General features: G+C 45.5%; 4 protein-coding genes and 1 long non-coding RNA gene across 18 annotated transcripts; 3 read left to right on the top strand and 2 right to left on the bottom strand.

The window, feature by feature from the left end:
- Positions 1-2578: 2578 nt before the first annotated feature.
- On the bottom strand, positions 2579-19126 carry Sirt5 (sirtuin 5). Of its 12 annotated transcripts, XM_038333874.2 has the most exons (10): positions 18921-18937; positions 16743-16843; positions 16023-16171; positions 15069-15202; positions 12353-12578; positions 9574-9661; positions 8828-8881; positions 6097-6220; positions 4028-4143; positions 2579-3040 (listed from the first exon to the last, which is right to left on the bottom strand). In XM_038333874.2, exons 2-10 carry the CDS (start codon positions 16769-16771, stop codon positions 2965-2967), a joined length of 996 nt encoding a protein of 331 aa, XP_038189802.1. In that variant the 5' UTR covers positions 16772-16843; positions 18921-18937; the 3' UTR covers positions 2579-2964. The 12 variants fall into 12 exon arrangements, with proteins under 12 accessions (XP_038189802.1, XP_038189808.1, XP_038189807.1 ...); XM_038333880.2 differs by lacking the exons at positions 16743-16843; positions 18921-18937 and adding an exon at positions 19103-19126 and having other exon boundaries at positions 16023-16206; XM_038333879.2 differs by lacking the exons at positions 16743-16843; positions 18921-18937 and adding an exon at positions 18996-19097 and having other exon boundaries at positions 16023-16206.
- Positions 19109-21736, top strand: LOC121677215. Its single transcript, XR_006020836.1, has 2 exons — positions 19109-19322; positions 19776-21736. It is a non-coding gene; the product is annotated as an uncharacterized LOC121677215 (long non-coding RNA).
- A 62604-nt stretch (positions 21737-84340) lies between these two features.
- On the top strand, positions 84341-182182 carry Gfod1 (glucose-fructose oxidoreductase domain containing 1). The gene is made up of 2 exons (XM_038334103.1): positions 84341-85241; positions 180867-182182. The coding sequence occupies exons 1-2, from the start codon at positions 84989-84991 to the stop codon at positions 181784-181786; spliced, it is 1173 nt and encodes a 390-aa protein (XP_038190031.1). The 5' UTR covers positions 84341-84988; the 3' UTR covers positions 181787-182182.
- Positions 182183-210629: 28447 nt separating this feature from the next.
- On the top strand, positions 210630-227104 carry LOC119816822 (TBC1 domain family member 7). Of its 3 annotated transcripts, none has more exons than XM_038333794.1 (8): positions 210630-210827; positions 212186-212328; positions 213271-213351; positions 217071-217258; positions 222605-222742; positions 224319-224464; positions 225711-225840; positions 226877-227104. In XM_038333794.1, the coding sequence occupies exons 2-8, from the start codon at positions 212217-212219 to the stop codon at positions 226961-226963; spliced, it is 882 nt and encodes a 293-aa protein (XP_038189722.1). In that variant the 5' UTR covers positions 210630-210827; positions 212186-212216; the 3' UTR covers positions 226964-227104. The 3 variants fall into 3 exon arrangements, with proteins under 3 accessions (XP_038189722.1, XP_038189724.1, XP_038189723.1); XM_038333796.1 differs by having other exon boundaries at positions 210631-210807; XM_038333795.1 differs by having other exon boundaries at positions 210636-210787.
- A 14300-nt stretch (positions 227105-241404) lies between these two features.
- LOC119816945 (phosphatase and actin regulator 1) lies at positions 241405-498858 on the bottom strand. The gene is made up of 13 exons (XM_038334047.1): positions 498782-498858; positions 411960-412124; positions 335957-336037; positions 316971-317138; positions 314475-314681; positions 299280-299601; positions 281684-281931; positions 279945-280101; positions 255803-255858; positions 250800-250861; positions 245151-245291; positions 244044-244120; positions 241405-242331 (listed from the first exon to the last, which is right to left on the bottom strand). The coding sequence occupies exons 2-13, from the start codon at positions 412096-412098 to the stop codon at positions 242316-242318; spliced, it is 1674 nt and encodes a 557-aa protein (XP_038189975.1). The 5' UTR covers positions 412099-412124; positions 498782-498858; the 3' UTR covers positions 241405-242315.
- Between the last annotated feature and the right edge of the window lie 22463 nt (positions 498859-521321).

The raw sequence follows: 521321 nt of genomic DNA, 5'->3' as shown, positions 1-521321 counted from the left end.
CCATGTAGATTAGATCCGTGTATGTCTCTCTTAGGGTCCTTACTGTTGTCTAGGTTCTCTGGATTGTAAATTGTAGGCTGGTTTTCTCTGCTTTATGTCTAAAAGCCACTTATGAGTGAGAACATATGATATTTGTCTTTCTGGGTCTGGATTACCTCACTCAATATGTTTTCTAGGTCCATCCATTTGCCTGCAAACTTCAAGATGTTATTTTTTCTATGATATAAAGATGAATACTTTGCATTGGTATGGATCTTGGTTTATTGATACAAATTTAAGGTCAATTTTGTCATCTATATTTCTACTCTTACTTAAGGTATGTTTTAAAAGCTCGTTTAATAATGTAATGTATAATTTAAAATTATGGGTTAATAAATAGTCATTTATAATAGTCAAACTTGTAGTCATGTTAGGTTTTCTAGATATATAGAGATATATTTCAGTTAGATAATCTTCAACACTTCAAAGACCTATGACATATGGCATTTAATATGTTTTAAGAACTTAGACTTTCCTCAACAGTGAGACATATCTGACTCTGGCAGTACCAATTACTTCAGAGAAGTTGATGGGCACTGAAGAAACTCGTTAGGAAGTTTGCCTTCAATGTGACAAGGCTAGGCATTTGGGAAAGAAACTGCTCTTGCCTGGGCTGCTTGATGGTATGAACTGGACATGCAGGACCCACAGAAAAGTGGCTGCTGAATTTGCCTAAAGAAGGTGAGACATCCCAGAGAACCTAGACAACAATGAGGACTCTAAGAGAGACATACATGGATTTCATTTACATGGGAAGTAGAAAAAGACAAGATCTCCTGAGTAAATTGGGAGCATGGGGACCTTGGGAGAGGGTTGAAGGGGAGAGGAAAGGCAGGGAGGGGAGCAAAGAAAAAATGTAGAGCTCAATAAAAGTCAATTTTTAAAAAAAGGTGAGACAACCCTTCAGGGTTTCTGCTTCATGAAAGAGTCTGCCAGACATTCTGCAGGACACAGAAGAAAGTGACTGACAAACTGCCAATGTAGGCGAAATAGTCTTTGAAATTTCCTGCTTTATGGAAAAGTCTGATAGATACTATGGGCCTGTAGGCTGAAGATGGATGCCCCACATTACAGAAGAACTTTGGGTGACTTGACTGTCCAGGCAGTGAGATATCTCTGTCAGTTCTAGTTTTGGAAGTTGGCTTACAACGCACTTCCTGTTAACTTAGGTAATATTATATCCTTCTGGGGTATTTTGGAGTTGAAGAATAGATAGTTATAGTTTTCCTTAGTTATGATAAAATAAATTAGATATAAAACTTTAGCCTCACAAAGATAGGATAGTTAATTCGCCAAATGTAAATGGACTAAATATTGTAACTATAATTCTTTCTTGATAACTGCTTTGTATATGTAATTTTACTATGTTAAAGATAAGATCTTCCTTTTTATTTAGAAAGAAAAGGGAAAATGATGTGGGATGTCCTTCTGTATGTGTTGCTTTTATTGGTTGATGAACAAAGCTGCTTTGGCCTGTGGCAGGGCAGAAAAGCCAGGCTGGAAGAGATAGAGACAAAGAATAGGTGGAGTCAGGGAGATGCCATGTAGCTGCTGAAGGAGAAAGACATCACCAGAACCTTACTAGTAGGCCACAGCCTCATGGTGATACACAGATTAATAGAAATGGGATAATTTAAGATGTAAGAGCTAGCTAGGAATATGCCTAAGCTATTGGTTAAACAGTGTTGTAATTAATATAGTTTCTGTGTTATTATTTGGGTCTGGGCAGCCAGGAAATGAAGAAGCATTCTCCAGTTAACCTTTCATCCTTTAAATTAATTTTTGTCAGGAATTTTGGTCACAGCCATGAGAAAGCTAACTATTGACAGATGCCTAGAGTACTAAAATAAGTGGAGTTCTGAGGCGGGCTGAGGGGAGGCAGCCCAGGTGCATAGTGACCTGGGGAACTGACTGGACCCAAGGGAGAGCATTATGTATGTCCTTCCTTTATCCTCTTCGCTAGTGGCCACTGCTCCTCTCTAGGCCTCACATCCCTGCCACAGTTCAGGCCCAGGGCTGTATCAGCAGGTGGGGTTCAGAGACAGTGCAGCATTCTTGCTATTACAGTGCAAAGTAAAAAGGTTATTCTCGGTCCAGTGGAGCTCTTAGACCAGTAGAAGCCACATACCTCCTTGCTTATGACACTAAGCGATGATGTTGACCAGCAGAGATGATGCTCCTCTTCATTTATGACACTGAGTGATGATGTAGACCAGCAGAGACAATGCTCTCCTTCATCCGTGACCTTCAGCAATGATCGCCCACCACTTCCTTCCCTCAGAGGCAGCTCATCTGCTTCATCCTGGATTAGCACTATTCTTTTTCTCGTCCTGACGTTTCTACTTGGTTGTTCCTTTTCTTGCCTTGCATGAGTTCTTGCACATTCTTTAAGGTAAGGCATCCAAGCGAGGTACTGAAAAGAAAAGGGAAAAGAAGCCCCCACCAAAGACATCTCTTGGAAGAGCATCCTTATACAATAAGTTACCAACTATAAAGGATGGTTTCATTTCCACAAAAATTTGTGCCAAAAAAAATTTACTAGGGTTTAACTTTTAGGGTTTTAATTCTCTATTTCTATCTTTGCCCAAGATGCAAACAAACAGTCAGGATAATTACCTTCTTCTCAAGCAATTTAAGTACAAATTTTTTCCCTCTCAGTAACTGACCAAGAACAGCAAATCCAAAATACTCATATTTCAGTTGAAATCAAATAAGATGGAAGAACTGGACAAGTCCATCAGCCTCTCCAAAGAAAACACATTTGCTGTTGGTGTTGTGAAGCCCAATCCCTTCGCAGATTGTCCTCTAGGGGCTCAAAGGGTATTTTTAGGTTTTCCAAAGTTCAGCTTGTCATCCTCAAAACCTCTTCTCCTGTTAGTGCCCTGGTTATGTGCCACACAATCTTCTCCTCTTTCCACAGGACAATTAGGAACCCCTTTCAGCTTCATGAGGAGCAAGGGCTTCAGGAAGTGTTGTCCCACAGGGTCCTGGAAAATGAAACCTAGTGGAAGGAACAATAGAGCAGAATTAGGGGGTACAGGTTAACAATAGAGCAGAATTAGGGGTACAGGTTAACAAAATGGACACAAAACTGCAGCTGATAGCATAAAACTAATGGTGTTTGAATTCTTAATGGACTTTTTTTTTTTGGATAGGGTCTCACTATATAACCCTGGCTGGCCTGGAACTTGCCATGTAGACCACGCTAGCATTGAACTCACACAGAGCAGCCAGTCTCTATTTCTCAGGTGCCAGGATTAAAGATGTGTGCCACCAAACCTAGCTTTGTGGACTTCTTTAATCCAAGTTATGACAATACTAAATGTAACACGTCACAGACAACTGTCTTTAAGTCTGTGCTATAAGACTTTATTGTGACAGGTGGAGAAGGCATGACTGAAGGCCTAAGTCACAAAACCATCCCACACCAGTTCAGAATTATGAATAATAAAAGGGTTATTTATTTAAGGAGAAAACTTACAGATCACTGTCCTAGACAATAGCCCTCTGAGCGAACAGGAACAGAGTAGAGTCTAACAGCGGGAAGAGGGAGCCAGAAGCAAGAGAGCCAGTGCAGGGCTGTGGCTGCTTTTTAAAGCAAAAGAGACCACGTCCAGATAGGCTGGTATCTTAAAGGCTATTGGCTGAAGGAGTGGAAGGACCTCCCACAGCATATGATTGCAGTGTGTTTTACCATTATAATGCCAAATTCATAAATGAAAAGTCTAGAGAAGAACATGAAGTGCCAAGGTGAAAACAAGTTCTGTGGAAACTCCATGTAGTGAAAGAGTGACCCAGCCTGCAGGTCATGGTATTCAGCTCTTCCATAACAGCTACAGATCAGACAGAAGATCACAAGCTCCCCTCTTTGCCCCCGTTCTCCTCTCTCCTCCTCCAGAGAAACCAGGACTGTACAGTCTATTGGGATGACATCTCCAAGCCCACGCTCTACCTCCCGTCACCCAGCTTTGGTCATCCCTCACTATACCTGAATCTGTTGGTGGCTGGGGTGGTTTCCGTGTTAAACTCGGCCACTGGGACTCCCCTGGAGGCCACCTGAGGGGCAAACATGGCAGCTGGGTAGACCACAGAGGATGTTCCCACCTTCAAGGCAATTGGACAATGAGTGCCACTAGGTGAGATGAAAGAGAAGGGAAACTTACTGAGGCCGGGGCGTGGATGGGGGTGTGTGAGGAAAGACAGAAACTGCAGTGCGGGGACAGGTAAAAGCCATGACCTGTCTTTGGTGTTTGGCCAATCACTGGTTGTGGAGAAGAACCATGCAATACAAAAACAGTTAATTAATCCCAGTGATGCATGCCTTTAATCCCAGAACTAGAGAGGATTATAAAACAGGAGGAGACAGCTCTCAGACACAGTCTCATTCTGAGATTCTTGGAGGCAGGATTGCCATTTCAAACTGAGGTCAAGGTGAGAGCCTGTGGCTGACTGTTTTGCTTTTCAGGTCTTCAGGCTGAACCCCAATTTCTCTCTCTGAGGTTTTATTAATGGTGCTTCATTATCATATGTGTACTAGAAAATCATACAGTAAATTAAAAGATGTGGCAGCTTTGGATATATTGGCATGGGATATGCCGACTGAATTATTATATGAATAAAACAGTTTCAAGACAGAATGTGTACTATGTGTATCTGATGTATACATGTCTACATAAGGAAGGGTTTTAATCAGAAATGGTCAACTTTTTGTAGAAAGAGCCATATATTAAAATTGTTAGGTTCTGTAGGCCATCTGCTCTCTGCCAAAAGGACTCAACTCCTGGTCTAGAAGAAAACATCAAAATGCTACCAGTGGTTATCTCCAGATGGTATAATGTGGTGGTTTCTAATTTCCTTCTTAGGTTTTGATTCTTTCCTAGTTTATCAATGACATTTAATAATGAGCATGTATTATATTTAAAATCAAGGCTAGGGTTGGCAAGATAGCCCAGCAGGTAAAGGAGCTTGCTGAAAAAGCCTGGTGACCCAAGTATGTCCCTTAGAACCCACGCAAAACCGGAAGGAGAGAACTGACTCCACAGCGGTGTCCTCTGACCTCCACGTGTGGCACACTTGCACACAAACATCATGCATACACATGCGACAGATAAATAAGGAACTCTGGTGCTTCCCCGATGGCGTTATGATAGTCTATTTATTACATCTCTAAATTTATACTGCTCTATAAAAGCATGTTCCTTTTGTTACTTTGTGGGGGAAGTGAGGCTTTTAAGGATGCTCAGAACATGGTGGTCATGCATAGCTTCATCCTTTAAGATCAGGTCTTGAAGCTGGAGAGATGGCTTGGCGGTTAAGAACAGTTGCTGCTCTGCCAGGGGACCCAGAATTAGTTCCCAGCACCCATGCCAGGTGGCTCACAACTATTTGGAACTCCAGGAGATCCAAAACCCCTGGTCTCTGAGGACGCTGAGCTCAGGTGCATATACCCACACCTAAACATAATTCAAAATAAGGAAACCAATCTTTTAAAAAGATTACTTCTTATTTATTGCTTCTTGGTTTTCTCTGCAGGACACTATGAGACTTCCACTCAAATCTGTGGAATAGGCCTTTACACTATATGAATATGTGTTACAGGGATTGGTTTAATAAAGAAGCTGACAGGTAGAGGTTAGGTGGGACTTGCAGACAAAAAGAGAGTGCGAAAAAGAAGAAGAGAGGAGTCTCAGACTCTCCAGGAGATGCAGAGAAAAGGAGATGAACTTGCCATAGTGAGAAATGATTCTAAGTCATGTAGGAGAGTTTAGATAAGAAATGTGTGTTAATTTAAAATGTAAGAGTTAGCTAGTAATAAGCTTGAGCTATCGGCTGAGCATTTATGATTAATAATAAGTCTCGGTGTGGTTATTTGGGAGCTGTCTGGTGGGAAAGAAAAGTCCACCTACACATCTTTCAGGGGAAGAAGAAGGGAAAGAGTGAAGGGTAAAAGAAGGAAGAGAATCGGAAGGACAAGGAAGAAGGGAGGACGATGGCAACCAGAAGACACTCCACCCCAGCCTTTCCAGGTCCTGAAGACTAAGGACGGGCATGACCTACCACTAGACACAAGTCACAGAGGGCGAGCTCTCTGTCCACCTCCTCCAGAACGGCAGGATCCAGGTTTTCTCCAAACCACACTACATGAGGTCGCAGCAAGCCACCGCATCCTGCCTCCTCACACCTGGAAGAATGTCATCCTTGAATCAGCTCTAACTGCTTGGGACAGGACTGCCCTGGATCCCAGGAAAGCTGTGCTGCTACTCAGGCCAGGAGATGGGAACTTGCCCTGGATGTGGGGCACTCAGGTGACTTTGCCCTAGTAGGTCCTTATCTTGTCTTCATCTACGGAGCTGCGTAGACACTGTTTCCGCTAAGCTTGGCCTGCTAGCTCTAAAAGCTTGTTTCTCTCCCCTCGGTGCACTCATTGGCACAAGCACACTCCCATTGCCCAGACCTGGGCACATCAGCAGCCTCAGAGCTGCCCCAACCGGAACCACCCGTTTCCACCAGTGAGCTGGCTCCTGCGCTTTCTCACAGATCATGTCTTTCCTGAGATTGGCCTACAGCAAGTTCTTGCTCTTCTTCACCTCACTCTGCCTCTTGCTGGAAACCAGCGCTCTGTGCGCAGTAGAGCAGGGGTTCTCCCAACAGAGGGCCTCTCCAGCTTCCTTCTGACTTTTGACTTTGAGACCCTTTTGTTAAATTGCCACAGCTGACCTTGAACTCACTTGTGGGCCAAGCTAACCATGAACTTGTGATCCTCCTGCCTCAACCTTCCAGCCTGGTCTACAGAGTGAGTTCCAGGACAGCCAGGGTTACACAGATAAACCTTGCTGGGGTGGGGGATTTCTCTTCATTCACTCCCTATTACCTCTAAGTAATATAGTCTAGGTTGATGTTCTATAATCTTCTGCCTACTATATCAGCTTCATCTTATTAAGGAAACTTCTAGAATCCCTAGTCTTTTCAATGGAAACTTCAGAATTTATTAATGGAAAGCCTTACTTTAAAAAGATGAAGAAAAGAAAAGAAAAAGAAAAAATGAAAAGGGTCTATGGTTAAAATAAACCAAAGAAGTATCAATATAGCATAACCATAACCACTTTTTAGGAAGAACTGACTCAGGGCTGGAGGAATGGCTCAGTAGTAAAGAGCACACTGCTTTTTCAGAGGACCCACACTAGTCTAGCGGCCCATAATCATCTGTGAATTCCCGGTTCACAAGGGAATCCAAATGTCTCTGACCCCCAAAGATACTGCATTCAGAAATACATACCCACATGCAGGCATACACAAACAGACAAAGTTTTAAAACTTAAACCATTTGTTGTTGTTGTTGTTTTTAGAGGTAATAGAGACAGGGTCTCAATATGTAGCTTAAACTGTCCTGGAACTCACTCTGTAGACCAGGTTGTCCTGGAATTCACAGAGGCCCGCCTGCCTTTGCTCTCCAGTGCTGGGATTAAAGGCATGGGCTCACACTTTGCTGTTTTGTGTATGTGCACATGTGCACACATGTACTGATGCTCTTGCCTGTGCATGTGTGTATGTGTGTCTACCCCCATTGCTCTCCATATTATCTGCTGAGATAAGTCACTGAACCTGGAGGTTGCTGTTTTGGCCAGACTGGCTACCCAGCAAGCCCTGAGAATCTGTCTGTCAGCATGGGTTTCCAGACACTCATGGCAAAGCCCAGCTTTTCTGTGGGTCTTGAGATTCCACATTTAGGTTATTATGTTTGCCTAGCAAGCACTTTACCCGTTGAATAGCTTCCAGCCCCCCAAGAAACACCCTTTGGAAGCACTGTTTCAATTCCTGGTTTTGAAAGTCAGACATTCAAAGCTGGGCAGTGGTGGCACACGCCTTTAATCCCAGCACTCGGGAGGCAGAGTCAGGAGGAGCTCTGTGAGTTGGAGGCCAGCCTGGTCTATAAGAGCTAGCTCCAGGACAGCTAGGACTGTTACATAGAGAAACCCTGTCTCAAAAATAAAAAAAGACCCAGACGTTTAAAAAATCTAATGTACTTTACACTATACAAGATTATATTTTAATTGTTTTAGATTGTTTCTTCTGTGTGATGGGTGTTTTGACTGCATTTAAGTATGTGTGTGCTCCATGAGCATGCAGTGCCCGAGGAGGCCAGAAGAGGGCATCAGATTCCCTGGAACTGGGGTTACAGGCAATTGTGAGCTGCCATGTAGGTGCTGGGAATTAAATCCAGGTCCTCTGGAGTCAGTGCTCTTAACTGCTGAGCCATCTTTCCAGCCCCATTTTATTTCTGTAATTTCACTCTTGCAAGACCTTTGCTACCTCCTCAGTCTTGGATTGGGAGTCATATTGAGGAAGAGGAGGTGGACTATTTATTATTTATACTATAAATATTCTACAATTATGATTATAGTGTGCTTCCTGTGTGCAGATAACTTCACATAACTGCTCCAAAAACTTCCCAGACCTCATCTGTCAGGACTCAAAACACAGAGAGATCAAAGTCGGCCAATGTATTTGTAACTATTGGGGGGTGGGGGGCTTGATGCAGGAAGATCACTCAGGCCTAAGGGTTTGAGGCCAGCCTGGGCAATGCAGTGAAACAGGCTCTTTAAAAAGAACCTGGAAGGTGTTTCACCTTTGGTCCATTCGCCCCTGGACTCAGAGGTCAGGGCTGACGCTTGCATTTGGACATTTCAAAGGCATCTCTCTCACACACACACAGAGTTGAGATTTTGATTTCTAGTTTTTCTTTTCCGCAACCTTGAACACCAGCTCTACATCCATTTTTCTTACTTACCGGGGAAGTTTGTCAACTGGGATTCTGGCGTCTTGGGTCTCTGGTTCTGGAGCCCTAAAGTAAATAGTAAGAAAGAGAAGGAAGAACGTGACATAGTCATTTGTGTAGTGCCTGGCAGCATATGGTACCAAACTTGCTTGCGCATGCTAACTTAGAAGGCTTATAGAAGCATGGACCCTAAATGCTGACCACTGGCTTTGCTTCAAGAGGGAATTTGTGTAGGGGAGAGTCTCAATGGGGGGCGTTTGATGCTTCTCCAATGAAATTATGTTAGATTTTTACTTTGGTAAGTTTATACTGTTCTGAAATGGTCCAGAAGAATTTTTTTCTCAGTAGTTTCCTTAATTTTTCCTACACATTCATCATAAAAATGTTGGGAAATTCCCAAAGATATGAATGAGAAATAAAAATTACCAAAAATCTCTCCATTCCTCACAGTAACAGTTAGTCCTTTCTGGTATTTTCTTGTGATGTTTTAGCTAATATATGGATACATGAAGGTGGAATGTGAATTTGTATAAATAAAATTTGGGGATTAGATCACACAGCAAATACTCGGGCATCTGATAGCTTCTCCTTAGCATGGTAAATTATGAATCAAATATTTCTTTCATCAGATATCTGTACAGTGTCTAGTCTTATGCATTAGAAATACCCACGAGAATCTTCAGTGAATATTCAGTTTCCTCACATTCACGTCCAGCTCAAGGGGAAATGACATGTATTCTGCAGCACGATGTAATTACCCTTTTCCTGCTAACGCTGGACAAATTGGACTCTTGTAGTTCTCAGCGACATTGCCACATGAGGTGCACCGAGTTTTAAACAAGGTCCCTGAAAGAAAAGACGTGTGTCAGCTTGATAGATTTGACAGTCACCTAGCATATACACTTCTGGGCATGTCTGTGAAGATGTTTCCAGAGTTACTGATCTGAGAGAGGAAGGCCAGGCTGGAGCGATAGCTCAATGATTAAAAGCACTTGAGGTGCTTAGAGAGGAGGCAAGATGGATTTCCAGCACCTTCTTCTGGGCTCCAGAGGCAGCAGGCACACATATGGGGCACACATACACACACATAAAGCAAACAGCTCCTTCAGGTCTTAGCTCCAATATGACCAAATTAAGAAATAATATGACCAAATTAATTAAGAAGAAACAACAGTAGAGCCAAGAAGGGGCCACAGCCATATGCAGCCAATTCGCTGCATATACTTCACCTGTCGAGTGCCCAAGGATAAAACGGTTGTCATCCAACCGGGCAGTGGTGGTGCACGCCTTTAATCCCAGCACATGGGAGGCAGAGACAAGCAGATTTCTGTGAGTTTGAGGCTAGCCTGGTCTACAAAGTGAGTTCCAGGACAGCCAAGACTGTTCGCAGAGAAACCCTGTCTCGAGACCCCCCCCCCAAAAAAAAAGGTTGTCATCCATTCAGAACACAGTAGAGGTTGCTACTGTCCAAAGCAAGCATCTCCAATTCTTACAAGCTACCCAAGCTGTGTGACTGTGAGCTGTGGCATTTCAACCTCAGGAGGACAGGAATTGAGCTCATGAAGTCTCAAAGGCCCAAGTACTCCTGCCGCTACTTAGATCTGTTGGTGCTGACCCATGACCTCCACCAAAGTCCATGTAAAGAGCTGGCTTTAGAAAGACAAAAGAAAAAAACATCTGGGAAAAATAAAATCATAAAAAATAAATAAAATATTTAAAAAAGAAAAACCTTTTGAAAGAGGGAGGATGATCCACCTTAAATACAAGTGGGAGCACCCCAGAGGCAAGGGCCATGAACTAAATAAAAAGGGGGGCACACACAGGTCTCTGAGTGTGGGGCCAGCCTGGTCTACTTAGTGAGTTCTAGTACAGCCAGGGCTACACAGAGTGTATATATACACATATACATATATGTATATTGTGCACAGAGAAGCACTAGGTTCAACACTCTCTGCTTCCCGAGGGCAGCTGCAATAAGAACAGACCCTTACACAGGGAGTCAAAAGAATCCACACTTAACTGTGTCACCTAAAACTGTGGTTCCCAAGGAAACCACCTTTCTCTGAAGTTGTTTTTGCCAGGCATTTAGTCACAGTGAGAAAAAAGTAACTGTTTTAGGGATTTTGGGGGGGGGGGGAGGGTGTTACTATCTTTCTCAGTTTGGTCCCAATTCTACACTCCAGACTCCAACCATCCTCCTGCCTCAGCCTCCTACTTATTTGAGACTATAGATGGGTGTCAACACTTAGCTTACATATCTTAAAATGATAACTGGGTTTAATGATACGAAGGAGTGTCCTTTATTTTTCCCTCAGAAAAAGAGTTCTCATCATTTGTAACAGGAAAGAAAACTCCCACCTAGAGTGCGTATGCACCCTTTTGTAATTCTTCAACGAAGACTGTGAAACAGGTGCCATCACCCTCGCTTTGTGCATGGCAAAGCAAACGGCTCGCATGTGGACGCCGAAGAGAAATAGGCAGAGACTCGTGGGAAATGGCACACAGCTGGCAGAAGTTAAGTGTTAACCAAAGAACAGATTTCTGCATTAGGTGACCCCAAGCAGACTGAAAGCAGGTCTTCACTGCACGGATACAGCATCGATGTGGAGGTCTTCACTGCCCTGATAAAGCACAGACAACATGGGTGGGCTGATTCTCAACTTGTTCACATGGAAACGCATTCCTTGGGTTTGTAGCTTTGTAGACACCAATTCTAATGGCCTTGGACAGACCACCACCCAGGAAGGAAGCCAAAGGGACCCAAGACAAAATTACAAACAGGGTGGGCTTGTTACAGAACAGGGCCTGGGCCAACACCTCCCTCGGGCTCCAGGGTGGAGCAGGATGGCTCCGGTGGCAAATTCCCTACTGAGGACAAAGGATAAATAAAGAAACACCCCAGGAGGTTGAAGTCACACCGACCACATCCGGCTGAAGCCACAGTGGTCCTGGCACCCAGGCCTTTCTCCTTCCCTCTCTGGGTAGCAGCGTCACAGCACAGCCTACTCCCACAGGTGGCTGTGTACACAGTGATTCTCTAGTGTACAGGACACCAGTAACACCCAATACTATGCAGTGGGGGCTTTGGGAGAAATGCAGGTTTTGTTTTGGTGTTCAAGTAGGACCTGTTTAGTTGAAACCCAAGGGTGTTGACACTGTGGTTCTCAATCCATACCCCAACTAGCAGATTACAGGACATAACAAAGGAGGGGTGCCAAGATGTCCCTTGCACCAGCAGGAGCTGTTCAGGTGCTACCAGGCTTTCCCGGGGAAGTGCCACAACATCCTGCGGGAGGGACAGGTGTGAGGAGGTGTGTAGGGTGGAGAGGCTGTTTTAAAATCTGGTCTCCAGCAGGGGTGGTGTCGGCACACGCCTTTAATCCCAGCACTTGGGAGGCAGAGGCAGGCAGATCCCTGTGAGTTAACAGACCAGCCTGGTCTACAAAGTGAGTTCCAGGATAGCCAGGGTTACACACAGAGAAACCCCGTCTTGTAAACAACAACAACAACAACAAAAATAAATCTGGTCGGCCTCACCGTGGATCTCCAGCAGGTTCTTGGTGCCAGCCTTGCGGTGGAGCTCATCGATGTTCTGGGTGATGACTACAACCCGTCGGCCCTGGTCACGTAGCCGGGCTTCACACTGGGCAATGGCCAGGTGCCCGGGATTGGGTTCCTTGCTCTTCATGACCTCCCTCCGGTAGTGGTAGAACTCCCACACCTGTGATGGGTTGCGGGCAAAGGCCTGGGGAGTCGCCAGGTCCTGAGGGGAGAGGTAGAAGTCAGGGAGGGATCTGTGGAGGTGGAGAGGGGCCGCTGTAGGTCTGGCTAGACTGTGTGGCACCAGCCTAGATCCCAGTCCTGGGACTAACCTAGGCTTAGACAGCCACTTCCCTACTCATGAGACAGAAGCAATGGATCCTACCTCGCTCATCTCACAAATTATGAACAGGAAGTAAAGAGACAAGTGGGAAGTATCTGGAATGATACAGCTACATGTACTTGTATGTAAGCCACACACATATGCATGCACATATATGCATGCACATACAAACTACATGCACATACACATAGCTATACATACTTGCATGCAAGTCAGATACATATACACACATATACACAATTACATGCATGAAGCTACATATTATAGCATGCAAACCACACACACACAACACACACACATATATATATATGCTTACACACAACTATGCAATATTTCCCGCTATGTACATATGGTTACATGTACTCAGAGGTATACATGTATACATGCATACAACTAAACATAAACGTTTAGTTACATAGACGTACACATGAACAAATATATGCAGACAGCCATACAACTGTATAGATACATGCTACATCTATTTACACACAAACCACATGTATGTATTTACATATAAAAACTACACACATGCATATGGCTATGTATTGATAAACTACACACTTATACATATATAAAGGAAGGTCAGGAGAACTTGGGCCAATCTGGAAAACAGAGCTCAGTCCCTTTAAGAAAGACTGCTCCTTGCTTGGAAGGGGGGAGGTGGCACCCCTTACCCTCCCACCTTCCCACCCCCACCCCAGGGGACTGAACTGCTACAAAATGGCCAGCAGGGGGAGGACTTCTAGGAGTCTATAAAAAATCCAAACTAGAGTCTCTGGCAGACTACCTCCATGGGCCCCTCCCATGCCCTTGATAGGAGCTGTTTGTTATAACAAAGTTTGTCTATCTTGTTGTTTTTCTCTTTGTGGCAGGGCCTTCCGGTTCTGCTTCAATCTGTAACTTTCACTCCGTCAACTGCCCCCAGGATGGTAACCCACTTTGCCTCTAAACCCTTAGGGTCTCTGATTCCACTTTGGGGCAGGGCAGGGCAGGGCAGGGCAGGGCAGGGCAGGGCAGGGCAGGGCAGGGCACGGCAGGGCATCCCTGCCTCAGATCTCTGGCTGTCACACAGCCAGTGGCTTCTCTGTCTCCCAGTTACTTGACATTCCTATCTGAGTCTCTCCAGGACATACAATTCTTGGTCCCATGGAATGCACTCGCTGGTACCCTAGATGACCACCCCTCACCCAAGATACTCATAGCACATAAGTATGCACACATACAGCTATACATACTTACAGACTAGACAGAAATGCGTATGTACCCAACCACACACACATATGAGCCACATTAAATACACACATACATAAAACAATACATATTAACAATATATGAAAGATCTATACTTAAGGTCCTGGCCCTCTTCTTAGACAGTTCTTTCCTGTGATAGAGGGCACAGCACAGCTGTCTGGGCTGGCAGCTGACAGGAAGTGCACAGGAAATTCTGAACAGTCATGGAAATGTTCTGTATCCTGCCTGTGGTACCTTGGGTCAGCATGCAACCATGCACTCAACAAATGCAGCATTTCAGGCCGTGTTAATTTCAAAAAGAAGCATATCAAACAGCTGCTGTGATCTGAGACACTGGCTTCTGACCTCCCAAAGAGAAAGATGTTCAGGCTACAGGACTGCCTGCAAACCTCATGGAGGCACTCTGGGGTCCTAGGCACCATGGCCACAGCTTGTGGGAGTCACCACGCATGGTGAGGGAGGCTCTCCAGGGATGCTGTGACTTACAATAACTCCTCAACCAAACTCTTGCTATAACTCCAGTAAAAAAAAAAACCACGCTACTTCACCCAAATGGACGGTGGTGCAATCCTGACTTTGGTCGGTCTTGCACTCCCTTTCGGAGGTGAAATGTGTGTGTGTCTCATGGTTCACGCACATGAGTATGCAGATGTGCACACGTGTGCATGAGTAGTCAGAAGTCAGAGGAGGATGTCTTCCTGATGCTTCTGCCTTACTCCCTTGAGACACAGTTTCTCGGAGAATTAGAAGCTTGCTGTTTAGGCAAGGCTGGCTGGACAGCCAACTTCTAGGATTTTCCTGTCTCCACTTTCCAGTGTTGGGGTTTCAAGCCTACAGGTATGCTCCGCTCTTCATGTGCATGCTGGGAGTCAATCTCAGGTTCCCATGCTTGATGCTTGCACAGCAGGTGCTCTCCCACACTAACCCCATCTCCCTGGTCCCGAATTTGCTATCACCGTCATCATAGAGACTGGGTTGACACCAACACCAAGAGGACAAAATGGTTACTGCCAAATTCAAACACTGCCCTTGGGCTTCAGGTCTATATGTGGATGCTGAATCAACCGCCATAATAGCTTCATTCGGAAAAGCCTTTGGTAGTCTGGAAGCGTTACTCACCTGAGCTTGCCATTTTCTCCAATAACCTCCAGCTCCTCTGAAAGTTGGAACCCCGCTCTCCGCACTAACGCCAGCCCCTGAGATGATGGCTATGTGCTTGGCGTTTGCAAAACACTTCCGAAAATCTGCCATATCTAAACAGAGAATAAAGCCCGTGTCAATCCAGAGTACCAATGGGACACTGATATTCCACACCAATTGTCTATGGCATAAAACTTGAATAAAATTACACTGTAAGATACTCCAATAGGGGCCGAAGAATATGGCTCAGCAATCAAGAGCACTTGTGGCTCTTACAGAGGACTGGCGTTCAGTTCCCAGCACCTACCTGGTACTTCACAACCATTTCTAACTCCAGTTCCAGATATTTCTGGTGCCCTCTTCTGACCACTGTGGGCAAGAGGTACATGCACACACACATATAGGCAAACACTCGTACACATTAAATAAACAAACCTTCAAAAACTGAAAGATTTAAGATATCCCAATAAAAAGTATTCCTCAGGGCTGGTGAGATGTCTCAAATAAATAAGGTTTAAAAAACATTCCCTGCACCATGGAGACATCATCGCGTACACTTAATATGTGGGTGTATGGTAACTCAAGGAAATGAGGGCTTTGGGCACACACCTAGCATGGCATCTCAGCTCCACGTTCCAGCCCACTGTGTGATCTGAAGGGCTTACACTCTGTATACTCGGTTCCGTGGGTTGCTTGGCATGCATGATGCTCTTACCTTAGAGCACGGTCATGAAAATGTAACAGGGTTGATGGAGCCAGAGTTCTTGTGGGAAGTCAAGACAAAGGAAGCCTCTGTGCTTGTGAGAAACCTGACCTGAGGCTCACTAGACACCAAGCATATAAAATTCTCCTCGTGCTTACTTGCCCTGTGAAAATCATGCTACAGCGTCCTCAGCATCGTGACCAACATAGGCATTGATAAGATTGACTTACTTGAACTTGGACGAGCCATGGTGAGGCAGATCTTGCTTCGCGGGGAGGCTGGAGGCTTCAGTCCACAACACAGCTGGGAAATGAATCGGCCGGGAACGGTCTGGAGCGGTCGCATCAGGGTTTCTTTGAAGTACTGCTTCTCCAGCAGGCTTTAGAAATGTTACAAAACGACGTAGAAACAATCCTAAAACATTTAAATACGTAGCGTTCTTTGTCTCCTTAGAGGAGTTATTGCTGTATATAAGTATAAACATTTTGCTACTTGATTCAAGATAACTAGTCCTAAGTGGAAAATCTCATAAATACACTCAGCCAGCAGAACACTTCAAATGTGCTCACAACACCACTTATTGTGAAATCTGTTAGAATAAAGACCAAACATCTTATGATTTCTAATTTTATTTTATTTTTTTATTTTTATTTATTTTTTTTTTTTGAGACAGAGTCTAGTTACATATTACAGGGTAGGAACTTAAGAGGAACTTATTTTGACAGTGTGTGCATTGTACCACAGTAAACCCCAACTAGAAATCAGATGCAAATATACTGACATTTCCAGGGTAACCTGTCTCTGTTGTGAGTAGAGACACCCCACAGGAAGCCTGGGATGCTCAGACTGGAAAGGTGGGAAAAGGGAGCCAGAATGGATATCTTAGTCTGGCGAATGAGGAAGATTGACACAGGGGCTCATACTATGCCCCAAACTGGCTTAGGACTCACCGTGCCGTCCAGGCTGGCCTGGAATTCATGACAATTCTGTTTCAACTTTATAATAGCTAGGATTACAGATGTGAGCCACCAAACCCAGACTTCACTGTTGCCTGCCTCATATCACACATAAAAAAATCAATTAGAAATGGATTAAAGACTTAAGCCCATCACCTGAACCTGACACGCCAAGAGAAAAAGAGATGGAAGTCCTGACATGGCTGGGGCAGTGGTTTCTTAGCTAGAGCCTAAACACGGGTGATAGAAGCAGAAACAGACAAACAGGCTGATAAAGGAATCAGTCATTCACACAGTTGGAGAAAATACTTCAAACCATACAGCTGATAAATGCTAATGTCTAAACTATAAGAAGGGCGGCTGGAGAGATGGCTCAGCAGGTAAGAGCACTGACTGCTCTTCCAGGGGACCAGAGTTTGACTCCTAGCATCCATACGGTGGCTCACAACTGTCTATAATTCCAGTTCTAGAGAATTCAACATCCTCTTCTGGCCTCCTCGGACACCATACACGTGGTATATAGAAACATATGCAGGCAAAGCACCCATACACATCAAGTTAAAAAAAAAATAAATCTCAAAAATTTGTAAGTAATTTAAATAAAATAAAATACGCGGAGGGCTGGTGATATGACTCAGAGGGTAAAGGCATTTGCCACCAAGCCTGAAGACCTGAGTTCAATCTCTGGTGATAAAAGGAGAGAATCAACTCCTGCAATTGTCCTCTGATCTCCACGAGTGCCATGTCATGTACATAACACACACACACACACGCACACATATTTACATATATATTTATATATTTTTAAACTGAGTTGCAAGAAAGCAGCCTAGCTTTAGAAATGAGCAGAGTTCCCAGATGGGTATTTCTCAAAAGAAGATACTGAGGCAAAGAAAATGAAATCACAATGAACTCTCACCGCAGCTCTGATGGTGTGGCTATTATCACAAGGACAAACGCTAATGTTAACAAGGATGTGGAGGAAATGTCAGCACAGCCATTCTGGGAAAGAACATAGAGATTCCTCAAAAATTCAAACCAGAATTACCACGCATTCTAGGGATTGGAGGTCAGTATGTGGGAGAGGCATCTGCACTTGAACGCTAACTTTCGTGTTATCCACATGGAAACAGTCTAGGTGTTAATCAACAGAGGAATAAATAAAATAAAATTGCATACGTAATGCAATATTAAAAGAAAGGATTCTATCGTTTGTGACAAAGTGGATGATCCTATTAAAATAAGTGAAATAATCTAAGCACAGCCAGGCAGGCATCCTGACCTGACGTGCGGAGGATATAAAGTCAAACTCACAGAAGCAAAGGACGGGTGATGGTTACCAGGGACTGGGTGTGGGGGACAATATGGGGCGCAGAGATGTTTGCCAAGGGGCACAGACTCTGGGCAAGAGAGAATACGTTTTGCTGGTCTAGTGCCCAGCACAGTAACCATAGTAGATAATGATGGAATGCACGTTTCAAAATTTTGAAACAACTAGAAAGGTTCTTACCACTAAAAAATAGTAAGATGGTAGACACGTTGATTAGCTTGACTTACTCTTATTGTATATAATACATATATCAAAACACCCCACTGCACCCCAGAAATATACACAATTATCTCTTATCAACTGAAATGCAGGAGTCATGGGATAGAATATATGGCAACTGTATTGGCAGAAACGCTCACAGGTTGTCAGCAAAGACTCTTTGGACACCAAAAGCTCCACAATTGAGATCAATACGCCAGTCCCAGACTTTGACGCGGACTGGCTCCACTCGCACCCGCTCCTGTCAAGGCTACCTGGCATTAAAACCTAAGGAAGAGTAGAGCCTAGGACCCAACCTCTCCGAACACCTGCGTGCGGGGCTTCCAGCCCCCACCCTCTGAGGGTTTTCCTCCAACCTCGCTGCAGCTGATCGCTCCTGATCTCCTATCTTCCCTAGAGCTGAAAACTGCGCCTCTATTCCTCATCCCCCGCCCTAACCTCCACACCACTTGCAAAACTTTGGGGCACCATCCTCCGGCTGCTGGCTTGGCCTTAACCTTTCCCCATTTCTCTGTTGCCATGATCCTCAAATCCTACGGGCTCTACCTCCCTACCTTCAGACTGTGTCGCCATCCGCTGTTTTCTGCATTCCCACCGCCACCACTACAGCCTGCCCCTGTCACCTTAGCCAAAGGGCCCTTCCTCCAGGTCACCTCCTTCCGGGGCCCAAGTTGCTCCCAGGAGTTTCAACCACCCACCCTGTCGCTGGCTTCCCTACCGACGCCCGGCCGCGCATGCGCGGGGTGGGGCGCGCAGAGCCAGGACAAAGCTAGGACCTCCCCCCATAGCCAGGCATAAAACGCACCTGCAGAAAGCGGTGGGGACCGAGCGGGCAGGAGAGGCCGCGGGGCGGAGCGCTCTGCATCCTAGTGTCCCGCCCCGGCTACAGCGGCCTCTGCCGGAGACCCGGAGACCCGGAGCGAGGCCCAGGCCAGCCTTGGCTCAGCTTTTCTTTGCGGGTTTCCGTGGGACCAGGAGTCAGAGGAAGGTGCGGGAACTTGCTTGCCTCTTTATGATCTTCCAAGGTTCGTTGCACTTCCCAGATAGGTCATGAACTACCGCTTGCTCTGCTGCCTCCTTGAACACACTGGGGGACGACAGTTTCAGTACAGAATCATTTCCTATGAATTTCTGTGGCAAACCCTGGCGAGTCGGTTCCAGGCTAGCCCAACCTCTCTAACCTGAGAGGCTGTTTCACTGCTGCTGGTACCAAGATTCACCAACTTTACGGACTTCTCCGCCTAAGATATTGGTGATGGACCAGAAAGGGAAATTGTATGAGAACTTGGGAGCAAATTGGTTCACGTTTATCTTTCTCTTTCCCAGCCTAAAACCTCAGATGCCCCGTTGGCGGGACATTCTGCCCACTTTGAAGCCCCCCTTAAGATCTATCAGCACCCCCAGAGACTTGCAGAAAAAGAAAACGAAGCAGGCTTTCATATCTGGCTGTTAACATAAGGCTGTTGTTGTTTTTCTAGTCGAATGCACGGTGTTTGCCTGGCGCCGGGTACTTCTGATCAAATCAAGCGTGTGGATGGAGTTAAATCTTCCCGTCATCTGATGAAATGGATACTGTTGTCTTCACTTCGCAGCTGAGCAAACTGAGGCCCAGGAAAGTCAAGCAACTAACTGTCCAAGGCACAAAGCTTTTGATTCGTGGGTTTGAGATTTGGACCTAAGTGTGGCAATAGGGACACAGGAGACAGGCGTCAAGGTTACCATGAAAGAAGCCAGCTGGCAGACAGACTGTAAAGTCTTCCCCACCAGGGTTTCATGCAACATAGCAGAGAGGGTCAGGACTATGGAAACAACCCATAAAGGCTCACTACCCTAGTGGCTGGAGGCTGTTAAGAGTCTCCACCCCCTTTTCCACCTCTCTAAACTATTCAGTCCTCGGAGAAGTTCCCCTTCTTAGTAAACTGTCTCTGCTTCTAACACTGTCCCTGTGGCCCTGTACCCTTTGTCCTGAGACATGAGACCCTAGAATCCCAGCTGGTGACCTCCGAACTCATCAATAACCTAAGTGCTCCAGAGACAGGTGCTGTGGGATATTTGTGCACTGTGTGAAGACGTGTTGCTGTGATTGGTGTAATAAGAAAGCCAAATGGCCAATAGCTAGGCAGGAGAGATTAGGCGGGACTTCCAGGTGAAGAGAGGAAGCCAGAGGGACCAATCTAGGTGCACAAGCGATGCCAGCCAATAGAGAACAAGTTGGACATAAGGAACAGAGGAAAGATAACGGAGTTAAAGCAACTGAGTCATGTGATAGAACGTAGGTTAATAGAAATAGGTTAAGTTATAAGAGCTACTTAGAAAAAAAAGCCTAGATTAAGGTCAAGCTTTCATAATTAAAAGTCCCCTTGTCGTTATTTGTGGGCTGCAGTCCAGATGAGAAAGCTTACTACATCCAAGCCACTACCTATGATGCCTGGGCAAAGTACTGTATTTCAGTACTTTGCTTTTTTTTTCTTTTGCTGTTGGGACTATTGAACCCTGGATTGAACCTCATGCTAGGCAAACTGTATCACTGAGCTACCTCTCCAGCCCCTTTGTTGCTTTTCATGCTTATGACAGCGACCACCATATGTTAATCCTTCATTATCGATACTTGGAGGACTGGGGGAGAGATAGCTCCTCATTGCAATTTCCAGACCTGATATGTAGTCTTCCATCACCCATGGGTTCTGCCAATTCTGAGGTTCTCTAATCCATCTATGTCCAGGGGACTTTCCCCACGGCCACCCCTGATGCACTGTCCACTCCAGCCTTTCTTCTAGGCTCGGAAAGGTCAGCTTTTCCCGACCTCACCACTGGAGAGACGTTCCCTCGGAATCAGCGGTCCAGAAAGTACATCGCAGGGCTCGCAGGAAAGTTCAATGTCTGTGGTGAGACTTTCCCGACTCAGGCTTCAGACTTGCTCATCCACACCATGATAGGTGTACATGGTCGAAGAGGCCATTAAAAGAGGCCTGGCTAGCTGGGAGGACAATAGAGAAGAGTCTCGTAAGCAAAAGGAGGGATTCTAGAGCCCTGAAAAGCAATCCCTTCTCAGGGAAGACAGGAAGGCACACTGAGCAACTGCAAAAGAATCTGCGGTGGTTCTGGAGTTTGGGGGCGGCCGCGTTCCAGGCGCTGTACAGTTATGACTTCCGCCCCTGCCCCTTGACAACGTGAGTACTTGAGAGTGGAAAGGGCTGATATAAGATGAAAGCGCTTGGCTCATTAAGCTCTGCCATGCTTGGATGCTGAGGACCTAGCCCAGAGCCTCGAGAGTATAAGCTTAAAGCGAGCTGAGCTTGTAACTCATTACCCATCACTCTGCAGGGCTCAGGGGACACTGCCCGAGACAACTGCCGAGCAGAAGAGTGGCTCGGGGCTTGAGGATGCTTCTTGCCCTCTCCCTTGGAAAAATAAAATAAAGACAAAGCCTAGGAGGTTATGTGGTGTCCGATAGATAAAAAGAAAGTTATTAGAGTGATAAGTGACCTTTCGTGTTTTCCACAGGTGGATGACATTATTGGAGGTCGGGTGGTTCTCAGCCTGTGGGTCGCAATCCCTCTGGGAGTCAAGCATCCCTTTCATGGGGATCTCATATCCTGCATATCCGATCTTTACATTATGATTCATAATACTAACAAAATTAATTATGAGGAAGCAATGAAAATAATTTTATGGTTGGAATCCCCACAACATGAGGAACTGCATTAAAAGGTCAGAGCGTGAGGAAGGAGGACCACTGCTCCAGAGGGAGAGCACTCTGACCAGGGCAAGCAGCAGAAACCAACGCTGAAGGGCTGGTTTAATTAGAAAAAAATGACTTTGTTAATCCTAGGTAACAGCTGTTCCTACCCCTCCCCAAATGGAAACAACTTCTACTGGGCAGAATTCTCCAGAGGAACTGAGAGAATGAATATATATTAAAGTAGGGGTTTATTATACTGCTAACTTGTCAGGAGCTATGGCCACCTGGGAAGAAGGAATCTAACTTGAAAAACGTGTCTCCATCAGATTGGCCCGTAGGCAAGTTTGTGAGGCTTTCCCTTGGTTAATGATTAACGTGGGAGGACCCGGCCCACTGCGAGTGGTACCACCCATAAGCACGTGGTCCCGGGGTACATAAGAAACAAGCTGAGTGAGCCCTAAGAGCAAGCCAGCAGGAAGCCTTCCCCTGTGGCATCTGCTCGAGTTCCTGTCCTGACTTTCCTCCATGAAGGACCGTGGTGTGGAAGTGTAAGCCAAACAACTCCATTCCTTTCCAAGTTGCTTTTGGTCAAAGTGTTCTACCACAGCACCAGAAAGCAAACTGATACACTGGTAGAGGCCGGGATAGTCCAACAATGGCTGTCTGCCCACAGAGAGCCTGAGAACCCAGATGCTGCTTGGTGCGTGAGGCCAGATGCTTGGGCAGGCTAATGGCCTGGAGGATTCCTGGAGAGCCACTGCCTGTCAGTCCTCATTGGAAACTTAGGTGCTGTTTCGGCGTACTGTGAAATTTAAAGCATTGGGGGAAATCCTCATTTGAGGTAAGGTTTCTGCCAAAGGACAAATACATCTCTTCATAGAGTCATAGCTTATTAATGACTTGAAAGCACTTAGGCTCTATCAAGTGTTATGAAAATCTTCCTGCCATAATGCCTGGATGGCTAAGTGGAGCGTGATGGCCAATTGCCCTCTATGAATCTCCAGGTCAGTGATGGTATCGGCCGCATCCAGCGCAGCTGCCCAGACTCAGGGTTAAGTGGCCGGCCCAAGGTTAGAGAGTGAGACAGCGATGAGCCTGACATTGCAGACTTCGCCCGAAAGAGGAAAATCCAACACTGTATTATTCATTGGAGAAAGGCTGGACTCAGCCAGGCCGCTTTAAAAGTCAAAGTCAAGAGGAGGAGTAACTGCATGCTGAGCATGCATTTTAAAACTTGGAAAGTTTTAAAACTTGGAAAGTTGATTACCTGCCTGTCCCACACAACAGGGCCCCCCCTCCACTACAGACTCGAAAACTGCCCCCGGGACACTGGTACAAATGTTCCTATAGTATTCACACTTACATTCTAGCAAGGACTTGTTATTGTTGTGTTGTTTGAGGCAGGGTCTCATGTGGACCAGGCTGGTATCAAGCTCACTGTGCAGCAGAGACAGTCCTTCAAATCTTGCTCCTCCTTCCACCTCTCAATAGGCATGCGCCACTATTCTTGGCTATTCAAAACAATTTTGTTAGGGGTTAATAGAAAAGGTGGTCTAGGCCGAGTTAACTAAATTTGATACTTTAAATGTTTTTTGTTTTGTTTTGGTTTGTTTTAGTTTTTCAAAACAGGGTTTCTCTGTGTAGCCCTGGCTGTCCTGGAACTCGCTCTGTAAACCAGGCTGGTCTTGAACTCACAGAGATCTGTCTGTAATTTTTTTTTCTTATTTTAATACAGAAATCATTTTAAAACAATTAATTTTTATCATTTTCATGTGTCTGTGTGTCAGTGTGTGGGTATGTGCAGGCGACAGCAGGTGCCCAGGGAGCCAGAGGTGCCAGATCCCTTGGAGCTGGAGTTCCTGGCATTTACTGGGTACTAGGACTTGAACTTGGGTCTTCTGCAAAAGCCATCTTTCTAGGCACAAATCATCTTTAAATGCAGCAGATAGCCAATATTCTACTTTTTTCTTAGTATAGACAGTTTAAAAGATATATAGCTAAAAGTTATTATACCTTTTGGAAAATTCTCAAAATAAGGAGCAATGCCAGGCATGAAGACCGTGGCTGTAATTTTGGCTCTTTGGATTCAGAGGTAGGAGGATAATGATTTTGAAGCCAGGCAGGACAGAAACCACCACCACCAACAAGGAATAAATTGGGGTAGATTTTTTTTAAAAGGAAAAGAAAGAAACACTTCTTAAAAAGAGTAAAGGTCAGGGGCTTAACCTCTTTCATCCTCTTTTTAGTTCCCCCTCCACTTGTCAACCATTGAGCCGTAGCTGTTCCCTAGACTCTGCCATGCTCTCTGTGTGCATCGTTTTGCTTAATGACCTAACAACCCCATTGTGAGAACACCACCATTACTTCTATTTGTAATTGAGAAGTTGAGGCTTTGGCGAGCCACAGAGCTAGCCAGTCGCAGGCCAGTGTCGATAATTTTCCCAGTTACTGTCTATGGTGGTTGAGTGAGTGAGAATGGTCCCCATAGCCTCATGTTTCAATGCTTAGTTGCCAGTTAGGCAAACTGTTTGAAAAGGATTAGGAAGTGAGACTTTGTGGGAGGAGGTATGTCAGTAGGGGTGGGCATTGAAACCCTTCCCTCCCTGTCTCTCCACCTGCTGCCTATGGATCAGGATGTAAAGCTCTTAACTACGTCCCTAGTGCCATGCCTGTCTGCTTCCCACCATTATGGTCATGGATTCACCTTCTAAAATGTGAGCAAGCCCCCAGTTAAATGCTTTCTTTTGTAAGAGTATCCTTGGTCATGGCGTCTCTTCACAGCAATAGAGCAGTAACTAAGACACTAATGAACTTGACCTTTTCTATGTTGTAATTCTGCAGAATCAGCATTGAACTGCTGTCTGAGGCACCATATTGCAAACTCATTCACCTGCATGGACATGCGAGCAACTCCAGGGGTGGGGGGGGGTGGGGTCATACAATGAACACTTTTAAGAAAACCTATTTCGGGATTTAGAGTTTTCTTTAAAAGGAAACTGGAATCGCTACAACTGTGTTTTACATTTAGAGTTGTCAACCACTAAGTGAGACCAGCGCCTTTGGGGAAAACTACTCATGCACCTTCAAAGTGTGCTTTAGTGTACCCCCAGCTACAACTTCAGAATGGAAGCTGCGCATGCCTGGAGCCATTCCTGCCCATCATTTTAACCTTGAACGTGTGCCCCAGGATCCTGAGCTAAACATACCTAAAGATATGTCTATTGTCTCTCCTTAAATTATGACCTTTACAAATTGAAGTTCCCAGGAGGAAAAAACACACACCTACATCAGAGATTCTGCGAGGCTGATTTTTGACAACAACGTCTGTGATTGCCAAGTTGAAATGCTGCAGGCCCAGAGCCAAATTAGCCTGGGCTGTTTCTGACCCTTAAATAGCCCTCTATTGCACATGCCTGAGTGTAACCTAACATCCCCTGGGACTATTTGGTAAATATTTTCATGATTTATAGACAGACCCCTAGCTTTTACCAACTCAAAGACTAAGAATGCCATCAGTTAGTGCCTGAAGCCCATGACAGATCCTCTATTCCCCTTTTCTGTTACTCCCCAGCCAACATTCCCACCAGTGCATTTTTCTTACTTAACTTGTTTTTGCCATTTCTCTCCCTCTCTCTCTCTCCCCCCACCATGTGTATGTGTGTCCCCTTGCCACCTAATAATCAAAACACTAAACATAGAGAATAAAGAAAGAACATTAAGAGCTGCAAAGGAAAAAGGCCAAGTAACATATAAAGGCAGAGCTATCAGAATTATACCTGACTTCTCAATGGAAACAATGAAAGCCAGAAGGTCCTAGTTAAGTGTTATGCAGACATTAAGAGACCACGGATGCCAGCCCAGACTACTATACCCAGCAAAACATTCAATCACCATAGACGGACAAAACAAGATATTCCATGACAGAATCAGATTTAACCAACATCTAGCCACACACCCAGCCCTACACAAAGCTAAAACAATCCTGTACAAGAAAGGAGCTTCTGGAGGCATTACAATCCCTGACTTCAAACTCTACTACAGAGCTACAGTACTGAAAACAGCCTGGTATTGGCATAAAAACAGACAGGAGGACCCATGGAACTGAATTGAATACCTGGATATCAATCCACACATCTATGAACACCTGATTTTTGACAAAGAAACAAAAATATAAAATGGAAAAAAGTAAGCATATTCAACAAATGGTGCTGGCATAACTGGATATCAACATGTATAAGAATGAAAATAGACCCATATGTATCACTATGCACAAAATTCAAGTCCAAATGGATCAAAGACCTCAACATAAAGCCAGCCACACTGAACCTCATAGATGAGAAAGTGGGAAGTACACATGAACTCATTGGCACAGGAGACCACTTCCTAAATATAATCCCAGTAGCACAGACACTGAGAGAAACAATTAATAAATAGGACCTCCTTAAATTAAAAAGCTTCTGTAAAGCAAAGGACATGGTCATCAAGACAAAGCGACAGCCTACAGAATGAGAAAAAATTTTCACCAACCCCACATCAGAAAGAGGTCTGATCTTCAAAATATACAAAGAATCAAGAAACTGGTCATCAAAAGAACAAATAATCCAATAAAAAAATGGAGTACAGACCTAAGCAGAGAACTCTCAACAGAGGAATCTAAAATGGCTGAAAGAGACTTAAATGCTCACCATCCTTAGTCATCAGAGAAATGCAAATAAAAACAACTCTGAGATTCTATCTTACACCTGTAAGAAAGGCCAAGATCAAAAAACACTGATGACAACTTATGCTGGAGAGGATGTGGGGTAAAGGGAACACTCCTGCATTGCTGTTTGGAGTGCAAACTGGTATAGCCACTTTGGATTTCAGTATGGCAATTTCTCAGAAAATTAGTAAACAACCTACCTTAAGACCCAGCAATACCACTCTTGGGTATATACCCAAAGGATGCTCACTTGTGCCACAAGGACATGTGCTCAACTATGTTCATAGCAGCTTTGTTTGTCATAGCCAGAGCCTGGAAACAACCTAAAGCCCCTGGGCCGAAGGAAAATGTGGTACATTTACACAGTGGAGTACTACACAGCAGAAAAAAATGACACCTTGAAATTTACAGGCAAATGGATGGTTCTAGAAAACATCATATTGAATGAGGTAACCCAGACCCAGAATGACAAATATTATATGTACTCACTCATAAGTGGCTTTTAGACATAAAGCAAAAAAAAAAAAAACAGCCTACAATTCACAATTCCAGAGAACCTAGACAACAAAGAGGGCCCTAAGAGAGACATACATGGATTTAATGTACATGGTAAGTAGAAAAAGACAAGATCTCCTGGGTAAATTGGGAGCGTGGGGACCATGGGAGAGGGAAAGAGGGGAGAGAAAAGGAAGGGAGGGGAGAGGAGAGAAAGGGAGGGAAAAGGAGAGGAAGGGGGGGAGCAGAAAAAAATAGATAGCGCAATAAAAACAATAAAAGAAAATATTTCATTTATTCACTTGCTGGCAGGATGCCAGTCTTCCGTGTAGATTATTGTTGTTGTTCTTTTAATGTTTATCTAACCAACTTGAATGAATAACTGGATGGCAATTTTTTTTGTCACTTGTCATATTCTCATTACTTTCAAATTGCCATGTCCTTCCTGTTTGATTCCATTCTTTTCTTTTCTTTTTTTGTGTGTATGTCCATGTATGCAGGTACCAACAGAGTTCAACAGAGGCATCAGATTCCCTGGAGCTAAAGTCCCAGATGATTGTGAGTTGCCAGTGTAGAACTAAACCAGGTTCCGGAGGGAGAGCAGCGAGAGCTCTTAATCACCAAGTGGACTCTCTAGCCCCTGCTTCTATTTTCCTAGCGTCTGAAAACGCTCAGCATTTCTTGTTGTGGGATCTCTCATCTGCGGGTCAGATACTCATTTCCTTCCTCCAGATGGACTGTTTTCAACATCTCCCAGTGAAATCCGAGGTTCAAAGTGACACAGGCAGAGAGAAACGACATATGGTCATCTCAAATCCAGATTTATTTGAACAATTGGTTGCTGTAAGCTCCAGGTCTCCCTCCACCCAGAACCCATGAATATGAGCCAACCTCTGCATGCTCCTGGCTCCCTGATCTCTTGGCAAGCCCGCCCAGCATCTTACAGCTCTCATTATAGAAAGTTAAAAAAACAAAAAACCAGCCTTCATTTCAGCTCATTTGAAGCTCTTAGATGGCCATGAAAATTCATTTTCTTTTGTATCGTGTGTGCTCAGTGGAGACAGAACAGCAAGGCACTGTCCCCAGGGGATGATCTTTTTTCTTTGTTTAACATTTGCCCACACAGCGGACTCTCAACAAATAATTCATGATTAAGGTTGATATTTGAATCTCTGACTACAGCTGCTTTAGGCTGCCTCACTCCAGCTAAGAAGACTGACAATCTTTTCTTGCTCTCTCTCTCTTTTTTTTTAAACTAGTGTATTGTCTTCCCATTTCTTACTTCCAAGGGATCCTGTTCCTCCTGAAGTCAAGTCCCTTAGCTGGGACAGAAAAGAACCAGTCTTCCTCTCAGCTCTGCCCCAGGGCTCTCCCATGGGTGGCTAAGTGTCCCTAGCCACCATCCACCACACACACACACACACACACACACACACACACACACACACACACAGAGAGAGAGAGAGAGAGAGAGAGAGAGAGAGAGAGAGAGAGAGAGAGAGAGAGAGAGAGAGAGAGAGAGAGAGAGTCTCCCACGGGCTCACTGGTTTTGAACCTTTGGTCCCCAGTTGGTGGCGCTGTTTGGGAAGGTTGCGAGCAAGCCTGTTCCTGCATGAAGCTTCCTTGAGCTTTGTCTTCCCTACCATGATGGACGTACTCTCGACCACAAGCCAGTCTTCTCTGTAGACTGTTCTTGGCAGAAGTCCGGATTGCAGCAGTAAGAAAAGAACTTACTAGACCCCTGATGTGTTCTAAACTGAAATGAAGACAGAGGACTGGAGAAAACAAGGCTGGGGACAGAACAGATGTGGTAAACAGACACAACACTTAACTGAGGCTCACAAGAAGAACCGGTTTCCACAATATTCTCTTGCTTACAACACTCTCCAAAGACAGACCCGATGGCCACCGAAGTTTGTATAGAAATTACAGAGGTTCAAATGCAGCGATTTCTGGTTACAAAGAAGGAAGAAGCTGCTGTCTCACCCCTCGTCCACATTTTACTGCCTAGGCCACGCTGGTCCAAGGCTGAGCCCCAAGCAGGCTTTCCCAGTGTTTGCTATTCTGCGATGTCTCCCTTCTTGTATTTACGGTAGCAAAGCCAAAACTGCTCAGACAGATTTCTTTCCACAAAAGCAATGTTTTTATATAGCCGAAGTTTGATTTATCTTGCTTTCTTAATGAATGTCCAAATATATTTTTATTCTTACCATCCCCCCCTTCCAAACCCAGGGTCCACCTTTGAGTCAACAACAGTGAGTGATTTGGTTCCTTCGCATTGCACATGTCTTCGTAAAGATAAACAAACGAGGGACGGGGGACTCAACTGGTAATTCTTTCCCTGGGAATAGCAAAGTCCCCAAACTGGGTGGATCACAGTATGTGTTCATTCTGTCTCCACATAACCACATGTGTGGCACAGAGTTCTACACAGAAGGAAGAAAACAGGGACCAGTCAGTCACTGCACAAAAGAAGCTTCAAGTGCCCCTGAAGTTCTCTGGTATTCACTTTAAGGACAGCTGTGGATAGGGCTTGGGATAAATATCCTCACATAACCTCTCGTGAATTCATACCCATCTCATAAGCAGAAGGCATTCAGGACCTTCCCCACCCCGAGTTTCCTTCCTCTCTTGCTCATTTCTAAGTTGTTTGACTAAGAGCCGTGCCATCCCATCCCCACCTCAGGCTGTTTGCTCGCCTCCCTGAAGTGCAAAGAAAGGCCCTGTTCATGAGAAGGCAGCTGTGTGTGGCTCCCTCAGGAAAAGTGGCTCTCCCAGCCTGAAGGAGACAGGCAACCCAACCTCAACCCCCAACCCCAGCTCTTCAGAGCTTCTTTGTGAGACTAGTTCTGACTGGCATTTACCGGAAAAGAAGGCTGCAAGGCCATAGGCAGGCTGGTCTGTGAGCTGTTCAGCTTTGAGTAAATGCTATCTTATCTTGGCCAGCATTTCCTTAGACTGTTTATTTGGTATAGAAGAAAGAACATTGTAGTCTTTGCTGTGGCCATGGGAACTAGATCATGCTAAGTTTTAATGGAGAAACTGGGCAGTGGTGGCGCACGCCTTTAATCCCAGCACTCAGGAGGCAGAGGCAGGCAGATCTCTGAGTTTGAGGCCAGCCTGGTCTACAGAGTGAGTTCTAGGACAGCCAGCGCTACACAGAGAAACACTGTCTTGAAAAAACAAAGCAAACAAGAAATTCAGGTACCTACACCTTGGGCCCCAAGTGTCAGGCAGGAGACTAGAGATTTAGAGAAGCTGAAAGCAAGAGCAGGTGACCCTGGGGAAGGGCCTGCTTGGCCTGTCCCCTGAGTGATTCTGAGACACACAGACATCTGAGGACCTCTCACCTTAAAAGATGGACCATATCCATCTGCCCACCGGTGTGACCATAGCATCAGAGTGTCACGTGGCACGGAACAATGAAAAGAGATGAAGGATGAACGAAGTGGTGTCCCTTGCAGATTTCAGAGATTTCAGTTTGGGCACTGAATGACCTTTTTTTTTTTTTTTTTTTTTTCCCCCCTAAGGTTGTTTTTTATTCAAGGTCACTTTTCTTCCAAGGTTCCTTGGTTTAGAGCAAGAGGCTGTAAGTTCGCATTTCCAGAGTCAGGGAAAATTGAAGCTTGCTAAATGCTAGGGGAACCTTTGTGAAGAAGGAAACATCATATTTTAGGGCAAGCCAAGCCAGCAGAAGGACATTATCATTATCTGTATAAGATGAGTCGAAGGGCTGAGAGTGTACATCAGGGCACTTGCCTTGTGTGTGTGCAAGGCCTTGAAACTGAGTGCCAGCATCTCAAATGGGAAAGAATACATTTGTTTCAAGCTGACGTGAAGACTACATTCGGAGCTGGGTGTGGTGGCTCACACTTTTAATTCCAGCATTCCCATCAGAGGCAGGCGGATCTGAGTTTGAGACCAGCCTGGTCTACAGAACAAGTTCCAGGACAGTTGGGCTATTCAGAGAAACCCTGTCTCAACCCTCCCCCTACCCCCAATACTGCATTTCTGTAGAGAAACCATTCTTTTCATTGGGCTTCATTCTCTGGACATTACCCATGCCTAAGCAGAATAAAATCACTCTTCAGACTGTAGCAACTCTTTAAAGAGCACATTTCTGGAAAACCATTTTTTTTTCTAATTTTCTAAAATGAAAAAATTTAGTTCGTCATGAAGTGGCAGATTTTTTTCCCCAAGTTTTGAACGATAGTTTTAAGTCCTAGAGAGGCGCAAAATGAAAGACTAAACAAAGCTCACAGTTCTAGAATTCTGAAAGGATGTGATTTCAACACTTTCTCCTGCAGTAAAGATAAGAAGAGATGCTTCTCTGATAAATCTTTGAGAGAGTCTAAGTGCACTCTGAAAATGTCAGGCACAATGACAGGAAACCGCTTCTGGGAGCATTATCAGATTGCTTTGGGATCAGGAGGAAGCCGAGTTAGTTATGCTGAAGGCGAAGCACTGTTGGTGCCAAGTTCTCTGCATAGTCTCGGGGCTAAGGAAAACCCTTCCCCAGTAGCCCAGCTTCCCTTTTATGGTATTATTTTGATTTGATTTGATTTTCATCTATGGGTCCTTCACTGTCTTGGATATAGGTCCTCTGCAAGAGCAGCAAGTGCTCTTAACCTCAGAGCCATCTCTCTGGTCCCTACTACATCAATGGGTGCTCACACACTGTTTTACTTTATGCAAAGTGTGTCGAACTTTGGTAAAGTGAGTGACAGCTTTCTGTGGGTGTTCAACAAACAGCTCCACATGACCGAATCCATGGTAAGAGCTCCCCTTCACCCTCCACAGACTACAAACAGGGCTCACAGGGTGAGCCTACAACTATTTGTGTGGCTTGGCTGCCGCTGCAATAAGACAAATAATGAAATGGGAAAGTAAATTTTACTTTTATATTTTGGGAGCAAGCCCAAGACCTCCTGCAGAGAAGGAAAATTTGAAGTTGTAAAGCTACGACTTGTAGATCAACGCCCAATGTTCTGTCAGTCATTCTAGAAATAGTCTACCATCCAGTAAAAAAATAAAAATAAAAGACACATATGTATTTCAGATGTATATATAACCGTATGCTCTCACCTGTACTTCCATACTGGGTAATGAACCCAGAGCTTTGCACAGGTTGGCAAGAACTATGTTGTATCTCTACCCCTTTTAAGCAATTTTATTTTGACACGCGGTCTTGCTCTGTATTCCAGGCTGGCATCCAACTTGTGATCCTCCTGCCTCAGCTTCCTGGGTAACTGAGATGACAGGCTTCTACCACCATGACTGCTCATGTAACTTTTGGTTGGAATAGAGACTGAGCAAAAAAGTGGACAAATTTTCATGGGACTTTGTGCAAATTGTTTAACCTGTTTGTGCCTCAGTTTCCTGGTTTCAGATCAAGGGCTCTAACAGCGGTTATCACGAAAACTTGTTGTCATAAAAGCCTGTTGTGAGGCCACCTACACACAGAGCTTCGCAGAATGTCTGGAAGGCATTCCCTTGTCTTACTTAGGGTCACTATTGCTGTGATGAACGCCATGACTAAGCAAGCTAGGGAGGAAGGGGTTTATTTGGCTTCCACTTCCACACTGCAGTCCATCACTGCAGGAGGTCAGGACGGGAACTCAAGCAGGACAGGAACCTGGAGGAGCTGATGCAGAGGTCAAGGAGGAGTGCTGCTTACTGACTTGCACTTCATGGCTTGCTCAGCTGCTTTCTTATAGAACCCAGGACCACCAGCCCTGGGATGGCCCCATCTACAATGGGTTGGGCCCTTCCCCACCAATCCCTAATTAAGAAAATTCCTTATAGGTTTACCTATAACCCAATCTCACGGAGGTTTTTTTCTCAAGTAGGGTTCGTTTGCTTCTCTAGTTTGTGTCAAATTGACATAAAAGTAGGCAGCACACCTATCTACTACATTTTTTTCTGTTGCATATGATTCTTTGACACTCATGCCGACAATATGCAATTGTCAGACTCTGAAACCTTAAATCTGGCCATATAGCCTGAAATGAGCTGCCAAGAGGCTGATGTGTGGCTCTGTCCCCTTTGGTGTAAACATTGCTCTGTTTGCCAGAGGAATACTAATGAACTTACCCTTCCAACATCCACAACTTTCTATAAAACATTGGCCATCACGGGCCCATGTCAATAAGATGCTAGCTCGAGTCAGGGAAGCAACAACCAGGTTTGGTTTCATAGACTCCTAGCTTTGAACCTAACCCTGTCATCTACTTTGTGGTGATTTAGGTGATTGACATGTATGAACTCTACCCCTTTGGCTAATAACCTTCCACATCCCTGTGACCAAGATTCCTCATAGAAGCCAGAGAAGGTTTCTGAAAACTTAAGTAAGAGATTTCTTTGACCCTTTTGAGTTTCGGGACCTTGGCCCATCCTAGCAGAGGAGGCTTGGTGGAGCCACTCCATCTGCTACAGTGTGTTGGAGACTTCAGCTCTTGGCAGACCAGAAAGGCGAGAGCAGCCAGAGCTAGGGCTCAGCATAGAACCTCCAGTTAACTAGTTAACTACTTCCATTACCTATGTCCCACTGCCCTCTCCAAACAGCTCGAACAAACTGAAGGCTAAGCACTCAAAACAGAAACCTGTGGGGGATCTTTAGAGCCTCACCATAGCAACTCCCATTCCTTCCCCATGGATGCCTTCCTCTCCCTTGGCCCTTACTAGCGAGTGCCATTTGTAGGAGGCCCTGATCTTGGACTGAGCCCCCTGTGCTCGGCCCAGCAGACCAAGCCACTATACAGTTCAATCTTAGTAAATGGGCTTTGGTTGGCTGCAAGAGGCTCCGTAGCCAATGAACTGATTAGGCTCTAAACAACCTGTTAAGCTAGTGGATTAGTGGGCGATTGAGCTGCAGCCAATGAAGTTATTGCCTGTGCTCTGTTTTCCTATAAATGCCGTCCAGTTGTGTTGTTGTTGGCTGCGGTTCTACAGACCCTTGCTCTGGTTTGGCTTGGGAGCTGCCTAGTTTTGTGAATTGTTGTCTGATGTTCAGATAACCCACTGCTGGATTGAATTGGTCTAGGGACTTTCCCTTTTCAAATCCCCAGTAGCTGTTTTGGGAGAGCGCCACACGCCTGGCTTGTTTAAGACCATCCTTGCGCTGCACGCTTAGATAATCATCCCTCAGGTGGGTGATGGAGGAGCCAGATGAGAAAGTTCTATGCATTTCTGGAGACAATGATGCAAATGGACAGATTTGATGGATCTGGGGCTGTTTTTCTGCTTGCCTTTCTCTGCACATGCTGACACCCACTAACAGTCCACCAAGGTAGCATCCATCCCAAAGGACAGGAGCCCAGGAGGTAATTTGCACAAAATGACTAAAGGCTTAAGGCAGTGCCAGGCTTAATTCACATACAAATTACAACAGGAAAAGGAGCGAAGGTGTGTGACTTCCTGTTTCTTTCTATCATTGCAGGCCACAGAGACTACAGAAGACCAGAGGATGTGGGAGAGGCAACTTCCCTGGCTTGGATTAACCCTAATTAAGGAGGTAGTGCAGACCTGAGAACTCCAACCTGACTGTACAGCAGGCTAACCCAGGCACCTTTGAAACACCAAGGTCCTCAGGAGAGCAGGTGAGCAGGTGACCCTAAGTCCCAGGAGAGGGCTCCCAGGTTGTGGGGTTTCAAAACTTTCCTCGGGTAAGCCTGTATTCAGCTCTGCTATCGGTCAATGAGCAGCTTCTGCCTGCTCCCTGGGAACTTTAAACAACCGTGATGTCCAGGTTCCAAACCCTAGAGAATTCCAGCCAGCTGGCCTGGTTGGTATGAGAGTTGGGTCTTTTTTCATTTTGGGATTCAGAGGAATGAATGCAGAAAAAGAATACGAAAACTAAACAAAAAATGAAATAATCCTTAATGGGGATGAAGAAGATCAAAAGGGCCAAAGGGAGAAAGCCGCGTTGTATGGAGCCATTGTTTCTAAAGAGGTGACGATCTGAATAACTAAAAGTGGGGTGATCTGAGTGGCTAAAGATTAAGACCGAGAGCAGTTCTGGGGTTGCCGCCGCCACAGTTTTAAAGGGCTGTGTGAAGTAGCTACAGCTGCTTTCTCTTTTCAGTCAAGCACCAGCCACAGGGTGCAGTCATCAAATACATCCCATTGCCTGGACAAGACCCCTGAGGACCAGCCGCCTGGCCGCCCACCATTTCTGAGGCCTAGGTGAGATGAAGACTGAGGATTGATGGCCCAGAGAAACAGCAAAATACCTCCTCTCTGCTCAGACGCTCGCACGGGCACAGGCCAGACAGCTAGTAGCCCCAAACTGCCCTCTCTCCAAGGTCCCCAGCCCTTGACATTCTTGAGCCATCATTCATATATCCCCCTCAAGTCTTTTCGGTGACAAGAACGAACCTGACTTCTTTGACCTGCCGCTCAATCTGAGATAAACGGACTTACATGATTATTATTGCCTCTTCCGATAAGCCTGCTGGCTCCTCAGCCTGGTTACCATTTAGATAGAAAACATCAAAGGGAGGAGGGCAAAGTGTCCTTAATAGAGTAAAACTGGAGAGTAGAACATTCCAGACCTTAGACTCCTAATGGGCAGTTTCTTTCTTTCTTTCTTTCTTTCTTTCTTTCTTTCTTTCTTTCTTTCTTTCTTTTTCTCTCCTTTCTTCCATCTTTCTTTTAAAAAAGTGTGTGTGTGTGTGTGTGTAGCCACGGAGCCCAGAATAGAGCATCTGCTCTCTTGAAGCTAGAACAACAGGCGATTGTGAGGCCCTTCTCATGGATGCTGGGTACTGAACTTGAGTCTTCTGGGAGAGCAGTAAACACTCTTAACTCCTGAACCATCTTTCCAGCAAGCCCCTAGTGGGCAATCTGACAGTGGGGCCTGGTAAAAGCCATAAAGGAAAATGAGCTGGGCCCCCAAGACTAGGGCTAAAATCAGAGACTGACCACTTGCAATCCTTCACCCAACCTTGCCCCATAGGCTAGCATACTGTTGTGAGATATTCGATCACACTGTGAACCCTGAGTTTGTATGTGCATTAACTAAATAAAATCAACTTTGGGTCAGGAGGCAGAGCCAGCAACTAGTTGACAGAAAGTAATCATAGAGAGTCAGAGGGAGTCTGGAAGATCGATAGAGAGATGCACAAGAAGTAGTAGGGAGGGACTTTGAGTATGGTGATCTTTTTGGTTTGGCAGAGTGGAAGGATGCTCTCCTTCTGAGATACTGGCAAGAGGGAAGGTCAGCTGGTTGCTTCTCAACCTCTTTGAACTAGCAGGTTTTCACTCCAGCCTCTGATCCCGAGCCTTATTGATAAATAGAATGATAGAGATTTAATTAAAAACTGCATTTGGTGGCAGTGGCAGGAGGCAGATTTGGAGGGACTGTAAAAGCTTCTCTGGCCATTGTCTGAGAAGTGGAGCCACAGTTACTGGCTGAACCGCAGTAGATTCAGATAGAGCCACTGTGCCCATGGAAAACGACAGCTTATCTGAGACTCTCTGGTACTTAAATGCGGGCTGCGTTCTGTTTTAGCATTTTGCAAAAATACTGTCTGTTTGAGAACTGTTCTTGTCAAACAGCGTGAGAGCTCTGACTTGAAACGTAAAAGTGCCTCAGGAGATGAAGCCCCTGTGTAGGGTTTAAATACAGGCATTTCCTTAGCAGAGACTCACATAGAAGCATACAGAAGAACACACACACACACACACACACACACACACACACACACACACACAGACAGACAGATACACAGAGACTCCTCTTCCATTCTGCTCCCTCCCCATTCTATTCAGGTGACACTGTAGAGGGCTGTCATTTAAGCTCTGAGATACTGGGTCTCCTAAGGGCTCTGGCGAATCCTGGGTGGGTCACCAAATTTCTGAGGCCAGTTAGTTAGGCCCCAAACATTCCTTCTGTTGTGAGGGCTTTTCATTTTGAAATTTGGAGGTGAATTTTTGTTTTGATCTACGTTTTTTTCATTTGTTTTTGTTTTGTGCGTGATTTGGTATGTATGTGCCATAACATGCATGCACAAGTCAGGACAACCTATGAGAGTCATTTCTCTCTCTGACTGTGCAGGATGGAGAGATGGAAATCAGGCCACCAGGCTGGCTGCAAAGCACTTTTAACCTCTTAGCAGGTTGAGTCATCTCCAGAGCCAGCCTTTTGTTTCTAAGCCTCCTTCCACAACTCCGTTTTCCTGTTTATCAGGAAGCCCTTCCTTGCTTTCCCAAGGTCACAGCTGGTGTGGGAGCCACCCTGCCCACTTACCTCCTTCTATAGCATAAAGACCTGGCAGTATCACCTGTCTGGTGTCATCCCATCAGAGGAGTTGGTGCAGATGTTGTCACCTCTGCCTGCATGACAACCAGATGTGGAGGCTCCAGGAAGCTGGAAGCACAGTCAGCCTGGAAAGCAGCGTGGTCGCTGTTACTGAGTTCTTGCAATGAATCCTTTTAAGAGAGAAACGGTAAAGACGCTGAGGGTTTGAATACCACGAAGAGGAAAAAGACAGCACTGGATTCTGCTTGTCTCGTTCTTTTGGAGGAGACGTGTTTTATTTTTTGCCTTTATTAATATACCATCGACAAAATGTATGCATTCAAGGCATACAATGTGATAATTTGATGCATATATACATTGTGAAATGATTGCCATAGTCAAGATAATTAATGTGTCTATCACAGTGCATAGGATGTGATTTTTGTGTGTGTGAGTGCCCGCTGACAAGAGAATTTAAGATGAACTCCCAGTGAATTTCAAGTAAGCAACACAACATTTTTATTTATTTATGTATATATTTATATATTTAAACAGGGTCTCTCTATGTACCCCTGGTTGTCCTGGAACTCTTTATATAGACCAGGTTGCCCTCCCTCTGTTTTCCAAGTGTTAAGGTTAAGGATATACACCACCATGCCTGGCACAATACAGAGCTATTAACCACAGTTACCAGACTGTGTTCTAGGAGCCTGGAGCTTATTCCTTTGCCTTTTTTAAATGACAGGGTCCTATGCATCTCAGGCTTGCCTGAGACTCACTGAGTAGCCAGGGATGGTTGAATCTCTGATCCTCTACTTCCCAAGTCCAGGCTGTGCTGGGTATTAACACCAGGACATCATGCATCTAAGTAGGCAATCTGCTCAGTGAGCTTCATCCCCAGCCCTTGATATTCTTACCATTGAAAGTTAGACACTGGGATCAACATTTCCCCCATTTCTTGAGTTGCCTCTGGCAACTCATTCTATTATCTGTTTCTGTACATTTATTTAAGGTTCTGTTTATAAATGAGATCACTGTATATAGAGTTTTTGTTGGGAACTGCCAGCTCCCCAAATAACCACACAGTGTCTTGTTAATTTTAAGTGCTCGGCCAATAGTTTATTTAGTCTTGTTACTAACTAGCTCTTACAACTTAAACTAACCCATAGTTCTTATCTACACTCTAGCACAGGGCAGTACCTTTTCTCAGCACATGTTAATCTGCTTCCTCTGCATCTGGCTGGTGACTCCACCCCCTTCTTCCCTGTGCTCTCTTTTTATCCACAAGTCCCCCCTAACCTCTACCTGTCTACTGGCCATTTAGCCCTTTTTTTTTTAAAAAAGATTTATTTATTTATTATATATACAACAGTCTGCCTGCATATATGCCCGCGCGCCAGAAGAGGGCACCAGATCTCACTACAGATGGTTGTGAGCCACCATATGGTTGCTGGGAATTGAACTCAGGACCTCTGGAAGAGCAGCCAGTGCTCTTAACCGCTGAGCCATCTCTCCAGCCCCATTTAGCCCTTTATTAAACCAATGAGAGCAACAAATGCTCACAATGCACAAAAGGATTATTCCGCAGCACATGTGCCCAGAAGAATTTCACTTTATATAGTGCCTACCAGGCTCGTCCATGTTGTTACACGTCGCAAGGTTTCCTTCTTTTGATAACTGAATGACATTACATGGGACACGTGAGCACACACACACACACACACACACACACACACACACACACACCCTTGGTTTTTTATCTATTCATCTGTCCACAGACCTTTAAGCTGACTCTAGATCTTAGCTACTTGTCTAATATTGCAATGAGCTTGGGAGTGGAGACATGTCTTGGAGTTACTGATTTCATCCCTTTGGATTTAGAGTTCCATGATTTATGATGGCTTTAATATTCTTTATAACGATGCAAAGATGGTAAGCATTCCGTAGAAATTATTTTGGAGTTGGGTCTTTTCCTGGACTGATGATTCAGGAAGTTCATATCCCAGCCATCTGTCAGCCCCATAGCTACCCGACACTAATTTGCCATGCTCCACAAGTTAGGATGTCTGGAAGGTTCGGTGGATTAAGTACAGTTCAACCCAGGACACTGTCAACTTGCCATCAGTTCATAGGGACCTATGCACATGGCAAATGAAAGTGCAACTTATGCACCCTAGAGTAGCATTGCTGAGTGGTGTGATGGGGGAGGCAGTGGATGAACTCTTCTGAGGCTTGGCCAGAAGCTCTGAAGGCACTTGCCCCAAGAAGAGGGACACTGAATTCTTTTCTCTGGGAAAAGAAATGCAGGAAATATCAGCACTCTCTTTAGTATGCAGTATATGCACATCAGTTGCATTTAAAGCAGGAGCTCAAGCATAGAAGCTCTCCTGAAGAAGCCCTCGGTGCTTAATGCCGGCTTTAATCTCACCACTGCATGAGAGGGTCAGGGCCCAGAACTTTCCTGGCTGTTTTTCCATGCTTCCGGCTTCCTGTTCATTTCACATGCAATGATGTGGTCCCAAAGATCTCTGGGCAGCTTTCCTGGGTTGCTCACTGCCTGCTGGCTTTCCGCAGCTTCTGTAGGGGACGGAAGGGTCAAAAAGAGCATCACCTAGGAGGCTGTCCGCTCCTGTTCCAGCAATCACTGGTCCCCACTAGGACACTTTTGTCCTTTTCCCTGATGTAGTTTGGTCTGGAATGTCCCCCAGAGACCCGCGTAGAGAGTTAGTCTTTGGCTTGGTGCTACTGGGAGGCAGTGGGGCCTTTGGAAGGTGGGGCCCAGTGGGAGGTTTTAGTTTATAGCTCATCCCAGCTGCCCTGTGGTGAAGGACTACTTCCTGGTGTGGTATTCCCGTTCACCATGAGCCCAGAAGTAAGCGTCTACCAGCTACAGCCCGAAACCACTGGAACCATGGGCTAAGCATCCTTTCCTCTCTATAATGTGACCGGGTCAGTTATTTTTGTCATAGTGTGGAAGAACTGACTGCCACATCCCTTCAGACCTAGAGGTGGTAGCCATTCCCAGCATCTGCTGTCCCTGCCCATGCTTCTGTATGTAACTGTTTCATTGTTTTTTCTGCAGTTAAATACTTTGAAATATCCCATCTGCTTCCTGTCAGGCTCTGGCCTCTGTTGTCACTACTGTGCTTTTCATTTAGGTTTACAGTAACCTGGGGATGTCTGTCTGCAGATTTAATTACTGAAGCCTGCAGTTTCCTGCTGAGGTCCACACTTTTGAATAAAGAGCCTATGACATGGTCCGTGTGTGTGTGTGTGTGTGTGTGTGTGGTGTGTGGTGTGTGGTGTAATGTGTGTGTCGTGTGGTGTGTATGTGTGTGTATGTGGTGTGTATATGTGTGTGTGCATGTGTGTGGTGTGTGTGGTGTGTGTTTGGTGTGTGTGTGGTGTGTGGTGTGATGTGTGTGTCGTGTGGTGTGTGTATGTGGTGTGTATGTGTGTGTGCGTGTGTGTATATGTGTGTGTGCATGTGTGTGGTGTGTGTGTGGTGTGTGTGTGGTGTGTGTGTGTTTGGTGTGTGTGTGGTGTGTATGTGTGTGTGCGTGTGTGTATGGTGTGTGTGCATGTGTAACATGCAAGCTACAGGTCAAGCTTAGGATTCATTCCATTAGGCTGGCTGGCCAGCAATTCCAGAGATCCTTCTATTTCTGCTCCCCATCACTGAGGTCACAAGTGTACATCTCCATACTTGAGGACATACAGCAGACTTTGCTTAGACCCTCCGCTTGTCCACAGGTACTTTGCTTACTGAGCCATCTCCCCACCCCCCTCCCATGTGCCTTTTTGTGCATTTTATTTTGAACAACTTCTTGCTACCACCTGTTGTAGGGCAGGTGGGCCTTGTCCTTCAGATCCTCCTGCCTCAATCTCCTGAGTAACAGGGATTACAGCCCTTGCTCCTGGACCCAGTTGCTAACCATGGATTCTATACTTTCAGTTTTTCTCTCAGGATTCTCGTCTGTTTACTACTTTCTTTCCTGGCTGGGTTCCTGATTTGTTAAAAAAAAAAAAAGTGAAGATGAAAAATTTAGGCAGTAATATGTAGTGTCACTATGTGACCTCATGCAATTGCTTAATGTCTTTTGAGCCTCAGTTTTCCTCATCCCTAAAATGGACACAATAAAGTCACCTTATCTGATAGGGTTTACATGACAGCTAACTAAACTTAACATGTGAGGCAGGGGCATAGCCGTGAGAGTAAGTATTTAATTATAGCAGCTATTATTTTATCATAGACAGGATTATACTTGGTATTAAATGATAGGGTTTTACATTCCAGCTTTGGCACCAAGTAGTTGGTTGACCTTAGGGCTGTTGCGTAAACCTTTTCAAGTTTAAGTTTCTACATTCACAGGGTGGGGCTAGCACTACTTGGCTCGCTTATCAGTCGGCAGACAAAAATATGATCCCGTGTGGGATGTTTGTAGACACTAAAGGGCTGTACAAATAGGAGGTGGCCTGCCCACACACCGGTCCCAGATCCCTTTCGTGCCGTAAGTGGGTGTTTTCTCAGGCTCCTCCTTGGCCAAAGAGGAGACTAAAACAGGGGGGTGGTTATGGGTTATGAGGGCGCTCGTGACGGAAATGGAGGGAATAGCAGGTAAAGTGCGATTGCTCTGGCAGCTCCCTGAAGAGCCCTTGTTCCTTAGGAGCCTGAAGCTGGCGCTCGCTGGCTTTGTCTGCAACGGGGACCAGAAATGGTAGACCCAGAGCAGACCTTGAGCGTTTGGTGGTCAGGATGGAGACAGCCCAGCCCAGCAGGACTGGAGAGAAAGTTAGAGGGGTCGCAGCGGCCATTCTGACTAACTGATGGTACCAGATCAGCAGTTCATGAGTGGCTTAGCCTAAGCGGAACCCAGGACTGTATGGGAGTCTCAGGCCCTGTCCCATGTAACTTGGTGTTTACAGTTCCTCCTAAGTGGGACTCTCTTTACAAGATGCTGAGTGGGGAGGACAGGCTCCATGTCCCCAGGTGACTCTCTGCCTATACGCACCGCGGGTACAGAAAAACTTCAGGAAGAAATCCTCAGGAAGGTTTCTGGAAGATTCTGCTGCCTCAGCTCCTCTACGATCTTGCTGACTTCCCTGCATGTGTCCTGAGACTGTGGGACTTCCGTCTGTCCTCCTGAGGTGCCAGTGGCCTGACACAATACAGTGACTGGCAAGGGACCAAAGGCATTTATGAGGCTCTGCCAGCTCTGTCTCCTCAGGACTATTATACCAGCATCTGAGTGACCCAAATACATATTTGTTTCTTCTGGGTTCTTCCTATTATATTCTTCTCTGTGTGTGCATCTTCTCTTGCCGTGGGGCAACAGGAGGAGTCTATGGCCCTGCTTAGGTATTTTTAAAAGGTAGCTGACTGATGTATTTCTTATTTCCCATAATCCTTTTTCTTTTTCTATCTCTCTTCAAGTTTTCTTTTGAGATAGGGCCACTCTTCGTAGCCATTGAGTGACTCATCTTCCTTCCTAGAAGTCTTTTTCCCCCCTTTGTTCTTTCTTCCTTTTTAAGATTTTTGTATTTATTTATTTGGTTGGTTGATTTTTCAAGACAGAGTTTCCCTGTGTAGCTTTGGTTGTCCCAGAACTCGGTTTGTAGACCAGACTGGCCTCGGACTCAGAGATCTACCTGTCTCTGCCTCCTGAGCGTTGGGCTTAGAATGGGCACCACTGCATCGGGCTTGGTTTTATTTCTAATTCTGTGTAGGTGTGTAGATTTGCTGTTTAGGAGTGCAGTGTTCTTGGAAGCTATAAGAGAGTGCTGGATTCTCCTGGAGCTGGAATTACAGGTGCCCGTGAGCTGCCTGACATGGGTGCTGGAAACCAAACCTGGATCCTCTGCAAAAACAATACTTTTGTACTCTCAACCACTGATCCAACCCTCCAGCCCCGCTCTCCCTTCCTTTCTTTTCTTCCTTCCTTTCTTTTTCAGACAGGATTTTACTCTGACACTCCATCTAGGTGTGTTCTCTCTGTGTGTGTCTCTCTGTGTCTCCTTCTCTGTGTGTGTGTGTGTGTCTGTCTGTTTCTGTCTCTTTCTCTTACACACACACACACACACACACACACACTTTTAAGTTCAGGCTAATGTATAAATCCAAACACTGTCCCCCGAGTGTTGAGATTACAGACATGGCTTTTTAATTTTTCATTTGATGAAGAAGCCGAGGACTGTGTGTCTGTAACTCAGGCGTTCATGCAGCCCCTGTTGGTAACACACCACAGGAGATCTGTTGTCAGGAAGTACACCCATGGTTGGGCGGGACGTAACTCTTGGTTCATGGCACGTATTCCAGAACAGAGAAAGATGCTCAGCTATGGACGAGAAGACTGAAATGTCAAAACTAGGTACCCGGAAGGTGTCCCCGCAAACTGCCTGCCCGTTCTGATTTCCTTCTTTACTTAGAAACCGTATGTCCCATGCCATCTTTGGAGCCCACTTGTGAACCACTACACCTCACCAAGAACTTCTTAACCAGCTGGAAGGCGATGAAGAACAAAGTAACACAGTTTTGAGCGGGGACACACACACACACACACACACACAGAACCTGAGTTTTGTGTATTTAGTCAATACTAATAAGGTTGGCAGTCAGGGCTCCAACATTCCTGTGTGTCAGACTGTGGGTGCCTTCCTCTGTGTGGCCTAGGGAAACTGAGCTCACCCCGGTTGTCCACAGTGGCAAGCAGGGTGGGACAGCTGCCCACAGGGGAATTTTGCGGGGCGTATGCTGTAAAAGGGACCTTGGCATCAGTTCAGACACCTAGTGGCCGCAGGGCTCAGGGCAAATGGCCAAAACATCTTAGAGCTGAATTTTCTTGTCCAAACTGAGTATTGCCTGTTTGGGAATGTCTGCTTTAAAGGCTGGATCTGGGGTCTGGAGAGATGGCTCAGCAGTTAGGAGCACTTATGGCTCTTGTAGAGAACCTGGGGTCGATTCCCAGCACCCACGTGGTGGCTCACATGCTCATATGGTACACAACCATACACACAAAATAAATCTAAAGACTGGATATATCGGACGGACAGGATCTAAGATTTAAGATAAAGCCAAACACCTAATATTGTTTGTAATTGGAGGTTTCTCTCCCACCTGCCAGTTCCCGAATAGCCACTCTGAAGCTTAATATTAATTACAAACTGTTTGGCCTATTAACCGAGGCTTATTATTAACTAGTTCTTATAACTTAAATTAACCCATTTCAATTATTCTATATTTTACCATGAGGCTTGTGGCTTTTTACCTTACATCTTGCTTCTCCATTGGCTGCTGGCATCTCCCTGACTCCGCCCTTTTCTCACTTTATCTCTGTTTGGATTTCCTGCCTGGCTCTATTCTGCCTGGCTTTTGGCCAAATCAGCTTCTTTATTAACCAATGGAAATAAAACATATTCACAGCCTACAAAGAGACATCCCACATAAATTCTTTTTTTTTTTCAGATGATGTCTCACTGTGTATCTCAAACTGGCCTGGAACTTGCTGTATAGCACAGGCTAGCCTCAAACTTTGGACCCCCTTCCTGCCTCTGCCTCCTATAGACTTGGGCCCCTACAACTGGTTCTTAAATTTCCAATTCCATGAAGTAGTCATTATTACCACCAAAAACCCAGGGCAGCTTAGTACTCCTGAGCAAGCACTGGATATGTCAAGCTACTCAGAGTACAAAACAAAACTGAAAACCCACAACTAAAGACAGCCCAGGGCTGAGGGTGTAGCTCAATACTAAGTCTATGCCAGGTCTTTGATTCCACCCTAGTATCTTCAAAAATTAAATAAAACAAAAGCAAAGAAAAAACAAAGTACAGGCTTGCAAGATGTCTCGCTTCCTTTACTCATTGTGTTTACGATTTGTCCACATCCTTCCCTATAGTAATAGCTCAATTAATCTCATTGCTACTTATTATTCTATTGTAATACTTTTTGCAAGTATTAACATTTATGAATAAATGTTTTTAATTGCAAACTCCAAAAAGTTATTTGAGAGAGAGAGAGAGAGAGAGAGAGAGAGAGAGAGAGAGAGAGAGATATTTGAGTTAGGCATGTGTTGTTAGAGGTATTCTGTCCTTCCCTGTTCCCACAATTGTTAAGTCCAAAAGAAATCACACAGAGGTCTACATTAGTTATATACTGATAGGCCCTTTAGCTCAGGCTAAAAAATAAAAATAAAAACCGGAGTGGAGGATTGTTACACTTTTCTGGGTGAGGATTCAGAAAAGTAGGCAGACATAACAGAACCTCATTGTTGCCCTAAGGAACTGTATACCCTGGGTTTGGGGGGGTGTTTTTGTTTTTGTTTTCTTTTTTTTTAGTGACTGCAGCCCCAAGAGATAGTCAGACATGGTTTTACCTTCCCATTGCACAGATAAATAAACAGATAAACAGTGACCCAGAAGACACGAGTGATTTGGCAAAGATCACCCATCTAGGGAATGGTAGAATCAACGCCAGGGCCTGGCCATTTGCCACTTAGGTGATGCTGAATCTGCCGTGTTTATCACATGCTTCATTGTGTAAGTTCAAGATAATGGCTGTATCCCTGCTCTAACCAAAACTACTCCTGCTGCCCTGCTGCTCAGAGCTGGGCCAATTCCACAGTGGTCCTGAGACCACCCCAGAGGTCAGCATGAAGAAAAGTCAAACTCTAGAGATTTCATTCTAACTCAGGTGAACCCACAGATCTGAAGGAAAAGGTGGTAACCTTGGAGAAAGGAGAAGGCAGCAGATCCACAGCTCTCACAAGGACGCCTTAATTGGCCCACTGATGGCAGTGCCTCAGATCTATGTATGTCTCTGTTAGTGTCCTCATTGTTGTCTAGGTTCTCTGGGATTGTGATTTGTGGGCTGGTTTTCTTTTCTTTATTTTTTTAAAACCACCTATGAGTGAGCACATGTGATAATTGTCTTAGTGAGTGCTTTAACTGCTTGATTGCAGTGTTTTGTTTAAAAGGAGCAGGCTGTGGTTTATTAATGTAGTTAAAGGAAATCTACTGAAGAATAATGCTAAAAAGAAATCCCATACTAGCTCAGAAATGAGTAGAATAAAGGGTTATTTATTTAAGGGTAGGCTCACACATCACAGTTCTCTGCACAAACAGGGAACACGAACCAAATCCAGTAGCCAGAAGCTTTACCTAGGCGTTTTTAGTATGAGACCACGCTCATGTGGGCTGAAAACTTAAAGGCTACTGGCTGAAGGAGTTTCTACAGCACCTCCCCGTTTTGTTTAAATAAGAGAGTTCTAAGCCTAATACAAAATTATATGCAATAAGAATAAATATGAAGTATAAAAATTAGAACTACAACCAGTATAAACAGTATCAAGCAAGAAACATGTGATAAATGTTTCAATAATTATCCTATCCTAAGAAGTCTTGTATTAGAAATAACTTGGCCACATCATGAGAGGAAAGTAACTACAACTATCTAGTCTTCAACCCCATTAAAGACCTGAGAAGGGAGATTAATATTACTTGAGTAAACAGGAAGTGCAATCAAGCAACTTCCAAAATGTGTAATAATTGACAGCAACAACTGGCTACCTGGGCAATCACCCAAAGTCTCATTTGCAACGTTGGAACAACCAACTTTGGCTAAGACCTATAGTAACTGACAGACCATTTTCAGAAGCAAAAAATTTTTCAAAACCATCTTATCCTCGTGGCAAGATTTGACAGTCGTTTTTCTTATATCCTGCTTGTCCTGTCCCGACATGGTGCATTTTGTCAGTAGGAATGGATGCATGGGCAGGTTCTTTCCCAAAAGCCAGTTTGCCAAGAAGAAAACAGCTTTAAGCAGAGTACTCAACTGAAGGTTGTTCAACATTCTCTCAGGAGTGGTTCAAACTGGTCTGAACCAGTGTGAACCGGTCTACACTGGTCTGAACCAGTTTGAACCAGTCTAAACCAGTCTGAACCGATTTGAACCAGTCTAAGCCGGTCTGAACTGGTTTGAATCTGTTTGAATCGGCCAAAACCGGACTGAACCAGTTTGAACCGGTCTAAGCCAGTCTGAACCAGTCTAAACCAGTTTGAACCGGTCTAAACCGGTTTGAACCGGTCGAAACCAGTCTCAACTGGTCTGAACCAGTTTGAACCGGTCTAAGCCGGTCTAAACTGGTTTGAACCGGTCTGAACCGGTCAAAGCCTGCCTGAACCGGTCTGAATCAGTCTGAACCAGTTTGAGCTGGTCTGAACCGTTTTGAACCATTCTAAACCGGTTTGAACCGGTTTAAACCGGTCTAAGCCAGCATGAACCGGTTTGAACTGGTTTGAACCGGCTAAAACCGGTCTGAACCAGTCTAAACCGGTCTGAGCTGGTCTGAACCGGTTTGAACCAGTCTAAACCGGTTTGAACCGGTCAAAACCGGTCTCAACTGGTCTGAACCAGTTTGAACCGGTCTAAGCCGGTCTAAACCGGTCTGAGCCGGTTTGAGCTGGTCTAAACCAGTTTGAACCAGTCTAAACAGGTTTGAACCGGTCTGAAGCGGTCTAAACCGGTCTGAACTGGTTTGAACTGGACAAAACCGGTCTGAACCAGTTTGAACCAGTCTAAACCACTTTGAGCTGGTCTGAACCGGTTTGAACCAGTCTAAACCGGTTTGAACCAGTCTGAACCGGTCTAAACCAGTCTAAGCCGGTCTGAACTGGTTTGAACTGGCCAAAACCGGTCTGAACCAGTTTAAACCAGTCGAAACCAGTTTGAACTGGTCCGACCGGTTTGAACAAGTCTAAACCGGTTTGAACCGGTTTGAACCGGTCTCAACTGGTCTGAACCGGTCTGAGCCGGTCTAAACCAGTCTGAACTGAATTGAACCGGTCTGAGCCGGTCTGAACCGGTTTAAACCGGTCTAAGCAGGCCTGAACCGGTTTGAACCGGCTAAAACCGGTCTGAACCGGTTTGAGCTGGTCTCAACCGGTTTGAAATAGTTTGAACTGGTTTGAGCTGGTCTGAACCAGTTTGAACCAGTCTAAACCGGTTCGAACCAGTCTAAAAGGGTTTGAACCGGTCTAAACCAGTTTAAACCGGTCTGAACTGGTTTGAACCAGTCTAAACCGGTTTGAGCCAGTCTAAACCGGTTTGAACCGGTCTAAACCAGTTTAAAACAGTTTTAACCGGTCTGATCCGGTCTGAACCGGTTTGAACCAGTCTAAACTGCTTTGAACTGGTCTGAACCAGTTTGAACCAGTTTAAACCGGCTTGAACCGGTCTAAACCGGTCTGAACCAGTCTAAACCGGTCTGAACCAGTTTAAACCGGCTTGAACCGGTCTAAACCAGTCTGAACTGGTCTAAACCAGTCTAAACCGGTTTGAACCGGTCTGAGCCGGTCTGAACCAGTTTAAACCGGTCTCAGCCGGTATGAACTCGTTTGAACCGGCTAAAACCGGTCTGAACCAGTCTAAACCGGTCTGAACCGGTTTGAGCTGGTCTGAACCGGTTTGAACCAGTCTGAACCGGTTTGAACCGGTCTGAACCGGTCTGAACCGGATTAAACCGGTCTAAGCCGGTCTGAACCGGTTTGAGCTGGTCTGAACCGGTCGGGACCAGTCTAAACCGGTCTAAACCGGTCTGAACCGCATTGAACTGGTATGAACCGGTCTGAACCAGTCAAAACCGGCCTGAACCGGTTTGGACCGGCCTGAACCGGTCTAAACCCGTCTGAACTGGTCTAAACCAGTCTAAACCGGTTTGAACCGGTCTGAGCCGGTCTGAACCAGTTTAAACCGGTCTCAGCCGGTATGAACCGGTTTGAACTGGATTGAACCGGCTAAAACCGGTCTGAAACAGTCTAAACCGGTCTGAACCGGTTTGAGCTGGTCTGAACCGGTTTGAACCAGTCTGAACCGGTTTGAACCGGTCTGAACCGGTCTGAACCGGTTTAAACCGGTCTAAGCCGGTCTGAACCTGTTTGAGCCGGTCTGAACCGGTCGGGACCAGTCTAAACCGGTCTGAACCGGATTGAACCGGATTGAACCGGTCTGAACCGGTCAAAACCGGCCTGAACCGGTTTGAACCGGTCCAAACCGGTTTGAACCAGTCTAAACCGGTTTGAACCGGTCTGAACCGGTTTAAACCGGCTTGAACCGGTCTAAACCGGTCTGAACTGGTCTGAACCAGTCCAAACCGGTCTAAACCGGTCTGAACCAGTTTAAACCGGTCTGAACTGGTTTGAACCAGTCTAAACCGGTTTGAGCCAGTCTAAACCGGTTTGAACCGGTCTAAACCGGTCTGAACCAGTTTAAAACAGTTTTAACCGGTCTGATCCGGTCTGAACCGGTTTGAACCAGTCTAAACTGCTTTGAACTGGTCTGAACCGGTTTGAACCAGTTTAAACCGGCTTGAACCGGTCTAAACCGGTCTGAACCGGTCTAAACCGGTCTGAACCAGTTTAAACCGGCTTGAACCGGTCTAAACCAGTCTGAACTGGTCTAAACCAGTCTAAACCGGTTTGAACCGGTCTGAGCCGGTCTGAACCAGTTTAAACCGGTCTCAGCCGGTATGAACTCGTTTGAACCGGCTAAAACCGGTCTGAACCAGTCTAAACCGGTCTGAACCGGTTTGAGCTGGTCTGAACCGGTTTGAAACAGTCTGAACCGGTTTGAACCGGTTTGAGCCGGTCTGAACCGGTCGGGACCAGTCTAAACCGGTCTGAACCGGATTGAACCGGATTGAACCGGTCTGAACCGGTCAAAACCGGCCTGAACCGGTTTGAACCGGTCCAAACCGGTTTGAACCAGTCTAAACCGGTTTGAACCGGTCTGAACCAGTTTAAACTGGTCTCAGCCGGTATGAACCGGTTTGAACTGGATTGAACCGGCTAAAACCGGTCTGAACCAGTCTAAACCGGTCTGAACCGGGTTGAGCTGGTCTGAACAGGTTTGAACCAGTCTGAACCGGTTTGAACCGGTCAGAACCGGTCTGAACCGGTTTAAACCGGTCTGATACGGTCTGAACCGGTTTGAGCCGGTCTGAACCGGTCGGGACCAGTCTAAACCGGTCTGAACCGGATTGAACCGGATTGAACCGGTCTGAACCGGTCAAAACCTGCCTGAACCGGTTTGAACCGGTCCAAACCGGTTTGAACCAGTCCAAACCGGTTTGAACCGGTCTGAACCGGTTTAAACCGGCTTAAACCGGTCTAAACCGGTCTGAACTGGTCTGAACCAGTCCAAACCGGTCTAAACCGGTCTGAACCAGTTTAAACCGGTCTGAACTGGTTTGAACCAGTCTAAACCGGTCTGAACCGGTTTGAGCCAGTCTAAACCGGTTTGAACCGGTCTAAACCGGTCTGAACTGGTTTAAACCGGCTTAAACCGGTCTAAACCGGTCTGACCTGGTCTGAACCAGTCCAAACCGGTCTAAACCGGTCTGAACCATTTAAACCGGTCTGAACTGGTTTGAACCAGTCTAAACCGGTCTGAACCGGTTTGAGCCAGTCTAAACCGGTTTGAACCGGTCTAAACCGGTCTGAATCAGTTTAAACCGGTTTTTAACCGGTCTGATCCGGTCTGAACCGGTTTGAACCAGTCTAAACTGCTTTGAACAGGTCTGAACCAGTTTGAACCAGTTTAAACCGGCTTGAACCGGTCTAAACCGGTCTGAACCGGTCTAAACCGGTCTGAACCAGTTTAAACCGGCTTGAACCGGTCTAAACCAGTCTGAACTGGTCTAAACCAGTCTAAACCGGTTTGAACCGGTCTGAGCCGGTCTGAACCAGTTTAAACCGGTCTCAGCCGGTATGAACTCGTTTGAACCGGCTAAAACCGGTCTGAACCAGTCTAAACCGGTCTGAACCGGTTTGAGCTGGTCTGAACCGGTTTGAACAAGTCTGAACCGGTTTGAACCGGTCTGAACCGGTCTGAACCGGATTAAACCGGTCTAAGCCGGTCTGAACCGGTTTGAGCTGGTCTGAACCGGTCGGGACCAGTCTAAACCGGTCTAAACCGGTCTGAACCGCATTGAACTGGTATGAACCGGTCTGAACCAGTCAAAACCGGCCTGAACCGGTTTGGACCGGCCTGAACCGGTCTAAACCCGTCTGAACTGGTCTAAACCAGTCTAAACCGGTTTGAACCGGTCTGAGCCGGTCTGAACCAGTTTAAACCGGTCTCAGCCGGTATGAACCGGTTTGAACTGGATTGAACCGGCTAAAACCGGTCTGAACCAGTCTAAACCGGTCTGAACCGGTTTGAGCTGGTCCGAACCGGTTTGAACCAGTCTGAACCGGTTTGAACCGGTCTGAACCGGTCTGAACCGGTTTAAACCGGTCTAAGCCGGTCTGAACCGGTTTGAGCCGGTCTGAACCGGTCGGGACCAGTCTAAACCGGTCTGAACCGGATTGAACCGGATTGAACCGGTCTGAACCGGTCAAAACCGGCCTGAACCGGTTTGAACCGGTCCAAACCGGTTTGAACCAGTCTAAACCGGTTTGAACCGGTCTGAACCGGTTTAAACCGGCTTGAACCGGTCTAAACCGGTCTGAACTGGTCTGAACCAGTCCAAACCGGTCTAAACCGGTCTGAACCAGTTTAAACCGGTCTGAACCGGTTTGAGCCAGTCTAAACCGGTTTGAACCAGTCTGAACCGGTTTGAACCGGTCTGAACCGGTCTGAACCGGTTTAAACCGGTCTGAACCGGTCTGAACCGGTTTAAACCGGTCTAAGCCGGTCTGAACCGGTTTGAGCCGGTCTGAACTGGTCGGGACCAGTCTAAACCGGTCTGAACCGGATTGAACCGGATTGAACCGGTCTGAACCGGTCAAAACCGGCCTGAACCGGTTTGAGCTGGTCTGAACAGGTTTGAACCAGTCTGAACCGGTTTGAACCGGTCAGAACCGGTCTGAACCGGTTTAAACCGGTCTGATACGGTCTGAACCGGTTTGAGCCGGTCTGAACCGGTCGGGACCAGTCTAAACCGGTCTGAACCGGATTGAACCGGATTGAACCGGTCTGAACCGGTCAAAACCTGCCTGAACCGGTTTGAACCGGTCCAAACCGGTTTGAACCAGTCCAAACCGGTTTGAACCGGTCTGAACCGGTTTAAACCGGCTTAAACCGGTCTAAACCGGTCTGAACTGGTCTGAACCAGTCCAAACCGGTCTAAACCGGTCTGAACCAGTTTAAACCAGTCTGAACTGGTTTGAACCAGTCTAAACCGGTCTGAACCGGTTTGAGCCAGTCTAAACCGGTTTGAACCGGTCTAAACCGGTCTGAACCGGTTTAAACCGGCTTAAACCGGTCTAAACCGGTCTGACCTGGTCTGAACCAGTCCAAACCGGTCTAAACCGGTCTGAACCAGTTTAAACCGGTCTGAACTGGTTTGAACCAGTCTAAACCGGTCTGAACCGGTTTGAGCCAGTCTAAACCGGTTTGAACCGGTCTAAACCGGTCTGAATCAGTTTAAACCGGTTTTAACCGGTCTGATCCGGTCTGAACCGGTTTGAACCAGTCTAAACTGCTTTGAACAGGTCTGAACCAGTTTGAACCAGTTTAAACCGGCTTGAACCGGTCTAAACCGGTCTGAACCGGTCTAAACCGGTCTGAACCAGTTTAAACCGGCTTGAACCGGTCTAAACCAGTCTGAACTGGTCTAAACCAGTCTAAACCGGTTTGAACCGGTCTGAGCCGGTCTGAACCAGTTTAAACCGGTCTCAGCCGGTATGAACTCGTTTGAACCGGCTAAAACCGGTCTGAACCAGTCTAAACCGGTCTGAACCGGTTTGAGCTGGTCTGAACCGGTTTGAACAAGTCTGAACCGGTTTGAACCGGTCTGAACCGGTCTGAACCGGATTAAACCGGTCTAAGCCGGTCTGAACCGGTTTGAGCTGGTCTGAACCGGTCGGGACCAGTCTAAACCGGTCTAAACCGGTCTGAACCGCATTGAACTGGTATGAACCGGTCTGAACCAGTCAAAACCGGCCTGAACCGGTTTGGACCGGCCTGAACCGGTCTAAACCCGTCTGAACTGGTCTAAACCAGTCTAAACCGGTTTGAACCGGTCTGAGCCGGTCTGAACCAGTTTAAACCGGTCTCAGCCGGTATGAACCGGTTTGAACTGGATTGAACCGGCTAAAACCGGTCTGAACCAGTCTAAACCGGTCTGAACCGGTTTGAGCTGGTCCGAACCGGTTTGAACCAGTCTGAACCGGTTTGAACCGGTCTGAACCGGTCTGAACCGGTTTAAACCGGTCTAAGCCGGTCTGAACCGGTTTGAGCCGGTCTGAACCGGTCGGGACCAGTCTAAACCGGTCTGAACCGGATTGAACCGGATTGAACCGGTCTGAACCGGTCAAAACCGGCCTGAACCGGTTTGAACCGGTCCAAACCGGTTTGAACCAGTCTAAACCGGTTTGAACCGGTCTGAACCGGTTTAAACCGGCTTGAACCGGTCTAAACCGGTCTGAACTGGTCTGAACCAGTCCAAACCGGTCTAAACCGGTCTGAACCAGTTTAAACCGGTCTGAACCGGTTTGAGCCAGTCTAAACCGGTTTGAACCAGTCTGAACCGGTTTGAACCGGTCTGAACCGGTCTGAACCGGTTTAAACCGGTCTGAACCGGTCTGAACCGGTTTAAACCGGTCTAAGCCGGTCTGAACCGGTTTGAGCCGGTCTGAACTGGTCGGGACCAGTCTAAACCGGTCTGAACCGGATTGAACCGGATTGAACCGGTCTGAACCGGTCAAAACCGGCCTGAACCGGTTTGAACCGGTCCAAACCGGTTTGAACCAGTCCAAACCGGTTTGAACCGGTCTGAACCGGTTTAAACCGGCTTAAACCGGTCTAAACCGGTCTGAACTGGTCTGAACCAGTCCAAACCGGTCTAAACCGGTCTGAACCAGTTTAAACTGGTCTGAACTGGTTTGAACCAGTCTAAACCGGTCTGAACCGGTTTGAGCCAGTCTAAACCGGTTTGAACCGGTCTAAACCGGTCTGAACCAGTTTAAACCGGTTTTAACCGGTCTGATCCGGTCTGAACCGGTTTGAACCAGTCTAAACTGCTTTGAACAGGTCTGAACCAGTTTGAACCAGTTTAAACCGGCTTGAACCGGTCTAAACCGGTCTGAACCGGTCTAAACCGGTCTGAACCAGTTTAAACCGGCTTGAACCGGTCTAAACCAGTCTGAACTGGTCTAAACCAGTCTAAACCGGTTTGAACCGGTCTGAGCCGGTCTGAACCAGTTTAAACCGGTCTCAACCGGTATGAACTCGTTTGAACCGGCTAAAACCGGTCTGAACCAGTCTAAACCGGTCTGAACCGGTTTGAGCTGGTCTGAACCGGTTTGAACAAGTCTGAACCGGTTTGAACCGGTCTGAACCGGTCTGAACCGGATTAAACCGGTCTAAGCCGGTCTGAACCGGTTTGAGCTGGTCTGAACTGGTCGGGACCAGTCTAAACCGGTCTAAACCGGTCTGAACCGGTTTGAACCGGTCTGAACCGGTCTGAACCAGTCAAAACCGGCCTGAACCGGTTTGGACCGGCCTGAACCGGTCTAAACCCGTCTGAACTGGTCTAAACCAGTCTAAACCGGTTTGAACCGGTCTGAGCCGGTCTGAACCAGTTTAAACCGGTCTCAGCCGGTATGAACCGGTTTGAACTGGATTGAACCGGCTAAAACCGGTCTGAACCAGTCTAAACCGGTCTGAACCGGTTTGAGCTGGTCTGAACCGGTTTGAACCAGTCTGAACCGGTTTGAACCGGTCTGAACCGGTCTGAACCGGTTTAAACCGGTCTAAGCCGGTCTGAACCGGTTTGAGCCGGTCTGAACCGGTCGGGACCAGTCTAAACCGGTCTGAACCGGATTGAACCGGATTGAACCGGTCTGAACCGGTCAAAACCGGCCTGAACCGGTTTGAACCGGTCCAAACCGGTTTGAACCAGTCTAAACCGGTTTGAACCGGTCTGAACCGGTTTAAACCGGCTTGAACCGGTCTAAACCGGTCTGAACTGGTCTGAACCAGTCCAAACCGGTCTAAACCGGTCTGAACCAGTTTAAACCGGTCTGAACCGGTTTGAGCCAGTCTAAACCGGTTTGAACCAGTCTGAACCGGTTTGAACCGGTCTGAACCGGTCTGAACCGGTTTAAACCGGTCTAAGCCGGTCTGAACCGGTTTGAGCTGGTCTGAACCGGTCGGGACCAGTCTAAACCGGTCTAAACCGGTCTGAACCGCATTGAACTGGTATGAACCGGTCTGAACCAGTCAAAACCGGCCTGAACCGGTTTGGACCGGCCTGAACCGGTCTAAACCCGTCTGAACTGGTCTAAACCAGTCTAAACCGGTTTGAACCGGTCTGAGCCAGTCTGAACCGGATTGAACCGGTCTTAACCGGTCAAAACCGGCCTGAACCGGTTTGAACCGGTCCAAACCGGTTTGAACCAGTCTAAACCGGTTGAAACCGGTCTCAACTGGTCTGAACCAGTTTGAACCGGTCTAAGCCGGTCTAAACCGGTCTGAACCGGATTGAACCGGTCTGAACCGGTTTAAACCGGTCTAAACCGGTCTGAACCGGTCTGAACCGGTTTAAACCGGTCTAAGCCGGTCTGAACCGGTTTGAGCCGGTCTGAACCGGTCGGGACCAGTCTAAACCGGTCTGAACCGGATTGAACCGGATTGAACCGGTCTGAACCGGTCAAAACCGGCCTGAACCGGTTTGAACCGGTCCAAACCGGTTTGAACCAGTCTAAACCGGTTTGAACTGGTCTGAACCGGTTTAAACCGGCTTGAACCGGTCTAAACCGGTCTGAACTGGTCTAAACCAGTCTAAACCGGTTTGACCCGGTCTGAGCCAGTCTGAACCGGATTGAACCGGTCTTAACCGGTCAAAACCGGCCTGAACCGGTTTGAACCGGTCCAAACCGGTTTGAACCAGTCTAAACCGGTTTGAACTGGTCTGAACCAGTTTAAACCGGCTTGAACCAGTCTAAACCGGTCTGAACTGGTCTAAACCAGTCTAAAGCGGTTTGAGCCGGTCTGAGCCGGTCTGAATAGGTTTAAACCGGTCTAAGCCGGTATGAACCGGTTTGAACTGGTTTGAACCGGCTAAAACCGGTCTGAACCAGTCTAAACCGGTCTGAACCCGATTGAACCGGTCTGAACCGGTCTGAACCGGTTTGAGCCAGTCTAAACCGGTTTGAACCGGTCTTAACCGGTCTGAACCGGTCTAAACCGGTCTGAACCAGTTTAAACCGGTTTTAACCGGTCTGAACCGGTCAAAACCGGCCTGAACCGGTTTGAACCGGTTCAAAACGGTTTGAACCAGTCTAAACCGGTTGAAACCGGTCTCAACTGGTCTGAACCAGTTTGAACCGGTCTAAGCCGGTCTAAACCGGTCTGAACCGGATTGAACCGGTCTGAACCGGTTTAAACCGGTCTAAGCCGGCCTGAACCGGTTTGAACCGGTCTAAACCGGTCTGAACCGGTTTGAGCTGGTCTGAACCGGTTTGAACCAGTCTAAACAGGTCTGAACCAGTTTGAACCGGTCTAAATTGGCTTGAACCGGTCTGAGCCGGTCTGAACCGGTCTAAACCGGTCTGAACTGGTTTGAACCGGCTAAAACCGGTCTGAACCAGTCTAAACTGGTTTGAACCGGTCGAAACCGGTCTCAACTGGTCTGAACCAGTTTGAACCGGTCTAAGCCGGTTTGAACCGGTCTGAACCGGTTTGAACCGGCTAAAACCGGTCTGAGCCAGCCTAAACCGGTCTGAACCAGTTTGAACCAGTCTAAACCTGTTTGAACTGGTCTAACCAGTCCAAACCGGTCTAAACCGGTCTGAACCAGTTTAAACCGGTCTGAACTGGTTTGAACCAGTCTAAACCGGTCTGAACCGGTTTGAGCCAGTCTAAACCGGCTTGAACCGGTCTAAACCGGTTCGAACCGGTCTAAACCGGTTTGAACCAGTTTAAACCGGTTTTAACCGGTCTGAACCGGTTTGAACCAGTCTAAACTGGTTTGAACTGGTCTGAACCGGTTTGAACCAGTTTAAACCGGCTTGAACCGGTCTAAGCCGGTCTGAACCGGTCTAAACCGGTCTGAACCGGTTTGAACCGGTCTGAGCCGGTCTGAACCGGTCTAAACCGGTTTGAACCGGTCGAAACCAGTCTCAACTGGTCTGAACCAGTCTGAGCCGGTCTAAGCCGGTTTGAACCGGTTTGAACCAGTCTAAACCGGTTTGAACTGGTCTGAACCGGTCTGAACCACTCTAAACCGGTCTGAACTAGTTTAAACCGGTCTGAACTGGTTTGAACCAGTCTAAACCGGTCTGAGCCGGTCTGAACCGGTTTAAACCGGTCTCAGCCGGTATTAACCAGTTTGAACTGGTTTGAACCCTCTAAAACCGGTCTGAACCAGTCTAAACCGGTCTGAACCGGTTTGAGCCAGTCTAAACCGGTTTGAACCGGTCTAAACCGGTCTGATCCGGTTTGAACCGGTCTGAGCCTGACTGAACCGGTTTGAACCGGCCAAAACCGGTCTGAACCATTTGAACCAGTCTAAACCTGTTTGAACTGGTCTGAACCGGTCTAAACCGGTCTGAACCGGTCAAAACCAGTCTGAACCAGTTTAAACCGGTTTTACCCGGTCTAAACCGGTCTGAACCGGTTTGAACCAGTTTAAACCTGTTTGAACCGTTCTGAACCGGTCTAAGCCGGTCTGAACCGGTTTGAACTGGTTTGAACCGGCCAAAACCTGTCTGAACCAGTCTAAACCGGTTTGAACCAGTCTGAACCGGTTTGAACCGGTCGAAACCGATCTCAACTGGTCTGAACCAGTTTGAACCGGTCTAAGCCGGTCTAAACCGGTTTGAACAAGTCTGAACTGGTTTGAGCTGGTCTCAACCGGTTTGAACCAGTCTGAACCGGTTTGAGCTGGTCTGAACCAGTTTGAGCCGGTCTAAGCCGGTCTGAACCGGTTTGAACTGGCCAATACTGGTCTGATCCACTTCCATCTTTCCACTTCATTCATTCAAATGGTGTTTGCAGAAAATAAACTTCCAAGAAATCTGTAATACATTAAAAATCACTGTTACCTTTGCCAGAAACACAGAAAGTGGCTGCCAAGAATAAATAAAGCTTTACAACCACTTTGTAAAACCATTTGGCATTACTTCTTAAAATTGAATTTTTGTGTATCCCGAGACCCTGCCATTTTATTCCACAGTGTATATACCCTCAGCAGAGGTAGGTGCAGCGCCCAACGCACCAAACGGCATGCATCTGATTCTCCCTGCAAGCACAAACTGTAGCAATCTCAAACTGCAAAGAAACCAGATCTCTGTGAGTGACAGGAGGAATGGATAAGTTTTAGGATGGAATATTACACAGGAAGCACACGGATACCCCCGACCTACCTGCCTCCATCTCTCAAGAGCTATTATACTCAGTTTTATATGGTGCTGGGACTGAACCATTGGATGGTGGGAGACACATATACATTCTGCCAACAGTTATGTCTCTAGGATACTTACAGTATTTTTAAAGCATGTTTAATAGTAAAAATAGTAAAAAAAAGGTGCATTAAACATCATAAGTATTAATATTTTTAAAGATAAACGTAAGTTTGAGAAAATCCATTCCTTTCTTCACGTTCCATCCCCTTTATCTAACAGACAATAGTCTTCACTGTAAAGTACGTAACTGTGCTGTGTGTGAACATAAGAAGTGAACACAGCTGTATTTATATGGTCTTTGTTTCAAACATAAATAATTTAGTGTGTTCAACCTAGATTAGAACAAAATAGTTCATCAACTGGCTATCGTTGTAGCTAAGGACCTTTGCAGCTCTTGACACATTTCTATTTTACATGGGTGTGTTTTGTGGGCATGTATGTTTGTACCGTGTGTATGTCTTGTGTCAGTAGAGATTCAAAAAGAGCATCAGGTCCCCTAGGACTGGAGTTAACAGATGATTGTGAGTCACTATATGTGTGCTGGGAATTGAACCTGGTTCCTCTGGAAGAGTGGCCAGTGTTCTGATTCGTTGAGCCATCTCTCCAGCCCCAGAGATGATTTTCTTATAATTCATTAAAGCACTTCTTTCTCTTTTAGTTGAAAAGAACTGACCTTTAGAAAATTCACCTCTTGTCTCATGCAGTACAGTTTTCTGAATCATGCCATAAAGTTTTATATATATAATATACATACATATATATATATATATATGGTCTGCATCCTCAAACAATGACATTGGTACAATCAACCTGCCAACCTCCCAGAATGCACACTACAAATTGGACTAACCTCGAACCAAAAACAGCTGAAAGAAGAATTCCAGAAAGTAAAACTTGAACTTGCTGTTCTCTGAGCACAGCTGTTAGAAAGAAAAAATGGCTCCCAAAAGGATTTTGGCACTATTAGGAGGCATGGCCTTGTTGGAGGAAGTGTGTCACTGTGTGGGCGGGCTTTAAGGTCTCTTTTGCTCAAGTTTCCCTCAATGTGACTGTCAGTCGACTTCCTGTTGCCTGCAAAATGTTTCTCGCAGCTGTTTCTCCAGCACCGTGTCTGCCTGCATGCCACATGCTCCCCACCATGATGATAATGGACTGAACCTCTGAAACCGTAAGCCACCACCTTAATTAAATGTTTTACTTCATAAGACTTGCTGTGGCCATGGTGTCTCTTCCCAGCAATAAAAAAACTCTACTAAGACACCAGTTCCCAACCCACAGTGTAAGGTGGTGTGCAGGAATGCTTCTCATACATTTTCCAAATCCACACGCCCCTTCTACCTGTGTTTGACTATTTCCTCAGCCTTACACTCCACGGTTAGACCAAAGTAGTTGGTGTTTGTATTTTTATCGAATAATTGTTTTCCTTGTTGTTATTTATTTATTGTTTGTTTGTTTGAGACAGGATTTCTCTGTATAACAGCCCCAACTGTCCTGGAACTCACTTTATAGACCAGGCTGGCCTCGAACTCACAGAGATCCACCTGCTTCTGCCTCCCAAGTGCTGGGATTAAAGGCGTGAACCACCACCACCCGGCTGCCTATTGAGTTCTTGAGGGTTAAAACCAAGCACTCAAGTCTTCCTTCAATGTTTCAGAATCTTTGGAGACCGTGCCTTCATGATGTTGGCACTGTGTCTAGTTCTGGTGCCTTTGTGTGGTTAGCTCTCTACTCAGTGGACACGGTAATAAGTGCTTCCATTGTTCTCAGAGGAAAAAAGTGGTGGCGGTGCTTGGGAGCCAGCTCTCAAGGTGTGCTCCACCACACCACCAATCTGTGTACACACAGCTGTTAGAGAGATCTGACGGCCAGACAGAGCCACAGGGAGCAAATGAAATGGCAGCCTGGTGCCTGTTCCACTGAGGTCAGACTATACTTTTGTGTGTATTTTGTTCTTTTAAATCCAGGGCTGGTGAGATGACTCAGCAGGTAAGCGTGCTTGCCGCCAAGCCCAGTGACCTGTGTTTCATCCTCAGAACTTACCTGGTGGAAGGAGAGAATCAACTCCCATGAATTGTCTTCTGACCCCCACACAGGAGCTCAAATGCACAACTGTACTTACACACACATGCTCTCTCTCTCTCTCTCTCTCTCTTTCAATTTCTCTCTCTCTCTCTCTCTCTCTCTCTCTCTCACACACACACACACAGTATGCAAATGTTCTTTAAAAATGGATTGGTTCAGTGACTTTCACTACTCCTCTCTTCTCCTAAGATGCTCAAAGTTGCAGAATGGTCCATTGCAATGCCGGAAAGTGTTTTCTGTTTGTGGTATAATAGCTACTAGTTGAACACTCGAAGACACCTTCGAGCATAGTTCCCTCCTCTCTCAGCTAAGAGGTGTGTAGGCCAGGTCAGTCAATAGTAACTGGCCATAGAGATGAAGAGAGCATGCTGTGCCCTTCTTTGGCTGATCAGCTTCCATTTTCTTGCTGGGAGGGCAGTGCTGCTGGCTGATGCACTGGGTAGGGTAGGGTTGACGGCTGATGCACTGGGTAGGAAAGTTGGTTCAAGGATCTGGGTTTCTCTCCTTCCGCCATGTGCATAGTGCCCAGCACAGTTCTCAGTGGACATTTGAGTAATGAGTACCTATGGGCTTAGGAAGTGAGTTCTAACTGTTACCACTGCCCAGGTATGCATAAAGAAAATTCCTCGAGAAGCTTCTCACTCTTCCATTCTCAAGCTTGCCTCAGAAGCCACAATTTACAATGTCACCAATAAAATTTCTGTACTGCTGGCAGTGGTGGTGCATGCACGCCTTTGATTCCAGCACTCAGGAGGCAGAGGCAGGTGGATCTGATGGAGGAGGGTCATCTGTCTATGTGTTACTTTCATTGGTTACTAAAGAAACTGCCTTGGCCCTTTAATAGGACAGAAAATTAGGTAGGCGGAGTAGACAGAACAGAATTGTGGGAGAAAGAAAGCAGAGTCAGGCAGATGTCTCAGGCAGTCGCCATGCTTCTCCTCTCCGAGACAGACGCAGGTTAAGATCTCTCCTGGTAAGCCACCACCTCATGGTGTTATACAGATTACTAAATATGGATTAAAGCAAGATGCGAGAATTAGTCAATAAGAGGCTGAAACTAATGGGCCAGGCAGTATTTAAAAGAATACAGTTTCCGTGTAATTATTTTGGGTAAAGCTTGCCTGCAGGAGCCCGGTGGCGGAATGCAGCCCGCTGCTCCTTCTACAGAGTGGTGCCCAACGTGTTAACTAACGCCACATAAAACCTGAGAGGGCTTAAAAAGGAGGGAAAGAGAGAGTTTAACACAGCTTTTTTTTTGCTGCTCGTAGTCCTAGTGCTGGGAAGGAAGAATTCTAGGTCATGTGAGTTAGCCTGTCTCAAAAACCAAGGTGGACAGTTTTTAGGGACAACACTCAAAAGTTTATCTCCGTCCTCCACATGAAAATGCAGGTGAAAGCACACACACACACACGTGTGTGTGTGTGCATGTGTGTGTGTATTTGGAAAAAATATAGCTGTACTGAACACATACAGACTTTTTGGTCATTTTTCCCTAAGAAATGCAATCAAAGAATTTTATGCATAGCATTTGTATTGTAATAGGGATCATAAATAATCTAGAGCTGGTTTTCCTTACAGGAGGGTGTGTAGGGCTCTGTGAAACACTATGCCATATTATGAGGGGGGCATGAGCAGCCGCATGTATTATCCTTGGAAGTCTGGAGCCAATCACCTTAGATACTGGCAGTGACTCCGTGTGTGTTTGTACATCAATGTAGATAGGAACAGACTGATCAGAGAGAAGTGATTGGTGTAACTCTGGAGGTGGGCGGGTCCCCAAAGCTCCAGACCGATCTGCAAGATGAAGCCTCAAGAGCCTTGATGTAGTCAGCCTCAGTCTGAAGACCTGGGAGACAAGGGAGCCAGAGGGTGGCACATTTGACACCCAGGAAGAGGACTGCTTAGATTTGGTTTGAGGCAGGGTTGGTAGGAGGAATCCTTTCTTACTCTGGGGAAGTTAGCCTTTACCTTCTAGACAGGTCTTCAGCGGGTAGGAAGAGGCCTTCCCTCGTCTCTAGGAAGAACAATATGAATACAGCTTGTGGCTCCCGGTGTGAACTTCAAAGAAACATCCAGAAATTTAGATCAAATACCTGGCTACCCTGTGGCCCAATCAAGTGCACCTAAGAGGCTGACTGCCCAGGTCACCTCAGTCTTTTTAAAACATTAAATATTAAGGTTGATGATTTATCTGCTACTACCAGGGACTGAAATGTAGAAACTAGTGTACTCTGGCCAAAGTCTCTGCCACTGAACTACAATTCCCAGCAGTAAATATTAATGTTTAATTTGTTTCTTTTCCCCTTCTCTCATCTTCCCTTCCTTCCTTTCTTTTGTAAGACTAGGTCTCTTGTGTTGCCCAGGCTGGACTCAAACTCCTAGACCCACTGGATCCTCCACAGCATCCTCCAGAGTCCCTGGGACCACAGATCCTTGGCACTGGGCCCAGCAATTTACACACAGTTTTAAATGCACAGGCCTGGGAATTCTTCCAGATTTTTCAAACATACACAAATCACATACCTGAAAGAACAAAGAATTATTAGCCTATAGTGCATTTTTGTTTTTGTGGTTTTGTTGTTGTTTTTGGTTTTTTGAGAGATGGTTTCTCTGTGTAGCCCCGTCTGTTCTCGAGATGTTTTTGTAGGCCAGGCTGGCCTCAAAACTCAGAGCTCTGTCTGCCTCTGCCTCTTAAGTGCTGGGATTAAAGGAATAAGCCACCACCACCACCACCACTCAGCAGCATATGGTTTTTAAAACAACATAAAAACAATCATATTTTTAATTTTAATAAATATCATATACAATTTTTATTCATCAATTATAAACCTCAAGAAGTGTCCAGGGAAAATTACTTTCCTGAGACCAACCCAACTTGATAGGCAAAATTGCTCTTTATTCCTTTGCTCTGGTTTATTACAGGCTTAACCATAACATCTTTTGTTAGTCCATTCCTCTAGTCCATTGGCATTTCCCTGCTACAGGCAGCTCAGCTACAGCTATCGTGAGCTGGGCCTTTACATGCGAAATCTCAGTATTCCCAGAGGAAGAGCTGGGACTGCTCAAGACTGTCCAATTATGGCGTGTGTACATAGTAAGCTCTCCTGCATCCTACCCAATGGCATTCACACTGCCTGTCACGGTTTGTGCTTCCACTAGCGGTGTTTGAGAGCTCCTTTGCTCATATCCTGATCTGTTCATTTTTTTTAAAAGGATTTTATTTTTAAACATGTGCCTCTGTGTGAGCATATACATATGTGTATGCTGTATGCAGATGCCCATGGAAGCCGAATCGAACATCAGCTTGGAGCCTCAGTTAGGAGTAGTTGTGACATAGGTGTTGGGACTCAAATTCGGTCCTCTGCAAGAGGAACAAGTGCTCTTAACGGCAGAGCCATCTTTCCAGCCCCCTCAATTTGTTTACCTTTATGGTATTCCTGTGTACTGTGGGTTGGATGTGAAATACCCCGCCCCTAAGACTCGCATGTTAGAACTACAAACATCCAGTAACAAACTTCAGAGTGATAGTCTGATAGGGCCTTCAGCCCATGAATCCATCCTTTGAGACATCATGATCCAGCCACCATTATACTAACCCACTGACAAGCTCATACCCTGATGTGCCTTTTAGCAGTGGGTCATAATAAGAGGAAGTGGAGTGTGTCTTTGAAGAGTAGAGTTGGTCTCTATTTCCTGTCCACTAGGAGATAAACATCTTTGCTCTGCTACACAACCCCCACCATGAGGCACACCCTATTTCAGGCCCAAAGCAAAGAGAACAAAGGACAATGAACCAAAACCAAACAAAACAAAATGCATCTTCCTTCTTTTAAGTTGATTTTCTCAAGCATTTTGTTACAACGATAAAATATAAAAAAATATGTGTGTGTCAGGTCTTTTTATGTCTATATTTTATGTATCAGAATTTTTTATGACTATAGCAATTTGCCCATTTGGTCTTTTTTACAAAAGATTAAAGTTGCTGGGCAGATGTGTACACCACCACCATGCCTTTAATTCCAGCACTTGGGAGGTGATCTCTGTAAGTTCAAGGCCAGCCTGGTCTACAGAGCAAGTTCCAGGACAGGAGGGGCTGTTACACAGAGACACCCTATCTCGAAAAACAAAACAAAGCAAAACAAACAACAGCAACAATAAAAAACAAACAGACAAAAATCAAAAAATAAGCAAACAAAAAAATCTAAAGTTCTGCATGTGAAGAGAGAATCCACCCTTTTTTCTTTATTGGTGTATGAAGTGATATATCAGTTATCCACTGCTACATAAAAATTGCCCCATAAATAAATAAGTAAATTAATTAATTAATTAATAAGCCAGGCGGTGGTGGCACCTGCCTTTAATCCCAGCACTCAGAAGGCAGAGGCAGGCAGATCTCTGTAAGTTCGAGGCCAGCCTGGTCTACAAAAGCTAGTTCCAGGACAGGCTGCAAAGCTACAGTAAAACCCTATCTTGAAAAACAAAAACAAAAAAAAAATGCCCCCAAATTCAGCAGTTTAGAATTACATTTATTATCCCATAGCTTCTGGAAGGCAGTTATCTGAAGGCAACTTGGTTCCTCTCCCAAGGCTATAAATTGCTCATGACACATCAATTATCCTCTATAGACCAAACCGCCATCCCAACTTATTGAAGATCTACTCTGCAACATGATAGTATTTGAAAATCGGATCTTTGGGAAGTAATTAGGTATAGATGAGGCCATGGGAGTGAGCCATGTGATGGATTAACATCCTCACAAGGACAGGAAGAGATCCTTTCCCTATACACCACACCAAAAAACAGGTCTTCATCAGACACCGGGTCTAATCTCAGACTCTCAGCTCCAGAGCTCTGAGGAGTGTGTGTGATGTTTAACCATCTGGGCTGTGACATTTTATTCAGCAATCTGAAGTCCACAGGAGATCTGCTTCGAAGAAGATGTGCTCATAGTCTGTTGGATAGAGGTCTCTTCTCTTCCCCAGGGTCCCCTCCACCTGAGAGTCCTCATGATACGGTAGCTGGCTTCCCAGTCAGGATGAGTGAGCAGGAAGCTGCAGTTCCGTTTGTGACATAGCTTCCAAAGTCATACATAGCCCTTCTACTAGTGAGTCACTGTCTAGCCACACTCAGTGGGTGGGGGAAGAAGGATAGGCAGAGAGCCATGATGCTTACAACCTGCCCCAGTGGAAAGCAATGTAATCCACTCCTACTCAGTTTGTTTTCAAAGTCCACCCTTTTCGCACTGACACAGGCTGACATTTCCTTTTTAAAAATACTTATTTTTATTTTAATTTATTTCACATGCATGGGTGTTATGCTTGCCTGTGTATCTGTGCACAATGTGTGTGCAGTACCCAAGGAGGCCAGAAGAGGGCGGGGAATCCCCTGGGACTGCAGTTACAGGTGGTTAGGGGCCACTATGTTGGTGCTGGAAAGCCAACCTGGGTCCCCTGCCAGAACGGCAGCAGTTCTCAAGCACTGAGCCCCAATGGAACATGTTGAATTTCATCTTCTACCTTTTAAAAAATATCTGTTAAGGTAATCATGTGGATTTCCTTTTGCTAACATCTCATATTTTTGAACAAATTGATATATTTTTTTCTAAGCTTAAACCATAAACATTTTTATAGAGTCAAGCAGTAGTGGTATATTCCTTTAATGATATGGGATGTCCTTCTGTATATGTGTTGTTTTTATTGGTTAATTAATAAACCTGCTTTGGCCTATGGCAGGGCAGAATATAGCCAGGCTGAAAGAGATATATAGAGAGAGTAGGCAGTGTCAGGGATATGCCATGTAGCTGCTGAAAGAGGAGGACATACCATAACCTTACTGGTAGGCCACAGCCTCGTGGCGATACACAGATTAATAAAAATGGGTTAATTTAAGATGTAAGAGTTAGTTAATAAGAAGCCTGAGCTAATAGGCCAAACAGTGCTGTAATTAATATAGTTTCCGTGTGATTATTCAGGTCTGAGCAGCCTGAAACAAAAGAGCAATCTCCGTTTACACTTTAATCTCAGTACTCAGGAGCAGAGGCAGGTGGATCTCTGTGAGCTTGAGGCCAACCTGGTTTACAGAGGAAGTTCCAGGACAACTAAGGCTGCACAGAGAAACCCTGTCTTGAAAAAAACAAAAATAAAAAAATAAAAAAATTATTGAAAAAATCTCACTGGTTTATGCTTATGTTTATATGTTGCTAAGGTAGATTTGCAGATTTTATTATTTGTGTATGTATGATGTGTTGTGGGGAATTTGCTATAGTATGCTGCTGCGGAAGACAGGATTACTTTGTGGACTTAATTCTCTCCTTTCAACTCCACATGGGTTCTTGAGATGGGATGCTGGTTCCCAGGCTCTCAGTGGGCACTTTTATCTGGTATGCCTCCTTGCTGGCCCTTACATTTAGAATATATCCATAAATAGCAGTGGCCTTTAATTTTCTTTGGAGACACTGTCATTTTCTACTTATATTAGCATAACAAGTAAGTAGCATTCCTCTCTCTCTCTCTCTCTCTCTCTCTCTCTCTCTCTCTTTCTCTCTCTCTCTTCTCTGGAACTATTTGGCTAAAATAGGCTTTAACTTTCTTAAACAATTGGTGTAGCTGGATGAGGTACCATTTACCTGTAATCCCAGCACTGGAAAGACTGGGGAAGAAGACTCAGAGTTTAAGCCCAACCTGGGATGATTCCAGGCCAGCCTAAGCTACAGAGTGACCCTGCCTCAAAATAATTTTTAAAAAATTTTGTGTTAGCTGGGCAGTGGTGGCGCATGTCTTTGATCTCAGCAATTGGTAGGCAGAGGTAGGTGGATCTCTGTGAGTTCGAGGACAGCCTGGACTACAGAGTGAGTTCCAGGACAGCCAGAGCTGTTACACAGAGAAACACTCATGGTGGTGATGGTGGTGGTGAGGTGGGGTATTTGTAAAGCCTGTTTTCCTTTATTGGAGATGTTTGATTGGCCATTCTATTATTTTAATAATCACTGTCACATACAGACTTTCTGTTTCTTCTTAGGGTCAACTTAATTAAAGTTCAAAACTATAGGCTAGACTTTATTTACAGTCTTTTATTCCTGATGTTTAACTTGCCGTTTCTCCAGAAATTTTTGTGTTCTAATTAATAGCAATTTATTTTAAGTTTACTTTTGTGTGTTGTTATTGAGCATGTGATGTGTTGGAGTATATATATATCACAGTGTATATTTGTTTGTGTATGTGTGTGTGTTGTGGGTGCATATCAGTGTTAGTATATGCGTGGGTGCATGTCAGCGTGTGTGTGTATGTTGGGCTGCATGCCAGTGTGTGTGTGTTGGGAGGTGCATGTCACAATGTGTGTGTGTGTGTGTGTGTGTGTGTGTGTAGGTCAGAGGACAGTTTTGTAACGGTTGGTTCTCTCCTCTATTCATATGAGTTCAGAGGACCAATTCAGTGGTCAGGTTTGAACATCAAGCATTTCTAACTACTGAGCCACCTCACTAGCCTTTTAATTAACAATATTTTAGCATAATTGACAATTTTTATATTCTTGGGTTTTAGTCTATTATTTTTTGTGTCTATATTTATTTCTCTATTCTCCTAATTTTTTTTTCATTTTCTCCTTCTGAGTTACGCGAACATTTAACTCATTCAATTTAAAGTGTATTTTGTATCTAAAGAATGTGTTTAAGAACTAAATCTCTCACTGGGTACAATTTTTAGCTGACACATGGACATTTTTGTATGCATGATTTCATTGCATTCCATTCTAAATATTTCTTTTCGTCATAGTTTTCTTTGCAGCGTAGAGACTATTTAGGGGGTAAATTTTAATTGTCAGAGTCACGGGATAGAAGAATGCATTTCTATTCTTGGTTTCTGTTTCCAGTGTACTGTGGTAAAAGAACATGAACCATTGACATCATTCCTTTGGAATGTCTTGTGATTTCCTTTGTGGTCCGATAAATGACCAAGTGTATGAATGTTCTGGTTGGGTATTCTCCAAGGCCTGGGTTATAGCACATGGTTAAGATGTCCTGAGCAGGTGCAAGACCGTGGGTTCAATGGCCAGCAACAATTTAGAAAAAGGTGTTCCTCTCTAGGGGTCTTGATCAGGTGTGTTTCCTCTGCCTGTTAAAGAAATAAAAGGTAGGAAAACTCTTAAGCTTAATGGAAAGTGTCAGAAAAATCTCAGACACAGCAGACAGGAGCCGAGAGAATGACAGTTTAAAAAATAAAAAAGCTTTTATTGTTCTTTCAAGGTCTATAAAGAATTTTGCTGGGATTTTGATGGGCATTGCATTGAATCTGTAGATTGCATTTGGTAAGATTGCCATTTTTACTATGTTAATTTTACCTACCCAAGAGCATGGGAGAGCGTCCCATTTTCTTGTGTCTTCTTCAATTTCTTTCTTCAAAGAATAAAAGTTCTTGTCATACAGGTCTTCCACTTGTTTGGTTAGAGTTACTCTGAGATATTTTATGTTATTTTGTGGCTATTGTGAAGGGTGATGTTTCTCTGATTTCTTTCTTGGCCCTTTTACCATTTGAGTACAGGAAAGCTACTCCCTTTTTGGAGTTAATCTTGTATCCTGCTACATTACTGAAAGTGTTTATGAGTTGTAGAAGTTCCTTGGTGGAATTTTTGGGGTCAATTATGTAAACCATCATATCATCAGCAAACAGAGAGAGTTTGACTTCTTTTCCGATTTGTATCCCCTTGATCTCCTTTTGTTGTCTTATTGCTTTAGATAGAACTTCAAGTACTATATTGAATAGATATGGAGAGATCAGTGGGATCGCTTTTGAGTTTCTCTCCATTTAGTTTGACATTGGCTGTTGGCTTGCTGTATATTGCCTTGAAGGTGAGAACAACACACACACATGCACACACACACACACACACACACATACATACACGTACACACGTGTACTCATGCACGCTCGCACGCACGCACACACACAGCAGAAACACAGACATAAATAAATACCCTCTGCAAAGCAAAGCAGGGAGGACCCTGGAAAGTCAAAACTCCAATCTGGATTTAAGGTTCAGAGTTTTTTAAATTCCCCAAGGTTTTCCTCCCCTAATTTAGAGTTAGTCCCTTTGAAGAAAGAACCTGGCTGATAGGCCCACAACTGATGTGTGGCACTTCCTGATCTGGCCTTGGACTTGTTTGGCCAGTCCATCAGCAGGGGTTCTGCTGTGCTGACAAAGAGCCTTCAAGCCTTTGTTTTAAATTGCCAAGCCTTTTTCTTGGGTCAGAAGGGGAGAAAGAAGCTGGCCATCTTGGAAGTTCATTATCTTTATTACCAAGTTGTGGCTGCTCTTTCTAGCTATTTGGCTACTAGGGAATCTAACTCCTAGTCCCTCAAAGGTATCTTGCTTACTTGTTTTGGGAATAGCCTTTCTGAAATTTATGGTTTCATAATAAACAGTATTGTTGTTTGGGAAAAAAAGAGAGAAAGAACACACATGTAGCTTTTAGGAGCCTGGCTTTATCAGGAGCAGAAAAAGGCTTTCAGAGTTAGAGCCTGAAGGATATTCTGTCCTGGAAGTCAAGAGGCTCCTCCAGGGGACACAGACAGACATCTAAGGCTGTGAACCTGAAGACATACTCCATAGAACTGTAGCTTCCTTCAGTGACTGTGTTTCCAGCATTGTCACACATAAAATAAATACATAAATACACATAAAATGATAGGAGTCATTGATTTGGACAAAGTTTCTGCCTGGGCCCTACAGAGCAAGCCAACATCCTGGCGGAGTGGTGGTGGCGCACACGCCGTCAATCCCAGCACTCAGGAGGCAGAGACCTCGTGGATCTCAGTGAGTTTGAGGCCAGCCTGGTCTATAAAGCAAGTTCCAGGACAACCAAGACCATTACACAGAGAAAAACAGAACAAGCCAATACCCTGAAGCCTAAGTTAGGGTGCTTAAGTGCCCTTCCCAGAAGTGACAGCAGGAAGAAGAGAATGCCTCTCTGCTTTAACCTTACAAGGAAAACAGCTTTCAAGTGACCAGCTGCTTCTCTCTCTCTCTCTCTCTCTCTCTCTCTCTCTCTCTCTCTCTCTCTCTCTCTCTCTCTCTCTCTCTCTCTCTCTCTCCCTTTTTCTGTCTGTAAAACCAGATTCCTTTGCCTGACTTAGTGGACCAAATTCTATTGGATAAGTTGCCTGATTATAGAACCACAATGTAGTGGTATATTATGTGTATTTTGATAAATAAATCTTTCCTGAAGACCAGAGGCAAAGATAAAGCCACTAGAGGTCAGGCAGTGGTGGCACACACCTTTAATCCCAGGATTTAAGAGATAGGGTCAGGTGGATCTCTGTGAGTTCAAGGCCACCCTGGATTACACAAAATCAGCAAGATCAATGCAGAAATAAATCCAAGTGGTGGCCTACACTTTTAATCCCAGTATTAGAGGGAATATAAAATAGGAGGAGAGAGAGGCTGTCTGCTTAGTCTGCTTAATCTGCAGTTGCCTTGGTAAATGTGACTTCTCTAGTAGTTTGTCTGTTTTGCTTTTCTAGTTTTCAGGTTGAACCCCAATTTCTCTCTGTGGATTTTTATTATTCATGCTACACTACAAATACAAATCAATTAAGGTCTTCATTCGAGGTCAACCTGGTCTACAGAGTGAATTTCAGAACAGCCAACTCTACACAGAGAAACAGTCTTTAAAAACAATTTATATCTATCTCTCTTTCTGTATATAATATGTATATATGTATTAAAACAATGTGTGTATATATTATAAAATTTTTATTTTAAAATTGTGTGTGTGTATGCGCACACATGTGAGCAGGTATCTTGCAAGATCAGAGGAGGGCTTCCCTTGGAGCTAAAGTTACAGGCCCTTAATGAGCCATTCAATGGATGAGGCAGAGGCAGGCAAATCTCTGAGTTGGAGGCCACCCTACAGATTGAGTTTCAGGATAGACAGGGATACACAGAAAAACCCTGTCTCAAAAGAACCAAAACCAACCAACCAACCAACCAAACAAACAAAAAAAACAAATGTAGGCAGAGTTTTTCTGTTCCACTAGTCAACCCTTTCCTGCCAGCCTGCTCACCAAATAACCACACAGAGACTTATTATTAACTATAAATGCTTTGCCGACAGCTTAGGCTTATTACTAACTAGCTCTTACATCTTAAATTAACCCATTTTTTTAAATCTAGGCTCTATCATGTGGCAGTACATTTTTTCAACATGGCATGTTCATCTCATGCTGCTTCTGCTTCTGGCTGACAATCCCGTGACTCTGCCCTCTTCTTCCCAGCATCCTCTCAGTTTGGCTTTCCTACCTAACTTCTTTCTGCCAAGTTATTGGCCAGTCAACTCTATTTAGAAGACACCTTGGCAAAGACACATCTTCACAGCTAACAAAAAGATTATCCCTTAGCAAACAAACAAACAAAGAAACAAACAAACAAAAACCTAAACAGCTGAACATAGTGGTGTGTGCTTTGATTCTAGCACCGGGAGACAAAGACAGGAGGATCTCCATGAGTCTGAAGCCAGTCTGGTCTGCATAGCAAATTCCAGGCTAGTCAAAGGCTGCAGAATGAAAACTTCTGCCTGCCTGTCCATCTGTCTGCCTGTCTGCCTGCCTAAGTGCATGTATTCATATGTATGCGTGTGTGCATGTATATATGTATTAGTTTCTGTTCTCTCTCTCTCTCCCCTTCCCTCGCAAGTTTAATGATTTGCTACACAGCTTTTGTTGATGCTTACTGATCTATACAGAGGGCATACCACACTTGCTTCCTGTTTACTTACACAGCAGTGGTGCTGTCCCCCTCCCGGGCAGACTGAGGCAAAAGTCAGTTAACAGAACAGCGTTAATGCTGGGAAATTATGCCCTGGGAAGAGCCAAGTGTGCTGAGGACTTTCACACCTCAGTATGAAAAGTTCTGAATGTTTTCCAAGAAGCTCCCAAGATATTCCTACACATTTACTAAAAGGAAAATTCCAGAAACAAGACAGTTTCAAAGTTTTAAGAAACTTATAGTACAACATGCTATTGTCACCATTGTTATTATTATTTTTTTTTTGTTTTTCGAGACAGGGTCTCCCTGTAGTTTCTAGAGCCTGTCCTGGAACTAGCTCTTGTAGACCAGGCTGGCCTCAAACTCAGAGATCCGCGTGCCTCTGCCTCCCGAGTGCTGGGATTAAAGGCGTGCGCCACTACCGCCCGGCTATTGTTACCATTATTATTAGTTACTGTTTGTGCCTCCTATATAAGGTTATCTCCTGGTAAGTGTATGTGTACAGTATAGAGCTCAGCATCATCCCAGCTTTGAGGCCTTCATGGAACACCTTGGATGTATCTGAATCCCAACATGGGATCCTGCGGGACTTTAAACTCATTTTCACTCACCCTCGTGGGCTGAAGAGTGACATCCATAGGCTTCCTGTGACCAGCATGATACAGCACAGCAAGACCCCTAAGACTCCTCTGCACGGTGCAGCCACATACAGGGCCCTGAGGTGGGACTGGAGGCAAAAAGCTTCTAGCCACAGGGCCAGGGACTGGGAAGTCACCTTCACATTCAAATGCTCTTTCTCTTTTTCGTGACTGTAAAACAAAAAGGGAAGCAGACACGCGGGCAGATGGGTGCTACTTTTTTGTTTATTCTATTTCTTCTTAATCATACAGGTATGTATATAATTGTGTGGCCCACACAACAGAGAGAATGTGTAACAATGTCAACTTGTACTTTTAAAACCAAAGAAAACAAGGGGCTAAAATTGTACAATGGAATGCTTTTTAAACCTAGTTAATTTATTAGTGTGTGTGTGTGTGTGTGTGTGTGTGTGTGTGTGTGTGTGTGTGTGCATATATGTGTGTGCATGCCTGGGTCGTGTGACAGATTTCAGGAGCCTGTTCTCTCTCTCCCATGGGTTCCTGGGACCCGACGCTGGTGTAACCCTTTTACCAACTGAACCATCTTCCAGCATGTATTCATTTATTTGCCTGTCTGTCTGTCTGTCTATCTATCTATCTATCTATCTATCTATCTATCTATCTATCTATCTATTCTTTGAGGTTTTTTTTTGTTTTTTTTGAGACAGGGTTTCTTTGTAGCTTTAGAGCCTGTCCTGGAACTCACTTTGTAGACCAGGCTGGCCTCAAACTCACGGAGATCCACCAGTATCTGCCTCCCAAGTTCTGGGATTAAAGGCATGCACCACCGCCACCCGGCTTCTTTGACTTTTATTCAGCCATAAAGAATAAAATTTGCAGAAAAATGGCTGGGACTGGAGGGCAACATGTTTGGTAAAAGAAGCCAGACCTAGAAAGACAAATATCATGTTCTCTCTCATATGCATAATGGAGAGTTCATATGAGCAATGTAACTGTATACAGGTGACATGGGAGTAAAAAGGAGATCGTCTGGAGGGAACAAGGGAGCCACTGGGTGGGGGAAGGGATCAGGAGAGTTGTGAACACCAGAGAGGGATGATGAGATGTATGTAGGCAAATGCCATAATGAAACCCATTATTTTGTATACTAACAAAAAATATTAATTGAAAAGAAAGAAAGGGGGCCAGCAAGATGGCTCAGTGTGTAAAGGAGCTTGCTGCCAAGCCTGATGCCCTGAGTTTCATACTCCACATCTACATGGTGGAAGGAGAGAACCAAGTCCCATCGCTTGGCTTTTCAGGCCTCTATGGCTATTTTGTCCCTTCAACAACTTCTGTTGTTGTCCTCTAGTGAGGCAGGAAGGACTAGCTGAGGCTCTGGGATAGAGAGAGCTACCAGGGAACCAGTTTGAGTTCTTGCTGGAAGGCGCTTGCATTCCACCTGGGGGTAGGCACCACCAACGCAGCGAACCAAACAAGTGCTGCAGATGGAACTAAGCAGGGTGTGGCTGGGCAGCGCTTGTTGGGGCTTGGAAAGGGCTATGTACTAATTCCTGGCTGTGCCGAACACAGTCAGGAGGCAACTTAAGGACAGAAGGATTTATCTAGCTTATTTATTTATTTATTTATTTATTTATTTATTTATTTATTGGTTTATTGAGACAGGGTTTCTCTTTGTAGCCATAGCTGTCCTGGAACTTACTTTGTAGACCAGGCTGGCCTCAAATTCACAGAGATCCCCCTGCCTCTGCCTCCCAAGTGCTGGGATTAAAGGTGTGTGCCACCACACCCAGCTTTTTCTTCTTCTTCTTCTTCTTCTTCTTCTTCTTCTTCTTCTTCTTCTTCTTCTTCTTCTTCTTCTTCTTCTTCTTCTTCTTCTCCTTCATCACCATCACCATCATCACCATCATCATCACAGTTTAGGTTCATCAAGAAGGAGAGGGCAGAAACACGAGAAGGCTGGTCATGTTGCATTCCCAATCAGAAAGCAGAGAGTAAGTGTCAGGGACTGCTGGGTAGGGAAACTGCGGAGTGGATGGGAAGGGAGAGTCCACCAATCAGAGGTGATTTAAGCCAGGGCCTGTGACAGAATCCTCAAACCCCAGAGCAGAGTGTGGCAAGATGCAGAATCCTGCTGATATCCCAGGCTTTCCAATGCAGGAAGCTCCATCAGTGTTTCCAAATACACATTTGCTCTCTGGATCTCCAATGCCAAGTCTCCAAATGCCTCCAGACATCCTAATGTCCCATTGTCTCAAAATGTCCCAAAGTTCCCCTCCCTCACTTACCTACAGGTCTCCAAATACCTCCAGGTTTACTCACGTCCCTCAGATGTGTCATGTCTCCCAGTTCTGGGTCCCCATGTCCCTCCAAAGTCACAAATCTCAAGGCTCCAATAAAGGAGAGAGTGTACCTTGTACATCAGGGAACATCTGATTTCAGAGTGTGCAAGTATCTGACCATCAACAACACGTGGAAGGGACAAAAGGATTCACTTGAAGGGGTGGTTCACCACCAGAAGCAGGGGTGGTCAACCTCAGGAGCATCCCCAAGAACACCTAGAAAATCCCGGGAAGCGAGGTGGAGGACTCCACGCTCCGTGTGCCAGCCCCAGCGATCGTGTCCCTGGCAACGCCCCTGCCGCCAGTGATCCTGTGTGCCCAGCCTACCAGATGTTGGTTTCCTCCCTCAAGCCAGCTCCTCTAGTGTCTTCCCAGCCCTTCTCCAGTCTTGATCAACCCTGGGGAAGTTCTGGGTGTGGTGCTGGCTGGCCAAACCAGGGCTGCAGCAACCTGAGACCCATTTCCATCAACAGAAGCCAAAGAACCTGTTCGATCTGTAGCATTTGAAGACACAGCGGACTCAGCTCCTGCGATAAGCTCTAGTACTCTCTCCCCCTTCATTGATCCAACAGCAGCACAAGGCCCCACCAGAGCCGCAGCCTTCATCCGTAGCTGTAGCCTCCCCCTCCCCCACCATGGAGATGATGTGCATAGAACACCTGCAACCCCAGACCAGTTCTGGGTTCAAGGCCTCTGCAGATTTGATGTCTCCCTAGACACTGTGTTTAGTCCAGCCCTCCTCACCCTGAAGTTATTTCTAGGAACCCTTTGATCCTCCTTAAGAGATTAGTGTACCAGCCGGGCAGTGGTGGCACATGCCTTTAATCTCAGCACTTGGGAGGCAGAGGCAGGCAGATCTCTGTGAGTTCGAGGCCAGCCTGGTCTACAAGAGCTAGTGCCAGGACAGGCTCCAAAGCTACACAGAGAAACCCTGTCTCGAAAAACAAAAACAAACAAAACAAAAGACATTAGTGTGCCAGTGAGTGGTGACATCAAAAAGGACCGATGGGCCCAGGACATTTCTTTGTCTATAAGGAGGGGTATGCGATGCCGCCTGCTTAGTCCTAAAGATCCCCAGGTAAGGTCCTGGTTTTGGTTCATGTTTTTGAGCTTCCAACCTGAAAAAAATAAAAATAAAGCTAGCAAACAAGCAGCAAGCTAGCAGAGAACAGACAGGAAGTAGAACCATGCTAAGACATCTGAAGGCCCATCCCCAGTGACTCACTTCCTGCAGGAAGTCTCCTTTCTTAAGTGTTCTACAAGCTCCCAAGACTGGGTCACCTGCTGGCTATGTGGTGTACAAACATAGGAACCTATGGGAGACATTTCACGTCCAAACCACAGCAGCCGGCCACCACCAGTGGGTGGGGAGACACTGAGCTGAGTCCTGTGGCTAAAAGTGAACCCGTTCTGAAGATGAAGGGCAGAAGAAAGAGAATTCCTAGAGCAGGGAGCATAAAGTACAAAGGCCCTGAGGTAGAACCGGGGAAGCCCAAGGGACCAAAGGGCGCAAGTATGACAAGAGCAGAAGAGACATTGGGGCAAAAGTACTTCGCATTGATCAGAGTGGTGGAGCAGCTCACGGAACCTGCTCCATCTGTAGGGGGATTTGGATGGATCGCAATGGGAAAGATGGGCTTTAAACCTGTCAGCAACTACCCAATGCTTTGTAAAGCTCTCAAATTACCTATGGTTTGGTGGAGCAAAAGCACAAAGGGCTGTCCTATGAGGAGTCCAGGGCAGGCAAGATGGTTGCTACCCAGACTTGTGCACTTGCCTGTGTGGTCTCTTGTAGCCCAAGTTAGCCTGCAGCTTATCACATAACCAAGAATGAGGATGATGTTGAACGCCTGGTCCCGTATCCATCCGCTGAGAGATGGGATTGTAGGCGTGTGTCACTACCCTTCCTGGCTTTATTCTGTGTATGCTAGGCAAGCCAAGCAACTGAGCTACACTGGCAGCCCCGAGCTACTAAAATCTCAAAACCAGTTTCTTGGGTGTAATGATGGAGATGCCTGAAGGAGCCAGGAGGAATGGCACGTCCCACCCGCCGAACTTAGTGTCCCACACATGGCAAGCCCTCAGCAAGTGGCAGTTGCTTTCAACCTAGGGGAAAAGAGTTGAAAGTTAAAGATGAGCAGATACTTTAAAAGACTCAGCTACTGCGAACTGTCTTAGCACTCAGTTCAGGACCGAGTTTACAAACCAGCTTAGCACTCAGCTTCAAGACGGAGCTTGCAAACTACTCGGTAGATCTGCTGTGTGGCTTCCAGTGTCATAACTTGGTCCCACTTTTCAATTGGATACAGCTTAAGTTCTGCAAAGCCAAAACCATGTCACGCGGTAGATACTATTTATGAAGTTATTGCCTATTTGGGGCCGCTCAGTTAAAAATAACCGAAGCCTGTTTTCATTCTGTGTCAAAAAGGAACAAAACCCATATCTAATAGCAAGACATTCTTCCTTTGTGTTTTATTAAAATACTAACATATTTCTTAAAATCCTCGAGCATAAAAACCCAGTTGTTTACCGTGGCTATGTCAGTGTGAAGTGGCATGTCCCCATTTTCCCTCTTTTCTGGAGGTGGAGCAGGTTTTGCTTTTGATTTTGAGACAGGATCTCACTGTGTGACCCGTGTTGACCTGTGACCCTCTTGCCTTCACTCAGAACAGGATAGGATTATAGGTGTGTATCACCCTATCTGGCCATCACATCTCCTTTTCAGAAATTGCCATAATATTTACAAATGTTTCCTTTACACTGAAAGATACGTTAAATTATTACTGAACCTTGTGGATTAACCTTTTTATGTGTTTGGGTGTATGTGTGTGCCTGCAGGAAGTGTCGGACCCTTAGAACTGGAGTTACAAGTGGTTGTAAGCTGCTGGCCTGGCCGTGTGTGCTGGGAACTGAAATCGAACCTTCTAGAAGAGCAGCAAGTGCTCTTAGCCACTGAGCCGTCGCTCCAGTTTCTCCATTTTTAATTCTAAAATTGTGAAAGGTCCTGAAATTTAGTCATGTGACAATTACTTTTGTGTGATGTGTGTACGTGTTTTGTGTTTAAACATGTGGGGAGGTACCTACGTAGAATACATGTGTGTGGAGGCTAGAACCCAATGTTCCCAAGAGTGGAGTGTTTTCATCAGTCATTATTTTTTTAAAGACCCATTTATGCATTTATGTTTATGGATGGGTGCTTTGTCTGCATACATATCTGCACACCAGAAGAGGCCATTGGTTCTCATTATAGATGGTTGCAAGCCGCCATGTGGTGGCTGGGAATTGAACTCAGAACCCTTGGAAGAGCAACCAGTGCTCTTATCCCCTGAGCCGTCTCTGCAGGCCCTCTACCTTTTCAGACTAGGTCTTTCACTGAGCTGGTAGCTCACCAGCTTGGCTAGACTTGTTGGCTAGTTAGTCCCAGGTATCTTCTGTCTTGCCCTCCCCAGCCCTGGGGTTACAGACAAGCACAACCAGTTACAGCCCTGATTACAGCCAGTTTTTATCTGAACTCCAGTCTTCATGCTCATATGGGAAACACAACTATCTCCCCAATCCCATATTATTTTTAAATTACACCCAAAGGGGGCTAAACTCTCCACCCAGATGAAAGAAACAGAGGTTGGGAGCTAAATCCTGGGGAAAGAGGTGGAGCCTTTTGGGTTTTTATTTTAGACAATTGTGTGTGTGTTTTGTTTTTTGGGTTTTTTTTCTACATTAAGATACCTGAGGTAATGAGTCAAGAAAAAAAAAAAAAGATTGAGCTAGGCTCTTGGTTTTGGAGACTCTAGACCATGGTCAAGTAGATCCATTGCTTTGGCCACTGGTGGAGTGACAGGGGAAAATGCCACGGAGCAAAAATAGTCATCTCATGACCATGAAGTGGAAAGAGAGGGAGAGAGAGGCCAGGGTTCCATAGGTCCCTATAGGAGCACTCCCCGAGTGACGTAAGGACCTCCCGCTAGGCCGCAGCTCCTGAAGATTTCAGTGCTTCCCACAATGCCACTCTGGGGAATGAGCCTTAAGCACAATGGAACTTGGGGAGGACATTCAACACACGCATGCACATGCATGCCTGTGTGCGTGCCTGCATGTGCCTGAGCACATGCACAGAGCCACTGAGTCCACAAGAGGGCATTGAATCCCCCGGAGCTGGAGGGATAGGTGATTATGAGCCGCCTGATGTGGTCACTGGGCACCAAACTCAGGTCCTCTACAAGCGCTCGTTCTCCAGCCCCTGTCGGCACTGTCTGGAAATGTCTAAACGTCAGGCTGTATTGGGTGGAATCCAGGGCAAGGCTTTCACATAAGACCAGTAAAGATTACCACACAGATCGCTTTCAGAGCCGTGTGTGTGCTAACGTTGTCCATTCTTTGACATTTGGTCCATTCACGGCCTGGGTGGAGGGCATACTCAGAGTCATCCCGCGCTGGAGCAGATGAAGCAAGACCTGCCAAACCCGTAGGACACAAGTGCACGCCCAGATGACATCCCCTTCTGAGAAATCATCTAACCACTTCTCACTCCCTGAGCACGTCCATCCCTTCCCAGGCCTTTCTTCCCTTCAGTCCTGGGGGCCCACAGGGGTCTCTGACAGGGCTGTGTCTCAGGATCCTCACAAGCTACCCGTACTGGAGGCTCAAAGATGTGGTTTAACTCTTTCAGCAATTCCGGGTTCTATCCAGACTCCACAGGCTCCTCCACCTCGAGTATAGCCTCCATCAGTCTAGAAAATTCTCCCTCCTAACTCCAGCGTGCCTCCTGGAACCCAGGTCCGGTTCTCTTTTCTTTCTGCACACGTCCGTGGTTTTTCGTTTTCAACTTTGAAGGCCTTACCTACTCCCACCCGCTCCCACCCCCTGAGCCCCTGCAGCCCTATGTTGTCTCAATTCGTGTCCTAAACCAGAAGCCTTCCAATGTTAGCACCCGAGGGAGAGGCAGTCTGGCATTTCCAGTGCCCATGTCATTCTTGTGCACACGCTTGGCTTAGTCCTAAAGATTTTACATATCCTCAGCTATAGTATTCTCCGGCCAATAATGCAGTGGTATGTAACAGGTCAATATAAAGAAAAGGGGTTTGATCCCAGGGTGAGGGCCACATCTGGGCATGCTGGCCGCCTTCTAGCAGTTTCTCAGAATGCTTCCAGGCGTCACTGGGGAAGAGACAGACAACACACATGCCTGTCTCTCCTGGTCTCTCTCCTTTTATGAAGTCTCCAGGATCCAATTGTGGGACTCTCCTCTGATGACTTTCTCAAACCCTCGTCACCTCGCAAAGGCCGCACTTTGTCTGCAGCTACAGGGCATTTAGAAGGAGATGTGCGCACTAGTCTGTAATCTGTGAGGCAAGGGATGATAAGCAGATGACGTGGTGGGAAGCAGTGATAAAGGATGAAATGTGACAAGGATATCATTTCAGATGAGGTGATCAGGCAAGGGCTGATCTAAGGAGGAGACATCCAAACACAAACCTGAGTGGAGTAAGTAGCAAGCCACCCCCTCCCCGTGTGTGTGTGTGTGTGTGTGTGTGTGTGTGTGTGTGTCGGGGGAACAGCTAGTGTAAAGGTCCCGAGATAAGAGCAAACTCTGCCTTCCGGGTGTGCAGCTAGCAGGTCAACATGCTAGGCTACAGAGTCTGTAGCCAGAAGTTGTCCCAGTGACAAACCAAAGTGGGAACCAATGAGTTTATAAGGCTGACGTGCAGAGCCATGGGCAAGAGGTCACCAGAAGGAGTGTGGGTATTCTTAAAATAGCCACGTTGGACAGCCTGTGCTCAGCATGGGTGGTGACTCCCGACTGTGTGGACAGAGGTTCCTCTTCTCTTTGGTTCCCACCTAAATGTTCTCCAGTCCTTCCCAAAGACCCCAAGGCTACATTCAGTTAGGTTAGAATTATATGCAGTAGGGCAGGGATGGCTGTATACTTAGGTGACCCTCGGTGACTCTCCCAATACCCATTCTTTCTATGAGGAAACAAGCCCAGCTATGCTGATATTTTTTCTAGCAAACCCAGCCAAATTCCTGAAGGCAGTAAGGTTTGGGAGATAGTTTTGTACAACACTTTTTAATTTTAATTTATTATTATTATTATTGGTTTTTTTTTTTTGAGACAGGATTTCTCTTTATAGCCCTGGCTGTCCTGGAACAAGTCTGTAGACCAGTCTAGCCTCAAACTCACAGAGATCTACCTGCTTCTGTCTTCTGAGTGTTGGGATTAAAGGCATGCACCACCATGGCCTGACTATACCTCTTTTTAAATTAATAAAAATGTAGTATATGTGCGCACACATGCTATAGCACACTCATGGAGGTCAGTTTTCTCCTTCTACAATGGAAGTTTCAGGGATTGGAGTTAAGTCATCAGACTTTGGTGGCATACACCCTTAGCCACTAGGCCATCTTGCTAGCCCTAGCCTTCTTTTAAAAGACGTCAACAAAAGGCCCTCTTATCTCCTTTGTGGACACCAGGAACTGCTGGTGTAACGGGGGACTGAGAAGGTTTATATGCACAAGCCTGTACTATGGAAGATGGAGACAGGAGGACCAGAAGTTCACTCAAGGTCATCCTCCCCTAGAGAGTAAGTTGGATGCCAGGCTGGACTACATGAGACCCTATCTTGAAAAAAACCAAACCAGGGACTGGAAAGATGGCTCAGCAAGTAAAAGTGCTCGCTGTCCTTCCAGAAGACTTGAGTTCTGTTCCTGACACTCATATAGGGGTGGCTCACAATTACCTTTCACCTCCAGCTCCAGGGGCTCCAATGCCCTCTTCTGACCTCCGAGGGCATATGCACTCAAGTGATATAAACCCAAACCTATACATATGAAAAAAATTAAAGAAAACCAAACCAACCAATGAACAAAAATCCCCAAACAACAAAAAAATTATAACAGAATCCATATAGGTTATATACACAGGCTAATAGTTACTTTTAAATAGGGCAGATGTAATAGAAATGAATATCAAAATAAGAGGGCATATATTTTACATGGAGCATTTTTCTAGGGAGCATCCTTTTTAGGACTTTACGAATGTCAGGTTACATGGTACTCCATAGTTAACTCCTGTCCCTACTTTGCAGAGGAGCCAAGGTATTTGTCCTTGGTCCCACGGCTAGTAAATGGCAGAGCCAAGAATCAGCTTCCACCTCTGACTTTCAAAACACACACATACCAGACAGCGAGTGAGCTTCCCCGCCTCTGACTGCTGTCTGCTGCTAACACCAGCATCGGCCCAGTAGGTGCTCCTGCCGTGGTTCTTGCTCCGGCGGGGGCTGATGGCACACCCTCCTTTCTTTTCCCCTACCGCGTCTCAGCCAGTGTTTAGCAGATCTTGTTTGCTCTTTTGTCTCAGCCCTCTCAGGCTGTTGCCAGTCCCGGAGCACTCTGTTCTTTCTACAAATGTCCTGAGGTCAGCTCTGCCTTCTCCCATTGCCACACATAAGCTTTTTTTATGGCGTACAGCTCTCTCCACGAGCCCTGCCTCGCTGCCGTTTGTTACAAGTCGCTTTGAACGCTACCCGGAGTGTCATGTTCTCCACGCTTCTGTTAACGCAGGCCACGTGCCTCTTTAGCTGAGAGCTGAAGGCCAGGGGTGAACTTGACGGACAGTAGTAACCTGATCTTTCCAGAAACATTGAGCTAGAGGGCAGGTGCCCTTGCCCTTTGGCACTAACTTCGTCCTCCCAGCACTAAGTGGGCACCAAAGGACAGGTGGTGACTATCCATTCATTCATTTAGTTGAGCGCCTAGTATCGACTAGGTAGGCCGTGTGATAAATGCTGAGGATATGGCGGGAGATAAGAGGCCCACTCAGTCACCACCACTGTTAGGACTTATCATGCAGTTCGGTCTGAGGGTCCCCAGCATCCTTTGGGCCTCAGATTCAGTAAAGAAGATAAGTGGCTGGGAACCGAAGCAGAGGACAAGAGGCAGGAGTGGCAGCAAGTACCTATTTCTCTGGAAACCAGACTCCACTGGCAGTGAGAAGACCCCGGTTCTGGGTGAGGTCGCCCGTGCCACATGAGGCACAAGCATGGCATGGAAAACCGGTGGAGCTTGCGCAGCCAGAAATGGCTTGGTTGGGATTGGACTGGGCACACTTAGGAGTCAAAACTCTAGGGATTCAGAGCTGAGACGCTGGTGTGTGCATTCTGATTCTAGGACTGTTGTTTATGCGTGTTACCTTGAGCAAATCTCTTAACCTTCCCGAACCTCATTTTCTTCATCAGTAAAATGGGTTTCCAACAACCCTAGGGTTAAGTGCCTGGAAAGCTTCCCCCGCGCAGCGCCCGTATAGAAAAATACTCGGGAAAGGAGGCAGTGATCCACGCTGCTCACACCTCGTGGGGTTCTCCGGCCTCCCCGGGGTCCCGGCGACAGCCAATCTTTTCCAAGGGACCCGATCCTAGCCCATTAAGGGCGAGTCCCGCTTTGATATATTTATTTGCTTGATTGGGCGGAGCTTGGAGCACAACAAGGAGGAGGCGGAGGCGGAGAGCGCCGAGAAAGGGAAGCCACCCGGGGGCAGCAGGCTAGCCAGGCGGGGCTGGGGAGGAGTCAAGCCGGGTTCCAGCCGCCCGGCGCTGCGCGCAACGAGAGCCTCGGGCGGCGGAGACAGGGGCGGGGGCGACGCTTGTCGGCCAATGGTGCTCGGCGCTACTGCAAGGGCGGTGCAGGAACCCCAGCCGCTGACAGTCAAAGTAACCAACTCCGCCCTAGTACCCGCGGGATCCCGGAGCCCGAGCCCTAGCGGGGTTGAGGCCGCCCAAAACGCGCTGCGAGCTAGCGAATATGGCAGCAGAATGAGGAGCCTTGCGCCGGGTCGTGGTCGCCGCTGCGGTGCTGCAGCTCGAAATCCGCGCTTGGCACACCACGAACCGCATTCTTAGTCGGCCTCCGGGTTATTTCATTCCGCACCAAGGACCGCGCAGAAAGGAGATCCGTAGCCCAGAGAGGGAGCTAGGAAGCGGGAGCGCGACCCGGGAGAGATTCTGCGGGGATGAGCCGGCCATGGGGCGGCCTCGGCGGGGCGCACGGAGACGGCTGGCGCATCGGCGGGACCGCTGCCTGAGCCCGGGCTCCACGGGACTTCGGGGCCTCGTGCGTCCCGGCGGAGTCCCTGACGCTGTCTCCGGGAAGGGCACGATACCTGCGTGGCGGACACTGCAGCGATCACAGCACTGAGGCTCCCGGAGCCTACAAGGTCTGCGGTTCGGTGTGCTGTCACACCGCCGCACGCGGGCGCCTTGCCCGGGGCTCGGCTACTGGTGCAGCGCAGCGAGGTCGGCTTCAGGAGCCGGGGACTGCGGGACTAGCGGGAGAGGCGTGCGCGCGGGTGTTCGATTGGAGATCCCGGCAGAAGCAGAGCCGGACGGACCTGAGCAGCCATGCTTCCCGGGGTGGGCGTGTTCGGCACCAGCCTCACGGCCCGTGTCATCATCCCGCTGCTGAAAGATGAGGGCTTCGCGGTGAAGGCACTGTGGGGCCGCACTCAGGAAGAAGCCGAGGAGCTAGCCAAGGAGATGAGTGTTCCTTTCTACACCAGCCGCATCGATGAGGTGCTGCTGCATCAGGATGTAGATTTGGTGTGCATCAACCTGCCGCCGCCGCTCACCAGGCAAATCGCTGTCAAAACCCTGGGTGAGCGACCCCTCCTCCAGCCCTCTCTTCATTAGCCCGGGTCTTTGCTTCGCACCCTCTCCAATGGCAGAAGCGTACACCCCAGGGATTTCAAACCCATGCATGTTACTCCCAGCTTTGCCATTCCCAGTCCGTGGCCTTCCCCACCTCCACGCTTCGCTCCTGGCACCACCTGGAAGCGTATCCCCACGTGTGTGGTGCGGAGGCTGGAATAGGCTTGGGTTCCAGGTATAGGAACCAGGTGGATCAGATGCAGAGATCTGAAGATGGGTTTGCTGTTCCAGGAGAGGAAACTCGGTCCCCAGCTGTGTGTATTAGTGCTCCGGTGTGTTGGTGCGTGCGCGCCTGGGAGAGGCGAGCGCGCGGCCAGGAACCCTTGAATAAAGGACCGCACACGTGGCAGGGGTTTTCCCCACGGTACCTGTTGTCAGCAGCTGTGGCACCCTATGTGGGTCATTTGTTTTCACTGTAAGTGAGTTTAGTGTGAGATGAGAGACGTGACAGCTGGCCGGAATGACCTTTTTCTGCTCTGGAAGCAAGCAAGGAAGGACGGTGGAAGTGAGAGGGGGCGGGTCTATTAGAACCTTCTCAGATGTGTCAGAGGTTAGTAAAGATTGTAATTTAACCTTTGGGCAGAGCCTCCCAGAGTTGTCTTCTGCTCCAATTGGGAATAATATACCTTATATTCTTAGGAGATGGGCGTTGCTGTTTCAGGGGCAGGGATGCTTTGTGTGGTAACAGGCCAGACGCTGCAATTTCCTTTGGAAACGTGCGATGGCACCTCCGTGTTTTGCCTCCGGAATATTCCCAGACGCTGTGTTTACAAGTAGGTTGGGACTCTGCTGTGCTCAGAGGAATGTCTTGAGCAAGCCTGTCCATCAGCAGCTCTCTTCCATACCTAAAACAACCCCACTTGGCGAGTCCCAGGTGTTAATTGCTCACCCTTGGATGTTAGAGTCTTATTAATTGGTGAAGAAAGAGTAGAAGCTCCTCAACCGGGGGTGTTGCATTATGGTAGAACACCTGTTTGGCATGCACAAGGCATTCGGTTTCAACTCTCAGCAAGGAGAAAAGAATTTTATAAGTTTTTGTTATTGACAAAACCGAGGTGAGTTACATTTTCTTCATGAAGCACCAGAGGTGCTATTATCGGAGTTTACTGTGTGATAGGGGGATAGCTGGGGCTTCCTGCTTATGCGATGGGCTGTAGGCTTTCTTCTTTTCCTTTGTGAGCGCGTTTTCCCATGGCTCTAGGTAGTCTATGATGATGAAAAATGTAGTGGCACTGGATTTGGAAGTGGCCACACAGGCGCTAGACGACTTCCCTGGAAACCCCATGAGGCGCCTCCTGCTTGTGCCTTGGAGGCCGCTCTTGACTGGCTTCACCGTCATGGTTAGGAGGTTGTACACACACAACGCAGGAAGTGGAAAACCCCAAACACTTGTCAGTCTGGCCTTGACTGTTGTGGGGTTTACACATACTAAACGTTTACCTGGAATTTGAATGAGCCACATTTCAACGAGTCCCGGTGAATTGTCCTTCTTTTTCCACAGCCAGCAAAAGGGATAGACCTGTGTGTCCTGGCCTGATAAGGAGAGGGCACCAGACTAGTGAGGTTAGTGGAATCACACACAGTCTCCTTTGAGTTCCAGAAACTTCCTCCAAAGCCCTACTGCTGCCAGACTTTGAGTCACACCCTTCCCCAGCAAAGCCAGGTTCAGCCACCTGTCCTCCATAAGCCAATCAAAACACCCAAATTAGGCTATCCATTGTTTTGGCTCCACCCTCCTGCCAGGTGGACTGACAAGCTGCTAACCTCACCTCCTTCCTTGAGAAGTTTCCCCTCTGGCTGACTCAGGTTTTAGCCTTCCTCTTCTCCCAGCATGAGATTCCTAGGGGAATTCCAGCTTCTTGGGGGTTTATTGTTTTAATCGTCTGATAGCTGAAGCAAGGGCTGTCTCTTTAGAACAGCTTCATTCTGTTCAGGCCAGTTACACTGCCTCAGTGGCGAAGCTGCTGTAGAGATCTTTCTGCCACACACAGTTTGTACACCATTCAGGGCTGTCTATAACCGAGAACTTCTTGTGGGCCGGCTTGGGTGGTAGTTTGCAGTGTATAAAACATTTCACTGTCATGAAAACGGGTCTCTAAGGTAGACATCTGACTGATTTTACAAATGAGGCTACCCTGATTCAGAGAGCTGAGTCCCAGCTACCTATGGCCATATTCCTAGAGAGCTGCACCCACCGGCCAACCTCTCTAGTTCTTTCTGAAGCCTGCTCCATTACCACAGTTCCTTCTGCCACAGATTGCTGGGGAGGTCCTGTGTTGCTTTCTACCGCACCGCTGGAATCGGTTCCCCACATTGTGTCCCTGATGTCTCCTGAATATTTCTGTCTTTGTTACCCTCCCCCCCCCCTTTTTTTTTGCCAAGTTGCATCCCACTATAGACATCAAGGTCCTCAACTAGTTTCTGAATTTTTCAGACGGTCCTGGCTCACCCCTGCTGGGTCATCCTTCACAGTGCTTCAAGTTATAGTACAGAGCCATAGATACGGCTCCATTGTCTTTGCTTTTAGGAAAAGCCTTAGCTTGATGGCATGACAAACAAGAACTGGCCTCTGATGAGACTGGCCATCAAATCCCTGATGAGACTTGAGGCTTATATCCTGCAAGGCATTCAGAATCCTGTGAGCTTCGGCCATCAAGATGGCTCATTGGGTAGTGATGGCTTGCAGTGCAAGTCTGAAGACCTCAGTTTGATCCTTAGAATCCACAAGCAGATGGAGTGAAAGCTGATTTCATGAAATTGCCCTTTGACTCAGTCATATATGCACTGTAGCATAAGTGTATACACACACACACACACATATTTAGGGATATTTGATCATACTGTGACACTCCGAGCCTGTGTTAATAAAGTTAAATTAGGATCAGCAGGGCAGGGTCAGCGACAAGAATTGACCATAGAGATTTTGGAGGACCCAGGATATAATAGAGAGGCAAAGGAAGGAGTAGGGAGGAGCTTGAAAAGGATTTCCTGTCCTTTTTGATCTGGGAAGTATGGAGAGAGGACCGGCTAGTTGCTCCTCTGTTACTGCTTTGCTTTATCAGGTTTCACCCTAATTTGTTAGAACTCATCACGCACACACTAGAACTCCGCGAGTCACAGTTAAGCTACCAGTGGTGAGTTCTTGGAGAGACTCTTGGTTCATTCACCTGCTCAAGCTTCTGCCAGGATCTCTATTGTCCCTGTAGTTGAACAAAGAATTGTGCAGCCTTCAAAACCGATCATCTGTTGGCACCTCCTGAGTGTTGCGCTTCTGCTTCTCCATCCCACCCCTTCCCTTGCGTACCCTTCTAAGCTCTCAGTACCAGGAACCCTTGTACTTTCTAGAACCAATTTGAATGTGTTTGTTTAAAACCCAAATTGTGTTCAGTTAGTTTGAATAGGTTATATATTTACATGGTATAAATTTCAAATACTATAAATATACACAATACACTAAAGTAAGTGCTCCCCATTCTGAGGCAATCAACCTTACTGCTTTTTTCAATATCTTCTAGTCAAGATTTTTCTGGCTACAGTAGTAAGTATATATGTAAGAATTTTCATATTGGCTGGGCAGTGGTGGCATATGCCTTTAATCCCAGCACTCAGGAGGCAGAGACAGGTGAGTTCGAGACTTGGTCTACAAGCAAGTTCCAGGACTGGCTCCAAACCTACAGAGAAACCCTGTCTGGGGGGTGCGGGGGGGACGACACAAAGTTTTAAGAGTTTTCACGTCCCCTTTTGGGTGATTGGTAAAGTCTCATTCGTGCTTCTGGAAACCTGCTTTCTATCATGACATTATTAGCTCATATGTGAATTCAACCAACCAGCAATCAGAAATACTCAAAACCAAAAGAAATTGTACCTGCATGGAACAACTGCAAATGTTTGTCTCGTCATCTCACCCTGAACAACCTAGCGAGACCACTACATACTGTCATCCTGTCTTCCTACCCTATTAGCTATTCTAGGCAATCTAGCGAGGGCGAAAGCAGGGAGCATACACGTAGGTTACACACAAATGCTAGGCTATACTGAAGGACTTGAGCATCTGTGAGCCTTTGTGTACCCATGGGGATTCTGGAACCAATATCCGGAGATAGGGGTAACTGAATACATATGTCTGTGTATGTAATATATTTATGCTATACACACACACACACACACACACACACACACACATATATATATATATATATATATATATATATATATATATATATATACATACATATATTTAGAATGTGAATCCATCCTTGTCATGTTTGGGGCTATCTAGGGTTTCATGAAATGAAAGTGTATTTAACCCATTCCCTGTTATTCAACATTTAGGTTGTTTCCTGTCTTACACAAGCGTGGAATGAGTCATCATGAGGCTCTGCCATTTTGTATAGGCTAGTGTAGTTGTAGCATAAACGCACAAGCTGAGAGCCGGCCAGGGGGTCCTAGTCTCGTTTCATGTGATATAGATACTGCCAGATGAGCTGGCTTCTGACACGCTGCATTTTGTCAGTCTCCTGAGCTGCTCCCAGCAAGGCCCTGGACTTACACATCCCTGGAGTCTAGTATAGTTTGGCTCACACTGTTCAGTCCAGACAGACTAGTAACTCAGGCCAGTACCACCTTCTAGCTAGCCCTGGGTCAGTCCGAGCCTGTCAAAACGGTCCTCTTCCCTTAGGCAATGCGGCAAGCTGTCTGGCTGCCCGCGTAGGCCCAGGGGATTCTCTGTAGCATGGAGAGGTGAATGTGTAGGAGTCTGCACATAATCACAGCCGCAAATGGCATGTCTATGGTTCTCTTGGACGTTGGGCTAACACTCATACTGAGGAGGTATTTGGATTCAAGTTGCCTTGCCTCCTCTCTGCCTCTTACTTCTTAAGTAACTGGGGCTCAGTCCTGGATGCACCACCCACCAGTACTAAGGCCTCTGTTATGTTCCTGGAATTCCCCCAGTCACTTATCTGACTCTGGATCGTTGCACTGGCTCTGGAAGATTGTCTAGATGGCTCACTCCCCTGCATGTGAGTGGTTGGACGACTCTCTCCCCTCCCTTTGAATGACTAACTCTTTCTCTGCAGATCTATATTTTGAGGGAGTGACTTTTCGGGGCCTCCCCTTCCACCTCTGGGTTCATCTCTATCCCTGCTGTCTCTTTTCTGTTCTTGGTGGCATTCTCAGAGCTGGGGAGCCTCATGGGTGTCATCTTAACTGCTCTTTGTCCCTCTGCTGGAAGGCAGCTCTTTGAGGGCTGAGCTTTTGTCTGTCTTGCTCCCTGGATAACTCTTTACCCCCTAGACAGCGCCACATACCTAGCCATCTAGCACACAGGCTGCAAATACCTGTTAAATGACCAGTGAACGCGGAACACCTTTTCATTGTGTGAACATGTGACCACAGGAGTCACAGATTAGGCATGGGCTACACCTATCAACAGAATTCTTTTGTGCCCTGTGTGGTATACTTCCCCCTTCTAACTTCACTGTTCACTGGTGTTATCTGGGGGAGCCCTTCACAATATAGATTCCTGAGCCGGGCGGTGGTGGCGCACGCCTTTAATTCCAGCACTTGGGAGGCAGAGGCAGACGGATCTCTGTGAATTCGAGGCCAGCCTGGTCTACAAGAGCTAGTTCCAGGACAGGCTCCAAAGCCACAGAGAAACTCTGTATCAAAAAAAAAATATATATATATAGATTCCTGGGTGGTAACAGATGAACCATTTCTGCCTAACTCGTGGTTGCAATACTGGACCAGCTAGACAGTGGAGCTGCTAAAGCTCTCCGCCCTTGGGAACAGAAGGGGGCCTCCCTCCCTGAGTAATTATCACGCAGGACTGTGCCAGAAATACCTGCTGCCTTGTGTGGAATGTGATGACACTTGCTGCCATGCTCCCTGTCCTCATGGTTGGAGGTGGCTGTGAAGCCCCAATGGGAATGGAAGGCTTCCCTGGGGCGGCAAGTAAAGCTGGAGTCTTGTTCCTTGAGCTCTGATCTCCCTGCGCCCGAATCTTGCCTCAACTTGTTTGGCATTTGGCATCCTCAGCTAAGGACCTGGAGCAGTGGAGACTTTAGCATTAAGGAGGACTGGGGTGGTGGGGGGGATAGAGGTGAGAACTCCCGGTCTCAGGCCATTGTTGCCACACCAGTGATAATTCGGGCTGCAGATAATGGCAAGGGTGGACTTGGACTTGAGGGGAGTTGTTCTGAAATTCTAGCAGCCCCTGAATTTCCAGTTCTTCCCTGCAGTTTCTTTTGGATCTCTTCCTATCTTAACACTGGGAGGAAAAAAAAAGAAGTGATTGTATTCTCTGGGTTCCTGCCCTGTGCACGGCAGGAAATGATTTTTGGTCTATCAGTTTGGTGCAGAATTGAGGAAGCCCTTGGGTATTATGTAAATGAGAGAAATTACTCTGTTTATGGTTAGGAAAACCCAAGCGTGACCAGGCTCATTGCATCTAACTGGTATTAGGTGCACTTGAATGATCATTTGCTGGATGTGTCGGACTTTGGAGAGGGATAATTCTGCAGTGTATCATGGAAGGAGAAAGTAAATGAAGAAGTTGAGCATTTTTGATACCTGAGCTGGGAGAATGGCGTGAAAGAGGAAATGAAAAGGCATGTTTAATATGCAAGCAAAATTGTGACACGTTTGCTAGCTGTGACCTAGGAAGGAGCTTTGTCACCTAACAGGTCGTGAATGGTTAAAGTAACTAGTTATAGAAATGGTTGGTGGGCCACTCCTGTGTGACTTTGGGGGAGGTAGTCGTCTTCAAAATTACTAAAAATTCAAAAAAAATATTGTTATTATAGCGTGTATGTGCAGGTCTGAGGACAACTTTGAGTTGGTCTCCCTTTCTACTTGTTACGTGGGATCAAATTCAGGTTTCTAGGCTTGCGCAGTAAGCTCTGTTATGCACCGAGCCATCTCACAGCCCTTTTGAAATTATTACTGTGTGGGGGTGTCCATGCGTCACGACAGTCGTGTGGTGGCCAGAGGACAACTGTTGGGGATCAGTTCTCTCCCTTCCACCTGAGTTCTAAGGATCCAACTCAGTAAGGAATTTCACCTGCTGAGCCTTCTCATCAACCCCGCCCAGTATCCATTGCTCTTGAGCCTCCCTTAGTCTCCCCAGTGAAATGGAGCAAATGATACTACCATGTGGGACATTTAAAATGGGGAGGATGATGTCACAACCTGGCCTGTTATCCCCATTCGGTTATATGTATGGGCTCAACAAATATTCATTTCTTTTTGTCGCATGTGATCAACTCTCTAGTTGGCTTATATATGTGATGCTTTTTGTGTTGGGGGGGAGTAGGTGTTGAGATATTGTCTCCCCTTCTAGTACAGGCTGGTTTCGAACTTGGGGTAGTTTCCTTGCTTCAGCCTCCTGGGTACTGGCATTACAGGTGTCAGTCATCATCCGTGCCTAGAGTGAAGGGTTCTTATTTTTCAATTAAAGACATCTCTTTTTGAGACCTCATCTTGTGCATCCCAGGTGGGATTTGACCCCACAATGTAGTTGCCGATGATTTTGACCTTCTGATCTCTTGTCTCTACCTCCTGTACTAGATTGTAGGCATGTACTACCATGCCTGGTTTTTATGCAGTGCAGGGGATAGAACACAGGTTTTTGTACATGCCAGGTAGGTACTCTACCAGGCCCCATGGTGCTTTTGAAATTTTTTTTATTTTCTGCCAGATTTAGAAAATAACACTTTCAAGTTTTCCTCTCTCCCTCCCTCCCTCCTTCCCTTTCTCCCTTCCCCAAAGGGAAGGTATCTAAGCCAAGCTTTTCTTTCATTTTTGTGTTTGCTACAAACTCAGCACAGTCAGCATTCAAGGTCTACAGATTCCACTCTCTCAGATCAATAAATTACAAGTGGAAATTATCCATAAAAAGAAACTGCGTCTGTACCGAACACACAAACCGTTTCTTGTCATTATCCCCCAGTTTAAACGGTGCTTACATCTGGATAGGATTCAGGTGCATAAGGAATATGTGTAGGTTCTGTGCAAACAATGTTTCTTTTCACGAAGGGGGTTTGAGCAAAGACTTCGGCATTCTCCAGGCCAGTAAACCCGCTCTGAAGATCTGAGGGACAGCCATAGTAGCTTCACGGTGATCAGCAGGAGGCACAGAAGTTACCACATCCTCATTCTGACCATGGCTTGTGACAGGGCCGTGGGGCATCTCACGGAAACCAAGAGCTGATCTTGGGCACCTTGGCTGTGTATTTCTAGAGTTAATTTTGCTTCTCTCCATGTGTCAACACTGTCATTCATCTCTGCTCACAGCAGCTCCTCCGCTTCCAATGTGGTAGACGAAAGCTGTCTGGCTTCCTGCTACACACATTATAGGTTCAGCCACCTGGGAAGGGCAGCCCCTCCCCTCTTCCCAGTTCTCCCTGCTTCTTCTGTCTGGCGCTGTCTCCTGGCTGTCATTTCTATGGTTACCTTTAGTGTTTGGATAGAGAAGTGGTTCTTAACCTTTATTTACTTAATGAAGTACATCGTTGCATTGCCTTGCATTGCCTTTCTAGTTGGTCATAGCAAAACAGTAAAAAGAGCTGATGTATGTGAGATCCAGTGAGACCGCTTATTGCTAATATAAGGTCATGTATATGTCTCATATATGCACATATATAACATAGACGCATACATAGATACCACACCGAGGATGAGACCCAGGACTTAAGCACTCTAATCCAGCGTAATTGTCCTGGGGGATAATTACCTAAAGGAAGCCGCTTATGCCTTCAGCTATCTGTGTACTCAAACAATGGCCCGCAAAGAATTAGCATATCTCCAGGAATTGATGTTGGAAGAAGGAAAAGGCTGCCATCTAGTCACCCAGGAAGGGATTTCACACAGTTGTGAAAACCTGTCCGACCACCTTGCAAGAGAAACTGGAGCCAGACGCTGGCTTGTTAGTGATGAGCATGACCACACCTGGCCAGAACTGCTTAGTTATGCATGCCTCTTGCTTTGTATTTAAATCGAATACTCATCTCAGAACCTGGAATAAGGACGTGCAGGGGTGGGGCGGCTGTCACTGGTCCTCTTTCTGTTCCTCTTCCTCATCTGGCCTCTCTCTCTCTCTCTCTCTCTCTCTCTCTCTCTCTCTCTCTCTCCTCTCTTTCTCCCTCCTTCCCTCCCTCTCTCTCAAAAGGTTTATTTTTATTTTGTGTTTGTGAGGGTGTGCCTACATGTATGTGTGTATGCTCAGTGTGTACCTGGTACCCACAGAAGTCAGGAGAGGGCATTGGAGCCCCTAGAACTGGCTGTGAACCCCCATGTGAGTGCTGGGTACCCACCCCTTTGCAAGGGCAGCCAGTGCTCTTGCCTATTGATCTCTCTCCAGCTCCTGGACCCCCTTTCTCTGCTTCTCACTGCTGCTTATCTCTTTAATTGGAGTAGAGAAGATGGAAGGCTGGGCCTAGTTTGTGAGGGCTTGGGATGAGTTTGGGCTTCCCCTTGACTAAGAAGAGAGGACAGGACTTAAATACTTTAAAAGAAAGATATGCTTGCCTGTAATTCTAGGATTTAGGAGGCTGAGGCAAGAGGGTCAAAGTCAGTTTGGTCTACACCAGTGGTTCTCAACCTTCCTAATGCTGCAACCCTTTAATACAGTTCCTCATGTTGTGGTGACTGCCAACCATAAAATTGCTTTATTGCTATTTCATATCTATAATGTTGTTACTGTTATGAATTGTATTGTAAACATCTGTGTTTTTGATGGTCTTAGATGACCTCTGTGAAAGGGTCATTTGTCCTCCCCAAGGGGTCACGATCCACAGATTGAGAACCATCAGTCTACATGCTGAGACCCTTCTCTCTAAATAAATATATATATGTGTGTGTGTATACATATATATATATATGTATATATGTATACACACACACACATGAGGGACTGTACAGATGGCTCCACAGTTAAGAGCACTTACTGCTCCTATAGAAGATCTAGTTCCTAGCACCTCTATGGCAGCTCACATCCACCTGTACTCCCTCTTCCCGGGTATCTGATGCCTTCTGGCCTCGCAGGCACTGTGTGCACGATACACATGCACACATATAGACAAACACAGTAAAAAAAAAAACCCAAATGAGTAAACAATGAGAATACAAAAATGCATTTAAGAAAGAAAAGGCCCCATGAGTCGAGTCACCCAGAGGACCTGTCCAACTCTGCTGAGCTCCCTCTGTATAATCCCCATCGTCCAGGACACAGTGGATTGAGAATGTCCAGCTTTGTCAAAAAAAAAAAAAAAAAAAGTCAGAAGTGCCAGGTGGTGGTGGCGCACGCCTTTAATCCCAGCACTCGGGAGGCAGAGGCAGGCAGATCTCTGAGTTCGAGGCCAGCCTGGTCTACAAGAGCTAGTTCCAGGTCAGGCTCTAGAAATCACAGGGAAACCTTGTCTCGAAAAACAAAAAAAAAAAAAAAAAAAAAAAAAAAAAAAAAAAAAAAAAAAAGGTCAGAAGTGAAGAGTTTGAAGGCTCCCCACCTGCAGAATGGTTGAGAGCTGAGACAGCGGAAATGCTAATTACCCTGACTTGAGCATCACATATGTAGACCTGTGTCAAATTACCACTCTGTGTCTCCTAAATATTCATGTCATTTGCTAATAATCATAAAATTTTAAAGAATATCCAAAATTTTTTAAAAAATTGGAGCTACTGTCAATGCTACTTGCATCATTCTGTCTGCTCAGTTAGTGATGGGAGCTAGTGACAGACCTCTAGGGTCAGCGCGGGTGACAGCTCGCAGGAGGGTTGGAAGGAACCCGGCTGGGAGGAGCCCAAGTGACTGCCTTAGTCAGGGTGAAAATTCCTGCAAAAATGAATACACCCTGAAAGACTTCAAGATGATGCTTCATGTGGGGCAGAGGGGCACAGTAGGGGTGCAGGATGGGGAAGAGAGGGTGCTGCGAAGGGGCTCAGTCCAGCTCGTGCTGCTGCGCCGAGCTTTGCTGAGGTTTAGTATCTTCTTGGGAATGCACATTGAAATTTAATCCCCATAATAGGAGTGTAAGAAGCTGGACCATGTGGGACCTTTACGAGAGAACTGGGGCCCTGCCTTCATGCAAAATTAATCCATTCATGTGTGCTGCCCTTTCTCCAAGGAATAGGGTGGTAGTGAGTGTACACATTGGGGGATTGGTGTCCCAGAACTAATTAGTGGAGGTTTCACCAGGTCTGAGTGCAGCCCTATCAGTTTATTAGCAAGAACTCTATTATTAATCAGAAGGAAACGTGTTCTGGAGAATTTTCCTAATTTCACCCTGAGATATTGGAAATGAACACAAAAATAGTTTCGTTCACCCTCCCTGAGCACCACAGGACTTTAGGTAGCCATGGTAACCAAGGAAGGATGCCATGTTGGGAACCCTTAGCAAACCTGTAAGGACTGGGCTTTCTAGTCACTAGAGAGAGAGAGACACAGAGGAACTAAGGGACTTCATGTGCAGGAGGGCAGATGCCAGTGAGTGCCACCCCCTCCCCACCCAGCGGGCATGTGGAGGTCAGAGTTTAACTTTCATGCTCTTGCCCACGTCATGTTTTTGAGGCAAGGTCTCTTACTTGACCTGGCACCCTAAGCAGGCTAGGCTGGCTAGTGGCTAGTGGGCCCCTAGAGATCTGCCTGTCTCTACCTCCTCAAGTGATGGGATTACAAGTGCACCTTGGTATGGGACTATTTAAGTGGCTTCTGAGGATCGAACTTGGGTCCTTGGGCTTGCACAGTAAGTGCCTCACTTAGCTATCTCCCCAGCTCATTGCCAGGCCTCTTTGTTGTTGCTGGTGGGTTTTTTGTTTGTTTGTTTGTTTTGTTTTGAGTTGGGGTTTCTCTTTGTAGCCCTGGCTGTCCTGGAGCTCACTCTGTAGACCAGAGATCTGCCTGTCTCTGCCTCCTGAGTGTTGGGAATAAAGGTATGTGCTACCACTGCCCAGTTAGTGCCAGGCCTCTTGATCCTGAAAGAACCTGTGAGCATATTTGGCAGCCAAGTCCTGGGATCTGGGCTGAGGGAAATTAGACTTCACAGTAACTTCATCCCTACCTCCTGCCAACATACTGGAAGACGCCAGGAAAAGCGTGGCTTCTATCTTCATTCTTCCTCTCTCCATCCCCCTTCCTTCGTCTGAGGGGAGAGGCTTTAACAATCTAGAGCACAAAGCCTCAACTGAAGGAAGGGTCGTCACTATTTTGCTGATTATTACGGCTTCCCCTTCCCCGCTCCCCCTTTAAGTCCTGTTAATGATAGGCAGCCCGATCCATTGGTGTGAACATTCCTTAGGGAACCTAGGCTGTTGCATCCCAGCTTGTCAGAACTTGGACGGGGTAGAGGAGAAGAGCAGAAAGGAGAGAGCCTGCACGTGGGGTGCGAGGTGAGTGGGGGTGGTGGAGGAGAGGAGTGTGCATCTGAGAGCGCGAACACACGTGACAGAGTTGAGTGTCTGCAGAGTGGCTCTCCACTGAAGCCAAGTGCACAGCACTCAGTTTGGATTGCTGGCTATTTGGAGGGAACTCTGCTTGTCTCCTGCATGAATATGAATAACCGGGTGGTAGAGAATGAGCTGTGCTTCTCTGCTCTTAGAGCTAGGGCATCAGAGGAGAAAAGAGCAGTAGCCACAAAAACAGGAGGGAGATGCTGCGGGGTGTGTTTGGAAAGGCTTCTGTTTCCTCCAGCTCTAGTGAGAGGGACAATTGTTCCCACCCCATCATGATGTCGCTCTCAGAGAGTCCTGGGAGACAAGGTTGGAGCCCTAGGGGATGCACTGGTCTGATTTAATATGCAGGGCTATTCACATCCAGAGTACAGAGAGCCTGGCTTTCCCCCTAAGGCCCATGGGTACCACAATGCTATGTTTGTCTGTGGAAGTGAGATTTAGCCACTCCTTCCTGACCGAATGCAGCTGCCTCCATCCACAGCCCAGGGCTTGGGGGATTCCAGAGTCATCTGTATCCTGAGCTCTTATTGGCTCTTTCCAGCCTTTTGGCCTCTAGTGGGATTATACTGGCTCCTTCGGGTCCTGGGGAGACCTACATTGAATTTCCTGGTCCCTGGCTTGGGTGCTTGTCAGTTTTTACATTTCTTGATTTGTGTGTGTGTGTGTGTGTGTGTGTGTGTGTGTGCATGAGCCTGTAGAGGCTAGAAGAGACCAGCGGATCTCCTGGAGTTATAGGCAGCCATGAGCTGAGGATGTGGGTGCTGGGAACTGAACCCAGTCCCCCTTTTAAAGACGCCCGATTAAATAGCCAACATTTGTGTAAAGTACAAACGGAGCCACTTGATGTTTACCTCCCTTTACACCGGGTCCTGGGGAAAAGCCTGGGATTTTATTTGTTGGGTTTATCAGGGATATGGCTAGTGCTGCTTTACTGTCCCTGAGGACCAAGGTGGAACACAGAGCTATAGGGCACACAGCCATGAGAAGGGACACAGGCAACTCCCTTCCTTGCTCGTTGAATTCTGGGAAGTTCCCAAGTGAAGGCCTGAATATGTTTATTGCCACAGTGCACTGAGGCCATCTCTTACAGACAGATGGAAGCTTGTGGAAATCCAGAGCTGTCCTGGGTTAAGGAGGCAGCAGCTAGGAGGCTGTGAGAGGAGGAACAGCCAGTTCTACCCCTGGGTTTTGTACACCCTTGACTTGACTTGCAGGTCCATGCTTATGCTTACATTAGCATAGTCCGACAGTGGGCTTCCACTAAGTCGTTTTCCTGGGCAGCTATATGAAAAGCAAAGAATGGAGAGTGGATATGAGATCTGGTGCCTCAGACAGGAGACCCTGTGGAATAGTAGAAAGAGAAGCCTGCTGACAGTCAGACACCTCAGGCAGCTCCTGGGGGCTGGGGGAGGGGTGCTGTCATACCTGTCTCTTAACTAATGCCTCAGGAAACCAAGTCTCAGAAGAGTTGAGTGGCTTGTCAGTGTTCCTAGACCTAATCGCTAACAACCACGCCAGGACCAAACCCAGGTCTCTTGAGAGGAGTCTCGTACGCTATGGGATTAGTTTGTCAGTTGGCATGTGTGCTTCTCTAACAAGGAGGAAAATGAGGAGCTGACTTCTAGGAAGCTCTTCTAAGGATGTAATAAAGTAACAGTCACAAAAGACGTCTCCCTAGTCAGTACTTCACTTCAGTGAAGTCTTGTTTATAATTAGTAGATCTCTAGAAACTTAGGGTTTGTGGTGGGGGCACTTACTTAAACATGGGGAATGCATGAATTATATGCTACATGTAGCCATTGGAATTCTATATTGGGAAGACAGTAGCAAAAATGAAACGCTTTATGGGAAAAGAAAAAGGATACAGATATTTGCGTGTATTGATGATTGTATAAACTGACTTGCCTGCACCAAGTTATGGTTAAAGGGAAGCTTTTTGTTGTAGATGTGAAAGAGAGAAGAGCCAGAGGCATCTGGAAAAACCAGAGCAGAGAGAGAGAAAGTAATAGGCTGAGCATGGCCAGTAAACTGGACCAGAGAGAGAGAGAGAACAAGAAGCACAGAGAGAGGGAGAGCATGGGAGAGCAGAGAGGGATTTTGAGAAATAGCAGTTATGAGATGAGTGGGGAGCTGGGGGTGGGGGCAGCTCCTGAGCTGGGGGGGAATTTACAGTAAGGGAGAAGGTAAGAAGAGCCAGGGTGGACTTTGGGATGTGTAAAGGGTACTTGTGCTGCTGAGGGGTCCTGGAGGTCAGCATGCACTCGGATTTGCTAAGAGGCAGCACAGCCATTTGTCCCTTCTGCCTTTTGGAATTTGGGGGGAAATGGAGCTTCCTTTGGACCAGACAGTGATAACCTTGTTTAATTCCCTCAACCCCACATACTTAACCAATATACACTCTTAACCAATATACAAGGAAAACCTGATAGGTGATCAGCCCAAATCCTGAGGATGGTTTTGTAAAGTAGTAAAATTATGGACTATTTCCCTAGATTTTGAATTTATTAGGCCATTGTCCTAGTTAGCTTTTTGTCAATTTCTGGGAAGAGAGAACCCCAAATGAGAAAATGCTCTCATGGGATTGGCTTGTGGGGCTCTTCCTTGATTGACAGTTGCTGTGGAAAGGCTCACTGTCAGTGAAATCATCCCTGGGCAGGTGGTCCTAGGAAACCGGGCTGAGCAAGGAATGAGGAACAGCCCAGTAAGCAGCATTCTTGCATGGCCTCTGTTTCAGTTCCGACCTCGAGGTTCCTGCCCTGCTTGAGTTCCTGCCCTGCTTGAGTTCCTGCCTTGACCTCTCTCAGGGATAAACTGTGATTTAGAAGTACAAGCCAAATCAACCCTTTCCTCCCCAACTTTTGGTCATAATGTTCATCTCAGCAGTAGAAACCTAAGTAGGACAGAAATAACGGGAGGAGAAATACATTTTTTTTCCAGGGAGAGAAAAGCAGGGGATGTGACTCAGTGCTCACAGTACCACAAAACAAAGCCCAGAAACCAGGGAGGGTGACAATGAGTGACTCCCTCCCTAGGTCTTTGATTCTGTACCCCCTTTTCTGGTTTTTTTTTTTTTTTTTTTTTTTGAGAAAGGGTTCCTCCATATAGCTTTGACTGTCCTGGAACTCACTCTGTGGCTGGCCTCGAATTTACCGATATCCACCTGCCTCTGCCTCCCCAGGGCTGGGACCCCCTGGCTGATTCTGTACCCTTTGGGCTTGGGATAGCTGGACGACCCTCACACATGTGTGTTTAACACAGGAAGGTGTCTAGCTTAAAGGCATAGACAGACTTGTAGAAGCACAGGGGATGAATCGGTGACTATGGGCCTGTGGTGTTTAGGTGTACCTGCCCCTCACTTTGGGGAGAAGCCTAGGCTCCTGGCTTAAGGGTGTCTGCTTAGAACCTTAACTTTGTGTGGCCCAAACCTTAACACAGATGGAGGAAATTGCTCTGTTTTCAGCCTTTCCTTTGCTGCTTGAACTTGTATGAAAAAATGAAGGTTTTGTTAGCTTCTGCCTTCGAGGGATATAGGAATGGGGGGGCATGTTGTACCTCTGTAATCTCAGCTCTGAGGAGGTGCAGACAGGAGCATCAGAGATCAAGGCCATCCTCAGCCACATAGCAAATTCAGGGTCAGTCTGAGCATCATGAGACACTGACAATAACAGCAGGTGGTTAACTGCCAGGACTGGGCCATCACATCTTCATCATTGCTGGGGAATGGGCTCATGAAGTCCCATTTCTCCCATTAGCTGTTAGTGGTTTTGAGGGGATGGGTGCCATTCTCTTCAATGATGTAGCCACAACCAAACTGCCTTTGATTCACTGAATCCCCTCCCACCCACACTTGGGGACATACTCTTACCAAATTCTGTGGACACAAAAAGAAGACATGTGAGTAGGAAATTGAGAAAAAGAATTCCAGGGGGAGAAGGTGGGGAGTGAGAGGGGAGAAGATGGCTAAAAGTCATTCTGAGGATGCCTGAGACCATTAAGCAACTAAAATTTAAAACAAAAGCAATATGACCAAAAACCATAGAATGAGAGTCTCAAGCCAGACAGTCCTGGGTAGCAAGCCGGGGACAGAAAGGGTGGCGTGGGAGGCTGGAACGGTCGCGGCCGTGCTCATTCCCACACCTTGGGCAGGTGGCCTTCTTGCAACTGAGTTGTTCTTTTTTTTTTTGTTTTTTTCCTGGAACAGGCAGGTGCTAGAGTAGATTTTAAAACCACCTCTCTAGTTCCCACTTTGAATATCAATTCGAATAACTTGCACCAATGGACCAAATCACTTGGTTCTGTAGCTATTTTTAGGGGCAGTTTTATTGCCATTTCTGTCATGTAGTTGATTAGTTTGGCTGCTGCTTCTTCTTTAATCCTTTATATAAACACAACAGTTCAGCTCCGGCTCAGGCTCTGTAGGATCTGTACCAGGAAGAGACCTTCCCTCTCTCTGCGAGGGAGGAGATGCATTCCCAGGGCAAAGTCACAGGGCTGATGAGGCTTAGTGGAAAGGCTGCTTGTTTGTACTGTGTACATGTATCTGTGGTGTGTGCGTGTGTGTGCATGCTTATTCATGCATGCGTGTGCATGCATGCACCTGTGTGGCAGAAGCATATATGTGTACACAAGTGCACCAGCCCATGTGTGTTGTGCCCTCGATGGTGTTTTTGTAGAATTTCTTTAAGCACACTGCCGAGAATGCATCCGCGTGGGTAGCTGCTCCCACCAACTGCCAAGCTGGCAATTCAGTGGGGGTTCTGTATAATTTCTGGGCACAAATTTATCAGCCCAGTAGGTGTTGGAGATGTGTTAGTATCTTCTGATAGATCCTTCTTAAGTATGGGCTCCACCAGACTAGGGAACAATGTGCTCTTGGCATGTCCTGAGCAGAGCAAGGGCTATTGGTGGTGGCCAAGCCCAGGTCAGATAGCTGAGAACAGCTGTAGCCGGAGAGGTGATTGCAGCCAGTAGGTGCTGTCCTGGCATCCTCTGCTGCAACTGGCTCTCAGGAATGCCCTCACTGTTCTAAAAGCCAGAGGACATTCTCTTGCTCACCTTGGGAGATGAGAAGCCTGTTCTACTGAGTCAGACCCCTCCAGAGGAATCACTCAGTTCACTTGAAGGGAAAGCAATCAGGTTTATTTCTCTTGTTTTTTACATCTGCCTTCTCCTGACTGAGATGAAAACGCAGGCCATATGGCCACCCACAGAAGGCACAGGATTGCCTCGTAGCTTCCAAAAACGTTATGTAACCGTGAGTCACGAGGCTCAGCAGAGAGCCGAGGAGCCAATGGGAGCTTATCTGCTGCCACGCAGGTCACATTTGGGTCACCCTACACCAGGGGTGGCACAGATCTTTCCCTGGACTCATTTACACATTGTTTCAGTGTTCGATGGTTTTTATGGACGACCTGGCTTCCTACAATCCATCCTAAATGGAGCCATTCTTTTTATGCTAGTGAACCCTGATGCTGCTTCTTGACCTGTGAGATACTTGGTATGTTGATAGCATGCTATCCCGCCTGGGATGGGATCCTAGTCTTTCAGGATAGGGCTGAAGGTGTGGATCTCTCTCTCTCCTCTCTCTCCTCTCTCTCTCTCTCTCTCTCTCTCTCTCTCCTCTCTCTCTCTGAGTCAAGAAGCACTCACTTGCAAGTGGCACATGTCATACTTTACAGAGTTTACAAAGTATGACATACAGAGGCACTGCATCTCTGGCCTGCATCATAGAGACGGATGTAGCTGATTCGTGAACGAAGCTTTGAAGACTTGGGTTTAAAACAAGCGTAGATTGGTTAACAGTAATATGAGGCACAGCGCTGTTTGTGAAAATGTGACATAGGGGCTGGAACGTAGCTGGTGTTAAATTGCTTGCCTGGCACACTGGATGGGCTGGGTTCGATCACCAGCCTCATACATGCACACATGCAGGTATGCAGGCATGCGTACCCACAAGCATGCAGGTATGTAGGCATGCGTACCCACAAGCATGCAGGTATGTATATCATAATGCACACATGCAGGCATGCACATCCCCAAGCATGTAGGTATATGCATCGTACATTTACACATGCAGGCATGCACATGTACAAGCATGAAGGTATGCATGCACTTTATACATGCACACATACAGGCATATGTACCTGCAAACTTGCCGGTATGTGCATCATGCACACATGCATGCATGCACACCCTCTAGCATGCAGGTATGCATTCACAGAAGGGATACCAGCAATAAAATACCAGAATGATCCCAGGAGGAAGAACCCTTAATTCTGGTGGAGGATATCAGGGGTGGTTACCAAGAGGAGGAGGCATTTGAGAGAACATTGAATGATGAAGAAAGAAGTCAAGGAAACCTGGGTTCTTCAGGGGAAACAGAGTCAACGTGGGAAGGGAAAAGGACAGAGAGGACTGGGGAAAGAGAACACCAGCCAGTGGGCCACTGCAGCCCTAAGGAAGAATTGCCCTGCTGGTCCACAGGCTGACTGCTGACAGAACTCCTCTTCACAGGTCAGCCTTTTAAAAACGTTTTAAATTAAGGATTGGATGAGGCCCACCCACGGGGTTCAGAGAATCTACTTTACTCAGGCTACTGATTTAAACAAGAATCACACACACAAAAAGAGCAAAACACTTAGAAGTAGGTTTGACTATATGCTTGAATATGGTGGCTTTTCCACATAGACACAGAATCATCATAGTTGGGGAACAAGCCCTCTATGATGCGTGCGTGCGTGTGTGTGTGTGTGTGTGCATGCGTGTGTGTGTGTGCATGCGTGTGTGCGTGCGTGCGTGTGTGCATGCACAGGCACACACATGCGCACACACACACATACATGCACTATAGTACTATATAACCATAGCTGGCAAGGGAAGACCTATGATCCAGGGGAGCAAGACTCATTTCTGGGCACCTCATGGTCCTTGCTGTGGATGCTATGGTGAGCCTTTGTTCTGCTCTTACATACTACAGAGGCTGGCTTCACATACCCCAGAGTGGGCATGGGCTCAGCTGAGTGTGTGTGCCACCTCCCACCTGTGGAGACAGGAGCCCCAAGGAGTATATGAAGCTGTCCAGTTGCCCGGGTCTATGCCAAGAGGAAATGGATTCTAGGGGAAGCACATGGATAATCACTTATAGAGGAGAACTCGTGCTCCGGATCAGTCCTATGGAAAGGGGAAAATGAGTAAGCACAGGATCACTCAGACACCAGGGCAGGGCAGCCTGCGCTGGGGAGTGAGTTGATCTATAGCTACAAACATGTATATGATCTATAGGAATCATATATCTAATAGATGAATAAGGAGGAATCTAGGTCTCATGGCATGCACCCTTCTTCCACTGACATATGGTGGAACATCCTAGTTACTAAGAAGTAGAGGGTCCGGTCATGACCTATTGAACCACTTTCACAGTGCCAAGTGTGTGGGTACCTGCTGGGAGATAAGAGAGCCCAGTCCTGAGACAGGGCTGTAGGAACTGAAACAGTGCTGCCCAGCGGATGCTCCTGTGATGATGGACAGTTCTGTCCAGAGGAGCCCTGCCCCAGACCCCCCATTTATAGTTAGTGCAAATGATGAACTGGATTTAAGTTTTAGTTCATTTAAATGTAAATTTTCGTTCCTCTAAATTATTTAAAGATTGTTTCACTTAGACTAACCTGTGGCTCCCGTGGCAAGGTTCAGGGTACTGCCTAGAAAAATGGCAATAATGCCCAAGTCCATACAAAACCTCTAAGCAAAACTCCCTGCCGGGTCTCTGAAAAACTCTGCTGGAGATTTTATGCTGGGATACAGTTAGGGAGGCGTGCTGGGCTGTGGTGCAGGTAACTGTGCTTTGCCTCTTTAAATGCTGCTAAACCTTTTCCTTCCTCCATTTGTGGTGCTTAATTGCCCACCTGTGAGACAGTGCTCGAAAAGATGGGTGCTCTCCACCTAATGACATCTCGGCAGCTCCTGGGCACTGACTTGGCTGGATTCTGTGAGGGCAACTTGTAAGGAGCGGGAGATGCTGGAGACGTTTTGCTCTGATTGATGGCTCCTTTTCTGGCAAGGTCTCAGGTAGCCCAGCCTGGCTTCATACTCACTATGTAGGTGAGAATGACTTTGAACTTCTGATTTTCCTACTTTTGCCTCCTGAGTGCTGGATTACAGTGGGATGTGTGTGTGTGTGTGTGTGTGTGTGTGTGTGTGTGCCGCGCGTACGCCGTTTTGCCTGGTTGATGTGTTGCCTGGCTTACATGCAAGCCCTAGCTGTTCCTTGCTAGACAAGCACTCCCTACACTGAGCCCCACCTCCAGCAGCCCATCTGTTGCTTCCTGATCTAGTGGAGAAAGCCTACTGGCCGGACTGGGGCTGGTGGACAAGAGGATGAGGGTGGGAACCAGAGGCCTGTGTTGAGCCACTTGTTTGTTGGTGTCCTATGACGTTTGTAAGCCAGTGGTTCCACTTGAACTTGAGTTTGTTTGAATTCCAGCCTGGTCAGGTTTCCCAATGATTCCGGAATCCTGTTGGGGAAATGAGGGATTGTCCCGTGTACCAAGGCTTGGTTTTGGCAGAGCTTGCACGGGTTCTGCTCCCAGCCCTCATGTTTGACCTGACTGAAGGTGAACTGGCAAGTGGTGTGACGTCATAATATTCATCCAGGTCAGAAGTGATGTGAGATGCTACATATTGGCTCTTATGAAGGATGTCATATCTCTCCCTCTGCTTATGGGGAAGGGTGGTGTGTTTCTGAACCTCACAGCTTCTTGGGCAATCACCTAGGTGATGTCCCCATACATGTTAATGAAGCTCACTCCCTTCTCCTGCTAATCTACCTACTGTCACTTTGTTAAACAGGCTGGACCCTTCTGGGAGGAGAAGTAGATCACCTGGGATGGGAGGACCTGGGGCTCTAGAATTTTGCTTTCACTGCTATTTACTTTTATGTTAACTGTTTCACAATCCAGAGTGACCTGGGAGTATAGAACCCCATGTGAAGAATCACCTCTATCAGATTGGCCTGGGGCGTGTCTGAAGGCTTTCCTTTTTGTTTGTTTTGTTGAGCCAGGGTTTCTCTGTGTAATTTTGCCTGTCCTGGAACTCGCTCTGTAGACCCGGCTTGTCTCAAGCTCACAGAGATCCATCTGCCTCTGCCTCTGCCTCTGCCTCTGCCTCTCGAGTGCTGGATAAAGGCGTGAGCTACCACCGCCCAGCTCTGTAAGCATTCTTGATGGGAGCGCCTCGCTCACTGTGGGTGCTACCATTCCTAGGCAGGTGGTTATAGGAGAGTTAGAAACACAGCCAAAAAGCTTGGTGGTTTCTGCCCAAGTTCCTGTCCTGACTTCCCTCAGAGGCGAACTGTGATGTGGCACTGTTAACTAACCCTTTCCTCCCCAAGTTGCGTTTGGCCAGTGTTTTATTTAGACACCTGGGTTCTAGACCCCAGGGCAGTTGGAATTCAGACCTGTTTGCTGAGGATTTTGAAATGTTGTCTTGACTCTCTGAAGCCTGCCTGGAGCACCGATGAACACTCACTGATTCTCTGCCCCTGATACACTCATGTGACAGTGTGACGGTCACAGTAACCGTCATTCTGAGAGGTGGGCTGCTGGTCTTCTGAGCTGTCGCTTGCTCGGCAAAGGCTGAGTCTGGCTTGTGTGTTTGCTGGGAAGAGTGGAGCCTGGAATGAGGTTTCTGTCTGAAGACTCCACTCCAGTGAAGCCAGGGTTCTTGACTTTGCTGCAGAACAGGATTTCAGGATGAACCCTAGGGAGCAGAGTCGGAGTTAGAGCAGAGACTGTAATAGTTTAGCATGGGAGTTAAGAGAAGGAGAAGCCTTAGGAGAAGGGTGAGAAGCACCCAGAGCCCAGCTTCACCGTCCTCCCAACAGTCAAGAAAATGATTGAGGACACCCAGAACCAAGCCAGTGGAAGGCCCCAGGTTCAGTTTTTCTTGCAAGAACCGGCTCTGCCTGAGCTGTGGAGAACATCAGTCATGGGGTTGTCTATGCATGGAGGATCAGCTGCCTGCTGAGTCACATTCGGCTACAAGTTAGAGATAGCCGTGACTCCCTGGCTCCATCGATGATCAGTCATTTTTATGGCTCCAAGAAGGGAACCAAGCATTATCCAGACCAGGCTCCCTCATGCTCAGGGGCTTCTCAAGTGCACCCAGAGCCACCTCATGAGGCCTTAGGCTGAGGGTGTGATGGTGACTCTCCATCCCTCCACTTGGGGCTACTGGCCCCAAGCAGTCAAGCCCTCTCTTTGGCCAATTTACCCTCACCCACAAATAGTAACCGAGCACCTGCTATCTGCAGACTACAGTTCTGGGTGTCATGAGTCTTTCTAGCCATCGTTCTTCCATTTTAGGCCATGGAAAGTTCCAGGCCATGGCTCAGATCCCTGGCAAGTGCCCATTTGCTTCTGGCGAAGTCTGAGTCAGGATGCACAGCGGGGAATGTGCCCCTGAGAAGGTCGCACCGTCCTTGCCACTTCCCTACTTCCTCAGCGGGGCCCTGAGGCTGCGCTCCGCAGAGCCGCGGGCAGAGCAGCCCTGGCCTTGTGTTTCTTATTGGTGACAGAAAACTCCATCTTTGATTTCCCCATGACTGCTAACCTACCTGTTAGTTAATGGGAGCAGGGAGGGGCTGACGTGTTCCCCATATTTTCTTGCTCTTGGATCCCTGAGTGGGGCAGGACATAGCTCAGCTTCCTGCAGGGTTAGCCTTGTTGTTTCTGAGTCTCCTGGTTTTAACTGGGAATCTTTTTTTTTTCTTACTATACCTGGGGGACTGAATGAGACAGCTTTTACCCCTGGAGTCTGTCCTGGCTTCTAAGGCCTACTCTGGAATGGTAAGGGTATCACAGTCCCCTAAAGGCCATTAGGTCATAGGTCAAGAGTCAACAGCTGCTCAGCATTAACCATCTGTAGCAAAAGAACAATCAAGTTCTGCCTGTATCTGTGTTTCAATTTTGCTTCCCTGAGTAGTTAAAAAGTTAACTGTGTCCAGTGGATGAAAAGCAAATGAAACAAGCCTACATCTGTCTCCATGGCAATATTGATAAACAAAAATTTGATGGAGGAGTGGGTGGGGAGTAGGACAGGGTCTCTCCCTCCCCCTCCCTCCCCCCTCCTTCCCCTTCCCTCCTCCTCCCGCTTTCGTGTGTGTGTGTGTGTGTGTGTGTGTGTGTGTGTGTGTGTCTGCCTGCTCAAGTCTCTTGAATGCTGGGATAGGTGTGTACAACCACATTTGGATATATATATATATATATATATATATATATATATATGAATGAAAGATTAGAGCATTGTCTTAAAAACCCCATTTTTTTCTTCCTTTTTTTTTTTCTGTCTTTCTTTTCTTGTAGACTAGGTTGGCCTCGAACTCAGAGACCCACCTGCCTTGGCCTTCTGAGTGCTAGGATTAACGGCGGCGTACACCACCATGCCCAGCTAAAATCTCCACTTTTCTTTTGCAGGACAGTGAAGGACGACTGAGCTACACTCTAGCCCAGAAACCTCACATTGCCTTTACCCTGTGGGCTTTCACTGCAAGGTGGAGGCACTGCTGTCTGTGTTCTCCTGCACCCCACACCCACACTGGGACAACAGTGCTGAGCTGAGGACAGTCTTGGGTGGGACCTGCCAAGTGTGCAGAGAACTCCCAGCCCCGGGTAGCTGTGCCCAGCTCATGGATCCGAATAGTAGGCAAGCTAGAGGAGTCAGTGAGCCAAAGTCCTGTCTTGTTTGGAAGTCCTGCTGAAGGATCCTGGGGTAGTGAAGATCACAGATATCTGATATCTCTTCTTTTTTCCCTGGCACACGTCCTAAGATCCTTAGAATCGCACAGTGCTGAGTGGCTTTTGAAAGTGAATGAATGGACCAAAGACTGGCAGCGCCTGCACAGCTTCAGACTGAGGGACCATCATAGGAAAGACTGGCAGGGTTAGAGGTGAGGCTCTCAACTCTACCCACTGCCTCCAGGAAGAGAGAAAGGGTGAAGCTCAAGTTGACTGTTGACGGCTTTTATCACCAAGTCTTTGTAATGAAGTATCTTTAAGCCCCCATTTTTTTCTGGGGAGAACACATCGAGGGAGTGGCACTTCCAGAAAGGCATAGAGGAGCTCCAAGCGCCCCCCGTTTCAATATTAGTGTCCTTTGTAATTTCTTGTGTGTGTGTGTGTGTGTGTGTGTGTGCGCGCGCGCACGCGTGCTGGGTGGGTGGGTTGAATTTAGGACCTCATTCACATGAAACAAGTACTTTGCCACTTAGCCCTGCAATCCTTTTTGATAAACCACTAGATGCATTTCCCAGGGTTCTCTGAACTGTTCAAGCATATTAATTGAACCAGAGGAAGAGGTGACAGGAACCTTGGTTTAATTAATTAACTAATCCTGGTTTGAATAATTAATTTAATTTTGAGTCACACTCTCCCTACACAGCTCAGACTGGTCTTAAACATGCAATCCTGCTGTCTGTATCCTTCAAATGCTGGGATTTACACATGTGCACTATCACTGTTGGACATAGAACTGGGAATCATTCATTCATTCATTCATTCATTTGGTTTTGTTTGTTTGTTTTAAGTGATGCTGGGGATTGAGCCCAGGACTGTTTGTGTACGCTACCATTAAGCTATTTCATAGCCTATTTATTTTATTTTTACTGTTTTTAATAGAGCCCTAATTTAAACCAGGTGAGCCAGAGGCAGACAGGACAGCCTGGGCTTATAGTTAACATCTAAAGCATGAGTGTTCGTATGCGGAGAAAGTCCTGGTGCTCAACCCTCTACCTATGGGACCTGCCACCAATTCCAGGCTCACCCTGTCAAAATGAAATTATGTTAGAGGACATACAGCTGGCGTTTGCTGCGGCAGCTGTGGCTTGGTTATGGGTGGGGGAAACCCCACCCACGCCTGACGTCAGGATTCTGCAGTTAGAGACTGAGAAACTGAGTCTTTTCCTATGCCCCCCCCCCCCCCAAGGGCTGACTGGCTAGGAATGCAGGCGGTGATGAATGGGGGTAGATTCTAGTGTGCGGGTGTGGGGACAGGTAGTGTAGGCAGGTCACGATTTGACCTTTGAGTGTTTTCTATCTAGCTCTGTGTGTGGGCGTCTGAGCTTCATTGGGCAGAACTGTTTGTTTCTTACAGGCTTCTTGAGTTCAGACGGGACGTCAGGTGACGCGTTGACAGTCGACAGGCATCGGTGGGGGACTTGGTGTTTACAATGGTTATGGCTTAATGATAGCCCTTCTCATCTCTGTCACCCCTGTCAAACTGTCACGGCATTGGTGAGCTAGAGTGGGGTTTCCTCTTTAAAATAGCACTGTTCTGGTCGTTGGTGCCTGCCTGCAAAGGCAGTGACAAGGTGGCTTTCCTACTCACAAGGAGCTTCTGGGTTTCTCTGAGCCTGGGGTTGGCTTTCCCTTTCAGGAAACCAAACCCGAGAAGGGCAAAGGGTGGCGTCTGGAATTACTGAGGTGATTCAGTGATAGGGACTTCTGAGAGAAGCAATTGTGGGTGTGCCCTCAGTTCAACTGGGTCAGAAACTTGACCCCCCCCCCACACACACACCGCACACACCCCTCTACACTCATCCACTCACTGCCAAGCTTCCGGAATTGTTCGGGAGGCGTACACTCCTGCTAGATGCTTGCAAGGACAAGAGTTGGGGCACGTGTGTATCGCGCATGTGCAGAGGGAGGGATCCAGGTCTGAGCATCTCCGATGATTCAGTCCCGAACTCCAGTGAGAGCCACAGAATCAGATGGCAGAAAGTCTCCCCTAACTGCATTCATCGTGTATTTGAGGGTTTTCGTCTCCACGCAACCAGAGCTTTCCTGTCAGTGGCAGCTAGAGGTGAAGTCAAGGCCCTGGGGTCTGAGAAGCTTCCGTGGTTCCTTCCCTAGCGTCCCTTGTAGAGCTACTCCCCCTCTCCCTTCCCTCTCTGCAGCCTACAAAGGACTGGGCAGTGTTGACATCCATTCTTGGCTGCCAGCTGTCCACCTGGGTGGCACGTGGGCGGGTGGAGAACACTGTTAGTGGACTGGAGAGTGGGAGGTGTCTGCTCTGTAAGTGGCATGTGAGTGTGGGGACCCGTGTGATCCCGGACGGGAAGGGCTGGCTGTACTTTTCTCATTCAGAGGAACTGGGGTGTGCTTGTCATCTATTTTTAAAAATTGTTTGTTTCTTGTTTTCGTTTGTGAGACAGTGGGGATTGAGTGAACCTAAGGCCTCACTCACTAGGCATGCGCTCTGCCCTGTCTATCCCTGGCCCTTGATTTTGCTGTTTTCTTTTTCTTTCTTTTTTTTTTTTTTGTTTTTTGTTTTTTGTTTTTTGTTTTTTTCGAGACAGGGTTTCTCTGTAGCTTTGGAGCCTGTCCTGGAACTAGCTCTTGTAGACCAGGCTGGTCTCGAACTCACAGAGATCCGCCTGCCTCTGCCTCCCGAGTGCTGGGATTAAAGGCGTGCGCCCAGGACAGCGGAGGGCTCTATTAGCGTCCCATCTCTTTTCCTTTAGGGTGACAGGGTGGAAGGATTGCCGTCTGTGGGATTACGCATTGCTCTCGGAGGTTTTAGCCACTTGATGGGCTTGTAATCATTTCCAAGACCCGATGTAACCAACTGTAGAGGGGCTGACTTGTGCTTGACCAACAGAGGTTTATTTTAAGTTTGCAAGGCAGGAACCAGGGAAATCCAGGAGCTTTAAAGAGTGGTCCTCTCTAGGGAGGGGGGGTCTGTGGGGGATCTTGGTGCATATTAGCATCCCCTCATCCCCTTATGCTTGTTTTTAAATTTTGTCGTCATCTTCTCCTTCTTCTCCTTCTTCTCCTTCTTCTCCTTCTCCTCCTTCTCCTCCTCCTCCTCCTTCTTCTCCTCCTCCTCTTCCTCTTCCTCCTCCTCCTCTTCCTCTTCCTCCTCCTCTTCTTCCTCTTCCTCTTCCTCCTACCCCTACCCCTTCCCTTTTCCCTCCCCCTCTCCTCTCCCCTCTCCTCCTTCTCCTTCTCCTCCTCCTCCTCTTCCTCTTCCTCCTCCTCCTCTTCCTCCTCCTCCTCTTCCTCCTCCTCTTCCTCCTCCTCTTCCTCCTCCTCCTCCTCCTACCCCTACCCCTTCCCCTTTCCCTCCCCTCTCCTCCTTCTCCTTCTCCTTCTCCTGTTCATACAGGGCCTCATTGTGTAGCTCTGGCTGGTCTGGAACTCACTATGTAGACCAGGCTGGCTCTAACTCACAGGGATCTGCCTGCCTCTGCCTCTGAGTGTTGGGGTTAAAGGTGTACGCCACCATGCCTAGCCTCTATTTTAATTTGAAATGGTGTTTCCTTTGTGTGTATGTCTGTCTCTGAATCTCTCTCCCTTTTATGAGAATACAAGTCATATTGGATGGGGCCTACCTTAAGTACTTAATCTGAGCTAATTACACCTGTGACAACCTTTTGTTTTTCTTTTTGGTTAGGTTTTTAAACGAGCATACCAAGTCGTGGGTTTTATGAATGGAATTTTTATATCTACTTTGTTCTTATTTGTCGTCTTTGTCAACATTCCTGGTCCCCTGCCCAACTCCTGCTTGTCCCCTACCCCCTGCTGACCCTATTTCTACTTTCCTGTCACATGTATTACATTTCCTTCTTGCCCTAGACTCCTGCTCCCAGGATCACATCCTCCTACGTCATGGTCCCCTTTCTAGTTTCATGACCTTTCCCATATGCATGCATGTGCACACACACTCACACATTAAAAAAAAACTGATATCTGCATGTGTGAGAAAACATGCAGTATTTGTCTGAGTCTGGCTTAATTTGCTTAACATATAATTTTTAGTACCATCCATTTTCCTGCAAATGTCCAGAATTCATTTTTCATTATAGATGCCTAAAGTTAATTATGTGTATATTACATTTTATTTATGCATTTATCTGTTTGATCAGCCTGGTTCCATATCTTGTTTATCGTTGACTGCAGCAGCAATAAACATGCATACCCAAGTATCTCCGTGGTGGATGGACTTAGCTTTCTCTGGGTATATGTGCAGGCGTGGCTGGGCCACGCAGTAGCTCTGTTTGGAGTGTCTGAGAAACCCCACTACTGATTTCCGTAATGACTGTACCAGTTTGCCCTCCCAACCACTCTGAATATGATTTTCTCTTTCTCCATAGCTTCACCATCATTTGTTACCCATGTCAGCCACTCCGACTGGGGCAACTTCATTTTTCAAATAAGGTAGTCTTCACGGATGTCAGGGGCTAGGATGCCAGCAGCTTTGGGAAAGGCACAGGTCCAGCCGATAGTGAGGACAGATGGAGTTTCATGCTCCCCTTATGTGAGAGGGCCATGGGGATGTAGGCTGTAGGGTGATGGCCAGGGAAGGATGGCTGCCACTGCCAGGCTGTGTCTCTGCAGTGTGCCTGCCATGCGTCTACATCAGCAAACGGGCAGATTAAAAAGAAAATGAGTGATAAGTGTATGTGAACGCTTGTATGTGTGGACATGGGTAGTGTGTGTGTGGTGTGTATGTGTCTCTCTCTTTCTCCTCTCTGTAATCTCTCTCTCTCTCTCTCTCTCTCTCTCTCTCTCTCTCTCTCTCTCTCTCTCTCTCTCTCTGGGATATTCTCTCTGTATATTTGCATGTGATTATTCTTTAACATTTCTTACCTAAGTCTGATTTGCTCCTGATGCTACCTTATTTTTACTCTTTGGCATAGGGCAGTGCTTCCCAACCTTCCTCATGCTGCAACCCTTTAATACAGTTCCTCATGTTGTGGAGACCCCAACTTCATAACTGTCATTTTGCTACTGTTCGGAATTGTAATGTAAATATCTGTGTTTTCCAATGGTCTTATGCAGCCTCTATGGAAGGGTCATTTGCTCCTCCCCATAAGGGGTCAAGACCCACAGGCTGAGACCCACGGTTATAGGGTCTCACTATGGCTCTTAGGCTGCCCTTGAACTCATGATCCTCCTGCTTCAGTCTCCCAAGCGCAGAATTGCAGCATGCACCTGGAGGGATGCCTGGCTTCCTGTTGGGATTCCCCCCCCACACACACAAGCTAGTCCGCTTGTTTGTTTGAAGTTATGAAAACATACTATTATTGGGGAAACCTTAAGAAGTGGTGATTTGAAAGAAGTTAGGACAACTGCTGCCTGTATTTCTAGATCTAGACATCATCAAATGATTCAGTAATTGTCCCTGCAGGGAATCTGCAAGGACCCATTGTATTTTGGATATTGAAAAAGATTACCTTTTGTAACTTGCTCCATTCATCTAATAAACACTTATTCAAGCGTTGCTATGCGCAAACCACTTTGCTCGGTGCTGAGGTGACTACAGAATAGCAAAGATATTATTGTCTCTGGGTTTGAGATGCCTGTAGCTGAGTGAAGCAGACACAATGTTAGGCGGGGACCAAAGGGGAAAGGCTGTCTGCGCCCTGCGGCTCTGTCTCAATCAAGACAGTCTTTGGAACAACCTCATGGAGGGCAATACAGTCCCTTCTCCTCAACCTGCATTTTAAAAACGTGACAGAAAGTCACCTGGAAATGGAATGTTTTTATTTGGTAGTTTTGATGCAAACACATGCTCACAAGACCATGAACTCCAGTAGGAGGCAGGGTATTGTTTTACTGTTTCCTGCATGACATAGAATGTTCAGGAAGTTCCCTGTGGTGAAATTGGGAGGATACATGCTTGTTTTTCTCACTTGAGAGGGTGAAAATAGAGGTTCTGGGTGTGGTTTAGTGAACAGAACACGCAGCATGGGTCTCCACATAGTACCCTCACTCCTGGGGGGAGTGTAACCTGCTGACCTTAGCGTAGTGTCCAGTATCTTTGGAGTGAACATTCCTGCCCTTGGTTCTCACTGCTCTGTCTGATGCCGTTGGTTCCCTTGTTAGTCTTGTACCATCGTCCCCTGAAATGGCAGTTGTCTTATGGTTTTCATTGCTGTGAAGAGACACCATGACCATGGCAACTCCTATGAAGAAAACATTTATTTGGGGTGGTTCACTTACAGTTTCATGGGTTCAGTTCATTTTATCATCATGGTCGGGAGCATGGCGGCGTGCAGGCAGACGTGGTGCTGGAGCGAGCGTTCTACACCTTGAAGTCAACTGAGATACACTGGGCGGTATCCTGAGCACAAGAAACCTTAAAGCCCACCCCCACAGTGATGTACCTCCTCCAACAAGGCCATACCCATTCTAACAAAGCCACATCTCCTAATAGTGCCACTCCCTATGATATTATGGGGGCCAATGACGTACAAACTGCCACAGTAGTGAAGACTGTGCTCTTGGTCCATGACAAGAAAGTTTGGCCTTTGATTGTCTTCATCCCTTAAGCTTCTGGGAGGTCTTCGCTCAGCAAGTCCCAAGCTCTCCTGGGGCTCTGTGTTCTTCAGGATGGAATGACCTTGACAGACCTTTTTTCTTTCTGGCCTCTTGTTCCTATGGCTGACCTCCAGCCCTGCTCCCCGACCTCACCAGGCCCAGTTAGTGGCATAGCCAGGCTACTGCCCAACCAGGCCTCTGTGGTATGTATCTGTTCCTTTCTCCCTAGATCTTTTGGGTCATGCTGAGGGCCATGGATTAGGACCTAGACAGCATCAAAATCCCTTCCAAGGTCTGGGAGGTGAGTAAATTCCTTGCCACTCCAGCACGAGAGCCTGAGTTCAGATCCCAGGAACCCATATCAAGTTGGCCTGGTTATTCCGGCACTAGGGGAAGGGATTGAGATGGCGGCAGAGACAGGAGGATCCCTGGAATGTTCTGGTTAGCCAGTATGGTCCAAACAGTGAGCCCCAGGGTCAATAAGTGACTCTATCTCAGCAGTGAAGGTAGAGAGTGGGAGAAGAAGACATTTGAAGTCAGCATCTGGACTCCACATGCACATATGTGTGTTTACACATGGATACAGTGCACACATACTAACCCGCTCACACAAAGCCCATCCCCATGTCGAGGGCTGGAAGCATCTGGCAAAGGAGAAAGATTTCCAACACTAGACGTCCCTGGATTTGTTCCTCCTTCGTATTCCCAGGGGAATGACCCTGAGTTCCTTTCAGGGCCCTCTGGTTCTGAGAAGTTTTAATGTCTATTAATGACTTGCCAGGATGGTCAGGATTGTCAGGATTGCCAGGGTTGCCAAAAGTGGTCCCTAGCATGAGCATCACCCCAGCATGGAATCGGATTGAACCAGCCACAGGGAAGTGGCAAGATGATCACACGACCTGGTGTTTGGATTTCACCCACCGGGTTCATCATCTAAGCCTAAGTAAGACACTGTGCTTGGAAGGACCTGCTTGGAGGCATGAGACCTGGCTACTGGTGGGCGATTCCCTTTGCTAAACAACACGCAGAGCTCCCTGTGCCTCCATCCTGCCAACAGTCTGCTAGATGGACCCTTGTTTTCCATGAGGGAGTCTGGAATCCAGGGATGGTACAAGCACAGCAGACACACGTTAAGACCCCAGCAACTGAGTCTGTGATAAGAGAGCTGGATTCGTGACAAGTAGACAGCCCTTCACACTCTCGGTCACACCCAGGTGCTGGGAGAGCTAAGTCATCTGGTGTGAGTGTTGGGAGTGGATTCGTGGTCACTGCCTATTCTCACAGGAACTTCAGCTTTGTTGAAGAGTGTGCTGGTGTGGCTGGAGATGCAGCTGAGTTGGGAGAGTCCTTGCTTAGAATGTGTGATGCTCTGGGCTCCATCCCCAGCCTCCAAACTGGGCGGGGAAATGCCTGGGGAAGATCAGTAAGGAAGTCACGGCCCAGCTGGACGTTCTAGACCATGGAGGGATGTGTCTGGAACAGAACTGGGTGGGGGGAAGTGGTGATGTGTGTGTGTGTGAGCTCTCACCTGCCTTTTCCCCTGCTTCACTCTGGTGATGACTTTCAAGTCACCCCAGGATTGTTTTGCAGCTCAGTGGCTGTATATGCCCCGGAGCCGAGCCTCCTGTAAGTCAGGAAGTGTTATTGCTAGAAGACCAGTGGGAGCAAGTGTAGTGTCACCATTAAGCGCTATGACTTCTGACTAAATCACATACCTGCTCCTCAGTTCTAGGTACCGGTGAGAGTGCGGTGGGGGAAGGGTAAGATCTGTGCCCAGAGTGACAGGAACTGTTGAGGACAATTGAGGCTCTCACATTCGGCTGCCTTATCCTTTGTGGACCACAAGACACTAAGTTTCAGTACAGGCAGATGGCTTACTGGTCCCACCTAATGATTTTTTTTTTTAAACTTTACTATGGTGGGAAAGCAACACACATTTAGTAAGACACAGATATGGAATTTTGGTTTGGGGTCTTTCCCAGGCAGTGATCAGCACTCCAGACCTCTCCTGTGATGTTGGGTGGTGTGCCAGGACCCAACCTGGACAAAAACACTTCTTGCCAGGGTAGGGGTGTGGGGATTTAAAAATATAAGTAAAGAATACTAAGACACATGAAAAATAATCAAACAGAAACCGCAGGATAGTACCAGGAGGGCGGTCCAGTGAGTACTGAAATCATCTGCATTTATTTTTCCATATACTCTTATACCCAATACAAAAGGGGAAAGAAGGCAACAAAAGACTTCTTTAACATGATACAAAGGACAACTCGAACAATCAATTGCTTCAACACTTTGAGACGTCAAGTCATTAGCATTCTTTTGTTTAAGCAGTGATGCCACTCTGGACTAAGTATCCTGAAGGCAGCCACTCCCCTGGTGACCTCATTTTACAAAAGAAGGAGCAGAAGCACACTTCCACGTCCTGACCATCCATCAGGATGGAATAGATCCACTTGTATGAGCTATCTTAAGTCAAAAGAACCAAGTAATCACATCCTGAGTCACAACACGTAGCTATGCTTATCAACCATTTTGAGCAAGCTGCAAACTCTCTGACCATCAGACAAGGTAGAAGTAGGCTTGCATTTTTGGCCCTCCAGAGTGGTGGCAGCAAACCAAGCTCTTGGCCAGCCCCACGGTCATGACACTGCAGGATTATCTTCTGAGGGTCTAAGCTAGAACATTCCACAGGCTAAGCACAATAAATGGTGCACTTTTCACCTTGGGTATTTTCAGTTTACAGCGATGTTATGGGGCAGGACATCAGCACGCTGTAAGCTGAGGAATGTCAGTTTGATTCTTCAGGCAATCCCTTTTTTGCTTGCAGTTGGTTCAAGTTGTCCCAGGTTGCCCTGATGTTTGACTCTCCAAGGTCAGAAGGAGTCATTCCAGGAGGCTTTGTATTCCAGCATTTAAAATTAGCTCTGCTGTAGAGAGCCCTTGGCTCAGTCTCCATAGGCGGGGCTGGCTGTCATCTTTATCCAGAACGCATCAGAGGGACAGCCAGGCTGCTACCCCTAACCCCAGGTAGAAGTGTCGCCGGCCCTCCAAGGTTGCACTGAGAGTTTATATATTACAGGACAGTTGAATAGCAGAAGTCACTGAGTTTACCTATAAGTACTCCGAGGAAGTGGTGAAGTCATAGTCAAAGCGATTATTAGGAACATACAAGGAGGTGGCAGAGACTGCCCCTCTTGGCATTTGTGAGGAAGGCTGCATGTTGCTATGGCATTTGGAAACTTCCATTTCCTTTTTAGAATTGTTCTCAATATCCTTATTTGGTGGAAGACCAGTAAGAGCAAAAGCAGTGGGGCGGGGGGGGGGAGGGACTCGAGGCGCCCCTTTCCTACAAGTGACAAGCAGGTGCAGGTGGTGAAGACAGAGTGGGTTTGCCGGACAGAGGCATGACTCACATCCTGGGTGGGATGGAGTGGGATGGTGCGAGGTTCCATCACAGCTCACAATTTAAAACTCACACAAATTGTTTATTTCTGGAATTTTCCATGTAATATCTTTGGACTGTGGTTAGTCATGAATATTGAAACTGCAGAAACCAAGTTCAGATAAGGTATACATGTAATGGTTAAACTAAAACAGCACCGTTTCCTGAGGGCCGCCCGCAGGCCACGAGGGGCAGCGGGTCCCAGGCAGGGAGCCACAAGGCTGGTGAGAGACAGAGACAGATAGGCACACCATGCAGAGAAAGTGGTTTATGGAGGGGAAAGGGAAGGGGGGGGGAGGGCAGAAGGGAGAAGAGCAGAGAGAGAGAGAGAAACAGAGATGGGGAGAGAGAGAGAGAAAGAGAGAGAGAGAAAAACAGAGAGAGAAAGAGAGAAAAACAGAGAGAAAAACAGAGAGAGAAACAGAGAGAGAGAAAGAGAGAGAAAAACAGAGAGAAAGAGAGAGAGAGAAAGAGAGAGAAAAACAGAGAGAAAGAGAGAGAGGAGGGGAGAAGAGAGGAGAAGGGAAAGAGGCAGAAAAGAGGAGCTCAGGCTAAAAAGAGAAGGAAGATCCTCTTGCCTCGGTGGACAAGGAGGGAGTAGGCAGGGCTTGTCTCTTAAAGGGACAGGAAAGACCATTACAATACAGATATGTTTCTGTATCTCCTTCCTCAAGAAGGAACTTACCCATCCCCTTGTCTCAGGTCCTCTGTGCTTCTTCAGCTGGCTGACCCCTCCTCCCCCACTGACCTTGTCCTGCTGCCATCATGGGTAGTACTTAGCTTGTGGTATTGCCCCAGGTGTGTGCTGCTGTATGCCCCTGTTCTGCTCTTCTGTTTCATTTCCTCCTAGTGACTTGGCCTGGCAAACTCACATGCACTGGCTGGAATGTGTTCGGCCATGAGGAATAAACTCCTGTCATGTGTGGTGACATGGACAGCAAGGCCTGACAGTAGGGCACAGAAAGACATCGACCACATGACCAAATGTGTGACAACTAAGAAAGCTGGCTTGGGCTGAGGTGTGGCTTAGTGGTAAAGTGCTTACCGGGCATGCACAAAGTCCTGGATTCAATTGCACAAGAAAAACGAAAAGAAGTGAAAAACCTTGCAGAAGCTGTGGAGAGACGCGGGGCAGATTTCCCTGCAGATCTCCCAGGAGGAGTCCGATGGGCCCACGCTGCTAGGCTCTCCAGCACTGTGAGACTGTGGTGCTTTGTCCCAGCAGCCCTTGCCAACTCACTTGTCTTCCACCTCGAATCTTCTCTGCTCTTTTGCAATGGTGGAAAAATCAGCGAACTGCTTGCTTTAGCATCTAGGCTTCAAGTCCTAGCACATGGGTTCCCCAAATCCTCCTTTCCGATGGACAAATCTGGCTTTGCCACCTAAAGCTGGATGGCCCCAGAATTCTGGAAGTGGCTTCAGCTTTGGGCAGCAGGAATGTGGGCAGAGAAGAGTCTGGTGAGAAGAGGGGATGTGGCAGTGGCCGGTGGTGAGATGAAAGGCTTGGCTTGCACATGTGGTTTCTGAAATCCCTCGCCCCAATTGGCAAGACAGACAAGTGATGTCATGTCAGACTTCTCCTGCTTCTCGTGATCTCGTTTCCTTGTTCTGGCTTGGATCTGAAATGCTCCCGACAGGCTTATGTTTTGAATGCTTGTTCTCTCAGCTAGTGGCACCATGTTAGGAGGCTGTGATAATTGGGGGTGGGTGGGATCTGGGTGGCAGAAGCAGGTTACTAGGGGGATGCCTTTGAAGGTCATACCCTTACACTTGGCTCTGTCATGATTTCTGCTGCCTGGTTGGTTACCATCTGAACAGTGTCTCTGCCATGCTACGTGATGCCACAGACCCAGCCTCTCTGCCATGTTCTCCCTACCGTACTGGATGAAAATCCCCTGAAGCCATGAGCCTAAATAAATAAATCCTCTGGAGAGTGAATGCTATAGGTGTTGGGTTAGACCAAGAGTGACTTACATACAGGGCTTCCTTGCCACTCACAGATGTGTGCACTTGTGGGGTCGATGGGATTCAATGGCCCATGGTGGGAGTGTGTCTGACGGATAACACTGTTTAAGTAGGCCACCATGAGGGACTGGGGAGATGGCTCATTTCTAAAGTGCTTGCAGAAGAAGTATGAAGACCTGTGTTTGGTCCCCAGAACCCATGTAAAGCTAGGCACTGTGACACACACACTTGTAATGCCCAATGCTAGGGAAAAAGAAAAAGAAAAAGGCCAGCGAGAGTCTTTGTCTCAAAAGCCAAGGTACCTGAGGAATGTCACCAAAGCTTATCATCTGGCCTCCATGGACATGGACAAACATATGCACACACATGTTTGTACATACATGTACCCACATGACCATGCATGCCCACATGAAGGTCACTCTGAGACTCATAGATGGCCACATCTCCCCACTTGCCTGGCCTGGTCTGGCTGTACCTGCACCCCAGGCTTTTTTGTGCTGAATGACTTTCTCAGAAAGTCTGTGTTCCCTCTACTGCATTGCTTCCAGCTTAGAGCCCAGGGCCACTGTGTGATCCTAGTCAGCTCCCCACGTAACCCCAAGATAACACTTTACTTCTGTGTTTGCTTTGTTCTGGTCCTGCAGGGGCAGTCAGCATGTTAGTTTGAGGGCACCGTTTTGGAAGCTATGACAAACAGATATATGTTTGAGATATTTTATTTATTTATTTATTTATTTATTTATTTATTTATTTGTCTATTTATGTATTTTAGGGACAGGGTCTTGCTATGTAGTTTCAGCTGGACTGAAACTTTCTTTCTTTGTAGTTCAGACTGATTTGGAACTCCTAGAGATCCACTTGCCTTTGCCTCCTGAGTGCTGGAATTGAAGGTCTGTTCCACCATGCTTGGCCTATGTTTGAGCATTTTGAATATAATTTGAAATAGATTCCATCTAACGATTCTTTGAAAGGCCTGCCCCTGCTAGACTGGAGTTAGGCTGTGGCATCATTAGCCTCTGGTTCTTGGCCAGGCTGAGCCAGGAACACAGCTGGCATTGTCAGCAAAGTGGACAATACTATAGGTGCCAACTTCAGCATGGTGGCTTTGTCTGTCCTATGTCGTTGCCCACATAATTTTCGGCTTTATACAGCTGAACAAATGGATACCCAGCATTCCTTCCATTCCTCCTCTTCCTCTTCAGGAAAGGTCTCAGGTAACACATACTGGCCTTGAACTCATGCAGTTGAGGATTACTTTGAACTCCCGTTCCTCCTGCTTCTCCCTCCTGACTGGCACACATCCTCCCTCCATGGCGTCTATGCTTTGCCACTCTCCAGGGGTGCTGTCTTGAGCGATCAGATCTACACATTAATGTCACACTCCAGAGGTTCAGATGGTCTGCTGTTGGGCACATGGACAAAGCTGTGCCCATGTGACCTGACATTGCTGGTCTCTTTAAGCTTAGACATGTGTCCAGGGTATAGGAATCTAAGAGGCATGAGGAGTCCTTGGTGTAGACTAAACCTTGATTCTACAAAATTAAGGACAATGCAAATCAGGTCTGTTAGCGGGAGTCTAGACCCTGCTCACTCTCCCTCCTGCTCCTTGGCTGTACAGAAGCCAGGGTGTTGCCAAAGGACAGGAGATAGATGCTCTTGGCTCTGGGAAGTATGCAGCGACAACAGCTTTAGATTGTTTTAATTCTGTGGCTATTTGGATATAGGGATGCATCGGACAAGATCTCAGTCTCTTCAGATTATGAGCACAGTGCAAGGACAGAACATTAATACTACAATTAAGGAAGATCACAGTCAGGGTGTCTTGGAGATCTCATTTAGATGCATATTATTTCCTCCTTGCCCAACTGGAAGCATGAGAAACTTAAGAGCATCAGGGAGTCTGGCCCCCTAGGAAGATAGCTTCTACTGAGTGTAAGATCCTAAGGCTGCCAGCCCTGGACACTGGAATGCTAACCACTACCCCTTACTCACCCGTGCCCCCTGTGGCAGCTACTAAGCCTGTTACTTTTGCTGTTAGTCTCAGTTCATGGATGTAGGTGTCCCTATGTCATCCTATTACTGACATCAGTGCTGCCATAGCAGGGTTGGTATTTGTGTGTATCAAAATCATACATACATACATACATACATACACACACGTATTATAACACCTCTTCCTACTGACAAAGTTATTTCTAAGATGATTTTTCTTTGTTATGGGCTACAATGCATTGTTTTGATCTTTGTATACATTATAGAAAAAGTCAGCCAAGCTACTTAGTGTCTCCATCACCTGATCAACACCTTTGTGGTGAGAACGTTAAAGACAGTCTTTTTGTAAGCAGCTTCCTTCAGTCTAGTGGGGACTTTGCTTTCTTTGAGCAGCCTCTCCCCTTTGTTCTGCCCTGCCTCTTGTCCCCTCACCCACCCCCCCACCTCTGGAAACAGTCTTTCTCCGACATTTACTTGTAACCCCACCTTTAAGTATGGTACCTGTCTTTTGGGGTTTGACCTGTGTCACTTAGCTTCGTGTCCCCAAATTTGTCCATTCATTGTCTTGAGTATCAGGAGGTCCTTTAAAAAAAAAGATTTGTTTTTTAAAATTATGAGTATGTGTATTTGTCTTGTAGGGTGTGTGTGTGTGTGTGTGTGTGTGTGTGTGTGTGTGTGTGTGAACACAGGTGCCTATGGTATCCATTCTCCTGGAGCTACAGTTATAGATGGTTGTAAACTGGACACTGGAAACCAAGCTTGGGTCCTCTACAAGAGCATTAGGTCCTCTTAACTTCTGAGCAATCTCTCCAGTTCCACCAAAACACATCCTTTTAAAAGTCTATATGACCAGATGTAATGGCACACTCCTTTAATCCTGGCATGTGGGAGGCAGAGGTAGGTGGATCTCTGGGAGTCTGAGGCCAGCCAGAGCTAACAAAATAAAAAAAACCCCACAAAACTCCCACCACCACCACAACAACAATAAACCACCCCCCCCAAAAAAAAGCAAGAAAGCAAACTGCACAGCATCCCGTTATTTATACCTCATTTTGTGGACTCGTTCATCCACGCTAATTTCACGTCTTGACTGTGCACTCTGCATTTCATTTCAGCATTGTTCAGAGGTCTCCAGCCTGATGCTGAGATTCTTTAGCATGTGACTAGAAATGGGGGTTGCTGGGCCACGCTGTATAGCTTTGAAATATTCATGCATCCATTGTGGATTCTCTCTCTCTCTCTCTCTCTCTCTCTCTCTCTCTCTCTCTCTCTCTGTCTGTCTGTCTGTCTGTCTCTCTCTGTGTGTGTGTGTGTGATGATTGTGGAATACATGTACTATGCCTCATTGCTCTCTCTCTCTCTCTCTCTCTCTCTCTCTCTCTCTCTCTCTCTCTCCCGCTCTCCCTCTCCTCCCTCTCTCTCCTCTCCTTCCCCGCCCTCCCAGTCCCCCCCCCGGTCTGTCAAGAATCTCAGCAGATTTCATAAATGCATACTTTTTATATATAAAGCATGAAATCGGAAAGAACTCTAAACTCAGATATTTCCTTCTTTTCTACAGGATAGGTGTTTATCTGTGGGACACGTCAGTAATGCGGGTTTCATGTCATTTGAATGAGGTTTGCCATTTGCAAGAATATCAGATTTCTTGTTCCTACAGGACATTTTCATCCCAAATCTCACCAGCTCAGAAACAAGGAAGGTCCAGATCTTGAGGTCTATAGAGGTAGTATGGCTGCAGAGACGAAGAGCTGACGTCATAGTGGGTCTTGTAGCACTTCGGAGCTAAAAGAGGGAATGTATCTTAGAGTCCACGAGGAAGCGAGTCCTACTGTGGAGCAGCCACTAGACCAGCCTATGGAGAGGGGGAGAGGGCGTTCAGAAGAGCTTAGCAGTAAATGCTAGTGACACCATGAATCCAGCCCGAGTAGGTAGGGACTGTAGAATGGGTCCTATGGTTGGAGTACGTTCAGCAGCTGAGCTGTATCAGACCCAGCTCTTCTTTTTCACCCTGACCATCAATAGTTGCCGGGGCTCCTGCCTTCCTGGGAGGAGGCTCAGAAGGCTGGAGAATGTGTCAGGCACAGGACAGACACATACCAGGGTGATCTGGGTAAAAGATAACAGCAGAAGCATCTGTTCTGAAGTGTTTCAAGGGCTCTGCATGTCTTGAAATGAGCCAGCCATGCTTGGATAAAAGCCCCAGCACTGTTTACATTGAAAGCTGTTCTCTGATTTAATAGGAAACATGTCCGGTTTTGACTTCCGAAAACATTTGTTAGCAGAATTGCTTCCAGCAGACCAGGCCAGCCCTAGAAAAGAAGCAGTCTGAACTCAGAGTCTTCTGGAGATGAGGACAGCTGGTCAGAGAGCTCTGTGGGCAGCCATGGAGCATGGCTGTGATGATCCAGAATCATCCAGGATCCATGGGGCGATGGGCCAGGAGGAGGGTGCTCTAATAGTAAAGGATTTACCGTAATTGTGGTATGGGCTTCAACTACACAGGAACGTCAGGTAACCTAGGGTGGTGGTGGTAGTGGCCTTACCTTCCTTGGAACAATTTTCATTGATTTCTAGAACCCAGAGTCTTTTCATTTCCACCCGGAGGGCAATGTCTGGCCAGCAGTAATGGTCTCAGACTGGGACTGGGGAGACATTGGTGCAAACAGCACTGCCTGCACAGACCTGGTCCTGTGGAATGGCTCTCAGTCTTTACACTGTGATGTTGGGGATGGAAGCCAGGGCCTTGCAAATGCTAGGCGAGATGGAGTTTATTCAGATTGAGGGATTCTAGTGATTGATGAAAAAATTCACCCTTGAAACCACAGTAGAAAGAAACTGAGCTTAATTAGTACACACTTCAGGAAAGCCTCAGACATATGGCAGTGGGCAGGGCAGGGAGGCATCCATTTGGGAGGAGTCCATGTTGGTTTGGTTAGAAGTGGCTACTTTGCATTAATTTTCCAGCAGTAATTCCCACCACGTCAACGAAGGCAGCCTTCATTGGTTGGTGTTCAATCCTTGGCGGTTCTTAGGGTAAGCCACTATGCATGTGATGTCTCACTGTGCAGTTACTGCCCTGCAGATGTGGGCAGCTGTGTGATGCACAAAGTTGTGGCTCCTTTTCTTTGGCCTCACCATTTGATACTCGACTGCTTGGGTGGAACCCAGAGGTGTTTGTTTTTTGATAGTCTTTTTGTTTGTTTTGTTTTCTGTTTTGGGGACACTTTCTGAGCCAGTCTGGCAATGGGAACCTTTTCTGCTTGGTTAGTCATAGCCCTGCTCCCCAAACACAGATTAACTTAAAAGTCACCCTGAGAACTCCTGCCCCGATGGCTGCCCAGTCTGCATCCCCCAGCCAGGACTATGGGGACCTCCGGGTGGGGGGCTGATGCCTTGAAAAACCCTGGTTACATTAGACAATGACACTTTACAGCTCAGTGCTCGCTGGAAAGAGGGAATCTGTTGTCTAATACAGATGGTTCTGTGAAGGCTGGAGGAGATAGTCCACGCGTGGTACTTCATCCACCTCCGAGCGCATGGAAAATGCGGGGCAAAGCCCAACCTACATCACTCACTCGGAATCTCTTAAGTTCAAATGAAACTTCTGAAATGCAAACAGGGTGTCTCTTATCTACTAAAGGGAAGGCGTGGAGGTTTATTTGAGACTGGCAGACAGACAAACAGACTCTAAGCCTGTGGTGATGTTGTAGAGAAGTTGAAATAGAGGGCTGAATTTTTGAGTGTCTATGAACTTGGCCTCCCGAGGACAACCACCCGCTGCTGCCAGGCTTTACAGTGTAAATACAGCGGTCTATCTGAAATGGCAGGTGATCTTTATTCACTTTGTTTTTTCGTTCACTCCTTTCTTCCTTTCTCTTTAATCTCCCTGTGTATGATATGTGTGCTTTTATGATTTTTGGTTTGTGTGTGTGTGTGACGGGGACGGGGTGGGGGGGGGAGAATTTGAAGAGCATCCTGGGCTAGTGAGTTCAAGGCCAGCCCGGGATAAGATCTTGTCACCAAATAAAGGGTGGGGTTGCTAACTGAGTTCTTCTTTTAGGTACCTTGACCTTGATTTATGTGGACTGAGAAGTCACCTACACTCTAGGAACCAGTAAAATGGTTCTGCCCAGCAGGAGCTGCTAGCCACAGATTGTCATTATAGCCATTTACGTCGTGATTAATCAAAAGAAACTAGGGTGAAAGATTCAGCTTCTCTGCCTCATTTCGAGTAGTGGCCTTCCTAGGACTCAGTGTTTATGTGGGCTGGAGGCTCCCAGGTGGGCCATTAGGATAGAAAACAGCTCCAGTCTGCAGACTGTTTTGCATGCCAGTCTCCTGCATAGGAGCAAGGGTGTGTCAAGATATGTCCCAATGCAGGGACAAAGAGAGAGTAGCAGAAATCCGGGACAAACTTGGGACCTGAAGGTGGGCTATTGATCTATCCTCACTGCACGACCTTTACCTGTCCTTCGGGGTGGCCTCCTTCTTCTTATTATTATCTCACGACTGCACGGTTTTCACTGAACATGACTGGAAGGAGTAAGTGTGGGGTCCTCTAGGATTCTGGACGCACAAGGCTAACCCGCCCTGAACTCCTGAGACTGATGGGACCAGCAAAGTCTTCCCTCCGGCTATCAGTGTGAGCTGACCCGGGCAGGGTTCTTGAGCTGGGGTTTTGCACTAACACAACGTCTTTGACACAACGTCCCACGGGAATATCGTCCTCCTATTTCTTAGGCTCACCAGACATTTAAAGGGGTAACCAGAGAGCCAGTCAATACTTTCCCTCATTTACAAATGGAGAAAATAAAGCCACAGAATAATGAAGTAGGTGCCTGGCAAGTGGGCAGTAGGAGTAGTTGTCAGAGGTGGAAATCACACCGCCGTCCACCACTACAAATCGACTTCTGGGAATTTACTTAGCTGCTTGAGCGCAGTTGTTTATTGCAACATTGGTTATGATATTGAATAATTGAAGCCGTTATCCCTCTGTGTCTATGTGTAGGAGGGTGGGTTAAGCGACCTGTGTATAAGATTACAGAGGCCAGAAAACTAGGATTTAGATTTGCATATCCTGGCATGAAAGGGTGTCTGTGGTGGTCGGAATAAGAATGGTCCCCATAGGCGCTTAGGTTTGAATGTTTGGTCCTCAACTGGTAGGACTGTTTGGGAATGAATGCGCAGTGTGGCCTTGTTGGAGGAGGTGTGACATTGGTGGGGGACTTTGAGGTTTTAAAAGCCCACATAATTCCCAGTTAGTTCTCTCTGCCTGTGTTTTGTGGATCAAGATGTGAGCTCTCAACTACTGCCCCAGCACCTCGCCTGTCTGCTGCAGTGTTCCCCACTATGATAGTCATGGACTCGAACTCTCTGGAGCCATGAGCCTCAAATTAAACTCTTTCTTTTATAAGTTGCCTTGGTCATGGTGTTTTGGTCATGGCAATAGAAAAATAACTAAGACTGCATTTAAGGCATATGAAACTTAAGATCTGAAATTTCAAATAGGTAGATGATGCTTATTCTTAGTTCCTGGAATTGAACCTCATATATGCTAGATGACACTTTACCACTGACGACTGAACTGTATGCCTGTCCTATTTTTCTTTTCTTTTTCTTTCCTTTCCCCTCCCTCCCTCCCTCCCTCCCTCCCTCTCTCCCTCACTCTTTCTTTCTTTCTTTCTTTCTTTCTTTCTTTCTTTCTTTCTTTCTTTCTTTCTTTCTTTCTTTCTTTCTTTCTAGACAGGGTTTCTTTGGTTTCTAGGACAGCCTTAGCTCTGAACTAGCTCTTGTAGACCAGGCTGGCCTTGAACTCACAGAGATCTGCCTGCCTCTGCCTCCCCAGTGCTGGAATTAAAAGCACCTGTCACCACCGACTTGCCCCCTATTTATCTTTTTGAGACAAAAATCTCACTAAATTGTCCAGGATGGCCTTGAACTTGTGGTTCTTGTGACTGGGACGACAGACTTGTGCCACCAGGCTTGGCCACTTGAGTCATTTATTCATTGGTGTGTTTGTGGTGTGTGTGTGTGTGTATGTGTGTGTGTATGCAGGAGCACATCTCTGTGTACCCAGGAGGTCAGAGATCAACAGTGTCTTCTATATTATTCTGCTTATTATTATTATTATTATTATTATTATTATTATTATTATTATTAGAGTCTTTTCAGTGGGCTTGGAGCTTGCCATATCAGCGAGGTTGTCTGTCTGGCCCACAAGCTTTGGGGATCTGCCGGTCTGCCTTTCTGGCTAGAATTCTCCCACCACGTGATTCTCTCAGTCTAATGTGTGGCTCCTGGAATCAGGTGGTCAGGCTTAGCCACAAGTGAGAGTTACTGGCTGTCCTCTGACCTCCAAGCGTGCCATGGCACACGTGACCACAATGTACATATGCACACAATATAAAAATAAGCAATATCAGAAAAAAAGAGAAAAAAATCCGTGTAGGAAGCTACAGACTCAAAGCACCTTTTTATGTGGAACTGAAGGGTAGGGTGATTGTGTGCTTAGAGGTGCCCAGACAAAGAAGGTTCTAGGAAGAGGCAGCTCTGGCCAGGCAGTGGTAGCTCGCTTTTAATTCCAGCACTCGGGAGGCAGAGGCAGAGGCAGATGGATCTCTGTGAGTTCAAGGCCAGCCTGGTCTACAGAGTAACTTCAGGATAATCAGAGCTACATAGAGAAACTTCATGTGGGAGGTGTGGGTTGGGGGAGGTGACAGCTCTGAAGATGCCCTGGGGATGTTTGGCTTGAGCCTGTGTCCTGTGCTCTGTGGGCATCTGCTGTGACACACGTTCTGCTGAGGTGAGCTGGATGCCTGCTGAGTGTGTGACAATTCCAGGAGACAGGGTTGTAACTCACCATGTAGCCAAGGATGATCTTGAACTTCTGCTTCTCCTGCCTTCACCTCCCAAGTGCTGGGATTATAGGTGTGAACCCCACGGCAAGTTTATGTGGTACCAGGGATTAAACCCATGGCTGCACTTAGCCAGGAAGTCCTCTATCAGCTGAGCCGCCTCCCAGGCTTTCCCACCACATCTCATCTTAATGTTTGTTTGGTTGACCCTCTGCCTCCTGGGTGCTGTCCTGCTGTACTGAGAACATACTATGCTTCATTTAACCCATTTCATGGAATGTCTATCTACCCTACTCCGTCTCCTCCCTGCTTCCTCATGATCTTTTAAGATCTGGGCTGTATACCTGCTTTTCTCTCTGACTCTTTCTCCAAGAATCTGGAACTTACCATCAGCTTTCCCATGATGCCTTGCACTCAGCTTCTGATCTCCCATGCTGCCCAGCCCTCTGCACCAGGCTGCGCGACACTGCCTGTAACTATTGTTCACCTTGGCTCGGGAACTGTTCACGGCTGCACTTACTCCATCTTGGTATCCATGCAAGGAGAGAAGGGTTCGATTCTTCTGCTGTTTGATAAAGTCGATGACTCAGGAGGCGAGGTAACAGGAGGCAAAAGCTTAATCTGTCTCTAAAGAGTGGCCGAGGAGGGCAAACCGGCCTCTGTGCTCCATAGTGGGGCTGTGTCAGATACTGGCTAAGTGGGAGAGGGGCTTCCTAGTAAAGAGGAAGGACATTCTCCCACCCTTCCTGCAAACTCAGGTACTGCCACTTTTTCCCTCTGTTTATATGGTCTGCTGTTCCTGCCATGGCGGTTGGTAGGTATCTTTAGCTCAATGGTTAAGTCTGCAAACAAAACTTGCCCTGTATGGAGACAGATTTCAGGCCTTTTTATCTTGATGCACCCACCCTATTGGACATCCACTGGTCTGTGGCCTCCAATCCCTGAAAAGCACCCCAGGCAAGGGTCATCATCCTAGCCACACAGCTGGGCTGCTGTGTGTAGCTGAGGGGAGACCAGCAATGTAGGATCCACATAGACAGGGCTTCCGTGTGGAATGTTTCGAGCTAACACATGCCCGTATGTGACTGACAGCCCTCTCCGGGGAGCATTTTCTGACCAGACACAAGGAGAGGAAGTGGGTGTGGGCAGAGATGCTGTTTTGCTTGTGCTGACGGCCTTCCTTCCCCGGTGGCCTCGCTTTGGTGGAAGATGTGGTCAGAGTGTGAGAGAAGACGCCGCCATGGCAGAGCAGGGTGTGAGGACAGGCTGCGGCCTCCTGTTGCTGCCCCTCCAGTGAGAATCATGGTGCTGGGGTGGGACGTGATAGGCTGGAGCTTTAAGGGGAGACCTCAAGACAGAAGGGGTGCTGAAGAGAAGAAGGTGGGGGGAGCCCAGGATAGAAGGGGTGATGATGAGAAGAAGGTGGGGGGAGCTCAGGTTAGAAGGGGTGATGATGAGAAGAAGGTGGGGGGAGCTCAGGATAGAAGGGGTGCTGAAGAGAATGTGGGGGAGCTCAGGATAGAAGGGGTGATGATGAGAAGAAGGTGGGGGGAGCTCAGGATAGAAGGGGTGATGATGAGATGGTAGGGGGAGCCCAGGATAGAAGAGGTGCTGAAGAGAAGGTGGGGGGAGCCCAAGATAGAAGGGGTGCTGATGAGAAGGGGGATCTCAGGATGGAGGGGTGCTGGTGAGAGGAAGGTGGGCAAGTTCTTTCTACTTTTTTCTCTCCCTTCCCTGAAACATTACATTAGCAGAAGCATCACCATTGGCTGATGCGGAAATGGGTCTTTTGTCTTGCCTTTTCTTCTGCTCTATTCCAAAGTCACTTGCTTCTTTAGGACAGACACCATGTAACCAGTGACAAGGTCAGGCAACGACGACTGTGTTTTGCCTCTAGACAAATCCACACGGTCCACCTGGGCTCATTGTTTTGACTTCTGGCCATCCGACTGTGTGTGTGGCTCAGAAACCACCATGCAGTGCCAGCCAGGCTGGGAACGACTGACCTAGAAGCCAGGGAGCTCCTCCTGCACCTACAGGAAGAGAGGGTCCGGGTGCTACCAGGGGAATGGTCTTGCTTAGTGGTTTTGAATATTGCTGTGGGAGGGGGGAGTTGCTTTTTAAATGGAATGTGTCATTATGCCGCAGGCACTGAGCAAGCAGCTGTTTCTGCCGGGCTTCAGAAGGGAACTGGGAGAACTTCAGAGAGAGGAGTCTTATCAGTGGTCCTTCGCTGGTGATGCTTCCAAACCAGGAGCCAAATGGGAATGGTCATTCAAGCTTGTATTGAGGTGTGGGATTATTACTTTGGGACTTTCCTCATAATTAATGAAAAGTAGGATTCTTAAAATGTGGTTTGCAGGGGCCAGGAGATTGTTCAGTTGGACCTGAGTTCCATACCCCAAACTAATGCTTTGAGAAAAAAAAAAAAAAAGTCAGACACAGTGGCATGCGTTTGTAATCCCAGCTCTGGGGAGACAGAGGCAGGCAGATTTCCAGCTTGCTGGCCCACCAATTTAGCTTAATTAGTGAGTCCCAGGCCTCTGAGGGAACCTGTCTCTAGAAATAAAGCGGGTAGCCGGGTATGGTGGTATGTACCTTCAACTCCAGCACTTGGGTGGGAGAGGCAGGCAGATCTTTTTAAGTTTAAGGTTATTCTGGTCGCCATAGCAAGTTCCAGACTAGCCAGGACGACACGGCGAGACCCTTATAGATATTTTAGGTAAGCTTCTAAAATAATAGGTTTCCCTGTGGCTTTTAGAGACATCCTCAATGTTATTTATCTCCCCTCTCTCCCTCCCTGCCTTCCTCCATCCCCTCCTCCCTCCCTCCCTGCCCTCCTCCATCCCCCTCCCTCCACTTCCCCACTTAAACCCCGTCCCTGGTTTTCCCTTTCCCCCTTCATCACACCAGTGTCCTTCTGCCCCCATTTCTAGAACTCCTTCCTCCTCCTCAGCCCCCACGCTCCTTTCTTTCTGCTTTCCTGGCTTTTGCAGCTATTGGTTAGCTATACAAACCCAGAGGTTTGGAGCTGGGACCCACAAACAAGAGAGAACCTGCAGCCTTTGTTTTTCTGGGCCTGTGGTCACCTCCCTCAATACATCTTCCAGCTCCATCCGTTTGTTTTCAAGTTTTGTGATTTCATTTTTTTTTGTTTGGGTAATTGTTCCTGGGGAGGTGGATACAGGCGCATCCCTGGGGGCTTGCAGTCAGTCTAGCCTGCTTGGTGAGTACCAGGCCAAGGAGAGACTTGTCTCCAAAACCAAGGTGACCAATATCTCCCAGCTGAGGTTGTCCACAAATGCATATCACATACATGGATGGTCACACAAAGGAGTGACAGGATAAATATAAGAAAACACAAAGATGGTAAATGAGATTATGCGTGTAAGTGGGAAAGCATTTTTAAAAATGAGAGCTCAGTACTCCACCCGCAGGCCAGGTGACCTCTGGGAGTTCCTGAGAGAGGAGCTGTGTGCTGTCTTCATGGTTTTAAGACTTTTGCTCGCAGCCCTCATTAGCAGTCGAGGTGTGAAGGGAAGGGCGCCGGAAGTGAGCAGCTCACGTGTACCCGCCCTGGCGCCTGAGATCAGCCCTTAGGAAAATGTCAAGTTGGTGTTTCCACTGCTAGCCCCAAGGGCCTCGGGTGGACTCCCCTCCTCATTTCTGCCCTCCCCCCCCCCCCAGTCCTCACAGGGCACGCCAGGCTGAGGGAAACTCACATCTTGTCAATAGGACCAGAGCAGGGGACCATCGATGTGGGCCTGAGAGGCACAGAAAGGACTTTGGCCTCCTAGTGACCACTTGAGACTAGAGTGGCCCATCCTTTTTCTTTCAGAAGTCTAAGAAATTGTTTTCAGAACTCAAATGCGGCCCATAAGAAGAGGCTGCTTTGGGACTGGGGAATACAGCCCTGAGGTAGCATGCCTGCCCCAAATATGTAAAGCATTAAAAAAAAAAGTGAAGAAAACCACTTGTTTCCATCAGCACTTTGTATCTCCAAGGTACGCAGTCTATCTTAGGTTTCTATGGCTGTGGTAAAGCACCATGATCAAACGCCCCTCAGGGAGGAAAGGGTTACGCTTCCAGATAACAATCCCTCATCCAGGGAAGTCAGCTCAGAAACTCAAGGCAGGAACTGAAGCAGGCCCGTGGAGGCATGTTGCTTACTGGATTTCTCAGCCTGCTTTCTTATACAACCCAGAACTACCTGCCCAGGGCTGGCATTGCCCATAGCGAGCTGGGCCCTCTCATGTCAATCACTAATCAAGATGACACCCTCCCCACCACCACCCCAAGACTTGCCTATAGGCTAGTCCTGTGGAGGCACTTTCACCATTAGGATCCCCTCTTCCGGCTATGTCTAGGTTTGTGCCAAGTTGACAAAGCCAACCAGTACCCAGCCCTACCGGTCTTTAGATGTTGCTTGTGTGCAAACAGCTTGGGAGAGTTTTGAGGCCTCAGTTCTCAGCCTCTGGAAAGGGTGTAATGGATAGCTTCCCATCGGGACTGGTCATGTTCTGTTTGGGTCGATCTGATCTCAAAACATAGTCTTCTCTCCCACACTTGGTGGACACAGTGTCATAAGGCTTATCCTGGTGACTTGGGGCCTGTTAAAGATTCTTTGGAGTCTAGAAAGGTACCAGCCAGTGACGCTTGGAGTCTGCATGCATAAGTCCAAGGAAGCATCAGGCCTGGCAGAGAGTGGGGTAAAGCTTTTATTAGCCCATGGGATGTGACATTCATGAATGGAGCTATCAAAAATGCAGAGTTCAGAAAGACAAAGGAAAAGCTTGCAACAGTGGTAGGTTTATTTATTTATTTTATCATATTTTTAAACTATTCTGCTTCCCTCCCATCTCCTCACTTACCCCTCCCACTTGTCAAATGTTTGCGAAGGTGTTGGGTTTTCTGAGAGCCAAGCCCTTCTGCAGGCATGTCCTCTCTCAGAGGCTTGGGGTGAGCATGTCGTGACTTCTGGGAAGAGTGTGTGTGACTTTGAGAGTGTGACTTTGAGATGATTAAAGCCAACTTCAAAGACTGGCGTATTATGGTCCCCTGTCACCTATGCTGCTCTGCTGTGTCCAGTGGGTCGTCAGAACACATCATGGTATTGCCGACTTCCTCGTGGTTTACAAAAAGATGCTCTGCCGTTCATTTTTGTTATCACAGCTATGACATAGACAGAGCTTCACAGAGCAAAGATGGGAGAGCAGAGGAGTGCAGGGATGTGTCCCAAGACAGATACTAAAAAAGAGCCTGTCTGCTGCCACTAAAACAGCATGCTCTTCCCAGTGGACACAGCCAGCCTTTGCCAGAGCAAAAGAAATCTGAGGTGACTCTGAAGCATTTGGCAAATGGCTCTGTCACCAGGCTTCTCTCTTGGTCTTCATTCTGCCTGAAAGAAAGCTCTGTGCCCAGGTCAAGTGATTGCCCCCTCCAGTGACCCAGACCTCAGCTTCTGGGTTCTCAGAGGGATTTCTCCTTCTGCTATAATCCTATCCATCTTTGGGGTGACCAGAGGCACCACCCTACTAAATTACAACTTTTGACATAACTACTGTGATCTACAGAGTTCACCCTTGAGACCCATCTGTCCATCTGTCCATCTGTCCCCCTGGGTCACAAAGTCATAAAGATGGGTAGGAACTGGTATCCTGCCAGGCTGCCCAAGGATGAAGGGGGTGCCATCATCATTGGGGGCACCAACCCCCACTGATGGCTGTTTCTATGGCTTCCTGGCAATTGCTTCTCTTCACTGTAGGTCAAGCCTGGACCACTAGCCTTGGGCAAATAGTTTTCTTTATCCAGAACTTCCCTTAGAGGCTCCACTGAACCAAAAAGCAGGCAAGAGAGCAGGAGAGACTGCCTCAACCTGCTTCCTGGGCTTCAGGAAGGTGTTTCTTGTGTCCTGCAGATTCAAGGTGGGGCTACAAAACAGGAGCCCAAACCTCAGCCATGGTCGTTGGGTTGTGTCTGCTGTATGTAAGCCGGAAGATCTGAGTCCCTTTTCTCCTTCAAAGAACAACTGGTGAACACGCAATCACCTTAATTTTATTTTATTTTATTTTTTTTTTAAAGAATCTTTTTTTATTATTATTATTTATTTATTTATTTATTATGTATACAATATATGCCTGCAAGCCAGAAGAGGGCACCAGACCTTATTACAGATGGTTGTGAGCCACCATGTGGTTGCTGGGAATTGAACTCAGGACCTTTGGAATAGCAAGCAATGTTCTTAACCGCTGAGCCATCTCTCCAGCCCTAATCACCTTAATTTTAATTCTTATGAGAGTTACATGGAGACCACTTAGGGCTTGGTTTTCTGGTGAGATCGGCAGGGGCTGGGGTGGGGGAATTAGGTAATATCTGACCTTCAGAAAGCAGTGTGGAATGGAAAGCTTGAAGCTTTCAGGTCTGAATGAAGGCTGCTGACGCTGCTTTTTCTCTCCAGCTGCTCCAGAAAGAACTTTAACAAGCTCACAACTTCCAGATGGGGTCTGGAGCCGTTTCCTGCCCTTCTGACTCCTATCCATTTTAGCCCAGCCCTGGAGAAAATAATTCCTAATCAGTAGCTCAAACATGGCCTCTTGTGTCCAGACTACCCAGGTTTAAGGCTTGCCTCTGGTCAGTTCTAGGGCCTTGGGAAAGCGACCTTGTCTGGCTTTTGTGTTCTCATCCATGTCTAAGAATGGCTCCTAGATCCCAGCTCAGTGATGGAGTGTTGACTGACTGAGCCCACCATTGCTCATTATTTCAGAATCATATGCATGGCCATCTGTGGAGATGGTTTTACTTCAGGAAGCAGGCAGGCCTCAAAGGAAGGGCTCATCTCTGAGATGCTGCGTGAAGCTCCTTCATGGGAGAGATGGTGCAAGGTATGGAAGAGTGTACATTCCAGACAGCAGTAGAGCCGGCCTCGATCTGTTCTTAGTTTCTGAGTATCCATGGCTTCGCATCTGGGTGCGCTTGGAATACCTCCCCCCACCCCCAGTGTGGTGGAATGGCTCTGAGCACATCCTCAGGGTGATGTGTGATACCGATGGGAGGTGGCTGGCCACCTGCAGGTTTTGTATCTACCTCTGCAGTGTTCAATACCCGAATCAACTATTCTGTTCCCCAGGCATGCCCATGTCTGTGTAACTCTGTGAGCAGTTTCAGCAGTCAACAGGACTCCAATCTCAATGCTGGAATACAAGGTTCTGGGGTTGGTTTGCTTGTTGAAGTGATAGGCTAGGGACCTTGGTTCTTGTGTATGCTAAGCAAGGTCTCCATTGTAGAGCCATGCCCCCAAGCCCCTTCCTGGTGGGTTCTAGGCAAGCTCTCTACCATTGAGCCACACCTCCCAGCCTTTCTCTGTGTTCTAGGCAGGTGCTCTACCACTGAACCACACCCTGGCTCTAGTATTTGCATGTTCTTTTCTCCATATCAGGCTCTATGTCAAATATCTTATTTAATCTCAAATATAGTGCTATATGGAGTTTCTTTCCATCATTTGTCTTGTGAGGAGAACAGACTTTCCCTTTCCCTTGGTTAAGTGTCCAGCAAACCATTTGCAGGGGTATCTCTGACACCCTTGGGCATGCGGCACTGTCTGTACACCGTGCTCATTGCCGACTGTGCTCTTCCACCTTGAGGATGTGTGTACCTAAAATGACATGGGCTTGCCAGTTAAGACTTGCCAGTTAAGGCACACAGGTTTGCAAGTGTTGCTTCCAATGTGCCTGCTCAGCACACACGGTCACTCAAAGCTTTCCTGAAGCCCCTAACTCCCAGCATCACCAAACCAGGTGAAGGCATCCCACCAGGCTCTTTCCCTAAGAGAAACTTTGTGCTGGGAGGTGCTGCCCCTGGTTCCCACAGCCTTGGTGGGAGGTGGGAGGTGGGAGGTGGGAGAGGGGGAGTCTTTTGTTTGACAAAGAAACCAGTCCTGGGTATCTGGATTCGCACAGGCTTCCCGCCCGCATAGAAATGACCTGAGTCTTTTCTCCTTCCTTTCCTCTTCCTTTGCCTCATCCACCTCTGAGCGCTAGTGGCTCGCTGTGAAGGGTCATGGTGTAGAAACACAGGCATCTCTACCATTGGGCAATGTCCGCGCCTGTGCTCTCAAGGCATTACTTAAAATAAATTATGAGCAAGTAGGGGCCTGGAATATACAGGGAAGGGATGAGTGGGGCTATGAATGAGGAGGGAAGAGAGGTGTCCATGTAGCAGTTTGGGGGACACTGAAATTGTTTAATGAACCTTAGTTTGCTCCTTGTCAGGGTGTGTGATCTCTTGTCCTTTCTGGTCGTGTCATTCTGCATTTTTAGGATTATCCTCTTGGCTCATTCTTGCTTTCTTTCTTTTTTATGTTTTGAGACATGGTCTTATTAGCTAGCCTTGAACTTGTTAGATAGAGCAGCCTAGAGTCACAGTTATAGAGATTTACCCATCTTTGCCTCCACAGGGCTGATATTAAAGATGCCTGACTCATCTTATCTTTCTTAAAAGCCTAGCCTGGCAACTTGTACACCATGGACCTCTTGATCATTTGGGGATGTTTACTTTGCCATCTGAGAGAGCTTCTGGTTCATTTTATTGTCACCAGATTCTAAAGACCAAATGGCAGCCTAAATGAAAGGCCTGATGAAAGGGGATGGGGAGCTTATGTGCATGTGTTTATGCATGTGCATCTGTGTATCCGTGTGTTGGAAGGTGCATGTGTACATGCTCATGTGTGTGGGTGTGTGTGTGTGCATGCGTGTGTGTGTATGTGTGTGTGTGTAGGTGAAAAGGGGATGAATCCTAACCAACTGTCGTTTTCTATTAATTTCTTTCCCTCCTTCACTGGATATATTTCTCCTTAAAGGAACTATAGTCCCTGATTTCATGTTTGAGCTCACTGTGCCTCCTAGGGGAGAAACTATCACTTGCCTTTTCCATTACAGATTGAGATGTGCTTGACTGACAGCTCTGGAAGAAGGCCATGCTTTCCCAGAAAACTCGTTTGCATCCCCCTCCTCCATTGGGAAACCTCTGTCGACGGATCTGGCTTCCAGCCCAATAGCCCGAGCAGTTGCTTCTGTTAATGTTTATCTCTGCAGAATACTGTAGATGAGCTAGGATGAGCTCAGCTAGCTATATGCTTAGAAGCCCTGGGTTTGATCCCAGGGTTTAGCCCTAATATACAAGAAGCCTTGTGCTTGCTCTCCAGCACTTTGTAAACTGGGCATAGTGCACAGTAGCACATATATGCTAAGGTAGAGACAGGAGGATCAGAAGCTCAAGTTCATACATATATGCGGGCATACATACATGCACAATACACGCATGCATACATATCTGCATATGTACATATATGCATTCCCCACAAATACTAAAATGACGATAACAGTAACACAAATGCCAGTGAAATTGGTAATCTTTTTATTTTCCCATGGGGAAGACTCACAAAGACTGCAGTAGGATGGGTGGAGAGAAAGGTCCATGGTGGTTCGTGGTTCTTGTGCAATTGTCGAACACAGAGGTTGGAAAAATTGATGGGGAGACTGATGAGGACCTTCTGAAAATGCAAGTAGAGATGGTGGTAAAATGTCCTCTAATGATTCAAAATGCAAATGGGATATCTGGCCAGGCATTGGGCTGGGATTTTTACATACATCATCATCAATATTTTTAGATACTTAGGTTGTTTTCAAGGTTTTTTTCCCCTGGTTTTATGTAGTACATATATGAATATCTTTTCATATAATTGTGTGATTTACAGCATCCTGTTTAGAGTTGATTCTTTTAAGCACAATTACTGGGCATGGAATTAAAAAAAAAACCTTGAAATGCATTGCAGGCTTGCTTCAGTGTGACATTACAGTCCCACTTGAAAGAGCACACCCATGCCTACTTCCTCTCAAAGACTTAGAGAAACCAGCCCTTTGTTGACAGTGAGCCATCAGCCAGCTGTATGACTCAACGTCTTGGTAATTTAAGCCAAAAACCCAGCTGCGTTTATTCTACAGCAGTGGTTCTCAACCTTCCTAATGCTGCAACCCCTTTAATACAGTTCCTCATGCTATGGTGAACCCCCAACCATAAATTTATTTTTGTTGCTACTTCATAACAGCATTTTTGCTACGGTTATAAATTGTAACGTTAGTATTTGTGTTTTCCGATAGTCTTAGGTGACCCCTATGACAGGGTCAGTTAACTCTAAGGGAGTTGTGACCCCCCCAAGGTTGAGAACCACTGCTCTAGAGACTTAGGACTAGAAAGAGCTGCCCTCTGATTGGATTCTTTTCAGCTGCAAGTTCAAGGTATCGCAGGGAAAAGAGGAAGTGCACTGCTCCAAGTTCATTCCTGCCTCCCTTCCGCTCTTCTCTCTGCTCCAGATGCCTGGCATGTCGCCCTTTCAGCTGGCTGTATCTGGAAGACCCAAGAAAAGAGCTCCTCCCTTAAGGAGATGCCCAGGAACCTAGATGATTCCCTAACCTTCCAACACCCCCATCCCCAAAGTAAATGGCTGCTTCTATGTTCTTAGGCCCCTGCCAGCCTCCTCTGCGGTACACCCCGGGCTTGTTGTCACCGTTTTTTTTTGTTTGTTTGTTTTTTGTTTTTGTGTGTGTTTGTTTGTTTTCTTTTTCTTTTCTTTTCTTTTTTTTCTTCCAAGACAGGGTTTCTCTGTAGCTTTGGAGCCTTTCCTGGAACTAGCTCTTGTAGACCAGGCTGGACTCAAACTCACAGAGATCCGCCTGCCTCTGCCTCCTGAGTGCTGGGATTAAAGGCGTGCGCCACCACTACCCGGCTTGTTGTCACCTTTGAAAGGCAGGAGGATGTGCATTCAGACTCGAAGCTGTGTGTACAAAGAATCTTGGGGCCTGTTGGCCTTGGGTTTCCCCTGGAAGGAATATTGCAATCCTAGTTAAGCAAATCTAGTTAAACATGCATGAAATGTGAGTGTCTATCTAACCACACTGCCCAGGAAGCATGTTCTGAGTGTCTTCTCTGAACTACACGCTGAACCCTGAAACAGACAGGCCATGTCTTGACCACATGATGCTTACCCACCTTCTACAAGGATGAAGATACACACTGAAGAGAGGCATGTCTCCCTCTATTGAAGCTAAGCTTGTGACCAAAAGTCATGCAGTTAAGGGGGTCATAGGGAACAATGGGGTTGAGGTGTTGGGGCAACACTGGCAGGTGGAAATGGGAAGGGAGTTGGGGCATGAAGTGTGAGTGTTTGGGGACAGCAGGTTCCAGATGGAAGCGACAGTAGCTCAAAGGCCACCAGAGTTCAGGAGGATTTCCCATCCTAGCAAGGAGGCTAGAAGGAGAAGGAAGAGGAGTGGAGACATGGGACTGTGGATAAAAGCCTGAAAAGCCATTATGAGAACTTGGGTTTCCAGATTCTACATGACGCTGACTCATCAGGTTGATGGCAACGAAGAGGTTGTTTGAAGAGGTTGGGTCTGGCTCTGCCTTAGTAGTTGGCAGATATGGCAGCAAGGGGGTGTTGGTTCTTGCTACCTTGTAGAGGAGAGGCAGTGGTAGCTTCGGAGTGTGCAAAGTGGCCTATTCAGGACATGCTGTAGGCTTCTCAGTGCTCTGTGGGAGAGCTCTAGCTAGGAGTAGGCATGGCAGCCTTCTCTGGCAGCCTCCCCTCCCCTAGGGAGGAGTAATGGCTTGTGTAATCGTCAGCTTTCTTCTTGGAATCTTGACTCCAGGTCTCCATCACAGTTTCCAACACTCCTCCCATCTTAGCCATTCTGGAGAGAAGCTTACCATTTTAAATGGGTGCAGCATGTCTTTGTTACCAAGTTCTTTCTTTATGAGCAGTTGTGGTGGGTGTCCGACATGGTAGTCAGGGCTTGTTTGTCCTCCGTGTCAAACCTTCTGTTGGACAGGAACTTAGAAAAGTCACAAAGCCAGGAACCACCTGCAGGGGTGCCCATATAGAAGAGTCCAGCCAGGAAACACAACATTCTTTCATGGCAACAGAAAAGTAACTAAGACAGGAACATTTCCCAGGGTGACGGCAGCCCTTACTAGAGCCCTGCTACGAGTCTGGATTCCCATTGCTGTCCTGCTAGTTGGCCAGGTGTGTGGTTGGGAACATGGATCCCTTTTGGGACTTCATCTTCAACTTGAACATGAGTCCCAGCCAGCTAAGTTTCTAAGATGCTGCCAGCTTTAACATCTTACAATTCTAAGTGACGAGTATAAATAAGAAATAAGGAACAGAGGTGGCAGATGAAACCAACACACTCCCTTGGGAGGTTCCTGACAGTGGTGGCCCAGGTTTGAATTCTGAGCAGCTCCTCGGTACCCATTAATCCTCCACATTTTCCCCTCCCTTTGTGATATTAATTCTGTACAATTGAGTATATTCTGTTGAAAAGATGAGCAAACCCATGCTGGGACAAGAAAGTGAGCCTCCATGAAAGGAGACGCATTCCTGGTAGTGATACGCTCCACATCCGATCCTGGTCTTGCCAGTCTGGGTTGCCAGTTCACCTTTGAGGGGAATGATGAATGAAAATGGCACAATTAACCCCACCCTCCCCCAGCAGGTCTCCCCCCACCAGCAGCAGCCTTCGAGATTGCACCTTTGGCTCACACCTCGTCCTATCTGTTGGTCTTGTTTGTCCCCTGCAGGTGCTTGGTTGTATAGAGTTGAAGTAGGAAAATGGCTAGCTTCCAAAATGAGAGCCATAGTCCAGCCTGGGCTGAGTTCGGTCTGGTAAGCCAGATACCTTTCATCTTACCTGGATGCTAACACCTTCCTCTCAGGTCTAGCAGGAGGAGAGACAGGGGAATTGAGCTTTAGGTCTCTCTCTCTCCTCTCCCTTTGCTTTGGTTTCCTACTAGGGCTGATAAACATTGCTGCGAAATCCTCTCGTGTGTTAAAGGGACAATGTCTTCCAGAATGGATTCTTACCTAAGTACGCGTCTTTGGGGGGGGGGGGTGTCCACATGCGTCTCTACACTGAGGCGTGTTATTCTCTTTTAGCTTAATCTTTTCCCAGCAGGCTCTGAATGCAAATGTCTATTATTGTCTAAACAATGACAACTGACATGACTATTCGTGCCGGGCTGAAAGGCTGTGTTCCGGCAATTCTTCTCCTGCTGTAATTATGAGAAGTGTCCCTGGTTTTATTCCTGTTTGGAGCTTGTCATTGTCCTGGGTGTTTGTGTGACAGGTGTGTGAAGCAGTGAGTGCCCCGCCACCTTCAGTTCTGCCGGCTGCACCCACGGCACCATCCCTGTCGGCGGGCAACCCTAGTACTTGTGTCTTGAGCCGAAGTCTCTGTTTGTCCTCAGAGCCAAGTCCAATCAATTGGACCATTGAGCAGCTGCCACGTTCTTTAGGAACAGTTTTGCTTGGCTCAGCCACCAGAAGTGGGGAACAAATCTCCAAGCAGAGTGCTAGGGAGCTCTCTGGTACTGTAGGCCCCTCACTCCAGGCCCCCCAGATCTAGACTTTGAATTATTTACAGTCAGCTGCAGTTCAAAAATATTGCATGGAAAATTCCAGGAGTAAACCGTGTCTTAAATTGTATGCCATTCTGAGCAATGTGATGGAATCTCATACCGTCTGACTCTGTACCACTCTGGGTGTGACATGTCCCTTTGTCCCGTCTAGCCATCTCATATGATAACTTACAAATTAAGCTTTGTCATGGATGCAGTATACGTATGTAGGAAAAGGAGGGCATGCGTAGGTTTAGTACTGTCTTAGTCTCAGGCATCCACTGGGAAGGCTGAGCTGGCCTCCCTACCTCAGATGAGGGGCTCAGGGGATGAAGCCAGGGCAAACAGGGTGGTGGAGAAAGCCCAAGTTTCTCATAGCGAAACATGTTCTATAGCTGTGTGTGTGTGCTCAAGTCACAGAAAAGACAGGAGGGGGAAAGGACTGACTTTAAGAGGACATGAGAAAAATTTATTTTATTTTATATGTTTTTCAAGACAGGGCTTCTCTGTGTAGCCCTGGCTGTGCTGGAACTCACTCTGTAAACAATGTTGGCCTGGAACTCAGAAATCTGCTTGCCTCTGCCTCCCGAGTGCTGGGATTATGCAGTTCCCCCTCCCCACGGTGCGTGTGCCCACACATGCGTATGCATGCACACACATGTGCTGGCCCCTAGAAATACTTCCATGCTACTTAGCTCGGCTGGGAAATGGACTGGCCTGCTCTGAAGTGCCAGCTCTGTGGTGGTAGATAAAAGTCTGCCTGGAGAGTGTCTGGGATGAGCAAGCTCTTATCTCCTCTGAGAACAGAGGAGGTTGCTTCGGCAACTGCCCGGCAGCTAGAAAACACCAGCCCTGGTTTCTGTGTGAATTGCAGGGGCCTGACTATTCTGCGTGCAGTTTGTGTTGCACCCTTTCTAGCAGGCATCTTTGTGCTGCATTGTATCCGAGGGGGCTGCTGCTCCTGCTACTCTGTGCCAGGTACAGAACCAGAGGGCGCTCCACAGATGACCCTGGCTTGCTCGGTCAACCCCCTCCCCCAGGGGGTTGTGTCACATCGACCAGGTTGTCCTTTGGCTGTACTGTGTTGCTTTGCACTCAGGCTTGTCTAACATGGCAGCCAGGCTGTCTGATGGCCCCAGAGCTAGTAGCAGGTGCAACCTTGAAGGGACGGGTCAGTGCTTCTATGGGGTGGGGTCTCTATCCCTGTTTTGGTAAGGAATACCCTGTCTTTTCTGCCTGTACCATCCTGGGCTTACCTTACTGGAGGAGAGTAAAGGACTGAGCCACACCCAGTAGGGGAGCCCTTTTGGTCCTGCTGGAGCCAAATAGCCCTATGGGTCCTATCCCTTGGCAAGGATTTTTATTGGCTTTTCTTAGATCAGGCCTTGTCTTTTGATTACCCTTGAATGGGGAACATACGCTTATTGGTTGTCATCGTGGGTGCCAGCTCCGGCTGTGCTCAAGTGCTGAGTGGCAGGAGAGAGAACTGCAGGCCAGAGACAGGCAGTGGGTACCTAGTCCCTGGTGTCTGTCCCCAGACAGATGTGTAAGACAAACATCCTCTCTCCTCCTCTTTTTCCTGCTCCCCAGAAAACCATGGAAGTTTGGAACACTGTCAGCAGATGCTCCACCAAATACTGCACTGTACAAAATGAGGGGGGATATCAGGCACGAGGGGCCTATATCTTAGATGCAGACATTTGAGGGGATGTGTTGGCAAAGCTCTGTCTAGTGGCAGAAATACCCGTTCCATTGTCCGCCTGGGTTTATGTGACGGTCTGGGTGAGGGGCTTTCCCGGGGAGGGGTGCACCTTTGGACTTCCTATGAAGACAGGGAGTGTCACTGAGGCCTTTCAAGCATGAGCAATGCTGAGCAAATACGACCATGGCTATCATTGTTGTGAGCCTGTCATAGTCCTCAAAGCACACGCTCTCTGAAGCAGACAGGACTCTCAACGGCTTCCCAGATCAGGGTCTGAGGATAGCCTTGCTCACAGAGCCACACACACACTGTACAGCTAGCGCCCTGAGATTGCCATGTGGCCTCTGAAGTTGGCGCTTCACCCGGGTCTCTCACAGGTACCCTGCCGGTGCTAGCCATAGAAAGACTTGGCCCCAGCCCCTTGGGGAGAAGAAGGGCATATTGAGCCGCCCTTCCACGCCGCTACCTGGTTCCTGTTGTGGCCTCAGCTGATTCCTCTGTGAGGCCAGCAGTCCTGAAAGCAGGAGTCTCTCTGATGGTGACTGCATCTGGATGAGAAGGACCGTGATGTGTTCATTCAACATCACACAGAGCAGGCAGGCCCAGCTGTCTCGGGCGGATCCTGTCAGGATTAGAGTCGGCTGCTCTGTCTGGGGTCTCCTCTTCTTCGCCCTGCTTCTGTTGGTGCAAGTTGTTCTGGGAAGCACTGACAGTGAACATGAGGGCTACATCCATGCTAGGCTGTTTGTATCTTCGTGGATTCTTCTAGAAAGAACTTACAGCATCACCACAAAGTTGTGTCAGGGTTCCTTGTGGTGCTAAGAGAGTTCCCACCATGTCCTTGAGTCTTGCTTTGCTGTCACAGCCAATGGCCATGGGAAAGTTGGGAAGAGTGGGGCAGGGGATGCTTTGGTTCTCACTGTCAATCTTCAGAGTGGGTCTCTGCTCCGCCTTCTCTTTCCTCTTTTGCTTCTCTTCTGGTCAGGCCTACCCAGGACTATCCCAGAAGCCTGGTGATGTTGACCTGAGCTTATAAATCGGCCTCCACCGCTTTCCTGCCAGCCGACAGTGTGATGGATGACTTTTCTTTCTAACTGTTGTTGTTGTAAGGATTTCCTAAATATGAGAGGTACACTCTTTCCTGAAAAAGTCCGATAACCCAGTCGAGCGCAGAGGGTGAGCCCGCTGCATTGTTCGAGCGAAGCGCTGCATTGTTGGAGTGCAGATTCCAACGCCACTTGTGACGTTTATCTGAAGTTCAGGCATCTCGCTAGAATGCCAAGGAAAATATTTTCAAACCCCTGGGGCTTGGGGGCCTTATTTCTCCTGTTACCAGCCTTTCTGATGACCTCAGTTGACTGTGACCTCTACCCCGCCGCCTTCAGGATCCTGTCAGTTCAGAGAAAGCTAGACGTCTCAGGGTGGGGCTAGGGGACCCCTAACCTTGACAACCTTGTGACACTGTGATATGGTGGTGTCATCCACCATGTGTTGGGCCCCATTCACAGCTATCCTGGGATAGACTGGTTGGACATGTCTATCTCTATATGGTTACAGAAATCCTGCGGATTCTTCTGTCAGTTTCTTTCTTACCCAAGTTCCAATAACAGACTCCTCTTTATTAGGGAAAAATGTAGTATAGCCCTTTTAAAATTGCTTCTGCCCATAAACGTCTCCATCTTCCCAGGTGTCTGTGGAGGAAGAAGTAACTGAAATCACAGTTTAAGAAAACTGATGCTAAGCCGGAGAGATGGATCAGTGGCTAAGAAACCTAGTGCTAGATCCTAGTTTGGGTGCTGGGATCTAGGGACTATCTTAATTTTCTTCAAATGTGCTTGCATTGCTTTAATGAAAAAGAAGAGGGAAGAAAGAGGAGGAGAAAAAGGAGATGTCATTTCTCTAAAAACAATCAAGCCATTCTAAGATAAATTTAAAAGCAAAGAACTAGAATGGCCCCAAGAAGTGAGTCAACCCTAAAGTTACCGAGGGCAGAGGCCTGAGGGCTGTGCTGGGCATCTGATTAGCACCTATGTGTACTAGATCTTTTGTTTGCTTCTGGTTGGATCTTATTTCGACCCACTGGCCTACTTTCCTTTGGGGCCTGAGTGGTTCACCTCAGCTCCTTTACAGGGCTGTTCTTCTTTCTGTCAGGCCACCTGGGAGGTCCTTACAGGTCAACACCAATGTTTAGAGGCCAGCAGCACCAACAGACAGAAGCCACTCTGTTTGAAATTAATGTTGGTTGTGAGGCCAAATGTGCCCGCTGTCTCACTTGCACCTGACATCACAGTGAAGACGGGGTGCGGGGGAGCCTTTGGCCTCCGCACCCAAGCTAAAGCACTTGCTAGGCTGCCCAGCAAATTTAATTAGTCAGAACAAACAACTGGAACTGGGTCCTGCCCTCAGATGGAAGGGACATTAACCTCTGCCCGCCATAGCCTGGCCCAAGGTTGCGTTCAATTGTGTCCTGATCAGGCAGCTATTTCCGGAGCTAGGAGAGAGAACTTGTCATTTCATACAGGCACGCTCCACGTGGAGGACAAATGCCCCTTGAGTGGCTGCAGGCCACTCTCTTCTGCCGTGCTCAGTGGGGAAGGAGCCATTTCTTACATACCTTTGGCAGCCTCAGCGTTTTGTTTTTTATTTTTAATTTTAATTTATTTTTTTCTGGGAGCCGAGCCAAGCATTCCTATCCTTTGGGAGCTGACCCAAGAGGAGATTCGGTGAACTTGTGTTCACTGGTTGATCAATCTCCAAAAGTCAGTTGGGTGCGCTTGGCGAGAGGAGCGGTGGGGCTGGAGTCACCCTCTCACTTCATGGCCAGCTCCATTAAACAAAGGGCTTGTGTTTGCAATTCTCTGCTGACAAAACCCAGTGACTCGGCCAAAGGTACCCAGTGAGCCCTGTTGTAATAGCTGATTCCCTGCACCCATTTGATCTCAGTTTCCCTCCATGCTTGCTCTGACTTCGAGATGCACAGAAAGTGGTGTTTAAACAAAAACCCAGTGTTGGCTCTGAAGGTTTAGCTTCCAAGATAAACTTATTGTCTGGGTCATTTGAACTGGGTGCCCCAAAGGCAGGCCAAAGAGACATTGACAAAGGGCTTTGTTTTTAACGAGAACCTTTATTCTAAATGCCAGAGCTGGGCTGGTCCAAGAGAGATGCTCTCGTGAGCAGAGGGAGATGGGGATGAAGAAGGCCGTGAGGATGATGAGAGTCTCTGCATCTCAGGAGTCAGGAAAGGAAAGGCTCTTCATTCAGGATAGAAGGCGGCAAGAGCTAAATGCTGGCTGGAGGGAGGAAGCCAAATTGGGTGGGGGATCATCTATTTCAAGAGTGTCCTTTCTTATACTCTTCAGCAGACAAAAATCCAAGGATACGATTTCAGCTCTCATAATCCAGACCCAAACTCACTTTTTCTTGCACATTGCTGTCCCTCTGTAAGCAGGATAGCAAACAGCTCCACAGCATCGGTGATCAGGATTCTGTTTTGTTGCTCTACCATCCTACTGTGTTGGTCTGCCTTCTAGGGTCCAATATGGCCTCACTCCTGGGATAATTCATAACAGAAAAAGGGGAGCTGGAGGGTTGCCCCATGGGACTATTGTATGTCAGCCTTGGCACATCCTACTGGCCAGATTTAGTCACACGGTCATTCTTTATTGCAAGGGAAACTGGGAACTGTAGTTCTTATTGTTGACAGCTTAAAAAATGTGTAGTTTTGTTAGTAGAGCAGGAAGCGGCTTATTGTGGGTGGGGGATAGTCAAGAGTAGGAGGGATGGGGGGTGTCTCTTCACTGGCCACCACTTTTTGTGGTGAGACCTAAAAAGTCAACTGGAACTTGTTTGTTTTTCGAGATAAGGTTTCGCTTTGCAACAGTCCTAGCTGTCCTGGAACTCACTTTTGTAGACCAGGCTGGCCTCGAACTCACAGAGATCCTCTTGCCCCTGCCTCCCGAGTGCAGGGATTAAAGGCGTGTGCCATCACCACCTGGCTCCGTGACCATAGTATTAAACCTAACATCAGGACCTTTTCTTGAACCTCAGTGTCAGTGATTTCTGTAATTTACCCGTTTACCAGGCAGCTGAACTTGGAGGAAGACAGTCAGTAAAGTTTTTTATGTCTTTGTATATTAACATCAAATCAGGATAGACAAAATATTCCTGGAAGCATGAATTTAAAACAAAGAGGGGCTTTTGCCTCGCTTTCCCTTCCCCCTTTGCCTGCCTCTTCTTCCCTTGCCACCCACACAGGTTAGGGTGGAGTTCTACAGTCCTTGAGGGACAGGGGTGCCCTTCTGGATCCCTGTTCCCCTGTTCATGTAGAGGCCTTAAGGGCTTTGGATAAGACGGGGTGGGGGGCAGGGTGACAGGGGCGCGGGGAGTGGGGAGGAGGGGAGCGAACAGATGCCGAGAGCCCTTACGTAAGGAGGTAAATCAGTGCATGGGCGTTTCGTTTTCCATTAGCTAGAGAGGCATTTTATTTCCACTAGAAACGGAGGCAGACAGGAAAGCAATTACTGTTAGTGGGTTTATGATGCTGTCCCTGGAGCCAGCAAAATCCAAGCACCAGATGTCCGTGCGAGAACATTTGGGGGTTCTTTCCACCCCTGCCCATCCCCACCTCCTGCTGAAAGGACCCAAAATATCACAGTTGGGAGAACAGAGAATACCACAAATAGCAGAACAGGAGGCCTGTTCTTTGGAGACAGAGGATGCTGCCTCAGAAGCTGGGGGCAGGGGGTGGAAGTGACAGGAAGCAGCCTTCTCAGACCTCCCAGAATCCTTCAGGCCTCTGATGACAGGGCTTGAAGTGAAGGTAGACCAGGAACGGTGAGTTTATGCCCACCATCTACCTTCATCTTCATCCCTGACCTCTACACCCTGGTTACTTGGAGAAAAGTAATGACAGAAGGAGGGATTGCAGCAAGAAAAACAAAAACAAACAAAAAACCCCAAAAGCCTGGGCTCAACCTTCCCCCTTCCCACTACCCCTTTCTAAAATAGTGAGATATGGTACCCTTAGTCACCTCAGAGATGATGTGTGCGACTTCTGGGGTGGTGGTCTTTTTCCTGGACTACTATCTCCTCCTCCAAGGCCACATAGCACATGCCTGTGTCTGCATTTATGCTGTGCCGTTTGGGAGCCACATGAGGTTCCTGAGCACTTGAGTGGGCCACCTTCACACACACAATACGTGTAAAATAGGTACCAGATTTCCAAGGGATAGTTTGAATGACACACATATATCTCAAATGTTTATATGGTTACATGCTCATAAAAATTGGGGATATACTGGCTTAAAGACAGTGCACTGTCCAAAAAAAAAAAAAAATCCAATTGGCTACCCTTTGGGGCTCAGGAAACTAAACCTCTTATTTGATCAATGTGAAAAAGTAGACCCAGGATTGAGGCCTACATATTTTAGATGTCAGTGCCCTATTCACAAGGATTTAAAAAGCTTCATCATACACGACCTTATGGATCCTTACAGATGCCCTTGTGAAAGGTAGGAGGCTCAGTCCAGGCCCTGTATCTCACGGTCGGTCGGTCTGTCGGTCTGTCTGTCTGTGATTTCCCTCCATTCCAAGAAGGGGAAAGACTTACATGTGTGCTAAACTAGTGACTTTGTGACTTCTGAGGTAGAAGAAAGGGCTAGCCTGGTGGTGTGCTCATGTGTTGCCCCGCCCCAGTGTTTGGGAGACTGAATTAGGGGGATGGTGACTTTGAAATCAACCTGGGCTTCATAGCCCCATATCCACATCCTTACCCCTAAAAAGAAAATGTTGCACCTGGAAGAGATCCTTCTCCTGGCATCCCCTCAGCTTGTTTATATGGTACTCACAGAGCCCTCTCCTGTGCATTACATAGTAGTCAGCACCTCTCACCTTATAGAAATTTATTTCAACTTTCACTTAGAATTAGATTTTGATTTCCAACTATTATGTTTAGCATCCTACAATTTAAAAAAAAATTGAAGCCGGGCGGTGGTGGCGCACGCCTTTAATCCCAGCACTCGGGAGACAGAGGAAGGCGGATCTCTGAGTTCGAGGCCAGCCTGGTCTACAAGAGCTAGTTCCAGGACAGGCTCTAGAAACTACAGGGAAACCCTGTCTCGAAAAAAACCAAAAAAAAAAAAAATTGTGAAAACATGGGGCCTGGAGAGATGGCTCCAGTTAAGAGAACTGGGTACTCTTCCAGAGGACCAGGTTCAGTTCCCACCTCACAAATATTCCTAACTCCAGTTCCAGAGTATCCAACACCCTCTTCTGGCCTCTGTGGGCACTGCACACACCTGATACACAGACCTATACACAAGCAAAACACTCATAAAATAAAAATAGATCTTAACACATGTAAAAATCTCAAACATTTTGCTATATGTGTTTTATCTTTTATCTTTCCACTTTTCTGTGCCACACCCCCAATCTGTTTTCAGTTTATAACCATCACTATAATTAACTTTAGAACATTTTATCCTTTCCAAATAAAACCCTATATCCATTGTCAACTACTTTCTCAACTTCCCTCTACTGAAATCCTAGAAAACCCTAGTTTTTTCTGTTTCTACAGGTTTGCCAGCTCCAGAAAATTCACATAAATGAAATCATCCCATAACATGTGGGTTTTTGAATGTGTAGGGCCTTGGACATGTCATAACATTTCCAAAATTGGTCCATGGTGTAGCATACATCAGCCCCTCATTCCTCTCTGTGGCTGATCGAATTCTGCCGTGTAGATAAACTGTCTTGTTTATGCATTCCTTGGCTGGTAGACGTCGGGCTTGTTTCAAACGCTGCCTACAATAAATAGTGGCTATGAACACTTAGCGTGCAAGAATGTGCTAGAGTGTAACCTTCTGTTCTTTTTGATATACACCCAGGAATGCAATTAATGGGCCAGAGAGTCATAGTATGATTAACCTTTGGAGAGACTTCTGGAATGTTTCCCAAGTAAGTACACCATCATCCATCCTGCCAGCAGGGTTTGGATAGTCTAGTGATAGCCAGGCCAGCTCTTGTTACTTTGGTTGTGGTTATAACTTTGGTCACCTTAGTCGATGTGAGTTGGTATCGCACTGTGTTTTGATTTGCATTCTCCTAAGAACTAGAAGGGTCGAGCATCTTTTTACAAATGAGTTGGTTATTTTTAGATGTTTCTTGGAGATATCTACTTGGCCCCTTTACTCAATCAGTGTTTATTTGTTTTTTCTTACTATTATTAAGTTATAGAAGGATTTGTATATTATGGACACTATTTCCATTTCAGATGTATGACTTGGGAATATTGTCTCCTGTTGCTTTGTTTTCTTGATGATGTCCTTCCAAGTACAAACTTTCTGTGCTGTAAAACGCCCAGTTTCCCTCCCTCCCTCTCCATCTCCTTACCCTTTCCCTCTCCCTTATATTTGGTGTCAAGTCTAAAAAGGGTTTCCCTTACCCATGGTTTCAAATTTTACTACTACGTTTTCCTCCAAGAGTTTGGAGCATCAGCTCTTATATGGAGGCTGTTGGTCTGTCTTAAGTACTTTTCTGCATTCGGTGTAAGGAAGAATCTAGGGCCATTCCTCTGCATGTAGATACCCAGTTTTACTGGAACTATATATTGAAAAGACCATTCATTCTTTTCCCACTGAGTTTTCTTGGCACCCTCATTAAAAATCAGTTGCTGGGCGCTGGAGAGATGGCTCAATTGGTAAAGGCTCCTGCCATCAAGCCTGGTGACCTGAGTGGTATCCTGAGACCCCACATGGTGGAAAGAGAGAGTGGACTTGCACTGGTCGCCCTTTGGCCTTATACACACACACACACACACACACACACACACACACACACACACACACACAAAATCAATTGTTCTTACCCACATGCATATACACATGAAATGATAAAAGAAATGGGGGGCATAAAAGCTAGGATTCATTTGTAGACTTAGCTCTCTCCTATGGATCTATTATTCATCTTTTTGGCTGCAGCTCTGTAGTAAGTTATGAAATCACAAAACCCAGCTCTCCTTAATTCTCTGTCAAGATTATTTTTGCTACATCTTTCATATTTTTGTGTGAATTTTAGAGCCATTTTAATCAATTTCTGCACAGAGCACTTTGGTAGGTAGGAACCACGGTGAATGTGTCAATCAGCTCAGGAAATACTACCACCTTAACATTACTAAGTCTAAGTCTTCTGATTCATTGACAGAGGATGTCATTATAGTTATTCTCTATGCATCCCAATTGACACTGTTAGTTTCCTTCAACAATGACTTAGTTTTCAGAGTATAGACTTTGTTCCCTTTCTTTATCTTTTCTCATTTTTCTGATTTGTGCTGAAGATGCGGTGTATGTATGGCTGTTTTTCCCCAGTTAGGATCTAAATTAGTCCATGTCTTATACTCCAGAACAACACAGCTCAACTCACCTCCATTCTCTGGTGGTCTTTTTTTCTTTCCTTTGTTGTGCTTTGCCTATTTAGGTGCCTATTATTTGGGCACAGTGGGCCTGTGTGTTCACAAAGTCTAACATCTATAGTCTGAGATCTTGGCCCTTCCCCCATTCACTTCACAGGAAGAAACTCAGCACATGGAATTATTTTCTCTCCTAGTACTTGGCTACTTAAGTGGATGGTGCTGTGATTGACACCCCCACCACTTTGACACCTGCTAGGGAAACATAATCCTTACTGAAGGCTTTGGATAGAATCCCTATTGTCTCTCCTTCTCCACCCCAGGCATTTGAATCAATGATGAATTGTTATACAGAGTGCTGGAGAGAGACCTCAATCATCTCATGTCCTTTAATAGGGTGCTAATAGGGTGTGTTTAGAGCCATACTCCCCACCCACCCTGCCCTATGGAAAGAGTTATTCCTTCAAGGCCCTTTGTTTCCATGCTTTCTGCTTCTTCTAACTCCAGACATTGCCCTTCCCTGGTCCTCCAAGACTCTTTCTTTAAAATCTAAAAGAGAGACACTAGCCTGCAGTTAAGACCAAAGCGGGGCTCAGGAATAGAGAAACTGAAGATTGCTGCTTTTCCACGTTGACAACATGTCATTTTGGCCTCTCTGAAGGAGCAACTGTCAAAGATATCAGCCAATCCCCTTTATGCTTTCTTCTTCCTATATAAATTTATGCCTTTGGCATGTGACGTGGGGAGGGGGGCCGGTCCAGCTTTATTCTGTGCACATTTGGGTGGTTGCATGCATTTCATTTCCATCAGTGAAGTCCTGGGAGTGAAATTGTTGAGCTTTTGAGTGGATACTCGTGTTCCTGGTGGAAACTGTGTCTAGTTGCCAAAGTGGATAGGTACAGCCTATCTCTTTGTGTGTTTATGTTCACATGCATGTGCTGTTCATGTATATGGAGACCTGGAGTGGATAGCAGGTGTTTTTGTCCATTGCCCTCCACTTTATCCTATTGAGTCAGGATCTCCCTCTGAAACTGGAGTTCATCAATTCTGTTTGTTCCAGCTAGCCTGCTTGCCCTGGGACCTCCTGTCTTAATCCCCAGTGCTGAGATAACAGGTAGCTAGGGTGCCTTATCCAGTTTTTATGTGAATTCTGGGGTTCTGAACTCTAGTCCTCAGGATTGTGTGGCAAACACTTTATCCACTGAGCTATTTGCCCGGCCTTACTTTATTTTTTAGTTTTTTTTTTTTTTTTATTAAGACAGGTCCACATATTATATCCTGCCTGATGTGGTACTCACTCATTAGCCCAGGCTGGCCTTCAATACTCATGGCAATTCTCCTGCCTCAGGTTCTTCAATGCTGGGATTGCAGGTGTGTAACCACCACACCTGGCTAGCGCATCTCTTCCAAATATGCAGGGTTCCTGGAACTAACTCTCCTGTCTTATGCTAGGAATAGAAAGGAGTGGATTCAGTTATATTCGTGGTGGTATAAACAGAGAAACAGCCCTAGGTCTCTGGATGTTGCGCCTGGGCCCCATCTGGGTGTTACTCTTGGTGATGGCCAACAAGAGTAGAAGAGAGAATCTGTTGCCTATGCTTGCATGCATGTATATTTCATGTGTACATGTGTGTGTGTGTGTGTGTGTGTGTGTCTGATTGTTCTACAGAACCTTGCTCTGCCTCCAGGCACTGAGAATCTAAATGACTTTCCTTTATGAGTTCAGGGAAAGCCCATTAATCAAAACTTGACACCTGATGTGAACTCCTTGGATGTTGAATGTGTGCAGTGACAGGGAACATCCCGTGCTAAACATGCCAACTGCATGCTTGAGAACAAAGGAATATTAAAATAATTTTATTGAGGCAAGTTGCATGCAGGGAAATATAAGGTAGTAAGTGTGCAGTTTAAGAATTTTTATAAATATACATTCAGATAACAACTCCAGTCAAGATGTGAACAGATCTATAACTATACAAGGTGATTGGTATATGCAATCCTAATATTTGGGAGGCCGAGGCAGCAAGATTGAGTTCCAAGCCTGCCTGGGCTGTAGTGTGAATTCTTATCTCACAAACAAGTGAGCAAATAAAAGTCATATTAATATGCCAAAGGGCTACATTTGAAAAGGAGAACACATGTAGACTTCCCGGGCCAGGCATTTTCCCGATTCCTGCATCGCCAGCCCAGGATTGAAAGGGGAAGTGAGTCTTGTTGACAGATCTGACTCAGGTGTTAGTTAATGCCAGGAGCATGGGGACAACTGTCTAGGATAGGCATATCTCGGGGATACTTAGGGCTCTGCTCCAGGAAGTGCAGTAAAGTGCTTATGACCATAAAGCAAGTTACATAGTAGGGTTTTGTTTTGTTTTTGTCTCCTAGGGCTTATAAAAGTTTTATTTATAGTCTATTGCAGTCTGTCAAGCAATGGCCTGCTGTCATTACCAAATGAAAATGCTGGGGAGGTGGTTTTGTCAATAAAGGGCTTGCTGGGCTGTACAAGCATGAGGACCCGAGTTCAATCCCTCGCACCTACTTACAAAGCCAGATATGATGACACATGTTTGTGATCCCATCCATAGGGAGACAAGACAAGCGGATCCCTGGAGCTTGTTGGCCAGTTAGCCAAGGCTAATCAGGGATCCCAGGACTTAGTGAGAGACTCTGTTTCAGGACGGATAGGAGGAAGAGACTGAGGGAGGAGACAGCTTCTGTGGAATGTCACCTGAGGTTAGCTAGCCTCTGGCCTGTGAGCACACATGCTGATGTGGACACGAACAGACACTGATGGGTGTGCACGGATGTACACATACACAAAGGAAAAGAGACATCATTATTAGCAGAATTTCAAAACCTGTTCATACTTTAACTTAAAATTATTTTATTGCTTAAAAAGAAAGAGAGAGAAAGAATGCTACTGAGGGCCAGAGAGATGTCTCAGAAGGGTACAGGCACTTGCCACCAAGTGTGCTGGTTTGTGTTTGATTCCTAGTGTGCATGTGGTAGAAAGAGAGAAACAACTCCCTTCAGGTGTCCTCTGGCCTCCATTCATACTATGGCATGTATGCACACAGACACAGCTACACACACACACACACACACACACACACTAAGTAAGTATAAATTTTTTAAAAAATATAGTTGCTCCTGGCCATGTGAGTTATTGGGGAAATACCATGCATAGATTCAGCCAATTTAGAGTTGCCACAAACCTCCAACTGATAGGAACCAAAGTGCCTGTGAGCACTTTGTCCTTCAGTGCTCAGACAAAGCCCGTGAGCTCAGAGTTCCGTTTCTCCTCTGTAATCGTGGAAACAGAACAGAGCAAACTGGACCAGTGAACAGTACACGCACAGGGCAGTAGCCAGCGAAACGGGGCTCGTCCCCTGCAGAGCCTGCAGGTAAACCTGGCAAGCACCCCAGCTTCTGTGCTTTGTGCCTCCATCCAGCTGCTTTTTGCTTTCTTTTGCAATGTTGTTGAGGATGGAGAAAAGGGAATGTGTCCTTCAAAGGACAGAGTGTCTGAGGATGTGACTTCGATTCTGTCTTCTCTCTCTAAACAAACAACTTGTGGTTTTTTTTTTAAAAAAATAATTGATTTTTATTTTATGTGCATTGGTATTTTGCCTGTGTGCATGTCTGTGTGAGGGTGTTAGATCCCCTGGAACTGGAATTACAGACAGTTGTGACCTGCCATGTGGTGCTCAGAGTTGAACCTGGGTCCTCTGGAAGAGTAGCCAGTGCTTTTAACTGCTGAGCCATTCTCCAGTCCCCCAACATTTCCATTTGTTTAAATTTGAATGTAGGGGTTGAGGAAATGGCTCAGTCACTGACAGCCTTGTCGTGCAAGCATAAAAATCTGAGTTCAATCTTAGTGCCCACATAAAGAGCCAGGTGCCATGGTGTGGGCCTTCAGGGTCAACCAGGCAGAGAATGGGGGTCTGCAGCCCAGTCAGTCTGGCCTCATCAGTGAGCTCTAGGTTCGATTGAGAGACCCTGCCTCAAAACACACGATGGTGGGACTAAGAGGTGAGTCAGAGGTTCAGGGCCCTTACTGCTCCGTCATGAAGACTGAAGTGAAGGTCCCGGCACCTGTGCAATAGGCTGGCATCCCACGAGGACCTCTGTGCTCTAGTTCTGAGGGACCCGGTTGTCCTTTTCTGACCCCCATGTGTGCATATGTGTCCACACATACAAATAAACCCTAGAGTGTCAGCAGAAGGGCCTGTGAGATGGCTTGATGCGTAAGGGTGCTTGTGGCTGGTTCTGCCAACCTGAGTTCATTTCCAGCACCCGCATGATGGCTGGAGAGAACCAGCTCCTGCAGGCTATCCTCTCACGTCTACACGTGTGCTGTGGCGTATATCACCCGCCCACTCTAAATAAATAAGTGTAATAAAAGGAAAAGATGGAGAGTGATGAAGATACCGGACATCAGCCTCTAACACACACACACACACACACACACACACACACACACACACACACGTATACATACATATACAATAAAAATGAGACTAATGCAGAGTTCAGTATTCAGGAGGTTTGCTGTAAGTTTGAAGTCAGTCTAAGCTGTACACTAGGGCCTGTCTCATGCCCCTCCCCTCACTACACCGCTGAAAATATAATAAATGCAACACTTGGGTGATATCAAAGGCCTGTAATCCTGGCACTTAGGAGGCTGAGGCAGGGGAATTAGATTTGCAGGCCAGTCTGGGTAGCACTGCTGGTTCCAGAGCAACCTGAGGAACATAATGGGATCCTAGCTCCAAAACCCAATAGTAATAATTAACGCAGAGTTTGGATGTAGTTCCAAATGCATTTGGTTTGTTTTCATATAAAATACATTGTATTAAAGGGGGAAAAAAGCCAAAGCCCGCTCTCCTGTCCTGAAACTCATCAGACTCATCAAAGGGCACTCTGGAAGGATGCCAATGGCCTTGTGTCTTTCCTGCTACCTCTGCTGCAGGCTACCACTGCCACTTCAGGATTCCAAAGTCTTTGCTGGCCCTTGGCCAGAGGTGTTTCCTGTTCCCACCCTGCCCTCTTATTTTGGCTTAGTGTCTAGCCAAGAATCAGATGAAGCCAGATGCTTGTTCACCAGTTGGTACTAGGGCCTCAGGCCTCCCCCAGCCTCTCTCTGACTTATGATTTGATATAGCTTCCAGCCTTTCAGGATCTGGCCAAGGACTGAAAGTGAAAGAGGAACCGAAAGGTCACCTGGGATTGTTCGGGGCAATTTCTCACAGCAGGCCACTGTCCTCAGGTGCAGAGACCATGGTCCCGAAGCCTGCTCCCTGGCCTATTTCCAGGTAGCAGCCTGTCTCAGGTGCCCTTGTCCCTTTCCTAGAGTGTTCTCTGACACCTGGCCTCTCGGTGACTCTGCAGGTGTGGGTCTTTGAGGGCCACCATGCACACTTGCGGTCGGTACTGCTCAGCTCCCTCTCCATTCCTGGGAGGTGAGTACCCCTCCCCTGATACAACACACCCCCTTATCTACCTCTGACCCTCCTCTGGCTGCTGTTGCGGGTGTGGTGTCTTTGAAACAGTGAAGATGTGTTCTCTAACCATTCCAGAGGTAAGAAGTCTAGGTTTAGCATGGCGGCAGACTGGGCTTGCTCTGGGAGCTCCAAGCAGCCGCCTACCCATCTTGACCTCTGTGTGAGCTCATCCCAACATCTTACTCTACAGCCCTGGTTACTCGTGCTCATCTCTCGCCTCCTTCTTGGGGAGGGCACCGTGATTACAGTGGGCCACCTGGGTAATCTGAGCTCATTTTTCTCGTGATCCTTGGCTTGATCACATCTGCAAAGTCCCCTTTCTCCCCTTCTCAGAGGGGAGTGCTCACAGGTTCTGGGGGTTAAGATACTGACACTCTGAAACCTGCACTACCTCAAGACTGTAGGGGCAAAAAGGAACTGTCCCCTCCAGTCTGAGGGATTTTTTACAATAAACTGTCAGAACAAGACAAGGAGACACAGAAGACTCACAAATGTTTTACATTCTCGGGGGCAGGGTAGGCTGTTAAGTGTTTTTGATACAGCATCTCTTGGAAAACTATACAGCCTTTCTGTAGGGAAGGGAGAGAGTGAGAAACATAACTTTTAGGATAACAGTTGGTGGGTTTTAGGGGAACTCAATGGACTTGGAGACCATTTGGTGACCAGAGACAGCATATTGGTCCTGCAGAAGAGGAATTGAGGATCATAGTGAGTGACAGAACTCTGTCCAGGTGTGTGGATGAGTCTGCTGTAGGGTCCAGTCTTCTGTGGTCACTAGCTTTCCAGTAAGAAGCCTGAAGTCAGGCAGATAAGGAATCTTTGAAGAAAACCGATTCCCGTCCCAGAAGCTGTGTGTGTGTGTGTGTGCGCGCGCGCGCGCGTCTGCGTCTGCGTCTGCGTGTATCAAGGGAAGATGGGAGATGGGAAGGCTTTGGATTCAGAGGTAGTTATCATGCCAGCCATCCTGTCAGGGAGGTATCTTTTTCTCACCCTCAGTAGGACTGAGGGTGGCTCCAGTTCCTGGGAACAGGTCCCTATCCCTGCAGGTGATGGTGCTGCTATGTTATTACCACCCCCACGCCTTGACCCCATTGCTCAAGTTCAAATTCCGACCTGGCTGCTGTATTGGTTCTGTGATGTGGCACAGGGTAAATATATGACCCCTTAATTTCAATTTTCTCATCCTATAAAATGGAGACAGCGATCTAACTGCAGGGACGATCAAAGATGAAGCATTGGCACAGTGGCTGGTGGACAGTGTTCGGCAGATAGCAGACACGATTGCTTGTTCTCCCCAGGGTTTGTACATTGGACAAGAACATTTATGTGGGGAGGTTTCTTTGGTGGGAAGGAAGGGGAAAGGAGGTCATAAGGTCTCCAAACCGCGTCCTTTTGGAGTCTTTAGGGCGAGTGGAAGGGGGCTGACATTTGTGCATCAATGTTAGGTAAGGTGGCTTTGCTAATCAGGATATTACTCTCTATGCTTATCTAGAGGAAGCTAGAAGCTGAGGAAGGGACTGACTTCCTCATCTGCCTTCCCAGGGCCAAGTGTGGCTTCTCTAGTACCTGAATGCCAGCCTAAGCCAGGAACCTTGTGTTACATTACAAGAAAGGAAAAACGAGATACTCCTGTAGGAGACAAATGTCACTGGGGATGGGGAAGGGATCTTGCCAGACAAGAACAAGTATAGAAAAGATTAGCTGGAGAAAATTTATTAAAGAAAATATACTGCTTGAAGAGACAGAGCTATAGCCTATAGCTATGGTGGGCAGAGCGACAGGATGGCAGTGATGACTGATTCTAGGAAGGAATAGGCCTTCTTTTGCCACAGTTAAGAGAAAGTACTTGATCTTGTCTCATGATTCTGTGGGGTCCTTATCCAGAGAGATAAGTGTGCTATCTTGTCACATAATTAATTTTGCAGCTCCCGTTGTCTACTAAGATTGGCGGATTGGGGTAAGGGCCATGGGTCTTGAGGAGCTAAGCTCTAAAGAGTTGTGTAAACATCACGAGGCATTGAGGTCAGGCTCCAGATAGTCAGGGTCTGGTTGTTAAGGTGTGGGAACTCCTGCCTTTAATTTTGCCCCCTTTGTCTCTACGGCAAGGCTGTAATAATTTATCGGGGTTTATAGGCTCTTCATTCCCTAGCCTGCGCTTCCTGTTTGAGGACAGTGCTGAAGGCCATGCCTGTCATATGATGGATATGTCCTTTTCCTAGTCAATCCATTTTTGACAATTCCCTCTAAAAACACAGCCCTGTCTTGGTCCATTTTGTGTTGCTATAACACAATACCCGGGACTGGGCAGTGTATACCGTTTGGCTCATGGGGTGGGCCCAGTCACTGGGACACATGTTCTTGAGGAGGATAATGGGATAGACTCCAGGCCCTTCCTCTCCCTGATTCTTTTGCTTCCCAGTCATGAGATCAGCAGCCTTACATCTCCATGTGTCCCTGGCATCATGTGCCCCACAGGCTTCGAATGGAACCAACTGATTGTGAGCTGAAACCTTCAAGATGGAGCCAAAGCAAACATTTCTCTTTATGAGTCGCTCATCTCAGCTCTCTGTTCCAGAAACAGAAAGCTGCCAACCTGGTGCTGTTCTTACCGACTGTTAGCTCTTATTCTTCTCTGGAACAGTGCTTCAATTTTCAGCCAGTGTTCTTTAGGATTTTGTTTATTTGATTTTGGTGGAAGAGGCTTAAGACAGAGTTTTGCATAGCCCAGGCTAGCCTTGAACCCCCCCCCCCCCTTTGTGCTGAGGGTGACCTTCAACTTTTGACCTGTCTCCCACATGCTGGACTACAGGTGTATAGCATCATACCCGGAATTGTTCTAGGACCTAAGTCCTGGACGTGGGGGTGGGGATAGGATGGAAGTGGGGTTGGGTTGCCTTTATTCAGGTACTTTGATTTGCCCACACTATGCCCCACCTACAGCACTCTGTTTAATACCTGTGGAGTCTGAGCCCGCACAGAGCAAGCACACAACTATTCAGTGAACTAACTGGACGATCCTGCCAGTTCTCACAAAACCACTGATAAAAGCAGAGCAGTGCTTCTCTCTCTAAGCTCAAGTGCAGGATAAGAGTCCTTTGTGGACTCCACATTCATCATGAAGGTAGGATGGTCTTTAAGGGCCTTTCCCATCACAGCTACTCTTCCCATTGTGAAGGACAGTACTGAGGACGACGCTTTCCAGGGGCACTCTTAGCTGCCTGATCTCTTCCACGGTAAGCTTATGGGAGCAGGTGCCTGTGTGGAATTTTTCTTGACTGTCCTATCTTGAGATAACACATGCCTGACATCAGACCAACAACCTTGCATCCAACACTCACCTTCTCTGCTCTCCCCTGGCATTGGGTTGCAGCAGTTGCTAAGCAACGGCTTATCTGTAGCAGTGCCTGGTTGGTCAGCAGATGCAGAAGACAAGACCAACACCACAATTCCTATCTGAGACTTCCAGCTGTGATACCCCAGGGGCTGGACCGTGAACTCTGCTGCCTCTAAACAGCTGAGCTCCACATCCTAGGGGCTTCTTCTTCCTGGGGCTTGGGTCTGCCTTTTGACACGGTAGGAAATTCTAGAGTTATGATTGAACTTTATCTATATGGGCCAAGAAGTTTACTAATTCTAGAGGAATTCAAGATGTTTTACAACAAAATTCTCCATCTTCCTTTATATTTAAAACCCACCCAAGGGGTAGCTGGTTATTTTACTTTGCACCAGAGAGCTCAGGAAACTTTATTTTGGAGGTCAAGAGGTGCTAACCCCATCAGACACCCACCTCAGGGGTCCATGCATTACACAGTCATTGTTTTCCTTCTTTCTAACACCTCATTGGAGAGCTACTCATTGCTAAGCTTCTCATAGCCAAGTTCCTAGTTTTATCATAAGTTACCAGTAAGTATTAAAGAGCCTCCGTAAAACTCAAATATTATGGTAAGGGTAAACTGAAGTACTGACTGGCATAAAATGACCTCCTTTCTAAAAATTTTTGTTGTTGTGGCTGGGGAAGTGGGGAGGTGCTGTGTACACAGAATGTTCTAGAACTCAGGTTCCTAGTCTCTATTTACTGTGCCTTTTAATATGCCATTTTTTTATTTAAATGATGCTTCTAGGCCAAAAGATTCACCAACTTTATTAAAAAAAGTAATTAAATCCAAATAACAAAGTATTTGTTTCCTAACAACTGGGAACATGCTTAAATAATAACACATATGCAAGTGTATTAAAAGAGTAAAAATGTCTTAAATTTTATTCTCAACTTGTCAGGATGACCTCTAAACAGAATGTCTGCCTGCTAGACACTGCTTAATTTCTCAGAGTTGGAACTACACAGGCTACCACCGCTCTCATTTTTCCCATCTTGTTTGCCATGAGCATGCATGTGCACACGCGTGCACGTGCACTCAAGTACCTTTCGTTACTAATCATAGCAACTGCTCCAAACTCAGCTTCATAGATGAAAGATCTCCAAGTGTGGCCAGTGTTGGAACAGTGACCTTCTTTGTGTTGGTCATGCTCATGGATTCCAGTACATGTTGAACATCACTTTTCTCTCCTAATGGTAAAATACAGTTCTGGGATGTGAGATTCCCCTCTGTAGGGTGAAATACAGTTCTGGGATATGAGATTCCCCTCTGTAGGGTGTGAATATGTTTTGTTACCATTGGTTAATAAAGAAGCTGTTTTGGGCCTATAGCAGGGTAGAATATAGCCAGGTGGAAAGTTTAAACAGACGAAGAGAGAAAGAAGACAGAGTCAGAGAGACACCATATAGCTGCCTCAGGAGACAGATGCCGGAGAACCTTACCAGTACAGTAAACCATGAGCCTCATGGTGATACATAGAGTAATAGAAATGGGTTAATTTAAGATGTAAGAGTTAGCCAGGAATATGCCTAAGCTATTGACCAAGCAGTGTTGTAATTAATATACTTTCTGTATGATTACTTGGGTCTGAGTGGCCGGGAATGAATGAGCAACCTCCGCCTATAGTTCTGTGACACTTAGATTGGGATAAGTTTCTATATTTGCATTGTTTGGTGATTTGGTCCTTAATCAAAGACCAAAGAACCCACAGTGAACTCACACCAACTAGAAGTCTATGTCAGTTCCTCAATTGTATAATCAAGAGATGTGGGGCAGTGGGGGACACCCCCTCCTTTCCCCAAGGGGGGGGGGGCGACAGAGCAAACCAAGCCAGTGCTTCCTCATCATAACCGTCTGTAATATCTGGCCCTTAGGGACATCTGTTGGTCCAAGACAGTAGGCATGTTTCCATAGGCTTTGCCCAAACCCTTGACAAGTCTGATGAGAGACTCCTTTTCCAGCGCCCCAAGTCAGCCTTCTTCAGGGCTGTGTGTCTACAGGGCCTCTGAGTCTTGAGTCCCTTCCCGTGGCGGCAGGGTTAAATGTGCAGGAGAGCTTTACAGCCCTGTTGGGACTCTGGGGACGGAGCCTGTCTTTTTCTCATCCTGACCTTTTTAAAGGCCTCAGAGCATCATAGGGATGAAAAAGTATTAGAATGTCACTCCAGACCTGGTGTGGTGGCACACACCTTTACTGCCAGCGCTCGGGAGGCAGAGGTAGGTGGATCTCTCTGAATTCCAGGGCAGCCTGGTCTACAGAGTGAGTTCCAAGTCAACCAGGGCTATGCAAAGAAAGCCTGTCACAAACAAACAAGCACAATAAATATAAATAAACAAACAAAAGTGGCATTTCAGAGCCAGCAAGATGACTGTCACCAAGCCTCAGGATCTGAGTTCCATATCCAGAACCCAGGAGGTGGCAGGATAGAGCGGAACCTACAAGGTATCTTCTGACTTTCATGTGTGTGCCATGACATGCATCCATGTATACACACACACACACACACACACACACAGAGAGAGAGAGAGAGAGAGAGAGAGAGAGAGAGAGAGAGAGAGAGAGAGAGAGAGAGAGAGAGAGAGAGAGAGAGAGATTTAAAAAGTCTATTCCTACTCCACTTCCTCAACTGCAGGTAGGATCCTCTGTACCTGACAAGTGACATGAGGGCCACAGGCTGCTCTAGCTCCGAAGGAGACATGCTGGGGCCATGTAAGCCCAGGCACATCGTTTTTACTTATGTATTTTCTGTATATGGGTACTTTGTCAGCATGTATGATAGCACACCAGAAGAGGGAATCAGGCAGTTGTGAATTGCTATGTGGGTGCTGGGAACTGAACTCAGGACCTTTGGAAGAGCAGTGAGTGCTCATAACCACTTAGCCATCTTCCCAGCCCCCAAGGCACATGGTTTTTTAGGGACTGCTTACACCACACAGCCCGCTGCGCTTGGAAATGCTTGCAAAAGAAAACAAACAGCCAGGCCTCTTTCTAGCCAGTGCCATGGCAGTGAGTCCAGTGAGTCTCCTCTCAGTTCCCCCAGGTGCTCTGCCTTCCTTTGGGTGATTAGGGTTGCCCAAACTCCTCACCTCAGGGGGAAATTAAGTGCTGTCCCTTTAAGAGATAAACGCTACAGGAGAGAAGATAAATCAACTAGCTTCTGGGTTGCCTGGAGTCAAGTACTTTGTGAAAACCCTCTCTAGCCATTCCTCACCTTCAGTTTTTAAGGCTCCGAGAGCTAGGCTGGCAGGATGTAATTATTGCCCATGGAGGACGGTAGCACATACCTACCCAAACCTCAGGCTGGAGATGTGGCTCAGTCTGCAGAGGGGCATGCAGTCTGATCCCCAGTATAAACACAGTTTGTGGGTGTGTGCCAGTAATCCCAGTGCATGGGAGGTGGAGGCAGGAGGATTGGAAGGTCTCCCTAAACAGGGAGCTCCAGGCCAGCCTGAGTTGCCGGAGACCCCATCTCAAAACAGATCGAATCATGAGCAGCAGCCCAAGCTGAGTTTTATGATTTAGCCAGAGAAATTTTAAGTGGCAGCCTCTCTCATAGCTAGCCAAGCCTCCTTTATTTACCAGAAGCAGCTAATGGGCAACCTTTGCCCTACATTTGGCCAGCCTGGCCTCCCCGTGGACACTCCAGACAGATAGTAAAGCTTTCAAAGCCTCTGCCTGGGCTCTGCATAGCGTAAAGTGAACTTGGCATTGGTTACCGTGTGTAATTCTTATATGTGGCTCACTTCACCCTCTTCGGCCTCTTAGGGAGCTTGCGGGCCACCTGTTATTGTCTTTGCAGCCAGGCGGGGCCCAGGAGCTCCTGGGATTTACAGACCTACCCCTCCTGCCCCCGTCCACTGCACTGTCACTCCCTTAGCGCTCAGCCAATGACTTGTTTTGAATTCCAGCAGTAAATGCTGACTTGTGCAGTTTTTATTTGCATCCGTTATTGACCTCAGCAGGCCATTAGGAGCATTTCTGAGCCTCAGGTCGGTTGCCCTCGCTCTGTGCTCACTGCAGCCCTTAGAAATGGGTGTAATGACTTTAACTTTATACACATAGCAACCAAGCAAGCTTCCTCTGTGTCCAGTGGCTGTGCTTACAGCATTTGCAAACCGGAGCCTGTATCACATGGCCCCCATTCTCCTCTATTCTGTCTTCTGCATGATGGGTTCTTTTTTGGGGGGGGGGAATGGATGGGGTTTTAAGACAGGGTTTCTCTGTGTAGCTTTGGAACCTGTCCTGGAACTTGCTCTGTAGACCAGGCTGGCCTCGAACTCACTGAGATCCGCCTATCTCTGCCTCCCTAGTGCTGGGATTAAAGGCATGTGCCACCACCACTCGGCACACGTTGGGTTCTTACTAGGTGTGCAATGCTTCCCCTGACCAATTCCAGGAGGCTCTAGAAAGTTAGGGAACATGTAGTATTTGAGGAGCATTTTAGTTGCTCACACAGAGGCCAGAGGGCTGATTTTAGCTGACTGGAATTTTTAAAGAGGGGGTGGTTCTTTTACAGACATCTCCAGGAGGCAGGAGAATAGCTAGAATGACAGTCCCCAACCCACCAAGAACCTCAACCAATATTGACAGAATTTGTGTCGCGGAGTGGTGCTGGCACCGAGCATCCAAAGCCCTTGCTAGTATCCCTGCCACCACAGCCTGCAAATGAGGTGCTATGACTGTCCCGGTCAGCATGGGTCTCCACCTTTCTCCCTCCCTCCTCATGTATGGGGCTCAGGTGAGATCCGTGATTGGGCAAACCCATGGCTGTGCCCACGCTTTCACAGCAAAGGCTACTGGGGAAGAAAGCCCCTGGCTTGGCTTCAATACAGGCTACAGTGTGTTAGAGGGGGAACGGTAAAGAAACTGCTGACATGACCACTCCATTATGAGGAGGCAGGTTTTTACTGTGATGAGGAGAGAGAAAATAAATATTCAGGGGCATCTGGAAAAGTCCAGAGCAGAGAAAAAGGAAAGCAGATTGGACATGGGGCCAAGGGAAAGAGTAATGGTGATAGAAAGATAGCAAGAGATAGGGAATGGAGCACGGTGAGAGAACAAGAGTGGGCACAGAGAGAGAGAGAGAGAGAGAGAGAGAGAGAGAGAGAGAGAGAGAGAGAGAGAGAGAGAGAGAGAGAGAGAGAATAGCAAGAGATAGACCAAGAAGAGCTATAGAGGGAGTGTAGGTGGGCAAATCCCATGGATTAGATGGAGGAGGAGTAGCTGCAAGAGGTTGAAAGGCCAGGATGCTGCTGTGGACCATGAAATGTGGACCAGGTACTTGTGATGCTGAGGGAGCCCAGAGGCCAGCATGGGCTTTGACATACTGTTAAGTGCCACAGGTATATGTCAGCTGGAGGGCCATATGTCCCCTCTGCCAGAAGTAAGGGAACTGACTCCTTTGGGGAGATCAGAAAACCTGTTTCACAAGTTCCTGAGGAAGGCTGGCTTTTATCCAAGACAGAAATCCTTCTGTAGTCCAGCTTGAGCTCATTTCTGGATATTCGGACCTCTTGTGAGACCTAACATACAGAAACTGTGCCTCCTACCAAGAACCTTAGGTGGGCTACATCCCAACACACCAAGGAGATAGAGGGGCTGGGCAGATTCTCCAATTGACTCTTCCAGGGTCTTCAAGAAGATAGAGGGGCAGGGCACACCCCCCAAATGACTCTTCCTGGGTCTCCAAACACGCACACATACCCTTTGAGTTGCTTATCAGTTTCTAGGTAGGATGACTGTCCCTGAGCTTGGTCACAGACTGGACAGTGTGGTGACAATGTAGGTGAAGGTGCTCTAGGAGGTGGCTTGTTGATAATTATCCCCAGCTGTTCTGGGTGGAGCAGGCTCTGGTTTGCCTGAGGCTATGGGAGGGGAGTGTGGCTGTCTCCTAGCTACGCTGCTCTTTTTGGGTCAGAGGCTGTAAGGCCAGCAGGGTCCTCACTTTGTCTGTCACCTGTCTCCCCTGACTGAGGAATGAGAATGGCTGTTCTTCACTTCCGTGGGTAGGATTTGGCCACCTGAGGTACTTTGGTTCTTGCAAGGGCCTGCAAATACTATGAGTCTTGATGCCCTAGGTGTTATGAGCATGACCCAGCAATGTTTTTCCCATGGTACCCAGCCTTGAGGTAAAGCCTCAGGCAGGGACCAAGTCACACAGCACCTTTGGCCAAGAGAGCTAGTGCTGACTTGTGGAGGGCAGAGCCTTGGCGTGTGTTTGCTGTGGAACCCTGTCACCACCATGGCCGGTTTCCTCAGCCACCCTCCTCCCTAAGAGTAATCTTTCAGTTCATCTGGCCAGTTTATTGCCTCAGATGTGGAGTAATCAGACAGTTGACCTCAGGAAGAGAGAGCAACGGCCCTCTTGTCCTGTGGGCAACCTCTGTCTTCTTACTTTCCCCTCTGCTCTTCAAGCCCCAGGCTTTGCCACCTTTGTGGCCCCTCACCCACATCTCATGAGCTGGGAACTTCTTCCTGAATGCTTCTGGCAGCCCCAAGGCTTAGACATTTGGTACAAATCCTTCCCCAGGCAGCCACTGTCTAGCCAGAAAATGGGAGGCATTGGGGCTAGCGAGATGGGTCAGCAGGTAAGGACGCCCACCACCATGCCTAATTACCTGGGTTGACTGGCAGTAGGGAGGAGAGAACCAACTCCCCCTAGTTATCCTCTGACCTCCACAGCTGTGCCATGGTACATGCGCACCCAGTAAATGATGAATGTAAACAAAATCCTTTTTAAAAATTAATGAGGCCGGGCGGTGGTGGTGCACGCCTTTAATCCCAGCACTCGGGAGGCAGAGGCAGGCAGATCTCTGTGAGTTCGAGACCAGCCTGGTCTAAAGCTGCAGAGAAACCCTGTCTCGAAAAACCAAAAAAAAAAAAAAAATAAATAAATAAAAAATAATGAGAAGCATAGGGCTCGGAGATCATAGCCCTGTCACGCAGCATGGACCTAGTGTCTATCGCTGGTCTTAGTCTCAATTGCAAAACCTCAACTTCCCCCCATTCTGTCAGAAACAGGCCGTGTGGCACTAGTGTGGTGCTTTGCAGGCACAGTGTAGCTCCAGTCCTCTTTTCCTTCCTACTGCTGCCCCACCCAGCACCTGCTCATGCTGTATGGAGAAAGGCAGAGTGGGGACACAGTCACCTTGGTAACAAGGAGACTAATAATAGGTTAATAATAGGTTCTTTTTTAAAACCCTGGAGTACCTCACCGCGTCTCTCTGATGGAGTAACAGCTCCTGAAAGAGCTAGCGTTGGGAAAGGCGTGCAAGACAGACACAGGGAGGGGCACTACGCTGGCAGATGCCAAAGGCTCCATGCCTCCTGCGACTGCAGCAGGCAGCTCTCTAGAGATCCCTGCAAGAGGTGCAAATGAGCAGACTGCTGGGAGTCACTGGTAGACAGGCTCTAGGATGACCTTTGCCCCTTGGTAGCACTCCCTTGACCAGCTCAGCGGCAGAAAGGAGACCATGGGTGGCAACAGCTGATCTAAATGAAGCATCTAAAGCAGAATATTCTAACTAGCCAGTGCTCCAGAATCTGCATTGGGCAGATGGATGTGGGCATGTGGCAGGGATGCTGGATCCAGATGAAGCTACACCGCTAGTAAGAAAACAGGAAGTCTGATCACTGCGAGGAACCAAATTTAGCCGACAGCTAACTACACTCAGAGGCAGGTTCTTCCCCAGATAGTCTACTGGACCCCTATGAGGGACCTCATTCGCCCACTTGAACTTCTGATGTAGAGAAGTGAGTGCTAGCCAAGGAGCATCGTGCAGAGCAGTACCTCAATAGGAAAAGCCAGTCCAGCCATGCAGGGGCACTGGTGGGGACTGGGCAGAACTAATGATGCCTGCGCCATCTGTCATGTTATGCTGAGGGCCCTGGGGAAGAAGAGCAATGTTTCCAGAGCGCTGCACTTTTCAAGAGAGGCAAGAAACTTGGGTGTAAACCGGAAGTTTCTCATCCCACCTAGTCCTGCAATTGCTTTTAAAATAACTACTCTGAAGCTTAATATGAATTACAAACTGTTTGGCCTATTAGCTCAGGCTTATTATTAACTAGCTCTTCCAACTGAAATTGCCTCATTTCTATTAGTTTATATTTTACCATGAGGCTCGTGGCTTGTTATCTCCATCTTGCTTCTCTGGCAGATGCTGACCTCTCCCAGACTCCTGCCTTCTTTCTCCCTGTGTCTCTGCTTGGATTTCCCGCCTGGCTCTATTCTGCCTGGCTATTGACCAAAGCAGCTTCTTTATTAAGCAATGGTAGTAAAACATATTCACAGCCTACAGAGGGGCATCCCCCATCAACTGGGCTGTATAACAAGTCTTGTTTTCAAAACAACAAAACCAAACACCTTTGGGGGTAAATATGTGCAGATTTCCCGTCGAAAGCACAATCCTTCTTAGAAGGTTGCTTCTGCCTTCCCTTCCTTTCTCCTCTTCTTTATTTTTGTGAGACAGGGTCTTAACTCTGTGAGGCTGGCCTCAGATTTGTGAGGACTCTGTCTCCTGAGTGCTGGGGTTATGGGTATGAGCCACTGACCACTCCCGGCTTATCTTCCCCTCTTCTTCTTTTACTGCTTTTGTTTAGGTCCTGGGGATGGAGCGAAGGCCAGGCTCTGCTAAGCGAAGGCCATGCTAAGCAGCTGCTCTACCCCAGCCTCCCTTTTTTGAGATGTTGCCCAATTTGAAGTCTATGGTCTTCCTTACCTACAGGGAGGATAGTGTTTCTCCTGACAATACTGGCTTCAAGCAGCAGGTAGTTTGTGTTAAAGGCTGTGAGGGCCTCTGGAGACACCAGGAGTTGCGGTGAGAATTCACCCTCCACCCGTGGCGGGGGTGGGGGGGGAATGAAATTGTTGTCGGACCTGGTGACCTCATGGAACCCAACTGTTTCCGTTCTCTTTTCTATTGACTGATGACACTCTGCCTTTTGCCCCACCTTCCATCACTGCCCCGAGTGACTACTTTGATAGAGGAAATTATGGCTGTCATCACTTTTCTTTTCTCTGTTCCTGGGATCCAGCTGGTGCCTTGGACTCTGTCCTGTCTGAGTGGGGGGTGGTGGTCAAGACTCGTGAGTGGCTGCTCCCCAGCATCATGACTCAAGCTCAGCAGGAATCATCTGGCTATTTAGCAGGACTCAAATGTTGAGTGTTCACAGTCCTGGCTCCGTACCCCACCCCTTCATCTTTCTGCCCTTCTAGGCGGGTCCACATATGTAACCTGATGGCATGGAAAGACTTCCCCAGATCCGCCTACCTGGGGACCTGGCCACTACTCAGAGCTTGGTTCTGGCAGACTCCCCTGCTGTCTCTACCCCTCTCCTCAGGCCAGAAGCAGCATCTGGTTGCTGTCACCAAATCCCTGACAGAAGCCACTTAAGGGAGGAGAGGTTTATCTTGGTTAGCAGTCTGAGGGGATTCCGTCCATTAAGGAAGGGAATGCATCAAGTGGAACTCCAAGAAACAGGAAACAGATGAGCTAGGAAGCGGAAGTGCGCTATAAACCTCAAGGCCTTCCATGACCCACTTCATCTCGCTCAGTCCCACTTCCCAAAGTTCCACAACCTTCCAAGCAAACACCGTGAGCCCACGGAGGAAGGGAGAGATTTCACATCTAAAACAAAACATCTGGGAATGTCCAGGCTGGGAGGAGCTGTCTGGAGATTTCCCAACAGCACATTTTTAGTGTTACTGTTGCCTCCTGGAGATGTCTGGCGTTTTGGGTATGATTCCCTGCTACTCATTCTGTTATAGCAATGCTCATGAAACAGCATAGGAAATTTCTATTTCTCACAGGGCGCCTGTACAAAGGGGAACTGGGGCAACGGACTGGAGTCATGGCATTGTTGGGCATGGATACATCACTCTGTGCTGTCGCCAGGACCCGAGGAGTCTGCCTTTAGAGATCTTTAGCTTGGGTTGAACTCCATCCTTGGCTTTGTTGAAGAAAAGAATTTCAGGATGAGCCAGTAAGAAGCCCAGCTGGAGTTTATTAAAAGGCATTTTTTAGTAAATGCCAGAAGCCAAGTGAACAGGAAGGTGTTAGGGAATGAAGGCGACTTACCCAGGTAAGGTGGGCTTCTGGAAGGAGGCACACGCCACTGTCTTTCCAACAGTTATATGTGGGATCTCAGTTATTTCTGGTTAGCAATCGCCAGATTGGTTCCTGAGGTGCCGGCACCTGACGGGGCTATAAGAAGGTGAACTCTGGATCATTGGGGCACAGGAAGCTAGACCCCTCCACTATCAACACGTTAATAGGCTCGTTTGCAAGGTGTGAGGCCCTTCCTCAGGTTACATCCACTAAGGCCTTGAGCTGGGTTTATTGATAGTTTAACATTCTTATTTATCAGGATTTCTACATAAATATCCTTTGTGTGCAGGCAACCTTTGTGAATTGTGCTGGTGAGGGGTTCCAAGCAGACTCCAGAGTAGAGAGCCCCTTGCCCTTCCCATGTCCCCGTAATTTTCCATCATCTTTCTATCCTGCCTCTGTGGGGGAGGGTCTGTAATGAGGACGGGGATGGGGAGACACACACACACACACACACACACACACACTGGACTTGGGGTGCGTCCAATGTAGACAAGTCTACACGGCTACTTCAGTTCAATTCCAAGCTCCATCACTGTCAACCACACATTTCCTTTCGTTAGTGGTGACCCTCTTTCCGAGCCCAGTGACGGCACCCAGGGCTGTGACAAAGGAGCTGAATATGGGTCACCCTGACCCACTTCCATCTCAAGTTCAGAATTAGGGTGGAAACTTAATCAAGTCGCTCTGAGACTTGCAATGCCACCGAGCGCTGCCTGAGGCTCCCCATCCCCCTCTGCCCTGATTTCTGATGCTGGCTCACTACAGTCACACACTCTTCCCAGCGTCCTTTGGGGCTGCATGCTGCAGACATCCCTCCCCCCCATAACCAGTGATGATGGGGAACACACCTGTGCAAAGAACCACCACACCAGTCTGGGGTGCTCAGAGACAGGGGTTGTGTACAAGATCAGATGAGCTCTGGTTCAAATCCCAGATCTGACCGGCGACCTCTGGAGGTCCCATCTGTAAGAAGGGGATGGTATTTGTGTCTGCCTCCTGGGATTGGTACAGGCTGGACAGTAGAAGTGCAAGACAAGCGTGGAGGCTCCTCTGGCAGAAAGGAAATGCTTAACTCAAGGCTGTGGTTGCTATTTTAAAAAATATTTTAAATTATGTGTATGTCAGGGCGTAGGGTGTGTGCACGTGGCTACAGGTGCCTGCAGAGGCCAAGAGGCATCAGAGACCCCACAGTTAGTTACAGGCAGTTGTGAGTTGCCCCATGCAGGTGCTAGGGATAGGGATACTCAGGTCCTTTGCCAGAACGGTATGTGCTCTTAATCACCGAGCCATCTCTCCAGTCCTTTGTACTTACTATTTGAAAGCCGTGTCAATTCTTTTCCAGGATCAGATGAGTCTTCTGAATTGGGAAGTTGCTTCTGTCAGATGCTCAGGCAGATGAGGAGTGGGGTCTGTCTCTTTCGTGTGGAGTTTGTACAGGGAAGGGGTCGGGGCAGGGAGGGGGACTGGATGAGCCATCTGTGTTGAGGCTTTTACTTCTTAAAGTATGTGGGAGGGGGGAGGCTGGAGGGTTGAAGGTGAGGGTGGTGCAGGGCCAGGGAAGAGTTGGGAGAAGGGAGAAAGGACGGATGGAGACAGGGCTAGATTAAAGGGCGAGCTGCTGTGAGCCAGAGCTGGTCACCTGTCCCACCTCTGGGTGACAGACAGTGAGAAGTTGGCATCTACTGTGTTCAGGACTTTGGCTCTCACTCCTCTTTGTCTCCTTCAAGACCTGGTTCTGCTTCACCTTTAAAAAATAACAACAAAAAGACTTTAATAAAAAAAAATAGTGCTGGGTGTGGTGATACATGCCTCCAGTCCCAGCACTCAGGATACAGAGGCAGGTGGATCTCTGTGAGTTTAAGGCTAGCCTGGTCTACATTGAGAGTTCCAGGCCAGCCAGAGCTACATAGGAAGACCCTGTCTCAAAATAAACAAAACCCAGAAAAAAACCCAAAAATTTTATATGTATTAGTATGTATGGAAATCAGAGGTGTCAAGTCCCCCCCCTGGAGTTACAGGCTGTTGTGAGCCTTCTGGCATGGAGTGCTTGGAACTGAGCTCAGGTCCTCTGGAAGAGAAGTCCACGTTCTTAACCCCTGAACCATTTCTCTAGGCCCCGAACACAGTCATTTTTGAATGACAGGTTCTTTCAGGAATCTAATGAGAAAGTTGCACTTCACAATAGGCACAGTGTTTTTGTAAACAATCCAGATTTGGTGGCTGCTAGGGTCTCAAGTAAGAACCTCTGTTTTAGATCATTTTCTAAAGGAGACATCATCTTAAGGTCGAATAGGCAAACTCCTACACAAGCTTCAGAACCCAGCTAAAATGTTACCTCTTGAACAGAGCTTTCTCACTTGCCACAAACAGCTGGACAGCCCCTTTTTCATGCTTTACTGCATTGCTTGCTCATCTCTTGGATTACCTGCATCCTGTAATCACTCATTGCCTGGTTGGTTTCCTCTACTGATTGGATTGGGAGTTCTTGTCCATCTTCCTCACTTGTTGGTCCCAGGGTCTGGGAGTGTTGGAGGTCCAGCTATAAATTAGGATAAGGTGTTACCTGCAAAAAAGGACAAGAGTCGGGGTATAAGTTAGGGTAAGGAGTTATCTGCAGAAACGACTTCTCTATATCCTCCGACAAGGGGAGGAAATCCCATCTGGTGGACTGTCTTTTGGGGGTTTTGCCAGTCTGCTGGGACTGTTGCCCAGGAATTCCTGATCATAAGCGACCATCAACACAAGTGGAATGACCAGGAAGAAGCTCGGGAACCTGGCATCTGTCTTGAAGATTCCACCCAATTAGATAAGGGGGTGCGGAGTTGGAACTACGCCAGTGGCAGTAGATGTGGGGTTGGGGTACTTTGAAGATCCTGGCTGCTTCTGCCTGGATGACTCTGGTTCCTGGGTGGCCACCACCCTCTGCCTCCTCCCTGGGAGCTCAGAATGTAGGTGTCTTTTCCAAGAGTGTTCATGGGAAACTCCTCGCCTAGGTTCCCAGGATGTGTAGGCACTATTTGCATGGAGGATGACCTGCAGAAGTTCTGGTCTTTTGGTGGTCAAGACCTAAGTCAGAACTCAGTCACAACTTGGAGATCCGGGGTGTGAAGGAGAGGAGGGGGGGAAGCAGCTGCTTACAGATGGCTTTAGTCTCTCACAGCTGGAAATGTCTTCCATCTATAGCACCGATTCCTTGTGAAGGCCATGGGCATTTAGCCCAGTGACAGGAAACACACTCAGTGGGTTGGAAGAAACTGTGAGGAACCTTAGGAGGGCATCAAGCTTCTGCTTCTAGTGAAGAGCCCCCATCCCCCCCACCACCACCCCCCCACCTCCTGCCAAGAGTTTGTTTACCATCCATTAGGTTCCCAGTTTCAGCCCCACGCCTACAGGGGGAGGTTCCTATTTTCTCCTTAATAACCATGTAACTCTCACTTTATTTGTTGTTGGGGTTCCAGTCCTAAAAATGAAGTTAGGTTAGCTACAGAGGTCTCCAAAGACCTGTCTTAAAGTCTGCATCATTCTACAAAGGACAGAGGCCCATAAAAAGAACAGTTAAGAAGCCTTCCCCAGAAGGCCCAAGATGTGTTCTCTACCACGAACTCTTGGTCACAGAACCACATGGACAGATGTGGCAGTATCCCAAACTACTTATTTCTGGGCATGGGGACAGGTCTCTCAGTGAGCCAGCTGAGTTTGGAGCTGTGAGAACAGTCCCCAGCCACTGGGGTGAAGTCACAGGGTGGCTAGTATTGGTCACAGCTGCAGTGGGCATGCAGAATGCCTGCCGGATACCATTGCTGGGAACACCAGAGGACTTTGAGGGAACTCTCCCCGTGTTCGCAAAATGTTTGGGGTTTGCAAAACCACAAATGCCTCTTCTCAGCCACTTCTTTCGCCTTTCATCTGCTTTGCTCTTCCTGTGTGTGCAGAGAGATGGAATCCATGTGTTCTGAGGGCCTTTGTTGAGTTCACTGCTGTGTGAATATTCTGAGAGATTGTTGGAAGTTCCCAGGGTCGGGGTCCTCTGCCCTTGAGGGAAGATACATTCGCTATGAGGTGTGCAATTACACCTCATGTGGTATACTGCCACAAGGATATGGGGTGGTGGCAATGGCTCTCCCATCCTTTCCTTAGAGAAGGCACAGTCTGTCTGACTGCATGTGGTGAGTCCAAAACAGCGTGTTCTCTGGTGATGCCACTCTCTGGTCCCAGCTACTTGGGAAATTGAGGCAGGAGGATCACAGTTTCCAGCTCAGTGGGCTAACAGGACTATTAAAGTTCTGCCTGGGTAACCTAGCCAAACCCTGCCTCAAAAAAAAAAAAAAAAGAAAAGAAAAAAAAAAGAAAAAGGAAGGGAGGTAGGGCATTGGATTGCTGGCAGAGGTCTTTCCTAGCATGCCACGAGACCTTGTATTTTACCCCCTCCTCGCACCACATGCAAAGAGATCCTAACAGCTGGAGCAGGGGGCAAGGAGCATGCGCAGAGCCTGAGCCTCTGAAACTCAGCAAATTCAAGGAGTCCAAGAGGTAAGGGTCCTTTCCCATCACTCTGAGTAGCGTCTCCATGTCTCCTTCAAGTGTAAAACAAAACCAAAAAGGCATTTTCCTTGATCACTGCAGGCAATGAAGAACAGATAACATTGGAAGTACTTCAGCTCAGTGAGAGAGTGCCCATGATGATTGTGTCAAGCCCTCATTCTAGACTGCAAAACTCTAGTGACCAGAGTTAAGAGTAAACAACCACCGTGAGGGCTCCCTGCCAATGCACGCTTCTGCCTCCTTCAAGGGCGATGGTGTGATAGCATGTTGAACGCAGCCTGTTCACACACCACTGCATCGCAGTCATCTTGCGCGTCCTTGAACGGTCTTTGAGGGTGCCGTCTCCCGTGGTGGCTCGCTATTCCGTTGGAAGGCTGCACTCCAGTCTCCTCTGCTCATCCATTCTTGGTCATCTGTGCAGGCCCCAGGATTTTGCTCTATACATAAAATGTACAAAGCACCTTTGGGGCAGCAACTGTTTGTGTTTTAGAGTTTTTTTTTCTTTGATTTCTAGAAGTTGCTTACAATGTTCCAGGATAGAGTATACAAAGGTGTTACCAAAACCCACCTGCAAAGCATGGCTGTCACAGACCGCAGGCCAAGGGCTGGGTATGATGCGTGCAGGACACTCTTGTTATGACCATACCATTGACAACATCAAGTCTATATCCTTGAGGATCTGACTGGATGTGGGAACCCATGGCAGGCAGCAATAGCCCAATGGGAGGGATGCTGTACCCACGAGGATCTACCTACATATGTGTAATTCATCCTCCGTTTTTCAGAATACTCCTTGGGATCCTTTCTACACAGCTGCCCTTTCACGGCTCATTTGGGGTGTATGTGGTGCAGTGGATTGGTCTTGTTTTCACACTAGAAAACATTTCCAAAAGTGTCATTCACACGTGCAAGAGAGATTCAGGGGAACTTGCGGTAGGGTCTAGCATCTGCCAGAACCCATGCTCCACAGGAGTAATACAGATGTTGGCAGGACTTGTCACCCATCCTGGCAGGGATAATCTGTTTACACGCGCATCTGTCCTTGGCAACACGAACCCTGTTGTCAGAACACTGTGTGATATACGGAGATGGCTTCTGGTGACGCAAGCCATCGTTACCTCATCCCCCTGCTGGAGCCTCCATCCTCAGAAGGGACAGCCAAACTGCCAGATGGAACTGGCAAGCAGAGTCAGGCACTCTGTGTGCTTAATGCTGGCACTGAGGGCTGCAACCCGGTGTGCATGTGGAAGATCATGTGTGGTGATATTTTGTTTGTGATCTAACAAATAAAACTTGCCTAAAGATCAGAGTGTGGAGCTAGCCACCAGTTAGCCATAGAGGCCAGGCAGTAGTGGCACACACCTTTAATCCTAACACTCGGAAGGAAGGCAGAGGCATACAGATCTGAGTTCAAGGCCACCATGGGCTACATAAGATTGATTCAGTCTAAAAGAGAAACAGAGCCAGGTGGTGGTGGCTCACACCTTTAATCCCAGGCTCACACCCTTAATCCCAGTACTTGAGAGTCACTTGCCTTTAATCCCAGCACTAGGAAGGGATATGGTTAGACAAAGAGAGGAATATAAGGCGGGAGAGACAGGAGCTCATAGCATTCAATCTGAGAATTCAAGGAGACAATCTCTGCCCCCTTCCATCTGAGGATTTGGTAGAGTTAAAAAGAACTCTAGTGGCTGGCTGCTCTGCTGCTCTGATCTTTCAGTTTTTACCCCCTAATATCTGACTCTAGGTTTTTATTATTAAGACCATTTAGAATTCACACTACAATCATGAGTATCTTTTGTGTGGTTTTTTTCCACCTTGTGCCAATCACTTCTGTTTGGCTAACTTGTCCAGTGGGAAAATAAGAGGACCCCTTGTCTTGGAAACCCCCTATTCAGGCATCTATAATTACAGGGCTTCCACAAACTCAGCTTGTTTAAGGAGTTCAAAGATTTTGTCAAACCCATAGTCTGGACAAGTGAGTTTGGGGCTTATGATTCATCAGAGTCCCCTTCCCCTGGGGTCCTTCTCTCTTCTGCAGCTTGAGTGACCACATCTCCAGCTGAGGGTCTACGTACATCAGGCCATGCATCGAGTCGGTAGCTCCCTCTACATCTTACCTGGCTGGTTAGCAGGTCTGTGTGCTTACACTCTGGTTGCCATTTCTCCAGGTCCAGCAGAGTTTCTCCTCCTCTCAGCCTCCTGGCTTCTGCAGAATAAACCCGGTTCTCAGTCTCTGTGGTTCTCTCTCTGATCTGTTTCCGCTGCAGACCCAGAAGCATTTAGTCTATAAAGGGTTCCAAGAGGCATCTTGCCATGCCCTGTAATTTATACACCCACTACTGACATAGTAGGATGCCCATTCTTACTTGGCCAAGCTCTACTGGCCGAAAGCAATAAGACCATCCAGAGATAGATGGGGATGAAAGAGGAAGCAGGTACTACCCACCCCTAAAGTGGAATGAATGCCAGGCTCTTGATGGCATGAGAAAAATATTCAACTAAGCATTGCCAGCGACCAAGTCCAATCATTCCAACAGAATGCAAATTAAACTCTGAATAGAATCCTGGGTGGGATAGGGGAGGAACAGCCACAAAGCTTTCAGAGTGCCATTAAGTCATGTTTGGTTGAGCCTGGAGGCTCGTGCCTGGTATCTCAGACCTGGGGGGCTGATGCAGGAAGGTTGCTCTATCCAGGCATGGGATACAGCGTGGACCCCGATGTCAGCCTTCTGTCCTCCAAAGGAAGCACATCCTCACGTTGGGACTTGCCTTAGCTGGCTAGGACCTGAAATTACATACCCTGGTTCTATACAGTTATTCTCTTTCCTCTCTAGAAAAAGGCTATTTTAATAACATAGCTTTATTAAAACTTCATGTAACATATAAACTTAATAACTTTTACCTATGAGATAATTTTAGTGAAATATATTTTACACAGAAAAAGATACTGTGTAAAGATTTCAAAAGCAGTTTGTAAGCAATGATTTCTCTGTGCAGTCCTGGCTGTCCCAGGTCTTTCTCTGTAGACCAGGCTGGCCTTAAACTTGTAGATCCACCTGCTTCTGCCTCCCAAGTGCTGGGATTAAAGGCATGCACCACCACCGCCCAGCTGCAAATAAACATTTCTTATTCTTTACACATTTGTAAAGCCATCAAAGAAAGTATTTTATGTATTTAGAAATTTAGTATATTTTTTAAATGCAGGCAGGTGATATAGTATATTAAGCATTACTCTTTAGATCAATGTCAATAGCTTAATGTTAAGAATAACTCAAGTAACATTGATATATGTAGGATGGAATTGTGTGTATGGTGCTGGTGATTGAACCCAGGACCTTGCGCATGCTAGGCCATAGGATGAATTACTTTTATATGTTAGGAAAGAGTGTGAAAACGGACACAGGGCTCTGCTCCCCTGGGGTGGCTCTCTCCTCTACAGCATATTGATCTACCGTTTTTTGCTCTCCTCAGGCATAGGCAAGAATGTCATTTGTGACCGCACCGCCACGCCGCTGGACGCCTTCCGCATGATGTCAGCAGCCCACTACTACCCGAAGCTCATGAGCATCATGGGCAACGTGCTGCGCTTCCTGCCAGCCTTTGTCCGCATGAAGCAGCTGATCGAGGAGGGCTATGTGGGCGAGCTGCTGGTGTGTGAGGTGCAGGTGCACAGCGGGAGCCTGCTGGGCAAGAAGTACAACTGGAGCTGTGACGACCTGATGGGCGGTGGCGGCCTGCACTCTGTGGGCACCTACATCATCGACCTGCTCACTTTCCTCACTGGCCAGAAGGCGGTTAAAGTCCACGGGCTGCTCAAGACCTTTGTAAAGCAGACGGACCACATCAAGGGTATCCGTCAGATCACCAGCGATGACTTCTGCACCTTCCAGATGGTCCTGGAGGGTGGAGTGTGCTGCACCGTTACCCTGAACTTCAATGTTCCTGGAGAGTTCAAGCAGGACGTGACCGTGGTGGGCTCTGCAGGGCGGCTCCTGGCAGTGGGCACCGACCTCTACGGGCAGCGCAATAGCGCCCCGGAGCAGGAGCTGCTGTTGCAGGACACTACATCCGTGAGCAACTCCCTGCTACCCGAGAAGGCATTCAGCGACATCCCCTCGCCCTACCTGCGGGGCACCATGAAGATGATGCAGGCAGTGCGCCAGGCTTTCCAGGATCAGGATGACCGGCGCACGTGGGACGGTCGGCCTCTCACCATGGCTGCCACCTTCGACGACTGCCTGTATGCTCTCTGCGTGGTAGACACCATCAAGAGGTCCAGCCAGACTGGAGAGTGGCAGAACATTGCCATCATGACCGAGGAGCCAGAGCTGAGCCCCGCCTACCTGATCAGCGAGGCCATGCGCAGAAGCAGGATGTCCCTCTACTGTTAGCACTGGGACCTGGTGGACTCGACCTGCTGCATGGTGCCAGTTAGGGGGAAATGCACTGTGGAGAGGGTAGCCGTGGGTGGGGATTGTGGGAGGGGCAGCATGAATGCGCGGCACCTAAGAAGGTAGTCCCCATCCTAGGTAGAGGGCCCCAATCAAGGTGGTGGTGAGCCTGAGATTTCGTGTTCAGGAAGGCGTATGAAAGGAAGGGGGGGGGTATAACTAGCACCTCTGTAGTCCATTACTGTGAGAAGCAAGGAGGGGCCGCCCCTGCCCTACCTCATCCATCCATCGTGGCCATCTTTGCAAGCCAAGGCTGTGTATCTGATAAGCTCAGTGGGAGCTAGGCTCTCTGTCAGCGCCCCCGACTGGCAGGAGAGGGCACTTCATCAAATGTCTTCAAAGGGTTTTTTTTTGGTTTTGCTTTTTTTGGTGGGGGGGTGTAGGGAGGTAGAGGAGGTGAGTGGGGCTGGTGAGAAAGTTGTCATTGGGGAAGCCACTGTGTTTTATGATGTGAAGGAAAAGTACTTGGTAGCAATGTGCTCAGCTTCCTTGCTTGCTTTGTGTCCTAGGAAGCATTAGGACCTAACTGGCTCAATGCTGTTTACTTGGTAAACGGAGTCTGTAATGGAGAGCAAACAAGTGGTAATAAGGTGACCCCAGATGACAGACAAGCTTCAAGGAGCCACTTCAGAAGGGGGTGGAACTAGCATGAGTGGCAATCAAACCGTCCTGCCACAAGGCTCTCTAGGCAGTGCTAAGAATGCCACACATAGCATGGGCTTGACTGTGGCTGCCTGCCTGGGTCAGGACAGCTACATTCCTGGGTGTCACAGTATGAGTGCCCCAAAAGAAGGGAACATGAGCCCAGCCCCAGAGTTGCTGTAAGCCCAGCTGCCAAGTGGAAGAAAGACATTAGACATTTGTGAGTTTAGATAGGAAGCCATTCGCTTCACGCCCATAGACTCCTTTTAAGAAGAGTCGGGCTCTTTCCCTTACCCTTGGCCTTGTTTCAGGATTCCGATAGCTGGAAACTTTTGACTAGGTATTAAGACAAAAAGCCAACAGGGATCATATTCTCAGTGTTTCTAAAATGGGGCTCGAGATCCCCAAGAGGGAGTATACATAGGTGGGGAAGGTTCACACTGGGGGGACATCTTACTTCCTCTCCTGATCCCTTGTTGTTTTACCCTCCATGTGAAACTAGAGACAGCCAAGTACTAGCTTAGAAATAGGCAGAGACCAAGCCTACGGATGCACCCTTGCAAATGTTTGCCATCCTCAAATATCACTAAAATAGTCTTTAAAATTTGAGTCTGGTCTTGAAAGGTCAGTCACATCCAGTTTGAAAAGAGGGACTTTTCTTTTTCTTGGTTGACCTCGCTAATGTTCACCCAGCATGTGGTAGTTTTGAGGCTGAATGTGTAGACTAGTCCCTGGAAGCTGTCTGCCTGGAACAGTCAGTGCTCCTCCCTGGTAATTCCCGGGCACCGCCATACTGGAAGCCACACGCCAGTGGAATGGCAGTCACTTTCTAGCAGGAAGGAGCAGGTGTTGCCATGCTAGGAACCCTCATGCAATATGGTAAAGTCAGTCAGCTGAAACTGGGAGTCTGTGCACAGGGCCACATCATAGACTTTTTTGGAGGGGGGTTCTTTCTCTCATAAATTGCTCTCTAGGAAGTAATTTCCCCCATCTACCTTGAACAGCTGTGATTGAAGGTGAAATCAGGGGCATGGTAGATGACTCCATGGAGTTCGGCTTTCCAAGTCATTTATCTAAGTAGGTGTTCTTGAGAGTTCAATTTGTTTCTCTGCTTCCCCCATGATTTTGGAGGCTTTCCCTCCAAAGACCCCTGATCTCTGTGATAAACATGCCGGGCTCTAAAACTAAAACACATTTGAGGCTAGGGGCTGCAGAAAGACTACGCATTCTTTGAAAGCAGCATGGGAAAGTAGGAAGCGGACTGAAATTGCATCTCCTGGAAGGCATGTGGTAGAGGTAGAAACAGGAGGGAGAGGCAGGCAGGGGCTTCTCTGAATCTGAGAATGACAACAGATGGTTTCAGGGGCTTCTGATGTGTTCCTTCAGCCCTTGGGGTTCCACGTGCAGATTCCTGATTGGCTGCAGCAATGTGAGACTGGAATCCCAAGCTTTTGACAACATTCTGCAAACAGACTTTGATCTAAGTTTTGGCAGCCACCCAGCCACTCCTAATTTCTTTTACATGGTTTAAAGGCTTGGCGGTAATGGAAGCTGTTTGGGGCTTTTTTTTATTCATTTCCCCCTTTCCTTCTTGATATATATGGAAGTTTGGACTCCCGGAGATTTTAAAGCAAGGGTTTGGGAAGCCCCAGGTTCATCTGCAAAGTTTGGAATCTAGACCTCCTCTGTGGCCACTGTCAGCTCCTCTAAGACTTCTCCCCTCAGTGGTAAAATTGCATCTTGGGGTTCCTTCAAAGCTCCACTGTCTCTGGCAGCACATCCCCCAGTTTTGGGTCCTGTAAACACTCAAGGTACAGCATCACCTGGCCTTCCCACCGAATGCAGAGTATTGTAGGTGCATCATCTTATCTATAAAATAGTATTGGGTACTGCCTCACTCCCTCTTTGTATATATGAAGATGTAACATGCCCAAAGCCACAAATGAGTGAGCAAAACACAATTGTGTACTTCTGTTGTTCTTGCCAGGAAAAGCATTTCTCATGAAGCCCTGTAGGGGGCACGCTCCCACCCCAAGGAGCAACTGTAAGAGGCGTGGTCTGAGATCCACCGTGCTCTCCTTGTTGAGCAGGATGCAAAATGTGATGTCCTGCCAGCAGGTTGACAATTACAGCTGCCAACAGAAGCAGCTGGTTGGTCTTCCCCTTCCCAAGTGGAAATGTCACTCAGCTTCTTTTAAGATGGATTTCCTATGTTGATTTTTAACTGTGAATGACTCAGCCACCCTGGGCACTGGGAACTTTCTAAGCATTGTTGGCTATAATAGATGCCCTTGGGTTTTGTTGCTGGGGGGCTGAGTGTAACATAGGAAGACGTCTTTTCCCAGGAAGCAGGGCTTCGGGATTTATTTGGGACTTGGGTTGAAGCTGTGTGCATCGTTCCGTCAAACACTCTCTTATTCATCTTGTCCAGAGACTGTAGCTATTGAACTTGACCTGTGGCTATAAATTAGGTTTCTGATCTGGTCTCTTTTTTCCAGTGGGTACTGGAAGAACTAGGCTTTGTTAAGGATGCCCTGAGGAGAAAATCAACCCAATAGCACATGAGAGGACTTCAGGGTGGCATCTGTCAGGTTCTTCCTTTGAAATCCCAGAGATAAATGTAATGGCCAAGGTTGTCCCCTTCTTTCGTGGTAGACCCAGGGTTGAGAAGCCCATTTTCCTGAGTCTTGGTTTCTTCCTGACTGAACTGCCCCTTCAGGGCTACCATACAGGGAAGGGAGGTTCATCCAATCAATCTGGCTAGGCGATAGAGAGGCCAGGGTGAGAGCACAGACCCATACCGGACAGTATTCACTGAGCTGTGACAGATGCGCCCATATTTTACAAACATGCTACAAGACTGTGTATGTGTTAGGGGCAGAACCCAAGGCTTTGTGAATACTAGGCATGCTCTCTGCCGCCCGTCCTCAACTGTGTCTTGGAAGTATTCAAGGAGCTTGTGACGATAGCCGAAGGGTCTTCTCTAAAGCTGCGCCTTTATGGAGGCTAGGGGACACAGAGTCAGATGCACTCCTTGAGGAGGACTTGAGGCCCACTCTGCCACCACTGCCTGCTGTGCCAGTGCTGGACATGAAGCTTGGCCCTGATTAACCTATGACTCTTGTTCCACCCACTGCTGATTTCCTTTGCCCACCAAATCCCTGAAGGCTACAGGACAGGGTGATGACACCGGGGAACTAGTTGGAGAAAACAGCACCTGCCAGACCATCCTGTTCATTTCCTTTGGGCAAGTAAAGGGGGTGAAGAAGGGACCATTTCAGGAGTCTGCAGGGTGGCTCCAGGGTTTTCAGCACTTGTGTTCTGCTGGCCCGCCCTAGGCCATGCTCTGAGTTCAGCTGGGGCTTCCAGAACTTCTCTGCAGAGCTGTTAGCACTGCCTTGTACTTCTGTAAAAGTGAGAGGTTGGTGTTCTCCTTGGAGCTTGGTGATGTGAATGACGACATCAGTAAAGAGAAGGTAGCCGACCCCACTGGCCTTTTCTCCCCTGCATCAGGGTTTTATTTGCTGGAGTTCTTGAGAGAGCCGACGAAGCCTCTGGCTCTCCTCCAGGCTACTGACATGTTGCACTACTGAATCCTCTCAAATCTGCTGCAACCTTTTGTTTACACCAGCAGAGAACCGAGCGATGAAAAGAACATTATAGATGAAATGCTTGATGCTTAGTGCAGCGATCAAAGCTTGCCTGGGCCAGGGGAGCAGGGAAGTCATCACGGCCCTGGAGTCACCAGGTCATTGTTCAGCTCTCTGGGCCCTGTTCAGCTCTCTGCTGTCCCCTGCAGCCACCACAAGGGTGAGGCTGTTCAATGAGCCTATCGCTTCTAAGAAATGCAATGGCTTATTTGTAGTGCTGAGTGACATCCCAGGTGAAGAAGCAAAAGCCCATGACCTACCCTGCCCCTTTATTCTACTCTGCCCTTTGTTTAGGGAAGGGAGAACTTTCTAGCAATTATGGCTTTGTTTGCTGCCTGGTGCTTTTATAGTATGTTATTTCCTTTTTCTAAAACCAAAATTGCATTGGTTTGGTTGTCACTGTCAAGTGTATATTTATTGTTTTACAAGTGTGAGTATATATGTATGTATATGTATAAAACCAAACTTATATATAAAAAGTCAAGGCATGTATACTAGATATTTTAAAGTTATTTATCAAAAGGAAAAGATGTGTGTTATAAAGTAAAACAGAGTCTATATTTTATATATAATGTAGATAGCAAAAGATAGCTTATAAATTATAGAAGGTTTTACTTTTTGTTTTCTATTATTAAATGAAAAAAAGAGTTTTAAAAGGTATTTAAAAGATACAGGAGAACAAATGCAAAAGTGCTCAGTGTTTTTAAGGCAAACCATTAGGGAGATGGAGGTGGCCTGACCGCCCTCTGCAGTCCCAGGCTCAGTCGAAGGTACCCACTGGTGCCTGTACGATGCTCTGGCCCAGGGTGGGCATGCCAGCCAGCTGTATGGGCTGTGCCAACATTGCTTCCAGCTGTTCATGAATGGATTTGATGGGAAAAAGGATGAACGTGGCAAATAAAGTCTTTAAAGAAGAGGTGATTCCTGCCTGGTCGTGTTTTTCTAACCCCAGATACTCTTGACTTGGGGTTTGGCTCAGTGTGTAGGCTCTGAAGCAGAAAAGGGGTACATTTGAAAGAGGGGGCTTGGGGAGTGAGGCTCTTTCAGCATTCATGAAGCTACAAAGGTGTGGGAATCGTTGAATATGCACTGGAGCAATCTGCTTCTAATTATTCTGAAATTGTTGAAATAGAGACTACTTAGACTTTGGGCATGTATGCATAGCTCTGTGTGTGTGTGTGTGTGTGTGTGTGTGTGTGTAAGGCTAGACCAGGGAAGATAAAAACACAGCTTTTACATCAGAGGAGCAGTTTTTAGAATTTTCTCATTCAATATCATAAAGTTGGTTTAGTGACACATGCCTATAATCCCAGTATTTCAGAAGTAGAGACAGGAGAATCAAGAGTTACTAAGTCCAACCTCAGCCACAAAGCAAGTTTGAGGCCAGCCTGGGTTACATGAAATCCTACCTCAAACACACCAAACCAACGAAAAGGCACTTCCTGACAAGCTTTCTTAAGAGTGTCTTTGTCTGCCTTGTGTTTTAGGAGCATTTGAGAGTGAATATTTTGGACTAAATTCAACTTAATTGGAAATGTTGCACGGCATAGAGGCTCATGATGGGCTTGGCCTTCCCTCCCTCTGCTGTGTCTTAGCAGAAAGTGCACAACCATTTCTTCTGGTCTTCACCCTCCCTTTTACTTGAACAGTTCAAAAAGATAATTAGGGAGGCAGGCGGATCTCTGAGTTCGAGGCCAGCCTGGACTACAAGAGCTAGTTCCAGGACAGGCTCTAGAAACTACAGGGAAACCCTGTCTCGAAAAACCAAAAAAAAAAAAAAAAAGAAGAAGATAATTAGGACCACAAAATCCAAAACCTCCTTATTCACAGATGCCAACACACACACACACACACACACACACACACACACACACACAATCCATTCCCTTATAACATTTTTTAAACAGCAAATTTCTGCATCCACACACCTGAGTACGGTACATTACCACACCTTAGGATTCTCCAGTGAACCTCGCCACTCCTAATCAAGGCAATGCAAAAAAAGTGAAAGAGCCACTTGCCCAAATGGTGGAGCTTGTTGACAGGACTCCAGCCTCTCCTCTTCTCCCAGTGAACTATCCTGGGTACCAACATTCAATGCACATCGCTTTGAGTAAGCACTTCTAAACATTTCAGTCTAGGGGCTAATTATTCTTTCTCAGGTTGTGGGCTTTCTGTGTGCTCCTCACTGCTCCCAAATTGGGATCATTTCTTGCTTTGTAAACCAGAATCATAGAGGCTGAGTGTTCCTGACCTGAAAAATCTGAAACCTTTTGAGCACCAACGTGATGAACTCTGCAACATTTTGGCTATGGATTTTCAGATTAGGAATGCTCAACCAGTATTCACGTATTCCCAAATCCGCAAACATCAACCAAAAAAAAAAAAATCCCCTAAAGCCAACAAGTGAAGCATGTCCAAGAATCTGCAGTCCACAGGGGTCAAACATGGATTAGGACTACTCTGTCTGTCAAGCCTCATGCTTGATTAACCTACATTATCATCATCTTCTTCATCATCTTCATCATCATCATCATCATCCTGTATTTCAATATCTATTATGGCAAGTCTGGTTAGTTTCATTTAAGAACACAGTATTGCCATATTTTATGGTGAATTACATGTATACAAAGTATGTGAAAATCTGTGTTAAAAATGGGAAAATCACTAAGCAATAAGGTCCCACTTACTGAATTATGTCTGCCTTATTCTTGCCTGAGCAGTAAAGGTCCCTTTGCCTGGGTCTCCCCAGACTCTGCCCCACCCCCTGTTGAAAGGCTGTTGAAGACATCTAGATGAGATGAGAAGGACATCCTTCCACAGACTTGGTGCCGAGTCACGAACACAGCTTTACAGCTCTCTGCAACCAAACCTTGCTCCCGGAAAGCTGGTGCCTGTGAAAACCCTTCAAAGGCCTCTGCATGCTCATTCAAGTCTGGGCTTCCTTTGACTCTTATCTCTGAGTCTGCAGCTGCTGGGTAAATTCCTGAGAGGTGACTTGAGCTCTGACTGCCTTTGTGGCAAGACTGAGACCCAACCACAGGTCTGCAAGATAAACCCCACAGACTAACCTGGTGCATCTGGACTTCCTCTACAATGTTGTACTAATTACAGAAATACCTTTATCTCCTAATTACAGATTCAGATTGCCTTGGATCAAACCACACTTTTCCCCTTCAGTTATCTGTGAAAACAGAAGATTTCCTAGGGCAGTTACAGGTGTCCCGTAGTGTCCAAGGGGGATTTGGTCCAGTATCCCTACATATGCCCAAGCCCACGGGTGCTTAGGTTCTTCCTGTAAAATGGCATGGTGTTGCACAGAACCTAGACTAAGCCTCCCATACACTTTAAATCATTCCTGGGTTACTTATGTACCAAACACAGGGGCGGCTGAGATGGCTCAGTGGGTGAAGGTGCTCACTGCTAAGCCTGGCGACCTGAGTTTGATTCCTGAGTGGTCATGTGGATGGTAGAAGGGAAGAACCAACTTTCAAGGGTTGTCCTTGGACCTCCATATGTATGATGTGGTACATAATCTGTGTGCATGTTTACACACACACACACACACACACACACACACACACACACCATAATACACACCTCAAATGTTTTAAAATATCAAAGGCAATGTGAATATTATGCAAAGAGCTGTTATGTCTTATTGCATAAGGGACAGCAATGAGATAATATGGAATGGCCAGCCCACATTTCATGATCTTTTAACAAGAATCCAGTCAGCAACTCAAACTTGCCGCGCACCGCGGCCCCTGTCTGCGCTCTAAGCGCTAGAACCCAGTTCATGAGCTTCGGGCAAGGGGCTGGAGGTTGAGAATACACACACAGAGACAGACCGACATGCAGACCTTCCAACACTGGTACCAAAAGCCCTTCTTTAGTAGCACCATGGAGGCTTAAATACCCTGCAGTCAATGGCCAACAGGTGAAAATCTCATCCTCTGATCCTCTAGGCAAAGCACAGCTTTTAGCAACTTCAATTAGAAGGCTCTAGACAGGGAAGAGCAGCTGAAGGCCAGGACTCAATTGGTCCTAACACAAACTGATTTTTGCAATCCGGAATTCTACAACAATCCAACCCAAAGATAAACTAGTTTGATATTTACTTGCTGAATAATGATAGCAGGAGACATTAAAAGTCGCCTTTTCTGTACTTAAACCACTGTTTCTATAAGCAGAAATGTTTGCATGGTGGAAACACTGCAGTTCTCTCTGAACACGGGACAGCCTTGGCTCCAAGCTGAGAGCTTTGCACAGCATTTCTTAGTAGCATGTAGCATGACGACAGCACGTTCTGTGTAAAATACACATGTTGTATGCTCAGAACTAAGGCAGTAAAGTTACAAGGTACTACATGGGCGAGTACTGCTCAGAACACCTGAACTTGGTTTTGAATTAAGTTTTGGTGATAGCACATTGGTAAACGTTTACTGTTGCTGTGTTTTGGTGGCCAGGATAATCAGTTAGGTGACCCAATGAAGTGTCAATTCACAGTTTAACAAGCGGGTACAGATGGATTCATTTCTTGATCATCAATGGGCCTCATTCAGAAAAACCACAATCTGTCTATACCATTGTCTTCATTTCTCATTGGCCATCAGCACCCTAAGAAGAAGGAAGCACCAGATGACCCTGCGTGGATCAGCTGATGGGCAGAGCTTGCGTCCAAAGTCAAGGCTCAGTCAAAACCACCTCTAAGTCACTAATTCTTAGAATGAAAGGGTCCCAGTCAGGTTAGAGTAAGACGCTACCCTCTTGGGAAAGGGTTAATCACTTCAGCTATCCCACCAGAATATTATCTAGGTCACCCTGGGGAAGACAGTAAGCCTAGAGACCCACTGTGTTCTTGGGCTCCATCTGGGACAAGTTTGCCAACAGGTGAGGTGGCTCTTCTAGTGTGCTAAGATGAGGAGTCTGGGCTTGATACTCAGGTTTCTGGTACAAAGCAGGAGACAGAACTAAGCCCAAAAGAGCAGTTGCGTGGGAATCCACCTGTGAAAGGACAGCATTATTCAGATCATGGAAGAGGCCCTGTGTGGGAGGGGAATGGGGAGGGATGGCAATAACAGGACAGCAAGGGGGATGGGCAGTAGCAAAATGATAGTAGGCATGGCAAGGGTAAAAATAGATGGGGAGGGAGACAGCAGATGAAGGGCCAGAGAGTGAAGCATTCAAGTTATGGAAGCCTATGAAGATAAGTCAATGCCACATGAGATGAGGAGTAAGAGCCCCTTGCAGACAGCAGGCCGTATTCTGCTCTAAGAACAGCTTGGATGATGAGGAGGATGGCAATGAGAAGGAATGACGGAGGAGTCCCTACAGGAAGTTTATGAAATCTGGCTGTCTAAAGCTATCAAGCTGTTGGCATTTACGGAAAAATGTTCAGTGTCTCCCACTGGGCTTTAAGTAAGTGACATCTCTTGTGTTCCCTCCTTTCTTGTTGCTTTTCCTATTTGCGAATTCCCCAAACCTGGCAAGGACACAAAGGCTGCCATTTCACCCTCTCCTGTCACCCTGTCCTGGGTCTTTTGGCATTCCCAGGGCTTCCTGGCCCTTCTGGGCTTTCAGAGAACCTGCCCACAAGCTTGTCACTCTCGTCTCCCTTCTCTACCTACACTAGACATTTCTGGGGAAGTTCCCAGCATAGCAGGCCTGATCCACAAACTGGAAGCTTGTCAGGTGAGTCTCTGGCTTCTTTTCTTGGACTCCCTAACTTGGTCCCTGGATAGGTCTAGATCTCCTGTCTTCCTGGATTTCCTGTGACATCCAGATTCTCCCTTATTTGCTAGAAGACTCTCTTTACTTGGTCATATTCATTCATCCAGGCATCTGTCATGTATCCATCCATACAGCTAATCCATCCAGCCATGTGTCCAGCCATGCAGCTAATTCATCCAGCAATGCAGCTCATACATCCAGCTGTGCATCTAATCCACCCAGCCATGTATCCATCCATGCATCTAATCCATCCAGCCATGAATCCAGCAATGCAGCTAATATATCCAATATTGCATCTAATCCACCCAGTCATGTATCCATCCATGCAGCTAATCCATCCACCCATGCATCTAATCTATCCAGCCATATATTCATCCATGCATCTAATCCATCTAGCCATGTATCCGACCATGCATCTAATTCATCCAACCATGTATTAATCTGTGTAGGTAATCCATCCAACCATGCATCCATCAATGCAGCTAATCCATCCAAACAAAGTGCTGGTATTTGGGGGCGGGGGGAGAAACACACACACACACACACACACACACACACACACACACACACCTTACAGGATTGACAAATCCTTAGTCTAACAAAAACAGAAAGTGAGAGAATATCCAAATGATTAAAATTAGAGACCAAAATCAAAACAAAAAACTCCATATTACTACAGATTCTAGTGAAATACCATTAGAGGGCATACTTTGATTTAAAACTTAAATAAAAAAAAAAAAAACACCACCACTACCACAACAGAAACAAACAAAACCACTAGAACTAAAGAATAGAAAAGTTCACAGGTATGTATGACCTATAAAAATTAAGAGATATAAACAAGCACGTTCACACCAGCCAACAAAACTGAGGCAGTAATAAACCTCCTCAAAACCTTTGAAGAAAAGCTAACTGTGTTACTCACCAAACTGTTCTGTAAATCAGAAGGAGAAGAGACATCACTAAAACCATCCCACGGAATTGCCCTGAGAACAAAACTGGATAAGGACACGAGAAAGAGAAAACTATCTGCCAACTTCTCCAATGAATGAAGATGCAGAAATTCTCAATAAAGTGCCCGCAAACCAAATTCAGTGGCACATTGAGATCATGGGTTTGTCGCAGAGATGCAAGTTTGATTGACAAGTCAGTAAAAGTAACCCAGCATGCATTTCCTGATCCTTAGGCTTACGGATAGAAATCTCCTGATTATTTCAAAGCAGAGAAGGCTTCTGACAAAGCTCAATAGCCCTTCATAATAAAAGGCCTCCAGAGGGCTCAGCAGTTAAAAGCAGTGACTGCTCTCCTAGGGGACCAGGGTCCAATTCCCATCATCCACGTGGTGGCTCATAACTATCTGTTAAGTTCTGTTCTAGGGGATCTAATGCCCTCTTCTGGCCATTGGCGCTACATACATATGGTACACAGACACAGACACACACACACACACACACATATATCCAAAATATCCATATACATAAAAATAATTAAAAACAGCTTCAAGAAACTAGGACTAAAAGGAACATATCTGCACGTAATAAAGGTCATATATGACAAAGGGCTAGCTAGCCAACACATGGTAAAAACGGAAGAGGGCCTTTAAAAGGCAGGGTGAGACAAGGGAGTCAGGCTTGAGATATAGCACTCAAAAGCCTTGCAATGATACGACCAAACGATAAGAGGGATGCAAACGGGGAAGCGTTCCAATTATCCCTATTTGAAGACCATCTTGTATTTCAAAGACCCTAAATATTCAAACTAGTGAATATGATAAACACTCTCAGTCAGACGGTAATATACAAAATTGACAGGCAAGAAAAGTAGTTTTTCTACATAACAAACTTGCTGAGAAAGGAGATTAGGAAAAAAACTCACAACAGCTAAACAAGCAAGCAAACAAACAACAAAGCACAAACTAACCAAATAAAACCACCCAAACACCTAGGAATAGACCTAAGCAGAGAAATAAAAGACTTTTTAAAATGTTTGAGTGTTTTATAGACTGCCTGTGTGTCTGTGCACCCTGTGTCTGGTGCCCACAGAGATGAGAAGAGGGTGTTAGAGCCCTTGGACCTGGAATAACAGACGACTTCAGGGACTACCAAGTAGGGACTTGGAATCGAATCTGGGCCCTCTGAAAGAGCCCTAAACTGCTGAGCCATCTCCCAGTCCTGGATATGAAAGACTTTTACGATGACAACTTAAAGATACTAAAGAAAAAATATTGAAAAGACTAAAAGATTTGGAAAAACCTCACAATGATCATGGGTTTGGTAGAAATAATATTGTGAAAATTATATTTCCAAAAGTAATCTCCATGAAAGTGCTAATGGCATTCTTCACAGAACAAAAAAAACCCCTTAAAGTTCATGTGGAAGTAACTCTAAGGAGACAGAATAGAGCTGGAGGTATTACAATACCTGATCTCAAGCCAGGCGGTGGTGGCACACGCCTTTAATCCCAGCACTTGGGAGGCAGAGGCAGGCGGATCTCTGAGTTCGAGGCCAGCCTGGTCTATAAGAGCTAGTTCCAGGAGAGGCTCTAGAAAATACAGGGAAACCCTGTCTCGAAAAAACAAAAAAAAACAAAAACAAAAACAAAAAAAAACCAATACCTGATCTCAAACTATATTATGGAGTCAAAGTGACAAGACACAGTGCTGGCAGAAAGACAGACATACAGATCAGATAAAGAGAATAGAGACGCCAGAAATAAATTCACACCTTTGCAGACATCAAACCTTTAGCAAAGCTTTCAAAAACGTGCATTGGGACCACCAATCCTGACAACCTAGGATCGATTCCTGGAACCCACGTGGTTGAAGGAGAGAACCAATTCCCTTCCTCAAGCATGTTGTTCTCTGACCTCCATTTGCAAGCTGTGGCATACACCCCCCCACACACACACACTCCTAAAATAAGTTAATAAATGTAAACATTAAAAAAGCAAAAAGAGCCTCTTCAACAAATGGTGCTAGGAAAATGGCTACTTAAACATCAAAAAATGAAATGAGTCATGGGTCTTTCACCTTGCGTACAAATCCATTTGCAGTTGATCAAAGGCTTTAATATAAGACCTGAGATTCTGAAACTGGTAGAGTTTCCAATAAAATTGAAAAACACTTAGATATTGGTCAGGACTTTCTGAAAAGGACTCTAAAAGGAAACAGTGCCAAGAACTAACAAATGGTATTTATTAAGTTAAAAGACTTTTACACAGTAGAAGAAACTTCCAGATAAGACAGTCTACAGCACTGGACAGAATCTCTGCCAAGTACACACCAGACAAGGAATTAATATCTAGGAAAGGGCTGCAGAAGGTAAAAACGAGGAAAAGGGAATCATCTGGTCAATGAATGGACGAATGAATTAATAAGACAGCTCTCAAGAGAAGAACTAGAAATGGTCAATAAACATGTTTTAAAAAGTGTTCAACACTCTGTCATCGGAGAAATGAAAATTAAGACTGCTTTGAGGTTCCATCTCACCCCAGTTAGAGTGGTTAAAATATCAAGTGGCATCCAATGATGAGGACATGAGAGAGGAACCCTTACTCTCTGCCGGTGGAACGCAAACTTGTACAGCCATTATGGAAATAGGTAGGGAGATTCCTCAGAAAGCTGGCAACAGGGCTACTGCATGACCTATCTACACCGCTTCTGGGTATATTCCCAGAGGACTCTAAGTCAGCACACCACGGAGATACATGCACATCCGTGTTGACTGTTGCACCTGCTCACAACAGTCAGGAAATAGAACCATTCTGGGTATCAGTCAAGAGGTGATTGGATAACGATCACGGTTCTTACATCCAGTGGGATTATATGTGGCCATAAAGAAAACTGTGATTATAGTAACTGCAGGAAAATGGATGGAAATAGAGATCACTGTGCTAAGAGGAGCAAGCCAGACTGAGACAGACAGATGCCATGCTTTCTTTTCTACATAGAATTTAGATTTACAATTTCATGGGTTGTATTTTTGTGTGTATGTGTGTGAGTGTGTGTGGGGGGGGCACAAAACTAGAAAGATTATAAAATGGGAGAAAGATCTTTTTAAAAAATTGGGGGGGGGATTTGAGATTTGCTTTTTTTATATGTATGAGTATTTTGCCTGTTTGTCTGTCTGTCTGTCTGTCTGTGCACTACAAGCATGCAGGCCTGCAGAGGCCAGAAGAAGTGTTGGATCACTTAGAGACTGGAGTTATAAAAGGTCACAAGCTACTATGTGGATGCTGGGAATTCAACCTGAGTCCTCTCAAAGAGCAGCCAGCGCTCTTAACCACTTAAGCCATCTTTCCAGAAAGAGAACTAAGGGGAGGCGGGAAATAGAGAGGATAACTAAATCCATGTAATAATAAAGCAGAAGGAAAAACTAATGGGCGGAAGAAAGGAAACCAGCTGGAGTGGGGTGAGGGACGTGGGAGAAAGGAGCAAACAAGAAGGAAATATAGTGGCACAGATGTATGACGACATTAGGATGAAACTCACGGCACCATATACTAACCTTAAAAAATAGTAAAAAATAAAATATCCTTATGTCTACGAACTGCAGGCAACTTCTACCAAAATGCCACAGAAGCAACAAAAACATCCTTAGAATTTGTATGGAATGACAGAAGATTCAGCCAAACCAAAGCAATTCTCAGCAAAAGGAACAAACCTGGAGGCATTACAATACCTGTCTTCAAGACAAACTACAAATCATGGCAACCAAAGATTCATGGTACCCATATACAAAGAGACCATGGATGGACAGAAGGGAATATTGCACACAGAACAGCTCTACACATTCATATCCAAGTGTTCTTTATCTGTAAGACATAATTTTCGTGGGTTTCTAGGTTGATTGCACCTTGTCTATTGCAAACGGTGTTGCCATGGGGATAGGTGGAGCTGTCTCTTCAACACAATCAAAAAAGGCTTCCATGGAAGATGCAAACTATAACACTAGAAACTTATGCTGAGGACAAGCTTCAGGAGACTTGGTAGAGCAATTGTTTGTTATTTTTTTTTGTTTTTTAAAATATGACTCTAAAAGTATAGTCAATGAAAGTAAAAACTGATAGAATTTCATCAAACTAAAGCTCTGGAGAGCAAAAGAAACAGGGTGAGGAGACGGCACATAGAATGGGAGACTTGTAACCACAGCTCTCTCCAGGGGTTATCGTCAAAACTCAAAGAATGCAACAGCAAAAACAAAAACAAAGCCGGGCGCTGGTGGCGCACGCCTTTAATCCCAGCACTTGGGAGGCAGAGGCAGGCGGATCTCTGCAAGTTTGAGGTCAGCCTGGTCTACGAGAGCTAGTTCCAGGACAGGCTCTAAAGCTGCAGAGAAACCCTGTCTCGAAAAACCAAAAAAAAAACCCCAAAAAAACCCCAAAACAAAACCCCAGCAATCTGATTTAAAAAATGGACAAATGACCTGAATAGACATTCATTTCTCAGCAGAACACACACACACACACACACACACACACACACACACGCATCCAGCAGGTACCCGACAAAATACTAAATACTGCTCATTATCAGAGCGATGTAAACTCACCCTAGGTTCTCTCTCTCCACTCAGATGGCAATGAGGACGAAAGTGAAGCCAAGTCTTATAATACGCTGCGTGGGGATGTAAATTAGTGCAGCTATCATAGAGAACACTCTGAGTGCTGCAGAGAAGCAGAATAGAGAGAGCTGCCATTTGATCTGCTAGTGCGTGAATGTGTGTGTGTGTGTGTGTGTGTGTGTGTGTGTGTGCTTGCGTGCATGTGTGTGTGTAGCTGAGTATTTTAAAATGGGATTTTTAGTGTTCCAAACACAAAGAAATGATAAATATCTGAGATGGTGACCTCATTCTTACACACTTGTACAATTACATGAAAATGCTGGGGCTGGAGAGATGACTCGGCAGTTAAAAGCGCTGGACCTGAGTTCAGTTCCCAGCACCCACACTGTGGCTCTGTCTTAGTGTTCTATTGCTGTGAAGAGGCACAATGACCATGACAACTCTTACAAAAAGAACTTGCTTACAGTTTCAGAGGTTTAGTCCATTATCTCCAAGCATATTGCTGTGGCAGCAGACATTATAGCGAGAGTTCTATAACCAGATCCTCAGGCAGCAGGGAGAGAGAGTCCCTGGGCCTGGCTAAGGCTTTAGAAATCTCAAAACCCACCCCCAGGGTCACAATTCCTCCAACAAGGCCCCACCTCCTCCAACAAGGCCCCACCTCCCCCAACAAGGCCCCACCTCTTCCAACAAGGCCCCACCTACTCCAACAAGGCCCCACCTACTCCAACAAGGCCCCACCTCCTCCAACAAGGCCCCACCTCCTCCAACAAGGCCCCACCTACTCCATCAAGGCCCCACCTACTCCATCAAGGCCCCACCTACTCCATCAAGGCCCCACCTCCTCCAACAAGGCCCCACCTACTCCAACAAGGCCCCACCTACTCCAACAAGGCCCCACCTACTCCAACAAGGCCCCACCTACTCCAACAAGGCCACACCTCCTAATCCTTTCATCCACTCTCTGATGAGTAAACATTCAAATATATGAGCCTATGGGGGCAGTTCTTAGTCAAAGCACCACAGGCTCCTAACAACCTGAAATTCCAGTCCCATTGATTCCATTGCCTTCCTCTGGCCCCTGGGGATAGCGATCTCATGTGATACATAGACATACATGCAGGCAAAACACTCATACGCATAAAAATAATTAAAAACAGTAAAATAATAAGATACCGGTCTTTGTATGGCAATCCTAAATGGAGCAGACCTGGAGGCTTGGGGTTCATGTGACCCATTAGCAGCCACCATAGCTAAGGAAGGCAGTGTTGTTAGAGATGTGATGGACATTTTAGCACTGTTTTTTTTTTTTCTTTTGGTTTTTCGAGACAGGGTTTCTCTGTGGCTTTGGAGCCTGTCCTGGAACTAGCTCTTGTAGACCAGGCTGGTCTTGAACTCACAGAGATCCGCCTGCCTCTGCCTACCAAGTGCTGGGATTAAAGGCGTGCGCCACCACAGCCCGGCATGTTAGCACTGTTTTACCAGAGGTGTGGGAGACTGCCCTCATCTATGATGGTCTAGCATGTGGGATCCTGAAGCCAGTTCCATCTTTGTGTGGTGAGCCTGTGTATGTCAGTTTAGTGAAGGCCTGTTGGGCGGAATACCAAATCAACCCAATTAAGATGATGACACCAAGAAACTAGGAGAATCCTATCCTCTGCAAAATTGATCTGCTATGTGGCTGTCTGCAGTCGTGTAGTGGTTAAGAACTATGATGAAGAATCTTAGGCCAAGGTTGTTACCAAAGTATACTTCAAATGCAAGAAATTAACAACAACAACAAAAAGCCTCATTGAAATAAAGCTAACATAAAGTTCTGGAGATATTTGAGCCATGGCTGTACAGTAATACAAATTAGTAAATGCTACCGAACTATACACCTAAAACAATGAAACTTTCATTATGCATATTTTCCTGCTGTAGGAGAAACACCAGTATGAAAGCATCTCAGGCAACTAAACCGCAGTGCCCCCTCCTGGCCGTGGCCAGGGCAGCCAGGTTAACATTTGGGAATGGATATTCTCATTTTGTCTCGTCTGCCACCATTCTGAACCCTCTTATCTTGGAGAGCCTCAAAGCAAAAAGGCCAGCTGTACTCCGCTAGGGCAGCAAATGTGCCGTTAACACGGGGAGTACAGGAAAGGCTCCTTCCAAGCGTGGCGGAGTTCTGCAGTCAGCTCGTTAGCACTGACAGCTCGGAATTCCAGGACAGAACCCTTTCCAGCTCGGAACTGCCTTTCATCCCCCACATTAAAAGCTGCAGAAATGAGGCCAGAGCCATTCAAGGCTGGCCACAGAGGCCAGAGTCTGCAGCAGCCAATTCTGCAAAGAAACCTGTGCTCCCCTATCTGTGAAGGCTTCACATACTTTCTTTAGCAGGGATTCAGCATCCTTGACCCAGATAAAGGGCTTACAAAAAGCCCTTTCACAAGCGATGTGTTCAGATAAGTTAAATCCCCTGCGATGCACGGCTCACGTCTCGGTTCATTGGAGCTCTACTGACCCACAGACTCAGGAGTAGGGCAGGATGGAGGGAAGAAAAAGCTGTTTCAGAGCACATTGCTGAAATCCACTCCCAGGCAGGTTTCACCTTGCATCTGTAGTCCCAGCCCTAGGTAAGAGAGAGCATCCGGGGCCAAGCTCTTCACAGGTAGAGACAGCCCTGAATCTCTCGATGATTTTGGAGAGAAAGGTCTTGCTCCAGTTGCTGCTTGCCATCTAGCTGATCATAGACCATTTACAGCTGTTGCAAAACTGTTTTCCCATAGTTCAGTGGGTACAGGTGTACCCCCCCCCCCGAGCTTGATGACCCGAGTTTGAGCCCTAGGACCCACATGGGAGAGGGTTCCTGCAAGTCGTCCTTGACACCCAGCTTCATGCTGCACCCCATCCGTTCCCCCAATATATACACACGTACACTAAATGAATAACATGGTGTGTGTGTGTGTGTGTGTGTGTGTGTGTGTGTGTGTGTAAAGAGCCTTATATTCTCAGCAAAAGAAACACATAAAATCCATGCTATGCTGGCTTTTATGTCCTCGGTCACAGACTGGCCACATTGTTCTGCCATGGGTAACTGAGACACAGCAGATCCTCTACAATTTGAGCTCTCTGCTCTGTAATCATTTTGGCCAGACGCTTAACCAGAAATACCCACTTTTCTACCTCCACACCCCAAGTACACCTTATGGTACCAAACGTCTTCAGGGACCATTCAAGAGTAATTTGAGGTTACCTTTAGACTGGCAGTTGTCCATGAGAGTCCAGTGGCTGCAGAGCTGAACAGCAGAGGGAGTTTGAAGGTGGATGTACAAGTCCTTGCTTTCTAGCCCTGTTGGGGTGGGGGTGGAGCAAACAAACAGAGCTGAGACTTTGGGCAGGGCCTGAGAAAAGCCTCCAGGTGTGTCTAGGGCATGCTTGCTGCGGGCTCAGCTCCAGGTGGATTCTTACCCCATCTGTCCCTCATTAAGATTGCCTTCTAAACCGGGTGGGGTGGGACATGCCTTTAATCCCAGCACTTGGGAAGCAGAGGCAGGCAGATCTCTGTTCGAGGGCAGCCTGGTTTACAGAGTGAATGCCAGGACAGGCTCCAAAGCTACATACAGAAACCCTGTCTAGAAAAACCAGCAAATAAATAAATAAGTGGCTGCCTTCTATTTGATCCTAATTAAGAAACCCCTTTCTAGAGAAAGGAGCTCAGCCGGCTGCATGCCCTGTTCTCACCTGAAGAGGTTCTGATCTGACTCACTAGGCTCCAGCCACCTTCAGATGTATCAGATGCCCAGACAGGAGCTTAAGAACCATCCAGAAGGAACTCTTCACAGAGTTTAACAGCTTTGACTCCATCAAGTAATATTTGACCCCACTGATTACTCCTACCCTGTAAACTTATTAATCTTGATTTCCTGGAAAGCCTTTCTTTCCATTCCTCTGTGCTGCTGTTATTCCTTTCTTGACTTTTGTGGAAATGTTTCTGTTTCTCTTTGGCGTCTCTCCCATGGTGACCACGTGGTGCTAAGCTCTCAGTCGTCTCCAGCCTTCCTGAATCTCTCTGCTGAACCCGACATACCAGTCAAGACCTAATCAGGAGACAGAGTCCTTCAGTCATTTGGACAGGGACAGTTTAATGTAATTATTGTGGGAGACTGGAGTGGTAGAGAGCTGGATAGCAGTGGGTAAACACTAATTAAAAAATAAATAAATAAAAATTAAAAAATAAAAAAACACTAATTAAAAAAAAAGAATGGTGGATTGGGGAGCAGCCCCCACCCTGGGGCTGAGATGGAGCAGGAAAGGGAAGGTACATGTCTGGAAACAGGTGCCTCTAGTCACATCCCAGGGCTGAGTTCCAGGTTCAGTTGGGGGTGCAGCTGTAGTCCATAGGATGATTTGGTTTTTTGGGTTTTTTTTTTTTTTTTTTTAGACAGGGTTTCTCTGTAGTTTTGGAGCCTGTCCTGGAACTAGCTCTTGTAGACTCAGCTAGCCTTGAACTCACAGAGATCCACCTGTTTCTGCCCCCCAAGTGCTGGGATTAAAGGTGTGTGCTACAACTGCCCGGCTCTGTAGGATGATGTTTATGAGGCCGTTGCCTTAATTGGACTCAGGGAGAACAGTCCTTTTAGGCATTGGGGAAAACTATCCGTTGGTTGATGCTTCACTTAAGAACTTGTACAAAATAACACAAGATTTGAGAAGGCTACTCACAGGCAGGCCTTGTGCTGTGGGCTCTCATCCTCTGAAGGCACTGTGCCCTGTAGACGCTCTACTGCAGGGGTCTACCATGAAACATTTATGGGAATGCATTCCTGCTCGCTCTGTCTGCCCCTCTGACGCATTTTGCTAAGAAACTAGGATAGCACACTAGAAGACAAAGTGGAAAGCTTTACAGGAGCCAGCTCCATTACTGGAGACAGACAATGAAGGTGGGCTTGCAACTGGAAGTAACTAATAAGCTATCCTCTCCAGATGGATGGCCAGCTAACTCCATCTACATCCATTTGGAACTGGTATCCCAAAGCTCCTCTTCAACAGCCTTTCCCACTATTCTGGTTGCTCTGACCCAACACTAGACCTTGCTGACTCATATTTCGTTCACATTTCACATCAAAATCGAGAGGACATCCAGCTGACTTTGGCTTAAAAGTATATCTAGGGGCAGGGGACATAAGGGCCTATTTGGTCCCCAGCAAGGCAGAGGCACACAGACCTGTTATCCCAGCGTTGGGGAGGTGGCGACAGGAAGATCCCTGGTATCTGCCGGCCACACAGTCTAGCTAGATGGGTGAGCTCCGGGAGCAGTGAGAGAACCTGCCTCACAAACTAAGATGGAAAGGACACCAACCTCTGGCCTCTACATGCCCACACAAACACATAAACATGTGCACAGACATACATGTGTACCCGTATTTGCACACACACACGGTGACCTTGCTATCTCCTTGGTCCAAGTTATTGTCAACATCATCCTCTGTCCAGTTGTCTAGAGTAGCCCCGGGAGCTTGTATCCATGTGCCTTGAGTCTGTTCTCAGCGTAGCAACCAACTCAGGACCTTGAAAACAAGAGTCGGCACAGAACAATTCTCTGTTCAGAGTTTCTCATTTCAGCCGAGGAATGGCCGCGTTCTCATCTGAACTAAACTGACCTGCCCCTTCCCATGAACTTTCCTAATGACAACTGCAGTTCTGCTGTTTCTCTCTCTCCACCCAAAGCACGCTAGCCTCCTTTTTTTTTTTTTGGTTGGTTTTTTTTTTTTAAGATTTCCTTTATGTGTATGAGTGTTTTGCCTGTATATATGTAAGTGCATGCATGTCTGGTGCCATGTAGATCAGAAGAGGGTGTCTGATTACGCACAGCTGGAGTTATGGGTGTTTTAAAACCACCACATGTGTAATAGGAACCAAACCAGGTCCTCTGTGAGAGCAACAGGTGCTCCAAACTGACGTGTTATCCCTCCAGACCCCTTGCTGTCCTTCTTTAAGTAAACAGATATTCAATGCTCAATCAAAATTCTCCTTACCTCCCTATTCTTCTTTCTGGAAAACAAGTTTATTCATCTGTTGTGTGTCTTGTTTAGTGCCTGTTTGCTACAATGTATGTCTCACAAGTCACGGATTTTTTTTTATATAGTTACTTATTTGGGCCATCTGAGATGGTCAATCCCTTGAACATGGATGGCACCATTCCATGGGCCGGAAGCCCAGAATGAAAACAAAGTAAATGGAGGAAGGAAGAAGCCAGCTGAACACCAGTTTCCTGACTGGGAACACAATGTGACCAGCTACCTCAGACTCCCACTGCCACGACTTCACCCTGAGTCAAACCATGAGCCAAAAGAAACAGTCCCCTCCCCCCCAAGACGTTTGGTGTCAGATACTAGGTCATAGCAGTAAGAAAAAGTACCTAGAAGAGAGTGGGAACAAAACAAACATTTATTGACAAGGTGTACAGCCTCAATAGAAGGTGTCTTGTGGTTGTTTCCTGCCAAGTCCCAACAGGGCCATCTGAGAGTAACTCCTTCTTGTCAAAAACATGTGCTTGAAGATTGAGATGTAGCTCAACTACTAATTAGCAGAGCACTTGTTTCAAATGTGAGACAGCCTATGGTCAAATAGGCATATTTGACCCTATCACATGCAGCATGCCCCCCCTCTCTCCTTCTCTCTCTCCATAGGCTCATATATTTGCATGCTTAGCCCTAGTTGGTGAACCATTTAGGAAGGATTAAGAGGTGTGGCCTTGATGGAGGAGGTGTGCCACTGGGGACAGGCTTTGAGGTCAGGCTCGGTCTCCACTCCCTCTGCCTGCTGCCTGCAGATGTAACACTCTCAGCTGCTGCTCCTGCATCCTGCCTTATCTGCTCCCCTGCCCTGACGATAATGGACTAATCCCTTAAGACTGTAAGCAACCTCTCCATTAGATGCTTTCTTTCATAAGAGTGGCTTTGGCCATAGTGTCTCTTCACAGTATAGAACAGTAACTAAGAACAGTAACTGAGCCTACCGCCCCGCACCATGAAGAGCAACTCTGTGTCACATGGCTGCCATTTCTTTTTGAGCATCATGCATATACACACATGCTGATTCTGACTTCTAACCTCCCCCTGCTAAACCCTAAAGGTCTTATGCATCGATGCCAAAGAGGGCCCTTCCCATGTAGCCTTGCTCACGAAACTTCTGGTGTAGATACCATGCTTTAGCCATGGAAATAACCGTAAGAGTTCCATGCGTTTACTCTCTTCAGTCCCCATGATAAACCAATGTGGCATCCAGTTCCTCAGAACCTGTATCACCGAGGAGCCAAACGAGAAGTTCTTTGCCTGACTAGCGGCTTGAGAAGCCTCAATGTCTGTGCCTTGTTGCCAGAGACAGTTTTATATCAAGAAGATGACAATGAATGATTTGGAGACAGCTAAACCTGACTTGAACTTAAATTTAAAATTGAGTTTGAGCTAAATCACAGAGGGGTGGAAGTCAAAATGTAATCCTTCTAAAGGAAATTACCCTTAATTGAGCTTAATAGGCTCACAGGGGAACTAAATTGGAATGGCATGACATCATCCTGGGCTAAATAAATGTTCACCACCCTGAGACCCGTGTATAGACCCCCATGTTTATACCAGCATGCCAGCCACCTCATGGCAGCATCCTTCAGCGACTTCCCGTTGCTCTTAGAACAGAAGCCTCATGTACACAGCAGTAAATTAATGTCTTCATTCTCTGGGACCCCGTCAGGCAGTCTCCTCTGACTGGATACAACCACCTGCCGTTACACTTGGTCTCGGTCCATTTTCTGTGGGGCCTCTGATGATCATGAGTGGAGAACTCCACAAGGGAAGGTCGATTTGGCTCGTGGTTTTGAAGCTCGGGAAGGGCACACCTGGATGGTGGCTTCTGAGGAGGTTCTTCCTTGTTGTTGGGGGCTGATAAACACCTACAGACGATCTGGCTGAATGCATGGACCTTCCCCTTGCTTTTTATTATTGGAGAGAATCTTGTGTTTTAAAAAAAAGGCATTGCCTACAGATGAGGTGCAGAGAAGAGGATAGTTGGAACTGGGAAACACGTCCAGGCAAATGGTGTTGTGTGACTGGGTGGTACTTACTCCTCCCTGGAGAACGGCAACTGTGCACTTCCCAGTGGACTCCCTGCCAGTAAATCGAGGACAGTGTGTCCTTCCTCCTGGATACCAACCATATCTCTCCTCCCCAAATTCTGCTAATGCCCTCTTTATAAAGACATTATTTCTAGACATCTGTCCCATATCCCTAAATAACAACTTCTTTATAAAAACCAAGTCTTACCTGGAACTCCCTCCCTATGTGGACGAGGCTACATTCTCTCTCTCTCTCTCTCTCTCTCTCTCTCTCTCTCTCTCTCTCTCTCTCTCTCTGTATCTCCTATGAATTTTTGCTTCTGTGCTATACACTCTCTACAGTAGGACTTTTTTACTGATCATGTGACCAATGATGAACCACCAATTACTAGAAAACCGAAATAATAAAGAGATATATAGAACATAAACTCCCAAGTTCGCTTACTAGATCCAATAGATAGAAAACAGCTATCAAATTGCTATAACAGTTCTGCATGCTTGCCCCAAAGACTGGTCAGTTAACAGTGCACAGACAAGCGCTAGTTCATGGATCACACTTTGAATACCGCTGAACTGGCCCACCAGCAGTTGGTCACATAATCTGGTTCTCTAAGAAAAATGAATATGCCCAGTGACACCTTCATTGTCTCGTTTTGTTTACTAAACTCTGTGATAGTTTCCTAATTTCAAAATGCCTACTAATGCATTCCTAAAAATGTTCTTCAATTAAACTACACAGGCGGTTTCGTATAGTTTAAAATATCTCATTTCATTTAAAAGAAAAGCTCTAACACCTATTTTCATCTATCCTACCTCGGATCTCAATAAATTAACACAAATCCACTCACACAAAAGGTTTGACAACCTCCCCTAACTCATACCACCATCTGGGGAGTAAACAATCACATGAGCCTCTGGGGGTCGTTTCGCCTCAAACTGTAACAATATGTGACCTTGCTGGATGGCAAATAGAGGTCCTTTTTGCCTTCTTCAGGAACCGCTACCTGCAAGGTGAGGATGGATCTTTGGCACACTGGACACAGAAGTCTCATCTTTTCCTCAGCATCCGGAACATCCACTGCTGGTTGGAGACAAAATGCCCAGCAACCTTAGAAATGAAGTTTTTCCCTTTAGGGAGCCATGTGAAGACTGTCGGAACTCAGTGCTGTTGCTGCCCTCTGCTGCTGTAATTGAGAATTACAGGGAGCTGGATTCCTGGGGCTGCCGGGAATGGTGGAGGCGATCCTTGATGGGCATGCGCTTTGCTCAGGATTGGCTTCAGCAGTTTAGCCTTCGCTTTTCACGGCATCTTCACGCCTGGGCTCTTCCCTTTGACAAGGCCATACAACTCGCAGCAGCTTCTGGGCACGGCTTGTAAATGCTACCACCTAAAGCTCAGCCTACCCACAACTGAGAACATGGTCAGGGCTCAAACTTGCTCTTGATTTTCTCCTTTTGTTTGTGCCCCATGACATGCCCAGACTGGAATGGCGTCTCAAATATGCTGTGACTTTACTTCATACACACATGTCCAGGTTGTCGTTTTCTGACTTTATGACTTAGTGAATACTTTAAAGGAGGCACCGGGGAGTGAATCCATGCCCTTTGGCATACTAAGCATGTATCTTAGTTAGGGTTTCTATTGCTGCGATGAAACACCACGACCATTTGGGGAGGAGAGGTTTTTGTTTTGTTTTGTTTTGTTTTTGGCTTACACTTCCATAGAACTATTCATCACTGATGGAAGTCAGAACAGGAATTCAAACAGGGCAAGATCCTGGAGGCAGGAGCTGATGCAGAGGCCATGGAAAGGTGCTGCTTACTGGCCTGCTTCCCTGCTTCCTTCCTTCATTTTTTGTTTTTTTTCTTTTAAAGGACACATTTAATTGTGATGGTTTGCTTACGAGCCTGCTTTCTTATAGAACCCAGGACCACCATCCCAGGGATAGCACCACCCAAAATGGGCTGGGCCCTCCCCCATCAATTACTAATTAAGAAAATACCCTACAGTGGGATCTGACAGGCATTTTCCCAGTTGAGGGTCTGTCCTTTCAGACAACTCTAGCTTGCGTCAAGTTGACACAAAGCTACCCAGTACTGCACGTGATTTCACCCCCGAGCTGCTGTCACTCACAATTTAACAATTCTTCACTACCTAGCTCAGTAACAGCTTTCTCTCCAGTACCTTCCCGATCGCACAAGGAGACAGCGTCTCATTACAGCTATGTTGGTTCCTTGTCTTGCTGCTGTGATAAAAAAAAAAATACCTGACAAGAACTCAAAGGAGGAAGAGCTTGTTGTGGCTTACAATTTGAGGGTAGATAAACCCCATCACGATAGGAGAAGCATGAGGGCAGGAGATGCTGGCCACACTGGATCCAGTCAGGAGTGGGGTGTAAACAGGAACTCAACGCCTGCCCCCAGTGATCCTCTTCCTCCAGCAACATTCCACCTTTTAAAGGTCTCACAACCTCCCCAAACAGCAGCCAGAGAACCAAGTATTTAAATACAAGAAGTGATGAGGGCCATTTCACATTTAAACCACAGCATCGACCTGGGATACAGGCCCATGGAATAGACCACCTACAGTTAGGAGAAGTCTTCCTGCCTCAACTTAATCTAGAAACTCCTACAGACAGGGCCAGGGGTTTGTCTCCTAGGTGATCTAGGTCCTGCCAAGTTGACAATATGAACCATCATAATGAATCATAATATTATTAACAAGTCTCTATGTCATTATTTGTGGGCTGGCAGTATCATTATTTGTGGGTTGGAGGTCCCGACCAGAAAGTGCTGCTATAGCTCCCGCCTATTGTAGTTAAAGCAGATCCACAGATCCAGTTTCCTGGCAGACCACAAAAGTGAAGGTGGAAAATGAGCTTTGTGATCATTCAGGATCGACCGTCTTTAGATTCACAAATTATCTGAATTTACATAGTCACCAAGTCTGAGTTAGTCGTCATCTTTGTTACTGTAACAAGGACATACGATAAATGAACTATTTGAAAAAAGGAAAGGCTTATTTTAGCTTACAGTTTGGTTCAGTTACTTTTGGGCCACCGTAGCCATGGAGGAGATACCCTGAGTAACCTAAAATCTCCTGCTAGGTTCAGCCTTTAAATGTTTCCAGCATTTTTCCAACAGCAACAAGCAGAGAACCAAGCCTTTACCATTGATCTCCAGAGGACAGCCTTAATTTAAACCATAATAGCAATCCTTACGGTTTGATAATGTTTTATTTATTAATTATTAGCTGCTACTCAAAAAAGGATTTTTTTATTCCAATTAAATTGCACAGACTATATGGCCTGTCTGCTTTATTTGTCATGACATTAAAGATTATGTGTTCCTTTCACATGTCATGGCATTCACCGTTCTAGTCCTGCAGCTTCTCTAATGACAGATAAACCCTAAACACAGACTTAGATGAGGCAGAGGGTCTCTGTGAGTTCAAGGCCAGCATGGCCTACAGAGCGCATTCCAGGACAGCCAGGGCTGTTTCACAGAAAAGCCCTGTCTTGGAAAACCAAAAAAGGCTGAGCTAGAAGAGTTAGATCAGGGTTTTCTGAATCTGTCTGGGACTGAGGAACTAACTTGAGAAGACGAGAAGGCCCGAAGGCCCGAAGGCAGGATGACTAGCAACGAAAGGGATAGAGCCCAGAAGACAGACCTGGAAAAGTTTCAGATGCCACTGTGAGGATTTGGAGGAAACACTGGAAGTGAAAGCGTTGATTAATTTTAATGTTTCAAGAGTATTTTATCTGTTAAATCTCATAATGAGTTCAAGTTTGTTTTCAAACATGTATTCAATATTTGTACTTCTAACTGAATTTATCTTCTTTTAAACATATTTACATCATTATTGTTATTTTTTTTAAAAATTATTTAATGGGTGTTTTGCCTAGTGTCCATGGAAGCTAAACAGGGCACTTCATCCTCTGGAACTAGAGTTACAGAAGGTTGCGAGCAAACATGAGGGTGTTAGGAATTGATCCAAAGACGCTGGAAGAGCAGCCAGTGCTCTTAAACAGTGAGCCATCTCTCCAATTCTCATTTTTATATTTTAACTGCAAAGCTGACTACACAAAGACAATGGCCTGATCATACCTAAAATAGAATGTGACCCACAACTTACACAGAAAAATAACTTCTTTTCTAAAACAGTCTAGGAAACCAGATGGTGAGTAACAATTCAAGAAGCTATTAGATCTTCGTATTTCCCTAATTTAGTCCATGCTACTCAGGGCTAACTGGGGAAGGCCAAAGACTATTCCTTCCAAGACAAATCATATAGGATACCCCAGCTCTGTCCAGCAGCTCCCAGCTTTCCTTGGCAAGCAGCCTCCACGGGCTGCACACCGGGCCTTCTACTAGGTCTGAGTGAGTGGTTGCCAAAAGGCGAGCGACAGCAATTCCTCGCCCCCCCCCATCCCCTAAATAAACAGTTTTGCTTATCCTCCCATGGTTATTGGGCAACTACTAAGTTTTGTTTTTTAAATATTTACGTGTCTGAATATTTTGTCTGGGTGCATGTGCACCACGTGCGTGCCTAGTACAGACAGAAGCAAGGGGACTTTGGATTTCTTGGAACTGGAGTTAAGGATGGTTGTGAGTCACCACGTGAGTGCTGGGACTTGAACCTGAGTCTCTGCAAGAGCAATAAGCGCTCTCAACTGCCGAGCCATCTCTCCCGCTCCATCACTGAGTTTTTAATAGCTGAGAACATACTTTTTTTTATGGACATTTTGAACGTTTGGTATGAAGGAGTGCAATGCTACCAATAAGCCAAGGCTTATTTATCTCCGATTCTCGACCCAGTCAAGGGGAAGAAACACTGCCTGAGGATCCCGGTCCCCACAGGGCAGGGCCACGGCGACAGGAGAAGGAAGAACACCCTAAGCACACATGGCCGGACCGAGGGAGAAACGATCGCTAAAGCCCTCGAAATCAAGAGTAGACGCCTAAGGATGCAAAAGGGAAGATATTAAAGAACAACTGCGCGGAGAACCTCAGACAACTACCGCCATTAAATGCTTCAGCGCCCGGGTGTGGGTGGGGCTTCCCGCAGATGCCCTCTGCGCCCGCGCACTCGCTGCGACGTCATGTCCGGTGGCGGGATTTAGCTGCGGACCGGAACACCGGAGCGGGCGTACGTGTGTGTCCCGCGACATTGCTCCCCTCGCTCGCTCCGCCCCGGCGCTTGTGGTTCCGCCTGCCCGCCTGTGGCTCAGCGCGCCCATCCTGCTTTCCGCTGCTTTCCCAGGTCTCTTAGTCTGAACCCGGGTGTGTTTGCTCTACTAGAGGTGAAGCGTTCATAGCCGGGAGAGCGGGGTCTGGGGCGTCACCGGGTACCGGCACCTTACCCTCAGGTGGAGGCACCTGGGCAGGAATTGGTAGCATGCCCTTCAGGGCGACGCCTTTGCCATCACAGTGCACGAATGCTTTAAAAAAAAAAAAAAGAAAAAGAAAAGAAAAGAAAAGAAAAGAATTCCAGAGTTTGCGTTTTAATGCTTTGGATTAAAAAAAAAAAAAAAAAAGCTGTCAGAAGAGCGTGGAACTCTTTCAAAGCAATTCTAAATCCCAAATTGCTTTTGCAAAAATGAATTATAATCTTTTCCGTGACGGATTATGTTCAGATAGCATCTTCTCGACCCAGGGAAGAAATCCATCCTTCCCTGCTCATTGGGGACTTCTTGGGGGCGTTTAGTAGCTGAGGACTTTATTCTTTGGAAGAATGTTTGTGTCTTTAGTGCCTGACTCACTAACCTAGTTCGATCTTTTCTTGGTTTACCACCAGCATCAGGAAGACTGTTCTGAAGGAATGGTGGGCCACTGAGATGATTTGAATGGTCACGCTGGGTTTTACCTCGGTTTTCTGCCTTCCATTGATTGTGCTGTCACTAGTTATCCGTCTACATTCCTAACCGTCTTCTGGTTATACTTTAATACTATTTATCTCTTGGAGGTTTCAAATTTTGGTAATTACATTGGCAGAATTGTGTTTACAGTAGAAGAAAAAGAAATAAGGACAAGGACAGGATTTTTTTCTTCTCATTTTCCCAAATGCCCATTTTAAAAAGCACAGCTAAGCAAAACAAAGGAAATGAAAGTACTAGACTCCTACCTGAAGATAACTGTTGCTAATATTTTGGATGTCCTCTTATTTTTTTTTTTTTAAATGGCTATCTTGGTCCAGGAGTGGTGGCCCAACACCTCTCATCTCAGAACTCAGGAGGCAGAGGCACAGATCTCTGAATTTGAGGCCATCATGGGCTACTTAGTGAGATCCTAGTTGTAAAACTGGATGCAGAATCAGGGTACATACCCTTGGCTAGCCCCTTTTACATAACAACATAAACTGCCTGTATCTTTTCTATTCACAAATTTATAATGGCTACAAGATATTTCATTGTACTAGGGGCTCTTATAAGTAAAGACTGAACCTTAGTCCCTACACTGTGTGTCATCTTGTGTGGCTTAGAGAACAGCTAACTCATATCTTGTTTTTGACCAAGATGCATAAGGAGGGTGGGATTCGAGTTGTGTGAATACAAAGATTTAATGCTCCTTGGTTAGGGGCAGGCACTTTTTTTTTCATATTTGACTTATTGAAAAGGCAGAGAAAATAATGTCTTCCTAATTCTTCTCTCTCTGTTTTTAGGCACACTTAAAAACCCCTCTAAGAATGAAATATGACTGATGACTCTCAGAGAAACTTTCGATCAGTCTACTATGAGAAAGTGGGATTTCGGGGAGTTGAAGAAAAGAAATCCCTGGAAATCCTCCTGAAAGATGACCCTTTGGGTGAGCCTTATCTGCACAAGCTTATTGGTTCTCAGTCCTAGTGGGTGTTACCAAGTAAATATTAACTTAATAGACTCGAAGCAGTATTGAATACTTGCTGTATTTTTTGGTGAAGGGACATGTCAGAGTGGTGTAATCTGAGAAAAGCTGAAGATTTTTCAAATTCATTGAGAGGCAAAAAGTTGTGCAAATCTTAAAAACTCAACTCTGCTGAGTGTGGTCATGCAGAACTTTGATTACAGTGCTCAAAAGACAGAGGCAGAGGGATCTATGAGTCCAAGGGCAGCCTGGTGTACATGGAAAGTTTCAGGACAGCCAGGAGATACATAGTAAGATACTCTACCTTTAAAAATAACTCAATACTATCTATTTTTAATTAAGCCTATATATTTCCTCTCAGTTTCTAGCTGTTTCACCATGGTTTCTATTTTTGCGGGTAAACTCTGCAAAATTATATTTGGAAGATAATCCTTCATTACGCATTGATACTTAGTTTATCTTAAGCTAACAACAGTAGTCTATTGTTACAGTAAAATAGAACCATAGTATAAAGACAAACATAAGTTGTGTAAAGGGCTTGTTGTTGGCAGAGCTGAGAATGGAACTCAGGGCTTGCACATACTAAGATGTGCTCTACCCTTGAGCAACACTGTATCCCTCCCCCACCCCAATTCTGTATTTTATAATTCCCGCTAATGTTAGAGGGAATGTAGCGATGTATGTAAAATACATTTCTGTGCTGCAAAAGCGCTGTTTTAGATAGCTTCGTTGATGGAAGGTGTGGGCTAGAAATGAGACCGCTATGGCCTAAGTTGCTGGTCCTGCGGTGGATGTCTTCTGAAGGCGCCTCTGAACCAGACTTTCAGTCTGAAGAAGTGAAGTTGCACTTTCAGGTGCTGCGACCCCATGTGGCATTTCTAATTGTTCTTTTTCTTCCGTCAGACATCGAGAAGCTTTGCACCTTCAGCCAGAGGTTCCCTCTCCCATCTATGTACCGTGCGTTGGTATGGAAGGTGCTTCTAGGTATGAGACTCAGGAGTTGGGAATTTAACTTCGAAAGTATTGAATGGGATCCCTTGTCATCTTGCAGGCAGAAGAGGAGGATTTGCTTAGATTCTCTGCTGACTTTTGGGTCTAATCCAGGAGGGCCAATTGCGGCTCACTGTAAAAGCCTTTAGGGTAGTGACTTCAGCAGAATTATACTAACAATTAGTCTTAGAGTTTCTGCTTATTAGTGGCCATAGAGAAGATAAGATTCGTTCCTGAAATAAGCCTTTTTTTTTTTTTGTACTCAGGTGTCTGGTGGGGATCTGTGGTCATCAGCTGCAAAAATTATGACATTGGGCTGGTAGAAAAGAGAACTGGCCATCTTTGCTGTCATCTAGGTAACCAGGAGGAAGACCTTGGTGGGCTCCAGTTTTGCATCCATCCAGATTTTAGGTTTTACAAAAGTGTTTATTGTACTCTGGACTCTCGGTGGTAGAGGTGTGAGGTCCTGATGCCAAGGAACTAGACAGGCTTAGTGGCAAGTGTCTGGATTTCTAACCCTTTGAGGGTCTTAGAGCTTGAGGCCTGGACTGAACTGTGAGTCTCAGGAAAGCCTCAGCCACAAAACAGAACACCCCTGTCCCCACAAGAGGAACCATATTGACAAAGAATTGAAGAATGTGGTTCATTAAGCGCATCAGAGCGTAGAGAGTAAAATGGTCCAATAGTATAGAACAGCTTCCTCAGTGGCGGTGTTCCCATAGAATCGGGTGCTGAGTCATTGATCTACACCGTAATTAGCTGAATCTGTCTCTAACTGAGGTACATAAATGTCCAGTTTCCCTTGAAATAAAAATGATATGACAGATTTTTTTTTCTGCTTAGAGAATTCCAGGGCTTAGTAGTGAAGTAAGAAGGAGAACTGGCTCAGTGTCTGCCATAAGCAGCTCGTAGCATCCCTTTGAGCCCAGGATTTCTCCATCATTGCTGAGCCTGCTGGAACATCTGATCCCCATTCATTATCACCCTCCATTTCTTCTGTGTGTGTGTGCACGTGCGTGTGTGTGTGCGCGCGTGTGTGTGTGTGTGTGTGTGTGTGTGTGTGTGTGGTTTTTCGAGATAGGGTTTCTCTATGTAACAGCCCTGGCTGTCCTAGAACTCGCTGTGTAGACCAGGCTGGCCTCAAAACTCACTGAGATCCGCATGCCTCCCAAGTGCTGGGATTAAAGGCGTGCACCGCCACTGCCAGCTCCATTTCTTTAAACAGCTGGTGTTTCCTAACTGTGGGGCGGGGGTAAGGATGGAGCTCTATGAGGAATATGAACTATTGCTCTTTATTGGGCATCGGTGGGTTCCATGACTTAAGTTAAATAGTTTACATAAATCATGTACAGTAATTCTAGACTTCTGAGGGAAGTCTTAACTATCCTAGATGGACACAGACTCTAGGAGCCTAAAAGTTCTTACCTAATTTCTGTGACAGACGAGGAATTAAAGCCTAGGTTCGCAGAGCTCATTCGAAGGGCAGGAGTAGGTGGGGTGATAACAGACCACACGCTGCTTTCCTAGTGTATTGTCACAGCCTGAGAACTCTGCAGCCCTCAGTCTGGCCATGCAATATGGAGGTCACAAGGGACTGCAAGCCACTCTAGAAAGCTCTCCAGATGGCTCTTTGTTGAACCTCTTGGCAGCTTTGGCGTGCTTATCTGTGTCTGGTTGGGTATGTGTGGTGACCATCTCAGAATTTATGATAGCTGTTTAGGTTTTCCTCGAAGCATTTTTCCCCTTGAATTTTACATAAAGACTCTGGAGTCAGCAATTGAATTCCTTCTAAGGGTCCATTTTAGGCAGTTCTCACAAGTGCCCATTTCTTCTGGGATACCCTGTGTATCTTATTAATGGGAAATGTTGTTGTGTCTGTGACATTTCCTGAGTGCCAAAGCCCGACTGGCTTTGTGCCTGGGTTTCTCTTACTGTCTTTATCATCTAAGCTACTGTTTTTTCTGCCGTTGTGAGAAGCACTGGGAACGCAGAGTTGCCACAGTGTAAAGGGCTCTTTGTAGCCCAAGCTTGCTTGCTTTGGACCATTTTAGGGAAATGTCAGAGAGAGCTTTGGGACGAACTCTAGACCCAGGATTGACACTTGACATTCTGCTGCCTATGGTAGGTTCCACTATAGCTCTTTAGTCTTTTTGAGCCAGATGTGGAGGATATTGAAGTATGTTCCTTGACTTCTCTGAGGACGTGGCACAGAGCCCCACAGACACTCTGAGTTTACATCAAGAAAGGACACTGAAGTATGTTTTTTGGCTGGGGATTGTTGAATTTGTCTAACTGCTATTTCCTGGAACATTCTTTAGAATAATTGGTCTGTGGGGTTTTGCATCAAAAGGGAGTCGGAGTCAAATGAGCTGCCTGACACGTGTGTGCCAGCTTCTGAGTACTTTATGAGTTTGTCCTTTCGTCGTAGCAGCTGGCAGATTTAGGTCATATCATCTCTAGTTTTCAGGTGGGGAGAAGATGAGGCCCAGGAGACAGAGGGCATTGCTGAAGATCTAGTCAGTGAATTGTAGCTAGACCTCAGACCCAAGAATCTGACCCCAGAGTCTCTGACTCTGTACAGCCTCATTACATTAATGGGACTGGAATAAATAAAGTGAAAACAGTTTCTCTCCAAATTGAGCCTTAACAACGCCTTGTTAATTCTGCAGTCCATTTTCTTGTGCCGGTGCTTGGGACTCTGATTCTTAAGGAAACATTCGGTGTCGGGGTTGTCTGTCCCACTTCCTGCCTGTGCTATAGGAGGACACAAAATGCCCACATATGTGATAGACTGCAGCACTGGTACGAGTCCTGGTGTTAGCCAGCCTGAGACTGGAGCCCAGCACCACCGAAGACCTGGCCAGTAATCTCCTATTGTTTCCACTATGCCATTTGCTTATTAAAAAAAAAATAAAGAGGGAGCTTGATGAGATGACAGTGAGCGAAAGTGGCAGCCTGAGTTCGTTCTCCAGAACCAGCCGTGTAGAGGTGAGGGGGACCTGACTCCTCAGAGTCGCCCTCTTCCCACACACACGCACACAGGGCACACGCACAAACACATACACACAGACACAGCTGCATGCACAAACACGCACACATGCACACACACAGGCACATGCACAAACACACAGGCACATGCACAAACACACAGGCACATACACACACACAAAAAGGCATATGCATGCACACACACATGCACACACACTTTCATTGTATAGCCTAATAAGCAGGCAGCATAGTTAAGTAATGATCATAAAGTGTCACAGAAATGTAAGATGATTTTATTGATGAAGACCTTGGACTTCTTTTGCCCCAGGAATAGGATATTCTGTGGATAAGTTTTAACTATTGAGGGAGAAAAGGATCCAACAAATTGTTCTGAGATATAGGAGGCCAAGTGCAGAAGTGGGGAGAGGCCCAGGAGCTAAAGGTACCCTCAGCTGCTCACCAGGAGCTGAGTTACACTATTATTACAATTGATGTCTTGCAATTAGGTCACGTATTTGTTCAAAGGCTTCTGTGGTGCCATCTGTTTCTCTCTAATATCAGTGATGCACCATCTCACAAAGTTCGCAAAGAGTCTTCGAGTAAGACTTTCTGAAAGAGAATCGTCTCAGCTGTGTGGGCTGCTTCTCACAGGATTCCACCCACTAGAGGAAGGATTTGTGTGGGGGTCTCAGCCTTTGCCCTTTTCCTGCCCCCTCTCTGTGTAGGGATCTTGCCTCCACACCATGACTCTCATGCCAAGGTGATGGCCTATCGCAAAGATCAGTACTCTGACGTCCTTCATGCGCTGACGGTAGTTCGCTTCGTCAATGATGCCACCCCTCAGGTTGAAGTGTATCTTCGCATGTACCAGCTTGAGTCTGGGAAGCTGCCTCGAAGTCCCTCTTTTCCACTGGTGAGTGGTCATTCTCACGTGACGTTTAACTCAACCCTTTTTCTAAGAATTACGTTTTTCTTTGTCTGCTAATGTGTTTGCAGAGCTGTGGATTCATTCATTCTTCATGAATCTTAGGCAACCACTCTACCACTGAGCCACACCGCTAAGCCTTGATTCTTGCTAGCTCCCATTGCACAATGTTTTGCCTTAGAAACTTCTATGGTTTCCTATTGTGGGTACAATGAAAAGTGAAAGCAACAGTTTTACCTGGGCTCTGTGGTCCTGAACGATCACTGTTAGTTATTTTAAACTGTCTTTTGTTTTAGGCACAGTCACACATTGCTTAGTGATGATACGTGTTCTGAGAAGTGTGTCACTGGGCATTTGCAAACATCATGTACTTATATTTGCTCAAACTCAATGACTGTGACCTTACTAGGCATTTTAATCATAGAGGATCACTATCCTAGATGGGTGGTCCATGGCTGACTAGAACATTATGGTATGCATGGCTATAATCTCAAACTTGAAGGAAGGGCACAAAAATACTACCAAGAATTTCTATAGCTTTTTACTGACATTTCCAGTTGTTAGCATTTAGTGACATCTGCTTTGCCACTCTCTCCTATGTCTGTACTTTCCTCCCTCCATCTCCCTTCTTCTCCCTCCCTCCTTTCTTCTATTCCTCCATCCCTCCCTTCCATCTTGAAAAAAGTATTTTATTTTAGGCATCTGGGTGTTTTGCCTACTGTATGTCTGTGCACCACTTGCCCACCATTGGATTTCCTGGAACTGGAGTTGCAAACGGTTGGAACTGCTGGGAACCAAACCATTGTCCCCTGGAAGAGCAGCCAGTGCCATCTATCCAACCTCACTTTTGTCTTCTTTTAAGACAAATTCTCCCCATGTATACAGCATAGGCCAGCTTCCAACTCAATATCCTCCTGCCTCTGTCGCATGAGTGCTGGGATTATTGGCGTGCACCACCATTTCTGGCTCTGCGCACACATTTCTTTGTATAAGGCACAAGAGAGCGAGCATCAGTTGTGACGTTCTGGTCCTTCAGCTCCGTTAGTATCTCTGTAGGTGAGCACTGCACAGCTTCGAGTCAGCGCTGTGACAGCACTCAGTCTGACCTACGAGCTCCATTCTTATTGGTTCAGTTGCTCTCGGGATGCCCCTCATCACAAATAAACAAAAGGTCTAGCTGAAGATTCAGTTTTGGACTGTGGGTTACACCAAGTTGCCACGTTGTGTGGACACCTTTGATTTTGGATGGATCTCTTGTCTTTCTCTTTCATGCCCTTGACACTTTTGACAGGTGTTGGTCAGTAATTTTACAGAAAGCCCCTCACTTCAGGTCCACCTGTGCTCCCTCCTTGTGATACAGGCAGGGACACCCATGGGTGATGTGTCCGCAGTGTACTGTGTCGGGAGGCTTTGCCTCATGGAACATCCATTAACGCTGATCTCTTGGTAAGGCAGTGCCTGCTGGGCTTCTACCAGGAAGTTATTCTTTCTCCCTTTGTAACCACTTCTTCCCGTTGTGGGGAAACATTTAAAACTGCTATGTAATTAGCTCTACCTTATTAAAGTCTGGCTCATACTTTTGGCCATTCATTGGTTTCAATTATATGTGTATATATCTTTCATCTTTAAGTAACTTTGGACATAGGAGAAAGTTATAAAATAGTACACCACCCGCATACACCTTCGCTTAGCATCCTCACACACTGGATCTTCCAACACTGCAGAGTGATGATGGGAACTTATGAGTTAGCTTTGACACCAGGCTAGGAGCTAAGTTGTACACCTTTTCGAGATCTTACAGGCATTACTGCCTGCACCCTGATGCCCCTCTGACCCAGGACACCATTCTGGATCAACATTACACTTAGTTGCCATTCTTGGTCCTAAATCCACTGGCCTTCAGACTTCTTTGGATTTCTGTGACCTTGACACTTTTGAAGAGCCTGAGTCTCTTAGGGATTTCTCTATTTGCCTGATATTTTCTGATAACTAGAACCTGGCTATGTTTTACTGGTAAGGATAGCAAGAGAAGTACTGGTAACTTTGATCACTTGGTGCAGTTGCTGCCTGCCTGGTGCCTCCCCTGTAAGCTTACTCTTTGTAATTAGAGAGTAACTATGGAAAGGAACTCTGAGACTTTACACACACACACACACACACACACACGTCTCATGTAACCCTGACTGGATGGAACTGGTCTGGTCTCAAACTCACAGAGCTCTTTCTGCCTCTGCCTCCTGAGTGCTGGGATTAGAGGTGTGTGCCACCTGCCTGGAATCTGGAGGCTTGTAAATACCCACCCAATTATTATTACTATTATTATTGCCTAAAATGTTTTTGCTGCTCAAATCGCCAAATGGTGATTCTCTAATTCCTGAATTTGTTCTGGGTCTGTTACCTGCATCTATCAAAGTTTCCCTTTGCATTTATTTATTGGTGTCATTGTGGATGTACGGAATCCTTTTAACAATGGCCAACACTATTTTATTGCCATTTTTTTCTTTTGTTGTTTCAAAATGCTCCAGCTTCGGCCAGCGGGAGCCCTTTCAAATGACACCTGTGTCTACTCCACTGGTTTGAATGTTCCCTGACATTTCGTCACAGAAAGATACTCCAGGATCACCTTCTACTTCCTGCACGGCAGCTCTGGCCTGAGCCCTTGTTTCTGGTTTCCTGGGCTGTTTTCTTTTAGTTCACTTAGTAGACAAGTGTAAAATAAATAAATAAATGAGTTTTTATATTCATCCTTGCACATTCATACATGCCAAGTTGTCTCTCATTCTCTCCATATAAATATATAGATATTGTGTGTGTGTGTGTGTGTGTGTATAAAAATACAGATGTTGTGCTGCTGAGCATGGAACCCAGAGCGTCCTGCATGCTAGACCAGCCCTCTGCTGCTGAATTACACCCCAGTCTTTATGTATTAGTGTGTGTCTTTCTAAATTATAATAAAAATCCTGAGTTCACAATGATAAGTCCAATTCCAACCCAATATCACAAGGTCATTTTTAGCCTTCCCTGTTGCAGATATTAAAAAGTTCCCGTTATCCTAAGTTGTTCGCTTCTGGCTCTTTTTCCAACCAATGTTGTCAGCCACTCCTGGCTACTTTATTGCAGTTGTCTAGGTATTTTAGTGAAGGTTTTATTTATTTGGCTAAAACAGAATGAATTTTTCAAGCAAGGTTTTGCATGCAAGCTTTGATTATCTACAAACTTTGTTTTTAATGAAGATTGGGCTGTGAACCAAGTATGCATCACCCACCTCTAATTCAGTACTCGGAGGCTGGGAGGGGAGGAACTTGAGTTTGAGTCCAGCTACACACTGAGAGCTTGCTCAAAAATAATTGACTTATTTTATATATGGCTTCATATATATATATATATATATATATATATATATATACACACACACACACAGTTAATAATAGAGTTCCTGTGTCAAATTAGCACTAATAAAGGCCACCCATTCACTCTGACCATTGCATTTATGAAGAGGCAGAAGAGCCCCTAAATATTAAGTGGCGGGTGTTCAGGACAGTCTCATTTTCCTATTACTCGGCGTCAGCACTGTGACATTGATAGTACCACATGAGCTGTGTGGTTCTGGGACTGAACCTGTGACCTCTTAGGTGCTAGGCAAGTGCTCTGCTGCTGGCTGCATCTCCAGCCCCCTTGCATCCTTTATTTTGCCTTTCACTAAGTTGCCCGGTTGCAGTCCTCCTGCCTTAGCTCCCTGAGTAGCTGAGACTACAGGCCCACACTACGAAAAGGGCTTTGAGTTCAATAAGGTTAGCTGTTGTGTTAGTTTAAGCAATCGAAATTATAGGCATGGTTCATACTCATCCCTCCTCATTGGTCCACGCTTTGGACCCGGCACCTCCCCTGCCATCTCAGGTGCACATGCTGTCTGAATGTAGGTGGGGGCCTCCGTCCCCCTGCCTCTCTGTACACAGCCCCCTTACACTGTGGTCTGAGGAGCATGTGAGCACTAGATCCCAGCTGGGGGAAGGACGTTAGTTTCCCCTTGACCTGTCAGAGTGATGGGGACCTTGCCATCTGCAGGGTGCCCAGGCCAGGCTTAGGGCAGTGGAATCCTGGAGATTTCCTTTCCTTCTTGCTCCTTTGTGTCCCCCAATACTCTAACACTGTTTAGAAAAATACACTTCTGTTAATCTTAACTCTGTGGCTCCTTGTGTTTTTTAAAACTTTTTTTAATGATTTATCTTTATTTTATGCACATTGGTGTTTTGGCAGCATATAGGTCTGGGTGAGGGTGTCTGATTCCCTGGAACTGAAGATACAGTTGTGAGCTGCCATGTGGGTGCTGGGAATTAAACCTGGGTCCTTTAGAAGAACAGCCAGTGCTCTTAGCCACTGAGCCATCTCTCCAGCCTGACTGCTTACATTTTGCAGATATTAACAAGCTGAAAGGACACCTAAGATTGAAGTGCTTTTTATTAAAACAGGAAATTTTTATTTAACTTGGGGCTTCTCAGGGAATAGAAAGGTATTTTTTAATTTCCTTTTAATCTTAAAAGTATCAAACTATGAAAGTCTAGATGGAAAATGTCAGGTTTTTGCTGTTTTGTTTTTGAGACAAGGTTGGCTGCCCTGAAACTGACTCTGTAGACCATACTGGCCTTGATCTTATAGGCTTGTACCTCCTGGCTGTTTTTTGTGTTTGGTTGGTTGGTTTTTGGTGTTGATGGTAATATTTGAAAATAAAATAACTTTACAAATAGGGTTTTAGTTTTATAAGAGTCCTCTGTTGAAAATTACTTGAGGGTTTATTTTTATATTAACAGATCTGAGTAGTGTCCTTCTGCTTCCTAAAATTCTGATTCTGGGTTGTTAAAAATTGGAGGTAGAACAGCGTTCTGAAGCCATGTGTGGAGCTTTGATATAATCAGTGTTTTGTGAGCCCATCTGGAGTCCCCCAGTATTCGTAAGCTATGTACTGAGACACATTCCAAAGTGGCTTGTGTCATCACAGAAGGATCCCTGATCTAGCATGGGGAGACTGTCTGTGTGGGAGAGACCCCGCCTTCTCTAACACTGATCTAACATGGAGACTGTCTGCGTGGGAGAGACCCTGCCTTGCCTGTGCAGACCCCACTCAAGAGCCAGCTGTTGTCCAGCCATGCTGACTCCCATGGTTCCCTGTGGCTGCCCTTCCTTCCCTCCCTTGCTTTTTTCTTTCTGACACACTCCACCTTCTCTGATTTATTAACGTGTCCTCTTCGGGGTACAGGGGTAGTGTTCCATTTTCAGTGAAGAAACATGTCTTCCCTTCTGCTGCCTCCCTCTTGAGATTCACTGTTAATCTTTCAGGAGCCGGAGGATGATGTCTTTCTCGCCATTGCCAAAGCCATGGAGGAGATGGTGGAGGATAGTGTTGACTGTTACTGGGTCGCCCGATGCTTTGTGAAGCAGTTAAACAGCAAGTTCCGGGATTCTTTACCTCAGCTGGTACGGGTTCTGCGTGTTTTGAATGGGAGTGTTGAGGAATAAGCAGTGCCAGGGACACTGTCACCCCAGTTGCTGCTGCTGTGACAGGTGGTGACAGGTGGGCCCTCTGTAGTGGCTTCTGGCAGATGTTTTCTGTAAAGGCCAGAAAGCGTTCCCCATGGAGTGGGCCCCGTGTCTCCTTACCTGCTGCTGGAGCACTGTCGGGTCTCCAGGGCTGGACTCGCTTGCAGCCCCAGCTGCTCTGGAGTAGTCCTGACCCGGTCCAGACCCAATGGCTTAGTTAGTGTGGTCACTCGGTTAGTTAGGGTTTCTGTCTGCCCATGTGTGCAGAAGGCCTAACTGACAGGAGCTCCTTCTCACATACCTTCAAGTGCAGAGCGAGGGCAGCCAGGGCTGGTGCATGGGACTCCAGGCTCCTGTCATTTTGTTCCAGCATGCACATATGTACACATGTATGCATATGAACACATGGAATGTATTACTCTACACACGGGCCTCACCATTTGTGTTTGTTTTGTTGTTGTTGTTTATTTCAGTATGTGGAGAATTTTTAGGCTCACTCAGATAAACTAGTGGCTTTCAGTTCTGACTTCCTGTTAGTACTCAAGAGATTTGGAGAATTTCTTATCACCCCTCCTCCTCCACCAGACCAATTAAATCAGAGTCTCTCGATGGGCCTGGAATTCTAATGTTTGAAGACTTAGGCAATTCTGCTTGTAGCTGGGATTGACAGCCTCTCGTTTAGAATCACTTTTCCTACTAATTTACTCAGTGTTTCCCCTCACGAATTTGCTGTAATTAAGTCTAATAGCCTCACACTAACAATAAACACGCCCTTGCTCGTGTGTACGTGTGTGCGTGTGTGCCGTAGTCTGGGCAAATTTACATCTTAACCTGGCAGGCAGGTCCTGAGCTGGCCTGCTCTCCACTCTGCTGCGCAGGTACAAGGCTTCAAGTCTTGTCCTTCAAGCAGTGGCCCTGCCCTCTCGCTCCACCTGACACAGCCATGAGGGCCAGCGAAGTCGGTCAGCTTTATATATTTTTATTGTTTTCTTGGCTTCAGAGTGTGTGCGTAGACACACACATACACACACACACATACGCACATATATATGATATATGTATATATCATTCTTATTATATATATTAGATGTTTACCACACCTCAGCCACTTTCCCCCCTTCAGGTCTTCACGTGATAGCTCCAGATCGCCCAGTATTGCCGTGGGCCTTTCGTAGCTTTCCATAATACCTGACTCTTGCTTTAGACTCTGCCTTACCCGTTGGATCTGATTAGTGCAGTTCTGGGTGGCAGCCATTCCGTTTGGCCTGGGTATTGTCCTGTGGGGTGAGCACTGGAGGAGCCCTGCGTCCTGAGAAAGCCCGCAGTTCCAGTGCGGTCACCCTTGTCAGTACCAACCAAAGCCTGTCGCGTTACCGCGGACTTGATGCTTCTCAAGCTTTGTCTTCTAGTACTTTCTCTTACTCAGCACACACGTATTTTCAGTGTAAGTTGCAGCATGAGGTGGCATTATGTCACAGGAAATGAATAATCACTTTTGCTATGTCATCTTTAGCCCAAGGCTTTTGAACAGTACTTGAATCTGGAAGATAGTAGGCTGCTGAGTCACCTGAAGACCTGCTCTGCTGTGTCCAAACTTCCTTATGATCTCTGGTTCAAAAGGTGCTTCGCCGGATGCCTGCCTGAGTCCAGTTTACAGAGGTATGTGTTTTCCCACTGCATACAGGCAACTTGGAGTCAGAAAGAGTTTCTGGCCCTTCTGTGACCATCCTCTAAGTTGGAGTTTGCTTCAGAACGAGAAGGAGATGCAAAGCTACATCCCCTGGCAATTTCTGTACCTAGCGTGATTCTCCTTGTTGTTGGAGACATGCCTATGAAGCTTGTGGGCCTCTGTGGATGCCGTGAGGCAGTGGTAGCTGAAACAGCGGGGGACCTGTGGGCTTCTTTTCTAGACAGGGTTAGTTCCTGACAGATAGACACCTTTGTATGCCATCCTCAAAAGAGCTAAGACACATGTTAAGGGTATTTCTTAGTGCCAGCCCCCCAACCTGGGTCTTTGTGATGTTGGTTTCAAGAAAGAAGTCAGTATATAGAGAGCATTAAAAGAAAATGTGTAACTTAGCACAGAGTCTGCTACCAGCTTCAAAAGTTATAGGAATTATCAAATCATTATTTTAGAGTACTAGTAGGTCAAGGACTGGCTCCTGGGTCTCGGGAAGGGCTCAGTGGGTACAGTTATTTGCTCTACAAACATGAAGACCTGAGTTTGGATCCCCAACAACCATGTAAAAAGCCAGGTATGATGGTGTGTTCTGTAAAGCAAGTGCTGGCGGAGTATCTGTGGAGCCAGGCAGCTCTTGGTGCTCACTGGATAGCCAGTCTAGTCAGCTGGTGAGCATGAGGTTCAGTGAGCGACTCCATCTCAAAAAAATCAAGTGGAATACAATAGAGAGAGTTACCCTACCTCAGCCCCAGCCTCTGCAAGTGTTTACACGTATGTGCCTGTGTACCTACACCCAGGCATGTTACGTACACACTCATAAAGAGCCCTGCAGTACGTTTAGAGAACCTCCTCTGGTTCTCATTTCACTGGCAACGAAGTGACTTTGCCTGACATTTTGCTGTCCTGTGGTGTGTGGTAGCTAAGCTGGCATTACATGACGGTAGCAGGATGCACACCCCGGTGTAGGACTGTCTTTTGCTTTGACATTGAGTTCTCAGCAGGCATTTGGAACATTCTAGCGCAGCGGCGACTTTAAGTGAACTTCATTTTTCCCTGTCTAGAATGGTCTCAGCGGCTCATCTGCCGTGCTGTTACTGATTATTTCACAGTTGCTGTGTGAAACATATACTGAAAATGAGTGGAATTTGATCTTACTTCATGATCTGAGATGTCTGGGTAACGCCAGTTTTGCACACCTGTAATTTGGTGATCTCTGTTCTCTAGGGTCTGGGATAAAGTTGTCAGTGGATCCTGTAAGATCCTAGTCTTTGTCGCAGTAGAAATATTACTAACCTTTAAGATGAAAGTCATGGCACTGGACAGTGCGGAGAAGATAACACAGTTCCTGGAAAACGTGAGTGCTTTGTTTGCTTGGATTTGGAATCTGGAAATGAAGGCAGTTTGGCAAGCCAGATTGCCTGTTGTATTATATTAACGGCATAGTTTTACTCCTCCAAAACATTTTGTTGTTGTTGGTTTGAGATTGTGATTTATGCTGTAACTCATCCTGGCCTGGAACGCTCTGTATATCCCAAGCTGCCTCCAGTTATTGGTAATCGTCCTGCCCTAGCTTCCTGGATGCTGGGATTACAGTCACATACCCCACTCCTAGCAGGAAAAGAAAGTTACTTTTCCTTAACAGTATTGCTGTCTCCCTGTTTCTTTGGGGATGTCAGTCTGCATGGCAAGCCCCTTACTCATACTCCTGGGGTGTGAGTGGAGTGGGGTAGCCTTCTCCCCAGTGAGCACAGCAGGAACAGGAGGCGATGTGAGTGAGCACTGTTGGGGTTCTCTAGGCCTTTTCCTGCCACGGGGGTAATCCTAGCTGGGGTGCTTAATGCAGTTGTTAGTGAATGCTTAAAAGACCTAGTGAGCCAGCTCCTCCTCCCTCTTAGAACCTTCTCTCCTGGGTAAACAGTAGAGATTATGCCTGCTGAGAGTACATCATGGAGCATACTCAGAACCCCTCCCCCCTTAATTAACCAGCTTTAACATGTGAAGTATGGCCTGGTAAATAGTAAGAGCTAAGTGAATGTGTACGTGTTCATTAAGTGAATCACCACTGTTATACTAATTAGTGGCCAACAGTGCCAGGCATGTGCCAGGCAAGAGCTCCCTTCTGTCATCCCATGAATAGCTCTGTGAACTTGGGATGTTGTATAGAGATCAGTGCTGAGTACTCGTCCAAGGCTAAGTGGTGAGTGGGCACGGAAAGATGGCCTGGTACCAGAGCTACTCAGTATGTCCCCAGGAGCCTTAAATCATTCCAAATCTGCTACCACCTTCCAAAACCAGAGAAAGCTCCATGGAAACAGGTCTGCCACAGAACAAGAGAAGATCCTGAAGGAACAAACACAGGAATTTCACTCGGACGCCTTTGTTCCTTACAGATTCCTCAGGACAGCTCCGACGCTATTGTGAGCAAGGCCATCGACTTGTGGCACAAACACTGTGGGACCCCGGTCCACTCAGCCTGACAGCTTGTGACTTCATGGATGGTCTGCAGGCCCTCCCTGAGCTCCCTGTCCATGTTGCTACTAACTGTATAGAAATGGTAATCTCGCTGTGGTGCTCAAAATGCTCCCTCCACCCCCACTCAGTAAAATAATTTAATCACAGTGCCTGGTGCAGCAGTGTTGTGAAGCAGCGTCTCTTGGCGACATCGACACACAGCTCTGGGGTGATACTTTAAAAGGGTAGTCAGGAAATCCCTGGTCCTTAGGCAGCTCAGTTTAAGTGCAGCCTGGGTATCTAGTGAGAGGTACAGGTGAAGCCCGCCTCCCTCTGATGAGCACCAGGCACAGGTTAGACACTTGGAAGGGCCTCTTTCTGGAAAAAGAACAGCTTTCTTTTCTCGGCACTTCAGATTTGGCTTTTGCCTTCTGTTAACCTAGAATGTGTGTGTGTTTGCCTACTGCTTTCTCATGCTCTGTCTTGCTAAACTGACTTAAAAATAGTCCTTGCATCTTCTTACATGTTCCCTGCTCTTTTCGCCAGCTAGAATGAAGTCTTTTTTTTTTTTTTTTTTTTTTTGGAGACAAGGCTTCATTCTATACCTTGCTTTCTGGAACTCATTATATAACCGGCCTTGACCTCCTGGTAGTCCCCCCGCCTCAGCCTCCTGAGTGCTGGGATTACTGGCATGAAGCTTTTATTGAATAAAACACCTCTAAATTTGCCTTCTATGAGAGATCACTTGCTTGATATTTGTGTGTCTCTTGACGTTTTCTAACAAGTCATTAAATGTCAGGTGGCCTTTCCAGCACCCTCTGCTACCACAGGATTAGGAGAGGTGGCAGGCTAAGGTTAATAGCCAGTGATCCCCCGGCCTTATTTTGTCACATATGGTCACCCTTCAGGAAGCATTTGATGACTTTGGGATTGGTGAATAAAATGGGGCCCTTGTTGCAGACTTACTCAGCTCACAGTCTTACAGGAATGTGGGGAGCACATCAGAGTTTTCTCCATCCTCCTCCCACACAGTGAGGGAGGGATGAAATTAGGGAGTTAGACTTCTGAGAACCCAGTCCCTCCCTGACGTGTGAAACAGCTACCGACAAAGGACTGAGAAGAAGCAGAGCCACTGAAACCAGCTGGTCAGCCTGTGAGTACCAGACAAAGGGAGTCTTTTAAATGGACTCAGAAGCAAACCCTCTTCACACAGATTTCCACTTGCAGTGAGTATTTTAAATGATTCTCTGCCAACAATTTCTTTGGTAACCATTCAAGTAACCTGAAGAACTTTGGGGATATAGGGGAAAAACACACACAGAGGAAACCCTGCCCCAATTGCTTGCTTCCTAGTGATCATAGAGAATATGTGAAACTCACAGAGATATGATAAAGAAATGTGTCCTCACTGTAATGGTAAAAATAAAATGCTGTGGATTCCCAAGTGGCTGCAGTGGGCCATGCGTCCCAGGCAGGGAGCTGCATAATGGGTGAGAGACCTCAATGGGGCAGCCAGTCCCACGAGGAGAGACAGACAGATGGGCACGCCATGAGACCATGCAGGTCTCTGAAGGCAGTTAGTCCCAGTAGGGAGCCATGCAGCAGGTGAGACAGAGACATGGATAGGCTCATCATGCAGAGTGAGGTTGGATATTTGTTCAATGGGTTATGGAGAGGAAAGAGGAGAAGAGCAGAGAGAGAGGCAGAGACAGAAAGAGACAGAGAGAAAAATAGGGGAGAAGGGAGAGACAGAAGCTGCCGAGAGAGAGAGAGAGAGAGAGAGAGAGAGAGAGAGAGAGAGAGAGAGAGAGAGAGAGAGAGAGAGAGAATGCAGAGAGAACCTCAGCAGACAGGGGAGGGAGTAGGCGTGGCTTGTCTCTTAAAGGGACAGGACAGACCATTACAACTCACCCCTCCTCTGTGTGTGTGTGTGCGTGTGTGTCCACATGTGCAGAATGAGTATACTTGGATATGTGTGTAGAGGCCCAAGTCAACCTCTGCTGTTGTTCCTCAGGATGGTCATCCACCTTGGTTTTTGAGGCAGGCTCTCTCACTGAGACTATGACTTGCCTATTGGTAAGCTAGGTTAGATGGATTATGAGCCTCGGGCATCCTTCCATCCCCACTCCACCAGCTCGGAGATTACAAGCCCATGCTACCATGTTCGGTTTTTATCTGGGTGCTGGAACAGGAACTTGTGTCCTCTTGCTTGCTTAGCTATCAACCTCAACATTGGTTACTTTTCTTCGGTAGTCACATATTGTTTGAACACGTCTTTTAATAAAATAGACGTGGTGAAATCTATCGATGTCACTGAATCCCAGTCCCATAAAATAAAAAAGAACTAGCCACCTCTAAACTGGAGGAGAGTTTGAAAGTATGATGCCCTGAGTGGATGTGGGGATCCAGGAGCCCTGCAGCAGGACTAGGTTTGGAGAGACAGCTGCCCTTCCTTGCTGTTCCCCCGAGGTCAGAGGGTCACACACGGAAGGCTCCTGCGGTATTGCTGTGCACTAGACAGCACCCTGCTTGTGTGTACTGGCAGCCCCAGTCAGGTGAGACCTGTCCATAGAGGATGGGGAGGAGAGGTTTTTTAAGCGAGTCAGTGTGGCACTGTGCATATTTTTCTTACTAGGAATTAAACAGCCAGGGACTCCTTGAGAGCTGAGAACACACAGGGACCCACTGTTTCATGGCAGAAGTATCTGGAGAGAGCCCTGTTTAGCTTCTGCCTCCTGCCCTCCACCCCTCATAAAAATGCCCTCATGTTTCCTTTTTTCAGAACACTGTCAAGTTGTGGGGGAATGGCAACTCCATGTTAAAATAGCCCAGTGTGCTAGTCACACGGTGCTGAACTTAGTTCCTGTTCTGTCTCTTTAGCATCTTTACATACCAATGGCAGAAGCTCTAAATCCACTAGGATTGAGACACAAAGGAAAAGGGATGTGTGGGTGTGTATGTGGGGAGCTGGTGTATATGTGTGTATGTGGAGTGTATATGTGAGGGTTTGATGTATAATGTGGGTAGGTGTGTATATGGAATGTGTACTGTCTGGTATATGTGGAATGGGAGAGTATATATGTGCTGTATGTGTGTGGGTAGGTATATATGTGGAGGGGAACTGGTGAATATGTGTATATATGGTATTGTGCGTGGGTCCGTGTATATGTGGAATGTGTATTTGTGAATATATATGTCAACAGGGTCTGGCATATATGAGGTGAGAGTGTATGAATAGGTAGCTATGTGTGTAAAGTATGGGGGATTAAGTATGCGGAGTGGGTATGTGGAATGTATGGTATATATATATATATGTATATATATATATATATATATATATATATATACATACATTTGTGGGGGTCTAAGTGTGTCCCAAACATGTGGAATGTATAGTAGATGAACATTTGTGGGGTGTTAAGTATGCCTTGTATATGTAGGGGGTCTAAGTATGTGTTGGAATATGTTTGACTTTTGCCTCATGACAGTTTGTACTTTTTAAATTTTTTTTTTTTTTTTGGTTTTTCGAGACAGGGTTTCTCTGTGGCTTTGGAGCCTGTCCTGGAACTAGCTCTTGTAGACCAGGCTGGTCTCGAACTCACAGAGATCCGCCTGCCTCTGCCTCCCGATTGCTGGGATTAAAGGCGTGTGCCACCACCGCCCGGCTCTTTTTAAATTTTTTATTTTTATCTTATGTCCCATTGGTGCTTTTGCTGTTGGTATCAGGTCCTCTGGAACTGGAATTACAAACAGTTGTGAGCTGGGAATTGAGCCATGGTCCTCTAGAAGAGCAGTCAGTGCTCCTAACCACTGAGCCATCTTTACAGCCCCAACAGTTGGTGCTTTTAAGGCAGGAGAGGAGGCTTTGGATGATCTGCTTCTAAATGCCAACTCTGTCTCTTGTGCCCTAGCAATTTGGTGTCTGGCTCCTTGGTTTCTCTTCATCATGACTTAAATGTGAGCACCCTGTTATTTATGAGCCAGTACTGAGTGTTGGAGAGGATGCTAGGAGCCTGCATCAGCACAAGAGGGCATGTTCCTAGTGGCAGGGAGGACACCTCAGAAGCTCTGGACTCCAGTCAGCAGCACGTGCTGATCAGATTCCTACCTTGAGGGACTGAGAGGGCAGGGCCCCCCCCCCCCCCTGCTCTGCTATGTGCTATGTCTGAGTGGCTTGTTCTGCACCATTTACTTGTAGGGGGACAGCCAGCCCTCTCATGGGGTAAGAGGTAGCGGGAGGGGACATAGGGAGGTATCACACTGGTACCCTTGGCACACCATCTCCATGTCTGGGTGTTCCCTGTGAACATTTATACCAAGCCTAATTCATCCCAGAAGTCTACCAAAAGCTGGCTTTGCCTAGCTCCCTCCTGGGAGGTAAGCGATTGGAGGCCAGTGGCAAGCAGCAGTTGCAGATGTTTCTGATTGCATGGGAAGGATGCAGGGTGATAGAGCCCCAGGGTGCCTAGTATCTGGGGCTCTAGACCTGAACTGGGGCTGCCAGACCATATGACAGTTGAGTGAGCCGGAGTCAAAGCAATTAGAATTTGCTGCTGCTAAGGTTGACAGATCATAAGATTACAGAGAAGGCTTGCCTAGGCCTGAGGAATGTCAGAACCCAAGGGAGCCTGCTGGTCAGGTCAGCTAAGAGATAAGAAAAGGGAAGTTCCGGGTGCACCACAGGTGAGAGAGGTTACCACTGTTAGATGAGTAATCTAGACCCTGTGTTCCTGCTGCCTGGCTAGAAGGCATAAACCACTCCTACCCCTTTCTCTGAGCCCAAAATTTATTTCTGTGGTTGGGAGATGTCGTTCAGTGGTTATAGTACTGCCTAGGACTCACAAGCCTTGGCTTGGTCCATAGCACCATAAAAAGCAGGGGCAGGGGCCGGAGGAGATGCCTCATTTGCTAAAGTGCTTGCTCTAGCATGGAAACCTGAGCTGACTCTGCAGAACTCACATTTAAAAATAGTTGGGCAAGCCTGACAGTGGTCGTGCACACCTTTAAGCACAGCACTTGGAAGGCAGAGCCAGGCAGATCTCTGTGAGTTTGAGGTCAGCTTGGTCTACAGAGTAAGTTCTAGGACAGCCAGAGCTACACAGTGAAACCTTGTTTCGAAAAACAGAAACCTAAGCGAAAAATAGTTGGGCATAGTGGTAGTGTGTGGAGTCAGAGACAGGAGATTCCTGTGCTAACTAGTTAGTCTAGCCTCCTTGGGAAAATCCAGAGCCATGAAAAACCTGTCTCAAAAAAAAGGTGGACTGTAAATTCATAGAGACTGTGGGAGCATGCACAGGACCTGTACAGGTCAGACAGGGTCCCAGTGCTAAGAAAGGGGGATGTTGTTGACATGGGTTCCTGACCCTAACCAAGAAGATATCTGCATTGACATCTGCTTGCAAAGGAAAACTTAGCTTTCTCCGATGGAGTCTCACTGGGTATGAGAACTACATTTAAAGGTGGGTCCCGTGCCCAGCGGTAAATGACAAACACCAGAAAAAAATCAATGGCATTGCTGTAGACTTTTTGTCTTGTATGGCCTTGGGGGTCACTTTTTTGTCTTATTAGTGTTTACTTGTATATTATGATATGCGATTTTGTTTTTTGGTGTGTGTGTGTGTGTGTGTGTGTGTGTTTCTAAAGAGAAAAAGAAAGGGTGGGAACAATCTGGGAGGAGTTGGGGGAGGAGAAAGTGTGGCCAGAATATTTTGTATAAATGTTTTTCAGTTAAAAATAAAAAATTAACCCCCTACCCCCAAAAGAAAAAACAAGGTGAATAATGCCTGAGACATGACACTGAAGGTATTTAGCATTCATATACATGCACACACAAAAAAACATACGAACATCACACACATCGCTTCCTCTCCTCCCTCTCTCCCCCCCCCACACACACACAAAGAAAGAAAAAGAAAGAAGAGAAAGAAAGAAAAGAAAAAGGAAGGAAGGAAGAAGGAAGGGGGGGGGGGAATTCCTTATCAGGGTGAACTATTTTCTGTCTGGAAACTGGGCACACTGCCCTCATATGTTCATCGGGGAGCAGATGGCTCCCTGAGAAGCATGATTAGGTGTACAGATATCCATCCTACATTCTGTAAGACACTGCACCAGAACAGGGGTCTTAGTCTGATAGTGCACGGAGTCTCCTGGACTTTGCTGATTCTGAGCTCACAGCATAGGACTGGGTGGGGCCCAGGGATCGTCTGTGTTTCCACCAAGATTGCTGCCGATACTGCTGCTACCGCTACTGTTCTTGGGAGCCACAGTTGACATAGCAAGGACCGAGGACATGCCAATTTTAGATGTAAGATTTTAGGTTTTTAAAGCAAGACCTGTACAGGTCCCTGTTGGTTAAAAGAATCTGTTAGAGAAGCAACCTTCCAGAGCTGTTTTCTCACTTTAAATGGGGCCAGGTGTGGTGGTTTATGTCCCAAATCCTAGCACCTGGGACACTGAAACAGGAGGACCAGGAATTTAAACTCCACAGTGAGTTTAAGGCTAACCTGGTTTATAAGCGATCCTCTCTCACAGATAGGTAGGTAGGTAGGTAGGTAGGTAGATAGATAGATAGATATAGATAGATGACTAGTCCAACCTTATTCCCAGCATAGTAATGTTTAGGTAGGGCAGAAGAGTAGATTTGTTATGCACAGTGTTACAGAATTATCATACAAGCCCTCCCCTGCCTACCTCCAGACTTCTTTAACATTAAAAACAGATCTCAGTTTGCTTCAGTTAGTGTTAAGTGAACTTCCAGCTTCTGCTGCTGCTACCCCAGCAGAGCAGATGCGGTTTATCAGGGCAAACAATTGTCACTGAGCCAGGCATAGTGTCACAGGCTTCAGAGGCTGAGACAGAAGAATTGCTAGTTTGAGGCCTGCCTGGGCTATAGAGTGAGTTCAAGGCAGCTTGGCTTACTGAGTTCCTATCTTTTTGGTTTGGTTGTTTGATTGGTTTGGTTTTGAGACAGGTTTTTGTTTTTGTTTTTGTTTTTCTCTGTAGCCCTGACTGTCCTGGAACTTGCTGTGTAGATCAGTTTGGCCTTGAATTTAGAGATCTGCCTGCCTCTGCTTCCCTAGTTCTGGGATTAAAGGCACAGGCCACCGCACCCAGCCAGAGCTCTTGTCTTAAACAGAAAAAAAAAAAAAAGAAAAAAAAGCACTGGTTTTGTGGCTGAGTGACTCAGTGGTAGAATACTTGCTGAGAGCATTCCTGCTGCTCAGCATCCCTGCTTGGACAAGCAGCTGGATCGGGTCTGCTAGGTGCGCACAAGCAGGAGAGCATGGCTGATTTCCACCGCCATACACGGAGACATTTCCAGGCCACCTAGCACAGTGCATGGCAGATTTAGCTTTTACTCAGACTAAAAGGGTTCATGTGCTGCATGGTACTTCCCAGAGTTGAGGTGGTGTACCTGGCAGTCCCAGAGCTGTGGGTAAATGCACCTATTGAAAGGCCAAGAGAGGTGGAGCCAGCACCCAGGGCTGCCACGACCATATTGCTTCTCATTTTAAAATGCTCCTTGTCAGAAAAGGATTTCAGATTCACAATAGGACAGATTCAGACATAAAAGACCTCTAAACGAGACACAATGTATTTTAAAATGTACATAGGCTTGGGAGAGAGGAAAAGAGTATAGACAGTTATATAAAGAAGTAAAGTCTTTAAAGAGACAGTAAAAGAAATATGAGTATAGACAGTCATAAAGGAGTAAAGAAAAATAAGCCATTTAAAGATGGAAAACAAATATTATTTTATGCATATTATTGTGTTTTCTTTGAATTTTTTTTGACTGCAAAGAGACTTTTGTTTCTGGGGGCTGCTAAGTTAAACCTACATAAAGGTATCTTGACTTCAAAATTTGGGACTAAGGATATGTTGCCTTGGAAAAGAGGTTCTGCTTTTGTTTCCACAGAAGATGAGAACCTGTAGATTCCATCCAGGCTAATGTGATTTGATGGAACAAGACCCTCCGAAAGGTCTTCATGAACCCTAAAAGTACTTCGCCCAAAAAACAGCAGGAAGCAATTTGGAGGAAACTATGCCCAAATTCCTAAAATGATTGTTTATAAATGTTTGTTTTTATTTAAAGGGGAATATGATATAGAGATGAATACTTTACATTTGTATAAATCTTTTTCTATTGATACAGATTTAAGCTCAATTTTGTTACACTGTGTATATGTATTTCTGCTCTTGTTTAAGATATTGTGTTTGTACAACTCATTTAAAAATGTAATGTATAATTAAAAATTATAGATTAATAGTCATTTATAATAGTCAAACTTGTAGTCATGTTAGGTAGGTTTTCTAGATATATAGAGATATATTTCAGTTAGATAATCTTCAACACTACAAAGACCTATGGAATATGGCATTTAAAATGTCTTAAGAACTTAGACTTTTCTCAGTAGTGAGACATGTCTGTTTCTGGCAGCATCAATTACTTCAAGAGGATGATGGGCATTGGAGAGGCTCCTTATGGAGATTGCTAGCCATTTGAGCAAGAAACTGCTCTTGCCTGGACTGCTTGATGGTATGCTATATGAACTGGACATGCAGGACCCACAGAAAAGTGACTGCTAAACTTTCCAAAAGATGGATGGTTTTTCAGGGTTCCTGCTTCACAGAGGAAACTGCCAGATATTCGGCAGGATACAGAAGAAAGTGATTGACAAACTGCCAATATAGTCTAAACCATCTTTCAATTTCCTGCTTCATGGAAAAGTCTGCTGGTTACTATTGGCCTGTAGAATGAAGATGGATGCCCCAACATTACAGAAGAACTTTGGGTGACTGTCCAGGCAGCAAGATGTCTCTTTCAATTCTAGAGTTTTGGAAGTTGCTTATAATGTACTTCCTGTTTACTTGAGTAATATTATATCTTTATGGGGTGTTTGAAGAGTTGAAGACAGATAGTTATAGTTCTCTTTAGTTATAAAAAATAAATTAGATATAGAACTTTAGACTCACAAAGATAGGATAGGTGACAGTATTTTCCTTAATTTGCCAAATACAAATAGACTAAATATTGTAACTATAATTCTTCCTTGATAACTGTTTTGTTTTATATAATTTTACTATGTTAAAGTTAAAACCTTCTTTTTTATTTAGACAGATGTAGGATTCCCCTCTGTATGCTATGAATATGTTTTATTACCATTGGTTAATAAAGAAGCTGTTCTGGACTATGGCAGGGCAGAATATAACCATGCTGGAAGAATATATATAGAGAGAGTAGGCAGAGTCAGGGAGACACCATGTAGCTGCCAAAGGAGACAGTTGCAGTAGCCTTACCAGTAAGCCACAGCCGTGTGCTGAAACACAGATTAATAGAAATGGGTTAATTTAAGATGTAAGAGTTAGTTAGTAAGACACCTGAGCTAATTAATAGGCTAAGCCGTGTTGTAATTAATATAGTTTCTGTGTTACTATTCGGGTCTGGGCGGCCAGGAAACAAATGAGCGGCCTCTGCCTACAGATCAACCTAGGTTCAATGATCAGTGCTCTCTTCCTGCCTTTGCTGCGGCTCTTGGCAGGAGTCATGCAACACCAGGACCTTGTTCAGCATTGCTTTCTTTCACAGGTCATGAATACTGCCAGACTGCCAAATCCTGTCAGGCATCCCCATGGGCAAGAACCTCATCTCAATATCAGGCAGGCAGTGCATGGGCGGGTTGTTACCTTTCCTGGTCCCTGGTGTTGAGCTACAACTGCACAGAGGGACACCTCTGAAGCCAATGTGAAGACGACTTGGCATCTGGAGAGACCAAGCCAGGAGCCTTTACGCTCTGGATGAACACTCAGGTTGAAGTTATCCCATTGCTGAAGGCGGTGGCCATGCTTTGGGCCTTACAGGAGCTCTCAGAGAAGACAGTGTCCTGAGAGGGTAGCTCTCCCGGCCCCTCCCATGACAGGCAGGCACAGAAGACTCATCAACAGTGCTGTTACTTGCAAGTGACCTGAGGGGTGGGGCCCCAGAAGGCCTCGATAAGCGTCATCGTTTTTCCAAGACTCAGTTTAGTGTTTTTCAAACTGTCCTATTGCTGGACAGCGTGGTGCATGCCTATAATCCCAGCATTCAAGAGGCTGAAGCAGGAGGGTGAGGACACAGCTCAGTGAGGGAAGTGCTTGCTGAGCACATATGACCTGACGAATCTCTTAAAACCCACCTCAAGCCAGGAGCCATGTGTCAGGAATCCCAGCACTTCTACAGTGAGATGGGAGGTGGAGACAGGAGGATGCCCATAAGCTCAAGGACTAGCTACCCGGCATGGGCAGCAGCCAACAACGAAGAGACCCTGTCTCAAAACAGATGGAATTCGAGGAAGATGCCCAAGGCTGTCCTGACCTTCACTCATGCCCCTTGTGTGTGCACGCACTCACACGCACATGCATGCGCGCACGCATACATACGCTAAAAAAGAACATGTAATTTAAAGACTCACTCTGAAAATAAGGAAACAAAGCATGGAGAAATTAGATGGCACGGGCCACCCCAGCAACAGGGATGGAGGCACCAGGCCTTTGTTTGGCGAGAACATGTAACCAGAGCCTTCTTTCCCTTTCTGGCCATTTTTCTTCCCTCCTGCCAGGTACAGCTTCTTTAGACCTCTTTAAAACCCTTTTCTTCCCAGCCCTTTAGGTCCATAGAAAACTTCAGCCAGGCTCTGCAGGTGAAACTTTTCAAAGCCCAGAAAGCTGTGGGAGAGGAAAAGCAGGACGGGCACACCTAAGAGCAGAAATGGAGACCCTTGTAAACCACTTACCTTGCCGCCCGTAGCCACTCTTGCTGGGGAGACACGGAGCCTGGAGCTTTCCTTCTCTGTGGCCTCACTCCATTCATGTGGCCACTCACGAGTCCCGGACACAGCAAGACGTCTGCTCTCCGAAGCCAGGACCATCAGTGTGGTTCCTAGCCAACCGTAGCACAGGCCCGAGGAGATTGCCAAACACGAGACTCCACACCCAAGACTTCCGGAGTATTTTCACGCCAGTAAGACCCCAGGTGATTCTTATCTGAGGCTCCACACAGGCAGTCCTTTGCTCTGCTTCCCTCCTGAGAGCTGGCTCTTCACATTGCTGGCTCAAGAATCTGAGACCCAGCAACTTCCCCCATGTAAATGGCAGCCCTCTGCTTCCCTAGCCCCTTCAAAAATATAGCCGAGTGACACCGTTAGTTCATGTGAGAGAATGTTTGCTTTGTTGGACAGATACTCAAGTTCTTCAAGACGCAGGTGCATACACAATTGTCTGTCCATCTGTGGAATTCCAGGACCATTCCCATCTCAAATCTGGGGATGCTCAAGTCTCTGGTATGAAACCCATGATTTGTAGACATCCCCCCTTATGCTTTAAATGATGTTAGTACCCGATGCAGTGTATATGTGGGGTTGGTAGGCAACATAGTGTATTCAGAAAACAATGATAAGACCATATGTGTTTAGTTTCAATGCAATCTCCCCCCCCCCACCTTATTTTTGATCCAAAGGTGGTTGAGTCCTCAGATACAGAAGGCCCACTGTTCTCAAAGGGCAAAGCAAAATACAGCTTTTATTCGGTCCCAGAGGCACAGCAAAGGTCCCCAGGCTGTAAAGTTGTCTGATATCTATACCACCAAGACCACCCCATGACTGAACTAAAGGCTAATTTATATCCATTCTTCCCAGAACACTCAGGGACAGAGGTTTGGGAGATTTCTGAAATGTCAAAAAAGGTTGAGGATACAAGTATTCTAGAAAGTTAATCTAGGGGCTGAAGAGATGGCTAGGGGGTTAAGAGCACCTGCTGCTCTTCCAGAGGTCCTGAGTTCAATTCCCAGCACCCATAAGGTGGCTCACCACCATCTATAATGAGATCATGTGCCCTCTTGTAGCCTGCATGCATACATTGCAGGCAGATCACTGTCTACAAAATAAATAAATAAATCTTAAAAAAAGAGAAAGCTAATCTATGGGCAGCGGTCATCCCTACCCACCACTCCCCCCACTGCCAATGCTGCCAGAAACATGAGCTTGCTGGTCTTCCAAATAACTGGTGACCTCCTCTTTGCCAACCCTTCCCCAGCCCAGGTAGTTTTGATGGTTCCTGCTGACAGGTGTTTAAAAGAACACAGTAGTCAGAGATTTTTTTTTTAAACATTTTTTCTTTTGGTTTGTTTTTAAAGAAACTGCATACATCATCAGAGAGAAACAATAACTTAAATGCCATGCAGTTTCTGTATGTACAAAACCTAGGCCACAGAGATCCAGCTTAGTTTATATTCTATGTACAGCGTCTTCCTCATACAGCCGTCATCTGTTAAATTAGAACCCTGGAGGGCATGGGGTCGACGGTCACCACACTCACTCACTCCTATACAAAGAAGAACTATGTACAGACACCAGGAAGCAACTGGAAGAAAGCAACCTGCTTGGGGAGGAACAGATTCATGGGAGGAAGAAGTCATCGAAGGTGACCCCTGCCCACTGACTGTGCACAGGGAGAGCCTGGGATCCCATTCATCAAAGCGACACACCACGATGCTCATTCCGGAAGTACAAATACATGTTCAGAAGCGGGAGAAAAAGAAACTCAGAGTACCTCCTTGTGCGGACCAGCGCCTTGTTTGGTTTCTCTATCTGGCAGAAAGGCTCACATTCTGCAAACCTGGCAGGGCTCTCAGGGTGTCTGGGGAAGGACTGATCAGGATTTTGGAAAAGCCGGTTTGCCAGTGGCAGGCTCTTCTGCCAGGGAAGTGGAGCTGGGACGGACGGGGCTTTCAGCAATGCCCGGTTTTGAGAAGAAAACAAGGTTTGACACGTTTCACATTTTTCCTTCTTGCGAACCCGCACCCCACGGTGCTCAGATGCGGATGTATAGGCTCAAGATGAGCTCACTTGAAGGCTGCAGCTGTTTCAGAGAGGGATGTTTAAAGTCACCTAGCTCGCCTTTCACCCCCCCCTAATTAATATCAAATTGTCACCTTTAGGAACAGTTCAACTCACTCCAGTTGTCCTAACCAAGCTGGGGAAAATGTGGTTCCGGCTCCCTAAAGACTCCAGGATCTCAGAAGGAGAGGGGAAGTGCCTTCCCACAGCAGGGGAGGCTACAGAGCCTGGGTGGGAACCACTTATCACGGCCTTGAAATAACTGATCCCCCCCCCCAAAGGAGGTGGTGACCTTTTAGGAGCTTGTGCGGCACACCCCTAACTCTGAGCAAGTGACTTCTGCAAAAGGGTGCCTCACAGGAAGTGATGTCAGCATTGTGTCTAACTTCTTCCCTGTATAAAGAGGAGGCCAACTCTAGAGCACGCTGAAGGGAATTGGTGACTGCAGCCGCTGCTTTGCAGCAGGGAGACAGATGCATTTGGGACTTCAGAAGGGCCCTAGAACCAAGGCCAGCAGGGAAGCCAAGGAGTTCCTTAGGACTCCTCCAGGCTGGGGAAGGCCTGACTGTCAGGCCAGGACACTGCAGCAGCCTGAAGTGCAGCTGCTGTTTAGAGGAAGTGAGGCCCTCAGGACAGGTCAGGCAAGGACCTCCACCCAGAACATGTGCCTACCCTTTACCCTAGGGAAGTTGAAGGAAAGAGTTCTGTATCCTTCCTCCTACCCTGTGCACATTCAAAGGTCAGCCAGTCTTTCGGGAAGACTGTGTTTACAGCCATACTAAAATCCCGCCACCCTTTCCCTACCCCTCTGGACATTCAAATAATAATGATAGAAAAATCCAGTGATGGTGATATCTTTGGGCTGGACAGAGGTGTACTCGGTCCAGACAGTGCCCAGGAGCTGCATGGTGCTACCTGGGAAGCTGATCTAAGCTTTCCTTTAACTCTGTCTGGTTCCTGGGTTAGCAATTGGCCATGAAGCCACTAATGGGTGCTGTGTCCAAAGAGTAAAATTGCATGGCCTCACTGATAGGTGCTGTGTTCAAAGAGTAACATGGTCCCAACTGGTTTGACAAGGGGACAACTTTTTGGGGCTGGCCAGAATGGCAAGCTGACTCAATCTCTCTGAATCCTGGGTGTGTTGGATGGGGAGTAAGCCATCACTTAGTGAACCCATGGCGACTCTGAAAGCCGAGTGCATCACAGGGGTGGAGGCAGAGCTTTGCACCCAAGGGTCTGTGAGCTCCATTAGGAAGGAAACAGTGCTGCAGCAGGTCTCCTTAGGGTCTGGGGTGTCCTTCCCTCAGTGTGCACCCAACCCTTGGAGGCCCTGTCAACAAGGCAGCTGGAGGCACATCCCGAGAGAGGGGGGTGGGGAGAGAAGAGAAGAATGAATCTCTCTGGTAAGAAGAGCAGCAAGGGACGCCATAGACAGTCATGGCTGCCAAAGTCTTGCCCAGTGCGAGCCCTGCTGAGATGTTGGATCTGCTAAGATGCAGAAACTCTTCAGTGAACAGACAGAAGAGTGGACGGCCCTGGAGAGGCACTGGTCCCCAGCTCTGGCCTCCATGTATTCAGAAGTTATGAAAACGGCCAAGCCACATCATCCTGTCCCAGGGGTGTCACAAGGCCAATGAAAAATGGGGGCCAAGTGGAGCTCCTGACCCCACCCAGCCTCAGCTCAGCTCATACTCATGAATACCGCAGGGAACCTTAGCAATGGCATTTCTGTGTGGATCGCCCATGGCACTGGGCTTTCCAAACACAAGCTGGTCAACGAATGAGAACCGAGCAGGCAGCCACTATTCCTCAGTCTTTTGGAAGGCAGTTCAGTTCCGGCTGGGGGTCAAAGCAGATGCTCAGTTTCAGCTTCCTATACAGAGAGCACACATGCTCAGGACCAAAGGCCAGTACAGGCTTCCCCAGGACAAGGCTCTGTGTGTGTGTGTGTGTGTGTGTGTGTGTGTGTGTCGGGGGGCGGGGCAACTGAGAGGTCTTTCCCCTTTCCAGACCCTCTCAATGCCCCACGGGGAGCCTATGCGACCAACAGAGTTTATGTCCGCTGAATCATGACTTTGGCCTAGCCACACCCATGCCAAACCCGCTGCCCTGGGCTTCTTTGAACTCAGGCAACAGTCCCTTGCAAGGAAGGGTTCACTGAAGACTGAACCAATGTGGTGCCTGCTGGCCGGCTGGGGGCAGGTGAGGCAGTCTCTGGACAGTGTTCAGGTAGGGCCCTGCTGGGGGCGGGGACACCTCTCCGTAGCAGAAGTGCCAGCAGCTTTGACTGAGGAGTGGTCACCATGGTGTTTCCTGCACACAGAATCCTGATTGTTTCCCTTTGTTGTTTCTTCTTCTCCTTTTTTTCTTTTCTTTTTCTTTTTCATTTTTTATAAAAAAAGGCAGTTCAGATTTACATCGTAATGGGGAAGTGGACAAATGCCAGCACTTATGGTTCTTATAAATTTATGTTTTGAAGACAGCAGAGCACTCGAGAGTAATCCCACTGTTAAGGTCGATGAAACCTGGGAAACAAGGAACTTCATCAAGGTTGTGGGAACGTCAGAGGCCCCGATCCCACATGCCCATCTCTCCATCCTCAGAGACCCTGGCGTGACAGTGGCATTGCAGTGTGACCTCCCACCCATGGCACAAACACAAAGGGGGCGCCCTACATGTTTGAGCTCCACAGATTTCACCTAGGGACCAGAGAAAGTTTACTTTGGAGTCTTTGGAGGCCCAAACGGGTGTCTGCACTAGGGCAGTTAGGATTGTGTGTCTGAGTCAGGCGGCATGGTCATTGGCAAGTCCTGTGTCTCCACATGTTCTCCAAAGGAGAGTGATTAGAAAAATGAAAGCAGTGGCTTTCTAGTTACTAACTAGCCATGCATACACCCCACAGAGCAAATTCTTTCTGTGTCTCATTTTCCCCAAGCGACATCAGACAGGACTGTTTGGTAGAAGAACACAGGACAACAGAACATTCTTTAGTGGACCCGTGTGGTATTTTGGTATTCTGCCCAGGTTTGGCCTCTGCTGACTGTATGTTGGCAACACTCTTATTTCCCAAGGTTCAGTTTTTATAAAAACTCACTTTGGGGTCATCCAACACATGTCAGAGTTTTCATTTGAGCAAATTAAAAACAAACAAACAAAAAACCACAAAAAACAGAGGGTGACTTTTTGCCTGGGCCTTAAACATTTTAACATTCTTTGTCTGAGGTCTTGTTTTGTTTCATTAGGATTATGCTGGCTGTCCCTGTCACCTGAACCCAGACAGCATCCTGTAGTATCCCTTTAAGAGACAACCTCTGCCCACTCCCATTCTCTCTCTCCTCTCTCTCTCTGTCTCTCTCTCTCTCTCCCTCTCTCTCTCCCTCCCTCCCTCTCTCCCTCCTTCCCTCCCCCCCCCCTCTCTCAGGCAAACTCCTCTCATCCCTCCCTGACTTTTTCAGAAGAGGCAGCTCTCTGCCCCTTTCTCTCCTCTCCTCTCCTCTCCTCTCCTCTCCTCTCCCCTCTTCTCCTCTCCTCCCCTCCCCTCCTCTTCTCTTTCCCTCTACCCCCTCTCCCCACTCCTCTCTCCTCTTCTTCCTCCTCTTCTCTCTTCTCCTCTCTCCCTCTCTTTTCCTCTCCCACCCCCCCTTCCAACATCCTCTAAACAAACTCTCACCCAAGCTCTCTTTGCATCAGGTATTCTGTCTCCCTGCCCGTGTTCCTCATCTGACATGGGACCCACACCAAGGTCTCACCTGTGCCACATTTTTCAGTTTTGTTTTTGTTTTGAGACAGAGTTTCACAATGGAGCCCTGACTGGCCTGCAGTTCCCTATGTAGACCAGGCTGGCCCTGAACATTACAGAGATCCATCTACCTCCACCTCCCTAGTGCTGGGGGTAATGGTGTGTGCCACAACAGAGGATCTCATTGCCTTCTTTTTACCAACTTAAAGGTAGAACTTGATGCTGATCCCTGTCTTCTCCCCTCTTACCCACAAAACTACTTGGTAATCCAGGGCAAATGGGTATTTATTTGAAAGTAGATGTTGACAGAGCTGGGCATGATGGCACACCCAGGAGGTGGAAACAGGAGGATTGCTTTAAGTTCCTGGCCAGTCCGGGCTATGTAGTGAGTGCCAGGCCAGTCGGGTCTCCAATCAAAATAAAGTAAGAGCACAAAAGGGAAAACACATGCTGCCATGTGGGGGTGGGGACATTCAAGTGGCCCCCGTCAATACTGACCTTGTCAAGTGTCTACTTAACTCGTGGACTTCCATTTCAGTGCTTTTAAACTCATTGAGCTCCTTCCGAATGGCAGCCTGGAAGAGTGGCATCTGGTCAGCATGCTGAAGGAGCAGACAGGCTTCCCCATCTGTCATATCTAGAAATATTTTTGTTCTTCCACACAACTACATAAAAAAAAGTCACCTGGGGTGTCCTTTAAAACCTTCCAGGATTTATCCTCTTTGGGGGACATCACAAGGCTCTAATGGAGCTGGCCATATTTTATGAGGTCTCTGCACCCCTTGCTTCCCATGGGGTTACAGATGGCACACACAGTACTTTGATCTCACCTCCCTTTGGCAGTTCTGCGGGTACCCAGAGAGGTGTCTTGATACAGAGAGCCAGTGAGAAGCCTGGAGGCTCATGCTAAGAATGGCTCTGGGCCTAGTCCAGTGTTTTTCTCTCTTTCTGGGCACAGACCCCCGACATGCCAACTGAAGGATCTTGGGTCGGATGGAACTCTACTTCTCAATGCCACCGTACTAGGTGATGGGGACCTTTTAGAGGCAAGCTGGCTGTTAAGAGGGACTGACGCCTTTATCAGGGATGGGCTCGGTTAAACAGGAGGAGCAGGCTGTAACAAAGTAAGACTCCTATATTTTTTTTCTCTGGCATGTGTCTAGCTGAAGCACCATTAATTTCTGACTTTCAGGTACACTTTATTTATTAAAATACGAATGAAATGCCACGACATCTAGCTCCTGATTTGTGCCATTATGGAGCAGTATGAAGTTCTCACCAGTGGAGGCTGCCTGACCTTGGGCTTTCTGGCTTCCACAAACTTTAGTCTCTAAATAACCTTTCTATATAAAATTATGAAGCCTCAAATGTTCTGTTATAGCACCTGCAAATGGACCAAGATTCTGTCCTCCCTCCTCTGGGGAGGCAGACACAGTATCTTCTGTGTCTTTTCCATGTGAAGAACCAATGAGTGGCTTCCCACAGGTCACCCGGAGTGCTCCTGCAAACAGCTTTAGGATGCTCCTGCAGGCAGCCCTTTCAGGACAGGGCTCCTGCTTGCCTTACATATAAGGCCCCGCCTCCCTACTCACCACCCCTGCTTACCTTGTCCGCAGCTGTGAGTCGCGTCCATGGCTTATCTGCTCTGCGGTCATAGTCCTGGGCATCTGCCACCTCCACATAATCACTGAAGCGGATGAGGATCTTCCTCTCGCGAAGTTCTTCCACCGTGGGCCTTTGACTGAGCTGCAAGGAGGGAGAGAGAGGACTTTAAACCATGGGTTCAGTTGTGAACTTGTACGTGTGGACAGTGAATCCAGGAAGACAACTGATACAGCAAGATGGAGCAGGGAGCAGACCCCGGAGTGCTTAACTCTGGGATTCTGAGAGCTTTATTGTCCCAGTTTATATAGATGACAACCGCTTCTCCTTTGTCAGACTGCTTTTTTGGCCTGATAGGAAGCCTGGTTGTCTGTGTAGCTGAGAGAGCATGCTGTGGATTTTTTCTGTCTGTCCTTCACCCAGTGAGAGGCAAGCACCTTAAGCAATGATTCTGTCTAAACTTGGATTGGTGAGTCCACATCTCTGTCTTAAATTTAGTGCTGTTTGCAAAATGGGTTTGTAACACAGTATGTGTGTGTGTGTGCAAATACATATTATGTAGACACACATACCCATGCGTGTCTACAGATACATATGTGCCTGTGAGCTTTAGGTATACAGAAGAGCATTCGCAAATGGTATGCACACAGCCTCTGGAGTGTGAGAGGATAGGGTATATTGATTTAGGAGTTTTTAGGGTTTCCTTCAGAAGGTCAGTTATAAGGTTAGTAAGCCAACCCAGAGCTGAGCAAAACTACATATATGCCATGGAGAAAAACTTTGTGAGGTAGGAAGAATAAAATTATGTTTATTTAGCCATCCCCTGGTATTCCCCCTGAGCATCTTTCCTCTGTCCCTTAACAACATAAAGCTGACATTTCTATTATCTTTCCCTGTCACAAGCTTATTTCTTCTGGAGCAATACAACCACTCCCTTTATGATACTGTCAACTCATGTTCAACCAATGTTACTTAAAAACAATTTCTCCTCCGAGCCCTAGACTGTTGACGGCTATTCATAGAAGAGGCATTCAGATAAAGTCTTACAGCTCTGATCTATAAAACAAACAGCAAATTCAAATTACTCTGCCTGTTTGGACTGCCGCACAGCTATCTGCCTGATGCCCTTGGTTGGAGCTGGAATGTTCCAGCGTGCCGCTGCCCTGGCACAATGAGTGACAGCCTGCTGCCGTTAAACAGAGAGGTTCCTGGTGGTGAGCACAAGGGGAGGACTGACTAGGCCTGTGGCTCCTTCTTGGCTAAAGGAGGAAGCACCAAGGATCAGAAAGAAGTCTAATGATTATGGAACTGGCCCATGCCTAGAGCAGTGTGTTCTTAGTCTGTCCTGAGGCACCAGATATTTTCTGAGGGCTAGACGCTTTGGCATCCATGGTGTTTGTCATGAGCAAGCTTCCCAAGCTATGTGGCCAAGGTTGCTGGAAATTAAGAAGGTGGCCATCTTGGCATCCAGATGTTGGCATCCAGATGTTCTTTCTGAAATATGAGAGCTGATAGAATTTGTACTGAAGTTTAAAATAAAAAACATTTAATTTTTGTTACATTCACACCAGATAAATAAAACTCTCCGTTTTGTGTTCCTTGATCCAGTTACCTCAGGATGCTGACAAGTAGTGTTAATTTGTGATGTTTGCTACATTCCTGAGCAAGGTTCTTAAGCCATTGCTTCTGAATTTATTTTCCTGGAAACCACACTGGGGTAGCTGGTTGTAGTGTTTGACATCTTCAAGCTCAGTACTCAGGAGGTTAAGGCAAGAGGTTCTAGAGTTCAAGGCCAGCCTGGGCTACCTGGTGAATTCAGGGCTAGTTTGGGTTACTCTAGCAATAGTCTATCTGCCCCCTCCCTGGATTCAAAAAAGTAAATGAATAAATAAAAGAAATAATGATCTAGCATTTACCAGTTGCCTGTCTAACAGCAGAATCTGGAGAGGAGAGAAGACCTGATGATGGATGGGCTCAAGGAAAGGGATAAAGGATGGGCTCAAGGACAGGGATAAAGGAAGGGCTCAAGGACAGGGATGAAGGATGGGCTCAAGGACAGGGATAAAGGAAGGGCTCAAGGGGTGATGGATGGGCTCAAGGACAGGGATGAAGGAAGGGCTCAAGGACAGGGATGAAGGTTGGGCTCAAGGACAGGGATAAAGGATGGGCTCAAGGACAGGGATGAAGGATGAGCTCAAGGACAGGGTGATGGATTGGCTCTAGGACAGAGTCTGCTTTTCATGCCCAAATCCTGTGTTGCTTTCGCTCTGAGTCAAATCAGCATGGTATCGTGCTCGCGTTCTGGGAGGGGACAATTAAGGACAGCACAGATTGCTATCTTGGGGGTCTTGGGTAGAATGTGGGCACAGGTACTAGTCAGAATCTTCCAGAACTCTATTCTTTGTGTGCAAGCTCAGAAGATGTTTGATACCCAAACCATGAGGTCCTTTAGAGATGTTGAGGATACAGTCTTTGTGGATTGGGAGAACGGAAGAGGAGCAGTATTTCTAGCCATCTGTGCCAGCAGTGTCATAAAATGAGCCAGCTGAGAGCCAAATTCACTGAGATACAACCCAAACCCTAAGTTTACCCCTTCCCTTCCTCCCATTATATATACATGATGCTTTTGATTAGGAAGCTGCCCTTTCCTGGGGTTTGTGGGGTTTGGATGGATGCAGGGCCTTGCACACGGGAAGAGAACACTCACTGTGCTATCTCTCCAACTCTACTCTTAATTCCCTTTTGTTTTTGGAGAGGGGAGACAGGCATTTATTTCTAGCATATAAATTTTTATGTTTTCAATTTAGTTTAAAAAATGACTTGACCTATTAGTATCAACACCAGCCTCTGGGTTTTTTATTTTTTATTTTTCACTAGTCTATTAAAATTCAATAGAATTTTATTAAGGAAATCAGGGCCGAGGCATCTGGTTTTGAGATGATAGAAGCTCCAGGGAAACAAATTTGTCCAGAGCCAGGGCAGGCTGTGTGTTTCCCACCTACAGGTGGGCACCAGGGCCCTGCAGACCCAGGGAAATAGTAAATTTCTGGTTTCCACATTTCCCTCAGTCTCCTGAAACACTCATTCCTGCTGTCAAGGTCACCATTTTTTAACTCTCCTTGGCAGTCTCAGGAAACTGGAAATGCTATAATCACAGGGCCATTACCCTGGTGGGGGTGGATGGGTGGGGGAGTGAGAGGGTGGTGAGTCGGGGTGGAGAGAGAACAGGGGTGTGGGAGGGGGACAATGATGTCAACTGTAGAATCTAGGGACTGTTTGTGGGTAAGGTTGTGAGCATCTTCATCCTGAGGGACAGAAGTGTGGGAAGCAAAACTCTTGTCCACTCCACTACTACTAGGAGTTGTGTTTCTCTCTCTCCTCTCTCTCTCTCTCTCTCTCTCTCTCTCTCTCTCTCTCTCTCTCTCCCTCTCCCTCTCCCTCTCCCTCTCCCTCTCCCTCTCCCTCTCCCTCCCCCTCCCCTCCCTCTCTCTCCAGGGTCTCACTGTCTAGCTCAGGTTGGTCCAGAACTTGTTATTGTACCCCAGATGGCCTCAAACTCACAGCTATGCCCTTGTCTCAGACTCCCAGAATGTTGGGATAATAAGAGGCATGCCATGCATAAGGGCCAAAGTCAGCCTATAAAGCCCTCTTTCCTTGCCCAAGGATAAATTAACTGCCTGGAATGCTGGGAAATAGCAAGCTGTGTTTTTTTCCTCCCCTAGACAAGTTTGTTTGACCCATCTGCAATGGATGTGATCAAGCTTGATCACACATGGGCAGGAAGTATGTAGGCAGGAAATATATCAGGATATAAGCTTGTCCCTGATTGGACCTGATGGGAATCGTGGGTTTTGCCTTTTTAAACCCCTGCAAAACGTCAATCAGGACCACTACCTGGGATCCCAGAGTGGACCTGATAAGAGTCCATCCTGGTCAGTACTTAATTAAAGGTTGCTTCAAATTTGGTTCAGAATTGTAGAACTGGTTTTTCTCTCTCGAATCTCAGGAATAACACTTTCTACCAAAGACTGAAGATAGAGCAACTGACCAAAGAGAGGTCATTCAGCTCCTATTCTCGTCCCTCTTTGTGTGATGCCAGCCAGACACCCCGTCATCCAGGCCCTTGTTTATCTTCCTTCCTTTAATTAGTTTGGCATTTGGCTTGCCACCAGTGTTTGGGATGGTTTGGGGAAGATAGAGTGTCGAGAAGTATAAATCACTTCCTGAATAAGTGGCCTGGCCTCTCAGGACCCCCGAATCTTGTCCTTTATGTAATGTTTCCAGGGAGAAAAAGTCACTAATGAACATCTTTAAAATTATTTTTAATGGGTCTCTTCACCATCGTTATGACTAAGTAGCCCTTTCTCAAGAGGGCACTGCAGGGGGCTGATTGAAAACACTCAAGGCAGATGGAGGGAGTGTTATATCCTGTGTACCATCAATTCATTAAACTTTCAATAGGACCCAAGAATAGTTCCAAGCTTATTATTCATGTGTTTTTTTTTTTTCTTCAAGAGGCCACTCATGTTTCGGAAGACCTGTGGGTCTTTACAGCATGGCGATATCTTCTATTTAAAACGTAGCCCAAACCCAGCTGTATGAGTTTTAAATGCTTTTCAAACATCTTTACTGAATGGATCAGTACTTCCTTGGTATTTTTTTTGGCATTATGGTAGTTTCCTGATCCAGTAATTCCAGCCGAACTTAGCAGAAGACAGTCAAATTTCAGCAGGTAGTAACAGAGGAACAAAGAAAGCTCATGGTGTCCTTTGGTTATAGCAAAGACAATGTTATTTTTAAGCTACCATGTGAAACATTTTTTTGTTTTTGGGTTTTTTTTTTTAAACAAAATGGCCAGTAACTCATAATGTGTAGCTCAGGCTGGCCTTGAACTTGATGCAATCTCAGCCTTCTGCATGCTCAGATTACAGGCCTGAGTCATCATGCCCACACTGAACAACTAAATTTCCCTCTTTCTTTCTTTTTGAGACAGGGTCTCACTGTGTAACTTTGGCTGACCTAGAACTCACTATGTAGACCAGGCTTTGAAATCACAGAGACCATCCTGCCTCTGCCTCCTAAATGCTAGGACTAAAACACCAAGTATAACTTTTTCTTTCTTTCTTTCTTTCCTTCCTTCCTTCCTTCCTTCCTTTTTTTTGGTTTTCGAGACAGGGCTTCTCTGTGTATCCCTGACTGTCCTAGAACTCACTCGGTAGACCAGGCTGGCCTTGAATTTAACAGAGCCCCACCTGCTTCTGCCTCCCTAGTGTAGGGACAAAAGGCCACTACCCAGCCTCCTGGCAATTTTATTTGACTGAACTCCTCATTTGCATAATGAGTTTCCAATGGTGTGGTAGGGTTAAAATACACACAATCTATTTCTTTTTAAACTTATTTTTTTTTTTTTTACTCATTTACTGTTATGTTCATGGGCGTCTTGTCTGCAAATATATCATGTGTGTTTCTGGTGCTCACAGATACCTGAAGAGGATGCTGGCTCCCTTGGGACTGGAGTTACAGCTGAGCTGACCATTATCCACAAGAAAGATGTTAGGGAGTCTGAGCAGTCTGGGTCAAGAGGCTTTAAAGCCCTCATGGCTACAGAAGCCAAGAGGTGAAAGTAGCTCCCCATGTGGGGAGCTGTCTTACCTTGCGAGTCAGCCTCCTCTTGATTTCACGCTTCTCCTCCTGCTCTTCTTGTTCATTCCGAGCTGAAAACACACAGCAGATGCTGCTGATTAGACTGCATCGTGTCACTCACACCCAGGAGTGTCCTCTGAGGTTTTCAGGCTCTAGATGAAGCACTTAGGTCCCATTCCCTGCTATCCTTAGGCCTGAAGTGACACACCCTTTTAAATTGGTGGCTTTTTTTTTTCATTGTTATTCTCCTTACTTATGGGCTTGGAGCCCAGGCAGGGATGATGCTGGGATAAGCCAAGTGATTATGAGCCAAGGAGGTGTGTGGGTGCACTCTGGGCAGTGACAGACATTTTGGGGAGACTCAGAATGCCTTCCTTGAGAAAGGTATAAACCTCATGCCTCTTAGGGCCTCTAAGAGGCTGAAAGGGCTCATTGTGTGTGGCCCCAGTGACCAGAGCCCTGTAGGGTAGGAGAGAAGACATGCCTCCACCTGCTGCAGGAATGACATGGGGGCAGAGTCAACAGCAGCCCGAAAGACTGCTGGCACTGACTTCAGAGTTCTCACCTTGCACAAGTCCTAAGTTCATTAATTCTTTAAATCTCCCAAGAAGTCCAAAGAACCCCCGTGAGGAGGCCAAAGTGTGGAATATATGTGCTTGCATTTGGATTTGGAAGCAGTGTCTTAGGAATACATTCCAGAGACTAAACGTTCCCAGATTGATATATGAAAAATGGACTCGTCAGACTTTAAAGAGGAAGGGTATGGGGAAGAGATTAGGAAGAAAGGCAGAGAATTCGGGTGTTTACTCTGTCTGAACTAACAGAATGACCATACACAGAGCATCATTTACCTTCTGGGCCTTGGAAGGGCTCCTTGTTCTCTGTGGAAGCACATTCATCAACATGGTACCATCTGATTTGAAAAATACCGTGAATGCCAACTAGTGTCACAGAAGGCGTAAGGTCCTCGGTCCCGGGGTGAGGAGAGCATCAGCAAGAGTAAACTATGGGCTGATGTGGGCACGGTGTCCATTAAGTTTGCACGGGATACCTGTGTTCTCATTTTGTAATCGTGGTTGTCAAGTGATGTTTCTGCAACTTTATGATTCTGTTATGCTCCATAGTTATCATTCATTTCGGGCTTCTAAAGGTCTCAGGACAGGATAAGTCTTTCAGAGAAAGAAATCCCAGTGCATAGCAGTTGAGGTGGGGGAGTATGTAATTAGTAGTCCTGCTTTCCCCTCTCGCTACCCTAGAAGTCAGCAACAGTTATAGCCAGCTGTGACTAAAGCTGGCAACAACTTTTTTTCTGGCAACAAATGGCATCAATTCAGAGCAGGACTAAGGGCCCTGAGTGACACTCCCAGGGTATAATTTTGCGTCCCTGTCTGCCTGTGGGTATCAGGACCTTGTATGCACAGCACAGAAAATTCCCTTTCCTTCTGTGGAATGGGCCACAGTGCCAGTACCTGACCACGAAGCCTCTTCTTTTGAATTTCATAACCCTATTTCCTTCCCAGAGTTTCCTTGAAACACACACACACACACATCACTCTTAGCTAAGCATCTCTCATCGCCATTGCTATTTTAGGATGAATTAACCTATCACAGATTAACTGGGAAGCAGATGGCATGACCCAGAAGAAGGGATACCCAAAGACTGATATTTCTTTAAAAAATGTAAATTACTGTGATAAAATCTGGGAAACTAGCCAGCCGTTAACATCTCAGTATAAATCAGTCTATCCAGACTCAATTTGGAGGTAGCTGTGACCCCAGGCAGCTAGCTATACTTGCAGGAGGAGAAAGGACAGAAGGAAGGCAGTCTTGCTGTCTGTCCTAGATACAGCTCAAGGGCTCCCTGTTGAAACTTAGAGACCCTGTAGGCTACCATTCTGGGTTTCCAAAAAGAACTCACGGAAGCCCCAGGCAAAGAAGCCACCAGCCACACCTGATACAGCTCACCATTCAAACAGTGCAGACTTCTGCTTTTTCTTGCTGCCACAATTTGCTTGAGGCTGGTCCTCCTTCCCATTACTGGGTCCGACCTCACTCCTGACCTACAGGCCCCTTCTGAGCCATGAGGGTGGGTGTTCTGTACCAGAGATGACACAGCACAGGGGCCTTCATCTCTGAAGTAGGTTCTCAGGCCCTCAGAGGTGCGGGTCATAAACTGCCTCCTATGGTGTCCATACCATTAGCTCAAAGCCATTTACCAACCCAGTGTCATGAATTCTCAGGCAGAGGATGTCAAGGCAATCCCACTAGGCAACCAAGAAAAGAGGCCACAAAAGTCTGGTGACGTCATCGTCATGGTGCCCACTCTCCAGAGTTCATTGTGTGCTCAGATGCACATGGGGCCTCACCTCACTGGCTACTGAACAAAGGAAGGGCTTGCTTTACAAGGCTGGGCAGGGTAGAACTGCAGACCCAGCCCAGCGTCTACCACCAACATCTCCCAGCATCTCTCCCAGTTTAAAGCCCAGAAGATAAGTTTTAGAACTGATTATCTGGGAATGTTTTCAAAGACTGCTTGACATTTCTTATAGAATAATTATGTAGGTCGGAGATGTGGTGACACAGGCAATCCCAGCACCTGGAAGGTGGAGGAGGGGGATTCAGGGGTTCAAAATCAGCCTTGGGTATATACCAAGTTTAAAGCTAGCCTGGGCTACAGGAGAAAAACAAAAAAACTAGGAGAGAAAACCACCTCTCTCCCCAATAAAAACAAGACCAACCAAAAAATTAGATTAAATAATAAACACAGAAAATAAATTTAGAAAGACAAAGGACCAACACACAGGGAAAGCAGGTCCATCTCTGAAATCAAGAGATGATCAATCCGCTTGAACTTGGTTAGGCAGAGGCTGAATTTGTAGCTATTTTACCAGGAAAAGGTAGAAGGCATTTGATAAAACACAGGAACAATCACGTATTTCCCTTTAGGCTCCCTGGACTGGTTAGACTCGAGGAAGCAACAGTAACACAGAAAACTATCAAACAAACCAAACACAAAACCAGGGCTAGGTACCTGGTTATACTGTTCTGGGCTCTGGGTCAAGCAGAGGTGGAAGCCAGATGTGAGCTGGGGGGATCCTCTCTCCCTGAGCCTCGCTGCTGCTGCAGCAGCTGCTGCTGAGGGAAACAGTATTTACAGAAACCTGTGTGCAGCGGCGTGGTGCTTGGGTTGCAGAGCTCAGGACAACTGTAGTAGAGGAATGGAGGAAGCTTTTATCTGATTTCTAATTTGTGGAATCAAGAGCTCCCTACTCTCCTTTCCAGTTCTCATCAACAATGAAAACTTTATAATGGACCAGATGTCTGCACGGGGCAAAAAGGAAACATCTTAAGGGCCAAGGCTTGCCCAACAGTAGAGTTGCTAACAGTTTTATGCCATCTATTGTACAGAAGAATACTGTTAGAAACAGGGCCTTGCTATGTAGCCTAGGCCGACTAGAATTTACAGTCTGCCGGTTTAACACAAGGTCTTCGAGTGCTGGGATTACAGGTATGTGGCACCATATTCTGGCAAACTTAGAAACTTTGGAGAGTGCTCACTGGTTTAAAAATAAGTTAGGGCTGGCGAGATGGTTCAGTGCATACAGGCGCTTGTCACTGAGCCTGGCAGTCTGAGTTTGGTCCCCTGGACTCACTTGGTGGAGCGAGAGAATGACTCCGGAAAGTTGTCCTCTGACCTCCACATGAAAGCTATGGCATGCACCCTCCCCACTAATCAGTTAAATGAATGCAAGAGAAAAAAAATTCTATACACCAATCCTTAGGCACATTACTGTTCTGTAAGGCTTACTCTAGACCCAGGAAAACGGCCTGAGACCAGCCTGCTCTGAGCTTGGGAAGGTAATGGTTGCCTTGGAGAAAGGATGCTGGACTCTGAGACAGACAAGCAGCTGGGCACCGACAGGGGCTGCAGAGCCTGTCACAAGCTTCCCAGGCAAAATGCAACATCCTCCTGCAGCAAATCACTGAATGGTGGCCAGGTCACAAGACCATCGAGAGGAGGGGTAGAAAAGCACAATCAGAAATGAAATGGCTGAAGTGGAAATATCCAGTCGCCTAGAGCAAAGTCTCACGTGACGTGTGTGCGCACGTGTCTGTAAGATACTTCCTAATATGTAATTCTTTTTTCTTTTTCTTTTTTTCTTTTTGGAGAGAAATTAGAAGGGCTTTGGGGGGCTAGGGAAAAAGAATCACATATTAAAGTAAATATATTATTTGTTGGTTGAGGAAACTGTAGGTAAGGACAGCAGCAAGGGTCTGGTGGGTGTGGTTTGATTTACAGAAATTATCGAATATCTTCTGTTGAACTGAGGTATATTGGGTTGGTGGAAATGCTACTTCTTTTCACCATTTCGCATTATTTAATTGTTTTAGTACCAAGTGGATTCTCTGCACAAATTTAAATATACTCTATGTCCTGAGCTGAACAAGGGGCCCATTTTTCCCCCTGTTCACAGCCAGTTTTTGGTGCGTGAGAGCGTCATGTGAGTGTGCCTCTGGCTAGGCCAGACTCAGGAGGAGAGGCTGAATGCTCACTCGGCAGGGCTTTCTTCCACTGCAAAGCTGGTTCTCAGGGAGCTGAGTTCCGTCAGCTGCAGCCAACTAACTGATTTCCAAGCCTCACATTCAGATTTCCCTGGCACACACTAGCCATCAAAGCCCCAGTCACTGGTTTAAAGTCAGTTTGGGTGTAAGTGTGACACTGGCCCTCCTTAAAGTCACCTTTTTTTCTGGTGAATGCCTCAGTTTGATTTTCAGCTTAGCTCAGGGTGGGCTCTGGTTTTAGCCTGGGAATTCCTAACCCATAACCCAGAGGTCAGAGGTATAGCTCGCCCCCAACTCTTCAGTAGAAACATCCTTGGTTTCTATGAGGCTTCCAGCAGGAGAGGTTTCCAGCGCCTCCATGGGCCCCAGGGAGAGACCTGGTAAGCCATTACACAGCCAGCAGGAAGGCTGCCCTGAGTGTTTGGTCACCCTGGGCTCAGTCAACTTACGCTTCAGAATGTTCCTCTGTTCCAGTTCCTCTGCGGTGGGTCTCTGGCTCAGCCGCCTACGAAAAAAATCCAGGAAAATTTTTTGGACCATGTCATATCCTTCTGGGGTCGGTGATCTCCACGGCCCCAGCAGAAACATCAGGCAGAGTCAGCAGCTGGAGTCCTCTGTCCATCCTGTGCTCTGAGACAACTGACTGGCTGCCAGAACCTCCTTGGTTCCTCAATTTCAAGCCCAGGAAGGGCACCCTGCGTCAGGTCACGCAAAGCTGCCCTCCCTCCGGCTGCAGGCCCCTCCCCAGCCCTGCTCCTCCAGTGCCCCCAGGCCAGGAGACCGAAACTTAGCAGGGCCTTTCCTCTTCACAGAAGTCCCTTTCTTTCCTCGGAGCCTCTTGACTGCACAGTTGTGTGGCCTCTTGCCTTTCTCTCTCTGCCTCCAGGCTAGCGCTTGCTTCTTGCTACCTTTGTGCACACGGAGAGCAAAGGCTTGTGGCCTGGAGGACATGCAAGAGAGGGTGTCTGTCTGCGGAGAACAATGGCTACTCTTCTTCCTGTCTCCACCCATCTCCACCAGAGCCTTATTAGACATAGAATGCCAGATGAACAGGCACAGAAATGACTCTTATTACCGGGTGCATAATTAAGTCATAGAGAATGCAGCATCATAGCAGGGGCAGAAACTTCTAGTGGTGCCTTGTGGAGAAGGAGGGACAAACGGGGAAGAGGTAGTGACAGAAGTTATACGAGAATGGGAATGATGGCTCACAAGGGGAGAACCACATACTTGGACATCTCCACAAAGTTCCGGGGAGAGGGGCAGACATCACACAGAATGGACCTGACTGGGAACAGGGACATTTTTGTTTTCCAAGCTTTTGGCAGGTATTGAACGACCCTGCAGTTATTCTGCACATCTGCTGCACCCACAAGGTCTTGATAAGGTGTGTGAGAGAGGAGGATTGTGGAAGGAACTCCAGGCTCCTCGGAGTCTTCTACTGGGACACGATGGGCAGAAAAGCACACATTTCTAATCGTCCAGCTGTGCTCACTCCCCAATTTTTTGAAACGAAGGTCTGTAGTTGGAAAGATGGTTATAGCATGGAGTCTTTTAAGAGTCCCAGGATGTAAGAAACCTCTCAGGATCAAGATGGAGTTGCTTTGGATCTTGCCCTAGCAACAAGTGAACCAATTAAATAAATCAAGCTGGGTGCTATGGAGACTGCGAAAATTACAACCTCGGTACCACAGATATCTATAAGGATGTCTGCCTAACTGTGCATTCAATGTTAGGCCGGGCAACCTTGCTGTTTATTCTTGCATTAGCCAAAGCTGCTTATTTGAAAGTATACTAAGCTGTCCTCACTTTTTCCTTTAAAATCTTTCCCCTCCCTCAATTTCCTCGCATGTCCATAGCTTACCATGGCACCTGTGTCTTCACTGCAATGCTCTACTGGTCCCAAAAAAATGACATCATTGTCTGGGGCTCTGATTGCTGTTCAGGCTGACAAGTGAAATACAAGCGGAAACTCCACATCTAGCGATTTCAAATTCAAGTCTTGTTCTCTGTGAACCTGACAGCCCCTTGAAGCGGCTGGAAACGGTATTCCAAAGTGCGTTCAAGTTTGTAGGGACAATTTCACATCTCTTACTCCCTTTTCTCTGGAAAACATCTCTGTAACATGCTATGAAAGAGATATGGTCTCTGATCCTATTTCCTATCAAGGAGTACCTGAACCCCTGGGATTTCCTACTAAGGAAGACCTGAGTCCTCTGGATCTTTGATATTCCCAATCAATCCCTTCAGATCACGCCTGACTTGATGCTAATGACACAAGCCAGTGTGGGATGCCTAGGTAGCCTCTGGAGGGGACTGGCCACTAGAATGGCCACGTGATCGGGGGGCTAAAGCTCATGAAAAGTTAACAATGAGATCCAATGAGCTTCCAGGCTGCTGGACTCCTGAAGGAACCTTCTGACCCTTCCCCCGACCTGTCTCTCCATCCAGCTGTCACCCAAATCCCATTTTCCTTCTCACTACAGACTGATCCACACAGGTATAGTGTTTCTGGGTTCTGTAAGCCACTCTTGTAAATTAATCAAATACACACACCAAGTAAACAAGATGTAATAAAAAGATTGCTTATAGTGACAATATTTTAATTTTCAAGACATACCTCAAACAAGAAGGTTAAAAACAATAGATGGATTGTAGTTACTCAGTCTAAAATGCTTGTCATCTTCGTGTTTAATGCTGTCAGCATTCCTCTGTCACCCCTAAACCTGAATAATGTACCTCATAAAACCTCCTTACAGTTTCAGTTACAAATAGGAAATTCTTAAAGAGAACTAAGTAAACCAGTTCATGCTTTTATGCTTAATTTTTAAACTGTGCTTAGTCTTTTTTGATTAAGTGTAAATTCTTGTGGGTTTTTTTTTTCTTTTTTTTTTGGAGACAGGGTTTCTCTGTAGCTTTGGAGCCTGTCCTGGAACTAGCTCTTGTAGACCAGGCTAGCCTCGAGCTCACAGAGATCCGCCTGCCTCTGCCTCTTGAGTGCTGGGATTAAAGGCGTGCACCATAACCACTACCAGCCAGATTGCAAGTTTGGCCTGGCCATAAATAATTTTTTTTTGACCTTGCAACATCTCAGTGTTAGCTACTAGTTCTCAGCACAACATTTCCAGTCAGGTGGAAAGAAAGAATGGGAAGGAAGCCAAGGAGACTGCAGAGGTGAGTTCTTTCCTCCCCAGACAGAAGTGACAGCGTTTCCTAATGCCGCTACTATAATAAAATACCAGAGGTTAGGTATTTTATTAATGAAAAGGAGTTTACTTAGCTCACAGCTTCGGAGGCGGTAAGCACAGGTCGCGTGATTCCATAGGAATGATGGGAATGAATGCATGTGGACAAGATCACATGCAGAATCAGGAAGCCAGAGAAACTCAAAGCTCAGAAGCTCTCTGTTTGAAAGAACTCAGTCTTGTGGGAACTGATTAAGGTCCCAGGAGAACTGAAGTCCCTAAGCCTGGGTCCTACCTAAGCATCTTGCAGTAGGCTCCTGTTCTTAAAACCTTCACCACCACCCAGCAGGGCTACATGGAGCTTCTAGCACACAAACCAACTTTCTGGGGACAGGGTCAGGTCACATCCACTCCACAGCAATGGAAGGCTGAGCAAATGGAGATGGCACAGGGGCATCCGGGAGAAGTGCTAAATTCCATCTCCTTCCTCCATGGGTTGGTTCTATGATGGCGGAGGCATTGTCTACCTGGTATTGGTCAACACTAACACCCTATATTTACTCATTTAATAACTATTTAACATAGATTCGTTCATCCTGATGTTGCCACACAACCCTTGTTTATATGCTGAGGACCCCTTCCTGCCACACTTCTGAGTTCCTGACATCTTCCAATTGTCTTCTTGTACTTGACAGCTCACCACACATAAAGGGCACCCAGAAAATAATTCATCTACACTCTCTGTGGACAAACTGCCCTCCAAATAGCCTTACATCCTATCCCTGGGCAGCTAACCACTCAGGATCCAGGACCATTCCCTCTGAGCTTCACCTGTCATGGCCGCCTTGTTTACTGTTGTTACGATTTGGATCTCAGGCTGGGTAAATTATACAAATGCTTACTTAGTTCACAGCTCTGGGGTATCCTATCAGCAGGATCTGTCCAGCCTCTGGTGAGGACCTTCCTGCAGGGCCATGGCATGTGTACAGGGAGGGCATCCCATGGCCAAACAGAGCAATCTGCTACCTTCAGTCTTTCTTTCTCTTCCTATGAAGCCACTTATACCTTCATGGGAACTTCACTCTCGTGGCCTCATCTAATCTCAATCCCTGTCCAAGGTGCCGTCTCCAAATGCCTCTAACATATGACTTTGGGGCTTCAGTCTTGGCCTGAGTGTTGGAGGGGATGAACACCCGGATGAAAACAATAGCTGCTCAAACACCAATCCTTCACCTTCCACCTCTCTCTTTTGACCTCACCACTGTGCAAAAGCAGCCCACCAGCATCTCTCCTGGTTGCAAGAGGCGGTTCACTCTTGCTTAGCCCAGACATAATGCTTCTGAACCCTAAGGAAGCAGATCTGATCACTTCATGCCTGTTTGACAGGACAGCATTAGAACGGTGTCTGTGATATATTCATAATCTGGTCACTGGACAAAAATCTCCCCTTCCCATCTTTATGTGTATCTACCCTCTTGGCTCCGTTCAGAACTCCTGAAGTTACAGCAACAACCTTCTTTCTTCTTCTCCTTGCCTATGTCATTAACAACGATCCCTAAAGTAAACCTTAAGTGGTACCACGTGTTTCCCATCCTTCTGGCGAAGATGTCTCTATCGTGTCCTGCACCTGCTGCCTGCTATTACTTCCCATTATTGCCTGCCTTTTCCTCTGCCTCCCCCCACCCCAGAGTCTAACCTCTGTGCCAGGGGATGTATGTGCGTTATTCACCTCTGTGCTGGCTTCCTAGGTACAGGAGACGAGCTGCTCCACAAGGGCACCCCCTGCCTAGCAGAGCCCTGTGCTTACAGTCTGATGCTCTGTGGCCATTTGGAGCCTAAGATACACATGTGTACGTACATGAGTACATATACACTCTTATATTAGGTGCACAGAGTCAACTCCAGGGCCTCGTGGATGTTGATCATATGCTATAACACTGAGCATTTTATTTATTTTCATTTATTTCTGAGAACAAGTATCTTGTCTGAAAATGTGTGATCCATGTGCCTACAGTGCCCAAGGAGGCCAGAAGAGGGCACCAGAAGCTCTGGATTGGAGTTAATAGGCACTAATAAGCCATCATGTGGGTGCTGGGAACTGAACCAGCAAGGGCAGCCAGTGCTCTTAACTGCTGAGTCATCCCTTTAACTCTCGGGCCCCTCATTTTAGAGTAAAGAACTTCTCAATATTTCTCATGGCATCTGTGAAGCCTGAAGTCCACAGCTAGAGATGCTTATGAGTAACCTGAAAGGGGGCTGCTCCATGACCGTCCCACATCTTTTCTAGTTCTTTCTGTAGGATGAACAGATGTGCTCTTCTTTAGAAATGAAACAGAACAAAACAACCACCATAGAAGCTGTCCTAAGTCCCCTTCCAGCTCCCACCACCTAGTTGCTCTTGGCTGCCAGAGGCCTCCTGAAAAGGTGGTCCTGACTTGATGCCGCCACAACCTATCCACGGCTCAGCTTCAGTCCACAGCCCTCTACCACACTGGTTCTCAACCGGGGCGATTCTACCTCTCAGCGCACATTTTTGAAGTTATTTCTGGTTGCCATGATTGGCAGCCGCTCTTGGTATCTGTTAGAAGAAGGCCATACTGATGCTAAATATCCCACAATGCATAGGTAAGCCCACCCACAAAGTTATCCAGTCCAAAGCGTGGCAGGACCAATGCCGAGAAATCTGTTCTGTTATTGCAGATCTTCTTAACTGAATGCAGGGGTCTTGAAAACATGGCAGCAGTAAAGGTTTCTGAACTGTCGCATCCATTATGCAATGATCAGAAACAGATTGAAAATCAAATGTGGGCATGTGGCACACGCCTTTAATCCCAGTACTGGGGAGGCAGAGAGAGAGGAATCTCTGAGTTTGAGGTCAGCTTAGTCCAGGATGGGCAGGGCTACACAGAGAAAGTCTGTCTTGAAAGACTCCCCCACCTCCACCATGCAAACAAAACAAAACAAAACAAAAAAACCAAATAAAACCAAAACAAATGCATAATGAACACGAGGTGTCTCTGTCAGTGCTCACACCTGTTGATCCTCTATCACCACCGCAGCCTTGCCTTCGCATACATGATACACACATGTCACAGTGTGCACCATGCTACACCTCTCAATGTCAACAAACACGGCCCGAAACACATTAGCTTAGGATCGGCACTGGAGCATGCTGCAAGCTGCAGTGTCTTTCTGCAACACACACGACGTTCTCTGCTCTTATAGAAACATAGTGTTTCCTGGCAGACAATAAAACTTCCAATATTTCCCATCATCATCCTTTAGCATGTAACATCCAATCAATCACACCCTCTCGATTCTATTATATCAGATAGACAAGCACACCCATCTCGTTAGCACGCAAATTTGCTTCTTTTTAGATAAATGGTAAATTATATGCCCATGGAAGGGTTGTTTTGAAATATATTTCCTTATGATTACCAATAAATGACTTGTATACTAATCTCATATGCCAATATACCTGGGATTGCATGCAAATTTCTTGACTATAAAGCAATCGGGATGGCAAACCATTGAGGGATCCTATTCTATTGCATCAGCTCTTAGTAAGGTCATTGATGACTTCATCGCCTCATCCTGTGGCCTCACTCTACCTTTCTCTGTCACCTGACACGTCTGACACAGGCTCCTGTGCAGCTACTTTCTTCCCTTTGCTTTCAGAAGCCTCCCGCCTTCTTCTTCCAACTCCTGTTATTATAATAAGAATTATTCTTGAGAGCACCCATTCCTCTTTGCCTTTTCTCTCAGCAAATGAGGCAAACATGTAACTTTATTTAGCATCGTCATATTCCTAGTGTATGTGTGATATGTGTGTGTGAGTGCACAGGCATGTTGTCGTGGCCCAGGAGTGCAGGTTGGAGGACGGCTATCAGGACTTGGCTCTCTCCTTACACTCTGGGCTCCCAGGATTGGAGTCAGGTTGCCTGGCACACACAGCAGGGGCTTTTACACATTGGAACATCTCCCCGGCTTAGCCCAGTAACTCTTACTAGCATTGCACCCAGTGTCTTTCTCAGTTTTCTCTCACATTGTCCTTCTGTCACGCTGGCTACCAGTGAGAGGGAGGGCAGATGTGAAGATGGACAGGTACCGTGCTTCGTCGCCTGCTCGTCGCCTGCTCCCATCACCCACTACCATCAGCTGGGACACGAGCCAGCCAGTCATGTCCTTGACTATACCTTCTGCATCCGAGTGCCTAGCATAGCAACATGGAGGCTACCTGCTGTGGAGAGTGATGGGAGGACCAAAAGACTCTTTCAACAAACAAGGATAAAGCTCCAAGTATTTTTGGCAACTAGGAAAAGGCCCCCTCACTTGAAGAGATTAAATAGGTTGCAGTTAAGAGGGTATTTTTTGGCTTCTGTTCTGGGAGCCATGACCCCAGGGTGAGGCCCTATATTGTACTCTGAGACAATTACCAGGAGAAACACTGTAGCAACGCCAATGGTGCTGAGTGGAAACTCGTTCTGGAATAAGGATAGAGCTGTGTTTGTTATTAGGCATCAAACCTGTGGAAAACAGAACAGAACAGCAAGAAAGCTTGACAGCCTGCACAGTGGATGCTTCCAGTGTTATAAGGGCCACTAGACACAGCCCCACATCAATAGGTAGACAGGTGCCACGCTAACAGAAATTAAAATAGCTAACGGAGATACATATAGAACATGCTCATTTAAGCATGGCTGTTCTTTGGTTTGGTTTTGTTTTTGAGACAGGGTCTCTCTAGTAGCCCTGGCTGCCCTAGAACTTGCTGTATACACCAGGGTAGCCATGGACTTGCAGAAATCCACCTACCTCTGCCTCCTAAATGCTGGGATTAAAAGTATGCAGCACCGTCCCCGGGGTCACAAGGCTGTTGTTAACACAGCTGGTCAAGATGAAGGCCAACGTAGAAGGCAGGTGCAGATGTTTATCTTTCTCTCTGTGTGTGGATGCAGCCCAGGGCCTGTGCATGCTGAGGACACATGCTCCCACCGAGCTGCATCCCAGTCCATCAGATATACAGTGTGCTGGTTAGGGCTTTATATTTTTGTCAACTTGACATCTGGAAGAGGGGCTCTTAGCTGAGAGATTGCCTCCATTCAATTTCCTGTAGGCAAGTCTATGAGGTACTCTTTTTTTTTTAAAAAAAAAAATTAATGATTGATATAGAAGGGTCCATCCCCCTGTGGGTGTGACCACCACTGGGAAAGCAGTCCTGGGTACTATAAGAAAGAAGGCTGAGCAAGCCATGATAAGCAAGTCAGTAAGCAGCATCCCACTACAGTCTCTGCATAAGTTCCTGCCTCAACTTACCTTCACGATGGACTGTGAGCTATAAGATGAAATCAACCCTCTTTCTTTCCCACGTTGCTCTTGGTCATGGTGTTTATCACAGCAACAGAAAGCAAGTTAGGGCGGGTAGTTTTTAAAAAGCTCTCCAGGTAATTGAGGCATGTGCTTCTCAAAGTGTGGACCTGGGGCCAGCACTATCAGCCCCTCTTGGGAATTCTTAGCCTTAGCTCTATTACGTCACCAGAGTTTCAACAAGTTTTCCAGAAGAGCCACACACAGTTACAGTTAGAGAGCATTGACTCTCTCTGTATAAAACATAGGAGGCTCCCACAGGAGGTAAGTGCAGAAGAGGCAGGCAGTTTAGAGAGTGCCTGGGGATTTGGAGCAAGCCTGTGCATCTGGGTGGAGGATGGGTCATCATGAACTCTAATGTAATGAGACAGGCCCTGAGCAATTAGCAAGGGAAGACACTAGGCAAAGTGGCAGCCAATAGGTGGAAAAGGGAGATTTTTTTTTTTTATCCTAGAGAATCTAGAAGTTTCTGAAGGGGTGAAGAAGCCATAATTTGGACCAACATGTTAATCATTCATTTAATATCTAGTATTTTAACTTTATTTGAAAAAGATTACCTCAAAAGCTATGACTACTGAGTGCTCTCTGGTGGATGGGCAGTAAGAAGATGATGATAATGTGGACTGACAGATGTTGTCTTAGGGTTTCTATTGCTGTGAAGAGACACCACGACCATGGCAACTCGTAAAGGAAAACATTTCATTGTGGTGGCTCTTACAGTTCAGAGATTCTGCTCATCATCATGGAGGGACATGGAGGCAGGTAGGCAGGCATGGTGCTGGAGAAGGAGCTGAGAATTCCGTATCTTTGATCTGAAGGCAACAGGAAGTGAACTGAGGCACTTGGTGTGGTCTGAGTGTGGCTTGAGCATACGAGACCTCAGAGCCCGCCCCCACAGCGACACACTTCCTCCAACAAAGCCACACCTTCTAATAGTGCCATTGCCTTTGAGCTTATTGGGGGTCAATTATATTCAAATGACCACAGATATGTTAGCCTCTTGGCTTTGGGGATGTAGGTGGGTCTTTCTCAGTGTAGAACTTCCTTTCTCTCTTAACCTGTCACACATGAGCGTCCCCCACATGCTTATAACTTCATCATCTGGAAACAGATGAGCAGACCACTGCTTTCCTGGTGCTGACACAGAAGACAGAGGTAACCAGAATGCGCTGTTTCCTAGAATGCAGCACAAAAAGTCTCATTGCTCTCCTCTCTCCTGAACCTTGACTCCACAATTTTAAATTTTCATTCTCAATGAAACAATAACCTTGCTGCCCCAAAGGCCAAAACAAACAGTTATTAACTTTTGACTGCTTTCCTGTGGCCTGACACTCTTTCAGAAAACACATTACATACAAATGTTATTTGACAAAAAGACTCCCTTTTCCCATTTGTGTGGGGGAGCATGAGAATTTTCAGGAATGTCTATCAATCTTAATCTGCATTCCTTACCTTTGAAAGTGTATTTTTCAGCCAAGCATAGTGGTACATGCTTGTAATCCAGCACTTGGGAGCCGGAGGCAGATGAATTATGAGTTTAAGACCTGCTTGGGTTACATAGTGAGACTTTTCTTCAAAACCAAACCAGACCAAACCAGCTTTCTTAATTCTAGGAAGCTGAGGGTAGAGAGAACGTTAATGATGGAACGGGCCTATTCCATCATTATTCACAAGTGGAAAGGACCTATTCCTATAGGGAAAGGAAGGAGGCCAAGAACAGAAAACCCATGCCAGGAAAGGTGGTGCATACCTGTAATCCCAGCACTCAGGAGCGGAAGCAGGGGGATTAGGACTTCAAGGTCATCCTTGACTACAAAGTGAGTTTGAGGCTAGCCTGGCCTGCCTGGGATCCTGTCCAAATCAGAAAAGGAAGCATGAAGAGTGTTTTGGAAACCGAGATAGACTTCATTCGTAAAGAACATGTAAGCTACATGTGTGAAGGTCCGATAATGAACCCAGTACTTTGTCTGCTAACTTTAAAATGACTAAAAATGAGACTGGGACAGGTAAATAATTTCTCTTGGTTTATCTAGTGGACAAAGAGATCCCTTGAGAGCGGAGATGGCTGCTCTGAATGCTTCTGTCACAGGCCTGTCAGCCTGGTAGACTCCCTTCCTTCCCCTATCATTTCCCCATGCTGTGGTCATATCAAACATAACACATATGTCGCATGTACCCTTGCTCTTTCCCATGTGTACTTTAGCCCTTGAGGCCAGATGGAGTGACAGACCAGAGCAGCTGAACCGCCCCACTGAGCAGCAAGGGAAGACTTGGGCCGATTCCATTAACAGCCCTGTGCCCGCGACTGTCACATCCCTCACAGGAAGCGCCAGCCATGCCAACTCCTGAGGTGTGACACACACACACACACACACACACCACCTTCCCAGTGACGGTGTCACACAACCCTCAGTCAAGGCAGCCATCTCTCAGGAAAATGATGACTGGGGCCCTGTGCAGACCTGACATGTCCTCAACAGAGGTCACCCAGAGGCCGAGGTGAGGCAGCAATCGGAAGCCTCCACACAGCAGGCAGGAATGTCTGACCACTCCACCCTGAAGCCACCCTCCCCAGCTGGCCATCATCAAAGGAGAGACTTGCGTACTGAGTCAGAGCCTGTGAGCTCCAGAGCTGAAGGAGACTATCCTCAGGGTCTCATGTATCCGTCTCAGGCAGGTGTGTGTATGTGTGCGCGTGCACGCTCTTGCACAACCTGCACGGCTAAAACAATCATTTCCCATCACTCAGGAAACGCAGAAAGCTCTCTCACGGCAGCTCAATGCACATCCTCACTACTGTCTATGCCTTAAGATTGGCTGCAGCTGCAGCTGCAGAAGCTGTGTGGCACCCAGCTTCTGTCTCAGTGGTCCAGAGGTTAGAACTCTGAGGCCAGCTCCACGTTCACTCAGGGAGTCATGGTCTAGAACTGGAGTTTTGCTTCTGAGCCACATTGCCTGACTCTCCGTCTTTCCCTGCAGGGCTTAGGAGCCACACTCTGCTAGAAACACAGGGTGATGAGCATCTATTGGTAACAAACTCGGTCTGTGTGGCAAGGCTGGCTCCCGCTCCTGTAAGGACCACATTCCTCTGCTAAACCAGACGCACCTTCTCCATCCATCTTCACACTCACACTTCTGAGCTGGCAGGTACCTGGCTGTCCTTGAAGTAGTTTTCTAGTTACTCAGGCAATAATAATAATAACAAAAAACCCAGACTCAATCACTCCCATAATTTCTGTGCTCCATGGTGTTTCAGAGATAGATGGGAACTGGTAAGTTAAGATGAATGGGATAATTTTGGTGATTAGAGAAAGGAAGACAAAGAAAATCCACATGAGTGTGGAGATAAATACAATCTTCTCCTTTACTGTAGGTCTTTTAAGCAGATCCGCTTCTTAAATGGATCCAGTATGAACACTGTGAAGTCAAGGCAAGCTTCTCACAATATCTTCAGTCTACACCCCTAATGGTGTCATCTGTTCCTCTCTCTTCCTCAACGGATGCTTCAGGCTTTGGAGACCACACGGTCTCCAGGGCACCTACCTACTCCATTCGCCACTATAGTGTAGAAACAGACACAGCCAAAGGGGAAATGAAATGTGTGATTGTCTTCCAGTAAGGTTTCTTGACAAGGCGATGTGGAGACATAGATTTGGCACATGGGTTGTAATTCATGAGTTCCCAGGTCAAAGGGTGACACAGGAGCTGGGAAACTATCTCCTTGAAGCCCCAGCTCTGGAGAGCAACCACAGAAACCACAACAGCTTACTTGAGGCCAATTGTTTAGGGTCCCCAATGCAAAGCCAGGTGGATGGCTGCTGAGCAATTATGGTGGTAGTTTTTAAGCCCTATCGAAAAGGTGCCTCCTGCTGGGTCCTTCACATAGGATTGAGAAGGTTGAGCATGGTCAAGGAGACAAGGACCAACGGTGGTTGTGTGAGCCTTTCCCAGTCCTACAGACACAGGTGACAACACAGGATGGAGACCTTGGTTTGCATCCTTTTCCCTCATCACCCACAAAGACAGCAACTCGAGGATGCCATGTGTCTCACGCCCTGGCTTTTCTCATTCATTCTGCACACTGTTCTGATCACAGAGTACTTTTACACTCACACCCTGTGCTGGTGTTACCTGCCAGTGTGACATACAGTCTTTGGCTCCTTGCTTGCACGTTGGCCTAGAGGAAGACTAGCTACCTGGTGGCTGTGAGCTCCTCCCCTTGGGGCAGCTAAAGGATGGGGTTTTGGTGGGTTGCCTTGGCTACAAACAGGCCTTCCAGGGGTGGCTTAGTCCTTTGCCTTAGGACTTGGCTGTTGAGAAAACAAAGGGGACGGAGAAGCACACAGAAGTCATCAGGTTTTCTTCTTAAGTCCAGTTGGCTCCTCTAACAGCGCATTTGAAAACCGAACATCAGTGAAAAGCTTACTGTTCAGAAGCGCTTCACAGTCTTACAAGTACCTCAGTCCTAGCGTATTCACAAATTCAATAGCTACTCGTGGAAGGCATGATGCGAGCTTATGCTTTAGCTGACACCAATGGCAATCTAAAGCTTTTCAAAAAGACTTTTTTGTTTGCATGCATGAGTGTATGTAGTGTGTGTGTGTGTCTGTGTGTGTGTGTGTGTGTATTAATGTATACAAAAATGCCAGTGTCCAAGGAGACTGGAAGAGGATGTCATTGCCAGGAGCTAGAGTTCCAGGTATGTGTGAGTAACCTGATGTGGGTGTGGAAACTGAACCACTCTAACCACTAAGCTGTCTTTCCAGTCCAGCGTTTTTATTATATGTTGGTTTGTTTTGCCTTCTAGAGGCAGGCTTTGCTCAGATGAAGTTCTACACATTTGCGGTTGCCTCCTGGGGACTATCTGAGCACAGCCCAGCACACTGCTCCTGAACCTCGCGCTGTGGGATGAGAATCAGACCTCACAGGCAATGGCCCCTGACGGGGCTGTTGATTAAGGGCTATGAACTGAGAAAGCAAGCAGAGGGAGAGCAGACACAGGTGCAGCTGGGTAGCGGCTGCCAGGTTGAGCTGCTGTGATAGGGTGGGCTTTAGAACCAACCTGCCACCATGTTTCCCCCTAAGCAATGGCAGTGCTAACTAACCGAAGCGACAGCACACTGACCAGGTTTCTCAGAGAAGAGTGTGCAGGTGGCAGGCTCATGGGTTCAGTCAAATCTGGCCAGGGCGGTGGCTCACGATGTCTCAGTGACACATTTTGTCTTGGTATTGTCGTAAGAGGGAACTTGGTGACTTACGCTATGTAGACAGGCAAAAGAAGGAAGATAATAATAAAAGAAGGGTAGGTTATGGGAAGCAAACCTCTTTTCACAACACCGATTACTGCCAATGCCCACAATCTATCTGTCGGCCAATTCCTTTCAAAGGCGCCAAAGAGCCTTTGCATTTTGAAAAAAAAATATTGTTTTAATGATTCAGTGGGTACAGATCATCAAATTTTCATGGTCACATTTCCTAAAATAAAAGTGTGCTCACTTAGCCTTCAAAGAATTTGCTTTGTAGAATTCCAGGGAAAGCCATTTCTAATCATTTTTTATCTTTGGATGCTTTTCTATTTCTCTTGTTTATATATTTTTTCTAAACATTGCTAGTTAGCTTGGTGCACACACTCTGAAGGTGATTATGAAAATCCTGGCATTCTAAGAGGAATGAAATGAACATGAGGTCGACAGATAAAATGAATTGCTCCCATTAGCATTTGTGTGAGATGCAGGCCTTTTGCCAGGGAACAAAATTGCACAGGGATACATGAGAAAGAACCGAGGTGCCAAGTTTCGACTGCATCCAGTTCTGCCATTTAAACACTCAGTGCTACGTGTCTGTTGCCGGAGCTGGGAAAAATCACGTCCCATTAAACTCAAAGCCAGCCTTGGTGAGTGATAGAGAAAGAAAGGGCACTACAACCCTCTGTGGAGACAGGAAATGCCCTCCCCCAACCTCCAGCAAAGAACTCTGTTTTGGGTTTTTTGATACAAAGTCTCACTATGTGTAGCCTTGGCTGTCCTGGAACTTGCTATGTAGACGAGACTGGTCTTAAACTCACAGAAGTATGCTTAAAGGCGTGCACTACCCAGTCTGGTCAACAAAGAATTTTTGTTTTTGTCAAGGGACAGGGTTTCTCTATGTAGTCCTGGATGTCCTGGAACTTACTCTGTAGACCAGGCTGGCCTGGAACTCACAGAGATCTGCCTGCCTCTGCTGCCCGAGTGCTAGGATTAAAAGCGTGACTCACCAGTAGCAGCTAAAGAATTCTTAATACATACAAATGAATAAGTATTACTTATCATTTAGGAGACAAAATCACTAGAATGGACCACTTCAAAAGAAGGGACCAGCTGAAGAATCCTCCAGTGACCTTGACCTTTAAAGTTATTATTATGCTTTCCCCCCCTGTAGTGTTGGGGATTGAACCCAAGGCTTTGGGTATGTGAGGCAACCACTCTATTAGTAAGCTGAACACTTGGCTCTGGCCTTCACAAGTACTTTTAAAATTTATTTTAAATTATGCAACTCTGTGAGGGTATGCACACATGACCATAGGTGTCTGTAGAGGCCAGAGGCGCCTACAGGTGGTTGTGAGCTGCTTAGCACAGGTGCGGGGAGTTGAACTCAGTCCTCTGCAAGAGCAGCCAGGGCTCCAGAATCTAGTTCTCCCTTCACAACGGTTAGTGTCTGGCTCAGCTGGGACCACCCGCTAGCAATCTACTTGAGGAGATGTGGTTCGCTTACGCATTTATTTTACGTGTTTCGGCTAAGCAAGATCAAATAAGGTAAATGTGCCTGGGAGAACTTACACTGTGAAGCGTTCAAGGAATTGCTTTTTCACAGGTCTTTGATTACAAGAAATAGTTCCTTTTTCCTTCCTTTATTTCTTCCTTCCTTCTTCCCTCCTTCCTCTCTCCCTCTCTCTCCCTCCCTTCCTTCTCCTTTCCTTCCTTTTTGAGACTGGGTCTCATGTAGCTCAGGCTGCCCTCACACTTACTATGTAGCTGAGGTTGACTTTGAGCTTCTGATTCTCTTGCTTCTACCTCCCAAGTGTGGGGATTAATGGTATATACCGCCACATTTGACTTGGACATACTTCTTAAAGATTTCATCTAAACCTTCTATTTTAAGAGATTTATTTTGCTTCCTGAAATTAACTTTCTTCGTTCTTTTTACATCGAAAAAAGCTACTATGAAATGTGATTTGTCAGGCATACTATCATATAACTGTCCTGTTGTTCCAATGAGAAGCAAATGCCTCTTTCTCCTCCTCAACCCTCATATCCTGTGTGTGTGTGTGCGTGTGCGTGCGTGTGTGTGTACGCACACACACACACACACACACACACACACACACACACTGGGGATTAAACCCAGGGCTATGCTCATGCTATGTAAGCATTTTACCATGGTTCTACATGTCTAGCAACCCCATCCCCCTTTGAGGGATATTAATTTACAGCATTTGATAGAGTCTAGGGTCTGGCTTTAAACCCTTGTTCTCAGAATCTTACTCCCGTGTGAACTTTGTCAGAAGCATGACCTATATAAGCCTTGGTTTTAGCTGTAAAATGAAGTGTATTACCACACAGTAGCAAGCATTAGTTTTAAAACGCTATAAACCTATCATTCTATCAGATACTGAAGAAGCCGTCAAAGAAATTTACCAGTAGTCACCTACAATGCATAGGCACAGCCTCACAGAGGCAACCTTTCAGAATGGACTGGTCGGAAGGCTTCAGTAAACTAGGTGTCTGGCAGGGTTGCCTGGCATACCTCAGCATTCTCAGCACTTGGGAGATGGAGGCAATGGGTCTTGATTTCTAGACCAGCCTGGGAAGTCACTCTTGATATGTGATCAGCTGGTCAATAGAACAGAGTATTCAAGACCGGCTCCGACTCCAAAGCCCTGGACTGGTCTTCCCACAGTCACTGTCTCCCTCCTGTGTCTGGGTGGTGGGGAATCAGCTTGTTAAAAATGCGCGGTTTGACCCTCCTTTGCCTTTCTGATTCTACGTTTGGGGTAAGCCCGAGACTGTCCATTTCTAGCAAGTTCTCAGGGAAGGCTGATATCACCGGCCCAAGGACCATGCTACAAGGACCATGACACCGGACATCTTGCACTACACAGGCACACGTGACTTAAGTGAGCCCTACTGTTGGGGCTCTGGGGCTTCCTGTTCGTTAAGGACAGTGTGATCCGATACACTACAAACCTCATTGAAGCACTGGAGGAAAACACAGTGTTTTACTTTCTTTTTGCTCTGTCTCGTTCCTCTTTCTTGAACGCCACCACCCAACAGGGTGCCTACTAAGTCATAGGCACCTGGGAAGAAAATTTTAACTGCCAATTTGCTCTAACAGATAAACCAGAAGGCAGTGGACCTAGGGGTTGGGAGGTGCCTTTCTTCACTGTGGATGGTGTCTAAGATCCATTAGCCCAGTTTCCTCACATAGAGAGTGAGAGTTCTGGTGTCAGCCACCTTATAGAGCTCTGATGAGGAAGATCAGCTAAGATATTGATTAGGGCACACTGGGGCAACAGCAAAAGGTTTTCAAGCCATACATCTCCAGAACCAGAACCCTGAGAGTTGTCTCTGCATGTGGACTGATCTTACTTTTATCTAGTCACGTAGCTGAAGGGTCAGAGGTTTTCCTTTCTGCTATGTGCTAAGGTGAAAAATAAATAAGAAAGATTGCTGACTGATAAGAAAGATCGGCTCAACAGTGTTTGGGAGAAAAAAGAATTGAGAACTAACAGGAAGCTCTAATGGCTAGTCTTAGAAGATTCCCCTTAACCCAACCCCAGAGAAATCTTGAAAATGTGACCAGAAAAACAGCCCAGAGGAGTCTACCAGTCCGTTTGGTCTGCAGTCAAGTGCAGTTGTGTGCCCTTCAACCTGTGTACCCCAAATTTGATATGTGGCTGGAATAACCAGACCTTAAAAAAAAATAAAGCCATGGAACTGAAGAAGAGAAGACCCATAATCTCCAGGGATGGCCCCTTTCTTCTGAAAACCTTGCAGTTTTGAAACACAGCTCCATCTGTTCTCAGCAGTCAGAGACAGCTCTTCGGCAGCCCACCCTGACTGCGTCACTGAAAAATGCATAGGCTACTGGGGCAGCTGTGGGGCACAGCTGCAGAGTTCCAGTGCTTGACAGAGAGGCGGCTTTGTTCCTCACCATCCTGGGTGTGGCTTGCAGACTGACGCCCCTCCTCCTGAGACACAGTCATACAGACAGACACACTTGCAAATGTGTACACGTGCATGCACACACAGGCAGTCAAGAATCCATCCTACCAACGGCCGCCAGATCGGTCTTTACCACGTGCTTCTCAGTAAGAAGCTGTGGGGGAAGGGAAGGAGAAGGCGAGCATCCTCGCATGGCTTTGGGGTGTTCACCCACCATGGGTCCTGGGATAGACATCACCCAGCTCTCCATGCCAGAACCTTTATGCGCTAGGTGCTTTTTGTCAACTTGACAAACTAGATTCACTAGGGAAGGAGGAACCTTGACTGAAGAATGCCTCTATTAGATCAGCCTCTGGGCATGTCTTTTGTGACATTTCCTTGGTAAATGATTAATGTGGGAAGGACCAGTCCACTGCGGGCAGTGCCACTCCTGGGCAGGTGGTCCTGGGCTGTCTAAGAAAGAAGGCTGAGCAAGCCATGAGTAGCAAGCCAGTAAGCAGTGTTCCTCCATGGTCTCTGTATCAGAAGACCTTGGAGCTGGAGTTGTGGGAGGTTGGGAATTGCTATGTGAGTGCTGGGAACTGAGTCTTGGTCCTCGACAAGGGCAGCCCATGCTCTCAACACCGAGTCATCTCCCCAGGCTGAGGTCCATGTGCTGTTAACACAAATGCTGCACAATAAAACACTGCCGTCCAGTCAAGCTCATCCCGATGTGCTCCCCTCGTGAAGAGTCACCATGGTGACGGGCCTCTCAGGTTCATAAGAGGTCTCGGAATCCATGCACCACGTCTACCCAGTACAAGTCAGTCCCATCCAGTGCATCCAGTACAAATCACCCCCACCCAGGCTGTGTGAATCTAACAGTGCTCCGTTCCCATTCCTCCCTTGCTCCTCAAAGCACATCCTCTTTCTTGCCACCTCCACAGCCAAAATAACCATGACAAAGATGCTGATGATGAAGAGGGCACAAGGATGAATGCCCCAGGCCTTCAAGGGAACAAGTATAACACTTAAGGGTCTATTGTCCTCCCTTTATCCTCCCAAGTGGGATTCACAGTGGTGTGTACCCAGGGACACTAGGTTCAAGCTGAACTGAAGCCATAGAACCTCCTATTTTTAGAAAGTGTTTCTGCCACAGAAGAAATTATCTCACCTACGGTGCTGCTAGCTCACACCTAGCACTCATCCTTAGGCCCCAGGCGACACGTTGTTTGCCACTTTGGAGGTAGGTGCTGGAGGGTAGGACTTATAGCATCAATTTTACCAGACGATAAACACCATGAATGTTGCATTTAGAAGTTGGGGTTGCTGTATTTTATGGCTTGGGCTATGAGCATAAAAAATGAGTTTCAGTTTTCTCCCTTTACTGCATCATGACTTAAAGGCACACGAGCCTTAGCATGGATTATTTTATATGCTGCTTATTGTGATGCTACAGAAGACTGGAGCATAAACCAGAGATCCAGGATGCCTTCTATATAGGACATTATTCAATCTTAAATAGGAGAGAAACGGCGAGGCTTCATGAAGAAAACCAGAGAACTGTTTTCCCACCTCCCATATCTGGTTTGCCAGGCCCCTTTGCAGACACAAAGAAGGCAGCTCCTCAGGTCATGACAGTGAGCCGTTATGAAGCAGTTAACAGGGAGAAATGAATTTTTTTTTCACCAGGATGCTAAGTCTGCCCTGACCCTTTGTGCTCAGTGCGTATTTCCACGGCTTCGGTAGAGATTTAAGCTGTCACCACCGGGAATAGCTCTAACTCCAGCTCCTAACTCCTGGGCTGGTGAGTGTGGCAAGGATCAGAGAGCAGTGCGGCTCTGCCAGCCGACATCTTTAGTACACTCCTCCAGCTGACACCTGCCACTGTCCCCAGACTCTTCTGACTGAATCCCTGAAGCACAGCAAGTTAGAAATGATATTGTTTTCAGGAACGTGGAATGACATCCTTAGGGTCACTTTCAACAAAGAATACCCAGGTCAGTCTGCATCCTTCACATGTTAACTTTAAATTGCTACAGATGCACACACACAAACAGGCTTATGTCTGCATTCCTGACACAGGCTATTCCTGTGTAGTTACTACATAAACATGGTAATATATTCAGAGGCCTCATGGATACTTGGCAAAGAGAACATAGCTGCCAGGTCCAAGATTGAAACCAAGTGATCTAGGGCTGAGATAGGTAGGGATCTCGGGCTAAGTTCAGGCTACAGAAATACCATTTGGTATAGAAATAGCCATGGGGTGGAGAGATGTCCGCCACTGGCCATGGCTAAAGATTTGGTTCCCCTCTGGTAGTATTGTTGGAGATACTGAGGACAGTGGTACCGCTGAGAGGTGGATCTTAGTGGGAGGTTCTTAGGTCATTTAGGGTGTGCCTTTAAGGAGAATTATGGGACAATTCCTTTTTCTATTCTCTATGGCTGCCACGAGGGGAGAAGCTTCGCTTTCCCATGTGCTCTCTGCTTTGACGAACCTTCCATTGTGTGCCACAGAGCCAAACTCAAAACAAATCATTTTGTCATCTTATTATCTCAGGAATTTTTCTTGTAGTAGTGAAAGACTGACTAAAACCTGACATTTTTATCTTCATAGTTCACATTTTTTTTTCTTTCAGAAGAGACAACAAAATGGCCTTTCATTTCTTCAATACAACAGGAGGCTTCATCTCAATAGCGAGGGCTCCTTAATGTAAGGGGCTTTTCATCCCACCGTAGCTCCAAGTCTCCCTGCTGACCATCTTGTAACTGCCTGCTCCCCTTCTATACAATATCTCTCTGTCCTCACATGCACTTGAGGTCATGGTCCCTCTTCTAGAGCCATTTTATGCTTCCCTAAGTATCCCTGAGATGAATTCTGTATTCTATCAACTTGTATGCTGAAGCCCTAACTCTCAGAACCTTGGAGAATGAAACCAAGGTCTTTTATAGAGGGAACTGATTCTGCATAAGGCTATTAGGATAGGTTCTATTCCAACACAGCTTCTGTCCTTTTATAGGTAAAACCCACCTAGTGAGAATGCCATGTGGAGCTAAAGGCAGAGATTGCTGTAAAAACAAAGTCAAGGAGCTGCCCCAAATTTCCAGCACACTAGTGGACGTGGGGTTGAGTATGGGAGAGATGAGAACCACAGCCGGCAGAGCCACGGGCCTCCCTTACCCTGCAGTCAGCCTGCAGAAGGACTCAATCCAACAGCTTACTCTCAGACTGCCAGTCTCCAGAGCTGGGGACAATATGTTTCTATGTCAACTGGTGACACCTTGTCATAGCACCTCCAGCAAACAGGTGCCCCACATGGCTTAAACCAAGCTAGCGTCTTCCTTCCATCACGGGGAAGATAAACAGGCAAAGGTCTTTATCAGGGGCCATGTTCAGTGCAGGGAAAGGATCACGCAAGGAGAAAGCCCCTTTCCGAACTCAAACATTTCCCGTTCCCAGAGCTTCTAACACAGGTCCAGTTACAAGTACGACCTCTCTGTGTCTACTGATACTCCGGTGGGTGCTGAAAAAACTTCTGGTCAACCACGATAGCACTGAAGCCAACAGTGGGTCTCTGAACGGGCAGTGGTATTTTTTGTTGTTAAAAAAATTACATTTATTGTGTGCGTGTCGGAGGCAGGGGACATGCCAACGTATGCAGAAGGAGATAAGAAGGCAGTTTGGGGGAGACAGCTCTCTCCTTCAACAACGTGGGTCCTTGGGATTGAATTCAGGTTGTCAAACTTAACAATTGCCTTCACATGCTGAGCCATTCCACTGACCTTGAGGAGGTATTTTAAGAGAGAAGAGAGAGGCAGAATGTTCTAGCCCCCTCATCTACTGTCAAACTGGACGTGGAGTAGACGCTCCTGTGGCTACTGTGAGGCCCCTTGCTTTCTGACTCTTCACAGGTTTCTCTTCTCATCTGATCCAAATGGCACCAATGACCATGAGCAAGGCTAAGCTGTGGATGCTCTGTTGGCAAAGCTAGAATGCTGGCAGTCCCCCAAGGGCCTGGGGGCACTGGATTTTTGGGAGACTCAGTTCATGTTTCAGTGGTTTAGTTCCTTTGTTCCTGACAACCCCACTGGCAGTGGTCCTGAATGTAGTCACTTCAATCAATCAGCACCCCAAACTAGAAACAGAAGGGAAGAAACATGCTATCTCTTTCTCAGGGGACCACTCTGACAGGGCACCCTACCTATGAACTTTAAGAAGCTTGGTTCTATGTCTCATTTCTTATGGTAATGTACCTGAAGTGTTAAATTAAATTCAAAATTAAGAAAATTAAGTCATGGGAATGGAACATCATGTCAGCGAGGAGATGAAGAAAAGCTGGTTCTTGAAGAAAATATAACAGCTAAGATTCCACAGTCAAGGTGACCTCTTCCTAGGGATCAAGCTCCCTAGAAGACACCCAGAGAGAACGTAGCATGGACTTCCACTGGGGGGTTGGTCTTGGTTGGAGGGAGGGAAAATCCTGAGGTCTCAATAGTCTCTTGACTACTAGGGTGAAAAGTATTGTTCACATGACTTGGATAAGAGACCCATAGACCAATGGGCCTTAAATATTCTTATCAATAAAAGTCTCAGCATGTCCCCCGCATGTACCATCTATGTATGTATGTATGTAGGTAGGTAGGTATAAATGTATATATTCATGTATCTATCTTCCTAACTATCTAGTTAGATAGGACCGAATATAGCCTAGGTTAGCTTTGAACTTGCTGTGTAGTCAAGGATGATACTTTGAACTTCTGATCTTCCTACCTTCATGCCTCCATCTCCTAAGAGCTGGGATTCCAAGTGTGTGGCCACCATGCATGACTGTGTGTGCTATCCATTTATGGCTAATAATTAAACAGGAACTACTTCATGAATGTGTCAAGCCATTAAAATGAGGTATAAATGAAGAAATTGAAAATAAGGAAATAACGAAAGTAGAAGTTCTACTGTCTCTCTCCCACTCCTCAGGTGACAGGCTTCTTCACTCTGGCCCTTGTTGCTCTATCCTGGACTCCTGAGCAGCAACAATGCGTACCTTCTCATCCATAGTCCCATCTCTAACTAGGGCACTCCATACTTCTCCAGCCATGGCTGACTCAAGCAGTCACTTATTATCAAAGGAATCCTGATGATTTCTCGACTGAGTCAGGAATGGTTGCTCCAAAGCGCCCGCAAGGCAATGCTACTGGAAGTTGCGCTGGTGACTTTCCTCAGCACTGTGACAAGATGCCTGACATAAGCAGCTAAGGGGAGGAAGGGTTTCACTGACATCCAACTACAGGCAGGGAAGCATGGCTGAGGTCATGGCTGAGGGTCTCTACCTTGGGACTCGCCCCATCATGGAACTCCTCCCACCTCAGTGGAGCAGGAAGCATAGAGATGTAGCTGGAACTAGGCTATGACCCTCAGCAACCCATTCCCTACAGCTAGGTCCCACCCACTCTAAGGCTTCTGCAACATTCCTAAATAGCATCACCTGGAGACCAAGAATTCAAGCACTCATGTCTGTAGGGGATACTTTACACTCAAACCCTAACGGGAGAATAATAACCACGCTTTTTAGGTAGACACCGTACTTCCAGCATAGAAGGTTCTGCAGAAACTGACTCACTGCACTCGGCTCACTGTTCCTCAGTCCAACTCCAGGATTATTCTTGGGTGTTGCACTTTTTTTCTTATGCTATTAAAACCATCAGGTTATAATAAGCTTCCTTTCCTGCTCATCTTATGAGACGAACACCGTGATCGGTCTTCAGTGGCTCTCATAAATTCCCAGCAGTATTTATGTTTTGGAAAGGAAGAAGTGTTGGAAGAAGGAGAAGGTCTTGGACAAAGCTTTGAATACGGAGAACTTTCCAAACATGGACAGCCATGTCTCTTACCCTTCTGAGTTTTATGACCAAAGTATTGTGGTGGTGGGATGTGGCTGTGTGTTTGGAATGAAAGGCTGGGCACAGTTTCTCCTTGGGAAGATGATCACACACACACACACACACACACACACACACACACAGGACACACACAGAGGTAGTAAGATAGCAAGCGCATAAGAAGATTTATATATCTTTCTGATATTTTTGTTCTCCACATTAGAATACTGTGTTATACAATGCCAAATCTTATCAGTGTTGACTATTTCACACGTCCCTGTATCATTACAACACTGTCCAGGAAGAAACCAAGTTAATTATGAGAAAGAAGCTATATATGGTAATAGGCAGTAATGGAAAAGTAACCAAGACAGTAACTGAAGTTCTCTAAGCCTGATGTCCTCAACTGTAAATTGAGCATTAATATGCTAATCTTATAGGAAATTCAAAGAAAAATGATTTAATATATGTAATGTGAAATGCTTAGAAGCATGCCCAAATAGCAAGCGTTCAATAAATGTTACCCATTAATATGTAAAGTTAGACTTAGATGACAAACCTACCACAAGAGTTTAAAATATTAATACAATACAAAGCTATGCCTATGTCTTTAATAACCATACATACAACATTCAAGAAGCATCCTTGAGTAGCAATGAGGCATCACTACCAAACATTTGACTGCATAACAGAAGAGTGTGCTTGTTGTCTCCATAGTTAACCAAACCACAACTCCTTACATACAGTCCTACCCCTTCAGTTCTATCCCTTGAATCAAGGAAACTCTCCAAGATTTGACTTATTGAAGGAGAGAGACTACAAGCAATCTTAGGGACAAAATAAGATGCTATCCACCGGCTTTGTATACAGTAAGTTGCTAAGAGACACCAAGGAGCAGGGTGGAGATGGAGGCTGTGTACATCTACTGTAGCCACAGATCCTGTCCTGGGGTCACCAGGGCAGGAGGGCTGCTTTCCTACCTGGTGAGCTTGGTGCCAATCTGCTGTCTGAGCTCCAACCTCTCCTCATCAGTCTGTCTGGGGAGGATGTTCTTCTCCTCCAGCTCTCGCTTCGAGGGCCTGTTGCTGAGTTTGATGGCTAAGGAATCCTTCCTGCAGACCTTCATGGCCAGAGAGCCTGTGGGAGGGAGAAATCAATCAATTAACAGAGACACCCATCCACCTGGATGCCCATGAGGCCAAGCATTGTGGGCTAGGAAGCGAAAGGCGGGAAGACAGATGCAAAACACTGAAGTCCAAGTTCCTAGCACTGCTGCCCTGTTGGACTTCAGCCACTCACACGGTGTGAGACATATTGGGAGGGCAGGGCAGCCTGTGACTGGGTCTCTCCCTTCAGAAATCCCTAGCATGTGGCAGCATCACAAAGCGGGACAGGACCTCCTTGCTGTGCGGTGCCAGGAGAGAAGAGGAGCAGGGGGGGAGGTCAGGGATCTCAGCAGCTAGGAAAGACTTCACAGAGGAGGGCTGTTGCCAGGCACAGGACATGCCCACAGGGGGCAAGCTTGTGGGAATCCATATCTGCACATGTTCACTGGTGACATGGATGTTAGGAACCCTCAGGAGACAGACAAGAGCAGTTACCCGGAGCTCAGGACGTACAGAAGGAGGCGTTAATAATGCTGTGTGGTCAAGGTGGGGCCACTTGGGGTGAGAGCAGAGTTGAAGCCTGTGATTTGAGCAATAGTCTGGGACTGCTCTTTCTTTCGAACATCTAGGTTTCTGAGCACCCAGGTCTGCTATACGTCTGTGGCTTCAACTAGATGATTTTGCACGTTAGCAAGCAGCTGGGGGTATTTTTGTGTGTTAAAGGCGAGGTGGCACTCAAGAGGTTGGTACTGTCATTTAGCTGGTGGAGACCCTGGAGCCTGCTAATCACACCGCAATGCTCAGGAACACCTTCACAGCAGAGGATGATGTGGCCCCAAAGGCCAACAGTGCTAAGGTGAGAAGCTCTGGTACAGAATCTTCTACTCTCAGGCCATAGACTTGGTGGCTGCCCCCTTCCACTAGTGGGTCATGGCAGCCTCTGAGAGCATCTCTATGGGTCTTCCTTCCCCATTATCTCCATTTACCAGTAAAATGGGACCATGTTGATGCCCCGAGAATGTTTTAAGATAGAAATGTGAGAACATAAACTTAGCTTATTGTTGGGAACACACTATATAGTCAACAAACAACAGCTGTTATGATAAATTCACTTTTATTAGCTCCAAGTCAGCTATAGCTATCCTCACACCATTAAATCCTAGTTATTCATGGATGGAGTGAGAGATTAGCAACTTGCTTCCTCTATTTCTTAAAATAGCTAAAGGTCTCCAACAGAGAGTTTAAATTCAGGTTTTCTAAAGTTGATGAGCTGGACTTGAACATGAATATGTCAAACACACAGTGGCTAGGTTTACACACATGGAACGGGTTTTCCAGCTCTCCCTCCCCTGACCCCTTGTTGTTTGAAATCAACCAAGACAGGTATGAGGTGATACAGTAGTGGTGTAATGTGTATAGCTATGAAGCTGGATGGCTGATAGTTATTCTCTCTCTTATTACTGCTAAGGAAGCGGGGCCTCGAGAGATCACTTGAGCTGCCCTGCTGGGGCTCAGGTAAGAGCAGATATTCAGGCAGCCTTTCTGCGCTGTGTTTACGGTACCGCCCCCTCCCCTGCCCCCGCCCCCACCATAGAACGCCTGCCCACACGTACTGGTGTACAATGAAGCATCGTCGTCATCCTCCTCCTCCTCTTCCTCCTCCTCCCGGGCGTACAGGCAGGATGAGTCTTCATAGTCGGACTCATGAGGCACATTCTCTTTATTGTCGTCGCATTCGATCACAACGGTTGGCACTTGTCTTATTTCCGGAAGGCCCATGGGTCCTGCTTTTGTGACACTGTCGCTCGAGTGCAAACCAGAGCTGTGGTAAGAAGTGGAACAGGGGACTCGCTGCTCGGAGCTGCGTAAAGAGAAAACAAAGGGAATTCACCTCAGCCAACGCGTCCCGTTCAGGCTTTGGAGCTGCTTTAAAGTTCAGCTGTCCCACTTTCGGAGGCAAAGCTCCCTTCGACAAGCTGATTTGCTGCCCATCCTGTCGCCCATCCTACAGCTCGTCCTTGTAGGACAGAACTTTCCTGATGAAGGCAGTAGCCTGGAAGAGGAACCCTAATGGATGGTGCTGGTGCTGGTGCTAGGTGCACAACAATTTATAGCCACTGGGTGGCGCACTTTGAATCAGTTAAAGTGGAGCTCCTCTGCAACCCACCTATATCCTAACTGGGGTAAGGATTAACTTGCTCTCAAGTGAGCTAGTAAGTGAGGATCTAGCTTTCAAAACCTGTGTAGAGCAAGGTACCTCTCCATAGGAAATGGACTCTGAAAAGCCAGTTCGTGTGCTAGGGATAAATTATGGTCTCATTGCCAGTGGCCTCACAGACTGCCCAAGCCACATAACTGTCACCCACACTCAGAGGGCCTAGTTTGGTCCTATGCAGGTTCTCCAGCTGTCAATCCAGAGTCAGTGAGCTCACACTAGCTAGGGTCAGCTGTCTCTGTGGGTGTCCCCATCATGGTCTTGACCCCATTGCTCATGTTATAGCTCCTCCCACTCTTGAACTGAACTCCAGGAGCTCGGCCCAGTGAATCTCTGCACCTGCTTCCATCAGCTACTGGATGAGGATTCTACGGCGACAATTAGGTAGCTATCTGACCACTGGGGAAGGCCAGTTCAAGCACCCTCTCCTGGACTGCTTGGGGTCTTAGCTGGGGTCTCAATACAGTGGGGAGGGGCTTGGTCCTGCCTCAACTTGATATGCCAGACTTTGTTGACTCCCCATGGGAAATAATACCCTTTCTGAGGAGTGGATGGGGAGTTGGGAGTGAAGAAGGGGGATGGGAGGGAGGGTGAACTGTGGTTGGTGTGTAAAATGAAAAAAAAAAACCTTTTAAATTAAAAACAAAAGCCATGTAGAGCAGAGGCAGAACCGAAAGTGGAGCACGGTTTGAAATGGTCCAGATGCTGAGAATGGTCCAGATGAGATGCTGAGATGCAGAGGAAGAGGAGGCTGGGATGGTGAGTGAAAGGCTGAGCCCTGTGCTGGGGCATCAAGGTGGACATGGCCACGGGCTACCCAGAGGAAAGTCTTTCCCAAGGACGGGTCAGGGTCCAGCAGGAACATCAGCCTAACTTCCTGCCCCACCTCTTGGCCAGCTTTGTAAGAATAATACTCTCAAAATCAATGCAGGTTTAATACATTTTCAATTAAAAGGATACCCAAAGCATCCCCTATTAGACATCTGGAAAATGTACGTTACTGCAGTGTCCAAACAGAAGCTTTGTGAAGATCTCAAAGCAACTGAAGGGTCTTTCTGTATGAAGTCCAGCAAAAATAGTGGGAATACGGAGGTCGAAACATGTCATTGTTTCTTTCTTTCCACCCTCCCTCTCCCTCCCTCCCTCCCTCCCTCCCTCCTTCCACTTTCTCCTCCTACTCTTTTTATCTAGCATTGGGGATTGAACCCAAGACCTCACGTATGCTAGTCAAGTACTCTGCCATGGACACACATCCCTGGCTCAGGTAAAACTTTTGTTCCTTTTTAGTATCATCAAAAATAGAACTAGTATGCAATTGTAAAGATTTCTAAACATGGGAAACAATATATTTTTATATCACAAAGTATTTGACATTCATAAGCAAATAGATTGTGAAGGTATAGCAAAGCTTTGCGCTAAAATATTTTTATCCTAAAGGAATCTTACTATGCTTTAAGAAAACAGGAGTTTCCTTTGAAGCTTTCAATTATGTTTTAAGTTATTGCTGTGTCTAATTTAAATTCAATTAACTTCCTTCCTTTCACTGCTTCCAAAGGGCGGCTTTTCTCTTTGTATTTTCCACATAAGTCTTCAATGACACAAATGGGAAATCCAGTTAACACCACATGAGCTACGATGTTCAAGGCAATGAACTAAATCAGCTTAAAAACAACAATTACTCAATTGGACAAAATCATGTATTTACAAAAAGTGCCGTGTTTTATTGGAGATTAGTAGTTTGAGATGGCCCATTTCCCGGCTAATTGCAGAGAAACAGCAACGGGAGCAGAGGTAGGTAGAACACATGGTAGCTGGTCTCCAGGGTGACAAACACAATGTTTAACCCCAAACTGGACTGAGTGGGCACCTTACTGCCTTGCCCTCCAAGGCAGCACCACCTATGGAGCAAAGACAGTAACTAAATTCCAGCTGTGCCTAGGTTTCTTTCTTGGGTGTCATGAGGTGGGGGGGGGGCTAGTGGCAGAGACAAAAATGTAACTCTGTGACTTGTGTTTTGCTCCACCCTTGCCTTCTCTCTGCTTTCATAATTTAATTACCATGGTTCCTAAAAGACATCTGGGAGTTAGGGATGGGAAGCCGATAATAGGTATTCTTGTTTGGTGTGAAGAAACGTTGGAAGCAAGAAAACAAGAATGCCTTACGGCAGGCAGCTCCAAAGCAAACGCAAAGGGAAGAAGAAAGGGGAAATAAGGCGCTAAGAAACTCATCCTTGGAGGCGGTGTCGTGGTTTGAATGAGGATGGCCCCCATAGGTTGTATGTTTGAATACTTGGTCCCTAGTTGGTAGAACTGGTTGGAAGGATTAGGAAGCATGGCCTTATTTGAGGAGGTGTAGCCCTGGGAATGGACTCTGAGATTTCAAAAGTTCATCTCATTCCCAGTTAGCTCCCTCTCTGGCTCCAGGCTGTGGATAATGACGTGAGCACTCAGCTATTGTTCCAGTGCCGTGCCGGCCTGCCTGCTTGCCTGCATGCCCATTGCTATGCTTCCTGTCATGATGGCCATAGACTGTAACCCCGTGGAACTGTTAAGCCCTAACTGCAAGTTGCCTTGGTCACTGTATCTCTTCACAGCCACAGAAAAGTGACTAAGAAGGGTGTGGTCTGCGATAAAGAAGAGGCTGTGATTTTTCCTGGAAGACAAGACTGTGCGATCAGGAATAGAACAGGATTGCACAGGAGGGAACCTAGCTGCACTGACGAGTGTAAAGAATTACTCCGCCAGTGTTGCAAAATAGGGACCCCATATAGGTGATTAACAACTGCCTCAAAGAGACATTATAAACACAGCTGAAAACTGATACTGGCAGGTCTTCTTCCTAAAGTATCATTTTACCTATCATGTACTAGAATATTTCAGTTTGCAAAAGCAGGAATAATGTTTTCCAGGAATCTATAAGAATCCATCAAAATGTCTGGGCATATTTTGCTAATCAATATCCATGCTGGGGGTGGGGAATGCTGTTTGCCACTGTGATCTTAGCACTTGGGAAACTGAGGCAGGAAGAGCGAGAGCTCCAAACTTGCCTGGGCTACATAGTGAGAGCCTGTCTCCATAAATTATCTGCTGAATTATCTACTGGTTATCTACTGAATGCCAAGTATATGCCAGGAAAGGTGCTGAGAGGAAGACAAAACCTGTGGAGAATCTTGGGACAGCAAGAGAAGATAAGAAGTGAGCGGGAAGGAGGCTAGAAGGTCATGATGGGACTCCTTCTGGGGGAATCAAGACATATTTGAGTCTATATTTCCCCCATTTTCTCTCTTCTTGATATTGGGCAAGTTTTTCAGTGTTTGAATCTCAACTTTCTCAAATGCAAAATTGTGTAAAATGCCTTTTGGGGTGGTGGTGCTAGCTGGCCCTGTTAACATGGCCTTAAATGAGAGCCCCTCCCCCAAGCTCCGTTAATTACAGAAATGATGTTCCAGAAGATTTCAAAACATACTCAGTGTGTCCACCCTCCACACATGGTGGGGAAATTTTCTAAAAAGCACACATAGTTGCCTTTCCCATGTGAACCTTGACTCCCGAGTTTTCAAAAGCAGCAACACCAATGGAAGATGCAGTTAGCTGAGTGTGAGCCAGACCATCCATGGCCAAGAGATGCATCCAGGAAGTGCAGCATCTCACTGACGTGGCCTCTTGAATGTTACCCTAAAGGAAGCCTAGGGGAGTGGCAGTCTCAGTTGGTTTTATATGATAGAGTTGCTCCATAGATTTGTTTTAAGTCAAGATGTCCATTGCCAAAGAGGAGTAAAACCCATATGCTCATTGAGCCTTTCTTCTCCCCACCTATGTATCGATACAAAGCTCACAACAGCTACCCAGTCATCTTCATCTCTTCCATTCCCATTTATCGTTTATTACTCGTCTCCAGAAATACCTTGCCTATGTTCACAGGAGATCCCTCAGCTGTAAAAATTATAAGCATATATCTGCCTACCATCTTCCCCTCTGTTGTGGTTCGGATATGGAGTCTCTCCCCTAGAAGCTCATGTCTTTAAAGCTTAGTGTCTGTTTCAAGCAGAGTTCAGAGGTGGGTGTCAGGGTAAGTGACTGGATTGTGAAGGCTCCACCTTCATCAGTGGTCTGGTCCATTGTAGACTCAGTCTGCACAGCCTATTGGGCGACTGTGGAACTGTGGAAGGTGGGGTGTATGTGGATGAAGCAGGGCCCTGGGAGAGTATCTTTGGAAATTCTCTTGCCCTAGTCCCTTCCTGGCTGCCATTCTCTCTGCTCTCAGGTTGCTATTAAGTCAACACTGTCTGCTCCATGTTCACACCACCACGATATTTATTCTTGTCTCTGGCGCTCAACCATGAGCTCAGTCCACCATGAACCAAAACTTCTAACTCTGGACCACAGTGTGTGCTCCCTTAAACTGTGTACTAGCTACTTTTCCCATCACGATGATAAAATACTTGATAAAAACAGCTTAAAGGAGGGAGCATATATTTTGGCTCATGGCTTCAGAGGGTTTAGTCTGTTCATGGTTTCTTGGCCCCATCTGCTTGGGTAGGACATCACAGTGGTGGAGAGATTAGCAGAGGAGAGAAACTCATTTCATGGATGGCTGGGAATGGGAGAGACAGAGACAGAGAGAGATAAAGAGAAAGATAGACAGACAGAAATTGGTTTTGAATGGGGAGGGGGAATGAATGAATATGGATATATAAACACATGGCTAGCTTCTTCTCTTTCTCTTTTATGCTTAACCCTTGGCCCATAGGATAATTTCACTGATCTGCAAGGTGGGCCTTTCCCCATCAGCCAATCCTCTCTGGAAACCCCCTTTCAGACACATCTATAGGTCTTCCCACTCAGTCATCTAGACGATTCTAAAACCAGGCAAGTCGACAATGAAGGTAACCATCAGAAACGTTCTCCCAGATTTCTGTCAATAACAAAAGGTCTGCCTAGCACTTTCTCTCTCCAAGGGTGTGGCCTCTGTGATGACCAGAAGCCACATTTTATTGATGTTTGTGACTGGTGGCTAGCACCATGCCAGAAACAAGTTGAAACCTAGTAGTTGTTTATAGCTTCTGCAGAATAAAAGAAACACGGGCTTACTAGATATTTGGGTGCACTTGTATGTGGTTGATAGGCATACTCGAAGGGTATTAATTAAGAGATTTTTCTGTGATTCTTAGGAGGTCATCTACTGGTCTACTGTGGGGCTCTGAGTATCACAAGTTGGTTAGTGCCTTTATCAATGGGTTAGATAAAGATAGAAACAGAATTCTCATCACATAAGGGAAAGAACTGTACAGAGAGATTAACATTTTGAACAAGACAATTCTTTGCATTGGGAACTGTCCCGAGCATTGTGGAAGATCTACTATTGCCTCTGGCTTCTGCCCACTGGATCTTGTGGCGCCTCAGGAGGATGGAAAGGAAAGTATGCTCTTAAGGAGAATGTGCACTTCAATTACTGTGCTCACTTTAGTAGGGATCCTGCCTGATTCCAAGGCTTGACTGTTTAGTTTGTGATTCTCTTGGTAACCATTGTCAAGAAAGATTTTTCGGGTCAAAAAATATAAAAGCATCCAAGTGATGGTACGTGCTTATAAACCCAGAATGCAGAAGCCTGCCTAGGAGAGAGAGAGAGAGAGAGAGAGAGAGAGAGAGAGAGAGAGAGAGAGAGAGAGAGAGAGAGAGAGAGAGAGAGAGAGAGAAAGAGAGAGAGAGATCTCAACACATACACAAACAACACACATGCACACACACCCCTGTGCCTCCCCACCACTCACACACACTAACACACCACTGATGGATATATTGTAACGATTAGTTTTTGATAACCTGCTGGTGTTTCCGAAAAAAAGTCTGTCTACAAGCATCAGCATATAAAAAACACCAGCATCCACCTCGCCCTGATCTTGCAGCATGAGGTCAGAAAGCATCTCCCTCCATTGAACTGAGAAGGAATTGAATACCAGGAGGTCCAGCTAGTGATTGGCCCACAACTGCTTGGCTCCATGTGCCTCTTTCTTGTACCACAACTACTGACACAGGCAAGCACGACCCAAGACACTCACAGAAACTGAGAGACAACGTTAGGTAGAAATACCAAGACTAATTTCCACGTGAGAAATGGAGAATGCCGGGAAGGGGTAGGCTATGGGTCAGCCTGTGTATAAATACAATTTCATCGCATACCAAATGCCAGAGAGTTTCAGAAATATGGATCATTGGTCCCTAAAAGGAGAGAGGACAGGCAGAAAAATGAATTCATTTAAACCCATTACAACTTCTGGAAAAAAAAAAAAGAACTCAAAATACATCCTTTACTCAGGAAGGCTGAGGACCCTAGCCTATTTAGGGAGCAGCTTCCTGCTGACTAAAGTCCATGGGAAAACAAATTCTCTCATGGCACATTTCTTATCTTAGCAGCTAATCCTGGACCACCGTACAATGCACACTCGCTTTCTTAAGATGAAGCTGATGAACTGCTTGCTTGGGCTTCAGTGGCTATTTCCGTCATTTTCCAGCCTCAGGCTCTGCAATTTGTAGCATAATTTCTCACACGTTTTTGGTCTCTGAGAGGAAAAGGGCTGATTACTCTCTCCCCCTCTGCAAACTCTTCTTTGTAACTCACACGGGTGAAATTACAGCTCATTCCTGTGAGAGCTTAATTTCATTTTCTGTGTCATATTTGTGGGTAATAAATTTTCTCTATCCTTTGAGGGAGATGAATATCTTCTTAGTCCATTTTAATCACAGATGCATGCCAGAAGGCAACATTCCTTTAGAATACATTTTTCTTTAGGAATGATGTCACAGTTATCCCCCAAAACTTTTAGGGAGATGAAGGCTTTGAATGATGTCACAGTTATCCCCCAAAACTTTTAGGGAGATGAAGGGTTTAAAATAGTGATTTTTTTGATGTGCACAAGCATGTATTTGTGCAGGTGTGTATGTGTACATGTGGGTGTGTAGAAGCCACAACCTTAGCTGCTGTTCCTCAAGAGTCTTCCAGTTTGATGAGACAGAGACTCTCAGTGTCCTGCGACTCACCAAATAAGCCAGGATGGACTGCTTAGCAGACCCCAAAGATTTGCTATCTCTACATTCCCAGCACTGGAATTATCAGTGTGACCTATGCCCAATCTACTCTGTGTCACTTGAAGTCAGGTCCTCAAGCTTGCAAGGCCAAGCTATCTTCTCAGCTCATGACACCGGCTTTCAGTTTCACAACTTGCCCTCAGTTCTTTAATTGTGCCATGGAGATGTTCATTAGCGTGTAATTCCCCACTCGTGAGTGGTAGGTGACAGGGTTTTCTATCTGCCAGCCTATTGCCATTCGATGGAGACAAAGTGATGTCTGGAAGCTCTCTTGGAAGGGGGCCTTCTGATGAATGACCCCAGCCACTGGCTGATATTTCCACATTAATTTCTTTATGAGTTATTAAAATAGGGCCAATATCTTAGTAATTTCCAGTACTAAATTTTTAGAGACTAGAGAGTGATTCCTTGAAAACACATGGCTATTTGAGTGGCGGGAAAATGAATATCTGAGGGGGCACCATTGTGTTATTCTTTTGTTTGCCATTTTTTCATTTGTTTTTGGTGTCTATATGTCCACGTTCGTGTGTGTGTGTGTGTGCATGGATGCATATATATATGGAGGACAGAGGCTGACATTGGGTATCTTCCTTTCTCTTGACTTTATTATTATTATTATGATGATGATGATGATGATGGTTTTTGAGACAGGTTTTCTCTCTGTGACAGTCCTAGCTATCCCAGAACGCACAGAGATCCACCTGCTTCTGCCTCCCAAGTGCTGAGATTAAAGGCATATGCCTCTATTCCCAGCTTGACTTTATTGAGACAAGTTTTTTTTCCCCTGAACCAAGAGCACATCCGTTCTATTAGAACTGACCCATGGGTTCCAGGGGTTTCTCTATCCCCCGGTTGGCCCCAGTGCTGGGGTGTTTTTAAACATACATGCTGTGGCCTCTAGCTTTTATGTGGGTGTTGGGATCTAAACTCAGATCTTCACACTTGACTGGCAAGCACATCAGCAACCGAGTTTGCTCCTAATCCCCGTAATTTTGTTTTTCAGACAGGGTTTCACTCTATTGCACAGGGTGGCCTTGAACTCGGAATCCTTTTGCACGAGCCTCCCTGGTGTCAGGATTACAGGTTTTTGCAGCCATGACCAACGTCACCCTATATTCTTTATCTGTATTCTACTTGACTGTCAGTTGAGTTTTCCAAGCTTGTTTAAATGGCATTCTTGGTGGAGGTGGACGAGGAAGAGAGAATAGAGACAGGAGGACACAGTAAAGAGCGCTCTGCCCGTGGGCCTCTCACTAAAATAGGACCATTTCACATTTCAGCTTTCCAAATGCCTCTACACTTAGTATTTAGTTTGTGAACATCAGGTCTCCCATTTTTGGCATCCTCTCTTGTCCATTGATTTTTCACAAACAAATGTTCTCCGGCTGTTCTAGGGAGACCCTAAGGGCAAATCAAGTCATTATTCTTGGGAGCTTAATTGCCTGTGAGAAACCCAATGACAAACCAATAGATAATTAGCACCAAAAGCAGAGACAGGACACTGAAGGAAAAGAGGGCAGGGTGATGGGAGGCGGGGGAGGGGCACATTATCTTACCGCCTAGGCTAGATAATGGTAACGGTTGGCAATCTCTCTTGCGTCTCTAGCCTGCTCTCACTGCGCACCTACTCGCCTACAACCATGTGCGGTCTTCATTCAAGTCAACCAAACACAGTTGTGCCACCCAAGTTTAGATTTCAAGCCCACGTGTAAGTTTCCTAATAAATTCTCATTCTGATGCTCTTTACTAAAATGCATTTCAAAAGCATAGGTGGGATGTAGGGATAGCCGCAATTCCTGCTTCTCGTTAGAAAGAGTATCAGAGTCCACTCTTGTGAATTTTATTGTGTAAATCATATCTCATACCCAGCATGCTTGCAGGAGGGAAAATTCAGACTGGGCATTAGGGGTAATAAAAGGCTTAGCTGGTTTTCTGGGAGAAGGGTGACACGTGGTTAGTGGACAGAACTTTAGGTCTGGGTGAGAAGACCCCGGGTTTATATCCCTACTGTGATCATGGGTTGTCTTTATTGCTATGAAACCAAGATAGTAATTACACCCTTCTTAACACTGCAAGTTTTGAAAAATATTTATTTTCTGGTGTGTGTGTGTGTGTGTGTGTGTTTGTGGTGTGTGGTGTGTGTGTACATGCCACAGCGCCTGTGTGGAAGTCAGAGGACAACTTTTAGGAATTGGTTCTTTCCTTCTAATATGTGAGTCCCAGGGGTTGAACTCAGATTATCAGGCTTGGCAGCAAATGACTTCAGCCACTGAATCATCTCACTGGCCCTGTCTGCATGGCTGAAGGGAGATGAAAGGAGATTTCAAACACTGACGACGTGTATTTATGAGACACGTGGAGGACCACCTATGTTAGCCTGTTAGCCGCGAGGTTGTTTTGAAAGATGTTCTCATGATGCCTCGTTAGCATACTTAGGTAGCAGCATGAAAATGTCTCACATGCTTATGTTTATTGCACTGTCTAGAGCTTCTTGGATGATGGGGAGTAGGGATTTACCTTGTCGTCCGGGAGACTAAGGCCGATGGCATCTGTATAAACGCTACATGAGAGTTAGAGACTTGGTGGAGAGAGTCCGGCCCTACAGTCCTACTGCCTGCGTCAATAATGCTTGTTTCCTTCTAGTTCTGTGACCACGAACAAATAAATACCTTGGGGTTTTCCACTCTGATATGGGAAATCACCACTTTATCCACCCCTTCCTGGCATTCTGTAGCACAGACAAGCTCATTTAAACATACTAAGTTCCATCATTACCTTCAATAGCCTAGAGATTTTCACAACAGCCACATCTAGGAAGCGAGGATGGGGTGCTTCATGCATATCCCTGGTTTTTATAGTTATCTGGCCAATAGTCAGAGGCCAGTGGACACGAACCATGACCCCTAATGTCTGTTTGATCCAGGAAGAGCCAAGTGCTCCATATCAAAGAGTTCTGATGTGAATGATTTAAAGATCTGATGGCCGTCACCTGTTTATCCTCATGGAGGTTAGTTAGCAAGACTCTAAAAACCATGGTGACACTCGGGGTGACTAAGTGCTGCCGAGCAAACCACAGATCTCTGAGACTAGAGAACTAGGGTCAAACCCGTGTATTAATTTATTACTGGAACTAAAGGAAGGGGTGCAATTAGCTCACTAGGTAGAACCCAGAATGAGTGTTCATTTAGCGCCCAGAATGCCAGTCTGAGACACTGCAAATCAGAACCCTGCACGATAGGACCTGGGTGATTCTTCATCATGCAGTAGTCACTGTGAATTCCCAGGTGTTGTACGGAAGCTGCTTGGAAGAGGCTCACACGGTACCACCCTGAGAAAGCGGCTATGCATTCTCCAGGGCAGTGGTTCCCACCCCAGAGTCATCGATCTTGTCCCTCAGGAGACAACTTTCAGTGTCCAGAGAGAGTTTTGGTTTTACAGCTGGAAGAGATGGTGCTGTGTTCATAGGTGTTGTCTTCTTTTAGTTTTTCTGCCCGCTGGCTGCCTGGCTTGCTCACTGTGCAGGGAGGGGCAGCCCTGCTCACGAGGAGATCAACCTGCCCCGAGACTGTATCACGTCCCTTGGAAGAACCAGTTAAAGCTGGAAACATTATGTGTGGGTGGCGCTTAAGGGTGAGTCTATACCTTGAGATCAAAGAACTAACCTGAAATAGGAGGTACGTAAGTCTGGCTTCCAAGAAGCCGGGGCAAACGTTGAGCCAGAAATGCATGAGATTGAAGCTCTCATCCAGGGACAAGGGATATCTTCCCCCAGAAATACACTGCATGTAAGGATGTACACCCTTCCCTCTACAAACAAAACACAACTGCAAATCCACGCCAATTTATCAGCGAGTCGCACTGAGACCTTGGGAATTTCATTTTGCGAAGGCAGCAAGTCATGTCCGCTGTGCTGCCAGAGGGCACTGAGTTTTGAGGGTAAAACACTGCAAATATCAGCTGATACAGTCACTATAGATGCCACACGGGTAAGGCCGAGGGACACTGTGGGACTGCTCAGTTCAGGACCAAATATTATTCTTTAGAATTCCCTGTGACCTTGAGACAGCATGAAGCAAAGTAACCAATGCCATGAAATGGATCTGCCCTAGGGTTAGAAGCTGAACTGGGCTCTTTGAAAGGTTCAAAAATAATCATGAGTTCATAGACTTTTAGAGATGGAAGGGATTTTTTTTTGGGGTATGCTGCAATGTTCAATTTCTTGTGTCCAATTTAAACGGGATTCCTTTTTCATTATTCTCAATAAGCAACAATTTCATCCTAGCTAACATGTAAAAGCAAAAAGGGATTGTACAAACAAATACTAAGTTATATGTTTATACTTATTGATATTTCAAACAAAACATTGTATCCTTCAAGACAAATTTCCCTGTAGCCTGGCTATCCTGGAACTTCCTACGCAGCTGAGGATGACCTTGAACTGACCTTTTAGCTCCACCACTGAGAGCTGTGATTATAAACTGCTCTTAGTTTCGTGTAGGGCTGGGGGACTGAACCCAGGCCTTTGTCGATGTGAGGCAAGCACTCTACCCACAGAGCTAGATCCCTAGCTCTGTGATTTATTTCTGTGTGTCTGTCGCAATGATTGGCATTCAGTGCTCAACAGGCGCTGCCAGGAATTGCAGATTACAGGACCTTCCTAGGGTAGGTCAACTATGCTTACTCCGGACTGTCTGTGTTAAAACACGTCTGCCTCAAATTTGAGCTGAGGTAGAGCCATTCTGTTTCCAATAACTTTCATATTAGTAATAATAACTTACTTCAATATATATGGGATAGAGTTATTGATTGGGACAGGTCCTTAGCCTATGGCATAACCTTTTGTATAGCATATTGCATAGGTAGACTAGTAAAACCACTGGAACTCTTGCTGGCAGGATACTTTATCATTTGGTGACTGTTCTTCCTCCCCCCTTTCCTATTTCTTCCCCCAAGATAGGTGTGGTACAGGCTGGATTCGAACCTGTGATCTCCATGTGGTTTTCTCAGAGGTCTCTAAGTGACCTCACCAATGGCGCTGGGGCTCTTCCATAAGTGTGATTACAACCTCCTGTCGTCACTCTTTATTCTCATTTTCTATGATCCATCAATCTTCTACAAACTTCGAGTGTCAACTGCTAACTTAGCACCTTCATATGGAAAGCTTCCTTTACCCATTTGGAGAGCGTATACTACTACTTCCTCTGAAGTGACTAGAATGTTCTCCTGCGTCATCTGGCCACACTTCTCTTTCAGCTGTCAGAGAAGACTACCCTGCTCCTCCCCCTCCCCCCCAACTGCTAAGAGTCCTGTTGTCGGCACTGCTCCCCTTCTGTCCCCTTCACAGATGGGCTCACACAGTCTGACCTCCCAGGGAGTCTAGGCTCTGCTGAGACCAGCTCTGCTTCTTCATCCTCTCCCCAGCACCAGGCAGAAAACCTGCTTCAGCACCAGCTATCCAGCGAAGAATTGTTGGTGGCTCTTCCCATGGCTAGGGGCTATGATTAGAATGTGCTTCCCCAAACCCATGCACTAGAAACCTAACCTCCAGTGCAGCTGGGCTGAGATGTGGTTAGATCACAAGAACCCTGCTTCCGTGAACAGATTATCATTATCATGGCGGGAGGGTCCTGATCAGGAGAGTACGTTCATTATAAAGCAGATATAACCACACTTCTCCCCCTTGGCTGCTCCCACCCTCTCATTTTCCAGCTTGGGATGACACAGAGAGGAGGTCCTTGCTGGATGCTGGCACCGTGGTCTTGGGCTTTCTGTTGCTGGAGCTAGTAAAGAATATGTCTATGTTTGGACCACTCAGTCTGTGGTACTCAAACAGCATCCCCTGGCAAACATGTACATAAACTTCTGGGTGGGCCCCACTCTCTCTTTGAGGACTGGGGCTGGGGAGAAGGGGCAGGTGCTGGGGTAGGAGAGGCCTGCAGCCACATGGGTGAGGACAACAGAGGTCTGGGAGATGGAAGGTCAGGAGCAGGGGCCAGGGCAGCCGATGCACACATCTCCACACCACAGCAGAATGGGGAGGATTTGCTGACAGTCAGATATGGGACTCGCTATGGATGACCCTAGATTTCTGTGTGAGCAACGCTGGGTACGAACCTGCCTTTAATCAAGGGAGAAAAGTCTTCTTTAAAAGCACAGTCCCTTAAGGATCTTTCTAGAATCCCTTCATATCCCACTTCATTTTGCCAACAGGAAATGAGAGCACAGAGATCATTGAATGGATTGACCTCAAAAAAAAGTCAGCAACTGTCGGAAAGCAAAAGTTCAAGTTCTAGAATGAATGCCAATTAAGAATGCAGAGCTTACTGTAGAGAGGAAAAATAAAAAACCCTGCATAACGTTTAAAATGTTAAAATGTCACTTTTCAAAAAGACTTGAACAACCCATGGAGGGAAATAAAGACCATGTAATTCAAAGAAACTGACACACACACACACACACACACACACACACACACACACAAACACACACACACACACACCCTCCACCAAGATCGAACCAAATCCATTTCCAATGTGCCTTTTAGAGGCACTGAAGAAAAATTTTATGTGCTACATAATTTTGCTTAATGCTCATTGCCATTTATTGGACATTTATGGCATGTTGTGGAATGATCTGACTGATTATATCATTCGATCTTCACAAAGAGCCCTAATGAGGCTGGTCTGCTAGTGTTCTCCTGGTTTTATGGATGAGGAATGAAAGCCCATCGAGGCTATGCAACACACTTTGGGTCACACTGCTAATAAGCAGTGTGGCTAAGCTACAAATCCTGACTCTAGACGACACTCACTTGACTGTGAGGCGGGATAAATACGAACCCTCTTTGGGACTGGGGATAATTACAGACCATGCACGTTTCTAGTTCTTTGTGCTAGCTCTGTGCACCTACCCCCAAACCTGATGAGCCTAAACTATTAATAAACTCTGTTGCCAGGGTCAGATGGGTAAAAATCTGAAAAGATTCAAGGTCATCTCAGAGGTCATCTCAGAGGAACGCACACACGAGATGTCAAGAGGTCTAGAGGAGCCCTTTATGTGGAGAACACTGTGGCTATCTTGAGACATTTGAAAGCATATCCTAGGAAAGGAAGACCAGAACTGAGGCGTAGGAAGTCCGTGTTACACAGGGAAACTGTTATAACTTAATCAACCCATCTCTAGAATGGGAACACTTGTCTTGGAACTCATCAAGATCGCCCATGCAGAGAGTGGATGATGAACAGGAATGCAAGGTAGACATGGGTGAGCTGCCTACGCTGCCTTCGAGTTCCCTTTCACAGGCACGGCAACTGTTTATAGAAAAGTAGGTGTCAAAACCCAAGGTTGCTTAACTCCTCATTTGATTTCCACAGCGATACATCTTCGGGATTAGATCACAGTTCCGGAACAATGCTCTACAGAGGACTTCCTGTGACGAAACTACTGTGGGAAGGCCCACGGCTCTTCGCAAGCACAGTGCTGTCACGTTAGTAACAGCTCTCCTGACAGTGTCATGGGGGGCACCTGGGAGCTGCCAGGTGGATAGGGAAGGAATCCTGTGCTGTGAGACTCGGACAGCTGAAGGCTGACGTCATGTTGGAGGTTTCGGGTAGTGGAAGGGTGGGAAGCATTGCCCCAGACAACAGTTCTCTTGTTACAGGGCAAAGTGGTCCATGACCTTGATCTGCACTCAGATCCTTCTCCAATTCCCAGGAGACAATGCAGATGCTTTAAAAAAAAAATCTCCAATTTGTATTTATTTGGGAAGAGGATTTTTCTCTCTCAGGATGAGTGGTCTTGTCAGAATGATGGATATATTGATTCTCTTTGTCCTGCTGCTGTCTGAGGGGAGCCTAAGCCTTGGCCTGGGTGACAGTTGAGGAGGCACGAGGAGGTGGCAGGGCCCAGGGTGGTACAAAGTATGCAGATAGTCCCCCTCTTCTTTATCCTGGTCTTCTCTTTTTTGATTCATTTTATTGAAGAGCCCAGTTCAGTGAAGGACCTATCATTGTTCTAAACTCGATTGAAACATTCCATGAATTCCTACTGAGACTGTAAAATGGTGTGTTTAAATGAAGATACATTAAGTAATATCCTAATAGACTATTTCCAGTATCTCTGTTTAGATAATCAAAATTCATCTGAGTCATAAAATCCTAAACCCTGAATGGTGGTCACAGGAGCACAAAAGTCTCAAGGACCAATGTGACGAAGGCAAGGACTGAAGTCTTAAGGAAAGAGCCACAGGAGAGAGCTAGGGGACATGCAATAGTGGGACCCAGGCTTGACTCAACCTACTGTACAGGACACTGCTTTCTAAAATATGTTTGTGGAAATAACAGTTCTTTTAAGATTCACTCTTACTGAGTATAAGTGTTTTCCTGTGTGTAAGCAGCACACTGTATGCCTGGGACGACGGAGGCCTAAAGGGGGCACCAAATCCCTGGAACTGGAGCTACAAACAATTGTGGGCAGCCATGTGGGTGCTGGGAATCAAACCTAGACCTTCTGTAAGAGCAGCCACTGCTCTTATCCACTAAGCCATCACACCAGCTTTAGAAGCAGTGGTTTTTGCTCTTTATTTCTTTGAATTTCCAATCTCTCTCTCAAATGGATGTTTTCAGAAAATGTAATAAATGTTTTTTTAAAGAAATGAAGCCTTTTAATATTCAATAAAACAAAAAGATCTCATCTAATTGCTATAAAAGTTTTGAAAAGTGTGTTCTTAATTTCTGCAGTGTGGGTACAAATAGGCAATGAGCATTTTGTGGGCATCCTTTGAGTAGGTGGCATTGGGGAACTTCCTTGACCTTTCCTAGTTTCTTTACTCAGTTTCCCTAGTGATGGACATGGTCGGCAGTGCGCATGTGTGGTATATTTCAAGGTGTCATTCAAAAATTAATTGCCCTCATTAACAATACTGATAGTTGGAACCAATTTCCTGCGAAGGATGGGCTATACCAGTGGCTTCCAGATACTATACCAGTGGCTCTCATGCATATCCCTAAACTCCAGTGCTCTGCTTCCTCCTTCTTCAGGAACGGGGGCAAATCTCTCCACGCTTCTAATCTGCTTACCCCGTCCTCCTCTCCTGCCAGTTCTCATCTCTTCCTGATGCACTTAAACCGTTTTCAACATCATGGAGTGGTCACAAAATTAAAAATAAACAATATAGTATGGAATATAAAATTATTCTCTCCCCATTCGCCCACACCAGGGCAGGGGAGACCACATGCATATTATTTCTCAAAATGGCAATATTTAGAAAAGCGATATGGCCTACTGAGCATATGTATACATGCTACTCCTTTGTGTGTGTGTGCAGGTCAGGGGTGTCATCTGAGACAGGGTGTCACTGGTCTGAAACTTGCCATGTGAATTAGGCTAGCTGGCCAGCAAGCCTCAGGGATCTACCTAGCTCCGTTTTCTCACTACTGGGACTGCAAGCTTGTACCATTACGCCTGGCTTTTATCTACACAGATCTGATGATTGAACTTGGATTCTTATGCTTGCAAGGCGACTTATTACCCACTCCTAATCTTTTTAAAAAATTAAATATGCTTACTCAGTACTTTGACAATGGACATATACTATTTCTCCCATCTTTTTGTGTGTGTGTTGGGAGTTGAGACAGGGTTTCTCTGTGTAGCTTTTGGAGCCCGTCCTGTAACTTGTTCTGTAGACCAGGCTAGCCTTGAACTCACAGAGATCCACCTGCCTCTGCCTCCCAAGTGCTGGGATTGAAGGCATACGCCACCACTACCCAGCTAACCCCTTTAAATACTCAGATTTGACATGACTTTACTCTCAAGCCTTTCTTTGTTCTTCGAAGGGAAAGGAATGAGGCTTTACAACTCTCTAATCCCCAGCCTGTCCCCCCTCCTAGGCAGTCCCCTTCCCACTGTTACCTTTCCAGCCTCTGCATGGTCATAGCAAGTGTCTTGTTCAGCTCATCGATCATCCTGCAGCCTGAGGGGTGCATGGGCAAGGTGCCGGTAGAGGACGGGAGGTGCTGGCCATGGCTGCCATACTGCAATTGGTGCTGCATCTGGGATGGCAGGACAGTGTGGTGGTGCTGGGCCACGGCCTGCTGGCTGCTCTTCTGGGCTGCGTAGGATGCCAGGGAGAGCTCCGGCCCCCCGACAGGCATACAGATCAGGACTTTCTTTGGAGGTAGCGGAGGCGACAGTTTCACTGGCAGACAAGGCAATTTCACAGGGGCGCCAGGATCTGTGGCAGAAGGAGGGTGAGAAGAAGATGTGAGTTGGGGGGGCATTAAATGAAACCCAGAACGTCGTGTGTGTGTGTGTGTGTGTGTGTGTGTGTGTGTGTGTGTGTACTTTGGGACTACAGCCTCCTGGAGGGTGGACGCTATTCAGTAAACATTGACTAGCTTGTTTTCTGATGAGACTGCTCTGGAACCTGGATAGAATGGGAGATGGGTCTCAGGGTCCATCAACCAAGGCTTCTCAGCGACCCAGGTAAGATGGCGTCAGGAAGGCATGTGCCGTTGAAACAGGAGCTGATAAAGAAACCTTTTCCAGGACCTACCATGATGACTACACATTTGCCATTGTTAAAGTAACATATGCTTTCAGCTGGCAGGGTCCAACTTACCTACACTGACACAGGGCAGAAGTCAATACTCTGTTCAAGTCCTTCCCTACAAGTGACCATGCTGCCATCCTTGATTCCTTAGCTCTTACTAAGAAGCTGCTTTGTAAGGCTTAGTGGCTGCAGAACCTGACTGGGGCACACCAAGTAAGGGTGGGGTGTGAGCATTGTTGCTGGGATGGTGGGTCCACTCACAATCAACTATGGTTCAAGCTATACCCTTAAGGGATTAAAGAGTTTATCGTACATACATCACACATACACCTGAAAGTAATTTTATATTTTCTTAATAACTTTGGTCATGAACAAAAGGTCGCACACAGCAAACCACCAGAAAGTGGCCCCTTTGGTGAGGCACAGGCTTAGAAACCAGTGCTTGGAGAAAGCCAAGGGAGGAAGATTACAAGTTGAACCCATCCTGGGCTACAGAGTAAGATCCCGTCTCAAAACAAAACAAAAACAAAGAACCAAAAACAAAACAAAACAAAAAAACCAACGCAAGAGCTTGGTTGATTCAGAAAGACAAATACTGTAGTTTTTTCTCATATAGGAATCCTAGATTTTAATTTTTATGTATGTGTGAGTCTGTATGTGTGTGATGTGGTGAACAGGTGTGTGACTGTGTGTGCATGTGAGTACATATTTATGGGCATGAGTGTGTATTTGTGAGTGTGTATAGGTGTATACATGTGTTTTATGAAATGAGAAAGGGGACCATGAGAGAGGAGAACACTTTGGGGTATAGGAAGACATAAAAGGGAGGGTAATACAATATATAGTATATGGCAGGCAAACACAAGGGAGTCTACTAGGAAGAGGGGGCAGTAAGCAGGGAGCAGGGGGATTGTTGAGGGGAGTAAGAGAAAAAGGTCAACAAAAGTGAAGTATATTTAAAAATTCTGTAATTAAACCCAGTACTCTGTATGCCAGTTTAAAAAAGTAATTAAAACAAACAAACAATCAACAGTAACCCCTGCCCTCCCAAGGACTGGGGATGTGGCTTACTGGCTCTGGGTTCCACCCCCAGAACAGCAAAACCAAACTGAGAACAAACACCAAACCAAACACTGAAGAATGCCACTTGTCTCATCATGGTGGCACTTAGGACAATGTATTCCAGAGTAGAACCGAGCCCTCGGTTCTGTGACAGTGTCATTAAAACTCCCTAGACAGTCCACATTAAGATGGGTCAGGGTCAGACAAACTCTCAGAGAGCATTCTGGGAGAGATCTTGTAGTTCTCTTGCTTAGTATTCCCCTGACTCATCTGGTCCGGGAGAGGGGTGGGGCTGAGCTTGTCTAGGAGAATCGCTTTCAGAAGGGTGTACATGGAGGTGTCTGCTAGTCACGGTCCTGACCACTGATCTTTGGAGTCCCCAGTTTCTCTCTACCCGTTGTTTGTGTCCTTCCACCTAATTTATACTGGAGCACAGACAGGACTAGGCTGCCCCTCAGTTTAAAACTGAGGACTCCCTTAGGCTGCCTGCTGCTTGGCTCAGGCCTTCAGACCCACACTTAAGTAGTCTGCTCTGAGAAAGAATGTTTCCCAGGGTACCCAGAAAGCCCCTGGGCAGAGTTACTTCTGTGACACATCCCACTTTCTTCTAATAGCCTCTCCTCGCTCGGTATCCCACAAATTCAGGTCTCCCCCATTCAGCTTGCTCTGCCAAGTGGCTTTTGTGCTCACTCACCATCTCATGCAAGCTGCTGAGGTCTTCCTCAGCCTCCTCTGGGTTCCTTTCTCTTAGCACATTGTCTGCCAAGGAACAGGAAGTAAGAGCTTATGGCTCCCTGCCTTTCCTTGGGACCCAGTGGTCTGTCCTCAGCTCGACCCCTGCATATACCCTCTGTTCCCAACTTCCGATGTCCTTGACTATGTGAGGTTTCCGTACCCTGGGTCTTAGTATATTTCTTTCCTGTGGTTTGAAATATTCTGCTATGTCTTCTTGGCCAATTCCTATTCTGCCTTCCAGGTTTAACTCACACTCAAAAAAAAAAAACCTCTCCCAAACTTCTTGGTTCAGTGTATTGTGCTTTCCCCACTATAGAGAGAGCACACATTGAGTTGACATTAACAATCACAGCAGTAATGATGGTGACAGACATTTGAGTCAAGCTCAGATCAAATTGCTCTTATCTGAAATGCATGGAACCATTAATATTTCAATATAGACTGCTCCAGATTTTAGAATATGCACAGATACACATGTGTATTGGGGATGGTACCCAAGTGCAAACATGATATTCATTCAAGTTTCATAAATACCTTTATATAGAGAACGGGATAAATCATAAATTTTAATTAAGATTTGTTTTACAATTATGAATGTATCTGTATGTGACTATTGCATGTGTGTACAGGTGACCTCTGGGATCAGAGGCACTGGATCCCTTGGTGCTGGAGTTGCAGGTGGTTCTGAGTCACTCAATGTGGGTGCAGGGAATCTAATTTGTGTCTCTTGCAAGGGCAGTGTGCTCTTTTAATTGACGAGCCATTCCTCCAGTCCAGTTTCAGAGATTTTAAATAACACTGGACATGAAGCAAGGTTCCTGGACCATCAGGCAGGATCACCCGTGGCTTCACATCTGCACTAAAAATGTTGGATTCTCAAACATTTCCAATTTCAGAGGTCTAGACGAGGACTATTTCACCTAGGCCATGCTTACTAACCACAAGCCAGACACTGCTGTTCTAAGTGATTGCCATACAGTAACCAACGTAATCACCACTTCCTGTGCATGTAACTGTCTCCTTGGCCAGAGGAGAGCAAATGGGCTTAACTTAAGGCATCCTTACCATCTTGTTCGATGCCCTGCTGGTCTGACCAAAGGAGTAAAACACAATTTTCCCCACATCTTTCTCTGGTTTGCTAAGATTACTGACTACCCTTCTTAAGTTAAAAGTCTCTTATAATTGTGTGTGTGTGTGTGTGTGTGTGTGTGTGTGTGTGATGTGAGGAGGGAGACGTGTGTGTACCACAGCACAGGCATGGAAGTCAAAGAGCCACTTTGCGGAGCCAGTTCTCGCCTTCCACCTTTACGTGGGTTCTGGCGATTGAACCTGGGTCTTCAAGCTGACACAGTTGGGAGACAAGTGCCTTTACTCGCTCAGCCATTTTGCCAGCCCGGAAACCTTTAAATTAAAGAGCATTTCTCAAGGATTATTGACGAGTGCATAAGATAATACTGTTTGAGGTATGAAAAAATAAACTTTCTGAATGAAAAGTGGTGTTTCCCCCACTGTGGAGCAGATGAGGCAAACGGCGGCGCACTTCTGCTCGCTCCGCGCCTGGCCCCTGCGGCAGAGCAGTTGCGCATGCTCCTTTGCTGAGCTGACGCTCTGCGGTGCCAGCTGCCTGCAGCATTCTCAGGGAACCCTGAGATGTGATGGATCTGAAGGGAGCTCACTCTCAGGAAGGGAGAACACTTGTTTTTGTTTTTGTTTTTTTTTTTTTTACACATTTAAGCAAACACCTTTTTTTTTATTATTATTATTTTTTTTTCCCCAAACAGGGTTTTACTATAACTTTGGAGCCTGTCCTGGAACTAGCTCTTGTAAACCAGGCCATCCTCAAACTCACAGAGATCCATCTGCCTCTGCCTCCCAAGTGCTGGGATTAAAGGCCTACGCCACCACCGCCCATCAGCAAACACCTTTTTTCAAGGTATGATGGAATATGAAATAAAATCTAAACAGAAGAAAGCCTACTACACCAGCAACCGAAGTTAAAGTAACTTACGTATAAATACTGAAAAAAAAAACTGGCTCCAACATTTAATTTTTAAAAATATTTTCTTTCAGGGTACCAGCTTCTCAAAGGTGTGTCTCACTGGCCTTACTGGAAGGCTTGGCAAAGACTCGCTTGTAAGCCTTACCTCCAGAGCTCAGTTACTGAGGGTCTCTGATGGAGTCTCCCTGGAAACAAGTGTCCAGAGATAGATCATTCACGTCAATGGGGACCACGCTTGGCAAGCATGTCACAAGTTACAGGGCTAAGAAGCAGAACCCAAACTTCTGGAGCTAAAAAAATGTTAAGGTGCATGGGACCATGAACGCATTGGTAGCTTTAGCAGAATGCACAACCCTCTCCTTAATATTTCATTTCTCAGTCTGCAAGATGGGACAAATCACCCTGTCACATGACTTTTGGACATTTTTTAAGATATGGAAAATGGGTGGCACGGTGCCCAGGAGATGCGAACTATTGTTCTTGTTACTACCTTCATCACTGATGAATGTTTTCCATAGGAAGGCCCTCTACTCGAGGCTGACCTAGGACACTCCCAGGTCCTGGACTCCCTCCAGCCCAGTCCTTCAGCACAATTCATTTTCCTTGCCTTGTGCCTGGTACTGTTTGCAGTGGACAGCTGTGATGTGCTGATCACATCTCAATGAGAGTGGTCATTTCCTCACCCATCTTCCTGGCCATCAGGACCCGAGCCTGGTACACAGCAGATGCTCAATACTGTTCTGTTTCTCCTCTCATCATGCCTACATGTCCGTGGGAAAAGATGGCACACGGCATCCGGCACCTCTTCCACTAATGAGGTCCAAATCAAAGTGGAATCTATAGCTAAACGGGCCTGAGAATCGCCCTCTAAGACACGTTCTCAATCCTGTCCCCCAGCAGGTGAAGAGAGAATGCTCCAAGGCTTCTCTGAGGAGACATAGCTAGCTGCTACTCTGAGAGCACTCACTGAACTGGCTGGTTTCTGGAGGCTTCTGCTCTAGGCTGTGGGTGGAGCTAACTGGTGAAACCACTGTTGGCAGAGAACTCAGAGAAGCTGGGCTCCAATTCTAGCTATGTCATCAAGGACTGTGCCGAATCCAACACTCCCCGGCCTCAGTTTTCTCATCTGTGGAAGAGCTCTATGACTGACCATACAGGTTTACTGCCAGGAGTAAACAGGTTAATAGATGAAGCCTTCCTGCTAGACACTGAGGGAATAAGAGGGTTACAGGTCAGTTGGAGGCCTGAGCTGACACAGGGCTGAGTCACCTCTGGGAAAGGAACATCTTCCACAAGGAAATTCTGCCTAATTTTACAAGGTCTCCATACAGGTGAGCAGTGGGCAGAGGGTCAATGATAAAAGACCCCCAGCGAAGTCCTTGGTGTGCCATAGGAATTCCTCAATGGAGCCCTGACTCTGCAGTAAACACCGCAATGCATTACCTGCCTCACCCACAGTTTGCTTTGGAGGTCAGCTAGTGTATGACCTTACTCTTGGAAATGCATCATTTGCAGTATTGCTATCAGAGACTTTTGTCAGGCCTCTGAAAATCCACCAACGCGGATGTTTCCCAGCCTGGGGTGGGACGATGGGAGTCAAGTAGGCCCTGGAGGGTGCAATGTGCCCTAGCACTACCCTCATTGGCAAGCGAGAGGAAGTTTGGGTAGTGCTTAGAAAGAGGAGCTGTCACCTATGATCCAGTGGTTCCGACGTACATTGCACCTCCTGCTATAAAAAGCTAGCGGGACAGAATTAGGAGCCGACAGTTTGGACTTCAGTCTCATTAGCCAGGAAAACTCAGGGATAAAATCGCTTCTCATACTTGGATAGCGACGGACTGAATCAATCCCTTCGCATCTACTAATATGTGGTGCTCATCCGTTTTGCTGGAGGACACACTCTGCCTCTGGCATTCATGATGACAGATCTGGGGCTGCCGGAAGATGCCAGCTCACGCATTTCTGTAGCCAGACTGATTGAGATGCAGCGTATTCATCAAGCTGTCTCTGGTGATGGAGTGGAAGAGGCAAAAATGACCAGTTCCAGGAACATGGAAAATCAACTCAAACTGTGAGTATCACAGAGCCTTAAAATCCACAAGAGGGTCGTACTTCCAACACAACAGCTCTGGCCGATGATTTCAGACAAAGAAATGAAAATGGGAGATGATTTCTGTCATCAGTTCTCTTGATGGAGGACTTCAGGTCCCAAATGTGAATCAATGGAGGCTAAATGACCCCACATGGAAGATCCCTAGTCCAAAAACCTGAAAGGCTCACACATTTTAAATATTTCATACCCGGCCTTACGTGATAGATCAGAGTAAAAATGCATACTCACAGAAAATACTATATACAATTACCCACAAGCTATGCATATGTGGTATATATGGAATAAATGGATTTTGTGATTCTATCTGGACTCTATAACCAAGATGATTCACTGTATCACATATATGAAAATATTACAAAATCTCAACTACTCCCCAAATCTGAAGCACTCCTGGTCCCAAGTGTATCAGAGGAAGGGCATCCAAGCCATCTGCTTCCAGCCTCTTTTCACACAGCTACCAATGAACTTTAAGATGGGCATCTACAAGTACTGATGTGTAATTACTGGCGTGTGCGCACTGTTCATTCACACAGGTGCTGGAAGAATTTCTCCATCATTTGTCACCTGGTTTCAGCACGTTAGATGCTCTGATCTCCTTTTGGAGATACAAGTTAGAAAACTTGTAGAAACCACAAGACATAAGAAACCCATGAGACATGCACTTCGTACTTAAATTATAGGACTGCATCATCGTTCCCCTTGCCCGAATGAGAGAGCTCACTGGAACATCATCAGCTTCTTCAACACAGTAGCCTACCCCAGGGGCTTCATGGTAGCCTGAAGTCTTGCTTTGGTCAAAGGGAAAATATTCTGATTGACCTTTTGTAAGGCCGTTGATGCGGAAGGAAGTGTCCCACATTCAATGCCCCACATCAGGCCAAGATATGTAATGACAGCTTGTGTCAGGCATTTGAAATCAATACATCCAGAAACCTTCCAGAATCCTGAAATTGAAGGCCATCATAGCAGACGCCAACAACAGCAAATGAATTTGGTTTTAACCCCTCTCTGAATACTTCATTCTCAAATTTACTTTTCTCAATAGCATCTTGGGAGGATTACAGTGAAGACTGTATCTCATTGAAAAGAACTGATGGGTAGCAGATAAGGGTCATTTACCCACTGAGCCACGCTGGCATGCCACCCTTGCAGGACATGCAATTCAATTAGATTCTTTTTAATAGAGTTGCCAATAACAGCCAAGTGACTCCTCTCCAAGAATTACCTTTGAAATAAAGGCACTCATGCCAACAAATGCATGCTGAGAAGTTGTGTAATTCTTTTGCTAGACATCACAAATCACGTATACAAAACGCATGATACCATTCTTTTTTTTTTATAATAATGGATGAGTGCTATTATTGGCAGAGAGATTTTTGCTACAGAGTGCCATGTCTCTGAGCCTTCTCCAGGATAGGCAAACAACGTGGGAGAGGTCCAGATGTGGACAGCAGGAAGGAAACTCCCCTTCATGTTGGGCTGTGGAAGGCTGTTATATGTGGACCATGTAAAAACTGAGAGGGGATCTGATGAAAACCGCAGTCATCAGGATGAGCAAGACCATGCCCATCTCTTCCTAGAACACTAGAAACAGAAGATGCAGCTGCAGGGAATGCTGCTTTAAATTTAGAAAAGATAAAAGAAAGTACTACACAGAGAATGTAGGAATCTACTATAAGGGAGGATATGCAAGGGGAAGGTATATATTAATTCAAACAATGGATTCAAAGAGATTTTATGTAGAGAAAACCAAGAATCGTTGCCACTCATCTCTAGCCTTGACTCTCAGATTTAGCGCACTGATTCCTAAAAGTCCTCAGCAATGGGGGCCCCTTGTTTCCCCAAAGTGGGCATCAGTGGGACACACATAGCAGGGAACATAGCGAACTAAATTCTCACACTCATAAAACCTACCTCTTGGACAGGTTTTTCCATGTCCAAGAGAGCTGCGGAGCAAAGAGCTGCTGCCAGTGGGCAGGTTTGGGAACTTCAGCTATTAAAATAGGCAGAGCCTTCCTTGCTCAGATCTGTGGTACCTGTCGGGTTTTCTGTACAAACTGTGACAGGCTCCCCACTGACCTTTTGAAACTCATCCCCGCTCAGTTCACAGGCACCACGGGCAGAGCATTTCTTTCTAACAAGGTACTGTAACTCGTGGCACAGTGCCCTTCAAGATGGGGTCCTGTTTACTGGCTGCTGCGTGGTTTGAGATGTGAGCTGCAAAATCTGCAATAACAAACCAGGAAGCATGGAGGAGCAGCTACTGAAGACAGCCACTGGTGTAAGGAAAGCCCTGTGATCCCGGAATGTGCTCTAGTGTGGGAGAGTATTGGCTCTGAGGAGCGTGTGCCATCTGATAACTCTTGAAAAATCAACAAGTCCACCTTTTCCCGCATCTCCTTCACTGAAAACAAAAATCTACTTACATACACTCTGACCTGAGCATCAGAGTCCAATTACAAACTGTGGAACAAGAGCTTGCAAGACTCTACACTTTTTAAGATTATGTTTATCTTCCTCCCACTGCCATTCGGACGCGGAATGTACAGATGCTGCTGGGCCCCTTCTGTGTTGACACTAAAGCAGAGGTGTCTGTGCAGCTACTTACGCACTATAGGAGGTGAAAAAATTGGGGCCCTTAGAGTGAGGAGCTGTATTTTGTGGAAATTTTGAGTGGAGAATATATCAAGAGCGTGGCTTTTAAACTTATTTGGGCTTCGTTTTAAACGGTAATTTTAATTCGCTAGCTTCAAGAAGAGATCTGAATCTGGGCCCAGCAATGGGGACTCAGTGTACTTGTGGCTTGTGCTGGCCAGAGGGCCAGAGTTTTGTTGGGGAGGAACTGTAACCAGAACCCAGTCTTCCTTGTCAGTCTCGACCCACAGGGGTCACCACCCCCAGTCACTGGTGTTGACTGCAAGGTTCTGAAGTGGGGCAGAACTACTTAGCTCTCTTTGAGCTTTCTGGGCCTTACATCAGGGGCATCTAAGAAACCTTTCCAGTTAAGGCCAGTCCATGCTTAGAGCTTGGACTTAGCCACGGTTCATCTTGAGCTTACTGACACGGACATGGCACATGGAATAGCCTAGGTAACAGACCACCTCCCCTGGCATGTATGCCATAAGGTGAAGCAGGATTTCTTCTCTGTAGCCATCCCTGGCAGGTGCCAGGCAACTAGAGAAACCCTGGTTGGTGCACAGCCTGCAGGGACTTTCCTCTAACCAATTCAGATGGTTTACTTTACCCTGCTCCCCTTTCTGCAGAAACACCACAAAGGCTCTTCCTTGTTCCTGCTCCTGCCTCCTAATCACCCTTAGGATCTCCTCAGAGCCATATATGGGGAAGCCTAGCTTCTGTCTCTAGGGCTGTAAGGTTAACACGCTTGCATTTTCTACTTGGGCCTGCCCTTGACCCAAAAGAACACAGAATACCTTCAAAGTATCAGTTACCAAAAAGTGTAAACTGTCTACCTCCATATAAAGTCTCTGGGCTATGAGCAATTTTTTCCCCCATTTACTGTGTCAGATAAAGCCCAAGTTCCCAGCACCTTACTCTTTGGAAGGTGAAGGCAGAGGTGGAAGCACACAGTTGTGCAGGGCTAAAGAAGGGAACGAGGAAGGCACAGGCAGACTGTCAGAGAGAGAATGGGGTGGGGAGCAAATGAGGAAATAATCTGAGAGCAACCCTGTAACAAAATGAAATTACATATCCAAATGGGACTGTAGAACAATGTAGGTGCCCGCAGCATCAGAGAGACTACTATAAATAGGAACACTGGCTTCGGCTTAACGATCATTGCACCTATTCTCACTAGACATGCCTAAGTGCTGGCACTGGAAAATTCTACAGGGCACAGATGGTGTTCGTTAGGCAAAATTGTAGTTGCTCTAGACGCTATGCTATATTGAAATTTGCAATCACTGGAGTTTGCTGAGAGTACAGTCGTCTCTTGATGAACACTAGAAGTCCTTGCCATAGCCACTTCGGCAGAGGCTCAGGGGCCTCCTTACATCAAGTGGTTAGTATGTGCACAGAGGCTACGCACACCTCCTGTGTACGTCAAATAATCTCCTGGTTTTGTACAGTACCCAGCACACTGGGAATGTTGTGGAATACAACAGTGATCACTACGTGTTTATATTTGTATCATTTTTTATTACTGTTATTGGACCTTGAATTTCAGCCTTCAAAATGATGAAACATAAATTTCTTTTTAAAACATTTCTTAAAATTTATTTTATGTGTATGAGTGTTTTGCCTGCAGGCATGCATGTGTGCCATGTTCGTGTCTGGTGCCTTCAGAGGTCAGAAGAGGGTGACGGATCCCCTAAAATTGTAGTTGCAGATGGTTGTAAACCACTGTGTGGGTGCTGAGAACTAAATGTGAGTCCTCTGTATGTGCAGCAAATGTTCTGAGCCACTGAGCCATTTCTCCAGACCTGCAAAAATTAATTTTTGTTGCATAAAACATCTCGTCTATATTAATTGGTATGGCAGCCTGAGCAGGCTAATGTAAGGTATGAAAATAAAGAAGTAGGCCTTCTAACTTGTTAACTGGATGTAAACACACAAAGATTAGAAACCAAGAAAGCTGATGACTTACTAGCTGTCTAGCCACAATCAACATCTTCATATTTTTGATCATCTTTTGTGAGAAGGTAGGAATGAGAATGGAATGTACCTCAAGGACTAAAGGGTACCTAGTAAGGTTCTCAAACAATGCTAGCTGCCCAACTGCTACCCAGAGGTGACAGTCAGGCCACGAAGCCATGACATCATGAGTTATTCTTCATTCATCTGCCACATATAGGGTGCCTGCTTCTCCCTGGTTCCTCATACAGAAGGTACTGGTTAGTCATGTAATATTTAACGTACGATCTCGGGAAAGGATGCTTAGGAAAGCCATTGGTGGAGACTTGGGAAGGTAGGAGACAGGGTTTTGTCCTGATCACAGTTTCCCTCTGGGCTCATTCCAGTTAGAACCCATTTTGAGGCTCATTCACCTTGGATCACAACACAGGCAGTGCCACTGGAGACTGTGCTTCTAGAAAGGCAAGACTTTAATACCCAACAACTCCTGACCTTGTCTCATGTGTTACTAGGCTGGCTGATGATGGAGAAGATGGAGAAGAAGATGTGGAAGAGGAAGACAACAAGAACACAAAAGAATGCGGGCCTCTCTCCACTCGACTGAAGAACTGAGAGGTGGAAGATACACATTCCCCAAGGCCACTGAGAAAGCAGAAGCAAATCCTACAGAAGAGAGCTCTGCATGCCACTCTCTGAGTGTGAAGTCGGATACTGCTCCCATCTAGGCCCACATTTCCTCCACATTTTGTTAGTCCACTGCCCACTTATTTAAGTCATGCTCAGGGCCTTTCAATCGTCCGGCATTTCCTTTCAAACACACAGACAGAACATACTAGCCACTCACAAGTCTTAATTTAGACTTCTGGAGTTCTGAGTTGATTAATTCCTTCTGACATGGCCCAGATGTCTCTAGAGCAATTAGTAACAGAACAGGGTTAGCAGGGCTCTTCATGGTGATGTGGACTCATTATGACTGATTGCTCATTTATGAAAATGAAGCAAGTCAAATGGAGTTTAGACCCAAAAGGATAGCGTTAGCTTGACAGTTCCTAGACATTAACACCTCTCCTGATCTTATCTTTACCATGTTTAAGAGACATCCACACACAAGACAAGGCTGTAATGTATTTTTATACATTTACTCCAAACCATATGGTGCTGATGCTCATAGATCATAGAGACGTACTCAGATAGCCTTGGTCCCTCATGCGCAGGCTCCTATGCATAACGGACCCACCTAAGCTTCTGAGCTCACAGTGAGGTTGCCATGTTATTTCAACCATTAGATAGCTAAATAAATTAGAGGATGTTGCGAATTGAAATTCTGTAGCCATTCTTGCCTATCCTTCTTCCATTGTTCATGGATTCTTGCAAGCTCATATTACAATGATGAGAAGTTTTCCTGGCTCAGATAATTCCATTCAATGCTACTACTAATTCTGTGGTGCACAGCCCACAGTTAGCTTTGTTGGTTTCTGTCAAACATTTTCAACTGTTTCCTATTTATGTTCAGTCTACACAGTGACCGAGGAGGGTTTTTTTTTTTTTTTTACGACTGGCCTCATTATGTAGTCCTAGCTGCCTGAAACTGCCTATGTTCACTAAGCAAGTGTAAGTTCAGAGAGATCTTCTTGCCTCTGCCTCCTAAGTGCTGGGATTAAAGACACGTGCAACCCATCATGCCTGTCCTCCAGGAGGATGATTTAAAGGCTCATTCCATCATAGCATCCCAAACCCTCCAAATCTTGCTACTTCTAAGGAACAAAATACAAATCTTTGCAGGTCACAACCTAGTAAACCCCGTTTCTAGGTGGTTTTAATTAAACCCTCAATGGCACCTTTATCCCAGCTGAGCCACTGAAGTGACCCTAAAACATCTGTACCTCTGAGCCTTTTCTAGAATCTTCTTTCAGAGAATCCCTTCCCCAGTTATCTATGAATGTCCTTCACCCCATGAAGGTCAACAGCACTTCAGTCTTCTTCAGGGGCCCTTTGTGAGACTGCACCAATCTACGGCTCTACTCTGAACAGCATTTGCTAGAACACTCTAACACAATCACCCTTGGTGTCTGTAGAGGTCTGCCTTAGGGCTCCCGTGGACACCCAAATCCATACAGGCTCAAGCCCCTTCTACAAAATAGCATGGTATTTGTATAGACCCTACACATGGTTCCCCTATACTTTAAATTATCTCTAAATGACATATACTGCCTAGTTCAATGCAGATACTGGGTAAATAAATGTAACATCATGTTATTTAAGGAAATGACAAGAAAAATCAGTCTGTACACATTCAGTACAGAATTTTTAATAAATATTTTTGATCTGTGGTTGGCTGAATCACAGATACAGAACTGATGGATACAGAGGGCTGATGGAGTATATATTCATTAAACTAGCACAGAATTGTGCCCAGTTTGGCTGTAACTCAGTGTTCTGACTATGGCAGGCATCTTGAGCAAATACATACACTATGACTATGGCAGGCATATTGAGCAAATACGTACACTATGGGCATGCAGGGGGTTATTTTGCACAGGCTTGAATTCTTCGTAAGGGGTGTTTGATGTCCAAGGTGTAAAGGGTATATAACTTTAACTTTGTAATTCTAATCCTAGAAACACCCCGTTGAAACCTTAAAAGGACATATGCAGGCTACTACAGACGCTCGCTGTCCTATTTTTTACACAAGGGAATGTAGAAGAGTCCTTAGATCTGCACCAAACAGCTGATAAAACCACACTGTACAATAGTTACTAACGCAAGCTCCAACTCATACATTGTTATGTGCAAAAAGCAGCCGAGAAGGCAATATGTAGAGTGAGTTTGATTTTTTTCTAGACAGTGGGTATATGCCTTAGACGGAGGCCTTTTCCCTTTGATTTTATGTGAATTAGAATGTTGAGACACTAAACCGATGTGTTAAATAGTTCTTAGAGAGACAGCAGCCCTTTTACACCACAAACACCCAGCAGAGACGGATGGGGGCATTGGCATAATGCAGCTTGGCACCAGTCTGGGTTGAAGCTGAACTGTATAGAGAGATGCCCTGCTGCTGTGGGGACAGTCACCGATGTCCTAACAGGTGGGGTGCTCAGGTTCCCGTAGTGCTTCCAATGCAGAATTCTCCCAGCCCTGAAAAAGTCACTTCCTTTTCTTGGATTTCAGTCTGTCTACTGTCAGTATGTTTTCTTATTTCCCCCTCATTACAAGTTAAAGTGTAATAGAGGTCACTTAGTTCCTTACTATTTGAAAAAACACTAAATATGTTGTATAAAAGCAGTTGATCGTTGACTGATTACATCAACATGTTGAAATGCAACTCCATACCTGTGCATACCTTCACTAGCCACACAGAGTGAAGGTACAAAACACATTTTAGAGCAACTTTGCTAAGCCTGTGCTTCCTCTAAAGGTATCTCCCGTACTTCTTCTTGGTTAGATTATTGCTATTGCTTTTTGAGACAGGCTGACCTCTAACTTGCTGAGGAACCTAAGATGATCTTGAACTTCTGATCCTCCTGCTTCCACCTCCCAAGTGATGGGATTATAGCAATGCACTACTATGCCTAGCCTCTTTCTTTTTAATTTTCTTTTTAAAGAAAATGGACAGTAAGTGAATGAAATTAATTTTATTTGCAGAAATATTCTAGACTTTAGATCAATACCTTAACAGACTCATTTTGAAGGAAGCAAAGCACTTTTCTTTGACTGTGTAAACATTCTGACATTGATTCTAATGCGCCCAGATGGGCAATAATCTTGAATCGGTTACATAAATACAAAGTACATATTTACAGATACACATATGACAGATAACACCGAAGGCTCTTGGCATATGGCTGGCAATTGCATATCAAATGCTTCTTGACACAGAGACATAAACTCTGGTCATGACCTCATGTACCAACACACACATACAAACACCCAAACACCCCATGGGGTCATCTTCCCAGAGTTGCCTATTCAGGCTTCAGGTAAAAAGAACCAGAGAAAAAGAAATTATCCCGTGAAGGGAGGGAGGGGGCTGTGCGCCTCAGAAGAGGTTGGACTTACCTGTTAAGTGGTTGGCAATCCTGGCAGTGGGTTTGGGAGGCAGGGCCGGGGGCTGCTTGAGAAGGGGCAACTGCTTCACTGGGGTCTCCTCATGGTCTCCAGAGAAAGCAGCAGGTTTTTTGGGGGGCAGGAACAGAACTGGTTTGGCTGAAGGATCTTGGGACAGGAGGACTCCAGACTCACTGGCAGAGGGACTCTCTTGAGACACTGAGGGGACAACCACATGACACACAGGAGACATTACACAAACGCAGTGCAGGCAGGCCAGCCAGGGACACAGGACAGGGACACCGGCAGCCCAACAAGATAGCAGAGCGCCACCGCTTCAGGCCATAATGGGCACACGGAGAGCTAAAGCAAGGACAAGAGAAATCTAAGAAAGCAGGTGGGATGTAGGGGGAGGGGCAGGAAAGGGAGAATGAGCAAGAGAGAGGAGAGATGAGGAGAAGCAAGAGGACAAAAGGGGGAGGGGCAAGGGCATCGCCTCATGACAAAAGTCACCACTTCAAACTGAGCCTGCATCATCGACAGTTCACAGATGCTCTGCAGTGTGACTCAGGAGACCACAGGCACAACTAACAGAACAATGACTAGCACAGGGACTTTGAGTCCTCTAAATTGAGCAAGAAGAGCTGGCCCCTTTTCTTGGACCCCTGGGCTCTTCCCTTGCTGAGGGAAGAGAAAGATGGGCCACACCCTGGTGGAGGTTATTGGTGATGTCCACTGGGTCTTGTTCTCTGGCCCATGATACCAGGTGGCAGCTGACAGGTTGGACACTGCAGGCTACGCACACAGGCTTGAGTGGTGGCTGCTCCTCCAGAGTGGCCAGGACTGAGGGCCAGGCTCTCAATGAAGACTCTAGTTATGAGGACACACTCTTGCCCTGCCTGGCCCTGTAAATTCTCACAAGGCAGTGAATGTGCAAAGGCTCCACCTTTTTTATTTATCCGGTTCCTTCACTTCCTGCTTGCCAGACTTCCCGTTGTCTTCTTTATTTATTCCCTCCTTTTCCCTCCACCTTCTTTCCAGGTTCTCACACATTCTAGGCTGGTTAACCTTGAACTTGCAATTCTCCTGTTTCTACCTCCTAAGTGCTGGGATTGCAAGGCATGTACCACCCTGCCTTGGAACTAACTAGATGCGTGTAGTAGGGATTGACCCCAGGGCATCGTGAATGCTGGGTAAGCACCATAGCAACTGAGTCACATCTTGGTTCCCACTGTCTGGTTTCAACTCTCCCCCATCTCTTCACTGGGGCCTGCCTCTTGTTTTCCCCATAGGAGCCTCCTGATAGGTTCCTTTGTTGAGTTGCCATGAGGAGGTAGCCTACTGCTTCCTACTGTGCTAGCAATCTGGGTAAGCATGGTAAAACCCTGGGACTCGACTGGGATGGTAGCCTTCACTGAAAGATTCTGTCAGGTTCCAGTGGTCCAAGGGACGTTGGGTTGAAAACTGAAAATCACTGTTCCTGTTTGAAAATCCTAAGGGGCAAGATATAGCTCAATCGCCTGTCCCCTGCCTTCCATGACTGTCACAAGGAGGCAGTGTATAAAGGATTTTTCCACTCTCCTGCCTTCCTTCTCCTCTGGAGAAAGTAATGTCTATATAACAACTCAACCCTGCAAAGAACCTTTGCCACCCTGAGTATTTCCCACCTCAAGGGACATTGTTCTAATCTGCGTTCAACACCAGCTGGCCAGGTCCCGCAGTGAAGCGTGAGGACCAGCTTGGGAAGACAACCCCTCTCCCCTCCTCCCACTCGAGTAAAGTATGCACACAGATGCTGCACATGGCAGCGCCAGGACCGTAGCCTTCCCGCCTGCATTCCAGATCGTCCCCGAGGCTCCTTCCGAGCCCATAAGACATGTGCTGTTCCTCTCTGTTGGTAAAGACTCATCTTCGGGCTGCTTAGGAGGGCTCTGCACCTCCTGAAGAGGGGCAGGTTGGCCACTAGGGTGGCAGTAGACCAGAGGGGGATAATAATCAGAAGGCATCTAAACATATCTACAGCAGGCTCCAGCTTAGCTGGGAAATTGTATACAATTTAACAAATGTGTTGATTGGCTGTAACTAGTACATTTACTAAACTGATCTGATCATTAAGGAGTATATTGGGACTAGAAATTAGACAGTGTAGTCATGCCTTTGGGACAGAAAGGTTAGACAGGTCTAGAGAGGGACAGGATTTTTTCGATTTATCTTAACAAAGATGAGTCTTAGAAAACAAACAATATTTTAAACCATCAATATTGTAAGAGGAGTTATAATATTTTTAAAGTGGTTTAAGTTTAAAAAAGTGTTTTTACAAACTATAAACATTATGCGAAAATAGCATCCACATTTTCTTAGGCTCAGTCATGTGCAGACAACTATGACATTAGTTTTTCCCACATTTCTTGGTCGTCATGCCCTAGATGGTTAAAATGGGCATCCCAAATCCTGCCAGGGGACTGTGACACCCTGGAGACCCACCCCCTGCCTCTGCCAGGTCATTACCTGGTCCGTCCATGATATCTGAAGCTTGGAGCACCTCAAACGAGCAGGGGTCCCTGGGCATTGGTACAGGCTCCATTTCTGACAGGGCAGGCAAAGACAGTTGGCTGGAGCTCAGGGACTGTCCATTCTCCAGGGAGTCATCGTCATTCGAAATAGAGAGCTCGCCATCTGTGGGAAAGAAGGAGATGGAAGAGTCAGATGAGGGGTGTCCTCGTGTGAGCCTCCCAGGACACTCAAGGCCGCTAACAAGTGTGGATGCTCTGAGCCATCTTTATCAAGGTCAGTCTCTGCACGTGACAGCAACCCTTTGCTGTTATAACATGTACCTTTAGAGAGAGCCCATATACTCCCTGAAAGTACATTTCAGCCATTCACAGCAATTTCTCCGTTCTCTCTCCATACTTTTCATTGCAGTCCATCTTGTGCTTAATGTATGTAAGTTTTTTTCTCTTTTTAAAATACTTGCTGAATTTTTAATTATGTGTAGTTGTGTCTATGTGTGGCGTGGTGGTTTGAAAGAAAATGGCCCCCAAAGACAGTGGCACCAATGGGAGGTAGGGTCTTCTTGGAGTAGGTGTGGTCTTGTTGGAGGAAGTGTGTCACTGTGGAGGCAGGCTTTGAGGTGTCATATATGCTCAAGCCACGCCCAGTGAGACTGTTCACTTCCTGTTGCCTGTACAATGTAGAACTCTCGGCTACCTCTCCAGGACCATGTCTGCCTGCACGCCACGTGTCTCACTCTGATGATAATGGACTGAACTTCTGAACTGTAAGGGAGCCATCACAATTAAATGCTTTCCTTTATAAGAGTTGGCATGGTCATGGTATCTCTTCACAGCAATAGAAACCCCAAGACATGTGGCCATGTGCACATGAGTAGAGGTATTCTATGGGCCAGAACAGGGTAGACCTGAGCTGTTCCTCTCTGTTGGCAGAAACTCATCTTTGGTCCTATTAGGATGCCTCAGCATCTCCCAAGAGAGGCCTACTGGTTGCCTAGGTCACAATGGACCAAAGAGGGAAGCATTTCAGAGGGTGGCACTGGAGCTGCCATAAGAGGCAGCTGTGAGCCTCCCAGTACAGCTACTGAGAACCGAACTCAGGTCCTCTGAAAGGACAGTATGAGCTCTTAGCCACCAAGCCTCTCTCTAGTCCTTACTTTTGTTCTTAATAAAAGTGAATGAAAATTGTTTTTTCCTTTACTTTTTAAAAGGTGTAGAAGCTTAGCAGGCAACAGAGACTGAAGAACCATGATTGAGAAATTTTACAGTAGAGAACAAATATTGCCAAGGCTATTGGTGGCTCTCCACAAACTCCACTAAGGCCCTATTGCTGAAGACTACACCCGCACAATTCACTGAACATAGAGAAGCCAAGCTGGTGCCTACCTAGACCCTGCACCTCTGCTGGCTATTTTTCATGGTACTGGAAGGTACTCTGCATACTACCAAAGAAGAAAGGTAAACATGAATCCAGCTAAAAAAAACAAAACAAAACAAAACAAAAAACCCTTTAATCGTGGCCTGCCAGAAAGATACGCTGATGTCATCTAAAATTTTTATTTGAGATAAGGCCTACTCCATGAGATGGAATCCATACTCAATGCTGCTTGGGTGATCAAGAACTTGAGACTATACAGGCCAGGGACCTAGGGAAAAAAACAGATGCTATTGCTTTGCTAAAGGAATGTAGCAATAAAATTATCTGTTATGACTTTCTGCTATGTAGATAGATATGAACCTTGTTTGGCCATCATCAGAGAAGGTTCCTCCTGTGGCAGGTGGAAATAAATATAGAGACCACAGCCATGCAATATACAGAAAGTGAGAGATCCTTGAACACTCATCCCTAAAAGGGATGTTTCCATCAAATCCTTCTTCTCAGTCCTTGGGGAACTCTTCGGAGGAGGAGGCAGGAGAGAGTAAGCGCCAGAGGGGATGGTAGACACCAAGGAATCAGGGCCTTATAAATATAAGAGGACTGACACACACATGAACTCACAGAGACTAAGGCAGCACACACAGGGCCTAGTGGGGTGCACCAAATGGGGTCCTAGAGCTGAAAGGAGACGTGGATACACACCCCCATCCCCAACACAGAAACCATCTCCGGTTGATTGCCACTTGCAAATGAAAGACCAAGTTTTGTTCAATGGAATCTCACTTAGAGAAACACACCACTTGGGAGGGTAGGTCCCATGCCAACTAATATATGGCCAACATAAAATAAACTCAATGGCATCTCTGAATATTCTTTGTGTCACAATGCTAAGTCAGGGCATTATTCCCCCTACCACCACTCTACAGGCCCTTTGTATGTATATTAGAACTTTTGGTTTGAGGTTTTTATTGGGTTTCTTATGTGTATGAAAGTGTGTGTCTTTGGGTCAATATGCGTTTCTTGGGCTTTTTCTTTGGCTCTCTTTATTGCTTGGTTGTTTTGTCATATTCCAATTTGTATGTTTTTGATTTATTTTTACCATTCCTTAGATACCTGCTTTCTTTCTTCCTAATGAGAGACAGGGTGTGAATTCAGATAGGAGAAGAGGTGGGGAGGATCTGGGAGTAGGGAGAGAAGAAAGCATCATCAGAATATATAGTATGAAAAAGATATTTTTCAATGAAAGAAAAACAACAACAACAAAACAAAATAAATATTAGGGAACAAGGAAGCAGTGAGGACATGCAGCTCCAGGTTCAAAGGAGACCTGTTTACCTCTGTCCTCATCCGATTCTTGAGGCGAGTAAGCATTTAGGAAAATCTACAATCCCTAGCTAGCAGGCTGTGGCAGCCCACGGCAGCCCGAAAGTGCCAGGATCCTTTTGGTGCCAACCACTGACCATGTCAACTTTGATCTGCTTGAAGCTCAGTCCCTCAAAGGGTTGATGTGAGGATCAAAGACTCCCGCTCAATGGCCATCTGTTAAATCAAAACTCCCCCTAGTGTGATTTCATCTTCACCCAGGGAGTCTTAGATAGCTAAATGTTAAAGCCAAATTAATTTTTCAAGAGGACTTAAAGCTCTCTCAGTCAGATGAATAAACACGCAGATGAAAGACGAAGTCATGCCCACTCAGAAATGGAGTCTGGCAAAGCAACAGCCTGACTGAAAACTCGAGACAGAATTGCAGAAATGAAAGTGAGCTGAAGCTGAGGTTAATGTTCCCTTTCATTATAGATGATTTCGTACATCTATGATATCTGATAGCACTGAAATCTTTCACACCACCCCATTAGAACTACCTTTAACAGAATGTGTGTTTGCTAGAATGATTTATTAACCCAACAGGCTGTAAATAGTACATGGTTCAAGGACCTGTAGTGTTTGACATGGATTGTCTATAAATATTAAAAAAAAAAAGAAATAGGTAAAAAACCTATTGAAGCACACAGTCACACACAAGACTGGCCTCTGAAGGCTAGGTTGGCTCTCTTTATCTTCTTTTCATTCAACCTTTTAGCACACCCTAAATAGTAGCAGATGTTATTATCTCAGAGATGAAAGATACAGTTACTACTTGTTAAGAAGAACACAAGAGAGGGCTGGAGAGATGGCTCAGAGGGTAAGAGCACTGGCTGCTCTTCTAGAGGTCCTGAGTTCAATTCTCAGCAACCACAAGGTGTCTCACAAACATCTGTAGTGAGACCTGGTGCCCTCTTCTGGTGTGAAAGCATACAAGCAGGAAGAACACTGTATACATAATAAATAAAAAAAAAGTACTACTCGGCGGTAAAAAAACAATGACATCTTGAATTTTGCATGCAAATGGATGGAAATAGAAAACACCATCCTGAGTGAGGTAACCCAGGCCCAAAAAGATGAACATGGGATGTACTCACTCATAATTGGTTTCTAGCCATAAATAAAGGACATCGAGCCTATAATTCGTAAAAAATCCTAGAGAAGCTAAATAAGAAGGCGAATCCAAAGAAAAACATATAGTTATCCTCCTGGATATTGGAAGTAGACAAGATTGCCGGACAAAAAAAATGGGAACTTGGGGGTGGGGTGGGTTGGGGGGATGGGGGGATGGGGAGAGAAAAGTGTGAAGTGGAGGATGGGAAGAGCTTGGGGGAATAGGATGGTGGGATATAGGAAGGGTGGATATGGGAACAAGGAATTATATATCTTAATTAAGGGAGCCATTCTAGGGCTGGCAGAGACTTGACTCTAGAGGGGTTCCCAGGTGTCCAGGAAGACGCCCCCAGCTAGTTCCTTGGGCAGCTGAGGAGAGGGTGCCAGAAATGTCCAGATCCTATTGCCATACTCATGAATATCTTGCATATCACCATAGAACCTTCACCTGGTGTTGGGTGGAGAAAATGACAGAGCCCCACATAGGAGCACCGGACTGAGCTCCCAAGGTCCTGATGAGGAGCAAAAGGAGGGAGATCATGAGCAAGGAAGTCAGGACCGTGAGGGGTTCGTTCATCCATTGAGACGGTGGGACAGATCTAACGGGAGACCACCAAGTCCAGTTGGAATGGGACTGATGGAACAGGGGACCAAACCGGACTCTCTGAATGTGGCTGACGGTGGAGGAGGACTGAGAAACCAAGGACAACGGCGATGAGCTTGAACTCTACAGCATGGACGGGCTCACTGTGAGCCTTGTCAGTTTGGTTGCTCACCTTCCTGGACTTAGGGGGAGTTGTGAGGACCTTGGACTTAACATAGTGAAGTGAACCCTGATGGCTCTTTGGCTTGGAGAGGGAGGGAGTGGGGGTATGGGTGGAAGGGAGGGGAGGAAAGGGGGAGGAGATGGAAATTTTTAATAAAAAAATGAGAAAAAAAGAAAATAGAAAAAAAAGAATACTAACTAAAAAAATCTTTTAAAAAAAGCACAAGAGCAGGACATAATAAATAAAAAACTCTTTAAAAGAAAAAGCACAAGAGCAGGTCAGGACCTTGAGACCAATGCTTACTTACTCAGCTTAGCTGCAAGTCTGCAAGGCAAGGTAGGGAGAGCTGTGCCGTGTTAATGTGACCTTACAGTATCCCCCATCATCGCAACACACTTCTATTTATCAAGTTCAACCTGTTATCATGGGAAGTGGCTCTGCAGAAAGTGCCTAGTTACAGGGATGATGACATACTGTCATTTGGTTTGGACACATCTCCAGGAGAACACTCTGATTCTTGATGTTAGCCATTAAAAATGATTTTGATGTTTCACATTGCATTTTAAAGGTCTCTGTGTTGATGGTTAAAATGGCACATGAAAATCTACAGCCATATGCTGCCTAGGAGAACTAGCAAAATGTGCCTAGGAGGATGTGGAAGACACAAAGGATGGGGCATCTTATCAGTGTGACAGGCTTGAGAATCACCATAGAAACAAACATTAAATGTCTATGATCAAGTTTTAGAGCCAATTAAGTGGGGTGGGAAGACCCACCCTAAATGTGGGAGGTATGGTCTACGGACTCAGGTCTTGGCTTGTAAAAGAAGGAGGATTCTGATCAATTAAGTTTGTTCAAAGCTAAAGATAACCAAAAATTTATTTTCAGACGAATTTCACCATGGAGGATGGGCGACAGAAATTGAAGTGCTCATGGACACTGACAAACCAACAGCTTCTACCTTTAAAAAAAGTTCACTTGAGCACTGCATCTTGTTTGAGAAGGTGCGAGGTTCCTGGTTTTTTGGCATTCGAGATAAAATGAATGTCAGTTTTAACTCTGAAAAACTTTAGTAAAGTTACACTCACTACAGAAGCTGAAATTCTTTCTTCTTTTCCAAGACAGTTGTGTGTGTGTGTGTGTGTGTGTGTGTGTGTGTGTGTGTAACCCTTGTCCTGGAACTCACGCTGTAGACCGGACTGAGCTCCACCTTACATCTCGCTCTGACTGTCTCTGTCTTTCTAGTGTTAAAGGTATGCACCACTGCCCAGATGGAACCTGATTTTCTAAGCTATGGGGTTATGGCTTATAGGAAAACTTATGCTTATAAATGTAGTTCTAGTGGGATTGAAGAGTCCTTGTTTATTAAATTATGGTTGGACAGAGCGTGGAGAAGAGCTGCTGCTTTGCTTATACAAATACACAATAAAAACATTGAACCATCACCTCAATAAGTTTCATATTATTAAATTTAAATATAAAACTTCAAATTACAATGAACAAAAAAATGGAAAGAATAGAGCAGTAGAAAACTACATATATGTTATGTTATATTATATTATATTATATTATATTTAATTCAGGTTGTGCAGAGGAAGCCAGACGGATAGTTCTGATGTACTCATAGGACTTTCTGATTCTTCAAACTGTAATGCTGCAAAAAGCAGGGGACAAAAAGCCGACTAGTGGGAAAATATGAGCTAAATATAGAACAAAGTATAAAAAAAGAACAAAGTATTCCAAGCAGGATGAGCACTGGTGCAGGTAAATCAAAACCGAGTCCCAGGCATCACTTGGGAAACGTCTATAACCTTGCTGGGACTGAAATGACGGTGTGGGTGATGCTGATGCAAGAGAGAGTTTGAAACAATGCCAATGACAAGTGCAGGGATGGAGAACACCACGCATGTGCTGCTGAAGGTGACGTGAAAGTGGAAGATGCACACAGGAGGCCAGGCTTCTGAGGGGAATCTGGCACAACGTAAGCAGAGTTTACTGACCATCAACTTGCCCCATTAGGATCACTAGGATGATGTCTATGTTTATTTTTTTACTGCCAGTGTGCATTGGATGTGAATGTGTATTCATGTGTAGGTGGGTGCAGGTGTGGGATTTGCATGTGGAGGTCAGAGGTCAACTCCTTCTGCACCCTCTACCTTGTTTTATGAGACGGAGTCTCTCTCTGGCCTGGAAGCCTTGAGTAGAGTAGGCTGACTGGCCAGCAAGCCCTAGAGATCTGCCTGTTGCTGCCTCTCCAGTACTGGGATTTACATATATATTCCATGGTGCCTTTTTTTTAATGCAGGTCCTGGGCCTCAAGCTCAGACCCTCATGGTTTTCTGGTAAGCACTTTGCTGGCTTGGCCATCTGCTCAGCCTATGGACATTGACCAATATTCCAACAAGAATGGACAAGGGGCTTGAGATGCTAATGAAAGTTGGTGGCTGTTGTGGGAGGGAGAGTCAGTTTCGTCAGGGGGTGTGGTCCATGCACGGTTACCCATGCTCCAGGCGGTGGTGTTTCACCTGTGAGAATATGGGCAGCAATAACTGGACTCAGTGGGTTACAGAAATAAAAAGGGGGCAGAGGAGAGAGGAGATGAAGAAGGAGAAGAAAGATGACAATGACGATGAAGATGCAGTTGGAAGGGGGATGTGAGGGAGATGTGAGTGGTCCATGAATAGTCAGAGAGGGGACATGGGGGTATATATGATCTAAATGTTATATAAAGATATAAAATTGCCAAAGGAAAAATGCTTTTATAATCTAGAAAAAGACATAAAACTATATATATAGTCTTATTAAGAGCCTTACAAAGTTAAATGCAAAAAAAAAAAACCAAACCAAAACAAAACAAAAACACCCCCATCCTGTCCAATTTTTGTCAAAAAGGAAAACCCATTCTTCACTCCTCTGGTTCCTGCCAGGAAGAATCCTCCCTAAGTTTTCCTACTTCTCACCTAGTTCCTGGCTCTTCATGGAGTTAGCCCATCACTAAGATACAACCTCTGGTCGCCCACCATGGCCCACTGGGTACAGCTTCAAGCTGTGCTCTTTTTCTTTCTCTAGACTGGCATTAATTCAAGGCATGCTTACCACTTGTTGGGAGATTTGAGGTGTTTTGGCCTGGGAGCAGGAGAGTGTCAGGTTCATGGGCAATGGCCTCAAGACTAGCTAGTACCAGCCATCATGGTGAGACCCTACCTGGACTTCCTGTTTATATCACTTCTCAAATGGTTCACAGGCATGGGGCTGGAGAGGGGTGACTGCAGGGGGCCCCTCATCCTGAGCAATCTGGAAGAACATTTCTTCCATCTTAGGCAAAAGGTAAAGGAGAAGCCACAGACATGCAATAGAAACAATGGTATCATGAACCACACTCTCTTTAGAAATTTGTGTATGAATAAACAGAAGCGTGCTGATGAGAACCCCAATTTACCTTTGGAAGACATTGGTCGGAAGAGAAGAGGCAGGTAGATTAGAAATGAGCATGGTCCCCGAGCATGGGGAAGCCTGTGCCGTCTTTGCCAGCTTACAACAAGTTACTTGACTTCTGGGTACCTCAATTTCTGCCCTTTTAAACAAATGCACTGACTGCATTAGGTAATACTAAACTTCCAGATCTTCACTGAATGGGGTGCTGGGAGATACAAGAAGTCCCCTAACACCTGAGAATTAGCCTAAAGAACAGATGAACTAAACAGTCATGCATTTTACATCTAGGTTTTTACTCTGGCAGAAAACAAGGACTGGGAAGTAAATGATAGATTTCTGATTTACTATAGATAAAGTTTTAATTTTATGTAAAAAAAATCCAATAAAGTTTTAGTGTAGATCTAGAGCTTTTTGTTCCTTTTATAAAAACCCTCTGAGCACAGCAGAAAGATGGGCAGGAAGTAAGGAGTGAATATTTCTGCATCTCCAATGCCAAGTACTATATTGGACATGTTATTTATGATGGCAATAATAAGAGCCCTTCAAATAGCATTGCAGATATTTACTATGTGCCAGCTCTGTCTTCATGTTCCTTCTCTCTCCTCATCAGCCCTCCCCTCTTCTTCTTGCTCTGCTCCTCCTTTCCCCTTCTTTTTCCTCTCCTCCCTTCCTTCTGATCTCCTGTCTGTTTGTTCCTCTCCCTTTTGCCTCAACACCTCTTTTTCCTCTTCTCCTATCTATCTATCTATCTATCTATCTATCTATCTATCTATCTATCTATCTATCTATCTATCTATCTATCTATCATCTATCCATCTGTCATTTATCTTCATGCTTACAATCATCCATCCATCCATCCATCCATCCATCCATCCATCCATCCATCCATCCATCCATCCCTTGGATGAAGATAGTATCCAAGTGTTAGGTGACAATTTTAGACTGGAAATCTTTGGAAGCGTTAGGTAAACTGCATCCTCATTGGGGACACATATGTGTTAGCATTTACACTCACATGACAATGCAAACAGATTCTAATTTGCTGATGATCATTAAGAGGTTTAATTAAAATAAAACAAAATGATGACTCCCAGCTATGTTCAAGCGAGTAATTATCATTGCAAAGACGTGTAAGAGGAGCCTCATGCAAGAAACTGTCAACTGCTTTTTCCCTCAGAGACAGAGCTACTGTTGAGCTTTTCTGGGTTCTCATTTCAGCTCTCCAGAGATAGTTTTTGACTACAAAGGGCATCTTGTCAAATGGCTAATGAGGAGTCGAATGGTGATTTCTGTGGGAAAGGCACCAGCCATGGGCTCAGTCCTCATCACAGGGGCTCATGTCAGTGAGTCGCAACGCTCAGTCTTTTATTTATTTTCTGAAATTAATGCACTTTTGCTACTAAACTAGAAAATCCCCCACACAAAAAGAGGGCAGACACACTCGTCTCTCTCTTTTTATATGTGTATGGAATATATGTGTATCTGAGTACTCGTGTGTGTGTTTGTGTGTATGCATGTGCGCAGGCACGTACATTCATGTAGAGACCCAAAATTGATGCCAGGTGTCTTTCTTGACTTCTCTTTATTTGTTGAAGCAGGGTCTCTTGCTGAACCTAGAGCTTGCCCCTATAGCCAGCCTACTAGCCAGCTTGCCCCAGGACTCCTGGTGCTCATGTCTCTCCCTTCCGAGTTATATTCAGCTGCTACACCCACCTGCCCAGCTCAGCTTTTTTGTGGGTTCTGGAGATCTGCAGTTTGGTCTTCACACTTGCATGACAAGAACTTTGTCCACCGTGCCAGCTCCCCAGCCCAGAGCTACCATTCTGCAGCCCACAAAGATGTCATTTTAATAACACGATACATAGCTTTGCAAGAGCTTGCTAATGCCATCACCTTCGAAATTATCATCTTCAAAGACATCAGCTGCTTTGCAGCCAGTGAAACCCAACCGCTGATAAGAAACAAGACACCCAGGGATGTCACTGATGGATCAAAGCTTTAAACCTCAGAAGTGGCAATGGCTCCCTGGAGCTTGTCAGCTTTGGAAGAAGCATTTCCTTCAATTTGTCTGATGAAATGAAATGGTGCTTAGCGTTCACACAACTCTAAGCATGGAACACAGAAACACTACCCATTAATGAGCTGTTGTCATTTGATGCTTAAGCATTTAAAAACTTAAAACTCTTATTTTCCTCTAATGAATCCATTAATTAATCACAGTCAGGGGCTCTCTAGAAAACCTGGGAGACTTCCAAGTCATGATCCTTCTGTCGTAGCTACTTAAGTAGTAGTGAGTAGTCCATTCTTTCTCCATGATGAGGAGAAATGATCCCTGGGAAGATAAAGTGCTTTGCATGATGGTGGAGGTTGGTGGATGATGGAGGAGCAACACAAAGAGTGTATGATATGAGTAGACAAAGCCATTGGGGGAATTCCTGGAGCCTTAAAATAGAACCTCAGTTCTTGGGTGTGCTGGTGAGGTGGTTGTGAAGAGAAACTGGAAACTAACAGCACGTTAAAGGAGAGTGAAGAGCAGGACAAGGTTCATGGTGGAGTCCATAGCTCATAGCTGTTAGCTTCTACTTTAGGTGTGTGAGGATAGCCCAAACTGGATGGTCCTTCTAACAACTACATGCAAGTAAGGCCCGGAATGGCTCATCATTCTATTGCACTACCAGGGACATGAGGAGGACCCCTAACTGGTGGCAGAATACCTTCAATGGAGCAGGCTAAGGACCAGGAATTGCAAGTGGGGATTGAAGGCAGAAATGATGCCAAAGACTGGTATAGTTGGGGAATTCTGAGATGATAGTCAACTAAAAGCACAGTTCAAGGAGATGAAAAAGTGTTCTGTATCTTCTCTACACATAAAAGGAAAAGCAGGACCAGAGCCCAAGGATTGTATCTCCTATGTGACTACTGGTGCTTGTGGAACGAAAGCTAAATATCCCACTGACTTGTCTAACTCTACACAATCCTTAGAAGTATGGTGTCGGTAAAAGTTTTCTAGGTTACAGGCAACTTTCTTTCTCTCTCCCTTTCTCTCATTCTTCCTTCCTTCCTCTCTTCCTCCCTCTCTCCTTCTTTTCTCTCTTCTCCCTTCCTCTCTTTTTCATTCTTTATTTGTTCTTTCCATACATCCATTTATTCATTCATTGTTTTTTTAAAAAAAGCAAATAGCCTTCAAATGTTTTGTTCTCCATGATACCACTAACGTCAGTGAAGGTCAGTAGTGGTGGAGAGATGAGGTATCAGAAGGCAGGGGAGCTTATGGATGGACATGTTATCTGCCTAACCCAAGGAGCCTCACTGCCCTGATCTCACAGGAGGAACCCGGACAGGAAGTGGAAAGGCTGGTATCGAGTGGGTCTTTTCATGAGAACCCATACTAGGGACTAGCTCCTGTCTAGTAGTTAGGTCTGCAAATTCTAGGGTAGTTTTAAAGAATCTGTGGGCAAGACTTTCTTGTCTTTAGAGAGAGAATACAGCCCTTGGCTATTCCTCTGGAGACCATGGTGCTAGAGCCACTGCAGCTAGTTTGTCATGACAAGGACTTGCATCACATGAAGATGGTATCTCTTAACTAGGCCACGTCATTGACAGATTAACCAATACTGGCATGACCCCATCATAGACTGTCACACAATACTCATTCATTCACACAGGCAATTAATATCCAATGAACAATGACAAACTCTAAGCCTTGCTCAAGGCACCTGAGACATTCTAAAGGACAAACTTGTAATAGCTAATGCCTTGGAAAAGTTCCAAATTTGTTTACTGTGTTAGACTTTATGAGTCAAAATTTTTTTGTTGCCTGAAGCCAGAGCATCCTAACTTACACCCTGCCGACTGCATATTGGCTTCACAGGTAGCTGAAACACCGCTATGACTACATAGTGTAAAATAATTGAAAGAACCCTTTCTGATCTTTCTCTTCCTCTCATGCATTGACATTTTGGAACATCACCCCATCCCCAAGTAAACCACAGTCTCCTGTCACGTCTTCACAATGCTGCCCATTTCTGGTTTGCTTTTTAATTCTTTGGCACCTTCTCAGCCTGGAACTTTCTCCTTACTCTCAAATTACTTTTGACCACTGGAACATTAAATAGTGAAAGTTCTTGGGTTTTTTTTTTAAATCAAGGCCTTCATTTGTTTTCTCTCAGAGAACTACTATTTATGCTCCCGCTGGACTCTCCAACCGTGATGGTTAATCAGCACCATCAGCTCGACTGGATTTAGAATCACCTGGGAGACACACTTCTGTGTAGGCTTATGCAAATGTTTCCAGGGATGTTTAACTGGGCAGGGATGACCCATCCTGAATGGTGGTACCAATCTATAAACCAGGGTTTCAGAATGAATAAAAAAAGAGAAAAGGAGAAAGCCAGATGCGTGGCAGTATTTATCTCTCTCTGCTCCCTGACTGCAGACACAATGTGACCAGGCGCCATGTTCCTGCCACCACAGCCATCCTTGCTGGCATGTCCCCACGATGATAGTTTGCAACCTCAAGCCACGAACCAGAATAAATGTTTTCGGAAGTGGATTTTGCCAAGTATTTCATCACAGCAGTGACAGACGTAAGTAATCATGGATGTATATCTAGGAATTCCAAACCACAACTAGCCCAGACCTCCCTCTGTAGCTTTAGTGTCTGTCAGTCAACTGGATATCTCGGCCCATGAAGTCGATCACCATGATACTGTATGCTTGAAATTTACTTCTCTGGGCTCCTAGCTCTGTAAATGGTCCCTGTATCTTTCCACCTAGTTACCTAAGTCCCTTTACTCTTCTCCCTTCAAAACCCCCAACTCAAAGTGGTTCAAGGGTTCTTCTGACTTCATCCCTTGTATAACTTTCTAATACAATGTCACCCTTATGCCTATGACCTTCGTTCCTGCCACCTACTATCTTGTTCTCTGAAGCCCAGTGACTATGACTGGCTGCTCTCCTTGATTCATGTCTTGGACTATCTCCCAGTCATCTTCTGCAGGATTAATGGTGAGGCCATGACTCTGGTGGGCAGAGACGCTCTCCTAAAGCTCTGCAAATGCCCTTACAGAAAAAAAACAGGCATGGAAAGGGCAGAGTTCTCCAGCCCACGTGACCTGCCTGACTCCTTACTGGGCAGATAGGAGGATGCTCATTCTTACTTCATTTCTCATTGGTGCTTCCAATGGTGCTGAGCCTTCATCTCTGGACACCCTCACCCCTTCATATCTTCTCTAGGACAACCTCTGCCCATCCTTTAGCATCCCCAAGCATTCCTCCTTGCAAGGTGTCTTATAAGAGTCCCCTGGCCTGTGGAGTAATAGTTTCACATGCTGCGTGAAAGTCAGTTATTTCCCCCACTGTACCTACCAAGTTGTCTGTGTCTACTGTCAGGGCTGTAAGATCGGTTAGCCAGGGAGCCTGCCCTACTTACTAGCACTTCTGCTTCTTAGAATAATGCCTACATGCTCAGCATGGTGTCACATGCCTTTAATCCCAGCACTTGGGAGGGAGAGTCAGGCTGGTCTCCGTGAGTTCAAGGCCAGCCTGGTTTATAGACCAAGTTCCAGGACAGCCAGGGTTACACAAAGAAACCCTGTCTGGAAAAAACAAAATACACACAAATTTTAAAAAGAATAATGCCTGCAACATGACAAAGTGCTCAACCAACCCATGATGAACAAAAGTCCACTCTTTGCTACCTTAAACTCAGGGATAACTTCTGGCTTGGGCAGTGCTTTTCTTTCTCTCTCTCTCTCTCTCTCTCTCTCTCTCTCTCTCTCTCTCTCTCTCTCTCTCTCTCTCCCCCTCTTTCTTCTCTGAGAATTTTGTGTTGCCTAAGAAGAGATTTACTTATTTATTTACATGTGTGTGAGGTGGTAGTAGTGGTGGTGTTGGTGTTGGTGGTGTGTGTATGTCACATGGGGGTACAGGTGCCTGCAGAGGTCAGAAGAGAGGTCGTGGTTAATTAGGATAAACCAGTGGTATTTCCCTGAGCTGGAGTTAAGGCTCTTGTGAACACAGGGGTGCTGGGACCCATACTCAGGTCTTCTGGAAGAGCTGTGCAGTGTGTTTTCTTTGTTTTATTATTTATTTATTTATTTATTTATTTATTTATTTATTTATTTATTTATTTTGACAGGGTTTATCTGGAACTAGCTCTGTAGACCTGGCTGGCCTGGAACTCACAGAAATCTCCCTGCCTCTGCCTCTGCCTCCCAACTGCTGGGAGTAAAGGCATGTACCACCACCGCCCGGCCAGCATAGAGTCTTAATCATTCCTGCCACCTCTCCAGCCCCAAATTAAAGCGATATTTAATTACAATTTCTCTTTGTCCTCTTTATCTTTTAAACCACTTCTCAAACATGTCAACCGAATACCTGGAACATTTTAATAGGTGGATTTTTACTTAGACGACTCCAATGAGCAAGTGTGAGCGAATTTGTTATAAGAAGTTCTGAGCCGCTGCACTTGGCTTTATGCTGTGGTTACTGAAAGCAAATACTGTATCCTCATTTCCACACAGTTACTACAGATCACAGCTCCCTGTAGATGCCATTTGTAGGCACGACATCAGAGAAGCTAAAATGGGACGAACCGCAGTGTCTGGTAAAGGTTGTGAAAAGCATTTCCCGTAAACGTTAAAAGACTTTAAAGTCCACGCACCTGGGGCCAGATAAATAAGGGGATTTCTGAAGGCCACAGCCAACATTTGTCTCCTCTAATATGGAGACAAATTTTTATTTCCATTTTGAGAGGATGATGACCTTTATATTAAATATCAGGCTATAGGCAGGAGGGGGTGGTGGGGAATCATCCATTTTGAGAGCCCCCATTGTGCGTGTAACAGCTCCTGCCAATGCAGTGGTTCTCAATCTGTGGGTCGCGACCCCCAAAGGGGTCACATTTCAAACATCCTGCATACCAGATATTTACATTGCGATTCATAACAGTAAGAAAATAAAAAAAAATGGTTTTGAAGTAGCAATGAAATAACTTTATGGTTGGAGGTCACCACAACATAAAGAACTATATTAAAGGTGGCAGCATTAGGTTTGCTCACCTGAATAAGGACAACAAAACACAACAAAACGACAAAAAAAATCCCTAAGCTTACACCCTGACATTATTTTCATTTGCTGTAGAATGTCATCTGAAATTCTAGTGCTTTCTGGAAAGCTACGTTACTCGTGGGCCATTCATTCATTCTAGTCTTTCCCAGAAGCAGACACATCCTCTGGGTTTCCTTTGTCTCCAGGGACGACAGAACCTTCCCAGTGAGCTGTGGTGGCCTCAATTGTGTCATGGTAGGCTGCCACAGGTAAGGGGCAGGCCCGTCTGACAATGCAGGCAGGATGTCAGGGCTTTCAGAAGCAGAGAGCTGGATTCTCTCTCACAGTTCCTTCCCTCACGTCCTCCCCTCTCTTCCCTTCCCCTTCCTTTTCTCTTCCTCATCTCTCTCCCTTTCCTTCTTCTTTCCGTCTCCTTCCTTCTCACAAGAAGCACATTTATGGGAAGAAACACGCTCATTCTACATGACACAAGTCACAGTGGTGTTGTGAAATCCAGCGAGTCACAGCATCATGTTACCAGCGTGGTTTCTATTCTGCACATCCCAGGCTGCATGAACTGTGTACACTACTTGAATGGCCTTTGACCGAAATGTTTTTGGGGTGCTGTGGTTGCACAAAGCCTCCCAGAGCTCCTGTTAGTTCCACGTGAGTGACAGATGATCTTAGCGGGGCCATTACAAGTTGTGCTGTCAATCTGCCTTATCCCCTTGAGACAGGGTCCTTCCCTGAACTTAGAGCTTGCATTCTTTTTTGTCTTTGGCTGGGCTGGCTGACCAGCAAGTCCTTGTGATTCCTCTGCTTCTTTTCTCCCCTTCTCTCAGGGCTGGGGTTACAGGAGCGCATGACAACACCTAAATTTTTACATGGGTACTGGGGATCTGAACTCAGGACCTCAAGCTTGCGGAGCAGGAGCCCCCACTCACTGAACCACCTTCGGGGCCCTTGCGATGTCTAGCCCTCCTGATTCTTAAGCCTATTGACTAGACTGGTGTTCTCCAGCCGTTTCCTCTACACAGAAACACTCCCTGTAACAAGGAGGAAGGACATTCATGAGACTCAGGGGGTAAACACACTTCACACGTCTGGGAAAGATGAAGCCTACAGCATTCGCAGGGCCGCCTCCTCGAGGCTACGGAAGCAGCAAACACCTCTAGATTAAGGGAAGAGTAGGCAACTGGTGCGTGGTGAGACTGACACCAGGATTAACTGCCCGGAAGAGGTCTCTGAACTGTCCGTCCAGCTGCCTGAAGGTTGTCTAGATAGCTCGGGAGATACAGATGTTGTGAGTCATCACCCATGCTGGGCTGGGCTCTTCAGTGATACCTTTGAGTCATCCCTGCTCCTGGAAGTAACCCCTCACCCACACTCCTGTAAGGAACTCCAAAAAGCTCACGGGCTTACCAAGTTAGACTCAGAGCGACTCTGGTCTGTAGGGGCTTCCCAGTCTGGGTGAGCAGACACATGTGTGCTGTGTCTCGCTGGGTCACATGATCATCAGCTCTGAGGGTATAAAGGGCTTGAAACAATGTAAGATATGGCGATGGGAGATGGTGATGAGAGCATATGAATGTTCCTGAGGATTTGTGTATTTACCATGGTTATAATTCATATTATCTCATGCAGTCAGTACCACAACAATATTGTCCATACCTTGAGATTAAAAGAATAGAGGCACATTGAGTTAAGAAACTTAACTAAAGCCACGAAGGTAGCTGGGTGTGGAATTAGAATTGTTTCTGAGGGGTATGGGTAAGTCAGGATCTTGTTATGGAGTCCTGACTGGCCTTCAACTTGCATAGATGCCCCTGCCTCTGCCTCTTCCTCCCAAGCACTTTTATTATTATTATTATTATTGTTGTTGTTGTTGTTGTTGTTGTTGAAATAGGGCCCTATAGAGCTATGTAGCTCAGGGTGGACTTTCATTAAATTATATGTCATAGCTGGCCTTGAACTCCTAATCTTCCTGTCTCTATCTCCCGGGGGCTGAGATTATGGGCCTGCGAAGGCTGCAGGAGAGAAAGGAGGGAAGGAGGCAGGTAGAGCTGTTTAGCGGCGGTGGAACCAGCTTGGGCTGTGAGCGCAGGATTGAAGCACTTGCTGCTAATTATCTAAGATCACACCTGCACTCGGGCGGGCGTCTGCGGCCTCTCCTGGGTAGTGAATGTTGAGAGAAGCTTGTGGTGAAGTGTGCTGCTGAAGGTTAATGCCAGGCAGGGTTTGGGGACCGTACCCAAAGTGTGCCCTTGGAGAAAAGTGACAAGATGAAGGACTCTTACCCCCGGAGAGAGAGGTGTGTTCTGCTGTTTAGCCTCTTCCAGGTAGCAGTGGAGAATGTATCTCACCTTAGAGACTCAGGACCCCAGGAAGCTCAGGTACTTAGCCTCGTTTGAAAGAGTATAGCGTCACATTCCCTCCTGTGTCTCTTGTCACCAGGGCAGGGGGTACGGCGTGTGTGCCACTTTCTACTTGCATTTCAGACTGTCAGTTTGTGCATTGGTTAAATGTTTCAAACATACTGCCGAGAAGGCCCGTGATGGTAACGGATGAGGTGACACGCTGCAGCGGAGTGTGTTGGATAGTTTTATGTCAACGTGACACGAGCTAAAGTCATCTGAGAGGATGGAACCTCGACTGCGAAAATGCCTCCATAAGACCAGGCTACAGGCAAGCCGGTAGGCCATGTTATTAATTAGTGATTGATGGGGGAGGGTTTTCTATTGTGGGTGATGCTCTCCTTGGCTAGTGATCCAGGGTTCTATAAGAAAGGAGGCCGAGCAAGCCATGAGGTAGTAAGCCAGTAAGTAGCATCTCTCCATGGCCTCTGCATCTGCTCCCCTCTCCAGATTCCTGCCCTGTTTGGGTTCCTGTCCTGACTTCCATAGGTGATGAACAGCGGTATGGAAGTGTAAGCAGAATAAACCCTTTTCTCCTCAAGTTGCTTTGGTTATGGCGTTTGATCATAGCAATAGTAACCCAAATGAAGACAAGAAGGCAGGCCCAGTGTAGAAAACAGCTGAAGTAGAGCATTGTACCAGGACTGCCTTTACACATTGGGACCCACAAGGGCTTGGAGAAGACCCACAAAGAAAAATCACAGGAGCACTTGATTATTGGGGTGAACCCAGGAAGTTAAATAGCTCATGATCTGGCCCCTCCAATAGCACCAACTGGACTAGCCCACAGACCTGCTGCAGACGGCTAGAGAGTCAAATGAGACTGGAAGCAGCTGGCTTCTCACGTACAAGCCTTGGAGGACTGCGCCATCAGAGTGAGAGAAAGCAAGGGGAGGGGAGGAAGAGAAAGCCAAAGAAAGGGAAGCTGAACGAGTGGGGAAAGAGATCTATGCAAGCAGGCTCAATATCAAAGACCAGAGCTCTCAGGAAGCAGGAGCAAAGGCCTGTTACTATGTGACACTGTGGTCATTCATATTTAAAGGGGATAATATAATAAACAAAAGATGAGGTACACAAGGTTCCAAGAGAGAGGAGAAATGTGCCAAGAAAATTCTACTGGGTTGTGGCTTTTTAATCTTTATTTGGGGAAACCCCAGAGTTCACACAAGCACAGAACAATTGCATTTGCCCCGGTGCAGGGCCTATATCTTTGTGTGTGTGTGTGTGTGTGTGTGTGTGTGTGTGTGTGTGTGTGTGTGCTCGTGGTTGATTTGGGTAGCACCATATCCTTTCTTCTCATCCAATACTGATGTTTTTAGTGCTTTCTGCTACATTCTCTCTCCCTCTAGAGTCAGCAGGTTTTAAGTGTTCAATTCCCGACTGAAGTGATGTGGATAGCAAAACACAGAACCGGAAATGAATATGTACACCTTGCTGGGCCTGTGGACAACAGGCAGCCTCTTACCTTTATCATAGATTTCCTTCAAGACCCCTCTCTTGATCAGCTCCTCTCTGCTCTGCCTCATCGATATCTTCCTTTCCAGAGCTGCAAGCAAGAGACAAGAGAGGCGGTGTGAACGGTAGCCATTGTCCTCCTCCTCCCCATGAAAAATCCATCTGTTAATGGACACTGTGATCTCATGAAGGCATATGAAGCACGTTTTGCTGATGATAAGCCAATGACACCAGGTAATGTTTTAACGCTCTGAAAAGACATTTAACCAGATTATTTTTAACTCTTCAAAATACTCTTCGAGTTACCTCTAAGGCAGGTTTGGTTATTGAATCTGATGTATGACTTCTGACTCTGGCTTATGATGGCAGATGCCCTGCGTGGAGAAGCTTCGCATCTTGTCAGCCGCATGACTACTGGATGAGGGGACTGGGACTCAGCCTCTGTTTGGGGCTCTACCTCTTGGTCAGGGGCATGTCCCTGAGCATGGCTGCTCCTTTCAGACAGGCAGGGCATTGAGGCATCTCGGCATTTCACCAATCTGACTCCTCACCCAGGGTCTCCTTGTAAAAATTAAATAGAGGTACGTATTTGGATATTTATCTCTGAAAAAGTACCCTGTACTGGGGTAGCCTACAAAGACCCGTGAAGATCTCTGCTCTCCATGTAGCTGCATGTGGGAGAAGCCACATGAGGCATGAACTTTTCCCAAGCCAGGTGCTCCTCCAGCTGAGCCACATGTGTGGTAGGTGGGACTAGAGAGGAGGAGAGAGTTCTCCTATGGTAAGAGTGGGCGTAATGGGGACCAGTGAAGGGGAAATAGACACAAAGGGCCCACTGGAGGCATGCTGGGAGCCTCTGAAGGGAAGGAAGTCCCTTTAGCACCTGCAATTCCATCTCTGGTAAACACGGGGTGGTGGGGAGGTTATTTCAGTGGCTGTGTCAGCCTGAATGAACATTTTCTACATCCCTCAGGGGCATAGCTACTTAGGGGTGACACGCTACTGGCAGAAGAGAGGGAAGTTGTGTGCAGCTTACTTACACATACACACGTACACACCTTAACAAACTTTAGAATAAGAAACAAGTGGGCAAGAAGCCAAGCCTCAATGGGAGCCTATGATCTCTGGGACATCAGTCACATCTCTTTGCTGAAGACAGAAGCCTCACCCCTGCTATTCTGATTTCACAAGTTCTGAGTAGGGCTGCGGCACCTTGATTTTGATAGAAAGATCTCTGGGTCATTGTCAGGCTCAGCTAGGCTCACTCTCTGATAATATAGTTTGATGAGGCATTTCTTACCATATAGAGTGCTCTGGTTTCAATTCCCAACACTATAAAGAAAACTTAATGTAGATTCTATATAAAACACACACTCATGTGTACGGGAACACACACACACACACACACACACACACACACTGAGAAAATATTCTTCCTCCAGTCACTACCAACTTCCAAGTTAAGCTGACACCTCAGAAAGGGTTAACTTATTTATTCTGTGGCTCTGTTCATTAGCTGGGTCCGAACTCTGTGCTCACAGGGACAGTGCACGTGGCATTTGAAAAAGGTAGAAAGTTAAGGTCACTGACTTAATCCTTACCAGGATTCTGGGAGTGCTTATCACTCCTACTCCATAGGTGAGGTGCCTGAGGCCTGCCAACACTGAACTGCTCAGAGACACACAGCACAAGTGGAAGAGCAGAATTTCCAAGATTTCTGTCTTTTCCCCCATGACATCATACTGTAAAGAGTAAGGCTTTAACAACGGAAGTCAAGTTTCCCTATAGAATCTTGTAAGCGCGCGCGCGCGCGCACACACACACACACACACACACACACACACACACACACACCCCTAATGGTGGGGGAAGGGAAAGCTTGGATAATTTCAGGTATCAATCCTTGCCTTCCACCTTGTTTGACGCGGGATCTCCTATTGTTTGTCTCTGTGCTAAAGACTAGCTGGCTGGTTCACCAGCTTCCATGGAGTCTCCCGTCCCCGGCTCATGTCACCATAAAAGTGCTTGGACTGGTGGCGCACGCCTTTAATCCTATCTCTTAGGAGGCAGAGGCAGGTGGATCTCTGTCAGTCTGAGGCCAGCCTGGTCTACAGAGCTAGTTCTAGGATAGCTAAGGCTACACAAAGAACACCGGTCTCAAAAAACAAACAAATAAAAAGAGTGCTAGAATTACAAGTATACACGATTGCATCCAGCCTTATGTAGGTTCTGGGAATCCCAATGAAAGTCCTTACACTTGTGTGACCAATCTATCACCTACTAAGCCATCTCCACCTCCCCGAGGGCACATTTACTTGGGGTGGAACAGCACAGAAAGTGCTATCATTGTTCTCAGTTGGTTCCTCCTTCTAAGGTACTGTGTCCTGATCTCTTTTCATTAGCTTTGCATAGAGCCTCTCCTCTTTCCTCTGCCAGCTGTCCTTAAGTGAATGCTCAGCTTACGCAAGGCCAAAGTCAAACGCATCGCCGCTCCAGTGTGCAGGGGAGCGAACCATCTGGGGCAGAAGGACCCTTCCAGCCTTGTGACCTGGTTTCTTACTCAGCTATAAAATGGGGCTGTGGGATTAATGAGGAGAAGAGAGAACAAGAAGGCTCCCCCTTCATCAACCAGGGCTGTAGCCCAGTCCTCTTTACTGCCTGGCAGCCGCCTTTCTGCCTCACCCCTCACAGATGTAATAGAAATGGCTGGCACCATAGGGCTGCCTGTGAATCTGGACTCATCGCCCATCCAGAAATTGACCCAGTGTGCTCAGGGTGATAGGCGGAAGCTGTGCGTGATAGCCACACCTGCTGAACGCCTCTGCCCTCTCCGCAGAAGCCTCTCCTCCCTGCCCCCTGCTGCCTGGCTTGCTCTGCTCTTCCCTCCTCCTCCCTGATGCCTGGCCTGAGGCCCTTGGGGAGAGGGAGCAGTATTGATACTGGAACAAGTCCTTTGCTAAGGGCACCAGAGTGGGGACCTATTTAGATTATTTCCTCTCTAGGATAATCTCTCTCTGTTGAAGTCCCCATTCAACTGTCTTTAAATTACATTCTGAAGGGAGTTGACATTTAGAAGGAGAGGCAGGCGAGAAGTGATGAAGTAGGCAGTGGCCTCACAGACTGCTACTTACATTCCCTAAAACAGTCGACCTGCAATTAAAACCTGCAGCTTTGATCTTTTTAAATCGTTCAGGGAAAGGAACATTTAAGCAAGAAATCTGTGCGCGACAGGTAGAATCAAAGCTTCCAGAAGCTTAGGCATCCCATCTAGCTTCATGGATAACGGGGAAAGTTAGTATGATCTCAATAGCCATAGCAGAGGAAGACACCACAAACAAAACAACTAACCCATGCGTTGAGATGAAGCACACCAGTGATCCAGCACTCTGGAGGCAGGTGCAGGAGTTTGAGTCAATGTATGTAGGCTGTATAGTGGCACCTGGTCTCAAAGCCACGATCTTGGAATGCAGCTCAGAGACAATCAGACAGGGCAAGGCCTCGGGTTTAGTTTAATCTCCATCATAGTAAATAAGACAGAAAAAAGGAAGAACAAAGGAATGTGAGCTCGTGGGTACATGACTGTCTTTTAGATGGCACGGTATGATAAACACATTCCATGTTCATTCAAGTCCAAACGCTATCTGCACCAACACCTAAATAACCCATCTCTCACTAAATCAGATGTTCAAGAGTGGTACAGAGAGATGAACATTTTTGCCAAGAGTCCAATTATTATTAGGTAGAGATGATTTCAATTGCTTGGATATCCAAGGAGGTTTCAATTGCTTGGTTATCCAAGGAAGGCCTTACTGAATCATTCATTCACTACGTAAAAAGACACCTTTCTACTTGTCAACATGGGGCAAGTGCTCCTCAGCATGAACATGCCTAGTGTTTTTCTTTGCTAGGTGGAGCACGTTGACAGTTTGCTTCTGGAACAACTAACTGATCATGTTGCACGTGATAAAACTTGTAGGGAGTGGAACCGAGTTGGAGGAATTTGGGTGACTGGGAGGTGTAGCTTTGAAGGAGGCATTGGGGTGTCAACACTCCTTTGTATTTGTTTCTTAAGTGCCATAATAAAGGCGATTTTGAGCCACTACATATTGCCATGATAAAATGATGAACTGCCACAGTCCTGAATAGGCAAGCAATCATGGATTGAAAAACTCTGAATCTAAAACAAATCTTGCCTGCTTTTCAGTTGACTTCCTCGAGCATTCTGTCACAGTAATAGAACGCTAAATACATTTAGTAATCCCATCCCATAGAGCGGATGAGGGGTAAGCGTTCTTGGCACATAATAAGCATGGATCTTAGTGGCTGCTCTGTCAGTGTGATCTTACAGCCCTTACCACAGTTTTACAGGAGCAACTTCAGCAGAATTCCCAGTATGCCCATGCAGGGATCCAATAATCCATTGTAGTAGTTTGAATAAAAATCCCCCCCCCCCCAGGCTGATCTATTTGAATTCTTAGACTAGGGAGTGGAACTGTTTGAAAGGATTAAAAGGAGATTAGGAGGTATGATCTGTTGGAGGAAATGTGTCACTGGGGGTAGGCTTTAGGGTTTCAAAAGTCTTCAGTAGGCCTAGATTCTTTCTTTACCTGCTGACTGCAGATTAGAATTAAAGATCTCAGCTACTTTTACAGGGCCATGTCTGTCACCATGCTCCCTGCACTGATGATAATGGACTAACCCTCTGAAACTGTAAGCAAGCCCCCCAATTAAATGCTTCCTTTTATAAGGGCTTTTTTTGTTCTAGTGTCTCTTCAAAGTAATAGAACAGTGACTAAGACATTCATCCTCTTACTCTCTTTCTGTGTCTTTATATAAAGTCACATGGCCGTCACAGCAGTTGTGTGTGACTCAGCCACCTTCAGGGATTTCCCATCAGGCTTGAATGGCCCTCACATACTGATAAAACTATCTGGATCACTGCCCTAAATACCAGACAAACTAGCCTTGGCCTTGAGAAAAATTTGTAAACCAGAAGCTACAGACACACTCAGGCAGAACAACCCTCTTCTCTCTTTTTCTTTGTAAAGAAATAGTCATACTCTGGCTGTTCTTATAATACAGGCTTTGGACCGATTGTCTAGGGCTCAATGCTTCTTTTCTTTGAAATCTTAACTAGTTCCATGCCTGGATGGGCCATCTCTGGTGGGAACCCTCCTGTAGTTATTCTTAGGGGATTTCAGGTTTGGTGGGATAGTGCCAGAGGCACACGAAGAAAACACATTATCAAGGTAGTGACCCAACTACTATATTATTATTATTATTATTATTATTATTATTATCAACGGTGGTAGTAGTAGTAGTAATAGTTGGGTCAGTTCTTCATAACCCATAAGGTCAGATATGAGACTGTTTATTTACTGATTTTTTGTGGTGAGATTTAAATCATCTTTGTCCATACAGTCTCAAGTCTTCTTTGCAGAACAGTGTTGCCCACAATACTCGATAAATGAATGTAAACTTGGATATCAGTTACTCAACAGATGCAAGCTTAGATAAAAAGAGAATCTGAGAAAAATGGTGTCTGTACTGGACATGCACAGACCCTTTCTCTCTCTATTCTCTTTGACAGTTTGATTCATAATAAATTTTAGTCATATTCACCTTCCATTCTTCTCTCCCATTCCCTAACCACTGAAACTATTCTCTCCAACATGCCCCCACCCCTGCTTTCATGACAGATTCCCTTCGCTTGCCTGGCCACCACTCACTAAGCAATACCCTAGAACCACCAATGCAGACAGCATTTCCATTGCAGTTACTGTTGTGTGTTTCTAATCATGGGGTTAAGAGCTCAGGAAGACACCCACCTGTTCTACGAAAGTATTCCATTGAAGGTACGGGACTAGATTTTGTCATCTTTGGGTCCATGGGTATGAAGAGATGACCGTGACCACACAGAAGGAGGGCAGACTCTTCATGTCTGAGCTAGTAACAGTGATAGTGGTCAAGCATCTCTTTCCATGTATTTCTGCTGCTGTGGAAGCCTGAGTTAGCCAATCGCTATGCTGAGGTGAGTGCTCTTAGCTAGGAGCTCACCAAGGCATTCAGCTCCAAGGCTTTCCCTAATATGCAAAGGTATAGAATCCTTTAACCTTGGGCAACCTAATACTGTGAGCAGTTGGCCATTAACAATTCTGGTTTTGTTGTAACTGATACTATGTCTTTTGACGGTAATTTAGATAGCATTATTTCCTCTGGAGTGACAATGTGTGAGACTAGATGATGCCATTAACAGGTCTGTTTTTCTCATTGCTACAAGAAAAGGGCTTCCTGGCCAGGCCCCAGGCATGCATATGTGAAAAGGGAAGGGACATAGCTTCATCCTAAACTGTAAGCTGTGTGGTTAAGAATATGTTTTTCACAGATTTTAAGTGTACCCACAAGAGGAATGAACCAGCTGGAAAAGCATTTGGTAGCTAACCAGGCAAATACAGTTCTGGGATGGTACTGAAATTTATTAAGTGTTATTCTTAGCTTTGCTACATATGAAAATGGCCCATATATACATGGAGCACATTTCTTACTTTTTCAGAGATGCATGATGAGAGGTCTGTAATTTATATTAAAACACTTCAGAAGGAGGCTGGGGAATGGCTTCATGGGTAAGAGTGCTTGCTGAGCAGGCATGAAGACCTGGGTTCATATGGCCAGCACCCATGTAAACAAGTAAACAACAAATAAACAAAACCCACAAGTGTCTGTGACCCCAGAGCTGAGAGGAATCGAGATAGGAGGGCTGTTCAAAGCCAGCCTTATTCAGTTCAGTGAGACCCTCTGTCACAAGGGAATAAGGTGGGAAGGGCTAAAGAAGAGCACTCAGTGGCCTCCATATACACACAGGGGCACAAACACCTATGCAAGTGTGTGTGCATACACAGCACAATGCACGCGCATACATGCACACACACCACTTCAGAAAGCAAGCACTATACACCACCAAAGTTGAGTAACTATTAGAAGGTAGTCATAAAATCATCTCAACTTTTCATATTTGGCCATTTTCAAAGTAAGGAGTAGGTACATAGCTGGACTAAAGTCCAGCCTTTAGTCCCAGTGCTTGGGAGGCAGAGGCAGGCGGATCTCTGTGAGTTCAAGGCCAGCCTCGTCTACAGAGCAAGCTCCAGGATGGGTTCCAAAGCTATACAGAGAAACCCTGTCTCAAAAAACCAGAAAAAAGTAAACACACAAGGAAATCTTTCAAGAAATGTTGAGTGGAGAAAGCAAAATAAAGAACACATGTATGAAATTCAAAAAGGTGGCAAAAGCTACAGGGATGATTTGGTCACAGATCTAAACTTGTAACTACATTAGAAAGCAAGGAAATTCTTTATGAAAGGAATCAGGACAGTGGCCACCACTCACGGGGGGGAATGGACATCAGAATGACGCATCGAAAGACTTCCAAGTGCTGGCAGTATTTACTGTTGAGACTTGCAATGCAGATACATGGTATTTGCTTTATAGTCATCTCAAGAATTCCATATGGGTGTTTTGCCAAGTTTTTAAACATGTGTCCTCGTTCCCCAAACAACAACATTCAAAGGGTGTTCTCACTAATGCTGCCTCTCTTGGTCACTTTGCAGTAGTCTCCAAAGGGGAATGAAGAGCCCAGCTGACGTGATGGAATCACAGCCGTCCAGCAAACTGACTCCTGTCCATGGAAGACAGGTGATTATAGAGGAATAGATGCCACAATGTGCCGTTTCTTGGTCATTCCCTCACGCAGATCCAGCAATGTGTACAGAAGTACAACGCACAGTGTACATCGCTCTTAGTGTCCATTTACTCTTCTCCAAGGCCCCAGGGAGCTCCATGGGGCCTGCATGAGTGGGTTAAGAACTCAAGCAGAAAGCTTCCATTTTAAAGTAATTCTACAGAAGGAAAGACTCTGAAAATTTGGAAATCAGAATGGACTACTCTTGGAGTCCATCATGTAAAGAACTAATCAACTGAAAGGGGATAGTTCCACAAGGAATGATCAGGTGAGGGCATCAGGGATGTTAACTCCATAGTGCATCTCCTACTTTCTATCTTTAAGCTAACCAGCACAGGGAGCTCTTCCTCATCAGGATGAGCATGACTGTCTCTCCTGAGATCAATCAGATGCTGCAGCATTGCCACCAATCAGTCATCATCATCATCAACATCACCATCACCACCACCACCACCATCATCATCATCATCATATTATCATCACCACCATCACCACCATCACCATCACCACCACCACCACCACCACCACCACCATCATCATCATCATCATATTATCATCACCATCATCATCAACATCATCATCGTCACCACCACCACCACCACCACCACCACCACCACCACCACCACCGCCATCATCATCACCATCATCATCATCGTCTTCCTCCACTGGCTCCCTACTATAGGAGCACAGTAGAACATAATAATTTTCTTTTATTTCTTGGCAGGTTCTACAATACACCCTATTGTGATTACACTCCCACTGCCCTCGTTACCCTCTGCTATCCTCCACTCCTTTCTTCCCACATAGTCCATGTGAGACTGTACCATTAGAAAAACCAATACCTTCTCCTCCAGCAAATATCAGCAGTTATCGGCTCCTCAGGAGTGGATGTGGCTTCATGTGTACCTGACCCGGGCCCATGATGGGAAGGTGGAGGGCCCAATCTCATGTAAGTATCCATTGCTGTGGTGTATAGGGTGTGATCTAATAAAACTGAGATCTGAAAACAAATGTACACGGAGAGCTATTCAGGACCTCTGTAACGACAGGCTTTTTCCTTACATGTGATGTGTTGACCCTTTCAGGGACAGCAGACTTAGTGACATGAGAGTTGGTATTATACGCAAAGGCTGGCTGCTTTGGGGCTGGCTTCTAGTGCTTGAGAGAGTGTGTAGGAATGTCTAATTTTCCTTTGTAATGGTGCTCAAATCCACATCTCTCATTTCCACCTTGTTCTCTGCTGCCTCTAAGACCTGCCTCAGACCCCCGTGCTCAAGCCCAAGAAGAAAAATGCAATGTATAGATTTAAGTGAGCTTACCTTTCCAGATACAGCATGTAGAATGTAAAATACAACTACTGTATTTTACTGTAAATCTCCAATTTTCATTGGCTACTCTGTGATAGGAACGTATCGCCTCACGCACTCAAGAGTGGAAATCTGACATTTTGCCCAGAACAGCTTAGTAGCCTAGCTACCACCTGTTACCTAAACAATAATAGGGCTCTTGTTTCACATATTCCTGTGGTGCCAAGTCCACAGAAACAAGCTTGCTGGCTTTGCTGCTTGCTTTTTCAGAGTCTAATGATTGGATCAACCCTGCAGGGGTGAAGTCTGGAGTACAATGTTAATAAGAGAAGGGGTTCCTTCAAATTTTGATTTCCCAGATGCTTTAAGGACAGAAAAGGATAACAGCACCTGTTTGCTTGCTTTGGGCTATTTCTGATGCTGGGGGATGGAACCGATGGCTTTGTGTGTGCTCAGCATGTTCCCTACTGCTGAGCGACACCTGCAAGCTGACTGGGGTCACCTCTGTTCTTCTCTACTGCCAGCGACCAGAGTAAGCCATTAACTATGAATTGCATTTTTAAGAACCATACCTATACATAGCTATGCCATATTTCTATTCAAACAGATACCGTGTTTAAAAAGGATGCTTCTATGAAGGTCTTGACCTGCCCCACAATGACCACACTAATCCAATGAATTCGGAGGTAAGGGCTCTGTGTTCCCACATAGTGTTTTATGTAAGTTTCACAATAATTCCAGGAGGTTGGCATCATCTTCCCGCCTTGGCAGATGAAAGCAGCATTAAGTAACCTGCAGAGTGTAAAACGGGGCTTCAACTCAGGTTGTGCGAGTGCAGTGTGCAAAGGCGTGTGCACAGCCTTCCCCCTGTCCTAAGCCTTTACAGGGCGGGACTATGCCATAGTTGTCAAGCCTGTCTGCAAGCAAATGCACTTGTGCAGACAGTCTGTAACCTAGCATGGTGCTTGATTCCTTTGTCTTAAGACAGAAGTTTGTAGTGTGCTGTACTGATCTACTTGGATCACCATAACAAAATTATCCAGGGCTGTTTAGGTTAAACAGCAAAGAAACTATTTTCTCAGACTTCCGGAGTCCAGATAATTCTCATGTCATAAGGAAAGCAAACCTAGAGGACTGGGGCCCAACCTTTATGATTTCATTTAGCTTCACTTTCACAGACAACATGTGGCTACACTGCGGGTTAGGGGGTCGCCATAAACTTCGAGGGGACACAGCCAGCCACTTGTAAGCCATGGCCACTTCTATATTCCATCACATACGGCAGACAATTATTTCTGATTTACACTTCACACTTGAAGACCAACTTGACGGGCACATATCAGGGGACAATCCGGGACTATGAATGTGGGTTGAGGACACCTCACCTGAAATGCTGGTGTTCAGAAGTGTTTAAGATTTTGATTTGGATGGAGTTTTAAATATTGACATATACATTGCGAGCTATCTCGGGGATGGGGCTCAATTCTACATATAAAGTTCATTTAGGTTTTATTTCCACTTTGTACACACAGTTTGACGGTAATTTAAAACCACCTTTTCGACGTACCTTCATTCTGACTGTCACTCAACCTGTGGGGTCAGGTGTGAAGTCTTTTTCTTTGCGACATAATGTTTGTACACGAAAATTTAGAATTTTGAAACGTTTCTGATTTTGGATTTTTAGGTGGAGGATGTTTCACTAATATTGTTTAGAGGATTTAAAGCACTACCTCAGGGGGCTGTGGATGTCTGGGGTCTGCGTTAAAGTCTGTGGCTCATATCACCTCAGGGGGCCGTGATGATATCAGAGGGCCATGCTGAGCTGGTCCCACCCTTTGCTGGCCCAGGGAAAGTGGGCCTTGCCTCTTGCTGGACACTGCATCAGAAGAGCCCAGCCCTCATGGGCGAGCTGGCCCCTGCACTTGGGAGAGATGACCTCAGCCCTCACGATAGACTAGGGAGAACCAACCCTGATGGTATAGGGGTAGGGGAGTAAGCTCTGCCCCATTTCCTGAGGTTGGTGGCCCCAGTGACTGGGACTAATCAGCTTAGCTATCACCCATACCCACAGCCAGGCTTTAGGTTGGCCCACCCAAACATCTACCCCATCTAGGACCTGCTGGAGCTCATGAAGGGACTGGTCCTGTGGACCAATACCCACATCTCTCCATCCTTGGAGCAACCATGGGATCTCCCAGAGGAGGTTGGATGAGGATCCAGTGATGACAGTGTACCAGGAGCCAGAGGCCTTCAGCTAGACAGGGGACTCGTCATAAGTGAACATTAGCCAGGAAAGCTGATTGGACAAGTGTGCACCGTGTGACACACTGCTCCCAACGCCACCGGGACCAGTGAAGAGGAGGAAAGGAGGAGAAGTGAAGAGGGTTTCTGTTTGTTTGTTTGTTTTTTGTTTTTTTTTTTTTTTGCTTTGTTCATGTTTTTGTTTGCTTTCTTTGTTTTGTTTAGGTTTGAAATTTTGAAATTTTCTTTCGGGGGAGGGGCACTGAAGGAGTAAGGGGAGGACCCGCTCTTGTACCATATCCCCAGCAAAAGGATGCTGAACTGCATCCAAAAAATTAAACAAATAAAAAAAAAAAACACTGCCTCTCCCTCCCCCCACCCCACAAAGAACAACAACAACCACAACAAACCCCCAAATCTGCCCACATTTATGAAGGCAAACACTGGCTCTGGCATCTCCCAGCTGGCACTGGGTGCTGAGAACTCTGCGCTGTGCCGTCGATTCTGATGGCTGGCATGGCATTCTGAGCCCCACTGACTTTTATGCCACAGCACAAGGGGAATGCTCCCAAGGTGGGAATACAAGATGGCACAACTCCTCTTTTATTAATTAGAGTCAGTATGAGAAACACTACTATTATCCCTTTCTTAAATACATAAAAAATATTCATTAGGACATCACGTGGACCTATCATTTATCATTCTCTTTTGGGAAAGTATGGATTTTTTTGGGGGGGTGTTGTTAGTTTATTTTTTTTGTTTTTACTTGATAATATAATTTGCTTGACAGATTCAGTAATCTAAATTCTTTTTAAAAACGGTATAAAACCATATTCAAGCTTCCTTCCAAATTGAAGGGCAAGTGCAGGGGATGCAGCAATGTCCTTTGCTATTATTCTGCACACAAGGCATGTGTTACTTAACTTTCTTCATTTGCATAACAAGGTGCTTGAATAGGGACACATATAGGTCTCTCATGCACTCATCAGCTAGTAATGCAAACAGAAGAGCAAATACTCATTTCCTTCAAGTGGGAGAAATGAATTATTGATGTGCACTAGGGAAAACTTGCCTTTGTACTTGCATATTGTCTTTGTTCAGATTTCCCATGCGATGATCAAAGGTCATGGCCAAAGGCAGCTTAAACAAAAGTGTTTATTTCATCTTACATTTCTTTTATTTCTCAGACCACACTTAATAGCTGGGGGAAGCCGGGACAGGAACTTGAGACAGGGATGCAGAGGCAGGAACCAAAGCAGAGGCCATGAAGGAATGCTGCTAACTGCCTTGCTCCTCCATGGCTTGCTCATTTTGCTTTCTTACAGACCCCAGGATCACCAGTGTGGGTATGGCACTGCCCACGACGGTTTGGACCCTTTCATGTCTATCATCAATCAAGAAAATGCCACATAGGCTTACTTAGAGGTCAATGTTATGGTCACATTTTCTCAATGGAAGCTCCCTCTTCTCAGATGACCATAGTCCCTGGCAAGTCAACAAAAACAAACCAAACTGAACCAATGCAGGATATATGTTATCCATGGAAAAGGAAAAATCCCAGAATATTTAAATGTAAGGTTCATGACTCAAACACTTACTCTAAGTGCAGTAGGAAAAACTGAAAAACAGCACGGCTAACGAAGCAGGCTTCTCACCACACACGCACACAGAAGAGAGGTCTAAAAGGATAGCAGCCTCCCACCTTCCCTGGAGGCTCGCCTTACTGACAGTCTTCTATCCTCCTGGTTAGTAAGACTCAGCAAGACACATATTGCTCCCTTATATGGTTGCCCTGGCTTTGCTCCTCTTCAGGGTTTTTCTGATGGGCATCTGTGCACTGTTTCTGCAGTCAATGTAGCATGCGCAGTGGAACCCAGCAGAGTTCACAAATGAAAAGAACAGATATCATTTTCTTCCAGTTGCTTGTACTGTTGTTATTTTTGCAAGACATTGAGGGGTGACCCTTGATGCCACGGTACTGTCTGGCAGCTTTCAGGTTCTAGAGACGGACTCCTCAGTGGGCTGAGTAAAGACTTGAGCCAAGCTGGTGATTAAGAATTTAAATTCCGATGCTCGGCCTTGGCTGGAGTCGGTGAGGGGATGGATGATCTGACTCAGAGGAGAATCTACCTGACTTCAGTGCTGTGCGAAAGCAAATGTAGGCTCTCAACCCATCCTGCTGCTCCCGAAAGAGCTCACCAAAGGGACTGTGCTAGTTTGCAGCATTGGGTTAACAGCGAAACATTACCTGGAGTTCTGGCTACACAAGAGTACAGGAGCAAGTCATAAGGCGGTGGCAGGGGGTGTTCTATGACCTCATTGATTCCCCCTTCACTAGAGCATCCTGTCATACCACAGACAGAGCCAGATAAACTACCTGCTGTGAGACCCTGAAGACAGGGGCTATCCAGAACTGTCTGGACTGCAACATGCATCCGAATGATCAGTTCCCTGATAGCATCCCCAGAGATGGTAAAGGTGTGATTAAAAACACGAGACACTAACTGCTCATCTTAATTTTTAAAGATGGGTTTTTTTTTTTTTTTACAATTTATATATATGGTGTGCTGGCTAGATTTATGTCAACTTGACAATAAGTCAATGTATCTGAGAGGAGGGAACCTCAGTGGAGAAAATGCCCTCATAAGATCAGGCTGTGGGCCAGCCTATAGGGCATTTTCTTAATTAGAGATTGATGGGGAGGGCTCAGCCCATTGTAGGGAGAGCTACCCCTGGACTGGTGGTCCTGGGTTCCATAAGAAAGCAGACTGAGCAAGCCATGGGGGAGCAAGCCAGGAAGCAGCACCCCTCCATGACCTCTACATCAGCCCGTGCCTCCTGGTCCCTGCCCTGTTTGAGTTCCTTTCCTGACTTCCTTCCATGATGAACAATGTTATAGAAATGTAAGCAGAATAAACCCTTTCCTCCCCAATTTGCTTTTTGGTTGTGATGTTTCGTCAAAGCCATAGAAACCCTAATTAAGACACACACTGTGTGTACGAGGTTTTGTGCACCTTGTGCATGTAGCAGCGCTCAGAGGCCAGAAGAGGGACTCCAGTACCCTGGAACCGGAGTGACAGTAGTTGTGAACTATAGGTGGGTATAGGGAACTGAACCCAGGTCCTCTGTGAGAGCAACAAGCGCTCTTAACTGCCCAGCCACCTGAATATTGATGCTGTTGCTTAGTACTCTTACAAACATTCACTTTGCTGTGCAAGCATCTCCGGCACCCTTACACCGAACTTCTGTATCCACTCAACAGTGACTTTACCTCATTTGTCAGTTACAGGTCACTCCTGTCTCCCAAATCTGCTGTTCTAGGTATCCAAAGTAACACAGCTGTGTGTGAGTGTGTGTGTGTGTGTGTGTGTGTGTGTCTAGGTTACTTTATTTAGCATAACATTCTCAGGGTTCACCCACATAGTCCAGTGTTTTACAATTTCCTTCCTTTGAAGGCTGTGTGATAGTCCACTGTATGGGCTAGAGAGATGGCTCAGTGGTTAAGAGCACTGGCTGCTCTTCCAGAGGTCTAGAGTCCAATTCCCAGCAATCACATGATGGCTCACAACCATTTGTAATGAAATCTGGCGCCCTCTTCTGGCCTACAGGTATACATGGGGTCAGAATACTGTATACATAATACATCTTTAAAAAAAATAGTCCACTGTACATACAGACCATGTATGTATCTTAGTTAGGGTTTCTATTGCTTTGACGAAATACCATGACCAAGAAGCAAGCTGGGGAGGAGAGCCATGCTTTCTTTTCTTACTCTGCTGTGGGAAGGCAGCCATTGCCTCCACCTCTGGGCTTCTGCGAATACAGATGTCCAATGTCCACATGTTCTTATGATTCTGCTTTCCGTTCTTTTTGGTACATGTGCTGAGATGAACTGTTGCATCATGTGGGAGTTCCAGATTCCAGTTTCTGAGGAGAACTATGCTGCTTCCACAGCAGCTGTCCAGCTTTACCTTCTCACTGAGAGCCCACAGTGCGCGGACGTCTTCACACCCTCGCCGATACCACCTCTTCCACCCCCACCCCCGACATTACTATTGTAATTATTAGAACCATCTGAAGGGCCGCGAGGTGACTGACACAGTTTAATATGGTGAACTCTGGGGAGAGGAAAATCAGCACAGGCTAGAGCCCTAACATTTGGCTGTGAGATGAAATGCTTTTACAAATCGCCTTTTCTTCCTACCAGGGCACTGCAGTTATAACCTCACAAACTAAAAGCCTGCCTTTGACCCTGTGGGATGAGACCTTTGATTTCTTTGCTGAGGAAAAGAAGGGACAGGTTTCATGGAAAGAACAAGTAAATAAAAAAGACTATTTTATTTCCAGAGAGAGAAACATTTAATCATTGTTTCCATTAATGGAATCAAGATTTATCTACCAATTTCTTCCAAATTAAAGGATAACAGTTGTGTTAGACATAATAATGCCACAAAGTACAAACCCAATCATTTATTATATAAATATTATTATGTACGCAAACTTGGGTAGCAGAGACCTCCGATTTGTCTCTTCAGGGCTTCATGGGGGCTGAAGACATTGGCATTTTTTAGGTTGAATGAAAAGTTTCTTGTGTGGGGGTGGGGCAGGGAAGATACAGCGAGATACAGAGAAAATAATATAGATTCTATTAGGGCTTCTAGCTTCATGATCCAAGGAGACAGAAAAGATAAGTTTAGTGAAAAAAATTAATCAATTAGCCAGTAGATACGTGGGGCAGGTGTCAGCAACCGTTTTCTGCAGCGGGCCTGGTGGCCAGCACTTGTGGCTTTGCAGGCTCTACCGTCTGTGCAGATCAAGCCAGCCGGAGCAGCCAGGGACAGGTGGCCCATAAATGAAGCTATATGGCGGTGTGACATCAGGACTTTATGATAAACAGGTTGTAAGGTGGGGCTAGGTTCACTGGTCACAGTCTCTTACCTCCTGAAAATTAGGGTTTCTCCTAAAAAGGAGAACTAGGAAAGAGGAAGAGGAAGAGGAGACAATTGGAGACACAAAATCCTCACCATTATTTCTTTGAAAAATTAAGTACAAACCAGGCATCATGGGTACACACCTGCAATCTCAGCCCTTGGGAGGCTGAGGCAGGAGGATCAGGAGTTTAAGGTTAGGTTGGACTACACAGTGATACTGTCTAGAAACAAATAGATCAATGGATGGGTGAGTGAGGATAAATCCATGTTGGCGGAGGATAGACCGATTTATCCAAGTCTAAAAGGGTGGCTTTTTCTGGCCATGACGGTACACACTTGTAATTCCAGCACTTGGCAGGTTTGACAAGGTTATCCTTGGCTGTTTAGTGAGTTTGAGGTCAGCCTGGCCTACACTGTTTCAACATGTTCTTCCTCTTCCTCCCCAGAAAGACAACTGGCTTTCATGTAAAAATTACCGTGCATTTTACAACCTTTGATCCTTGATGCAGCGGAACTCAAGGTTGACGAAGATCAACATAACTTTGGACAGGTAGCCTTAAAATCTAAACTCCTTGTCATAAGACAAATTTGACCTCACACGGAAGATTATCTGATGGGATGGGCAGACACTGTATCCTTAAAAACAACCCCCTCCCCCGCCCACCAATCACAGCTCAGCGGAGAACTCTAGCAAACGCATGGCCCTGGATCTGACACCCCCAGCAGTGCCATCAAACAAGAAAAGCGAAACAACAGAAAACCACCTCACTCAACAAATGGTTACTGTTGGTGAAACGTGTTCTCCTCATTACAACTGGAGGCTCCAGGGTTGCCATTAGACGCACAGGCTCTGCCTGGGGAGGGGCAGGGCTGGGGCCAAGGTCCTCTGACACCCATCTTACCTCCCCCAGGAGTTTCCATCCTCCACTAAGCTCTCATCAGGTCCTCCTGCAGCTCTTCTCACAAAGCCTTGACCTTGGCCTGAAGAAGGGCAACTTTCAGCACCAGTAAAACTATCTGCCCCCTACGCAAACGGGCTCCGATAAACCCAGGCAGAACTCGGGTTCTCCGAGTCTTGTTTCCAGAAAAAGGAAAACAACAGAGATCCCTGAAAACGCCTCCCTGAGGAAGTACAAAGCCACCAACAGCTAGCTGACCTAGGTCTCTAAGCTTCCTTTGCCTGGAGCATTGACCTTAGGAAACTCAGCAGCTCTGAAGCCCTTGCTGTCTTTGATGGGACCCGGATAAAATGCGGGCATCAAGGGTAGGGCCCCTGTCTCCATCTCTGTAGGATTTTAGGAACCCAAGTCTGTAGGTATCAGTTATCAGGCAGATGGCTCAGTCACATCCATCAGCCCCCCCACCCCCCACCCCCTGACACATTCCTGTGTTTGAAAGGCCTCTTTTGCTTCTAGGGAGCTGAGCTCCAGTCTAGCTGTGGTCTCTCAACCGGAACAGTATTGACTAAAGTTTGTTTAGCTTCCATTTCCCACCAGTGTCAGGCTTGGCTTCTCTTCGACAGTGATGCTGCTGCATGCTGCTTTCAGGGGATAGTGTCCCGTCTTTAATGCTTGGGCCAGGGCCTGAAATGATGGCTCAGGAATTAAGACTTCAGTTTCGTTCCCAGCATCAATGCTAGGTGGCTCATAACTGCTGGTGACACCATCTCCAGGGGAGACAGCCTTCTTTGGTCTCATCAGGCACCTGCAGATGCATGAGGCATATGTTGTGTATACACACACACACACACACACACACACACACACACCTCATAAAAAAGCTTGGATCCAAAAGGGTCAGAATTCCCACCTCACCCCCAACTATCCTTAGCAAGTCTTGACACACTAGCTTCTTGGCCTGGAAGCCTTTGAAGACAGACTGCTCTTTCACCAGTGAGTCCACAAGACGGGTATTTTGCTGTCCTACTTAGAGCTGGCCCCTCTTGGGTTTGCATTTCTGGAGAGTCAGACTCTCTCCCTAGGAGAATGATGTCTCCTTCCTTCCCACTCCTGATGCGTCAGTGCACACATCTCCCGAGCTGTGTGAGAACATCTTACTGTGCAGTGAGAGCTCAAGATCCAAACAGCACAAATCACTGAATTCACTAACCCGAGGGCCAACTCACCCCTCAGTCATTTGTTTATTCGAGCATCTTCATGATTAGCGGTGAGTTCAGCACGTTGTATTAAATCACTTTTAAGGCGTATTGGGAAAACCTACTCTTCTTTTTCTTCTGTACTTATAAATAAAAAAAGAAAAAGGACAGAACAAAGCTGCTAACGCTAATGCTAACACCCCTTGATTCCAGCCTTTGAAAATAACTTATATTTTGAGCAGAAAAGATTGTCATGTGCTTGATTCAGCAGCTGAATGGCTCATTTCCCCCACAAAGGCTTTCCAAATGTAGTTAAGCATCCATGACAAAATGAAGGGTAATCATAACCACTGACTATTCACCACAGGGTCCTGAACCTGCTATAGGTGTTTGGTTTGGGAAGGGTTGGAGTTAGCCTTGGGTATTTGCATTAATAGAAGTCTGTTCAGAAGGCCAATAAGCCAAGGACTCAGGGATGGGAAGACAGAGAAAGCAGAGGCTGGGATAGGTTTGGTCAGGTGCTTCTGAGTGGGGTCTTAGGCTGGTGCTGGCAGGAAAGGCAGAGTTTGCTCTGTGACAACCTGCGCTGGCTTGATTTCTATCAACTTGACACAGACTATAGTTATCCGAGAGGAGGGTACCTAAATTGAGAAAATACTTCCGTAAAGTTGGGCTATAGGCAGGCCTGTAGGGCATTTTCTTAATTAGAGATTGACGGGTGCTGCCATCCCTGGGCTGGTTGGTGGGCCTGGGTTCTATAAGAAAGCAGACTGAACAAGCCATGGGGAACAAGCCAGTAAGCAGCTCCCTCCCATGGCTTCTGCATCAGCTCCTGCCTCCAGGTTCCTGCCCCGCTTGAATTCCTTTCCTGATGCACAGTGATATAAAAATGTAAGCAGAATAAACCTTTTCCTTCTCAAGTTGCTTTAGTCATGACACTTGATCAGAGCAACAGCAGCACAACTAAACCAGGACGTTCATGAGCTACTCAGGACTGGAAGGGGGTCCTCAGCCAGCTTCCCTATGGAGTCGGCACATCGCTGTGTGAGTTACGAACACTGAGAGTTTCTGTTGAGGTGTTAGAGGATGAAGTTGCTCCCGGGACGTGAGCTATCCTCAGAGCATCACACTGCTCTCCCACATGGTGAGGGTGAGAAACATCTAAATTATCTTTCATGGGGAGGGGGCCTTGGGCCCCACTTTATTCCCAACAACTCTTTGAAAGGATATTAGAAAGGGCAATGTCATGAGGGTCAAATTCTGAACGGTGGTTGAATTCTAGCTGCTTCTATGCATCTGGTCTTGTGTAAGGCAAGTTCCACCTTATCGAAAGAACAGGAGAGGCTTAAGTGGGGGGGGGGTAGGGTGTACTTGTTTTTGAGGGGCAGTTAATTTCTGAAATGCTTCCTTGAAAATAGTTAACTGGTCTACCCAGCCAGCCTGGGGCAGCTGTTAAGCTGCTTTCTTATTTTCAAGAAGGAATGTTGCACATTACGAAATTGAAGGTGAAAGCTTTCAGAAACTTAGGACTGATTCTTGAAACAGGGAATAACTGATTGAAACAATTTCAAAGTGGAGCTGGGGGTGTGGCTCAGTGCCAGCAGAGTGCCTTCCTAGCACCTGCAGCCCTCGGTTTGACTTCCAATACTACAAAAATAAGTTAACTAATAAATGAATGAATATCACTCCGTACTTGAGAGTCATAAAAATTAAATGCTCACATCTTTTCTTTTGTGACTGACATTAATTTTTATGGGAAAGCTAGAAAAACAACTTAAAGTCATGATTTATCTCAGCACAAGTTTCATCTCAAACCATAGAGAGGGCGTGTTCAGGCTCCATGGATTAACCAGGGAAGATGAGATTTCCCAGCAGCCAGCAAAGTCAATTGCACCTGGACTGTCTGCCCCTGTTCGAGTCTATGAGCACATTTGAATACGGTATCTACAGATTGTATTTATTCTCCTTATAAGTTTTGTCTTTGGCGATCCCTTATTGAAGGCACGGAATGAGGTACTGAAGGTGGAGTGGAGATATGACATTGGAGCTGCTGTTGGCCATGCTGGGCCAATCAAAGGCTAATACTACTTTGCTAGAATGTCTTGACTCTGACTTACCATTGTTATAATAGCTCAGTTCTTCTCTTGCTCCATGATTGAGTTGTCTGTAATCAGCAATGATCCTACTTCTTAGACTTTTCTTGGGGACGTTCTCCCCCTAAGGTTTGTTTGAGGGGATGCAGTTAACCTTCAGCACCACGGGTGCTGTATGCTCCTCCACTTCTGATTACCTACCCATCTATCCTCTGCTTGCGTGTGCAAAGATTTTAAGATTGTTTTCACACCCCTGCAATCACATATCTAACTGTCGCATTACAATGCTCTTTGCAAGAAACCTGAGTGACCCTCCACCCATGGTGGAAAGGCTCTGCTTGGGCTGAGGGTGAGATCTAAGAGGTGCTACTTTTATTAGAATAGGTTGGGCTACATCTTTTCTTGCACTTTGACAAAAACACTTGACGGAACCAATCTGAAGAAGGAAGGATTTGTTTTGTCTCATGGTAGAGAAGGTGTGGGGGCAGTCATGGCTGTGGGAGTGGATCCTGTCAGTGGTGGGGGAGTATCGGCAGCTCGTTAGAGAGGTTGGCCAGAACTGGAGTCCAGCTACAAACCATAAGTCTCACAAATACATCTCTGGATTGGAATCATTTCCAAACAGTGCCATGGCCTCCCCGGAGACCAAGTGTTCACACACATGAGTCTGTAAGGGGCATTTTACTCTCAAACCATAGCAAACACATTTTAGTATATTCTTTGGAAATGCTATTTGACTACTTCATGTAAGGTGAATGAGATTCTTTTGAACAATACCTTTAGTGGGATTTATTCCATCACCAGTAAAGTATAATTTTACATTTTAAAAGTTCGTTTTAAAGTTCTTTGCCACTTTCTAATTGTTATCAATTAGAACCACATACAGGTTAGGTTTATACATTCAAAAGTTTATATGAAGATTCCACTTGTGAAAACTGCCAACAACGAACTTATCCTGAGAGAGAGAAAACACACAATTTTCTTTTATTTACAAGACTCCAAATGGAAAAAATAGACTTGTAAAAGAAAAAAAGGTGTTGAAGAAAACCCCAAGTCTTAGCTTACACATTTACATGGGAACTCTACAGAATCTGATGCGGAGCACGTGGGGCTTCCTTCACCGAGAATGTACGTAAATGGCGCTTTCAGGCCATGCCTAAGCAAATCACAGGTTGTAGGAATTCACTAATGAGGTTGTTAAGCGGCTTGTAAGCCTTGCGTTGTGGGCTCACGAGAAAGTTCAGCTAAAATGGTAATTTCCTTCTCTAGAACTGCGGAACAGGGCAGGCGGTGGCTGCTTAGGAGAAAGAAGAATTGAGGGCTGATGCTAAGGGAAGAAAACGTCTTCCATATTGTGCCATTTTAAAATCTCATTTCAAAGAAACTCCTGGAATAGTGAATGATTCAGTTAGCTAGAAAGTGATGCTGACAGCCAACTGATATTTTTTATTTCGTACCGTAGTATTTCAAAAAATTATGGGGCTGGGGAGATGGCTCAGTGATTAAGAACACCTGATGCTCTCGCGGAGGACCTGGCTGTGTTTTCAGCACCAAACACGGAGGCACACAACTGCTTGTTACTCCAGTTCCAGAGGATCTGATGCCTTCTTCTGGCATCCAAGGCTTCTGTATGTATATGGTATACATTAACTCATGCAAGTACACACACACACACGCATACATAAATGACAAAAAACAAATAATATTAGGGGCCTGGAGAGACGGTTCACAGATTAATAGTACATATTGCTCTTGCATAGGACCTGAGTTCAGGAAGTGCCCACGGTGAAGGTGAATGGTTCGCTACTGACTCTAACTCCACTTCTAAGAGGACCTGACACCTCTGGCCTGGCCCCTGCCTGTACCTACACATATATTCATTCATTCATACATACATACATACATGCACACACATAAATTTAATAATAATAAATAATTTCTAAAAATTGAAGGATTTCACCTTTCTTAGTGGTGTGGAAGCAGATTTGACAAAATTTATTCCTCTCTCTGCAAATACAGGAATTCCTTCAGGCCCTTCAGATTTCTTCCTGGAGTTTAAAGTCCCGTTTTTAGTGGTGAGAAGGAGGCCACAGAAAAGGTGCCACCAATCCGTATCTTAAAGGTCATTCAGTGACATCACGTGGGGGAAGGAGGGAGCTTCCCAAGATCTTACTTTCAGCAAGTTAAAACTTAGTTACTTTTTGAGACAGAAGTCTCACTATATAGAGCAGGATGACTCACAGAGGTCCCCCTGCCTCTACCTCCCGAGTCTTGGGATTAAAGGCTTGTGTCACCTAAGGTAGTTTGCTCTTTTGTTTTATTTGTAGTTTTGGAGACAGGGTCTCACTGTGTAACCTGGAACTCATTCTGTAGATCAGGCTGGCCTTGAATACATAGCACTCCATCTGTCTTTTAAAGTCACAATTCAGATTGGTTTTGTTTTCTCATTTGGTTTTCTTGTCCTTACCTTGCTAGAAACATACAAGAGAAAGCAAGGGGCAGGAAGGTTGCACACAAGGAGGACGGAGGGGACTCTCGTGCTAGGACGAGTAAATTCACCCTCTGGTCACCCCTGTGAGCACCATTATCCAGGACAAGACACAGTAAGGAGGGTTTTTAAATAGGACCCTAAAATTACATTTAAGAAGAAATGGGGGTGCGTACATCTTAAAGACATTTGCTGATAATCAATTTATGGCGCTTAAAAAAGGGCTGTGCGCTTGTTTTTATCAAAACAACAATTATTTTCCTAATGCTTAATGGAGCATCATATTTCCATAATGATGCAATTCAACACAAACCACGAAGAGACATGATTACACAGTCATGTACCACTGCATAAGCAATTAAAATAACAAAGCAATCAACCATGCAGAGAAAGCACGTTGATGTTTCTTTTCTAAGGACTTCCAACACTTTTGGCCCACAGTTTCTGAGGTTTAGAGTAATTTTTTTTTTCAGAGTGCTGAAACCAGAACATAGTTCCAGTTCCACCCTGCGTTGTTTGAGCCTGTTTTATTCAAATTTAGATTCCTAAAGGCCAGTAGCACTTAAGATTTTTGGTAACTCCCCCCAGGTTACCTACCACTTAAAGTATAAGAGGACACTTTGGGAGTTCCATGTGGTTCTTAAAGTCTAACTAATAACTTCTTGGGCCAAACTTGAGAAAATATAAACATGAATTCAATTAAACCACAGCTTTATATTAGCCTTTCAATCAAAAATAAAGAGTAGTTCAAAATAATCAGCCAACCAACCAACCAACCAACCAAAAACCTCTCAAAACCAAAAAGCCAAACCAAACATGGAAGCATAATAATAGGTCACCTATACATAGTACATTAGAGATTTGTGTGTGCATATTTTTACATGCAAAATCACTTTAAATTCATTGTTACATGCTAATAAACAGGATCACTCTGCATGGTCAATAACAAACATGTACAAGAAAATTTTTATAAGGGAGGATGATAATCAAAAATTTCCCATTCCGACTTTCTAAGAAGCTTGCTGGGGAGCTCTTGTTGGGGGGGGGGGAGCGGCGCTCTGGGTTAACACTTAGCCCAGGATGTGACAGGCCAAAAGCAGTCACAGAAGGAGTCAACCCCACCAATGGCTGTAGCGGCGGTCGGAGGAATTTGGAAATTGGAAATAACCGAAAATAGTCCTTTTAGAATAAATCAGTTTTAATAAAAGGAGAATAAGGGAACTTACAGAGCCAAGGGTCCAACGAAGCAGAGGGTGACGTGGGGGGGGGGAAAAAAACAGGGGCGTCCCTCCCGGACCCGGCTCTTTTTAAAGGTACCTTTCTCCCCTGGGGCAGCCACGCCCCTGAACACAGGGATTGGGCCAGCTGCCCCAACAAATGGCAGCTGGACTCGAACTCAGGGCTTGCGGAATCATCTTACTTTGCATGCTCATCCTTCGGGTACCCTCATTCCCTCAAATTACCCCAAGGCTTTACAATACAGACCTTTCACTGAGGGAGCATGGGAAAAGAAGGGAAGAGAGAAACTTTGAAGTGGCTAATAGTTACCAAAACCTAAAAACAATTCAAGTCAACTGATTTATATCTGCAGTCAATATCCACGTGATTCTTCAGAAACAGTATCAAGTATTTGCATGGGAATATTTAAAAAGCATTATGTGCCCAACTGTAGCCTCAACTACAGACAGGTAATGCAAATGACAATATTTAAGGATTTCACCCTGAACCAAATGGGCGTTACAAACATCTAGTCTTTTCACTTCCTGGCTTGTGAGGCAAATGGCTGTCATGTACTTCTGACTAATGGTGGATTAGGACTCTCCCCACCCCCCCCCCCCCACCCAACTGTGAACCAAAGTAAACCTTCTTTTCTCTTAAGTTGATTGTCTGAGGTAATTTGTCACAGTGACAGAAAGCTGACTGACACACGTGCCTCATGCTCATCTGTCCTCCAGCCCCTGCCACACACTGTCTGAGGGGGTAAATGCCGGAGCCCCCTGCTTTGCTTGGCGCACAGGTGGTTGAAGGGATGCGGCAGGAAACTGTGGCAGTAGCCACGCAGACAAACTGAATTTGTCATTGTTTTCTTGATTTCAGCTTGTCCTTGTTTGATCTGTTTTATAGGGATGGTTATAGACACCCGTGCTTTGTCAAATTTCCAGATTTCCTCCAGAGCATCCCATCCAGTCAGCAAGACTGGGTTATCTGCGGACAGTGGCACCATTCATGCTCCCTCCTCAGAGCTGGCTGCAAGAGTGCGAGACTGAGGTTTAAGGGGTCTTTCAGTTCTTAGCTTCAGAGACACACGCCCATCATTAGCCTTTGAGTGTCTAATGAGCGCCACCAGACTGTGACGGGCCCTGCTGTTACGGCCCCTGCTCTCTTTGCCCTTCACTTACGCTCCTTGCTATAGTCCCATCCAGCACTGACTGGCTTCCGACTGGAAGAACATGCAGATTTGAATTTCCTCCAAAAATCTTTTACAATGTTTCCACTCTGAAATCTGCTCCCTGGGGAGCTCAGTGGTAATCTGTCCATTCAGCAGTCAGACAGTGGGAACTCTTCAGACCTTGCCGGCACCAGGAGTTGTGCTCAGCCTCCGCTGGGGAAAATTAGATACAAAACATTTGTCTTTGGCAGCCAGACTAACTCTCGTGTCTTCACGTTTTGTGGGGGGCTGTCTTGTCCTCCGTGTTCTGGGATCTGCTGTCCTTGAGAAGATTATGGTGTTCTTCATTTTTGTGTTGTTTCCAAAGCCATCTTGTGAGCCGTCCCTGAGACCCTGCCTCTTTGGTGTCCAAGAATCAAAACTCAAGCACCACATGCCCATGTTGCCAGCTGAGAAAGTCTGTGGGACACTGCAGTCACGGGTAGTTATCACTGTTCATTTCTAAAAGGACTGAGGACAGGGACTTTGACCGCTGGAGTCAGTATAATCCTGGGCTCTCCACTCACTCAACCAGTGACCCTGAAGCCATACGGCATATGCTCAGGGAATGGCCTCTAACAGCGCCTCCCAATTCCCAGAAGTTTAATTCTACTTTGAAGACTTTTAAACCAGGAAAAAAATCTAAATATTTAAAATAGAGAGATTAGTACAATAAACCCCCTTTGACTAGGGCTCCATTTTCTATAACTATGACCATGATTTTTATGAGTTCCTTTGCTGAAAAGTTCTATATTTGGGCAAGAATGCATCAAGAGGTTGCCACTGTCACCATATCCCCTAACTTCAGGCAGTTTCTTAAACTACAGGTGCCATGCTGATAGTCACATGCATTGTGTCTTGTTATTACATTTATTTATTGTGTGTGTTTATGTGTGTGAAAATGTGCATGCATACCACAGCATGCATGAGGAGACCAGAGAACAAATCTGGGGAGCCGGTTCTCTCTTTCCACCATGTGAGTACGAGGGATCAAACTTGGGTCATCAGCGGACTTTGCAGCAAGCACCTTCGCCTGCCCAAGCATCTTGCCGGCCCAGGTTATAGGATTTTGAAAGCTTCCCTTCTTCTAGCAGCTACAGAGGCCTCCTGAGAGCAGATGTGGAAGAGGCTCACCATACCTTCTCTCCCTGGAGGAGAGTTCAACCTCATCTAATTACAGACATAAAAAGCCTGCAAGTTTGCAGGTTTAATCACTAGCAGGTTATGCAACCCCAATTAAAAATAACTTTGGAAAACATAAGGCATGGAGTTGGGGAGCACAAAGTCCTCCATATGAAAACACAAAAGTGGCTTTCCAAGCCCAATTTCATTTTTTCCCTGGCTTGTTTACCGCTCAGAAAATATTGGCATGGAGGATGGGTCTGTTTTGCAGAGTGGTGCCTGCGAGTCTCAGAACCACCCAATGCACTGTCCTGACAGTCATATATGCCAGCAACAATGCCCATTTCTTCCAACAATGTTCATATGCACACATGCACACCTACATACGTATAAAGCCTAGTAAGATCCTGAGCTTCATGCTGCAAGGTATGTATTCTGAAACCAGCAAACGCCTACTTTTCTGCTTTGCTCCTTGATTGACACTTTGTACCCTGCCTTCCAGGCAAATGCTGCAGCCGTGGATAAAGCACTACGTGGACAGAACAAAGCGTCTTGTGTCTCCAGGCTGCCATCCCCGCTACAGGTCCCATCCAGCTGTCTCCCAGCTGCCAGAAGTATTTTTGGAAATCATATTACATCATATAAATGCCCCTGGGTCCCTCTTATGCAGTTTTGTTTACAGAATACATTTACAGACATCAAACTGAAACATGAGGTCCTTGGCCATAGAATTTCAAATAACGACAGCCACAGTCATATATTCTGTAGTATTAGTTAGCTCTTGTGTGGTCGATTACACACACGATCAGATACCATATCGGTATTATATTCTTACTTTCAAGCTAGAGTTTGGATGTGGCCCCATGAAGTTCATGAGTTAAAAACTTAATTCTCAAATTCACCTTTCTACAGTATTTGAAGGTTGGACAATTTGGAGGATTAGGGTCAGATAGGACTATTTGACTATTAGGGTCAGATAAGGCCACGGGGTGTTTGCCTCATTAAGAAATTAGTGGTTTCATAAGAAAGAGGAGAGATCTGAGCTAAAACATTTGCTTTCTTTGGCCACGTGATCTTTCTATGATATGCCAGAAGGTGCCAGAAGGCTCTCGCTAGATGCCCAACTGTTGTGAGAAGCATGGTCCTCAGCATCCTGGCTTCAGGAACCATGAGTTAAATAAACCTATACGCTTTATAAATCATTCATCTTCAGAAAGGGCTAAGACACATATCAAGACTAAAATATTAATATTATGTAAGACTAATATAGAGACATAGCATGTGTTACAACAGAGTTTACTACATATGAACCATGTGAGGGGGGCACTGAAGCTGACCAGACCGACTGAGCTATGATAAAACTTTATCACACTAGCTTTTGGTTCTGCATATCTAATTTAGTTCTTTCTTTGGCTACCTGCTAAATTTTAATGTTTTTTCTTGTAAATACCTTTAAAGCGCTTTTAAAGCTACATCTATATAGCTAACACAGAAAGTCTTTCAGCTCACATAGATTTTAAGCCCATTGGGCTTTTGTCTATAGTGAGATAACTGTGTTGTTTGAAGTCCCTCTGATGTTTTTATTTTAGCCAGTCTCAGCCAGACTGCTGCTGTGTAACAGCGACCTCTGCCCTCTGCGACTCACCTGATGCTCAGATAAAGTCTGAAAGGCAAAGCCGTCATGTTGTAGAGGGGCCACACCCTTTGTACAAGCTGCTATGAGATGAACGACTCGGGATGTAGCCACTTCTACTGTTTCCCAGAGATGTTATTGGACTAAGCTGTCTTCTGATAAACCTGCAGACTTACTTTACAGTCATGCCTTTTCTCATGATAGATTTCTGCAGTGCCCACGGCCTCTCATGTCTCAAGGGCAGCCACATTTAGGGCATTTCTTTGGCAAAGACAAAGCTTGAAATGGAGGCTGTGCTTGTCTGATATTTTATTCTCCATGAGAAAGCGAGGAACAAACACCAGCAACAAATCCACTAGGTAAATGCTAATAGGATACAGGATCATAAGCATGCTTGTCATGGAAAGTTCTATTGTGTGATTAAACAGCTGAGATACCTCTAAGTCAACGAAAATATTAAAATGTCAATTACTAAAAATAAACCCAGGGACCCTTGGCCTTCTTAAATTCTACAAAAAGACCATACATGGATCTATAAAATAAGTGTGTTTTCATAAATAGTTGGCACAGGAACAGTCTGAACTGAGGATGGAGAGGACCACTCAACACATCTTTCTTTTCTCCTTTAGAATTATTCAAACTATTTTCCAAGTTTTAACTCATTGTTAGAAAGACATTGTGTGGTCAAGTTTCTGGTTGGTTTTACCTAGCTTCCAAAATCAGCATCAAAGACTAGGCCCTGTATCATAAAAAAATAAAAAAATAAATAAATCAGGATGTTCAACTCTTTTTTAAAAGGTTTATTTTTATTTTTAAGACAATGGTAATATGTGTATCTGTGTATGGGTTGTACATGTTAGCACGTGTGTCTGCAGAAAGTCTAAACACCCAACTCCCTGTGCCTGGAGTTACAGGTGGTTGTGAGAGTCACCAGCATGGGTACCGGGAACTGAACTTAGGTCCCTTGAATGAGTAGTACACATGGAACATCTGTGCAGAGCTCACCGCTGCACAGCTGTGATAGGGTGGCTAAGAAAGGAGATGCTAACTGCTTCCTAAGGGTGGGTGAATCCAGCACCGCCATCACAAGTGATGATCACTGCGAAAGAAGAAAATGCTACGATCTCGGCGTTGACTGAACACAAAAGGTGTGCATTACTGAAAATTATGTCACAGGACATTTCAAAAGCCTAACTCAGTGCAATTCAAGTTATGCACATATCCACAATGATCACAAAATCCTGTCCAAAGACCACATTCCTTGTATTAACTAGTCATAAACAAGGGCCAAATAAAAGCTTGTTTGATTGACTCGAGTCTCTCCAATGGTGACCGAGATTCAAAGTTTAGCCTTTGAAGACTGAGGATATTTTTAATTTGATACTTAATACTCTTTATTAATAGTCGCATGGGATTCTGAAGAGACATCCACTTTCCAAATGCGCACATATGACATAAAATGAAAGAGGAGCCCACGATTCAAACCCATCTGAGCGTAACCCAAGGAGTCAAGGACACCAACTGGAGCCAACCCTCAACCCCACTGAACACGGCTCTCACCTGCACTGAACCCACTGGAGCCAGGGCAAGCAAGTTGTACCTTACTCCTGATGCTACAATTAACCACTGACTTTTCATTTAAAGGGAACCCCAAGAACTGGTAGGAAGTGGCAGGCTTCCACAGAAAAAATGCCAGGACCCAACTTCTTCTCGTAGTTCACTTGGACTTTTTAATGCATCTAGGCATCAAGGCTCTGAGCATCTAAAGCCCAGTCTGAGTCACTGCCCTATAACAAGAGGCCATGGAGAGCCTCGCTTCAGTGGCAGCTTAGACATTAGCTTTGTTCAGTTAAAAAGGAGAACTGTCATATCCAGGTATAACCACCTCTCAGCAGAGTGACCCGGGATACGTGGATTTAGTCTCTGCGTGCAACAATTTCATTACCGCACCATTGAGAAATACATACTGTCAGTGGCTTCATGGCATGTTATGCAGATGAAATGGGCTGACACAAAGAAGCCCATGCACGGCTTCTGCATGGCAACATCTGCGGCTGCTGTATTACCAGTGCACGTGCAGACCACCCACAGGAAAGAAGCGGCGGCTCATCTCCACTCCTAACCCTCAATTCAGCGGGGGCTGTGTACGGCAGCTCCATGGGAGCGCAGACCTGGCATCCCAGAAAGCACCCCTTCCTGAGCTCATCTCTAGTTTTCACGTCGTCTTCTCCAAGCCCCTTCACACACAGCCCAAAGACACAGCCTGGATGTGTGGACAGCCCTGGACACCAGGGAGGGAGCCCGAAAGCCTCCAGTGGCAACTGCAGTGACTCTGCACACCTTCAGCGTGGCCTCTTCTTCCCATCAGCTGCCCCATTCTTATTTCCTCGGATCGCTTCCTGAACAGACCACTGTCTCATGTCCCTAGCTGTGATGTTCGGTGACATCTTGGGGTGGGATGAAATGCTCAGATTTAGGACCTCTGAGCTAGAGAAATTAATTCTAACTCTAACCCTGTTGATTCTTTTGAACATTTTTATGATTTTTATTTTATGTGTATGAGTATTTTGCTTGCATGTATGCATGTGTCCCACATGCATGCCTGGTACCCACTGAAACCAGAAGAGGGCACTGGATCCCCTGGATCTGGAGTTAATGATGGTTTCTAGCTGCCATGTGGGAGCCAAACTTAGGTCCTCTGTAAGAACAGAAGTGCTTCTAGCCACTGAGCCATCTCTCCAGGCCCCAAATCCTGTTGATTCTTGACTTAGAATTTATTACATGTTACAGTGCACCCCACACATATCTGCATATACTTGCATATATTTGTGAGTTTATAGTCAGCTAAAGGAGTGTGTGTGTGTGTGTGTGTTGGGGATAGGGTTTTGCTACACAATTCAGACTAGCCTCTAGCTCATAGTCCTTTTGCTGCTGCTGCCTCCTGGGTGCTGAGATTAGAAGTTACACTGTCATGCCTATATTTTGTGTTTCCTGAAAATTGTTTTGTCTATTTATTTGTCCACCCCCCATGTGTGTTATTCATTTTCATGCATGCCAATGTGCAACGTGTGGAGTAACAGAGGACACCAACAGAAGTCAGTTCTTGCCTTTCAACACATGGGCCCTGGGGTTTGAACTCAGGTCATCAAGCTTGGCAGAAAGCACCTTCACCCTTTAAACTATCTCTCTGGTCCCACATTCCGGTATCTTAATATTTCTTTTTAACAGAACATTTCCTGGAGAGCATGGTGTGTGTGTGTGTGTGTGTGTGTGTGTGTGTGTGTGTGTGTGTTGGTCACAGGGGAAGTGCTCTGGGGATGAATACAGACAGACCAGCTGCTTCCCTACCCTTGAGGCCCAAACTCTGAGAAGCCTTAGGGGCTATGGAGGGTCTGAGAAGAGAAGAACCACTGTTGTTTTTTATCTTGAGCCAAGAAGTTAGATTTGCTCCTTGCAGAGGGAAGGAGCTGCCAGCCCAGCACATGGCTTCTTCAAGCAGCAGAAGATGGTGTTCTGTGTGACTGTGGGCAAAATATATTTTGCAGATGTTTATGTTTCCTTGGTCAATTCTCCTAGGGTTCTGTTTTTCCAACGTTAAGATAGTTTCATTGCTTTCTGTCTGCTTGGAACCTGATTTTGGCACTTGTAGGTGTACTTGCTTGATGCTGTTATTAATTCTCATGAGTCACGGATCCTAAACTGTCAGATGTTTACGAAGAATGCCTACTTGTTTCTGTCCTTCCAGTTCCTGTGATTTTAATATACTCCACGGAACCATGGTGAAATCACTGCCAGAATATTTGCTCTTTTTATTTGTGTGTGTGTGTGTGTGACCACTTTTGGTCTTGTTACCAATTTTAGTTGCTTTTGTTCTGCAGAATGCTTTGCGCCATCTTTCATCTGCGTTTGTTCTCATTAGCAGCCTTTATTAAGGAAGTTGTATTCCATTTATAGTGTTTAGGTTGTTGGCCATGGCCGTGCTAGTGTTTTAAAACTTTTATTCTCTTTATAATTGTGTGTGTGTGTGTGTGTGTGTGTGTGTGTGTGTGTGTGTGTGTAGGCATGTGCCTGGGTCTGTAGGTGCCCACAGAGGCCAGAAGAAGGCATTTAATCCCAAGGAGCTGGAGTTACAGGTGGTTGTGAGCTTTCCAACATGGGTGCTGGGAACTGAATATGGGTGCTTTGCAAGAACAGTATGTGCACTTAACTATTGAGCCATCTCCCCAGCTTGTAATTGTTTTTAAAAATATTTATTTTATATTTATGTGTATGTATGTCTGTATCATTTTATATGCACTGTGTGTATGCGGCTGCCCACAGAGGTCAGAGGGTGTTCGATCCTCTGGGTGGAGTTAGAGGAGGTAGTGAAACGCCTAATGTGGGTGCTGGGTATGGAACCTGGCCCTCAGTAGGAGCTGTGATTAGTCTTAACGACTGAGACATTTCTCTAGCCACGGCCTGCTAAATTTTGGAATCTCATTTTTCTGAGTCTGCTGGAGAGAGCGTGCATATTTTCTTCTCTTCTTTTGCTAGTGTGAATTATTAACCAAATCTAAAGGAGCGAGGTGGGATGGACCATTGCTTCTTCCTCTTTTGAAGTGAACCGGTTAAAATGATAAAGTTTCCACTTCTTGCAAGTCTGACAAAAGCTGCTTTTCAACCCGTGAGGTACTGTTTTGTGTTAGTAACGCTTCATTACTGACAAAATCTCTTAGAAAAACAACTTGGGGGGAAGAATTCCTTTGGCTCATCATTTTGGTCTGTGGTCACTTGACTTTGTTGCTTCTGGCCCATGTGAGGCACAACATCATGGAGGGGAAGATGTGGGAAGGAAAAAGTGATTCAATTCACCACATGGTGGGCAGGAGGAGGAGACGGTGGTTAGGGTATGAGCTTTAAAGGTGTGTCTTAAGCCACCTATTTCCACGTTACTAACAGCCCATTCAGCTCTGAACTCACAAATGAACTAGCCCAGTGCTGATGTCAGCATCCAAATGGCCAAAGTACCACCAGTCAAGACCTGCCCTTTAACTTGTGAGCCTCTGGGCCCATTTAACACCTAAGCCAGACATCAATAAAGAAGTTTTACATATTGATTTAGTTTACTTAAAATTTTCAGGCTTCTTTAGGATCCTTAAATCCACTTTGATTAGCTACTAGAAAGTAACCTACTTCCTTTAAAAAAAAACATAAGATTGATATAAGTTATATATTATATTCCTCTAAAACTTTTTCATTCATTATATAATTTTGGGATCTTTTTGACCTTTTCTTCCTAATGTCTTTTTAGTGATTTTGCTTGTTGACTTTTAGAAGCAGAACCTTCTATCTTGTGACTCTGCTCCACGTCTGCGCTGTTCCTCACCTGTCCTTATTCTGTTCTTTCACGTGGTTTCTGAAGTTGGAGGGTTTAACTTTAGTTCTTTTCACATATGAACACTTCCAAGGCTGTGAATTTTCCTGTTTCCCACAAGAACAGTATGTACTTCTTTAATCAATTTATTCTGAAAACTTAAATTTTCATTCTGAGTTATCCTTTTGGCCAATGAGCCACTTCAATGTAAGCCTTAAACTTCACAGACCCTGTAACTCACTGGTGCCTTTAATTAGTGTTTGCGTTCAGGATAATCCTTTTCAGAGCTTTCTTTTTGCTAAACAAGTCCAACTAGGGTGTGGGCTCAAGGTGCTTGATTTCGCCTTTGTATTTCAGTGGCCTCTTTATCCTGAGAATAAAGCTTAATTTTAAAAATCACTTCCCCCAAACTCATCAACACACTAAAATACATGCCTTTCCAAGATCAAACTCCTTTGTAGTAAGAGGGTCATTCAGAGAATTTAGACCAAATCATTGTTGTAGATGTAAGCCTCAGGCCTTATTTTCAAACACAAAGCACAACCAAATGCGACCTGGAATCAGAGAAGAATCTCATATATGAAAGAGCAAGAGAAAACAAGCAGAATGTAAAGTCGTTTCTATAGAGACGAGACAGAGAGCACGAATGTTGACATATCAAATATTTATTCCAATAAAGGTAAACTGCAGGCATGAAAAAGGAAGAGAGAACAATATAATTCTTAAAAGTGAACAAACAAACAATGACTACCAAAATAAAGTCTTATGCATATGGGTAGAACGCGGAATCAAGAAAGTGGTCCACAAATCTCAATAAAGAAACCAGGACAAAAGATGGAAATATAAAAACAAAGACCAGATGGGTTCACTCATTGGATCTGACTGAGGAAAATTCCAAAATAAAAAAGGAGAGGAAACCAAAGTGAGTAAAATATAAAAATAAATAAGTTTTCCAGAGCCAAAGAACAGGCCATTAGATGGAAAATGTCATCTAGATGCCAAACCCAATGACTATGAAAGCTAACCGCCATGGAACTCTAGAGCATCAAGGACGAAGAGAATCTGCAAACTAAGGGAAGTGATCTAAAGAATAAAAGACCATCTGAAGTAAGAGCAATCAGAACTCATCTGACTCCTCAAAATGATTCAATGCCTGAAAACAATACCATCCTCCAATATTTACAAAAACCATTCAAAATTTAGAATTCTATATTCAATCAGACAAGCCAGGAGCCATTAAAACCTCAGAAAAATCAAAGTGAATTCAGGGATAAGGAATCTAGGGTTGGATGCATGAGCAACCGAGGGAGGGCCCTCCTGATGAAAACCAGCCCAGTGTGAGGGGATGATGGTGAAGATAAAAGTGTGGGCATTGAATAGGCTGGCACACAACATAAAAGTATCATAATGAAGGGATTTAGAGAGGGAAAAAAAATCATAGTTAATCAGGAAGCAAGAGGAACACAAAGCTGTGCCCAGAGGGAACGGTGATAATGCGGTGTGGGCCCCACAGAGCATCACTACACAGCCCAGCACTGCCCAAACTCTATTGACTTTGTTTAACCATATGCTATATTGAGAGGAATGGCGGAGGGGGAAGAGAAGGATGGCGAAAGAATCATCTAAAAGAGTAGGAATTAATGATACAGATCTCTGAGGCTTAATAACTGAACTAGCGACAGGGTAAGGTATCCTCACTTGGAAACCTAGAGGAATGGAAGGAAGTTTATTAGCTTGGAACAACAACACAGCACAGGGAAGGGCTGTGCTCACTGTGCTATTTGGTATTTTAAAACACATGCATATGTAACGTGGTAGAATCTAAATATGCAAATGACCCAAAGCCATTATGCAAATTTAAGCATGATAATTGATGATGTTAATTGATGAGGCTTCATTTAGAAAAGGAAGTTCCCATAGTCAGCTATCTTACTTAAGTTGAAGATTAAAATATATTTTAATAACTAGGGCTCCGAAGGTCATGCTGGCATGCATACTCTCATACAGTGATGTGTGATACGGAATTTAAAGTAAGACTGTCCTTCAAGGCAGCAATATGTAATTTGTGTCAGGTAACAATCAATTGTCCAGTTTTGATACAGCACCTTCATTTTGTTTCAAAGAGATAACGAAGAAGCACATAAATATTAATGTACATCAGCTGGAGTCAATGTTTTATTTAAATTATTAAGGACCTTTATGTAAATTATGGTATGTCCATTCAGAGGGCTGTTCTCTAGTCATTAAAATGAGAATTACTAAAGTTTATGTTGAAAAGATTTAAAAATATAGAGAGGTGGGGATGAGGATTTAGCTCAGTGGTAGAGCGCTTGCCTAGCAAGTGCAAGGCTCTGGGTTCGGTCCTTAGCTCCAAACATATATATGAAAAAAGAAAAACAGAACAGGATACAAAACTCTGTAGATAGGACTATCGCTCGGTGGTAGCATGCTCGGCTAACGTGAATGAGGCCATTCACATAATAATAACAACAAAAAAGCAATTATAAAAGCAACCATAATTTCCTCTGTTACCTGCTCTGTTGGAAAGGCAGAAATTCTGGTTTTAGCATTGGTAGACTTAACTGTTATTTAAAGGATCTTTTACTCCAAACTGCAAAGTGTACATTCTTGTCATGGACATGTGAAATGTTTACTGAGTTGTTTTGCCTATGAGGCTGTAAAGCAAGTAGTCCTATGAGATTTTACATGGTTGAAAGATCATATTCTATATTCTGTGACTACAATTAAATTAGAATTCAAAATAAAAGTATTTGAGAAATAGTTTCATATTACAAAATCAAACAGTATATGGTAAATATACATAGTGGGCCGATAAAGAAATCACATTAGAATTTAAAATAATTGGAAATAACTAGCAATGGAAATGTAGTTTATTAAGTTTGTGGGGGTTAGGGTTTAGGGGTACAGCTCAGTGGTAAAACACATACTCAATGTGATAACATAAGTCCTGTATTCAAACTGCACCCTCCCCCCTCGTCCAGTACCAGGGAAAAAGAAAGGAAAATAATTAAATTTTATATGCTTATGTTACAGAAAAATTGGTGATATAAGTTTTCCACTTTAGTGGAAGTGAAGACTCATCGTGAATTGAGGGAAGGGAATAATAAAGACTAAAAACTAAAAAGAAAGAATCAACATGGAAAAAAAAATCATTGAAAGCTGGTTTAGTAAAATTGACAACTCCTTATGGAAGCTGATCATGAATAGAAGAGATCATTAAAATGTTATCAGTGCCAGGATTCAAAGAATAGTTATGAGACATTAGTACGGGTATCACAGATATCAAACGAGAGACTGAAAGCAACTGTATGCCAACAAGTGCCACAATTTACATAAAATGAACAGAGTACTTGAAAGGCATAAACTATCAAACTGATGTAAGACAAGAACGAAATGAGAACTTCTATATCTATATATTTATATAAGACAAGGACCTTGAAATCTATGCCCATAGAAAACCTCAGGCCTAGAGGGGTATATTATATAAGTCTACACTTTAAAAAGAAACAGTAATTTGACTCAAATTTATTTAGAGAAAAGGGAGAATGAAACCTTTCGTGATTTCTTTTAATGTTGGTTTCAGCCCGGTAAAATCGAAGTCATAACAAGAAAACAACAGGTGGAAATCCCTCACAAACATTAACAAGAAAATCTCCAACAAATATTAGTATATTCAATCCAGAATTATGTTTATCCCAGGAACGTGAATTTAGTGAAACATTAAAAGTTATTGGCTTGCAAGTTCACTTTACTAACAAGGTAAAATAAAGCCAATAATCATGTCAAAGATGAAAAAGAATTTAATAATATTTAATGGCCACTCATGGTTTTAAAGGAAAACCAACAATAGAAGGCGATTTTCTTGTCAGACACAACCTACATTTAACTGTGGCTAACACGGTACATCACGAGGAAAAGACGGGAACCCTTCTTTCTCAGATCAAGGTCAAGGAAAGGTCTGGCAGTTTGAACTCAGCCCTAAGCTATATTATAAAACATTCTTTAAAACATCTGTCTAGAATTGTAAAAATGCCAGTTAATAACTTTAAACCAAACTTTTCTAATTTTATCATTACCCAAGGTACAGAGCACTAAGGACGCTGCGCTCTGATTTTGCATTTCACAGAACTAAAATTAGCTCAATTTTAAAGTTCAGAACAAAGGAACATTTTTAGCCCATGTAAACATTTTCACATTCTTTTAAAAGTATCACACATTTTTCAAAAGAAAAAGCAGTCCACTTGAAGAAGCTTTCGCAGGTATGGAGTGTCGGGGAACTATCAGGATCCCAATACCTGTTATTTTTAGTATAATTTCTTATTGTAAAAGCAGCAAAATTGCCATTCAAACATTGTACTGTCAAGTCTTTGCAGTTCCCACAGTAACAAACCTCCACTGGCACCCTGTCAGCATCTTTCTTGTGTCTCCTTGGGAAAGTATTCAGATGTTCTTTATCTGAAGCCGGTATAGATCTTGTGCTTAGCAGCCGTCATCTCTAATTTATAAAATGCCTCCAATTATATCCACGGCTTCGCACCAATATGCTTGCCAGGAAAGTAATAAAATTAACAGCATGGCACTTTTTTTTTTTTCCAACAGGCCAAAGTAATTTATTTAGAATGATTCCAAGCCATATTTGTGACAAACTTTAATAGGTGGAAATAAGTAAAAATTTATCTCTTTTATTTTGATGGCATCATAAAATGAATTCTCATCCCACTGGAGCCAGGCAAGCTGAGAGTCCTAAGTTGCACAAGGAGGCAGCATGGTCCAGCTCAGACTGCCTTAACCACAGAGCGGGTCATGAGCTCTTTTTATAAGACGCCTTCCTGGCTAAAAAGTCCACTAACCATTCAGGAAGCAACAGGGGTCTGATTGCCTGCAACTTTAGACAAGACTGAAAGGAGGCATGATTTGCATTTAGACACTTTTAACTGAGTTTTATTGTCCCACCGACAACTCTTGTGAGTCCTTTAAAAGAACAATCATTGTCCTGCTAAGTGCAGATACAGACATGAAGACTGTTTTCTCCCAAGGTGGATTCATACATCCATGAGCTTGCGCACAGCGTACCTCAGGCACCTCAAAGGCTTGGGTTGCTCTTCTATGTTCCCAATTCCAAAAAAAAAAAAGTGTGTGGGGGTGGAGGTGGGGGGAGATGTTGACACAAGAAATGCACATAATTCATAATGCAGTTGCCACGAGCGAACAGACTACTATACTGTTAAATGGGGAAAGTTTCCTAGCCTTTCATTCCTAATAATCGCAGACCTAATACTGTTGGGACAAAGTTTGCTTGCTGGATAGGACTCCAGTCACTGAGGAAATGGCAACAATTGGTAAGTGAGACCTCACGAAACTAAAACCCTGTGCCGCAAGGAAACAGCCATCGTGTGAAGAGGCAGCCCGCAGAATGGGAGGAAATTTTGGCCAGCTAAACACCTGACATAGGATTAGTATCTAGACTATACAAAGAACTTAAAAACTAGATATGAAGGAAGCAAACAACTCAGTTAAAAAATGGTGGCATGAAGGCCGGGCGGTGGTGGCGCACGCCTTTAATCCCAGCACTCGGGAGGCAGAGGCAGGCGGATCTCTGAGTTCGAGGCCAGCCTGGTCTACAAGAGCTAGTTCCAGGACAGGCTCTAGAAACTACAGGGAAACCCTGTCTCGAAAAACCAAAAAAAAAAAAAAAAAAAAAAAAAAAAAAAAAAAATGGTGGCATGGAAGGGAACAGAGAGGTCTCAGAAGAAATAAAAGTAACCAGTACATACCTTAAAAAGTGTTCAGCATATTTAGTCACAGGGAAACGTTAAGTTAGAATTCTTTAGGATTTCATCTTACTCCACTCTTAAAGACTAAGATCAGGAAAATAAACTACTACCAAAGCTGGAGAGGATGCAGGGGGGCGGGGAAGGGGAACCCAAATTCACTCTTGGTGGGAGTGTAGACACAGTGGAAATCAGCATGGAGGTTGCTAAAAAAGCTAAAAACAGAACTGCTATATGACTCAGCTACAAGACCCCTGGGCATTTATGGAAAGAACTTGGTACCCCACAACAGAGGCACGACACATCTATGTTCACTGCTGCAATATTCACGATACTGAGTAAATGCAACCAGCTTTGGCGTCCATCAAGGGTTGGGTATAATGACTGCAAACACAGCACATATACACCATGAGGCTTTCTTCAATGGTAAAGAAGAATGAAATCATGAAAACTGGAGGTCAAATTGATCTGGGAAACATTATAGTTAATGAAATAACCCAGGCCCAGAAAGAAAAATGCTACACTGTTCTCATTTTCTTTTCCGTTGTTGGGATGAAACGGGCTGACCCAAAGTGTGTTGGGGAAAAAAGGGTTTGCTTTAGCTTACAGGGTACAGCCCATCCCTGAAGGAACCCAAGGCAGGAATCAAAACAGAGGCCATGGAGAAATGCTGTTTACTGGCTTGCTCTTTGGTTCTCTGCCCATCTTGTTTTTTGTTTGTTTGTTTGTTTGTTTTTAGTTTTTGAAACAGCCTAGGACCACCTGCCTAGGGGACAGAACTGCTGACAGTGAGCTGGACTCTCCTATATCAACTAGCAAAAAAGAAAATGTCTCACAGTTACATCCACAGGCCAGTCTGGTCTGGGAAGTTTATCAGTTGAGGGTCCCTCTTCCTGAATGACTCTAGCTTTGTGTCAAATTGACTTCAGGATCTAGCTCTGACCCTTAAGAGCATATTTATGACTTTTTAGAGCAATGTTTTTAATAATGAGTACTGGTAATGGCTAGAAAGACAGAAAAAGGGAGGGCCAAAGACAGAAAGAGGGAGGGAAAGAGGATAGTAAATCACATCAGCTATGAAGGTAGTCAGGGAGAAAAATGGAGCTTGAAAAGGTCTAAGCAGAGAAGGGGTGAGAAGGACAGGGAAGAGGAGAGGCAGGAGGTAGAGGTAATCAAATCTAAGCATAAATAAAGAAGACATATAAATCTATTTTATAATCTTATTAAAGAACATAATCTAAGAACAGAATTTGAATGGAGGTGCCCTCCCTGGATGAATAATGCTTCTCCCAGAAGCCAAGTGTTATTGAGGGAAAAACCCAGTGCCCAGGTGTGGGAAACATCTCTATGGATCAGTGGCCCCTAAAACAATACAGGCTACTGCCATTCCTCTTCAGATGTGGTGGTTAGACTCTATTGCTAAAGACACTGCACAGTTTGATCAGAAGACATAGAGAAATCTGGCTGGGGCTGAGCTGGAAGCTTCCTTCTTATTGGCTAGTCTTCACTGTACCAGGAGGTGCTAGGCAGACTGCTACAGGAGAAAAATTATTGATAGTTTTATCCATCTGTGGATAATGACCACACAATGACCCACAAGGCAATATCTACCCTTCAGTGCAATAATGGCATAACGTATGGTGGGGGTAACCAACTGCTTTCTGAGTGATGTTAAGGACTGATCCATAGATAAGAACTAATGTCTGGTTCTATAAACCTGGTCAAGAGCTTGTGACTGGGGAACCCATAAGCCCTATGGGGAACTCTACTATTTTTTTTTGTTTGTTGTTGTTAAATGGTCAGGTTAAAAACTTCTAAATACTTAAGTTCTTATCCATAGGTTAAAGCGGCCCCCAGCTTTCGTCAGAAAAATTCCCTACTACAGTGGGTGGTGGTTAATTCGGAAACCCTTAACTGGCCAAAATGTTAGGTGATGGCAGAGAGTGTGAAGCCCTAAACGGGGTCCCTCAAAGGCTCAGAGAAGAATGTAAGAGCCAGACGATGTCGAGAAAGGCAGAAAAAGAGGTGGGTCTGGACATGGTGTGCCCATTGTACTCTCGAGATAACTGTGCTGTGCTAACCTGCACAAAATTGGGTCTGCTAATATTTTATCATGGATGGGAGAGGGTCCTCTGGGACCCCACTGCTCTCTGAGAAATTACTGGCACTTAATGATTGTTGGAGCAGGAGTGTCATTTTTCTTCAGTGGTGTAGCCACTGGCAAGTTGCCTTTCCACCAGTAAATAACTTCCCACACTTGCTCAAACAACAATGAAACCCAGTGGGTCAAACACACACACACACACACACACACACACACACACACACACACACACACACACACACAAGACATGAAAACAGAGGGTCACTTGCTGAGAAGAAATGTTCCAGCAGGAGGGGAAAGAGATGAACTGGGATGGGGGTTGGGGGCTGACTAACATTCCTTATGTAGATGCATAAGCTGCCAAACAATAAAGAAACAAAAAATAAAAGCAAACAGTTGCATGGGAGAGAAATTCAGGGACTCTGTATTGGTTTATAAGGTTTATGAGAAGGTCGTAAAAGGGTATAAACACCCTAATGCGCTATAAAAAAAGAAAAAAATTCAAGAGTATTTTAAGTTGCAGAGCCATTTTTTTAAAAAAAATATTGCCCACGACCTTTTCCTCAGATCCAAAAGCTCCTTTGCTCTAAGCCAAGAAGTGGGTTTTAATGACTCCTAGAGCCACCTCGGTCAAAGCTGAATTCTAAAGCGAGTTCTAAAACTTAATTGTACTTGTTTTTCCTCCAGTTCGATCGATAGTTCCTCGGATGGGGCTTGTTAGAGCTCATTGCTAAACACTTGGCATCTGCTTTCCTCCTCAGGGAAAACCAGGAAAGTGCTTCTAATTGCAGAGGTGAAGCTTTGGGTCAATAAGCAATTCGAGAGTGTTTTTAGTTAGGCACAATTCTTTTTTTAGTCGTTATTAGCATATATTAATTATACATAGTAATGGATTTCATTTTGACATTTTCATATTATTTTGATCATCATCACCCATTACTCTTTCTTGTCCCCTCCTTCTCTCATGGATCCTCTTCCCCTTCCCAACTGGTTTTCCTTATAATCTCACCTATTTTCTCTCTCTCTCTCTCTCTCTCTCTCTCTCTCTCTCTCTCTCTCTCTCTGTGTGTGTGTGTGTGTGTGTGTGTGTGTGTGTGCGCGCGTGCGAGAGACAGAGAGAGGGGAGTGTGGGGAGATCCAATAAGTTTAATAGGGTTGAGTACAGGAGCACATACAAGCCATTATTTATTTATTGGGGCATGGGCAACTTACTAGTGGTTACACCATTAAAGAAAGTGTCTCTCCCTTCTCCCAGAGACTATCAGTTAAAACCACCTGTAGATCTTTGACAGGAGGGGCCTTGTGGGCCCCCTTTCTAACAACATTTAAGGTAAATTTGGACAGGTATCCATTAGCTGGTGGGGAAGGCTGTGTCGGACACCTGCTGGGATCCCAGATATCGAGCACGACCTGTTTGACACGTGGTAATATCACCCTGCAGGTAGCAAGCCCATCCCAGGAAATTATAATAAGCACCTGACTTTACCCAAAGAGGTCCCAACATGGCAGGGTGGATCTCCACCAGGTTTCCAACTCTTTAGCATTACTGAGCTGTAGGGATGAGTTTGAGACCAACATCCTAATTGCGAGCGCTAACTTTCTTCTTTTCTCGATCTCTTCAGGCATCTTTTCCACCTTGTTCTTCTCTCCTGCCTGTTCAAACTCCAGCACCATACTTCCTACACCGGAAGACAGAATACGGTTCCTACAGTTCTGCATGGCTAGACCATAGCTGCTTGGCCCAACTGTGGGGGCACTGCAAACACACAGGACACTATTCTTACTGCTGCATCCACCACAAGCTGACCACATAACTCTGAGTTCCATAATTAAAGATTTGCCTATATTTTCTCAGCTGTCTCTTTGTTCTCCACTCTCAAAAAATACAACTTGATTAAAAGCCAAAGCCAGTGTTTCCTTCCCCGCAAAGCAGGAAGAGTAGCATTGGTGTCTCTATATATATATATTTTTTTTTTGCAGACTCTCTTGGAAACTGGGGGAAGGCTTAAATAAGCTTTCCAGTTTTATTTGCTCTTGGTCACTTGCATTTAAATAAATTTTAAAGGCCATGTGCCTGACCGTACAGCCCCATTATCTGATATACACAAATGGCTGACCTACGGGCCATACGATAATAAAAGTTGCCTAAGTGGTTTGGTAGGAGATTGGATGTAGCTTTTATCACAAGCCCACTAAAGCCACTAGCCAACCATTCATTTGGACACGTGATGGTGTCTGATGCGTGACATTCTTTTAACCTAATACCACCATTTTCCCTACACTTCGCCTAAGACATCATGAAGTGTGATCATGCATGTGTGGGCCAATGGTAGCTTATCTACAATTACTTTCTTCATACCTTAGTCCATACTTCTTAATTCCACAAACTCTAAACTCCTATCCCCAGAGAGAGAAGTTTGAGACTTGGGGTCTTCCTTTTCCTCATGAATTAATTCTCTTTTGAAAAGTTCATTGCTTTGATAAGTGCCGGTGTGCTGTGGGAAAGCAAGCCTCGTTCAGTTTTAGTGTGCTACCTTTAGGCTCATTCTATTGAGGCACATAGTTTGGTTGAAGTATAGCACAACCAAACACAGTTGTCAAAGACAGCTACATTTTAATAGTCCCATCAGATAACCATGGGTCTTCTGTATACCATCCCCCAACTACAGAAGTGCGAGGTTCTTAAGACTACTTATAAGGTGGAATCTTATGATGAATGAACTTGTCATAGATTGATATACTAGGCCATATCAGACTGTCTTGCATCTGGAATGGAATTTTTTGTGTGTTTGTTTTTTGTTTTTCAAGATAGGGTTTCTCTGTAGCTTTGGAGCCTGTCCTGGAACTTGCTCTGTAGACCAGGCTGGCTTCGACTGCACTGAGATCTGCCTGCCTCTGCCTCCCGAGTGCTGGGATTAAAGGTGTGTGTCACCACCGCCCGGCTGGCATGGATGTTTTAAATGCAGAATTTTATGATGTCATGAACTAATCACTTGGAAAATATTAGTTCACTCTTTTGCACAGGTCTTTCAAGTGTTGGTGTATTTCACTCTGCAGCACCAAGAATTCCTTTACTGCCCGACTGACTCCTTCAGACAAGCATAGGTACGGAGACAGAGCCAGCCTCCTGGGGCTGTATACACATTTTCCAATTCTAATGTTTGCTTAGAAGCTCCATTATATCACTGGCAGTATATCCTACCTCTGACTTAAAGTTACAGACTCGACTGCTTTTCCTTTAGAGGAAATGTCTATTCTCAGTACCATCCCAGTTAGCTTTAACCATTACCTCGACAAGAGCTGCAGGCTCGGTGGAGGGACTGACGGGTCAGACTGTGGAAATGTCTGTGGAGAACTGTCTTGATTGCTAATGACAGGGGGCACCATTCCTAGGCAGGTGGTCTCTGATGGAAGAAGAAAGCTGGCTGAGTGTGAATCTGCCAGTGAGCATGTCTCAAGCAGCATTTCCCTCTGGTTTCTGTTTCCGGTCCCTGTCCCGACTTCCCTCAGTGATGGATTCTGACCTTTGTGTTTTATTGCCGCAGCAGAGAGGAGCCGAGAACAATGTTGAAGTGTGAACAACCACAGCTTGTCACCCAGTCTTTCAAGTAAAAATGGCGCTCCACGGACAATGTGTCTGGTTTAGCTCAGGGCTCAAAATTTTTCCCAAATGCTTTTCCTCTGGACCTGGGGAGAGAACCTGTGATGTAGGCCCTGTGTGTGCTGCCCATTTTCTCCTGCAGAACAAAAGGACCAACGTTCATGTGACAAACACTAAATCACAAGAAGAGGAGACATGTGGCTCTCTACTGAGGAAAGTTCCTGGGACACCAAGAGGCAGGATGAGTAAGGTGCACAGTGGGGTGGGTCAGTGCATCCGGGTGACGTCTGGGAGGTGCTAAGCAGAGGCTGTGAAGGGAGATTGAGCACGGAGGCCACCACGTGGCTAGAGCAACTGATCTGTGAAGGAGCAGCTACGCTGAAAGCTGGTAGACAGAATCGGCTTATGCGTAGCCAAGAGGCGCACTTAGGATTCTGACCTGGTGGGTGGGTGCCTACCTGAATGCATCTTATGGAAGTGGTTATGGTTTTCCAGTTAACTCATCACCATAGATAAAGGGATTACACTTATCAAAGGTTGCCCAAGAAGGGAGAAGAAGGCAATAGAAGGAGGTTATTAGAATGGTCCAGACAAGAGATATTAGAGGTTGGCCTAGGAAGATGCCCAGGAACTATAGGAGATCGAAGGCACATCATAATAATTAAATTAGATCAACAGTACTTAGAAACGGACAGGTAAAGGTGGTAGACATGCAGCTCTTTGAGATCAGTTTGTTTCCTTCCCTTTGGTGAAGTAGATGAAAAGCTATTTAGGAAAGGAAGGGACACAAAGGAAGGATTATGTAAGGGGGTACATGAGGAATTTGAGTCTTGCCAAACTGCCCTTGAACTCCTTCTGAGACAAAGTAGAGACAGGTAGCATGAACCCCACACTTAGAAAGGCATCTCGGTGGAAACGGAAATGTAAATACTGTCAGCAGGCAGATGACGCCTGACGCCAGATGTGTGATGGAAGTCCTCTAGAGGGGCAGTCCAGAAGGGAAGAGCCCAAGACAAAGCCTACAGAGACTCTCAACGGGTAGAGGCATGGCCCGAGAGAAGGAAAACAGTGGATAGCATCGGCAGAAGAAAACACTGAAAAGGAGAAAGGAATTGGGTACTTGGCCAGTCTTCTTACAAAGTTAATGGTGGCAAAACCTCTGCGGTAGCAACATGGAGTCCATGGGGCCCTAAGAAGGAAGCTCGGCAAAGAAGTGAGCATCCCGGAAAGCGCAGCCCTGAGATACAAACCATGACAGCTGAAGGAAAATGGGAAGGCAAAGGTGTGTTTCCTCAGATAGGAGGGACAACAGCAAAGCTGATGGGGACAGGACGGAAAGATGCAGAGATGAAACCTGAGATCCAGGAGGATGGGGTCGTGAAATGGGGGTTGGGATGGATGAGACAGTAGAGCTCACACTGTTCTTTAGAAAGATCCACCTTCCTCTCCAACAGGGTAACTGCTACAGAGAACCAATGGACCGGATAGTGGAAAGTTGGGGGCATTTCTGTCTGGGGGCTGCTAGGGGCTGAGTTAGGCTCGTAGGGTAAAATCCTATAGATGACAGGATAAAGGGCTTGTGAGGGTATGGGGGGAGGGGAACACTGAAGGACATTCTGGCAACAGTAGGAAATGGAACACTCCCAAGAAACACAGGGTGGCCAGAGAAAACTCCAGGCCCTGCTGTTACCTCTGGGTTTACAGTAAGGCCATCTGCCATGCCTGAATGAGGTCTGGATATTAACCATTCAGGGACAATTCTGGGCATCTCTCCAGGGCAGAGGGGCAGGCTTCTGCTTTTGAGTCTGCTTCCTTGTGTAAAGCTAGATGATTTTCTATGGCTCAAAAGCCCAGTAACTTTTTCTTTGCTCTAATAAAACAGAAAATAAAAGCCCCAGAATGCTACACAAATAACTCATTGTGGTACACAGAAGTAAAAATAAATTACCCCCAATGAATGATTTTAGAGGACAAGCAGTCCTTTGTAATCTTGCCAGTGGTACTGCGGGATAGACGCAGGCTGGCTTCAGGGAGAGGCTAAGGGGACCCAGGCGCAGATTAATATGAATTAACATGGATAGTGTTTTCTCAGAAACAAACTCATCATTAACTGACATAATGCTTCTTATTTTCCACAGAAACTGTAGAGATGCTAGAGATCACATGGAAATTATGAAGCGGTCTTCCCAGCAACGGTACCAGAGCCACATAGGAGTTTACACTGGCAAAGCAGAACTCTGCGGGGCTATCAAGAGTTACTTTTGTTCTTGAAGAAAAGTATTATGCTTGATCTAGCCAAATTTACACTGACGGAAAACTCATGTTCTAATCACTTCTCTTCCAATTAGGTCCATTGTCAAAGGGACCTAAGTCTTATCTTTCTTCTTTTTTAATAACAGATTAATTCTCTACGCATGAAGACTTTTAATGTTCCAGGATGGGGGTGCCGCCTAGCGCTAGACTGTGCTAAGCATGAACATAGCCTTGGCGTCAACCTCTGTCACCAAACAGTGAAACAACACAAGGCCTTCAGTGGCCTTCGTGTTCCCAGCACACACGGGTGGAATAGGAGACCTTCTGACACCTCAGACATCATGGCTGAGATCAGGGAGGAGCCACATGACCCCCCAAACCAAGTCATAAATAGATATTATCTTTATTTGTTATTTTTTTCCCCAGCACCTCTAAATACAAGGATCCTTCTTAAAAATAATGTTTGGAAAACCCCTGTTTCACAAATCAATTAGCTGCAACTCTTGGCTGAATTCTAAAATAGGACTGTTTAAGAAAGCAAACAGGAAACTAAGGCTGTGGGAGTTTCTCCACAAGTTTCAACCCCGAGTACATGCATGTGTGCATGCATGTATGCGTGTACGCATTTGTGTATGTGTGTTCAGATGCGTGAATCTGGTTCACTTGTATGAACATTTCTATCTGCGTGTACCAGCTATTAACCTTGGGTGTCTTCCTCTGTTGCTATCCGCCATGTTCTTCTTGAGACAGGGTCTTTCATGAACCTAGAACTCACGGATTAGGCTGAGCTGGCCTCAGGGATCTGTGCTTGTCACACCTGCCAAGGGCTGGGATTACAAGTGTGTACCATCATGCTTAGCTTTTTTTTTTTTCTTAAACAAACATGTGTTCTGGGGATGGAACTCAGATCCTCATGCTTGTGTGGTAAGCACCCCGCCAACTCTGCTACCTATCTAGTCCATGTTGTTTTGTTTTTAAGACAGCGTCTCAGGTATCCCAGACTGGCTTCTAAATTCACTGTGTACCCAAGTCAGGATGGTGTTGTACTCCTGATCCACGGCCTCCATCTCTTATGTGCTGGGGTTGCAGATATTGGCCATCACCCTGGTTCAATTCTTTAACTCCAGCTGAGTTGCGCTATTTTCCTTGCCGCGCTCAGTCACAGCTCCTTAGAATGCTCAGATTCAATGACCACCATAAACCTGTACCCACTGTCACCAAGATTCAGCCTGCTTGCCCCATAAGCTTTCTAAGTACATCTCCCTGTTTAAAAAGTTAAAAGATGCACGTGTAGGAAGCCCTCCCTCTCCAGCTGTGCCCCCCTCAGGGCTCTTTTCAACTAGTCGATGACCTTGAAGGATCTTCATTAATCTCTGATGGAAGAGGAACTGCCTGCTACCTTCAGAGTCTTGTGAATAAGCCAACTCCTTGTTTGGTTCCCAGGATACCAGAATTAACAGCAAGGAGTAGGGAGAATGACCCCAGTTTATACTCTCTCTCTGCTTACCTGTTGTGGAATAATCTTTTGAATACTGTGATGATGTGTCTTTGCCAAGGCGCCTTCTTATTGGTTTAATAAAAAGCTAAGTGGTCATTAGCTAGGCAGGAGGTATAGGAGGGACAGCCAGATAGAGAGGACACTGGGAAGAGGAAAGGTGGGCCACCAGGAGATGCAGAGGAAACAGGACATGCTGGAGGACAGGTAAAGCCATGAGACATGTTGCAATATGTAGACTAACAGAATTGGGTTAATTTAAGTTGTAAGAGCTAGTTAGCAACAAGCATAAGATATGGCTGAGCTTTTATAATAAATAGCATGTCTCTGTGTCATCACTGGGGAGCTGGTGGTTCCAACAAAAACATTCAGTAGCACTTACCAACTTGATTTCTATACAGTAAAGTACATTGGCAAAAAGGAGCGGGTTGGGAGACCAAATCCAATTGTGTGTTGGAACATCCTCATGATATGTCTGAACATATTGGCTATGAAGTGATGAGAAGACTCAAAAATGATCACTTGAGGCATGAGTTTTAAGCAAAATCAGACAGCGAGAGGAGGCACTGGCACTCTTTAACTGAGGTCCTTTCAACGCACCGCACCACACGGCCAAGTCCCACTGAGAAGAAACGGCAGGCAGATCAAAGGACCTCCTGCTACCTTCTGTCTCAGAAGTCACAACTGTTCCTATGCACTTGCTTGCTCATACTCATGTGAATTACCTCTCAGAGCACAGAGTGAGGGAAAGCCTGTGGATCAAAGCCCGGTCCTGCCTCTTGGTAGGTTCCCCAATGTGCTTCATGAGCCTTTGTTCTCCCAGAAAACTCCAAAATAATCCACCTGCATTAAGAGTTAGCATCAAGTTCGGTGCTAAATTCAAGTTCATTGCCTCCCCCCACTCTTCATTTCAGTCCCCCGTGTGCTTAAATCTCTGGCTGATCTCTGCTATGGTTGTTCACACCTTAGCTTGCCTTGTCCTGAGCGGGAGTGTCACAGGAAGGCCAGGCTATCCTGTGCATTCCAGAATACACATTCTGCTTTCTGGCTCTTTGAAGCTTTGCATAAACCATTTCAAAAATATAACTAGCACTTTCTTTTTTGCAAGACCCTGTTAGTCTCCAAGGACACAAAGTTGGTATCTTAGGATTGTTACTGCTGGGAAGAAGCCCCATGACCGAGAGTGAATTGGAGAGGAAAGAGTTTATTTGGCTTATACTTCCCACCACTGCTCATCACTGGAGGAAGTCAGGACAGGAACTTAAACAGGGCGGGAACCTGGAGGCAGGAGCTCAGCAGAGGTCATGGAAGGGTGCTGTTTACTGCCGTGGTCCCCCTGGCTTGCTCAGCCTGCTTTCTTATAGAATCCAGAACCACCAGGCTAGAGATGGCACCACCCACAATGGGCTGGGCCCTCCTCACCAACCACTAAGAAAATGCTCTACAGCCAGATCTCATGAAGTCATTTTCTCAATGGAGGTTCTCCCCTTCAGATAACTCTTGCCTGTGTCAAGCTGACATAAAACTGGGCAGCACGGTTGGATACTGTGGCATTCCGTGTCTTGTGTGGAGGAAATGTGTTACTGGGTATTAAGCTGTGTTCCTGGTTTTTCTGTAGAGAAGAGTCATTGAGTATGGAAGAGGACTGTAGAAGGGATGCTATACATCAGTCTTACAGGTCAGAATCAAAGGTGGGGAAGAGAGAGACAGACTGACCGACACTAGGGATCGAAGCATCTGACCGGACTTATAGGGCTTTGGTGAGGACTCTGGAGAGCAATGTGGGGAAGGACTTTTTCCAGAAAGAAAATAACAGGTTAAAGAGGCGCGGCAAAGTCAAGTGTCTGATGCAGAGAGGCCACGTAATCGAGGCTAGGCAGGACAAGAATGCAACAATAAGAAATGACAGAAATGGGATCATCTTTCCCTGTTAGCAAAATATCCCTTTGTCCAACTCCTTAGTGACTGCTTCTGCTTCTATTTGAAAGTCCTTAACATGATTTCCAAAAGCTTATTTAAATAAGTACAGAAGGGTGACTTGTCCCGTTAGTAGTGGGGGCTAGAGAGATGGACCAGTGGCTTTAGGAGTCACAGGGCCAATGGAGACATATCAAAAAGACAAAGCCACTTGGGTAGAGATATTGTCAAGAAGTCAGAGGTACAGAAGAACCGAGTTTTTCCTAGGGGGCTACATAGAAAGCTAGGTCCTTCCCGTGAAATGGTAACCAGGTACCCTGCGCCCTGGACTTTTGTGTTAGAATGGGTCCGTTGGTGACACAGTGGTGAAAGAGAAGGAAAAAAAAAAGACAGGAAAAAGGAGGAAGGAGATGTGAGGACCAGAGGTAGGATATAAAATCCTGTGGGGCGGGAGAGGGCATCAGGCGAATTTCCACGAGCCTGGGTATCTGGCAAGGTTCGAGGCTGCTCTTTTCCATTACATAGAGAGCCCTGTTCTGTGATGGGCATGTGGCAAGAATGATTTCTCTATGAGCTATCAATCTAGGAAAGAAACTCGCAGTGTCAGGGGCGGGGCATCACTTACTTGTTAGTTTTTTTTATGTTCCTGCTAACATAGCCTACTGCGATAGCATGTTCGAGCATGCGTATGTGCATGTGTGTGCCTGGGTATGCACACACAGAGGTGCGTTCTTTACTCACCCAGTGCTGGGATGATAGGCAAATGCCACTGCCTGACTTTTTTGCATGGGTTCTGGGGACATGAACTCAGGTCTTCATGTTTGTACGGCAAACACTTGGCTCACTGAGCCATCTCCCTAGCCTCTGCTGCTAGAGCCTTTGAAGGGACAAGCCACATATCCACGTTCATTTAAATAAGCCTTTGGCTAGAATTTTCAGTACTTTCCAACAGAACCAGAGGCAGGCACTGGGGAGCTGGACTAAAGGATAGTTTAATAACAGAAGGTTAATATTATTTCAGTCTTTTTCTTCTGTTACCATATTTGAATGCAACTGAAAACACACTTAATGAAACTTGATACAGTTCTTCCAACTGTGCTCATAGGAAAACCAAAGAAGAAATGGATGACAGAAGCCGCTGAGACCGACTATTCTGAACTCTTCACGCACGAGGGAAGCAAGCAAGCTCCAAGGGCATTCATCAGTTCATCTACAAGTAAAATCTGTTTCCTGCAGTGCACTAGGGTTTCCCCCAAGGACTTCAAATGCAAGCAGAGCTCTCTTTATAGTCATTGCTGCTTTAACCCGTTGTTTTATTTTTCCAGTTCTGTGGGTACATGACAAGAGTGGCAATTTTGGGATTGTTGTGCCCAGCAACTCTCTGAAACGCTTCATTCTGGGATGCTTTGGTTATCCACACCTTTTCTCATTTAAGGTGGATGTAACAAACTGTATTCCAGATGCCGGCTACATTTTCCTTAAAATGCTATTTTTAGCTCAGTCTAAGATTCTTTTGCCTTTCTATTAGTCCTGGAAGCAAGCTATTAGAAGTGTTCTTTCATAAAAAGTTTCACCCAAGGAGGATGCAAACTTCAGGTGAGGGGAAGAGCCACCAGTTCACAACTTACTACCTAATACCTATTGATTTTCTTTTTAAGAAATTTAAATCTTATTTAGTATGTGCATGCATGTGTGTCTGCATTCCTGTGTGTGGGCGTGAAATGTGTGAGAGCACGTGCATGTGAGTGCACCTGTGTATGTATGTGTAGAGGCTAGAGATCAGTTAGTGTCACGTGTTCTTGACACCTCACTTTTTCTGAGACAGAGCCTCCATTGAACTTTGACCTGGAGCTCATTGATTCAGCTGGGTGGCCAGTTAGCAAGGCCACCTTCCAGTGCTGGATTACAGATGTGTGTGGTCACATCTGGCTTGTATGTTGGGTGCTAGGAATCTGAATTCAGGTCCTCAGGACTGTACACAAGAGCTTTATTCACTGGGACAACCTTTTAGACGCCTGGATTTTCTTACTATTTTTTTCCTTCCTTACAGCATTGTTTATTGTCCTCGCAGCAACGAAGGGTTGGTTTTCTAATTTCTTTTGAGAGAGACAGCATTCCTGCTCTTGGTCTCAAGAGGTCACCCTGTGATAATTACTTCTAGATGGAGACACAGGTGGTCCCAAGGAGAGAACCAGCTTTTCTCCAGTTTAGCTCACTCAGTGTTTAAGTCACTGGGTCTTCGAAGACTCTCCATTCAGAAGAGGATCCCATTTTCTAAGACCGCAGAGAAAAACCTCTGTGCAGCACTGGTTAGGTCAGTCTTCTCTATTCTGACCTTATGTACGGCCCACTTCCAGTTAAACAGGAGAAACCTCTGATTGGGCTAAAAATTTCATGACTCCCGAGACCCCAGCATCCTTACAGATGTGTCTACAACACCCTGTCCTAAAACCCCAGATTACAGCACTCTGAAGTCCCTGTCTTACAGGTCTCTAAAGAAACACAGTCTAGTTTTCTGAATGGGGAGTCAAGTTTGGGTGGGATGGTTGAGCCAGGTGCACAGCAAAGGCTGCATCAACAAAGGTCGGAAGACATCATCCAAGGTCATGTTGGACAAAGGGCTGTTTTAAGATCTCCATGTGACAGATTTCCTTTTTGAAACACTGTTTCATGTAGTTCTGGCTGGCTTTGAATTTGTTATTCAGCTGAGAATGACACGAGATTTCTGATCTTTCTCCTGTCACCTCCAAAGTTCTGGGAGTTACCATATGCCTGGCTTTCTACAGGGTTGGGAATTGAACTCAGAGCTTTAAGCATGCTGGCAAACACCCTGGCAACGGAGTCACATTCTCAGGCCCCGTGTTTCATAATTCAGCATCACACTGCTATTCTTTTTAAAAGATTTTATTTGTTTACGGTTTTTTTTTTTTTTTTTTGAGACAGGGTCCTCTCTAAGTAGCCCTGGCTGTCTTTGAGTTCACTGTGTAAATGAGGCTGGCCTGGAGCTCACTATGTAGACCAGACTGGCTGTGAAGTCATAAGAGATCTGCTTGTCTCTGCCTCCTGAGTGCTGGGATCAAAGGTGTATGCCATACCCAGTCTTAAGTTAACATCCAGTTTAAAAAAGAAAGAATGACTCACTTCATGGCTGGGTGCTGGGACATCATATAAGTTTTCCCGAAGTCTCATGGGAACTTCCTAATTAGACTGCCTGCAGGGACTGACCATCTTACCTGTCAAAATCCCCAGAGGGATGTCTCTGAAGTTTATCGCTGGATGTAGCGGTGGCTTGCCAAGTATTCTTTGGCTTGTGAGCTTGGTGCTGCATATCTGTGTGTCTCCCGCAGTGAGAGGACTGAAAAATTAATGAGAAGCTCAGAAAAGCTCATTTTTTTATGGCTCCGGAGATTGGGAGGGTAATGGAGACCGATGTGAAGGCAGAGCTTTTGAGCTATCAGCCTCGAGCCTGGCAAATCACAGAAGCAGGGTAAAAATTCGAATATACCACACGAAAAGGCAGTACCATGGAGGAGCTATTTAGGGAAGGCCGGTCTCTGAATGACAAACAGCCGGGGAAGAACTCTGGCGTCATTCGTGGCTGCCCGTCTATCTCTGCGAGGCTCAGACCTCTAGCTAACTCGTCTGCACCATGCATTGCAGCCTTCTTGACTTGGCACTTTTTTTGGAGGAAGAAGGAGCCTGGACCTTGAGTCCAAATAGGCTTTCCTCTCCCTCTGTCTGGTCACCACCTTATGGGGACAAAAATGAATGTGGAAACATGTTTCTCTTTTTTTCACAAGGAGATGTCACTTCTTTTCCAAGAAGAAAAAAACCTGGATTTTATTTAAAAACTGTAAGCTAGCCAGGTGGGGGTGGTTCATGCTTTTGATCCCCATGTTTGAGAGACCATGGAAGGAGAAGCGTGGCCAGCATGAGGCCAGCTGTGGGAAGCATCGTGAGATTCTGTCTTGAAAACAAAAAACAAAAAAACCAAACAAACAACAAACAAAAAATAAACAAACAAAAGACCTAACTGTCAGTTATTTGATGGGCAAAGGTAGACGCCCAGACTTGGGTGAACAGGCACTGAATCTGGGTAGCATTTGCACCTGAGCTTCTAGGGTGCTCCAGCTTGGGCTCCCACTGTCACCTGTTCCTTCTCTCATGCATCTTACCCTCTCACCAGCAGACATGTGATTTTCGGGCTCATCTTGCTCTAGAGCTGGGTCTCAGCAAGTGGTAACCATCATAGGGAGAGTTCAAGCCCGGCCTTTCTTTGTCTCCTTAAAAATATCCACCAGTTGTATAGTGAGTTGTCAACAGGCCTCAGCTCCATTTGACATGATGGATGGTATTTTAAAACCAATGGTGATTTGCTTATCAATCCCTAAGAGCTGCCTCAGGGCAGCAGAAACCTGGCGCTCCGTTGAGAGCTACCCGCCTTCATCTCATTCACAGCTGGTATGGGCTGAGTCCAAGCGCACCAAAATTCCCACTCCCCAGGATCGCCGAATGTGACCCGATTTCAAAATAAAGTTGTTGAAAATGTTAGACTGGGATCAGGTCACGTGGAATAACAGAAGCTCTCAATGTCATCTAATTGAGTGTCACTGCAAGGGGGAAATGGAAGCAGATGTCCATGCAGGAAGGGCATCGCATAGAGCAGAAGGCTGGGAATAGCACGATATACCTAAAAGCACGGAACACGGAGGACTGTAAGCAAAGCAGCAAATGCTAGAGGTGAGGTGTAGAAGACACTCTCACAAGTTTGCCATTTATACAAGGCTGGCCTTATAGTCTCCTGATACCCCCTGCCTCTGCCTCTCAGTGCTGGGATTATAGACCTGGGCCACCACACTTGGATTAAGTTCTTTTTAGTTGTCTCTTGGACATGGCCTTCCACAATACTGCAACATGCCTCCTGTTTGGAACGCCTCTTTTCTCCTGTCAACCTTGACCACCCACCCCAGTGTCCCCTCAGAACCTCATGCTTTTTCCTTCGTTTCTTGGCCCTTGATCACCACCTCTACTTCCGCACTAACTGCACCACATGCAACCATCTCCAAGGAAGGAATTGTGGTTTGCCATTTCGTGTTCTACTGCCTGCCCCAGGGTTTCTCAGCAAATACAAAACAAGGTCTCAAATAAATGAGAGCCAAATACTGCACACTGGAAGAGTATCAACGCTCAGATGGTCAGGGGCTACAAAACTTTTCTCCACCACCTACACTACGGGAAATTACGTATTTATTCTTGTATGTACAAGTGACTGTTGGCAAGGGTGAGAATCAACAGACTTCAGGGCACTTCCCCGGACAGGAATCACCAATTAGGACAACTTCAAGATGACGCAGGAGCTGAACTGCTTCTTCTGTGCTTCTAAAGCATGGTGAATACAGCTCGTGATCACTTATTCTGTAGCCTTATAATTACTGGATGCCAATCTACTTCTCGCAGAAGTGTGGGCTCGGTGTGGGTGGCTCTGCATTCTTCAGCTCTCCATTTTCTGTACCTGACATTTCAGAGATCTTGGGCAAGCCTTTGTTGAACAAAGGAGTTTGTAGGAGAAATCTGCAGTGAATAGCGGGGCAATGTGGACAGAGAGCAGGGGGTGAAGATAAGGGGAAAAAAGCCACTCCCTTGCACCCTGCCTCCCTCCACAATTCATTGCTAAGAAAGAGCTCTTGTCATTTCCAGGAGAAGATTCTGAGCTGCCTCTACCTGATCACCCGGGCTTTGGGTCCCACTTGCCGTACAGTGGGGTTGGTTTTCCAAGTTTGAGGCAACAAATCAGAGGCTAGAAAGATCCCTTGGCATATGACCTCAAAGTCTAAAGTACTTTGCGGTGGGGGTGTTCTGACAGCCACAGATGGGAGCCTACAACCTCAGATGACAGGGGACAAGAGCTGTGAACATGTCCTGGCCAACAGCTGGTCTCAGGGGTCACGGTGTAGCTGAAAGGAATAATTCTGTTTGTTTTCCTTTGTGGAAAGCAAAGCTAGTGTTAAAAAAGTGGAGAGAAGGGCTATACCAGGGGCATGTGTTGGCAGTCCCATGTGATAAAACACCCGAGAGGAATCCACCTAGAAACAGGATCGGTTATTTCAGCTTTTCTGCTTCTGGATGGAAGGAAGGTGGTGCGCCATGACATGAGCAAATGGCAGAGGAAGCTGCTCCTCTCATGGTGGCTGGGAAGCAAAAAGAGACAGAAGGGAGCCAAGACTCTAATACCCTCTCAGGTCTGAGACTGCAGGAGTGCACCACCATTGCCATACCGTAGGCAGAGGCAGCTTGTAATCACACAGAAACTATATTAACGGCAACACTGTTTGATCAATAGCTTAAGCGTATTTCTAGCTAGCTCTTACATCTTAAAGTAACCCATTCCTATTATTTTATCTTTTACCACGAGGCTCGTGGTTTACTGGTAAGGTTCTGGCTGGCTGCTGGTGTTTTTCCCCTTCGGCGGTTACATGGCTCCTCCCTGACTCTGCCTTCTTTTCTCCTCTGTCTCTGCTTGGAATTCCTGCCTGGCTCTATTCTGCGCGGCCCTAGGCCCAAAGCAGCTTCTTTATTAACCAATGGCATTCACAGCATACAGAGGGGAATCCCACATCACCATACTTCCTTCTGCTCCTTGAGAGTTGTGTCCCCTTACAGCAAACGCTTAACAGCTCTGTGCCTCACTTCCTTCATCTGCAAAATGGGAATAAAACCTGGTCATGTTCATAAAGTTCCGTAATAACTAATATGAGTGAATAAATGCAGATCACGGAAGGGTACCAATGCCACTGGTGATGCACATGGTGATTACTGAGATTGAATCAGGCAGAGGTAATATGTGGCTACAATTCAGTGATAATGTGCCTTTACCACTTTTCACATAACAATAATTCCAGTAATTATCATCTGAATATCTATCTCCATTTCCCCACAGACCTTCATACTCCAGAATGTTTCTTCCATATTTTTCAGAAAAATATCTATTTAAAATAAATACGTATGTATGTACATACAAATGTATGTAATCTATTCTTTAAAAACAATACAAACAGCACCATAGCATAATGCTGTTCTGTTTCTCATCTTGTTTTTTTCCACGTAAGAGAGTCTTGCGTAGTGTTCTCCACATCCAAAGATATAAATCTTCCTTGGATGTTTTTGTGGCTTGATGCTAATCTATTGTGTAGAAAAATCATGATTTAGGCAAGCATTCGACCACAAAGCTGTATTTCCAGTCCAGGATTTGATTTGATTTATGTAACAGCCCTCCACCGATGGCATTTATCATATTTCATATGTTTCCCTATTATAAACAATCTGTAATGAACAACCTTGAAAATCCATTTTTCTCCATTTCTGCAAGCACACATGTAGGTTAAATTCCTGGCAATTTATAATTCCATTTGTATGTGACCTTCGTCAAATCTGGAACTTTACAGCATTGATCGCTCTGTGTCTAGAATGTTCTTTCTGGCTAGATCCTCCTTTGCTAGTCTGATAAATCTCAAGGTCAAAGGCAAACACATTTACAGCTTTGATGGCTCTGGCTACATTGTACTCCAGTAGTTTGCTGTGGACCTCTCCTGCTGGCAGCACCCTGCTGAGAATAGCTGATTCCCAGGCTCCTGGAGGGTAGCTGATCTCAATTCCATTTATTTTCCCAAAATCATAAGTAAAAATTGGTATGGCACTAGTTTTTTTGTGTTTCTTTTATTAGAAACAAGGATGAGCCCTTCTTTATATTTATGGGGCAGCTGCCCTCTTAGGTTTGCTAACTGTGTTCTCTGCCCAGACCATATGTCTGGAAGTGAAAACACGAACCTTTACTAATGCTTTCACTAATGCTATATTGAAATCTCTCATAGTGATCTGTAAGTCTGGAATCCCTCACATTCTCTGCCTCTTCTCCACGTGGGCCCCTTCTGCCTTACAGGTGATGATACAGTCAATCCTGGCTGCCTGGATTCCCCCCCCCCCCAAGCCCCCCATGCCTTGCTTACTTGCTGCTTGGCGGTTGGTTCAAGGAATTCAAATTTCAATGCATTCTCTTTAAAGCAGGGCTGTAGGGAACAGCTTGGCTCCTCCCAGATTCCTTTTCTCATTGTTAATCTCATTACCAGAGACCAGGATGGCTAATCTCCATTGTTAGCTTGGTTTTGAGGGGGTTTCCAGAGAGGAAGTACGAAGACCCAACCTAATGTGGGTGACTCAACCTTACATGCTGGAAGCCAACTGAGCCCAAGCATTCTCATTCTCTGTGTGTGTCTCTCTCTCTCTCTCTGTCTCTCTCTCTCTCTCTGTCTCTCTGTCTGTCTGTCTCTCTCTGTCTCTCTGTCTCTCTGTCTCTCTGCTCTCTGTCTCTCTCTGTCTCTCTCTCTCTCTCTCTGTCTCTCTCTCTCTGACTACAGCTGCAGTAAGACCAACTGTCTTAAGTTCCTTCTGCGAAGCCTTCCATGCCGTGATGGGCCCTACCATCAAACTGTAAGGCCAAACAAGCCTTCCCTTCCTTAAGCGGCTTTTTTTTTTTTTTCACGTTTTCGCCTCAGCATTTACTTCAACCTCACACTCTTGGAGCTGTCTTCATCTGAGCTCAACAGGAGATGGCACTGATGGAGAGATGCTTAAGCGGCTTTTGTCAGGCATTCGGTCACAGTAACGAGAAAAGTAAATACGGCAGAGATGATTTAAATAGTGCGCCCTGGGCTTCTTTGTTTCTACTAGTGTGGATCTCCAGGTATTTCCTTGTCGACACTTAAGGGACTTTTCAGTTTCTGAAGTGTACTTCTAGTAGGCAGTATACAGTTCCGTTAGAACACAGTGGTTGTCCCATGCACCACACACATGGGGGCGGGGCACCTTCCCCGAGACCTCTCTGGACAGACTACGGAAAGCTGAAATGTCCTGGGAAATCTTCTCTTTCCTGTACTTGAGTTCTCACACCTGCTGCCACTTCACACCACCCCTCTCTGTATTCTAGCCCTGCTGAGTGTGAAGTCATTACTGTCCTCCTGGCAGGGGGTGAAAATGACTACAACCTTTATGGCAAGCAAAGGCTGGGAAGCTATTCACTGAGCGATGCACCCCTGAACCTGGCTTCTCTTTCTATCACTGAGAGAGAAAAAAATGTCTAAAGAAATCAATGCTGCATGCAGATGATTGTGGCACGGTTATTTATAATCATGCACACTGAAGGAATAGTCTATATTTAGGATGGAGAGAGTTGATGATCAACAATTCATCATGTTATAGTAGAAACATTATATTATGTAATGTGTATTTCTGTTACAATATAATGCCAAATTAAAAACTAAAGTTTTACAGAAAAAAACTAGGGGACGGAGAGATGACTCAGTGACTAGAACATTTGCTATTCTGACAGAAGACCTGGGTTAGGCTCCTAGCATTCAGGTGGCTGCTCAGAGCTACCATGGGTGGGGGAGACCAGTTATTATATTTCCCCTTAAATATCTGGCCCAGATCGATCCCATGATGCTTTAGTTATTTACCAGGCAGGCAAAGATCAACCTCACTATGATTGGCAGACTTCCTGGTAATGAATCTTTCCAGCCGTCCATGCATGAAATAGAGTTTTGCGCAACCGAGAAATTTACCCTCTCTCTTGCACGGGAATATGTTCCTGCGAAACGCTGCTGCACAGTTGAGTTCCTAGCTGCTTTATAGGATCGTCATAGAAACACCTGGAAATGTAATTAGCATGATGTTCAACAAGCACTTCCTGTGTGCTGGAAAGCAGGGAAAGTTCCTGTCTTGATAATGATACACAGACCTGGGTATCAGTGTCCACATGTTGTTGGTCCCCCCCACACTAGAGAGTACAGTCTCCGATGATATATAATGAACAGTTTTATTGAGGATGTAGAACTGTTAGCATTCCAGAGAAGAGATTGTCATTTTTTTCTTTTCTTTTTTTTTTTTTTTGACTTTCGAGATATGGTTTCTCTGTAGCTTTGGAGTCTTTCCTAGAACTAGCTCTTGGAGACCAGTCTGGCCCTTGAACTCACAGAGATCTGCCTGCTTCTGTCTCCCAAGTGCTGGGATTAAAGGCTTGCACCACTGTCAGGGACCATTTTCCTAAGGATAGATTTGTCAGGGAACATCGTCCTGACAGGGATAGCAGAGGTCATTGTCCTAAGGATGTTTACAGAGAACCCACCCCTCATCCCACTATCTTGAGAGCTATCCGTTAACGGAACCCACCCCTTACTCCAATGTTAATGAATCACATGCTTCGGCTTACTCCAGGTGCTGGCTGATGACCTTCAGTTACCCCGGCAGAGTTCCTGCCTACCTACCTCCACCCCATTCAAGGGTATATAAGCTGTAACTTTCACCCCAATAAACGGAGACCTTGACAATAGAATCTTGCTTGGTCTCCTTCCTCTTTTACAGCTCATGTCTTGCAGGTTAGCGCCCCTTCAGAGGACCCTGAATAGCTGACCCTGCCGGCGGGGTTACACACCACCACTGCCCAGCGAGATGGGCATTTCTTATGAATCAACACTTGAACAATTCAAGGAAAAGCCATACTGAATACCACAATAGTCTTCAGTGCCTAGATTTCCTCTGGCCTCTGAGTATCATTAGAAGTCTTCTGAATTTTGCTTCCAAAGACTCCCAACATGCTCTCAGTTACCAGGTGTATTGAGTAGGCAAATTCTGACTGAGGGTGGGGCAGCTGAGGTGATCCCCCAAAACCTACTCCCAACCCCCAATCAGACAGGCAGTTTCTTTAAGCACGCATCTTCTTTCATTCATTTGATTCCCTGACACCCTACAGATTTTATACTCATCAAGTGCCCAGCTTCCTTGGGATGGCATAAAGAAGAGAGACCTTCGGAACTCATCCTCAGGAACTCTTAGCTCCTTCAAGGCCTTGTGGTCTGCTTTCCTTCATGCTAAGGCTACCAAACATTTGTTTTAGTCAAACAATCCCAGAACACAATCGACTCGTTGCCAAATGTCATTCCTGTGTCTCCTACAACTTGACAAGGAAACCAGCAGAAAGGGTGCCCCAAACACCTCCCCAATACAAATAGACATGCATTTGGTAGTTAACACTGCTTCAGAAACGCCAGTGTTGGCAAGCCTTGCTTCTAATCCTCCGTTCTCTTTCTAACTATTAGGATCAAATTCCTGAATTTAAGTATATTTAAAACTAACCTAACCAGATACTCAGTGTCTTGAACTTTCCATTTCTTAGATTCTCAAGTCCTATGATACAGAGATTTTTTTTCCAGGCAAAACCCAAAGACTATGAGGTGAACTGGGCTTGCATCGGAATCCCTCGAGGTTTTATCATTCTCTAGCTGCGCGATCCTCAGCAAGCTACTGACCTTTTCTGAGCCTCATTATCCTTAGTCTATAAACCGATAGTAGGAGTAACTGAGTACCCAGACCACTGGGAAAGCTGGAGCACAGCCGGTTAAGTATTTGTCCTAGAGGGGATGTGGAACTGTTAGCCATCAGCCTTGTTACTGGTAAGGCTAGGGCTTAGTAAGTAATAGGGTAATTATTAAGATTCAGTGAATAAAACCCAAAAGGAAATCCCAAAAGGCACACAAGAAACCCAGATCAATATATGGATTAAATGATAGAGAAGAAAGGAAAGTGCATGTCAGAAATTAGTCTGGATTTGAACATAAAGTTAAGACTTAATTCATCACAGATGTCCCCAAAGTAACAATGACTGGCTGTATGGAGTCAAGATGTCTCTTGGCAGGAAGGCTGCCAAGACCCAAAGGAGGGCTTTTAGCATCTACAAACTTACTTCAGCTTGAAACATTGGAATTTGACCCTCATGGTGTCATAGTAAGAGGCTAGACCAGCTAAGACCTTCAGGAGACAGCTAGAGCTCTGCCACAACAAAGGGATGAGCCTATTTATGCAATTAATGGGTTAATAGGTTAATGGGTAGAGCATCGTCTTCAGACAGGGTCTTCAATGAAATCCAGTTTAGTAGATTTGGGGGGGGGGGCACTTGTCCCCTCATCCTGTGATCCCTTCTGCCTCCTCAGGACTGCCAGCAAGAAGGCTATCCCTACAAACAGCCTGGGACCTTGGATAGAACCACAAGGTAAAAGGAACCTCTTTTCTCCATAGTTCAATCCGTTCACAGTGTCAGCCACAGACATCAGACTAGGATTGTGCCCATCTGGTATCCTGCGGAAGGCTGATCTCAAAGCAGAGGTGGTATCTGCCAGAGGATCCAAATCCAAGTGTTGAATGGGAACAATGAGGTCTCTATAAAGGAAACAGGCAGGGAAGGACAACAAAAACCCGAACCAAACCTCCTTTAAGGACACACATACCTTCTGAGAAAATTCGTCAGGGAATAATTACGTTATTAAAACACTACAGAACATACACGAGCTGAAATGGCAAGGACACTCACTAGAAGATGGAATCTCGTGAGACTACCTTGGAAGCGCCATTATGAAACACATGGCTGCAGATCATTTGTGCTGGGAACGTAGCTCAGTTGGTGAAGTGGCTGCTTATCATAGATAAAACCCTGACTTCCATCCTCAGCTCTGCAGAAATCAGCCTTGAGAGTGCATTCACATGCCTGTAATACCAGCATTTTGGGAAGAAACGGGGACATCAGGAGTTCAAGATCATCCTTGACTACATAGTAGGTTTGAGGCAAGCCTGGGTTATATGAGACCCTGACTCAAAACTAAAACAGAAACTATGTATTCAACATAGAAGTGCTCCAAAAAAGCCAAGGGTGATTCCCAGGCTAACTCCAGAGGAGACCCCATTGAGAAGTGCTAATCATGTACTCTTGGAGGACCTAGACGTAGAGTGGAGGGCCTACATGTGGGGCAACACCTCTAAAACCTCCTGGTGGAACTGAGGACAACAGCAACCAAGAATTCTGGGAGTGTGAGAGACATGTTGATGGAAGATGTTGGCATTGGGCCTGACCCCCAGTGTGAGACCAATTGTAGAAATAGTTAAGAAGAGGCAGAAATGTGGGCTGAAGGCTGCAAACACATTTAATTCTGTAAAAAAGCAAGGGAACCTCCCTGCCTTGAATTCATTTCCCTGAAAAGGGGGGCAGTGCTGGGCTCTATTCTAATGTCCCTGTGTCTGTCCTGATTGAAACTTTGATGTCTTGAGAGCACTTTTTTCTGACCCAAGATTTAGTAATTTACATGCTTGCAAGGTGTGTGTGTGTGTGTCTGTGTGTGTGTGTTCTTGCATGTGTGTATGCATACACGCTCCATCTTCTCCTTATAAAGGCTTGGTTCATAATTCTCACCCCAGATTTAGTTGTAAAACCATTCACTCCCACAGAAACTGCCCAGGTTTGGGAAGTAGGCAAATAGTCATTCTGCTCATGTACGATCTCTTTCTGTGCCTTCTGTCTTCTCATAGACTTTCAAAAGGAGACACTGGCCATGCTCGCCTCATACAGCACCTTCCACCCTTTGTGTTTGTGCCTGTGAGGCACCAAGGAGACACAGGAAGGCCAACTTCCTCTGGGCCATTGTGCTTGCTCAGTTAATTGTGAGTTCAGAGAAATAAGGAAATGCTTTAGTGAACTAACTTGTTGGAACCAAAAAAAAACAGGGCAAATCCCAGCCCTGTGGGACTGCACAACATGTCTAAAAGCAGGTTTCTCCACCAGTCTCTCGGCAAACATTGCCACGATCTAAGAGCCCGGAGAGTGAGCAGCATCTCAGGGGCAGGGTATGAAAGGGAAGCCCTTCCTTGTTCTGGGTGTTGGGCTTTTCAAATACGAGTCATTTTACAAGAAAAATAATGGAAGATCAACTTCCCTTGCCTAATGTGTTATTAGAGTTTTCTCTTTTATAATCCCCACAATAACTTAACGATGTATCAATTTTATCCATATATCAGAGAAAATCAGTCACATCATCAAGTGCAACCTGCCCTGGATAACAAAACAACTGGGCTCTACCATGTGACACCCCCTCATCCATTGTTCAAGACCACCTCCTGATACATGGCTTCTTAGCTTGGAAGTTCATTGTCAAAGACACATTTTACAACAAACGACAAACTCTTTGGGTCTATTTTTGGTATTAATCTTATGGAGACTGGGAAGATGGCTTGGAAGTTAAGAGCACTTGATACTCTTGCAGGGGACTGGGGGTGGGTTCCAAAAACCATTCATAACTCCAGTCATGGGGGCTGATCTAATAGCCTCTTCTTCTTACTTCCTTGGGTACTAGTCACATACACAGTACACATGTATACATGCAGGCAAAACATAAAATATTTTTAAAAGAATTAGTGCTTTTAGCCCCGCCCCCCCCCACAACTTAGTGACCACTCCACAAGGCCCCGTGATTAGTGTCTGTCTACCCAACCTACTGTTTCCATGTACTATACAACAGAATAAGGTAGCATCCCAACAAACTTAAAGGCAGTTGTGTCTTTATGTTAGATTTTCTTTTTTTTTTCTTTTTTTTGCGGGGGGGGGGCGGTTTCGAGACAGGGTTTCTCTGTAGCTTTGGAGCCTGTCCTGGAACTAGCTCTTGTAGACCAGGCTGGTCTCGAACTCACAGAGATCCGCTTGCCTCTGCCTCCCGAGTGCTGGGATTAAAGGCATGCGCCACCACCGCCCGGCCAGTTGTGTCTTTATGAAACTGGTTACAAGATGGTATAGATGAAGTATCCCTTCCCCCAAATGCTCAGGACCAGAAGTGGTTTGGATTTTGGAATACTCATATATACATAATGAAGTATCTTGAGGGGATAGGGCCCAAGTCTATTTTCATATTTAGGTTTCATGTATATTTTAAAAATGTACCCAAAGTAATGTTACATATTTTTAATTCTGTGCATTAATCAAGTTTTCAGATATAGACTATTCAACTTAAAATCTTGTAGAGCATTGGGGTTTTGGATTTTCCAATTAGGGATATTCAATTCATTTAGTCTTTTTAAGCCATTCAACAAATCCAGATCTTCAACCAACTGTAGTTGCTTTCAACTAGATAGTGTAGGCTACACACTAAAATGTGTAAGTTGCTACCATCTGTCATTATTATTATTATTATCTTCATCATCATCATCATCATCATCATCATCATCATTATTAAATAATCTAGGTGGGCTTTGAAGCAGCGATCCTCCTGTCTCAACCCCCCTTGCTCTGGGATTATAGAAGTGGGCCAGCACATCCTGCTCTTCCTTCAGCTTTGAATCTATTTAAGAAAGATTCGCATGGTGACTTTGTCTGTCTTTATGAATAGGCTTCTCTTCCTTCATGTTTCAGCTTTATAAAGATACATCAGGAAAGGAAAACAGTGGCGTTCCACCACTAAGTACGGTGAGCTAAGTCTTTAAAATCAGGTGAATTATAAATTCCAAAGCCCATTAATCTGAAATGCAATCTAGTCCGCCATAGTATAGAAACCAAGTCCAATCCCAGCTTCGCAATTTTAAACTTTCACTTATTAAGTAACAGGTTTCTCTGCCTGCTAAGTGTGGTTCATAATACCATGTGAAGAGCTGGGAGATGTAGTTCTGTCATAGAGCCCTTGACGAGCATACTGGAGGCCCTAGATTCAATCCCCAATGCTGGCAATAATTATAATGCCACACATGTCTGTTGTAAGATTAAAGTCCACAAAGCGAGGGCAAATTTGTGCTTATTTTCCATGACATGGTAAATCCAACCGACCCATTGCTGTTGCTGGCATCCTAGTGCAAGCACGGCTTTCCTTGACAGGAAGAATACAATGACAGCTGTCATGTTACACCTTGAACAAGGGTGGGAGCTGGCCTCCAAAGACAGCTCAGTATCCATGTCCTTGTTAACTCCCCTTTGATGGTGATTCTAGGTTAGCCCTGTGACTCACTTTAATTACCAGAAAATACCATACTGTGAATCTCCATCAATTCTGTATCTGTCTTTTAAAAAAAAGATTTGTGTGTGTATGCGCAAATGCGCATACACATGCGTGCACACGCTCATGAGCCCATGGATACCAGAAGACACTGGATCCTCTAGAGCAGTGGTTCTCAACATTCCTATTGCTGTGGTCCTTTAATACAGTTCCTCGTGTTGTGGGGATTCCCCCAACTATAAAATTTCCATTGCATTGTTCAGAACTGTAATTTTGCTACTGTTATGAATCATAATGTAAAATCTGTGTTTTCCCATGGTCTTAAGTGACCCCTGTGAAAGGGTTGTTTGACACTCCCAACTTGGGGTTGGGACCCACTCACTACTCTAGATTTAGGGTTTTAGGTGGATTTGAGTTGTTCAGTCTGATTGCTAGGAAACAAACTTTTGTTCCCTGGGAAAGCAAGAGATCCTCTTAACCCTGAAGCCATCTTACCAGCTCTCTGGATCTAAGTCTATTATAGCATGTTGGGCCCCACTTTTGTTCTCTAGGGGGCCCTGATCTGTGTCCTGGAGAAACTAAAAGACAAGACTACACAGGAAGTCCTTGAGACTATATGGACAGGGGATAAGTCCTAGCTTCCCCATCACTTCCCCATGTGTCTCCAAATGACTTCAATCCCATCTACTTCCAAATGTGTAACAGATTTCCCAACAGATTAGCAGAAGAACCATCTCATTGAGCCCAGCCAACCTCTCAGCTATCAGGGATGATCTAATGGTTGCTGTTTTAAGGCAATAAGCAGGGAAGATATTGGTACACAGCCATTGACAACTCAAAGAACAATGCTGTTCAGAGTTTCAGCTTGTGCTGTTTTGCACCTGAATCTACATATCACTCCAATAAGCAGAACAATTATGAAGGACGGCAAATCCTTCAAGGACTAAGTCCTTCCACCTTTACCTCAGTAACTACCTTCCTCTCCTCTCTTCTTTTCTTCATGAATTTTGAAACACAAACCTGGCTGGCCACATGACTGACTTTCAGTTCAAAATGTACTTCTTTGGTACCTATAGTCTCTTTGCTTCTTACTGAGACATTAAGGGAGAGGGGGAAAGGCATGTGATAGTTTGGAATGATAAGCAAAAATACTGGATAAACTTCACTTTGAGAGGCAATGGTTGTATCTTTCACAAGCCAGCCAGCGCCAAAAGACACAGATTTCCACAGCCTTTGTTCCCCTACCTCCACTTTACCTCGTAAACCCTAGACATTCCCTTTGTGGGTCACAGATGCAACAGACAAGAAAGAATATTTTCGGCCTGTCCATGCTTGACCTCTTTTTGTTTCTGTCTATTTTTAGTGCCGAGGATCAAAGCAGATGGAATGTACCCAACAATCCCCCAAAGGGAATGTGTGACCCAGCCAGATGCTGAAGGTTACTCTGCTTGGTGTGGCGCTTTCTTACGGAAATCAGATGCAGACACTTCATGTACATGTATGTTTGTTTCCCTAAGCACGAGAGCTATCGTCGCTGAAAGATGTGTGAAGTGTTACGTCTTTGACTTTGCAATCCCCCCGTGAATGTTTCAGTTTCCCTTGGTGCATGAACACTGCGTTAAAGCAAACTGTGCAGCTTCACAATCTGACGGACCTTAAACAAAACACCTTTCTGATGCTCACGTCCTCTTCCTCCTCCTTCTGCTCAAGCAAACTTTCAAAATCTATTTCCTCTCCTTGCATTTACTCATCAACCGATGCTAACTAAACTCCAGCCATGTGGCTTCCATAGAATCATTATTTCAAAGACATGAATGGCGAGTTGTCAGTGAGCACTGCAGACTCCCCAATCAAGGGACCATCTTGTCAGGACCTGAAGCATTGACCTTTCTCCTTTTTTCAACTCCCATGCTCTGATTTGGTGACACTGCCAGTTTCTCCTGGATTTCTCTTTTGTTCCCATCAAGCCTTGTCTGCCTTCTCGGTTTTTATCCATGACCTCCAAGTTAGAGGTCCTCGGGGTTGCTCCCATTTCTTTTGCTTCCCAAGTAGCTTTCCAGTTTATTTCTCATGGCTTCAAGGTGCCCATGACTTCCCATCTACATTCTCAGCCAGATCTCTTCTGTCCCTTCCAGAGCTCTATCCCCAGCGTGCCCTCCATCTGATGCTTTGAAAACACAAGGAAGTCGGCATTTCACCAAATGTATCATTCTGCCTGGTGGCCTTCTCTTGGGAATCTCGGACACAGAGAACAGTAGCCTGCTACCTAACTGCCCAGCAATAAGTTCAAGGGGAGTTCACTCTACCCTTCTTCCATAGTTGATCTATAATCAATATAGCTCATCCTGTTTCCTAAGTGCCTTCTGTTCATAGTCGTCAGCTGCTACTGTCACTATTTTGGTCTAGTCTGTCGTCCCTTCTCCCCAGCGTTATAATCGACCACCTGTTAGCTGGTTTGCTTGCTACCAGAATCAACAGGAACAATTAATATGACATTTAATGTGGCAATAAGGAGGTGTCTTCTTGATTCTATCCCAAGTAAATTTTCTTTTGTCACAAACATATATGTAGATGTTGTGACATTATAAACTAGAAAACAACATTTGGGTTCCATGCCAAGTTTTTCCCATAGTATAGAGACTGACCTTTTAAAAAAATGCAGTGCAGTCTCCTGAGAGGTTGTGTGTGAGAGTGCAGGTGAGCATACATGCATGTGTGTGCAAGGGTGTGTGTGTGTGTGTGTGTGTGTGTGTGTGTGTGTGTGTGTGGTGTGCATGTGTGCATAGACCAGAAGTGAATCTTAGGTATCATTATGGGATGTAGTTCTTGCTTTTTAAGATAGGGACTCTTGCTGGCCTGGAGCTTTCCAATTTGGCCAGTATGGCTGACTACCAAGCCTTAGAGATCTGCCTGTCTCTGCCTACTGTGGTTGTAAGTGTGCCACCACATCTGGCTTTTCAATGTGGGTTCTAGGGAATGAACTCGGGTCCTCATGCTTGCATAGACAACCCTTTACTGCCTGAGCAACCTCCCAAAGTCCTCAAAGGCTCTTTACTGCGTAACGGTAAAGACCAGGCTCCTTAACATACCCTGATCAGTAAGTATTCAACACCTTCGCCCCTGTCCAGCTTTTCAAACTCCATTCCCCTCTCCCTCCAAACCCTCTTTAATCTAACAATGCCTTTCAAAACATAACCTGTTTTGGAGGCTACAGATTTTAAACTGTCTTCTCTGGGCTTTGTGTTCTATTGGCCAGGAGAGAAAACTTGCTTGTGTTCATTGTCTTACTCCCTGGTTAATCACGTAATTCTCTAGAAAACTCTCCTGGTGACTTTTAACTACATGGCTTGTCTCCTTTGCATGCTCAGAGGCTCTGTGCATCTCCTCTCTCATCACGTTTACCGCCCCGCAATCGCTAGCCTAATTATGTGTTCTTCCCTTAAGACACGACCTTTAGAGGAGGAAAGAGCACAATCCCTGCTTGTCCTCACTACTCAAAGTTCATGGACTATGGCCTGCACACAAATAAAAGAAGCATGCTAAGTTGGGATCCTTTTTTGCATTTCCTGTGGTTTATAGAAGTCTAAAAACCTAGGTTCTCAGGAAGGAGGAGAATTCCTCCTAATTACTGTTAGGGAATTGGAGAGACTGAGAAACTAAGGCCCACGGTTGGCTTTCTTTCTCAGTGCTGTCCGTCAGTCTCATCCATTCAAGCCATCATGGAAAAACATAAATTCCCAGCTCAGCAGCTGTGCCAGTGACAGTCCACTGAGCTTGCCTACATGGCAGGCAGATCTTGCCTTTATGGAAAAGAATGGTGCTTCCATGGTAGTTACCAATGGACTGCTACACTACACAACAAAGACAAGGCTTCGTGCACTCTCAGGTTGCATTTCTCTGCTCCAAGAATACCAAATGTACATCCCTTAATCATGTGACCTGCTAGGAATCCCTAGCAGAGAAGAATTAGCGATCTAAGAATAGCAAAGGGGCTTTCCATCTTGAGCATCAGGAACAGACTTCCAGAAGAGCCCAGCAGCCTACAGTACCAGGTTCAAAGCCATAATCTAACATTTCAGTATAAACTGTCTTCTCTATCCAAGGAATTTTATCTGAAGATATGGGCTTGCCGGAAAGGGTTCATAATGTCAGCAGTGACTCTGGGTTGTGGGTGTTCTGGCTTTATGGACAAGGGGCAACCTGGAGCAAGATGAAGCACCGAATCCCAGGCCAGGGTTAAGGGCTGGCTTGCTGCTGCTGCCCTGGAGGCTTTCTGGGTAAGAAGCACGTTCAGCAGAATGAATGCTAGGCTCAGGAGCCCAAGGAGAAGCCGGTGCTCTCTGCTTCTGGGAGCCCTTTTGATAGATACCCTGTCCCCAGATCCTGTTCTGTATGTATTAGCTGACACAGAAGACCCATGTGCAAAAGCAAGCGGGTTATCTCTGCGTCCCACCGATGGAGTGCTACTGTTTCTGACTCAGTGCTATGGCTGTCAGCTGGGTATGGCTGAGTGCCAGCATGACTCACAGCGGGTAGGGAAACAGGCAAGCAGTGACTGCTGTCTGGGAGTTGCTGTCCTAACATACCGCTTCTTGTATCGGGAGTGTCTGCTAATACAGGAAGAGAGGGACTGGAAAGCAACCTTGGTGTCTGCGACTCCATTAAGTGGTAGTACTTCAATCACTTACAAAGACAGTGGATGAACATCTCAGTTTGGGAAAAAATGAAGCCTTCTCAAAAGAAATTGTCAGTTCAAGAGTTTAACATGAAAACTGGACAGGAAAGTTTCTTGTCTTACACAATTGACAGGGACAAAGTTAAGCCAACATATAATTTTATAAATAAAATATGCAGGTATGTAAGTCTATACCATGGTTTTGGTCTGTGTTTTGTTTCCATATAGTACTATCATGAGGCTCCTTTATTTGAGGATGTGGGTTTTGCCTCCATCAGCACCTGTCCTTCCACTAACCTCGCTAATAAATAGTCTGAAGTTCTTTGACCTCTCTGCACCTTGAAGTCTATTGGCTTTTCTAATTCTTGCCAATTTACTGGAGTTCCCTTTTCTAATCTAAATGTCTATCTTAACCCCTGCTGCCTTCCAAAGAACACGTGAAAGTTCCTAGTGACCACGAAAATTTTACTTGAAAATAAGTTAATAGCAAATATAACAAAGTTAAAGTCTTTTTGCTGATGTTGTTGTTTTGAGACACGGTCTCACTATGTAGGCCTAGTTGGCCTGGTACTCACTATGTAAAAAGTATTCCCAGGACTGTGCTAACAGGTGTGAGCCACCATGCCTGACTCAGAAGTATCTTTGAATGGGATTATTACTAAATGTTATTTCTAAATCCAATTTCCAGAGATGAAGCACAGAAATGGGCCAAGCAATGCTGGCATAGTCAGCAGCAGGAGGGACAGAGGTGGAAGGACTTCTTTATCAGAATTCCAGGAGGAGCCAGTCCTACTAGTGTCCTGACTGTGGTCTTCAGACTGTGAGCCAACTCATTTCCATGGCTTTATACCACTGAGTTTATGGTAACTTGTTACAGAAATCTTGGCCATGAATACAAATCCTTTCCTTTCCTTTTTCCTTTTCTTTCCTGTTTCTCTTTTTACTCAACTGGAAAAATTCTGACCCAGGATTGCTCCCATAGCTTTATCCGAAGCTGCGATGGACAGCCACAGCTAATAAAAATGGTCATTGGTATTATATTGGTTATTTTTCTAGTTGCTGTGACCAAACACCTGGTAGGAAACAGCTTGGAGGAGGCTCACAGTGAGGGTATGTAAGTTCATGGTGGTGGGATGGTATGGTGGCAGGGCAATGGGGACGGTATGGTGGTGGTGGCTTCATGAAAGCAGGAGCTTCCAGCAAATGCCTGTTCACATCTCTGCTGATCTGGAAGCAATGGAGGAGAAGGGCAAAGGTCTGGGTTTCTGTGTTCCTCTATGCAGCACCCAGCTTTAGCTAGAATCCTCCACTTTTAATATATGACACACCTTTGTCCCTAATGGGGTTCTTTATATTTTGCTACACCTCTTTTCAGTGATGTTTGATCATCCTGTCCTGATTTCAGGACAAAATAAACCCTTTAGTTGATTAAGTCAGGATTTCTCCTTTCCCTGAAGATGCATTCTCTTAGTCATTTACCACCCCCCCCCCCTGCCGCCACTCAGTCTCATTTAGCTTCCTAGGATGTACGCGACTTCAGAGTGAAATCTGAACACACTCCCTGACTGAAAAAAAAAAAAAAAACCCGCACTGCAAAGACTGCTCTACCTGTTATGACGGCCCTGAGGGAGCTGTCTTACTAGCTTCAATAAGAGTAACTGAACAATGACTTTTCTTTAAAGGGATACACATACAAAACAAACATATGTATACCAGCTGAATATGGCTGACCAGTCTGCATTCTTGTAATCTAGGAATCTTCTTGTATAGTTCTTGTATTTGTGACTTACCCAAACATAGGAAAGTCAGCATTTTAAATTATATACCAGAATACAACTCCTTGTTTTGACTATTCCTATGTTGTCAAATTGTCCCTTTGGGCTAAGAACTAGCCCAGAAAGTTTTTCCTCTGCAAAAGTAATAAATAATATTCTGGAATCCAATTAAGAAGAAAGGATGCTACAGGGTGAAACATGGGATTTAAAATAAGCTAGAAAAGCTTCAGCAACGTGGTTTGCTCATCCATCTAGTATGGTAAAAAGTTGCTCTATAGTGCAGCCTTCTAATCCAGGAGTTGTCTATTTTTATTGATGTATAATCTTACTGACTCTTGGAGAATTTCTTACATGCCGACAATGTATTTTGGCCATATTCACATGCCTCTCCTTCCCCTAACTCCTTCAAGAGCTATCTGTCAATCCTCATGTTCCCTCTCTTTTTTTGTGTAACTAACAGAGTCCAATTATTATTGCTCATATATATGTGGGTGAGGAGACATCCCATGGAGCAAGGGCAATTACCAACCAGGGCTCCAACCTTAAAGATAACTCCTCAGCAGAAACCAATGTCAACAGGCCCTCAGAGGACACTTCCGTTTCCTTTCTGTTCTACTGTCTTCTGCCTTCTGTCACCGGCAGAATACATTTCATTTAGGTTTTCTCTCTACTTCTTTTTCATTTTTCTTTAATGGACACGGACTCTTCCCTGCTCCATGCTGGGATGTCGACAAGCTTGAGCTCATGAAGGTGTTTTGTAGGCAACCACAACTGCTGTGAGCTCATGTCTACAGAGGTCCTGTCAAAGCCAGAGGAGGACAGCTCACCCATTTCTTCCTGACCTCTTTTCCCTCTTCTGAGATGTTCTCTGAGGTTTGGGGTAAGGAGGCATGATATAGATGACCCTTTCTGGTTGAACACTCTGCAGAAACTGATTCTCTGTACTCTGACCTTTGTGAGCCTCTGGAGTAACAGCCAACCATTGCACAAAGAAACTTCTCTGGAGTGGTCTGAAAGCTGCTCTTAGGCACAGGTATACAGCTGTAGAGAGCAGTTTGCAACCGTGTCCACTTAGGAGCTGTGTCTTTTAAAAAGAGACAGAAAACACATCTAAATGACATTCTTAGCTGCCAAATCCAACAGCCTGGTTATGGTGACCACTGCAAGAACAATGAGAAGGATTTAAAGTTAGGGAGTCTACTGGCTATTGACCGGGAGACATTTTTTACATGCAAAGTTTTCAGATTGTTAATATTTCATGAGCTATCTGATACCATCATGTTTGCCTCTATCCACGGGGAGGAGAAGGCAGAGTCGGAGTGAAGGGAGTGCTCCAGAGGGGCAATGATTTAGAAACCCATGAAATGAGAAGCTCATTCTCACTCCAGAAGCCAGCAAGTCAGAGCTATGGGGCTATGGTGTTGAGAGAGCAGGTACTGGGAGTGTCCATCACGAGAACTATGCCCATCTCAAAATCTTCCTGTTTGTTACTCTAGTTTCTTTGTGCGGTTGGATTTGTTGACCGACATTCAGGCACAAGAAGCCGATCCCTTAAGAGTTTCATTTGTGAGTGGGGCAGAGGACAGAAACCCATGCAAAAGAGGAGGTGCTAGCCTTGGGGAGAGATAATAGGATGTGTTTCTAGAAAATGGTGGGAGAAGACAACAAAAAACCTAGAGGAGGGCCCAGGGAGTGACAGGATCCATAAAGAGAAACAAACACTAACTTGTAGTATTCTCGGGTCATATGCTCAATCCTTAAGCCCCAGTGTGAATGTAGGGAGATGTGTGTCTTTGAAGACCAGCTTGGTTTAAACAAAGTTAAGATTGTGGGGCCTCTGATAAGTCCCCCTTCCGTCAGATGACACCCAGACAGCATTCTCTCTGTGCATACATAGAAGGAAGAAGGTCCGTGAGCATGTGGTGAGATGGAGACCACTGACCAACCCAAGAGGTTTCCAAAAGAAACCAACATGGTCTGTAACTTCACCTGGGACTTACAGCTTCTGTGACCATGAGAAATAAACATCTTTGGTTTAAGCCATCCAGTGGGTAGTATTTTGGTATAGCGACCCAAGACTACCACAAAATCAAATCCAATCTGCACACATTTCCTACCATCTTCTTAAAAACCATCAAGATAAAAACTCCTCGTCAGTCAAGCGGTGGCGCCGCACGTCTTTGATCATAGCACTTGGGAGGCAGAGGCAGGCGGATCTCTGAGAGTTCGAGACCAGCCTTGTCTACAAGAGCTAGATCCAGGACAGGCTCCAAAGCTACAGAGAAACCCTGTCTCAAAAAATTAAAAAACAAGAACAAACAAACTCCTTGTTGTTGTCTACACATTTTTCTCTCCACATCCTCATGTTTTTTTCTTTTTGCTCATTAAGTCTCCACAAACAAAAATTCATGTAAAGGACTGATTCCTACCCTCCTGTTTTGTTGATGAGGAAGCCGAGGTACAGGTAAATAAACTAAACAAGCTCCTATAACCAGCAAGTACCAGAACCTGGATTTGAACCCAGGAAGCCTGGCTCCAGGAATGACGATTTGTGGCTGAGCTTATCTCTCCCAACATTTCCCAACTGGCCACTGAGCTATGAAACACATGGCTAACTTCACACTGCGGTGAGAATTCGCTTCCATTCTTTGTTTTTCTGCCTAGTCCAAGAATCATTTATTCATGATTCTTCCTCCATGAAATAACCTGATCTTATCTGCCAACGACCGTACATAAGTCATTTTCTGCTGGGTGTTGACTTCTACTGGAGCAGTGACAATCAGTGAATAATAAGAAATGGATTGTCAGGGCTGGAGTGAAATTATTCAATTACAGAAAAGGTAGAATTCCAAGTCCAGATTATTTATAGATCAAACAAAAGCAGTCATTTTTAAATTAAAAAAATAGCCAACAAGAGAAAAGAAAAACCTTCGTGAGAGAAGGGACAGCAGCTGAAGCTTAAGAACCAGTCCTTACCATATCAGCAATTATTACAGGCGAGAGCAATCACAGGACTAGCGTCTTTGCTTTGGGTCAGACAGCTGATGGAAATCAAATCCTCCAGATTAAGATGCAGAGTTTAACTCAACGAAGAGCCAGTGAGAAAGAAGGCCAGCAGCCACCTTACCTGCTGATGTGTGCTTGAACTTTTCACTTTTCTTCTTCCTCCATTTCCAAGGCTTGAAAATCCTTCCCAGGTTGGCAAACTTACTCCTCCTCCGGATAGGTGGGGTGTGCGTACCAGGGACCAGCGAGTCAGAACGCATGGCCGCCAGCCTCTCCACTTCCTCAGCTTGTTTTTCCCAAGAAAGCGATGGAAATAAAGAGAAGGGGGGGAAAGTGTTAAAACGGGAGCCTCACAGATGGCCAGCTTTTCCATGGTGACAGATAACAGAAACCACGTGACTTGAGCGCCGTTTGCCTTTTGGAATGGAAGTCATACCGACATGTTCTGAAAGCTTGGGGACCGTCAGCCAAACCTGAGAGATCTAGAACACCTTTACTGAATTTGCTAACATTTAAAGAGGCAGGTTCTTATTGCGACGTACAGGCTGGTCCCAGCCTCCTAGTTTCAAGCAACACTCCCGCTTCAGCCTCCTGGGTAGCTAGGATTATAGGCATTCCACCACCATCCCAATCAAATGTATTCAGCCTGACTAAGGTGGCAGGGAAGGAAGGGGATGAAGATGTCAGGGTTTCACCCGGCAGGTGACGGAACTCCCCAGAGGCCATCTGAAGACTCACAGGAGAGTCGGTATAACTATTAGTGTGGTAATTTCTCACCCAATATATGGCGGATATAACCTCGATAGAATTGCTGGTTGAGAAGAAGGGAGGAAGAAAGAATCATCTGCCTTCTGGTGCTGCTGTCTCCATCACTTACTGCTTGCTGTTTCTTACTGCCCTGCTGCTGGATTCAGGCTCTTGAAGCACTGAGATTTGGACAGGGAGCGGTGCCCTCCTTTGGCAAATGAGCAATATTAAAATCATTCACACTTCCATTAGAGTTCTCCAATGGCCTCACTTCCTTTTATCCTAGAGCCTTGCTTTAAAATGTTTCTAGGCTGCGAGCCCTGGGAAATTCTTTAGAGAACATGTAAGACTGGCCCCAATAGCCACATTGTTATAGTTTGGGTTTGGAGTGTCCCTCCAAAGTCCGATGTGTTAAGCTTGGTCTCCAGTCTGTGGCACTATCAGGAGGTGGTGCAATTTTTAGAAGGTGGGGTCCATTGGGAGGAAGTTCAGGGGTGTGTCCTTGAACAGGGTATTTGGACTCCAACTTTTCCTCTTCCTGTCTCTTTGCTTCCTGGCAGTGAGGTGAGTGGGCAGCTTTCATCTACCATATTATTCCTGTCTTCATAAGAAGTTGTTCCCTGGTCTCCTGCATCAGATACAGTCCTTGAGAGCTTGACCATGGGACTGGAGAGTTTGCCTGTTGGAGGGTTTGAACATGCTTTTGACATAGGCCTCCCCTTTACTCACAAATACTGGTGGAATCAACTATGTGTCACGGGGCATCCTGGGGCAGTCACACTGGTGAGAAGGGACAGCATGGCAGTTTCGAGCGGCAGGATTTCAAGGTCACGGATGCATCTGGGAGGCAGGCAGAAATCAAAGTCTATGCATAGGTCACAGGACTGACTGAGCGACCTGAAGGGCAGGAGATGGATCATTCCCAATGCCCAGATTCAGGTCAGCAGAATGGAACCTTCATTATTAACACAAAGAACACTGTGGGAGGCACAATTTTGGGGGTGGGGACAACAATGATTGAACCTAAAGAGGGTACTTAATCCTTCCAACTACAGGTGCTCTCAGACTGAGGACAGGGTTACATCCTGATAAACTGTCACTAATTAAAATGCCATTCAATTCCAGACACACTAGTCTGGACCTATGAGGTGTTACTGCTTAGCAGTAGAGAGAACTGCAGAGCACCGCTGTTTTCCCCTTATGGCTGACTTACAAGAAACGGCCCCTGATGCTGTGAGCATTGCCAGAGAGGATCTGACCCAGCATTACCAGCCAAGGAAAAGATCTCAATTAAAAAGGCAAAGTACAGTCTCTACTTCACATATCACCTTTACACCATATAAGCTGAAAGACCCAAAGTCTCACCAGGTATAGTTGGGGACCATCTGTATATGATTCAACACATAGATGGCTCTTCTTCCCCATTGTCTGATCAACTGACCACTTAATACTATGACGGACACTGTGGTCACTTCTGGAGAAGACAAAAAGATGAAGTAGATGTAATCGTCAAAGCACATGTAAGGAGCAGGGGAGACAGGGGTCGGTGCGTTCATTATTGCAACAGGGGCATCCAGCCTAAAATCTAAGAGACAGATGTTCATTCTCAATGCTGGAGAGGCCCCTGGAGAGAGCTCATGTGTCTAGGTTTTGATAGAGAAAAGCAATTTTCTCTCATGGAAAAAAATAGAGAGAAGCAGATGCCTGGCAGAAGAACACACCCAAGAGGCCTGAAAACATGACCCATCTTGGAACAAAAAGGGGCTGAATCCAGCAGTGACATCCATGGAGAACTGTCAGTGGAGGAGTCTGGAACCAGCTCACCTGAACTCCTGGCAGGACTTTATTGTGCATTTGGGTTTTTATCTCAGAATCAGAATCAATTTTTAAAAGGGTACCTGACTGTACTGTTTGTATCGGATGTTCACGTCTTACTAGAGACTGGGGCTATAACAGAACAGAAGGACATACTGACTGATAAGGTTATACCAGGACGTAGGGCAGACAATCAGCCCTGAGCCTGAGGTATAGAAGATTCTAGAAGATACATGCTGTGGGGCAAACCTCCTAAAGAATGAGTGCGATCTAGTAAAGGACATCCAAAGTTCTCAGAGGAGGGGCTTGGTTTTAATTGGCAGGTAACGGCTGTCTTGTGTTTCCATGCAAACTGTCTCTCAAAAGTTTCTGGTATTGAATGCTCAGTTTAGCAGTGGCTGTAGATGGAATTCTTGGTTAATAAACTATAAGACCTCTGACTTCATCAGTGGGTGAGTCTATCGACAACTTCCTAATTTGATGGCATCACTGGGGAATGGTGGGAATTAGGAAGTGGGGCCTAATTGAAGGAAGCAGTCACTGGGACCAAGTCCTCAAAGAGACTGTACTTGTAGGCCCTCCTAGTCCCCTGTCTCTCTGCTTCCTCACGGTCATGAGGTGAGCAATTCTCCTTCACAACACACCCTCGCCAGATATTCTGCCTTACTGTGGGCCCAAAGCTGACCACAGACCCACATTTCCAAACTGCAAGCCAAAAGACACTGTAAAAACTGTTCATCTTAGGTATCTGTCAGAACAACACAAACGCTAACTAACACTATTGGGATAAAACAGCAATCGGATGTTTCATAGGAATATCACTGTAAATGGAGACTCTGCTTTTTGTTCCTAGCTGCCCAGACCAGAATAATCATATAGAAACTATATTAATTACAACACTTATTTGGCCAGCGGCTTAGGCATATACCTAGCTAGCTCTTACATCTTCAATTAACCTATTTCTATTATTTTATATTTTACCACAAGGTTTACCAGTAAGGTTCTGGTGGTGTCTTTCCCCTTCAGCAGATACATGGTGTCTCTCTGACTCTGTCTTCTTTCTCTCTGCATTCCAATTAGTTTTCTCCACCTAACTCCATTTTGGTCCATAGGCCAATTAACCTAACTCCATTCTTTCCTGCCATAGGCCAAAGCAGCTTTGTTATTAACCAATGGTAATAAAACATATCCCACATCATATCACTGCAGCAGATAAGGAGAAACACAATGGAATATAAGGAAGAGGTGCCAAAGAGAATAATCAGAAGGCCTCTGTACTCACCTTCCCTAGTACCTAGGAAGGCAGTGCCAAAAATTCCAAAATAACAGTTGTGATTCAAGCAGGGGCATGCCGAAGGAAGAATGACTAAAGTTTGGGGTTTTCATGACAATGATGTAATGTCTTTAAATAAACATTGATGAGCAAGGAAGAAGTAGAAGATATTGGCAGCTCAGTGTCAAGGACTCTGGGACCAAATAATATGACTTTATATTTTCCCAAAGGTTGAATTTTATAGCCCAAGGTTTTGGTGAACTATTTTAGGAGATTTTCCAGGTGGAAGAGCAGAAACAGTCTCATCTTTAGGGCACATTGCAGGATTCAGGATACTGGGAAGAGGGTGAGAAGTTCAGGGAACGGGTTTCCAAAAAGGAGAAGAGGAAAAGGGGTCAGCACGCACACCAGCGCTCAGCACCTCAAGTCTTTATGCAGTGCTGTTGAAAGCTTAACCAAGGCTCGCATCGGGTCAGACCTTGGCAAAATGGAGATTCCCCCAGCAGCCCTGGGGAGGGCAGATGGAGGTTGAGGGAGGAAGATGAAGGTTTGGGAGACTTTCCATAAGTATGCCTTGCAGATCCACCAAAAAGGCGTTAAAACTAAAAAGAAATTAAAAGCAGGCTATACTAAAAATTGAAAAGGAAGCCAACTAGAATGGGCAAAACGAGCTGTGGGGCAACAGCGCGTGTGGACCTCCTTGCCTTTAGACAGTATCAGCTGCTTGAGTTGCCGCTGCTGCAGCGGCAACAGCTGGGTTGGATGGCTGATAGAGTTTAGATCTGGACGTAGGAGAAGTAAGTAGCCCCCCCTCCATGTCCTCGCTTAGAAGCTCATGCCCCCAGGTTCCTGTCCTGTTTGCGTTCCTCAGCGACGGACTGTGGTGAAGAATGGTGAGCTGAGATAAACTCTTTCCTCAAGTTGCTTTTGGTCACGTGTTGCACTACAGTAACAGGACAGTGACTGAAGTTGTTCTCAGCCGCATCTTTAAGCAATGGATAAGAACGGTTCAGAAACTGTTGCATTAAAATAATTGAATCAATTAGGAGGGCTTTTGTAAACCCAGAGTGGCAAGCAGCAGAGAAAACATTAAAAAGGCATAATTATAAGTCTAGTTAAACAAAACCTTGGTAAGTGTTTTATTAAACTCAAGATACTTAGCCCATGAGTGCAGAAGATTGCTGAGCCAAACAAGTTTAATTAATTTGTACTTTAATCACTCACACTACATTTTCATCTATTCATCTGGTGACAGAGGCTAGCTCTCAACCTAACTGCTCTGCCATCAGATAATAAAACTGGAAAACACAAGGCCAACTTGTGAATACAGTTTAAAAAAAGGAAGAAACCCAAAACAGAACAGAGCTCAGAATCAAGTACTCTCCTGACACAGGGATGTGAGAGATAATGGGTTAAAGGCAAGAGGAAGGGGAGGGGTGTGGGCCAGAAGTATTGTTGAAATCAACCTCCTTTAACACACATCACAGAAAGGCTGCTTTGCTCAAGCTCTCTGTTCTCAATCTCAAAGATAGCTTTATCAGGCAGCGGGGGAGGGGAAGGGTACTCACCCACAGAAGAATCAACTCCAGGGTCTAATACAGGAAGGGGAATGATGAACCAAGAGATGGGAAGCCAGGCAGCTGAGCTAACTCAGAGCATGTTGTCAGAGGGAGGCCTGGGCTAGCATCTCCTAGGGGCTTACCAGCAGCAGATCCAAGCAGGCAGCCTTTAATAGGCAGCTAGGTCTTCCTGTATGACAACCGGATTTTGTCCAGTCTACAGGGAAATGGTTGGAAGATGTTGTTTTTCAGGAAAGGTCATATTTGACTTCTGCACGATTTTAGTTCAGATGAACCCAAAACATCTGGTGCTGTGTCCCAACCTTCATGTTACCTGGGGCAATCTGTGGTCATGTGTTGACAATAGGTAGGTACAGCACTTTACCGGGCATCCTTACTGTTGCACTTCTCAGGGTGGCTTGGCTATTGAAAGCCCCTCCCCTCTTGACCTCCTCCCCCTCTCCATGCTGGAATGTCTACTGGCTTGGTCTTGGGCAGCCCCAGTTGCGTATGTGAGTTCATGAGGCCAACGACTGTGTTATTTCCAGATGACACTGTTCTTGCAAAAATCCTTCTACACTTCTGACTCTTAAATCTTTCTGTCCCATCTTCTGAAGTGTCCCCAGAACCTGGGGGTGGTAGTGTGTGATATGGAGGCTCCATTTAGGGGAGGAGGAGTGGCCTGGGAGAAGTTGGAGTGGAGGAGTAGGGGGGGTATACGATCTAAATTCACTGTATATATGTCTGAAATTATAAAGAAAGCAATAATAAAATGCCCCCTTTGAGGATGGTACCGATGGTCCAGTGAGCAGAAATTGTACAGCCTCCAACTGGGCCACAGGTCAGAAGGAAGCCATGGTCTGTGCTATTTGATGTCTACCTGGAGAGGAGAGACATAGAAGGAGCAGGACATGTGGGCCTCTTGAGAGGCTATCCCTATGTGCCAAGTGGACACAAAATAAAACCCGAGCAGGGTTTTCTGTTTCTTATCTAGACAGGTCAGTACTTCCCTCAGGTTTTGACGGGAGCAACAATGGCAGGGGTAGTGAGGATGAGGATGATAATAATGACACCTTCAAGGACTTAAGTGTTTGGATCTGAGACGTCCCCCAAAGGCCCACGTGGTCAAGGCTTGGTCCCACACAGTGGCATTTTTAGGACAATGAAGAACCTTTCAGAGGTATGGCACAGTGAGCAGAAAGGTTTCTGGGAATTTTTACTAAGGGGGGGATGATGGTCAGAGCCTGACTCTCTCCCATCTCTGTCTTTGCTTCCTGGCTGCCATAAAGTAAGCAGACTTTCTGAGCCTCCACCACATTGCCCTGACTCAGCCCAGGTCCATTGTGACAGGATCCTATGAGTATGAAATCTCTGAAGGCATGGACCAAATTAAAATTTCCCTCTTTTTTTACCCAAACAAGACCAGCACAAGGTCAGTCCCATCAACATTCCATCATGGGTAGGGGTAGGCTCATGGGACTCTGTCTCCTTGGAAAGATCTGGGCAGTGGATGTTTGCTTGGGCAGGGGAAGCCACTTGGCTTGGTGGTAGAGTCACAGGTAGGTTGCCTGTACTTCATCAAACACACCCAATTCTGAGTTCATGCAGACAGCTCTAATTAGACTTAGTGTCTCACCAAGAGAGATATAAAAGTAGACGCTGGCTACTTGGAAAGTAAAAGAACATTTAACCAGAGAGGGAGGGGGCAAAATAGACTAATTAATAGTAAAGCTGATCAGATGAAATGGTACACATGCATAAAATTGTAGAAGCAAAACAGACCCTTTCCTTCTCGTAAGTTGATTTAATTCAAGTATTTGACACAGCAGCAGAAAACACAATGGCAACGATGCCAGGGACGATGATGATGGTGATGATGATGAAGATGATGATGGTGATGGTACCAGTACTAATGGCAGCTGCTCTTTCTTAGCCACTGCATCCGCGCCAGCCCTGAGCCAAGCACTTGTATTAATGACATCACCTTCTGAAACCTGCATCCTGCTCTCGCAGTCTGGGTCACACAGTGTCCCCACTGTACAACTGGGAAAATACTGGGAGGGACTAACAAATGGGAGGCAGTAACTGCCCAGAAGCAAAGAAACGCATGCTTTTTAATTAAGACTTGCCTACTTTTAAAACTTCTCCCCACTGTGTGAAGGTCTGGCTCTTCTTCAAGTGTGTGTCATTGACCGAGCCGTAGGAGGGCTGCAGGGCTGAGGAAAGCCATGGCTTCTGGACATGAAAAGGTTACAAAGCAGATGCCTGTATGAGCAGATTCGACAGGTGCGTACTCTTACCCTAAAATGTATCCTATGCCTACCTGTCTGTAGGTTCTGTGGAGGATGCCCACGTTGGGACACCAAGGCCTGAGGGGCTGTAGGACATTGCCTACCAAGTGCTTTTGCTATGAACTCTGGTTAGAAGACAAGAAGATACCTGTTTAGACCGAAATAAGCTTGCAACCTGCTTCACTTAGAAAATGTTACACATCATGTACAGTGAAAAGACTGTTAATTTTGAAGCCAAGATGGTGCGGGTTCAGATTCACCACCTGGGGGAATCCTGATGGGCTTGAGTTCTTTTTCACCTCCATCATGTGACAACAGCTTCGTTCCAGGGGGTTCGCAAAGAACCTGGCTTTAATTCTAACACTAGATATCGGCATGAGGCCCTGTGCTGATCAGTTACCTTCTCCCTGCGATGATTCACTCAAGAATGAGATCAACCAATGAGACTCCATTCAGGATCTTGCTGGGACTCTTAATAGATGGGGAAGGTTCGTGTGGAGTTACAGACTAGATGTGCTACCACCACAGTCAGTATAGGAGCTGAAAACTGAAAAATCTCTAGCTTTGGTTAATACTGAATGAACCTCACAGTTTCAAAACAGCCCATAAGTTTCAAGAAGATATGATCTTGTTATGTCAACTACTTTATATTTCCTAAGCGGGGTCCTGGAATGACAAGGTTGTTTCTAGTCCATGACCACAGACTTGGGGAATGCAGAGCACAGCTAGGTTCCATTTAAACCTACGATTACACAGACTCAGTGCTAAGACCATCAAGATGCCTAGATGCTGTTAGCAGAGTTCCTCCTGAGACGGTCAACACAAAAGTCCAGTTTCAGCTCCAGGAATTTAACCTCCAACCACTGACGTGTGTAATGACTACAGAATCCTACCAAACAGGCTCTCACTCATTTGATCCACAGAATGTGTGTGACCTGGGAACAGAGCTTGGCTGTTTAACTTGTGAATGAACATGTAAGGCACGTGTTAATCCACAGACAATCCTTAGCTAACGTGAACTCTTTGTTTCTCAGGTCTAACATTCTTGCAACGAAATAATTCGTGCCTTCCAGAGTCAAGTCAAACCTCAGCTAAGACTGGCTTCTCCTACAGAGGTCAGTGAATTCTTTCTGTTAAGTCAGACAGTAAACATATTGTCAGCTTCATGGACCAGACAGTGTCCTTTGTAAAAGCACAATTCTGATATTGCTCCTGAAGGCAGTCATAGGCCAATCTATACAGTGGACAGCACAGTGTTCTAATACAACCTTATTTATAAAAAACAAGCAGCTGGTTATTAGAACCACATTCTCCAACCCTTGTCCTGTAGCTCAGAGCTTCAAGTGATCTTCCTGATGTGTTGCGGGGAGAAGCTTCCTTAGAATTGAGTCAAGACAGTAGAAGAAAACAGAGAAAGACTTGATGGCAAGACACTGTTATGTCACATGGAACCTTGGATCCCGCAGAACCTGAAACTATTCAGTCCCTGGACACCTTTCTCACATGAGTCAATAGCTTCCTTCCCCAGCTAGGTTAGACTGTGTTAGGACCCTCTCTTACCTGCAAACCAAAGGAAAGAGCATGGAATTCTTAAAACCATACACAATCTCACCTGAGCTAAGAGTCTCCGAAGCAGTAAATCCCAAAGTCTACTGTCTCTGTAAAGGTGGGAAGGTGCCAATTTAGAAGGATTACCAGGTGTTTTGAGCTGGGCCATAATGTTCCCATAGGCCCAGTGTTTAAGGTACAGTATCAGCTGGTGGTCCTTCTGGCATGTGGTGAAACTGTCAAGAAGTGAGGCCTGCTGGGAGGAGGCTAGGACCATGGAGCCATGGCCTGGAGGGGGATTTTGCAATCCCTCTCCCCCCCCCCCCACTCTGTGCTTTCTGGTCACTGTGAGGTGAGCAATGTTAGGCTGCCACGTGCTTTCTGCTGTGGTGTTCTGATGCTCTATGACAGTTCCTCAAACAACGGAGCTAGTGACCATGGTCCAAAACATTTGACACCAGGGGCCAAATAAATGATTCTTCCTTTAAGTCGATTTTTCTCAGGTACTTTGGCACACCAGTGGAAATCCAACCAATACAGCAGGCAGATCCTGAAAGTTCCCTTTGTGGGAGAAAGCATGTGTTTAGGAAGGGCCATCTAAATACAAAAAAGGCTCTTGTGGTACCGGGTAGACAATAGGACCAATAACAGCTTCTCCGGGGATGAAGTTTCTTTTCTTTTCCTTTTTTTTTTTTTAAAAAAATATTATTTATTTATTACGTATACAATGTTCTGTCTGTGTATATGCCTGCAGGCTAGAAGAGGGCACCAGACCTCATTACAGATGGTTGTGAGCCACCATGTGGTTGCTGGGAATTGAACTCAGGATCTTTGGAAGAGCAGGCAATGCTCTTAACCGCTGAACCATCTCTCCAGCCCAGGAATGAAGTTTCTTATCCCTTCACTGCCTGTCTGGGTCTTGGGGAATGATAGAAATTTTGCTTGGTCTCAACTGTGCCTAGAGTTTCCTAACCAGTGACCTCAAACTTCACAGCCCATAAGACTATTATCTGAAATGCTGGTTAAAATATCTGATCCCTCTTCTGTGTAAGAAGTGCTAAGTGTGGAACATGAGTGCCTAATTGGGAACTCAGGTGTCTTCTGGCCTTGACCCCTCAAATCATTGGGAATTCTTTTATAATGCTCAGTGTTCATGTGGTGATTCATTCTAAGTATTAGACTTTCGTTCTGTCTCCTTAGATCTTCAGAACATATTTATCCTATGGGAATAATTTTTTCTAACTTTATTTCCCTTCAATTATGACTAACATCACATCACATTACAAATTGGCTTTTAAAAGGCTCCAAGGATGTTTGTTATAAATCTTTTAAGCTTTCTTTAACACTTGGTATTCAGAGTCAGTCACAGCTATGACTGGTTGGTGTTTGCCCCTGGGACATTATGAAGGTTTTATATGCCCTGGTATGCCAGAAGATGTAATAATGTCTTATGTGTTGCATTACACATTTGCAAGAAGGAAGACAAAGAGGAGTCCAGGAGACTTGCCTAGAATGTGCCAACTTACAGAGGGAGTTCAAATTCCTGTCTTGGGCTGGTGAGATGGCTCAGTCAGGGCATAATGGTGCTTGTTGCCAAATCTAATGATTGGAGTTTGATTCCAGGAACCCACATGGTAGAAGAAAATAATGACCACAAGATTCCCCGTGACTGCCACATAACAGGTGAAGCAGGCAGACACATACACACACATACACACACATACACACACATACACACACACACACACTCTCTCTCTTTTAAAAGAACACAGAGGATTCCTGAATCTACAGATTGTTCAGATGGCTCACACATTGTGTTATGGGAAAGGCTTGAAGATGCTCAAGGTCTCTGTGGTGCCCTTTGCAAACAGACTTTCTTGCCATTGATGCTGTTAGGGTTTACACACTCCTAGGCCTTGTATCACCCTTGAGCTCGTTCTGAGATTTCCTGATATCAGCCTGCCCAAGGAGGGCAAGATGCCAGAGAGTCACATGAAAGCCTGCATTCCATTTAAAAATTATTTCTTAGTCTATTTCCTCTTAAGCTCCGCGTTCTCATTTCCCTCCTCGGATGACATGACAGTTTCCTCATGTGGCTCCCAGGAGCTCCCAGACCCGTGTTTCAGTGACGTTTATCATTTTTGTGGCAACTGTGTGGAATCTAAACAAGATTTCTGGGAAGGATATTTTTGCCAGGATATTGAGTCCTGCTAAAATAGCCTTATTTTCTTTCTTCCCTTTCCAAGGGTACGTATTTTAGTTACTATCAATAGCTGTAACTGGGCTTGGCTTGACAAGGAACTTTGTTTGTTTCCTAAGAAGTGTACAAGGAATTTTCTACTTCCCTTGTCTCATAATACAGGTAGCTAGTGAGTCCTGTTAGTCCATTCTAGGAGCAAATGCCTTTCCTTAGTGTCCTAGCGGTCCTCTCTCAAGTGACCCTTAATTATTCTTTTGCCTGGATGGTGTTAGAATTTTAACACACTATCAATAGGATAAGCCATTTGTTAATTTTCCCCTCAAGAAGTTTTTGGGGACTAGAGAGATGGCTAAACGCTTAAGAGTATTTGCTGCTCTTGCAGAGGACCCAGGTTTGGTTCCCAGAACCCACATGACAGTTTAAAACCAGCGATAGCTTAGTTCATCCTCTTCTGGTCTCTGAAACACCATACATTTACACAGTGTATGAACATACATGCATTCAGCAAAGTACTCATACATATTAAGTAAAAATAAATAAATCTTCCTTTAAAAAGTAAAAAAAAAATGAATTGACCTTCAGTTTAGTGCTAATTTTTTGTATTTTTAAATTTTTACGAATAAATATATATGGGTCTCAGAATTTGGACTCTGAACATCAAAGCTGTAAGTACCCGTTATGACTCAGTGCCCAAACTTTATGCAAATTAACCTCTCAGAACTGTATTTCCTTAACCTCATAATTGGAACAATGTCATTTATTATCCTGATTATATACATCATCATTAGGTTAGCATGCAAACCTACAAATGGCGCTTATTTAATAGGTGATCCATAAATAGTGTCTGATCCTACATTTTGGTTATTGATTGCTTAGGCCTGCTGCTCTATCTCTAGTCACTTGGGGCTGCACCTGAGCCTCCTCAGGGTTTGCAAGGGAGAGGCTGCTGTGTCTTAGCTGGAGGGCATCAGAAAGCACAGTTAATGACTATGAAATGGAACCTTTCCATTCTGCGAAGAATCGCTGCTGACTGAACCGCACAGTCCCACCTGGGACTCCTCCACAAAGTTGCTCAAGGGGAATTTTGCTAGAACTTGGGCTTGCAATCTGTCAACCACCTTTTCCTATTTCCTGGCAATATGGTATTTTAATTGATATAGCATCTTTGCGGCTTTCCTCTAGGTTGCATAGTGAGACTTGTTGTGACTTAAATTAGATCCAATTGAACGTGTAGTCCCTACTTCTATTTCCAAAACTTACTATTGACTAGTTAATTTATCTCAGTGGTGCTCGGATGGAATTCAGGGTTGTATGTGTGCTAGGTAAGTGCTGTATCACTGGGCCACATTTCCATCTCTTCTTTCCAAGATGCCTGAGCACTGAGAGATGAGACACTGGGTCTAGGAAAGAAAGCATGGGATTGCAAAGAATAGACTGAATGTCCCAACTCTTGCCCTCATAGCTGTCCATTCTGGATCTTGAGGGAAGTAGAGTGGTCCTTCTGTATCTACAGGTGCCTTACAGAGTCACCTAACTTTGAAAGTATTCAAAAGGACTTGGGCCTTTACTGAACACATACACACTTTTTCTTGCCATTATTCCATAAGTAATTCAATAGAATGGCTATTTACCCATCAGTGACATCATATTGTATATAATAAGCTACATAGAGATGCTTTGTATCATGTAAGAGCCTTGTGTAGGCTCTTTGAAAATATTACTCCCTTTTACATAAGGAACTTGAGTATGCAAATATTTTGGTATTTATGGAGACCGTGGAGCTAGAGATTATAATGCACTGGCTTGGTAAAATGTACTAAGCATTTATTATAGGACTATTAACAATTGAGGAAAGAGAGGAAATCCTTATTCTTTTAAGTCCGAAAATGAAACCACAAAAAAGCCAACAAGCTCTCATCTTCAGAGGATCAAAACTGAGAATCTACACGCTGAAAGACAGAAACCATGTACCAACATCTACATGCTGAAAGACAGGAACCACCCAGCATCTGCACGCTGAAAAGACAGGATCCCTTGGCTTGTGAGATTGGATGATCTTTAAGGGCAGTATTCAAACCAAGGCCCTCAACTGTTTCTAAACTCAAGGTCCAAATTCCAAAACACCTCCAATATCTGCAGGCATGCCTGACTGCCCAAGACTTATGTCTGCACACAAACACAAAAAGAAAACTCATTGAGTGTGACTCATGACTGGGAATGTCGAAGCAACATTCAAACTCCAGGACTGAAATTCCCCACTGTGACTGCACCCGCCCCAGGGGTTCCTGAGCTACTGTCTGAATGGCAGTGTCCTTCCCTTCGCCACAGACTCCATGAAGACTAGAGTCTGACTTTGCCTGACATCCTAGCCAGTCAAGACAGTGAGGGCCAGGTGGGCTAATGACACACAGCTGTCTCTCCTGATGAGGCTCCTACTTTATCTGCCCAAAAAGAGTCTTTATAGGGTACAGAGCTCATCAGAGAACAGGTGATCTCTCTATGGGAAGCTGTTCTATGGAGTTCATCAAATAGCCACACTTGCTACTGGGAAATTACTATGAAGAGTCCATCTCTGTCTCTGAAATGCAAGACCTGTGCTATAGCATTCTCACCAACCCACAGTTCCTACCTTTGACCCAACTGCTGCATGAGAGGTGTTGATGTCTGTCAAGACATACTCATTGATAACGTATTTAAGTGCTTACAGTATGCGAAAGAGTCAACAGAAAGCTGACACCAACTATCCGAGTAGTGCTTTGTCATTGTTAAGGACTCGGGTAGTTATGATACCCGTGCAGCCTCTTCAGTATAAATCAACAAGAGGTGGTGTGAGTATATTTGGAAAATACAAAAGGAACCATCAAATAAGACAGGACGCCATTTTAAAAAATACTGTCAAGAAGCCACTTGACAGAAATTCAAATTCCTCCAGGGTCAGCGCTTTTTGAAAGCAAACTCTATGTGCAAGGTTGCACTTGGTGCAACTATTCTGGTGATAAGTATTCTGCTTATCAACCCTGTCATTTTAAATCAGCCAGTCATGTAGGAATGTGAGGCCAAACTCAGACCACTCAGAGTGAGCCAAAGTGGGTACTGTTTATGGTTAGAAATAAAGAGAGTGGGGACTCGCACTGGGTGTTCTTGCCTGCTGGATTCCTGTGGGTCCACACACCTTCTGCAGAAGTAAGACTTTTTGACTTGCCAAAATGCTTTGGATCGTATGGTAATTTTTTCGAGACCCCAGACCCATTTTTTTCTCAGCACACCACATTCTCTTTACCAACGAAAAACTTGGCAACAGCGTGCCAAATCCCTTTTTCCTTTCCTTTTTTAGTGAATACAAATTCAGTTTTGCTCATTCAGAGACAGTTTGCTGTCCTCCTCTAACTGTAGGTGTGGCCCTGTCATCAATCTTTGACCAATGAGACGTGTGCCAAAGGGTTTTGAATGACTACAGATAAGTCTATGTAAGGGGAAGAGACAAGACACTTCAGTTTTCCCGTCTGAGGGTTCCTAGAGCAGAGACATAATGGCTGGCACACGGCAGCCATGGAGGAGGGCAGGCATTGTTTCATTGCTATGAAGGAAGTGACCGGGTAGCATCCTATGGGCTATTATCTAGCATCTTTGAATGGCTACCTCTGCACCTCTTTTATATAAGAGATAAATACCCATCTAACTTATAGTATCCCTACTTATTTTGCTTTTCTGTAGCTGGACTTAATCCTCATGTAAGGAAGCAAGTTGCTTCAGTATATATGGAGTGTTGGCCATGTTCAAATCTTTCTTTCTCTCTGGCAGAACTTCAGAAACTTTTATAAGCTGTTCCTCAGTCTGTAATGAATCCAAATTCGTTCAGGACTTTCGTTCCAACACTTGAATATTCATTTAAAGGATGCTGGTCTATCAGAAGGAACTTATGCACACACACACACAAACACACACACACACACACACACACACACACACATATACATGCACACAAGCACAGCCCTCTGACCACGTACAGCATTTCTCCTTCTCTGTGGACTGGATTTAAATCCTTGAATCTCCCAGGGCTACTCTCCTTCAGCTACTTCATTCACTCCTGTGGCTTTAATTAACATGGGTATCGGAGGAGTTCTAAATTCATACTTCGAGCCTAGAAGGGTCTCTTAATTGGCACAGTGTGTGACTCCAGTCGAGTTACTTCTCTGGTCTTTATCACATTTATAAAATGGAGATGATAACAGCATGGGGGAGAACGGGAGAGTGTTTCACACGAATGAAAGGCTTACAGGAGTGTTAAGTGAACTGGGTACCTGAAGTGAATGATTTTTTGGTCTTACTCATTTTTCTCTCTCACCAATGACCATTGTCTAGCTGCTCAGAGAGAAATTTCTTGCTTGATTTTAAGGCCAGTTTTCCTCTAACTTCCACCAGACTCAGTATTTTTACCCAGGTTTGTCAGAGATGGCTCTTACATTCTAACTCTCTCTGCTTTCTTCCTCTGGTAGACCAGTTATCCATATCACAGCTGCTCTGTCTATTGTTTGTCCCCCAAGTGTTCATACAGCAGCTAAGGATACCTATCATGAACATGAACTTGGATTGAGGACCCACTGTGTTCTCCCTGAACTTATGAGTGAATCCAGGGGCTTTGTATCTACTTAGAGATGGCTCAAACATGCCTAACATCAATAGAAACTGGCAAACCGGGGCCTGGAGTGACCAGACATGAGATCCAGGAGTTAGGGCAAATTCGCTCATCTTAAAATGGGAATAAAATGTGTTACCAATAGATCTGTGTAGTACAGAAGCCTGCCTCTAGCCAAGGTTAAGAGTCTAACAATTATTATAAACTTATAATAAAATTCACATAAATTCATGTATTAAGTGTAATAAATCTTGCATTGGTATTCCTCTAGCTATAATCAGAGAGTTTCTTTAAGCTCTAAGATACAGTTGTAGGAATAATTTAAGCAGAAAGTTAAAAATGTACTAAAATGGTCTGGTGGATTTAAGAAATAAATCCAAGCTTCAATTGGATGCTAAGTCTATTTTACCTTTTAGCATTTAATTTACATGAAAATGACACTCTAATGAAGAATGGGTACAATATTTATAGACAAATGGCAACAGCGGAGCACACTGGCTCCTCTAATAAGACATATCTATAATTCATTTTTGTTTTGGGAACACGAAATAATTTGTGTTTTAATCTTATAGTAAATCAACCAGAAAGGCCAAGAGGAATTCAAACACATTCACACCATGTAGCAAGGCAAGCAAATGCCAATGATACCTGAGGAATTTATTTAAGTGGCAATGGCTTGAGAGCAGGAGTAGAGATGCTAGGCAGAAGAAAACTGGGTGCCAGGAAGCCAGTGTTTTCACAAATCTTGTCTCTGCCTTTGATATTTGCTGAACAATCTTTCAGGAAACACTGGAAGCTAATTGCTTGATCTACTTCCTGCCGTTTTGCTACTACCCAGAAAAAGAAAAAAATATTTTGGCCATTTATACTGGCTCAAATACAAATAGAATCATCCCTTCTGACAGTTGTAAAAAGTTAGGGAGCTTACAGAAAAATTCTGCTTATTTGAGAAAGCGTCAATTCAAGAGGGCAAGCCAGACTAAAGATTTGCTCTTGACAAATGGAGAAGCCTGCACAGTTAGAACATATCAGTTTGACAAGTCCTCTGTGCAAGTCACAGATAAGACCTTGACCAGAAACAGAAGCTGGGTCGTTCGACCCACAGTCCTAAGCTACACCCACTGGATAGAGGCTCTCCACCAGGCAGAAGATAACTGTAAGGCACATTATGGCAGGAAGTGGTTGGAGGAGACACTCTATATTAAGTACTTTAGCAAAAATTGGTTTGTCCAACAGACCTAGACCTACCTTTTATGAATTCAATTCAATACACATTTAGGAGGGATGGAGCGGGAGAGAGAGACTAAGAATCCACTAGTCAGACAGATTTATAGAAACCAATTTTCAGATTTTTTTAAAGATAAGACGAAATAGGGATTTTAGAAGAACTATTTCTTGGGGCCATTTTTTCTCTATTATATTTAGTATAAATTGTAGACCATTTTATTAAGAACTATAGAGGAACTCTTTGTTTAGGGCACTCTGAAGGATGGGGGATGGCATGCCAGCTGTCTTCAGAGCTGCAGCATTCTGGCACTGCACAGGGTGAGGCCGTCTTGGTGCCAGACTGAGTCAACTGTTCCAAGGCTAGCCAACTAGGGTAAACAGCGAGAAATAAACAGCATCTGGGGCTGTTACGAAAATAATTGTGAGTGGCTGCTACCTACAGCTTTCCGTCCAAGGACCCAGGATTTCAGTGGAGCCTCTTAACAGATGGCTCCTCAAGGAAACGTTGTCCATAAAATTGGTAATTATACTTTGCTATGTGGTATTCTCATGATAATGTCAGCTCAGATATGCTGAGGATATGCAGCCGCTGCACCATGAACTCAAAAGGAAACCAGAGTTCCAGCTGTGGTGTAGTTGGGACCGGAAAGAGGTACAGGGGTGGAGGGTGGGATAACGTAGTCTATTTTGCCAAGCTAGGACTCCGCCAAGAAGTAGTGGTGTAGATACTACAGCCGCTGCAAATCCAATGGCTATGAACTGGCAGGTAATTCTGTATTGTTAATATTTTGAAGTCTGGGTTGGGAAAGATTCTGAGTCCTACACAGTGCTGCTGATTCTTTCTGTGGGACCTTTCTGTATCAATTCTGTATTTATCCACCTGTATAGAAACTGTAGTCAGTGCCTTTGTTGAGACCTTGCTGGTCCGAGCTGCCTTTCTCTGTGTACGAGTAGCTGTGCAAGAAGACTGATTCCTTTAGTGCTGGAGAACACGGGAACTCTGGAGGAGGTCGGTTCATTTTATGATATTCAGGAATGAAAGTAAAGTCTTTTTTTTTTTTAAAAAAAAATAGGTGATTCTGGCTTATGAACCACAGACTTCATAAATGCTGGGCAAGCACTCTGTGGCACCAGCTCCAAAGTGGCAGTTCTGTCTTGCTGTTTGAAACAAGGTCTCACTATGTAGCCCAGGCTGGCTTTGAACTCTCAAACCTTCTCAGCCTGAGATTACAGGAGGGCAACACCACATCCAACTGCTTTTGTTGTAAGTTTTACAAAATTGAGATTTTTCTTTAACTAAAAATGTTGACCAGAAGTCCAAAATAACAACAAAAGTCAAACTTATTTTCTATAGTTCGAGATGACACACAGTTTTCAACGTAGTGTTTCATAAACAAAATCACCACAGATACCCTGTACACATGGAAAGAGGAATCTTGAAAATATTGCTGTGAACCCGGCAGCAGGGTTTATTCCGCTGCCCAGCAGTGGCTTCACAAGGACAGAGAGCTGATAAATAAGGGATCACTTTGTCATCTATTGTTCAGTTCTTCCCAGTCAAATAGGGATGGTGACAGCAGCAGGTCACTCCATACACACCTGTATTTATATAAATACATATATGTGTGTATGTTATATATGTATATATATTATATATACATGCACACACACACACACAAACACACAGACACGCTCCATAGGCATGAGGAAAATACAGCAAGCTCAAAAATAACCATATTTTATACATGCTCAGATTTAAAAGACTATGGACTGTAACAAAATCTCCAAGCCCTTATGCTCAGTGCAAAAACCTGTCTCTTTAATGAATGATAAATATAAGAATAGGCCCATAAATAATTTGTCAAAATTATTCCACAGCTGTATAATGGCAGGAAGATACCACCGTGACTATTCTACAACATTTAACAAAGCATCGTAGTTTCTGAATTGCTTTCTCTGATACTGAAAATGTCATATTTTATTAGACTAGTCCATTCTGTCAGTCTCATGGATAGTGATGTGGGAATCTGCATGCACATCCCAACGTAAGTATCTTCAAGACCTGATCTGAATGTAACCTCTCCCTGCTCTTCAGCTGAGCTTTTCTCTCACACATTAGACAGTCACACGTCTTGACAGCACCTGACCTATGAGCATGTCAGGAGGACACAGCTTGATTACATTTTTCATTGTTGGCAAAACCAATTTCACCAAGTGGCTACTTTACCTGCTTCAAGTCATGAGTACTACTCTTATTAGTCAGTGAAATGTCCCCTAAAGATAATGAATGCCCTTCAGTCATTATGAACAGCTTCCCTGAGCGGCATCTGGGTAGACAGAAAGAACAATACTCGCTCAAACAGCTGCCTCTCCCTGTGCACATCACATCTGACACATTATGAAGACAATTGATGATTGTATACTATGCAACTCCACCATAAAGGATTAACCCTTTCACCACTGATATGGGAAAAATCCCATCCACCACAATCGATCGTTCTGGGACTAGAGGGACGGTTCAGTGGCTAAGAGAACCTACTGTTATTGAAGAGGACCCAAGTTTGTTTCCCAGCACCCACATAAGGCAACTTCCAACCACGTGTAGCTCTAACTCTGGGGGATTTAATGCCCTCTTCTGGGTCTATGTTCACCCAGACACATGTGACAACACACACGCGTGCACACGTGTGTGCATGTCCACGCACACACGCTCACACACACAGAATGAGTAGTGACACAATAAATGTGTTCACATTTTAAGAGCTAACTATAGGGGCTGGAGAGATGGCTCAGAGGTTAAGAGCATTGCCTGTTCTTCCAAAGGTCCTGAGTTCAATTCCCAGCAACCACATGGTGGCTCACAACCATCTGTAATGAGGTCTGTAGCCCTCTTCTGGCCTGCAGGCACACATGCATTCAGAATATTGTATACATAATAAATAAATATTAAAAAAGAGCTAACTATATAGGCACGATCACTAGATTTTACAATTAAAATTTTTTAAAAATCAGGATAGAGGGCCATCCAGGTTGAGGCATACTTACTGGGCCAATGAACAGAATATATGAAAACAAGACTCTCTTAAGAAATCAGAAACAGATATATGCTATTGCTCACCTCAAGGACTCTTCAATCATTTATCTATAACCGTGGTTTGCAATTTGGGGATGGGTTTGCCTCCTATTGGACATTAAGCAAGGCCCGGGGGTATTACCCGTCGGTACAGCTGAGGTGGGGTTTGTTCCTGGCATTCTAGGGGAAGGGGAAGAAGTGGGTGTTTATCCCACACGGCACAGGGCTATCTCCCACATGGAAGACTGGCCTGGCTCAAGTGGTGGCACTGGAGCTGTGGGGTCTGGCTCTCTCTACCTGAGTATGCCCTGGCAAGGAGCTGGAGACTGTTCCGAAGCTCCTCCTTCGCCTCAGCAGCACATCATGAGATGCTCACTGACTCAGCACAGGAGCGCCTGTTCGCCATGAGTATCCTCAGTCTGTAGAGAAGAAAAGGCGCTTCACCCCAGCAGACAGCTGCTTTGCATGTGTGATTTTTCTTCCTTGGTTCTGCTCTAACATAAATAGATCATTTGGAAAGCAAGCGCTTTGACGGGTTTTAGTGTTCCTAGTTTATGAGCGATGGATTCCACTTCAGGGAATCCCTAATTAACAGAGCCAAGTGGTTAATTGATTCCACATGTGAAAAGCGGAGCTATTTATGCACACATAATGCTAAAATCTCCCCCATCAGAATTCCTATTTAATTGAAATTCCGCAAGATTTCCAAGGCATCAGTTCATTCTTTCCCGCATTCTTCATCTTGTAATTCTTCACGCTTCCTTCCTCCCCCATTAGCTACATCAGCACAGCATGTTGGGCTATGTGCCAGGCCCCGTGGGTAACGTGCCTGGGATTCTCCGTTCGCACGTTGCTAGAAGTCACTAACATATACATTATCTTTCAAGCTCAAGAAATCTGATGCTATTGACAGGTGGATGCAAATGAACATTGGATGAGAGCACCACAACGAAAGGCAGGAAATAAAAAGACCAGGAAGAGAGGAAACATTTAAAATAATATCCACTATCTCCTGAGTGCTTATATGCTTGGGCTTGTGCCTATTGCTGAATAATATAATCTCATTTAACCCTACCATTAACCCAACATACAGATGCCAGTAGACACACCATGTTGTGGGTACGGAAACTGAGGCACGATCTAAGAAAGGTCATATAGCTTCAGGTGACATACCTAAGATCTGTCTATTCTAGCATCCCTTGGAGAATGGTTGGGGTGGATAACCTATGACCCCTAATTTCAAATCTGGTTTATTTGCTGCTCTTTGTAAATAACGTTTTATTAGCACATAGCCAACCTCACTCACTTATATCTTGCTTATAGCTGCAGTTGCGCTAAAAGTCAGAGACCATACGGTAAAAGCATAAAACTTTTACTATTTGCTGGTCTCTAAAGGAAAGGTTTTCTAGCACCTGTCTAAACTCTTTAATACTAAGTAACATCAACCTGATGCTGTGCTCCTAAACCCATTTCAGCCAGTTTGGTGAAGACTGCTATCCCAGCCAGTTTGGTGAACACTGCTATCCCAGCCAGTTCAGCGAGCATTGCTATTCCTTTGTGCTGGTATCCATCTTGAGGAATCACACTTTTACAAAGCTTTCAATTGTTTTTAACTGATGTACAAAAATATAAAATTGGTACATAGTAACAAGGTATTATACAATTTTTAAATCAGACTAAAATCCCACATCCACTTACGGTTACCATTTCTTTGTAGCAGAAACCCTTCCTTTGGGCTCTTCAAAATCAGTGCATGCTGTTCTAGATGGTCCTCACACTACCCACTAACACACCAGAATGCCCCGCTTCTGCCTGGCCAGAGTTCCTCACCCAGTGATTGCCCTTCTCCCTCCCCAGCCTCTGGGAAGCAACAAGTGAACTTAGGAAACCTCATCTCCTTGCTGTGGGAAAGAATTAAGCAAAAATGAAACAAATGAAAACAATGATCAGTTTCCTCACAACAAGTTGCATGCCAGAATTTTTTTTTTTTAAGTGAACAAAACAGGGCTCGTGAGATGGCTCGGCAGGTAAAGGTGCCTGCCATGCAGCTGAATAACCCCAGCTCGATCCAGATCCCAGACTGGAGGGCGAGAACAGACACTTGAAAGTTGTCCTCTGACGTCTTCGTGTGCGCTGTGGTACTTGCATGCATCAATTCACATGCAACATCAAACACCACAATAAATTAATAATAATAATCATAAAATTAATAAACTTAGTCATACCCTCAGGGGAGGCACAGGTAAGCAGGTCCCGCAAGACCTCAGAGAGGAGAGTTAGCCAAGGTCCTCAGCAGGAAGAAATATTGAAAACCTACCTCCTTTTAACAGAAAAACACCTTCACTATACTGAATTAAGCAACTGAATTACGCCTGATTTGTCCAGAAAGCAAAATTTACTATTCATGAAACATAAGAGAAGAACCAAGAGAGTTTCATAAACTCAAGACACGTCAAGTCACAGATGAGCAAACCAAGAGGCTCTTGATGTCTCCAGATGACAGAAGAGAAAGTTGTCCATGGTGCCTGGCGGATTGCTCAGCAGGTGGCTGGGCAGAGTTCTGAGGAGCCAGAGACAGGCAGGTTATTAAACCTGTCTGAGCCTCAGTTTCCAGATCTAAAAGATGAGGTGCCTACTCGGGCTTTTGTGAGTGACTCGTGAAGAACACAGGAATACTGCAGAGCAGGGGCTACGTCCGAAGAGGGAGTATGTGAGAGTTTGTTATTAAACAATCAGAAAGGAGTCCCAGGGTCCTGGGGGCAAGATTCAGAGCCGGAGAGCTTGTCTTGAATGCCCCAGGTCCTGGGTCCCGTTTTTAGCAGCACAGTATTTATTTGAGTGAGCCACAGAAGAGAACTAGAACCCAAGACCTTATGTGAGGCCAGAGTCACGGTATGACAGACGAACGCCCATAACCTAAGATCCAGCCTGCCTCCTGGTTACCTCATGCTTTTCCATGGGTAGTTAGTAGTAATTATTCATCTAACCTCTAAGCTTTTATTTCTCTTCTATTTGCTTGCTTGCCTGTCTGAGACTAGGCCTCACTGTGTGACACAGGCTAACCCAGAACTTCCTATCTCAGGCTACCATCTGCTTTCTACTGCTTCGTTAAACACCATGATCAAGAGCAACCCGAGGAAGAGGGGATTTGTTTGGTTTTTACTTCCAGGTAAAAGTTCATTATCAAGGGAAATCAGAGCGGGGACTCAAGCAGGATCCTGGAGGCAGGAGCTGATGCAGCGGCCACAGAGAAATGCTGCTTACTGGTTTGCTCCTCCTGACTCGCACAACCTGCTTTTTTTTATACCACTCCTCCCCCAGGACCACCTGCCAAGGGGTGGCACCACTCACGGTACCCTGGGACTTCCCACATCACTAATCAAGAAAATGGTCCACAGGCTTGTCTATGGGCCAATCTGATGGAGACATTCTCTCAACTGAATCTTCCTCTTGTTGGATGACACTGGCTTTTTGTCATGTTGAAAAAAAGATATCTAACCAGGACAACCATCATGCCTGACCTTCGTGAAATTCTGTATAGCCTTTGTTTCCCTCCTCTGACCTTCCCACGAGTGTCTTTGGCCACGATCCACCGATCTTCATATCTCTAACCGTTGCCTCTCCAGCTCCACACTCCTCAACCTACACAGAGCAATCCTTGTCCCTCCACACCGCGGCATGAATCCCTCCACCCTACCCTCCCTGCTGAAGACCTGCTGTGTTTGATAGTGCATCTACTTAAAGCTAGACACATCTATATTTATCATTTGCCATCCTTTAAGCCAGTTGTCGTTATTCCTGATTCATATCATTTGAATACTGTCTTGTAGTACAAGATCTAATTTGAAATCATAACCTTGACACTTACAATTGAATAAACTGAGCCATACTGTTTAATCCCTCGAACCTTATCTTATTTTCTACCACACTGAGACAAAGAATGTCTCTCCCCTATCTGGGTAAGGTCACAGATAATTCCTGTAATTGACAGTGGCTTTGGCAAAAGAAAATGAGGAGGAGATGTTTGTAGTCCATAACACCAGGGGAGTGACTCCTCTCTCTTCTCTTCTTTCCTATGTCATGGTATTCACCAACTAAGGATTGTTTTCTTCTTGATTTTCTCTGTCCAAACCAGTACTCTTGCAGAAAAAGCCTCCCGTGAGACTAAACCCATACTGATCTCTTGTTTTGGTGAGTTCCCTCAGCCCAATCCACCCAGTCTGTGGTTCTCACCTTGTGGCAATAGACTCATCCAGAGAATATCAGGTAGTATCTAGAGACAACTCTGTCACAGTGTGGGGGATGATGCTCATGACATCCATGTGATTGAGGCTAGGATGCTGCCAAGCACCCCACAGTGTGTGGGATGCTGCCCTCGAAAATGAAGACTTTACTGGAATAAAATACTTTAGACATCCTGATCCAAATTGTTCCCGGCATTGAGGTCACAAGGTCTCCAAAATCCCCAGCCTGGCACAGGGTGGGAACAAATAGTCAGGCTACGGAAAAGATGATGCCCCTCACACCCAGACCAAATGAAGTAAATGTCCAATCAAGTCAACAATTTAATTAGCATCCAATACTCAGGCTGTCTCCCTTGCATGTCAAGCACTTTACTGACAAAGCTATATCCCCAGCCCCAAAACTGAGATCCACCTGCCTCAGCCTGCCCCATGTTGGGGTTACAGATGTGCACACTACATTTGGAACTTTTGTTGTTGGTGGTGGTGGTTGGGTGGTTGAGTTTATTGTTTGTTTTATTTTCTGTTTTGAGACAGACTTTCACAGTGTCACCTCCTAGCCCACTCTCACCCCCCACTATGCTCAAACTCAGGCTATCCTATGCCCTTACTCCTGAGCCCTGGAGTAGCCTGGACTATAGGCATGCAACACTGTGCCTGGCACTCTTGTTTGGTTGGTTGGGAGCTTTTGGGAAAATATTACAGGTAACCAATGCCCTGTAGAATAGTCAGTGTGCACGTGTGCGTCTGCACGCATATGAGCACACATACACATACTTATAAACACACCACACAAAACCAAAAGCCAATCAATCAAATAAATAAAAGGAAGCACACAATAAGATAAATTTCGGAAAAGAAGCACACACACTTATAGCACTTACAAATGATAGCACTTAGAACCACTTACAACAGCAAAGAGACATTCTCTCCTTCAGAAGTCTGGGCAGGGCGAGGTGCACTTCTGCTGGCCTCCGATCAACAGGACTAGATTTGGCCCAGACCCTATTCCCATCAGCATTTAAAAAAGCAAATGGAAGAATCTGTCACTGCTACCTCAGAAACTGAACAAAGCACTATTGATTTTGCTTTTATATTTAGATAGGAAGCAGAAAACTGTAGCTTTCCCATAACTTTGAAACTAACCGAAACTTTTGTGAGAGGAAAAAAAATGTATCTCAACATTATAATAATGACCTGTATTTCCAGAAGGCAACAAAAGTACAGGAGGCATCTAAGACCACACAGAAGGGACACACTGTAATTTCGCCATTAGTCTTCAACTAGTCCCTTTCCTTTCGGAGCCTTTCCCCTCTAAGTTTCACATACAGTTGTTCACTGTAAAACTTCTCTGCCATCTGGGGCTGCCAAGCAATGGCAGAAGAAGCAGAGAACTACTGTGAACTCTGAAGAAGAGCAGCACTTCCTCAAGAATGCTAAGCCTAACCACCCTAGACTTTTCCGCAGAGAAAGGGCCACTGGGGAGCCATGCCGGGCTGTGCAGCAGCCTCCAGAGACCATTCTTGCGAAGCAGGCCACTGCCCTGTGACTTTCAGAGGCTGAACAGGGCTCTGGCAGGCACAGGGGTGAGGAAAATCACAGCACAAAGCTGCTGCAGCCACCGTGTGACATCTGTCCCTCTAGCTCAGCAATGTAGCTCTCTGTGTCTTCACCTGCAGGCCCTGTGAGTCACACAGTCTGTTCAGCACCCACATCCTTGTGGATTACAAAGGAGAGGAGAACCCCAGGAGAAAAGGGAACTTGCCTCCATCTTCCTTCTGAATCAAGCCAGCTCCATGGATACAAAACCACAAAACCCATGTTCCTGTCTGTGAAAGATTCCCAGATGCCTGCTCCCTAGATTCTCTCAGGACTCTGGAAACAAGCTTGTCCTCCTATTCTGCACCCCATTTCACAAGCATGGAAACCAAAATGTCGGGGGGCATGATGGGGGTGGTGGCAGCCCAGGGGGTATCTGGTGAAGCTGCAGGAGTCTAGTTCTGACTCCCTTATCCCCTGAGGCTGCTAATTCCTTCTCTGTGGTAAACACTGCCAGGAATTGCACCCTTAGGATTATGCAAATAAATAAATAAATAAATAAACCCTGCCTGTTTTCTGAACCGATGGTGAGATGGATCTTTGGGGCTGAACCTTGCTGAGAGTGGACACTATGTATCTTCTAAGTAAATTTTTACTACTTAATTCACAGCTAGCTTCGGGTTGGGGGCCAGTAATGAATGCTGGCCCATCCACCACACGCTTACATGATGTCTGCCACTCCTGTTAGGTCCTCTGCATTTGTTTACAAATCCAAAGGCGAATACCAGAGCCCTCGGCAGTGCCAAGAGGGGAGCGGGTAGAATGGAGTCTTGCTCTAACCTCATTTTAAGCTGCCGGCTTTTAAAAGAAGGTGATTATTTTTTTAATTAAAAATTTTAATAGCATATTGCTTGTGTAATATAATAGGCTTATGACACCTTTACACCTATACAATGTATAAAACATATGCCCAAACTTCTGATTTGGCGGTATGACACTGTCACCGAAACATCCTGGGAAGTATGAGGCCCAGGCACCGCAGGTTGGCTATTCCTGCTGATGCTCTAATCCATATTCTCTCCCCCATTACTCTCATTTCCCTTCTCTCTTCTCCCACCGGTTCCTCTGTTTTTCCCAAATACCGACCCCACCCGCTTCTACTATTTTAAAACTAATTTTTAACTTTGCATAAGAAACGCTCAGTTTTATTCTGGCATTTTCAAGCGTATTATATCATGCAGTGTTCTTATTGGAGGATAGCATTATTACGCCTGGCATAAGAGGAAACATTATTCTTGACATAATCTGAGTTCAAAATATTATATTCTCGTTCATGTATTCATTGTGTGATATAAATTTTCAGCTAATATATTTGTGCTACGTCGGTTTTTCCTCAAGCCAACTTTACCTGGAATGTAACACACAGACACCCCCGTCATCCAGAACTCAATTTGTTCAACCTTACACGTCTCACAGCTGCCCTATTAGATATTTTATCATCTTCCTGAAATTAAAACCAGGGCCATGATGGCCCTCATAACAAGGGACTGTTGATCTTCCAGAGATATACAGACACTGTATAATGCAGTTCATAGAGGTGGGCTAGAGCAGACAAGAGCGCTGAGGTTCTTCAGGCTGCCCAGCTCTCAGACACTGTAGGGACAGGTTCCACCATCCTGAGCTCCAGCAGGACCAGCTCCTTCCCTCTGGCTTTTATGCAAATGTCTTCTAGATGCCTGTACTTTTCTTCTGCCAGAGAGGAGATCTTCTACTGTAAGTTTCTTGCCGTTATTTTTATTTCTTGCATAAGATATTCCATCCTCCCCCTTCATTTTGTCTTCTAGCTTAACATGAGGCAGTAGCCAAGGCTCGCATTCCATTGCTCTCTAGATACCTCAAGTCACCTCTTACAGCCTTACCAAGATAAATATGACTTTGTGCACAGGTTCAACTCAGAGATCCAGAACAAGGTGGGAGGGGCTGAGGGGCCTGTCACTCATTACTTTTCCCACTGTAAAGAGCCTCTTTCAGCTTTCGATATCTGAGACAGTTGAGTGTCTTTCTGGGTGTCCTTTGAGTCTGGGTGGTGGCCACAGACTGTTTAACAGTGCATGAAAAATCCATACTAAGGCTAGGAGAAAAGTGTAGCATACTGTTTGTTCTGGAGGGGAATTCAAAAGGGATTTGGGTGGCCAAAATGATTCACCGTGTGTTTCTCTGGGAAACGAGGCACTTCTGCCTTGTGGCGGGTTTCATTTACGGTGGCTGGCGAGGAGACTCATCCAATGGGCGCTGAGATTGGCAAAGCCTGTTTCTTGAATGTGTGATGGATCCTTTGGGGCTGCCTGTTGCTTTCTGATCCACCCTTCCACAGTGCTGAGGAGTTCCACCATTGGATAATGAGGTTTCACTTAATGTGAATTAGTGCTATTTACAGATTCTATGGCATCCATCAGACCAACACTTCCCATCAACAGGGTTAAGTCTCTCGAAAAGAGCTTAGTTCTGAGGTCACCCTCCAGATTCAGAAGTCTGGCCATGGTAAGCCTCTTATAATTCCAAACAGCAACTGGTATTAGATTCTTATATTGGCTGACGTTTTCTTTTCAGCTTTGTTTGTATGCTTGATTTTCTTATTAAATTTTCCATCTCCAGAAGAATTCCACTTATTTTATATATTCATTCTCTATCCATCCATCCATCCATCCATCCATCCATTTATCTGTCCATCTATTCATCTATCCATCCATCCATCCATTTATCCATCTATCTATTCATCCATCTATCCATCTATCTATTCATCCATCCATCCATCTATCTATTCATTCATTCATCCATCCATCTATCCATCTATCTATCTATCCATCCATCTATCTATCTCCATCCTCTTGGCCACACTAGGGACTAAACCGGGGACCTCATGTATGCAAAGCACTCTTCCACTCGGCTCCAGCCCCAGCCCCAGCCCCAGCCCTTCCATCCAGCCACGCTTTCCCCACCCTTTCTCCTTCTACTCATGGTCCTGTAACTTTGAGGTTGTGCTAAGTGCCTCACCTTCAACGGAGCCTGGTGCTGAGGCTCAGCAGAAGACCACCATCACACTAGGAATAACACATGACTGAGGTGGGGGGGGGTGCACAAGAAGTAGAATGTCACAGTCTTAAAAGCCAAGACTTACAGACGGGAAACCCCAACCCCACTATCCGCCCTTCCCCCAACCATTGCTGGGGTTACAGCTTGTTTGGAAGATAATTATTTGATTTTATAATTACTTTTGTGGGTTGCAAAATAATTATGGTGCAAGCACATCCAGAAGTGCCAAAATAGCACAGGCAATTGTTCTACTCCACAGAGAAAAACAATAAGGGAGTCGAGATGCCTCGCTCCTAGGTGGAGATTAGAAAGCCCGTCCCCTTGGTAAACAGTGCCAGCCCGAGGCCCACAGAAAGGTCATGGTGGATGTGGGGGGTGCTAAAGAGACTCACAAACCAAACTCAGAAGATAGGCTATTTCTTCTTAGGCTGCTTTTTATTATCAACCTGTTCTGAATTCTCTGGGACATCTAATGAACTCTCTTAAAAGGACCAAGACTTGAGCCAGGGATGAGGGACCAGCTGTGGTCCCTGACTCTTCTGATATTAGTCACCTATGATACTCTGTTCGGTACACACACATACACACACACACACTCACACACACACACACACACACACACACACACCCCAAACCAATAATAACAGTGCTAAGAGTCAGGCATTCTGGTGCATAACTATGGTCTGAGCTACTCCGGAAGCTAGGACAAGAAACTGAGGGCAGTCTAGATATCATGGTTAGAGTCCATCTCACAAATTATAGCCCCAAACTGTCATGTGCATGAATGATACATACACATAAGGGGTTGGATAATTGTTAGGATCCTTTTCAATGCAAAGATCAACTATGGTGATAAAGTGCTTAGAAATGAATGGTATTTTCTAATTACATGGACTTTGCAGTTGTTAAGGCTTAGCCGACAGTTTTTGTAGAGATCAGGCCTGTGAACATCTTTGGCTCCTCAGGGCTGTGTTGTAGTTTATGAGCTCCCACAGTGTGTAACAGGTGTGGGGAGCTATGAGCCAATAAACATGTACCTATGGTCGCCGCTGACAGGTCAAGTTCATGTTTCCAAATACCTCAAGTTATAGCAAACTTTCTCAACTGATAAAACCAGGTGGGGAGACCCAGGGTCAGAGTTAAACAACCCCCTGTGGTTTGGCCACCTCAGCCAACTTCATTTTCCAGGTGGAAGAAACTAGGGTCAGAAGTGCCTGGAGGGTAGGCAGAGGAGAGCAGAGGTCCCCTGGGCCTCCACACTTGAAGTAAACACCCGTTCCTCTGATTATCTCAAGTTGATAGCTTGCTTTACGAGGCTGGTTTTTATACTAATTTTCCTGAATCATTTCCTTCCCTCCTTAATTCTTCAGTATAAGAAGTAAAACCTTATTCAAAATACCGTACCTGAGAGGTTTGGTGAAGGGCAATTCTCAGGCATGAACATGGCTGAGATCAGGTGTGGGGCTGGAAGGACAGCCCACCCATGGTAGCATTAGTGGATGTCACAAGGAACACTACATTACGTCTGGGTGTCCCTTTCTTTCTCTATCCCTGGCTAGCTAGCCTTCTTTGCTTTTTATCACAACTGCTTGCCAGAAATAATGCATTATACACAACCAATGGCAGATCCTAAGATCCCCACCCCCTTCAGATTGGCAGTTTGATACTTTTCTTTTTCAGTGCTAGAGAATTGAATCCAGAGCCTCATGCATGCCAGGCAAAAGCTTACTCCACAGATACACCCTGCTCCCAAACCTTAGCTGCTTCTTGAGCCTCAAAGGTCCAATCAAGTCCAAGAAATTCTTTCCATCTGTATTGGTCGTTAAACCACAGAGAGAAACATTTGGGGCTAGAAAACAGGTTAGAGGCTTCTTTATCCACCGTGTGAAGTGTCATGCACAGATTCTAGACAAATCTTTGGGATTCATCAAAAGATGATGAATTCATCACCTTTGGGTTTCTGTTAAGCTACATATTCCACAAATATTTAGCTACCTAATCTAAACAAAGTGAACAGGAGCAGATGTTAAATGGAGGTATTTATTAACAGACATATACATGAATGGAATGTTATGCTAAATTCAGGCCTGATGGTACAAGACAGTAATCCCAGCTACTCAGAGGGCATGTGGACCCCTAGACCCTGAACTGCCTGTGGACCCCTAGACCCTGAACTGCCTGTGACCCCCTGCCTGTCAGAGTAAACAACTTGTTTCCCTATGCTTGCAGCTGCTCTGAGCCAACAACTTGTTTTGCAGCTGCTCTGAGCCCGAGACCCTCAGGAGTTCCTGATGGCAGAAGAGTGGTTTCTGGTGGGCTTGCAGCTGAGCGTTAGGGCATGGAAGGAGACAATATATAAGCTGCCCTGGAACACGATAAAGGGGCATTCTTGGCATTACTTTCTCCCCCCCCCCCTCTGGGTGTGTGTGTGTGTGTGTTTCAATTTCCAGTCCCTTGCCCAACTTGTGAACCGTACTATAGTACATGGTGCATAGAGCAGGCGTTGCATTACAGGCAGAGGCAGGAGGACGGCAAATTTTAAACCTCCTTGGTCCATAGAGTCAGTTTCTGTTTCAAAATAATCAAAAAAAAGGGTTGAGGGATACAGTTTATGAATGGGGCACTTGTCTATTGTGAGCAAGGCCTGAGCTCAACCTACAGCACAACAATAAACAAATAAGTAAATAAAATAAAATAAGAGAAAGAAATGAAGAAAGGATAGTATGCTAAAAGTCAAATCAGGTAATGATTTAGCACTGCTGGTGTTGAAAGTATACAAAACACAGACCAAAACTGCAGGATCTCCATCCTTTGACCTTGACTGCTCAAGGTCAAGGGACACTCATTCCTGAGCTTTGAACGGCCACAGTGACTGAGTCCTCTCCATGGCTGGGTTCTTTCCAGGTACAACCAGCAAAACAATAGTAAAAACCTACTTAAAAGTTCCTTAGGATCATTTGGGAGTGAGGAGTCTTGGCGGCAAGTTTCAGGTGATGTGTATCCTGTCTGTCTCCTTTGGTGTATTGTATAGTTTTTCATAAGTCTGTTTTTAAAGGTAACTTGGTGAGGTCATTGGTGCTTAAAAACCTATGCTGCTTAGTAGATGAAATCTGAACCCCTTCACCAACTTCCTTCGGCCTTTTGGGATATCTCTTGCTCCAAGTGAGACCTACCACCCTTTCTGCTCCCCAAACCCACAGCTTTCCCTCTTAGACACTTCAAACTTCAGTGGACTGAAGTATCTACCTCCAGCTTCTTGGCTATTCTATGGTTTTGATTTCGTCCTTCCCAGTGCTTCTCCAGTCATCAGTTAGAAAGACTGGCCGCTGTCTGTGTTCACAGACCCTGCGGTCAGGCCATTCCCTGCCGTATTCCATACATTGTCCTGCAAGCTCTCTTTCCTGGATGCATAATGCTCTTTTACGATTTCAGTTCCCATTTTCCCTACTGAAATGTTTTCTCGATTGGCCTGGAAAACCCTCCCTTTCTCCCAGTACAAACGTCTCCTCCCGGGGGGGAAGCTTTCCTGCCCTCTTCACACAGTTACCAGGGTCCTCAAGATGTAGGACAGATACTTTCTTGCTGTCACTAAAAGTGCAAGTTTTTCAAAGATAATAAACAACTGGTTGATGCTCCTCTTGGTAGCCAGGACAGGGCCTTGCATGGGCAAGCTGCTGAACTTACAAATCTCATCTGTTCGAGCACTTGACTCCTGAGCAGAATTTGAAGGTAGAATTGCCTGACTTTATACACCCCTTCCTGCGAAGTCCACTTGGTTTTTCTTGCTGACCTTCTTTCCCCACCCTCTCTGCATGCTTGAGTTCAAACTCAGGAGATCCCACATTAAGGCAAGTGCTCTATTGCCAAGCTACACCTGCAGCTCTTGTGTCCCCTTCCTCTCTCTTCTCTGTGCTGCCTTGCCCTGAGAAGTAACGGAAGTCATCTACTTTGCCCGCTGAGTTGTCCGTAGAAGGAATTCATCATTATAAATTTAAGTACACACGTAGCATTCTTTTACTTAGGATATAAAAATATATGTTTGAACCACGAGCTATGGAGAAGAATGAGTATTTTCATCTTGGACCAAAGCCAAGAAATTTAATTACAAAAGAGGCAATGCAGCATAGTACAGCAGAAGGAAAAACCGAAGGCAAAATTGGACTTGGCGGTAACCAGACAAATGATAGTAATCACGGCTAATATTTCTCTAGCATGTGCTCTTGCCAGGCACCATGCTAAGTGCTTTGTACCAATTATCTCATTTAATCCTTGCAATTCCATGCAGTAAATAATACTGTGATATTCTATCCAGCTAGCAAGTGGAGGAGGCTGTATATGTAAGTTCCAGGGTCCAGCTGTGGACCAACGCTAGAAGCTGCGTCCTTCTTTCGCAACACTTCCGCTAACCGCCTGGACATCGAGTCGTGGCTTGACCTTGCAGGACTGGCTACTCTGCACGTCTTTGATCTTCTCTGTAAAGAGCAAGGTTGTGCTTCATAGAAACTCACAGAGCATGTTCCTCAAGAGGACTATCCTGCTGAGAGTTCACAGTTCGTGGTCACAAAGATCCAGGACAATTCCCCCTTCAACAGTCACATGGGAGGGAGAGTTGGGCACAGTGGTGTACAGCTCTAATCCTCGCACTTGGGAGGCTGAGGCAGGAGGATTGATGTGCATTTGGGACCAGCCTTGAATATCCAGTGAGACCCTACCTCAAAAACAATAACCAAAAAAAAAAAAAACCATGTAGGAGTTGACTCAGAAATATCATTAATATTTCTGTCTCCTAAACTGAAACTTGGAGGTCCACCCAGCAAGAAGGCGGATCACTGAGCTAGCACAGGAGTGTCCAAAGATAGGAATCACGGCTAAGTGCGATAAGACAAGCTGACATATTGATAAATCACCAACAACGCCTTGATTTCCAACGGCCATTTTATTACTTTTGAAACATCACTACAAAAACAAGACCGAGCCTCCCAAATATTTCTCAAAACTACTAAACTGTTCCTAATGAAACAACATCTCCACAGGAAAGGTTTGTGTGTGTGTGGTGTTGGGGCTAGAACCCAGTCTCACACTCGCTCAGCAATGTTCTACCGCTGAGCTACACCCACGTCTAAGTTATCACCAATAAGACTGTTTCCTAAAAATAATTCACCATGATTAAGACTCAAAGGGAATTAAAATAAGAATATGAAATGTTCATGAAATTATATACAGAAATACTTCGCTTCTGTATCGGATTTCTCTGTAAACTCGCTTTTCAATCATTTATAAATAAAATAGTATTTTTCTATTGACTTCCAATATAAAATTTTAGTGGAAATGTAATCACTTCTCATAGCTTTACAATGCACTCTATTTGTACTTTATTTAGGTATAAATTTTACCCCTTCTCCTACCAGCCAGCCTGTCTAACAAATAGGTAAAGGAGAGGTTTTGAAAAAGTACCAGAAAATTCTGCAGGTTCTCCTCATGTGTGGCTCTGATAGGTTTGCCTTTATAGAGATAGCAAAGGTACACGACACACCCACAGCTATGAACACACACACCACAATTCCAAAGTCTCTACATCCTGTGGAGGGGAAGAAAGAGAAGCCATTTAAAATATCAACATGCCAGTGTCCCGAGAAAACGCTATCTGCCTTTGCTTTGATAAAGCAAAGAAGGGAAGAAACTGTATTCGAAACTCTGTGGCCTTTCATGCTGAAGTATTACATCACTTCACTCCCTTATCTGAAAGCAGCTTCAGTACAGACAGCAAAGAAGGGCAGAAACAAAAGCTGGTCATGAATGAGTGGTAGGTTTAGTCTACAGTTTATTGCTAGGATTAGCATTAAAGAGATTTACTGAAAATAAGGTCATCAAAACCATCTTTAACACTGGTGCGTAAATATTAAGAACATTAAAAGTAAACAACAAGATAATTGCTATGGTCAGTCTTTACTGCATCATAGACCTGAAGGTCTGAGTTCAATCCCTGGGACTCACATTTAGGAAAAAGAGAACTAACACCTCACAAATGTATGACGTCATGTAGAGTATCCATCTCCACACACATACATGTGCAAATAAATAAAAATAAGTAAATGTAATTCCAAAAGGATAATGACTACAATGTAATTTTATGTGCTCTTCAACTAGGCAAGAATATTTTTTTCTTTTAAAACTTACTATATGTCAGCTAAAGACATTTGGTTACAGCTCTTTAGATGGCAAGATTATTAAAATTTGCTTGAAATGTTTGAGATAATTGTCACTTTAAGGGAAAACTTCTTAAACAGGCCACAGTTTTCTATGGATGCGGCTAAGGGGCCTCTTTAAGGTTGGCTAAGGAACTAGACACACGTAGGAGGTGAGATGCTACACAGGTCAGACACTGTGCACAGTATCTTTCTCCAGCTGGGAGTGTGGCTCAGTAGGAGAGTACTTGCCTAACCTGTCTAAGGCTTCTGTTTCGTCTCCAGCACTGGGAAGAAGAACGGGCAGGAGAAGGAAGGAACGTCCTTCTCTCTCGAGCCTTACCAAACAGGCCCACTGGGAGAGGTCTGTGCCCTGAAAATCCTGAGCGTACATTTTCTTTGAAATAGCTGTTGCTCAGGTAAAATGCTGAGCAGGTTAAAGCACTTGGCACAGAGCCGGAAGGCCTGGATTTGATCCCTGAGCCCCAAAGGTGGAAGGAAAGAACTAATGCCTGGAAATTATACTCTGACCTCCATATGGGTGACATGGCACAGGCACACCACACACACAAACACGCACACTCACCACTCACAAACACACACACCACACACACAAACACACCACACACACAAACACACCACACACACATATACCACATACACATAAACACACACCACACACACAAACACACACACCACACACACAAACACACACAACACACACACAAACACACACACTACACCACACACACAAACACACAACACAAACACACATACACACACACTGAATGAATTCATAAAAATTTCTTATGTCCGTGCCACACATAAAAAGAAGGACTCCAATTGGATCATACTCTATTTCCCTCAACAAAATAGCATACTATCCATTCAGTAGGACTGAATCATCAGTGGTCCAGGAATAGGCAAAAATTAGGTACTGCAACCTTAGCCCTCCTCATCTACAGATCGCCTGCAAGTAAATACTTGTTAAGTGACAGAAGAACGTCCTTCTGTATGTTCTGCTGAGGGCATGCTGAGGTTTGGAGCTATGGAGAAAAGCATTATGTGTCGTAAGAAGAAAACAGACTACAGGTTAAAATAATGCCTGCCTTGAACAGCACACAACACATGTTACCAGTGATGGAGCTCATAATTACACACATAAGCATACATCCTTGAGTGTTGAAACACGCCTTTCCTTATTATAGCAGTGCACGGAGACACTAATTTAAACCAGCTCCCACGAATGGGGAAGCAGCCCATTTGGGATACCATTCAGTCAACAGAGTGACTGGCGTTTAATAAGTAGCTTGGCTGGCATCTCCTTCTCCATTATAGTACACGGGAAAGGTCTAGTCTGGGGTCTAATTAATCTGCTAGTACACATTCATCTTGGTGTTTCCAGTTGGCAGTCAGCAGAAGAAACAAACACACATCAATGTGTGGTTCTGAGAAACCATTCTCTTCTTTTAAACCCAACCGGAAGAGTTTAGCTCTATTCCCCCACCTCCAGGACTGTCCCGGTTTGCTCTCGACTGCCTCGCTCCCCACCGCACAGCCTCGCTCACATTTTAATCAAAGAAAACTATAATTAAGCTAGCAGGACTCTAATTTTGAAAAGACATTAGGCCATCCGCAGTCACTTCATTACCCAGTACTTCAGAGGCCAGCAAAGAACCGGAGGAGTCTAAGTAATATCTCTTCTTCCAAAGGGATCATCGAAAAGCTGCCCACTCAAGCAGGTGTATTGAAGCTAGGCAGTGAGCTCAGGGCTCGTCCTCAGCTAAGGCTCCCTCTGTCAAATCTGCTGCTTAAAACTTTTCCTGCGACCTTCAGCGGTCCTCCTGAGTCTTCTCAGCGAGCTTCTGGGGAAGCACCTGGTGGCTCCTAGGAAGGCACCACCACACAGACATCAGCAGAGGCCACTGCCTGCTCCAGGGCCAACTGTCTCTGGTCTTTGGCTTTTTCTGCTCAGGGCCACTGCCCGCACCTCCCCCACACTGGGCACAAGGCATTCCTCCAGCAGTAGCGGCACTCAAAAACAAATAAGAACAAACAAATAAACAAATATAAAAATCACAACCATATTTTACTGTAAAGGGACTCCATTCCACACAACTCCACAAATCCTCAGTGAGCTGGGTCCCACAGGGTCAAGGCCAATGACCTTTCAAGGGAAGCCACCTGAAGGAAGCCCACATCAGTAATGTAACCCGGCAAATCCCACAGTTAAGGAGCCGGCGGAGATGGGGGTGCGGTGGGGGAGATGGGGGGTAGGGGAGCAGGTGTAACACATTTTTAAAAGCTTTTGAGGCTGCTGTGAATAGATCCCTTAAGACCTCCCATCTTCTTAAGTCAAATCCCCACAGTTGCTTTTTGAGAGACTGCTGCAAACCCACTGGCTGGGGATGACACTCTGCAAAGTGCAGGACCGGAGGTGGGGGTGGGGGCAGCGAACGGAGGTTCCCGCAGTTGTCCGAGTGGCGCCAGGGACGGTAGACCGGTAGAACCATCTTCCCGCCACCTCCCCGACGCGCCCGGCACTCACCGTCGCGGCCGTCCTCCCCCCGGCTGCAGTTGCTGCAAAAGTGCTTGATCTCCTTGCCCAGTTGACAGTGGATCACAAACGACACGTTGTTATTGTTGTTGGGGGCGGGGTCCTTCGGGGGCTTCATGCTCAGCAAATAAAAAGCTTTCTTTTTGGGTTTCACGGCGGCGCCCGCGCCTGGCACGACGCCCTGCCTGCAGCGCGGCTTCGCGGCGCGCGTGGGCTCCGCCATCCGCTCCCGGGGCGTCCGGGGCCGGTCGCTGATCGCCGCCCCGCGCGCTGCCACTCGCGTCCCCCGGCCGCACCCGCATGCCCCCACGCTACACCAGCGCCACGGCGGGCCGGGGCGGGGCAGAATGGCGCACTGGAGGTCTTGACCTCACCGAGCCCGGGCGAATCCCGAGACCCCGAGGGAAGGGCTGCGGAGTGCTGAACCGGCGGCTCTTCTACCAGCGATGCTCTGGGTCTCCTGGGCAAGCTCTCCGGGGGCAGCCCCACCCCTCGGCGAATCGCAAAACCCGCAGCTCCCAGCCAGCCGGGTTTGTGGCCACCTTCACTCTGGAAACTCAGGATAGGATGCCACAGCCACCCCCTTTCCAAGTCTCCCGCTGCTAAAGGCAAGCAAGATGTACTACAGGAGGCGGCTGTCCCAGTCCTAGGGTGGAACCGAGGCCAGAACAAATTATATTGTCGGATGGGTCCTACCACGTCCCAGGATTAGACAACCTGTTACAGCGTCCTTGATATTTTTACTTCCAGTAGAAATTCCCGAGATGATTGGGACTTTCCTCCACGGTCTTCAGTTGCAGTCATGGGGAAAGCCCGTTTTCCACCCGTTCTCAAACAACCGTCAATTTCCGGACACTAGCGATTTGACAGATTTGACTGAATGCTTCAGCTGCCACTGCTCTGTGATTAAGGGCTTAGCAAGGCAAGTGACACTATGGAGACCCCCAGAGAGCAGTACCCGAAAGAAAGCAAATCCACAGCCGTATTTTTTAAGTCTTGATTGTTCCGAGTGACTTTAAAAAAATGTTTCAAATCCATTTACTCATTCATAGGACATCCCGAGACTGGTCCTAAATCAGAGAATCTAGGCTTCGAGAAGCTACACTTCACAATCATCTTGGATGCTTATTAAAAAGAAAAAAAAAAAAAGACTTTGGGGCCGGGAGATTTTGGTTTAGTAGGTCATTGTAGAGCCCCGGGAATTTGAAGCATTTAACAAGCTCCCTGGGTAATATTGATGAAGCATTAACAGAAACAGGTGTTTACAGCCAGGTGTGTCCAACTCCAAGTCCATGTTCTTTCTAATCGTGTCCCTTTCCCTCTGGGTCCCAGCCTTGCCCTCTTCTCCCTCTTTTCGAGCCCACTAAAATAGTGTTAATCAAAGAATGTACAGACACTTTTACCAAAAACTTCCTGGATGCTAATTAAAAAAAATAAAACAACAACTGACCTACACAAAAGACAAGCCACTGCTGTTTCTCCTGTAGACAGGTTTGGCACAAAGGCTTCTTTGCCAGGTAAGAGTCAATGCAGGAGGGAAGCTAAACATCTTGTGATGTTTCTAGGCATGCTAATTCTACCATTGTATCATCTGCTTGTCCCACTTCCCATCTGCAAAGATACAGTCCAAACCAACACAGTCAGGTTCACTTTCATCACCGTTGAGTGAGTGTCTAGCTGCCATCCTTTGCCCTGGAGGAGATGTAAGGGCTGGGGGAAAGGGCGGGTGGTCTCTTCAGTTGCACCCCCTTCCTACAAGGGCCCATCAAGGGCTTTGAGAGCTTCTCCCTTCTCACTTGGATCACCAGCCAGTCACAGGTAAATGTCCCTGCATCGGCTCCTGTCAGGTGGTATCACGGGGCCCCCAGCTAATTATACCCCATATCTGGGAGATGACAGATGCATTTGTAATATGGTTTAGAGGCCCAAAGGGATTAGATCTCATTATGTCATGGGCAAACACATTTTGTAATCCTTAGGCCTTGCCCTCGTCCTATGTCTCCTCTTAGCTCTGCCGAGAAGAGAGAAACTGTGTTCAAATCACATTACATCCTTTCTGAATTCTATTTTGAACATTGCTAGCCTTTCCAGCTTCACTTTCTGCCTCACAGGTCAGAATCGGAAGACCTGTGTGAGCCCCATTTGGCCTTATTAAAACAACTGGGCCGGAAGCAATCCGTTATTTAGTCCCTGAACACTAAGCCTGACCCAAGGCTGTATTCCCTGATCTTAATTGGCCAAGTATCATCGTGATTGTAGCAGAACAAACGTGGACATAGCTGCTAGTGAAAGCTCATATAGTAAAGGATGTGACCTGAAGGTGGGGGCTCTTTATTCAGGAGAAAAATGTACGAGAGGCCCTTGGCCTGCCTTGGACAGTTACTTGTTTGGTGGTCCCTCTTCTTAACTGACCACCTTGAGTTGGCATCTTCTAACTGTTGGTGCCCAAGGGTACTGGCTTGTGATATGAAACTATTCACATTTTAATATATTAAAATGCAATGAGATTAAAACCCAGTTTCCCAGTTGCACTAGGCACAACTTAAGAGGACAGTGACCAGATACAGTCAGCAGCTGCCATGGTCAACGAGGAGGCTGGCAGAATGTTTCTACCCTCGCATGATGTTCCTAGAAGATGTACGAAGTCTTGCCCCTGAGGCTGAAGGACAGAAGTGCCATTTCCTATTGCTACCATAGAAGGTGAGTAAAGGGGACTAGAATACAGCACAGAGCTGGGGGTTGTATCTGGTGGCCATTGGTACCACTTTATTTCAGCTAGTCGCGGGGCTGATGGGAATGTGTTCCCTGTGTTTGCTCTTGACCTTGTTCTGTGTGCTGTGTACCTCCTTGCTGAAGCCTGCTTCAGTGTCTGTTGTTCAGACATCCTTACAGATAGCTCTTGATGCCAACGGGTGCCTTTGCACACCCCGTGCTTGCCTCCACCCACGGAGGACTCATGCTTAGTGATTAGCCTGTTCTGACTTAACTCAGTTGTTGCTCTTGGTAGTTATCCTCTCCCTTACAGCGTAACAATGGCCATCCTATAATGTTCTATGAAAAAAAAATGCAGTGGGATTTTTCTTCACCTCTAAAAGCAAGGGAGCATATGTTGAGGGGAAAGACAGCCCTGCACATTCTATCACCTAGAACAGGACTCCTCTGCACCAGGCCTAGGTGGCTTTCCTGGGATTTATTTTTTTAAACCCAGACAATCTAAATTGGAAAGAACCCTGGTAATCAGTCTTGCTGTCACTTATTTGGATAACCACCTTTCCCCATCCCATCCTACACTTGACTTGAAGAGCCCATCCTTAAATTGGTTTGGTGTCCAGAGACCTTGCTATTCAAAATGCAATCCCAAAGACCGGCAGATTTGGGGAGCTTATTACAACTGCAGATCCCAAGCACTGCCTCCAAATCTGCATTTTAACAAGATCTTGAAGTCACCTGGATGCACCCACAGGAATCAGTTTGATAATAGCAATAATTGTCTATGGGAAGAATGTATCGTTTAGCTCAAAAGCATAAAGGTAGGACTTCTGGTGTCCCAGAGCTTAAAGTTTAGTGATGAAGGGGAGACACTTGAAGAAAGGACAGACATCAACAAGAACAACAAAGCCCTGAATGGAATCATCAGATCTGTATGCAGGGATGGCCATGGGTGTAGTGAGGAGCTGTTGGGCCGCTTCCCGCAGCTCAGCTCCTGGCCACCTGGCTCCTGCACGGTTAGCTTAAAACCCGAAATAACAACACACAAATTGTATTCTTTTAAATACTGCCTGGCCCATTATTTCCAGCCTCTTACTCACATCTTGACTAACCCATATCTAATAATCTTTGTAACACCACGAATGGTGTCTTACCGGGAAAGATTCAGCACATCTGACCTGGTGGCTGGCTTCATCGCATCTGGCATCTCTCCCAGGAGAGGCACGGCGGTCTGCCTAACTTAAGAGAGGCGTGGCATCTGACTGAGCCATCTACCTCACTTCCTTCTTCCTGTTCTGTCTACTCCACCCACCTAAGGGCCGGTCTATCAGATGGGCCAGGCAGTTTCTTTATTAATTATCCAATGAAATCATCAGATAGATAGAAGACACACCTACATCACATGGGGAACAATGCACTCTGTATCTAGCTGGGACCACATGTGGAAGAATTCTGCAAAGATTTACATGGATAAGGTGGAGCTCTTCCACTTCGAGGTGTCCATGAGAGGCTAATGCATAGCCATTGGGGCAGGAGGGCGGTGTCGGAGGCCCTGTGGGGAGAATGCAAGCTTGTAGGGGGAATAAAGTTAAGCTGGGGCCTGTGGGGTGAGGAAGGACAGGCAGGACAGCAAGGTAGCAACTGAAAACTGGGCTTTCTGGGTGAGTGCACAGTTATAGTGACATGAAGGCAGCAGAGGCTGTTGAAATGTCCCCAGTCTAAATGTGAGACACCAGGAGCAATCCTCTCCCAATGGTTTAGGAGCAGGGATTGAACACAGCTTCCAGGCCTTTTCACATTTAGTGGAGTGGTTCAGGACATCTAGGGGACCCCTGAAACCAGCTACAGCATTCTCTGTGCTATATACACGGTTTTCCCTAGCAACCACATGTGACTTCTTTTCCTGTTCTGATCAAGTGCAGACCCTTTCCTTTTTATTTAAAGGAAGCACTTTACAGCTCCTCTTTGGCACACCCACATGGCCTCCATTATCATTCTTGTACATCAGGGCCATTGCTGAGTATAACAAGGGCTACTTGAACCCAGAAACTAATGCCGTGGCAGCTGAGCTGATAACCGAGAGCACTACTAATGAATTAAGAGTAGGCAGCATGTGGAGCCCTGGCTGCAGCGGTAAGGGGAAGACTCTGGCTGGAGAGATGGCTCAGTGTGCCAAGAGCTTGTTACACAAGCATGAAAACCCGAATTCAGATCTCCAACACACGTGTGACAGCTGAGCGTGGTGGGACATGCCTGTAATCCCAGCAAAGGGAGTCTGCAGGATAGGTGGATACAGGAGGGTCCTAGGGGCTTGCTGGATAGCACTCCAGCTAAGACAGCAAGTTTCACATTCTGTGAAGAGACCCAGTCTGAGACAAATAAGGTGTAGTGTAGAGCAATGGAGGAAGACGTTCCCATTGTCAGCCTTGGTCCTCCATATGCAGATGCTGAAGCTTGTGCACCTGTGCACACATATATGCATGCACACACATATCACACACACACACACACACACACAACGCAAGGGTTCACCTCACTGTTTAGAATGATATGCAGTTGATAAAAAGTATGAATTATTGATGGAATTTTTCATTTAGTATTTTTGGATCGTGGTTGATCATGGGTCACTGACATCGGGGAAGGCAAAACCACAGATAAGGGGCCGTGGTGCAGTGCATTTAAATTCTATGCAAGAAGATGTGATGGGCACTCAATGTGGGAGGCCAAGTACTGCAGGCAACTAGGCAATGTCTAGGTTGAAGTCATAGTCAGCTCTTGTGAAATGGTCCTGCTACATGGACTAGCTACAGCTGGCCTCTATTCTAATAGGTTGAATACCCTTCCTGACTCTTTCATATCTAGTTATTAAGTATTGTAATCATTTCTACAGATTGAAATTAGAAAGCAGCCGCACAGCCTGCAAGGCTTTCTTCTCCCAGGAGCAGGGTTTGCCGATCACAGATTCTTCAAACTGAGTTTCGGAGCCTGTGACAACATTCTGTCAGTCTCAGATTCTCCCTTTATTGTTTTATAATCTAACCCAGCAGGAATTTGGTGCAGGATCCAGGGAGACATCTGAGGACAATAAGGTTTGTAGAGGCAAGTTCATCTGTCTGATTTTAGAATTGGCGCTGGACTTCTTAAAAACACACTTGAGGCATCTAAATGCTGAGAGCAAGGTGGATTTCTCATTTCTTGAATTTTGTTTGTTTTAGCTAAGGGAATTTCCCCCCTCTGAAAATGCTGAATAGAAAGCAGTTTTTTCCTCCAGGCTTATGATAGTTATCCTCACTAACAGATATTTTTTTCTGTGCAAATTCTCCTGAAAACGGCAGACAGCTATATGAAGAAAGTGATTGAAGACACTGAAACAAAGCAGGTGGAGAAAGAGGCGAAGGAGGGTAAACCCCCGGCAACGATCTGCGCATGTTCCGGTTGCAGCGCTGTCTTAGGGGCATCTGCGCAATGCGTTTTCCCACTGGGCTCTCAGTATGTAGACTAGCGTGGCCTTGAGCCCCTGATTCTGTTGCCTCAGTTTCCCCAGTGCTTGGATTACAGGCCTGCAAGGCCATGGGTGACAAGTTGGGAAGGCTTCTTATCTATCTGAATTAGCCCACGTGGGAGGAGGATTGTCTTAGAGTAGCTCCTGAGTCCAAATAGACGATCTTACCCCTAGCAACCATGTTGCTAGAGAGAGCGCCATTTTAGTGACTGGCAGAAAAGAAGATCAGGTCTGGTGGGAAACACTGCAGGATCTTACAGAAGCAGACATCTTCCAAGTCACTGTTGCTAACACTCATGAGAGGCCTTCAGCCTAAGCTAAATATTAGATATTAGAAATTGTTGCTCACATCTGGGGAAAATAGAAGACAGATTAGCCCAAGGTTGAGAATTGCCAAATATTATTATGTGGGGCTTGTCATTCTAAAGTTTCTTTACATTTTGTTCCTAATAACAAATCCAATTTTAAATCACACACACACAACACACACACACACAAATATCCTCATGCTTTGTATATAATGTATATAATCTTGTGGGATCTTGTGGGGTTTTTTTTAAACCAAGATTCTTTGGGAACAGACTTAGGTACTTGTAGCTATTTATCTTCTAGAAATAAAAAGCACTAGAACACAGAAATGTGTTTTTCATGTAACAATAAAAAACAACGAGAAAGTCCAACAGAGAAATGACAACATATGTTTAACTGTGTTAAAAATATCAACTTTGACATAAACGAGTTGACATTAGATTTCTTTCATCTCCATGTATATATGTATGTATGTGTGTATGTATATATCTCCATATGTGTGTTTAAACATGTATGTATGTATACATATGAATATATGCATTTTTATACAAGAAAAGATCTTGTTATATGCAGCCTAGGCTGATCTTCAATTCACAGTCCCCCTGCCTCAGCCTGCCAAGTGCTGCTTTATTCAGGTATATGTCACCATGCCTGGTGTCACAAAACATTGTTAAATGAGAAAAGTTAAAGCTCAGGGAACTGACCATACCATGACCTAATATTTTTATAAAGCAGATTATTATAGATGCTAATCTTGTTCTCCAAATCTTTCTGAATCCTCAGATGCATGGAGACACTGCAGCCTGTGTGGTTGTGAGCAGACAGCGCTAAGTGAACAAATCCCACACATGACGAACTGCAGCCCAGGACGACGGCCTCTGCCCCCACTTGTGTTCTAGAGTGAGATAGCAATGAGCCGCTGGAGCTCCAAAGACAATTGCAGGCTTGGTTCCCACCCTGTGACACTACCAGGATACACCTTTAAGAGAGAGTACCTAGTAAGAGGGAGTTGGATCCTTTGACTTTGTCCTTGAAATGAAATTGGGAGCCTGGCCCTTTCTCCTCCCCTTTGCTTCCCAGTCACTATAAGACCAGCATGCTCTTCCCCATATGCCCCGGGAGCCATGATGCATGGCACCATTACCATCCGACGGGGAAACAGCCAGGAGACTGGGCCAAAATATTTGAAATCCTGAGCCTAAATAAGCATTTTCCCCCTCTTTTCCTTGAGTTAATTATGTCCAGCTTTTGTCTCAGTGGAACAAGGCTGCCTGGTTCCTCAACTGTGACAATGGTCTGTACTAAGAGACGCACACTTGTGCTGCTGCAGATTCCTGAAACATTGGTGGTTTGCACTGCAGGGTAATCTAGCCTGTCAAGGTGCAGACCGCAGTGAGAAATTCCCGTGCATGGCTATCGCCTTTTTAATCATTACGCCAACACCTCTTGAAGATGGAACTATTATTTTCATTTTACACCTCAGGAAACAGAAAATCAATGAGATTAAACACATCTCCAAGTTTCCTCAAATTAGCATTTTCACCAAGTAGAAATCTGAGCCCAAATGTCTTCAACAGGGAAGCACAGTTGTCCTCCCCCAAACATCCCACTGACATTCGAGGAGCGAGCTGATTGGTGGCTTTGCATCAGAGGACCCTCGCACTATTTTAAGAAAGAAGCATATGGCATCATAAAACACAACCAAGAAAGGTTATCAGACTGTGGGCACAGGACGCGGAAACCTTGGCTGCCATGCAGGGCAGAACTGCTGGTGGTAAAGGGGACAGGAGTTAAAATAGGATGCGCGCAGTTACTTCTCTCTCCTCTACCCTTTCAATAGGTAAACCAGACCCCAGCTGGATGCTCCCAGAGGGATCCATTCAGGGCCGGGCTTATTTCTTTGGGTGTGTGCGTCCCTTGGGGCTGTTTCATGTATGTTTAACTAAGGATAACTGGCCTTCTACAGAGCAGGTGTGGGAACTGAGTTAAATGGGGTAACACAGCATTGACAAGGAACAAAGGCTGACTCTTTTGTAAGCGTGATACCGTTCATTACACACGAAATGGAGCAGTGTGTGAGGGCATCTGGGGGTAGCCAGCCACGGGGGGGGGGGAGCTTTGATTTTATCACAGGTGCACAGACATGTGACATGCAAATGACCTCCTTCAACACAATGGTCCAAGTCTCTAAGAAAGGCATCAAAATATGCTCCAAGACTCGTGAAGTGTTTGCTTAAAGGACTATCTCTGTTTCTAACCAGCCAGGTCGCATTCTCTTTTCAAGGCTCCAGGATCCCGGCATCTGGCAAGCTTCCCAACAACGCTCTACAGCAGAGCAGTCAGGCCAAAGAGAGATGATGCTTAATTTGACTTGTTGTATTTCAACAGAGAGTTTCCTCCATGATGTATGCTATAGACACACTATTTACTGTAACAATACTCTGCAGCCATTTTTCATATAAAAGAAATGTCTTTGGGAATGAGAGAGTCAATGAACTAAAAAGCTAAATGAAGTCAAATGAAATTACACTAGAGCATGTTATCGGAATTTAAGACAGCAAAATGTGTGTTAGGTAATACATAAGTACATTACCTAATATTATACATACACATATATATACATATGAAGGATGGAGGCAGGGAGAGAGGGAGGGTTGTAAAAACTCCTTTAGGGAAATGATGTGCGTGAGGGAAGAAGAGAAGCCCAGAGATGGGGGCAGGGACACGAGGAGGGATTTGGCAAGCTTCCAATGCATTTGAGAAACTCTGCTGGGCTTTTATTAATGAAAAGTATTGAATATATTTGCTTATAATATATATTTAATAATAAAATTTATTCAATACATTTAACTATGTCTTACTTAGTAATCATGTTACAAAGATTTACAGCTAATTTATAGTCTGGTGAATGAAGCTCCTTAAAGGAACTGTCTCAGAGCTGTAAATGTGGGGCCTTTTCCTAGCCTTCCCTTCTGTCCATTCTCTTTCTTGCCCAGTTTCAAAGCTGACATTATGTGGGAGACTGAAAGCACTTAAGTTAAAAATCCCTCATTTTAAGGAAACAGCCGTACCTTCTCCAGGTTAGCGCATTCCACCAAATCTATCATAGTTTCAATAGCAAAGAAGCCTTAGAATTAACCTTATATCTATGTCCTAATCTGAACTCTAACAATAAACAATAAAATACTCCTATTTTGCTTTCAAGAGAAGAGTGGCAGTCCAGGCTCTCTGCCGTTCCGTAGGGAAGGGTTGACACCACTCAACAGCAAGAGGGTTGGTTCTCAAGTTCCTATCGGCGCACTGTGTACCATGGTCTCTAATTGTTCTTAAATGGCTCACATTCAGTCAGCTGTGAGCTGTCTAGAGCATAAACCTACTTCGGGGACCTTTACCCACCATTAAACTCATCCCGAGTGAACTCTCCAGGCAGGCTTTGGCAACAACGAGCCTGGTGCCTGATAGCTGCACAGGACCAGACTGTAGCTGAAGCTGCTTCAGTCTTAAGGGCCCTTTCCAGCAGAGACAGGCTGCGTGTTCCACGTTGCTTTTAAATCAAGAGGGAAATAACAGGAGGCATGGATAGACACAGGGAATACTGTTTGCTTACAGTTTCCCCTGAGTTTTATTGAAAGTCTTCACAATGGGAGCTACAGATCTTTCCATATGGAAAGGGGAGTAGAGCTGTTCTACTGAGGATAAAAATTTGTAGCTGCTAATGCACGTGCGAAGTGGAATTGGCTCTACTCTTTGGGAGCACATGGTAGCATTTTGCCAGGGCATGAAAGAAATCTAATGACCGAGCATTGGATGCATCATTTTTGTGTTTACCTAGAACATTGTATTGAGAGAGAGAGAGAGAGATTGAGCTGTAATGTTTTCCAGAACCAGCTGAGTTCAGACTTCCTACAAGAAGGAAAAGATGGCTGACCCAGACAGGAAAAGGTCCCCACCCCTGCAGATGTATAATTCAGTGTTAATTGTAAATACCAGCGAGAAGGGCCAGGGAGTACCCGCTTCTCTTAGGAACTGTGTTGACTCAAAGCACTGTTAAAACGCTGTTGGGTTCTGCTAAAATTGCAGTGCTAATGATGTTGTTAATACGTTCTTTATGCTTTTAGGGTAAGCACTATATTTGAAGTTTATTTTCCTGTAAATAAGCAAAGACACTTGGCACTGGGCAATTTGACTTCCTAATTAGCAGTAAAGGACTGTCAATCAAACAGCCAACTCAATCACCCTTATGCCCCTGAACCACCCACCCTTATGCACGCGCCTTACGCCTGGGATCTTGGGACAACTATGTGAGAGATATCAGCGGTGTCCTGGCTCTTGAAGATGGCAGCCCCTGCCAGAGCTATGTGAAACCACAAGCCGGGATAAACCTTTTCCGCCTGGCCAGAGGGGGCGCACTTCCTAGGGTGCTGGGACTCTACTGTTAAAGAGGGCAAGGTCATGACTGGCCCAAAAACAAGCCTTGGCGCCAATTTGTGCTAGAGACAAAGTCATACAAATGACTGATTTGTCCAAATAAATGCTCCTTTTGCATTAGTAGGCTGCTCAGGCTCCCCTCAGCCAGTCTTCTGGGAAACACATTCCTGCGGATTTTTTTGTTTGTTTGTTTGTTTTGCGACATCAGGGCCAATGAAGACTTCTCTAGAGTGGTCTTTTTCTGCTTCCTTTCAGTAATTCAAGCTGAGGAGGGTCAAGGCATCTGGGAGGCCTTCAGAGGTGGTTACAGGAGGCCTCACCCAGTTACCGAGGTTCAGGCTCCCAAACAGCCCTGCTTTCAACAGCCACCTGGTGCCTAGCCCAAGCCCCAACAGGACTGACTGACTGCAGGAAAGGCAGTGGCCAGCAGAAGCCACCGCCTTTCCCATTAGCAGTGCCCACAGGCCCGAATCCATCCAGAAGTGCAGTGTATGGTGCTACTGATCCACTGGAGATTCTAGATACTCACCTGGATCCTGTCCCTCATGGAAGGAGATGTCGGTGTCTGAGTGATGCTGGTTATATCGTGCTCAGTTCCTAAATGGACTTCCCAAATGCCCCAGTGCCCATACGCTGTCCCGCCAGCGTCCATGACCACAAGCGAAGGAGCAGCTGAACATCTCCATGCAGGGAAGAAGGGGAACAGATGCTGAGGTTCCGAGAGAGAAGAGAGTTGACAGAGGGTTGCAAAGAAACGGTGACGAGAAACCATGGACTTTGGCTGGTTGGAATAATTCCAGATAGCTGTCTTCAGGGGCAAGGTATCAGACCCCGGGCTGGGACTCGAAGGGCCCCAGAACTGGAGGCTGTCATGGGGGCAGCAGGGCTCGTAGGGTAAAAGGTCCTGATACTTGAGGCAGGCACATAGAAGCTGACATTCCCGCTGTGTCCACCTGTCTACTGTCCCTGCTCACTGTTGTCACACACCCAGGGAAACTAGCATTTGAGAAACGTCTCACCTACTCTTTCTCGCCTGGCTCTTTCTATCCATCTGGAGCTAGATCACCTGACGCCAGGTGATTGGTGATGCTGGCACATGTTTGACTGCCTATTCGGGCATGACTGAGCTAATGGCATCTTCATCGTCACACTCAAATGGATTTGAGTCAGGATTGATACATTTGTCCTTACACTGTGCACGCTCATCATCTGGCCCTGCCATCCAGACTGAAATGTAGGAGGAAGTTAGTCTTACAAACCATGGGAAATCCTCCCTGGACTTTCTAATCTACCCACAGCCGGGACATGAAATAGAGAATGAGAAAATAAAAAGGTTTCAGCTCCATGTGGGGAGAAGAGAAGAGCAGAAATAGAAGGAGTCCTCCCCCAAAGTGGACACCAATTGCTGGGTTTTGCTTTATTGCTTTTCAGTGCTAGGGATCAAACCCAGGCTCCCCACTTACACCCAGTGTTCACTTTTTAGGCTTGCTCCTGTTGAATCACACGTAAAGGAAGAATTTTTTTATGGGGGAAATTATTTCAGAACATCACTGAGAAGCCTGGAGAAAGACTTAATTACACTCATCAGCGACTGCAGGTGGTGGTGGGAAAGAGATGATTCAGATGGATTTGTAACACAGAGTCTGAAGACATAGAGCATGAAATTCAAGGGCGCGGTCCCAAGCCGTCATTTTCCAAGTGCAAACTGTCCTCTGCAGTCGCCTCCCCCATCCCAGGCCATGTGAGCATGAGCCCCTGCATGGTTTATGATTCTGTTCTTTTTCATCTTCTGCATACCAGCCTAAGTTTTTCATCCCTCTGCCCTCCAAAATCTCTGATGAAAACGTTTCCAAGACAGTGAAGGAATGAGGTGTTGCTCTCATCCCATTCTTCAGGACAGTGAATTAGGAAGATTTCTTTTGTTATTAATTTATAATTAAAAATCCATCAACACTGTTTATAATGTATTAAACACCTGCCGGTAGGCATCCCAGTATGACACTCATGAATTTTTCTTCCAAGGAACAACTGTCCCTTGATACACCCCCTGATTCCTTCATAAACCTTCCAAGAGGATCCATTTTTCCAGAAAGCAAACCCATGTAAAGCTGGATTTCAAAGACAAAAACTTTCAGGACGGTTGCCCTCAAAGTACCAATATGCTTTGGTTAACAAAAGGATGGGCCAGGCAAGTAGCGATCAGGGAGGCCTTTCTTAAAATGCCATTAAAAAAATTCTAATAGATTAAATTGCAACCATTGGAAGTATGTCTTGAGAAAGAAAGAAACATCTGGAATTGATGGTGTTGGAGGTAGAAATGACTCAATGCACACTGGGCTTTCTAAGATACGGAACCTCGGCCTAGAGCTGAAGCAAGCGTAATCTATCTCTGCTGTTGCTCCCTCCCAATCTTGTGGTTACCTAGGCAGCCCTGCTCGGGTGTGGCTTCTGCATGCCATCTCCTCATCTTTCTCAGGAACTTCTTTGTCTTCTTTGAGACAGTGGAAAGCCAGGCAATTTTGGAAGATGCCCTCCACACACCATGGCATAGACCTACTCAGTCCAGCTTGCCAGAATTAACTGGCAGCTGAGGGCTAATGCTAAGACTTTGCAAGTACTGCAGCTTAAGCTTAGAAAAAGATGGTGAGTGCAACCCCACCCACATTTCTAAGTGTCTATATGGCATGTTATGTGTGTGTTTCGGCTCTTTATTTAAAATGAAAGAGGAAAGGCTACCATTCCTTCCTTTCCCACTTGTTTCTCAACAGTGATTATTCTCCTGAAGCTGATGTTTTTGAGTCCTATCCATAATTTTGTACTTTTATTATGTGTGTATTATGCAAGTTTAAACTTCCAGTATTTATTTGTGGGTTTTAAATGCACCATGGGTGTTATTATTTTGCTTGTTTTTTGTTGTTGTTGTTTTGTTTTTGTTTTGTGACAGCGTCTCATGTACTTGAACTTGTTAGGTAGTTGCAGACGACTTTAAAGATCCAGTTGCCTCCACCTGACTTCTGAGTGCAGGATCACAGATGTGTGCCACCACACCTGGTTTTTGTTTTTTTTTTTTTTTGTTTTTTTGTTTGTTTTTTGTTTTTTGGTGCTGGAGATCGAACTCAGGACATCCCACATGCTAGATGAGCACTCCTCCAGCTGAGCTAAGCTACAACCTAGACCAGAGGCATTGCAATTTGACATTTTGCAACGGTCTGAATTTAATTTAACACTGTACACTGATAATGCATGTTGATTCGTGTAACCCCAATTCACCTTTCTCATGGTGCTAGCATGCCAATATACAACTGGACCATCCCTCGCTTTACAACACCGAGACAGGGTTACTCCGATGCCATCTTGATCTGTGGTAATTACAGACAGCCCCCTCCCTCCCCCAGTAAGCATCCTGACAAACTCTCCCCTGTATTCCTGTGCAATGGCTGTTTCTCATAAGGGAGCAAGGATTGGAGCAGCTGGGTCACAGAATATGCACAGCTCTTGAAGGCACAGTAGCAATCGCTACTCAACAACAACAAATGAAGCTTCCTGTCTGTCTCTTCAATACTTCGTATTTATTGATATTTTAATTGGCTTTTGGTGCTGGGAATGTAACTGTTCTATCCTGGCTACCCATCAGGTAGCCATAACATTATAAATTACCTCCTCATAGCTGGGGCTCCCCTTTTCTCACTGACTTACATAGATTCCTTTACTTCTAATGGTTTTTATGAGCTTCACATGTTGACATATTTCAGTCATATTTTTGTTGCAACTTCGCCATTAACCTCTTCTAAACCTCTGAAGTTCTTACATTAGCATTACTGTGGCTTCATAATTCCTTTATACACACTCTATATAATATATTCCAATTTAAATACTTTTCCTCTCAAGTACTGTTTGTAAATTCAATGTTTTGAAAGTATTAAAAACTTTTGTTAAGTTCCAAATATCGACCAATTACATTTTGATTTATTTTTGCTACAAGAATTTCTTAGATACTTAATTCCAAACATGATTACAGCAATATTTTATAATTGATTTATAGCTTTATTGAGTTTTAGAAATATGCTTTATATGGTATTAATCATTTGGAATTTATTGACTTTTGTGATCTGAATTATAATTAATCTTTAGATAGTGCATATATTAAAATAACATGTAGTCTTCAGTTGAATATGTACATTAAACAAAACATGTTAGTTGATTCATTGAAGTCTTCACCATATTTATTGAACAACCTATCAGTTACTAAGAAAAATATTTTTAAATAAAATCTCCACTTACAATTTTGGATAAACAAATTTTCCTTATAATTTTGATCATTTCTTTGGCCTTTATTTAGGCAGTATTTTATTAGGCTTTTATATCTCCCTATGAGCTACTTTATCATTAAGATTAATGATAATCATTAAGTACTAACTATTTAACATTATGTATTAATTGTTTTCATTAAGGAACAATTTTCATTATCTTTAATGATGCCATTATCTTTAAAGTCACTTGTCTTGATGGCAACATTGGCTTACGAGTGCTCTTTGACTAATATTCCGCTCATGAACTATTGGTGCATCATTTTCTCATTGACTGAACAGGAAGATTTAGTCTATTTACAATGGCTGTGACACATTCGTGTTGTATTATTCTGGTTTCCTATTTTTCTTTAGTCCTCTTCATCTCTGATGGCAGCAATTTTCTTTGTTTTTGACCTTCCTCTGGTACTGAAGTTACATCTGTTTGATAGTAACTGACAGGTTTCTTTCCAGTTGTCAGTTCTTTTGCTGTGTCTGCTGAGTTTCCTGCTCATTCCTTTGTAAGGCTTGGGATTTCACACGTTCCCCCCCCCCGCTGTGTGTGTGTGTGTGTGTGTGTGTGTGTGTGTGTGGTGTGTGCGTGCGCGTGCACCTGGTGCCTGTGGAGGCCGGAAGAAGGAACTGGATCCCCTGGAACTGGAGTTACAGATACTTGTGAGCCACCAAGCGGGTTCTTGGAACTGAACCTGAGTCCTCGGTAAGAGCTTAACATGCTCTTAACCACTGAGTCATCATTCCAACCCTACACATAATACATTTAATTTATTTAAATTTGCTTCTATCACTATGTCAGTGGTCCCAATGTAGTAGGAGGCTGGAGAACTATTCCTGGGATTTGTAAGTACCGTGGAGACTGCCTGGATCCCACAGGCTTCCAGTTTCCACTCCTTGCAGGCACCACCTCCCTCTACCCAGATCCCTAGCACTTAATGCCCCTTGCTACTACCCGGAGCAGGTGTTCTCCACAATGTATTCATTTATCAATAGATAGATCCCTGAGGATTCCCTTAGACTTTGGCTTAGCCCATGGCCTCTCATCCCTGAAACAGGCATTGAAAGTCACCCCTCAATGTGTGTGGAATACAAGTCAGCTAGCTCACAGGAAAGCCAGCTTGGTCTTCCCTGTGGCTGGAAGTTCTGAATAGTTCTGAATACTGGAAGTTCTTTGCATGTTCTTCTTCATTCTCAGGAGTGAGCCCATCAAAGACAGGGACTGATGTACTGCCCATCATTTCTCTCTGTTCTGTTTTCCCAGCTTCTCCCTTCAGGTCTGGCGGGTTGTAAACGAGAACTTGGTAAATATTTCATGAGTGGGTAGATTTGATTCTGGTGGGTTCAACACCTACTGCAAGCTAACAATAGCTCATCCTTGGCTATGTGATGCAAACTGTGGTTTGATGGAAAATGCCTCCCCATTAGGGAGTGGCACTATTAGGAGGTGTGGCTTTGTTAGAGTAGGTGTGGCCTTGTTGAAGGAAGCATGTCATTGTGGGGAGAACAGGCTTGAGGTCTCCTGCTCTCAAGCTATGCTCAATGTGGTACACAGTTTACTTTCTGTTGCCTGTGGATCAAGATGTAGAACTCTCAGCTCCTTCACCAACACCATGCTTGCCTGCAAGCTGCCTTACTTCCTTCATGGTGATAATGGGCTAACCCTCTGAAACTGTAAGCCACCCTCCATTAAATGTTTTCCCTTTTAAGAGTTACCATGGTCATAATGTTTATTCACAGCAATGGAACCCTAACTAAGACAGACCGTGTCCAAGGCATAGGTAAGAGATGGGTAAGAGGTACCAAGGGCTGGAGAGATGTCTGGAGAGATCTAGGCTTCTGGATTCTTCTGTCCACATTGTCAGCTAATTCTCTTCCTCGCTGTTGGAAAGGTTATTATTAAATTTAAATTTAACAATTAAAACTATATCAAGACCCAAGAATATCAGCCTTATGCTAACTGTAGCTTCTGGCTACCTACTTGTGCCATACACTGAACCGAGGCAAGGAAGCAAGAAGCTTTCTGACAATTTAATTAGTATTTTCCTAGATCTCTGATTTCATAAAAAACACAGGGTCCTTCTTTTTCAATTTGCTTATAGTACAAGAGAAAGATACCCCGAGTGTTCAGCTTCTGTCACTGGGGAATCTTGGAGTGCGGATGACGGGAGGAATGGTAAAAACGAAAGACCTGGTCTTTAATTAATCTGAAAGTCTTCCTTTTTCTATGACCACTTTAAGTCAGTTTTGTTATTTTCCAAACATGGTAAAGAATGATTCATGTGAGTGGATTTGGAATGTGAGAACACAGAGGATACTAGGGCTGTTGGATGTAGCTCAAGGATAGAACACTTGTCTAACCTATGAAAAGTCTTGCCTTTGATATCCAGTACTACAAGCAAGCAATCAAACAAATGGATATCAGTGGGGTTGAACACACAGTTCATGCATAGGTCCTGGGGTAGATTCCCATCAGGGTTAAAAAAGAGAGAGAAAGGGAGGGAGTAAGGGCAGGAAGAAGATAGAGAGCTAGATACTCCTTAAGGTTTTGAAAGATGTAGTATAATAAAAAGGTACAGGGACATAGCTATGTCAATGTCATAATTAAGGTCATGTATTCTGGTTGAACATTTTAAGGCTTACCACATCGAGCGCTTGATATTTTCATTACTTGAAATCTTGGCCTGGCTGTAAAGTGCGCAAGACAATATTGTGCTTGTGATTTTCCACCCACCCCTAAGACAAAGTCATTATAGCTTAATCCAATTAAACTGAGTCCACCACGAGAGTGCTGGCCTCCCAATAATGTGCCTTTTCTTCCAACTCTCAACTAATGCCTCGGAGGCCAGCCAGCTCCAGATGCTAACAAAATGCTGATCAGGGAGTTTGAGTTCTTCAGTTTTAGGATTGATTTTAAAAAAAGAGAAAGAGAGAGAGAGAGAGAGAGAGAGAAAGAGAGAGAGAGAGAGGAGAGATGTAGGACAGGACTCTCTCAGACAAGAATAAACCAAGGGGCAGGAAGGAATATTTTTAATGGAACCTTGGGAACTGTAGAAGACAGTTCTGGGTGGTTGCCTTTTCCAGAAAGCACTGTGCTGGACAGGTGCGCTCCCTGCATTGGAATGAACTGTTAATTACCGAATGCTGGGCTGCCGGAGAGCCCTGCAAGTGGAAAATTTCCCAGCTTTGGGCAGTCCTGGTAAGACTCAGTTAAGCTTACCTATTTACTGCCCCGTCTTCCTAAAACAGCAGGGTCCTTTACAGAAGAAACAATTTATGCCACCCTGATTTATCAAGGAAATGGCATGCCAGCGAGCAGGAGCAATCTTCTCGGGGCAAGGGTACCCTCTTAGAGAAAGAGACTGTCTCACGGTTCTAGAGCAACCACAGGTGGGAGCTCTGAGTTGATCTGACACCTGGGATAAGGGGTTGGTACCCTGGGATGGGGTGGGACCGGATGAAACTGGGGGATATCTCAACAACAGTAAACATAAATCCAAGAATCAAGTCAATTCGTGCTGGGATTATGATTTCTAGGTTAGGCTGCTACCACTGTGCTATTTGGGCATCTGATGAGACCTTAAAAAAACTTCCCTAGGGAGGATGAGGAAGGGCATCCTGAGGTCTGGAGCCAAGTCAAGCACTCTGTAGCTGCATTGACCTAATCACTGATAGAAATCCAATATCCTGTCCCATGGACCAGAGGCTTGGATGTCACCACCTGGACAAGACTCTCTTGATGACCTCAGCAGAGTTATTCTCAAATCTGTGCTGTGCCCTTAAAGCAACTTCTTCATGCCTTCCTTCTCCTTTGTCTTAATGAATTTGTATTTATACTACTGCCTCTCCCTAGAGATTTTGACTTTCTATAGTTGTTAAATCTCTTTGTGTCTCCAGTACCTGGTCATGTGGCATAGCAGTGATGTTTGGAAAATGAGCAACCAAAGGCTTGCCTATCCAGAAGTCGCCCTACACAGTAGTATTCCATAAATAGATTGTTCTCTACTATGTATAGGCTATGAAGCTCTGAAAAGGCTGTGTGAAGAGTGGGAAATAGTCACACCGATTGGATAAAGACGGCCTCTTTCCTTGGTGAAATTTGTTGTGGCAGCAGGCTGAGCATGGAGCACATTGTTCAAGGTCTGTGTTCTCAGAAGATTCTGGCAAGTCTGGGAATCTTTTTGGAGCCTTCCATTCTAGCCACACAGATGGTACCTTGCACTTGAGTCCCACTTCCACACCCATTATCACTTTGGATGCTCCCCAAAACTCTGTGAGATGAGTAGGCTCTTATTGTTACTGCTATTTCACAGACACCAGCAAGGTTGGACTGGCTAGGTGATGCATTCCTGACTAGGTGATGCATACCTGGTCCCACATAACAGGGTGATGCTGAAAGTTAGACAAGACTCTTGAACTACCAGGCTTTATCCCATCTTGCATTTGTTGTCAATATGTTGGTCAAATTGCTTAGCCTGCTAGTTTCGGTTGTCCTGTCTTAAAGGAGGAATAATGTTGGCCACACAGGAGGATTACAGAATTAAGAAGCTGCTCAGATAAATTGCTAACATCCTCATTTTGCATCTTGGTGGTTTTCTGTGATTGATGGACATACATCTTTATTCATAAGGCGTCATGTCGACTGGCACCAGTGATAATTCTGTAGCCAAGGAGCTGAGGCAAACCTTGAGCTTCAATACTTCACTATGAATATTTAACAGGGCATCCAAGCACTTCTCCCACTCTGTCGCTACTACCCATGGAAATCGGTGATCAGCATGATGTGGCTTCATGCCAGACAGTGCTTGGAGATGATTTCTGGGTCATCCGCAGCAATCAGTCTGGATGAAGGCTATTTAATTTATAATTGCTTGTGACAATTGCTTCATCTTTGAGAAGGCTCTGCAAGAAATGCTATCTGTATTCCTCTATGTCTTTTGGCAAATAAGATGTACTGCAAATGGAGCTCAAAGCGTTGGATTTCCATTATCAGTTCTCAGCGACTCCCTTAGGTGAATGTCACATGCATGAGACATTAGGTGCATGAGAGTGGAGCTGAACCCTCATTTCTGTAATTGGCTGGGTTTTCTGGTTTCACAGCAACAAGATGATCGATCCTGGCATCAGGGACCATTGAGGGTCCTCATTGGGAGAGGGAAAAGCTTGTCCCATCCAACCTAATTCCTGAACAGACTCACCTCCTTCCTACCCTTTCTATGGGCAGTGTTGATGCCATTTTCTCAGGATAGGATGCTGTCGAATTTGTTCTTCTCTTCAGGACTGTAGAATCTCTCCTGTGGCTGGGGCACTGTGGCAGCTTTTCTCTCCTCCAGTATTTGGGTCATCTGCTCCCATCCTTTTGTTTTCCAAGTTCTGCAGAGGGGTCCACTGTGACTCCACCCTTTCTGCTGTTGCCTGTCAGTACCCCACACAGGAACGGGATGAAATGCGATTTCATCCCTTGGAGATGGCTGTTGAATGACTTTTATTTGTTCAAAACCTTCTTATTTTATCTCACGTGCTCCTGCTGGACAACCTCTATTTTGTTTGCTCGTGGTTAAGTTCAAAGCCTTCCTTCTACATCTAGACGGCAACTTAACCTGCACTTCTGTTGCCCGCGTGCCCTTGGACCTCCTTATTTTGGACAGAAACATTTCTTCTGTTATTTTGTGTTGGATGAATTTTTTTTTTTTGCTTTGCCTAACATGTTCTCCCCTTGCTTTACACTATAGGAACATTTAATATCTTGGAGGGTATAGCTCAGAGGTAGGGCGTATGCCTAGCATGGCTAAGACTCTGGGTTATATCCCTGGGAGGGAGTAAGGGGAGAGAGGCAGTAGGAGAGAATATGAATATCTCTCTTAGCACTTTCATTAACATTATAACATATTAGCATTCTGGTCCACTATGCCTTTTTCCATTTCTGACTTGTTCCATATGCTGAGGGAACACGTTTTGGAGCTGAGTCAATTCCTGTTCAAAATTCTCCCCAAATTGTTTCAATTGACAACACTATTTTGATGTTATAAGGGCTTTGTGATAGCTCATTCATCTACAGAATATGATTAAAAAAAATCCTTAGTGTTCCAGGTAGTCACTATACATTATGGGCTATAATCAGAATATTCTGAGGTACATGCCTTTAAAAATAAAATCCCTGATTATGAATATGGACCATTGTCATAGTAGGGGAAGTGTAAATATAGTCTTATGCTTCTCCAGAACTCCAGTGCAAACTCTAATGCATATAGAATAAGAGAAGCTACCCATACGCTGAGCCCTCTGAGACAGCTCCCACCAGATGCTGACAGGAGCACCATGGCTAGGTCTCATCTGCCTAGATGACGCTGGCCATTTTGTCTTGGCCAGTCTTTGTTTGCCTTTCTGTTGCTATGACCATGCTATCCAAATCTTCATGAGTGTCCTCTTTGATATTGACATATTCCGCACCCACTGCTGAAGGACACACCAGTCTTACAGATCCAGAATGAGAAGATTCACCTTGCTCTTATGAAAGAAGCTATTGAGTCAGGGGAGCTGTTTCTTTCACCAGAAAAGACACCAAAACGTATTTACAAATGAATTTTGGCAATACCCTTTAAGAAAAGGTCTAACTTAATTAGCATCTATAACATGACTCCACCAGAGGGGTCATAGTAGATGACAGATGATTCTCTTTTTGGAATGCTTCCACGAGAACAATGATTGAACTCCCTAGGTTAGAGCGGCTGGTTCAGTTTAGTCCTAACATGGAATGCTTACCGAGGCAGCCCTTCCTGGATTCCACTTATGATTTCCTTCCACTTAAGACATCATCTCTCGAGGGCACTACTTTCTTAGGAACTTAGGGCATCTCTCCACCTCATACACTCACTTCAGATACCTGCAGAGAATTACTGCTGTAAAATCAGAACACTTCGAGCTGGTGTGGCAGCAGATTATTTCTATCTGAAACTCTGCACACATCCTCTTAGACATTCTATACTCCACTTAACATTGCCTCCTCTGTATCTCATATCTCGATGGCACATTTCTATGACTTTGGTTTTACATCTTTGGGTTACCTTCTCTGGAAAGTTCTTACTGTCTCCTACTGTAGGAAAATCCATCAGCCAGTAGCCTTTAAGTTACCCACCCACTTGGGGGTGGCCTCTTATCCTATAAATGCTGCTGTAAAGCCTGGGCTCCCTCTCTTTTCCAGCTCCTGGATTCCCTGTTCCAGCAGAGGACCATGATCAACGAGTCTACCCCTAAATAAGTAACCCTTTATTATACTCAATTCTGAGCTAGTGTGGCATTTCTCTTTAGCGCCCTTCTTCAGCCCTCCACTTCTCCACATATCCAGTCTTTTCATACCCATCAAGGCTAAGGTTAAGCACACCTACTTTTTAAATTAGAATTTATATTGTCTTTCTAGTGGAACATCCCCTCTTATAAGGCATGGCACCAGAAACATTCCAAATTTTGGATGTTTTTTTTTCCTTTACTTTTATGGACTTTGGAATATTTGAATCTTGAAAATTTTGAATATGAGATGGCTACAGGTTAAGATCCAAGGCTATACATGAAGTTTGTTTGTTTGATTGTGTGTGTGTGTGTAATCACATACATATATAGCCTGAAGGTGGTTTTATACATCTTAATACTTTTGTACACAAAACGAAGCTTCATGATTTAGAATTTCTCACTTGAGACACTGTGCCAATGTTCACAAAAAATTCTGATTTTAAAGCATGCCAAATTTCACATTTTTTTAAATTAAGGGTGCTAAACCTATAATAAGTTGGTGACATAATTTTCTTCTCTGTATGCTTATAAGTTTTTGGACAGCCAGGCTTTCTTTCCATATTTTCTGAGCTTACCCAGAATTCCCTGCAATAAGCAGTGAATTAATGTGAAGTTATTTGTCTGAAAATTTTCAGTCTTTCATAGGGAGCACACCAACAAAATAAATGGACCTAATGAAACCCTGGGCACAGGTTTGTTTTCAGCCTTGCTGCAATCTGTCTATAAAGTTTTAGCACAGCACTTCCCTTAGGTACCAGATCAGTATATTGGTCTTCATATCATGGGGGTCTTAGTCTCAGGATGGAAGAAGAAGAAATTTAAATGCCTCCTTCCCCATTTACATTGCATAGCTATCATGAATGTGCATGGTGTTAAGTAGCCAGGAAAGATGAACATTTTTTTTTTTAATTTTTTTGAAGGTTAGGAATAGAGCTGCTTGTCAGGTAAGAGAAATCAGTGTCTAAAACTGATACAAGCTGGAGTCTGAGCTACTGTTTTACTTCTGGTCATTTTATGCAAGATAGGTGACTCTTAAAAGCAGGCCTGGTAAAAAAGTGTGTGAGACAGTAAGTAGGTAAAGAAGAGGCAGATAGTAGAGGCATCATCATGGGAAGCTTCCAGCAAGGATGTAAACAGAAGCTTTGGGGACCGGAACCTGGGCAATTCCAGGTGCAGGGGTATTTGGGGTCACGGTGCCTAACAAAGCCCGAAGGAGATGCTGGTCGCCTGGGAGAAGTCACATTAGGTGAAGCCTGAAAAAGGATCAGGTCAGAGCCTGAGACTCAGGTGAAATGTGAGGTCACAGCTGAACTCAGTTCCAGTTCTTGCAAGCAACCACTCCCTACCATCATTTGAGAAAGACGGTTACTGGATGTGGGAAGAGCGGGGAGACAAAACAGGTACAGGAAATCAAGCTGGGGGAAGGGGGGAGTTTTGGAAGGAAGCCCAAGTGGATTCTGGGAATACACAGTATATGATGAGATTCAAGTCATTTATCAACTCATTTTGACCGGATCCAGACTTTAGGAATAAGAAATTGAAGCAGAATATACATGAGTTAAGATAAGCTGACAATGACAGACTCCCCATGGGTTTACGCTCTGAAGTTCCGTCATTTCACTCATACATTGGTCTGGCTGAGGATGGAAAATGGACACTGGACAATACAGTGGCCACATGGTAAGATGCTTAAAGAAAACTAAGCCCTTATCCTGAACAACAACAAAAACAAAAAAGGCCTGGATGTTGACACACTATATAAAGAGAAGTACGTATATTTAAGGATGAATTCTAAAATATTTCCTTTCTAGCCATTATAGAGACTGTTTCGATGGAAGGTCTCCTCAGATGGCTCACACCTGAGGGAAGCAGGGGATGCTGTCACTGTCTCTAACTAAGTTTAAACACTTGTCTTCTCTATCTGCAGATGGAACCCAGAAGCACCAAGTCATACAATAATCATAACGATATTTAGCTAGACAACACTCATGGTTCTACAAGAAATGCAGGGATGGGGAAATGGATTTTGGTTTGGGTTTTTATTTTTAATCATCCTTTCATGGTTCTTCCCCTACCCTCCCCCAGGTAGTGGTCTTATACTACTGTATTCTGATCTGGAAAAAAAAAGATCATAAAGTTTTTGACAATCCCCAATCCAGCCCCATTAGCCTTTTTCAAAGGCTGAGCACCAACTGTTGAGATGGCACTGTTACACAGGAAGAAGGTGAATCCCAGTGTATCCAGACTAAATTACCTGTTGCAGGCTACATGGCTGAGGGCTTCAGAACTGTAATCCTGTTTGCTGAGAATCCCTGCCAGTAAACCTGAGGGAAGCTGGCCAGGGTTATGTCAAGCCGGGTGAAAGCACATCCCAAGACAGCCGTATAACCTGTGCACAGCTCAGAAATGGGAGGGGGAGTCTGTGGGGCCATGAATGCTGATGTAGGATTTTAATTTTAAAGTAATTGGGTAGGTAGATTCCACCATGTATAGGGATTTCTGAAAAATGAAGATTGGAGCATGGGACAGTTTCAGGGTCTTATGCAAAGACCATCTTTCTTCCGAGTTGCCTTGATCTTTGGTCTGCATCAATAGCTCCAGAACAGACTAAAAATAAATTCTATAAGACTAAGGGAGATGAGTCTCAGCAACACAGTCTCTACAGGCATTTATATTTAAAACAAATACCTTCAGAGAGTTTCCATAGATATGCTTGTTTTTCTCTTAAACTGCCCACTCTCTCCTCCTCTGCTGGCTACATTCACATGCAGTCATTTGTTTGCCATTTTGGTAAGTCCAAATGCTCTGCAGTCTTAACCCTTAGCTCACCTCTGCATTCAATCTAGCGTTCACTGGACTTTCTGAAGTTAAGTGCAAGTCACTGCGCTATGCGGCTGCCAAGGACCACAGAAGACTCTCGTTCCCCCGAGGAAGGCGCAGGATTACAAAAGCCAGAATAACAGAAATGCAGAGAATGAAGGGGTAAGAAAGGCAGAATGCAAGATGCTCAGAGTGCCGAAAGAGGGGAGCCATCTGTTTTGAGGCTCAGCACACAATGCTGGGGAAGGCCACACATAGACTCGGGCAGGCATAGTTGGGGGAAAAGGATGAGTCAAACTGAAGAGGTCACCTAGTGTCAAGCGCATCCCATTTTAAGGAGCGTGGAGCTGCCCTGCACGGTCACCGCCTGGCACCCTGGACCCTGCTGCCTAGAGGACTGGGCCTGGGAAGGTGACAGGTGAGAGATAATGAGTCCTTCTTTTCATGCTGGTCACTCTGAGGCCACTGAGAGGATGGACGTGTAAGAGCAAGAGGGGCAAGATGGGCCAAAGAGTGAAGCTTTTAGCATCTGTCACTTGTCACATGCACATGCAACTTACAATTGCATTTCCAGTAGACGTCTGGAATAATCAGCATTTTCACGTTGTTAAGTAATAAATTAGGTTGCTGTGACGACCAGTACGAAGCTCTCTCTGCTATGACACAGAACAGCTCTCCTTCATTTGACCAGGATGTCCCAATTACGCTTTACATTTCCTGCTTTACCGTCAGCAAATTAAACGTGCCTACGTATGGTCACAGAGACTCCCTCTGCTCGTGGCTAATCAGTCCTAATTGTGACGGTGACTTCAGGTCCACGTGAACAGAAAAGAAGCAGTGTTAGTAACCACCACCTGAACCAGAAGGGGGTCTTCCAAAATTCAATACAAAGAAGCTATGGCTAATTAGGAAATATGTAACCATGAAACGAGAGGGATTTTGTATTTGCTTTAATTTTTGGAATACCCTTCTCTTTACAGAATTCCCAGAATACGGTGCAAAATTTCTTGTGTGTACGTGTATGTGTATGCGTGAGGCCCTCTCCTAGGAAAGATCACTTGTTTAAAATGAAAACTCACTATGTTGCAATCTATGTCTGTTTTGCAAGCTTGTCCCACACATCATGTGCAGAAATAGAACAGGGGTGTGTTTCTAAATGCTGTGCCTGTGTGCAGGCTTGCAGTGCTAGCCAGGCAGTTGGGAACAACACAATAAAGCAGCAAAAGTAGGCAGGTACGATCAGATCAGGTGTCCTTCCAGGGTGTGAGTTTGGGGCAGGGTTATGCAGATATCTGACCACTAGGATACATTACCAGCTTTACAATAGCGATTTGGGCCTTTCCGACTCCTCTTTTAATAGTGTTTACCCTGTGAACTCCTGAAGGCAAGATCTCGCTGGCAGGTCTGCATCCTTCCTTCATTGCCTAGCACTCTTCATGGGGACTTTGTTGGGAGACATGCTTGGTGATTTAATAACTAGAGGCAATGAATCTAAAGGGAGAAACTGGAAGCCTGGTTGAATTATTCAAGTATCAAAAAGAGAGCATCGGAGACTGGGAAGATGGCTCAGTGGTTAAAAGTATTGGTTGCTCTTGCAAAGAACCCGAGTAGGACCCACATGGCAGCTCACAATTTTCTGTAACTCACATTCCAGGGGATCTAATACCTTCCTCTGACCTCTGTAGCCACTGTATGCATGTAGTACATACACATATATGCAGGCTAAGCACACACACACACACACACACACACACACACACACAGAGAGAGAGAGAGAGAGAGAGAGAGAGAGAGCACTGTATACAAGGCAAATGCAGCAGAATCTGACTATCACCATCCCTGTTCTACAAAGGACCATGTATGTGCTCAGGGTCTGGACTGCCAATTGGGAGAGGACTTGAGACACTTTCAGCCTCTTGTAGGGAAAGGGTTTGTAAAGTCAACCATCATTTTGAGCATATTAAAGGCAAAATGTGGCTGAGTGGCTCATCCTTTAGATGGATAGCCTGCCTTACCCATCAAGAAAGATATGAGGCATATATCTTGATAAATATTAAGAATGATATATACATATGTGTGTATGTGTCTATATACACACACATACACACACACACACACACACACGGGTAGACCTGGTCCAATGGCTACTAGGAATATTCCACTTAAAAGACAAAAATGATCCTGGTGTTGATGCAATACAAATGGAGGCAATTGGACTTTCAGATCTTGTTGCTTTCTATTTTGCAAGCTTGTCTGACATCTTTCTCTTGAGACACAGGTGGTTACAGAGATCAGGAGTTAGTATGAAGTTGACCTCACTCCACACTTATTTCTCATCGAGTATGTGCTGGCACTGCTCTGACATGAAGGCATATAGGTCCAATTTCAAGGTTTGAAAACAGAGAAGCTCCACAAATCAAAGGAGGGACTTGGATGTGTGAGAATGGGTGCAACGGGAGAGGCAGAGCTCGTTTCTAGTGTGGAACCCTGGGCTGGGGGAGTTGGGAATGGAAACAGGAGAGATTCAAGAGGCTTGGGAAGGGCAGATGTCATGGGGAGAGTGGTGTGGAGGTGGTCCTACAGGTTAAGCAAGGGCAGATATTGGAGGGGCAGAACGGGTTCCCCCAGTGGGCTATGGATGCCTTTAAAGTCATGAGTTAGGGGGAACTTGCCTAAGGTGTCCTGATAAGATGCAGACTCACTGAAAAGCCAGTAGGGTATTAGTGAGGGGAGAGGATGGGGCTAGGCAGGGCCCACCCAAGAGTGCATCTGTAAATCTGTCCAGGATGTCATTGTATTTCAAGGCAAAGTGCTGATTTCTTCCAGAGTCAAATGAGAAGGCTGAGTTAGACGCTGTATAAAGTCCTTTATGTTAATGTTCAGTGGTGCCAGGCAAATTATATTTAACATTCACCCAAGGAGTCTCACACAGCCAGGAGTGATTCCTGAAGGAATTCAACCAGTTGGTGTCATTTGAATATATGCCACCCACAGCACGTCTCAAAAGCAATGCGGAAGCCACAAACCCTGTTCTCTTGTTCTGAAATGCATTGATTGCAGTTTGGAATTGTCTCTTCCTCCATTACCCTGCCCTGCACTGTGATTAACCTCCATGCCTCTTCTGTATGACATAGACACTGGCTTCTCAGAGATAAAGTTCAGAAAGGGGAAAATGAATTGAACCATCTAATTCTCCCCACTCCACACATTTTCATTAGCATATCTCAGTGCCAAATCTTTTAACTGCATGATAACAGAATTAGCAGGCCCATTTGATAGATAAAAGCAGCTGCGCATCACATGAAAGACCCAAAATACACTCTTGGCCAAAATGAATCTTCTAGAAATACCAAGCAACTGGCAATGAGCTTTGTGTTACTTACAATGGCTACAACTGTATGATATGTTGATATCATTTTTGAGGAGTGGGTAGAAAGAGAAAATTTCATTGCATATTTTTAAAGAATAGTGCTTTTAGACTATTTCCATATCATTAATATATGGTACCCATAGTTGATTGAGACACAACTCTTGTTACTCTGTTCAGGACTTCCATGAAGTCCCCTTTAGTCTCTAGCTAAAGATTGATGTTCTTGCCCATGTTTACCATGTCTACCATGGGTGGTAGCAGGTATGTACATGTTGCTAAGTAGGCAATGAAGAACCGGGACTTGTAATTTCTGGAACATTCATAGCAAGCTGACAAGATCGCTGCATTCTCATTTCCCAATTGACCCTTCATTCCCTATACCTCCCCCACACCTCTCACGTATGTGGCAGCAGATGTCAGCGTCCTGCCGGAACTCAGCAGCATTAAGCTTCCAGAATTAGAATACTTACTGGGATGGGAACACCTGCAACGCTATAGTGGGTTTTGTTTCCTCACTATAGGAGCGATGGAGACTAAGTGCCAGGGACACAACGCTTACAAAAGCAGTGTTCATCCAGGGATGGAGAAAGCCCATGAATGTTCACCCCATTTCCAAACCAATACGTTGAAAATAGCTCAGTGGTGTGTTGTGCACATTGGTGGCTACCTTGAAGACACACTCTTTCCTGCCTCCTTTCTCTTTTATTTTTTATTTCCTAAAACCTCGTCTTGTGTTTCCTGAGTGAAGCTCTCTGAAACAGGAACCTGCACTCAGAACTCTCATCCCTGGGGCTACCTCTTGGAAATCTCAAAGCAACCTGCAGAACTGATCCAGTGTCCACCAAGTGTCCCGGGACAATGAGATATCGGAATTGAAAGGCATCCCTATGAATGTATCTGACAACCTCAGAGAACCAGATCTTCCTGTGGAAAAACCTAAAGTCAAACAGACTGGCTCCAAGATCACCTAAGTAATGAATGAGTTGCTCTCCACCCCCCCCCCCATCTCCAGGACTGCCTCTACAAGTGAAAAGAATCTGATTATCTAATTCATGGTCACAGAACACTTTTGAATTGAAGCATCGATCACTTACCACAGAAGCCTGTCATGTAATTGTGACTGACTCAAATACAGTCTATGCCAATATCACAATATTTATGTGATTGTTCTGCTGCTGGAGGTTGAACCTAACGCTTAGTGCATGCTGAACTAGATCCCCAACTCTCTGATTTATTGTTCTACTTTTTATTTTGAGAAAAGGTCTTGGTGGTAAGTTGTCTAGGCTTTCTGTGTGGTTAGACTTTCTCTGTGGCCCCAGCAGCCATTGAACTCACCATTTTCTGGCCTCAGCCTCCAGAGTATCTGGGACTCATAGGTCTGCTTGAACCATCAGGGTCCTCATAGTTACAAAGCTCATGGCATCTAGCAGCTCCAAACAGAACTAGACAAGCTCTGTTCTCTAACTGTGCGTTCTGTCAAGATTGCTGTGGTTCCATGGCCTCTGGTTTTGCTCCCCATCTATTGAACGCCCTGTCTTTTGTGCCTAGACTTTGGCACAGCTGCGGCAGTAGAGTCAACCCAGAACAGTGTAGATACAGCAGGACTTTAAAAAAAAGGAAAAAAAAAGAAGCTGGCCTATTTAAAACATGCCTGATGAAGCTTGTATTTGTTTTAAATGAAACTGTAGAAGACAAAGTATGTCTCAAAACAGGTTATGATGCAATATAAATATTAGTCTATGCGTGTTTGTGCTCATTTGTCCAAACTTCCACATTTCTTTGGCATGGGATCGCTCTGAGGGCTTGACATGTTGATATTATTCTATAATTTATCAGTGAATAATAATAACATTTCCAGATAAAAATAATATCCTCAACTGCACATGATCACATTCTTATTTATTTTATTCCTCCAGTGTTTCAAGTGGAGGGCACTTAAAATTAGATCAAAATCAGTAAGAGTATTATTTTATTCTATTCTTGTTTTTTTTTTTTGTTGTTGTTATGATTGAAGAAAAAGGCTTTGGGTTCATGTTCAAGGTTAAAGCATTGAAGATGCTTTTATTCTCAAACAGATTCCAATCAAACAGGTTTCTAGAGTTGGGGTGTAGTAGGCAGAGTGATGGCTTCATCCCCAAACTTGGTTAGCTGATGCGGCAGATGTCATTATTATTATTCTTTAATGAACAGATGTGATTAAATTAAGAACCTTGAGAAGGGGAAAGAATTCTAAAACATCCCAATGGGTTAAAATCATTGTAAGCAAGAAAAGCAAGAGGGTGGGGAGGTGAGGAAAAAATGCAAGGGATACTAGTTATCACAGGGAGGGGCACCGAGGCTCAGAGAAGCGGGAGAAGATGAGGGGCCAGAGTTTCCCAAGATCCTTCAAGGGAAGCAGCTCCTCCTACATCCTGACTTTATCTGGGAGAGGTTGACTCTGACCTTCTGACTTCCGGATCTAAGAAAGGATACATTTGTGCTGCTTTAGGCCACAGAGTTTGTAGCAATTTGTTACAGCAGGAACAGGAAAGGAATGTACCAGGGATACTTGTGGGCTGTAGCTGGTCAGTCTACCAAGCCATTCAACCCCGTGCCCTGTACCTTCCTTCACGTCAAGTCAGGGCAACAGGGCAGTGGAAACAAAAGAGAAACGTTTTAGGCCATATGTCCTTTACATTCTAATCCTGCGTAAAGCTTTGGTCAAGGTGCTTCACCTCTCCAGAGCCACGACTGTCTCACAGATACAGCAGTGGTTGCTTCTATTGCTAACCCAGAAGAATAATACTCCTGCTACCACAGCAATGAACCATACCTCTAGCAAAGGCTATCAGTACACTATAGTAAACGTTAAATGTGATGACACATTTGAACTATCCCTGCAGGATAGTTAAACAGTAGGCACCCAGTAGGTTCTCTTTGCTTCACTTCAATCTTGCATGCAGAAGTTGTGTGTTATCCAAAGTACTTTCAAAGCAGGTGTATGGATCTGCTTCGTTCATCCTGTTTACCTCATGGGAGATGTTGCCAAAGTTGCAGGGCCTATGGGATGCTTTTTATCTGAATGACTTTATCGAGTTTAAAAAAATTATTCTTTTATGTGATAGGCATGTTGCCTGAATGTGTGTGCGTGTGCACGCGCATGCGCGTGCATGCCTCAAGTGTGTGCAGTACCCATGGAGGCCAGAAGAAGGTGCCAGATCCCTTGGAATTGGATGGATGTGAATTATCACCTGTGTACTGGGAATTGAATCTGGGTTCACTGGAAGAGTAGCCAGTGCTTTTAGCCACGGAGCCATCTCTATAGCCCCTCAATTATTATTATTATTATTACCTTTTTTGTAATGCTAGGGATTGAACCCAGGGCCTTGAGCATGCTAGCCAAACACTCTATTGTTTACCTAACTCCCTCAACCCTCGAAAGTCTTATTAAAACATACTCTGACTTGGGAGGCAGAGGCAGGCGGATCTCTGTGAGTTCGAGACCAGCTTGGTCTACAAGAGCTAGCTCCAGGACAGGCTCTAAAGCTGCAGAGAAAACCCTGTCTCGAAAAACCCAAATAAATAAATAAATAAATAAATAAATAAATAAATGAAACATACTCTGTATATGTTCTAAGTATATGTCACTATAATTCCATGAACTGATATATTTAGTGTCTTGTTACATGTTATAGAATTGTCATCACTAAAATCTATTTTTAGAATATTTCCATTATTTCTTAAAGAAACAAACTCACAACTTACTGGCACTTCTTTCTACTTCCACCCTAAATCCAGACAGCCATTAATCTATGTTCTTCCTCTATAGATTGACCTTTATGGTCACTTCACATAAATGGAATCCTAGACTATTCAGGCTCTGTTCCTGGCCCACTGTTACTTTTCCAAGCTCACCTCTTTCCCCTCATCCTGCCTTTCATATGACTGCAAAATGAGATGGGTTCAGTTCTCTAGGTTTTCACAATTGACGCTCCTTTGTCTCTCTCCCTGCGTTTGTGCATGTCCCTGTGTCTGGAACAGCTTCTACAACCTGCAGGTCTCAAACTGGAGTCTTTTTGTTTCCAATTATGTCCTTATTGGATTCCTTTGCAACATGCCTTTGTAACTCCTTATAGTACAAGCTATTTTGTTATGTTGTAATTACAGGTTTGTTTCTTGTAATCCTGGAGAAAGCAGGGGCTCTGTCTTTCTTATTCAACATGCCATACTGTGTGCTCTGTGCCTTGCACAGGGTTTACTACCTGCAGACATTTATTAATAGCGAGGATGAAAAGTGTGTTCAATCTTAGCATAAGCTCCAGGCTTCTCTTCTTATAAACTCAGGGAGGTTAATTGCCAGCTGAAGCTTCAGAGATGCATGCCATGCTCTCTGTCACACATATATTACTAATGGATACTTGATGGGGGAGGGGCAACCTATTATATAGGCAAATCCATTTAGATGTTTCTTATCTGGCACTTTATTTTTTCTTACCAATTTCTGGAGAAACCATTACTAAATGATTTGCATAGTAATATTCCACTTAATTTGAGAAACATTTCTTTTCAGGGCAGTATGCTAGGGAGCCTCCTTCCTTCCCAAGTTTCTGCTGGCGCCCATCTTTGCCTTTGTATAAAATCTAGCTAAGAAAGCAGAAGGAGAGTGTAAGCTTGAAGATGAAGTTGGGCTGGGAGTGACTCAGTGGTAGAGCCTTAACCTCCTGTGTGAAAGACCATGGCTTCAATCCCCAGGAACACCCAGTAATGAGAGATTAATTTTAAGTCACATTTTAAATCCCAGACCCAATAAATGAATATCAAAAAGTTCTTCCTCCTGTGGCTTTCTGTTATTTCTTGTATTTAAGAGAACAAGGTTTTATCTGCAGGTTTTAGAGTACATCTAATATGATATGAACCATTACACTTTTTTAAAAATATTTATTTATTTTATTATGTTTACATAATATGTTATATATGTTTATTATGTATACAGTATTCTTCCTACAGGCCTCATTACAGATGGTTGTGAGCCACCATGTGGTTGCTGGGAATTGAACTCAGGACCTTTGGAAGAGCAGGTGATGCTCTTAACCGCTGAGCCATCTCTCCATTACACATTTTTGACGTGTTCTAATGCTTTGGATGTAACTCCAAAGCAGAGCATAGGCCCCAGGTTAGAGCTCAAGCAACAACAACAACAACCTAATATCTATATTAAGAAGGTAAATAGAAATTGGTTAAATTATTTCTTAAGGTCTGGCAAGATGGCTCAGAGAGTATGCCACCAAACCTGATCACCTGAGTTCAATCTTTGAAATCTACATTGAAGAAGAAGAAGCAACTCCTGACGGGTGTATTCTTGCCACTGCACATTCAGCATGGCTTGCATGCCCCATTCCTCCCAAACAGACCCAAAGTACTGTCTCAGCATGTAACAATATAAAGATTATCAACCGATGCTTTATATACCTTTTCATGCTACATCTTCAACATCCCTTGTTAACACAGCCCATCACAGTCGCCCACATGCGTACTTCAAGGGCTCACTGGCAACACGTGGCTGGTGTGTGGTTGAAGATTATCCATTCCCCGGAACCTTCCAGATAGAGTTACTCCAAAGGTTCCATCCATTTGAGTCCCCCAGGGCATGTTCGTCTGACATTCCTATCTCTGTGTCAAATGTCTAGAGAGTTTCAGCCGGTTGCTCCAGAACGAATCTTAAGTGAAATCGTCAGGGTATTCAAATGAGGATCTACCGGAAAAGCTGCTTCTGTGACTCAAATTTCTCTTATCACTGCTGTTTTAAAATTAATTTTGGCATGCTTCTGTCTCCTCTGTCTCCTTGCTGCCTGGCCTGTGGTGGTCTGCAGCTCTCATTTTCCCGGAACTGGAATTATAGGCAATTGTGAGCTACTCCACGTAGGTGGCAGGAACAGAACCCTAGTCCTCTGCAAGAGCAGCAAGCGCTCCTGGGAGCTGAGTCATCTCTCCAGTGCCCAAACTTATTTCTCAGGATCTGGAGACGACTTTCTGTGTCATCTTTCCCTCATCGCTTACTATTTTATGTGGCTTCTTTCTTGCTGGTTTCTGCCTGAACCTGAGAGGTCTGGCCTCCGTTGTTATTTCTTGCTGGTGTTGTTAACAATGCTTCATTCTTAGTTTGGGCGACTTCCTTATTGGAAGCTTGTCTGTTTTGATGCTTCTAATCTATCACCAGTCTCCGGCTGTGCGAATTAAGGACCTATTCCGGAGATCGCCCTGCATGGAATCTCAGGCTTTTTTCTAAAGTTTAGATTGACTCCAAATGTGAACGGTGCTGCCGCAGGAAGAGAAATGCATTGTCTAAGCGAACTACTTTATGAGCTCACCGGCCATCAGTTCAAATTATGTAACAGATATTTTTTCTTCAAAAATGAAAAATGGAGTCTATCTGAAAATATCCCACAAGGGACTTGAGTTATTTGAGTTTCCAGTAATGGGGAACTGGAATTTAAAGGGTATATTTTCAAGTTAAGATTTCAAGAGTACAGACAACCTTCTGTGCCCAGAAATCCCACATCATGGTTCAACCATCCATGGATGAAAGTATTCAAGAAAAAAAAAAAAAAGGACATCAGCGCTGAACATGTAAGAACGGCCCCCCCGGTCATTATTCATAAACAATATAGTGCAACTTCTTAACATAATGTTTGCATTATTTTAAGTGCTATAGGAAATCTGGAGGTGACTGGTAGTTATCTGGAAGAGGAGTGTAGGTTTTGTGGAAATACCATGCCGTAGTACGTAAGGGACTTGAGCACCTGCAAATGTGGGCATCTGAGGGGGAAGCTGGAACCAGTCCCCATCCTTGGGTAGGGTTGACTGAGAACCGACAGCTACACAGGTAATGATAACGGACAAGATGGCCAAGAAATGAGTCGTTGGCCCCACGACTCACAATGGGTGGAGATGGGGTCAGAAAAGACACGAGCAAGAGGGATCCTGAATGATTTCCTCCAGTCCTGGCTGGCCGCACACAGGGCTCAAAAGAGTGTTTCATAACAACAACAACAACAACAACAAATCTTTGTGCTTCTGGGAAGATGGCTCAGTGGGCAAAGTTCTTGCTATGCAAGCATGAGGACCTGACTACAGGTTCCCAGAAGCCATGGAAAAGCTGGGCACAGGGGTGTGTGTCTGCAGCCTGACACTAGTGGGATATTGATGAGACTGGGGGACCTAGGGCTCACCGGCCCAGACTAGCCCAAACACTGAGCTCCAGCTCCAGAAAGAGACCATGCCTCAAAATAAGATGGAGAGTAAATAAGGAAAATGCCTCACACTGCACTCATGCATGAGCACAGACACACACACACACACACACACACACACACACACACATCTCTTCATGACTGTCCTGGTCATGTCTGTTCTCTTAATGATCATTATTCAATTTCTGGTCATTACAATACAGTTTCAGCTTCTGGGAAATGACCAAGTCTTTCATAATGGTTTTTTTTTGGGGGGGGGGGAGGTGGTTGTCAGGTTTTGATTCACGCACATGAACTACCCACAGCACAAAGTGAAAAATATTGAGACAGCAAAATTTGTAATTCTTAAAAGCTTGCCACTAGCCAATAAAACAGTGAGAGTAGCTAAGAGCGGCTTTTTGGATTGGTGAAATTTTAGCTGTAAAGTAGCATTGTACAGTTTAAGGGGTTAAGTTGACTGGGCATCCACCTACCAGAACAAATAGATTTCTCTATTATTTAATGATTTATTTATTTAGTGTGTGTATGTGTCTATCTGTCTATCTCTGTTTGTGTATGTTTGTGTGCCATCATTTGTGTGTGTGTGTGCGTGTGTATGTGTGTGTGTGTGTGTGTGTGTGTGTGTGTGTGTAGGCCGGAGGACAAGTTGTAGAAATTGGTTTTGTTCTTTCACTACGTGTGCTCAGAGAACAAAAGGCCTAGTGGCAGGTGTCCTTCCTTCTCTGCCAAGTCACCTTGCAGGCCTACAATAGTTTCTGTCATTAGAAATTTGGAACGAATAAGAAGGAGCCACATTGCGCGAAAGAGACATTCAGGTTCAATTAGGCTAACGTGGAAACAACCGCGTTTTGCAGGCACTCTTTAATATTTAGGTGTGTGATGCTGATAATACCAACCACAGAGGGCACTCTCGGCCTCTTAGGGGCGCAGTCTGCACATGCCTCATCTGAGATGATGCATCAGTGTGCAGTTACAAGTGGAATCCTGAGTCCCACAGAAGTAATATTACATTGACCTTACAACGCAGACATGTGTATTGTAGCATCTGTTCCAAACATCTGTACCACAAGAATTTCTCTTGATATTTTTCAATACAAGGTTCTGAGGATACCTGTCTAAACATTTGTGAATATTAACCCTTTTTTCCCTAATGTTTGAGGATGTGTGATAGTTCTGTTCATACTTTTCCATGTAGTTTACCTGAGTTTGTAGGATAACCTCTGTAGGTGAGAATACAAGCTTGCTAGATTTTTCAAGCTGACCGTTAGCTATGCAGTCAACACATCAGGAATCTAAAGCATTTGGCTCCTTTTATCAGCAAAATGGAAATAGCTGCTTGTACTTCTATTAGAGAAGTATAAATCCACTACAGTTAAATGCCCACTAGAGGCCCACATGAACTATTTGATTTAGGGAGAGACAGCATGGAAATATGAACTGCATTTCCAAATCAGAGGTTCTCCATGCTAGCTCTAGGGCACTTAAAAAATGCCAGTGCCTACCAAAATATTTGATTTAAAATTTTAAGGGCTCCCTAGGGATATCCACTCACCTTCTAGAACCTTCTTTTACAAAATGTGGTTCGAGGATCAACCACATCGGATGACTGGAAGACTGAGAATTGTGATCTGAGGATCATTTATGAGGTGTTCTGGGAGATTCTCATGTGACACTGACCCGAAACCACTTTTCCTTTTAGAAAGTCTTAGACTTTTCTTTGACTTATTTGATCATCATGTTTTCACCGAGGGCAGGGCCTAGTCTTCTCTGTGCCGATTACATAGGTTTTTTTTTTTAAGGGTCTCACTGTGTAGCTCTAAAAATCACACAATCTTGCCAAGACATTATTCTCTTCCTATACTATACCCAGGGTTATATACACGAGAATCCATACACTAAAAGTCTCTTTGCATTTTGGTGACAGAGTTAGTTTATGCTACTGGATGAATGCCACTTTCTAATAAGAGAGACAGCAGACAGCAGTTAGTAGAGGCTGGAAGGATGGGAAATGGAATGGGAGGTGCTATTCCTTAATGGGCACAGAACTTCAATTTTGCATGTGGAAGGATTCCAGAGAAAGATGGTGGGGATGATTGCTTAATGCTGCTGAGCTATGCACATCAATTGGTTAAGATGCCAACTTCAACATTATTTGTGAGTAGCCACAGTAATTCTTTTTTAAGACTTGAAAAATAAAAAGAATTTTCTTTCTTTTTTGGAGTCAATAGCTCTTGGGAATCTAGAGCTTTCCAGGCCTGTTTGTAAAAATCTACTTAAAATAAACAAGCACAACAGCAACAAAACCAGAAAACAGTGGAGTCTCATGCGTTATCAGCTGGCCTTGAGTTCACTCTGTAGCCTACCTAGGATAACCTTAAACTTATGATCCTCCTGTCCTTGTCTCCTGACTAATAGGATTGCAGGATTGTACCACCACACTGCATGTTATACAGTGCTGGGAATTGAACCTATGGCTTCATGGATGTTAGGTCAGCATTCCACCACCTGAGCTATACCCCAGCCCTCTGCTTTAGTTTTTTAAGGGCTGCATGCTGACATTATGGAGTCAGGCAAAGAGTTATATCCTGAGATATCATGTGGAAGATGGAATGTGGTTGTAGGGACTGGGTGGGGGGGGGGGCTCTACCAGGTTAGGAAAGCTTAATATCCAGGCTTCCTCTGCCCAGCATCTGTGAGCTCTTGGCACAGGGAGGCTTCCTGTTTTTAAGATAATGTTCTTAAATGGCTCATAAAGAGTTTCTTGGCCACAACTAGTCCTCGAGAAGCAATGTTTTGATGATTGAACTATAAATGAATCAGAAACATATGCAGCGAATTTCCCTTGGGTTTGGCAAAGCACATGTTGGACGCAGTTCTGTCTGGGATACTTGAAAGATGGTTTCTAGTGTTTATTGGATCAAACGAAGCTTCACTTTCCCAGCTCCCTTTCAGGCTATGGCCAAGGGGAAGAAGACAGAGCTCTCAGAGCCTTTGTTCCTACGTTAGCCGATCTCTACATAAACACAGGATGGATTTCCCAAAAAGCTCCGGTCCACTGAATGTAGAAACATCGACTACATTGCCACCTGAGCCACTCTTTTGGCTTTTTGAATTTATAAGTGAAGGGCCTCAGACTTGGGTTATTTCAAAGAATAGAAGCTCCCCTTGGGTGAAGTCTTTTCTACTTACCTGCAGCGATTCTAGATTGAAGGTCTCCCTGCAGCTCCAGGCCTTGCGCTCTGGAGAGCGTTTGAAGGCCTGCCACAGCTCCGGAGAAGGCACTTCCACGCGACCAGAAAGAATGGTCACCTTCTTAGATAAATTCAAGGCGCATTTTAGGAAGAAAGAAACCTAAGACTCTGGCTTGAGTCTCCTTTATGTATTGTTAATTTGATTTTGAATACAATAAGTGGCCCTGAGCCATCTCGGATGGAATACCGTCTGTTTTGTGACAGAGCTGTTTTATCCTCGGGCCTGAGTGCTGGGAAACTAGCTTAAGTGTTGGGGAATATCTTATTTCTTATTATCTCAGAAAAATCAGTAAGTAAAGCTCACCAATACAGACCTGGGACACCTGCAGAAAGATTGCAGTCTTAAAAATCAGAGGTCGTTGATGTCTGAGGTGAAAAATAAATGGGAATCATGGCTTTCTATGCCAGGTTTTCCAAATCTAATGGACAAACAATGTCATCTCTCCTTTGTTTCGTTTCTCTTAGTAAGCATGTCTGTAAGCAAACTGCACCTCTACGAACAGGAACCTAAGAAGGACTTAGAGGATAATTCTCAAAACCATGTATTTATATTCTAGGAAACACTGAAATGTTAAATATTTTAAATGATATAATAACACACATGGCTTGGCATGTCCATTTTCTGCAACAACCAAATAATTGTAAACGATCCCTTTGCAATGCAGAGAAGAGAGAATAGGATGAAAAGGAGGAGGATGGAGAGGAAGAGGAAGACATCTAGAGGCCAGAAGAACAACATTCCTTTGGGGGAGAGGAATTTGAATAAAATCGGCAGGTGGGTAGAGAGCTATGTAGTAAAAGTGGAGGAAGGCAAGTGCTGGACAAAGCACAGCTGAAAACAAGAGACGGGGCTCAAGGCAGGATGTGGTCAGCATCACTTCGAGCTCTAAAGCGTCATGTTGCAATGAAAACCTCCCGGGGTTAGTGGCCTGAGGTTGTAGTCCCTGTTCTCGTACTCATTTGCGGGATGTCTGTGGGCATGTTGTACTTTGGGGGGTCTCAGTATTTCATCTACAAAACAAGAACAGCAGTCCCCCACTCTTGGACTGTGTCAGGACCAAACTAGATCATTCATAGGAGCCCCACAACTGTGCCTGTAAACAGTGAGTGCTCCTAAAATAATGCCTGATATTCTTGCCCTCACATCTGAGCTCTTATCCCTGCTGATGAGTATCTTCTTTGCTGCAGCCTCGACCCTCAGACTCCCTGGATTCTAACAGCCAGGCTGCCCTAGCACACTCTGCAAAGTCCTTCCTCCTCTTTGTGTCCTTATGCAATCAGTGGTCACGTCCCATTGACCCTGCTTCCTAAACCATCTCTAGTCTGTCTCTTCCCCTCCGTTTATCTTGTGGTTACAAATGTACGCCATTTCATCATGGCATTCTGCTCTGGCAGACTGGGTTGGTGTTAGCTATGTAGCCCTGGGTAATTTCTTCATCTCCCCCAGTCTTAAACTGCTGTGTATGTGTGAAGGACAGAGGACAACCATAAATGTCAGTCCTTCAGGTGTAACAACATTATTATTATTATTATTATTATTATTATTATTATTATTTTAAAAACAGGATCTCTCATTGATCTGGAATTCTCCCAGTAGGGTAGGCCGGCTGGCCTGTCAATCCCAGGGATGTGCCTATCTCCACTGCCCCAGCACTGGGATTACAAGGGTGTACCATTGTGCTGAATTTTTGTTGTTGTTATTTTAAGATTTATTTATTTAATTGTATGTGTATGAATATTTTGCTTGCATGTATGTGTACGACATGCATGCAGGTGCCTGTGGAGGTCAGAAGAGGGTGTTGGATCCCTGGGACTGAAGATGAAGATGGACCAAACCTGGCTCCTCTGTAAGAGCAACAAGTGTCCTTAACAACTGAGACAACTCTCCTGCCCCCTGTGCTGGCTTTTTTACAAGGATTTTGGGATCAATCTGAGGCCCAAGTACAAGCACTTTGCTGGCTAGGATATTTTCTTAACTCCCTTACTTTAGCCCCCTGTGAAGGGATATAACTGGAGGACTTCCCTTCTTCACAGTTCTGTTCTATGGAGTCACTGTGAATGCTACTTAGTGAGTATTGAAGCATTACCTTTATGGACATGCAGAGTTAAATTTATGGTGGCACACGTTCCTGGACCCCTTAATATATACGCATGTCTTATATGTGTTCCTGTTTAAATACATATTCAACACATGTTGATTTGTCAGCATTAAACCCACAGTCACAGCCCACATGTGGGCTCATGTAACTTATGCCTTGAATAGTGCTGATGAACACATGTGTGTGTGTGTGTGTGTGTGTGTGTGTGTGTGTGTGTGTGTGATACTTGACACAGTACTACCTGCCTGTGGTCAGGAGCTCTGGGTGGCTGCGTGGAGCTTCAGTATTGTAACAGTAGAGGTCATTCCAAACAGCAACAGCATCAACAAAGTCAGCAAGGTATGACCATTAGTATACCTCAAAATGCACACTGACAGGACGGGAGCCTAAATAAAGTGTCACCTTGTTCAACTCCAGCTTGAATTTCCAGCACCCAGCTCACTCCCATGAATTGATTTGGTTTCTAAACACTCCACTCTAGGAAATAGGTGAAAATGGTACAAACAGAACCCGTGGAAAATCAGAATCAGCTGCCTTGGTCATAGCTGGTGGGTTTGAGGCACAGTTCAAGCCAGATAAACGAAGCACCTGTTGTGCAGATCTGGCATTGCTTGCTGTCGTTAATGACCACTATCTGTCTCTCTCTATTTGTGTCACCCTACGAAAGCTAGAAGAGATCACCATGCCATTTCTGGGATTGCCATTCAAGTTTTTCCAAGGCATCTCACAACAGGACAGTTTCTTCCCCCCTGCCCATCCCCTGCCACCAACAAAGCTGACTTGGCCCCTTGGCCTGTGCACCCTGAGGTGAGTCTTCCTCTAGGAATCTGCTTCCTGCTCCTCTCTCGCCTTTGTTGGGGTGTCCCGTCCTTCCTCCTCTTGGCCCCCTCTGCTTCTTCACCCTCTATGGAAATAGAGCTCCCCAGCCCTCCAGATGCTTCTGTTAGAAATAATTTGACAGGCTTTTCTAGGTAGGATTACCCCTCCCTCTTCTCTACCTTGATAACCACCCTCTTCTGTTCTCATGGAAGCTGTCATTTTCTGCATTTTGTTAAGACTCCTATGCACATATTTCTCTGAAAAGGTATGGGATGGCATGATTCATCTTTTCATACGCCGTGAAACTCTTAGTACAATGCCTTGCTCTTAGTACAGTAGATGATAAATGCTTGCTGATTAAACTCCACAACAACAACAACAACAACCCCCGCACAGCGCTCAGCTTTCCCTTTATGGAAGAAGACATGATATTATAAAGCACATTTTGGTTTGAGAGATTCTACATACGAACCAACCCAAAAACTAGAAGTGTTTCCAATTTATCACAAAAGCCAAAGCGCCCACACTGGTTGTAAAGATGGGAACTTGCTCCCAAATGCATATTCTTATCATTATCAGTACCAGAACACCTTTTGGGGGTAAGTCATGAACCTTCAAATCAGGGCTAAGTAGTTCAGACAACAACGTATTGTAAATTACATCACACTTTCTTCAGACAATCTCATTCTAATAGCCAAAATGAGCACTCGGGACCTTTGGTGGCTTTGCTTCCAGAAAGCTTGGAGCTTGGGGCAAACTGAAGCCATACACATTATCTGCCCTGGCTCTTCAGAGGAGCCCAGAGAAAGGAGCCTGGCATGAAGAAATCTGTCTACTAATGATGCAGTGTGTTCTTGACTTGCTGGAAATCGGTCATTACTGTAACACCCAGGGAATGATCTTTCTATCTAAAGCATTGGAGGGATACCTTCCATGCATGGCTACTGGGTGGGTATGCATCTGTGTGGGTGCACATATGTGTGGGTACACAAATGTGTAGGTGCATGAACACATGTGTGTGTGTGTGTGTGTGTGTGTGTGTCATTCCCTAGGTGCCATCTATTTTGTCTTTTGGGCTGAAGCTCACTGAATAGGCAACGTTAGCTGACCAACAAGCCCCAGGTATCCTCCTGCCTCTGTCTCCTCAGTTCTGGGATTACAAGTACACATCACCACATCTGGGTTTTTACATGGGTTCCGGCATGGAACTCAGGTCGTCATGTTTGTATGGCAAGCCCTTCACTAACTCACCTCTCTCCGCTCTCATGAATAGTCTTAATGAAGAAGGACATGATGGGATGTGGTACACACTACTAAATATGGACTCCTTTGCTTTTCTTAATGCAATTTTCCAGCACCAGCAGCAGTTAACTCAAAGGAAAATCAATGCATGTCTTGTCTGTGTAAGCCCTCCCCCCTCCACCACCCACACTTTAGCTCGAATTTTCTTGTTTAGATAGAGCATTCATACTGCCAGCTGGGAACTGGAGTTCGCCCCACCTAACTGCTGTACAAATGCGCCAGCTAAAGGTTCAGAAGCCTCCTCTCTGCTGGTGCAGGGTGGAGAGGAGGGGTGTGTACTCTCGCCCTCACCTGCGCACACCTGAATCACACACTCCATCTGCTACTCTTTTCTGGTTTGTGCCTTTCTGGGTCAGCACATTTGCAACAGCTGTCACTGCCTGTGCTCGCCATAACACTGAAGACTTTCGAAATCAATTTCTGTGAAATCCAAGAGAGAAAAGTTCGAGAGGATATGATCTGCAAATACCGTGTGCACATCATTTTCCCCTCTACTCCCAAGTTCTATCTCCGCACTGAGTGTGTCAGTGCGTGTGAGAGTATATGTGTCTGTTTCAAGGGGCTATGCCACTATTCATGAATGATGGGAACAGAGAGGGCTGGGGGCTGACTATAGGAAGGGTGTGAGCATATATCGTCATGTAAATCATATTCTGAACCTGGATGAAAGTATCAATTTTCAACTTCCTTTGTGAGGCAGAGGGGTGAAAGAAAGTGGGATGTTGTCCAGAGAAGTGCCAACATCCTTTGGACCTCGAGAGGCCATCTGATCAAAATGACATCTTCCCTCCTGGAGAGCTATTCTTGCTGAGATACAGCCTTGTTAAGGATAACCTATTTAGTTCCTTGACAGAACACCTAGTGGGAGTTAATGAAACGAGGCCCTTGCTTTCCCACCTAGTACAAATACCTCAGGAAGTCAAGCTTCTGTCAAGCTTGCTTGACCCAGGTGACCTGAGGTTGTATCTGCAGGTCAGCCTGTGACCAGCTGAAGAAGGTACCGGTTTCCTTTAGAGAAATGCTAGGTTCCTAACTGATCTCACTAGCTCTAGAAACAAGGATGCTACATTAAAAAAAAAAAATCCTTAACTGAATAGCTGTCGATTCATATCGAAACCCCGACCTTCAGCGGTGACTCCACTTGGAGAGCTGACCTTAGAAGAGATGACTCAGGTGGCATGTGAGCTACAAGGAAGGGCTTCACCCGGTGTGTCCTCATAAGAAGAGATCAGAACATAAACAATACATAGACCAAAGAACAATCACACCCAGTGAAAAGATAGCAGTCTGTAACCCAAGGGCAGAGGCCTCAGGAAAAACCTTGCCAGCCCCTTGATCTCAGACTTCCTAGTCTACAGAGGTGTTAAAGGGTGACAGCCATCCCACCAGCGGTATTTTGTTGTGACAGCAGCCCTAGCCAACTGATACAACACCTGCTGGTTATTTGCTAGCTAGAGATTAGTTGAAATTATTTTCCTTTTTTTTAAAAATAAGAATATTTATGCTTTTACTAACACATATATCCTTTTAGGCTTGACTGATTTTTTTAATGCTAAAAAGTTTTTTTTTATTTCTTTTGGCTAGATTCATGAGGAATACTGTAGGTTCCTATCTATTTAGCTTTTTGCTTGTTTGTTTTGCATATATAGGTATGTGTGTGTGTGTGTACTCACATGTATGTGGTTGCATATGTGTGTGGATGCATATGTGCATACTTGTGAGTGTGTGTGCACACGCGTGTGCATATATGTATGTGGAGGCCCAATGTGTGTGTGTGTATTCACATGTATGGGGTTACACATGTGTGTGGTTGCATACGTGCATGCTTGTGAGTGTGTGTGTACGTACGCGCATGTGCGTATATGTATGTGGAGGTCCGTGTGTGTGTGTGTGTGTGTGTGTGTGTGTGTGCATGTGCATATGAAAGCCCAATACTGATGACCCTCTCCCTTATTTATTGACGTAGGGTCTCTGGTTGAACCCGGAGTTCACTATTTTAGCTATTTTAGTTCACTATCTTAGTTTGGCTAGCTAGCTTACTCCAGAGAGTCCCTAGGTCCTTCCTTGTGCTGCGATTACAGGCAAGCAACATACCCACCTGGCCTTTCCTCGGGTTCTGGGGTTAAGAACTCTAGCCCTCACCCTTACATAGCAACCACTTTCCCGTCTGCCTCAGGTCCCCAGCCCATCTCTTAAGTCTTGGCACAGACTTTCGTTTGTTTCTCTCGAGTACCTTGGGGGAAAGGTAGAAATTGCTACTTATCCTTTTGTAACTGAGGAAATAAGATCCAGCTAAACAATTTATGTATTCAGGGCACAAGCTAAGCTTGTCCCTTCTCTCATTTCCTGCACTGCTTTTCCCACACGTTGCCCCTTCTTCTTTCCTCTCAGCAACGTGACATGGTCACGTCTAGGGTGTTTTTTTTTAATTATCAACGTGTACTTCCGTTTTCTAGAAATTGTGATCTCATTTTTCCCTGTAGTTTGGTTGGGTTGTTTGTCCCGTTTCTCTTGAATGTTGGCATTATCTTGTGGGTTTCCAAGGAAAGGAGGCCCTGTGCAGTTCTTCACCACTGCTTCCTCAAGACAACCCCCAAAAGGAAGCTGTATCCATTTATGATTTCATGGGAAGCTGGAAGTTAGGCGTCTGCATACTTTTACCTTTTAGCCTGAAGCCATGGATTCCAAACTTCACAGTAAGCTAAACATCAAGGAATGCAAAAGGAGGGCCTTGGTCACCTTTAGATTAATCGAAAGATGGTCTTAGAACCTTGGGAACATAGTCAAGGACCACGGTGGCCCTTCTACTCCAGTGGGATTAAAATCCCCAGGACTCCTAACTCCAGTTGATTCAGGAGGAGACAAAGGTAGAGGCAAAATCAAACAGGCTGTAACATCAAATGGACCGTATGTCAGACTTAACATAGACAAGGGCTGCCTTTGTGGGGTCACTTTAGCAGTTGGATCAGTAGGGTGCTATTTCCCAGTTAGGAGCGCTCAGGGACATCTGGAGGCCAATAATGCTCACCAGGTGCTGCCATTGACACCCTGGGTGGCTAAACCAAAGCATGCCCAAAGCATGGAAACAAAGATGCTTTCTTATATCGAGGATAGACAAGCTAGTGAATTCATTCCAAAGCCTGTCGAGGAGCAGAGATGTTAGGATGAGGGCTCACACATGCTTTCTATTGTCTGATACATGAACAAACGTGAATGACCCTGTTTTGTTGTTTTGTTTTTCCCCTAAATACACTGCAGTCACTAAATGCTGTCATTGAGACCAATGACGACAGCAGGGGGTTTAAGGTGCTGCGATTCCCTAAGTTGTGTGGCTTTATCCATGCGACACTTCCTTACTTTCAATCCAACTGGCTATCACCCACTTTCATAGATGAGAAAAGTCTTATAAAAGCCAAGAACCCTGCTTCATGTTCACGCACTAAACTGATGGCAGGACTGGAGTAGGAATACAACTTAACCTGGCTTCAAAACCTATTGGTCGAAGCAAAGTCCCTGTATTCCCCTAAGAACTCAATTTTCAAAATCTGTTCTAAGTCACATCTTCTGATATCATATCCCATAAAGTACTAAAATACCCCTGCAAGGGACGCAACTTGGTATCCACAAGGTACTTCCCAAAATGTCCCTTGTACAGAAAGTAATATGGAAGTCCTCTGTAAAACTGTAAGCCCTAGTTGTTGGCATAGAAAATGTGGGCACCCAAACCTAGGCATAGCATCAAATTGTAGGGAATCAGAATGCGAAGCAACGTGCCCAAGGCTAAGTGGTTCAATGCCCCATGCTCTACAGAGTCTGGAGGCCGTCTTTAAGAATCTCAGTTTTCTGTGCATACTCAAAGGGCATAAATAAGGGTCTCCAGCTCATTTCAATTGATAGAAATCCAAACAAAGGGATCTCAATTAATTAAACAAGGTTTTCCCGAGGGACCACTACGGTCTTTATGAGGTGGCCCCTGGGCTATTCTTATATTTATTAAAAATATTTATAATAACGATCTACATTTCAAATTTATATTTTAATGTAAAAGCTCAGGACATCTTTGGCTTTCTTCTTTACTTTTATCTGTTGGGTATCAGGATAAATGGGGTGTTTGGCACCCAGGAAAGAGAAAATGACAGAAATTTATGACAAGGCTTTTGAATTTTCAAATGTGGTCCTGGAGACTCAAGAACCACTGATAAGACATTTCTAACTGAATAGTATAAAAGCCTGTCACACAATAACTGTACCATTTTTAAGAGTTGTTTCAGTTCAACACATTCACCTCCCCCAATCTGCCCAAATTTGGAGGTAAGGTGAGAAAGGATAAGATACAGCAAAAACTTGAATATCGCTTTATAGTCAGTATTCTCAAGGGCATTTCCCTTCTGGTTTTAATAACACCATGTTTTGTTTAGCATACTTCATGTGGCCAGAGAAGAATAATGATTAGAAACCAGCTCTTGTAATGCATGACTAGTCTATCTATTTGCGTCTCTAGAAGTCTGCGCCCACAGTCTACTAAAGCAATTCTTACTCTGAGTGAGCAGATGAACAGGTTCCCTGTAATTCACATCCACTTGCAGCAAACCTTACAATGCCAGGGCCTCCCAACCCAGCCCTTGTTTTTACTTTCCATTTTCAAGTCATCTTTCCTTTGCATCCACAACTTCCCCTGAGTCTGCCTCCCGCGAGGAACTGCTTCTGATTTCGGGTTCTGCCTTTCCTGTGTCTTTAAGTCAGAAACTTCCCAAGGCTCCCAAGAGCCTGCTTTAGCAAGCAGCCAGAGCTCCAGCGCCTCCACTGCAGTGAAGTCTGCAAGAGGATCTCTTGGGTCTACAGAACATCTCCAGATCTGGACCTGTCCTCGGGGATAGACTACATGATAATTCAGGGACATCCTGGGAACTGGACTGGAAGATTTTAAAAACCAAACCAATTGATGCTGGCAGTTCCCCAAAGGGGAAAAATCCTCTAAATCACGCAAAGAGTAAAGCCAATACAAAAAAAAAAAAAAAAAAAAAAAAAAAAAAAAAATCCACCTAAGAAACCCACAAAAGCACCAAAATGATTCCAGATTCCGGCGCCTACCTTAAAGACCGCCCAGATCTCTGGGCTCACACAGGCATCCACACAGGGTCTGGTCTCTGGTTCTTCAACAGCTGTGCTCTCTCAGAGTGAGCCACAGTCTCCCCCCAGGGCTGGGCTCTGCAAACACACATGCTATACACACAGCCTTGCGGTGCCAGGCAGCCCCTTCGTCCCCCTTCTCGGCGTTGCCAGAGCCTGGCCGCTGACCAGCTTCCTCGTGGAGAAGTTGGGGGACCGATCCAACTCACCCGGCAGAAGGCATCCAGGAGGCAGGGGGCCACTGTATCTCCCTTTCAAAGCTCAGATACCCTCCCGAGCCTCATTAGAATCCCAGAACAGCCCGCAGACAGATCCCATCTTCCCGGGCGGGACCACCCAAACCCTTCCCGGCAGGCGGTGTGTCCCCCACCCCCCACCCCCGAGACCAGACGCAGTCACCTCGTACCTTTACAGAGCCCGGGGTCTCCAAGGGGTACGGCTTCTCCCACGAATTGGGAGGCCACCCGTTTTGGAAGCAAGGGACATTTCGAAGTGAAACAGAAAGTAGCCTGGGGATCCAACCCAGACCCTGGACCTGCACTTGACTGCCCCCAAGCTCTGTGAGTCTTTAGACTCAGCCAGCAGCTCCACTGGCTCAGCTTGGGAGGATCCCAAGGACTCAGCCATGGAGAAGTCTGGAACTCACAGCCACCGCCTGAGCTGCTGCTCCCCCCCCCCCCCCCGCTTTTCTGAGTATTTGTTGAGCTTTTAAATATGCAGTTTGTCTCCTTCTACAGGGAATTAGCAATCCCATCACCTGACTCTCCTGGCTCCATTATATAATTTAAACTGATCCAGGAGCAACCCCACCCCCGCCCCGACCTTAAGTCCCCAGGGAGAGCCTCTATACCCCAGAGTGGGAAGGCACTCAAAACACAAAACAAAGACAATTAACATTTCCAGAATTTTTGTTTGGGGACTGACTTTCTGCAGACTGCTTTTGTTTTTCTCTGGTTTGATTCCTGGGTACAGGAACTCCTAAATGACAGCTCTGGGTTGGGCAGGCTTGGATTTCTCACGATGTAACTACAGTAGCGTTCTTGAGATTAGGTATTGAACCATTTCAGATTGCATCTGAACCCAGAGTTGAAAAGCCTCAGATGGCTTTATAAGACACACTAATTCTAAAGCCCGCAGTGTTTATTGCTGTTGTCACATTTCTAAGTTCTAGGAGTCAAAAGGGTAGTTGGACCTGGGGGGGGGGGGGCTGTCTTTAGCCATCCCCCCCAACCTGATCTGCCTACCCCCTCCCCCAACCAACAACCTCATAATGGTCAAGTAAAAGCTACTAGCTTGCTATGGAAAATAAAACCTTCAGCTTCCACCCCCAACCATATCACAATCCCCAAGACCAAATGGCCAGTCTCGAAGCCACCACACTCCAGGGTGAAGGGAGTGAGACTCATCTCATTTTATTCTGCTCCAATGTCCCCTATTTATGTCTACCTTCTCTTGCCAAATGATGCCTGCTGAGCAGCCACTGAGAGCTGGCTGTGAATGGAGAGGCTCTTTGCAGAATGGGGATGAAATTACACAGACATATCACAATGACAAGATTTGCAAAACCCTAGCCAGTTTGTCTGTTTCACAAGATGATTTTTATGCATAGTGGCTTCTGGTCCCTCCAGTCTGCAAGTTAACTGGGTCTTGTTGTAAGATGTGGGATGGCCTGGAAAAGGATCATTGCTGTCTTTGGGAACAGACACTAACTCAATGTTTTTGTGTTTCCTGTTCTCTACCCCCCCCCCCGCATCTTCCAGGGGAAACTGATCCCATGACCAACATTAAAGAGATCATCAGTAGAGGAATGGTGTGCCTTTAAAGTCACCTTGGACTTTGTTAACTCTCTACCCATCCATCCCTCTGCAGTGAACCAGGAAGGGTCACATTGCCTTTTCTAGAGTCGGAGAAGCCATCAACACAGTCAGGGATTAGCAGTCAGGTCTATGTTCCCTGCTCTGGCTTGCAAAGACCCAGGTGTGTGTGAGGAAAATCTAAGTGGAGTGACTGATGGGTGTTTGTTTGTGCCTCCCCCTGCAGGTGTAGTAAATACCAAGCCACCTGTTGTGACAGTGGCTGCAGTTACTATTTCCTTAGCAGGGATAAGGACACATTGGGAGGTATTGGCAAATACCCGGTAATTGGACCTTAGTAATGAACAAGGGACAATAATGGAAAACATACGTTGATTGTCTAAGTAGAATTTCATAGATCAACATTCATCAATAGAAATGTTAGGGATCGTGTACATAATTTTAAAATTTATAGTAGCCACATCTAAAAAACTAGTGAAATTATTTTTAGAATATATTCAAAGAATCATTTTCACATGTAGTTAATATAAACAGTAGACTATTATGTATCCTTTTTTTCTATTTCAGACTTCTAATTTGTATTTTACACTTACATCACACTCAGGAATAGGCATATTCGAAGCCCCCAGTAATTGCATATAATGGTTACCACATTAGACAGCTTAGCCCTGGATTATATTTAACCATGGTGGGGTAGGAATTCATTTTTTGGTAAAATATTCATCTATATTGGCTAGAAATTTTAGGGGGAAGAGTTTGTTGGCCAGCAAGATGACTCAGTGGGTAAAGGTACCTGCTGCCAGCCTGATGGGTTATGCTCTTCTGGGACCCGTATGATGGAAGGAGAGAGCTGACCCTCCCAAGTTATCCTCTGATCATATATGTACCCTGGCATGTGCACCCATATAACAAATGCAATAAAAAACAAATAAATAGAAAAAGGCTTTGTATTCACTTGGTTCTAGCCCCATGGTGTCACTCAAATAGCATTTTCCTAAGTGGAACAGGAAAATATCTAATAAATTTGAAACTGAGATAATACCAAAGACTTAACTTCTTTCATGCTACCAGGGAAGTATGAAAAGTAAAGGAAATAAATCTTGGTTTTAGAAAGTTCCCTTTTTGGGTTATCTGTACTGTTCATGTCAGCATCCCCGGTGTCACATGGGACCCTATGTCAGCATCCCCGGTGTCACATGGGACCCTATGTCAGCATCCCCGGTGTCACATGGGACCCTATGTCAGCATCCCCGGTGTCACATGGGACCCTATGTCAGCATCCCCGGTGTCACATATGACCCTATGCCAGCATCCCCGGTGTCACATGGGACCCTATGCCAGCATCCCCGGTGTCACATATGACCCTATGCCAGCATCCCCGGTGTCACATGGGACCCTATGTCAGCATCCCCAGTGTCACATGGGACCCTATGTCAGCATCCCCAGTGTCACATGGGACCCTATGTCAGCATCCCCAGTGTCACATGGGACCCTATGTCAGCATCCCCAGTGTCACATGGGACCCTATGTCAGCATCCCCAGTGTCACATGGGACCCTATGTCAGCATCCCCAGTGTCACATGGGACCCTATGCCAGCATCCCCGGTGTCACATATGACCCTATGCCAGCATCCCCGGTGTCACATGGGACCCTATGTCAGCATCCCCAGTGTCACATGGGACCCTATGTCAGCATCCCCAGTGTCACATGTGACCCTATGTCAGCATCCCCGGTGTCACATGGGACCCTATGCCAGCATCCCCGGTGTCACATGGGACCCTATGTCAGCATCCCCGGTGTCACATGGGACCCTATGCCAGCATCCCCGGTGTCACATGGGACCCTATGCCAGCATCCCCGGTGTCACATGTGACCCTATGTCAGCATCCCCAGTGTCACATGGGACCCTATGTCAGCATCCCCAGTGTCACATGGGACCCTATGTCAGCATCCCCTGTGTCACATGGGACCCTATGCCAGCATCCCCGGTGTCACATGGGACCCTATGCCAGCATCCCCGGTGTCACATATGACCCTATGTCAGCATCCCCAGTGTCACATGGGACCCTATGTCAGCATCCCCAGTGTCACATGGGACCCTATGTCAGCATTCCTGGTGTCACATGTGACCTACATATGCCCTATATACCTTTCTCCTCTCTGTCCATTTCCTGAAGTCTTTGAAATAAACCATCCAATCTTATCAAATCCACTGGTCCACTTCTAAGTCACAGGGTCTTGGCTATAACCCAGGCCTTGTCGAGAACCCATGCCTGGTCTTCAGGCCTCTGCCTCTTGCCCTTCAGAATCATTTTCCACTTTGCCTTCACTGTGCGTAAGCATTGAATTCAGGCATTACATCATATAACTTCTCAATTTAAAGACTTCAATAGAAAACCATTCCCTTTTAGATAAAATCCCTACTGCCTCATGTGATACATTGGATAATTTTAAATTAGTTTTAGGGACTTTTCTACCTTGCCTCGTTGCTTCAATTCCTTGATTCTGTTTTGTCTATGTTTTTAACTATGACATGAACTCCACAGCTCTGTGCTTTTGCTTAAAGTCAGATTTCTCTGCCTGGAATATCGATCCTTAAAAATGCCAACTCCTCACCAAATATCACTCTTCTAAGGGTTGCTCATCCATTGACTCCACAGTCCTCCCATCTATGTCACCACACCACCTAGAAACAGATAAAGTATAGTCACACACAGCAATGCGCGTAATCCCAGCACTCAGATGGAAAACACAGGATTACAGCTTGAGGCCAGTCTGTGATACACAGTAAGACCCAGCCTAAAGAAAATAGAGTTTTTTTTTTATATATTATAAGAGTTGTCTCAATCTCACATAATCATATGATAATGACCTCTTCAGGTCTAGAAACCATGTACCATTTATTTTTGAAGTCACCTTGGGACACAAAATTATCTTCATGAACAACATGACTAACACATGCCTGAGGGATTAAAATATCCTCATGCCCACTTCTTCTGCCAATTGCTCGACACATCACCACAGCCATCATCACTGTGTTCACTATTATATATCAGTGCTACTAGCGCTTAGCATCAGACACCATCTTAGGCATTCTGGGTATCTCCCTTAATTCCAACAACAGCAAATCAATACGGCAGTGACTTGCTCCCGTTTCTAATAGATGAGGCATCTTTGATTCATTTCTTTTCTTTGAATAAGTATATTAAGGTTATTCTTATGAACCCTGCTTAGTATAAACTGGTGAACTATTACAGCTCCAACATACATGTCATTGTATTCCCACAGTGTAACTTATTTAAAAACAGCTTAATACATGGGGGTTCTATAGTTCCTGTGTTTCTAGCTTGTTTTTTTAGGCCTCAAATTCTCAGGTAGCTGGGGCAAAGAAGATATACGTTGATAGTGTCTTGTATGGAGCAAGTACGTGGTGGCCTGTGACACCCCAGGCATGGCACTTAGCATCATTGCTTCATGTGTTTGTTTGTTTTTGTTTTCCTTTATTTGGGCTCTCCAGTGGTTTCTTTATACTTTGGAACAGTGGTTCTCCACCTTCCTAATGCTGTGAGGTGCTGTGGGAACTCCTTCAGCCAACAGTCTTTAAGATACCGGCCCACTTTGGGTGTGGTCTCATGTACTATAAATGCAGACAAAAAGCGTGCACAGGCCTCTTGGCTTCTGGATTCGATTCCAGTTCCCAGCGCACTCAGAAGACTGCAGATTGCTACCCTTCCTGTGAGTTTATCCCCAAATAAATAAACCTTTGTGATATTCCATTCTGGGCTATTGTGGAACTCTTTTGTATGCCAACCGTGACCCTTATTAAAAATAACAGTTCCTCATGTTGTGGTGACCTTCAGCCATAAAATTATTTTTGTAGCTACTTGATAACTATAGCTTTGCTATTATTATGAATGGTAATATATTTTTTGAGATAATGGTTTTCTGAAGGTGTCCCTGACCCACAGGTTGAGAACCAGTGTTCTATTATATTGGCGCTTCAACCAGTAGAAAGACTGATCCCATGTGCAAAGAGAAGTCTCACTCATTGTTGTCATGATGTAATTGCGGAGGACCACTGAACATGTGACGCCAGTGTGAACCCTAATATAAGCTATGGACGGGGGTGTGACAGTGAAGGTAATCTGTTATAATAAATGCAGCATTCAAATGCTGCCAATGAGCAAGGCTGTGTGCTGTGGAACATGGAAAAACCATTATACCTTCCTTCCGGTTTTGTTATGAATCAAAAATTGTTTTAAAAATTGTCTGTTTTAAAGCTAGGGACCTTAGAATGTCTTGTCTCCAGGAGTCGAGCATTTTATTCCAAGTTAATTCCCTCCTACATGTCTGTTACTCAACTGTTTACTGTTATCTACGCTTTGTTTCCACAAATGAAACTACACCATATGAATGGCCATGCCTGGCTGCAGGATGAACAAATTCTTCTCAAAGTGAAATAAGTAGAAAATACACTTGTGTCACAGAGTAAACACATCTTGACCTACATAGACCGTGCAACAGACTTGATACCAACATAAGAAGGTGTCAGTGGCATTCATGAGGGACTTGGAGTCTGGGCTCAGGCTTGGACGCATAGCTCTGTGAGGGGTTGAAGACACAGGAGATTCTTGCTGGGTTGGGGGTCTGTGAGCTCTTGGTAGGATAACTGACTGCTATGTCTTTGCATAGAAATAGTCTTTCTTAAGACCAAGAGCTGCTAGACCTTCATGAAGCACCGGGGATTGAGTTGGGGAGTGTGTGGGGTGCGAAGGGCATGAACTCTTCTTCTCCTATGTTTCCCCATCTTCTTTCTCCTCTTCTCACTGCTGGCACCCACACAGGTGGTGAGGTGGTGAGCTGGCTGCTGTCCACTGCCTGTTTTCCTCCCTTCTTTTCTTTTTCTCTTCTGACTTCCTTTCCCTCCTCTCTCTGCCCATCATTTCTTTTTTCCTCCACTCTTCCCGTTTATTACATTGAATGTGAGTCAGTTTTGTGCCTTGCTATTCTTGGCCAACCCTGTAGGATGCTCTGCCTGGAGATCTTCTTGCCAAAGCCCTAGTAAGCTTACCGGGCTTCTAAACTTAGATTAGTTTGGTTTTGCTTCATCGTGGAAAGTCTGCAATTTTATAAACAAGAACGGTCTGAGACCAAAAGACTCTTGTTTGGAGCAAATGGGGGCTGTGTCTTAAGGCTTTCCAGAATGAAGGTAGATCCTGACAGCAACATGATCTGAGGGCTCCAGAATAATCCATAACACGGTAGTTATTACCTCGCTCCCTGCCAAGTCGGTGTCACTGCCAATCTCAGAAGCCATTTTTCACACTGCTTCCAGTCATCTCAGCACAAGGCAAGTGACAGTTTCACTTGGGGTGAGCAACGGGGAAAGGCGGCTTCCCACAGGGTGAGGATGTTTCTGTTGCCCCCTTTCATTTTCTCCAAAGCACCGTGTGGGATTGGTGTTATGACTTGGGTCCAGATAGGACTGAGACGCGAGTCAGATGCTACAGGGATGTGAGCAGAGCCAGAAACGGCTGCTAGAGCAGAATCGAGAGAGCCGGGATTGGATCCGAGCCATCCCACCTGGTCACGCAGGTTATCTAGCCCAGTTTTAGTGAAGTAAGAAGAAAATCTGGCTTAATGCTCGTAAAGCATCTACAGCATGGACCATGGCAGGTGCTGACTGCCCCAACCAGCATGGCCCTAAGTCTCTTTCCTCTTTTTTCTGCAATGCAGACAGGATGAGATCCCCAGTAAATGATAAATGTCACATGGGGGGGGGTCTTCTACCAAATTTTCATGTTGCAGATTATGTTTTCTAAAGGTGGACAGGACAGACCATGCTTGTCATCCCACATTTTCTTAGAAGCTGGATGTTCTGCTATCAAGTAACAAGAGCTGATTCTTCCCTCTTTGAATCCAGATGTGCTTGGAACCCTTCTTTGGCATCATTTCAGTTGGTTAATTCTAGTGACTGGAGAAATGAAAACTGACTCTCCCTCTAGAAGGTCAGGAGTTCAAGGTCATACTCAGCTTTATAGTGAGCTTGAAGCTGCCTAGCTTCTCTCTTCTCTCTCTCTCTCTCTCTCTCTCTCTCTCTCTCTCTCTCTCTCTCTCTCTTTCTCTCTCTTTCTCTCTCTGTGTGTGTACTAAGAAAACCTAATCGCCAATCCAGCTTGATCAGAAGACATCTGTCTTAACACTCAGATTACTGTCAGTTTGAATGTGAAATGCTCCCCTGTGGGCTCATGTACTTGAACAATTACTCCCTAGCTTGTGATGATGCTTAAGGGGACTTTGAAACCTTATGGAGGTGGGGTCTAGCTGGAGGAAGTGCCTTTTTGGGAGGTGAACCTCATGGAGGTGGGGTCTAGCTGGAGGAAGTGCCTTTTTTGGAGGTGGGCCTTGGGATTTTATAGCCCAGTCAACTTCCTGTTCTCTGTCTATTGGGAAAGCAATAGGGTCCAGTGCTCAGGCCTTGGAATCAGGTAGGACCAGCACTTACACCTTAGCTGTGAGGTCTCTGACAGGGTATTGTGGCCAAGGAGGAAGATAAGATAAACAATGCCTAGGTTTTAGGATTATCGCCAAGGTGAATGGATCATTAAGTCAAACAGTAGTATCTTAACAACAACAACAACAACAACAACAACACACACACACACACACACACACACAGAGAGAGAGAGAGAGAGAGAGAGAGAGAGAGAGAGAACAATAATTGATCTTGAATGCTGTTTGTCTCAGCAGTAGCTCATACACCCTAATCCAATCACCATGAAGGGTTTTCCTAGCAGGGTTTTAGAGCCTCCTTCTTGTCTGTCTGTGCTTCTTCTTCATAGATGATCCATATCACGGCAATGCTCAGCCTTCATGCAAAGGCCATGATCATGAGGGATTGCTTTAAATAGTGGAAATTGGTCCAGCTCATCCACTTCTGGTCATTTTTGAATGTCTGAGTCATCATCTTAGACTGGCCAAGCTGCTCTAAGTCCCTGCTCACTGAAGATAGAAAACCAACCAGCTCTGAGATAACTCAGCCCGTCAGCTCAGCTTCTCAATGGGGCAACAGAGGGCAATGTCAGCATTGGAAAAGATCAGGGCCATTGGAAACAGCACTCGTGTTTAATTGTTCACCCACAAATTTGACTACATATTCATTTAGTCAATCAGTCACTGGTTATTTATCAATTTGACAGGTTGTGCAGGCCCTGGGCATACAAGCATGAGTAAATTGGATATGGTTTCTGTTCTCATAAAGTGAAGTAACTGTCATGCCATCAAATAGCCCTGGTATAAAGGCATTCTTTATTTATTCATTTATTTTAAAAGATATATCTTGTTTTGTGTATGTATGTGTTGTGTATGTATGTGTTTGTGTGAGTTGGTCTGTGTATATGTATGTGTATATGAATGTGTATGCATGTATTTGTGTTTGTGTGTGTATGCATATGTATGTGTTGGTGTATGTTTGTGTCTATATGTGTGTGTATGTTTGTCTTTGCATGTGTCTATATGAGTGTATATGCCTTTGTGTGTGTCTTTGTGTGTTTCTGTGTATGTGTTATTTATGTGTTTCTATATGTATATGTGTTTGTGTATGTGTGAATGTGTGTGTATATTTGTGTGCATGTGTTTGGGTGTGTGTGGGTTTATGTGTGCATATGCATTTGTGTGTGTATGTGTGTGCATGTGTATTTGTGTGTGTGTGCACAGAGACCAGAAAAGTTCATCAGAATGGTTGGAGCTGGAGTTACAGGTTTTTGTGAGTTGCTAGATTTGGGGGGGGGGGGGCTTTTTCCTTTCTCCTTCTCTATGTACTTACTTCCTGAGCGTTGTCTTGTGTCTGGAGCCCTCTCTTGGTCTCATGTTTCTGTAGGCACCTATGACCCTTGAAGGTTTCTGTCTACTTTCCCCTTTACACCAGTTGCCATTTCTCTGATCTATGTCCCTTGCCCCTCACCAGAACCATCACAATAACCTTACTGACTTTCCATTTCCAAAATGCTCTTCTTTATTTTCCATACCGCCACCAGAATCATCTTTCTAAAATAGGGTTTGCGGGTGACATCCTTTCCATAGCTTGTATTTTCCATGCAGCACAATGTTTAAGTCATTCAGCACAACGCTGAACTCTTCCTGATCTTGTACTCCATCCCTGCTCATCTCTAACTGCATCTATGTTTAGTGCCAAATGTTCTGCTAGGAAAGTCTACTTAGCATTTTATACAATTTTAATTCCCCACTATCTATCTTCTCATCAGTCAAGATGCTTCTCTTTTTTTCCTTTGTGATTCCTCCCCAATGTATTCCTTAGAATACTGCTCTTCTGTAATTGTCTGTTGTAGAAGGGAATCCCTGGGCAATGGTTCTGGGTAACGTCCTCGAGCATACCGGCTTTCCAGCTCTTCCTCACACACTTCAGCAGTTCACATGCTCTGAGAAGCCCTGCAGCAAATGAGCTAGCACTGCCTGGCCCAATGGACCCTGAACACTAGAACCTCCCTTTTCTTGGAATCCCAGAATCTAAAGACTACATTAGGAAATACTATTAAAATCTTCATTCATACTTTCTATTATTCATTGGATTGACAAATATTTCCTTAGCACCAAGACCGAGAGAACATTGCCATCCTAAACCCAGATAAACAGTCTTAGCTATGAATCTATGGCTTTGACTGGATAGCAGACAAGTTGACAAGCAAAGTGCCACAGGGCTAAGAGATTGGCCAGTGGGGCAGTGGTTGGGCGGGGCTTCTTGGAGGAAGTGGCTTCTTATAGAGACCCAAGGAGTGATGGGAATTACTATCTGGAAGTCAAGGGCAGAAAGAGAAAGTGACAAGGGCAGCATCCACAGCTTGTCCTAGGACACTGAGAACAGGCAGATCTAGAAAACATCCTAGGGGCATTGAAAGAAATAGAGGCACTGCACTGTGGGAGGCAGACCTCTTCCCTTGAGATTTCCACAGGGCAGGTGTATTTTTAAGTTCTCAGTAGTCCTCCCTCACAGAAGCTGGGTGCAATTTTCGGGAAGTTGTCTTCCTTATCTCCCCTGTCCCTACTCTTGACTTCTCTTTCCTTCCCTGCCCCATCTTGCCTGCAAAGTGGATATAAAAAAGAAACAACCTTTTGAACACTGTAACACCCTGATCAGACACATTATATTTTGGGGGAGGGGGGAACGACCCGTATTTTGAAGCACAGAACCAGGCACTCCCATGTCTAGCATTCTGGACAGAGTACGTTTATTTTGAAGGAGGTTTATCATTCAAGAGGCTTATGTGGCAGACACTGTTTTAATTTTCTTTTTAATTTATTTTTCAATGAATAAATTAAGAATATAGATATGTGATTATGAATAGAGAGGGATTTTTTTTAAAACTAACCAGGCTGTTATTTAATGCTCCTTAACATATTTTCCATTCTTAGGCATCTTTTGTCAAGTAGTAAATAGAGAAATAGAGACATATGGATTGAGCTAGAGGCTTAAAATTGAGTGTTCCAGGAGCCCAACAACTGCTGCGTTGGTTCAGGGGCTCTCTCTCTGCAGACACTGGGCTGGGTTTCCTGTCCTCTGTTTTTTGAGCCCTTTCCTTCCGCGGCTGCTGTCTGGTAATTGAGGAGCTGCCCCTTTTGTCATCAGTAGAACAGAGGGCAATGCCTCTTAATTAATGAAGGGAAGCGGTGCAATGTGGTAGGAACATTGCAATTGTTTCCAATTAATCCCACACGGCGCAGGGAACAGTTAAGAATCCATACAGCAACCTAGGAGCTAAAAATGCAGAACTTTCATCCTTTACCAATTATTTTTCTGTGGCTCCAGCAAAGGTGAGGAAACGCAACAGCAAGATGCGGAGCATGGTCTCCATAGAGTCAGAGCAGGGTAAACTCTTATGGCCTCAACTAGGAGAGAGTCCCCTGGACTACTCAGACCACATCCGTTCCCAGATTTACAGCCTCTGCAATCTTCATGCCTTGACAGCTGTTTAACCACTCACTGGAGGAGCAGTTATTTTCTTGGATGTATTAATTGTCCCCAAATGCAAGGTCATCTTCACGTTCATACGTAAGTGGATGTGTGCTGCACATTTTAATTTCATTATTAGTGCTTTTCAAAATTCTTTCACAAGGAATATCTTAGAGATCTACAAACCCCTAATGATGCCACACTGAAGATCTTACCCTAGGGCCAGAGTATTCACATGCCGTAAAAGACCCTTATTTTCCAGGTCAGTGTGTAAGGCATATAGATCGCTGCTATTTTGTACATTTCTGGTTTTATCTCAACTTTGCCACTGTCTTGGTCGGAACAGAGGTATTCTAAGGGGGAGACACCCATGTCCCTCCTCCAGCTATCAGACTATGGAGATAATGGATCTTATGAAATTGAAGTTTCCTTAGGGGGCTCATGCGGGGGGAAGGAAAGAAGTGGTCATTGTTGTCGGTCAGAGGGGAGACTTGTAGTCCAGATTTCAGACAACTCGGACAACTTGATAGGCATCTGGGGGTGTTCCTACTCTTGGCTACTGAGTGCTGCTGTGGACAACTGAATTTAAGTCTCTTGGATCTGTGCCGAGGAGCTGCCTTGCTGCCTTTGTTGATTCTCCAGTTGATTTTTCAAGGAAGGAGTAGTAGGTAATTTTTAAACTCATTAAGTATTTATTACCAGGACACTGCAGAGGTAGAAGCTGAATGTGAGGGAGGACCTGCTTCAGAGAAGGTCTGTTAGAGCTGTGTCTGTGCGGAGGTGTGTCTGTGTGTCTTTGCGGCAATTTGGGAGGGTTTTTGAGGAGGCACATTTCTCCAACAGCCCAGAATCTACCTCTGCAGCGGAGCCAGAAGATGCATACAGGTGCAGTTCAACCACTGAGCAGCATAGCGTTGCTGGGTGATCAAGAGCCCGAGGACCCCGCTCTTGCTGGCCCAGTCTGTCTCTATTGAGAGTTCTAGCCTGCCTCTGCTCCATCAATGTAAATGGGCTTTATCCCCATGGGATAGTCACCAGTTTGCTCAGCCTGTTCTCCTGCCACTGAAGTCATCTGTCACTGTAAGCCAGTCCCAGGGGGGTGGGCATCCCCGAGTTAAAAACAAACCTTTTACAGCTGTGAAACATAAGACTTCTATCCTTTAACACGAGTGGAAAGATGGAAAGCGGCTTTGAGGCTTCCTGGCTGCTGTGCTGGACCCTGAGTTATTTCATCACAATAGGAAAACACATAGCAAGAATCCTCCTGTGATTAGTCTAAAGCTTACGCAGCAGCTGCTGATGTGCGGCCAGAGCTGATGATGCAGTGGGGGTGTGTTTCTGCTGCTGTGTGGTAGAGACAGATGTTGCTAAGGGCTTATTTTTAAAGTTTGGTTAATTATAACGTAAACCAACGGCAGGGGAGATGAATCATTGACTCGTCTCCTTTATTTCTCTCTGCACCCCGCACTCCTGAGCATTTCCTTTCTTAAAGCAATTACCCAGTGGGCGAGGTCTTACTCTGGGTCCCCAGGAAAAGAACGATGGGACTTGATCACAAATAGCACAGTGAATGGCGCAAGGCAGGCGATCGCCACCCTGATTCTTTGTAAACTGGATGCTCGTTCCTCCCTTCGGTCCAGTTTAGAAACCTGCATAGTCAACAGGAAGCAGTTCTGTGTGTGGGAGAAGATCCAGACTAGAGGTCAGGAAAGCTGGATTCGAACGCACCTTTGCCAATGATGGCTCATGGCTAGGGTCTGTTTCTGTGCACAGTGTCTGAAATCTCACGGGGTAGGGCTTCTATTTCTTTCAGTGCCCCTAGGACATTTTCACGCTCTGCCTGTGTTTGGTGCCTTAGTATAAGCACTATCACTTTTTCTTTCTGCCCTGACTTCCAGCTAGCAATTCCCATCACTCCTCAGGTCCGTATATGAAGCCACTTCTTCCAGGAAGTCCTCCTAACCACTGTTCTGCACATCAATCTCTTTTACCATAATTTACTTATATGCTCTCTCAGCCCACATGCGCCTCTGAGATGATGTGCCTTTTCTTGAGTGCAGTGACACGGAGGAGTGGGATGCCATGGAAATCGATAAGCCTCTGCTTTCCTGTTGCGGCCATGAGCCACGTCTCAGCTTTAGACTCGGCTGCGATTTCACCAGTCCTTTCTAAAGGATAGGGACCTGTTAACAATCTCACCGCTAATCGTCGGTGGGGGAGCACGCAAAGCTGCAAAGCAGGCTTTCTCCACTGGGTTATCTAAGGCAATCTTTCCTGAGATGACAGAGGCGCCCAGTGACGTCTGAATTACAGGCTCCGTACTACAGTGTTGGTGGCTATTCATTATCCTTAGAGTAGGGTGGGATGGCACATCTTAAAATCTTGTAGGCATGGTTCTGTTCCAGCTTGATTTTGTCACCCAAAGTATCTAAGCAGTCTATTCTTGTCTTTATTACATAATGATAAAAGTATGGACCCAATATGGATGCTGATATAGGAATAGTCCCTGCAGCTTGATTCGGAACAGCTAAAGTAGTGTCCACCGAGCGATAAGTGGACAATTGACAACTGTGTACTGCAAGACCACTCAGAGATGGAAATGAAGTCTTTCTCTCCCCCTTAGAAGCAATGTGGAGGAACCAGAAAATAACCCTGCTGAGTGGCAGGACCCAGACTCCCTTACAAATATACGCCCTATAGAACACTATTTATATAGAATTGTAAAAATTGTTGTGTTTGGTGATACAGGTCAATGATCCTAGCCATTCAGAGGGCTGAGGCGAGGGGATTAGAAGTTCAAAGCCTGCTTGGACTGGGTCAGCTGGGGCAACTCAGTGAGATCTTATCTCTAAGTAAAAACTTTAAAAAAAAAAAAAGGCTGAGAATACACTTGCTTAACTCGTGCAAAGGCCTGGAATCAAATCCCAGTGCTTCAAAACTTAAAAAAGAAAGTGGAAAGTGCAGGCTAATTCCTAGCAACAGGAAGAAGATCATGGTTGCTTGGAGCTTGGAGTATGGAGAGAGCAGAGGGATGGACTAAAGGAGGCATGAGGACCCTTTGGGAACAGAGGCTGTGTCTATTATCTTGATGTGGGGAAGCGATTTCCATAGACTCATGCATACATCAGAAATGCTCAAATTAGGCACTGCAAATATATGCTATTTATGATATGTCTAAATGCAGCTATTTCAAACATATAATACAGAATTCAGGAGGGGATTGGAATTGAAGCTCGGCGTCAGCCTGTGTTAGCTGTGTACACTTTGGTGAGTTCAAAACATAATGACTTCTACCTCACAAAGCTGCTGTGAAGATTGAATAGCTAAATTCCTGACAGAATTACCCTGTATGTTCGTGTCCTCAGAACCCAGGGAAAGGATTTCACGGTCTCTTTTGCACCGAGTTTTGTTCTCACACAGTCGAGTTCACAGATGTGTAAAAGGGATGATGCAGCCGCTCATACAAGCTCTTTAGGTTTCTTCTCGGCATCCCGGGTGGGGGTGGGGGGAGCATTGTCCTGAGACAGTCTTTAAAAGTCATCCCTTTCCTATTTATAAGTGTGACTGTTTATTCATTGCCCTTTATAACACTCCTTGACAAGCTTGTCTACCTTGTCTAATCTGTGTCCCTCCACTGAAGCAGAAGCCCCTTGACTTCCTGTTCATTGTAATGACAAAGCCTCTTGACAACTGTTGGCTCAGTGCTGAACCAAAGAAAGGCTCCATTCCCTCCCTCATTTCTCTGTGTCCATGGCAATGTGGTGTTGGGTGCCTAGCGCTATTGATGCTGGTGGTGTTGGCTTGGTGTTACTGGTGGTGCAGTTCAGTCCACGGTCCTTTATAGTGCCCCACAGTTTGCCTAACATGGACAGGTAGCCAGGCAGAAAATCCCAGGCTCTGCAGGAGGAAGACCACACACGCTGAATAAGAGGAACCTGCACCCACTGCAGTTAGGAGGTAAATAGGTGTGGCCACTCTGGAGATCAGTATGGATGTTTCTCCAGACAAGAAGAGAAGCACCAAATGATCCAGTTGTATCACTCCTGGGCTAGCCGAAGAGACTGTCTCCTACCACAGAGATGCTGCACAGATAATGCTGCTTGCTGTGGTATATGCGGCAACTAGGAAACAGGTAAGGAAAACGGGGGCATACATGTGCACTGAAATTTTATTCCGCCATAAAGGAGACTGAAACTATGAAGATGACAGGAAAATGGATAGACCTTGGGGTTATCATATGAAGGGAGGTGAGCCAGATTCAGAAAGGCAAATGCCACATTCTCTCTCACAGAGATTTTAGCTTTTTATGTTTATGCATGTATATGTGTTTTGGGGGGGGATAATAGGTTCTAGAACTAGAAAGAGGACCAGAAGAGAGGAAAAGGAGGCGTTGAAGAAGTGGGGAGGGTACCTAAACACAGGTGACATGGAAGTCGGAAGGAGGTGTGTGGTTTGCATGAGAATGACTCCCACAGACTCATAGGAGGGGGACTATTTCAAAGGATTAGGACTTGTGGCCTTGATGGAGAAAGTGTGTCACCAGGGGCGGGCTTTGGCATCTCAGAAGCTCAAGCCAGTCCCAGTGGCTGACTCTCTCTACCTGTTGCCTGCAGATCCAGAGGCAGGACTCTCAGCTCCTTCCTCAGCACCATGTCTGCCTGCATGCTGCCATACTTCCTGCCATGACAATAATGGACTAAACCTCTGAACCTGTAAGCCACCCAATTAAATGTTTTTCTTTATAAGAGTTGCTGAGGTCATGATATCTCTTCCCAGCAATAGAAATGCTAAGACACAAGGCTCCTGGGATGAAGGGCATGAGGGTGGGGGCAGGGAGATGTAGAAGAGGGGTAGAAAAATCAACAAAAACAAACCATGCTTGGAGCCTAATTCTCTATATGCTAGATGAAAATAATAAAGATAATAATAAAAGAAGGCATAAAAGATGGGAAAAAAGGGATCAGGCTTGAGACTGTTACTAACCTGAAGATTAAAACGCTTTAAGGTTTAGGGATTTGTGAACAGGTAAGCTCAGATGTGGCCCATTCTCTGACCCTTATTCATAGTTAATAAGAAAAAGCAGTGGGAGGAAAAGTAGAATTCAAGGCGCAGAGTTACTACAGCCCCTCCTGTGACCAGTTTGCTCCGTTTGGGATTTAAGGCTTACCCCAGTTGGCTTTTTCCTTCTTTGTAATCTTGTTATGCAAATTAAAACTAACCCCTTCCCGGAACAGTTAGCCCTGACTTGCCTCTACCTTTCTGTCTTGTTCTCCCGCCATGTTTCTGGCAGACTCCATGACTTCAAGTGTTGCTTTAGCAGAAATATGACAATCTAACTGATGCCAGTTCACAAAGACACAACAAACCCACACCCGCGGGGTACACTCTTCGCTCACACATCAGTCACTTTCCTTGTTAAAACACCCAATATGAAACAACTCGAAAGAGAGAGAGTTGATTTCGGCTCACAGTTTGAGAGTACAGTCTACCATGTCAGGGGAGACAGGATGGTGGGAGCCGTCTTGGCTATGGTGGCAGGAATAGACAGTCGCTTGTCCACATCTCGGCATATTTAAAGCAGAGAGAGATGAACTGTCTAGCTTTCTCAAGGACCCTAACCCTGGAATGATGCTGCCCTCGTTTAGTTAAATGTCTCTGCTGGAGGACCCAGAAGTGTGTCTCTTAGTGATTTGGAATCCAAGTAAGTTGACAATTAGACCAATCACCGTTCTGCAATCTGTTCACACAACTGTACTGGGATCACTCCTTGGGAGGGTACCTTTACTTAACAGCTGTGTATGAGGAGATCATCAGCAGGGTTGCCACCCCACACTGTACCCTTTCCCTCCAAGGAAGGAAGCAATGCCTACCAAATCACTAGCAGGAGGTTCAGTGAAGGCAAAGGACTTCCTGAGTCGGTGACAGTTGTGAACTTTTACATTCTAATTATACCATTTGATCTCTGTTATTGCAATTACATTCAAATTTTGCATGCAGACAACCGGGTGCCTTGGGCTAGATTAATCAATTAATTATTATTAGAACAATACGGACGTAAGTAGATAAATAGTTGACTAATATAAACACCAGATCTACTATTTAAATCTGGAATAAAGAGAGTCTATCTGTGTAAAATTCTTTCAGACTCTTTTGAAATGAAAAAATAAAATACTTAATAAAAATCTCAAAGTCACCCAGAGAGTTTAGACAATGTCATGGTCTGGCATTGGCTCAGGTATCTTCTAAAGGCCCAGGACTGAAGACCTGGCTCACAGGGTGGTGTTGTAGGGAGAAAATGAAAGCCCTAAAGGGTGGGGCCCAGAAAGAGATTCTTAATGCCATTGTGGATGTTCCCCTAAGGGAACCATGGGACTCCAAGTGTCTCAGATCCCTCTAAAACACATCCCTGCCATTGCTGTTCAGCATTTGACATGAGGTGATACGCATTGGGGCCATCCTTCCCAAGTGTTTGGATCCCGAAATTGCAAACTGTGAGCTAAGTTAACCTTTTCTCTTTGAAATGTTAGTTACTTCGGGCATTTCACTGTAGTGAAGCAAAACTGACTCATAGAGACGTATCAGGTCATCGTGTGAGAGAACAACACGTTCTGTCCTCTTTAAGATGGATTTGCACAGCAGAAAGGCACACGCCATAATCCTCGCACTTGAGAGATGAAGGCAGGAGGATGGCAAGTTAGAGAGACCAACGTGGGCTCCATAAAGGAACCCATTTTCTAAAACACAGAGCATGAGGGAGTTTTTGTAAAAAAAAAAAAAAAAAAAAAAAAAAAAAAAAAAAAAAAAAAAAAAAAAAAAAAGTTAAGATTGCTGCTCTTGGCTGCTTGGCTCCTGGCTGCCTTTGCATTAGTTAACTTGTTAAGTTTTATTTTTTTATTGTTTTTCTATACATGGGGTACACATGGTTTTATACAATGCTTGGGATTGAACCCAGGAAGCCGTGAGTGCCAGGCAAGTACCCAATCAATTGAGCTACATCCCTTCGCCATCATTTGTTACCTTTCTGAACTCAAGATCCAAGATTCAGCATGAGCTTCTAGCGTCATAGCACTAATGATCCTCTCTCATCTCTCATATCGTCTTTCTCTCCCTACCTGTGGTGATTGGTTCCGGAAACCCTCTGTGGGCTGAGCATCCATGGATGCTCCAGTCCTCACATGGAGAGAGGAATGCTCTAGACGACTTTGGGTCATGATGAATATCTTACCAGTACAAGCAGATGAGTGTGGGGGTTTTGGTTGCTAGGGACTTTAGAGGTGATGCCTGGACTCATACGTTTTGCTGTCAATGGAGAGAGTATACTTTGCCAGAGCCACAGGCAAGCCCATCGTGGTTTTAGTGAGCCTCCTGTATTCAGATGGAATGCACTTGGCTGTATTTCCTTCTATACTTCCTGTTACCATGCAAGGAGTAGGGCTGCTTTGTTTGGGTCACTCAAGGCAACAAAGATATATGAGTAAAGGGCAGTAGGAGCCAAGAACACTGACAACAACAACAACAACAACAACAACACAAACACACACAAGGGTAAATGCTTTGATGTTGCCCTCCAAGTGTGTAGACGTGACTCCTCCGTACCACTCCCTTGTTTTCCAAACATTCAACTGCAGTTCTGGGTGACTGCTGTGAGCTTTGTTTTACTCTCAAGGAGTGCTGAAAACCATGCATGGCTTAATTCCCATATCCTTGCTTTGTGGTCCCAGGGCTACAGTGTCATTTTCTGCAGAGTCTTAATGTTTGTGCGGTACTCTACTCCTGTGAGTGTGTTAGAAGCAATCTCGTATTCAGTCCTCCTTCCTTTGTAAAGTAAGTGATGGGATGTCCTGATGCCCATCTTACAAACCAAGAAATGAAAGCTCACAGAGAGGTCGCAATACAGTTCCTAGTCTTGGTCTGATTCTGGGCACAAAACTCTTCCTGTTAGGTTGTATATCTTGCCTGGCTAAGTTGGGGGACAGGGTGCAAATTAGTGAGGCTTACGCGGCAGGGCGGAGACAGCAGGGGACCCCTGCAGGTGTGTAGTCTCTAGGATGTACTGCTACTGCAGGCTCTTACTGTGGGTACGGCATTGTCTGAAACTAATGCCAGCAACATGGCAGATTATTGAGCAGCTACTACATGCCAGGTTCTTTACAGCACTGTGTAAATGATTCCCCGTGGAAACCCCGAGTAGCTTGATCTCCATTCATCTGCTGGCATATTAAGACTCAAAAAAAGCAGCAGCACACAACAGTTGCCAGACAGCCAGTAACGGCGCCAGATTTAAAAATGTACCATTGTTCCACCTGTGACCTCTTGAGACAATATGGGGAAGCAGAAAGACCCAAACGCCTTAGATTCTGAAGCTATAGATTCAACACACACATACAGACAGACACATACAGACATATGGACACACACAGACACAGAGACGCACACACAGACACATACACAATTGTTGGATAATATTATTTTCAGGTGTGTGTTTTTTGTTTATGCTGCATTTGTTTAATTCTGTGAAGCTGCGTTACTGTGTTTGTCTAAAACACCTGATCATCCTAATAAAGAGCTGAGTGGCCAATAGCGAGGCAGGAACAAGGATAGGTGGGGCTGGCAGGCAGAGAGAATAAATAGAAGGAGAAATCTGGGCAGGAGAACAAGGAGAGGAGGACATCAGGGGCCAGTCACCCAGCTACACAGCAAACCATGGAGAAAGAAGTAAAGAAAGGTATAGAGAAATAGAGAAAGATAAAAGCCCAGAGGCAAAAGGTCATCAGGTTAATTTAAGAAAAGTCTGCCAGGGGGCTGGAGAGATGTCTCAGAGGTTAAGAGCACTGACTGCTCTTCCAGAGGTCCTGAGTTCAATTCCCAGCAACCCATATGGTGGTTCATAACCATCTGTAGTGAGATCTGGTGCCCTCTTCTGGCTTGCAGGCATACATGGAGGCTGATCACTGTGTACATAATAAATAAATCTAAAATAAAAAAAAGTCAGCCAGAAACAAGTTAAGTTTAGGTCAGGAATTTATAAGTAAGAATAAGCCTCTGTGTGTGATTTGTCTGGGAGCTGGGTGACAAGCCCCTCAAAAAGCCTAAAGAATAAAAACTAGCCGGGCAGTGGTGGCGCACGCCTTTAATCACAGCACTCCGGAGGTAGAGGCAGGCAGATCTCTGTGAGTTCGAGACCAGCCTGGTCTACAAGAGCTAGCTCCAGGACAGGCTCTAAAGCTGCAGAGAAACCCTGTCTCGAAAAAAGACAAACAAAAAAGATATAAAAACTACTACAACACACAATACATACATATGCACATACACACAGAGTCACATATAGACACAGACATACACAGAAACACATGTACATAGACACACAGACACACACACATTTGGTGGCTAGAGATTGAATCTAAGGCCTCTCTTATGTGGGACAAGCATTTTATTTCTTAACTAAGTTGCCTAGGCTGTCTCTCAACCTGTTATCCTCCAGCCTCAACTTCCAGCATAGCTGGACATGGTCAGGCCTGGCTTCAGTTGTTCTATTGTGTGGTACTCCAGCATATTTCTCAAGTAAACGAATGTTCTCGGTGTTCTTCCTAGGCTCAGCCAACACTCATGAATATTTTCACTTATTGCCCTTATTGGGCACCATTAATACAAATCTACAAGACTTGGAAGTCAATACCATGGAATGTGTTCTGGTCTCTGTACAATAAGACAGCACTGTAGATAATTCTGTAAACGTATACAACATTTCCCTCAATATTTCAGTTATACAGTTATGAAGATCTCGAGTCATCTCTGTTCTACTTTTCTCCTTCGATGACTGTGGAAACCAGATATTTCGGGGAAAAGAGTCTTCTGGGAAGCCATACTGCTGAGAAGACTAAACGTCAGAAACTGGAGCGCACTGATTCCAGCTACCTGTCTACTGCTCTTCCAGCTTCATCCGACAGTCTTTAGGCAGGACCCTGGACTCAGCAGATGACCTCTGGACCCAGCAAGTAGTAAAACAGAGTGACGCACCCCTCCCCTCTCCATTTATGATATTCCTATTTTGCTTGGACTTGGCCTTGTTCTGAGGACAGCTTGATAACAGTCCACCATTTACTTTCATTGGAATTCTGCAACATTTTAATATATAGACAAGAGTCTACTTTACCCTTGCATTCTGCCTCAGTCCTTAACTGTCCCTGGCAGGGAAAATAGAAACAGGAAGATAAGGAAAAGCTTGCTAATGAATGGATTACCATTAATTAGAAGATAATGAAAACCATTCATTTACATCTTGTAAATTAGATTTGCTGGCACTCATGGCTTTGCGGAAGTTCTTAATCTGCTCTCTTAACCCGATGTGTGAATGAAACGGAAGCCGACAGCGGCTTAACTGTAATAATAAATCTGAGTGGTGTGGCACGTTCAAGGTAAGTCTAGAATATGGGTTCAGTATGTTGTATAATTTACTGGGAATTTTTCCCCACTCCTGAAATCAAATGCTTTATGTTTTGTTGTAATCATTGTCATGTAAATTTGGGGGTGGGACAGAAACCAATTTAATTCTCTCTCTCTCTGTCTCTCTGTCTCTCTGTCTCTCTGTCTCTCTCTCTCTCTCATCTGAGACAGGGTTTCTTGAAGTTTGGGATGGCCTCAAATTCACTGTGTATAAGAGACTGTCCTTAAACTTCTGATCACCTGGCCACCATTTACCACGTGCTGGGATTACAGGCGCGTGCCCCCAAACCTTGCTTGTTGTTCCCATAGTCTCCCCTCCTTGGCTCATACTTATTAATTTTATTAGGAAACTTCCAGACAATATTTGAGCAGATATATCTCTCTCTGAACAATTGTGCTCTCAGTGATAACGCCAGAATTTTTTCAGGGAGTCATGGACTTTAGAGGAAATACATAGCAGTGCTCTGGCCATTCTTATCCTGCAAGGCAATGTTTTGGAAGATGAGAAAACTGCCCTTAATTGAGACCAGAAGGTGGCTCTGTCAGTGTCATAGGCAATGGAGGATGGACTAGGAATGAACACAGTCCATACAACAACTAAACCCTGGCTCTTTCACTGGTACTTCAGATTTTTTTTTTAGGGGATTAAAAACTATGAATACAAATAAACGTTATAATAGACATTGGAGTCTCTCCTTTGATCAGGGTTAGTATATACTTA

The sequence above is a fragment of the Arvicola amphibius genome, chromosome 6 (assembly GCF_903992535.2).
Source record: "Arvicola amphibius chromosome 6, mArvAmp1.2, whole genome shotgun sequence".
Classification (NCBI taxonomy): Eukaryota; Metazoa; Chordata; class Mammalia; order Rodentia; family Cricetidae; genus Arvicola; species Arvicola amphibius.
This window is presented reverse-complemented; position numbering and strand designations above follow the sequence as displayed.

What these genes read in the sequence shown, in the direction of transcription:
- Sirt5 (XM_038333873.2), bottom strand. Translation starts at nt 19,033, where the DNA reads ATGCGCGGCCGGGCGTCGGTAGGGAAGCCAGCGACAGG. An exon ending in GGAGAAAATGGCAAGCTCAG is followed by an intron (nt 12,579 to 15,068) that starts GTGAGTAACGCT and finishes CTCTCCCCTCAG; the next exon opens with GACCTGGCGACTCCCCAGGC. An exon ending in TCTGTGACTTGTGTCTAGTG is followed by an intron (nt 4,144 to 6,096) that starts GTAGGTCATGCC and finishes ATTGCCTTGAAG; the next exon opens with GTGGGAACATCCTCTGTGGT.
- Gfod1 (XM_038334103.1), top strand. Translation starts at nt 84,989, where the DNA reads ATGCTTCCCGGGGTGGGCGTGTTCGGCACCAGCCTCACGGCCCGTGTC. An exon ending in AATCGCTGTCAAAACCCTGG is followed by an intron (nt 85,242 to 180,866) that starts GTGAGCGACCCC and finishes TGCTCTCCTCAG; the next exon opens with GCATAGGCAAGAATGTCATT.
- LOC119816822 (XM_038333794.1), top strand. Translation starts at nt 212,217, where the DNA reads ATGACTGATGACTCTCAGAGAAACTTTCGATCAGTCTACTATGAGAAA. An exon ending in CCTGAAAGATGACCCTTTGG is followed by an intron (nt 212,329 to 213,270) that starts GTGAGCCTTATC and finishes TTCTTCCGTCAG; the next exon opens with ACATCGAGAAGCTTTGCACC. An exon ending in GGTATGGAAGGTGCTTCTAG is followed by an intron (nt 213,352 to 217,070) that starts GTATGAGACTCA and finishes CTCTCTGTGTAG; the next exon opens with GGATCTTGCCTCCACACCAT.
- LOC119816945 (XM_038334047.1), bottom strand. Translation starts at nt 412,098, where the DNA reads ATGCGTTCTGACTCGCTGGTCCCTGGTACGCACACCCCACCTATCCGG. An exon ending in GATTGCCAACCACTTAACAG is followed by an intron (nt 299,602 to 314,474) that starts GTAAGTCCAACC and finishes CTTCTGCCACAG; the next exon opens with ATCCTGGCGCCCCTGTGAAA. An exon ending in CGATGCTTCATTGTACACCA is followed by an intron (nt 280,102 to 281,683) that starts GTACGTGTGGGC and finishes TCCCTCCCACAG; the next exon opens with GCTCTCTGGCCATGAAGGTC.